This window comes from Wyeomyia smithii, chromosome 3 (genome assembly GCF_029784165.1).
Source record: "Wyeomyia smithii strain HCP4-BCI-WySm-NY-G18 chromosome 3, ASM2978416v1, whole genome shotgun sequence".
Lineage (NCBI taxonomy): Eukaryota > Metazoa > Arthropoda > Insecta > Diptera > Culicidae > Wyeomyia > Wyeomyia smithii.
Window position 1 is genome coordinate 2,155,618 of NC_073696.1, and position 534,847 is coordinate 2,690,464.

The window sequence follows — 534,847 nt, forward strand, 5'->3', positions numbered from 1 at the left end:
CTCCAGAGCAAACCGGGAGCGATCGGTCGGAAAAATCTCTCTCGCTGTCACTCTCGCTCTCGAAACCACAACGGCGATGGTGAGTTCAGACCGTGGTGAGTTTGAAACTTCATCCATCCTTACGAACACCAACACACTAATCTGATTGGCACTTGCTTATCAAAGCAGAATCCAGCAGCGGGCGAAATGTTACGACGAAAAACAGACCGCGTTTGATGTTCTGATTTTCAAAGAATCCCTTTTCTCGTTTACCCGTTGAAAGGAAATTTGCGGCTTTTGTATTCGGGAACTTTTCGATTACGTGCTGGCGTAAGTTTTGCTTCCCTCCTGCAGTTAGCAAAAAACTGTTGGGTCTTGTTATTGTTTTGATTTGCTTCGGCCACATACAGAAACACAGACACACACCAAGCACCAAATTGGTAGAAGGGAAGATGGTGCTCTCCTACTTCTAGCAGCTGTCTGCCATGCTACCGCCTGTCCCCGGGTCAGACGGCTCCGGAGCTGTGCGGGTGTTGGTGTTGGTGTTTTACTTTCCGCTGGATGGTGAGCAGGTGTGAATTTGGGAAACCCTACGATTTCGATTTGTGCGTAATGTTGATGAATATTTATTGAATTAAATTTATCAACAAGACATTTGGCATCGAAATAAATGGAGGTCTTCCAGAGGATCAATTCTCAAATATATTTTAGGTATTAGTCACTAATAGTAGAATAAAGTTTCATTAAAACAAATTGACAGCTGAGCCTTGAAAAATTTCATTTCAGTTTTCCCAGAACCTGTGCTTAATTTTTTCCTCGTTTAAGTTTGGAAAAAAATGCCAACATAAACTAGACCTGATTGATATCCAGGCCAGCCCGAACGAAAATTAAATAAGTATTGATTCGAATTTGCACAAATTAGAAAGAATGCCATTCTGACTGAAGAGCGTCTGAATGAATACCAACCTTAACAAATGAGGATGTGGAACTAGAAGCCGTTGTAATGGAAAGATGTCGAATACAAATCAATGGAATCCGATTTATTATACTGTACATTGTATCGATTTTTATGGTACATTGGGTTTATAGGAATACTGGAAACAATGGATAGTATGGCAATCTTAAATATTTTTAGGAACGCGCTTAATGAAAATATTTCAAAAGATAGGTATTTTCCCGTTATCTTTTCATCTCTTTACATAACGAAAAAAAATAAACTTTTGTCTTCAGAATCACTCGGAAGATAAGATCCTAATAAACTATAAATAATAGCAAGCTTCGACATACTGTTTTGGGATAACGGAAATTAAAGGTCTCCCCGAGACATTCTGTTTAATTGCTACTAAGCTATGTTTTCTAACAATAACTGCCTGGGACTTCGCCGGCAGATAGATATTATTTTCTGCAGCAGACAATGTTCAATCGTATGATCGTCATGTTGCGGGCAAATTCTATTGATGATAATTCATTATTCGGAACCATTATAAAATGCAGGGTAGAAACTTGCGAATTTTGGAAAGCTGCAAAATAAATGTTAAAATTCTCCCCAACATTAATTTTCTGAATCACCAGAATCACGCCTAGAAACCGAAAACTGGTATGCGATGACGATTTCCACTCTCCGGAAATCCCTAAAAATCGATCATTTTCATAACGGAAATTTTATAAATCAAGATGACACCAATGTAAAACGTTATTTTGTAATCCAAGATGGTGACACCCGGTTTCCGGAGAACCAGGTAAAATCAAGGAAAATGCTCAAAAACTTCACAATACTGGTATTTTTGAAACTAACGTTTGACGCTAAGAAATTGAAAATTGATGTCGGAAACTATTTTGAAATTCAGCTGTTTATGATTAGGAAAAATTTTAAAATACCCTTAAGGATTGATACTTTTTTCGTTTGACACGCTTTAACCTTAAATGGTCATTCGCGTCTTGATGATTGATACTCTCAGATGCTAGACTATGATTAAAAATTGAAAATAGGTTTCTGATGCAGATGGCGACAACTGGCTTATGTAAAGCTGTGAAATACTGAATGAAATACTACAGTATTTCTCAGTGTTAGAATTGACAGAACCGCCTCCGAATTTTAAATTGGGCCATAGCTTTTCACCACATAGAAGCCCTTGATCATCTAAACAAGTTTGCAGAAGACCGCGATTTTCTAGGTTATCGAAAACACGAGATAACGGCCTATTTTAGGTGTTGCCAAACTTCCTGGGGAATGCTTCAATATTTAAAGATGAGAGATGCGAAGCGAAAACATAGAGGTAGTATTCTGCCCATAAAAGCATAAGAGTCCCATATGGAAATGCTCACAGTTGAGAAAATTGCAAATGAAGTTCTAATCTTGAATTTATAGCAAATAACTATGATTTAACTAAATGTATGTTTTATTCAACTGTATGTTCATGAGGTGAAGCTTTGGGTACTTTCATGAGTTCTAGGAACTTTCGCATGAATTCCAGGCCTGGAAATAAATGATGGGACTCGTTTGCTTTTATTTTTTCTCTAAATACAAAAAATAAAAGCATATCTGTCTCCACGAATTCTAAGACGGCCAAGGCATTTATAATTATTCCTTGTCATGTGAACAGCATATTTTAATCCAACATGAAATTCCTTAAGAGTCCACAAGAAATTGATACAGACCGTAGGGCCACACTCCTGAACTTTTTTTTGAAGTAGAATACTTCTCTCAGGAAGTTCATAGGGATGTGAAATGAAAATCTAAAACCAAAAAAAAGGGAAAAATATGACCAATTTCAAATGCTAATAAATCGGTTAGTATTCGATGGATTTCCTTCGTTCTTGCAGCATTAGATTGGAAAATCTTCTAAAATTCTTCCCAAAAGAAGATAATTGTAATTTTGTTATTCACACTATTGTACTTTTGAAAATAGTCAAGCTTTTTCAAAACGAAAAATTCGACCTCTGATTGGTCGTTATATGATTGCTTCTCAAGCACGGTCGACAGAATCATATTCCTTGCAATTGAAAACATGCTATCTGGCCTATATAAGAGCCTGTTTCAGCCGAAGCCGCTCATAATAGTTCTAGACAGCGACAACAGCAGTCCTCCCTTAGCAGCAGCAGTGGATACAGCAGCAGTAGCAGTGCAGCGGATAACGGCCACAGCTGTGGTATGGCAACGGATAGCAGAGTGCAGCGGATACCAATGGCAACGAAAGCGTCCACTACTGTGGCAACGGGGATAGCGCAGCGGTTGACGTTGGTCTTAGCACCTATATAAGCAGGGCCAGCTGATGCAGTGTGGCATTTTAGTGAAATGCTGTCTCTGAGCGATAGCAGGCACACTAGCAAATGCATACAATGAAAAGAACGTTCTGGAAAACTTTTCGGTGTTTATTTTCCCCAAGGAATACTTTATTCGCACTGCCAGTGATAACGCAAAGATGTGATCGGCATCTTATCAAACATTATATTAAACAACAAATTGTCCTTTTCAGGATGAAATAACCTAATAACCTCATGAGCACAACATCCGAAAAGCTTTCATTATCAGCATAAAAAATAACTTTTCGCATAATCAAAATTCAAAAATTATCAAATCCAAATCATGACAAGCAACTATATTATTAAGAATGGTCAATCCTTGTTGAAGTGCGAAATTTTACTGAACTGATAAGTCGTTAATATGATTGCTTCCCAAGCACGGTCGACAGAATCATAGACCTTGCCATTTTAAATTTGCTATTTGTTTGTATAAAAGTATGGAAGGCAATTATCGACTGAGATGGCTATCGATAGTTATCGATGATTTCCTACTACTATCGATATGTTTTTCATCCCTATATAACTAAGAGCCTGTTTCAGTCGAAGCCGCTCATTAGGGACGAACGACCGTTTGGTGTTAAAGTCCCTTCAAAAGAAATCAATAAATCAATCGAAGCCGCTCATAATAGTTCTAGACAGCGACAACAGCAGTCTTCCCTTAGCAGCAGCAGTAGCAGTGCAGTGGATACCAGGCGGATAGCGGCCACAACTGTGGCATGGCAATGGATAGTGCACTAGTTGCAGCGGATCTCAGCTTCGATAGCAGCTGGGCCAGTTGATGCAGGGACAGCGGATACCAATAGCAGCGTTTAGCGGCCAAAACATTAGCATGGCTACGGATAGCGTAGCAGTTGCAGCGGGTTTAGCATCGCTAGCAGCTGATGCAGTGAGGCACTTTAGTGAAATGCAGTGTCTGTGCGATAGCGGGCGCTAGTAAATGCATTCAATGAAAAGTTGACTCATTTTGACAACACATGAGCCGTCTAGTTTTGAGTGTTAAACCAGCTTTCACTGTTTATTTTATCACAAGGAATATTTTGTTCGCACTGTCAGCGATAACGCCAATATGTGATCGGTATCTTATCCGATATTGAATTGAATAACAAATTAAAAAATGTCTGACACGCAAGCAGCCGGGTTTTCTTGTAAAAGTATTCTACTTCATCCTTCCGGTCGTGGCTTTGCACACAACCCTCCTGTGATTTTTTCTACCGATCCCAGATGATAAGAAGAATTTCCGGAAACAGTTCCTAGAAAAAAACTTCACTTTATGTTTCGATTTTCTTCGAAAATACATAAAAGTTTTATTCAGTTTTAATGTCTCTAGCTTATTTTTAATTGAGCCTTGCAAACATGAACTGTGTTTTAATTCATTTTAGTCAATGATATTTGTATGTGAAAACTTCTCTTTTAACTGATAATAAATGTTAAATGTTGTTTATACAAGACAATTTAGTATATACATATAATGGGACTCGTATGCCTTTATTTTCAATATGGGACAGGCAAGGTTTGGTATTTTTCCAGTATCTTTCAGAACAAACTTTCAATTTTCATCAAGGCATACGAAAATATGACCAAAATAAGATACAGCATAAACTCAAATTTGCCAAAAAGTCATATGGGACTCTTTTGCTTTTATGGGCAGTATATTGTATCAAAATATTGAATACGAGGCACTTAAATTTCTTTCGTAGGTGAGCAGTGTTGACCAAAAATGGAATGTTCTACTGTAACAGCTTAATCATATCATGGCAACCATAAAATCCATTATATAATTGATCAAACCTTCGTGTGCAAATACCAATGCAATGTTTAGCTCGCGACAAATTCTCGATGAATTTCGAAAATTTAACTTGTAAACTCACTATTTATTTAAACACTTCAAGGCAGCGCACGACTCAGTCAAGAGAAATGAGTTATGGCAGGTAATGCTCAAACGTGGTTTCCAAACATAACTAATCAGACTGATTCGTGCCACCCTTGATGGTTTCACATCAAGCGTCAAGGTAGCCGAAGAGATATCGGACGCTTTTGTGACGTTAAATGGTTTGAAGCAGGGTGACGGGCAACCCTCCCAGCTAGTCTCGAGGTACGATAGCGGGCTAACAAGCCAGTCGTCGTAGGTTCGAATCTCGACTCGGGAGAGACTATTAGTTTTTTTTTTCTTTTTTTTTATTGGCTTTTTTCGGTGGAAAATTGAAAAACAGCTATCATTTGCGTAACGCTTTTCGGTCTACTTTGCTTCGACCATCATCAGACGCCTAAAACATTTATTATTTAGTCAAATTATAATTTTCATACTCCAAAATTCTACACTTAATAATTGCTGTGTGCAACCTGTCGGTTAAGTCTGAAAAACTATACCAACATATATTTTCTACCTAGCCCCCTACATCACCCACTTCGTCATCGGCAGTGTTCGGCTGCATTCGGGGTTTCGACTTTCAGCAGAGCCGAGCCAATAGTCCGTTGTAGGTGGTGTTAAAGTTTCCACACTCACGCTGCAGGTTACGTTCGACTTTCCCCTTGCATTTTGATGTGGAATACCGGGTTATCTATGTTTTCCAGTATTGCGGTGTTTTCAAAATTGAAGACATGTCCTTCTTCCATTGCGTGTACTGCTAGTCCTGATCTCGGGTTTCTATTTCTGCAATCGTTTTTATGTTCCGCTACCCTCACTTCCAGCATACGTTTCGTTTGGCCCGCGTACGATTTTCCATCGTTTGTTCCACACGGTATGGAATATATCACGTTCTTCTTCTTCCCTGGAGGCACTGGGTCCTTCATTTTACTGAATAATTTATGTTTAATCTTGTTTTGTGGTCGTGAGGCTAGAGTCATATTATTTCGTTGCAGTATTTTCCTAAGTTTTTCACTTAGGCCCGGTACGTAAAGGGCCGATATAAATTTTTGTGGTTGTGTTGTTCTGTTTTCTGTTTGTGTACTCTGTCTTTTCTTATTTTGTAGATTAACCATGACGGGTAGTTGTTTTTGGTCAAAATCTGTGTTGCTTGGTTGAGAGCTTCCTCACGTTTTCCCATACAAGACAGTTTGATCGCCCGATCAAAAAGAGCGATCGCTGTATTTTGTTTATGTTGAAATGGGCTTTTGGATGTGTAGTCCAAATATCTTCCATTCAGCTGTTTAGGAAACCAAGCGATGGTGATTTGGTTATTTGCCCGTTCTAGCATCATGTCCAGAAATTTGATTTTGCTTCCTACTTCCATTTCCACCGTGAACTGTAAACGATCGTGAAATTCATTGAATGTGTCTACGATCGTTTGAATATGTTCCACTCTCGCTATACACATGCAGTCGTCCACGTACCGTTTGTACATCTTTACCCGTATTTGTTTGGCCTCTATTGTTTTCATGCACTCCTGTTCCAGCTTCTCCAAGACTAAATTAGCAATCACTGGTTATAAAGGCGATCCCATTGGTACACCGAAAGTCTGCTGGTACATCGTTCCCTGGTATACGAAGACGGGTGACTCCAGTACTATCTTCACGGTTTCGATGAAGCTCTCTTTGTTGATATCCGTGTGTTGCTCCACTTCCTCCCATCTCTCCTCTAAGCACCTCAACGCGTAGTCCACTGGTACGTTCGTGTACAGGGAGACAACGTCCAAAGAAAAAACGTACTTCCCCTTCGTTCGTCTGGACTCCTGTAATTTCACTGGCGAAATCGAAACTGTTACGGACGTGAAAATCTGTTTTTCCTACCACCTTACCAATTATTTCGGCAAGGTATCCAGCCATGTTGTACGTTGCCGATCCAATCGTAGACACAACCGGGCGAGGGGCCGGTTGTGTTTATGGATTTTTGGTAATCCAAAAACTCTTGGTAAGATGCAACTGGTTTCTTTCAGGTTCCTTTGGGTACGAGAGTCGATATATTCGTTGTTGTGCCATTCGTCGATGAAACCGTTGATTTTCTTGATGATGCGTTTGTTGGGTTTTTTTGTTAACTTTCTGTACGTATTTTCATCGCTAAGCATTTCAGTCATTTCATTATGATACTCCTCCGTCTTCATAATAACCGTTTTGTTACCTTTGTCCGCTTTTGTAATGACCAGACTTGCGTTTTCTTTTAGAAACCTTTGGCTTTTGATGACATCTTCTACGATATATTCTCCAGGGGGGTGGTGGGGTTGAATATCAAAATGGCGACTTCCGGTTTCTGTTAATGAAACAAAATTGACCGAATACCATAGAAGAGACCCGAATGCAACTCCAGATGTCATTTTGAAATTTAAGGTATCCAGAGACCTGAAAACGACCCCGAATGCCATTTGAATTCAAAAATGGCAGGTTCCGGCTGAACCAAATGAACCAAAAACTAATCAAATACCATCCAATATGGGTGTTTAAGGATTCGGGCTATGCCCAGAGACTGGAAATCAACTGAAGATGCCATTTTTAACTTCGAGATAGTGACTTCCGGTTTCTGGAAAACAGCCAAAAATGACCAAATACCTCCTCCTTCTATATGAGTACTTCCAAAATCGGGTTGATGTCCAGAAACCTGAAAACGACCCTAGCGGCCATTTTGAAAATCAAAATGGCGACTTCCGGTTTCTGGAAAAAATAAAAAATGGTCAAACACAACCCATGTCGTTCTCAGGCCTCTGGACATAATGTAAGATGGTATTTGGTCAATTTTGGCTGTTTTCCATACCTGAAGTCACCATCTTGAATTTCCTATGGCGTCTGTAGTTGATTTACGGTCTCTGGGCATCATCCCAATTCGGGTAATATCCATATTAGATGGTATTCGGTCAATGTTGGTTCTCTTCCTGATATCAGAAGTCGCCATTCTCGAATTAAAAATGGCCTTTGAGATCGTTCAAACCAAACATCGTTCCGATTCTGAAACTACTCATATGAGGTGGTTTTTGATCAATTCTAGCTCTTTTTCCCGGAAACCGGAAAGTTACCATCTGAAATTTCAAAATGACATCTTGAGTCGATTTCCGGTCTCTAGGCATCATCCCGATTCCGATACTCTGTCGAACACATAACAGTTAATGAATGAATAAATATTGTCTCTTCAAGTATTTATTTCGCCCTCAAGATTTTTTTGCTGAATTTAATATCGGATTTGAAGCTATTCGCATCTTTATGGTATCCCCTGCATTTGGAATGAGCACTGATAACACAGTGGCATAAGAAGAGCCGGCCACACTTGGTTAAGATCGTGCTAGTGGCCATCCACTAGTTAACTGATTGATTTGAGCAGACCCTTATTTAGCCCAAATAGTGTATTCTCGGTTAAGTAGGTACATTATTCTGTCTACCATGTTGGGGAAAGCAATCATTAAGCACCCAATCAGAGGTTGTAATCGGCGTTTTAACGAGGCTTGACATTTTGCAATAGTAAAATATTTCGAAAAATCATTCAGAGTTACAGTTATTTATGATGGGTGAAAGCAGGTTGTTTTCTTTAATTGAGCGTTAGACAGCGTAGTGATGGAAACCATACCATAAATTCCGTTTGCAGTCTCGGAACTGGAGGCGGGATTGATATGAGAATTGAGACTTGTAATGCCAGATTAGGGAAATATAGAATACCGGACATCGAGGTTTAGATGGTTACTGTCCGGGATGAATGTTTTGATAATTTACATCGTTTGAAAAAAAAACTTTTGATGTGATTCACAGTGATATGAATCGTTCGATTGGAGCCGTTTATCACATGAACATAAAAAAAAACACAATTATCTCCACACAATATCAAGGCCATGAAAATTTACTGAATATATTTCGAAAATTTTTGCTTCAGTTGGATGTAACAGAAGTCGTATATCTTTGGTGATCTTCAACGTCAGGTCAGCCACCATCTCTCTGAAAGTTTGCTCTACGTAACAGCAGGAACGAGTTTTGCAGAAAGTATGCCTTTAAAGCGCATGCTATGTGCTCGTAGGCTTTAAGGCGAAAGTGTATTGAAGCCAGAAATGGCCGACTTTAAGCCACCACTTCAAATTGTCAAAAATACAAGACTCGGTAATATTTATTTATTAATTTATTTATTTCGTCAAACAAAGTAGACTACATATGTTTAAAACTAACTTACATGCTATATGCTATTTATACTGGTGGGAGCAAAAAAAAAGAGTTTATACATAATTGAATAATAATTTCTTCACTTGACGGATTATTACAATGAATGTTTTCTATCGATTTGAATTGCGCGTTGAGTTGAAATATTGTTTTAATTTAGTTCTCGACATAGAAAAGTCAATTGTTTCACAGTGTTGGTTATACACTAACATCATTTGATTAATTGGCCCGTATTTAGCATAATTGTTTCGTTGATGATTTAAAGACAACAGAGTCCGAGTTCGTAAATTTCTAGAAGGTACATAAAGATTGAGTTTTGATAATATTTCTGGTGAATTGACACGTTGAGACACGATATCGTTAACAAATGACATCATTGCGAATTCACGACGGGCTTTTAATGATTGGATGTCAATAAGTCTGCAGCGTTCGTCATATGATGGTAGGGGAAATGACGTCCATCGTAGATTACGAAGTGCATATAAAAGGAATTGTTTTTGCACTGATTCTATTCTGTTTACATGTGTTGCAGAAAACGGAGACCATACAATGCTACAGTATTCTAAAAGTGACCTGACATAGGAATTATAAAGTGTTTTTATTGTGTATGGATCTTGGAAATTATAGCAGAAACGTTTTATAAAACTGAGCATGTTACTAGCCTTATTAATAATTGTATTGTAGTGATCAGTGAATGTTAATTTTGAGTCGAGTATGACTCCTAGGTCCCTAACTCGTTCACCCTTCTCTACTACCTGATCTCCTAAGGAAATCATATTGCTTGGCATGTTTCTTTTTCTGCCAAAAGCCATCGAACTTCATTTTTTAACGTTTAGCTGAAGAAGGCTTTTTTTACACCAAATGTAAAAATATTTTATCTCGTTACGAAAAATATTTACATCATCAGCGTTTTTAATTTCAATGAAAAGTTTAATATCGTCGGCATAAATAAGAATTTTTACATGTTTTAGAATAAAGGAAATGTCGTTTACAAATAATATAAATAGTAGAGGGCCCAAGTGAGAGCCTTGAGGAACTCCTGAGGTTACCTGAATAGGTTTCGATATTCTACCTTTAAATTTGACCGTTTGTTGACGATCTGTCAAATACGATTCAATCCATTTGAGTAATTGTGGATGAATTCCAATTTTTCGTAACTTGAAGAGAAGCAGGGGTATATCAATGCGATCGAAAGCTTCACTGAAATCAGTATATAAGGTTTCAACATAATTTCCTTTATCCATTGCGTTCAGAGAGGAGTTAATAAACTCCATTAAGTTAGTTGTTGTTGAGCGACCTTTGAAAAAACCGTGTTGCGTTGGAGTAGTTCTATTTTTTATTTGGTGGAATAACTTTTTGTTTATTATTGCTTCAAAAAGCTTAGGTATACAGGAAAGAATGGCTATGCCTCGATAGTTGCTAATGTCGGTTTTTTTTACCAGATTTGAACACAGGTACTAGATATGAGTTTTTCCAGAATTTCGGGAAGCAACCGGACTCCAGCGACATATTGAAAATCAAGAACAGTGGGGAAGTTAGCTCTTTAGCTAAATGTTTCATGAATGCTGGCGGAATTCCGTCTGGTCCCGGACCTCTAGACGCATCCAGAGCTTTTAAAGTATCTTCAATTTCGCGTGCGCTGACATGTTCAATATTGAAATAGTTGGGAAACTCAGGAAAGTTGGTGAAGAATGTATAGTCACGATCAGATTCGAAGAAAGTTGTATAATTTTGTTGAAAAAAATCAGCAAATGGATCAGAGATGTATGCCGGGTTCTCTTCAACTTTGTCATGCAGTTGCATTTTTGAAGGAAAATTTTCAGATTTTAACTTTGATTTAACATATTTGAAAAAAATTTTTGGACAGGATTTGATTTCAAGCTCAGTCTTTAATGTGAACTCTTCAAACGCGTTACTAATGGCATCGTTTAATTCGCCGCAAATGTTAAGATAAGTTGTTAAAGCATCACGATTTTTATGAGTTTTGTATTTTTTATGTGCTTTTTGTTTTTTGTTTTTCAAGTTTTTAAATCGTCTATTGTACCAGACTGGGTATTTGGAATTGTCATGACGTCTTATTCTTTTCAATGGTATTTCGCTAATAAATAAATCAGATAATATGTTATAAAAATTTTCTATAGCCGAATCGACGTTTCCGTCTTCAACAATACATTTTGCCAGTTGATACTATTTAGTTTATGTTTTAATTCATCATAGTTTGCTGACTGAAAGTCAAAAACATCTTCGAATTCATGTTCGTCAGGTCTTTTATTCACATGCACAAATAAAGAAAACTCTATTGCTGTATGATAAACTTCGTTCTTCCATAATGGTTGTAATGAATTCGTCACACAAAAGTCTTCACTAATGTTGGACATTAACAGATCTAGATAACAATTTTGTCCATTTTTCACATGATTTATTTGATTAAGACCAAGACTAGAGGTATTATCAAAAAGAAGTTGCAGCGTTTCATTTTCCCCAATAATAGGAAGTAAAATGCTATGGTTATCGATGTCCGGAATAAAATCAATGTTGCGTTGGTTGAAATCACCGTATATGTGGAGTTTTACTTCAGGTAACAGCTTAGATGCAATATTTTCAACAACATGAAGAAACTTTTCAAAGATTTCATTCCGCGCATTATTTGGAGGGAAATAGACAGAGACAAATACGTGTGTCTCTCCTGCTAGTTCTGCTTTCACCCAAACATGTTCGAACTCTTTAAACTGAATGGTGTCGATAAGCGCTTAATTAAAGTCTACTGACACCGCAATCAATACACCACCACCGGATTTCATTTCAGATAATTGATAGTTACGGTCATTTCTATAGACATTATATCGGCAACCGAAGACTTCTTCGCTGCGAACACCCTCATCCCAGCTGGTTTCGGTTGCTAAAATAACAGAAAATGAACAGGATAGTACATTTTTTTGAATTTCGTTAATTTTGTGAGCGCCTCGCATGCGGTTAAAATTTTGGCAATATACAGAGATCTCGGTAGTGGTGGGGTGTTCGAGTGTAGAAGCTAAAGAATGAGAGTCATTATTAACAGAAGTGTTTACCAGAGCAGAGCAGGTCGCGTCATTTCCTACATCTCTAGGTTGAACAAAATTATCACCAGCAAAGGTCCTCTGATGAGTGAGTCAATTGCGTTGAAGACACGAGTGCCTAGATGAGCACGCAATGCATTGTGAAGTAGGAAGGTGTGCAGTCTCTCTCAAGACTCGAACCTACGACGACTGGCTTGTTAGGCTAGCATCGTTCATCGAGACCAGCTGGGGAGGCAATCTCAAACACATTAGCATCGCTAAAACAACACAGCGCATGCGAAATCGCAGTAGTCAGTATTACCACTGTCAACCGATTGAACCTGAAAGTAATTTCAATTCTAGTTCGTTCATGCTGAAATCGATATTCACAGCCTTCAATTTCAACTGATATCCTGTTGCTGACAGTGAAAATCCGCAACTCTGCTCTCAATAACTGTTTTAGTCGAGACTCGCTGCTACGATGGCTTGCTTGGTAGACCACATTGAAGCCATCTAGAAAACTATGAAACATATCACGATCATATTCAGCACTAGAAAAACGACGTATTGATCGCAGGATTCTACACTCAAGGACCGCAAACGCTCGCCGATCGGCCCCTTTCCACGTCCACAATTAATGTCCGTAGAGCACCACCGGGTGTATCAGTGTCCTATGAAGCGCAAATTTTGTACGAATCTTTTGTAGGCTAAGGGTACTGGCAATGCAATCGCTGCTACAACGCTGTCTCTTTACCTCGCGGTTCACCTCGTTATCACATGTTACGAGTGTACCAGGATAAAGAAATTCATCAACCTCTCGAAAGTATTCCGATAGCTCTCCACCGCAGCTTCAACGTCTGTAGGACTACTACACTCTCTATGAGCCATTATATACGTCGTTTTGTCAGTGTTTATGGTGAGTCCGATTCTCGCAGCTTCCTTTTTGAGAGCCGTGAAGGGCTACTTCGCAGCTCTACGATTCGATATCATCTGCAAAGCTTATAAGTATATGAGATTCATTACGTTAGTAGTTCCAAATTATTCGTGCTTCGCTTCTCTGCACACTACGTAGATCAGCATATTCGAAGGCCGTCCCAAACGACCAAAAGATCATTCAACGTCACAAACCCCTCCAAAATTTTACCCGCTGTCCTGACACTTGTTGTAAAACCGTCAAGAGTTGCACGAATCAGCTTGATCAATTTTGTTGGGAAACCATGTTCAAGTATAATCTGGCACAACTCGTCGCATTTCACTCTATCGTACGTCGCCTGGAAGCCTATAAGCAGTTGACGTTGGTTATCGAAACTTGTCGAGGATCTGTCTCTAGGTAAACATCTAGTTTGTTGCAGAAAACCGCACCGGTTTCAGTTTATGGGACGAGAAGAGGTCAAGTCTGTGTCGTTTTCTTATAGTAGGGTATATGAGTCCTTCCAAACAGACTTTAAGAAGTTAACCCGGTGCTTTGTGCATCTTCAATTTCTCTCCTGTTCTCCTAGATGACTCTTGCCTTCCCAACTGTTCGACGCAACTTAGAAGTTTTGTTTCCAATGCCTTTGTTATCGGTAATCAGGTTTTTCTCCGTTTGACGTCTGAAAAGTGCAGGACGTCGTCACCATCTGGGATTAAGTCTCTCCATGGGGGTGTATTCAGGTGTGCTTCCGCCGTACAAAGTAGCTACTACAGATGGCCAGTTCCGTGACCACCTTGAAGTTCACTAACCTCATCGTATGCTCCAGATCCGTCTCTATTTGGGCCGCATATGAGTTGGGGAACAGACACTCAGAGAAGCTGCCTTCCAAAGAGAACCCTTAACTTGGTTACTCGTATCCCAGTCGGTACCACGTGGAGGTTGGATAGTATGCTCTGGACCACACTGGGATTTTTTTTATGCCTCTTTTATGATAGTATTACCCAGTCTTTTACCAATCACCTTGCTAATATGTATAAGCTCCACTCAATACAAATCTTTTAGCAACTGAATTATAACAGAAAATAATCTATTAGAAACAACAACTAGAAGCGTTCGGACAGGTTCATTCGTTCAGGCGAATAACAAATAAGTCAATTCAAGTTTTTTTCATTTCTATAATGGAAGTTGATCTTTGATTTTAACCTGTGATCAAAATTTCACAAAGCTCGGAAAAACCTGTTTTGCTATTCTATTTTTTATTTTTTGACACTTATCTAACTCTTCATTAACTCTTTTGTTTGGACTTTCCTTTTTTCATTCTCGTAACTTCTCAGATCCCGATTTTCGCCGATATATCTTGATTTTTTTTTTTGCTTTTTTATCGTTCAGGCATTGTACTCCATAACGATTTAGAGGTCTAAAAGTAAGGTAAAGCTTAAGTTCTCACATTTCGCCGTAGAAGCTTGACCCATTGTTCATGGCAGCTGGACGATTGTTTTATGCGACTTCTGCATTCAGTTTCTTCGCCTTAAATGAAGCGTCTTTAACAGACGGAAGCAAAATGGGTTTTAACTGCGAAAATTTATAAGCGAAAACTGCAAAAATAAAACACCTACTAAAAACGTCATCTGTCCTTCTTAAAATTTTTCACCGCTCCAGGATTTGTAATAAAATATGTTCGAAGCTTATCAGACTTTTTTGCAAAATCATATCAATTCATCCACCCAAGTTCGACCCTGCCGCCATCGGATATTTCCCAATAACAACGAGACAAAAGCAACACATAACAGCCAGTGCCTCCGTACTCTGTGCGTGGTGTATTTCACCCGGTTCGGTTGTGGGTACACTTTAGTAGCATGCAACCGAAGTAAGTTTAGGGTCTGCTAGATGATAGGCTAAAAAATGGGAAAAGAGTCACGCTTTTCGCTGAAGATATACTTAGTAGTAGGTGCGCATAACTCGACACACGGCAAAAAAAAAAAGAAAGAGGATGCTGGCTGGTTATGTTTTCATCGCCTCATCAAGTGTGACTATGTGTGTGCGAAGCGGATATGCCGAGACTGGTACGTCGTGGCATCTGCCCGTAGCCGCCCGCGGTACAGTGTGAGATCACGCGAGAAGCTGCAGCAGTGCTTTTTTTCCCCATTCAACAGAGGAAATTCTGGGTTGTGTGTTGTGTGCAGTTTTAGAGACACGGTGCAGGCTGGGAAACCGAACGCCTGTCGCTGGTTATTGTCGGTCAGTGGTACGAGTCTGTGTGTGAACTGGACCAGCTGCTAGGAATGGGACAGGAAAATTCGTTGCTTCTGCTCCGGGATCTCGAGGCAGCCAGTGCCAGTGAGTGACGTCACCGCGGGCCGTAAACACGTACTGTTGCGGAGGAGTGCTTTCCTACAGGAAAAGGTTCCATTTTTCTCGTACTCGGTACAGATTGGACTCACTTGTTGTGCAATTCACGCTCGATTACCTGGAACAGTGCCAGAAATTCAATTGAGTACATTTTTAATGACCGTCCCGAGGTTGGTTCGTGCAATCGGTTAAAGTTTTTCCGAGTAAATTTGCTAAACAGGAAGATGAAAAGTGTGTGAAATTTATTGGCACTCTATTTGGCCGCTTTGCATCGCGTATTCTCTTGCTCTCGCTGGATGGTGCTCAGTTTGTTTGATTGTGAATTCATCTCTCGCACCAGGATCTATCTTTGTGTGATTGTGTATGTGTGTGCGCCGTGTCCTATCCTAGCATCCATTCACCGGAGCGCAGCATAGATGGAATAGGATAGCAAAACAGCGAAAAACTGCTGAATTGTTTGGATTGTTTAAGCGTACATTCTGTGCGATTGTGGAACATTTTTCGGTGTTTCCAGTGTTCAACCGCGTGTGTTGTCTAGTTATATAAGCAATTCCACGCGAGGTCGTAGGGCCCACTCGGTACCAAGATAGTCTTCTTTCGAACGCGAATGTCGATAGTTATTTATCTGGCAAGTACTAATCGAGATAATTGCTGTATGTTTTAGTCCTGCCAGCACAAATTAGCTCATTGAAGGGGAAAATGTTGTGCAGATGTGGAAGAAAGTTCTCGGAAAAGTGGCAACATCACCTAGCCTCATGTTGCGGTTGAACACTCGCGAGTGATTGCATTTGCGTTCGTCCGAAACGGGAAAAGCTTGTCATTCACTTGTGTTCCGTTACTTCCTTTCACGGAGGCGTTTTTCGGTCGTGAGATTGATAGCGCGTTGATCTGGTTGGTGTCTTACTGAGACTGCTGGAAGCTCTTTCACTGACGGGGTTGACCTATCACAGAGTACATTCTCGGCCGTCAGCCTCGTTGCTTTACCGACCGTGCAGCGATGTAAAAGTGCGTCATATGAATTATTCAGCGAGTGAATGAACCAAGCGAACTTCCGGAAGAAAGAAGAGGAAGAAAACGAAACAACAGGAAGGCGTCGGAGCCCACTCGCAGGCTCACGAACGTGTGCATGGATTATTAACACCGTCAACAGCTGGTCGTGCTTCCTGATATTTTCACCACTGGGACGTGCTTCCCCGCGTGCGATGGACAGGTAAGCGCATGGCTCATGGTTGTGCCGTGGAATTGCTTGCGCATATTTGCAGTAACAACAAGCTCGGGGTCGTACATTTTGGATGCAGCTCGGAGCAGGGAATTTAATAACGTGATTGATTTGTTTCGGTTTTGTGAAACCTAGAGTAACCATATTTTTACAGCAAATATTTCTATTTCAAATATAAGTCTATTTTTAATATTAGCAATGCTTATTAAAAGCAAATGATACATGGATAGCAGCTAACAAAGATTACAGTTCTCTTGGCTAAAATTTTGAACATTTTTTTATTCAGTTGTTTAAATGTTGTTCATAACTGTATTGTTTCCATTACGTGTCATCGCATCACAATATAAAATTATATAAATATGTTTTTTTTGCACTTTCTGCATTGAAAAAGATCAATTTGTTTATCAAAATAAAATAGAAAAATCTAATACATATTAACATATGTTACAAATGTTTTTTCTTTATTTGAAATTAAAAACCAAAGAAGCGAACTTCACTAAAAGCATTGAAATCAGCAAATGCTTACCCGTCAGCAAAATATTTGCACGGTCCAATTACGGGACCACTTGTAACTGTACTTAGTTTGGTTTACTCTGACACTTCTTGTGTGCTGAAATTGAACTTGAAAAGCACTTTAGCTCTGCGCTTGAAATTGTTTGTTGATTAGTATTATTGTCAGCAGCAACAATTGAAGGAACGAAGGCTAACTACCCGTAAAGGCCATCCAATCCTGGATGTACGTTGACGATTCTGGCTAGTGGCCACTTCAGTGGCACCGGCAATCAACTACTACAATAACCATTTGGTCTGGCAAAATTTATGTTACTCGGTAACATATTTGCATTGCGGTGAGATATTCAACCAGGTGTGACGCAAAGAACTGATATCCCGGACGGGGTCTGCTCTAGTGCACTGAAAACAATCTCATATGACGAATCATATGCGAATCATTCGTCGGCCGTTTATTCGGCCGTATATTATTGGAATATTGGCCGCATCACTGCAATGATTAACTGAACTCCACCATTGAGAAAACTTCAAGTGGCAATGTTTGGAAATCATTTCTGATAGAGAATGAAAATAAGGTTAAAAGGCTATATTTTTGATTTGAAAGCTCTGGTCGGACAATCTCATTTTCCCTCTTCCTCTTATGGTTTCATCCTGCCTGATATGGGCTTGAAACACGAATAAGCGATCTCTTCGATACTGTACTGTGTTCTCAAAGATCTTTTAGCTCCGATTTGTATTCATCGATTTGTGCTTTCTGCATGCGCTTTTATAAACGATTAATATTTGCCATCACCCGTTATCTGCTGCTTCAGAAAGAACTGTCCGCTTTGCCGGTCGATGAAAAATGAGAAATTCAATTCGATGGCGTGCGCTTTTATACGCTACTTATGACAGTTTTACTTCGGGTGGTAGGCTCGTTGTGCACTCGAGCGAACAAAGCAACAACAGCAACTACAAATCGTTTACAATGTCAAAGCGTTTTTTATGCTTTAGTGTCGGCTGTGCTGGGGAAGTGCTTGCATTGCAACATTGCTGAAACGCGGTTGGTTGAATTATAAGCAAGTTTTCTATGAATTTTAACCACCTTACCATTAATGTTAGTAAAAATAATCTCTAAAGCTCAAACTAACTCCAACGTTTCAATATAGGTACTTTGAGAGAGATCCTATAGATAGCTATGACAACCTATCATAAAGCTTTGTACGCTGAACGAAAAACGGTACAACTTTATGTAAGTTTTTTTTAAGAAAAAACAATGTCAGAGTTTTTGGAGAAAAAAAAATCACAAGAAGGTTGTATGCAAAGCCACAACCGCAAGGTTGAAGTAGAATACTTTTACAAGAAAGATAACCTGGCTGCTTGCTTGTCAGTCATTTTTTCTAGTAAATAATCGTTGACCGTTCATTGGCAGTATTGTAATTTCTTTTTGTCTGATATTTTGAATGAAGTTCATTGGATATTTTTAAATTTTGTGCAAATGAGAAGTTGAAGTGCTGCCGAATTGTAATATGCACATTTAATACGACATCATTAAACGGGAACGGAACAAAGGCTACGGTTATGCAGAACGCGAATGCCGGCGCGATGCGATTCGCCTTACCGTGTTGAAATGTACAGCTCTTTCTAAGGCGAAGAAGAACTATACATTTCAACAGATTTCGTCTTGCCGAATCGCATCGCGCCGTTATTTGCGTTATGCATGACCGAGGCCAAACACTAAGCGACGCAAACACGTAATAATAGTCAGAGTATGCATGTAGATGAAGATAATCAACTTTGGATTATAGCGCAAAACGAGAAAATATTAACTCTTCAATTTGTGTTCTTCAAATTTCAGTTGTTCAATTTAATATCCGATGAAATGTTTGTTTATTATCTGATGAAGCTCTTATATAGGCCAAATGATGCATTCTCAATTTACTAGGTCCATAACTCTGCCGACCGTGCTTGGGAAAGCGCGGTATAACGACCAATCAGATGTCGAATTTTGTGTTTTGCCAAGGCTTAAGAGTTTTCAATAGTACAATAGTTCGAATGATAAAATTGCAATTTCATGCATTTGGTAGGAATCTTAGAAGATTTTCTAATCGATTGCTGCAAAAACGAAGGAAATCCATCGAAAACTAACCGATTTATTAGCATTTGAAATTTTTCTCACTTTTTTCAGTTTTAGATTTTCATTTCACATCCCTATATAGCCGAACTTCCTGAGAGAAGTATTCTAATTCAAAACTTAATCTTCATTAATTCATTTGTTGTCCATATAAGGACTATTGTTCAATTTATCATAGGATGTAGTGTTTATCTTACATCTCTGTGTTACCTTGACAGTGAGGACTAAGGCGCACGGTCAAACACAATAAGAAAGGTGTTTTCACATTGAAAACTAGACACGGCTTTACTGGAGAAAGTGTTGGCAAATGCATCTACCGCTAATACCACCGCTATCATACGAAAGCGCGTCGTTTCATGTGGGGAATATCAACAACGAAAAATGACGCGCATCTAAGCATAACCCGAACTGTTTCACCGTGCTGCTCCCATTCACCTTTACATCGGCCTCAGGGAAATACCGGCTGCATCTGCATCTACCGCTGAGGCTGTCACTATACTGCTATTGGTACCAAAAGCTATTAACTCTTCAAATAAGTGTTTTATTTGTTCTCAAAAGAACAATTGTTCAATTCAAAATCGGATTTACGCAATCGCATCTCTGTAATATTACCGACAATAATATTCTTCTGAACAAAATGATTCAACTTCCCATTAGGCCTCTGCCATAATAGACGCGAAAAGCGACGCGAACCGATTCGCTCGGCTGTAGGTTAATTTACAGCCATCAGTAGAGCTGTACATTAACCTACGGCCGAGCGAAACGTTTCGCGCCGCTTTTCGCGTCTACTATGGCAGAGGCCTTAGAGAAAGTTGCTTGCTGATGTATTCACTTCATGCAAGCCTACTGCTGATGCTTCCCGCTACCACACTCAAACAGCATTTTAGTGAAGGGAGTGTCGTTGCATCAGCTTACCCTGCTACTATCGATGCTGATATACCCGCTGCAACAGTTATGCTATGCATAGCCATGTCACAGTTGTGGCCGCTATACGCTGGCCCAACTGCTTAGCAACTGCAACGCTATCCGCAGCCATGCCACAGTTGTGGCCGCTATCAGCTATCGATGGTACCCACTGCACTGCTCCCGCTGCTGCTAAGGTAGGACTGCTGTTGTCGCTGTTCAGAACTATTATGAGCGGCTTCGACTAAAACAGGCTCTTATATAGGGATGAAAATAGGAATGAATTATTTTACGTACGTGGTGGAATGATATAACTTGAAAAATATGTGTGACTTTATTCTGGTTCAGAGCGATCATTTGATAAGCTCCACCTCTTTTTTCAGTTTCTAAAGTTTTTCCTCAGTTTCGTAGCACGGATGCACAAAAATGATTTCTTGTGAACATTCTGTCGAGCCGGACCGATAGCACTCTCATTGAAGCAACAAAATAACATGTTTTGTGTCGTGTTGTGCAGCTTGGTTGAAGAAAATGTTCCCGTCCCCGTGTCGCATGTAAGCAGATTATTGCGTTCAGTAGACAGTAGATAGTGTATCCAGCGAATAAACACCGATGGTGCTCTCACACACGCAACGGTTTTAACTCGTTTCTTATTGCAGTTTGTAACATCAAGCGATTTCGTTTGCTCGCTGTTGCGTGTTGCATCATGTTGCAACTTGGCAGTTGGGAGACGACGAAATTCTGTTTATGCTGATTGATTGAATCGACTTCATATTAGCTCTGCATAGTCGAACTAACTGCTTTTGTGAATGCGTTCTAACAGGGCAGTTTATTATTCAATGTCGGTTATGCTGATCGCAGCCTTTGCGCTGCCCCTACAGTGGGGAGTTTACTAAATCAAGTGAAAATTAGACAACTACTAGAATTTGATTGCATCCAGCACAGAATGTCTGCTTGTGTTGATGCCAGAAAATTATTAACCTTCAATTATTTTTTTATTTGCCTTGAAAAAAGCATGTTGCGGTTCAAAATCGGTTGCTAATTACAACCTTTAAGCTGCCCTAACATTGGGGGAATTAAGATACACGGACACATGCACTGTGGAAGCTATTTCACATTCAGTAAATTAGACGGGTGCGACAAATTTAAATTGCTAGGATGCAACACAGAATGCTTGTTTGCGTTGACAAAAATTATTAACTTTCAATGACTTGTTTATTTGCCTTGAAAAAAGCATTTTGATTTCCGAAATTGGATTTCCTGATGGCAATCTTCATGCTGCCCCAACACGGGGGGAATAATGGCTGTCTGGCGACACACGCTGAGAAGAACCGCGCTGCTCCTGAGACGTGGTGACCAACCACAGGGCTAGTGCTGCTGCTAAGGAAGGACGACTGCTGTTGTCGCTGTCTAGAACTATTATGAGCGGCTCCGGCTGAAACAGGCTCTTATATAGGCCAAATAGCATGTTTTCAATTGCAAGGTATATGATCCTGTCGACCGTGCTTGGGAAGCAAGCATATAACGACCGAAGATTCAGAGGTCGGAATTTTTCGTTTTGACAAGGCTTGACTATTTTCAATAATACAATAGTGTGAATAATAAAATTACAATTCTCTTATTTTGGGAAGAATCTTAGAAGATTTTCCAATCTATTGCTGCAAGAACGAAGGAAATCAATCGAATACTAACCGATTTATTAGCATTTGAAATTGGACATATTTTTCCCTTTTTTCGGTTTTAGATTTTCGTTTCACATCCCTATGTAGCCGAACTTCCTGAGAGAAGTATTCTACTTCAAAAAATACTATTTTTATAAAATGTTTTTAATAAACTCGTAGATCCCCTGAGGAAAGCCAAGTTCAAAGGCTGAAACGTCGGACATAAAACCTAGTAGCGTTTTGATACACCCCTAAGACTGAAAAAGCCGTATTTCCCTTGAAATTTGATGTTACAGTCGTCTTTAAATTTGAGTAAAAATAATTTCATAAACTAGAGTATTTTTTTTTTTACTATCCAACGAGATATCAATGACTGAAATCCGTTCAGTGGTAACAACGTAGTAAGCGTTTAAAATCTTTTATTCTATCGTTTCACTCCATTTTCCATTTTCTGTAATGCCACCCTAGACGATATTCAACGTCAAAATCCACCTCTTTTACATAATTTCTAAAGCTGCGATCCTAACTGTAAAGGTGTGTTGATTTAAGCTATCATCCACATAGAGCCCTTTACGGAGAACTGGCTTGAAATACACTAAGGTCGCTTTTTACGCGGTTTTTTTCACGCGGGTTTTTTTTACGCGGATTCCGGAATTTACGCGGTTCTTTTTACGCGGCACGTATCCCCCGCGTAAAAAGCGACTTTAGTGTACGGTGCTGCTCGCAGGGCTCTACATTTTCGAAACAAAACAATGAAACTGAATATCTCGCGCTGTCATTTCGATTCGAACAGTTTCATTTTCACTTGATTACCTACGGCTACTGTCACCGAATCACTTCTTTCTCTTTTTCCCGTCTGTTGTTAATTGGATCCTTTCAAATGAAACTGAAGACTATTTCAATTGACGGAGAGAGACTCTTTCCTTTCCTTTAGCGCCTCAATTGAAATTAGCACCGCATCGCGTCGTTTGATGATAGTTTTCGAATTTTTTTTATGTGGACCCCACTGCGACCAGTAGTTGTTTGATCTATTGTGGCATTGTCCGGACGTTTTTGCTGTTTGCACATTTCTGATTTTTTTTATCATTTTGCAGTGCTACTTATTGAGAAGTAACCTGCTCCGTGTTATAGTGCTTTTTGTCTTCTCCTTCAGACTTAGTAACCTACTTCCTTCCTTATCGACCTTATCATATCCTCCTGCAGGCTAACAGCAGGCTATAATAGAAGCTTTAGACCAGGGCACAGTGAGGAATCGCTGGCCATCAGCCAAAAAAAATTTTTTTCGTTAGCTGTTTCATAATATTTTTCTTTTATTGCTATTCAAGTGTCTAAATCCAAAATTCGGACGCAATATCATAAAATCTGAATTTTTTATGACTTTTCAAAGCTTGGCGAACTGACGGTTTTTGTCTTTTTCTTGAAAAAAAGTACATTACTTTGAAACGCTCTGTAGCTTCAATGATAGCTTGGATTTTTTTGACGTCAAAGGAAAAGTTGTTGTAAATATTGTACAAAACAAACCTTTTTCATTAGATATTGTGAAATTTGGTCAAAGTAGGCCTGACACTAGAAAAAATTAAAAAAAACGTGATTTTTTGTAGAAAAGTAGCATAAAAGTTTAGTTGCCGCAGTTTGCCACGGTTGTGACTACATTCAAAATTTAGGTAAAAACGTAAGCTTTCAAATGCATGTTGTCCGTTGCTGCGCAAAACTGCGCAAATTGTCACTTTAGTGAAAAAAGCGATAGCAGATTTTTTTTGGTTTTTATTTTTGAAGTTGAAATTTCATCCAGGATTAATTTTAATCATAACCATGATACCCCATTAATGAAAATTTATGATATCGTACTCAATCATTAAGGATAAAATATAATTTTGGGCAAAAATCACAAAATTTATCAATGAAAAGTTATAAAATAAGTGTTAAACAAGAAAACAGTAAACAAATCTGAAATTTTAACTATCTCAAACTTTATCACTTTCTGCAAATTTAAAACAATACTAAAAACATTCAGCTCTTCTCAATTTATGATCATGAAATTCGTTGAACTGATTGAAGTGTCAAATATTAGCTGCAAATTCATACTATCACACTCCGGCCAACAATAGCCCGTTTGAAGATTACTTTTGCTTCGCACTCGTTTGCATACAAAAGTAAAGCACACATTTTGCTTTATGAGAAAAAAAAGAACAGTCGTCGCCCTCCGCATCTTTCCGTATTCATTTAGAACGTTGTGTCATTCCAGTGTCTTAGTTTTCAAATTCATAAATTCGTTGAATTTTATTATGGAGCCTTCAACTTCAGCGGCACCACCTAATTCAATGTCTAGTAAGTTGTCGATTCATGGTGTTATACATGTATTCAAATGTCCTCTTTCAACCATAGAAACCGGAATAGGAAGATAACATATATATGAAACAATGAAACATCGAGAATTACCAGACGAAATGAAAATTGCAGCGAAAGACATTTTTCCTGCTGATAAGTATAATGAACTTCAAATTTTCTGGAAACAATTCAACACGAGATTTAAGCGATCACAGCGAAAGATGATGATGCTGTTGATGATTTTTTCAATTCGTAATTAGTTTGTATTACTTATGTTGTTTTAGTTTATTTAAAAAAAAAAAAAAAAAAAAATATATATATATATATATATATATATATATATATATATATATATATATATATATATATATATATATATATATATATATATATATATATATATATATATATATATATATATATATATATATATATATATATATATATATATATATATATTTAGGCAAAATTTAGTTCGAGCAAAGTTTAGTTCGAGGGGTCGTCCATAAATTACGTTTTTTTTTCAAGTTTTTGTCGCATTCATCGACACTTTTTTTGCTTGGCCAGCCTTTGTATGGAGTCGCCCCACTGTGCAGTGGTTATTAAGTCTGGAGGGAAGTTATAGTACTTTTTGTCTTCTCATTCAGATTTAGTAACCGACTTTCTTCCTTATCGATTCTATCATACCCTCCTGCAAGCTATCACTCAAACAGCGTAGACGTGCTATAGTCTATGATATTATCGAAGCTTTAGAATACCGCAAGCCGTAGTTAGAACGGCAATGGCATCCAATAAATACGTCACTCAAGTTCCGATCAATATTTCTCTCCTCTTTCATATATTTGCGTGAAGTGCTGTATGGAAGCCTCCCCAGCTGGTCTTGAGGTACGATGCTGGCTTAACAAGCCAGTCGTCGTAGGTTCGAGTCTTGACTCGGGAGAGACTGTTGGTGTCGTAGCGCTAGCCCCGCAATTGTCCTGTACACTCAACGGTTGGCTGCGAAGCCTGTGTATAGTAAACAGAAGGTCGAGTTCCGAATCGGAATGTAGCACCAAGGCTTTGCTTTGCTTTGCTTTTACTGTATGGAAGCCTCCTGTCTCCGTCAGCGCTTATTGTCATTTTCAATTGAGAATCGTCATGTGAGAGTGATGGTGATAATCTCTGCATTTGTATAAATTTCAACTCCTTCAGTTGTCAAAATCAAAGCAAGAGCTTTCGACTGGCTTTCATGTGACTCACGAAGTGCTCGAAAATTATGCAGAAGCTTTTCAACTGAAAGCGACGGGCCAAAGCGTCACTATAACCTGATAATTATTAATTGAAAATAACTGTGTCAGGTTCTGGCTGCTAGTCCGTACGTGACAGTTTGCAGCTGAGTCACCAAAAATTCACGGATAATGATGGTTCTACCTCATACCTATTCATTGGTTTGAGCTAGCCAAACAAATAAAGAATGGTCAATGATTTCAGACCTAATAACCCTTTAAAAAAATAGTATAGCCTTAATATCATAATAAATCTAAGTTACATATACAATTACACTCAACATTCTCAAATGGTTGTTGTCTACAGGAGAGTCGTCATTTGAAGACATCAATCGTAATTCCAAAGTCAAAAAGTTCGTAAAAAGCATTAAATAGTGCGGCCATAGATCGGACTGGATTAACCCTATCCCCGCGAAGAGAAATCAGTTTTTACATCGAAAAATGATATTCAAACTCTTATTACTCAGCAACCGCATGCATAATTGGCACAAACTATATTTCATGTTGAAGATCAAACTGTTCTCTAAATGCTTAGAATATTTTCATCGTTAGAAATTTCAAGTATAGTTGTTAAACTGTTATCAAAGTTTATATGTCAGGTGATGCCATATGGCATCACCCGCGGGGAATGGGTTATTATACAGCCCATACGGAAAGTTTCATGTTCGGTGCATAAAGGTTCATCTACTGTAGTATTGCAGAGCAATAAATTTTTCCAGATAAGATTTGAGCAACGAAAACCGCTTGAGCTGTAGTTTATTGCTCTAGTTTCAAGTCCCAGTAGTGCACATCAGGATTTATATGAGGGCGAGTCTGACGTGTAATTCCAGGGGAGCATGCGTAATATTTTTCACGGACAGATTCGATTCTAGCGATTCAGTTAACTTGAAATGGGCACCTGACTACCGAACAAGACTCGAGGATAGAGCGCACCAGTAGTGCGATTGAAGGCAGTTAGGATCCATTAACTCAGTTGCTATCTTAAATATAAATCTCAGCTGACGATTAGCCTTCGAGATCATTTCATGAAAGTGCAGACGAAACGTGACCGCGCAATCATGGTTTACAACAAGAACATGGATGTGAGCTACGACAGTCATCCAGGTCGTAGTTAGATGGAGACTTCGTTGATGAAAAGTGAGAAAAGCAGGGAACCTCTATTGCTTCCTTGTGGGATGCCGAAGAGATTAATGAAATGTTCCGACTCTTCCGAACCAATTTTCGAGGTTTCATCCATTTTATGAGATCACCAGAAATCCCAAGTTTCTCGATCCTACTCAGTAGTATTCCGTGGTCGACTCGATCGAAAGCAGCTCTATGATCTCTTTAAACAGTGTCTACTTGTTCCCCGTCACCCAGACGGCTCAAACAAAATGAGACGAATAGAGTCAAATTCGTTGCTGCAGATCTTTCGGGATCCACGGAAATATATTGGGAGCTACAAGAAAACAACGCTTAACGGACGATGATTTTGAATGCCTTCGAACTAGCATAAAGTGACGTGATTCCGCTATAGTTTTCAATGTTTCGTTTGTCTTCTTTTGACGTGGGACTACGTCTTTTTTCTACACTGCAAAAAATGCTATTTAAACACAAAAAATCGATTTAAAAAAATCTCCGAATCGGCTGCATTTTTTTCCGGTGAAAAGATACATTTCGTCCATACATGAGCATATTTAGGGAAAAAAGTTATTCTCAAAAATAAAATAAAAATATAGGCAAAAACTATATACATGGTATATTATTTTTTTCAGTGTAAAACTCCTTGATGGAATGGAATACTTGTTATGTTTTGATTTTTTTGTTTAAAAAAATTGAAAAGGAGTAAAATTAATTGCCCAATTCCAATATACTATGTGTATGCATGTACCTAAAGTTCATTGTTTTACAGATTTGAATGCTGATTACCTGTCATGTTACCTGATGAATTTATTTATGCAAATGGTGTTAATGTTAAGGAAAACTTCGATTCATTTTTTTACTTTCATAACACATATGTTTTATTTTCAAGCATAATCTCATAGTATCTTGGAAACCATTATAAAGCATGTTGACGAATTTATTTCGTATTTCCTTGCAAAAATTAATAAGCTATAACTCATGACTTCATTTGCAAAAAACAGTCTTCATTTCTTTTTTTTTATACTCAAAAATTGCTTTATTTAAAGTTACATTTTTCTAAACATACATAGTCATGTAATTTCCTAAAGATTCCAAGTTTTTATCATTGTCAGAGACTTCTAAATTGTACATTTCATATCTAATGAACATCTTTAACACTCTACCTCTAATTCTTCTACTACAATTTATTGTACAGTAATGCAGATCGTCAAAGTTTATATTGTTTTGCTGTAATATTTGATTAATATTTGTAACTAGCTGAATGTACCCGCCCTTGCTCGTGTAAAAATTTCAGCTTTTTCTATAATTTTCTATATTTCCATATAATCGAACGTCTTCGTCAGTGGTTTTCTTCGGGGTCTTTTTGCATAAGATTGTATAAGAATCGATGCGGAGGCATCCAAGTTGGCTCGAGTGAGTTCAAAAATTCCGTTGGAAAATGGATTGCCTCATCAGCATCTTCGACGGTATCAATTAACTTACAATAAACTCAAATCACACTGAAATTACATAATCAATAGCCTAAGCTCACCTCTGATAGTTTAAATTATTGCTTGCAATGTCTTCTCGTTTTACTTTTTTTGTGTAAGCAATATCAACATCATCCTATAACATCAGTCTTCATGAACATCATGAATAAATTAACAATTTGGAGATACGGGGACAATCTTCACATTTTCCTCAAGTTTTAAATAAATTTCAATGCAGAAAAACAACCCTCACTATACCAAACGTTCGGAGACCAATTTTCGGTTTTGGGGAGTCAGCTCTGACCTATGAACGTAATATCAGGGAGTATTTGAATATTTTTCTTCTTGAATTTGAAAATAGCGTTGAACGCCCGATGTCATTGTCTTAACATAGTTCTCTGTCTAGAAATATTGACATTATTTAACCATTTTACTCAGTTTTACACAGCTTGACAGAAAGCAGAAATCGCGGAATTGATTTCAAAACAACGTTAAATATTACGTCCATGCCTTCTTCTGTATTCTAGTAACCTTTCCAGGAAATGTAATCCGCCATGCACGATTTAAAAATTTGCGCCGGACATGAATATTTGGATTCTGGACGTCATCTTGATATCCAAAATATACATAATGCAGAGCATATGTTCGTTTTTCACAAAATTCTGAAACCGGAAGTTGCCATATTGAATTTAAAAAAATGTCGTTGGACTTCTATTTCTGCTTTCTAAAGGTCATCCTAGTTCCGGAAATACCAATGTTTGGAGGTTTGTAAACGTTTTCTACAGTTGTATACAGCTTCCCAGAAACCAAAAGTCGCCCTTTTTGTTTTAGGAAAACATCGAACATCATATTCCGGTCCCTAGACATCAAGTTCTGGCCATGACCGACCGTGGGCATGAAAGTTATCGTACCTTTTCAAAAAAATCCCAAAGGGCACTAAAAGACCTGGTTTTCTTATAAATTAAGACCCCCTCCCTCTTTGATAGCTGCCCCTTTCTCTTTTCGACATCATGTTCCGGTCTCTGGAAATCAGTTTACCGGTCTCCAGATATGAACAAAGGCCCAAAAACTACCGTATTCATTCAGAAAGTTCTCATAATGCACGAAAACAATTGATTTTCTGACCAATTGAGACCCCCTCCTTGTTTGAGGGTTGCTCCTTACTCTTTCCAATTCTATATTCTATGACCACTTCCTCTGTACAAAGAACACGTATGCCAAGTTTGGTTAAACATACATACATACAAAATATTTTTTTAAATAAATAGCTGGATTTTAGGAGCTCTTATCTTATGATCGATGCTCTTAACTAAATTTCTATTCGGTAACAGTTGAGCTTCAGCAGCTTTTCCAAACATATTTTTTAACCAAAACGCTAGATTGGATTCTCCGTTATCAAATTATGCAAGAAATATGTCAAGAAATCGTTCCAAAAACGGATCAAAGCAGGTTGGATGTTTTGAAACACTTTTCCGGAAACATTGGCACGAAAGCCTGTTTTCGGCTGCAAACAGACGTCCCTACGTTTCAAAAAAGGCCAATATTTGGAAATATATGATCGATTTTCATATAACGACGTCATTCCGATTCCGAAAATACCCATATTGCGAAGTATATGATTCAATTATTAATTTTCGCAGATTTCCAGAAACCGAAAGTCGGCAACCCAAGTTTCAAAGTATCGTCAGGCACCGATAACTGGTTCTTAAAAGTCATTTTTGCTCCGAAAATACCAACATTGGGGGGTTTGTGAGTGTTTCCACAGTTTTGATTGACTTCCCAGAAACCTGAAGTCGCCATCTTGGATTGAGAATGGCATCATGTTTCGGTCTCTGGAAATCAACTTCCGGCCTCCAAATATGACCAAGAACCCGAAAATCATCAAATTTCAATGAAAGGTTTCCATTATGTATGACAATTTATTACTTTTGACCCCCTCCTTCTTTAAGGGTGACCCCTCCCCCTATTCAATATTTCTATGACCACTTCCTTTGTGCAAAGAACTCGTATGCCAAGTTTGGTTGAAATCGGTTCAGGCCTTCGAGAGTTATGGTGGAACATACATACATACATACATACAAAACTTCTCTTTTATATAAATAGATAGCTTGTTGCCAGAGATTGTTCACTCTCCTGCACTCTGCAAATTTGTGTTTGAGGGTTTCTGTTTGTCCGCAATGTAGACAATCGGGATTTTTTCTTCTCCCCTGACGGTAAAGTAACTCATTATGGTATAGTTTTCCGTGAACTAGCAGAAAATAAATAGACTCTTAATCAGACGTCAGGCACCTGTGATTGATATTTTTCCACACCTTTTCCCAATTCCTTGTGTGCCTTGTAGTTATCCCCACTGGGGAAAGCTGCTTTAAGAGGTGTTTATATATGCTATAAGCTGACGGGTCATCAGCTATATTTTGGGGTATGCTCTCCAGGGCAGGTTTTATTATTTTGAGATGAATAAGGTCCGATGGGATTTGTTGCATTTGCATATAGCGGGTTAGTGAAGGCGTCATATTTAGATATTTCAAATATCTGTTGATTAGCAAGCTCTTCGATTTTAGATCTGGAGAATGCAAACCAAAACCACCTTTTGATCGTGATCGGAAACAGTCGATCATTTTTACTCGTTGTGCAGGTACACCACTCCACAGAAAATACCCAATTTGTTTGGTGAACTGTGCCACGTATTTATTCGGCATCGGTATGATAGAAGACAAGTACCATATTTTCGAACATATGTATGTATTAAGGAGAATGACTCTTTGCTTTATATTCACCAGACGTGGACGATGCATCCACAGCAGGCCATTGACGTTCCGATAAACATTTTCCCAGTTTCGAGCAACAGTGTCCTTTATACTGTTTTTGAAAAAGACACTGAGAACTTTTATAACATCTCTCTTGATGAAACCATCCCAATTTGGAAATGGTTCACCGATTTCCATTGCCTCCGTTTTCGTTAAATTTAGTTTAGCTCCTGCTGCTTTGCCAAAACGGTCAAAACAGGCTCGAATGCGACTTACTTTCGATGAGCAGCGCACTATTATTGTTATGTCGTCAGCATATGCTGTTACACATTCCCCTGGACCGTTACATTTTTCCGTCAACGCGTCTAGAAGAGGTTGTAGATAAAACAAAGAGTAGCATGCTGAGATGATCTCCTTCCCAAGTAACACGGTTAGTCTTTAATAAGTTTAAGTAATTGATTTATGACAAATCTCGTTACTGTTACAGGAACGCATGAACCTATATACAACTTAATAACAACTCAAAAAGCGCAAGGGGCCGAGCCAATATAACACATATATTCAACTTCAAACGAACTGTTCACACGACCTATATAAAACAACTTTATAACGACCAAAACCACCACTATTACATTTCCAGTGTCAAAAAATTGTGGCCTGTTATAAATAGGTCATAAATATATCGCACAAATGAATTGCAACTCCATTCGCTGATACAAAACATATTACCCACGAAAATAGTCATGGTTCTTGGTCTAAAAATTATCATGAAAATTTATTGATAGAATAAGGTGTTGGTATAGTGATTCAATGCAATGAAACTACGTGCGATTTCAGATTTGTCGTGAATATTTGCCTTCTACTTCGTTAAAATTTACGCGCTTCGCAAACACCACAATACGGTAGTAATTAAAACCATATTTTTAAGGATCGTGATCGTCTTGTTCAGTATTTAACTGACAAGATGGACAAATTTTTTACATATGACACCAAGAACGCCAAGCCGTTCAAGGTTGTCTTGAAAGGTCTCACCAACGATCAAACCGTTGATGAGATCAAACTTACTTTAACAGAATTACTTGGCATAGCCCCTACCCAAGTAATTCTAATGAAACAAAAATCACGAGGCGAAAACAGTCAGAGAACTGGAATTTCCCTTGCTAATTATTTAATTAATTTTAACCGCAATGAGGTTAACAACCTAAAATTTTTTGAAAAAGCACATCTTTGTATAATGTGCTTGTAAAGTGGGAAATTTATAGGAAGTATGGCGGAGGTGAAAAGCATATCACCCAATGCCGTACTTGCCAACGTTATGGCCATGGTTCCAAATTCTGTAACATGGACCAAAAATGTCTTAATTGTGGAGACTCTTCTCACAAAAAGGACACATGTCCTGTGAAAGAGAGTAAAAATTTTCGCTGTGCGAATTGTAACGGCAACCATATGTCAATTTTTTATCAATGCCCAGTCCGTTTAGCAATTGTTAAGGCAAGGCAAGGTAAACAAAATTCAATTTCTCAATTAAAACCAACTTCAAAACAAAATTCTCCAAGCGTACCAGTGACGCATAGTTTACCTACTCCTTTGCATACCCGTTTAACTTATGCACAGGTTACAGGTAGTTCGAACATTATACCGCCTAGTGTTGGTAGTTCGAAAATGACCGTTAATATGGGTAAGCAAAACACGCTAGAAAATAATTGTACACCTGTTACTCCAGCTAATATTGCTGCCGAAAATATTTTTTCTAATGTCAACTGCCTGGGGCCTATTACGGCAGGTAAACTTTCTTTTTTGCAACAGGCAATGTTCGATCTTATGAACGCCATGTTGCAGGCAAAATCAATGTTTGAAGCCATTCAAATAGGCACAAATTTTACTATTAAAATTGTTTCTAATTTAAAATTTAGCAATGATTTTAAATAAAACAATTATAATATTAAATTGGAATGCTCGCTCATTGAAGGCCAATGAGAATGAGCTTTTTAATTTTTTAACAGTAAATAATGTGCATATTGCAATTATTACTGAAACATTTTTGAAACCTAACATAAAATTAAAATACGATCCCAATTACGTGGTTCATAGATATGATAGGATTCAGGGTTCCGGCGGTGGAGTTGCAATTGTTATTCATCGCCGAATCAAACATCGTGCTCTTCCCCATCTTGAGACGAAAGTTATTGAAACTTTGGGAATTGAAGTTCAAACTGAACTTGGGATTTTATTTATTGCCGCAGCATATTTACCATTTCAATGCACACGCGAGCTCAAAAATTATTTTAAAGGTGATTTACAAAAACTCACTCGGAATCGTTCGAAATTTTTCATAATCGGCGATTTTAACGCTAAACATCGTTCATGGAATAATTCTCAAAGTAATTCCAATGGCAAAATTTTATTCAATGATTGTTCTTCAGGATACTATTCTATTTTGTCTCCGAATAGTCCTACATGCTTTTCTTCTGTAAGAAACCCTTCAACAATTGATTTGGTGCTAACAGATCAAAGTCATGTATGTAGTGATTTGATCACACATGCTGACTTTGATTCTGACCATCTTCCAATAACTTTTTCTTTATCACATGAATCAGTTTTGAACCCTATGAGCTCTGTTTTTAATTATAACAAGGCTAATTGGGAAAGATACAAAACTCATATTGAGAGAAATTTCAATAATGAGCTTGATTTGCAAAACGAAGTGAATATTGATTCCGCTTTGGAAGCATTAAAATGTGCAATTGTTGATGCCAGGAATTATTCTGTTCCAAAGGCTCAAGTGAAATTTGATACACCAATAATTGACGAAAATCTGCAACTTCTAATTCGTTTGAAAAATGTCCGCAGACGTCAATATCAACGTTCTCGTGACCCTGTTTTTAAAACTATTTATAAAGATTTACAGAAAGAGATTAAACATAGATTTACTCTTCTGAGAAATCAAAATTTTGAGACTAAAGTTGAAAAATTGAAACCATATTCAAAACCATTTTGGAAGCTGTCGAAGATTCTTAAGAAACCTTCAAAGCCTATTCCAGTTTTAAAAGATGGTGAACGTTTTCTTGTATCCAATGAACAAAAGGCTCAAAGACTTGCTCAGCAGTTTGAGAGTGTTCATAACTCAAATTTGAATTTTGTGAGTCCAATTGAAAATGAAGTCACACGTCAATTTGATTTAATTTCTTCCCATAATTTTTTACCTGCAGAAATAATTGAAACTAACTTGAATGAGATTAAATCAATTATTAAAAATTTCAAAAATATGAAAGCACCTGGTGACGATGGAATCTTTAATATACTAATCAAACATCTCCCTGAGAGCACAATGGAATTTTTAGTAAAAATTTTCAATTGCTGCTTCAAAATTGCATATTTTCCCAAATTATGGAAAAATGCAAAAATTACTCCCATTTTAAAACCGGATAAGAACCCAGCTGAAGTTTCAAGTTATCGACCAATCAGTTTGCTTTCCTAAATAAGTAAACTGTTTGAGAGAATTATTCTTAACCGAATGATGTCACACATCAACGAAAATTCAATTTTTGCAAATGAACAGTTTGGATTTCACCATGGGCATTCCACAACTCATCAATTGCTCAGAGTTATTAATATGATACGAGCTAACAAATCTGAAGGTTATTCCACTGGAGCTGCTCTTTTAGACATAGAAAAAGCATTCGACAGTGTTTGGCATAAAGGTTTGATTGCGAAATTGCAAACTTTTAATTTTCCAATTTTCCTAATCAAAATTTAAAAAAATTATCTTACTGATCGAACTGTGCAGGTTGTCTATCAGAATTCAAAATCTGATAGATTTCCTGTCAGAGCAGGTGTACCTCCAGGTTCAGTCTTGGGTCCAGTCCTGTACAACATATTCACTTCAGATCTTCCTGATTTGCCTCCAGGATGCACAAAGTCATTGTTCTGCGATGACACAAGCCTTTCCGTAAAAGGAAAAAGTCTTCGTGTCATATGCAGTCGATTGCAGAAAAGTTTAGATATTTTTTCTTCCTACTTGCAAAAGTGGAAAATCTCTCCCAATGCTTCTAAAACTCAAATGATAATTTTTCCGCATAAGCCTAGGGCTTCTTTCCTCAAGCCAAACAATAATCACGTTGTCAAGATGAATGGGGTTATTTTAAGTTGGTCCGACAAGGTTAAGTACTTGGGACTAATTAATGATAAAAAACTTATTTTCAAAGAGCACATTGAGAGTAAACAAGCCAAGTGCATCAAATATACGAGATGTTTATATCCTCTCATTAACAGGAATTCTAAACTTTGTTTAAAGAACAAACTTTTGATTTACAAACAAATTTTTAGACCAGCAATGCTTTATGCTGTACCGATCTGGTCAAGTTGCTGTTCAACAAGAAAGAAAACGCTCCAAAGGATTCAGAATAAAATTCTGAAAATGATTTTGAAGCGTCCTCCTTGGTTTGGTACACTCGAATTACATAGACTTACTGGTGTTGAACCATTAGAAGCTATGTCAAATAAAATTATTAACAATTTTCGACAAAAATCGTTGCAATCCTCAATTGCTACGATAAGCTCTCTTTATAGCCAATAAGTTAGCAATTAAGTTAGTTGTAAGTTTACTTCCCCTTTTCTGACAAGTAGGTTTGAATCCCTACGAATGATAAGTCCTAATTGCGAAAGCAAACAAATCCTAACAAATCAAATTACAAATTTCTAACAGTGTTGAGAAGTCACCATTTGTGATTGGACACACATACTCATTATTTACTAATATTTATCATAAATACTTAAGCTACTAACAAATCCCCCCTTAAAAAAAAAAAAAAAAAAACATATTTTTTGCAAAATTTTCAAATAAAGGAAAACATAATAGATGAACTCTAAAGCATTGAGTCTGAGGTACATATATTTGATTGATTTTTATTATTAGACGTGCTCTTAGCACAGCAAAATGGTATAGAATATTATTTTTGCGCTTCACTTGGGCTAATGAGGCAACCATTTTGATTATTCGCATTCGTTGAATGGGTACACCAATTGCTCAAAGATTTTGTCTTATTATATAACAATCTATAAGCTTTATTCGGGACAAGTATCGCAAAATAATTTAAAAAAAAAAACAACATCACCCGCAAAAGTATAAGGTGACTACGCGGTCAGGCACTATGTACTAATTATTTACTTTCTTAAATTTCTTTAACTTTCTTACGCTTCTAACAAACGAAAGAGTAAAATCTGGCGGAATTTAGGGTAGGAATCGTAAAACCAATGTATAAGTCTATAGTCTAAATCTATTGAAATTCATCCAACAATGAAAAATCACCGTTGTAAATAGAATTGCGTGAAGTACGAAACGATATTCTAACATTCTTTACTACTGTATTAAAAAAATAATGAAATCATGCTCCAAACTAAAATATGTATAAAGGAGTATATCTATGGATTAAACTAATTTATTATAATTTTGAATATAAAACCGTACTTTCGGTCTGCACTGTACTTGATAAAGAAGAAATGGTTCACACCAATAAGGCACATTTACAACTGATTTAAGCCTGAACTACAACCAACAATGATTTGTAAACAAAATCTATCGGCAATGATGCCACATGAACAGAATGTTTTGTGTTTTACAGTTTTCTGCGCCGTTACTATAATTTCGCATCTAGTGTTTTATATAATCATGTAAACCATAAAATACAACTAAGGATGTAAGATATTTATCATCTTGTGGTTGAGTATGCTATAATTTTTGATACGAGAGAATTGTTAGTTCCTTTACAACAGAACCAGTTCAACCATTAAAAGATAAACCAGCAAATGTAATACAAAATAGAACATGGCAACTCTGGTCAAGACATTTCAACCAGGGGGGTTACATGTGTATTCTTTTCCATGCAAAATCTGCATCCATTTTTTGTGCTTCGGGAAGATACTCATTAGTGTGATAACTGCTTGAACTTTATGATAAACATGTAAGAAAGATTTCAGTGGTTATTGTTAATAAGTATATTAGTTAAACGTTTACCATTTACCAAATTACCATTTTGGGTTGAGCGAGTAGAGGAAGTAACAGAATGTTGCTCACAAAGATAATAACGTTGTCATCTCCTTGCTTCTAACCAACAAGGAAGAGTGAAAACGAACTTGCTGTCATTGAACAGTTGTGAACACTTGTGTGCCGCGGAAATGAAGTTTTGTGTCGTGCAAACGAGAAAAGCTAAAATGTCGAAACCAGTTCTATCTGTTGTGCCATCCAAATGGGTAGCAAGTAATAATGTTAATTGGCTTCCATCGAATCTACTTGCGTTGTCAGTCAAAAAAGATTCAGAACCCGAAAAATCGAAATGGCTTAAGCAAAATTGTAAACTTGTCGGTCGTGCAAATACATACAAATCTGCAGAAGAGATCGGACGGAAGTTGGAAAATGTTACTGATTCGGAAGACGCGGCTCAAACTAATCGTGGAATGCGTGCTCATCCAGCCAAAAAGAAGGCAAAGTTTGAACCAAAAACATATCAGTTGGCTGCCCAATCGGATGATTTATCAGTGGTATGTAAAACTTATTATAATTATTAATTAATGACACGTCTGAATATTTGATTGTTTGAAGGAACTAACAAAGAGCAGGAATAATGATTATACCACGAAATCCACCGTTTGTGTACAGCAACCTGGCAATGAACATCAAGTTGAATCCCTTAATGGTTTCAAAAGATGAATCTCCAAGCAAAACGGATCAGGCAGTTGCCACAGAAGGCGTAAGTTCTTATCAATGAGAACGAGTGTAAAATTTTATTAATAATTCTTCAATTCTTTTCTAATGTAGCTTGGCCTCCTTATATCAAGTCCATTACAATCTGTTGATGGTAAACAATATGCGCAGCTACAGAATGGGTGCTATATAAAAGTAATCACTGAACATTCGAACACCGATGAGATAATAAACTTAAATGAACCTAATAATAACGACGTCATTGGAGCTAAACATACTGTCACATTAGATGATATAGATCAGCGATTAAAACGCATTGAAGCATGGCTTCCGAAAGTCGTCTCATTCATGGCAGATGCTTCCAAATTTATGGAATTGAAAGCGGAGTCCACACCAGCATTAGCAGCAAAGAAGAAAAAAGAAAACTTCGATCAAATGGAAATACTATTCCCCATAGAGGACGATGAGAAATTGAAATTAATCGAAAATAGCCTCAATGAAAATTCTTTTTTCGAAAAACTATCACGATTTGTGCGGTCTCAATATGATTGAAATGGGAAAAGAGATGGAAAGGCATTTTTTTAAGTTCTGATTCGAAAAATGATTACGCCGAATGTGTTGATACCTTATCCGTGGGTAGGCAATTCTAGACAGAGAAGAACACAACACAGGCTGTTCATAAAGCGTTCAGTGATTATCTCCGGCAAAAACATACTGAAATGAAACGGTTTCTAGATGGTGGCGAACGCAGGATTCCTTCATTCCGAACCAGGTCTCGAAAAATTGTGAGACAACCGGTGGAAGCTGGAAGAGAGGAGGACATGGATAGTTCTGTATAAGACACTAGTTATGGATCAAATAATATGAACTAATAATAATATCATACAATATCATATTCCGTTAATAAAAAACTGTAACGTTAGATTTATTGTTATCTTTTTGATTTTTATCATTTGTATTGAACAGTTAACTGATTATCTACAATGTATTCAAAGTATGGATCAAAGAGAAAAATACTACCTCCGGTAATTTTGAACTATTGCAATTTAGTTTCAACATTTTACCCCGTATTTTGTTCGATTCTACGAGCTGGGTAGTCTTAAACTTTAAATTAGATGCGTATATAAATATGCAAATTTTTCTTCTGTTTGAAAAAATTACCATTTCTTCTAATTTTTCTCCACAATATTTTGTTGTTGTACTTTGCGGTCATTTTTCAATTTTGCCTCCGCTATGTTTTGCTGTCAAACACATATTCAACTCTGTTGTCTCTCTTATATTTTCAAGAAAAAATTGTTATTAACATGTCATTAATCCGTTTTAACAACATTCGTATTGTATATATAACTTCAACTTGTCACTCCGATTTAAAACATCAATACGAGTTGATTAAAACATCATGTTTTCTTAACTTATTTATGACTTATTTATAACTTTTTCCTTCATTTTTTTCGAAAAAGATGTTGCAGGTGTTACTTGGGTTGCCTAACAGATCTTTCGATTGAGAAACTTTCCGTAGTGCAACCATTGATGACTATTTGCGATTTTGACTGAGCTGTTAGATTGGTCAGTAGGTTTACAAATTGTGTATTTATTCCCCATCTACGCATCGTCGTTAGCAGGTATGGGTGACTGATTCTATCGAAAGCGTTGCTAAGGTCACAGGCGATGATAATTCCTCCTGTTCCGTCTTGTTTTGCTAATGCAATGTGATCCCTGATCATACATGTGGCTTCGAAAATTGTACGATCTCCATTGCTACATTTTTGGTGTGCAGAAAGTACGTCTGTAGCGATCTGTTCCAGTCGAAGCTTCGTCTCTCTACTTAGTATTTTATAGTCTACATTCAATAGTGTGATGGGTCTTAGCGAATTCAAACTGTTATCTCCTCCTCTTTTTCGTACCAACACAATTATTCCGTCTTGCAGGTCATGTCTAATAGCTCCGTTTTTCATCTCGTTGATCACCAATCCAAATTCCCGCTTTATTATGTCCCAGGCTTTGATGTTGAACTCTCTTGTGAGGCCGTCTTTACCGGGTGACTTGTTAGCGGCAGATCCCTCGATAACAGTAAAAATTTCGTTTAGCGAAATATCTGCCATGATCCGTTCGTTTTCCTCGTGGTCTGCATTCAGTATTCTTCTAGGATAAAAAAGTTGATCGTCTTCGATTTCCTCCTCGTCAAACAGATTTCGATAATGCTCCAAAACGCAGCGACTAATTTCTGCGTTTTCCGTGATCTGTCTTTGGTTTACCTCCAATGTTGCAATGTTGGTTTCCAGGCGCCTATTTTCGTGATCCGCAACTTGAAAAATCGATACATCTTCACCTCCCAGAAATGATATAGTTGTTTTTCGTCTCGAATCGGTAAACTGTTTTTGCTTTTGCAGCATTATCGCTTTGATTTTGTTTATTTCGGTTGTACAATCTCGTTGCCGGTGCTCCTCAAAAGCGCGTTTGTATAGCCACAGAATTTTTCCACCGGAAAAAGGATGCAATTTTTCCTTTCACGTAGGATGCCCACCAGTCAACCCATGAGCTGTAATTTCTCTTTTGACGAACCCAATAGTTCCACTTAAGCCGCAATTCATTCATGTTTTCTTCGGTCAGCAGCTGGTTATTCATCTTCCAAAAAGGTCGCTCAACGTTGCGTGCTCGCAATGGTAGGACTATCCGTGATACAACTGCCTTATGATCGCTTAAGCAATTTGCCTGAAGTCTGCAGTATCTTGCGTTCACCAGACATGTTTGGGTAACATATATTCGATCAATTCTGGACATAGATCGTCCACGAACAAAAGAGTAGTCGATCTGGTGGTTGAAGTGTTTCCAAACGTCCTTGAAATCTAAACTGTCGCACAATCTTCTGAGCATAGGGCTCATATTGGAGATGTCAGTAGAATCAACTGGGTCAGTGACTGAATTAAAGTCACCTAACATAATGGTGTACGCTAATAAGACCGGTCGTTCTCTACGGGCATGAGACGTGGACAATGCTCGAGGAGGACTTGCGAGCACTCGGAGTTTTTGAACGTCGGGTGCTAAGAACCATCTTTGGCGGTGTGCAGGAGAACGGAGTGTGGAGGCGTAGGATGAACCACGAGCTTGTGCGCCTCTACGGTGAACCCAGTATTCAGAAAGTGGCTAAAGCTGGAAGGATAGGATGGGCAGGGCATGTAGCTAGAATGCCGGATAGCTACCCTGTAAAATTGGTGTTCGCTTCAAATCCGGCGGGAACGAGAAGGCGAGGGGCGCAACGAGCGACATGGGTGGACCAGATGGAGCACGATCTGCAAAGTACCGGGTGCCCGCGGATCTGGAGGCAGGCAGCCATGGACCGAGTGAATTGGCGGAACCACGTTGTGCAGGCCATGTCTTAGGACGTACGGCCATCTAAGTAAGTAAGTAACATAATGGTGTGAGCTGCGTGATTTTGTAAATATTGCGGAACTGTTTGGTTGAAGAAAGCCTCTCGAGCGGCTCGATTGTTTGATCCCGAGGATGCATATATGTTTATATTTTTGATCAAATTTTCATCATTTCCCAGCTCGATGCATATGGCCCTCGAATCTAAGCTCCGCTGCACTTGCCTAACATCTATACCGTTGCGGACAGCTATTGCTGTACCACACTGCGTTTCATTGATATTTAAAATCATAGTGTAGCCAGGAATACTTATACAAACCCCTACTACCTCTTGAAGAGCAACAAAATCGAGATCGAGTGTGTATATGAAAGCCCTCATTGCATTTATTTTAGTTGTATTGCTGATGCCGTTTAGATTAATTGTCGCGAAAGTGTAAGTGTTATATTGTGGACTATTTACGTTTGCCATGTCGTACTCAATTACTTGCCTTTTTTATAGAGGATGGATATTCCGTGGTGGGCTCATCCGAAATCTCCATCGTGCCCTTCTTTTCTCGGGTGAGAGAATTCGATCTACTGTTCGTTGGTGTGGTACGTGGACTCGCAGTTGCCACGCTGCTAATTGATGTCCTGTGTGATCGGGTTCCGTGTTGCTGAGTTGTATTTTGTGTATCCAAGATTGTAGTTTCAACTGCTTTCTCTCGAGGCTGAGTGTCCAAATTTTGCGCCGGCCGTTTGAAGAGACTTTGTGGTTGCTGTTGTACTGTGTTGTTTTGTTGCAACGAGAAGTGTGCTTGTTGCTGTTGTTGGGCTGTTGTCTGCTAGGCATCCAGTTTGCTCCCTCACTGGACCCACTTGCGAGTACCTTGGAGTATAGCGAAGATGTTTTGTTTTGCGTGGTTTGTTTTGCACGGTTTTCTGCACAACTGGCTCCGAAATGAACCTCCTGGTTGCAGTGTCTGCAGGTTTGAATTTGATTTGTGTACGTGCAATGGCTGCTGTACCCTCGAATGTTGACGAAGGATGGGATTGGATCGGTCATGCGGATACGCGCAACACGTACGCCACTCGGTGTTTGTGCGAAAAATTGTGATTTTCACATTTCATGCCTGATGTGGATGATCTCGCCGTAGTGAGATAGATACTCCTCAATCCCCTCCTCCGGCATCTTTGGTGGTAGATGATGTAGCTTAACGTCTGTTTCTCCATCCTCGACGTACAGCCTCATGTGGTGATTTGTGCCATTGTGATTAATTGCGTACTTATTGTCGTATGCGTCCACCACTTCTTGCACCGCTTCTTGCGTCCGTAGTTCCACGAAGACTTCACCTTCGATTCGATCGATTTGTATGGCAGCAACTTCCCCTGGTGTCAGTTTTAGGTTTTTTGCGATGAAGATGAATATATTTTCATCCCTAATCTTGCGCAGTCCTCGAATATCGATGAAGAGAGTATGCTTCCTCAACGAATCCATCGCCGCGTTTGGGGGCTTGATCCGCAAGCTTTAAACCCCTGTTCGATTTTATACCGATATGAAACTTTCGAATAAATTAGCAATCGCTTTGGTTTACGTCTGCTCAGCTCAAATGCTCAGCGATGAGATCTTAAGGACAGAAAAGATTCGTTGGCAGAAGCTGCCTTCTTGTGATTTGCGACTTTTCGGAAAACTACTCATTTGTTATCCAAAATGCAGCTCAAGGTTATCATTGGAATATTTCTCGAGCGACAATTCATCCTTTTGAAATTTATTATAAGAGGGATGGAAAATAAAAAATATAAGTTTATCAGAATTTTAACGCACGATACTGTGGCTGTCCAGCTATTCATATCAAAACTAATTGATTTCATGAAACAGAGAATGTTTTTCTCCAAAATTATTTTTATGTCAGAAGGAGCAGCCAGCCTTCGGAAAAAGATCGTAAAGCGACACTATACTGAGACTTTTCTCTCTTTTTACTCTTTTTTTTTTGTCTATATTTTTGAGGCTTTCAGCCGGCGGCTGGTTCACCTCATGTGAGAAAATTATTTACATTTTGTTAAACAGTTTGCTTTCATATCGAATCGAATAATCTGCAGTCTTTTAAAAATTGGATGACCGAGTTCTCCGCTATTGGGTCGTTGCTGAGTGCTTCTCTAATGCTGCTGGTAATTTGATTTGTTCGCCGTGGTTCCTCGAACTCTGGACAGACGCAAATAATGTGTTCCACTGTTGTTGTGACATTACATATGGGGCACGTTTTTCTAAAAGAACCAGAATTGCTCATGTTGTGTGTGACCCCAGTGTGTCCCGTTCGAAGTCTAGACAAAATTTTTTGCTCTTTCCAATTTTTCCGGTCGTTCCAAGCTATGGTGGTATTTTTTACTTTACGTAGGAACAGGTTTCTGCAGCTATTCCATTTTTCCTCCCAATTTTGTCGCATTTTGTTATCCAGCCATTTTTTTACATCCGCGCATGGGATTTCATCCGTGTACATCGAACCTCTTCGACCACGTGCGGCTAGCCTGTCTGCATCCTCGTTTCCAGGAATTCCGCAGTGCCCTGGTATCCAAATGTATACGCAGTCCGGATTGGCGTATTTTTGAGTTTTCTGAATCCATGGGTGACGAGCTGTGGGAGACTCGAGAGCCTTGATCGCGCTGAGTGAATCGCTGATGATGGCGATTGGCTTGTCGGATGGAGTCGTAGCTGCTGTGAAGATTGCAACTGATTCCGCAGTGAAGACCGATGTCATGTCTGGAAGTCGGTAAAATTTGTCTTCGAGGCTTTCGTGGATACCGAAACCAACCCTTTCGTAAGTTTTGGAGCCGTATGTGAATCTCTGTGTGTGGTGGGGATATTTTTCGAGAAGAAGTTCCGCTGTCGCCATTCTTGTGCATTTCGGCTCGTTCGTGGTAAATGTTTCAGGCTGCAATAAGTACGCAATGGGGGAAGGGACCAGCCCCTGTCTCCGGTCCAATGCACCTGCGACACTGGAGGGAGCTCTTGACCAGCTCGGTTAGGGATCTGGACCCCTCGGCGAGTAGGTGGACCCCTCTATCGTTGGACGCTGACTTTTCTGCATAGTTTGTGGCTCTTTTGGTTATGGCGAGATTTACCATCATTTCAAACGGGAGCGTACCAAGTTCCGCGTGCGTGGCGTACGTTGGAGTAGACGGAAGCAGATTCGATACTATTCTTCGTGATTGATTGTATGTTGGACCGAGTACAGCTATCAGTTCTGTGGATGCACTGCAGGTTATTTCCAGTCCGTAGAGGAGCCTGGAATCCAGTAAGGCTTTGGCAACGTTGAGCCTGGTTCCTCGACTGCAACTCGTACGGCGCCCGGAAATTGCCTTGAGGAGGTTTACAGTAGTTTCCAACGTTCTTTAACCTGGGTGAAATGCGGTTTATATGTGAGTTTCCGGTCGAGCAACACTCCAAGGATGCGCATCGTCTTTTGGTGTCTTATAGGGATACTGTTTACGATAATCTTCCGGGATTCGGTGCGATGGTTACTGTTGCAACAGTGCAGGAGCGCGCTTTTATCTGGTGCTAGTTGGAAGCCATTTGCAGCTGCCCACTTTACTATAGCTCTGACCGCGGCTTGTGTCTTCCGAAAAAGGGCCGGCATTGTTTTTCCAGTGCAGACTAGGAGGATGTCGTCCGCGTATGCCAGGATATGAATGTTTTTTGGTAGCTCAAGAAACACTGTGTTCATAATAACGAGGAATAGTGTCACCGCAAGGACGGACCCTTGAGGGACCCCCGTCTCCTCCTGAATAACTCTCGATTTCTTATCGCCAATCATTACTTGGAATGTCCTTTCTATTAGAAAATTTTTTTTAAAGTGGAGGATGTTTCCTGACAAGCCCCAGGTGGCTAACTGCTGGATGGCTTTTGGGGTCCAGGCTCGGTTGTATGCTCTTGCCAGATCAATAGATACTAGATTGGCATGCTCATTCCCGTTTCTGGTCTGCTTGAGTATTTGTCCTAGTGCCGCAAAGTACGTCCCCGTCCCAAGTCCTGATCGAAAAGCGTGTTGACGAGAGTCGAGAAGGCCATTCGTTTCCAGGAAGTGCATTAGCCGCCTGTTAACTAATCTCTCCATTGTCTTCGATATGCAGCTAGTTAATGAGATCGGTCTGTAGCCAGTAGGGTCCGTGTTCCGATGGTTTTGTTTGGGGATGGGCACAACCAAGCTATGCCTCCAGCTCAGTGGAAAGGTTCTTTCGGTCCATTCGCTATTAAAGAGTTCGAGTAGGCACTTTTTTCCTGATAGAGGAAGATTTTTCAGCATGAGGTACCCTATCTCGTCGTTCCCTGTTGACTGTCCTTTGACCTTGGATAGGGCAAAATCGAGCTCAGCCATGGTGAATGGGGCATTAATGGCATCATTTGGGCCTGTATCGGGGATAGGAGTGTTTCGAACTGTCTGGGCGGAAACGTCATTTTTCCGAATAAATTCGATCGAGTAGTTATCGATCGCTGACAGATCTGCAAAGTGGTCGGCAATCTCGAGTGTACCTGTTCTCTATTTTGAGGGTTATACCTGTGGTTCGCCGCTTACCGTTCATGGAGTTGATCCGGCCCCAAACCTCAGTGGAGGTATGTTTTTCGCTAATATTGTCCAAAAATCCTTCCCATGATGCACGTTTCGCTTCCCGAACAACTTGCCGACATTTGTTTCGCAGTGTTCTATACTGCTCCATGGCTGACTCTCTATCGGGATGTTGTGCTTCCAGCCGTTTAACGGCACGGAGGGCCTTTCGGCGTGCTTTCACAGCCTTACTAACGTCCTGCGACCACCAGTGCAATGCTTTTTTTCCTGACTTTCGGCTGGTTTTCGGAATCGCAGCTCTGCCGCTCGAATGATCGCGTCGGTAAGTTCGGGGATGCTACCAGGCTGATTGTCACGGATTGCTGCTAAGATGTGGTTGCTGAATAGGGTCCAGTCTGCTTGCTCGAATTGCCACCTAGGTCGCTTCATGATGCTAGCGGAGTCGCTGTTGATATTGATGAAAATTGGTGTATGGTCGCTTCCCATCAGATCTTCACATGTATTCCACTCTAGTCGTGATACCATTTGTTCACTGGCTAATGAAATGTCGATAGCGGATTCCTTGTTTTCTCGAAAGAAAGTAGGGGAGCCATCGTTCAAAATGGTAAGGTTGGCATCCTCTAACACATCCGCAACAATGGATCCACGTTTATTCTCCTCTTTGCTACCCCATTTTGGATGATGACTGTTAAAGTCTCCAAGCAGAAGACGAGGTTCAGGAATTTGCTGGATTGCTTCTTTTAATTTTCTCTCAAGGTCCGGGATTTTTTGGCATGGCAGGTAAATACTAGCTATCGTTAGAGGTATCGGTGCGAGGATTTTAGTGGCAATGATCGGCAATTCGGTGTCGAGTTGAATCGGTGTGAGGGGGATTCCAACGTGGATTCCAAGGGCAACCGAGTGATAAATGCTGTTGGTTTGCCTATGGATCCAGGGGTACTTCCCTCCTAGTGTTCTGTCCATGCTGCCTGGGGAGACTCGATGAATTTCTTGTAGCGCAAGAACCGTTGCTGGATTGTCCCTGACCAGCACTTCGAGGTCGGTCAGATTGTGAAAAAAAAACTGTTTATGTTCCACTGAATCGCTATAGGTAGCCGATTTGAGAGTGGTTTTGCTTGTGAGACGATGGATGGGTTTTGAGGATGCGATAATCGTGTGGAATTCCCTGGGTAGAATACGGTTGCGAAGGGGTTCATGTTTTTCCTGGGGTGTGGGTGACTAGTAAGACACTAGTACTGTAGTTCTTCGACATTGCGGGGCGCTGTGCTGATCTACACAGATCCGCGGGCTGTTCGCCAGGGACTGTGCGGGAGTACTGACCCTCCAGGTTTCAAGCCAGGGATTCCTGGAGTGTGTCTTGACCTCTTCCGCTGATTGTGCGGTATTTGTTATGGTGTTCGCCATCGTCATCTCTTTGTTGATACAGATCCGCTGTTCTTCCGCCAGGGACTGTGCGGGAGTACTAGCCCACCTAGAGACAGATGAAGTTTTCCGAGTGGGGGTTTCCTCGACCTCTTCCGCTATTATTACGGCATTCATGTCGTGTTGGGTAGTGCGGGTTTCCTTTGTTTGATTTGCGATTCCGTAACTTCTAGCTACTCCATTTCCTGCTTCCAGGGGATAAGCCATCCGACTCTTTTCCGTCCTGGTTAAGCGTCCAATTTTCTTGTCTATCCTGCCTTCCGTCCTGCTTTCTATTTTTTCTTCCTTACTTTCTCCTCCATTTATCCACGGGGAACGAATGTTGCCATCCTTGTGCGTCCCGTTAGATGAGGGCTCTGGGTGCCATGGCTGGTCCGCCGATTCCGCTCTTCTTATAACGTCCGGTACGACGGGGCTGTGGCTCCCAGGCCTAGTTTCCTGTTCTCCCAGGGGATAGGCAATATTGCCCTTTTCCGCCCTGGTCCTTCTCTTTCTGCTGTTTTCTTCGATTTGGTTTCCAAACGGGGAACAGGTTGTTAAACCCTTGTGCGTCCCGTCCCCGGGCGATTGCGGCTTATTCACCGATTCCGTTCTTCTTGTAGCTTCCGGTTCGGAGGGGCCGTAACTCTCCCGGGCAAGGTTGGCTTTCCTGGGCCTTAATTGCATTCTGCTAGGGAGGTTGTGGTGCGTTGTAGAGCTCTCATGCTGTGCTAATGATGGTGGTTTGGTGTGAGTTTTAGGAATGGATGGGGTATTTGAGGCCTCTTTTATCTCCAATTGCGGGTGGGATTTAATGGGTGGGAACATTGTAAGATTTTGGGATAGGTTTAGAGCAATAAGTAACTAGGGAAGGGTTGGAGGCCATCGAGTTGTTTGCGTAGGCTGTCATTTGATCTCTATGGAGTCAGTGTCCATCGAAGTATCTCTAAGCTGGTCATCTGGTTCGCGGGAGTTTTGTTTTTTCACTATATTTTTGCGGTTTGTCGGTTTTGTGTCTGCCATGGGTCTTTTCGGGGTGCATTGTTCCAAACTGTTAAGGACGTTGCTGGCTGGCGTTTTCGGGTCCATAGGGCTTATGCTCCTGGGTCGCAGGAATCCATCATGACAAGTGGGAGGGCTGTTATCGATAGAATGGTAGGCTGCTGAGGGGGAGGACTGAGGTTGTATGGGAGAGGGGTAGTATTTCCGAATAAGAGAACTGAGTTTAGTAATCTCTTGTTCTTTTGCTTCTATGTATCTTTCCATTTTGTTCATTCTTTCGATCATGTCTTCTATTGTACCGTATTTTTGTACCGTTTCCAATCGGTTGTTGACGGACAGTTTTTCTTCTAGCTGATGTATGCGTTGATCCTTTTCTATCAGTTTATGTGTTATTTCTTCTACTCTTTTAGTCAGCATATCTACTTGTTCTTCTTTCCCTGTGCTCATTATACTGGCATAGGAGCAGGGATTATGGCTGGCTTCGTATATGCGTTTGGCATTTGGGTAGGAGAGCGACCCTAATGTGCTGTATTTAGTTCTCCTTGATATAGCATGAACACTTATTGTCTGAAATCGTGTGGCTTGATACGTTGCATCTGCTACAAAATTTTTCATTTATGCAACTTTCGTTCTCCAGTATGTCATGTGTCTGGGCGCATCTTCCACATACTGGCTTTTCCCGTTGACAGCGCATTCTTGGATGTCCAAATTCCCAACAGTGGAAGCATTGCATTGGAGCCGGGTAGTAGGGGCGGGTACGGGCGCGTAGGAACCCGAATTCTATAAACTCCGGTACCATCGTGCCTTCTATGGTCAGGATCATTGATGCCGTATTTATTCTGCTTTTGTTAGTTTTTCTTGTAATTTTCCTCACGTCTACAACTTTTTGATCTTTCAGCCATTCCTTAATTTGGTCCTCTGGAATGTGTTGAACATCTGAGCATGACACAACGCATTTGGTGACATTTAAGCTCGGGTGAGAGGTAACTTCGACCAACGTTCCGTCAATTAATGTGTTGAGCGCCAACAGTTTTTCAACTTGCATGTCGTTCATAACTTTGAGTGAGTAATAAAGACCTCGCATTTCGGGGAAGGCACCTTCTATTTTTCCTCCCACACATTTCTCTACTGTAGTGCGGACAACGAAAGGGTTGTTAAAATGTTGACCATCCTTGGTTTTCATACGGAGAATCTTCAATTCTCCTTTCTTAATGTGTAGATTTCGCCATTCGGGCAATGTTCGCCTCCTATCTGTTCCATCTATCTTCCCGGTGGACCCTCCAGGTCCGTTCCCACTAAAGTATGGGTCTGGGGTGGACATCTTGTCCAGCGGCCGGTCAGCCGCGGGTTATCTGTTTGAATCAAGTTCTGGGTGTAATTTAGTACTCACCCAGTTTAAACGAACCTAGATCCTCAACTCCTTACACAAATTCCATAGTAGTTACTATATTCCTACTTTGCTATGTGGAGTCTGTCGTCCCGTTAGTAAAGCTATCAATTTTTCACTAGTCTCGCAAGAATTAATCAGTTAAGCTTCCTGATGAGTTCACACACTTTAAGAGTATTGTTTCTTCAAGTTGACACGAGTTTCGTTTCGACCACTTCACCAGTAGGACACCAAATGAGATCCGGAAAAAAATCACGGACAACGAACGTAAAGCACTTGCGACTTTCTGCCCGGAGCAGGCCTGAGGGACAGTTGTAAAAAGACCTTCGTCCGAGGAAATATGGCACTCTTTCCACTGTCGCTGAATTGGTGTCACTTCAACCGATTATCCGGGCCACCAACGCCCGTGTAACCTTTTCCTCCCACTAGTTCACTGCACTATTAACCAAGGAATCAAAAATCAAATAATCACGTCGGAATATCGACCGAATCCCGACACAGAGAATTCCTCACTTATCGAGAACAATAGCCTATTGTTATATTACCGGCGCTTACGGAGCGTGTTGAAAAACCGGCTATACGTTTCAACGATTAAGTTTTGTGTTGCACATGATAGCTCATTTTCCCGCACGTATTTTCTTTGTTTTCGAATCGATTTTTTGAATAGTTTTTATGAAAATTCAGGCAATTTTCTGAAAGTTACTCGTCACATGCTAAATTTGGTTCCCTTTACTCAGTTAGTTCTCGAGATGTGCAGAAATTTGTGTTTCATTTGTATGGAACCCCTCCTTTCCAGGAAAGGGAGGGGCGTTCAACTATTATGGACATATTTGTTACCTCTTAAAACATCCTCATGCAGAACTGCATTTGTTTGAATGAGAAAGGCTGGGTCTGACTGCTAGGTGGATTAATTTAGGTTTTTGTAGAATCAACCGTTTTTTAATTATATTGGGTTACGAAAAAAAACGGCAGAAAAAAGTTTCGCCCTTTTCAAAAGACAGCCTAGACTTATTTTGGAAAAAATAAGTATGCAAAGGTGAAATAGCTTGAACTTTGGGATATATAGTACCTTGAAGTTGTGCGTTAACCGTTTTCCTTTTCAATCGTAACTTTTTCGCTATCTCATCCAAAATGGCCGTAATACTCACAAAACAGTTGTCGACAGTCTGAATAAGTTTTTCCTGTAATGACAGTTTCCTGAATTGTCGAAATGACATACCAAGCCGGGTGGTAATTCCATTCTCATTCGCTAGTTCCTCTGTGATGGCGTTTGTAGAAAACTTAGTCGTCGCGAAGGGTTTCTTGTTTCTCGGTGATATGCCGGACGGACCACGTATCGTTGGAGCACTGTGTGAACTGGAAAAAGATCGTATCGCAGCGTGGTTTACAAAAATTGACTCCAACACACGTATTTGTCTATGAAGACAGCTGTTCGATTGTCGGATCATGCCCTTTCCATTGTCGTGCAGTGTCTCGTCATGTAATCTCGTGTAGAGTGAATGCTCCAATATCGTACCCCACGATTCTGTAGGTACTCCTAACTGCTCGAGAACTTAAGATGACGTTTTATGAGTAAGTATTTTTCGGTGCAGCGAGACATTAACGCCTTGATTCAATTACCTGTAATGATTTTATCTGTGGAGCTGGTCGCAAGTTAAGTATTTTTTTAATACCTGTGGTGTGTATCAGCGTGTAAATGCGTGTCATGAAATCCTAGTCACCATTAAACTCAGAGCAGAGCAATAGTGGGTAATTTCAAATCAGCAAGACCGAAGTTAGGGCGAGAGAGGTTGGTAGGGAGAGCAGTACTGGAGAATAGGAGGCAGAAGGCAGCTTTTATTTCTAAAACTTCGGTTCAAAGTCAGAGCGAAAGATAAGATTTCTCACCATACCCTCGCTTGTCATTTCAAACTTTTTCAGCTCACTTTGGGTATCCTTTAGTGTTGCATTATGATATCTAGATTTTCCAACCGCAATTGCGCCTAGAGTGTAACCCGCATGGCCTCGTATTCATTCAAAATTTGCTGAACACGGTTGAGTGAAGAGAGTAGTGTTGTCCGCCAGGCGTTCTCTGACGCTCTCTGAAAACCACGTCCATCTATCAATCCAGTTATCTAGACATTCTCAACTTTATAGTTTTGACTTCCAGGTTCATACTATTAGTGGTAGTTAAATTGTAATATTCGAGGAACTCGGAACACATGATGAGATTTAAATGGTACCAAAGTCTTGAAAGTAAAGTATTCAATCAATACATTAATTAAATGGTAATAAGTGAATATAATCAAAGCCGTGGAGCTACATTCCGATTCGCAACTCGACCTTTAGGTCATTAAAAACACTTTTTGCATTCTTCAGTGATTGTCATGAATTTTTCAGTCCAGCCTCATATTCAAAAAAAAAAAACAAAAAATGTCAAGCATCGCTGAGTGAAGATAGTAGAGTTGTCCACCGGAAGGTCAGTTGACGCTTTCCGGAGCCATCGAGGATGTCAACGCCGTTGTTATTGTGCCTTCCCAGATTAGCAGCAAGTGCAGAAAATTCAGGAACCAGTGATAAACAGGCCTTGTATTAGAATGACTGAAACAAATTTTTAGATTCCCTCCCATATTTCACGATGGCATCAAAAGTGCAATTGAATGCTTTATTCCCTGGCTGGTGTCGCAAAGATAATTCGTGATATTGTTCTGTAAAAGTAACAATGTCGTCCACAATGAGTGTGTTTTTGACATAGAGGATTTGCCGATCCTGGTCACGGCTTCAATAATGTGGTGTGAGGCACGTTCCTGGTGGACTCGCTGTTCCAGTTGCTTTATATGCTGCGGCCTTTTGACGCACTTCCGAGATGATTGGGAGCACAAAGAAATGAATATAAAACTATAACCTTAAGTTTTTTGTCTATTCGAGCTCTAGGACAAAACCAAACCTGTTATTTCATCACTTGACATATAAATTTAAGACCATCCAATTCCCATTTCTAATGATGACTTATATAATATCGAGATTCTATATGCCTTCCAGACTTTCTAGACTCTCTTCTAAACTTTGTGAACTTTTCATAATTTTTTTTTTTTTTTTTTCGTTATCTAATCTGTCAAGGTGTTTTAAGATCTACTAGAGTATCCAGGTGTTGGATTTGTACACTATCTAGACTTTCTAAACATCTAGATTTGAGACTTTCAAACGTCTAGATTAGAATCTTTTACTTTGATGTTAAAATTTGAAATATATTTTTTTTGCCGTGGCAGATAAGTTACATCATTCAAATAACTCAGAAAACTTGATGAAATTTGAATTTTAGCAGCATCCCGAAGATGAACTATTTAATCAATGACGGTAATAAGTGAACATAAAATATAAAAATTAGATTATATTGTGCAGCCTAAATATTTGACATTGATTTGAAGAATTAAAAGATGACGATTGTTTTTATTCCTGCACATTTTATAGCAACTTCGATACATCGAATCAAAATTTTTCTATGTTCAGCCTTCTATTCTATTCAAAATCCACTCGAACAACAGGGGTATAGAACATAATCTTTTTTTTTCTGCTACTCTCATAAATTTAACCGGAAGCAAACAAGCCATTCGAAAAAAAAACCAGTGGAACAAAGCCGGTGCCATCTCCTTCTCCCCACTCTATCTAGCCCCGTGCAAAAAAAAAACATTTCGTATTCCGAGCAACGATTTTATTGCGCATCGTCCCACTGGGTGGAACGCATCCGGGTGAGGCGAGCGTAGAGAGCAAAAAAAAATTTGCGGTCCGGGCTTCACTTGTTCTCAACCGAGCGGATGGAATTTAATCGATACAAGACGGGTCACACTGCTTTAATGCTAGACTTGATTCTGTGGCTCAGCACTTTTTTTTTGTGCGTGACACTGCAACGGATCGAATTAAGTTACAAGCATTAAAGTAAACAATTTTCAAAAAAAAAAGCTCAACAAAGAATCTAGAGTTTCAGATCAAACGCTTGAGGAACACACAACGAAAGGCAGCTAGCGAATATTCTTGGGAAGCCACTTGGAGAAAGCACTTAAAAAATTAATTTGCCATTCCTCCCTCTAATTACTTAACGTTCCTAAGCATGCAGTTCGCTCTGGCCCAAGCAGAGTGGCTGTATAACTTTCCGAAGTAGTTGAAAGTTTCTCCACAGTGACAGGATATACACCGTTGCAGAGGGTCTTGCTGTGCGGCGTAGATTAAACAATTAAAAATAACTGAGGCTTTAAGATTAAGAATGTGAAGCACTAGTAGAGTTGAGGAAAAATGGTTTCAATGGAAATCTCAAATTGTTTGTAAATGATAGTGCGTCTCCATTTATTTGTCTCCGATGGAGGCGCATCGTTTTTTTCTCATAATTTATTGTAATGATCTGTACACTGAAAATAAATCACACGCTAATCTTTACATATAAATGTCAATAAACGAACCTAATTATTCTATTATGTCGATCCATATCGATTTTTATTGGAATCCACGGTATTTTAACGTGTTTCGGCACTTGACGTGGATAAGCGTTAAAATCTGAGTGTAAAATTATTGATTTTGGTATGCATGACATGGCAAACCAAAGTGTAAGACACTTGATTTTGTGCTGTGAACTGAAACGCATGTCTATTCCACGTAGATATGGAATGTTTCATCTATTAGCACAGAAGTAAGTGGAATCCACTTGGCTGTAGCGTGTCGATTTTTTACAGTGTATAATCAAAGTGTCACCCTTCAGAAGAATAAACATACTTTCTAATATCAGAAAATGATTCACCGCGAACCCCTCCATGTGAAAGTCATCAAAATTCAGTACTAAAAAAATGGTGTGACGGGGAAATCTCAGGCGGAAGGCGAAAATACGAAGCGAAGATTTGGAGGTAACTTTGCTGAATTACCGCTGCGGAAATTTCCCAGATAACATCCGAGCGTAACAACAGCTAAGCTGCCCCAGGATTGGCGGGTACTAAGCGAAGACGCTATGAAAAATCACATACGCTGTCACAGTTGTCGTCGTCGTCGTCCCCCTACCAGCTCTACTGCGTGCGAACACTGCACGGACCAGCAAACTTTTAAGCTTACTCGTGATAGCTTCTGTCATGCTTTTTTTTATTCGTTTCACCTTCCAGTTTGCTGTGGCACACTTTGGATTGAGATGTTTTTATTTGTTTTTTTTTTCTTCTTTCATCAACAGTGACCCGGTAAGTGTCAGGAAATTTTTTTACAACCATCGGTTGTCCTCTCTGCCATGATAAGCTTCGTAGCGAAAATCGACTTGATGGGCAGTCAAATAAAATTCGAAATTGTAAGACCGTTATTTTCTTCCGAATAAGTTGAGGGATAATAGCTTGGTAATATCGCATGTTGGATAGTTCTTATCACATATGCTTGAATACGATAATTCATGCTTGAACATCATCAACGCTATCAAGACTCGCTGATTTCCCTTTCTTCTCACGGAGCAGAAAATGTGTTGTAAATTTCCTTACATCTACGGGCGTCTCATTTAATCAGATTCGCTAATTGAAAGAAAAAATAATCCTCACCGTGCTGAGGAAGGGTGCTGAGGAAGGGGAGTCAAGCTGGAATCCCACTGCGCTGCGGTGGCCCAATTTCCGCCTCGCAGTTCTCCACGGTGAGCGCGCGGGGATAAAATCAGCAACGAATGAGCTGTCCAGGACACAAATGAGAAATGTCACGTCGTCGGCAGTAGCAAAACATAACTAGCTTTTTCGGTCGCATTTGTGCCACAAACTGGTTGACTTCGAATGTATATATGTGTACGATATGCTTGTGTATATTATTGGTGCCTCCGTCTCGTGCACTCGGCCTGTTTTATGGGCAGCTGCCAACGTATAGTGAGTGACAAAAATCACGTTCGAATGGCGTGCGACCGGTCAGGTCTTGGTTTTTATTATTTTCATTACCTTTTATGCGATGTCACGGGGGAGAACTATATTTGCCAGCCTAAGATTGGCTCGCCGAAAATAGCACGGCGTGATACTAAATTTGAAAGCAGGACGTGTCAATCTGGTTGATGAAAACGTTTCTCTGCCGTGTTTTTGTTGTTGTGGAAAGCATCTGTGAAATGCTATAGAAACTATCACCTATGGTGTATTCGCATGAGGTCGAATACGTTAAAAAATGAGAATCATTACCGTTAAATTTTGTTGCCAATTCGTCTTTCTTTGAATGAGAGGAAAAGACAATAATCTTTTATTTAGATACGAATTAATAAGGATGAAGTTGGTTTTTTACCACAATTGATTTTTGTTTCTTCTCCTTTAGTCATACTTCCAACAACAAAATAAAATGTATAAGAATACAGTGTTGAGAATCGAACATTTTGACCATACCCATATTGAGTGGTATTTGGTCATATTATTAGTATTTGATCATTTTAGACTGATTTTCGGAAACTGGAAGTTTCCGTTATTGCCAGATCAGCTGTAATTACACAGAGAACCAACAGATGATGCTTGGGACTAACATGCATCCTCAATGTGTAAAAACTGGTGACCCTTATCTTTATATCAGGCAATTCCAGCGCCGGCCGCATCCGAATGCAGGTCAATGAAGGAGTGCGTATGGGAATATGTTGATGTGATACTCGCTTTGTTGAAGGCCGAGAACACCTCTGCACCTCCACGAGAAATCACTGGGATGCTGGAGAAAAGGCAAAGTATGCAGCAGGGTTCGTTTTGGTAAACGAGGCACTGATTTCATATTACCCCCTCTAGTGCCCAGTGCCGCCCTTAGACGGTCTTCAGTTGAACCTCTAAAGAGCTTTAATAAAAACTTAAAAAAATGTTTATAAGGCTTCATAGAGATCTTTTAGAAGTCCGTCTAAAAATTAATTTGAGCACTAGAGGGTTAACAAATGTCGCGCCCGCGAGTTCATTATATCCACTGCGAAAGACGTTACGCGATCCTACCTCATTTAGTTTGATGATGTATCACCGCAACAATAGAACGCACGCGAGAATACTGGCCCTATGGCCGAATTGAGACAAATTCGAATTGTCGAACATCTCCTCGTGAGGTGGCCTTTTTTGTATCTAGAAACATTGCACGTTCTTCATCCATCTGTATATAATATGACCTAATGGAAGATATCGACGCGGAATTAAAAACAAATTAAAAATTTGGCAACAGTCATGCATACAAAGCCCGAAAATGAGATGTAAAGCGTATAAGCATAGGTAACAATACATTCTAATGCATTTAAAATGCCGAAGTAATCATTATTTTATCCTTTTGAATCTGTGTCATTTTTGGAAATTTTGCATAATTACCAAAAATTTGCATAAGGCAAAAATGAATATCAAAAGCTAGAGAAGTCATAAATTTTACAGAGTGAAAATGCATAGTAAAAAAGTTATCGAATAAATTTTAATTTAGAATTACAAAATGTTTCAAGGACAGTACTGTCAATAAACCTGTGCGCGATTATTCCCTAAATAACGTTTGATCAATTTCTAAATAAATAAGATACAAGAAGAAAAGAAGAAGAAACGACAAAGTGCTAACTAACATATAAATCGATCGGCTCTAATTTCATAACGATTGTATCCAATCGTCATGGTACAATCTTTTTAATAAGAATGCAGTATGATTAGCGTATATGTGTTTCTTGGGAGGAACACCTAGGGATGGACAAACGGCTCACGAGCCGCTCATATGAACCGGTTCAATAAAAGAAAAGGCGAGCGGGTTAACGGCTCACGGAAATGAAACACAGTTCTTGAAGACCACCAAAATTTATCGTAACTTAAATCGAAGTTAATCGAAATATCACGATCAGGCAACATCACAAGTAAATTAGTTTTCGTAGTTGTAAATGACCGGTTCAGAGCCGCTCTTAGAAATTTACCCATCCCCATTGGTAAATGGTCTCGAGGTACGCTGCTGGCCTAACAAGCCAGTCGTCGTAGGTTCGAGTCTGGGCTCGAGAGACAGTTAGTGTCAGTAGGATCGTAGCGCTAGCCCCGCAATTGTCCTATACACTAAACAGTCGGCTGCGAAGTAGGTGCATAAATAAACAGAAGGTCAAGTTCCGAATCGAAATGTAGCAGCCCAAGGCTAGGCAAGGCTCGATTAATCGAATTTTGCTTCCTTTTCCGATTACTTCGGGAGCAGATCAGCTTAAAAGTTCGGCCGAACATAAAGCTTGTTCAATTCCTCGTAATTTCGGATTGCCAACGTTGACGTTGAATGATTCTGATTTTATTACTATCTTTAATAGCGTTACCCGCCAGTTCCAATATTTCTATAGCAAAATACTCCATCACAGCTGCCAGAGCGACAGGTGCTCCAGCACCAACGTGCATAATTCTTATTACACAACAGACGTTGAATTCGCCCTGACGCGAATCAAAGCCTAGTACGAGATGCACGGGACTCTATCTATCAAACTCCTACGAAGAGGACTAACGCAACAAGGAGGCGCACAGTGGCAGGTCTCTGATAAGTCGGAAAAAAACAAACATAGAAACAACAAAATATTATTCACATAAAATGCCGTTAGACCTTTCTGATTACCAGATTTACCTTTTTGTCCAGTTCACGCTCAACATTGATTTTTTGTTTGGTTCTTTGGGTGCTTCTTGTTAAGTTGGGATTGTTCAAAAATAGACAACCTTTCTTCAAAAATTCATAGCTTCTTAGTCGTCAGACCGACTTTAAAACTTTCAATGGCACATTGAAAGTAATTAATAGACTTGTCAAGGAAAAATGAGAAATCGTACGTCAAAGTACGTTGGATATCCCATAGTATGTAGATTATCCGATCGTTCCGAAATACATATCTATTTGCCTTCCAGCAATTTGTTTTGAGCTTAATTCTAAAACTGATTGTATTTTGTGCAGTCGCTTAAAAATGACAGAATATTTCCTATATATAACTTGTTGCTCCAAAATCAGGTCAAATTTGAGAAAGTTTATTGAATTTGAGTTTTGAATGGTGATTTTCGAACATAAAAACCACCTAAATTGCCTGACACAGCAACATTCGAAGTGCTACCAGCAAACGGTATATTCACCGACTCTCATGAAACTTTAGAAAAAGATTGTTGAGAGTGTAAGAAACCTCGAGAAAATATAAAACATTCGAAGTCTTTTCCACCCACTGTAAGAGGGACGCGGCGAAGGTGGGAGAATGACGAAATTTAAAAAAGAGAACGGCCTGCGCTGCATATTGTTAATAGACATACTGACGAGCGTATAGCAAAGGTGACGAGATGAAGAAGCTTCGTCGTAAAAATATTTATACCTGTGAAGTTTTGACTCCCGCACATTTGCTGTTGCCTGCAGAGCTGGCCAAACTCGAAGGAACTAAAGCGGTTACGAGATTCACTACCTCCGAGTAGAATATTTCATTCCTCATGTCAAATTTAAACTACAATCGGACCTTCTCAAATCCACAAACACGTTCTTAGATCTTTGATAAACTTGAAATGCGCGGTTCTGCATTTATTCCAAGTGATAATAAAGTGGTGCTCTAAATCTTTAAAAAGGATTCTTTTTCACTAAATGCGATTATATTTAGATTAAAATGGTTTAAATTAAAATGGTTCAAAAAATTGCTTTCCTTTTGCTGGAGGCACCAAAATTCACAGGATTGGCTATAGCCATAATCTTTCTAGTTCTAGTTCTAGTTTGAGCTTTAGGGCCACACCAGTGTTGACCAGTGTTCCTGTGAATTTTGGTGCCCATAAAACGGATAACTTTCATGGAGATTTAAATGAGTTTTCTCGTAAATAGAACGTTAAGGCGACAAACCCGGCGAGCAATTACTATGCTAAACTCTTACGCATTTCTACACAATTCTGCATACACTAGGGGCTACAAAATTCACGGGAATGTTTAAGAAGCGCAACTCTCTAGCGCAACTATTTTGAGCAGAAGGGCCGCATATTTATTCTCTTATGTCAATATAGTTTTCGACAGTTTTTCAATTATTTTCTATTAAATCTGGTGCCCCTACCAAAGAGTAAAATTTTTTAACCATTTTCTGTGAAATTTGGAGCGTCAAAAGCTCGAGTAATTGTTCACCGGGCTCGTCGCTGCTATGTTTGCTTACTGAAAAACTTCATTAGAGTCTCTGCCGTGTTTAAGCACTTCGGAGTTGGCTGAGGGCACCACTATTCACAGAAACAATTGAAAAGCTATGATCTTTTATTATTTTGCAGTTTGAGATTTAGGACATACCTGTGTTAACAACTTTGCTGTTTTATGTTAAGCGGTGTTTGACCAATAAATAGTTAATGGGTTCCATGAACAATTACTCGATTGTCAAAAACCGTCTTGCCGCGCACCGCTCTCTCATGAAACGCTACGAACAGTATAGAGATTCTAGCACTGAGAGGGAGGGAAGGGAAGATGAGTTTAAAAAGACGGCGTTGATGAAGCATGCGATAGAAGAGCATCACAGTTTCAATATAGCCATCACTAGAATTTTGACTTCGGATGACAGGATTCAAGCATTACAGGTGTTAGAAATGTGTTACATCGCATGTGACAGATCCGCAATAAATTATAGAACGGACACGAACAACTTAAGCATCGCTTACTCCGGCACGCTGCGATCTCTCACATGTTGATGCAGACTACTACAGTCTCTAGCACTCTCTATCTCTGTCTTGCAACATTATTTCTCTCCGTTTTGACGCAACATTTCGCGACGGATTTAATCGTGTTTGATGTGTGTTGGAAGATACTGTGTAAGTGTAGCTTATCCGTTTGCGTTTTTAAATTTTGAAAAGTCACAAATAAATTAATATTTTGCATATTTTATATCCATAGTGTAGTGTAGTTAACCAAAAGCAATTTTACACCAATGCACCATATTTCGACCAGAACTTGTCTGTTTTGTTTGTAAGTTGTGTATGCAATAACTTAATTCGTGGGACTAATTTATGTAAATTGTAAACTATTAATCGTAGTTGCTCTGAGGACGAGGAATTATATCCTTGAAACGTCGGCTTTGACATAATAAAACGTGTTTTAAAGAAACCCGTGACCGAAATTGCCATCATTGAACCCATTGTGTCAACAACTGACCCGAAAAACGAAACAAAATTGTCCTGGAACACAAACTGGAACAACTGAACGAGTATAGTTTTTTTACTAGGGTAATTGCTCCTTTATTCATATCACCATCCCTTTTTTGATCAATTTATTGTCATATTTTATCATATTTTCAACGTAAAACTTTCAAACACTTGACAAAATCGAGAAGCAATTAGATTTACTTTCAAAATTTGTGGAAATTCGACGGTAAGTTGAACAAATGAGAGGTGCACCTTGAGATGAATAATGAAACGATTACCGTATTTCTGTGAAATTTGGTGCTCCTAGCCACGATGAGTCTTTGAATTTTCGAATTAAGTTTTTCCGTAGCTTTTTGACGCACTTCTATTTTAACTAAGGGCACCAAAATTCACAAGAACGCTTGGAAAGCTATAATCTTTCATTTCTTCCAGTTCGAGCTCGAGGACATTTTTTTTTTTTGAATTGTGTATATTTAAATTTGTCCATTGTTGTGATTGAACAATTTTTTAATGTGTAACGGAGAGTTTACACCACCAGATAAAAACACCAACGGCGCTTCTTAGCACACCGAAATCATTCATTCGAAGTAGTTAATGTTATCACTTATCAAAACATTGCAGATTGAAAAGGACGTTTATCTTGAATAGGTAATAAAAGAGTGCCAACGTTCTGGCAACAAATTTTCGAGCAGCAGTTTAATCACTGTTATGTGCGCTTGTCATTTTAGGTTATCAGTAATAGTAAAAAATTCTATTTTTTCTCTGAAATATAGTTTTGATTACACTGGTCAGCACAGGTGTGACCCTGAAGCTCGAACTAGAATATAATGAAAGATTATAGGCTTTTAGCCATTTCTGTGAATTTTTGGTGTCCCTAGCCATTCTCAAAACACGTCGACTTACATGAGAACGTCGTATAAAAATTGCTCGCCGGGTTCGTCGTTTTAACGTTATGTTTACGAAAAAACTCATTTGAGTCTGTGAAAAAAATGGCTAGGGACCCCAGAATTCACAAGAAGAAGAAGGTTAAATAGCCATAATCTTTCATATTTTTTTGAGTTTTTGGAGTGCACCTGTGTTGACCAGTGTTATTGGAATAGACTTTTTAATTAGTACATAGGATCTAGTTACACAACACGTTTGAAAATTCGAAATAAGTAACTTTTTATTCATCAATCTCTAAATATTGGCTTGCTTAGAAGTACAACTTTTTTTTATTTGAAGAGCGGATAATGTAGTTTTTAAACAAATTATTACTTATTTCAAGAATACTTCCTGTTAAATATTTTACAATATCCATCAGTGTTGACTCGATCTCATTATTTCACAGCCTGCTACAAAGTATTTGGCAGAATATAAGTTTTTCGGTTGAAATCAAATGAAATACCTACATAAAATTTGAGATTTGTTTCAATTGTTTTATTGAAAAATATACCCTCGGCATTCGAATGACTCGTGTGTCTGAAATAGATAACCCTAAAAATCAGAAAACAATAAAAAATAAGCCAACATAAGCAGCTGAATTCTGCGAGAGGGATTCGATTTGGATAGAAATTATCTGCCTCAGTTCAGCCCGTCGTATATTCAGCCTTAATACTTTTTTGGCTCTGCGGGCTTCTGTCATTGGTCATTCAGGCTTTTGAGTTTCTCCAAGCAGTACCAGGTAATTTCCTGGCAAAAGGAAGTTGTCGAAAAGATTCGTGGTAGGCAAAATACACTGGAACAATTACGGTGAACTGCAGACACTCTGGTGGATAAAAAACAGCAACTTCGCACCGACAACTACGAGTTAAGAAAGCAGTTGGAGTGAGCGGGGGCCTAGTGTGGTTGGTAACGTCTCCGCCAACCACGCTCGACGCCTGGGTTCGAATCCCACCGCCGACATAGGTGTCGATGGTTGTGAGGTGGCGTGATCCACTCACAACCAACCCAACTGGTCTAGATTCAATTCGAGCCGACACCGGGAGATTTTATGAGGCGAAAAATCTCTGGGATCACGCCGGTCCGTTAATAAACGGGTCGTGAGTTAGGGTCCTGAGTGTGGAGTCGCCTCCCTGGGCGTCGGTGATTGGCCACAACAGTGGCGGAACTAGACCGTCGGAAAATAAGCGAGAACAAAAAAAAAAGTTGGAGTGGAACGAAACCAAGATCGACAATCTCAAGCAAGAAAAGCTGAGAAAAACCTTTAAAATCTTAAATGTTTCCGAGACAAAAGAAAATCTTCTCGAGATTGCAATTCAGGTTTGTCAAGAAGTAGGCGTTGTTCTGGAATACAAGGACGTGAAATTGGTAAAGCTCCAAGCTATCAATCATCGGACTCGCAATTTCCTCCACCTATTCAGATGAAACTTGACAGTAAGGCGAAAAGAGATGAAACACTGGCAAAAACATTCTTAAACATGAATTTAAACAACAGCAATGTTAACATTTATCTTAACCCAATCCCGATGGGTGATGCCGTATGGCATCATCTGACATCTAAAGTTCGATTTTAGCTTAACGATTATATTTGCAGGTTTGACGACGAAACTTTTTATTACGGTTAGTTTTTTTTTAGTTTTTAAATAGTTTATTTGACACGGCACGATACAATTTATGATTAACTGAGCCGAGTACATTTTTTTTTAAATTCTAAATTAGCAAGGAAAAGAGGGAGGCCTTTTTTTATTCTCGCGGCCGACTACGAGCTAGTGGGGATTTAAGGTGAGAGGAGGGGTGTTACAATTTTGTTTTTAACTATTTTATATTACAGAATGTATTCATTTGTACGTGGCTAACCAGTGATGTTCTATTTGAGCAGTTTTGGTCTGGGCTGTCTGCGTAAACATAGAGATTCCGAGTCTTCGTTTTAGTGTCTCCAGCCGGGTGTATCATTCTCTTTCAGTTTGTGACAGAAATTGTATTCTAGCAAATCAATAAAAGAAATCAAATTTTAATGCCAGCATTTTTTATAAACCCGTATAGCTGTGTCATGTACTGGAGATCACCGCTCTCCAGAATGTCTCTAACGGGTACGTTCGGTTGTTTTCCTCGGGCCCGAAGGGAATCTATAAGCTCAGACCTAACACCACAGTATTCGGTACACGACCAAACAACATGCTCGATGTCATGGTAGCCATCGCCACAAACGCAGTGATTACTGTCTACAAGCCCTATACGAAAGTGATGCGTGTTTAACGTATAGTGAAAAGCTGCCACTGTCAGTATAAGTATCGCACAAGTCTATTTGCACTAGCAAAACTTAAGCCTGTATTACACTCTTTGACCAAGCGTCAAATATTTGGCACTTTTTGACAGATAAAAATTTGGTCGAAGATAATTATTTGTCACTCTCCAATTTTGACATGAGGCAAACACGGGCAAACAACAACCATGATGTCAAATAAATTTGACCATTATGCCAGAAGGTCAAAAGTTTGACCATTAGACAAAGAGTGTAATACAGGCTTTAGATGGAGAAATAGATAGAGAGAATGTTGTGAGCCAAACGAACTGTCAAAATCTGAGCCTAACGCAGCATAGGGCCAAATTCGAAATTTGTTTTACTTAAGCCACACATTTAAAGCCAAAAAGGAGTGCTCAATAATAACGTGTTCTCAAATACCTTCAAAAATAGGCATAGCTCTACGTTACATTATTAAGGCACAAAACTTATATTGTTTCTCTGACAATTGATTAAAATATTGTTTGTTTACATTTATACTCAGCTTCATTTGTTTTCATTTCAATTAATTCTACTTTCTGCGTTAAAATGCATCCACAAACCCCTCAAACGAAATTCAACGTTATCAGAAATGATGTTTGGCTTCGATTTAGTTGGGCTATAACCCAACGAGCGAGAGCCCAACTAAAACGTAGCCCAACTAAACATAGCCCAACGAGCGAAATTTGACTGTATTTTAACGTATAGTGAAAAGCTGCCACTGTCAGTATAAGTATCGCACAAGTCTATTTGCACTAGCAAAACTTAAGCCTGTATTACACTCTTTGACCAAGTTTTCTGGTTACACTGTTCAGATCGAATATTTGCAAGCGGAAACTAACTCATGCTTTCCGTCGACACAAGTTAGAGTACAAGTGAAAAAAAAAATTGCAATATTTATTAGTTAGAAAAATTCAGCGGTAGACTTCACTATCTTATTTTCGCTGACATATCTAACTTTTTTATGTCATCAACTTCCTCATCAATTAATATGGAAGTGTGTCAATAATTTATACAAATAAGACAGGAGCTTCACAGCCCATTGGGCCAGTGAATACAAATCTTGAAGATATAAGTTGTTTAATTCATTTGTTTGCCAAGGCTCAGAATTTCTGCATTACCTGTATGTATTTGTTTGTGAAGTCATTTGATTCATTCAACAAAAAGTCGGCACATCAAATTTTCATTGCTGGAAACCACCAAAATTTTGCTGATTTTTGGTGTGCTGTGCTTCCAGCAATCTGTTCAGCAAAATGAAATTTGCTTATTATTCAGTAATGCTCAATTGCATAAAAGTGACAGGTCGTTTGCTGCATGTTCGGTAAAACAAAATACAACTTGCTGGTTGTCAGCTATGACAATTTGCTGTTCATTCAGCAGAGCATAAATCAATTTGCTGGTTAACCAGTTAATTCAAGGGAACTATGTCTCCGTCAGGCACCAGATTCCATCCGCCCATCGGATCATAGGCAAATTACTGTTGAACTAGAGATGTATGATTATCATTTCAACTTTTAAGTTCATCTAGCCCAACAAGGACTTAGCTATGGTCCCATATTCGCTATCAGGAGATAAGCGATGATCCCGTACCAGCTGCACAGCGATTTGGCGCGTTTTACTAATGACAGCTTGACGTAATTTTTTGACATATCAATTCTTTTGCTGGATTGGTTGCTGGAATCATTTACTGTTTTCTGTTCAGCAAATAGTTTTGCTGTATTTTCGCGAATCACTGAATCGAATACTGGTTTTCAGTAAATTCAGGGTGGCCACTCAATATCAATTTTCAATTTCCCGGTTTTTTCCCGATGATATTTAGTGAAATTTCCCGGTGTTTTATTTTTAAAACATATGAGAAAAAAATCAATTTTCACATGCTTATTTGTGCCTTGCAAAAATAGTGTTACAAAACTATGAAAAACATTCCTCCTTCATCGTGTTTAGCTGTTTGTCGACTTTAGCAAGTACCTTCATGGTGATCTGCTGCACAATTTTCGCCCTCTTTATCTCCAAATCGTTGACAACCTTTGCCTTCTCGCGCTTTTTTGCTTCCTTCTGCATCTTTCTCTGTCAACCTTCTCTCGAGCTTGCAGTGCTTCTGTATCAGGATGCCAATGAAATGCGTGGGATAAATTCAAGAGAGGGGCATAGAGTTTTTGTCTTCTAGAAAAATGTCCTCAGGCAAAACTTCAAGCGGACTTTGGGAAGAAGAGCCTCAGAGTGATCAATGAAAAAATGCACATGAAACTGTCTAGATGCATTATGCAAAATGCATGAAACGTTGAGATCTGTTATTTCAAAACAATTTTTTTTTTCGAAAAACTTCGATCCTGGGACTTTAAAACTTTCGAGCTGGGGTCAATGTAATGTATAAGAAATTTTCTCATGGTCCGTAAAATAAATTCAACTGACACTCTGAATAAACAATTTGAAAAAAAAAATAATTTAGCTACTGTTTGTTTTTGATATAGAAAAAATCTGAGAAATCTTTAACAAATAGCTCTTCAAGGTGGCGTCTTTCCCCAACAAAATCAAGTAGTCAAAAGGTCCAACACAGAATGAAAAAATTTTTTTTGCTGCTTGTGGTTAAAATCATACCAAAAATCGGGAAGTACAAACCGGGTAGCTCCGTTCCGGTCCAGTTCGAAATAAAATCGAGACTCGAAGTTTCCGGTCCTATTTGACTTTTGACCGGATTCTCCCCGATGCGATGTCGAACACTATTCACAAGAAGTTTCAATACGCCTCCCGCGACGCTGATAACTTTTTGACTTCTTTAAAATCTGACAATATATGTTACGGAACAGTAAATTTATCCACCTGATCAAGCCTGATTTTATTTGACGCAGATCTTGCTGCGAAGCCGCTGTCGACTTTAACTAAAACCAACAACCAGCCTTCCCCTATCCGGCAGAATCATGCCAGTTAGGTAAACATAAAAAAACAGGGTCTCATGTTGACATTTCCTCAGAAACTGTTGAACAAATAAAGCGGCAGACATGAAGGAGGATGATTTTCCCGGTGATTTAAAATTCCCGGCTTTTTCCCGCTTTTCCCGTTTTTCCGGTAAAGTGGCCACCCTGAGAAAATGTATTTATCAAAAATTCAAAAAATGATCTCAGCTATAGTATCGATACTTCTGGTATCGATACTTTTTGACCGATATTTTGAGTATCTCGATACTTTTGGTTCTTCGGGTATCGATACTCTCCGTCGTATCGCCCAATGCTACCTTGAACCATGCTTTCGTCGATACCTTAGGAAAAATGGAATGTAGCCACCGTTCCAGTTCATCTGAGTTCCATGATGATTGCCAACTGTTGAGTGTTCTCTGACGCAAAATGCTATAAAATTCATCATAAGCAATTGGTCTTACATAAATATCGCCATCAATCGCACCCACCTTAGCTAAAGCGTCTGCCTTTTCATTGCCCGGAATGGAACAATGAGAAGGGACCCACGCTAAGGTAACCCGGTAATTTTTATCTGTTAAAGCACTTAAAAACCACCGTATTTTCCCCAGGAAATACGGGGTGTGCTTCACAGTCTTCATCGATCGCAGAGCCTTAATGGCACTGAGACTGTCTGTGAAGATGAAGTAGTGGTCTATGGGCAGGGTTTCGATGATTCCAAGAGAGTACTGAATGGCAGCAAGTTCTGCGACGTACACGGAAGCAGGAGCATCGAGTTTGTAGGAGGCGGTAAAATTTTCGTGGAAAACACCGAAGCCAGTGGACTCATCTAGATTAGATCCGTCAGTGTAAAACCTTTTATCATAACTAACATGTTTAAACTTATTGGAAAAATTTTTAGGGATCTTTTGGGGTCGCAATAGATCCGGGATACCAGAAATGTCTTGTTTTATGGTGGTGTCGAAGAATATAGCATTATTAAAAGTATCTAAAAGTGCGACATTGGAGGAATCGTATGAAGAAGGATTAATATCTTGAGCCATATAGTCAAAATATAAAGTCATAAATCTGGATTGAGATTGAAGGTCGACCAACCTCTCGAAATTTTCAATTACTAATGGGTTCATAATAACTGTGCATCGAATTAGCAACCGGTAAGAGGGATTCCAAAAACGATGTTTCAACGGAATAATACCCGCTAACACTTCAAGAGTCATCGTATGGGTCGACTGCATGCAACCTAAGGCAATACGCAAACAACGATATTGTATTCGTTCCAGTTTGATCAAATGTGTGTTTGCTGCGGAGCGGAAGCAGAAACACCCGTACTCAATTACAGACAATATTGTTGTTTGGTAAAGTCTTAGAAGGTCTCCTGGGTGGGCTCCCCACCATTGTTTTTATTACGGTTAGAGAACAGGTCGATCTGCAATGAGCAATACAGTCTGTGTCAATTGTGCATGCAGTTGTTGAGTAATACGAGTTTGTAAGTCATTTTTCGTGGTAGAATCTGATTTCTCTCCGCCGGGAATGACTGAATGAATTGCTGACTAAACGAAATCGTTATCTGTATAAGGTAGCGAAGGCGCAACAACAAAATAAAATTTGCTTGATTCAATGGTCATCGCTGGCGATTCCAACTTCGATCTTCTGTCGGCGAGTACCACTGTTCAACGATATTCCAATCTGGTCCTATCCAACAGATTTTATTTCTGCGATAACACAGGGACGCGCCAATGAGTTTGCCTTGCTTGTAAGTTATTACGAACAACATCGACCTACTGATCAACTTTGAGTAAAGCCTATTCGATCATTTTTTTTAGAAAAACTATACCGAGCGTCTTAGCAGAGTGATTGAGAAATCAAAGGAATAGTTATCGGTTTCCGTTATACTCTACTAGAAAGTTTTCTAGTAGAGTATAACGGAAACCGATAACTATTTCTTTGATTTTTATTCGATCATGACACAATGTTCATCGAAGTTGAGTGCGCAATTGATCTAACGCCAGCAGAGAATCTTCCTGACACAAATACACGAAGCTTAGTTGATACATTATGTTCTCATTTCTCATCCCCAAGCTGCGCTAAGAGCCTCAACAAAGATTAAGAAAGCGAGAGTTAGTCCTATAAAACAGTCGAAGATGAGAAACTGCATCCGTACAAAAAATTACTGGTATGCAAAACATCGCCTGAGTTCCAGAGATGAATACACTCATAACATTTACCGCCACTAGGTGAATGGAGTGACTACATTAAAACGAATGAAAAATGCGCTTCTAAACGGCTAAAACCTTCTGAGGGTCGGCGTGAAACAAGCATCCAAAAGCAACGCAAATCGGGGCGCGGTAAAACCCCCACTTTGGGCTCATGTCGATTAAGTCGCGGAAATGCAACTTTTCTCAGAACCGCACAACCTGTAGCTGTACGCTAACTGCTTCGAACGTCAACGAAATAATGTAGCTGGCACCTGGGAGGTTTTAAGAGAGATTTTGAGCATAACTAAAGGTAGAGCTACAAATACCTTGTCGGACCGGTTTACCAAAAATGAAGATAGGAAACGCGCCGTCAGTGATGCAAATGCGTACTTTGCAACAGTGGGCAAAAATCTGGCAAACAACATTGTGTATAAGTCTCTACCACCCAGACGGATGCAAACAGGTCATCAGTTCACACTGCAGGCTGTGCCTTAATCAACGATCAAACTTGCGATTAACAATATGTCTACATCTAGGGCAGCGATAATAGACCTATAAACATTCTCAGTACATGTGATGAAATACTGCAAAAACAGTAAACACACAGCTAACTGAGTACCTTGAAACATCCGAGTTGCTTTCTTTACAACAATATGGTTTTCGGCCACGATCCAACACACCATCACTTTACCAGAAGAAGAAGGAGACATCTAAGGTCTAACAGAGTCAACACCCGAATCTTCGAACGAAATTCTGCATTAAAAAAACCGACTACATTCTACAACTCTTAAGGAGAAGCCATAAAAGCGGTAATGCTAGAAAACTTCAAAAGACAACCTAAAGTTATTTTATGTAACACCCAATTTTAATATGCTGTTTGTTCTACTTGTTTTCATTGTTCCGTATTGCAATTTTTGTTTTATATTTTATATTATTCAAATTAAAAATCGGATATGATGTTGATAACATCTCTGTGCTACCCCGAGAGTGAAGATTAAGGACAATGAAAAGCTGTTTTCACACTGCAAATTAGACACCCACCTAGTTAATTTTTTTTTTCTTTGAGCCGAAAGAAGACTCGACATGTCGATGCTACCGCTATCGCTGATGGTACCCGCTGCTGCTGCCACTATTGTTACCGCTACTGCTACCACTGTTGCAACAAGCTGCTACTAAAATCCCTAGTGACAAAGCTGATTTTATCAAGGTTGTATAGCGCTGTTTTGGCTGTGTTAAGCATTATAAAATTTTGATAAAATCAATATTGTTACTGGGATGGGACCGTCCTTCCAACCATCCAATAGTAAAATGATTACTTTGATTGATTGATTTCTTTTTAAGGGACCCCAAAGCCGTCATTCGTCCCTGGGTTAGTTGGAGCAGCATCAGGCTCTTATATAGCCCAAAGATTGCATTCCCGGCTAACTAGGCAAAATATTCTGTCGACGTGTTAGAAAAAGCAAGCATTAGGCGATCAATCAGAGGTCGAAATCTGCGTTCCAACATGGCTTGACAATTTTACAACAGTTCACATAATCAAATTACAGTTGTCTACATTTGGGCAGATGCGCAGATAATTTCCAAATCGATTGCTGCAAAAGAAAAGGATATTTATTGAAAACTAACCAACTAATAAGCAGTTGAAATTGGATACATTTTTCCCCTGTTCCGTTCTTACATTTTCATTTCATACCCCTATGTAGTGGAACTTCCTGAAAGAAAGTTCTACGTCAAAATCCGTTCTATGATAACAATTTTATAAACATTTGATATCTTTCATTCTGTCGTTTCACTCCATTCTCGATGTTTAAGTTTTATATTCAATATTGAAATTTGACAATATTTCAAAACTTTTGATACAAAGTTCTGAATGGGGGGAAGTAAGACAAATTTTTCCTTGAAAATTAGGGCTTAATTTTCTTCAAATTTCAATATTTTTTGAAGTAGCCAAACCAATTACTTTAAACCATGAAGCTCCAAGCGACTAACTCTCTAAATGCATCTGTAAGTTCTAGAAATTGTAATTTTTCTTTGGAAATACGCTTTTTTGAGAATTATTTGTCTAGCAACAAACATTATTGGTGAATAATTCAGAATTTTTAGTTATGTTTACATTCACAGAGATAAATTCCCATGGGATGAATAATAATAAGGACGAAAATAATTTAAAAAATGCTTTGAAAATTGACCATCAAAAGAATTTTTTTTTATTTCTACGACAATTATCATGAAAATCAGTAAAATTTGGTAAGTATTGTTTTGATTTAATATATAATATTATGTAATGATATTTCGGCATTTTCAAACACCAATCGAAGGTTTTGACATTGTTTTTTGTTCTACCAGAAGACAACTTTTTCAAAATTTGCTGCTTTGATTCCTAAACTCCTTTGACCTTTGACTTTTGACCGGACTAAGGAACTGAGGCAGCTCACACTGGACCGGAGGTTTGATAATGGTGAATAAACGTCGTACTGATTTATTGTTGATTTTTCCAATGTTCTTAATAAAGACATAACCTTTCACGGGAAACAGTGTTAAAAACCTGAAGGTTTCTACGTTTATCGTAAAGCTGAAAAGGGTCTTGAATACATTATTAAGCAAAAAATAACGAAATGTTTTGCTCCGTTAAAATCAACTTGCAAACATGAACAGCACGCTAATTGTCATCATAAAACCCTTATAAATTAAATTAAATACCGAACAGCTGTAAGATTGTTACCGAGAAACGCCATTCGCCAGATCATGAGGGGCCAAAAATACGCAGCGTGCCGCAGTTTAGTGAATTTCTTATCCCAGATCAGCGCGCCGATGCTATTAGACGGCTTTAAGTGGAAACCCGATGCATCACTTTGATGAAAAAGGTTCAATAGTCGATACGCGCGAAGTACCCTTTTCCGTTTGCTTTATACGTGTATCCTTTTATTTTTGCATTCCTACTGGCGGACCGTCGCCGGGATAACCCTCATTATTGCCCGTCTCGGATAACATTACAGCTCCCGGCGGCTGTGCTCGTCTCTCTCTGCGCAGCGTCTTCTTACGCGATGAAATTTTCGAAAAATCTGATATCCAGTACCGATAGAGCGGGTATGCGAGGAGTTGCAAAAATGTATAGGGGAACTGTGGATGAAATGCCCAGGCGGGGCAAAACGCCCCACTGCAATAATGAGAAAAATATGCAATTTTAAACAGTAATTCAGGTGCCAATCGCTTCTATCTCTCATTTTCAACACATGTGGATCATATAAACATTCTATGTTATGTAAATCCTACGGAAATTGGAAATTTTATTCTGAGGCTTTTTTCTTGCAATTTTTACAATTCTTTCCGTAAGACATTACGCTCCCAGCTAACATTATTACGTACCTGTAAATTGCTCTGCCTATGAAAAAAAGTCTTGGCAATCAGTAGACAAGGCAAAATTACTTGATCTAATTAATATTTGAATTATTTAAACGATTTTTATCAAACTAATCGAGGCGGGTCAAAATGCACCATTTTACTAAGCAAAACGTTTATACTGATAGAAACAATTGCCGATCTAGTAGCCTTGGGTGCAACACTATATTCGTGCATAGGTAACACGCGCATCACAATTGTCAAAACGTTCGCAGTTTAATACGCAGAGTTAGTTTAGTTGTGCTTTGCTCCAGAAAAACCAGCTAAAATGCCACGTAAGTACGTGAGGAAAATCGACCGGCGGATTTGGACGGAGGCTGCACTTGCGGCAGCAACGAAGACGGTGCAACGGGGCTGTCGAAGAGGCAAGTTTCAAACGCCTACGAAATTCCAAGGAGAACCCTTACGCGGTATCTTGGCAACGACTGCTCTGAAAATGGGCATTTTCCAACTTTCTTACCGCTCGGAAGTATTTCTTCTGTGTTAATTACTGTTCAGGAAGACGCATTAGTAGAACACATTATGAAAATGAATCATTACGGCCTGGGAGTGACACGAGAGGAACTGCGAAGCTTAGCATTTAAACTAGCGGAAAAAAAATAAAATAATTCATCCCTTTTGCCGAAAGAAAAAACTCGCGGGGCGTGATTGGCTGGTGGGGTTTCTGAAGAGACATCCGGAAATTTTCCTTAGATCCGCAGAGCCAACATCTCTTGCTCGCTTGAAGCAATTCAATCGATCCAGTGTTGATCACTTTTTTCATCTCCTCCAGAAGATTTATTAAGGTGATAAGTTCCCCCGAATCGAAGATGGAACGCGGATGAGACTGGTTTCAGTACCGTAAGTAATTATTTAAAATTTGCGTGGCAGGTAGTGTTAAAACTTATTTCGTTTTCATAGATTCCAATTGCAAATTTTTGACGAAGAAAGGTGCACGGCAAGTACCAAGAGCAGTTTCTGCAGAGTGAGGAATAAATACTACAGCCATGATGGCCATGTCCGCTACCGGAGAGTATGAGTGCGCCACTAGCCCATCTTCAATTACTTTTTTTTTCCTTCGCAAATCATTTATTTGACACGGCACAAATACAATTCAATGTTTAACGGCGCCAATTATATCGGATGAATCTTCAATTACTTGCGACATGTGTTTTCAAAGTTAAACCAATTATTTCAAAATCATTACTAAATATTTTAAGAATATGTTGTTTATTTTTAAATCCTCGAATAAATATATACTTTTGGTTCATTTGTTCGGTTTGTCCCATTGTTTATATGCCTACAAGAAACTCCTCAAAATAGTTAAGTTGAAAGAACTTTAAATTCGACCTGATTATCGGATAATATTTATAGAAAACTTTCATAAATTTGAGAATCATCCAAGAGTTACGTAAGGGCTCATTGAGCATGTGAGTTCTGATATCTTTATTTTAAACACCGACCTGCGACCGGAATAATCGATTTAGAGACTATCTCTGCTATTTCGGGTCATGCTGGTTGTAAGTTGCTATGAAACAGAGGGGCATTTTGCCCGTTTGTTGTGGCGCATTTTTACCCCCTGTTGTGGTGCGTTTTATACACACATATGAGCATTTTACCCCGAACGAATCAGAGAATAGAATTTCGATAACCTTTTTGAATTTCACGATTTCAACGTGTTTTATTGATTTTTATGCTGCAGGACGAACCTGTTTGGTAAAAAACTGTTCAAACCTTAACCTAGTATGTTTTTCAAATCACATTTTGCATTTACAAGTGCATAATGGGAGATTCTTCTTAACATGGGCATTTTGCCCCCAGTTCCCCTATCAGTCGCGCTCCGCTTTCGGCTATTATGATGCCTTATTGAATTTGTTCCTGGCAGGATCCTCGCCTCCGGCTGTGCAGCACTGCTGGAACGAAGAGCTGGCCTCAAGTGGATAATTTTCCCCAGAAGGATGTCCAAAGCACACACACATACACTCTCTGATATACACTCACATAGTTAGACAGCTTCATCGATGAATGAATATAGACTAGGTGAGGAATTAAAGAGTTGAGTTGATGATGTTGTCTGAAAGCTAACTCAGTCCGGAACAACTTTATTCGACACGTCTTGTCAGTCAGTCGTGTTCACTTACTTTGGCGTTGTGTTTGCGTGTTGTTTATCGGATTTTTTTTTTGAGTGTCAGAAGTAAAAATATCTTCTTTCAACCGTGTGAAATAACTAAATTTAAAAGCCTGCACACCGAGTAATGTACCAACAGATACTTACTATCGGTTGAACATTCTCATCTCGGTGAGTGTACTTTATGTGCCTGTTGAGGTCATGCAGTTCGGGTGCATAGTAGTAAGAGACTTACCCGCACTCTTGGCCCCGAAGGTGAGATTATGCTCGTAGTTATCTTTGCACCAGATGTTGCCGCCACACGATCGAAGGCTCGTTCGCTGGTTAAAAGTATTAATAATGTAACACCTGATTCCTGGTTTCATAACCTTCCCCACTGCAAGTCGGCAGCGCTGTACCATGTGAGATGAGGGGCAAAGAGCGGATGTTTGAACTGGAAAACGAGCTCTCCTGTTGGAGTGGTTTGTGTTTAGTTTTCCTTCTGCTATAAATAGGCGGTGTTAGGCGTTAGGCCGAAGCACCAGCAGTGCACAGCAGCAGGCATAACTGGCTTCCCGGCTTTGAGGTCATGCTAGGCCAAGCGGAATGATGTTTGTGTTTACCGTAAAATTGTAGGCTTAAAATTTATCCAACATAACGCCAGCTTGTCTGGTTGCTCGAGTTCATCCTCTTTGAGCGAGTGTTTGCGACAAATGGGGGAAGCTGGAATCAAGAAATCATTTTTTCAAACTGTCACTTCAGAGCGTAAGTTAAAAATACAGACATTGTGTCTTAAAGGCTTATAGGGTTGAGAAAACATATCACATCTGACTTGTACAATGTATTTTTGATAATCACCATGCAACTCCGTCGTAACTTAATTCAATGGAGACGCGCTGTAGTGCAACGTTGAACAAAATGCATTATAACCGTATTAAACTCTTATTTTTATCTCATAAATTACAATTCCGTTTATAGCGTTATCATATTCGTGCTAGTGCACGACTTTACCGTAATTATGGCTATCGATATCTATGTCTGGCGACGTTCCAAACAAATCCTATCTCTAACAAACAACAATTGCTAATCTGGAAGGGGGTGTGCGGAGATTTATTCGCATCGTTTGCGATGCTAAGAAAACAATTACTCACAGCTGAGCTGGCATTTTATTGAGTTTATGCCAAATTTATGTCGTAAATCTTTCATTGTTCGGATATATTCGGTCGAATTTAATAGTGCACTAAATGGAAGCTAGTGTAATAAAGAACGAAGATGTTTATGCAAAGCAATTTCTTTACGTGGAGAACTCTTTTTAATTGACACTAAAGATACGTAATTCAAAATTTAATAGTTGTTTATTCAGCTGTAGAAATTTCAATAAAATAAATTACCTTTTTCTTTATGCTTTCCTTTCCACTAAACTAAAATCGTTTCGGTTTTCAGACATTCTTTTTTTATTGCTCTTCTTGAGAATTAAGAAAATTCATAGTACCTTAATAAATTGTGATAAATGCTAATAGAACGCTGTCTCACCTAATAAAATGATATTGGCTTGCACATATAATTTGATTGGCTCTGTTGTTTTTACATCCTCCGTGCGCGGCGCAGATTTGTGGGTTAAGCATGTGAAAAATGGAAACATTTTACAGCATACCTACACCAACCGCCCGAGACATTACTCGACTTCTGTTTTCCGAATATAAAATTTATAACTAGACTATAATCCATCACAAGCGGAAACAGGCACCGGGAGTAAACGCCATCATCTGGGAAAAATACTTCCAACATTATCCGACTAGCCAGCCATCATCCGTTTGCTGTCCGTCGATCGCTAGCGAAACCGAGCGCGGGCACTTGATTTATAGAATTGCACCAAACCCAGAAACAGCCCAGCTGCTTCCTCGCCCCGGATAGTCCGATTTGCGCCGAGGGATTGGTTCGAAGCGTAAAATGAATGTTTGATGATTTATTTGCCTGCTTTTCGCTGGAAAATGGATTACTCTGAAAGAGAGAGGGAAGAGAAAAAGTGCTGCCGTCGTTGATTCCCTATTGGGAGGGCAGAGACACTGTTTTGAATATTCAACTTCCATCGGATAAAACAGCAAACAGCTGCAAGTAATCCGTGGTAAGCTCAATAACTACGGTACGGTACTGAGCTAATTCCTTTGCTATCTGTCCAGTCCTCAAAGGGACCAACATCAAAGGTCTATTATGCAGAGCGGCGCAACCGATCAATTTCCACCTACCACAACAGGACGCATTTCGAGTGCCCCAGCGACTTTTGATCCGCATTCGACACACGCTTTACCCGGTAATCCATTAAATGCAATTTCCAATTCATCATGAGCGGCTTTGGGAGGTATAGTGTCGAAACTAAACCCTTCACTCCTGTTACGTTTTAGAGCGAGCACGCGAGCGCCCAACCTCATGAGTGGGATAGAATTTAATTGGTTTCGTTTATTGGTATGGTAGGAGAAAACACTAAACGGGATCAAACGAAATGTAACTTTAGCCGTATTTAAATTCTATTAATACATTTAGTTTGAATTACGACTAAAACCACGTCCTGTTGTGTACTTGGGAATCGCTCTGCGTACTAAAGTAGCGCACTGTCACGTAATTGATCCAATGCAAATCTAATTAACTCGATCAATTAGATTGCATCGTGAGTGCACTATCAGTGATTAATCGCGCGATGTGTATTTGATGTGGTTACCTGGGGCGGGCAGTCGCTGATTGAATAATGTCGGTGGTTTATTTAGCACGTAACAAATTTTGTTACTGTAAAAAGTGTACACCACCAGTGTGATTCGAGGTTTCCCCAGCTGCGATTCGGGTTTAGGAAGTTCATTAGATAAGTGGTTATTTGAACGTATCTTTACTAATGTTGTGGCAATTACTAAAGAGGAGATTATACTTTGCAAACCTTTTTTTTGCCATCCTGTAGAGCCAAACACAACTGCATCTATTGATTAAGATCGATGTTGCATGATTCTTATTTTCTCTGGTGCTAGTCAAATATCCTGTCTCACTTACGGTCTAAATTAAAGTTCACGCTACCAGATTCATTTTGTCACCCGTTTCCGCATAAAGACTACTTTTGATTGAGCAGTGCTCTACAATTTCACAGTAAATATTCAACAGTTTTAGTTTTCAACTGGCAAAATCGGCATTCTACAACAACAATATCGCACGCTTAGCCTTGGGGCTAATAGCGGTCTCGATCAACTAGATTATAGTTGAGAGAATTCGTTATCGATATTGTTTTTGGCACATTTTGCATGTGTAGGATAAGTACAACGATACACCGTGCCCCAGTGCTGGGTCGAGAAAATTTCCAGCTCGAAAAGTTCCTTGACTCGATCGGGAATCGAACCCGATATCACAACCGTGTGGGAGAGCTAGCCGACCGACATCCCTAACCACAGAGCCCCGGGGACCAAAATCGGCATTCTGTTATTTGAATTTTTCCTATTTTATTATATAATACCTATTTATGTAGTGATCTGTCAATAGACCTGTAATCACCCGTAGATAAGATAAGCAAGGTCCGAGTACAATTAAAGCAGTCGGTCATATTATTTTACTGGCTTGTCTGGATATATCCATGGCATTTCAAAACAAAATTTTAAACAGATTTAATTTCTAACATATCAATAGACACAATATGGTCCTACCGATGAATCCTATGTAATTCTAAAAAGTAATTTCAATGTAGTTACGTTAAAGGTTAAACTCGAAAGCCTGAGAAAGATAGCCTGTTAAAGGTTCGTTACAAACCGATGATAACGCCTTTGGCTCTGTAGTTAGTACAACTAAAAGGTAATCTATAAAAGACACTGTTGCGAGAAGCTTTAGAGCTCACATTAATGTTTAATTCCCTGAGAGGTGCAGGACAGTCGATGTTATTCTTAAGAATATCTGCATTTAGCATGGCAAAAAGGTCCCACCGCGTTTGTAACGAATCAAGTCCAACGAGAAGCCTACGACTCTCATAACTTAGCAACCGGTGGGGGTTGTTCCATGGCAATAGTCGAAGTGCGAATCGAACAAATCTACCTTGAACTGTCTCAATTCGATCAACACCGTTGAGATAATGAGGGTTCCATACTTCCGAACAGTATTCATAAATTGAACGAACAGAGAGAGATTTCAGACAGTACATGTCACTAAATGTTTTCGGCTATTCTCATCAGGACTCCTAATCAGCGAGATCCTTTGGCAACTATGTACGTTATAAGCTATTTGAACGTGAATTGATCATCGAGATGAACATCCAGATTTTTGATGCATGTAACTTCGTTGATAGCGCTTCCTGCAAGATGAGAGAGAGTAAAAACCGAACATTTACCGAGGTTCAGTGTCATTCGGTCACTCGGAAAAAAGATGTTAATTGTCTTTCAAGGAAATAAGCATCCTCAATAGTCTGGATTTCAAAAAACATTTTGAGGTCATCGGCAAAAGACAACCGTGTCCCTTTGAGGGAAAAGTTTACGTCGTTGAAATACAGTAAGAAAATCAAAAATCCAAGATGGCTTTCTTGGGTTACTTCGGAAGTTGCAGAGAGCTCCTTGGAAAAAATCGGATATATTGACTGCTAGGCGGCGATTGCAAAGGTATGATTAAAACCAGCTCCAATGTCCAGTCTATCCAACTTAGCTATAACGATGGCATGATTATTTTATCGAATGCGGCAGAGAGATCCGTATATTCAGCATCAGTCTGATGTCCCATGGATATGGTATCAGTTACATAAGTTGTGAAGGACAGAAGATTTGTAGTAGTATTGCGCTTTAGCATGAATCAGTACAGCTTGCTGTGGGTGAAAGTTGGTTCCAATACGATCAGTTCAAATAGTTTGACACATAAAGACGTAATACCACGATAGTTATCGACTTGTGTTTTGTCTCCTTTTTCACACTGTGAACATATATTAGGTCTTTCAGAGAGAAGAAAATACACTGGTTGTGAGTGACATTCTATATATGAGACAGAGCGGTATTGCAGCATTTTTTCAGGAATGTTGCCGGAATTCCATCTGGTCCTGGTGAGGTTGTTGATTTCGACGTTATTATTATAAATATTCTCGTTCACATTAAGAGAATTCAAGAGTTGACACAAAATTTTTTGTGTGCATGATGCCGCATTTTCTCCATCCCGGTAACCCTGTTTCATTCCTCTGCTCTTTGAAGTAATTCCTGAAGAATTTGGGATCAGAATTTAGCCTACGTTGCACGGTTCGAAACCGCTGCGCATGACAGTGCTTGACCGTTATCTTGTAAATCTGTAACCACCATTTTTCGAATATCTTCTTAGCGCAGATCTTATAGCTGTTTTCAAGCATCTCAACTCATAAGTTTGCCATGATAGTAACTTGGTTTTCTTCTAGTTTCCATTAAACTCTACTAGAAATTTGAGAAGTAAATGCCCAAGAAATTTCCAACTTGTTTAGTTAAGAGCACCGGAAATATCGTTGAAAAATTAAGATCCGCGGGCAGTTTCGATAACTGATGAGATAATGGATTCATTTGACCATTTGACGTAACAGCTCTATTCCCTAGCGTTCCAGTGAATGGAATTTTAAATCTTTTAGAGGATTTGCTTCTTTCCCAATATTCTGATAATACTTGGTAAAAGCAGTTTATTGAAGCTTTCACGCCTTTGCATGAAAGAACAATTTCACATTTCGTGGTAAATTTTACAAACAGACTAAAGGGGCATCAATGGGCAATCCGCTATTTCCTTTTATATGTGAGCTCATCATTGCAAATACAGAAAGTACATTGGAGAAGAGGAACCTCTTACCGTTTTGATGGTGGAGGTATTTTTTGTATTTCTAAAGGAGCAGATCTTGAAACTTTTTTCATATCCCTTAATAATACACATAAAAATATAAACTTCACAATTAAAAAAGAACTTAATACCAGACTACCTTTCTTGAACATCGTTGTAGTCAGAAAGCTTACGGACTTGGAATCTGAAATTTATCGAAAACCCACGAATACAAAACGGGTAATACCTAACACTTTGTGGGGACTACAATCGTTCCGGTGGATGAACCGGAACGGGAATGTAGATTTACGAAATAAACGCGCGGAATACGTTTTCTGAAGCTTACCTCTATTGCGTCTACTTTTATTCTGACCGAACAGGAAGAACTAACGATGCTGCGTATATTTACCTACAGTTTCTGGGGCAGTGTTGTCACAGCTTAAAACTATTCCTTCCAGCATCTTTTCACCGTATGATCCACCGCATGGAAACTTTACCTTTAAGTAAAGTAGCCAATCAAAAGGAACTGGAAGATATTTTCGGAATTTATGTTCAACAGGATGGTAATAATGCCTTTTCTAAAAATTATAGCTGGTAGTGTCTTCTTCGCGGCTATCAATTGAAGGGTGTTTGACATCGAGCGCAAGAAGTAAAGTAGAATGGTGTCGACCGGTCTTCACCAGAGGAGAAGGTAAAGCAGACATTTTTGGTGCGTACTTACAGTAGCTTAAAAAGTTTTTGTTCGTGATACGATTTATCTGGCGCTGTTAATTTAGGCTGTAACAGTCCAATAAGCTGTTGGTGCCAACGAGAAACGTCGGCAATTCTGGATTAGCATACAAAAAACCGTGCGCAGCGGGGCGTTATTTTAGGCCGGAAAAGTTTAATCGCCCATAACTACAATTTCATCGATGGGAGAGGCTCGGGATGAAATGTTTTTTAACGATTCAGTGAGTTCGTCAATGAAGGCCAAGCCACGTGTTACATCTGGCGCTAGGTGAACCACGCAAAAGTAGAGTTAATAATTCTCCAGACTAATTCGTGTTTGTCCGACGCGATCCACTGAATTTTTTTCGTTCAAATGCGCATTCAAACGACTTGAAAACTTTTGAGGCGATACTGATCGCATTGAGCTACTTGAACGCGTGAACTAACGCATGCGTTAAAAAATGGACTTTTTTCGGATGGTGATGCAAAAATAACTAGGACAGATAATTGAGTTTTATAAATTTCCAATGGAAGGTAATCATGTTAGCTTCCTCTCAAAAAAAATTTACGTCCTTGGATGCGGCCTTCAGGCAGTTATCCGGACCATTCGCCAAAAGCGGACGAAAACATGCGTGTAGGCATGTTTTTAAATTCTTCGTCGTTTTATTTATCAATTCTTCCTCAGTTTTCGCGACAAAATTGTTGGAGTAGATCTTACGCTTCGGACTTGGCCAGAAATCTTCGATAGGACGCAACTTGGGGACGTTGAACGGGTTCGCCAACTTGGGTACCACATCGATTTTCAGCCGCTCCATCTCTCCAACAATCGCTTCGTGTAGAGGGCTGACCCCAGATCCGGCCAAAACACCGCGTCTTCGGCCTTTTGGTATTTCTTGATGAACGACGCAGCTTCCGGCAGGCACTTCGTACAATAAGTTTCCCCGTTCACGGCCAGTCCAGAGCGAAAGAAGAGCAACTTTGACATCCCTTTCTCGCTGACTGTCAGCCACATTAAAGCCTTCTTGGGGAACTTGGTGTGTGAAATAAACTCCACCTCGGTGCTCACTTCCTTCGTGAGGGAGGTAATATACGAAGTGCCCTGCCAGTCGTTGCCATCCAGGGTGAGACAGGTCTCGTCGTCTATCACCACCGCACAGTGGGACGAAATCAAAAATAGTAGGACATTGATGAACGTGACGAAACGCATGGTTTTATCGTTTCGATGTCTTTTAAAAAGTTTCTCAGTTTTATGAGTACTTTAATTGAGTGGTAAATTTTTTTCTTTATGGGTGGTGTACACCAAAATAAAAAATTAGCTTTTTTATTTCTTAATGAACTTGAATGTAGAACTAGCTATTTCAAGCAAGTTTGTAGAAGATTGGAAAATTCTATCTCTCAACCTGACAAAGTTATAAGGTATAAAAGTAGAGCACCCCCTTAAAATGTGTTTTTGGGTGATAACGCTCTTATCTTAATTTTACCATTGTTCAAGTGTTCTAAAACTCCAAACTAAGATCAATAGTTACTTTTTTAGAAGAAAGTGTAGCGCTATTTCTTAATATGGAGGAGTTATGTCTGTTTTTGCAATTTTTTTAAGGGCGTTTTGGGCAAGGTTCATTCAAAGCATTGTAGCTCAGAAACCTTTGGTTGTATAGAAAAACTGTCTCAAAATGAGGTGTACGGAATTAATAGTGCCTCATACAAAAATATACAGCGTAAATTATTTTTTTTGACTGAAAAAAATTAAAACAAACTCAAAAAATTTTAATTTAAAAGATTCAGATATTCATGTACAATCTAAAAGCTCTTGGTAGTTAACACTCTAAATGCATCGGTTTTCGAGCTGTTTTGAATTTAAGTTTAAAAAATTTCAATGTCTCATTACGCACAGAAGAATCAGCCATCGCTGATTACTCTTATATATGTACATCAAGACCGAAGCCAGTCGTGACTGCAAGCGCGACACAACAACGGAATGTGCACCGTAAAGTAAATTTTTTTCGAACTCATTTCTATTTTTCTATTTTTACAGCGACATTTACCCGTCTAAATTCAAGCTCATTAAATGCAGACAGTGTGTGAAGCTGGGAAAGTGAAAAATAAGCGAACTGCGAACTGAGATTGTGGGTTCAAGTCCCGTTTGGATGCGATATTTTTTTCCAAGTCTATATCATGTTTTCAGTTCGTTTAGTTTTCGCTTTCCCAGCCACATACAGTGTCTGCCTCTAATGAACTTGTTGACGGGTGAAAAGTCGTTGTAAAAAAAGGAATTAGTTCGAAAAAATACTCACAAAACTCTTTCGAAGACCATGCAGTTCACGTTTGATTTTTTAAATTTATACAAAAATATACTATCGCATCGGCATGTTGCCTGCTCGTCTGACGGCTTCTGTAGCTAAGTCTGTCAAATTAACTTTTGATGGATACTAGGGTGGGCAAAAATGATCGATTTTCCAGAACCAAGTTTTTTTGGTTCCTTTTGGGGTCCCATACAACCTAAAACTTACTTGGAGTCGATTGGTTTTGTCTCAATTCATATGGGAAAACCTACTTTTTTGCATTTACCTTTCTAGAGAGCTCAATAATGCTCTAATAATGCACTACATTATGTTAAAGTATAGTAATTTAGATGCCTAACAACTTTGCAAAAAACACTGAAGAGCTAGAATGTCCCTAAGAAAAGCCATAGCTGTTCAAAGTTGAGTATGTCGATTTAAATGCAAAAATTCTTGTTTTCTACCAACATTACTAATGCACCAGCGTCAGTTGAATTCCCATCAGAAGTTAGCTGTCGTAACAAGTTTATACACTCACCAGGACCAAGCAAACAAATTTAGGTCAATATTCTAGGCGTAAATAGAATCTACAACGTGTTTCAGAGGTAACTTCTGATGGAAATCTGACTGACACCAGTACACTGACAGTGTTGGCAGAAAAAATGATTTGCAATATAAATTTCGACATACTCAACTTTGAACAGCTCTAGTATTTTTTTGGCACACCCTAGCTCTTTAGTGTCTTCGGCCAAGTTGTTAGGCATCAAAAAACCTACCATATGAAGTCATGAAACCTATGGTTTGAGCCATTTTGAGCTCTTTAGAATGGAAAATGTAAAAAAGTTGGTTTTTCCATACAAATCTCCATATGAATTTAAAATGCAATGCGCCAAGCGGAGACACAACCAATCGACTTCCAATAAATTCAGGATTGTTTGGGGCCCCAAATAGAGCAAAAAAAACTTAGTTCTGGCTTTCTGCTATAAAATTTCGTTTTTTCCATATAACGATTCCCCACCCTGTTATCTGATGGCAATATTTTTGTAACTTTTAATTAATTTTCCATACTTTTTATATTGACTGGAGATTCCTTGCCTCAAGGTTACAGAGTTCGTTTTGGCAAGCGAATGGTCATGAACCTCAATCTTATCAGAATCAGACTTTACGGTGTCAGAGACAACTCCGATACACACAGGTGTAAATGAATAAACCTTCTCAGACAATTATAATGGCCGATATTTGGTAACTAACGAGACTCGGTAAAGTAGAGCAATAGAGTTTATAAACGTAGAGAGAAGGAATAAAAATCTGTCGTTTACCACGATGAAAAGGGGGCACCTCTTTTTTGTAACAGTCGTTGGAAATGCAGAGGTAAACTCGGTCTCTGGCAGCAACGATTGTAACACTCCCTTCATTCCTTTCCAAACCTTAAGAACGTAGCCGGCACCGTTATCGATCTTTACAAAGCAAAAGCCACTGCGACTTCACGCTCGGTCGCTCAAACTCAAGCTCTTTTAGATTGACTGCAATTATATTGTTCATTGGGCCTGCTTGACACAATTGTTTTTCTTCGATTTTTTGACGTGGGACTACGTCTTTCTTCACTATACTAAGGAACATTCTGGGAAAACTGGATTGAACATGCAACGTTTTTGGTTGGCGGAATGGAAGATTTTAGATGCTAATAGCGCTCAAACAACTGTTCCGATTTTAATAGTTAATATACCGTTGGAAAGCTAAAACATACAAGATTTGTATAACATGATAATTTCAGTTACCATTTTCTTATTACTCCGTGAAAATTGCGGGAAAGTTTGAAGGTCGAATATCCACATACGTTTTTCATACGATTGGTATATTTCCCTAACGCAGACTTCAAAAACATAGACGAAATGATTTCACGCATTCAGTCATTGGCTAGCAATGCCAGCCAATTGGCATCGCATTCATCACCCAACGTAAACGACGAAGATAGAAAGCAGAGATGCTTCCACGTGATTGGTTCTTCCCCCAATCACCCAAGTTCCCCACACTGAGTGACGCTATAAAATAACATTCCGTGTTGAGAGGAGCTCATTCCCTGGTCGCCCGTCAAAGCAAACAGTTCGGCTTCCCTTTGATCTGAGTTGGACCCCACCAGTGGTAACCTAATTCAGATATCGTTGTTGGAATACAGCCCGAAACTGGACGTGATCGGTACTGGGAATCATTGGAAGCCGTTGGAAGGGACCATTGGAAGACTTGGAAGCCGTTTGGATGCTGCCGATAGTAAATTGTGTAGGTATAGTGTGTCGTATACCAAGTGTGTAGCGTTAGCGTGTGTCTGAGTAGCGTTAGCGTGTGTTTGTGTGTGTGTATGTGTGTGTAAGTGTGTGTAAGTGTGTGTATGTGTGAGTATGTGTGTGTATGTGTGAGTATGTGTGTGTATGTGTGTGTGTGAATGTGTGTGTGTGTGTGTGTGTGTGTGTGTGAATGTGTGAATGTGTGTGTGTGAATGTGTGTGTTTTTTTTTTTAAATGTGGCGGGGAAATCAGCAAACAGACACCTGAGAAGAGAACTCAGGGTGTGGGGATGAGACTAGGGGAGAGATGCTGGGGTAGTTACACTCCCTCAGGCACCTACTTATCCCTGTCCCGACCCACTAAAACCCCTCCAGTCTCCAGCCCTGGTCTTCCCGGAACGACGGTTAAGTATTACGTCGGGGAGTGGCTTTTGTGCGTGATGCACCCTCTTTACTCTTATAACCTCCTAGCTAACTACCTGGAGACTGGTAATTAGCTACTACTGGCGTGTTGGTGGTTGACCCGCCACACACGTTGCAGCTCCAGAACAATCTGAGAGGCGGCCGCACAGACCGCGTTCCAGATGTCCGGGTCGTCGCACATTCTCCGGACTAGATTGTCCGGAGTAGTGCCAGGCCCGCTCACAGCCATCATGTTGCTCCTCGCTCTTACGAAACGGGGGCATGCGAAGAAGACGTGCTCAGCAGTCTCCTCCTCCTCCACGCACTCGGGACACATGGGGGACACCGCGTGTCCGAACCTGTGCAGATATTGCCTGAAACAACCATGGCCTGACAGGATTTGTGTCAGGTGGAAGTTCACTTCACCATGTCGTCTCCTGACCCAGCCGGATATCTCCGGTATGAGTCGGTGCGTCCATCTTCCCTTTGTGGAGTTGGACCATTCCCGCTGCCAGCGGAGCATCGAGAATGACCTTCTGGTACCTCGTATGCCCCTTGTGTCACGTTGGTCGAAGCACTCTCTGTCCTCCTTGATGGCGATGCTGATAGGCATCATGCCGGACAAGACACAGATTGCATCGTATGACACCGTACGATACGCACTCGCAACTCTCAGGCACATGAGCCTGTAGGTACTTTCCAGTTTGCCATGGTAACTGTTAGTACCTAGCGCTCTGGACCACACTGGCCCACCATACCTAAGTATGGACGAAACCACGCTGGCAAGAAGTCTTCGCTTGCTGCCATAAACCGCTGAGCTATTGGACATCATACGAGATAGTGCTGCAATAGCCGATGAGGCCCTCTTACAGGCATAGTCGACGTGACTCCCGAACGTGAGCTTGTCGTCCACCATAACCCCCAAGAGCTTCAGGGATCGCTTCGAGGTGATGGTGCAGTCTCCGACTCTGACCACCGCCTGTTGCTCCGATTTACGGTTGTTCACAACCGTGACCTCCGTCTTATGATGCGCGAGCTCCAGTTTCCTGGAGCGCATCCAGTCCTCGACCTTGCGTATACAGTGCGCGGCGGTCAACTCGACCTCCTCGATAGACTCGCCGTAAACCTCCAGCGTTATGTCGTCTGCAAAGCCGACGATCACAACCCCTACAGGGAACTTGAGTTTCAACACTCCGTCATACATGACATTCCACAACACCGGGCCCAGGATAGAACCTTGCGGAACTCCTGCGGTAATTGGGACGCACTTCTGACCCTCCTCTGTGTCGTAAACAAGTACTCGATTCTGGAAATAATTTTCCAGAATCTTGTACAGCGACACCGGTACATGGATGCTCCTGAGCGCGAGCGCTATGGAGTCCCAACTGGCACTATTGAACGCATTCTTCACGTCGAGCGTGACGATTGCGCAGTAGCGTATTCCCCTTCTCTTGCGCTGGATTGCTACCTCCGCCGTCTTGATGACGGAAAAGATTGCGTCCAGCGTGGACCTGCCCTTCCGGAAGCCGAACTGGTTACTTGCCAGACCGTGTACCTCACCAGTCTGTTGAGGATGATCCTCTCAAGCACCTTGCCCGCGGTGTCCAGCAGACAGATAGGCCTATATGCCGATGGGTCCCCTGGCGGTTTCCCAGCCTTCGGCAATAAGACCAGTCTCTGCCGCTTCCACCTGTCCGGAAAGAGACAGTCATCCAGGCACCTCTGCATGACTGCCCTGAACAGCCCGGGGGCCGTTTTTATCGCCAGCCTGATCGCCAGGTTAGGGATACCATCCGGTGCCGGTGCCCTGCTCACCGCTAGGGATTTGGCGATCACGATGAGTTCCTCATTCGTAACCCTTGCCTCCTCCCCTGCCTCGACACGGCTGTCGTCGCTCACGGATTGGATGCTCGGCAGGTTGGCCGACCATCTCTGGTCTATGTCTGAGATACTGGAACGTCGGACGTGAGACTCGACCGCCGGAGGCCAAGGACTTGGCTTGTGGCGTGGAAAGAGTCCCTCGATGATACGCTCCAGCATCGCTGGTGAACGCTCTGCAGGCGCCAGCGCGCCTTTAGTCTTGGCCATTACGATCCTGTAGGCGTCACCCCACGGATTTGTATTGGCACTCGCACATAGCCTATCGAAGCAGGCCCTCTTGCTGGCCTTTATCGCACTCTTTAGCATCGATCTTGCCGAACTGAATGCTGCGCGGCGCTCTGTCCTCTCTTCTTCATTTCGCGCACGCTGCATCCTCCGTCTTGCAGGGAGGCACGCACTGCGAAGGTCGGCTATCGCGTCCGTCCCCCAGTAAACCGGTGGCTTTCCATTCCTAGGTTGGCGAGTCCTAGGCATGGTGGCGTCGCACGCCCGCGATAGCATAGCAACTAGTTGGTCAGCAGTCGGGCGGAGCCAACTGCCCCCCACGCGCTCCCTTCTCATTGCCTCTTCGAATACCTCGGCCACAAAGTGCGATGTCTTCCACCCGCGAACGGTCGGAGTGTTGGCTCTACCCGTCGCTTGCCGCCTCTCGTTGTTGTCTACACTAAAACAGACCGCCTGGTGGTCGCTATTGGTAGCCATCGTCTACCCTCCAGTTCTTGATCAGTCCTGGATGGAGAACGTCACTTCGATGATCGACGTCGCACCATTTCTGCTAAATGTTCTTTTGTTCCCAACGTTGGCCAGATCTAGGTTGAGCTTTGCAAAAGCCCCCAACAGGATCTGGCCCCTCTGGTTCGTGAAGCGATTTCCCCACTCAACAGCCCAAGCGTTGAAGTCGCCCGCCACCACCAACGACGTTAGGCCCGTTAGCTCCATGGATAGGAGGTCGACCATCTGGGTGAACCTTTCGGTAGACCAACGTGGCGGAGCATAGCAACTGCAGTAGAACACTCCGTTCACCTTAGCAACTACGTACCCTTCTTCTGAGGTTGAGACAACCTCCTGAACCGGGAACTTGCTCGTCGTACATATGGCCGCCAAACTGGACTTATCCGCAACCCAGTTACCGTTCCCGGGAGGGATGCGGTAGGAATCCGATATGACGGCGATGTCCGACAACGACTCAGTGGCTGCTTGGTGTAGCAGCTGCTGAGCCGCGAAGCAATGGTTCAGGTTCAGTTGCGTCACCCTTACGCCCGTGGTTTCGCAGCCGGCTTACCGGCTGGGCACCTGGGGCCTCCAATAAAGTGTTTGGCGTCCCGTTTCCCGGAACATACCATGCACTTGGGAGACTCCCCACAGTCCTTTGCTTTATGGCCTGCACCTCCACATCGCCTGCACAGCTGGCTCCTATCGGGCCCCTTGCAGGTCCAGGACTTATGTCCGCCCTCGAAGCACCGGAAGCAAATGTCTGGTTGCTGTAGTATGCCCAGAGGACATACAGACCAGCCGACCTTCAACTTGCCCTCTTCCAGGGCCAGGTTAGCGTCCGCCGACGGTAGTCGGAATGTGTGAATGTGTGTGTGTGTGAATGTGTGTGTGTGAATGTGTGTGTGTGAATATGTGTGTGTGAGTGGCGTGTGTGCGTGTATGTGTGTAAGTGGCGTTTTCCTATTAGTTTGTATGCTATGGTTTATGACAGGTGTATTTGTTTTTTTGTGAAGTGTTCATGGATTGTTGTGTTTGGTATTTGTACGTTTGGTGTGTGTTATATACTATGACCATGGCAGAATAAAATCTTTACACCCACAATAGTCCCACGTCAAGCCTACGTTTGTGCACTCAAGCACATACCCTTTAACTTTTTTTTTTGACGTAGAACTGCGTCTCTAACTCTATGAGGGATGTAAAATGAAAATCAAACATTGGAACTATGTTCAATTTTTTTCTGTTTCTAGAAAACACCCTGAAAAGGTAAACCATTCCATATGAGCGTTCCCGGAACCAGTATGATGACTAAAAATCGGAAACCGCAGTGAAGTTGTACAACAAACAGTCTTGAGTAGCTTAATGTCAATCTCGCGCTTGTTTCTTGCACACAACCTTTCTGTGACTCTTTTATATCATTTTTTGCCGTTTTAAACCTATGTACGCTTTTATTTGCGCTATTTCGGGCCGTTTTGCAATCCTTTTTATACATTGTTTGCTTCATTGTCTATCTCATTAGTATTTTATTTGACCTTGGGAAGCCTCTTTTCCCACTTTTGACCTTTTTTCATGAAGTCAGCCTGTACACTGAGTATCATTTTGATAGGAAATTTCATTAATTTACCTGTCAATTTTGTACCATTGTTGAATGTTTCATGGTTCTTCATCACAAAAACAATTTTGATCAGAAATTCAACTGAATAATCATTGAATTTCTGATAAGAATTTATTCACGTATGCATCACTTACTTAATTTTGAGTCGCTAATTGAAAACAAAAATCGTATTTTTATATTTGTATATTATTTGTTTTGTTATTGATTTACACCTGTGTAGGATGAAAACAATCAGTTTACAGTTATAAATGGATTCAAAAAATCGTCAAACGAACTGGGGTAGGTGAGCCAGTTATGGCAAGTGTACCAGCTATGGTACCAGTTATGGCATTACTCCTTCTAAATTCTAATTTGGTACAGTTTTTATGGTATTGCCATAGCTAGTACGCTTATCCTATATCAAACATTTTTCAAAATAAGACATACGAAAAACAAACAACCCTCGTCCCCCTTGTGTTGACATTTTTGCCCTCCAAAACACAGTATCAACAACAAAAAATTAGCCCAGAATTTTGCGACGAGAGCTTAAACGAAAAAGACAATCCACTCAAAGATAAAAGAAAACGGGAAGGAAAACAGCACTAAATCTCTCCTCTAAACGGGCAACTCATCCCTTTACGTAATCGTGATGAAAATTTCGATGAGAGCTTCTCCCATCCTCGTCTCGGGGAGGATGCCATCATCAACAGCACAGTAAGGATGATAATCTCCAGATTATTTTTTCTGAACGATTATTATTGCCGAATCTGCGCGCCTGTTTTGGCTTGTTATGTTGTGCCACTCGGATGTTGACAGTTTTTTCCCTATCATTCTAGTACTTATGATGAATGAGCCCTACGTAAGCCAGCTTTTCAAAACGTTACTTGCTATGCTACACTCGCACACAAGAACCATGAAAAGAGCAACGAAAAATGACGCGGAGAATTGAGAATGAAACCAATCAAGCTTGAAGCGAGTGTAGTTCAGATCTGTTTTGTTTCAAAATAAATTTGCATACTGCAAAACTAGAACACTCCTGAAAAGCGCTTGTAATCTCAGTGAAGCGTTCAAAATCGTATGAACAGACACACACAACAACAACAACAAAAAAAACAGCAGTGCAAATCAATTCGGCTCGTGCCGGTCAAAATGCGCTTTTCCAGTAGCAGTCCAGGCATCAACTACAATTTGTGTCCAATCGGCTTGGCAGCATGAAAGCCACCCAGTAAAACGAGTTTTCCAGCGAAAAGCTCGGTAGCTAAATAGCAAAAGTCCACTCCCTTGGGAAAACAAAAAAACAATTGGCCTCTCGAGCTCCAGCTGGCTGCCCAGCGATGAATTGTGCTGAATTAGGAATACAGAAAAAAAAAATGGATCCGATCTCTCGAAGGGGTAGATTTTGGGTTGACTGGCGTAAAAAAATCCAATCGATAGGTTCTTTGTGACCGCTCGACTGAACGCTGCGATGAATACTAATCAGGAGCCCAACTGGCCTCTGTAAACGAGGTCAACCGTCGGATTAGAAGCTGAAACAAATGGGTACTTGTTTGCCGGTGGATGAATTTTTGAATCTGTGGTTAAGCTACGAGTCATGCTCGTATCGGAACGAAAGTTCTCGTTTAACGTAATATGATTATAGTAATTGTTCGAGATAATCAAAGCGTGTATAATTACAGACGATGTCGTCTGTTGCTTCACGCACTGCACCTCAATGACGCTGATTTAGAAGTTTACTTAGTTGCTCAAATTATCTCCGACCCATTTCAGCCCAAGTCTCTGTTTCGAGTAGCTTTCCGTCACGCGGTGACATCGTCGTTGACGGCTTCATCACCGTTCCGTGTCGGTGTAAGCGAAGCATTAGCTGCCGCGCGTATCACGGGGTACGATTTCCGGTAGTAAAATATTCCAGAAAATCCTCGGAAATCTGAGGAAGTGGTGGTGAAACAATTTCTGGCTGCTATTCTTGTTCTTGCTGCTTTTGCTGCTGCCTAAACAGACAGAAGGAAGCCCTATTGTAAGTTTGCCAAGCAAAAGCCACACTGCTTACGGAGCTATTACAGCATGCAAACAAGGTAATACGACCCGTGAGCGTTTTATGCTTGAAAGCAGCGAATCACCGGGAAAGTTTCCCGGGTGGTTTCAACGTGAATCTAAATAATCTTCTTCCCGCTGTTTAACCTTGCTCATCCGTCAAAGTCGAACCGTTCAAACAAGCTGCGATGTTTTTTGAGCAGATTTTTTTTCTTCTACCAAATCCTGCTTATGAAATTAATATTAGTTTCACTTTCACCCGACTGGAGTTAGAATAAATCTGGTTTGGGCAATGCTGATAGTTCACATGAACACTGCCGAAAAGGAAGATGATGAATGAACATTTACTTATCTATGGAAGCTGGACTGTCCTAGCAAACCGACCGCAAAGTAAGCAAACCTGGTATAATTTATCCTTGATGTGGATGTGAAGATCGTCTACTGCGGTAGATTTTGCTTGAGTAATGGTCTAGGATGTTAGCTGGAAAATTTATAGTTCAACCTTCGGTTAGCTCTGGTCCTGCAATGGGCAGCCCTTACTGGTCAGAGGAAACACAAAGTATGTTTTATAGTTATTTGAAGATTGCATTTGAGAAATATGTTCTGCACTCGTGCGTGAATGGCAATTTATTGAGTCAAATGACTTTCCATTAGATAAATCTGTACTTTGGGGAGTCTTTGTAGGAAACGAAATATAGAACAAACTGTTTGGAAATTACGTGTGGTATACTCTAAACAAGTTGAGATTCAACTCAACGTTTCGTTTATTTATTATAGGAAAGATTAGATTGTTTTTCAACCACTTACGTAATCGCTTGGTTCCACTTGTTAATGATGAATGGTTAATATTTTTAATCATTAGGTAAAATGGTATATCATGGAATTAAAAGCTAGCTGCTGAAAAATTATGGATTACTTCTCTCCACTAGAAACTTCATGCAAATTGAACGTAAACAATTATCCCATTTTTAAGTGCTTTCTAAGCGAGCGGACGATTATGTTGATGGACATACGCAGACGTAACTCTCACAGACAGCAAAAGTAGCGTCTCATAACAGCAAGATGATGATGATGATGATGACGATGGAAAAGATAATGATGACGGTGAAGAAAACTTTGAATTTATCATACAGTTTACGATGAATAGCAGGGAGGTGCTGTTAGAGTGCAATGAAAAAACCATGTACTGCCACTGTCAGTGGAAATTATTGCTGTTTCATTCAAGTTGTTTAGCTGAACGTCGTTGCCCTTGCTCGGAGCAATATACGGAGTAAAAGCAGAGCAGAGTAACTTAGTTCGTTAACGGGGTTTATTTTTTCGCCGTCGTCTGCTGCCCATCGTTTACCCTCCATGGCTTCCACCCAGACGTCGTTGATCTCTGGCGCCGCCAAGGTAAAGGATGTGGCAATTCAACTGTTTCACTTCTCTGGTGATAGAACTGCGATGACGACAACGACACCGACGACGACAGTATAACCGTAAATGGAGTAAAAATACTTCGGCATAGAAGCCGGGAGTGTTCCGCAAGAAAGGATTCGATGGTCGGCAACAGCAGCAGGAGGACAAAATTGCCGGGGCGCACATAGCAATTGAATTGCGAAGCAGTTTATTTTAAAGTGGAAAATAAATCGTCTGCGAGAAGAAGTAAATAGCTTTGAGGGGAGGTTTCCCGGTGACAAACGGTAGTAACATGCATTAACATAGCGAAGCGTCAAAACATTTTAGATTTTTTTTTGTGTTTTGCTGTTTTCAAATGTGTCTTCATAAATGGTGCTCTAGTGTCATAAAATGACATCTCTATAAAAACCAAACAACCGTGCAAACTTGCTGAAAAATCGCAAATGATTTGCGAAGAAGCGTGGAATGAATTTTTCATAAGCTTTAGCTTCAATATTGTGACACATGTATGGCAGTAAAAAACTTATTAGCTTTCTGAGGCAGACTAAACGACGTGATTGAAAAACAAAACAAAAGCGAAACAGTCTTAGCGTCGCCAATTTTATCAAAAACAAAATGCTGAGAATATAATATTTCTCATACCTTGAGCGTCTGAAACCTAGGTTTTTAATATTCGATAACATCCGACGGGAGCAAGGCACAGTTGTTTTGACATTTTGTTTCACTTTCACTTTTTCATGAAGACTACTGGAGGAACGAATTTAATAAACAGATTGAAACAAATTTTGTGAAAAAAATTGTTTCGCAGTGAAATTATTAGAATTTATACCACTTAAACTTTTGAGCTTTTGTCGGTTTTATCTCGCAAACTTAATAAAATAAAGTCACGAAAGCGAATGCTGACTATACGAATTAGTCCCCAAAACCACTGGGAAGCATCCCACGTTGGATTAAATTTAATGGCACAACATGTCTCCATCGTTATTAATTTAGTTTGAGTAGTTATGCTGTGACCAAGCAACAGCCGGAACAACACAGCGAAAGCAAAACAACAACACCTCCCCTGGAAGCACACTCGCTCGCTTGACAAACAACATCGGATCACCAGCCGATGCGCGTCTTTAGCAGCACGGTGGCGGCTGGGGTAAGCCACATCCGGTAGCAATTAGGAAGTTTGGGTAAGCTGCAACCACTCGCCGCTGCCCAGGCCCCGCAGAACCAACTGCATGCATACCTTTCGCGCTTTCGCCATTCTGGACGACCGGGCCAAACTCGCCTCAATCTAATCACGTCTCCATAATGTCAATTTGCTCATTTCCGGACCGAACGCTGTGCTGGCGCTTTTGGTCGCCGGCAGACTGGGCGGAAATTTAACAACCGTTTGCTCAAATTGGTGACATGGTTGAGGTTGTAATTTGGTTTCATTTTATTTTCTGTATCTCGCAAATATTCATCCTAACTTATTGAGGGTCTCACAGTGGATAAGTTTTTCTCATGTTAGTTATTATTGACAACTTTGAAGTTAACTAATGCTTTTTAACTTAGATAAATTAATTTTCAACAACAAAAAATAAACTTCTAGAACTTTATAAATCCATAATTATTTTTTTTTTGCTAAATAATAGAGCTTGGAGCTTCGTTTTCGACTTCATTAGCAGCACTTTAAACGCGGGGAGTTTTTTAGAAGCAGCGTAGTTAAATATTTACTAAATGGAGCTAAATGGAGATTTTGGTTCCTAAAAAAACACATTTCATGTTCAAGACCGAGAGTTGGTCGATAAATACTGTCTGGAAAATTAAATTTCATGATTAAAATGACTATACCAAAAATTCTGAGAAATAATCTGATAATCAATCCATCATCTTTTTGATTCATAGACTAAACACTAAATTAGGGTAAAGCAAAGTGGCTGGCAGTTTCAGTTTGTTCGATGTAATTGCTCAAAAACTCGACACAGAACTCTTGGAATGTTGCACCAAACATATGAGGAAGTAGTTGTCTTCTAACGATTTTTTGCCGGTCGTTTTCTGATCCAATCACTCCTTAGTACTATGAAATAGAAAATTCGATATCTCTACACTTAATCTATGCAGGTGTTGTTTATTAATGCGACTTGAGCAATACCTCTACATTTTAAAACATGCGGCAGTTTTTTGTTTTTATTTTCACAAGAAAATTAGGTGTCAAATATTTCGCAAAGAATGGCTGTTAAAATGCCAAGTGCGTTACAGGCACTGATGAAGCATAAACACCACTACAATTTCAGAATTTTGCAACGACTATGCAATCTGTGAGAAAAACATACTTTTTCCCCTATGGGAACAAAATGTATAGCTGTTTTTCCTAATTCTGGAAAGAAGGCCCGTACACCTCCTCCCACTCACGAGTTGTAAGCCATTTAGAATAGACACCGGTGAGCTGCTGCCTTGAGCGCGTTCTCATTTATTATAAGGACAGTAGGTACAAAATTGTTGGAAAATGTAATATCAGCTTTTATGATTGAACATCCTCTCTTGATTTCTTTCTATGAGTGTCATATTCATAAACTAATATTATTTTGCGGGAAGGCAAGAGAATCTATTTACCAACATGCAATTTAGTTTGTGTCAATTTTTCATGTAGTTGCTGAGTAATAAGAATTTGAGGGTCATTTTCAAGGTAAAATCTGATTTTAACAATAGAGTTTGGTACAAATGCTGATCTTATTTACTTACTTTTACTTTTGTGGCGACTAATCCTACGATCATAGCTATGCTATACTCAGTCACTCCCTAAAACTGCAGCTCGGATATCCTCATTTACAGCACACATCCAACACGTGCTGCCTCGAAGTAGTCGAACTCTCTTCAGGCCTCTGCTGGATGTATTTTTAAGCTGACTATGCAATTCGTAATACGTTCTGTTCAATGTTGCAATCCGTCTCTTCACTTCTCAGCCTAACTTGTCACGAGTGTATGTACTAAGATAAAAAAAATTCAACCATCTCTTCCATCATCGCAACACTAACGCTTGAGAAATTACCACGCTCTCTGTCAACCCTTAGTAGGTATTTCTTCTTAGCTGTGTTTATGGTGAATTCAACTCTCGCAGTTTATCCCCTAAGCCTCCTACACAGTTCTGCAAGGAATGCCGATGATATCGATGTCATCCACGAAGCCTAAAAGCATGTGATGCCGCTCCTCTGCACATCTGCTCTTCATAAAGCACCTTCCAGGCTGTGTTAAACAGCAAGTTCGAGGGCTTCATAACCGTTAGGTGCTCGATGGGGTATCCGGGTACCTTTATAGGATTCATGAGATGAAATTTCATAGTTCACTGCAATCAAAAATGATAAAATTCAGAGATATCTCAAAGCAAATTGAGAGGCAACTTTTAAAAACATTAGTTTTCATATAGCAACAAAGGAGTTCAATGGGGAGGAGGTGAATTTTTTTTTTACTCCTTACATGCTCGACGGGGTACCCGGGTACCCGAAAATTGAAATTCCGGAGTGATTTGCTATAAGGGCGAAACTGGCAAAAGATAAACATTGGGGAATATCAGTTTGAAAATTTGCAAGTACATTTTCAAATCGTAATTTCAAAGGTAGTGACTAACATTAACATCAATACCAAAAATCGACGTAAAATAAACCAGGATTATAGTTTCCTAACAATACTACATTGAATTTGTGCGTTTATGGCTTAAACCACGCTTTTCTTCTAACCTTTTCCTAATGAGCCTTAAAGCATTCTGACAACGAGATACGCCCATCTTTCTTTCGCCTTGTTTTTATTTTTTCTTCAGTTGCGCCCCTTTAAATGCGCCTTTATTTTGAAAACAAAAGTTGATCCGCCCTTTACTGTCGCCTGTTTACGAAATATTTCGCAAATAAGCCCGTTGCTTCAAAACAATGTAAAGGGCCTAGTTCCAAAGTATATTTTGTTTTGGGTAAACTGTTTTATCGCCCTTTACTAAAAATTTGATTTAAATAATTTTATCGAATTATACAAAAGAAAGGATTCTTGCCATGAATTGTGTGAGTCTTTTCGAAACCAATGGTGTAATAAAACGATTTGTTTACATTTTGTTAGTTGCGCCCTAAACGCGAATCACTCCGGAATTCTTGTAACTTACACAATTTTCATCCGATTTCAATAGTTTTAGCACCAAAAGATTCAGTAACTTCTGTACTATAGTGCTCTGAAAGAATGTTCTCATTGGCCGAAATCCAATTTTTCGGGAATATGTTCCGAAACTGAGGAATTCAATGAATATTTGAACAGAATCTTACAATTATTAGTTCAAAATTTTTGAAATTATTTCCACAGGCCATTTTTATGGTTTTGTGTGTAATGGTGATATGCTATCAAAATGGTCCTTCCGGAACAAATTTCGCCGGGGCTTCAAGTGGCCATAGAAACAATTAAATAATACAAGATCGCATACCATCCAATATGGGTATTTTTAGGACCGGGCTATAATAGCTAAAATTGACCAAAAACCACCTCTTGTGAATTTTTTTCGGAATTGGGACAATATCCAGAGAATCTGAAAACGACCACAGAGAACATTTTCAATTCCAAAATGGCGACTTTCGAAAAAAAAAAACAAAGTTGGCCGATCACCAATGAATATGGGTATTTTTGGAATCGGGATGATGCGGGATGTGTGAAATTGATTTCCGGTCTCTAGGAATCAGCATGATTCCGGAAACACTCATCTTCTATTTATTAATTTATTTTATTTAAATTCCATCTGCCATCGTGGTCTTAATGATATGGTTTTAAAACTAGTCTAAAGTTAAAAATACAGTTCGCAAGCGTTGTCTAAAACTGACACAAGAAACATTAAAGTCGAAAACGTGATAGTGACGTGATGAACGAATTTATCCAGTAGTTTCTGGAGTTCTCTGCAATCAGCTTCGTTTCGTATGATCAGGTAGATCTTCAAATCGTCAGCGTAGATTAGTACTCCACCATTCGCAAGAAGTATCGTCACGTCATTAAAAAATATCACAAACAGCAGTGGACCCAGATTGCTTCTCTGAGGCACGCCAGAGAAGGGGGTCAAGCTTTCAGATACAGTTGATCCAATTTTCACGAAGAGCTGTCTGTTGCTCAAGTAGAAGTGAAGCCAGCTGCAAATGTTGTCGGAGATTCTAAGACGATGCAGCTTAGCAAGCAGGATATCTTGATTATCGGTGTCAAATGCGGCTTTGATGTCGGTGTATACTGCATCAACCTGAGCTCCACCATCCAGTGCGCCGATACAAAATGATGTGAACTCGCACAGGTTATTGTCTACGAAACGTTTGGGATAGAATCCATGTTGAGCGATGCTGATATAACTCCTACAAGAGCTGAATAGCATATCTTTCATGATGATCTCGAAGCATTTTGATCCAGCTGATAAAGAGGTTATGCCACGATAATTAGCGATGTCGGACTTATCGCCATTCTTGTGCACCGGCAGCATATGGGAAATCTTCCATTCCGAAGGGAATACTTGATGTTGAAGTGATCTATTAAAAATCGCCTGGAGGGGAGCAGTCAAGGAAGCGCTGCACTTTTTAAAGATGCAAGAAGGAATACCATCGGGGCCTGGCTTATAGAACTGCTTCAGTTTCTGTAATCTTGGGTACTATTCGGCCATTTATTAATCTTCTACTGGAACCGGTAGTGCCTTCTCGATATTCAAAATGGCTTCTAGGATCGTTTTTATCTCTCTGGATATCATCCTGATTCCAAAAGTACTGATATGATGTGATATTTGATTATTTTGAATTATATACCTAGTAAACTGGGAATACACCTTTTGGACTATACAAAAACCTGTTTCTGCTCAAAACCGATCAGGTTACTAGTGGATGGCCTCTAAAATGGCCCTAACTAAACAGCAGCGGGTAGTAGCAGTAGCGGCAGTGGATAGTAGTTGCATCGGGTACCAGCAGCAATAGTGATACTCCTCTAGTTGAAAACTTCCTTTGTGCGGTAGCGGCAGTATTAGCGATAGGTGTATTGGCCAGCACTTCCTTCAGCGAAAAGCTCTGCCGTATGTTGGAAACACACACACGGTGATGTTGGCAATCGAAACTTGTTGGCAGTTAAATTTCTAGTGTGAAAACAGTTTTCTTTTGTGTTTTTTTTTTCTTCACAAATCATTTATTTGACACGGTACAAATGCAATTCAATGTTTAACGGCGCCAATTATATCTGATGACTTAAAATCTATAAGCAAATTTTTTATTCTCGCTGCCGACTACGAGCTGGAATTAAGTCTATCCTAAAACTAGCATGTATTATTCAATCAGTGTTTTGTAGTCGAATGGTCGTCTGATGATCGTCGAATGAATATGCAGCATGTATGGATTTGTTCTGCTAAGCCACGATATCATGAGCTGGGACAGGAGCTTGTAATCCTCGGGTTCTGAGGGTATTGTGCGGGGTCTAGTTGCTGGTTTGGCCATATGGTGTGTGCCGCTGAGCCAAGATATCAAGAAAGGCCTCGGGTTTTCCTGGCGAGTTTGTGTGGGGTTCAGTTGCTGGTTCCAAAATCGAAGTCTACGACGTGTTCTTGCCGTTTTGTTGAATGTGGGTGGAATGGAATGGGACTAGACTTGGGCATGGATGGATTTCAGGATTTTCTATTGTGTTATCAGAAGAGTGCCTGATTCTCATTGCCGGGGGTAGGACAGAGATGCGACTTTCATACGACCAATCAAGTCTTGGAAATTGTCAAGCCTTATACGAACACTGTTTTATTGAAAATGTTCAAGCCTTATTGAAACGCAGAGTACGATTAGTCTGATTGGTCTTTTAATGCTCGCTTTCCCTAATACGGTCTTCAAAATTATATAATAAGTAAACCGGGAATGCACTCTTCGGGCGGAAATATAAGAGCCTTCTTCAAACTAATCAGTTCCCTAGTTTTTTTTTGTTCAAATCCTCTTTGTCTTTATTAAAATTGATTATACATAGTCATATAGAATTCTAAATTTTGTACATTTAGGCAATCTATAGGAGTTCACTAACAAAAATTATGTATCTAACAAACAATCGCAGTATTCTATTAAGTATACGTCTGTTAACTCCTTGTAGCTCCGGAATTTGCAGCCTTTTGAAGAGTTGGTCTCCCCGCATCCCAAGAGAGACAATTGTAACTGCTATACGATTCCACAATGGTTCTATGGTTGGACATGTCGAATATTTGTGCTGTATTGTTTCTTCTTTATTACATAAGTCACATGCTGATGTTGCTGCTCGGTTTTCTCTGAATCTAAGAGAGTTATGATCCAACTTTTCGTTGCATAGTAGATAGTACGTGCTCTTCTCTTCCTGTGAAAGAGTTTTGTTATTTACGTTTTTCCATACTCTATTCCAGTCCCTCTGTATCAAGCGTTCAATTCTATTTTCCGGCAGAACGTCTAGGTTGTGGTGGTAGATTTTGAAAGATGTTGATTCCTCTGTTATATGCCTTGGAAGCTTGAGCACTTCACCAAAGATCATCTTTAAATGCGGTAATTCCTCTGGGACCATTCTCAGGTCTTGTCGGCTTCTTATTGTTCTGGCATAGTCCTGTTGATACGGTATCGTCTCTCTAGTTCGTTGAAATCTGTTGACCAGCAGAGACTTAGATTTCCTGATCGGGCAGTGCAATCCAAGATCCCCCTTGCGTTTACTTTTGATTATTTGTTCATAGCGAATTCTATGCGGTCTTCCATGCCAAATAAACATGGTAATTTGTTGTTTGATGAGCCTTCCCATACTGGGTGGTAATGGCAGTATGGAAGAAACATACCACAGTTTGGAGCAAATGTACGTAATTATTAACCAAATCCGCTGTTTTAAGTTCAGAAGCCTGGCCCGATTCAACCACAATGCTGAAGTTAAACTGCGTCTCAACTTTGTCCAGTTAGCTGCTACTGTATCATCGATTGTAGTTTTGTATATCACTCCAAGGATTTTAACCTCTTCTCTAATGATAAGTTCCTCTGGTGACGGAAACCCAAAGCTTCAAGCCAACTGTTTTTTGAAGGTTCAGTCGCGAAGTTTCGCCAAAGTGACGAAAACAGCAAATATATTAAATACCAATATAGTTCACTTACGTGAATTTATGAAGACAAATTGAAAATGACAGAAGCGTTAGTCACCTTTTCGACCGCTAGGTGCGCCACTTCTGATTTTGTTCTACACGACATGCGAAACAGAGTAACTTTTGACAATAATATTACCCTAATGGGTACACTGAAAAAAATTCACATTTTATTGTGAAGTGAGCTCGGCCGAATATTTTATAATAATAATGTTCACCTATGCATAAGGCAATCCATGGGTGGTGTTCCACGGTTTGTACGTTTGTCGACCTCCGACAATATTTTGAGTTGTAAAATGGCGACTTCCGGTGACTGGGAAACTGCCGAAAATGACCAAATACCACCTAATATGGGTGTTTTTTTAACCAGAATGACGCTCAGAGGCCAGAAATTGTCTCGAAATGCCAGTTTGAAATCCAAGATGGCGACTTCCGGTTTTTGAAAAATCAGACAAAATTTTGAATTGTAAGATGGCGACTTCCAGTGATTGGAAAAAAGAGGAAAATGACCAAATACCACCAATATGGATGTTTCTTTAACTAGAATGACGCTCAGAGGCCAGAAATTGTCTCTGAATACCATTTTGAAATCCAAGATGGCGACTTCCGGTTTCAGAGAAACAGCGAGATATGACCAAATACCATCCAATATGGGTATTTCCGAAATCGTGATGATGCACTGAAACCACAAATCGACCTCAGACAACATTTTGAGTAGTAAAATGGCGACTTTTGGTGACTGGAAAACTGCCGAAAATGACCCAAATACAACCAAATATGGGTGTTTCTTTAACCAGAATGATGCTCAGAGGCCAGAATTTGTCTCCAAATGCCATTTTGAAATCCAATATGGCGACTTCCGGTTCCTAAACAACAGTGGCAAAAGACCAAATAACACACATTATGGGTATCTCCGGGATTGTTATGATGCACTGAAGCTACAAATCGACCTCAGATAACATTATGAATTGTAAAATGACGACTTCCGGTGAATGGGAAACTGCTGAAAATAACCAAATAACACCCAATATGGGTATTTCTTCAACCGGCCGATTTCCATCCAATATAAGATGTTTCGATACCAGAATGATACACAGGAGCTAGAATCGACCACAGACAACATTTTGAATTCTAAGATGGTGACTTCCGGTTTCTGTAGAACAGCCGAAAATAACTAAATAACACCTATTATTGGTGTTTCTTTAACCAAAATGACGCTCAGGGGCCAGAAATTGTCTCCAAAAAAAAATAGCCTAAAGGGACCGAATACCACCCAATATGAGTGTTTCTTTAACCAGAATGATGCATGGAGCTAGAAATTGACCTCAGACACTATTTTGAATTGTAAGATGGCAACTTCTGGGAAACAGCCGAATACTACTGCATATGAATATTTCCGTAATCGAAATAATGTAAAGAAGCCAAGCATTGACCCTGGACACCATATTGGATTCGAAGATGACCACTTTCAGTTTCTGGAAAACAACGAAAATAACTGAATACCACCCAATATGAGTGTTTTCGGAATAGAGGTGATGTACTAAAGGCAAAAGTCAAGGATGTTGTCATTCCGATAAAACCAATAATTTCAAACGATATAAACAAATCGCAAGAAATCAATGAATTTGGAATGTTGAAAATTATTGAATTAAACACAAAAATAGGTGGGACGAAGTTTGCCGGGTCAGCTAGTAAATACATAAATATGCTGGTTAAAGCAAAGCTGCAAGTGATGAATACGAAGATTAGAACTCGAGAGCAAAAAATTCGGAGGGATAAAAAAACAAAAAATACTTTCAAAACGAAGAAAACTAAACATTAAATAATAGTTTTTGCATAACAGTTGTTATCACTAATTATGTTTTTTTTTTTGTTGAATATCTTTTATATATAATATAATAAAGCTTTTAAACCAATTACAACATGATATGTATCCATACTTAAATTGTTAAATTGATAGAACATTCAAGTGTTATCTAAGCTAAAAGTTGCACAACAACCATATACGACTATTGACAACCATTGTGCGGTTTCTCCTTTTATCTTTTTCACGAGGTAATTGAAATATTCATTTATTTGTACACTTCGTGGCCTGATTATTCAGCTTGAGCTTGACGGCCGCACATTTCGTAGTTGCTTCCCGTGATGGATCTGAGCTAGTGAAGTTACACAGGGAACCACGTATATAGCAACTTGGGATTAGTTTACCATTTACACGTCGTGGCCTGATTATTTGAATATTTCTTCTTCGTGCCTCGATAAGCTACATCTATTATATTATCAATATTTAACTCCCGGAATGGCGTTAGTTTTACATACAAACAATATACGCACGAAATCTGCAACATATTTTTTTCTGTGAAAGTATGAAATTGAGTCAACTAAATCTAAAATTGAGTAAATTCAGTTTCGTGTGTGAGAATGTCACACGCTCACAGAAATTCAACAACAACGCACAGTGGTACAGTAAGGCAATGTAGGCGGACACGGGTTTTTCGATGCGATTTTGTGGTTTTAGAGTAAAATTTTTTTCTAAGAACTTGTTTCTTATATTTAGTCTATTTTTTATGTGCAAATGAAAATTAGGGTGGTCCTGAAATCGACTAAATGAAAAAACTAACTTTTTATTTGCATAAATAAATGTATACATTCATCGGCACAGTTGTAGATCAACTAATTTTAAGCAACTTTCGGTATTTCTTCACAATATTTATACAATATTTGTTCTATCAAATGATACCAAAAAATATTATTTATGTTTGCCCTAAACGGAGACATCAATTTATCAAAAGGGCCTATTTTTAAAATAGAAATAGTGAAAACTCTTCATCTGTAAAATATATCGACAATGTTTTTTCGTCAAAATTGGCGTATTTTTGATTAAAGTTACCGAAGAAAACTTTGTTTTTAAATTTGAATTGAAAAAATAGAGCGAAAAGACTGTTTTTGGAAACCAAATTTCATGTCTACAAAAAAGTTTTTTTACAAAGTTACTTAGAATTAGTTGGTTTACAAGTTTGCCAAAGAATGTTTTATTTCGTTGATTTTAGGACCACCCTAATTTTCATTCGCACATGAATCGAGGACTATGTATAAGAAACAACTTTTTACAAAAACTATGGCTTTAAACCGCAAACCAAAATCGCAACGAAAAGCCTATGTCCGCCTAAATTGCCTTACTGTACCACTGTGCAATGAGTTTAGTTACCTTTTTCACCACAAGAGGGGGTGTTCCCTGTCTGTCTTCACGGGAATATATGGGAAATTCGAGAGTGAACTATATTGTTATTTTAAGATATTTGAAAACAGTCTATCACCAGTCGTGTTTTGTCAGGATGTTTTATGATGATTGTTATATCATCTGCAAAGGCTGTGATGGACTCACCTATATCGTTGCATATTTGCGACAGTCGGTCTATGAGGGGTTGCAGATACACTACGAATAAAATCAGGCTCAGGGGGTCTCCTTGACGAACTGAGCAATTCATGTTGAAGGATTCTGCCAGCTTTCCATTGACTACTAATTGAGCTTTGGAGAGCCTCATGAAGGTTGACATGAGGTTAACAAAATCGCTGTTTATGTTCATTTTTCGCATTGTACTTGCCAGAAAATCGTAGTTTACTCTATCAAATGCGTTGCTGAGATCGCATGCCATGATGAGATCGTTTTGTCCAGTACTATGAGATTGGCCAATCTCGTCTCGAACCAAGCAGGTAGCCTCGAAGATATTCTTCTTACCGTTGCTGCACTTTTGTGCTTCGGAGAGAACCAATGGAACCAGTTTATTTAACCGCTCCTTCAACACACGACTTAGGATCTTGTAATCTACGTTAAGCAGCGAAATTGGGCGGTAGGCATTAATTGAATCGCTACCATTCTTTTTATGCACTAGCACGATGATCCCTTCTAATTGCTCTGGTCGAACTATCCCATTCTTCATTTCATTGATGATTTCCACTAACTCTGCTTTGATGATGTTCCACAGCTTCAGGTAAAATTCCCTTGTTAGTCCATCCTTTCCTGGTGATTTGTGAGGCGCAGAATTTTTGATGGCATCGTAAATTTCATCCTCCAAAATGCGGTCCATGATAGTATCGTTGGCTTCGGTGTTTTGAGGCACGACTCTCGTGGGATGGAAGGTGTCTGGCCTATTCGCTTGCTCGCCAGCAAAAAGCGCACAATAGTGTCCAAAAACTGCTGTTTCAATGTCGCAGGGATCATTCAGCAGTCTTCCGTTGATCTCTAACTTGTCGATGCTTGTCCCTGCTCGACGCTTACGGTGATCGTCAATTTGAAACACGGAAACCTCTTCATTTGGTAGGTGACGAGCTGATTCTCTCCTGAAAAAACCGTTGAAATCTTTTTGCTTGCGTGGCATCACTGCTTTGATCCTGTTGATTTCCATCGTATTGTCGTTCTCCAAATGCGTCATTGTTACTAGCGATGAGCAAATTGTTGTTAAGTTTCCACGGGGGTCGATGAGGCCGTTGAGAAACGAATGGAAGCATTACACGCATCACCACAGCTTTATGGTCGCTGAAACAGTTCACCTATACTACTACAGATACTACAGGTTGGTTAACGTAAATCGTGTCTTTTCTTGACATCGATTTCCCTCGAACAAATGTATAGTCGTTTGAGTTGTTGAACATTCTCCATGCATCGGTTAAGTTTCGAGCTTGAACTAATCTTTTCAAATTTAGGCTAATGTTGGTCCCTCCAGCAGAATCACGTATGTCAGTAATTGAATTAAAATCTCCGGTTATTATAAGGTGGGTAGCGGTATTCAAAATATATGGCGAAACAACACGATTGAAAAAATCTTCCCTCACATATCTGTTATTCGTTCCAGACGGACGTAAATGTTGACAATCGTAACTGTATTTTCAAGGGGGGTCCAAAATTTTTTTGTATTTGGGAAACTCTTATCCCGTTTTTGACTAATATCGCTGTGCCTCTCCGTCGTTCGTCAACATTGATGATTGATTCGTAACCTGAGACACTAAAATTATTACACGCTACCTCCTGCAGACAGACTACGTCTAGCTCAAGCATTCGAATGAATGCTGATAGTGCAGCAAGTTTTGTTTGGCTTTGAACTGCATTTATATTAATTGTTGCTATTATATACGAACGATCGAGAGAGGGATCTATTATTTTTTTTATTTTTACTTGTCGCAATTTTTGTTGCTAATCGGCTATTCCTTGTTCGTGGCTGAACCCATGGTTAATCGATGAGCATCTCCTTACCATCAGTCGATGCCGATGAGTTCTCGTGAGTTACCTCTTGATCTGCGCTGCTGCTTGTTGTATCCTCTTGACCTGATTCATCTGATGAATTTGCATCCTCGATGACGGTTTTCGCTGTTTTTTCTTTTCTCGTGATTCCAAGGTCGATAGCCCCTGCCGGTCGCTTAGTGTTGTGTTGCTGCTGATGTACTCCCTGCTGCTCGGGATCTCTTGCGGGGTCTACAGGAGGCCCCCGCTCAATGATTGAAGGTTGTGTTTGTGATTTGTTTGTAGCGATGGTTGTGCTGATTGTGCTGGTGGCAGATGTGTGCGTAAGATACGGTCAACCTTTCTTCTACGGCTAGACGTGCCCTATTTTCAGCACATCCACGACCTTTGTGCATCATGTTACCACAATGGCGGCATGTTTGTACCTGGTTGTCATATGTACAGTAGGTGCTGTATCCGCGGATACTTATATACGACGGAATCGCCCGACTTAGCTGCATCCTGACAATCTTCACTCCGCTTGGTGTATTCGGAAATCGCGCTGTCTTGCACATATCATCCTTGATGGTGAGCACGTTTCCGAATCTTTGCATGTGTTGTGAGATCCACTCCTGTGGCATTCGTCGCGGAAGATGATGCAGCTTTACATCTATGCCGCCATCTTCAACAAAGAGCCGCACTTTATGTGGCTTGTTTTCGCAGACTAGCTCTTGCTTACCGTCGAATTTCTCGATGATCTGCTGGACCATGTACTGAGAAGAAAGCTCAATATACACCTTCCCTTCAGTCAAATCGATTTGGATAGCTAGCACTTCACTTGGCGTCAGATGAAGTTGATCCGCGATGAAGTCGTAGATGATTGGATATTTTATGTTGCGGATTCCGCGAATATCCATGAATATGGTATGCGCCCTTAAAGAATCCAGGGTTACTTAGGGGAGCCTATACCATGTACTAAGCTTTTAAACCCCGAACAATGATTTTCGATTCAAAAACAGCTGTCTATCACACAAGCTAAATGACTCCGACCTGTACTGGTAGACGTCGACTTGACAACTAGTTGATGTCAAATAGGACGGTCCTAACTAAGCAGCAGCCAGTAACGGATAGCAACCTTATATAGTTCTACATCTACCTTGCGGTCGTGGCTTCGCATACAACCCTTCTGTTATTTGCAGTCAATTGACCAAAAAAGGACCCCGTGGTCCCCGTGGTTCTGTGGTTCGCGATGTAGGTCGGCTTCCACACGGTTGTGATATCGGGTTCGATTCCCGATCGAGTCGAGGATCTTTTCGAGCTGGAAATTTTCTCGACTCAGCACTGGGGCACGGTGTATCGTTGTACTTATCCTACACATGCAAAATGTGCCAAACACAATATCGATAACGAATTCTCTCAACTAAACTAGATGATCGAGACCGCTATTAGCCACAAGGCTAAGCGTGCGATATTGTTTGACCAAAAAAGGACAGCCCAAACCACAGTTGAAACGCAGATTTCGACCACTGACCCCTAGTACGGTCGACAGAATACCATACCTAGTTATCCGGAAAGGCACTCTTCAGGTTATGTAGGAACTGCTTCGGCTCAAATAAACATCATATCATACCCAAGTAACACACAAAACATGTTAGCAAATAGATAGAAGCGAAAGTAGTCATATAAGTGTACTACAAGCGCAATTAAATACTTGTGTTATTATATTGTGTTTGAAGTTGTTTCTCATCAGTAATACAACCGCATTTCGAAAACAAGCTCATTTCTTCTGGTTTTGGAGATGTTTTTTTAATAACATGAGTTCAAGAATAACAATCACTATCACTTGGTTTTTTCGTAAGACATTACACCATCTAATAACAACATTACGTACCAGTAAAATGCTTTTTCTTAGTACAACAGTCGTAGCATTCAACACTCAACTTAAAAATACTTGATCAAATTAATAATTAAATTATACGAACGATTTCTATATTTATTCGAAGCGGGTCAAAACGTGCCATCAAAAGATATACAAAACGCTTGCAGTGTAACCAATATCAATTCAGTTTATTGTTATTGTATATCTAACAACGTTATCTAGTTTTGTTAGATTTTATATTCAGATAACGTTGAAACTATGCGAAAACAATTTTAATATTCAAGCAAAAGAAACAACTCTTTTTGAAAGGTTGAAAATTATTTTTTGTCATCAATTTATAATCAATTAAAACTGCCACTGATAAAAGCTACTGCCGATCTAGTTGCACTGCACCGACACAACACATTTGCGCATGCGCTGGTTAACAGTTGTCATAGCAACAGATTTGCGCGTTGCCGTTTTAGTACTCAAGATGTATTTTTCCACTTAATTCTATCAAGTTGGCTCGCTTTCATGCTGTTATCGGTACTTGTTCTATTAGCCTTCATGTTTTGCGCTTTTCTGGTGATAGAGATGTCATGGAATAGGTAACGTCAACTATTCTATACCAACGTGTGTTACTTGGGTATGCTGTGTACGACAGCGGTCGAGGATGCCCCTGGCTATCTGCTCCCATTCAACATGAACAGAAATTTGTCCCCTAGTCGCACAGGTGTAATATGCAACACGCAACAGCGTAATAAACTGTTGCATGGTTGAGAATACTACACCTTCCAATCAAACTAAAATAAGGAATCACTTATTGTTCCAAACCGCAACATGATATGGGTTATATTGCTGCCAACACGAAATGATATGCGAGGTTGAAAATTTTAGAAGGCGGAGCTTCTTACAACTTCCGATTTAATTTTTGTAATGATAACAGTAATAAACTACGTTGAAATATGACACAAACTATACAACATAACTGCGGTCACGGTAATGTTCACTGAAATGTTTTTAAGTTGCATAGAGTGGATTAAAATCTTACATTCCTCTTCTCCATTTGATAGTTTACGAGTGAACGGAAGGTTATTTTTCTGTTTTATTTTGACTAAAATGAAACGGATTCTATTTAATTCAGTTTTAAATATTCCTATTTGAAGAATAATGCTGATTCGCTGGGCCATGTCATCGAAACATGCCGTAACCTTGGGAACAAACCCCTCGAAAATATGATTGAACTTTGGTACAGATAGAACCTTTAAATGTTTCAGTTATGCTCTTCTGATCGGGTCGTCTCAGGTGACAAATGTTGACGAAAAGATATACTTGAAATATAATTCGCTGCCGTTTGCGTTGATAATTTGGTTTGGAGAAGGGTGCTAAACGACGATTGCAAAATATTCAATGTCAGTATTAACGGTTGCAGCATTGTTAGAAAGTTTCTCTCCTGTAATTTTCAGAAACCTGATAATCTGTCCCTTGATGAAATTAACAATGTATCCACGGCTTTCTTTGAACTGTTCATTGTTGTATAACTTTACGTACAGTTTTGCTGCCTGAACCATCAGTAAATCCTGACTAGCAGGGATATTGCATACACGTTTCTGAAGAAACCAAATGTGAGGCGCTTCATCAAGCAAACGATATTTTGCCCTTTTGAAGGATTGAAGGATTCCCGTGTTCAAACTTTTGTGCAGACTTCCTGAAATCTCGCTCGTACAAAAAAGAGACAATGCGCTTTGAGCTACAAGTCTCGTTTCTCATTCAGTCGTTTTGTGTTGTGCGCCACATGCGAGCGAGAGAACTTGCAATACGTACGAGCCATGTCTCGTCGCATGGAATTTCTTTTGCGACGTACACGAAGATATCTCGTCTCTCAACGTAACGAGCGCGGTGCATGGGCGTTGCGCACACGAGACAGCTTGCGCGCAAATTCTCGTGAGCTCGTCTCGCGAGCTAGTTTCACATATTGCTTTGAGCTGATGGCGCAAGTAAGAAATTGATTTTGCCCAGAGGGATGAACACAGGAGATTTCATGTGATTTATTATTTACGGTGTTATAGGAGCTTGCGTCAGAGCACTGTTTGAATAATGAATGGTGTGTAAACTAATTCATTTGTTTATCAAATCATATGTTGATTAAACCGACTTTTGTTAACAATAATGAAGAACGTTTTGTTACCATATTTATATATTATTATTTTCTTTGCGAACGGTATAAAAATGCATGATTTTTTTAACTGAAACAAATATATTAGATGCAGAGTGTTATGTTGGTTAACGTGGAGATGCTGTGAGTTTCTGTCGTCGTTTAAGATGTCATTGACTATTATTTAATAGAAACCATTCCAAAGAAAATCATATTCAGTTTTGTACTTATAAGATTAGATGTGACTTTTAATTCGAATACATGCCTTTCGGGAGTTAAAAATAACAGAACCATGTTGGGGGTAAAGATGTTGGATAGAATTCTCAAATAAGGTATAGATATTGCAAATCAGATATATGATTCTAAAGTCACATTAACTCTAGTGCGACTATATATACTCGTATTAATAGTAATCTGATCTTTTTTTTTGCTGCTAGGGGGATATTACCTTGTGCAACGATGTGAACTTTTGTAATAATCTTAGTAATATTGTTTTATGAAATTTTCCAACTAATGCACCTCCAGCAGGGTCTGAGGGCTCATACTGTATCGAAGACACAAATCTTTGAGTAACTCTGGGAGACGCGTTGCTCGAATCATGTCGATACATGATGCTTTTGATACCGGAGACGAAAATGCAATTCAATGCTACGGTGTTATATTATCTAGTAAATATATGTTTTATAATGTGCAACATGGAATTTATGAATGAATTTCAACCATTTCAACGTTCGATTCGTCAAATGCGGAGTGTTAATCCTAGAAAGATAGTCTGCGTCAATTTGAGTCCTGAGTCTTATCATGCCAAATGTCCTATCAACATCGAATATCTACCATTTTTGATTTGGCTGAATCTCAGCACACGTACCTGACTTAACAAACTGAATATTTTTCGCGGGCGGGCAATTTTTTCAGACTCACGAGAATTTTTTTAAAAGAACATAAGTATTTTGGTATATGTTTGATTCAAAGCATTGTAGCTCAGAATCCTTCAGTTGTACAAAATAAACTGTCTGAGAATGAATTGCAGGGAACTAATAATGCTTATAAAAAATACACCCCAATAAAACCTTTTTTGGTCAAAATAAATTAAAAACAAACACCTTATCTTAATTGACAAACAAAAATTAAGAGTTATTTTTTTTTCTCATTTTCTTTTCGAAGAAATCCGAAGTTATAACAAAATTTCTGGTTTAAATTTCAGGATGGTGGAATGAAATGTAAATATTTTTATTGAAGGTAAACTTTTATAAAAATAAATCAAATTAAACATTTTGCAAAACATTCATGCTCTCATGATTTTGGGTGGAGGCGGGCATCGCACTTTTTGGACTAAAATGTCTATCTAAATAACTTATTTTGAGAAAAAAAGAACTGAGAAATCCGATTTTGTAACCCTTTCCCGTTCACATGATTTAAAAATACTTTCGGGATGATTCAAGCAAAATACTTTGTAGCCCAACTAAAGTGAGTGTAAAATATTGCATTTTGAAGAAAAAAGTTAAATTTGAAATGGTGCTTCAGAGCATCTTTAAGCACAGCAGGGACTTTTTTATTCATGACTCAAAATATTATCCCTAATATTTAACTATTTGAAGTATTTATTAAAAATTATTTAAAAGCGGAAGAAAACCAGATGTAATTTTCCAAGAAAAAAATAAAGTTTATGATTTTAAGAGGTTTTAGTAAACATTTTCAATCAAAAAGTTGGACTAGCTTTTGTTTTCAAAGCATAAAGCATATAAGGTTTACTGCCCATAAACGCATAAGAGTCACACTGCCAAAAACGTACAACTGAGTAAAACGCAGTAGACGCAGGTAAACCATAGCATTTTTTCCTTCCTATGGGTTCAATCAAAGAAACAAAAATTTAAAATAAGCATTCATCCGAGGTAAATATATTTGTGCAGAATATTTTTATATGCAATAAGGTCTTTGTTGTTCCGATCAGTACACTTTATTTAGTCTTTTAATGAAAGTTACAATGATTTTCTGCTAATTGGTTTTAGCTCTGAGCCGGTTATGCGTTTATTCGTAACGTGGGCCTGACCAGAATTAATATTTTTTTCATTATTTTAGCAACAAACCTAACTTTTGTTGTAAATTTTCGAGAGCACACGTAATGTAAAGAAGTTTCTAAGGTTTATCTCAAAAGTGATGAAAACTCACATGGGACTGTTATGCATTTACGGGCATTTTAGCAGAATGAACAAAATCTTAGAACATCTTAGAATCGTCGAAACATTACAGAAAAAGTTATGGACAAAAAAACTAATTTTGAGGGGTGTTCTCCTTTCATTCAGTACTCGGTTGGATACAACTAGAAACAGTTGAACTCTTATGAGTAATACATTTCTTTTGACAAACTTTCAAATGCATACAGTCTGGTTTGCTACTATCTGCAACCTTCGCAGAAATATGGACTCAGAATATGGTTATTTTCAGCAAAAAAACTAGAAATATCTTTACAACAAATAAAAATAGCAAACAAATATATTTTACAAAAATGCAAGGTTTAGCAGAATGAACAAAATCTTAGAACATTTTGAATTGTTTCGACGATTACAGAAAAAGTTATGGCCGAAAAATTAATTTTGAGGAGTGTTCCTCGTAAAACTCTGCTTCGTCATATCAGACGTACAGTTAGAAGATTACAGTGTTCAGCAATTCTTTTTCTTATATATTTTCCTACAACTTTGCTGAAGAAAGCAATCTGGTATTTTGAAGATTAGAAAAAATAGTTTTTATATCTAACTACTAGGAGGATTGATAAAAAACCGAAAATTCCAAAAGAAAGGCCTTGTTATATGGAATAAACTTGCTGAAGACACTGGGTAAATACAATCAATATTTCACAGTCGAATCTAAAACGATCACGGTTTTTTGAGTTTAGACCACTGTGGGTTGCTTTGAAAAAAATTTACTATTTTACTTTATTTTTTGCTAACCAAGATCAAGTGTTCATTAACAATTCACTCTGGCTCAAAAAGTTTAAAAAAATACATAGTTTGCCAAGTCAAACACGAGTGCAAAGTTCCATTTAAATCGAATAAAATTGACTTTCCCTAACAGAACCGCACAAAATAAGTATTACTTTGAGCCTGGTACACGAGAAAGTCTCACGAGCTCTGGCGCACGAGCTGTATCATGTATGTACAGTACAGGCGTCTCGCTCAATTCGTAGTGCGACGAAACATCGCTTGCGCATCGCAATCCGAACCGAAAGAGAAGCGAAAGAGCAACCTGCAAATCGCATGTGACGTTGTCTCGTCTCGTCGCACGTACATGAAAATTCTACGAGCGAGAGAAAGATTTCTCTCGTCGCTTGAGAAAAAAGTACGTGCACAGGAAGTCTGCATGTAACTTACCCATTCGGAAATGACGCTGTGTAATCTGTTCAACGATTTTCACCAGGTCGCATGCAGTTGATTCAGCGTGTTATACTTACGCCTTATGTCGATTATAGGTAACCCTCTGTTGAAATGCTCCACACCTGCTTCAACATTTAATTTTTTTTAATTTTTAAAGTCCTTCCGAACATTGTTTGCGTTTAGCTGCAAATCATAAAAGGTTCCCACTTTTCTAAACTACTGTTTATTGAATAAACTCCCATGAATGTACTGCCAGTCAATCATTCGAAAACTATTTTCGTAACCCATACTTTTGAAACAACCATAAAAGTTGTCTGTTACAGTTTCGCTAACAACCTGCCAGAATCGCTATTTTCCGACCCGCCCGAGTATCGTCCGACCCTAGAACCTAGCGCGCAGCTCACCATCCGGTGTGGTTCTAACTTCAGGTGATTGCTAAGTGTTTACTTTGAATTAGAGCTACGCCTCAGTGAATGCAAGCTGGATGGGATGGGATGGGGATAGGATGGGCGAAGCGTGTTCAAATAGCATACGAAATAGACTGGTTTAGATTTCTGGAGAAAGTTATGCTAGTGGTTCATCCGGTGTGGTCGGTAACAGTCTGGTGCAGGTGACAGAGAAGCGGTGCCGATGCTCTCGGAACTGGTGGAAAATTTCCAACCAGATGCGGTTACAAATAAGTGTGGTGTGCGGTGCTGCTTTGCATAATTTACTTGGGCACTGTTGGGTAAACTGTTTTCGAAGAGGTTTATACCCGTTGCAATGAGGAGGAGCAGAGCGCATTGACTGCAAAGACGTGTTTTTATGGGAAGCTTTGCATTACGATGTTGTGGAAACTCATGCAGAACACAAACAATCAACTGCAGCAGCATTCGCCTTGGATGGAATAGTTTTTCATTTAGAGCAGCTTAACAAACTTTTTTCACCCCAAAATTAGCGAATCTTGGTTTGAAAGTTTGAGAGTTTATTAGCAGCGGTGTTTCAACTATTACACCACGTAAAAGAGAACGGACATTTAAGGGCAAAATTTTGTTTTACCAGTGTTCTAACCTTCAATGTATCACCAAACTTTGTAAGAGTAATAAGCATGATAGCTGTCAGTCAGACGAGGCTCACTGAATTATTCATGTTTGTATGTAGTTTGCAAGCTTTTATTCCATTGAAGCGAGATAATTACATTTTAATGCTTAAATCAGACAGGGAAAATCCATTTGAAATAAATACATGTACACTCAATGGCTTAGTACCGCCATGACTGCTGTACATATTGAATTTTCAGAAACGCGAATTAAAATTAATCGTCATTTGTATGAGGTGTATTATTGGTGTTCAACAGAAACACGTGAAATCATCACCAGAATTGGTTTTCATTTCAATCAAAATGTTGTTATTCAGTAACTGATAATATTGGGAACTACCTCAATAGTTCTTTACACAATTTATTTTGATGATACTTATGCAGCAATAATCAATGCATCAAAATCCCTTCCTCCGGTCGCATAAATGGGATAGTAAGTGGAAAAAAAGCTTTCCCTGTCACTCGGCGAATTATCCGCGGCCCCGCGGTGGGTTCAGCCATAAAACATAGAATTTTATAACGCTCTTCTATTTTACCGAAAGCACTGAACAACCTCCGCTTACTGTTGCCACCTCGTATTTCCTCTTCATAAATGTTATAAATGTTGACCTGCTTGCTTATAGCATAGCACCGCTGCGCTGTGGGCTGTTGAACAATCCACCCGAAAATGTGAATTTTTTTTTTAATAGGGGGGGAATGTTTGTAATGATTTATTTATGTACTAATATCTATTCAGAATTAGTTTTGTGTGTTCTATTTTTCTATTTCAGATGGGAGCTGCATATAACATTGCTGGCCTAAAAATTTGTTTGTAAATTTACAGTTTATTCTTGAGACAAAGTCTAGAATTCCTGTTGATAAGAGGATATAAACATTTGATATACTTATTGCACTTTGACTGGATATTTTCAATGTGCTCCTTAAAAGTAAGATTCTTATCATAAATTAGCCCTAAGTATTTAACTTGATCAGACCAATTAAAGACCACACCGTTCATCTTAATAACGTGGTTATGGGTGGGTTTGAGAAATGAAACTCTTGGCTTATGAGGAAAAATAATTAACTGTGTTTTAAAAGCATTAGGGGAAATCTTCCATTTCTGCAAGTATGAAGAAAATATATCTAAACTTTTTTGTAGCCGACTGCATATAACACGAAGGCTTTTTCCTTTTGCGAAAATGCTTGTATCGTCACAAAACAGAGATTTCTCACAACCTGGTGGTAAATCAGGAAGATCAGAAGTAAAAATGTTATATAAGATTGGGCCCAAGATACTCCCCTGAGGCACACCAGCTCTAACAGGCAATCTATTAGATTTACCATTTAGATAGTTAACCTGAAGAGTGTGGTCAGTTGAATAACTTTGTATCATTTTTGTAAGGTAAATCAGAAAACCGAAATTCGACATTTTAGCTATTAAACCTTTATGCCAAACACTGTCGAATGCCTTTTCTATATCTAATAGAGCTGCTCTAGTCGAATAGCCTACAGATTTATTAGTTCGAATCATATTTGTTACTCTAAGTAACTGATGAGTAGTGGAATGCCCATGGCGAAAACCAAACTTCTCATTTGCAAAAATTGAGTTCTCATTAATATGTGTTATCATTCTATTGAGAATTATTCTTTCAAAAAGTTTGCTAATAGAGGAAAGTAAACTAATTGGTCGGTAACTTGATGCCTCAGCTGGATTCTTTTCGGGTTTTAAAATTGGAGTGATTTTGGCATTTATCCATTTCGTAGGAAAATGTGCTAGTGCTAAGCATCTGTTAAAAACTTTTACCAAGAAATTTAAAGAGTTCTCGGGAAGTCTTTTACTAAGGATATAGAAGATCCCATCATCTCCTGGTGCTTTCATGTTTTTGAATTTTTTGAGAATAGTTCGCACCTCATTCAAGTTTGTTTCCAATACCTCTTCAGAAAGAAATTCTTGGGTGGGGATCTGATCATACTTTTGGTTTACTTCATTTTCAATAGGACTTACTACGTTCAAATTGGAGTTATGAATACTCTCAAACTGCTGAGCAAGTTTTTGAGATTTTTGTTCATTCGTTAGAAAAATGCAATCACCAGCTTTAAAGACTGGAATGGGCTTTGAAGGTTTCTTAAGAACTTTCGAAAGTTTCCAGAAAGGTTTAGAATAAGGTTTTAGTTGTTCAACTTCTCTCATGAAATTCTCATTTCGCAAGAGAGTGAATCTATGTTTAATTTCCTTTTGTAATTCTTGAAAAATAATTTTCAAAGCAGGATCACGAGATCTTTGGTATTGACGTCTCCGTATGTTCTTCAATCGTATAAGAAGTTGAAGTTCACTGTCAATAATTGGTGCATTAAATTTCACTCGAGCCTTAGGAACTGATAAATTCCGGGCATTGAATATTAAGCTGCTAAAATTATCTAATGCTCTGTCAATGTCAGCACTATTTTGTAAAATAATATCATCATTCAAATTTTCTTCGATCGTAGAACGATATCTATCCCAATTAGTCTTGTGATAATTTAACACGGATCTAGTGGGATTTAAAATAGTTTCATGGGAAATAGAAAATGTTATGGGAAGATGATCAGAATCAAAATCAGCATGAGTTAATAAATCACTGCATGAATGGCTTTGATTTGTTAGTACCAAATCAATTGTAGATGGATTCCTAATAGAAGAATAACATGTAGGACCATTTGAAAATAAAACTGAATAAAATCCAGCCGAGCAATCATTAAATAATATTTTTCCATTGGAATTGCTTTGAGCAATATTCCAAGATCGATGTTTCGCATTAAAATCACCGATGGTTAAAAATTTAGATTTATTTCTTGTGAGTTTTTGCAAATCTCCCTTGAAATAATTTTTTCGCTCACCAGTGCATTGAAAAGGCAAATACACTGCGGCTATAAATAAAATGCCAATACTTGTTTCAATTTCAATTCCCAAACTCTCGATAACTTTGGTTTCAAGATGGGGTAAAACACGATGTTTTATTCGACGGTGGATAACTTTTGCAACTCCACCACCGGCAACATCAATTCTATCAAACCTATGAACTATAAAATTTGGGTTCTTTTTTAGTTTAATATTTGGCTTTAAAAACGTTTCAGTCACAACTGCAATATGCACATCGTGGACTGTTAAAAAATTGAAAAATTCATCCTCTTTCGCTTTTAAAGAGCGAGCATTCCAATTTAGAAAATTTACAGCATTATTTAAAATCATTGCTGAATTTCAATTTCATAACAATATTAGTTGTAAATTTTATACCTTCTTGAACAGCCTCGTACATCGAGTTACAGTTCAACAAAACGGACATTAGCTGCAGCATGGATTGTTGTAGGTATTCAATCTTTTCGGGAGTTGGACTACCTAAATCAATACTGGCTGACTTTTCAGCACCAAACACGAATGGTTTGTTACTGTTTGAATTTGAAATATTACCTGAAAGGACACTGGCATATGAACAGCCTGGTGTTGTCTGAACAGGATTTTTTGTCTGAAATTTGGTAGCTGAATTTAAATTATTACCTACAGACACACCTGCTAATGATAGTGCTGGTGATGCCTGAGCAGTATTGAAAGTCTTTTGTATACCCACATTGACAACAGGTTGCTTAGAATTCCTACGTTGTCTGGAAGCAATAATTTTTGACCTTACAGGACAATTAAAGAAATTAGATTTGTGATTTCCCCCACAATTTACACATTTGAAACTATTAGTGGTCTCTTTCACGGGGCAGATATCTTTCGTGTGACTAGAGTCACCACAAATCATACATTTTGCTGCCATATGGCAGTTTCGAGTTCCATGACCATAGGCTTGACAATTCCGACATTGAGTAAGATTATGGATTTCTCCATGTCTCTTGAAATTTTCCCACTTTATTCGCACGTTGAATAAAACACGTGCTTTTTCTAAACATTTTAAATTATGTACGTTAGTTCGATCAAAATGTACTAAGTAATTTTCCTGGTGTATTCCAGTTTGAAAAATTTTGGCATTTGCCTTTCGTTTCATCAAAATTACTTGGTTGGGGGCAGAACCAAGTGATTCTGACAAACAATCTTTGATTTCATCAATACTTTGATCATTTGAGAGACCTTTCAACACAGCCTTAAACAGTCTCTCGTTTTTGGCATCAAAAGAATAAAATTTATACATCTTTTCAGTCAAATACTGTAAAAGATGTTTATGACCATCAAGAGATTCGGCCAAAATACGAATTTCGCCTTGGCGGCCAATTTGAAAATTAACTTTCACATCCGACAGAAACGATGAAAGCTCTGATCGAAATGCTTTAAAATTTGCTACAAATACCACAATAGGTGGAACTTTAACCTTATTCATAACGGCTTTATGCTCAGTATGAGAAGTTTGAATTCTTTGATTTCCAACGGAAGAAAGAATATCATACCTGTTAGTTAGTGGAGATGCCTCACGTTTCCTTGAAGCCGCATCAAAGCGAGCTTTTCCAGGCATAACTGGAAAACTTCACTACACTTTCACTTCACTATAGAATTTAATTAGAAATATCTCAAACCATATTTACTCACTAAACACTCGTTAACGTTAAAAACAAATTTATTACTTTGCGTTTCAACAGGTAGTCTTTCAAGAAGATTGCCTGTTGAAAGCGAAAAACAAAATTTCAATATCTCTCGGTAGTCTAAGACTTAGCCTCGAGCTGTTGGTAAAATGCGACCGTACTGTAGGACAGTTCAAGTCGATCTGTAAAAGTGTGCAATGAAAGTCACAAAAATATGACTGCAAAATCACACCCACGCACGGTGATAAACACTTTCCACTCTTGGGGTTGACTTACAAATTTATGGTGCGCTTTGATATGCTCCAGCAGACCGCAAAAATTACGGTCTATAATAAAGTGCCGAAAAAAACATCCTTGCTGGTGTTGTCACTTTAGCTTTTATTTTTGTAGCGTGCCTTTTTTGGAATAAATCTTTCGAAAGGAGCCAACAAAGCAAGCTACTAGCTTCGAACCGGAAAACAAAATCAAAACCAGCAGATGGACTCCAATAAATCGAGCTTCATTGGTCACTTAATATCGGAGATATTCGAAAATACCTTCACCCGTAAGCCCTCTAACCTACCCTGGTATATTCCAAAGTACTTCCACGAAGCCTCCCAGCAGCAGCAGCAGCAGCAAATCACCAGTCCCGCTGCACACTTCGTCGAACCGATCCACTTTCCGACTCCTTCCAACGACTATCCAAAGCCAGCACCGGAACAACCACTCCGGGATACCCTGCTGAGTTGTGTCATCGCTGTGGGCAGCTGTCTCGACGTGGAAATTGTACTGATTGCTTCACGCAATGGAGGCACTGTACAGCGTTTACGGGAGCTCACAAATCGCTTTCACTTGATTGCCATTCAATGGCCAACAGTGAAGTCACTTTCGAGGCTGCAGCAGCGTTGTAGAGAACTGGGCAATGTGAATGTGGTGGCCGCTTCGGAGTGCTGCGATGAGCTTGACGGGACCGAGAAACGGCCAACGTTCGAAGCGACACTCGAATGGCTTGCTAATAGTGGCTTACAGTGGCTTCGCGAACGCCAGCTTTTTCATGCCGGCGATCAGATTTTGTTCTGCTATCGGTCCTTTCCGGAGGCGACCTGCGTGAATGCGTTCGAAATTCTCCGTTCGGAAAATTTAACCAACTGGTTGTCAATACCAGGTAAATTCTTTCGTTTGGACGGATTGTTTGAGTTTTCTCGATTTTGTTTTCACTCTTTTCAGGGCAGTGAAAATAATCGAGTTTCGATTCAAGTCTCGAGCCCAACTGACAATGACAGTGGTTATCACCAATCAACTGCGCAGCAGAAACAGAATATTATGAAATAAATTCTACCGCTCTCATATAATTTATCGCCATCTTCGGATGAATGATTTTCCTCATAGGCGCTTTTCATTGAACCTCTCGTTTTGTGACAGACTCCCCGGTAACATATTTCGGAAGTGTTCCGTCGTCGCTAATCCCAACCTCGCGTACACCGGGGCGAAACGTGTTCCAGATTTGCCCGTTTGTCGTGACATGGGTGCCGTCGTACGGAGCACGTGAGCGAAAACGAGTTCGACAATCGAACGGTTTTACTCTGCAGCCTTTTCATCACAACATCGCTAATCCGGTATAAAACTGTCGATGATTGCTTTCGAATTCCATCGGCTCGTTTTTTTTTTTATTGACGACATGTTGTTCGTCATAGTGTGCTTTTTTGTTGTATGTTTTCGATGGAATTTAGTTGTAGCATTTTTCTATTGACATCATGAAGCAGAATGCTCCGTTCGTTAAATTCCTAGAAACTCTGTCATTGCAAAAATATATTTGAAATGTCAGTCTGTGATGAGGATTTTTTTTAGGTTTTTTTCTTCTTTTCACAGATGTGATAAAGAGAGCCGAGATGAAATGTTTTTATACTGATATCATGGACATGATCTGAAACAGACAGACAGACGGACAGACAGACAGACAGACAGACAGACAGACAGACAGACAGACAGACAGACAGACAGACAGACAGACAAAAAAAAATTGTTTATATCAGTGTTATAAATCAATGTTTTTGCCTTTTTCCTAGAAAGGTATAAAAGTGCTCCAAAGGGCCGAATGGCATTTATCGCTCGACTGAGTTCGACGAGTTGATGTATATGCGCGTGTGTGCGCGTATTTGCAACTTTTCAATCTCTCTCGATTTTCTGAGAGATGGCTGGACCGGTTTTCATGAAATTATTCGCAAATGTAAGGTCAAGCTGCCTCAGAACACCCTATTGAATTTTACTGTAATCGGACTGTAACTTCGTCTGCAATATATCAAAATGTGAAAATCACGAATCATTATCTCAGAAACTACACAACCGATTTGAACAATATTGATATCAGATGAACGGACTAGTTAAGGGTTAACTGATGAATTATAATGATTAAACAAGTGGTTCAAAAGTTGAGAAAAGAAAGTCATATTTGAAATAGAAAAAAAAATCCTACTATAAATAATCGAATCTAAAATGATTTTTATTCGAATGATATATGATCGAGTCCAACCTAAATATGAGTACAGTGACGTTTCGATTATACCACGATCAAAAAAAAAAATAATAAAATCGCGACATATATTTGAAACATATTTAGTTCATGATGTTTGCATGTGTTAATGTATGGTAATGTATGTTCATATGTGTTTGAATGTTATGTTTCAGGTGTTCGGTATAGTTTCACTGCTGCCTACCAAAATTTTCTTATTAAGAGTGAAAAATTAGTCCTGTGAATATTATCAAGGTGTATTTCTTCTGAAAATAAAAGTGTTCATGTAAATATATTTTTAAAAATAATAAGTTCGATTGTGAAATACTGGGTCTGACCGCTGGGTGGATACATTTTTTCTATTCTACTTCTCTTATGTACCACTTTCATTTTACTCGTTTTTAGTTTTTTCGTTTCTTAAGCAGGTATTGGACGAAGCAAATTTTTGCTATTTTTGGTACGGATTTTATTTTGTGCAAATAAAATTCGTACCAAAAATAGCAAATGTTTGCTTCGTCTTATACCTGCTTTACTGTCTTTTTTTCTATTTTTCTACTTGGTTTTCTTCTTACATCTTTTTCCAATTTTATTTTTATGTGCTATTTGTTAGTTGTTATGTTTCTGTTATACTTCGCTTCCGTTTGTTATTATTTCTCCACTCTACAACGTTTTTCTTTCATCTCTTTTAATTTTTTGTTTCGTTTTCTGTTTTTCTTTTCTTTTTCTCATTATATCTAATATAACAATTTCCTCCATTTTCAACTTTGCTACCTCTGCACTATTCTGTTTTATACTTTTTTTCTTCGCTACATGTCTACTTCTCTATTTTTGTTATACTTCACTTCAATATTCTTCCTTTTTGCAACTTTTTACGAATCTACTGTTTTAGTTTTACGTGTCTTCTTTTCTTTTTTTTTTGTTTCTCTACTTCTCAGCTTCTACTGCATTTATACTCTTGGACTCTTGTATTTTATCACTCCTAATCTTATCCATTTTGTATAGTTTTCTTCAAAATTTTCACTTTGCTACTTGCTTGATTCTTCCCACATTTTTTTTTTCTATCACACTTTTCTATTTTTTTTACTTTTCTTCGTTTCCACTGCTCCTGTTTTTGCCGTAGAACTACGTCTTCCGGTCACATAGATACGAATTAAAATTTAAAAACCGAAATCATCAAGAGCGTCACGAAAATTGTCCACTTTCAATTGCTTAAAGTTCTACCTATTTCCTTCATTCTCACAATATCCGATTGGAAAATATGTAACCGCCCAAATGCAGATATTTTTTTTGAAACTACAGCTGATTCTGGGAAAGAGGTTGCTGCACGATGGAGCTGGAATTTTTATGGGTACTTTTTCTAGGAGACACAACTTTTGATATCTACCGTTAAACAAAATTCGAAAAGTCGATTTCCATTGGCACCCCACTGTTTATGCCATGCGATAAACAACGATTTTAATGTTGTTCTCGAATCGATTATGAACTGAACTCCGCTACGGTTTATTCAAACAGCACGTGCGTTGCGTTTCTGGATACGCCACTGAAACTGTATAACCAGATCCAACTAAAATTAAGTTTGAAATCTAGTAAGAGTCAAGCAAACAGTCATCAAAAAAACTAAGTCAAATTTTTTACAGTCAGCTTTGAAACTGACTGATATTTACTATGATTGTATTACCAATTTATCAAATATTATCGAGGAATAACTTAAGGGTCATCATTCATGAGATCGAATATTGCCAGATGCAGATTAAAAGTTCACTTGCCGTAATTGGTCTTAGGCAGTTATTAGGAACAAAAAAATAGTAAATATTTGCTATTTTTGGTACGATTTTTATTTGCACGAAATAAAATCTGTATTGAAAAATAGCAAATATTTGCTTCGTCTAATACCTGCTTAAGAGAAAAATGGAGAAGAGAGTAGAACAATGAAAATAGTGAAAAGAAAAGAAAAAAGCAAAGAGAGAAGAAGGAGAGTAAAATAGGGAAGAAATGTGAATACATGAACAGAAAGAGAGAGAAAGATGCGAAAAGAGAGGAAATAAGGAGAGTCAAAGAAAAATAAGTTAAATGAGAGACAATGAAGAACAAGTTGAAATAAGGATAAAAAATGAAAGAAAGAGAAAAAAAAATAAGAGAAAGAGAAAGAGAAAAAAAGAGAAAGAGAAAAAAAAAGAGAAAGAGAAAAAAGAGAAAGAGAAAGAGAGAGAGAAAGAGAAAGAGAAAAAGAAAGAGAGAGAGAAAGAGAAAGAGTGTGAAAATAAAAAAAAAGTAAAAGAGAAAATGAAAAAGAAGTAGAAAGAAAAAAGTAATAGAATAAAGAGAGATAAAGAAAGAGAAATGCAACTTGGTAGAAAAAAAGAATAAGAGAAAGAAATAAAAAAAAGAAAGAAAGAGAATCAAAAGGAGACGATATCTATATGACAACAATAGAAAGAGAGAGAAAGAGAAAAAGAGAGTAGTAGAGAATGGAAGAGATAGAACAAACAAAATGGAAGCGAGAGAGCAAAACAATAAAAGAGAGAGAGAGAGAGAGAGAGAAAGGATGTAAGAAGAGAGAGCGAAAGATAATGGAACAGAGAGAGGAAAAGAGAACGGAAGTGAAACAAAAGAGAGAGAGCAAAAGAGAACGAAAAAGAGAGAAAAGGAGAGAAAAGAGATAGAGATAAAGATAGAGATAGAGATAGAGATAGAGATAGAGATAGAGATAGAGATAGAGATAGGGATAGAGATAGAGATAGAGATAGAGATAGAGATAGAGATAGAGATAGAGATAGAGATAGAGATAGAGATAGAGATAGAGATAGAGATAGAGATAGAGATAGAGATAGAGATAGAGATAGAGATAGAGATAGAGATAGAGATAAAGATAGAGATAGAGATAGAGATAGAGATAGAGATAGAGATAGAGATAGAGATAGAGATAGAGATAGAGATAGAGATAGAGATAGAGATAGAGATAGAGATAGAGATAGAGAAAGAGATAGAGATAGAGATAGAGATAGAGATAGAGATAGAGATAGAGATAGAGATAGAGATAGAGATAGAGATAGAGATAGAGATAGAGATAGAGATAGAGATAGAGATAGAGATAGAGATAGAGATAGAGATAGAGATAGAGATAGAGATAGAGATAGAGATAGAGATAGAGATAGAGATAGAGATAGAGATAGAGATAGAGATAGAGATAGAGATAGAGATAGAGATAGAGATAGAGATAGAGATAGAGATAGAGATAGAGATAGAGATAGAGATAGAGATAGAGATAGAGATAGAGATAGAGATAGAGATAGAGATAGAGATAGAGATAGAGATAGAGATAGAGATAGAGATAGAGATAGAGATAGAGATAGAGATAGAGATAGAGATAGAGATAGAGATAGAGATAGAGATAGAGATAGAGATAGAGATAGAGATAGAGATAGAGATAGAGATAGAGATAGAGATAGAGATAGAGATAGAGATAGAGATAGAGATAGAGATAGAGATAGAGATAGAGATAGAGATAGAGATAGAGATAGAGATAGAGATAGAGATAGAGATAGAGATAGGGATAGAGATAGAGATAGAGATAGAGATAGAGATAGAGATAGAGATAGAGATAGAGATAGAGATAGAGATAGAGATAGAGATAGAGATAGAGATAGAGATAGAGATAGAGATAGAGATAAAGATAGAGATAGAGATAGAGATAGAGATAGAGATAGAGATAGAGATGCAGGTAGAGATAGAGATAGAGATAGAGATAGAGATAGAGATAGAGATAGAGATAGAGATAGAGATAGAGATAGAGATAGAGATAGAGATAGAGATAGAGATAGAGATAGAGATAGAGATAGAGATAGAGATAGAGATAGAGATAGAGATAGAGATAGAGATAGAGATAGAGATAGAGATAGAGATAGAGATATACTTAAAATAAAACTAGACCTGGTTTTTAAGGACAGAAAAATATGTCGCATGGATATATGGATATGGATATAGATTTCGAACTTATTAACATCCATTGATTGGGACTAGAACACAACTATTCTTCTTCAAGCAATCGATTTGTGCAATTGTCTTCTATTCGCGTGTGAATGGACTCCAAGCGTAAATAAAGTGTAACTGCATTGACAGTGCTATTTTAGAAAACATTTCCGTTCGAGACAGTGTTCGTGGAAACTGTAGATAGCGATAGACTCTGCAACACCTACCCCCTTTGGGAGGAATAAAGCAGCAGCGCAAATTATTCCAAAATACATTGAAAAAAAAAAAAGCGATGCAGAATCGAACAGGAAAAATGTGGTATGGACTTGGAAAATTGTACCGCAATTTCCTTGTCTTCGGTATTTGTGGGAACCGTTAAGTAAATGAATTTTAATAAAAAAGATGTGGTAGGATAGATTCTGCAACATCTTTCCCCTTCTGGAGAAATGATGTAGCAACGCAAAATAATACAAAATACATTGAACGAAAATTTCCAACGTGTTTCGACGGGCCTCTTGATTTGAGTATATGTTTTCAATGTTTGTGCTAATGCTTGTTTATACAATAAACTCAACATATGGTTTTATACTGTTACAATAAACTTTTGTTGGCTAGTTTTGATATCTATTATTGATTAATGTTTTTTATCATCACTCGCTCGAATAGAAACTGTTCAAAACTATCGCTCAAAAATGAACGATTGTGCTTTAACCTCAATCTAGCCTGGATTTGAAAAAGTCCGAAAGTTATTTCAAATCCCAGAAATCTTCAAAATAACGCTAAATACACAAGTAAATCTCAACAGCATTTCGTAGTATCCGAAATCGTTAAAAAATATTTATATAATCCTAAATTAGGCTTAGAAATGCTCAAAAAACTCTGGTAGACTAATTTATGGTAGGGCTCAGGACATCGCTCCGTATATAGGTGACAGCTTACCCGAAACTGTTCGGTAAAATGGTAATTTGCCGAATAAATAAACATAAACGATAAGTGCAGTGGCTTGTTTCGTAAATATTCGTTGTTTCTTACGTTACCCACACAAAATTAGAAGAAAAATCTATTGGGTTGAAGTTGGATGTAATTTTTATGAAATAACATACAGAAGACGAAAACATAATTTGTATGTTACGACGATAATACTTTACAAAGTATTACAACAAGCTTTTCGTATGCCTATATTAAGCGGTTTGCTGTTTAGAACTTCAATACTGTCGTTTTGTATTGAAGACTGGTGAAGACCAAACAATTCTTATCATAAAAACACTCATTCTGGTAGGTTCTCAGGCTTCATGGTACTTTTCCACTTCGAGAGTAGGTATTTTGTGTTTCCTTGGGTGAAAATCAATACTCAGTAACTGGAGATTTTTGAATATACCTTACCTTCTGACATTCGTTTTATACATTGGTTAGTATTTTATTAAACGACAATTGATTTACACGAACATAAACATTTAAATAAATTTTGCTGTATTGGGATCAACATATCAAAAGTGCGTGAATATTATTGCAACCAATCCTCCTTCTTCTTTCACTGAAAACTGCTACTCTCAGAGGGCCAATATTTACATCTGGCATTCGCTGTAAAACACAGCCACACGAACGAGAAAAATATGTTTTCATTTTCCCCCTCCACGGGCTCGAAATAGGTTTCCGTTGCACAATTCCCAGATTGCGGCACTGCTGGTGGCATAAGAAACTGCAACTGCTTATCGTGCGGAAAATCGAACAAATTATCGAGCTGGTCTGCAATTTTGTCGAACTTTTGCTCTTGGCAGAACTTTTTTTTTTGTTCACACCACTTTTAATTGCACAAATTATCGAGAGAAGTACCGGGCTTAATACACATTTAATGAGAACAGTAAGTTCCTGCGATCTTCCGCGTTGCGAATAATAATCCTCCGCTAAATTTTCAGTTAATTATTTGGCAGAATCTATCATTCACAAACTGCAACTACTGTGAAATTAAGTCGTTTCGTTCTGATTATTTCCTTTCGCTCTTTTCCGATTATCTGACAGCCGACAGAACGCATTCTCTCACAATAGACGCTGAAAAAGCGACTCGATCCTGCTGGATTTGTATCCGTAATGATTACGTCCTCGTTGCAAAGAGCTTCTACAAATAACGGATAATTCCACTCTAAGTCCACTCAATTGGAAAACAAATTTCCCGATCATGCCTGATCCAAGCTGCACCCTGAGCTTCTGAAAGCGGAAAGGATGAAAATAAAAGTCGCTTGTCCGGTTGAATTGCTGTTTCCATTTTGCATTGCAGTGTGAGACATACCGAAGCGAGTGGAGGAGGAAAAAATGACTCAATTTTAACTATCAGAGCGAGCTCAGCGATGGGTGGGACAATGGAAAACTTCTAGCAAGTCTGCGGAAAAGGGGATTTGTTGAAGTCGAGTTGTCACTTGAGATAGAAGCTTAGGCTGGTCATTTATCTTTGAGTTAGAAATCAAGTTACCTTCGGAAGGGTTGATAGTCATTTTTTACAAACAAAAGGTACGCCCTTAAAAACTGACTGGTGTTTCGCTCGTTACCTAAATGCCATATTCACAACCGGTTTTTCGGGATGGAAAAAAAACGTTATCATCATGAAGCTGATTTTCGCATATCCTAACCACGTCGTAAAACGACACTACCGACACACGAGTTCACGCTCTGTCACATCTCTATGCAGCCAGCCAGGCAAGGACGCGTGCAGATCCCGACTTTGCTCGGGTAAACGGGTATTCACATACGACGAGGGTATTATTATTCGCGGATTTTCCGATCCATGTATTTTCCCTCTTTTTATCATTGCGAGTAGAAATGTAAAACAAAAACGAACAATAAAAGCAAACATTACAACTCCACATTTGCTTTCTCTTCTCTACCATTCCAGGTTTGCACCACGCTTCCTCGCTCGGCAATATCGAGGCGTCTTCGTCACAGGTGAGTTGTCATATTTCCAATTCGCTCACAGAGTTCCATTTTGCTCTGCGACTCGGTGGCAGATGGAAAAATCCGCATGCCGTCGCGCGTGCGATAAAGGATTTTTTTGTTCCCTACAGGAGCGGGATGAGGTCGGTGTAGAACAAAACCAATTTTTCTGCTCACTGACTATGTTACTAGTATTACTTTTGAATGAATTAGGATAATACCAGACTTAAAACAAAATTTTATAATAGTCATAAAAAATACAGCTAAATTTGTTCTATATTTTATTACCTGTGATTTACATATTTTCTTTTTTGGATTTTTTTCTGATGATTATTTATGCTTTTTAAAATGAATTTATTCTCGAATGCAATTACTTTAAATATTTTCTCCCTATTCCACGCCCTTCCACCTCTGACCAGTCGACCACAAATCTAGCGGCGCGAAGTTACGATTCTGAAGATGAAACCATGGGTAGGAAAAAAGGACGTCCTTTCGACACAAGACCAGGTTCAAGGCCACCCGTTTACTCGAAGGGAGACATCCGTGAACAGGTAGGTGAAACGGCATCCGAGGAGGAATAACAGCTTCACAAATCATGCGATGTCTTATTTTGTCCCATTCATTTCACCGGCTCTATTAACATTGATCTATGAGGCTGTTGTCCGCGGACCAAAACAAGCTCATTTTCGTAGTTCGAAAAGCTTCGCATCGCTTAAGTAGAAAACAGCAACCACCACCGCGGGAAAGAGTGGAATGATTAATTACGAAGTTTTCAGTCACTCGATTATTTCAACGTGGTTCCTGTCCCCGGTAATGCGATTTCTACCAGCTTGTCAAACTTTCACGATATTACTCTTTATTACGAATACAAATACAATCGTTTGATTAATGATTCTATTTATGTTTTCAATTGTTTTGCGCAAGAAAACCAACGAAGGCAACATTCGCAGAACAATAAAAAGCTATTAATTTTTCCGAGGAATCTTTGCCGTTCGGCCAACTTGAGATTGATTAAAGCGTTTTGAGCCCGGTAATTCAACAGAACACCATCGTTTCTAGATGCCGTTGATGTTTGAATAATGAGCATTATTATAAAATTTTGCTTGGTAATTTAAAGATCGCTACCATTTCTCACCTTATTTGATCCAGAGGTGAATATAATTAAGGCTCCGAGGGGTTTGTTCACACCCCGTGTTGTGTCCTGTTATGCTAATTTTATTCATCAGTACGTTGCTGTTAATGGTGTTCCCAAATTCTACCGCTACTAGATCCTCGCACTAGTTTTCTTTCCTTTCACAAAATCAAATTGACCACCTTCTAGCCAGACGCGAAGTGGCGCGGCGTAAGAAAATCTTCGTTTCTCAGTTACGCTCAATGAATATTAATGAAAAAGAGTCCACTTTGAGGAACTGTCCTGCTACCGCCAACAGCAGAAGCAGAAACCGACTTTCCGTTAGCACTTGAAATTATGTCGTTAAAAATTCATTGCCGTCACTCCGTTTGATGTCACTTTCCGCACTTTGCTAGCCAATACGCTGCAGTTCGAAGTGCTTCTGGATTTAGGAGGTGTGAAGAAATATGTTTTAAGTGCTCACTTGTCAGTTTCTTTGGTGATAAAGAATTATGGCCTGTATACTGCAAAAATAAAAGTTACGATGCCAAAATGAATAAGGAACTTAAACATTATGCTATGCACTAACGAGGATAACTCATATATACTTTCAAATTCGAGTCAGTTTTGATTTGGGATCAGTTTAAATTGAATTCTTTGAATCCGTTCAATCGTACCCCATACCTTGCCCGAAATCAAGCTGCCATCTTACCATTTACGATACCATCACAATACAGTAACTGAAGCAAAAATCCGCACGGGCCAACTGAATTCAATCAGAGATCGGAATAACTTGATAACCCGCTGCGCAGGGACAATTGAACAAAGGGAGCAACAGCTGAGCTGAAAACGAATCGGTTTTCTTTTTCTTTTCTCTCGTGACGAATCAATAGCTGCTATTTCCAGTTTGCCAGGGAAAAGTAAATTGACGAAATTTGAATGCTCACAGCTTGACTGGAGTCATCTCTCAAGTCAGCTGGAAGGCAATAATCTACCCAACAGTATTTTTCTTCGACATTTTGCAGCGATCGAAACAAGCTTTTCCGTGACAGAGGGGGGAAAAGCAAACGAAATCGTTTTCCCTTCTAACCAACTCGATTACGGTTGACACGAACACTGAAAGCCCCTGTGCCCCAGTTTTGGTTACAAAGGCTGTTGAGCCGTCACCGGGATGTGCAAGCTTCTGTCGCTTGTCAACGAGCTCCGTTTGATCCTACATGTACCAACTTTCAGCTTGCCTTTATCCCTCTGGCTGATGGTTGCTACTGCATATTTCGATCAATCTCCGGTTGTCTGGTAGGAATTTTGAAAGTAAACTGAACTGCAATCTCTATCACAAGGCTTGGAATTATTGTATTTCCATTACTTTTTTTGCTCATTGATTTCGGTCTTGATGTGTTAGTATGCCACAAGGACACATCAATCACTCCTCCAGTGGCCAACTTTTATCCCAACTTTTTTTTCCTCCCCCTAAAGTGAAGCATTTTACTCGCACCAATCTACTCGACTCTATTTGCTTTATTTTCTTTTTTCACTGTATCTTCCATTACAGTACTGCCTGACAGACAGACAGCTCAGCTCGATAGAACAGCCACGGCGGGAGCGTTTTTTCGGTTGCTGGTCCGGTCGTAATGCACCGCAGTCCTTCCTGGGGGTATGCGTCGGGCGGAGAGCACCGTCGGATGAGAATCTTGCCGATTACGCACCGATCCAGCGGTATCCCAGGTGAGTGTGGAACATGTTTGTTTTTTTTTTTTGCTGTGGCACGGTAGAAATTAAGTTTGAATTGACAGGCGGAATGCGAGAAATTTGTTAATTAGTGCAGTATAGTAGACAGCGACAGGTTGGGCAACCAATGTTGGTAAAACTCACGAAAGGTTGCATCAAATACGTTTATAAATGTTAGTTGTTTGTAATTTCAGATTATTTTTCACCAGCGATGGTTTAGTTCATTTGCGGGTTACAGCTTCGAAAACTGAAACTCGAAAAAGTAGCGTTGGTATATTTTCCTGAAACATTTGCACTTAACATTGCCATGGAGAAATTGTCATTCGTTTAAAATCCACCATTTTTGTAATAAAAGCATATCAACTAAAACCTCAATTTGAAATTTGAAAAATTTCGCTTCTGAACTTCATGAATTTCCTTAATCGATATTGTTTTTTGAAATTATTTTGAGAATCGTAAATGTTGAGAATCGTTCTAATGAGAAAAACTTATTACCATACAGGGCAATGCAATATGAGTAAAGCTTGTACTCAAAAAATAGTATTTCGTTAAAGAATCAGAAGTTTGTTGCAAAATTTTCCATAAAACTACGACTGAAACTTTAAAAACGGTACAAGAAAAAAAACAAGTCTTGACTCGGAGAACTTTTCGAAGCAAACATTGTCTACTGAATATTTTTGTTCAAGTGTAGATTTACTCAATTTCAACTTATCTACAGTTATTCTAAATATCCATTCAGCTTGACTGCATTTCAATTACACTTATTTTATTTTCATTTTTTTTTATAAACCCATCGGAAAATCACAGAAAAAAGTTTATGAGAACCACAATTGTCAAATAATTGGAGATGAGTTCGGAATGCAATGGAAACACAGAAAAGGCCAGCATAGAATAACAGCATTATACCAAATGAAGGTTGGAACAAAAAAAAACGTTAACATTGGACAGCATGAAGCAGAAAAAAATCGATCTTAAATTTAGATACATATCAAGTAGTAATATGTTTCTATTTCTTCAACATTCCTTTTCATCTCAACACGCCAAATTCATACTCGATTTTCTCGCGCTTTCTATTTCGATTTTATCGCGCTTCTTAAAAGATTTCTAAATTGAAAATATTGTAACACAGGTTTTGCCGTAGAGCTCAATATGAGAGATTATAACTTTTCAATTGTTCCTGTGAATTTCGGTGCCACAAATTTAGTTTGAAGTGCGTCAAAAGGTCACTGAATAATTGCTCACCGGGTTCATCGGTCTTCCTTTTGCTCACAAGAAAACTAAATTTAAGTCTCTGAAGACTTTATACCCTTCCGATATGGTTAGGAACACCTAAATTCACCAAAGTCGGTTTGCGGGTGTGCTTAATTTTTTCACCTAATGGCTCCAAACTGTATTGCGTATGGAAAAGAGAGTTTGTTTCTATAATGCTCATACATTTTATGTTCAGAGCTGGTGACAGATCTTCATTTTCCTTTTAGAATTTAAACGTGCAATATTGTAACATACAGGTTAGTATAAAAAATCGCCATACTCTTTGAATGATAGCTGTTTATAGCAGTAAAAGTAGGCTTAATCAGATAACAATCTAAAAAGTTTGAATTTTCAAAGAAATGAAACTTACTCCTGCAAAACAATAACTACGCAACTCCATTTTTTTCCCGTGTAGAAGACTGAACCACTGCGACCATTGTTTGATCTATTGTGGTAACGCAACTCCATTAGTATAGGCCTAATGGAGACGCATCATGCATTATTCAAATACTTAACCTCCTGATACCAAGTGCTGCCTCTAGACGGCCTTCATCAGAAACTCCATGTCTCTTCATCAAAACGTCTGTTCACACTTATTTCTCATAAAATGAACTGAGATCACTTTTTCTTATGTTTATCTTCGGCTTCATGATTATCTGAAGCGCACGATAGCAACCATCAAACATTTAACGTGAACCACGGCGTGTATCGTAGAACAACTTTATTTTAAAAAAATGGGCATCGCCAAAATCTTCACCATTTGAAAATATAGCTTTTTACCTTTCATCTGAGACCCTCCGTAAAATTATCCATCGCGGGCTTGTTCGAAAGCTTCTTTTTTTTCATTAAAAAGTATTCTGACAGCAAAGCGTCTAACTACCGAGAGGATAGTACGGTGCTACAAATGGAAATAATAATGCAAGAAGGTTGTAAGTTAGTCGAGTGCAAAAATTTGAAGTTCTGGTCAAAATGCCGGTATTTTGACCTCAGCGCATGAAAATTATTTTTAATTCATTTGTTTTTAAACCAAATGTTTTAGCCGTTTTGGAAAGGGGCAAAAATAGAGTTTTCAAAATATTTACAGGTTTGTACTAACTTCATTAAAATATGTTGAGTTATTCGAGCGTAAATCTATTTTTTTAAACTTCTCCAAGCAAACTTTCAACTTCAATTGAAATTTGTCAGTTATTTTTGTAAGAAAAGTACTACAAGTACACTAACATATTGAAACTATATTCAATTACGATATTTATTTTTTATTTTTTTTTAAACTACTCATTACACGTACACCTAGGTGGAATATATAAATCTATCTATACATTTTGAAAGCCCTATTTTTCGCCTTTGGGAATATTTATAATTGACGTAGCATTCGAGGGGGAGTTGGGTTTGCAGATTTGTGACGAAATGTGACGGGAGGAAGAGGGGGGATCAACCCAGTCTACATTTTCATACGTATAATAAACGTTTCGATTTCAATATCCGCACTCATATATATCATACAAAATCGTATTTGATGCACAAAAACAGCATATGCGTACTATTTTAGAGGCGATATACGTGCAGAGGATTATTGGTATGCAATTTATTGAAAAACGTATTTATATACGATAATTTCCGATTAAAGGTGATTAGTTTCATACTATCTTACAATTCTAAGCCTTCAATCGTAGATGGGTTAGACTTCATCATGATATACAATTCAAACTGAATTTCTGTGCATGATAATAAGCGTAATATACGATTTCGACTTCGTTAGGAGGGTTTAAGGGTATTTGAAAAACTTCAAGTTCGGGCGTAAGTAACACACGACTAGAGCTACAACCTACACTTGCTCACATCAGAAGTACTTGCCTTTTTTTTTCATTTATAGCACCGTAAAATAAACAGTCCAAATATTATTGTTCGATGAGAGTGAAAAACTCTGATTTTTTTAAGAAACATATAACTCAACGTAATATCTACCGATTTACATAGAACAGCTTCTATTTTCTTCATAATTAAATATAATTTATTAATTTTTTTTGTGCTTGTAGTACTGTTCTTACAAAAATAACTGACAAATTTCAAGTGAAGTTGAAAATTTGCTTGGGGAAGTTTAAAAAATTAGATTTACGCGCGAATAACTCAACATATTTTAATGAAGTTAGTACAAACCTGTATATATTTAGAAAACTCTTTTTTTTTTTAATATATGTAAATAATGAGTATGTGTGTCCAATCACAAATGGTGACTTCTCAACACTGTTAGAAATTTGTAATTTTAATTGTTGGGATTTGTTTGCTTTCGCAATTAGGACTTATCATTCGTAGGGATTTAAACCTAATTGTCAGAAAAGGGGAAGTAAACTTACAACTAACTTAATTGCTAACTTATTGGCTATAAAGAGAGCCTATCGTAGCAATTGAGGATTGCAACGATTTTTGTCGAAAATTGTTAATAATTTTATTTGACATAGCTTCTAATGGTTCAACACCAGTAAGTCTATGTAATTCGAGTGTACCAAACCAAGGAGGACGCTTCAAAATCATTTTCAGAATTTTATTCGATATTCGATGCGATACGCAAACAACGATATTGTATTCGCTCCAGCTTGATCAAATGTGTGTTTGCTGCGGAGCGGAAGCAGAAACACCCGTATTCAATAACAGACAATATCGTTGTTTGGTAAAGCCTTATAAGGTCTCCTGGGTGGGCTCCCCACCATGATCCGGTTATTGTACGAAGAAAATTTACGCTTTGCTGACTTTTCTTCATCAGATACCTAACATGGCAACCCAAGGTGCCCTTAGAGTCGAACCAGACACCAAGTTACTTATGCACCAAAACTTGAGAGATCGTTTTACCCATTAATTGTGCTTGGAGCTGAGCAGGTTCATGCTTCCTAGAAAAAACTACTATCTCAGTCTTCTCCGGAGAGAATTCGATACCTAGCTGTAGAGCCCAAGCAGACAAATTGTCCAAGGTATCTTGCAATGGTCCTTGCAATTCGGCAGCTTTGGCTCCTGTAACAGAGACCACGCTGTCGTCGGCAAGTTGTCTTATCGTGCCTGAATTTGCCAGACATTCGTCGATGTCATTTACATAAAAATTGTAAAGAAGGGGGCTTAAACATGAGCCCTGGGGAAGACCCATGTAGCTAATGCGAAAAGTTGCCAAATCGCCGTGCGTAAAATGCATGTGCTTTTCGGACAACAAATTGTGCAAAAAATTGTTTAAAATTGGAGAAAATCCTTGTCGGTGAAGTTTACCCGAAAGAATGTCAATAGAAACGGAATCAAAAGCCCCCTTAATGTCCAAGAACGCAGACGCCATTTGTTCTTTGCGAGCATACGCCAGCTGAATATCTGTAGAAAGCAACGCAAGACAGTCATTCGTTCCTTTGGCACGGCGGAAGCCAAATTGAGTATCCGATGGTAGGCCATTTGATTCGACCCAGTGGTCTAAACGACGGAGTATCATTTTTCCATCAATTTCCGGATACAGGATAGCATTGCAATCGGCTTATAAGAGTTGTGATCAGAAGCTGGTTTCCCTGGTATTTGGATGGCGATCACCTTCACATGCCTCCAATCCTGCGGTACAATGTTTTGCTCCAGGAACTTATTGAACAAGTTCAACAAGCGCCTCTTGGCATTGCCGGGTAGATTCTTCAACAAGGTGAATTTGATTCTATCTAACCCAGGCGCGTTATTGTTACAGGAAAGGAGGGCAACTGACAATTCTGCCATCGTAAAAGGTGATTCTATCGCATCGTGGCAATGTTTTGCTCAGGAACAGAGTCCGGACATACTTTCCTGGCAAAATCAAATATCCACCGACTTGAAGACTCCTCGCTTTCGTTGACCGTTACGCGATTCCGCATTCTTCGGGCTGTGTTCCAAAGAGTGCTCATCGATGTCTCCCTCGACGTCTCGTTCACGAACCGACGCCAATATCCGCGTTTACTTGCTTTAGCCAAGCTTTTAAGCTTGGTATCAAGCTCCGAATACCGTATATAGTCGCCAGGTATACCTTTCTTCTGATAGGCCAAAAACGCGTCGGATCTTTGCGTGTAGACATCGGAGCACTCTTGGTCCCACCACGGAGTGGGAGGCCGTTCTTTAATCGTTACGCCGGGATATTTCTTCGTTTGGGCTTGCAACGCGGCGTCGAGAATCAAGCCCGCGAGGAGGTTGTATTCTTCAAGTGGTGGATGATGTTGTATCGACTCGACCGCTTTTGAAATCATTTCCTCGTATAACTTCCAATCGACATTCCGTGTGAGATCATACGGAATGTCAACTGGTCGCATGCGAGTTGACTCGTTATTAATTGAAATACGAATAGGCAAATGGTCGCTACCGTGAGGATCGAGGATTACCTTCCATGTGCAATCCAACCGTAGCGACGTCGAACATAAGGATGGATCCAAAGCGCTTGGGCGCGCTGGAGGTTTCGGGATACGTGTCATTTCACCGTTGTTCAAAATAGTCATGTCGAAGTCATCGCAAAGGTAATAGATTAAAGAGGAGCGGTTATCATTGTATGGGGAACCCCAAGCCACGCCATGAGAGTTGAAGTCTCCCAAAATCAAACGTGGCGAGGGAAGAAGTTCTATTAAATCAAAAAGCAGCCGTTGCCCAACCTGTGCTCTGGGAGGAATATATATTGAGGCAATACAAAGCTCTTTACCTTGTATTGTCATTTGACATGCGACAACTTCGATGCCTGGAGGTTAATACGATAGAAAGAATAGCACTTTTTTTTTTATTCTCGCTTATTTTCCGTCGGTCTAGTTCCGCCACTGTTGTGGCCAATCACCGACGCCCAGGGAGGCGACTCCACTCCCAGGACCCTAACTCACGACCCGTTTATTAACGGACCGGCGCCAACGGCTTTACTTCCTCATGCGATGGAAGGAGTGATCCCAGAGATTTTTCGCCTCAGAAAATCTCCCGGTGTCGGCTAGGATATTCAATCCTAGCCTAGATTCACTAGACCAGTTGGGTTGGTTGTGAGTGGATCACGCCACCTCACAACCATCGACACCTATGTCGGCGGTGGGATACGAACCCAGGCGTCGAGCGTGCTTGGCGGAGACGTTACCAACCACACTAGGCCCCCGCTAGAAGAAGAATAGCACTTTTTAATCCCTAAAAGTACTCCTCCATATGGGGTGTCTCGATCAAGGCGAATAATATTAAAATCATGGAAGTTGAGATCAATATTCGAAGTAAGCCAAGTTTCACAAAGGGAAAATGCATCGCATTTGTTTTTATTTATCAAAACTTTAAACGAATCAATTTTTGGTAAAATACTTCTACAATTCCACTGTAAGACAGAGATAGAATCCGTCGTATACGCAGATGAATTAGGCATCGAAGGATACAATTGCTGCAAGGAGGGGCCATTGAGCAGTCAACTGCTTCAAAAATGATCTAACTGTTGGGAGAAATGCTGTAAGAAAAATTTTAATTGGATCGGGTACATTGAAATTTTCAAAAATCCAGTCCACAATGTCAGAAAATTTCACTAATCCAGAGTTTGTTTCATCAACTGAGAGTGCAAAAGGAACAACTGGGGCTTTAGATGTTCCTGGCAGTGCTGGGAACTCCTTCTGGGACTTTGAATTTGCAAGCAGGAGGAGTTTGCTTCGGTTTTTCCGCAGCACTGTTTGGTTTGTTCGTACTCTTCATTACACTTTGGGAAATCTTAGGACTTTCACGGGAAAGTTTAGGAGAAGAAACATTTTTCCTCTTCCTAGACTCCCCAGGATTGGCATAAGTAGTTCCCGCTGGTGAATCGTCAGAATCGGTTTCATCAGAGGACAACAGATCAAAGGGGTTCGATGTTATGGTAGAAGTGGTCACGGTCTTCTTCAGCATCTCAGCGTAGGATCGCTTTGAACGCTCCTTAAGTGACCGCTTGATTTTATCTCTGCGCTGCATGTACACCGGGCATGTGGAGAGCTCATGCTGATTTTCCCCGCAGTGAATACATTTTTCAGCATTTACACTGCAAGAATCGTCCGCATGAGTTTCTCCACACTTGCTACATCGTGCCTTATTGCAGCAGTGGCCTGTGGCTGTGTGGCCTAGCTGCTTGCAATTGGTGCAATTCATAACACGGAGTACATACAATCGCACAGGCAGACGAACCCGATCGATCGAGACGTGGCTAGGGAGAGCAGATCCGGCAAACGTAGCACGAAACGAGTCTGACGGAGTGTACACTTTTGTGCTGTTGACAAGAGACACAGACCGCAATTGCTTGCAATCTATGATCTTTACTTTTTCGTCGTGATACAAAGTATTTTTGAAGCAGCCAAAACCGCTTGCCAAGATACACTCGACCGACAGACTCGAATCGGTTATGACACCGTCGATCTCCACGTCTCGTGCGGGTATATAAACGCGATACTCGCGTGTGAAAAGCTCGGAGCGAGCAATAGCGTTGGCCTGTTCCAGGTCGCTGACCACGACACGGAGCTTGTTGGGTCTGACCTTGGAGATTTCGGTCACGGCCTTGTACCCCTCCGTCAGGTCTTTCGAAATCTGCAGGATGTTTAACGGTTTCGATTTCGGTCCTGCTTTTGGCCGAAAGAAAACAGTAAAGCTGCCCTGAGATCCGTCCGGGTAAAGCCTGGGGCGAGGGGGGACTGGAGAATTAACAGAGGACGGGTTGGCAGGAGGGACAGGGTCGGAGGGGTTCGGGGATGGTGGCACGGGAGGCGAGGGATCTACATCCATCGCGCTAAATCTAGCGCACTAGCGCCGACAGAACACGTACCTCTTTACTTCTCCTTTCAGCAGGGTTGGTTGTCCGAACGGTCGAAGCTGCAGCCGTTACAGCCAGCAGCACCAATACAGCAGCTCCAAACAGCCACCAGTGTGATCACTCAGCACAGCGACACAACTCGCTGTCAACTGTTGGCTTATTCTTTTTCCTCCTTTGTGTTGAGATTCTCGTCCACTGCTGTAGCACAAACCACTTAGCAGCCAAATCGGCTTACGCACCAGCAAACAGCCACGATGCGAAACAGTTGCACAAAGGCGGGCGACCTTGAACCTTCACTCGACCAGGCAAACAATGCCAACACTTGCTCGCGCGTCTTTTGTTTTATATTCTATCGGAGCGATCACCAAACACGTCCTATACTGATGCGTGTTCGGCACAGAATGATAATTGTGGGTTGTTTCACGGAAACTGGAAGTCATAGAGTAGGCAATTTAGGTATGTGATTTTTTCGAGGATGGTAATAATGGACACGGATGTGATATAGACTTAGAAAAAAATTTCCTCGTCCAGACGGGACACGAACCCGCGTGTTTTGGCCCGTCGACTAAAATGTAATTATTTCATGAAGTAACTGGAAGTCGTCATCGTCATTTTAATAAAAGATCTAATGTTCACTGGCCTTTTATCCTAGCATCGAAACTATTCATATTGGGTGGCTTTCTTGGCTTTTGTCGCTCTTTTTTAGACACCGAAAGGTGCCATATCTGATTGCAGCGTACCTAAAGTCAATTTCCGGCCTTTGGGTATCTTGCATACTTGTCCGGCAAAGGCTGTTTTTGATTTTTGGTTTTTGAGTTTCATTCCGATGCTGCGGAAACCCACTTTAGTTGATATTGGGTCATCTGAGGTCGTTCACCAGAAACCGGAAGTTTATTTTTTTCGTGCTGGGTATTTTGTCAATTTAACCATTTTTTGATATTTTGTGACATAATTTAATCATGCTAAGTAAGGATAACTTATCGGCATTGGTAGCTGACCGATAGTATAAGTCTAGTGCGGTATTACACTTGGTATGAAGCGTACAGTTGTACTGGAATTTGTTCTCCAGATTTCAGGCGGTTCTTGTGATCCGTGAAGCATTTTTTTCTGCTTATAACTGTATGCATTGATGTAGTGAAAGCTTGAAGAGTAGAGCTTCCGATGCCTTGGTAGGTGTACTTCTCATTGCATCCGTTATTGAGAGAGTGGCTAGCCGTTGGAGCTTCGCCAATTTCTCTTGAGCACCTTTCTTCTTTGTTTTTGACCACCAGACCAGACCACTTATATCAACAAGCTGATAAAATATGACAGGCTGCAGTGGGGTGGCCACGTGGTACGAATGTCGGAGGAGCAACCATCGAAGACAATACTCAGCAGAGAACTCGACAGAGTTAGGCAACTCTATGGTAGACACTGTACTCGTTGAATGTATAGCGTGAAGGAGGACGCTCGATCAGCAGGTGTCAGAGGCGATTGGAGGAGACTAGTTCAAGATCGAGTGATGTGGAGACGTATTCTGGATTCGGCAGTGGGTTGTTCTCCACCTAGTAAAGTAAGAATGTCAGAAAGATAACAATCTTTTTCGCATTTCAAACTGCCTCCAATGCATTTTTCTATTTAATTTCGTTTTTCAACACTAGATGTTTTCAATGTTGTTTTTATTCTTTTTTTCTATGAATTCCAAAATCTACACCCGTGCATACGGCTATGGTTTGTACCAGTCGAATCAATTTCTAAGCGAGGGTTTGATCGTTCATAACTTATCGCTATTCCCACTAAAGTTAGAGAATACCTAACAAGCTTGTGAAATGGTTTAACTAAACTTAATTTTATTTCTACAAAGGCTTCCACAGGCTCATTAGTGAATACCATGCACAAGCTATTCATTTCGTGATTATTTGTTGAACCAAATGCAGCTGAACTAAATTTCACACGTGTGTAGTGCTCTTTTATCAGCCAACAGTTGACCTCATTAGCACCAAGTGGGGTGGAGAAAACTTGACATGCTCACTAGCAAACGCACAAAAACTTGTCTTTTTTGTTATTTTTTGAGAAGAGAAAGTGGGTCACATTTTCTCCGCTATCATCATCGTCATCATCATTATCATCTACACCAAGATAATGCTTCCTTCGGGGGGAGAAGAAAAGGAAAACTTAATCAGAGCTCAGCTCCGCTCGAAAGCGGTTGAGCCAATTGGCATCACTCGTAGGTTAAGAGGCGTCACGGCAGTTAGGCATTGAATAATTCTGGGCGGATAATATGCGCTGTAAATAGCCGTTGAAACTTTCATGTGCATGCTGAACTTCTCAGCAACGACCAGCTCGAGCACGTGGGAAACATCTGCGACAGATGGCGCCAGGTAACACCTACTTCGAACGAAAAATCCGTCGCCGTAGAAGGTTGTGCTGAATTAAAAAGTTTTTACCTCTTCGCAGGAAATTCTACGATCTGTTCGCGTGGGTACGTGCACGTATACGTACGGTTGGCAAAACGCAAATTTTTTAAATCATATTTCTGCCACCACCCTCGAGTGCTGGAGCATCAGGTTAATTTGAATTTCATGCCTGTGTGCTTGTCTCTCACACTTGCATTCGAAATGGTTTTGCTGGATCGTGGCTGTCGTGCACCCGTGTTAAGCAGATACGGATATTCGAGAAAACTAATTGAAAAATGAAATATTCAGTAGGATTAACTGAACAGAAGAGACGTCGTTTGGCTATACTGTGAAGGGTTTTTGAACAAAGTGGTTTATATTGTTTGCGAGCCTTTTTCTTCATGTTAAGATGGAATAAATCATCATAAACAAAACAGTAATTGCGCTTTACGATTTGTTGTTTTATTCAATTTATCCTAGGTTCTCTATTTTAAATTCCAAGTATCGTATGTGAATGTTGATATAATGATTACAAAAAACTTCAAACGATTATCAAATAATATTACCGATATCTGTAACTGCAATACAATCGATTGCTGTAGAGCGAAACATAATGGCGAAAATTCGATAGTGCAAAATTGCAATCGAAAACGAAATCATCGCCTAACGGGGCTTAACGCGCGCCATTCAACGAATCCTTAACCGCACAATTACTGAATGTGACCTGGCAATCGGAACGCTGTGCTGTGGAAAATTGAATTACAGACATACTCACACACGTGCTTTTCCGCCAAAACTTCGCTCACCACAAAAGCACCATTGACGAAGTGTACCCTGCGGTGCGCGATACGCGATGCAACCCGACGCTTGGTAAAATCACATAAATTTAACAACATATTGACAAACATTATCGCAAATAAGCGCCTGTACGCCGTGGGTGGTGGCAATTTCACTGCCAGTCGAAAATTTAGAGCGACGAGATGCGATGCGATGCGATGCTCCATCGATAGTGCATCTCGGTGTCACTTTACCAGCGAGTGCATTTTCCAGCGACCGACAACGGCGAATAACGTGTGCTGTTTGCTACAGTGGCGATAAAACCGATTTCACTTCTCGGCAGGCGTCCTTCGTTCATTCTTCCACCCCTCCCCCCTGAATTTAGGTCATTCCGACAATTTCCCAATGATCAACTTGTCCATTCTTATCGTGCTTTCAGCAACCGCACGGAGTACCATTCCACGTGCACCCACAGACACACATCCACACTTTCTTGCTATGTGGGATGCACATTTTATCCACCCATCGAATCCACTTGAGCTTTGACTGTGTTTTCCCCCGCCCACCCCAGTTTACCGGTCGGTTGGCTCACTGCACCAGCAAGGCAAGTGAGCAACGGTAATACGGCTCATACGCACTGGTCTGCCTCTGTGTTTTGTGCAGGTGACTGAACAAGTTCACACTGATATTTACTGCAAGTGCGAGAAATGTGTTCCTAATCGAATAAGGATGCTTAGGCCGGTGAAATTTAATTTGCTCTGATCAACTTTCTGTAAGAGGTAGAGGATTAGTCCTATATCAGACTGGGTGGGACAGACTGCAGTGCTAAAGGTAAGTCCGATGGTTTTAATCTCGAGTTTATGGGACGCTATACCGAATATCATTAGTCTGTCTGCCATTGTGTGAAGGTACCGGTCATAGATTAGAATCGTCTGTCATGATGACAAGACTCGTATTTTGTCGGCTGTACGTGTCTTTTGAGAGTTCAAACAATTCACAGAATTATTGAATCTCATCCTACTTTGCACTAGAGTTAAACAGTTGGTACTATCAACTGGAAAACAATACCTAATCAAACTGTCGTACAACTGTAACAGACGAAAGCACATTCAAAAGGGCATTTTTCATCCTTACGAGTCTGAGACCTACAACACTTCACACCAATAAAATTGAAGTAATACCTGGGCTGCACTGCATTGACAGTGTTTTTTTTTTCTTCTTCGGAGTCCCTAACGGTATTATGGAGCTAACACGATTTGTCATGCAGAGCTGCTTTCCCACTGGCAATTTTTTTTTCGCTGTGAGAAGAAAAAAACGTACTAATGGAAGACACAGCTGTGACCTATCTGTGTGCAGCTGAACCCCCTGAGGGCACTGTGCTACTTGTACAGTGACTGCACTGGCCGGACCCGGCCAGTAGATATTTGTGTACGTACTTACAGGTACACACAGCGCAGTTTGATAAATGGGAGTTTTTATTTCTCGAATTCATGCTTGTGACGTTGTGCCATTGGTGTAGTACGGAAAATAACTTTCGTTTCGATTTGTCCTGCAATGGCACGTACGGGCTAGAAGTAGGACACCGTTACGTTGTCCGGTCACTTCTGAGCTAATTCATGAGATAATGGAAAAAAATTGCACCGACCACGCGCCGACCGGAACCAACCTAATGTTTTTTTTTTTTTAATTTTTTTTTTTTTTTTAAGGGGTGATTTGTTAGAAGCTTAAGTATTTATGATAAATATTAGTAAATAATGAGTATGTGTGTCCAATCACAAATAGTGACTTCTCAACACTGTTAGAAATTTGTAATTTTAATTGCTAGGATTTGTTTGCTTTCGCAATAAGGACTTATCATTCGTAGGGATTTAAACCTACTTGTCGGAAGAGGGGAAGTAAACTTACAACTAACTTAAATGCTAACTTATTGGCTATAAAGAGAGCTTATCGTAGCAATTGAGGATTGCAACGATTTTTGTCGAAAATTGTTAATAATTTTATTTGACATAGCTTCTAATTGTTCAACACCAGTAAGTCTATGTAATTCGAGTGTACCAAACCAAGGAGGACGCTTCAAAATCATTTTCAGAATTTTATTCTGAATCCTTTGGAGCGTTTTCTTCCTTGTTGAACAGCAACTTGACCAGATCGGTACAGCATAAAGCATTGCTGGTCTAAAAATTTGTTTGTAAATCAAAAGTTTGTTCTTTAAACAAAGTTTAGAATTCCTGTTAATGAGAGGATATAAACATCTCGTATATTTGATGCACTTGGCTTGTATACTCTCAATGTGCTCTTTGAAAATAAGTTTTTTATCATAAATTAGTCCCAAGTACTTAACCTTGTCGGACCAACTTAAAATAACCCCATTCATCTTGACAACGTGATTATTGTTTGGCATGAGGAAAGAAGCCCTAGGCTTATGCGGAAAAATTATCATTTGAGTTTTAGAAGCATTGGGAGAGATTTTCCACTTTTGCAAGTAGCAAGAAAAAATATCTAAACTTTTCTGCAATCGACTGCATATGACACGAAGACTTTTTCCTTTTACGGAAATGCTTGTGTCATCGCAGAACAATGACTTTGTGCATCCTGGAGGCAAATCAGGAAGATCTGAAGTGAATATGTTGTACAGGACTGGACCCAAGACTGAACCTTGAGGTACACCTGCTCTGACAGGAAATCTATCAGATTTTGAATACTGATAGACAACCTGCAGAGTTCGATCAGTAAGATAATTTTTTAAAATTTTGATTAGGAAAATTGGAAAATTAAAAGTTTGCAATTTCGCACTCAAACCTTCATGCCAAACACTGTCGAATGCTTTTTCTATGTCTAAAAGAGCAGCTCCAGTGGAATAACCTTCAGATTTGTTAGCTCGTATCATATTAGTAACTCTGAGCAATTGATGAGTTGTGGAATGCCCATGGCGAAATCCAAACTGTTCATTTGCAAAAATTGAATTTTCGTTGATGTGTGACATCATTCTGTTAAGAATAATTCTCTCAAACAGTTTACTTATTGAGGTCGATAACTTGAAACTTCAGCTGGGTTCTTATCCGGTTTTAAAATGGGAGTAATTTTTGCATTTTTCCATAATTTGGGAAAATATGCAATTTTGAAGCAGCAATTGAAAATTTTCACTAAAAATTCCATTGTGCTCTCAGGGAGATGTTTGATTAGTATATTAAAGATTCCATCGTCACCAGGTGCTTTCATATTTTTAAATTTTTTAATAATTGATTTAATCTCATTCAAGTTAGTTTCAATTATTTCTGCATGTAAAAAATTTTGGGAAGAAATTAAATCAAATTGACGTGTGACTCACAAAATTCAAATTTGAGTTATGAACACTCTCAAACTGCTGAGCAAGTCTTTGAGCCTTTTGTTCATTGGATACAAGAAAACGTTCACCATCTTTTAAAACTGGAATAGGCTTTGAAGGTTTCTTAAGAATCTTCGACAGCTTCCAAAATGGTTTCAATTTTTCAACTTTAGTCTCAAAATTTTGATTTCTCAGAAGAGTAAATCTATGTTTAATTTCTTTCTGTAAATCTTTATAAATAGTTTTAAAAACAGGGTCACGAGAACGTTGATATTGACGTCTGCGGACATTTTTCAAACGAATTAGAAGTTGAAGATTTTCGTCAATTATTGATGAATCAAATTTCACTTGAGCCTTTGGAACAGAATAATTCCTGGCATCAACAATTGCACATTTTAATGCTTCCAAAGCGGAATCAATATTCACTTCGTTTTGCAAATCAACCTCATTATTGAAATTTCTCTCAATATGAGTTTTGTATTGTATTTTGTATTTCCCAATTAGCCTTGTTATAATTAAAAACAGAGCTCATAGGGTTTAAAACTGATTCATGTGATAAAGAAAAAGTTTTTGGAAGATGGTCAGAATCAAAGCCAGCATGTGTGATCAAATCACTACATACATGACTTTGATCTGTCAGCACCAAATCAATTGTTGAAGGGTTTCTTACAAAAGAAAAGCATGTAGGACTATTCGGAGACAAAATAGAATAGTATCCTGAAGAACAATCATTGAATAAAATTTTGCCATTGGAATTACTTTGAGAATTATTCCATGAACGATGTTAGCGTTAAAATCGCCGATTATGAAAAATTTCGAACGATTTCTGGTGAGTTTTTGTAAATCACCTTTAAAATAATTTTTGAGCTCGCGTGTGCATTGAAATGGTAAGTATGCTGCGGCAATAAATAAAATTCCAAGTTCAGTTTGGACTTCAATTCCCAAAGTTTCAATAACTTTCGTCTCAAGATGGGGAAGAGCACGATGTTTGATTCGGCGATGAATAACAATTGCAACTCCACCGCCGGAACCCTGAATCCTATCATATCTATGAACCACGTAATTGGGATCATATTTTAATTTAATGTTAGGTTTCAAAAATGTTTCAGTAATAATTGCAATATGCACATTATTTACTGTTAAAAAATTGAAAAGCTCATTCTCATTGGCCTTCAATGAGCGAGCATTCCAATTTAATATTTTAATTGTCTTATTTAAAATCATTGCTAAATTTTAATAGTAAAATTTGTGCCTATTTGAATGGCTTCAAACATTGATTTTGCCTGCAACATGGCGTTCATAAGATCGAACATTGCCTGTTGCAAAAAAGAAAGTTTACCTGTTTATAGGCCCCAGGCAGTTGACATTAGAAAAAATATTTTCGGCAGCAATATTAGCTGGAGTAATAGGTGTACAATTATTTTCTAGCGTGTTTTGCTTACCCATATTAACGGTCATTTTCGAACTACCAGCACTAGGTGGTATAATGTTCGAACTACCTGTAACCTGTGCATAAGTTAAACGGGTATGCAAAGGAGTAGGTAAACTATGCGTCACTGGAACGCTTGGAGAATTTTGTTTTGAAGTTGGTTTTAATTGAGAAATTGAATTTTGTTTACCTTGCCTTGCCCTAACAATTGCTAAACGGACTGGGCATTGATAAAAATTTGACATATGGTTGCCGTTACAATTCGCACAGCGAAAATTTTTACTCTCTTTCACAGGACATGTGTCCTTTTTGTGAGAAGAGTCTCCACAATTAAGACATTTTTGGTCCATGTTACAGAATTTGGAACCATGGCCATAACGTTGGCAAGTACGGCATTGGGTGATATGCTTTTCACCTCCGCCATACTTCCTATAAATTTCCCACTTTACACGCACATTATACAAAGCATGTGCTTTTTCAAAAAAATTTAAGTTGTTAACCTCATTGCGGTTAAAATGAATTAAATAATTAACAAGGGAAATTCCAGTTCTCTGACTGTTTTCGCCTCGTGATTTTTGTTTCATTAGAATTACTTGGGTAGGGGCTATGCCAAGTAATTCGGTTGAAGTAAGTTTGATCTCATCAACGGTTTGATCGTTGGTGAGACCTTGCAATACGACCTTGAACGGCTTGGCGTTCTTGGTGTCATATGTAAAAAATTTGTACATCTTGTCAGTTAAATACTAAACAAGACGATCACGACCCTTTACTGAGTCGGCTAATAAGCGGCATTCACCTCTACGGCCAATTTGATAGGTAACTTTAACGTCAGAAACAAACGTTGAAAGTTCCTTTTTGAATATATTAAATTCAGAAGAAATAGTTACCACAATAGGTGGAACTTTCTCCTTTTTTAAGATTTTATATTTTGTATAGTTTCATTATTGGTAACTTCTATTTCACCAGCTTCTTGCTCAGGCAAAATATCAAAAGGATTGTCACTACAGACACTCGAAGTGTCAGAAAGAGATGCCTCTCTTTTCCTCCCCGCAGCGATGCGAGGTTTCTTTCTCCGTCCAGCCATTTCAGGTGATACGAAAAAAGTTAAAACAAATGTTAAATTCAAAAGTAGGTAGTCTTGAGAAAGACTGATGGGAAATAACTTTCAGGTAGTCTTTAAAAGACACACTGACAAAACACAAACTTTGAAGCTATAGGCAGTCAAAGACCAGTCCACAAGCAACCAAAAAAACGTCTGATCTGTAGGACAGTTCAAGACGCACTGAACCTAATGTTGATCAATGGTCAAGTATTGAGGTGAAGGAGATATCAGTTCTAATGTAAGTCATTTTGTTGGAAAGTCAGGTTGGCTATTTATATATAATTTTTTTTCCGAAAGAAGTTGAAAATCCGGTGCAATGATGTATGATGTTTAGCTCTTCCTCATATTCAAGTTTGTTTTGATGCAGATTAACTTCGAAGAACATAAAAACGTCACATAGGGCCAGTTCAGGTGAATAAGACTGATGGTCTAAAACTGGGAAGTTGCATAAATGATGCTTATGCCCAGACTGATTTCTTTACAATCGTGAGAGATGATGCAAGTTTGGGTGAACTCTTAATCTTTCGAGGTTACAAAGTTCGTTTTGACGTGCGGTTGGTCATGAGTTCGAATCTTAGTAGAATCAGACCAATCTGTGTCACCGAAACTGATTGACTCCCTCCCATCCCTCTACTTGACTCCTCTCTAACGAAAAAATCCAAAAAAGTCACACGCAGTCAAATGAGTACCTTTTCAGGCAGTTATATTCTCCGATAGTTGACAGGGTCACTAACGAGGTTCGGTAAAGAAGAGCCTTCCCCAACCGACCGTGAGGACGTTGCCGGCGCCGTTATCGGTTTTATACATAGCTACTCAATTGTTCTACATTGAATATGGTAAACTAATCCCCAATTAGCCATCTTACAGTGATTCTTTGTGCAACTTCACTAGCTCAAATCCATTACGGAGGAATAACTACGAAATGTGTGCTCAAGCTTAAGCTGAAGTTCAATCATGTGAGATGTTGCATTGAAAGAGAAAGCTACGCTACACAGGTGTCGGTGGTTCGGATTTAGCGCAGGCGTACTTCTTTTTCAGCAGCATCAATTACGTTATCTGAATGCCACATCTCTTATTCAAAATAAATAATCCCAAAAGCTTAGTGTCATGAAAAAAATAAAGAAATTTCTGTAAAACTGTTGTCATAGAACTAAAAAAATGGTTGAAAGGTTCAGTGATTGGACCTTTCATGCCTTTCATGATTATAACCTTTGCACTTCCGCTTTTCCTAGGGTACCTGTTCGAAATTGCCAAAAAAAAGTGTCGATGTATCACTGACTTTTTAAATCTATTCCTCACAAATTTAAATTTAATTCTATTATGGTACAGAATGATGACAAGGAGTCTTTGATATTTTTACCCTTATTTTTATCAACAGGAGAATGATCCTGACCTTGTTTTGAAATCTATATTGCCTAATACCATCTAATATGGGGATTTTTAAAACGGGAATGATATTCAGAAGCCGAGAACAAACTTCAGACGCCTTTTTTTAAATTCCAAAACGGCGATCTCCGGTTTGTAGAAAATAGCTTTATAAGATTACTAGCTGATCCGGCAAACTTCGTCCCGTAAATTTTGTTTTAATTTGAATAATTTTAAACATTTTTAAATGATTCCACATACATCCACATCAGATTTTGGATTCGTTCAAACTCAAAAAACAAATCGTTTGATATGATTGTTTTTATCGGAACTGCTATTTGGCTGTACATCTCTTCGACTCTGATAATACTCATACTGGGTGAAAGCCAGCCTTTTTCAGCTATTTACCGGAGACAGTAACTTGTCATCTTTGATTTTTAAAATGGCATGTAGGGTCAACTTCTGGGGTTGGGATGCTAGCCTAACAAGCCAGTCGTCGTAGGTTCGAGTCTCGGCTCGGGAGAAACTGTTAGTGTCAGTAGGATCGTAGCGCTAGCCCCGCAATTGTCCTGTACACTAAACAGTCGACTGCGAAGTCTTTGTATAAATAAACAGAAGGTCAAGTTCCGAATCGGAATGTAGCACCAAGGCTTTGTTTTGCTTTTGCATCATCACGATTAAGGAAATACTCATATTAGGTGGTATTTGGTCCCTTTCGGCTGTGTTTCAGAAACCGGAAGTCGTCATCTACTTCCAGATACATATTATATCGGATGATGTTTGGTCATTTTCGGTTGTTTTCCAGACACCGGAAGTTACCATCATGGAATTAAAAATGACGTCTTGGGTCGACTTTTGATTTCTGTGAATCTTAACGATTCCTGAAATAGGAGAGTAACTGGCAAACAAGGCCGATTGTTTGTCCACGTAATTTATTCTTTTAAAGTGTGTTTAGCGAGAAAATAAATAGTGAAATCTACTAAAATTACTAGTACTAGTGTTGGTGTTCCAAACAACAAAACTGTCGGAATATGCAGTCTTTGGAGGATTTTGTGCGAGATAAGTGATATTGTTTTTCTAGATTTTTTTTTCTGTTTGAGTTGTTTGTGTTGATATACTATGTACTCAATCAATTATTTTTTGACATGTAGGTGGCGCTGCTTTTTTTTGCTTTGATCATCGACGTGTAGAGGTAGATTCATACAAATCTGTTTTGTATGTATTTTCGGTTGAGAGTAGAGGAAAAATAAACTAAATTTTTCACTAGAATGTTTGTAAACATACAGAGGATTTCTTGTTCATACGAATGTGTCACTTAACAAATTTTTTCAGAGGCTCGGGTTTATGTTTCGGAGAACATTGTACTTTAGTCGCGTGGGTCTTGTTTGACATTATTCGACTATCAGTTTAGATGTAATGGAAATATATCATGTGGTTAAACCCTTGGCTTTCTGAAGATTAATTTGCTACTAATGACAGTTATGTCAAATCGGTGGAAAATAATAAGCGTATAACTAAACTATCTATGTATATATTCACCCCTAACCTCAAAACATAAAATAGTAAAATTGCTGTATAAATAATCTAAAAATCAACTGATAAAATATAATTTAAGCTAAAAAGTCGATAAATCTCAACAGTCTCAGCTCTTATTAGCTCTGAAAACTCATACCTATAACATTATCAATTATCGACCCGTAACATCTAACAGATTTATCCCAGGGTCTCCTTTTCCTACTCAAATTTCCCATCTCATGTAACATTTATGAGAGCACGTAGAGTCCTCTACGGTTCTCTTAAGTAAATGTTGGACAGGGAGATTGCGGGTTCAAGTCCCGTCGGGATGCGGTATATTTTTCCAAATCTGTATCATATTTTCAGTTCGCTTAATTTTCGTTCTCTCTACTTCATATACTGTCTGCTTAATCAACTTGCGTGTTAACGGGACAAAGCCGTTGTTAAAAATAAAAATTCAGTTCGAGAAATGTTGGACTAACATTCCTTTTCCGTTCCCCAACAGTTGCAAGGACAAGGCCAGGGCGGTATCAGTTCTCTGGAGACATCTGACCTTTGTTTAGTAACATTTAATTAGATCCCAAATTTCATGTTACTGCTCAGGAACGAAAGTAATTTGTTCTCGTAGACAAAGTATTGTTGCTAGCACCAACTATGAAGTTGTGCAGCTGTTTATGCTATGCTATGCTATCTTAACGATTCCTGAAATATTAATATTTGGTGGTAAATGGTCACTTTTGACTGCTTTCCAGAAACCGGAAGTCACCATCTTAAAAATGCCATGTGGAGCTAATTTGTGGCCTCTGGACATTTTTCCCGATATGAGCAATCCCCGCTGAGACCTCAAATGGTATTGAAAATGATTCAAGTAATATTTTTTTGGAAGCCCATGTTGAACAAGTAAAGAAACATTTGGTTGATCAAATTGATGGACAATTTTTGGTTTTTTTTTTTTTTCAAAACAAGGCTCACCAAATCTAACCTAACACTTGAATTTCTCTATTAAATTACCTTAACCAACATATCATTGGAAAGGGAAAAGATAGGGCCTTCTTTTGCAAATATCAAAGTGGGTAGTCGCCATATTAGATTTAGCCACCATATTGTTTTCTTTTAGAAAAATTGATTTTTAAATGGATGCCCACCCACCTACCTCAAATTTAAGGATTCCATTTGAAAGATCATGCTTTTTTACATTAAATATGTGAAAATTAGAGATGTTCTCTCAAACAAAAATAATTTTAAAATAACAAAAATATGTTCGACTCGACCGTTTGGTTTTTCGTTAAATTTTACCTCACCTAAAATGCTGTAACACATGATATTCTTCATTGAATATTTCCAACTAACCCATCATTAGAAAGGAGTTAAAAAGGACTTTCTTTTGCATATAATTATGTTTGTGTGTAAAGTTTTGTTGGCAATTTTATTTGAATTCTCTTCAATATTCTAATAGATATTCGGTCTTTTCATTGAAACTTAGAGAATATTCTCTTACTTCTAATGTAATGTTGTTGCTACTGCTAAGATACCAATAACCAAAAAGTAATGAAGTTACGCGCTTGCATGCATTTTTGCCGGGGGAACATATAAGCAAGAGCCGCGTTGCATGTGTAAGCGAGACATCATCTACTGTGTTTGTATTGATGCAGCGATCATTTCATTTATTTAAGTCACGACAGTGTGTGTGTTGAAAATCGACTGGAAATGAGGATAAATTTTCATTTACCTTTTCAAGTAAAAGTTTGTGTGAGTAAAAGTGAGTAAAAGTTTTGCAAGTAGTTGTAACGGTTATTATTAGATACTCGTGATCTTGCAATATATGCAAATTATATGACAGTAAGGGTTGTTACTCTTAGCCTTCCAGCTGATCTCGCGGTGCGATGCTGGCCTAACGAGCCAGTCTTCGTATGTTCGAGGCCCGCCTCGGGAGAGACTGTTAGTGTCAGTAGGATCGTAGCGCTAGCCCAGCAATTGTCCTGTACACTTAATAGTCGGCTGCGGAGTCTGTTTATAGTAAAGCAGAAGGTCGAATTCCGATACGGAATGTAGCACCAAGGCTTTGCTTTGCTTTTTAAGGGTTGCTACTCAACAATAGAAGAATTTAATTACTTGTAAAGTAATAGATTTGTTACACGAAGGAAAATATTTTTTAATTACTCTCCAAGAAATAAGTTAAACTTTTGCGTGTAGTTATAACAGCTATTTGTCTGGGAAATAACATAGGTTATGATAGCATGGCAGGTATAATCGATTAAATAGTTAATTATATCACAAAAACAGCGAGTTGGATTTGTATCATGCTTTTAGCGATAATTTATAACAATAACAGAAAAAAAAAATTCTGAGTGAAAATGACAAAATATTCAAACGTCCATAAGTATTTTGTTTTTCATTTTACCATTACCATATTTCGACAGACAGTCATAAATATTGTCGTCTTCAATGTGTAAAAAATTGACTTCTAAAAGAGGTACTTTTTGAGATATTTTAGATTTTGTGACAATTTGGAATTTTTGGCCCAGAAAAAAAATTTTCACAGTGTATATATTTTTCAAGAATCGCAATTTTATTACCTACAATTTAGCTGAAGACACCATTTCAATCAATCAAGTCGTTCTTCTGATACAAAATATTTCATTCATCAGTCACATTTCTGGATAGCCCTTTTCAAAACAGCAGTCGTGAGTCTACATGAAGAACTGATAGTATAGAATGACCTCTTTATCAACTGGAAACAACTGTGCAAAGTTTCAGCGAAATCGGAAATGGTCGATCAGAATCGATTTGCGAAGTAGCGTGGACTTGCTCTCCTAAAAACCTCCACATTCCAAATTTGGTTCCATTTACTTGATTATTTCTCGAATTATGCAAAAATTTGTGTTTTATTTGTATTGGAACCCTCCTTCCAGAGGAGGGAGGGGTTTCGAGCTACCATAAAAATATTTCTAGCTTACAAAAACCTCCACATGGCAAATTTGGTTCTATATGCTAGATTAATCCTTAAGTTTTTCATGCATTTGTATGGACCCCTCCTCTTTTCAAGAGTAGTGAGGGGTCCCAGTCAAAATTTTCATACGTATAATAATGTTTTAATTTCAATAACCGCACTCATATGTATCATACAAACTTGCATTTGATGCACAAAACAGCATATGCGTACAATTTTTGAGGCGATATACGTAATGAGGAATACTAGTATGCAATTCATTGGTATATGCATTTATCTAAACATATAAATATGCAGCTCTGTCTGCCTGTCTGTCTGATTCATATAGGCTGGGAAACTACCGAACCGATCGACGTGAAATTTTGTATATAGGGGTTTAAGGGGCCGGGAAAGGTGACTAAGATAGTTCGAGACCCCTCCCTCTTCTGCAAGGGAGGGGTCCCATACAAATGAAACACAAATTTCTGCACATCTCGAAAACTAACCAAGCGAATTGAACCAAATTTGGCAGGTGAATGTTTTTAGGTGTAACAAACATCTCCATAATGTTTCAACACCCTTCCTTCTTCTGGCATGTCTCCAAATACCATTTCGAAATCCAAGATGGCGACTTCCCGTTTCTGCAAAATAGCGGCAAATGACCTAATACCACCCAACATGGGTATTTCCGAAATTGTTATGATGCACTGAAGCCACAAATCGACCTCAGACAACATTTTGAATTGTAAGATGGCGACTTCCGGTTTTTGAAAAACAGCGGCAAATGACCAAATACCACCCAATATTGGTATTTCCGGGATTGTTATGATGCACTGGAGCCACAAATTGACCTCAGACAACATTTCGAATTGTAAGAAGGCGACTTCCGGTGTCTGGAAAACAGCCGAAAATTATCAAATACCACTTAATATGAGCGTTTCTTCAATCAGATTGACGCACGAAGGCCAGAAATTGTTCCCAAATGCCATTTTGAAATCCAAGATGGCGACTTCCGGTTTCCGAAATACAGCGGCAAATGACCAAATACCCCTCAATATGCGTATTTCCGGAATTGTTATGATGCACTGAAGCCACAAATCGACCTCAGACAACATTTTGAATTGTAAGATGGCAACTTCCGGTTTCTAGAAAACAGCCAAAAATGGCCGATATCCATATGAGTATCTTCGGAACCAGAATGATACACAGGAGCTAGAATCGACCACAGACACCATTTTGAATTCGAAGATGGTGACATCCGGTTTCTGGAAAACAGCCGAAAATGACCAAATAACACCCAATATGGGTGTTTATTTAACCAGAATGACGCTCAGGGGCCGGAAATCGTCTCCAAATGCCATGTTTTGATGGCGACCTACGGTTCCTGAAAAATAGCCCAAAGTGACCAAATACCATCCAATATGAATGTCACGGGATCCAGAATGATGCAAGGAGCTATAAATTGACCTTAGACAACAGTTTGAATTGGACAATGGCAACTTCTTGGAAACAGCCGAAAATAACCGAATACTACTACATATGGATATGTCCGTAATCGAAATGATGTAAAGAAGCCAAGCATTGACCCTGGACTCCATTTTGAATTAGAAGATGACCACTTTTAGTTTCTGGAAAACAACGAAAATAACTGAAATGCACCCAATATATATCCGGAATAGAGGTCATGTACAAAAGCCAAAAGTTGATGATGTTGCCATTCCAATAAAACCAATCCTTTTTTAACGATATAATCCAATCGCAAGGAATCAATAAATTTGAAATGTTTAAAATTATTAAATTAAACACTAAAATAGGCGGGACGAAGTTTGCCGGGTCAGCTAGAAAACGATAATTTCCGATTGAAAGTGATTTGTTTCACATTATCTTACAATTCTAAGGATACAATCGTAAATCGGTTAGAGTTAGATGATATACAATTAAAACTGAATTTCTGCGCATGATATTAAGCGTGGTGTACGATTTCTACCTTGTTAAGATGATTTGCGATAATTGTCATACATTGATATACGATTTGTGGTTAATCGGGGTGGTCCCCAAAAACCCCAACGTGCTAAAAATGGTTACATTTGCTTGAGTAGTTCCTGAGTTATGCAGAAATTTGTGTTTTATTTATATGGTAGCTCTTGCTTCTAGAGAAGGGAGGGGTGTCGATATACCACAAAAATATTTGTTGCTCCCACTAACTACCACCATACGCCAAATTTGGTTCTATATGCTTGATTAGTTCTCGAATTATACATATATTTGAGTTTTGTTTGTATGGGAGCCCTCCTTAGTGCAGGCAGAGGTATCAAATTACCATAGAAATATTTCTTGTTTCACGAAACATCCGCATGCCAGGTTTGATTCCATTTGCTTGATAAGTTCTTCAGTTATGCAGATGTTTGTGTTTCGTTTGTATGAGAACCCTCCTTTAAGAGCAGAAGAAGGTGTCAATTTATTAAAGAAATATTTTTTGTTTTTTTTTTAAACCTTCACATGCCAAATTTGGTTCCATTTGCATGATTGATAATCGAGTTATGTAGAAAAATTGTGTTTCATTTGTTTGAGCCCCCCTCTTTCAAAAGAGGGAGGGGGTTCGAGCTACCATAGAAATATTTCTTGCTTTCTCAAACCTCCACATGCCAAATTTGGACTTATATGCTTGATTAATCCTCGAGTTTTTCAGACATTTGTATGGACCCCCCCCTCTCTCTTCAGGAGTAGTGAGGAGAAATATTTCTTGCCCTAAAAAACCTCAACATGCTAAATTTTGGCCTGATTAGTTCTCGAGTTATGCAGAAATTTGTGTTTCATTTGTATGGGATCTCTTTCTTCCAGAGAAAGGAAGGCCTCAAACTATCATAGGAACCTTTACCGGTCCCAAAAACTCCTACATACGAATTTTCACGTCGATCGGCTTAGTAGTTTCTACGCCTATATGGATCAGACAGACAGAGAGACAGGACTGAATTTTAGATTTACTTTTCAAAATTCAAGTTCAAGGTTTCGGACCTATGAATTAGGTTTCGGTTTGGCCTATTCTAAATTTTGAAGCTTTTTTTTTGCGTTACTAAACCTTATAGAAGATCGTTTTGCTTGACCTTCATAAGCATTTCACACTTCTGAGCTCAATTTGGGATTTCTGGCCTATAGAAGCGTTTTTTGCTCTCCTGGGTCTAATTGTGGATTATATTCTTTTGTGGTATTTTCTGGCCTTTGACAGCGGGGTTTTGCGATACTGAGCTTTTTTGCATTTTCGGCTGAATCTGGGCGTTTTCTGTAATTTGAAAGCGTATTGTTGAGCTCAATTTTAAAAAAATATAATAAATGTGTTTCCGCAATTACGTGCTCATTGTGGGATAATTTTCTTGTTTGAGCTTCTCTGGCGTATGGAATTCCTGGATCGATTTTGGTTCCTTTTTTTTCTGATATATTTCTGGTCATTAGAGACATATTTTATCAGTCGGTAATAATTTTTGTTTGTGGCGTTTTCTAGCTTTCATAAGCGTTTCACGATTTTAAGCTATTATATGAGATCATTTGCGTGCTTGGCCTTTAAACGACTTCCCTCACCTAATTTGAATAATTTTTTGTCGGTTTTAGTAGTTGCACGATTCTGGGTTCTATTTGGAATCACTCTCTGCACTGTTTCTTTCTATTTCAGGCCTTCAAAAGCGGTATAAATAAGTTTTTTTTCGATTTTTTCGTTGTCCGAATATCAACAGTCTGGATTTTCAATACCAAACTCTATTCTGTAAAATTTTACTCACTTCATTGAACATTTATCCCTGAAATTGAATTAACATTTTTGATTCGTGTTCCTCTTTTAGCATATCATGGCGTAGACTTTGGATTTTTCCGTAGCAGGGCTTCTCGAGTTTTCAACATTTATCACCAATTACTACTGTTATCATACCTTCATTATTATGTTTTTTTGTTTCACACTGTAATTTCGGAATCTCGGATGTCTTTTTTTTCGGAGTTTGGTGCAATATTTTCGATTCCATATCTCCAGTAGCTGATTTCTGACTCTACAATCTTTCTGTTGTATAATTGCAGATATGATTTTGTACTTTAAGTTTCTTATCTTTGTTTTTTGAAAATAAATTTTAAATGTTGGTATGCATATTTTGCATTTCATATGGGACAGACTTGAGTAACTTTGATCAACGATTTCTAGGAATGGGTTTCAATTCACTGCACTTCTGATTCCTAACTATTTATTTTGATTTTGTGTTTATAGGTTATTGCCATAAACATATTGAAACTTGAGTTTTGTTTCCCGAAAATAAAAAAAAAAACATCCTAATTTTATTATTGAGTTTTGAAAATATATAATAACTGATGATTATTTTTTATCAGATATTAAAACTTTTAATATATTTCTGATATATAATTTAAAAAAAATGTCTAATTGCATGAAATTTATTTAGTTACAAATGTTTATAATTGAAAATCAATAATTAAAACTTCGAAAAACTAAATTTAACAGAAATCTAAAGTAGGTACAAACACAGCTTCAAAAGCAAGCATTTGTCCTTAATAAGACTATCGAATTTGTCTAAGAGTTTAAAAAAGCGAAGTTTGTTCCGAATATTTTCTGACATCCAATAAAAAAAACCAGCACACGACTAAGAAACTAGGATTTATAAATGATTAACGAGTTTGGATGTTTGCTCTAGGGCTTCCATTAAATCTAACTAAGCTCCGGCTTCTACTTAGGTAGGCAAATGAATAACAACGTGAGTTCGACTGCCACCCACTAAAGTATGCGCTAGCGGCAGCTAGTTTTATTCTAATAAGATTAGCATTGTCAGCGTCAGCCACACTATAAGCCTTATTGAACCAATTGCACCAATCGGCCTTCATCAGTATTCAAAGCATATTTTGTTAAATTTTCCAGATACATTCAACCGGGACCGATTACGAAATCCATTCTGCAGCAGTACGACGATGAGTTGGACAATCCGTACTTCCGGCGGAAACCGACATCCTTTCTTGCCGGCAGTGGAGGCACTGGCATGGTCACGGGAAGTAGTGTCACCTTGCCGGCCGGGGACGTGAGACGCTGTACCTGGATGCCTCTGGACGATGATGCCGTGCGGATAGAGGGCCCAAGGTTAGTTGCACTGTTTCTAGATTGTGTTTCTTTATTAGTGGAATGAATAATAGTTACTGTTTAGAGTAATTTTGGGACAGTTACTAGTAACATTAGCAGTACACTATCTAACGTTGTGTAACATCGTTAAATTTCAGTAGTCGTAGCTACTAATATATATACTGTACAGTAAGCAATAGTAATAACTTTTCATTTTTTTTTCTCGAATAACGTTGTTTGAAATGCACCCAAACTCCTGTTGAAATCTATCACGAACAAAACTTTCTTTGTGCACAAACAAACAATCCCTCACTCTATCAGAACTCTCATTCGACCTAACAAACTACCGTTGCTTCCTCTTCCATCAATCTGTGTCTCACCCTGTCTTTCGTCGGCACGACAAGCTAGACTTCAACGACAGCAGGACCTGCAGCAGCAGCAACAACAGCAGCAGCTACACCAGCAATCGCAAGTGGACTTTTCACCCAGTCCAAGTTCGCTCTCGGCCAGTTCGCCGTTCATTATCACCGACAGTCCGCAATTGACATTTCCGTTGAACTATTTGAGCCACAGCAGTGAACAGCTATCAGGGTAATTACAGGCAGAATCGATTCTGGTCCCGTTTGTGCGTGTGTGTCACTAACGGCTTATTAAATGTTTTGTCTAATTTTTGGTCCGTTTTTGCTGTGCTCCCTTTCCCCAGCGGGTGTTTTCATGTTGGGCTTTCCCTCGTGTGCCTTTAGTCCTTTTTTTTTGTGATTAGCTGTGGTGTGGGAAATGTTTCACCAGCGATGTGTGATTGTCACATAGTTAGAAAGCAACCGCAAGGTCATTGCTTGTTATCACATCCTGATACTGTCGGAGTGGTTTTTAGTGACAAAAAAAAATCGACCGAATTCATAGATACAATTAAGAATAGGTAGTCTTACTAGTGTGGGCTTGTATTGTGCTAAATTTATGACACTTTCACCATAATTGATATTTTCGACATTTTTGATGGAGTTTGAATTCGAACTTTCGATTGATTGGTTTTAAGCGAATAAATTATTAACAACTACCGAACCACTTTTTCGACTGGTACAAAATTTGAAATACAATTTTATTTGAACATCAAAGTGACTGTTCATTCCACAAAAATCCGACCACTAAGAGTAGTTTTGCAACAATAGATTATCCGTTCATCATTCAATCATATGAACGACGCGAAAATTTTATGAAATGCATAATGAATCGCATCAATTATATTGCGAATGCCAATCAGTAGCAAAGTGGTGTGGATGGCAGGTTATAGATCTCACCACCAAACGCGTACTGGACTGGACCGCAAGCATGGGGCGGGCATCGCTTTCACTCGTTAAACATCCGAACCATTCAAAATTCACACAAAGAACCGAACCAAAACGTTTGATTAAATTTTCAACAAAGTGCTTAACGTGTTGGGATTTTTTCCTTCTTGCTTTTCCCCCTCAAACCAAATGCTGGGTGGCAACATGGATACATATGTCGATGTTTCGTTTCGGCTGAAGCATGAGAAGAACGTACGGCTGAAAAAAAACCCCAATCGGATTGTAATTTTATGTATGTATCGTCAAATTGAAAGTCCACCTGCAAGGACCGCAGCGGAAGTTTACCATTTGGAGTAAAATTGGGGGCAACATAAAGCAGCCACCGGAGGGCAATCGAAAGTGATAGAAAGTCATTGCGAGATATCATCTGACTGGATTGTCGATCCGAACCCTCATCAAGGGGATATCATTTCAATTATCCGGCACGTTTTGCCCTTTTTCAAGGTGTTATCCTCTGCGGAAAACATAAATCCACCATCAAATGGGCGGGTAACCCATTCCATCAGGTGTAAAGTCGAGATTGAAATGGACTTCAACTGAAGACTTTACTAGTAATGAAAAAGATACTACACAGAAAAAAAAACATCGCAGTCCAACTGTCATTATCGGATCGAACAAATTGCCCGAGGCATCTGTAACAGCTCGGCTTTTGAACTTTATTAGCCATCAACACTTCCAAAAGCCGTTTCGTAAAGCCACCACAAACCAGGCGAACTTCACAAAATAACCACAAAAAAAAATAGAAACTGTTCCCGGAAAACCGATATGGTAATGGGTAGTGGGTAAGAATTGACATTTAATTATGTAGATAAAAGAGAACACAATACGAACGAATCCCGGACCCAAGTCTGCGCGCCATTCCGAAACGAGTGAGTGGCATCCCACGGCACAATGATTGAATCTGTTTTTGGTGTCGAGCATCGTTTTCAATGATTCGATTTTAATGGAACGGCAATTTAGCGGGGTCCTCGCGAGGAGAGTGGAAAGCCACTACCGGGACCGGATTAGAACACCGTCCATGTGGTCACTATGCTACGTTGTCATCATAGGCGAACGTACCTCTAGATGCTTGTTGTGGTTTTGTGTTGTACCTTTCATGAGTTGTAGCTAGAGTTGCGAGCATAGAAAAGCACCCATCATCAAGCCGACGACTTCCCCGGTAGTCACCGTGTTTGACATGCGGTGTCGCTCGGTACTTTGCTGTACGTGTACCAACAAAGCGCATTTGTCGCTCTATTTCATTTCCTTGAAGCTGGAAGCCTCTTTTCGGATTTGATTCGGGACTATCGTTATTTGGAAAAAAAAACTACCACTGAGAGAAAACATATGACATCACTTTATATTATCCGTTCAAATCTTGTTTCCCCTTAACCCCTAACATAACATAACTTGAAAAGTCCGCTTCGCTTGCTGTGACATCGGATCAAGTGTTAGCGTCCATATAAACCATCGTAAAATTTTACGAATCATTTTCTCGAAAAGGTTTCCCAATGGTTATTTTCATTAGGTTGAGTGACCGAGTCTTTCAGTCTTTCCATTCATGGTGATCTCTCTGCGTTGAGGTTGAGGGTTGTTTGTGCCCGCTCACGTACAAAGCGGTCTGCCCCCATTATTGGTTGGGGATGGTTTGGTTTTATTTTTCTCTGCACACACTGGAAAGCTGGAATCACGATACCACGATAAGGATACCGGGTAACGATAGCCAACATTTGGTAGTATAAACAACGCGATAGTAATTGCCAAGTGGAAACATAAAAGATAGCGATAACGAACAGTTTACACAGACACACTCTCTAGCAGAAACTATGCACTATTTGATGGGTAAGGCAATTCGAGATGTTTCAATAGAAGGGGTGTGCACGCTCACAAAGTGTTTTCGCCATAAGAGTAATTGGGATGTTTGGATTCGATTCGAGACTCGTACAGCTACTTACAATTGTTTGTAAAGAAAAAATTTATTATTTGTTTGCTTTCAATTCCAAACTATTTCCGGAAATTGTGCTTTCACAAAAGGAAACAATTAATGCTGTCTACCTTCGGTTAAGTAAAATTTATGTTCTAAAATGCATAGAACTTTTGTGTATGCCAAAGATGGTGTTTCAACTCAGTTGAATGTTTTATCAGTGTTAGCAACTTAAAATGATGAGTGTTTGAAAAAGACTCAAAGTCAACTTCAGAGCACGATTCATAATTAGGAAGCTCATGTGGATCGGGCAATGTCAAGTAGTGCTGGGTAATAATGGAGTTGTAAGAGACATTACGAGAGCTCAGAATTAAAAAAAAGTAGCAAATCATTACCAATTTTTTTTTAACATTTCACAAATATACTAATGCTCTGATTTTCATTAGAATCGTATTTCATCAATGTACTAGTTCTCAATAAGAATGAAATAGTTCTCAATAATAAGAAATTGAAAAACTGCTTCCGACCTCAATTGATTTGAGACTCGTTGTTATTTGAAATGCAACGATTGATTTGTATCTCTTAAAATATGTTCCAAACTGCATGATACGGTGACCAAATTACGGCAGAAGACTCCAAGTATGACCGTACTCACGCAAAATATAGCGATAAAAGGGATTGCGGGTTGTCGAACTCCTGGATGATTTATAATAAGAATCCCAGCTGTCGATTCGCTTTACCTATTACAAACTGCTAATGTTATCGGAAAGAAAGTTCAGAGTTGAGCTAAACACCAAGACCTTTTACGACTTCTACACGCTCCAACGTGTGGCTAGCGATCGTGTCATCAAAGCGGAAGGCTTTCCGGCTCGATTTATGATGAAACGAGATTGTTATACACTTTTCGATAATAAGGGTCATTCGATTGATATAGTTAGCGCTCAACTTTCGAAGGAAGCAGACGTGCCTTTTCTCTGAAAGTCATACGCAAGCTATTTAACAAGTCTTTTCGAATACCGTTTTGAGTGATCTATCGCCGCGTTTATCTGCGCGATGAGTGTTCGACGCGAAAACACGTTTCGCATCGATTACGCGAACGTGCCGAAGAAGCCGTCCTTTGAGGAGCTTCACGAGTTTGTCGGTACCGTGTTGGGTCTACAGTACGAACAGGTGCTACGTCTCCAGCCAAGTAAGACACTTGGATGCGCTTTTGTAAAGGTCGTTGACTTGGAGCTGGCGCAGAAGATCGTAGCAGAACACGACAAAAAGCACGAAACCGAAGTAGATGGAAAAATCTATACGCTTCGGATTACGCTGGAGGATGGAGCGGTAGAGGTTAAGCTATCGGACTTGTCCGAAGATATCACGAACGAGCAAATTGCGGAATTTCTAAGCGACTACGGTGAGGTTCTATCGGTCACCGATCACGTATGGGACAGCAAATTTCGCTTCGGCGGTCTTTCGACGGGAGGAAAAATAGTGCGCATGATGGTGAAGCGCAATATTGAAAGCTACATCACGATTGATGGCCAGACGACGAGTGTGACATACTTTGGGCAGCTGCAAACATGTCGCCACTGCAGTGAATTTATTTATAATGGCATCTCGTGTGTGCAAAATAAAAAGTTGCTAGTGCAGAAGACATACGCGAATGTTGCAAAACAGACCGGACAAAAACCGACCACCACGAAACCCTCTGCTACTACGCAGAAGACAACATCTGCCAGACCGTTCGGCCCTAAGCCCGAAGAGGGAGGAAAAAACGAGAAACAACAACCAAAACCGAATCTACTTTTTCAAAAACCGGGTACAAGTAAACCTGCACCGGTAGCTCCGAAGCTACCCTTCGGTAACACGAAGCTGTCAGTACCGAACCCTATCGATCTAAAGTTCGCAAAAACCAACATTTCTGATCAACTCGTGACGCTCATGGCACCCCCGGCAATGACAGGTGCCATCAGCAGAATGAGTACCCGACAAACTACCTCCACCGATGGAAACGACACAGACTGCTCATCAGCTTCAGGAAGCAGCAAGCGCCGAATTGGTCGGCCGCCAGGCAAGAAATCGCGACAAAACAACGCAGATGACGATGAGGTTGAGGAAATTGATATCAATAATAAATAAACTCTTGAGGCTATATAATATATAATGGATCTCGTTAGCTACAATATCGCATCAATAAACATAAACACCATCACGAACTCAACAAAGCCAAACGCGCTTCGAACGTTTCTCCAAACACACAACGTAGACATAACTCTTGCAGGAAGTAGAAAACGACCAAATCAGCTTGCCTGGGTATAACATCGAATGCAATATTGATCACTCACGTAGAGGAACAGCAATAGCACTGAAGGACCACTTGCATTTCTCGAACGTCGAGAGGAGCCTCGACGGACGACTGATCGCGCTTCGGCGCAAAACAAAACCATTTGTAATGTATACGCTCCATCTGGCACGGCCCTGCGAGCGGAGAGAGATCGCTTCCTGAATAGTACTCTCGCTTACTATATCCGTCATCCAACGGAACACACAGTGATAGGAGGTGATTTCAAATGTGTTGTGCGGCGATGCGATTCGACTGGAAATAATCACAACCCCGCGCTCTCTGCATCTGTGCAGCAGCTCAACCTGCTCGATGTTTGGGTACAGCTCCGTCCAACCATCCCTAGCTACACCTATATTACACACAACTCATCATCTCGACTAGACCGCATTTATGTCAGCCAAAGTCTACAAGGTATGCTGAGGTCAACTGATTCTCACGTGTGTTGCTTTACGGACCATAAGGCGTTAACAGCACGTTTGTGTCTACCACAATTCAGGAGATGAGCCTGGACGCGGCTTTTGGTCTCTACGTCCTCATTTACTAACAGCAGAAAACATACATGAGTTCCAATTGAAATGGCAGTATTGGACTCGTCAAAAACGCAACTTTCCCTCATGGATTCAGTTGTGGCTATTGTACGCTAAACCTAAAATGAAAACTTTCCGCTGGAAATCAAAAGCTGCATTCAATGATTTCCATCAGCAACATCAACGCTTATACAGAGAACTGCGGCAAGCGTACGATGGCTACTTTCAGAACCCAGAAATGTTATCCACAATTAACCGTGTCAAGGCAAAAATGTTGACCCTACAGCGCAATTTCACACAGGCGATAATGCGCACCAATGAGTCATTCATAGCGGGGGAACCAATTTCGATGTTCCAGCTTGGCAACAGACGCAGGAAAAAAAAAACAAATATTACACAGTTACGCGACGAAGAAAACCAACTCATCGACGACTCTACCAAAATTGAACGGCACATGCTACGCTTCTACCAATCACTTTATGCAGCGGGTGAGACGGAAGAAGATACGGAGAACATATTCAAATGCGAGAGAGTGATTCCAGAGAACGATCCGGTAAGTGAGTCTTGCATCCACGAAATAACAGCGGCAGAAATCTTCACTGCCATCAAGTCCAGCAGTCCGAATAAATCTCCTGGTGGAGACTCCCTACCCCGAGAGTTTTATCTCAAAACATACGACGTTATATGGAGAGAGCTAACCCTTGTTATAAACGAGGCACTGTCAGGAAACTTTCCGCCAGAATTTGTTGATGGTGTGATCGTGCTTGTCAAAAAGAAAAGTAACAATCAAACAGCGAGCTCCTACAGGCCGATCTCACTATTAAATTTTGATTATAAATTTTATCTCGCATTCTGAAGCAGCGTCTAGAGAGTGTTATGAGCACCCACCATGTGCTAACCGATAGCCAGAAATGCGCGAATACTGGCCGAAATATTTTTCAGGCCACCCTTGCTATGAAGGATCGTATCGCATGATTGACCAAATGTAAACAACGTGGTTTGCTCGCATCCTTTGATCTTCGTCACGCTTTCGACGTTGTTGATCGAACCTTCCTTTTTCGCAACATGTGCTCGCTCGGCTTGGAACCGAATCTCGTGCGCCTTCTCAAAAAGATCGGAGACCTATCGTCCTCTCGCCTGTTGGTTAACGGGCATCTATCGGCAGCCTTTCCAATCCAGAGATCGGTCCGCCAAGGAGATCCTCTCTCCATGCATCTGTTTGTGCTCTATTTACATCCACTGCTCAAGCAGCTCGAAGAGATTTGTGAGTCTGATCTTGTTATCGCATATGCCGATGATGTAACGGTGATCTGCACATGCCTTACTAGAATGGAGCGGATAAGAGAAATAATACAACGTTTTGAACGCGTCTCGGGGGCAAGATTGAGCCTGGAGAAATCCACGTCGTTATCAGTGGGATACACCGATGTCATGCCACTCACTGTGCCGTGGCTACGAAACGGAAATACTGTGCGGATACTGGGAGTGACGTTCGCGAACTCTGTTCGGCTGATGAACAAATTGAATTGGGATGCCATCGTCTTGAGTTTCTCTAGGCAAATCTATTTGCACTCACTTCGTACACTCAACCTGAACCAAAAAGTGATACTTCTCAATACATTCATCACATCGAAGATTTGGTATCTTGCTTCGGTTCTTACTCCGACTGCTGCGCATACGGCAAAACTTACTGCGACGATGAGAACCTTCCTATGGCGTGGTGTTGCGGCAAATGTACCAATGCAACAGCTGGCGCAAAGCAAGGAGACAGGCGGTTTGAAGCTACACCTACCGGCCCTCAAGTGCAAAGCGTTGCTACTTAATCGACATATGAGAGACATAAATTCCCTTCCTTTTTATATGTCCTTACTTTCTCAAGCAAATCCCGCCCTTTCCATAGACTGTCCCTGCCTGAAATTGATTCTCAAAATTCGAACACTCCCTCCACATATTCAACAGAATATATCCAGTGAAATAATCCACAATTACTACATAGAACAAACGGAAACACCTAAGGTGTCTAGTGAGTACCCTACGGCGAATTGGCGCCTGATTTGAAAAAATATCTCCATGCATAGCACGAATTCCAGCGAACGGAGTTTCCTGTTTCTGATTATCAACAGAAAACTTGAACACCGAAAATTGATGTTTCGGATTAACAGAGCCGACGGTGAAAATTGTCCATACTGTAATGTCACTGTTGAGACATTAGAACACAAACTCAGTGAATGCACGCGGGTGGAACCAGCCTGGAGAACACTGCAACGGAAATTGAACGTTCTGTTGAATGGATGGCGCAGACTTCAGATAGGAGACCTTTCAAGACCACAATTGAGATGTATACCCAAGAATACTAAAACAAAAATCCAAAAATTGTTTATTAAATACTCATTATTTATTATGCAAAGGAATAATGTTATTGATTTAGCTTCATTAAATTTCGAATTCGATAGCGAAGTGTAAATATTATCTTACGATAAGTTTTTACTAGTCACAAATAAACAATTTCTTATTAAAAAAAATTTGATATTACACCACGCAGTAAAATGGTCCAAGTGAGACGGTAGAGTGTCGCAATCACCCAAACTAGTCACTTCGGTAAAGAGTTTAAAGTCGTCCGCGTAAACAAGGTTGCAATTTCCGGTAAAAAGGTGCATCGCATCATTGAAAAATAAAATAAACAGAGTTGGGCTGAGATTGCTGCCTTGAGGTACACCGGAGTAGTTGGTAAACCCCTGAGATAGAGATGAGCCAATTTTTACTTGTAAAGTTGTCTGTCTTAGGTACGACGTCAACCAGCCACAGAGGCGAGCAGAAAATCCCAGTTGTTTGAACTTCTTGAAAGCTATATCGTGGTCAATTAGATCAAAAGCAGCTTTCAAATCGGTGTAAATTACATCTACTAGATTACCTCTTGTCCTTGCGTCTTTAAATAGCTCGACATCGATATGCGATGTCTTTCCCCCACGGACGCCTCAAGTTGTAGTCTACACTATATAAATCGTCTACCCTCCACTTCGTGACCAGTACTGGGCTACAGAACGTCACATAGATGATCGACCGCGTACCACTCCTGATATATATATACTTTTGGTCCCTACGTTGGCCAGATCTAGGTTGACCTTCGCCAAAGCTTCTTACAAGATCTGAAATCTCTGGTTCGTAGAGTAACCTCGCCCAAGCGTTGAAACCGCCACCACTACCAACGGCGTTAGGCCCTCCAACTCCAAAGATGACAGGTAGACCATCTGGGTGATCCTTTCGGTAGACCACCGTGGCGGAACATACTAATTGCAGTACAACACTGTTTGACTTATCCGCAACTCAATTACCGTTTTCGGGAGGGATGCGGTCCGATACGATGCCAATGTCCGACAACGACTCAGAAGCTGCTTGGTACATGAGCTTTTGAGCTGCGTAGCAGTGGTTCAGCTTTAGTTGCGTCACCCTGCTGGGCACCTGGAACCTCCCATGAAGTGTTTGGCGTCCCATTTTCCGGAACATCTCAAGCACTTGGGAGACTCCCCGGAATCCTTCGTTTTGAGGCCTGCACCTCCATAACGTCTGCATAATTGGCTCCTATCAAGTCCCTTGCAATTCCAGAACTTATGCCCTCTCTCAAAGCATCTGAAGCAAACGTCCGGTTGTTGAAATATACCCAGGGGCACACTGACCAACCAATCTTAAGCTTGTCTTCTTTCAATGCCAGAATCGCCCCTGGCTACGCAAGTCTTAAGGGCGCTACCTGGGTCTCCGCTGGACTCTTTGGGAGGCGGATTGACTTAGTGTCCACCTCCACCCCGTACTTCTCTTTAAGGGCTAGTATAGCGTCGCACCCTTCGGTGATTTCGTCTAGATTTTTAAGCTGAAAAGTCATCTCCGAGGTGAATGTCCGAGCCTGCTCTCATTCTTTACCTCTTTTCGGAGCTCAAGAATTATCTCGCCAGTGCACCTCGTCTTGGCACATCCTGCCTTTCTAGTGCCCTTCTCCTACTGCATACTCCCGTTAAACATCGTCGATGGTGTTTCGAAGCTCTGCAGATGCTTCCGAGTATTTGTGGCTTTTGCGAGGAATCGCCGGTAAGCTGTCTGACCCTTACCACTCCTAGGCAATTTCCCGCTGCTTGTCCGAAACTGTTGGGTACTGTCAGTGGTTGCACACATATTGCATGCCTTCGACGTTCACCACAAATCGACCCGTGACGTGATGACACGCAGCTCTCTCAAAGGTGGATAATAGTCTAACGCTGAGATATTGTACTTGGCTAGAAAGGTCTTGGAACGATGCTGGTCTAACAAGCCAGTCGTCATATGGTCGAATCCGGGCTTGGGAGGGATTGCTAGTCGATAAAATCGTAGCGCTAGCCCCGTAATTGTCCTGTTCACTAAACGTTGGCTGCAGAGTCTGTGTCCAATAAACAGGAATGTCAAGTTTTCTACAGTGAAATAATTTCTTCCCAATTTAACACTAAAGCCATGAGTCGATCGCACACATTAACTGAGCCACTAATGGCTGATTCAAAAAGTAAAGTAAAGATACTCAAGTAGTATAAGCGTTTTTTTTTTTCAAAATTTTTCCTGAGTTTTTTTTTTTTGAAAAGAATATTTTGGAGGTAAAACGGACACGTGTGGGTAAAATTAACATTAGAAAGTGATAATATTACTACCTTGGGCGTAAAAACTAATTATGGATTTACTGGTAGTAAAATAGGACAGTAGTAGCATTCACTAACTGTTTAATTTTCACCGTTTGTCGTAGAATCCACAGCCCACAAGAAACTGGAAATGATGGAAGCTTATTTTAGGGTCATTTCGCATTAATCGGTACGTTTAGCCGCGGCCATCTGTTCATCGGTCTAAATTTACCTTTGCTTTTTTTTCAGAGCATTTAATATTTTAAATGGAAAGTTGAAAAATTTGTTTATCACCACCATGGGTTGGTAATTTTGCCCACACAATAAGTATTATTGTAAATACCTAAATATATGGAGAAAATCCTTCAAACAATTTTGAACTTAAGATGACTTCTGCTGGTTAGTAGTCTGAGTACAGTGACATGCTCAAAAACCCTTGCAAAAAACTTTTTCACACTAAATCACGTTATTCCTTGTAGGCCAAAAATAACATCACCACCACGAATGTAGTTTACTATTTTCGATATTCAACAGTTTCGTTGTCTCAGATAGCTACTAATGTTTCTAAGATAGGGTGCCAATGAAGTTTGGACTATTTTACTTTTTTTAATCACAATTCCCATACTATCTTTGCTGGTGACGGATCATAGAGATGCTATGTCGAATTCAAAATACGCCCCCATAAAATTCAGTCGGGGGCTGCTTCGTTCCTTTTTCGTCAACAACATACATCCAACACGGCAAAGCAAGGCCTTGACGCTACATTCCGATTCGGATTGTTTATTACAGGGGAACTGTTTCATTATTCATCTCACCCCATATATTCATGTTATACAACATTAAAAAACACAATTAAAAACAGGAAAAAACGCATATTTTTTAATTAAACCAATTTTCTAATCCATGGAATGGATTCTTCTTACTTCATTTTAGATTTTTCATAAGGTAGAATCCTCAAAAACTTACTTGAAAGCTCTAAATTTCGTACAATAGTCGGACATCTGCACTCGAAAACTTATTTATTTCAATCACTTACATCAGAATACAAAATCCGCGCATTGGTCTATGCCGCTACAACGGGACTCGTTCAGCAGCCAACCAATTTTTTTTTTCATCACTAGCGGACCACTTTTTATTTTAATCCCTAAACAAAATCACTCACCACACAAAGAATAATTTAATCTTTAAAATGTTCACCTCAAATTTCCAAATAAAAGCTTCAATTAGCAGAAATATATGAGATGAATTTTTACAAATCCTAGATTTTAACAGTATGTATTTTCATCTGTTTTCACTGCGTTGAAAAAAGTAGGAGGGTGGTATTCAAGACACGACCGCATGACGTTGACTACCGTATTCTTATATTCCATTGAAGAGGGAATTTTAGAGGAATTGCAACGCTTCTTTTACAAAACTTCTGTAACAAAATTTCGAGGCAACAAAAGGTACCAGTTGCCGATTATTCTCGTTTACTGGTTAGTCCGTCCAGAATTCCAGCCATTTTAGTATTTTGCAGTAGCTATTTATTACTAACAGCCACCAGCATAACGGGTGAAACCGGCACGAGATGACCGGTACTATTTTGTTTTTCCTCCTTTTTGCTGCTAACACCGAGCGTCCGTATGTATCCGGTACGGTTTAATAATGAAACTGATGGGGTGAAATGTTCGAACGATACGTTTTATACCAAGGCTTCGTCAGATAATTAGAAAGAAGGAGGGGCTACATAGATAATGGAATGGTAGAGACAAATGTTTCTTGAAAGCTGCGCCGGCCGCTGTCGTAATATTAACACCAACACAAACATGCATTTTTGCAAGGTTTTTTCCGCTAGCAGCAGCATTTGGTAAAACAGAAAATTCAATTAGCCGCTTCTGTACCAAAATTTCGAGGCACCAAAAGGTGCCAGTTGCCGATTATATTGTTGTTTTTGGGCAAGTCCGTCCAGAATTCCAGCCATTTAAGTGTTTTGCAGTAGCCATTTACTACTAAAAGCCACCAGCATAACGGGTGAAACCGGCACGAGATGACCGGTACTATTTTGTATGTCCTCCTTTCAGCTGCTAACACCTAGCGCTGTCGTGAAATTAACATCAACACAAACATGCATTTTTGCAAGGTTTTTTTCCGCTAGCAGCAGCAATTGTAAAACATAAAATTCAACTAACCGCTTCTATTATAAAACTGCGAGGCACCAAAAGGTGCCAGTTGCCGATTTCTTGTTTACTGGTTTCCGTCCAGAATTACAGCCATTTTAGTATTTTGCAGTAGCCACCAGCATTACGGGTGAAACCGGCACGAGATGACCGGTACTATTTTGTCTTTCCTTCTTTCAGCTGCTAACACCGAGCATCCGTATGTATCCGGTACGGTTTAATAATGAAATTGATGGGGTGAAATGTTCGAACGATACGTTTTATACCAAGGCTTCATCAGATAATTAGAAAGAAAGAAGGGGCTACATAGATGATGGAATGGCAGAGACAAATGTTTCTTGAAAGTTGCGCCGGCCGCTGTCGTAATATCAACACCAACACAAACATGCATTTTTGCAAGGTTTTTTCCGCTAGCAGCAGCATTTGGTAAAACAGAAAATTCAATTAGCCGCTTCTGTACCAAAATTTCGAGGCACCAAAAGGTGCCAGTTGCCGATTATATTGTTGTTTTTTGGTTAGTCCGTCCAGAATTCCAGCCATTTTAGTATTTTGCAGTAGCTATTTATTACCAACAGCCACCAGCATAACGGGTGAAACCAGCACGAGATGACCGGTACTATTTTGTCTTTCCTTCTTTCAGCTGCTAACACCTAGCGCTGTCGTGAAATTAACATCAACACAAACATGCATTTTTGCAAGGTTTGTTTCCGCTAGCAGCAGCAATTGTAAAACATAAAATTCAACTAACCGCTTCTATTATAAAACTGCGAGGCACCAAAAGGTGCCAGTTGCCGATTTCTTGTTTACTGGTTTCCGTCCAGAATTCCAGCCATTTTAGTATTTTGCAGTAGCCACCAGCATTACGGGTGAACCGGCATGAGATGACCGGTACTATTTTGTTTTTTCTCCTTTTAGCTGCTAACACCGAGCGTCCGTATTTATCCGGTACGGTTAGTAATGAAACTGATGGGGTGAAATGTTCGAACGATACGTTTTATACCAAGGCTTCGTCAGATAATTAGAAAGAAGGAGGGGCTACATAGATGATGGAATGGTAGAGACAAATGTTTCTTGAAAGCTGCGCCGGCCGCTGTCGTAATATTAACACCAACACAAACATGCATTTTTGCAAGGTTTTTTCCGCTAGCAGCAGCATTTGGTAAAACAGAAAATTCAATTAGCCGCTTCTGTACCAAAATTTCGAGGCACCAAAAGGTGCCAGTTGCCGATTATAGTTTCCTGGTTAGTCCGTCCAGAATTCCAGCCATTTAAGTGTTTTGCAGTAGCCATTTACTACTAAAGCCACCAGCATTACGGGTGAAACCGGCACAAGATGAGCGGTACTCTTTTGTATGTCCTCCTTTCAGCTGCTATCACCTAGCGTCCGCATGTCACTGGTGCGGTTTTGGAATCAGATTGATGGGGCGCCGGCCGCTGTCGTAAAATTAACACCAGCAAAAAGATGCATATTTGCAAGGTTTTTGCCGCTAGCAGCAACATGAACATCGGAAACAGAAAGTGACAACAACAATAACAACAAAGTCAGATCGATTGTATCCGTTAGTGTTGACTGTGCTTGGGAAGAGAGGTAGTGATTGGCTGCGCAGTATGATTTAGACAATCGATATTAATTACCAATTTTTCAATAGTGTATTTCAAACAATAGTTTGTTTTTGTTACATAAATTTAACCGTAAAAGAATTTCTGATCGATTGATGCCAAAACCTCGGAAACCTGATTATAGATGACTGCAAATTAAGCGCTCAAAACCTGACCACTTTTCTCTGGTTTTCCCTGGTTGAATTACTAGATTTTCAAATTCAGGGGCCTAACTTCGATATAGACGTTAGTTAACGTCAAAAAAAAAACAAAAGTCGCCAAATCAGTTTCTGTTACTACGAACAAATCGTACTGAAAATGTAAAATTATTCCGACATAATTGCCATAAATCGACAGCACTATATTGGTTACCTAGTTTACCAATTTTGCACGTAAACAACTACAGCGGATACCTAGGTAACCTAATACGACGGTTTGCGGCTACGTTCATTCATGATAATGTGTTTCATTTATGATTAACAGTGTGATGTATATGGGGGCGTCTTGAGATGAATAATTGAGCAGTGATTTAACTTTTGAGATGGATATGGAAGCGTTGTAAAAAATTGTTTGTTTTTTCACTAAATATACAATGCTGAGCGATTCCATAAGAGCACGTAAGCGTATTTTGTTTATTTGCTCAATGATTTCGTGAAAATTTGGTGTTCATTCCATGCATTTTTCGTGAATGACCTGCTTAATGAGATGAATAATGGAACGATTAACCTACACAGACTCCGCAGCCAACTGTTAAGAGTTAAGTGACGATTGCGCGGCTAGCGCTACGATCCTACTGACACTAACAGTCTCTCCTGCGCCAAGACTCGAACCTACGACAACTGGCTTGTTAGGCCTGCATCGTACCTCGAGACCAGCTGGGAGATCACCTCCAGCACGGTGGAGTGCACAAAATTGGCCTGTGGGTTGAAACCTGCGTATTTCATCTTGATAATACAGCGCGTTTCGTACGGAATTTAAAGTCCTTCTGTTCACCACGCAGCTCTCCTCACACGTTCTTTTATCCATAGTATTTGGTATTTCTGTGTTTTCTATTATTATTCCTGTATTCCTTGTTGACTTTTAATTGCTGGAAAGTACTTTAAATGTCTCATAGAACCCATTACAGTTCCATTGTAAACCTTTAAAACCCATTAAAAGGACTGCTTCCTTGTGCTTGTAGATAGCCCTCTTTGAGTGGAGTGACGCGAAAGTATCGTTGGTTCTGGTTGCTGAGTTACGAGGTATATTCCCGCATCCACCGCTTCCAATGATGCTGAATCAGCTGCTGCAATTACTGATTGTGCCGAGTATTCAGGGAAGTGCCCGTCAAAAAATGACTGGGAGTGAGCACGTCTAATTCATCTGGATTTTCCCACAGTAGAGTGAGCGAGTGCCGGGTTCATCTCCGCTTCGATCTGGTTTAAAATCGTCATCATGTTCTCGAAGGAGAGCTGTCGTTGACCCAGAGCTAGGAGTAATTGAATACCTCACACCAAAGCGTATTTAGCCTCTTTCAAATTCTTGACGTTTACCATCGGAGTGCTGGGGGTGATCTACGAGTATCGATCCAATAGATACTCTGTCCTTTTTAAGTGATTCCACTGGTGTCCCTTCATAATCTCATGGGTCTGTGAAATCCAGTTGTCAACAAAAGTAGGCCAGAAGCATGGCGGCAGCAACATGGACATCGCACAGCACTAACCTCGTGAGTGTGGCCTACGATATTTCGCTGCTAATAACTCGACCGGTGAATGCGATGATCGGTGAATGCGTGTCAGTCGACCTCTATGTTCGTGAGTGACGTGAGTTCTTCACCGATACCGGAACCGTTGACATAAAAACGTGCACCTCTCTCGAAACTGTTGGAATTATGGACGCGTAGATTGTGGCCACCGAACTTTGAACAGACTGCCGAGTCGTGGAGGGAACAGACCCAGCTCCTTGATCAGAGACCTGAACACCAACCGCAGAACCAGAACCAGATGCTGATGACTCAAGAGTGTGCTTCTTGCTACACGTACGGCAACGGTACTTGGACTGGAGTGGTCACGCCGGAGACAGTTGCTACACAGTTGTTTTCGAATTGACGATCTGAAACCGCTTACCTAAATGCATCTTTACGAACTCTGGGCAATCACTCAAGTAATGAGGACTGCTGCAAGAAGAACATTTTGGCGAATGACCCCTTGGAGACGCTCGTAAATAGTGAAAACGTTGTATCGCTCTCAGATCCGTATTGCTATGAATCAGTGACTTAAACGTGTCACAAAATTGCAACCATTCATCGAGTTCCTCATTGAATTCTGTCAGATTTATTTTGGGCAAATGGATATTGGCACCTGCCACTATGCGTGAGGATCCAGAGGAGAAGGGAAGAGAAATGGGTGGATGGTAATTTCGCTTTGAACTCTGCCCTCACCTTGAAGTACAACTCCTCGAACTGGGCCCGAGTCTGCACATGTTTCTCCATCTCCTCTATTTGTGTTTGGGCGTCGTTGAATTCGTTTCATTTTTCAACGGGTTTGTCGATACCAAATTGGACCTGGAAAGTGAGATTGGGCGGGCCATATTGCCTCACGAACCGTTCCGTTCGCGACATCGATGGGATGAACAATCCGTTCGCCATAACCTTTTCAATATTTACTCTCGACATTCATTTTCGTGGTATTCCTATATCTCATCTCATTTCCTTATCTGTGAGCTTCGATTTTCAACAGGGGGCATTTTCTCATACTTTTGATCGATTTTCGGAAGTTTCATTCGGGATCTTCACACATAATTTTTTTTAGTATGGAATATTTTTTTTGAAAAACACCTTCACTATAAAAAAAACACTAGTGACCTTGAATAGAAGAAGACGAGTTTTCCAAGAAGCATGTTACTCTCACAAAAAACATCTCCGAATACCACTGACTCCCAAACTGTAGTCGCATGTTGATTGGCTTTCGGAAATGTTCTGGAACATCAACTGCTCATTCATGAGCTTAATAAAAAAAACCTTTGGCAGTTTTTTTATCGACTCGCAAAAGTATAAGTTAATAAACGGCAAAATTCTACTGAGAAAATTTGTAGTATTTACATTTGATTGGAAATTAGAAAAATCCCGTATTATTTGTAATGTTCGCTTATGATATTGGAAACTCAAACCTTTAAGTACATAGTTTTCATTCATCTCATAAAAAAATCTGCCACATGTTGACCCATTTATTGGAAATTGCTGTATTATTATGTGCCATTCTTGAGATACACATTTGATGCATGCATCTTCGTTTTGCATGTAGTCTTATTAAAAGAGTAAGCAGCTTCGTGTCTCAGTAAAACTTTACTTTATTTACTTATACAAGTTAAGGTCGTAAAAAAATCCTTTTTAAGGTTTCCCCGGTTGTCAGACAATCATTCTTCGCAAAAGCGAAGTCCCTGGTAGCATGCTCTAAGAATTCAAAGAAACTTTGTGAGTGTGTAGATCTCACTACCCTCAACAGGGGGATGAGGCCTACGCACCCACAAAGTTTCATGGAATTCTGCGAGGGTGCTGCCTGTCTCTCAGTCGGGTTGGTGTTAAAACCTGATATGGTATTTTGACGTGGGACAACGTCTTTGTTTTCTATACTGGGATGCATTCTGTAAAATAGGAAACGAAACTGGCAAATGTTACGTCAGATTTCAAACGATAATAACAGCACAACCACATGATGGATAACAATAACCAATATATTGTTCGAAAGATAAAATGTGTAACAGTTTTATAATACGCTAGTCATCATTATTATTTCACTGCTCAACGGTGAAAAATGATAAAAAGTTACAAGAAAATTTACGCGAACGATGAACCAATCACACGCGGGCATTCCTAGCACAGACGATGTGAATGGACACCAACTATTCCCAGTGATATTCTCAGTATCAATATCAAAAAAAAAAAATGGACAGAGTTTCCCCGTCCCAATAGGTCAACTTAAGTTTGCTTCCATTAACTTAGATTAATTTGAAGTCTCGAAGGTAAAGATCTTTCGAAAAGTTTTGAAACAAGCCTTTTACTTGAACAATTTCCAAACCTGCTGCCAAAGCATAATAAAAACTGATGTCTTGAAAGAAAACATACTGGTAAAAGCAACAATACCGTACAGTATAACATACATATTATGTGGAGCAGAGCGCCTCTGGTCTCTCGTCGTCTAGCATTGCAGTGGTACACGACTTCTATTTCCGTGAAACCAAGGAAAAACTGCAATGCTGCTGCATTGATAGTAATTGAAAGTTTATTTCATGAATACGGTAACCTTTAAAAAACATTAACTACTCAACAAGAATTGAGCATTTTCGCAACGGTCATAAGATTTTTTTTTGTATTTTATCTTCGATATTCAACAGGTGATCGTGATCGAAAGAGTAGATTTCCGAAAATACAAATTTATAGAAGCTTAAGAGCCAGCCAGTGCTTCTGAATATTTTGTCGATTCACAAATTGAACAGATCAGAATCTTCTTTCACATTTCAACATTGTTAGATGATATATTTTTGTTTTCAACTTTACTTATAATACTCTTACGTATGTTAGCTGTCTTCGTAATACAGTGAATGTAATTGTTGGCAAATGAAAAAAACTTGTCAAACAAAAAACAGAAAATAATCATTTCGACTTTTAACTTTCTTGTAATTGTTGATTGTTATGATTTTTCGCTGGAATTTGTCGATAATTTTATTCAACATATCTTCTTATGTTTTCCTATGAGTGAACCTATGTAACGGCTTCGAAATTATTTCCGTAATAAGATTAATAAAATAAATTTAATTTGATCAGAGTTAAATAAGACAAAATCATGTATTATGACAACGTAGGTATTGTTCCATTTGGTTTATGAGGAAATAGAGTTAATTCTAAATTCTTTGTGCTTCTACAATCACAACGACACGCTTGTGCCTTGTTAAATAAATGTTGTTCGCACAAAAAAACACTACACAATATCGTTAAGTGTAATCGAAGTTCTTTCGAGTGTTGTTCAATATATTTCTAAAAAGAAAGTTTATGGAGAGGCTGCGTATAAAAAAAAATTAAATCACAGAACAAACGAATTGTTACTGTCTGCAGATTCTGTAACTTTTGTGACTAAAAATCCTTCTAATTACAGTGTGTAGTCCCACGTCACTTTTTCAAACAACCCTAGGGCTGTATACATTGTAGTATTTTTTTCTAAAACGAGACACGAAAATGCGTTATTGACAAGCAAAGCTTTCATGAGCCTCAGTCTTGTGCTGACAAAGTTTCAAAGAGCTTTTGAAAATGTCCGAATTATCACAAGTGACCAAAGTATCAAAAAAATCAAATATGTCTCAAGTGTCAAATATGCCAAAATTGTTATGAACTCACTGCTCAAGTTGTTCTCTTGGTTCGAAAAATATTGGAATAAAGTAACTCCCAAACCATCGAACTGAATCATTATGCGTCTCCATTGAAAATAGTGCTGTATTCTATCCGCTTGCCGATATATAATCCCAACTTACTTAATACCCTGTATTTAATGCTCGACATAAAAGAATTGATGTTACGAAGTTTCTATTCCAATAAATTGTTTGTAACTACAAATAGCTTTCAATGCTTTCCATTATCGCAATCCAATTCAATGAACGTTTCCCCCATTAATTGTCCCCTGTCCCCTTGTAGACGCCAAGTAGTTGTCGTTTATTCGTTTCTGCTGCATGATGTAACAAATTAATAGCCGTAACACCCACTCCTTGCATTTTGCCCCACCCGTTTCACGTTCCTCGCCGGCTCTGGATGATAACCAGTGTAGTGTTGCGAAATTGTTCCGATAAACTGCAATCAAATTCCGTCGCAAATACCAAAACGGATCTTTTTCTTTTCTTTTTTCCCACTGCTTACTGCCGAACAAAAAAAAATCGTGCTTCTGCTTTTTGCACGCTGATGCTGTTGGACCAAACAAAAAAACAAAAAACAAAATCGAAATAACTACAATATCGTACATACTTGCGTGCATCTCTGCTATTGATGGCTGGATGGCTGGCTGACACTGGCGGTTTTTTTTCTTCCTCGTCTGTTTGGGTAGACTGTATCGTTGTCTAGCACACACGGAGCTGCCGCCGGCTCCGACGCCACCACCACCACCCAACATTGGCCTTATCGACGGCATGGCAGGCGGACCACCAAGGTTTGTTCCTATTAAATGTTTCTGTTGTTGTTGATGTTGTTTTCACCGCCAACCTGATGGGCAGTAGTGTTAAGATGTTGTGCTTTTGTAGTTTCATTTTCCTCTACCAACTTCTTTTATCGGAAATTCAGTGTCAGACTGCTCGGCCCTGGGTTGGCATATCTGTGCTAGTGACACGCCACCGTGTCCCAGGGGTGTGACGATAGGAAAAATGGAAAAACAAGCTCCAGATTCAATGAAGAAAAAAAGCTTAACTATGTGAGGAGAAACTGAGAAGAAGCATTATTGGCATGCTGAACATTTTCATGCCGTTCTTTTGTACTTGCGTCTTCAGGATCATGGAAAGGTGGGAGTTAGCAAAGTTTTTATGTACTTTTTTCTTTGCAACTAGTTGGCATACATTTCAAAACTCGAACCCGAAGTCGATTTGAATATTCAAACCGCTCGATTTAGGTTGCACAGCATTTGCTAGCCTGAGGTCAGTTTCTTCTAGTCGATATGCGGAAATGTTCAGACAAACTGCAAAAATGAATAAATCATTATCACAGCGATGTTAGCTCTGTTGTGGCCAGACCCGCAAAAAGTTCCTAGCAAAAGGCAATATTTCCTGCCATGATACGCAAACTAATTCCTCTAAGCCATTGTTATTCATGTGCTGTCGTTCACTCCGTCTGGGGACTTTCTCACGAACGTGGCCTCTATTGCATAAGCATTTGTTTAGAAAGTATCTTCCGGCATCGTGAAGGCTTAGAAACGGGAACGTAATACCGAACCGCAATCTTGTCAATAAATTCAATTGTAAGGCACCGCACCACTAGAAGCCGCCTAATTGATTTTCGGCTAATTTGCTTCAAGTTTCTATTAGCTAGGGAAGAAAATCCCCTGAGCCTCAGCGGAAATTTGATATTAAATCCTGCACGTGAAGCTTCAGGGAACAATTTCCCGTGAAATCGAGCAGTAAACCGAAACTGCTTCTGTCTCCGTTCATGCTGTGGTCAAAATGGTTTTCCATCACTACACTCGTGATTGGGTGCTTGGTTCTATCATGCTGAAAAGTAATCCCCAGGCTTAGAAGACCAAAGGGAAAAAAAACACACACACACACACGCACAGTTGCCATTATCATGATCATCAACATCATAGTCGTCAAGTGTTTCGAAGCTCGGTGGGCAGGCAGACACAGAGATCCATAGACTGTGTGCCATGTTGGGAGGCATGCAGCTAACTTAAGACTTGCTATCAACCCCTCAGCCACTGACTGACAATGGTTTTCTTCGTTTGTTTGGTTTGCTGCTCCAGTATCGTAACAGAAATATGATATTAGAACGGAACTCGAGTGGATATTTTCTTGGATCTATTATTAGGTGCTGTGAGGAATATTCACAGTGACATTAGAAATTTATGCAGTTTTGTATAGATCAGTGGGCAAAAAGACAATCGAATTGTTAACTGAAACAAATCGAATCATCATCATTCGGGTGGTAGAAGTGCAGAAACAAGCATGGACTGTTGAAAAACAGCCACAAATAATTGTCATTTGAATCCTCTCAGGTATCGGTGATTAGAAAGCACCTTTATAAAAGTAACTTGCATCGAAGATTGCAGGCAATTCTTGTATTGAAATGTCAACGACGTTTTTGAAATGCAGGAATAATGATAAAATGACACAGAACACTTGGTCACAGTGAGCCATAAGCTGTTTGTGCAATAGAACGAGAGATATAGATGCAGATAGAGATGCAATTGAGATATGAGACTGCGAAATACCGTATTTCTGCTGAAGATTTCACCGTCCGTTAGAGACCGGATATTTCCATTGCTGTATCAAATTTGGGTCATCGTGTTTGTTAAATAACATGTGCTGAATTGACAGAAGTGAAATCTTCGCTACCTAATCGAAACAAACCGCCTACAATTAGAACTGGACGTAAACGTTGAAAAACTTTATGGGCAGGCGGGTGTTGAGATATAGCATGTAGCAGACAAAAACTCTATTTCTGAATTTTTGTTTTCCTTTGAGAGGAGGAGTCGCTTCATAGTGTGTTTTTTTTTCCTGTATGGGCTTCCTCACTGCGACCAGAATCGTAGATCTATTGTGAGATATGCCCGGGTGTTTACTGTATCCCGCACTTCTATTAATAGCAATACCTCTATTGAGAAGTGGCATGCTTGCCATTATTGTTCATCAGTGCTTGTGTGTAATGTGCTACTCTTCCTTACACGCTTACTGTTCTACTATACCGATACTCGTTCCTCTTGACAAATATCACCAATTATAATTCCCTGGAGAAGTTTCGTCGTGCGTCCTTCTGGCCAGTTTTATTGATAAGAGGGACTTTTTTTTTGTTAGGAGGAAGTCACGCAAAGGTATTTGTAGATTTCAGCGTAAAAGAAGGGTAACTGGTGGGGAGCCTGAGAATAAACCCATGCTTAAGTCCTTTTTTTGACATCAGATGGCCACGACCATCCGCTTGACAAAGCGGACTCTGTAACCTTGCGGCTACGCAGCTCCCCTGTGTTCGTAAGCAATCGTGAAAATTGTCAAGAGTTGCTATGGTTGATAGAACTTATGTCCGATCTCGGCAAAAAAATACGTCTGCAGTGCATTAAGGCAGTTCTTTTATGTTTCACTGTCCAAGTTAACTTTTAACAAAAACGTTTTCAAAAACAAGGGAGCAATACCACGACTCTTCAGCAGAGATTGGAAAACCGCAACAATTGAGCAGTTAGCTCTATTGTTGAGTTTCTTAATAATATGTAGCTGGAAGAAATTTGTAAATCACATGACGGTTTCCTGTCAAATAATTTCATAGCCAAATGCTGTGAACCAAAAAAGGACCTCTATATGATTAAATACCATTTGTGTGACTGTCTGGCGCACATTCAATGTATTGGTTGGATTCATGCGAATTTAGCTTTTGTCAATGGAATTTAGATTTTGTCAATAGACTATTGAACTAATCTTAGCTGTGTGTGAAACTTCCGACGCTGCCGTTGCTGCTTATCTTTCGCGCAAATCACTGAAGATGAAACTACTGCACTTATCAAAGAATGTGTGCCAAAGGCTCACCAAGTATTTAGTACGCAAGCTTATAAAAAAGCCGACATTTGATCGTTTGCGTTTGTCTCATTTAAAGTGAGCTGTATACCTATTAGGGTGGGGAATCGTTATATGGAAAAAACGAAACTTGATAGCGGAAAGCCAGAACCAAGTTTTTTTTGTTATATTTGGGACCCCAAACAATCCTAAATTTATCGGAAGTCGATTGGTTGTGTCTCCGCTTGGCGCATTGCATTTCAAATTGATATGGAGATTTGTATGGAAAAACAAACTTTTTTGCATTTTCCATTCTAAAGAGCAAAAAATGGCCCAAACCATAGGTTTCATTTTCAGATGGTAGGTTTTTTGATGTCCAACAACTTGGCCGAAGACTCTAAAGAGCTAGGGTGTGCCAAAAAAAATACTAGAGCTGTTCAAAGTTGAGTATGTCGAAACTTATGTTGCAAATCATTTTTTCTGCCAACACTGTCAGTGTACCGGCGTCAGTCAGATTTCCATCAGAAGTTACCTCTGAAACACGTTGTAGATTCTATTTACGCCTAGAATATTGACCTAAATTTGTTTGCTTGGTCCAGGTGAGTGTATAAACTTGTTACGACAGCTAACTTCTGATGGGAATTCAACTGACGCTGGTGCATTAGTAATGTTGGTAGAAAACAAGAATTTTTGCATTTAAATCGACATACTCAACTTTGAACAGCTATGGCTCTTCTTAGGGACATTCTAGCTCTTCAGTGTTTTTTGCAAAGTTGATAGGCATCTAAATTACTATACTTTAACATAATGTAGTGCATTATTAAAGCATTATTGAGCTCTCTAGAAAGGTAAATGCAAAAAAGTAGGTGTTTCCATATGAATTGAGACAAAACCAATCGACTCCAAGTAAGTTTTAGGTTGTATGGGACCCCAAAAGGAACCAAAAAAACTTGGTTCTGGAAAATCGATCATTTTTCCCCACCCTAGTATCCATCAAAAGTTAATTTGACAGACTTAGCTACAGAAGCCGTCAGTCGAGCAGGCAACATGCCGATGCGATAGTATATTTTTGTATAAATTTAAAAAATCAAACGTGAACTGCATGGTCTTCGAAAGAGTTTTGTGAGTATTTTTTCGAACTAATTCCTTTTTTTACAACGACTTTTCACCCGTCAACAAGTTCATTAGAGGCAGACACTGTATGTGGCTGGGAAAGCGAAAACTAAACGAACTGAAAACATGATATAGACTTGGAAAAAAATATCGCATCCAAACGGGACTTGAACCCACAATCTCAGTTCGCAGTTCGCTTATTTTTCACTTTCCCAGCTTCACACACTGTCTGCATTTAATGAGCTTGAATTTAGACGGGTAAATGTCGCTGTAAAAATAGAAAAATAGAAATGAGTTCGAAAAAAATTTACTTTACGGTGCACATTCCGTTGTTGTGTCGCGCTTGCAGTCACGACTGGCTTCGGTCTTGATGTACATATATAAGATATATATATATATATATATATATATATAGTTCGAATGATACAATTGCAAATTCATGCATTTGGTAGGAATCTTAGAAGATTTTCTAATCGATTGCTGCAAAAACGAAGGAAATCCATCGAATACTAACCGATTTATTAGCATTTGAAATTTTTCTTACTTTTTTCAGTTTTAGATTTTCATTTTACATCCCTATGTAGCCGAACTTCCTGAGAGAAGTATTCTAATTCAAAATTAAATCTTCATTAATTCATTTGTTGTCCTTATAAGGACAATTGTTCAATTTATCATTGATAGTGAGGATTAAGGCGCACGGTCAACACAATGAGAAAGGTGTTTTCACATTGAAAACTAGACACGGCTTTACTGGAGTAAGTGTTGGCAAATGCATCTACCGCTAATACCACCGCTATTATACGAAAGCGCGTCGTTTCATGTGGGGAATATCAACAACAAAAAATGACGCGCGTCTAAGCATAACCCGAACTGTTTCGCCGTGCTGCTCCCATTTACCTTCACATCGGCCTCAGGAAAGTACCGGCTGTATCTGCATCTACCGCTGAGGCTGTCACTATACTGCTATTGGTACCAAAAGCTATTAACTCTTCAAATAAGTGTGTTATTTGTTCTCAAAAGAACAATTGTTCAATTCAAAATCGGATTTACGCAATCGCATCTCTGTAATATTACCGACAATAATATTCTTCTGAACAAACTGATACAACTTTCCCATTAGGCCTCTGCCATTATAGACGCGAAAAGCGACGCGAACCGATTCGCTCAGCTGTAGGTTAATGTACAGCCATCAGTAGAGCTGTACATCAACCTACGGCCGAGCGAATCGGTTCGCGCCGCTTTTCGCGTCTACTATGGCAGAGGCCTTAGAGGAAGTTGCTGGGGTATTCACTGCATGCAAGCCTGCTGCTGATGCTTCCCGCTACCACACTGAAACAGCATTTTAGTGAAGGGAGTGTCGTTGCATCAGCTGACCCTGCTACTATCGATGCTGATCTACCCGCTGCAACAGCTACGCTATGCATAGCCATGCCACAGTTGTGGCCGCTATACGCTGGCCCAGCTGCTGAGCACCTGCAACGCTATCCGTAGCCATGCCAAAGTTGTGGCCGCCATTGGTATCCATTGTACCTGCATCTGCTGGCCCTGCTGCTATCGATGGTGAGATCCGCTGAAACTGCTACGCTTATTCGCAGCCATGCCACAGTTGTGGCCGCTATCCGCTATCGATGGTACCCACTGCTCGCTCCCGCTGCTGCTAAGGGAGGACTGCTGTCGTCGCTGTTCAGAACTATTATGAGCGGCTTCGACTAAAACAGGCTCTTATATAGGGATGAAAATAGGAATGAATTATTTTACGTACGTGGTGGAATGATATAACTTGAAAAATATGTGTGACTTCATTCTGGTTCAAAGCGATCATTTGATAAGCTCCACTTTTTTTTTCAGTTTCTAAAGTTTCGTAGCACGGATGCACAAAAATGATTTCTTGTCGAGCCGGACCGATAGCACTCTCATTGAAGCAACAAAATAACATGTTTTGTGCAGCTTGGTTGAAGAAAATGTTCCCGTCCCCATGTCGCATGTAAGCAGATTATTGCGTTCAGTAGATAGTGTATCCAGCGAATAAACACCAATGGTGCTCTCACACACGCAACGGTTTTAACCCGTATCTTATTGCGGTTTGTAACATCAAGCGATTTCGTTTGCTCGCTGTTGCGTGTTGCATCATGTTGCAACTTGGCAGCTGGGAGACGACGAAATTCTGTTTATGCTGATTGATTGAATCGACTTCATATTAGCTCTGCATCGAAGTCGAACTAACTGCTTTTGTGAATGCGTTCTAACAGGGCATTTTATTATTCAATGTCGGTTATGCTGATCGCAGCCTTTGCGCTGCCCTTACAGTGGGGAGTCTACTAAATAAAGTAAAAATTAGACAACTACAACAGAATTTGATTGCATCCCGCACAGAATGTCTGCTTGTGTTGATGCCAGAAAATTATTAACCTTCAATTATTTTTTTATTTGCCTTGAAAAAAGCATGTTGCGGTTCAAAATCGGTTGCTAATTACAACCTTTGAGCTGCCCTAACATTGGTGGAATTAAGATACACGGACAACATGCACTGTGGAAGCTATTTCACATTCAGTAAATTAGACGGGTGCGACAAATTTGAATTGCTAGGATGCAACACAGAATGCTTGCTTGCGTTGACAAAAATTATTAACTTTCAATGACTTGTTTATTTGCCTTGAAAAAGGCATTTTGATTTCCAAAATTGGATTTCCTGATGGCAATCTTCATGTTGTTCCAACACGGGGGAAAAATGGCTGTCTGGCGACACACGCTGAGAAAAACCGCGCTGCTCCTGAGACGTGGTGACCAACCACAGGGCTAGTGCTGCTGCTAAGGAAGGACGACTGCTGTTGTCGCTGTCTAGAACTATTATGAGCGGCTCCGGCTGAAACAGGCTCTTATATAGGCCAGATAGCATGTTTTCAATTGCAAGGTATATGATCCTGTCGACCGTGCTTGGGAAGCAAGCATATAACGACCAATCAGAGGTCGAATTTTTCGTTTTGACAAGGCTTGACTATTTTCAATAGTACAATAGTGTGAATAATAAAATTACAATTATCTTCTTTTGGGAAGAATCTTAGAAGATTTCCCAATCTATTGCTGCAAGAACGAAGGAAATCCATCGAATACTAACCGATTTATTAGCATATGAAATTGGACATATTTTTCACTTTTTTCGGTTTTAGATTTTCATTTCACATCCCTATGTAGCCGAACTTCCTGAGAGAAGTATTCTACTTCAAAAATCTCCTGACTGTGTAACACCAAAATGTACGAGGCTTTCGACAAAGACGACTTTTCATTTCACTGAAACTTAGTTCCTTCTCGAAGTGCACGATTTAGAATTGTCTTCTAATATGTAGTGCTATGGTGACCTACCCTAGCTATTACCTCACTGCTTCGACATAGACCACCATGGAGCCGCATGGGCGACTGTTCCACTATAAAGAAAGATAACGGCTGAGAAATGAAATTTTAGGAAGGCGGCAAGGCATTAACGATAGAGATCAATGGGTTAGTTAAATAACCCATTCGCCAGAAGCGGCATCGCACGGTCTCCACCGAGACTATTAGACTCAGGAAAGGTCGCACACACTGTTTCTAAAGCTGCAAAAACGTGATAGAAATTATTTTGACCCAAACAAATGATTTCAATGTACTAAACAATAAGAATCGAAGTTTACTTTCTTCATTCTTGATTGCTTCTTGTGAACGACAGTTTTCGGCGGAAACTATCGATCACAAGAAAAAATAAAATAGATGCGGCGATTACTCTTCATTCTTGCATATAAAAATTTTCTTTGTTCGGCAAAATTGTAGCACATTTTAATAGAAACAACTTTTTCAAAGAAACCATCTGGCGATTCAAATGGACTTTTTTAATAGGTGGAGATGTTTTGTGATTAAATAATTATTTACTAATATTTATTCAGAATTTATATTGTGTGTTCTGCCCCAAACGGTGACATATCAACACTATTGCATGTATTTCAATTTTAATTTCATTAAAAAAACGTAATTGCTTCCGCAGTTAGGTGAATATAATTGTAGAAAAATTGTAGAACTAGTTATCAAGAAAAAAAAAAGAGTTTAAAATTAAACCTTAACGGGTGTTAACAATAAAAAATGAGAATTTTTTCAATCGCATATAAAAAAAAAATTTATTTCATCGATTTCAGTATTTTTTATTAATAACATAATGTATTTTCTTCAAAAAAATATCAGTGAATGTTTGAGTAAGGGCCATGGTCTGCTGTTCGACGCAACTTTGTTGCGATGCTCTCACAAGAACGTTGTACGGCACTTATTTTTTGGTCATCCACCGACACTGTGTTTTAAGTAGTAGTTTTCTACACTTTTTCAATGTTCTAAAATGATGTTTGCAACGACGAATTAAACAATTCCATCATAGATAGTTTATTTTTATCTCTCATATTTCTTTGGTTATTTACGATTTTTGTTAAAACAATGCATTAACATTTCTATATTAAAGTATAAGTAAAACATCATTCAATCCAGATCATTTAAATTGGCAGATAGAAGCAAAGTTGTTTCTTACGGAATGTGCTTTACTCAGCAAAACTTTACTCAGCAAAGTGCAAAAGAGAAAAACTAAATCCGTTTTCATTTTTAGGCAGATCAATCTCAAAAATTTTAGCTTTCCTAAAATAAAGAATTATTATCAAAGCAACTTTGCGAAGACACTGCGACTCAAAAAGTTATTTGTTTCGTTATAGAAAACAATATCGTAGAAAATTTAAAAATTGTAGAAAATCACCATAAAAAGTAAAATTGAAAACAATTGATTTTTAGGGGTGATCTATTGAAAACTCCACAAAAGTCCATTGAAAAAGGTAGATAAAAGTATGATGTCTTTAACAAAGTTGTTTTTTTAGAATGTGCTACAATTTTGCCGAACAAACTAGATTTCCAAAATTAGGAATGTAAAATTTGTTTGTTACTGTTTCAACTTCTTTAACATGGAGAATAATTATTAGAACAACTTTCTGTTAGGCTCAAAAGTTTTTTTTTTTATTGGGTCAAAATAATTTCGATCACGTTTTTGCTGCTCTGGGAACAGTGTAGGCTGGTGCGAAGGAGGAAACGCTAGGGTGCCAGCCAAAATGGTCATCTCGAATTTAAAAAAAAAACCTATACAAAGTGTTCACCTGCTCGAAAAAACACCCTGTGCAAAATTTCAGCTCAATCGGACTTAAAATGGGGTGGCGCAAAGCGATTGAAGTTTTATTTTTTTGAAAACCGAAAAATCACCCAAGGGGGGTGGGTACAGTCCCCCCACGATTATGGATCACTTAAGAAGATGTATGAATTCAAAATATCATTTCTGACCAATTTTATAGTTTATAAGTAATCTATAAATGTTTTCAGTCACAAAAATATGTAATCCTTCACTTCATTGAGTATTTTTTTGAATGTTTTGTGAATATTTCTCAGAAAATACATTTATTTCATAACTCACCAAATACACAATTATGGATCACTTTTGAGAGCGGTTTTAATTATGAGACAATTCGCATCATATTATGGATCAGCATATTAAAAACAGCTTTTGGCAACGAATTCATTCAATAAACCTTATTCAAATTATGTAATTTGAAGAAATAACATATTTCAAATCGCATTAAAGATCCCGCAAGGCCTGGCCACATTTTATGTGGCTTTTGAGGTTGCAGTTAGATGGAGAGTTCAGGTCTGTCGCTCCCGAAGGTAGAAATGAACCATTGTATACGGTACATCATAACAGTTTCGCGCTTCTCGTAGCTTTTCTGTCCCTCTTGCTTTGGGAAAAATATTTTTCAAAGGCTGATCACTGTTTAGCTTCCGTCTGGAGCTCAAAAGAAGTTGAGAGGGTGTTTTAAGTGGTGAAAATCACATTTGAATCGGAGTGTTCCATATTTATAGAGAACTATCTTGTCTCGGTCCCTATTATGGAACAATTAGAAAATAGCTAGTTGTTACAGAAAAATCGTTATCAACCATCAACATTTTGATGAATCGTGAAGAACTTACCTTGATCTTTGTGTATGAGTTATTTTTTGCACGAGAATTAGCGATTATATCACATATGAACCTTATGAATAATGAGCGTGCTTCTTACGCTGATTGAGAAAAACGACAAACATTTTGATAGATTCTGGAAGACAATATTTTAAGCGTATAAAAAACACATCAATCTAGGAGTAAGAACGATGTTTTCCGTGTTCAAAGCTAGCAAATATGGTATATTTTACTGCAAAAATGTTACATGCCTTTGAACCGTTAGTTTAACTGAGTTAAATAACTACAAACACAAAAGTGATCCGTAATTGTGGGAGTTCCATAACTGTGGGGGGAGTGTACGTGAAATTTTGGTTTTCGAATTTTTTTTTTGATGCCAAATAACTTAAAAACGCACGAAACGTCGAGAATAGGTGTCAACTGAAAATTTTTTTTTGCAAAAATTTACTCTCTGGGACTTAGTCGTATTTTCAATTTTGGAAGGCGGAGTTCAAAATGTTTAGAATTTATCTTTCGAAATTGATCACTAGTCTCTCGAAATAGCTTGTATAATGATATACACTATAACTAGCATCTAATACATTATGTTTCAATAGGGTGGTTCATAAATTCGGCATAGGGTGGTTCATAATATTGTGAAAGATGAATATAAAATAAAAAAGCACTTCAGTTCGTTTGATTGGTGTGACGTCTTCGACAAAGTTGTAGATAATAAAAATTACACTCAAAAAACTACTCATTCAAAAGTTAGAAGAAAGATTAAATTTAATTATTCAAAAGGGCTAATTTTTTAAAAACTTGATTTTTTTTTAATAAAACCTACGAAAGATTACCAAAACAATGAAACCAGTTCGATCATATAGAAATCAAGAAAAATAAGTTATCATTTTTTGAAAAAAAAAATATTTTTTGAAAAAAAAAATATTTATTTTCAATTTATTTCTTTTAAGGGAATTTTTTTGGAAGGACAAAATATTATCTACAACTTTGCCGAAGACACTATGCCGTTTCGACTGTGGACTTATTTTTAACTTCTAATAGGGCACTCTATGAGGAATCAAGAATATTTCTACAGTCGAAACGGTTTATTTGATTGGTATAGTGTATCTGGCAAAGTTGTAAATAATAACTTCGTTCCTCCAAAAAAAATGTACCCTGTGAAAAAAAATAAATTTCAAAAATATAACTTTTTTTCTGATTTCTCCATGGCCGGTTTCGTTGTTCAGGAAAACTTTCGTAGTTTATATAGAAAAAAACAGTTTTTTTTTAAATGGGCTGTTTTCGATAATTAATTTATAACTTTCCTTTGTTTTTTTTTTAAATTAGTAACTTGTTTTTAGAGTGCATATTTTTTTTGAAAAATAACTTTTCCGAAGATGTCATACCGCACAAACGAACCGTGTTGGCTCTAAAAAATTTTGTAATCATCAATACCTATCCGAAATAACATTTTCCAATAGCTTTTCAAAAATGAGTTATGTTTCAATAAATTAAACCAATAGCTCAAAATGGCATCTTTTGCCTATAAAAACGTCTATGCAAAGTTTCAGCAAATGGGCACGACGTAAACCCAGAAACAACGAGTCAATTGTGTTGCGTATCACTATACTCTCATTATCACTGAATAACATCGATACAGTCATTTGTCCGATTATGTAAGCCAGAGTACTGTGTGTTCAATCAAGTGTTGGCATAGGACATTATTGTGGTAATTAAAACGAATAAATTGTCTGGTACAACATTCGAAAGACGAGTGCAAGTGTCTTAGAGAGTAGATTTTTCAAACAAAGTAATATAACATATTCCATCAGTTTCCACCGTTTCATTTGAAAGTTTAAGACACTTGCAATCGAAAACATTTTTCAAATATTAAAATTCCATGTACCTCCCGTGTGTGATTTTGCAAATAACATGAAAGCATTCAACATTTTCCACAAGACACAATCTTAATTTTGGTTGAGATAATTTTTTTTGCACAGAGTAGTTTGATACATTTTCTAAATATGTTTTGTAATATTTTGCCATTTTACTTATAATTTTTCCAATTCAACATTACCACCCTAACGACAATGATATAACAAATATTATATTTTCAGGAATTTTTCCATTGGTATTTAGTGAAAAGTGATTTGTTTTCATTTTATACTCATTTTTACACAATATTATGAACCACCCTATGTCGAATAAATGAACCACCCTTATGAAACATAATGTATTCGATGCTAGTTATAGTGTATATCATTATACAAGCTATTTCGAGAGACTAGTGATCAATTACAAAAGAAAAATTCTAAACATTTTGAACTCCGCCTTCCACAATTGAAAAAACGAGTCCCAGAGAGTAAATTTTTGCAAAAAAAAATTTTTTTCAGATGACACCAATTCTCAACGTTTCATGCGTTTTTAAGTCATTTGGCATCAAAAAAAAATTCGAAAACCGAAATTTCACGTACCCCCCCCCCCCCTTGGGTGATTTTTCGGTTTTCAAAAAAGCCAAACTTCAATCGCTTTGCGCCACCCCATTTTAAGTCCGATTGAGCTGAAATTTTGCACAGGGTGTTTTTTCGAGCAGGTGAACATTTTGTGTAGGGTTTTTTTTTTGAAATTTTCTGGTCACTTTTTCTCCATACGTTGATTGGCGCCCTAGGGTACGCCTAACGCGACATGAACAGAAAAGGGCAAAGTTGACAATATGATGAGTACACCTAGGACGACAACAATGACGGCGGTAAAGAACAGTAGCAAGGCGGAAAAGCCTAGGACCGCTACCAGCGGAAAAAAGAGCGTTTCTCGGGTGTGTAAGTGTTGGTCCCTCCGCTTAGAAGGTTATGAGATTTTTTTTTGTATCTAATTAGTTCGTTTTATCTTGTTTGTTTTAAATGGGAAGTTTTTGTTCATGTAAATGTTACCCTCCCGACGCCCATGCCACCCATAGATTGACGTATGAACGCAGCCACCCACCCATAAGGTTGGTGTATCCTGCCACCAGGAGACGGGCAAAATGGAGCCACAATAGAGAGAAGATTAAACAGGATCTGGCGAAAGAGAGATCGTTATTTACTTGGCGTGGGCAATGACCGTTGGCGTAGGGCAATAACCTGTTGATCCGATCGAGAATCCAGTCTTGATCACTCTTAAAAAGTCGATAGATCGAAGCAGACCGTGAAAAAAGAAAGCAAGTTAAAAGTGAACACGAGTGAAATTTGTGGACAACAGGTAAGCCGGCTTGGCTTGCCCTACGCCGTTTAACCAAAGAGAGCCCTCGCCAGACAGCTGATGGAATGCATTTTGCTCTTCCCCAGAACCCCGAAGTTTGCATTTGAAAACCCGTAGTTTCGAGAAAAACGTCCGTTGGGAAAAACGTCCAGGATTGGGCCGGATTCAACCACACCGCAAGTTCAACGCTGCATTGTTCACCAGCGTGGACAGCAATGGTCGCGGTTGTGGGCGGCAAAGGTGGTGGAAATCGTGTTGCAGTATGGAGGCGAAAGGTGGTGGAAGCAGTTGCAAAAAGGGGCCCCGAAAGCGAAAAGTGAAGGTTAGATAGAATATAAGGAAATGGAAGGCAAGATAGCAGGATTGTGATTATAAAAGTTGTAATAAGCCAAATACGTCTTTACAAAGACAAAGCATTCTAGCGAAAATAAGGATAAGCGTGCTGACCCTGAGGCTTTGTTCAAGGAGTCTCACCAACGCTCACGGTTGAGACTACTGGCAACTCACGGGTATCTTGCGGGTAGAAACAGTAAATAGTCAGATGAATACACTCCCAAGTGTTGAAGCTCTGCCTGTCCAACTTGAAGAGATACTCATACTCAAGTTCACGGACGAACATAGCAACATATCGAAAGACTTAATACAGAGTCTTCTGTTGCTACGTATCTGCATCAACGATGCAAGTGTGCAGTTCTTTGGAACCTTGGGGAGGGCCGAGGATGCGGCAAAGTGTGTGCAAGTAGCAGAGGGAGTGTATAACAGCGCTACCGATTTCAAATGCGTGTAAACGGATGTGCTAACATTCGCAGACGTTTGCTCCGCAAAGAGGACGAGGCAGCCTTCAAGGGACATGGCTCCCGCAAGCACTAAGATACGGTTGATGGAACTAAGCCCAACTCGATCCACGAAAGATAAGGGTGGAGTTACGGGTAATGCGACAATCATGGGACAAGTGTAAAAGATGCCCCAGTATGCCGCGTAATTACAAGGCGAAGAGTAGGGGAGACTCGCTTTTTCTGAAGACTGATACGCTGAAGCCTTGAAGGCCATGAGAGGCGATGTCAGAAACTTTCATGCGGATGTTAGGAAAATACGTCGGTGATATGATCCTGGAGCTCCGCAAATAGGTAAAGGGAAGAGGTTCTCCTATAAAACGGTAGCCCAAAAGTAGCTTGACGAGGGTGTGCAAGTTCGGGCGCGCTGACTCTCCAACTTAGAAACGAAGGGAGCGACATTGTGCAAGCCTTCGACAAGCAGTGTGGAGTAGTTGTCACCACTGAGGCCATTCACCTTCGTAAGGACCCAGCAGGAATTCAGGTAGCCACCAAAAAGCATCCGCTAGAGGGAAAAGCAAAGCTTTGGCGAACTTGGATTCTGCAGCACGGGACTGATCACGAACTAGAGGGAAGATAACTGTCACACTAATAGCATCCACAAGTCGGTGCGCTATAGCGTAAACCACAACGCAAGGTGGCTAGCGACAGGCAGAACCAAGACTCCAACCATCAGCGACTGGAAGACATCGCACTTTGATGTCAATATGTATTTGGGTAAGCAATTTGATGAGAACATGAAGGTGGCCCCACTCGAGGGCTAATCAACTAATTGTAATACTACGCCTAGGATTAGGCAACCTAGAAACGGAAGGCGGTCGGTATACTGGTGGACTGATGCGAAAGAAGACCATCACAGAGTGTGCCTTTATGCGAGGCGGAGATTGCAGCGTACCTATATGCAAAGAAAAGAGCATCGTACCTACCTCATTCGCATTTTCGCGCCGAGCCTGCTTTGATAGACTATGACCTAGTGCCATAGTGCGATGTCTATGGGATCGTAGTGGGTGATTGACACCGGCCGAAAAATCACTAGCGATCAGAACGCGGTTCATTGAGGGACTATTTCCACGTCACGAATCAAGTCCCTGGCCGCCGGTTGTCGAACCACCACATTATGCCGTGCAGAGATTGAGGAGGCGGTAAGGGCTGCGAATGAGAACCCCTTTGATATCGCAAACTCTGTGAAGGTGACCAAGACACCGGGACTAGACGGAATAGCGAGCCTGGCCATTAAAACGGCGATAAAGGCAACCCCAGGGTTGTTCTGGGTGATCATGCAGAAATGCCTCTTCCCGGATAACTAAAAATGACGGAGTCTGGTCTTGCTGCCGAAGGCCTAGAAATTACCAGGTGACTCATCAGCATATAGACCAATCTATCTGCTAGACATAGCGGGTAAGGCACCTGATAGGATTATTCTCATTAGACTTGTGAGAATCACGGAAGGTAGCGCCAGTTGAAACTCTATAGCTTTTGCGCTCTTGAGTCTTAGTGAACCAGCGTCGCTGTATTAGGTCCTGGAGAGCTACTTCCGAAATCGTATACTCGTTTACAACACAGACAAGGGTCACAAATGCATCCCATTCACCTCAGAAGTACCGCAAGGTTCCATTCTGGGCCCGTTGCTGCCGAATGCTATGCATGACGATGTGTTGGAACTAAAACCGAAGAGGTGATTGTTAGCTTTGCGGACGACAGACTCAAGTTGAAAACTTTCAATGAAAATCATAGAAAACCCATGAAATTGCAGCTATCGCACCACAAGACGGTGGTCATTGTGGTCAACAACCGCAAATCGCAGCGGGAGGCGAAAATTAGTACGGGTGAATGCACTATAGCCTCAAGGCGGGCTTTGAAATATATAGGTGTGATGCCAGCATGACTACATCTATACTCATGTATGGCGCATCAGTTTGGTCTAAACCTGTTACAGGTAAACTGGTAAATTAGACAGGTGATTTTTTTTATATACCTACCTCTATGAGAGCGGATTTTCAACTCTTCTGGAAATTAGGACGAAGACATATAACAAATTATACCAGCAGGACGATGTATGACTGACGAACACAGCCTCACAAAACTTGTATTTGATTTTTTTTTGGAGGGCCACGGAGCTCTTTGTACTTAGCAAAGGGGGCGCGAAGACAAAAAGGTTGGGAATCACTGCTTTAGTTGAAAAGATAGAAGATACACAAAATTCAAACAAATTCGTTTCACTATTTCCGACCATAGGATGTAACTAAATTTAACTATTTCCGACCATAGGATGGAACTAATACAGTCGATTAGAGATTCTCATTTTCTAGAGAAGAGGTTCATGTGAAAAATAAGGATTGTTTCATAATTCACAATTTTCATAATTCGAAAAATCGTAAATTTTGAGAAAGAAAGATAATTTTTTGGGCCACCTCATTTTAGAAAGTGTCAAGCCAAGCAAAACAATATGGGTCTAGAAGTTATCAAACGGATGATCGAAGTTAAAAACAAATTTGGATAGAACTTTTTCTTGCATTAAATTGTATATTTTCGATGAAATAATAAAAATAATTTCTTTCTGTCGTAAAAGTTACCTACCAAATTGGCTACATGTTGGCCGAGGCAATGAAGCATCAGTAGTTGAATGAAAAAAAAAAAATTAAAAGGTATGTGATTGAGTGCACAAACGTAGGCTTGCCGTGGGACTATGGTGGATGTAAAGATTTAATTCTGCCATAGCCATAATATATAACACACACCAAACGTACAAATACCATACAAAATAATCCATGATCATCTCACAAAAAACCACATACACCTGTCATGAACCACAGCATACAAATACCAATACCCACATGAACTGCCCATAAATGCATAACAGTCCCATGTAATTTCTCATCACTTTTTGCTTAAACCTCAGAAACTTCTTCACATACCCGGTGCTCTCAAAAAATTGCAATGAATAGCTTTTTGTTGCTAAATTGTTTAGAAAAATATGAATTTTGGTCAGTCCCATGTTACAAACAAACGCAAAACAAGCTCATTGCTGAAAATAACGCATAAAATTATGGTCACCACACACACAGATACACACACGTTACTTACAAATACACACACACACGTTACTTACACATACACACACGTTACTTACACATACACACACACATTAGTTACACATACACACACGTTACTTACACATACACACACGCTATTCACGCACCGACACGCTACTCAGACACACAAGCTTGATATACGACACACTATACCTACACTATCGGCAGCACCCAAGGGTCCTCACCCCAGTGCCGTTCACGTCCAATTTCGTGCTGTATTCCAACAACGATATCTGAATTAGATTACCACTGGTGGGGTCCAACTCAGATCGAAGGGAAGCCGAACTGTTCGCTTTGACGGGCGACCAGGGAATGAGCTCCTCTCAACACGGAATGTCCTTTTATAGCGTCACTCAGTGTAGGGAACTTGGGTGATTGGGGGAAGAACCAGTTTGAGTGCTATTAGCATCTAAAATCTTCCATTCCGCCAACCAAAAACGTTACATGTTCAATCCAGTTTTCACAGAATGTACCTTAGTATAGTGAAGAAAGACGTAGTCCCACGTCAAAAAATATGCATGCATAATTTACCTATGACATATACAATTCTAGAGCTCAAATTTCCGTTCCACTACATTATTCTTCCAGAGGGGGATGGTGTAGTATGAATAAGTTCGATCAGTCATTAGCACAACGTTAAATCCGACAAACAACAACAAACGGAATTCCCTACGGACCACACCTTCTGTATGGTCCTATAATTTACCTACCTACCAACTCAGCACATAGCGCGACCCATGCGCATAGCAATAATGTTTTTTTTATGATCGAAAAAAACCCATCGGCAATAAACAATGCAAAAGAATATGTGTTCTCCCTCGTCACCTCAGTTATAAAAATGTTTACCTAGGTTTATCTATAAAAGAAAATCTTAATTTCAATTAAGCAATGAATCATTTGGAACCCGACAAGAAGGTCGGCTACTCTAGTAAGTAAAGTGTTATCACTTGCAGCCCACACGGTTACTGCATGGTGAAAGAAATTCCCGGTCCAAATCTACCGTCAAGACTACCCCCACACATCTTCAATTCTCGGTAATGTTTTTCTTGTTTGGCAAATCATAAACACTGCGTACCTATTTTTCTTTTTATTTGTTGCCGCAGCATATTCTACTCTAATGCACACGCTAGCACAAAAAATATGAGGTAATTTGTAAAAAAAATATCAGCGATCTTCACCAGAATGCTTTTATAGTCGGTGGAAATGTTGCACAGTTATCAACTATAATATGAACTATCACGTCGCTTAGGTCGGTCTCGAAGACGCAAACCCTAATTAAGTACGGTACAACACGAACACCGTACCCTCGGATATTCATTAGCAGCTTAACCTAATTGAGGAATCTCTATGCAGAATTGTGCTGCAGAGAAAAACGTGACAAACATTCCAATATTCTTCTGCTTCTAGCTGCATGCATTACAGCAACGTGTTGCTATTCCAGACATTCAATAACAAGCAGAGTATGCCACCCTGGGACAGGTCTTTATTAAATTCCCCGTTGTCCCAATTTGAGAATGTTTCCACTTTCAAACGCTATGCTTCCTGCCTCTCCAATCCTCTCCCTATGGAAACCTCCTCTCAGTGATTTTCAGAGCACATTTTATATGTGAAGACCCGAAACGATTCGTCGGAACGTGTAACTCAAGACGGGGGTGTGTATGTGCTAAACAATTCACAAGCGAAAGTGAAAATTAAATTTCGTGTCTGGCAGCGTGACGGGTGCGAATCAAGTGGCCGCTTCGCTTCTACCATGTTCTACCATTTGTTGACGCACCGCGGGTGCTAAGCTGTGCGATTACTTAAGCTTGCTGCCCACAGTACTTTTTGTCAGAGTAAAAAATTACTTTTACTTTCCAAAATTCGAATTTGTTTTATTTCACTTGGAACACTCGGTAAGGTACTTGATGACTACTTAAAAAGTTACACAATAGTTGTACGCGTCTCAAAGTAACGTCAAGTACTTTCGCCAGCTTTCAACTTCCGGCGCAACGAAGTTTCAGATCCGTAGAAACGAAATGCTTGAATAGAAAAAAAATCTCGTTCCAACCAACGTCTGACTGCAACGTCAACGCCTGAAGGAAGAACTGCAGCACTACTAGACTGCTCTGTAAGCGGATTGCACGAGCATTTTTTTCCTTCCATGAAAATATGTACGATATTAAATTCGCTGTTGAAGCGGCACTATAGGAACTCTTATTTGGCTTCAAAACAATGTGGTAACCCAGTACCTGCACCGAGAGCCGCGGCCAACACCTGTTCCTCATTATGGAGCACAATCTACCCGTTTCCGGAGAATATTAAGATAGCATGAGAGCTGCATTTACGGGTGGCACGGCACCAGACGGATGAAAATATTTACTGCACCGAGGATAGCTGGATTATGAAAGCTTAAATAAAACTGAACTAACCGCCGCGGTTGGTGGTAACGGGTTTTGCGGAAACCTCATTTCAAAGCAATCTCATCCACCAAAGTGAGGAAATCTTATTTCAACAGATGTAAAAGATGTCAATGGCCGTGATGATGGCGCTCATGAATTGCTGGATATAAAAAAAATATAAAAAACTTTTATTGAATTTTTATTGTTGAAGGTGAAAGTAAAGCATTATGCGTCTCCACTTAGTTCGAACCAATGGAGTTGCCTGGTTATTGTACACAATGATTTTTTTTTTTTATTTCTATTACCATGAGATTACTCGAAATTACTTTTTAGATTTTTTCAGATTTGTAATAATGTAATAAAATGTTAATATTTGTTTCCTTAGATAGAATAAACGTCTATACTTCACATTTGTTATTCTACATACATGATGAGTAGATTATTTGATTAAACTCTGGCTTCGGTCTGCTGCCAGCTCGGAACGTTGAAACGTAAACCGTTTACCGCATGATCCGTCAGGTGGAACAAAGCATGTCTGCTCTTCTATTCCATTCTCCGTTAAACCGTAACAATTCCCGTTGAGTTGTTCAACTATAAGTGTGTGGTCTGTCCGAATGAAAACAATTTGTTGTTCGAGTACTACTTCTGCGGAAAGGAGGTATATACAAGTGAACCCAGATCATTTGCACACCTGTTCATTAGACGAACAGAACAAAAGAAGTTCTTTCTAAGCCCTACCAAAAATTTCAGAACCGTGTTAGTAGATCAACAAAAGGAATACTGTTTTTCAGTTTCATAGAATTGACAACAATCTCAAATCAATCAAACGTAATCGAATTTCACCCCTGGTTTTTTTCCAGTACACCTCAGCTGAGAGGGATAACAAATATCTTCAAATTGTTGGATTTTCATCACCTAATGACATTCGCAAGATATCGTCGCCGTTTCGCACCTCATTTCCCTCCGCCGTCGTCAGTCTCCCCGGTGTCTTCCCGGAATGGATAATCCCGATGATGGCTGTAATATTTCAACGGTACCGCTCGCTTCCCGTTGTCGAATCGGTCCATCAGTGCCAGCTCCGCCGCCGTCAGCCGGAAGTCGAAAATGTCAATATTCTCGAGCGTTTCGGCACGATTCGATGGCTTCGGGATGGGGATCGTGCCAATGTCAATCTATACAGTGGGAATATTTACAACAAAGCGTACGGTAAATAATTGATGACTGTCTGGTGCTAATTTGGAGCGGCTTCTAGATTAGAATCCGTGCCCGGGAGGGCAAATATTTACCAGATAGCGTAACACGATTTGTGCGTTGCTTTTGCCATACTTGGTCCCAAGGGCGGTCACGTTCGGATCGGTGAGAATAGAGGCTGTCACTTGGCTGGAAGAATCGCTTCGATTGGCACGACCCATGGGACTGAAAGCGGTTACCGTAATGTTATGCTTCTGGCAAAATTCGATCAGGGCTTTTTGTGTGAAACCGGGGTTGCATTCGACCTGATTGGTTGCGGGTTGAATGGATGAAACCGACAGAAGTCGTTCCAGTTGACTGCAATTGAAATTTGAAACTCCTATGCTGCGTACTTTCCCCGTCCTCACCAGCTGCTCCATCGCCTTCCAGGTATCGCAAAAGTCCACTTCCGAGCACAAAACCTTTCCGGCACTGTCATAGGATATTAGGTTCTCTTGTTGGAAACCCCGAAACTGAAGCCCCATCGGCATATGCATCAGGTACAAATCAACGTAATCGAGGCTCAGATTCACCAGGGACCGATGGAAAGCCTGCTCGACGTGTTCCGGGCTGTGAAAGGAGTTCCAGAGCTGCAAATAAACACAACAATTGTACATGATTTCCCTTTTTCCCCACTTGATTCCGTTCGGCACACTTTTGTGGTTATGAACAGATCCTCCCGCCGGACGAATCCTTCCGCCAGTTTATCCCGTACGGCCCGGCCAATCTCCGCCTCATTGCCATACCGGTAGGCCGTATCGATGTGCCGATAGCCAATGTCGATTGCCTCTTTGATGGACTTGACACCTTCTTCGCCCTTTGTCTGCCGATTATGCAACCGAGAATAGAGAGAGTGAAATAGAGAGAGTTGGGGTTAGTGCAAACGTTAGGCAATAGAAATTCGAAACCCACAATGGTAATAACTTCAGACTCTCGCTCTCGCACTCGAACTGGTCAACCACACAAACCAGTCAACCGATACACTATTTCTTATTTTACTGGATTGGTTATTATTGACCAGTGCGGAGTGGTAAACTAATATATTATTTCCAGCTGTCTAGTGCAGAACGATTAACCAAACAAATTTGCGTTTGCGTATGCTATGGGTGTGCCAGAATAAGTAGGTTTATTACTTCATTGCGCTTTCGATGCAGAGTCGTGCGTAGGATTTTCATATTGGAGAGGTTTGAGTACAATTTTAGACCAAAAATAAATATGATGAGAATTTTAAACATAGAATTTAGCTCCATAGGATAAGCTCCGATTCAAGGTTCACTCAAAATCATGCTCCCAATTAATTGATTTCTGGTGATTGCTACTTTGCGAATCTTAAACTGCAGTAGACGTGTCTCAATGAACAAAATCAATTGATCTAGCACCAGCGCTACAAACTTTCACTGCCATGAAAGGATTTTCAGTTGAAATTGAAATCAATTTTCAACGAACGAGCTGAGAATGAAAGAGACTGAAGCTGAAAGCTCTAATCAGTTGACAGTGATTGGTGGCTAGCAGCATTTCTGTGATTTCGCATACGCTGTGTTGCTTCAGCGATGATTATGCGATTGAGAATGTGGATGTTTCTATAGTTCATCGACTTCATCCAATTAATTGGCTTGAATCAAATAATTTCAACATTAAATCAGACATCTCATTTCTTTCAATGATCGGACTTTCATTGAAAATTGACACCGCTGGCACCCGAAAGTCGTTTCAACTTGAGACAGTAAAATGGCGGTTTTCGTTATTTTCCTTTCCAGTGTCGTAAATTTGCAGCTTTGTCTAGCACTGAGCTGCGTCGCTCGAACACTGGTAACTATTACCAAAGAAGCCCACGGAACTCGAATAGCATCCAAAAGTGTATTTATCACATTATGCACCATTACACTTTGATGCGAACTCATTACTCGAAAACCTTGCTGAGGAATACCTTCAAAAATACACCATTAGTTGTTCTAATTTTTAATGATTCCATCTGCCATCACCTCTACAGCTGGGCAAAATACGGCCACTCACGAAAATCTTGCAACGCACCACCAGTTTGTTATGACTGCTCCAAAACCATGGAATCAGAGACGACAACTCTGAACTCTGTACACTTCCAAAGCTTAGCTGCAATAGTGAGGGAGAATACAGCCCACTGATAAAATGAGCCCCGTATATCAGAACCGAGCAGCTGATGAAAACTTATCTAAATTGGAAAAAGAAAGGATGGATAATGGCGTTCACACCTGTACCCCCGATATGGACACATTTATAGGCCGGAAAGGGAACACCGACTGCAAGATTCGTTGAGTTTTAATCATCCTTATTTGCGTTTTTCTCCAAAGGGAGCAAGCGGCGATTTGAGTAAGGAAACGTCGCCACTATCCTCTTGACTACATCGCTCTTTCGCTGATGCATACTCAACTGAAGATGTAGGGTAAAAGTGCCTTGGATTGACCACTTCTTTCACACCCTTCTGAAAAAAACTGTTTTGTTGCTAGTTTTATTCGATTTCTCTTAATACAAATCGGAAATTATTAACGTTTATCGTTATTCCAATGCAGATTGACTAAATAAGATTGCGAGTTTTCGCATAAATTGAGTTACTTTGACGAGCGGTCGTCTATGGGAAAATGGTTTACTTTAGACTCTAAAAATTTCCAGGAAACTTCTACTGGGAAACATTTTATTCAGTTAATTTGCATTAGAATCACAAGAAGCGTTTGCATTTTTTTTATTTTCGCTTATTTTCCGTCGGTCTAGTTTCGCCACTGTTTGTTGTGCCAATTACCGACGCCCGAGGAGGCGACTCCACCCAGGACCAGACATCCCAATTGTTTAGTCTTTTTTTACTGTCTATCTGTGTCAGCAGTCCGATAATCTCATTGAGAACGAATTGGCGAGAGAGCATCACAAAAGGAAACGAAAAATGTACTCCGTGTAACGATTCGGCATTGTTTAGAGGATGTCTTCGGAATAGCGAAAGTTGAAAGGAGAAGAGTCTGTTTTTTACACAGACGTTCGTGTCCGCACAATACAAACAGCGCGTCCCGGTGACAGCCCGAAACTACCAGAGACATTTTCCCTCTCTTTTTTTATTTGCTTATGATGGCTGCCGTGTGACGGCTGTTAAAAAAGCTGAAGTAGTTAAAAAAGATGAAAGAAAAAACGTGAGAACTACTCGGTACCTTACCAACAGCCGTCGTACAAAGAAAAGCAAACTCGGCAATAGAGCGGCTGTGCACTGAAGGATGTGAGTATCGCATAACGAATGTTATATACAACCATACATCCTATCGCAGCAAAGAAAGAAAAAAACATTCGTGTATGGGGAACTAAACGGCAACGTTATAGTCGCAATATATTTTACCTGTCGACTGTCTCTCTTTTGCCAATACCAACACTGTCATAGACAGACGCTTTTGGATGTCATCAAAAAACTGTCATCGCTCAGTACATTTTTTCCCCTGACCAGGACCCTTTTGTTGTTTCGTTCCACTTAATTCTTGCCCTTTTTTTCCTTGTTGGGGACATTGTACCACTGCGACCAGTGTTTAGATCTTTTGTGGTGTGTCCTCTTTTACTATAGGCCTTTACCTGTATAGTCAACTACTATGTGTCTGAGTAGTCGCCATTGTCATTGAAGGCATTATCCCAATGAGGTATTATACTGCGCATAAAATTCAGAACATTGTTCGGAGAACTAGGCCATATTTCCCAAGGTTCTAGAAGTCCCTTATTAAGAAATTTGCGCCGTTTGTTGAATATTGCTGGGCATTCGCACAACAAATGATGAGCACTTTCACTCTCATGTAACAGAAGCGACAATTGTCATTTTCAAGCCTTCCTATTAGCTTTAGATGATAGTTACTCGGACAGTGACCAGTGATCAGCCCAGTATAAGTACTCAGATCCTTCTTTGAAAGGTTTAACAGTTTCAGTGCAGTCGAAACGTTAGGCTTGATGTATCGTTTCGCATGACGAGCTATTTTAGTGCTTTCCCAGTTCAGCAGCACCTGACCTTTTTCCCACTCTGATAGCTCCATTCTCAGGGCACTAAAGGAAACCCCACAGAATGGTTCAGGACCAATAAGTGTCATTGCTGATCCAGCTCTTGCTAGCTCATCTGCTTTTTCATTACCTTCGATACCACAGTGTCCAGGAACCCAGTAGAGGTTTACCTTGTTGCGCGTATCTAGTTGTTGAAGTATTTTAACACATTCCCAAACTAGTTTGGAAGTGCAAGTAACAGATTTCAAAGCGCTCAAGGCTGCTTGACTATCGGAAAAAATGCATATGTTAGCATTTCGATATTTTCTTTTCAAGCAGATCCAGGTACATTCCAAAATGGCATAGATTTCAGCTTGGAACACCGTGGGCCATGTTCCCATCGCCACTGAAAGACCTACTCCAGGGCCTGATATGCCAGCCCCTACCCGATTTCCCATTTTTGAGCCATCAGTGTAGAATATTATTGAGCCATCTCGGGTGCTGGGCCCTCCACATTCCCATTCACTACGACTTGGATCTAGAACTATAAATAGATGGTTGAAATCATACTTTTTTTCCATCAGATCTTCATTTTTTAGTATTAGAGGATTTATATAAAACTCCTTCAAAATTCGTAGGTGACCATTTAAGTCTCCTTCAAAGAGAGCATATGTACGACATAACCTAATTGCACTTTTGAGTGCATCTAGTCGAATAGTCTGAGATAAGGGCAGAAGGTTGAGAAGAGCATCAAGGACTTTAGACGGAGTGGTACCCATTGCCCCTGTAATAGCTGTAGTGGCAAGCCTTTGCAGTTTTTCAAACTTGAGTTGAGTCGTTTTTTCTTTGGTTTTTGGCCACCATATCAAAGCTGCATATGTTATTCTGGGTTTTACTATAGCCGAGTAGATCCACTGTATCATTCTAGGCTTAAGCCCCCATTTTTTCCCAAAAGTCTTTTTGCAAGCCCACAAAGCACAGGTAGCTTTGTTTAAGACTTGTTTAACGTGTGCGTTCCAGAGAAGCTTACAATCCAGGATTACTCCAAGATATTTAACTTCCATGGAGAATGTCAGCAGAACACTGTTTAAGTAAAGAATGTTGAGATTAGTTTTCCTTCTTTTTGTAAACGGTACTAGTGTAGTCTTAGATGGATTTATATTTAATCCTTCTTTTCTACACCACGAGGAAGTAAAGTTTAAAGCTGATTGCATTCATTCTGAGATAATGTCATCGTATTTACCACGGACTATAACAACCACGTCATCCGCAAAACCGATCACTTCAAACCCCAGTGACTCTAAGTTTTTTAAGAGATCATTTACTACTAAAGACCATAGTAGTGGAGAAAGAACTCCTCCTTGCGGACAGCCTTTAACAGCTATTATTCTAAGCGACGAATCTCCAAGATGCGCAAGTATTTCTCGTTTTGTAAGCATTTCAACAATCCACTCAATTAGACAGTTCTCAAACCTGTGAGCTTTCATTGCTTTTTTCATGGACTTATAGCTTGCATTGTCGAAAGCTTCTTCTATGTCGAGAAATGCTGCCAACATCATATCTTTAGCGTTGTAGGTTTTCTCAATTTTTGTTACAACTGAGCGAAGAGCATCCACTGTTGATTTTCCACTTTGATACGCAAATTGCATTTTACTCAACGGGTTTCGGCAAAGTATTGCATCCTTGATGTATTCGTCAATAAGTTTTTCCATTATTTTGAGAAAAATAGAGGCCAAACTTATTGGTCTGAAGGATTTTGGTGACGACTTGTCTTTTTTGTTTGTCTTAGGAATAAAAACAACTCTGGTTTGCCGCCAAGCTGTAGGAATATAACCTAGCGAAAGACTTGCTTTATATATTTTTGTTAAAGCAGGTACTAATCTACCTTTGCATTTCTGAAGAAGTATTGGATAGATTCCGTCAACTCCTGGAGACTTGAATGGAGCAAAAGAGTCAATAGCCCATTCTACTCTAGGGGCTGTGAAGATCTTGTTGCCTAGACTTTCAGCCTCATTTTTGGATAATTTTGGTCCACTAAGTGTGCCATTTTGTCTAGTTTCAACATTTTCGATACTTGAAGTGAGACCCAGCATTGAAGTGTTTGTTGTTGTATTAGAAATAGGAATAGAACCAGGAAAGTGAACTTCCATCATCATATTCAACGTTTCCTCTGTCCCTGAAGTAAAAGATCCATCACTTTTCTTGAGGGATCCGAGGCCATTAGAGTGAGTTTTGGAGAGAACTTTCTGAAGTCTACTGATGACTGGTACGCTCTCAATTTGTTCGCAATTGAACCTCCAGTCTTTTCGTTTGGATCTTCTTATCTCTTTATTATACTCAGTTAGGGCCTTTTTATATTCAACCCAATTTGATGTTGCTTTAGCCCGATTGAACAGTTTCCTAGTTTTCTTTCGAAGGTGTTCCAATCGTTTGTTCCACCAAGAAACGTCTCTATTTATGGAACGCTTTTTTTCCGGACAATTAGAATGGTAGGCCTGTTTGATTTTACCTATTATGTTTTCAGATGCAATTTCAAGCTCATGATGACAATTTATAGAGATCGGAATTATATCACTCTCACCCTCAAGGGCCGAGCTATAAGACTCCCAATTCGCTTTACGAGGATTCCTGTAGGTTTCATTAAGTAAACCATTTGCTGCGTACTCAAATAAAATATGGTTGTGATCAGATAGAGAAATTTCTTCTGAAACATGCCAATTTTTAATATTTTCAGAAATTGCAGAACTGTGTGAACAATGTGAGATCGAGAACCTCTTCCCTTATTGAGTTCATGAAAGTTGGAGAATCTCCCCGGTTGCAAATATCAATATCGTGTTGTGTAATAAATTCTAAAAGTGACTCACTTCTTTTGTTCACATCAGAACTACTCCAAATTGTATGATGGGCGTTTGCATCGCACCCAATAAGAAAATTTCTGTTATGGCTTTCACAGTACGAGATGAAGGCTGCAACCTTCAACGGAGGGATATCATCTACATCCCCTGGAAAATACGCTGAAGCCAGATATAGTGTCGTTTTCCCCTTCGTGGTAGGTACTTCTAGCATTATTGCAACAATGTCTCTATCAATGAATTCTGTAATGGGAACAAAATTCATATTGATGTTTACCAGAATTGCAGCTCTTGGAGAGAGCTGACTGCTGTCGTAGACTAACTTACAATGTTTCGTAGGCAATCCAAAGATCCTATTATTATATGCCCATGGCTCCTGGAGAAGGGCAACATCCAGTTTGCTTTTTGCAAATACTTTACTAAGAATATATGAAGAGGCCTTTGCATGGTGAAGGTTATTTTGTATTATTTTTATAGTATTATTAGCCATTTAGGAGAGACTTAGTTTATTTTGTTTTATTTTATTTTATTTTATTTTATTTAGGGATATTGAATCACCCCCCGGTAGAACTTTTATTTGTTTAAACACTGGCTGGGAACAAACTGTCAATTTTGAGCATTCAGGGACGCAGTCGGTGAGTTCTGAATCTTTTCCGCTATCTGTTGTAACACGTGTTGCTGATGAGCTCGGACCATCATCGCTATCGCCGAGTGCAACACCGTCACAAACTTCGCAGACTTGTTCCAGGCCAGGAAAGGCCTTTGTAATGCAATCGTTTGTGTCGTGTCGCTCTACTCGAGAAAGGTTAGTCACACCCTCACTAGCAACCGACTTGATACCGCTTTTACCAACAGCGGATTTACAGTAACTCGACCCGGCTGCTTCTCTGCTCAGGACCCTAACTCACGACCCGTTGATTACCGGACCGGCGCCAACGGCTCTACTTCCTCATGCGATGGAAAGCGTGATCCCAGAGATTTTTCGCCTCAGAAAATCTCCCGGTGTCGGCTAGGATTGAATCTAGACCAGTTGGGTTGGTTGTGAGTCGATCACGCCACCCCACAACCATCGAAACCTATGTCGGTGGTGGGATTCGAACCCGGGTCACCAGTGTCGTTGACCGAGACGTTACCAACTACGCTAAACTACCGCGATTTTTAAATTTATATTTATACCAAGAAAATAAGCAGTTTTTCGTCACGGTGGTTCACTAAAGGAAGAGGTCCATACGAGGTAGATAGACCCCTTTAATTTCACAGAGATAGAATGGAATGACCTGAAAGCTAACTTGGAAGATTTTAACAACTGTTTGCATCGACCATGCCATATGAGTCACAAATATTTACGTAGTAACATCCTAACATCCTCTTAATGCTGCCAAAGCCAAAAATGAAGAGCCGAGATAATTTTAAAAAAGCTCACAACCACTGATGCAACTAAGAGCACACACTTTCTGTGAGCTAAGAAATGAATGGAAATAGTGATGCTTAAACGTCTTACTCTTTCTGGTAAAACAGTGTTCCAAATATTCCAAAATGTACCATGAAAGCAATTTTCCGTAAAAAGTATTATGGGACAAATCATCAACCTAGCATCCACAACAATCAACAGATCGATATTGCGGTACTCAATCTAACCAAACCCTACAACCGAGTATGGTGACATACTTTTTTTATACTCAGAAATTTATTTACAGTATTACACACACATTTTCGTCAGGAATCAAACAAAACATTTTCGAAACTTTAGGTTTGTTGCTTAAGAACAAATAATTTCAAGGAATTGCTGACATATCAAACGTATTTCTCTAATTATTTCTTGCCAGATATTGTTTACGGAACTACACGATAAAAACTTGTGTTCTATTGTTTTCACATCGGCCACATGTTAGACAATTTGGATCAAGAGTAGTCCATTGTGATATTACTTTCCATGCACAATAGGCTGTCCCAAAATTGCATGATGTCTGGAAACCTGGGGGCTCACCCTTGAAATGAAAGTTTGGGGTGTCAGAAAAAATCTTTATAAGGGCGAAAACTTTAGGAAATGATGTTTAAGGGGTGCACAAGCGGGATATTTGAAAAAAGTCAGGTTTTTGAACATGTTTTTTTAAAAACAATCTAACACTTCAAATTTTAATGAATCGTTATGTCTTATTATTACTGAAGGATTCTGTAGGGGTCAAACTATAAGCCAGATTTTTGTTCAGAGCTGTTCAGGGTCCCAAGCATGCATTATGTATTTTTAAACTATCGAAAAAGTAGATTTTTAAAAAAATTCCAGCATTCAATCGTTTGAAGTGGGTACCGTACATTGAGCCAGATAAAGTTCAATACCGTTAAAATATGGGAAATTTAGTGGGGAATAACTTTGCCGAAGACACAATAAGGCTATCTTTAACCCCAACAAAGTTATTCGTGATTTACTACTGATATATTTACTGCCGAACTTCGTGAATAATTATTTAAAATATAGTATTCGACAACACATTAACCAAAATTGCTACGACCCACCACTAAACCGCACAAATGATTACGCCTATTCATAGCAAAGTACTTGTACATTTTTTATACACCGCATAGGGAACAATAGGTTGCAAGTCTGCTTTATTGCAATCGTTATTAAACTAACTCCTTGGTAGATACAATGAAACAATATCAATATTTTTCGTACCACGATCCAGGGATCGTTGAACAAAGGCTATTTACGTATGCGTGCTCTCATTACTCAGCTCTCTACAGAGAAATGAGAAAGTTAAGGAGGTAGTGAACAAATACACTCCATCTCCGACACTCCCCCCACAATTATGGAACTCCCACAATTATGGATCAGTTTTGTGCTTCATGTTAATTTCCTTAGTAAAACCAACTGTTCGAAGGCATGTAACATTTTTGCAACAAAACATGTCATGTTAACTTGCCTTGAACACAACAAACATCTTTTTTATCTCGAGATTGATTCGTTTTTCAAGAGCGCACAATGTGTTCATCATGAATCTGTCAAAATGTCGGTCGTTATTCACGATTCTCATTCATAAGCTTCCTCTGTGATATAATCACTAATTTCTGTGCAAAAAATGGCTCGTATACATAGATTAAGGTGAGTTTTTTACGATTCAGCTAAATTTTGGTGGTTTACAACGTTTTCTGTGTAAAAATAATCAATTTTCTAAGTGTTCCATAATAGGGACCGAAACAAGGTAGTTTTACACAATTATGGATCACTTCGATTGGTATAAGATTTTTACAAATTCAAACACCTTATCAACAATAAAACACGTTTTCAAAGCAGAAACGTGGATCGGAGATCCAAACGGAAGCTTTACAGTGCTCAGTCTTTGGAAAATGCTGTTTCCGAAGCCCACAGGACAGGAAAGCTCCGTATGGTGGCAAAACCAGAGGGGATTCACTGCTGTCAAATTTCATATATGTGTGTGTTATCGCAGATCAACTCTGGTCCATGACGTTTGTTGGTCCATGACGTTTGTTGGTCCATGATGTTTGTAACTATGAACAATAATGGGGGAAAAATGTGAATAGCTAAACAACATTCATGAAAGTTTTCCGCGGTTTCTCGAGTTTTGATGAAAAACATTCCAATTCTATAATATTTCACATCGATCAATTTCATGACCAAAAGGAACAAAAACCAAAACAAACACCATGTTGCCGAATATGTTGGTTACACGATTTTTGACAGATAGATCCCCCCTGGGCAAAACGCTATATGGTCCCATTGACAACGCTGCATCGTCATGTTAAGTATCCTCCAAGGAATGACAGACCTGGACCCCTAACCCTATTGCGACCAGAAGAAGAAGCTTGTTTCGAACAGTGGGCATTTTACATGGCCAGAGCTGGATTTCCGATAAGCGAAATCGATTTGATATACGCCGTGAAAGACTACGCCGAGAAAATCCGTGAAACGCGGAATTTACCTCCTATTTTCCCAAGTCAGTATTACAACTCGATTTTTTTTTCGAAAAAAGCTTCACTGATTTTTAAATTGGTTAGGTAAGAACTGGCCACGTCGTTTCTTACAAAAAAAGGTTTGCTTTTCACAGAACCACTTCAGCAGTCAAACAGTGTCACTATGGATTTTATTGTGAATACCAACGGCGATTGCTCATATCTATCGACAACAGCCCATGCAGAAAACGCTGGTAAATATCAAATTGTATAGTGATATAAATATTCTTTATATTATTGCCAATTTTGTATAGATGCTGCGAGAAGTGTAAGTAGTGATTGTCGTGCTCCACTCACTGAACCTTCTAGTGTTCAATCAGGTAATCAATAAAAAACAGCATTTAACTTTAACTTATAAAGTCGTTTTTTAAACTCTAGATTTTCTAAACCCTGCCTCAACAAACGAATTGACGAATATTACGTTAGAGGCTACAGGTGCTACTTACACAAATTCTAGGGATCCATTTGAAGAGGTTCTAGTTTGGCCGAGAGTTCAAACTAATGGTCCAAATCAACGCAAACGTCGTGGACAAGAACATGTACCATCTGTTTTTACCAGTTACAGGTGGCTGGAGTGGTATAAGAAGAAGGATCTGGAGAAGAAAGAGACCGAGGATGCCAAAAAAGCAAGGATCGAAGAGCGAAAAATCAAGAAAAAACAGAGGGATGAGGAAAAACGTCTGAAAGATGCTCTTAAGACGGACAAACAGAAAAAAAGTCGAGAGAAAGCTAAGAAAAAGTGACCAGTTCCGAAGAGGTCGATAATGCGATTTGAAACATGATTTGAATTAAGTTTATTGAATAAATTCATTGCTAATTAGTGTTTTTTCAGTTTATCCATAATACGATGTAAATTGTTTCGTAATTGGTACCGCTCTTAAAAGTGTTCCATAAATGTGTATTCGGTTGATTATGGAATAAACATATTTTCTGAAAAATTCTTGCAAAATCTGAAAATAAACACTGAATTAGCTGAAAGATTAGATTATTCTGTAGCTAAACTCAGTTATAGATTACTTTTGAAGAGTTGGATGTGTTAGAAATTATTTTTCAAAGGCATGCATATTCCTAAGTGTTCCATAATTGTGAGGGGACTGTAATCTCTAGAAGTCACGGGAAATAGAACAATAACTTATCATGTCGCCGGAAACGAAGCTCAAATACGATCTGATGTCCGGCATAGAAAGAAAGAACCTGCCCAAAAATCATTTTCCGTCGCAGCTTGAGATCATCAGTAACTTCCGGTACCACCTGGAAAATCAGAAATCATCGAAGGGACAAAGTGTTCAGAATGTGTCTACCGAGGCAATGGCAATTTGGGATCGGGCTGGTTTCCCGCATCAGCTCAAGCGGAACGTTGTTAGACGAGTTACCGAGCTTATAGCATCATGGCAAAGACTAAAGAAGGTCTATAAGAAGCGGGACTCAAGATCATTAGAAAGGTAGAAATCGAGTAAGATACAGATGAGTTAATTTTCCAACATCAGCGTAGAAAATATCGAAAGCGAATTACAACACGATGCGATCCGCGTGGAGTTTTGGAACTATCAGAAACATAATAAAATTTCGTGTGTGTTCCCGAAAGCTGTGTTTTCGGACAAAGCGAGAATAAAGGAAGCGAACAGGTTGATAGACCCACCGGCCTAGGAAGGGAAGGCCAACTATATAATCTGGGCGCTCCTGGTCTCGATCTGAGAAAAGGAATCCACAATAGCGTACTATCCACCATCAACAACCTTTGATGGTGCAAATGGTTGCTCAGAAAAATAAAAAATCAGCATTCAACGGTGGCACGATCGCCCTGTCGACGAGAGCATCAGTTACTCTCCAAGCTACGAACAGGACAGACATTTTGTTAGTTAGGGGAACTGCTCCATTATTCATCTCATTAAACCGATATTCACGAAGAATGCACGGATTAAACACCCAATTTTCACGAAATCATTGAACAAATAAACTAAATATGCTCACGTGCTCTTATGGAATCGTTCAGCATTGTATATTTAGTAAAAGTAGCTAGATTTATGATGAGTTTTGTAAAACAAACCATTTTTTACAACGCTTCCATATCCATCTCAAAACTTGAATCACTGCTCAATGATTCATCTCACGACGCCCCAATATCCATCACACTGTTTATTATAAATGAATCACATTGTCATGAATGAATGTAGCCGCAGCCCTTCGTAGTAGGTTACCTAGATATCTGCTGTAGTTGTTAACGTGCAAATTTGGTCACCTGTGCAGTGCTGTCGAGTTATGTCAATTATGTCGGAATAATTCAACATTTTTAGTATTATTTTTTCGTATTAACAGAAACTGATTTGGCAACTTTTGATTTTCTTCAACGCAGTGAAAACAGATGAAAATACACACACTCGAAATTTAAGAATTGTAGAAATTCATCTCATATATTTCTGTTAATTCAGGCTTGTTTTTGGAAATTTGAGGTGAACATTGCAAAGATTGAAATATTCTCAGTGTAGTGAGTGATTTTGTTTAGTGATAAAAATAAATAGTGGTCCCTTCGTGATGAAAAAACTTTGGTTGGCTGCTGAACGAGTCCCGTTGTAGCCGTATACAATACCCAAGTAACCAAAAGTTCGGATAAAAGGAGATTTCGTAGTCTAATCAGCCAAGCTATCGATCATGAATAGAATTATATTCAGCTCGATTTTTAAGTAACTAACCGTACTTTCAAGTTCTCATTTGATGAATAAACTTCGAGTAGCATGCAAAGCAGCTTCTAAACCGAACTAGAAAGTTCACATTAAGTTCCGTTAGGTCGCTGCACAGAACGCTATTCAGCTTGAAAAGAAAACTTCAAAACACTCAAAATAAAAAAAAGCAACTAGCATTTTTTCTAGTTATCCGTTTCCCTTTTTGATTATTTGTGTTAGTTCAATTCCATGATAAGCATCGCGCGCTGGATAAATTCTTGATCAGAAGAATAATGCCTGGTTTTATTTATTATTAAATTTCATGATTTTTTTGCAACTTACTACCACACTAAGCTTCGAACTCGAGTCCTTCCTCTTCGAAGCCTAAAATCATACCCCTGCTCCGTTCCCGCTATATGATGTCAGCATCGATTTTAGTTGATGTGCTGATTTCTCTTCGTTACCTACATGTTCATAGATAGGAACATACCGGGCCTCTCTTTCAGCTTGGAAGTTCAGATAAAGTACACGCGGAACTTCATGCGAACTCAGAAGTTCAGAAAAGGCTGACGTGGAACTTTATCCGATCTTTCAAGTTTAAAAAACGTACACGCGGAACGCAATATGAACGCACATCTGACACTTCTCTAGTTTGTTTTGATTTTGCTGCAGTTTTTTGGTAATGTAATTGAAAAAGGCTGTGTACGCAATATTTTCGTTCCAACCGTTTATTAAAAATTATTCTGGTAAGCATTAAAAACAAAATATGATGATTGTTCAAAATCGATTCTAACTTTTCGGTCAATAGATATGCCGTTTGCCGTAGTCGAAACGCCAGCGCCTTGGGACATAGAGAACTCTCGTTGGTGTGTAAAAAATGGATTCGAAGCTCCAATACCCCCCAAACCAAACCTCCAAACATAATGCTGTGGCCGTCCGTAAAGAGAACCCAAGATTTGGACAAAATGCACAGGGATGAGAACATCACGCCCAAACAAGTGTATATCTTCTTCTATCGGGAATTCACAGCTTACATCCGGTTTAATTTTTCTTTCGACGTGCACATCCCAGGGCAGCTGAATTTATAATTAATTTTCTACAAGGCAACAAATGAAAATGTTCAGATATCGAAAGCTTTTATGTACCTAAATATTACCTATTGGAGTTATAGCCTCGTTTTCTTTTTCCGATTTAGATAAAAAAATATCCGATCTTAATAATATAAACCCCTTTTCGTTATTATTTTTATAAACTCATTTTTATTACTAATCCTGAAGCAGAACTTAACATGAACTTTGAAGTAGAAATGAAGTACGTCATAGACTTCTTCGGAACTTTCATGCTGAAAAAAGTATGGATAAAATGTTAACCGAACTTTAATTTCCCTGGTTTTGAAGTTCACGTGTGAACTTTATGTGAACTTCAAGGTTCCAATGAAGAGAAGCAAGCAGCTTCTTTTGAACTTTCCTGCTGATTAGAAGTACGGATAAAATATAAACCGAACTTTAATTCTGGTGGTTTTAAAGTTCACGTGTGAACTTTACGTGAACTTCAAGGTTTCAACAGAGAGGAGCAAGCAGCTCTTTTGAACTTTCGTGCTGTTTAACAGTACGGATAAGATGCTAACCGAACTTTAATTTCAGGGGGTTTGAAGTTCACGTGTGAACTTTATGTGAACTTTAAGGTTCCGATGAAGAGGAGCAAGCAGCTTCTTATGAACTTTCAAGTTGCTTTCAAGTATCGACGGTACTTTATTTAGAATGAAGTTTGGTTTGTAAGTAATGTGTCCTGTTGTTCAGCAAGAAAGTTCCGCGGAACTAAATCTGAACTGTATGTGAACTTCTAAGTTCGTTTGTTAGGTGAAATTCGAACTTTTGGTTGCTTGGGTAATGCGCGGATTTTGCTTTCTGAGGTAGGTGATTGAATTAAATGAGTTTTCGAGTTTAGATGCCCGACTATAATATCAAATTTAAGCTTTTAAGTAAGTTTTTGAGGATACTTTATGAGGAACCTGAAGTGAACTAAGTAGAATAAGGATTAGCAGATTGGTTCAAGAAGAAAATATGCGTTTTATCTTGTTTTAAAGTGTGTTTTCATGTTGTATGGATGCATATATGGGCTGAGATGAATAATGGAGTAGTTCCTTTTTTTGTTTTAGGACACCCCGAAATTCATCCGGGTTTTTCGGATTTTCAACTGTCCAAAATATTAGTTGGAATTGAACTGATGTTACTTATAAATGAACGTTTAACTAATTTGCAATGCATAATTGTTTGATTCCTTCACACATGTAAGGAAATTTTTGCCAATTAATTCTTCAAATTTCGAATTTCGAATAACTCCCAATCGAATTTCGAATAATTCCCAATAAATTTATTATTATTAATTTTTAGAACTTTTAACCCTTTTTTGTAACTGTTTCGCATTGATGAATTTTTAAAACTAAACCCTTTGAAAGTCATATAGTTTCTGTTTGTTACTGTTGTTATATTGATTCTCGTTCGAAGCATCCTGATAAACAGTATATACTACCGACTGAATATAATAAATTCAGTTATCATCAAGTAGCAGCTTAAGCAATATGATGATTTTTTTTTTGAATTCCTCGATTACGAGTGTTTTTTTTGCTAGCTGAGGTTTCATTAATTCCCTTCTCTTAATATAGTGATTAACACTTTAACTGCTCAGTTATATCTCAATTCTTTAAGGTATAAACATTTTTTAAAATCTGACAGAGTTCTGAAATCCCATATCACCACCATGGAATCCGTTTTGTCTGAAAGCGCAAACACCACCCTGAATATGATAGAAACAGTAATTGTAATTTCTTAAGTTTAAAATAAATATATTTTAAATTTCAAATATCCGATGAAATTCGTGTATGGAACCACTCACAAGATACGTCCCCAGTCCTATCAGCGGGATCTCGTATCCATTGAAGAATTTCACACGCGGCACCGAAGCCCACATTTCGCCTTCCACTCAGCCACACTTCGCGCACTTTATATGTACACTGACAATGAATTTAATTTCGAACAGGTCTCTCAGCGCAGAACAAGCCAAACAAGGCTGGCTCGTGTCTATCGACGAATTGCAATCAGCTCCGCAGCGGACAATAGAAGACATATGCGCCCACGAGTGTTATCGATTCTTATCTCCTAGTCCGAGTAGATTGGGGTAAAATGTAAGCGAATTGAATGTTGGGCTTGAAAACCTGTCGGAAGTTTTCTCGCTGTGTCTGAAAACGCTATCAATAACTAGATTATTGTTTTCGAATAATCACTTGATATGAGGAAGAAGCGTTAGTGAAAGCATTCGAGTGACACTTAATCGCGTCTACCTTTGTTAATTTGAAACCCAAACTTGCCCTTGAAAATGCAGGAATCAAAATTATACTCGGCGATATATCATCCCAAAACCAGCCCAAAAACATTCGTGGACTATTTCTGTCCTGACAAACGACTGTTCCGGTGGCTTTGGTCCCCGGTCATAAAAAAGCGAATTGTACTAATTACCAGCGCTCGGCGATACGCACCGTCGAACCTGGCACGGTCCTGATTTGAATACATAATTAATTGGCATAGTACTTCACAGGTAAAATGGCGCTGGTTTCTAAGTCAACGCACCGGCATCCGTGTTCCGTGTGACCTGCTGCTACTGGCATTTTCTTCCGACCAGAACTTGAAACCGACACTGATTGCCTTTTTTCTGCTGGAAATTTTCTTAGCAACCCCCCGATCAATTTGTGCGTTTCGTTGATTAATTTTGAAATTCCTGGAAGCAATTGACTGGAAAGAGCCTGGCGATTTATTGATTTCCTGCGTTAATTGCGTTACAGTGCGGGGGTGTAAATTTTACGCTCTAAAATGTTTTTTTCTTAAACTACAACCCACCTAAATTCCACCCACAGTTTGAGGGGAAAATTAAACTTCCATTGGAATGTTTTCGTCCAACGGTGCTTCCAAGTGCCAAAGTGTATTTGTCTGAAAATCTCCAACGCTGTACGATTCGTTCTGTCAATAGCAAAATAGAAACCCGAGAACTTTTCTGCCGAACAGAGCGAACGATTGAACAAATGATTCATTCATCGAAAGCAGCCAACACAACGCTTTCGTTTACCGCTGTGACTCGGTCCGATTTCGATTCCAGCTGCGGTTGCTGCTGTTGTTTACGTTGTTGAGAAAAAGGCACTACCATGATGCGGTGCGATATGAGGAACCAACACCGAACTCGTACGTATGTGTGTTTGTTTGTGTGTGAGCAACTTCAGTGTTCTGAAGCCTGGGGCCAGAGCGAAAACTTGCGCGCGAAATCAACAAATGGAAATTGAATTTTCTGTTATTCGATTTTAATCACATCAGACATAATTGAATTTATTTGATGGTTGAAATGAGTGTAAGTGGGAATGTAGGGCTGAATATGGTCAACCGGGGTGGTTGAAGGTAGAACGAGTTGCTAACTGGAATGAGTTTTATAATGTTTTTATCAAATTGAAAAAAAAATTTTTGTTTTAGTATCATGGAAACATTTTAACGTTGCTTTGAAAATGTGCTGAAAACCGATAGTAATGAAGTAATAAATTTGAACAATTTCCAAAAGCATATATATGTAATGAGCAAGTTAGAACAATGTACCAATCTGCTCACACCCCCGTGTAGCATGTAATTTCTTAACCCGAAATCGTCTCAGCTAATATTATATTAATTTTATAATGAGAAGTTCACCTTGATCCTAACCCACCCACGGTTTTGGTTAAACCCTGTGTTTAAACACTGTGTCGGTTAGATGTCGGTTTGTTGGCGTGAGAAAACATTATGTTATGCAAAATTGAAACCTAATCCAATTACGGGTTTTAATAGTCTTTTCATATACTTGTATCATCCACAGAACCAAACACGTCAGTTTCGCCCGCTCCTACACCCTGACGTCATTCGATGAAGCCATGGGCGGCCGACCTCGGTTGGCAGCAGCTAGAAGCCAGGAAAGACTGATAGGCGGTAAGAAGCCAACAATTACACTGTCCCAGCAGCAAGCGACCACACAATTCGGCACCCCGATGCACTCCATCCTCCAGCAGCCAAATCACCAGCCACTGTTAGTCCAGCAATTACAGCAACAGCACCAGCAGCATCAGCAAATGGTCGGCCAGCCACAGGTACCCTCAATTCATCAGCACATACACACTCACCAACATCTGCAGCACCTTCAGCCTGTTCATCCCGGTCAGCTCATTAGTCAGCATCAGCACCAGCATCAGCATCACCACCCGGTGATCGCCGCACAGTCTCAGCAGCAACAGCAACAGCACCATCAACCACCGGGAAGTGGTTCACTGTTGGTTCCTCCGACGCCTCCAATTGGTGCCCAACCGGAAGTTGTAGTGGTTGAAAAAATAAAACGAAGTGCCATGAAAACGCAAGCCACCCAGACAGAGGTTTACGTTGGCAAGAAGGCAGCTCCACCCCACCATCTTTCGCTAAGTCCTCGGACCGTTCACAGGGTGAGTGCTACAATTTATTTACTTTTTTTTTCCCGATCCTTCAAATTGGCCAATCAATCTTTTTTTGGCAGAAAATTGCATGGAAAATGGGCTTTTCGGGGAACCGGTTGAATAAATAACCAATCATGCCGCTTCGATTCCATTTGCTTACCTTTATTAAACTTAGGTTGCAATCATTTCACAATAACGGGCTATTAACGATAACGAGCGGGAAAAGCTGGTTCGCTTTTTGGCATCTATTGGATCTTTGTCAATTTCCTGGCATCCAATCGAACTGCAAATTACGATGCATTCCGGGAATTGAAGTTTGGAGAGAACAGCTGTTTTACGCTGTGGTTAGCTGAACGCAATTAGAAGTTAATCTTAAGCTTAACTGCTCTCACTGCAATGAAGAGCGATTTAATTTAGCTCATCAAATCTACGGACCACAAAAAAAAAATAAAAAACAAAAATGCGGATTCATGAACATACCGCAAAGTCGATAAAGCCTAATGGGGCGCAATTATAACTTTCACTTTCGATGCTTTGTGATTTCCTTTCTGTATTCTGGTCGGCAGAACGATATTAAACGCTGCTTTGAGTTGAAACTTTTTCAGTTATCACGCTGACTCCGGTCCATTGAGTAATAGAAAAGGTCATTGAAAATTTGGTTCGATAAAAATGTTCTTAGATGGGATTTGAGCGAGATGAGGTCAAAGTCATTCAAATTTTGGCAGCAATTTGCGGAATAATAATTAAAATTTAATGTAATTTGAAGTGATTTTTCACCTTATTTCAACTTATGTAATGTTATTTAATACCTATATTTTGATCATCCATCTTAAAATTACGTTCGTTTTTTTAGATTATTTTCCAAATTATTCTATGATAATAATCTAAAGTAAAACGTACAATTTTAGAAAACCTTCATGTGGGCCAGAATAGAAAGTAGAACATGTTGAACCAAATCGAAAATGCTCCCTAACAAAACACAAACAGAAAATAACCTCAAATCCAGCTCAGAAATCTTAAAAACGCTGTTGAAGTGATGTCTTACTAATAATAGAAATGATTCTCAATTGAGATTAGAATTAATAAAAAACGCTTCCATAGGCCAACAAGCAAACCGAAAAATACCAAGTTGAGCGTGCTGGACTCCACATTTATATTTCAAATTCTTCTAAATTGTTCAAGTTCAAAGACGACTGTTACATGAAATTCCAAGGGAAATGCGGCGTTTTCCATCTTAAGGGTGTATCAAAACGCTACTATGTTTTATGTCCGACGTTTCGGCCATTGGACTTGGATTTCCTCAGGGGATCTACAAAATTTATTAAAACAAAAAAAACTCTAATATTGTTTTTTTTTATTAAAAGCTTACAGAAAGCTGTACCGTTTCTCGTTCTAGAGCTTGAACTAACTCTAACGTTTCAATATAGGTACCGTAAACTGGGGTGACTTTGATCAGCAGGATGACTTTGGTCACTCTACCCCTTTTTTAAATTTGTAATAAAAAAGCGCGCGCATAGCTTAGGATTAGTCGTAATCTTCACTGATTGTGTTCAGATATGTGTATATTAATAATATCCATGCATTGCCTGCTATTTAAAAAGTGTGTTTCGTGTCAAAATCTGAATTCAAATTTAACTAGATTTTGAACGATTTTTATTGCCTACAAATAATTTGTTTGAGCAGAGACAAAACAACAAGCTGCGGTAAGTAAAGTTTTTTAGTTTTGTTTCCAGATTAGTTCTCAAGCCAAAAAATATTATCACAGCAATTTTCAGTATTGTTTTGGCAAATTTTCCCTCAAAAGCAATGTTGCGTCTTAATAAAAATACCCCGTTTAATAAAATTAAACTATTAAACTATTAAATTCGTGGACAATCATTCATATAAATTCTTAAAATTTTGTATGGATCTTGGACATTCATCAACAAAAACAGTTCACGTTGAAGGCTAACGGGCCCCAAATTGCTTCACATATTAATTCACCCATTCAAGTCGTTTTAAACTGTTCAGATTTATTGAACAGCAAAGTTTCACTCCAAATTCATCAAAACAATAAAGTGATTTAAGTCACCTCGGAATGATGGTTGATGAAAAAATTTTAGAGCATACCTAAAAACAGCAGAATTATCGTTAAACTATTGAAACTGGATCTTGCTCAATGCTTGCCAGTATTCATTTTGAAAATATCAAACAATTTTGTATTCAGTATACTTTTAAAATATTTAAGATATATTCAAAAAAGTGATCAAAGTAACCCCAGTTACGGTACTTTGAAGGAGAATCTGTTGATAGCTATAACAATCTAAAGTAAAACTTCGTACGCTGAACGAAAAACGGTACAACTTTATGCAAGTATTTTGAGAAAAAAAAACAATGTTAGAGCTTTATGGGAAAAATGTACTATTTCTATAAAATGTTTTAGCAAATTTATAGACCTCCTGAGGAAGGCCAAGTCCGAAGGCCGATACGTCGTACATAAAACATAGTAGCGTTTTGATACACCCTCAAGACTAAAAAAGCCGTATATCCCTTGGAACTTTAAAATTGTTTCAAAAATCTAGCAAAGCACAGAAATGAATCAGAACCATTAAAAATTGCTGATGATTAAGTCAACGTTGTAAATCGGATATTGTTCGATAACACGGTTGGAAGTGGGTGGACTGTATAAAAATTCCTTCCAACGTTTGCGCACTGGGTTAAGGATTTCTGACCCTTTCTCAGGATATCTTCCTTGGGCAATTAAAGCCCACTAGTTTAGTCTTTTAAAGGACGTATTCACGCGGACCATAGCCAGTTGGCAGATAAAACGTTCTGATTTCCACAGTACACTAAAGCTCAGCTGTTCTTATCACTAAATACATAAATTTACAAATTATTTATTATTAACACGACAACGCTACACATTTTAATACCGAGCAGCACGAGGGCTGGGAATCTTGGACGATAATTATTTTTGAATTCAATAAAAGATCGATAAAAGTCACAGGTGATTTTGGAGATTTTGTTTCAAATTTACAACAATTGCTTTGCTGATAACTTACTCGCCTAAGCCAGTAGCTGACAGGCGTAAGTCCCCTCATTCACTTGCAGGGATAAATCGGTTCTATGAGTTCCTGTGGAGAATGGTCTTCGCACCAGGAAGCAAGTTATCCGCATTAAAAAACAAGCAAACACATTAAAAAGGTTTGAAAGAGCGCGAAAAAGTAACCAGAAGTTAAGCTCAGAACAGTCTAAACACGCCTCTGAAGACCAGCGAAGAGACTATCAGGAAAACACGAAATAATATATTACCCGGTAGTCAGATATGAAAAGTACAAACTATGAATTGATGTCTAAAACGAAAAAAAAACCTAATATCAGCGAAAGTCCTCTTGTGAAAGCTTATGGAAGATTATAAAAGATAAAACTATTATAGCATAAGATCACAAAACTGTTTCTAAGAGTTCGGAATGGTTAAAAATATGCAATAATTTAGAAAGAAATTGGATCCAGGATAGCTTCTGAATCTCATGAGAACCTTAGGGGCCATCCACATACCACGTGAACAGCTTTGGGGGAGAGGGTGTGATGAGTAATGGACACGGTCTATAAGAAATTTTTATGAGCAGTTGTCCCGGGGGGGGAGGGGAGGGGGTTGACAATCTGTCCACGTAGTATGTGGATGGCCCCTTACTCAACATGAAATTCAACATGAAATCCCCGAAAAATGCTTCCACCGGCTTGAAAGGACATAAACAAGTAATAATCTTAAATTATGCCAATAATTAAAACGAGAAACGGATCTGAAAATCAGGGAAAGCAAAACATTAAAATAATATCAAAACGAGCTTAAAATACTTTCCATAGGCCAACGAAAAATACTGGGTAACCACTGTAAAGGTTAAAAAGCAACTATTATACAAATTTAGGCGTGCTGAAAAAAAATGCCATAAAATAATAAAACAAGACGAAAATGTTGTCAAAATAAGATCCAGAATTGCAAAACAAAACGTATTGGATGTCAACGTGTTGCATACATATTGATAATTGATATGATATTTGTTTGAGCTCGAGGCAAATTTTTTTTGAAGTTTTGAGTGTGCATCCCCGATTCATTAGGTTTAAATAAGGCATGACAATTTTCAATAGTACAATAGTTTGCAAAATCAAATAACAATTTTCTACATTTGAGCGGATGTGCAGCTAATTTTTAGATCGACTAACCGAGTGACAACATTTGAAAAAGTACAAATTTCGTCCCCTGTTCCGTTTTTAAATTTTCATTTGAGGTGTACCCCTGTAGCGGGGCTTCCTTAGAGACGTTGTTCTACGTCAAAGCGCTTCTGAAACCTAAAAAAAAACTAGGTTTGATCTTAACTTCAGCTCGGAATCTTCAAAAATCACAAGAAGGTTGTATGCAAAGCCACGACCGCAAGGTTGAAGTAGAATACTTTTACAAGAAAGATAACCCGGCTGCTTGCGTGTCAGTCATTTTTTCTAGTAAATAAACGTTGACCGTTCATTGGCAGTATTGTTATTTCTTTTTGTCTGATATTTTGAATAAAGTTCATTGAATATTTTTAAATTTTGTGCAAATGAGAAGTTGAAGTGCTGCCGAATTGTAATATGCACATTTAATACGACATCATTACGGGAACGGAACAAAGGCTACGGTTATGCAGAACGCGAATGCCGGCGCGATGCGATTCGCCTTACCGTGGTGAAATGTACAGCTCTTTTTAAGGCGAAGTAGAGCTATACATTTCAACAGATTTCGTCTTGCCGAATCGCATCGCGCCGTTATTTGCGTTCTGCATGACCGTAGCCAAACACTAAGCGACGCAAACACGCAATAATAGTCAGAGTATGCATGTAGATGAAGATAATTAACTTTGGATTATAGCGCAAAACGAGAAAATATTAACTCTTCAAATAATCATTTGTGTTCTTCAAATTTCAGTTGTTCAATTTAATATCCGATGAAATGTTTGTTTATTATCTGATGAAGCTCTTATATAGGCCAAATGATGCATTCCCAGTTTACTAGGTCCATAACTCTGCCGACCGTGCTAGGGAAAGCGCGGTATAACGACCAATCAGAGGTCGAATTTTGTGTTTTGACAAGGCTTAAGAGTTTTCAATAGTACAATAGTTCGAATGATAAAATTGCAATTTCATGCATTTGATAGGAATATTAGAAGATTTTCTAATCGATTGCTGCAAAAACTAAGGAAATCCATCGAAAACTAACCGATTTATTAGCATTTGAAATTTTTTTCACTTTTTTCAGTTTTAGATTTTCATTTTACATTCCTATGTAGCCGAACTTCCTGAGAGAAGTATTCTAATTCAAAATTAAATCTTCATTAATTGATTTGTTGTTCTTATAAGGACAATTGTTCAATTTATCATTGAAAGTGAGGACTAAGGCGCACGGTCAACACAATGAGAAAGGTGTTTTCACATTGAAAACTAGACACGGCCTTACTGGAGGAAGTGTTGGCAAATGCATCTACCGCTAATACCACCGCTATCATACGAAAGCGCGTCCTTTCATGTGGGGAATATCAACAACGAAAAATGACGCGCGTCTAAGCATAACCCAAACTGTATCGCCGTGCTGCTCCCATTTACCTTTACATCGGCCTCAGGGAAGTACCGGCTGCATCTGCATCTACCGCTGAGGCTGTCACTATACTGCTATTGGTACCAAAAGCTATAAGTGCAAATAAGTGTGTTATTTGTTCTCAAAAGAACAATTGTTCAATTCAAAATCAGATTTACGCAATCGCATCTCTGTAATATTACCGACAATAATATTCTTCTGAACAAACTGATACAACTTTCCCATTAGGCCTCTGCCATAATAGACGCGAAAAGCGACGCGAAGCGATTCGCTCAGCTGTAGGTTAATGTACAGCCATCAGTAGAGCTGTACATCAACCTACGGCCGAGCGAATCGGTTCGCGCCGCTTTTCGCGTCTACTATGGAAGAGGCCTTAGAGAAAGTTGCTGGCTGATGTATTCACTTCATGCAAGCCTGCTGCTGATGCTTCCCGCTACCACACTGAAACAGCATTTTAGTGAAAGGAGTGTCGTTGCATCAGCTGACCCTGCTACTATCGATGCTGATATACCCGCTGCCATGCCACAGTTGTGGCCGCTATACTCTGGCCCAACTGTTGAGCAACTGCAACGCTATCCGTAGCCATGCCACAGTTGTGGCCGCCATTGGTATCCGCTGTACCTGCATCTGCTGGCCATGCTGCTATCGATGGTGAGATCCGCTGAAACTGCTAAGCTTATCCGCAGCCATGCCACAGTTGTGGCCGCTATCCGCTATCGATGGTACCCACTGCTCGCTCCCGCTGCTGCTAAGGGAGGACTGCTGTCGTCGCTGTTCAGAACTTTTATGAGCGGCTCCGGCTGAAACAGGCTCTTATATAGGGATGAAAATAGGAATCAATTATTTTTCGTAGGTGGTGGAATGACATAACTTGAAAAATATGTGTGACTTCATTCCGGCTCAGAGCGATCATTTGATAAGCTCCACCTCTTTTTTCAGTTTCTAAAGTCTTTCCTCAGTTTCGTAGCACGGATGCACAAAAATGATTTCTTGTCGAGCCGGACCGATAGCACTCTCATTGAAGCAACAAAATAACATGTTTTGTGTCGTGTTGTGCAGCTTGGTTGAAGAAAATGTTCCCGTCCCCGTGTCGCATGTAAGCAGATTATTGCGTTCAGTAGACAGTAGATAGTGTATCCAGGGAATAAACACCGATGGGCTTCGGATTTTCATACCCAAACCCGACCTGAACCCGAAATTTTCAAACCCGAACCCGACCCGAACCCGACTCGTACCCGACACTTTCAAAAATTTTCAAACCCGAACCGGGTACGGGTCGGGTTCGGGTTTGATAACCCGAAACCCGACCATCTCTCCCACAGGCGCAACCCGCTGCTATGCTCTGTTACTGCTGAGTGCCGATATCTGCTGTTACTGCTGTCAACGTTGTGGACGGTCCATCCAGTTCACCTTCCGACTAATGAATGTAGCTAGTTTTCCCAGAAACACTCTTTTATAGCCGAAGGGTGCTACGTAATAGGCCACGCCTTTCAGTTCAGGTTTACCATTTCCTTATATCCTTTAGACGAATTATTCCACAATTCGCATTTGATTTTTGTATCCAGCGAATAAACACCGATGGTGCTCTCACACACGCAACGGTTTTAACCCGTATCTTATTGCGGTTTGTAACATCAAGCGATTTCGTTTGCTCGCTGTTGCGTGTTGCATCATGTGACAACTTGGCAGCTGAGAGACGACGAAATTCTGTTTATACTGATTGATTGAATCGACTTCATATTAGCTCTGCATAGTCGAACTAACTGTCTTTGTGAATGCGTACTAACAGGGCAGTTTATTATTCAATATCGGTTATGCTGATCGCAGCGTTTGCGCTGCCCCTACAGTGGGGAGTTTACTAAATAAAGTAAAAATTAGACAACTACAACAGAATTTGATTGCTTCCCGCACAGAATGTCTGCTTGTGTTGATGCCAGAAAATTATTAACCTTCAATTATTTTTTTATTTGCCTTCAAAAAAGCATTTTGTGGTTCAAAATCGGTTGCTAATTACAACCTTTGAGCTGCCCTAACATTGGGGGAATTAAGATACACGGACAACATGCACTGTGGAAGCTATTTGACATTCAGTAAATTAGACGGGTGCGACAAATTTAAATTGCTAGGATGCAACACAGAATACTTGCTTGCGTTGACAAAAATTATTAACTTTCAATGACTTGTTTATTTGCTTGAAAAAGGCATTAAGATTTCCAACATTGGATTTCCTGATGGCAATCTTCATGCTGCCCCAACACGGGGGGAATAATGGCTGTCTGGCGACACACGTTGAGAAAAACCGCGCTGCTCCTGAGACGTGGTGACCAACCACAGGGCTAGTGCTGCTGCTAAGGAAGGACGACTGCTGTTGTCGCTGTCTAGAACTATTATGAGCGGCTCCGGCTGAAACAGGCTCTTATATAGGCCAATAGCATGTTTTAAATTGCAAGGTATATGATTCTGTCGACCGTGCTTGGGAAGCAATCATATAACGACCAATCAGAGGTCGAATTTTTCGTTTTGACAAGGCTTGACTATTTTCAATAGTACAATAGTGTGAATAATAAAATTACAATTATCTTCTTTCGGGAAGAATCTTAAAAGATTTTCCAATTTATTGCTGCAAGAACGAAGGAAATCCATCGACCACTAACCGATTTATTACCATTTGAAATTGGACATATTTTTCACTTTTTGCGGTTTTAGATTTTCATTTCACCGAAGCCGAACGTAGCCGAACTTCCTGAGAGAAGTATTCTACTTCAAAAACGATTTCAAAAACCAGGAAAAGGCGAAAGGGAAAGTTTTTCGAAAGTCATAACGAAAAGTTGAGGAAGCAAATAATACTAAGCGTCCCTAAAAATCATAAAACATGACTAAAATATTGCTTGAATAAGGTTTAGAACGTTAAAAAAAACTATTCGCCTGCATTTTGAAAGGCCAAGCCTCATTCCTAATTAAACTAGTTGAAAGGAAATCGAATTAATCTGAAATCATACTCAGAATAACCAAATAGTGCTTCTCAAAAGCAGAAAAAATGATTAACAGTATTAGTCCCAAAAGTTTTTTGAACCGATTGAAAGTCTAGCAAGACTAAAAACATTATAAGTAAGTATAGAATCACAAAAAAAGGCTTCCAATGTTTAGAAATTCAGGAAAAGCTCATTAGGCTCTACTCCACATACTGTCTGCTTAATGAACCTGAGCTCATTCGAAATTCAATTAAGACGAGAGTGATTCAAAGAAGAAAATGAATCCAGCTTATAATAACCGAAAACAAATTCTGATGGCCAGCAAAAAGTTAAAGATGTTATTCTTAAGACACGACCGTAAAGTTAACGTAGAATTACAACAGCCTGTCTTATGTCAATGTATTATTTACAATAGGTTTGGAAATACACTTGATTTGGGTAATCAATTCAATGGTGCGAAGCAGTAAATTTCAGTAACTATTCTCTTTCAATTCTTTTTTTTACTAATTGATTGGTAACCTTGAAGAGAAACGTTGATTTTGGATTGCCATTTACCGATTACACAGCTGATTCTAGTTTTCTTGCTATTCTCCGCTTCGCAAACATTGCAAGCAAGCAAACGAGTCATAACGAACATGATACATGCGGCGGCACATTCACAGCAATTAGCGGTGGACAAATGAGTGAAAGTAAACGCGATGCGACAAATCCGAACAAAATTACTAACATGTCCGGACATGTTCAGCAATACTATGCAGTGCTGCGGTCCGCCGGACGGTCCGTCTGCTGTGGAACGCTTCGAACGAATAAGTCGCCTGCTGCTCTGCCGGTTGTGGGGTCGAGCTGCCTTGTTGGATTGAAGCAGCAGGGTGACGCCGATTAGGAGCATCCGGCGATACATACAAGTCGAGTCACTCGGATATTGTCAGGTTGTAGACGTTCAAAGTTTGACAAGACCGACCACCAAGAAAAATGGTTGTCATGTGAAACAAAGTTTATCTTAGACAGCGAGACAGATAAGATCGACTTATCAGCAAAGTTGTTAACCTAAACTTAATTATATTATCTAATTTAGGATTGTTTCTCTTTTTAATCTCATTGTCACTTTTTAAAATAAATCTTTGTAGCTTTAAGCTAATATGACGTGAAAGATACTCGGTTACTTCAAGGAGTTCGAAAGCTCTAAACGTCCAACACTTCTTGAATAAGGTTTAAAATTGCTCCGAAAAATTCAGTAAAAAATACTAAAGTTAATTTCAAATTTAGCTCAGATTATTCGAAGGAAAGAATTCCAAATTTGAGCCCTTGAAAATCTAAGTCTAGGATTCTTACTATCAGAACGTTAGAGAATGCTTTAGGAGAACATATTCTGAAATTTAATTTCAAATCCCCGGTTTTGAATGCTTTCAAAACTTAAGAAAAATAATGGTGTATTAACTCAAAATAACCGGATGAAGCTTCAATTGACTAGAAAAACTTACAAGCAAAAACCGATTCTAAGTTATAAAGTAGGCAATGTAGAGTAAGTAAAGTAGAACTACAAGAGGTTATTTGTAATACTGCGGTTATTTTTGTAGTTGAGAGTGATCAATCACAATAACTTCAATCTAAAACTAATGGAATTAAGCTCTGTATTGCCGAACCGGGATATCAGAAAGCCGTGAATCGACCACAGTTGCCATTCTAAATCTTTTCAGGGCCGTATTTCTGGAGATTATCACTGATAAATAGTGTTGCATAGAACTTATTAAGGTAAAACGGTGTTGAAACCAGAAATGGCCGACTTCGAGCCACAACTTAGAATTATCAAAAGCATAAGTCTCGGAAATTGTTGATGCGTTCCTTGTGAACACGCTATTTCATGTCTGCTTCAACGCGGTAAACAAAAAATAGCGTTTTTACAGGTGATACATTAACTAAGCCCGAGTTTAGTGCTCTGAAAAATTCGAAGTGTGGCCTAACGGCGCCCATTGGTGGCTTCGCCACCGTTTCACCTTAACATTGAGATCTTATTCTATCGTAATCTTAGCTTAGGGGAAAGTAGGTAAAGACGGACACCCTAAGGTTTAATCTAAATAATTACTTAGAGCAAGCCCACCAGTGGCTAAATTGAAGTTTCTAAAGCTAGTTTGGCAACTCTCACCATAATGCGGCTATCTTGGTTTGGGAAATAACAATCCTCACCTCGGGTAGCAGCGAGTTAGTAAATTTGGCAACGCGATAGCAACGAGCCGAACCGTTGCTATTTGATGAAATGTCAAGTTGTATTTTTTTTTTGTGCTCGACAGTAGATGTTCGTAATAATATTACGAAAATAAGAGTGTTTCGAATGCGGACATAGTTGGTCGGCCCGGAAGATGAACCGCTTTGCCTCGCTTGGTTAAACACGTCGTAGGACACAAGTGTCGACGTGAACCAGTGAGCAACTCCATTTTAGTTCTGATTGAACTGAAATTTTGCACAGGATGTTTTTTCGGGCATTTATTCGCAAAGACATGAATATGACATTTTGTATGGTTTTTTTTTTTTGAAATTCGAGATGACACGAATAAAGCTCAAGTCCTTACAAGATTGGCCAACCCTGGGCAATATTTAAATAAACTTGGAAGATTTGAGCGAAACTGCTCGAAAAAATTACCGACTATTGCTGCTGACATTTTTGAAGACATGTTAGTCCCAATTTTCCCGTTGCGTCCATTTTTCTCCTCTACCACTGTTTCAATTTTCAAGAACGCAATCGAAAGCGGCTGCGCAAATGAAAATAATAAACATTGCTAAAACGCTGGATGTCACCCTCCTCGGCATGGCGGTCAATATTTTTGCAGGCTCAGAGCAGCCACAAATCTTTTCATATTCACGTATAAAAATATTTGTTTCGCGAAATCATTTTCTTCGTCACTAGAATCAACCATTACTCAAAAACAATTTTTGCGTTCTGCATTTTTTTTTTGGCTGAAAATTTGCAAATATCAATAGCAAACTATAGGTACCGAGACAGCATAAAATACAACTAATATCAGTTCGCCAGCTTTGAGTAGAATAGTCATTGGAGGCAACGTTGCTGGACGTGCCATGGTCTTACGATATTACTTTAATTAAACCTATAAGGATGAAAAATCGATGCAGCACAAACGAAAAAAACTGCAACAGAGTTGTGTTATCGACAATTTGAGAAAACGGAAACAAACTCTGAACAAAATCGTGTTGAAGGAAGGAACATTTTGAAAAAGCAAAAGCAACACAAATCATTCCGGAAACGATTGACGGACATTTAAGTTGGTTATTGCTAGATCCGCAGAATTTCGGGGAAATACGACACAAACATTTTGCCAACGCCAGCTAGTGACGGTCTTCGAAAATTGGCAACTGCCGGTGTGAAAAAGAAATAGTGGAATTGGTAATCCGCAACAGCAACGACCGGTGCGAAAATCGGTTGCTATCCAAAATAGCAACGGCCAGCGTTATGGTAATAGCAACTCAAATGGCAACCCACCGGTGCGCTTGCTCTTAGATATTGCTATTTAGATCGCAGTAGTCATACAAATTGAAACTTAAGGTCATTTGTTTTCATAATCATTTTTGGTATTAGTGAACTTTCTCCAAGTTTTATGTGTTTTGGGTCTTCAAAAATAAGACTACAAATTGCTGTTTTTTGACATGGTTAGGAAAAACGGACACTTGGGGTGGGTAAGATGGACACTACGAAGGTAAAGATGGACACTCACAAAAAAAGATGTAGTAGGGTAGAGCGGGGCTAGCTGGTTACGAGGCAAGTTGGTCAATGAGAATATATTCGAATCTACGTATCTAAACAATCGTATTATATGGGTGATTCGTAGTAGATAACCAGAGAAACTAAATGACAAAATGAAGTACAGTTTAAATTAGAACGTATAATAAATACAGGTTGCTGCTAAATTGGCCATCAATTCTACTCGGTTTTCATGTTGAATTTTTTTGTCTAAACAAAGCTAGCCAAATTGAAATGAACATGGCTCAACGTATTATGAAAGTCATTTTCGTTAGTTTTAAGTTGTGTAAAGCAAACTTCCGCCAAAATTTTTTTTCTCATATATTTCGAGTAATTTACATATTTAATACATGAGGGGCTAGTTGGTCACATACTAGCGGGGCTGGTTGGTCATATGCACATCATAAATGAATGCAAGTAACCAAGTGAATGCAACTTAATCCAAGCGAAAACATCGTTTGCTTTGTTTAGCAAACCAATTATTTGAAGCGATAAACTATTTGGCAAAAGTTATCTCCATTTCATCGTCATTTTGATGAATATTTTTTTGTGCAATATTAATGCTTAGTCATTGATCTAAAATAACTATAATGTACACTAATGCATCGACAAATGCTTTCTACCTGATGAAAATTTCGGCGTAAGCAAGCTTTCAACGAAAAAAAAAACTAATGTAGCTATAGTTTTGTGCTTGTGATTGCAGATGCGAATCTAGAATTTGGCTCCTGTTCTCAATTTAATCCTTATTGTTTTTGATTTAGTTCCCAACCAAACTATTAGGGAGATTTCAACGTATACTTCTCGTCAGGTATGAAAGAGTAATACGATTTTTTTCATGCAATTTTGAGTTACTTCTCTCATGGTTTGGAATTTCGGAAAGCGAACGTATAAACAAAAAAACCGGATGCGGTTTGACCTCCGCTGAGATGCTACAGGCTGCCGCTAATGCAGTGAGGAATAAAAACTCAATTGTCCTTCCGAAATATGAACGGTCATTTTACCCCACACCCTGACCAACTTACCCCAGCTGAGGGGCTAGTTGGCCAATTTGACATCCACTCAAAAAACATAGAATATCCGCAAAATCATAAACTATTCTGTACAGTTTATATTTTTTCTAGATGCTATAGACTTAACACAACATTTCCATGTAATGAGTTTTTGCCATAATGTTTCCTACAAAAATTTACAGAACACTTTGACCAAAAATGACCAACTAGCCCCGCTCTACCCTACGTTAAGTATTCTTTTGATTTATGTGTTAAGTGATGGCCATACATTACTCTACGTTATTAGAGTCCATCTATACATCACGTGAACAGTTTGAGAGGATGGGTTTCGATGAAGGCAAAAATTCTCCGCCTATATGGCCTGTTCTAACTGCTAAGTGATTCATATCTGCTGGTTTCTCTCGCGGGTGTACATTGTGAACATCTGTAGTACACAACAGATGCTACATGTGAAAATTCTTGGAAAATCCGTGTGTCCATCTTTCCCTACCTTAGTGTGTCCGTCTTGCCCGACCTGGTTGTAAATTTTTCGAACGTTCGTAGCTCTTCATCGGAACATCGAAAATCTGCTGGATATTCACTAGAAACGCGAGGAAAGACTAATTAATCACTTCAATATTGTGAACAAATGAAAACACGTAAGTTTCACGAATTTTTCACTATTTTCCGCGGAATAAAAATTACATCAAATTGCGCGTTCACGAAAATATTCTTTGTTTTACTTACAAATTTGACAGTTTGCTTGCTGAAAACCGATAATGCAACTCAAAAGCATTAACACACTATAAAGAAGGTATTCGCATCACTCAACTATCATAATACATTCTAGTTTGTGAAATATTAAAAGTGTCCATCTTACCCGCAGTGTCCGTCTTTACCTACTTCCCCCTATATCATTCCAAAGAAATCAAAATCACTCCCGAATGCAATGATGCAAGTATTGCAACGAACAGCTCTTTGTGGTTCTCAGCCAAGCGGTCGTGACACAACCTTTCTGTTATTCAAAATGAAAAGTAGACGGCAGGCAGAGTCTCACCGGAGGGACTGTCTATCCTTCTACTGGAGGAAGTGCTGCCCAATTCACCTACCGCACAAAGGCAACACTTACTAGAAGAAGAAGTTGTGCCACCCCAGCAAACAAATTGGTTCATATAACTCGCTATCAACTCTGTTAACCCTTATTTGGTAAAAAAATGTCCATATAAGATGCATGAGATGCGCCTATGTGTACAAATCTGGAGGCCATATACGTACATTGTGGGGAAAAATTGGTTATGATTTTGTATAACTTCGCAGGCTATCTTAAATGGCCTTATTTGAAACTTTAAATTGCATTTTATACGACTTAGAGAAATGACGCTTTCTACAATTTTATGTGACACGTTAAATTGCTTCATATAAAACCTAATATTGCATTCTATGCGATTAGGGTTTGCAATCCCGGGAACGATTTCCCGGGAAATAGCTTTTTCCGGGATTCCCGGATCCCGGGAACAGAAATATTGATTCCCGGGATCCCGGGATTCCCGAGTTCCGCGAAAAATTTTGTAAGATTCACTATAGTTGGTGCGAGTGAGAAAAACGACAATGAAACCATATTGGCTCTGGTTGAAGGCCATAACGACATTGCCACTGATTCTTGGAGGGTGTTAAAGCGCAAGCCCATCAAGAATCATGTGCAGCTTATCCTGTCAGTAGACGAAGCGTCAGCGACAAAAATCGCTGATTGGAACTACAAACTGAATTATAGATTCGGAATTATATACCCGCGGAAAATCAGGGCTGGTCGAAATTTCAAAAGCGCCATGCCTGAATCCACAAATAATGCTGTAATCGCCGAAAAAGTTCTGCCTTCACTACCGAGTGATAGCAAAAACCGGTGTAAACAGCCTGTTCAAGGGAGCACACCTGAGGGAGAGCAAAACAAGCGCTCAATGGTACCCTTGAATAATCACCACACGCAGGGGGAGCGAAAGAAGCCCCCGGGAGCAAAGCTGTACCGAGATGGACGACAAGAACATTAAGTTCATCCAGGTGAACCTGCATCATGCAAAAGGGCAAGCGGAATCCTTTGTCGCAGGTTCACCAAAGAGAACATCAACGTGGCTATTGTCCAAGAGCCATGGGTGAACAAAAATAAAGTCTTAGGACTTTCAACAATTAAGGGTAAGCTCCTTTATGATGATTCTGCGCATGCACCAAGAGCAGCGCTTTTGGTAAGTAGTAATACCAACTATACGCCAATTACAGAATTCATCGGACGGGATATAGTTGCTGTGCAAGTGGAACTGCCAACGACACGGGGAAAAGCAGAAATAATGGTGGCCTCCGCCTACTTCCCAGGGGAACTAGAAGAAGCCCCTCCCAGGGAGGTACAGGAGTTTATAGCACACTGCAAGAGGCAAAATAAGCAGTTCATCGTTGGGTGTGATGCAAACGCCCATCACACAATATGGGGAAGCACAGATATAAACAAAAGAGGTGAGTGCCTTTTTGAATATATACTAACAAATAATATTGATATATGCAATCGAGGTAATAATCCAACTTTTGTAAATGCAATTCGACAAGAAGTGCTCGACCTAACCTTATCGAGCGCTAAACTATCGGAAAAAATCGTCAACTGGCATGTATCTGATGAGATTTCTCTATTGGATCACAAGCAAATGTTGTTTGACTATAACGCAGGGGACTTAGTAACGGAAGTTTATAGAAACCCTAGAAAAACCAACTGGGAGCTTTTACATTCAAAAATAGTTCGTGATGAATCTACCTTTGAAGGGCAAATCCAGACAATAAAAGAACAGGAGGATTCATCACAAAAATTTACGAATAAAATCATAGCCCTTTATAACCAAAGCTGTCCAACCAAGACGCGAGTATCCAACAAAGACGCGCCTTGGTGGAACAAAAATCTAGAAAAACTGAGGAAGTTAACTAGAAAGTTGTTCAACAGAGCTAAGTTAACCTCAAATTGGGATGCTTGTAGAGAGTCCCTTACGCAATACAATAAAGAAATTAGGAAATCACGCAGGAGGGGATGGAGATTAATGTGTGAACAAATTGAAAGCACCCCTGCAGCTGCAAGAGTACACAAAGCCCTTTCCAAAGATCACACGAATGGCTTGGGAAGAATAAAGAAGGACGATGGTACTTTTACTACCGATTCTCTTGAAACACTCAATGTTATGATGGAGAAACATTTCCCAGGATCACGATCCATTCTAGAAGAAGAAACGCAGGGCTCAAATGCGCCATGTGCTCGTTCGACTATCGCTAGGACAAATGCGCATTACATAGCCTGCGATATCTTCACAGAATCGAAAGTGGAATGGGCAATCAACTCATTCGAGCCCTATAAGTCCCCGGGATTGGATGGATTATTACCAATAATGCTTCAACGGTGTGGAAGGGTAATAATTCCATTCATAACCGAGATATTTAGGGCAAGCCTGACACTTAATTACATACCCACCAACTGGAGAAAAACGAGAGTGATCTTCATACCAAAGGCTGGGAAGCGCGACAAAACACTTCCAAAAGCCTTCAGACCAATTAGTCTAACCTCCATTATGTTAAAAATTATGGAAAAACTAATTGACTATCACGTTAAATCAACGTACCTAAAAACCTCTCCGCTGAGTAGGTATCAGTTTGCATATCGAAGCAACATGTCAACAGTGGATGCAATACATATGCTAACGACAAAAATAGCGAAATCTATAGATACAAAAGAAATCGCACTCGCTGCGTTCTTAGACATAGAGGGAGCTTTTGATAATGTATTACTAAATGTTGAACGCAATGGGACACCATGGGTTTGATACATACACCTCAAAATGGATTGAAACCATGCTGAATAGTCGTGAGATAACTGCAGTATTGGGTAATACTACCCTTACAAGGAACACAACTAAGGGATGCCCGCAAGGTGGAGTTCTATCGCCTTTGCTGTGGTCATTGGTTGTAGACCAGCTACTTAGAAACCTAACTGAGCTAGGTTTCGAAGTTGTCGGATTCGCCGATGATGTTGTGATTCTTCTGAGGTGAAAATTCGACAGTACAGTATCGGAGAGAATGCAGTTAGCTCTAAACTATACTTTAGAATGGTGCAGACAAGAGGGGCTGACCATTAACCCCTCTAAAACAACCATTATTCCCTTCACCCGGAAAAGAAGGTACAACTTGGAGAGCCTGAAGCTGGGCGAGACTACACTGCAGCTTTCCGCTGTGACTAAACATCTTGGAGTAGTTTTAGATCAGAAACTCAGCTGGAATGCACATATTGAATATGTCATCGGTAAAGCTCCGAGTGCCCTCTGGGCATGTAGCAAAGCTATTGGCAGAACATGGGGTCTAAGGCCAAGTATGATCTATTGGTTGTACCAGGCAATAATAAGACCAAGAATAACGTATGCCTCGCTAGTGTGGTGGCCTAAAACAAAAGAAAGGTCAACGCAGAACAAGCTTGGCAAGTTGCAAAGGCTAATTTGTAATGCAATTACAGGAGTAATGAAAAGTGCTCCGTCGAAAGCCTTAGATGCAATTCTGCATCTATTACCACTCCACCAGGTGGTACAACTAGAGGCGGAAAAAAGTGCATTGAGACTAACCAACTTAAAAAAGTACCTGATGGAGATCAGACAGGCCAGCTGGCAATCCTCAAACATTTTCAGCTGAGCAAACATATACCAGGTATCGAAGATTGGATGAATACAGAAGCAAACTTCGAAATACCTTTCAAAATCATAGAGACCGAACGGGAAGTTTGGGAACAAGGTGGCCCAAACATCCGACAAGGCTCTGTCGTCTTTTACACAGATGGCTCAAAAATGAATGATTCAACCGAAGCAGGTATAAATGGTCCTGGGATAAGTATCTCGATACCAATGGGCCGTTGGCCTACAGTGTTCCAGGCCGAAATATTTGCAATTTATGAATGTGCACAAGTCTGTTTGGCTAGGAAATACAGGCATGCTAACATATGCATTTTTTCTGATAGCCAAGCAGCACTTAAAGCACTGAAAGCCTTCACATGTACCTCTAAGCTAGTATGGGAGTGCATCCTTTCACTGAAACAACTGGCAGAAAGGAACCAAGTATGGTTATACTGGGTTCCTGGTCACTGCGGAGTGGAAGGCAATGAAAAAGCCGATACGTTAGCTAGACAGGGGTCATGTACCGATTTCATTGGCCCAGAACCGTTCTGTGGGGTGTCATCAAGCGCCTTGAAAGCAGAATTGAAAACCTGGGAACATAGGACAATACAAGAGAACAGGAGATGCTCAGTAGGGCTACGCCAGTCTAAACGCTTTATAAAACCAAGCGTCAATAAAAGCCAGCAATTGCTTAGTTTAAATAAAAAGGGACTAAGGACAATTACCGGACTGTTTACACGACACTGTCCAAGTAAGCATCACCTGAAACAAATTGGTCAGTCAGATGACGAAATTTGTCGTCTCTGCGGGTTCGAATGTGAAACCGCAGAACATTTGCTCTGCCACTGTAGTGCACTAATACAGCGCGGAATAAGAGCCTTTGGAAAAGGAACTTTGGAGCCTATTGAGGTCTGGTCTGCGAATCCTAATGAGGTAATACATTTCATACGAAATACAATGCCTAATTGGGAGAAAGGGTGCGATAGGACAACGACGATCACTTCCATCAATAGTGATATGTCTGCCACGAGTACCTAGACTAAAGAAGAGGTATACCACAAAAGATCAAAATAATGGTCGCAGTGGTCCAAATCTTACAAAAAAAAAAAATAGTTGGTGCGACCTGAAATAAATCATTTATTTAAACTCAAACTCAGTATAGTATTTCCACGTAAAAATCATCTTTGCATGTTAATTATTAGGCATTCATATGCTCTAAAACTGACTTATTTTAAGTCGTATTGAACTGATTATTCAGTACTCTATCGTTTCCTTCCGGTTTGTGGATCGGATAACGAAATAAGGTAGTAAGTTAAACAAAATCTTCCTCGAAATCTTACGCTCTAATCAACGATGATATAAACTCCAAAAGGGTTTGAAACGTTGTTCTGTCAATTTGAAACTAGATTTGAGACGCAGTTTATTTAAAAAAAATCGTAATGACAGCAAACATATTTAATAAAAAAATAGCGATTAGGTTTGCTACCGCTCAAGTAAATCGTAAATGTTTGCTGTAGTTTACTAAATATTTTGCCCGAAAATTCCGTACCAAATATAGCAAATTTTTTCCTAGTCTAATGCCTGCCCAACACTCAGTTTTCTCTTCAACAAACTGAAAGAATGTAGTAATGAAGATAGAAAATTAAACTAACTGAAAATATACAACTTCCAATCTCCGGGCAGATGTGTTTCCGTTACACCACCGCAGAACGTTAAAGACGTAGTTCCAGAATCGAGTTTTGTATTGTTTATCCAATTCTCGCACTTCGTACATTTACTCAGTAGGGACTATTATTTATAGCTGGCTATTGTTTCAACATCCTCAGTAGGAGATTGGAAGTTGTGGGTTCGAGTCCCACCTGCTTAACTATATTTTTAGTAGTTTTTATAATTATATTTTCAGTTAGTTTAATTTTCTATCTTCATTACTACTATTACTCCTTAAACAAAAATTAAAAATAGCATGACTTTGCTTAGAGTCGAAAAAAGAAAAGTAAAAATGTTTGTGACGCAAGTCGATGTTGCTGCTGGTAGAGATGGCAACTCACTGGCACGTTTCTATCTCTCATACTGAGAAATCATTCCAACTTCCACTGAGGGTGTTGAAACAATAGCCAGCTATAAATAATAGTCTCTACTGAGTAAATGTACGAAGTGCGAGAACTGGATAAACAACACAAAACTCGATTCTAGAACTACGTCTTCAACGTTCTGCGGTGGTGTAACGGAAACACATCTGACCGGAGATTGGAAGTTGTGGATTCCAGTCCCACCTGCTGAACTATATTTTTCGTATTTTCTACAATCATATTTTCAGTTAGTTTCATTTTATATCTTCTTTACTACATTTACTCTTAAAACAAAAATTGAAAATAGCATGACTTTGCTTAGAGTCGAAAAAATAAAAGTCAAACTGAAAGAATCGGACACCAGTTTTCAATTAAATGTAACAAGAGCTGTAATCGGTGATTTGAAAGTATTCTATATTCACAAAGCAAAGTTTTACAGAAGACATATAAATAACATTTTTGAGCTTAAAGGAAAATTGTCAGCGGATCTCAAGCGATTGTTTGACGACATAAAGACACTTAATCCTCCTCTCCTGCAAATATATGCTACAAAAATCGATCACGAATTTCTGATGTTATTCAATTCATATTCAAGTGTTTTGTATCTCATTTGTTTTTTGTTCTTCATGCGAATTTAGAATGAAATTGTACACAATTTCTTGTTGCCTTTTACTGATAAACTTATTTCAAAATCTCATTTTTGCTAAAATAATTTACCCTTCCCGGTTCCCGGGAATTCCCGGGAAATGAGATTTTTCATTCCCGTTTCCCGGGAAAGCGATTCCCGGGAATATTGCAAACCCTATATGCGATCTAAATTTTATACGATATAAACAAATTTAATCTTGCACCTTTTGTAATTTCAAACTTGTCACGCACATTTGAGCGACTTAGAATTAACATCCTTAAACGACTTCTGGTTTGCTGGGACTGTATCCGACTATAGCTGACACTTCTACCACTACTGCTGCTGATACGTGTTGCAGCTACTGCTGCTGGTACCCGATGCTATCCGCTGCTGCTTAGTTAGGGCCGTCCTTGTGGCCATCCAATAGTGAACTGATTATTTTGAGCAGAAGCAGGCCAAAAAGTTTATTCCCGGTTTACTAGGTGTATAATAAGGGTCGACAGCGCTAAGGAAAGTTAACATCAAGCGACGAATCAGAGGTCGAAATCTGTGTTTCAACAAGGCTTGACATTTTCAGTAGTACAATAGTTCAAATAATCAAATTTCAATTTTTGGATTTGGATGGATGCATAGATGATTTTCCAATCTATTCTTGCAAGAATAAAGGAAATCAATTATAAAACAACCCACAAATTAACATCAGAATTTAGACATATTTTCCCCTTTCTAGAATTTAATTTTATATCCCTATGTAACCGAACTTCCTGAGAGACGTAGCTCTACGTCGAAAAGTAAAATTAATTCTGCTCATAATACACGAAAATGGGTTCAGAAGGCCGGGATAAGAAGATCCCAGTTTTAGCAGAAAAAAGGTAGACGGTCCGGTCACCGAAGAATGCAAAAATCCATATACTCTCCTGATCCAATTTCAGATTTAACTTAAGAAATGTTTTTATTGAATCTTTATATAAAATTTTGATAGAATAGCTTCAGATCTGCCTGAAAATTCAATAAGCCGTAAAAGGAACTAATCTCTAATTTAGCTCAAAATTATTGAAAATGCTTTTCGAAAGTCAATAGAAAGTACCTATGTACCAAAATCATACTCTGAAAACGTTGCCAAAGGCCAACAGAAAAGACCGAAAATGGCTTGAAACAAATACATTATACAGTCATACTTCAATATAAGCACAGAACGGAAGGTCATCTGTGATACGAAAACTGCTAAGTGCTCAGTGAATTTTGCAGCGCTCCCTAGGGGTGGAAAGAACGCTTTTTACACGGAAAATAAACAAAATTTATACTACTTTTATCGAAATCAATCAAACACACTGGTATAAATCTGTCGGCGAAAACACTACAGGTTAACCCTGCTAAGCATCTGTAAGAAGGAAAACACATTATATCTAGGGGCTTGACAACTTTATTTCATGAAAAATATTTCGGTAATGGTTGATATAGATATTAAAATCTATCATTTATTTATCACATTAACTTCCCAACCATAGCGTATAGGACATGGTGAAACGGTTTGATCAACAAGTAGGCACGAGCGGGGAAGCGTTTTTTTATTTTGTACGGTTGAAGACGAGGCATCACCAAGCGGCAAATAACTTTTTCTACTTGTTAATAGATTCTTACTAACTAAGCAAATGAAAATCGCAAATTCATGTGTTTCAAGTTGTGAACTGCTTCTAAAATGAATGAATATCAGTAGCAAGGTATGTAGCTTTAGCGGATTTATAATTTGAATGCATCGAAATAGTGGATTATAAGATGCGATGAATTTTGGTCATCGGTTGTTTTAATAAACAACTTTAGTCTTTGGCATTTTTTTTTTGCAATATAGCCGGTTGTACTTTTGACATACCGTTTTACTATGTTTCTATACACCAACATCACAACAACGATAATATGACTTCAAAGAGTTTTGATGTAACTAGAGGAGTGTCTGAAAATGCAACGATAAACACTTAGTAACAATGAATACAATCGAATTTTGCTCGTTGCACTAAATTCGTAGTCCAACTAGTGAAGGACTTTCACGCGTTGAGTTGAGCTATCCAGGTTGCAAGATGACACCGGTTGTTTCTTTTTGTTAGGATTATTAAGAGATTTGCCCAAAACTGAACGCGGTCTAATCCAAACACCGCGCTTGAATCAAAGGCCGCGCTGAGTTGCCAGATGTATGCTGTTTTAATTTGCATCAACCTTCATTGTTAAAGTATCGGGAAAATCTTTGAAGAAATCACTGCTGGAGACAGTGGAGACTAAAAAGGATTACTAATCACCAGAGGAAAATCTATCGCATCATATACTCACTTTGTGGTTTCTGTTTCAAGCATTATGATATCAATTTATGTTAGATTAATCTGTAAACCTGGCACCCCTGCTGCCGCCTTCAGTGTGCTGTCAGAATCGAAGTTTGTTTTGATTTTGGAAAGGGTTGCCAAAGCAGGTAGATTTAATTTTGGCTGTTGTTTAGTGTCCCAAAGAAAATAAAATCGACTCTGCAACCAAGAAGGCCATTTGGTTTCAGAGTTGCGGTTTCTAGCGCGGCGAACAAGTTTCAGTGAAACTCACAATACTAATCACCTATTGGGTTACGCAGTGTCTTGCCCCTAGCATTCTTCAAAACAGCTGACTCAGATATTGGCATAGATGATTGTAGAACTGTTCCTTTATTGTTTTTCAGTAATCTACTCCTTTTAACTGTGAAAATAATCAGATTATTAACACGAGTTACATAAAGTGAGAGTCGCATCTTTTGTTTCAAGTCTCTGATTACCATCTCGTTTAGAGTCTTCTTAAAGAATATTCGTATATTACGTAACGTGAAATTTGGCAATTTTCAAAACCCCCATCAACTAAGTAACGCAAATTTGCATGGTGGTCTTATGCAGTGTAACACTTCGCTGGATACCTTTCCTCCACCTCTCCCCTGAGCGCGTTATGTATTATACGAATGTTTCCATATATGAACGAACGCTAGAGGTAAGGCACTATTGATATACAATGGTGATTCGCTTACCGGTTGCTCCTTAGTCGGGGGTTTGTTAGTTGGGCCCTCATCCATCTAAAAAGCGCTCTTATGTCAAAATGGAACGACATTCAAATGCATGCAAGAAACCCGAAAAGTGAATAAATGATAAAATAAATTTTTACTACTCGTACTTGAGTTTATTTGTCATTGATTGTTGATGGTTACCTTTGATTACTCGAAAAAAATGACATTGATTACTTCGGAGTATTCTCAGGTTACGACGCATTTCGATCCTTTTTTAGTGTTCTGTAAGGTTGTCACTTTCGGTTGTCAGCAAAGATACCAGATTTGTCAACAAAACGATGATTTGTTTTGAATAGCAGGTATGTGCGGTATTTTTCAACCTCCATCCCGCATAATCAATAACCATAAACGGATGATAATCCATATGGTTTAACGATACCCCATACAGTCGAAACTATATCCCGAACTAGTTGTTAGGCACGTTTTATGGTTATTGATTATGCGGGAAGGTTAACTTAATTCTTTTCCCTATGACTTTCTCAAAATGTGTGCAGATTTTTACTGATTTCTGCCTGCTCGAGCGCATTTTTTCGAATCACGATTAGATTTTTATCAGATTTAAAAAAAAAAAGACTGCACAATGAAACCGGTACCTCTTACAATCGCATTATTCGTTGCTCTAGAAGCTAACCTGATTTTAATTAACCTTATTAGCATTGGGCGATACGACGGAGAGTATCGATACTTCAGTATCGATACCGAAAGAACCAAAAGTATCGAGATACTCAAAATATCGGTCAAAAGGTATCGATACCAGAAGTATCGAACCTATAGCTGAGATCATTTTTTGAATTTTTGATAAATACATTTACTCAGGGTGGCCACTTTACCGGAAAAACGAGAAAAGCGGGAAAAAGCCGGGAATTTTAAATCACCGGGAAAAAAATACGGAAAAACCGGGAAATTAGGCTTCACGCAGGGAAAATCATCCTCCTTCATGTCTGCCGCTTTATTTGTTCAACAGTTTCTGAGGAAATGTCAACATGAGACCCTGTTTTTTTTTTATGTTTACCTAACTGGCATGATTCTGCCGGATAGGGGAAAGCTGGTTTTTGGTTTCAGTTAAAGTCGACAGCGGCTTCGCAGCAAGATCTGCGTCAAATAAAATCAGGCTTGATCAGGTGGATAAATTTACTGTTCCGTAACATATATTGTCAGATTTTAAAGAAGTCAAAAAGTTATCAGCGTCGCGGGAGGCGTATTGAAACTTCTTGTGAATAGTGTTCGACATCGCATCGGGGAGAATCCGGTCAAAAGTCAAATAGGACCGGAAACTTCGAGTCTCGATTTTATTTCGAACTGGACCGGAACGGAGCTACCCGGTTTGTACTTCCCGATTTTTGGTATGATTTTAACCACAAGCAGCAAAAAAAAATTTTTCATTCTGTGTTGGACCTTTTGACTACTTGATTTTGTTGGGGAAAGACGCCACCTTGAAGAGCTATTTGTTAAAGATTTCTCAGATTTTTTCTATATCAAAAACAAACAGTAGCTAAATTATTATTTTTTCAAATTGTTTATTCAGAGTGTCAGTTGAATTTATTTTACGGACCATGAGAAAATTTCTTATACATTACATTGACCCAAGCTCGAAAGTTTTAAAGTCCCAGGATCGAAGTTTTTCGAAAAAAAAAATGTTTTGAAATAACAGATCTCAACGTTTCATGCATTTTGCATAATGCATCTAGACAGTTTCATGTGCATTTTTTTCATTGGTCACTCTGAGGCTCTTCTTCCCAAAGTCCGCTTGAAGTTTTGCCTGAGGACATTTTTCTAGAAGACAAAAACTCTATGCCCCAACTCTTGAATTTATCCCACGCATTTCATTGGCATCCTGATACAGAAGCACTGCAAGCTCAAGAGAAGGTTGACAGAGAAAGATGCAGAAGGAAGCAAAAAAGCGCGGAAGGGAAAGATTGTCAACGATTTGGAGATAAAGAGGGCGAAAATTGTGCAGCAGATCACCATGAATGTACTTGCTAAAGTCGACAAACAGCTAAACACGATGAAGGAGGAATGTTTTTCATAGTTTTGTAACACTATTTTTGCAAGGCACAAATAAGCATGTGAAAATTGATTTTTTTCTCATATGTTTTAAAAATAAAACACCGGGAAATTTCACTAAATATCATCGGGAAAACCGGGAAAAAACCGGGAAATTGAAAATTGATATTGAGTGGCCACCCTGAATTTACTGGAAACCAGTATTCGATTCAGTGATTCGCGAAAATACAGCAAAACTATTTGCTGAACAGAAAACAGTAAATGATTCCAGCAACCAATCCAGCAAAAGAATTGAAAAAATTACGTCAAGCTGTCATTAGTAAAACGCGCCAAATCGCTGTGCAGCTGGTACGGGATCATCGCTAAGCTCCTGATAGCGAATATGGGACCATAGCTAAGTCCTTGTTGGGCTAGATGAACTTAAAAGTTGAAATGATAATCATACATCTCTAGTTCAACAGTAATTTGCCTATGATCCGATGGGCGGATGGAATCTGGTGCCTGACGGAGACATGGTTCCCTTGAATTAACTGGTTAACCAGCAAATTGATTTATGCTTTGCTGAATGAACAGCAAATTGTCATAGCTGACAACCAGCAAATTGTATTTTGTTTTACCGAACATGCAGCAAACGACCTGTCACTTTTATGCAATTGAGCATTACTGAATAATTAGCAAATTTCATTTTGCTGAACAGATTGCTGGAAGCACAGCACACCAAAAATCAGCAAAATTTTGGTGGTTTCCAGCAATGAAAATTTGATGTGCCGACTTTTTGTTGAATGAATCAAATGACTTCACAAACAAATACATACAGGTAATGCTGAAATTCTGAGCTTTGGCAAACAAATGAATTAAACAACTTATATCTTCAATATTTGTATTCACTGGACCAGTGGGCTGTGAAGCTCCCGTCTTATTTGTATAAATTATTGACACACTTCCATATTAATTGATGAGGAAGTTGATGACATAAAAAAGTTAGATATGTCAGCGAAAATAAGATAGTGAAGTCTACCGCTGAATTTTTCTAGCTAATAAATATTGCAATTTTTTTTTTCACTTGTACTCTAACTTGTGTCGACGGAAAGCATGAGTTAGTTTCCGCTTGCAAATATTCGATCTGAACAGTGTAACCAGAAAACTTATATTTGTTTTTAAAATACAGTCAAATTTCGCTCGTTGGGCTATGTTTAGTTGGGCTACGTTTTAGTTGGGCTCTCGCTCGTTGGGTTATAGCCCAACTAAATCGAAGCCAAACATCATTTCTGATAACGTTGAATTTCGTTTGAGGGGTTTGTGGATGCATTTTAACGCAGAAAGTAAAATTAATTGAAATGAAAACAAATGAAGCTGAGTATAAATGTAAACAAACAATATTTTAATCAATTGTCAGAGAAACAATATAAGTTTTGTGCCTTAATAATGTAACGTAGAGCTATGCCTATTTTTGAAAGTATTTGAGAACACGTTATTATTGAGCACTCCTTTTTGGCTTTAAATGTGTGGCTTAAGTAAAACAAATTTCGAATTTGGCCCTATGCTGCGTTTGGCTCAGATTTTGACAGTTCGTTTGGCTCACAACATTCTCTCTATCTATTTCTCCATCTAAAGCCTGTAGTACACTCTTTGTCTAATGGTCAAATTTTTGACCTTCTGGCATAATGGTCAAATTTATTTGACATCATGGTTGTTGTTTGCCCGTGTTTGCCTCATGTTAAAATTGGAGAGTGACAAATAATTATCTTCGACCAAATTTTTATTTGTCAAAAAGTGCCAAATATTTGACGCTTGGTCAAAGAGTGTAATACAGGCTTAAGTTTTGCTAGTGCAAATAGACTCGTGCGATACTTATACTGACAGTGGCAACCTTCCAGTGGTTCCAGCTCGTATCAACTAGCTGGCATCTCCATCCGATTTGCTTTGCTTTATCGCAGCCAACATCACAGCGGTTCTACGATGTGTGGGATCCACGGACGCTGACAGACAGCATAACATAGCGTATCAAAAGTGGCGGTGATCTCGTGTACACATTGAGATGTTAGCCCTTGTAACATGTCAGCTAGCTGGTTCGTATGCATACAAGAATATCGATACAAATATCGCGGTTTTCAGTATCGATACGGTCGAGTATCGGACGCTTGGGTATCGATCCAAAAAATCGAAATATCGTCTCAAAAGTATCGATATTTCCGATACCGATACAATATCGCCCATTGCTAAACCTTATTCAGCTTATTTTTATTTAAATGGCATGTCGCATGTCACATCAATGAGCATAAAATCTATATTCTCCAGAATGGACTAGAGTCAATCGGCAAAACATTTAATATAATCTTATAAGTGGATGAAAATAGTTTATAAATTTCATTTTCGAATAAAAATGTGATTTATTTATTATAAATATTCGGAAAATTTGCGTTAAAAAATCCATCTGTGCCATGATTTTTAAAAACTCAAAGTACTTTCTTTAGTTGAAAAAAAAACTCACGAACTGCATTTTAAATTTTAACAATTTTCAAAAATAGCCGTCTATGACACATGGTACAATTGTAAATGGAAGAATTGTAACATTAACGTTTTAAAACGCACGATTTTTCAATAACATTGATTGTTATTCGTGTTTCAAATCAACATTTGTCGATTACGATACCTTCGTTACACTATTGTAATATGACAAACTCCACAAATGTGAATAATTGCGAATTTTACCCAAAACGTTTTTGCATCGAACGTAATAGATTGTATTAAACGGGTTAAACTGTTGAAATAACCGTCAATTCAAAACATCGAATAAATTCTGCCACATTATACCACTGGCAAAGCGGCATAAACGTACATGACAAATAAATATTGCCCGAGAGCACAGAAAATTCAATTGTCATTTTTCAGTCCTTTTTGTGTGCACTTTCTGTTCGATCATATACCTGAAGTTGACCTTCCGTTCTGTGATATAAGGCAACTTTATTTTTATTTTCGTAACGTTATATCTAGTTACGTTATATCGAAGCAAAAAAATTTTTTTTTTTTATTTATGCAAGAATGCTAATGGTTACTAAAATATGCGCGAAACCCTATTTTCCATAACCTATCAGTAGTTTGAAACCTTTCTTATGCCCATTTAGAGAAAATTTCAACATGCAAAAAAAAAATTTTTTTTTCTATCGAAGCAAGACAGTGCATTGTGGTCGCATTCGTGAAATTTCACGACAAAAATCTGTAATTCGGAAACCATAGATGCTAGAAATTTCTTGTCTTCTAGAAAGTTTCTCTACTAAGAGAAATCTAACTCTTGGTATGACTGGTTACTAGGGTGGTCCTATTGTAAACAAAATAAAAATTGTAACTTTTTTATCTTACGACATAGAGCAATATTGTCTTCCACAAAATCATAGGTAATTTAAATTTATGAAACTCTGTTGAAAAAATTATTTTTCTATCTTGTTTTTTGACTGTTTTATGGCAATTTTTCTAAATTCATTCGGGTTGGTTCGAAAAAAAAAAACCACTATTATTGCTCTAGTTTTTTCAGCTTTTTTCGGATTTCAAAGTGGTGATCGAGGGATTTTTAGGGCGTAAAAAACTGCATATTTTGACACTAATAGATAATTGCTAACTATTCAGAGAAAAAAGTCACAGGTGTTTTTCTCTTCTAAGATGACACTTTCACCCCCTTATTTGTACATGTATGCAACAACAACACCTTTAGGATGAAAGTACATAGTTTCACCTTCAAAATCCATGTTGTAAAGTTTGTCAACTTTTGTGCCCTTTAGGCTTGAAATGCATTTAAAAACTTGGAGTTTTCACACCAAAATTTGCTAATCCACCTTTCAAAACCATCTAGTTATTCCAACTTGATTTTTATTCGGAAAATTCGTTCGAGGGGCTTTTGGGGCATAAAAAAGCACTTATTTTGATGTCAATAAAGAGTTTCCAGTGCTTGTTGAAAATAAATTTTCGTTGTTTTAAAATTGAAAAATGGCATTTTAATAGGGTTCTCTATATACTCGAATGTTTACAAACTTAAATTGTTGGTTTCCGAATTACAGATTTTTGTCGTGAAATTTCACGATTCCGACCATAGTGCAGTGAATTATTACTGAAGGATGCGTGAAAACCTATTTCCTATCACCTATTAATATTTTGAACCTTCCTCATGCCCATTTTGGACAATTTTCGCATTGGTTTCATTTGTTTCAAAACTTACTTACTTAGCCCAAAAACAGTTGATGTATCATATATTTTCAATTTCAATACATTTTGAAAAGTTACGTTATATCGAGGTAAAAGTTTCGTTTTATCGAGTTACGTTATATCGAGGATGCCTTTTATCGAGGTTGCCTTATATCGTGGTATGCCTGTACCACGTTGAGAGTCCTGAATAATTCTTTAAAAGTCTTCGTATTGACACTAACACAGAATTCAATTACGGTTTTTAAGACCAAAACGAAACTTATCTCTGGTTTAATTTAGATTCCACAAAAATCGCTTTCAAAACACTTGGCGAATCGGGCTGAAAGCCACCCTTAAAAGAAAAAAAAGCTTCCAGAAACTGGTATTAAAAAAATATAAAATGATTTGCAATTCTATTGATGAAATTAGGTCGACCTTGAAGACAAAAAAAATTGAATTCAACCTTTCAAGCAAACAACCTTTAAAAGCTAGAAAGAGATTAAAAGGCAGCTTCCGAAAGTCAAAGAATAAAAAAGGTTATAGTAAAATTAGGTTCAGGATACAAAATAGTTTCATATTAAGTTCAGAGTCCTCTAGAAACGATTCCAATAAAAACAAAAAAAAAACTCCAGAATCAGCTCAGAATAATAAAAAGTCACCCGTAAACGCCGAAGAAAATTAAATTTGAACTCAACAATTTTACCTCAAAAATGCTTTTCAAAATTGAGAATGATAGAAGGAAAAAAAGCTCCTAAATTTGAGCTTAAATTCTCCGGAAATAGCTTCTGACGTTCAACATCTGATAGAAAAATGATGATCGCTAAATAAACTAATTTAGATTTGAGTTCAAATAGACTTTTGAATGTAATGAAGAACGCAAACTATTACTTTTTAAATTAATTTAGTTTCTCAACATTATGGACTTTTTTTATTCGAAAAGCTTCCCATTTTCCATTTTGCACACTCTTCTACAGCTCGGCGCTAGATTAGCCTAGCAAATTTCACGCTGCGAAAAGCAGCTTACTGCAGGCATGAAATATACATAAATTTCAACATCTCGCTCTGCTGATTTACAGTAAATGTTTTCCTTATCTTTTATGCAAATATACACACCATGCTTGCGCTAGAAGCTAGAGGCGTCGAAGCAAAATCGAATCGGGTGTGGGTGTGGAATTGGCCGCCTTGCCACAGGCTTCCGCTCGTGAGTGTCTGTTGGGAGCATGATTACAATATTTCCCGCCAACAAAAAAAAAACATATTCGTTAGAGCTGACTCTATTCGATTGTCATCCGGAAAGCTAATTTTTTGCTCTCGTTCTTCCACAGGTAAAAATGGTTTCCCAGGGAGCACAAACCAACGGGGGCCTGAACGGGAGGAAACTGACAAAAAGCCTCTCCGAGGCGGCGGACCGGGTACAGGAGAACGGCATCGATGGAACGCAGGACGACGGTCCCAAAACGTAAGTGTTTCCGGTGATTTGTATCTGAATTCGATTTTGTTGGATTTCGCTTGTTACGATTTGACGTTATATTTTATTCGCTTTTTTCGCCACGCGTGTAGTCCAACCGAGCACGAGTTTCTTCATCGAACACAGTCTGAAGAACCACCCAAGTCACCATTTACCATAACCTCACCGTCATCCAAATCACCGCTCATGCAACAACATTTCGAACTGCCGTCGCGAACCTCGTCTCGAATGAGCCACTCGGAAACGTCCCGCAGCGACATTTATCCCCCCGATACGATACTAACCCATTCGCGGAATCACTCCCAGGACAGTGCGACTTCCTGCCGCTCGACAGATGGATCGCGATCATCCTACGAAGCAAGTTCCTATCCGTACGAAATGTACGACAGCGTCGTCATTCCGAGGAGGGGAAGCCACACTCTTTCCACTGAACCATTCCAAGTACTGCGCAGAGACATCGAACAGATTCACTATCACGGTCACGAGAATGGTTACGCATTCGAAACACACAGTCTTCCGAGACGAGTCTGCATTCACCACAAACCGGAAGAATTCCATACTCACACATTGCCACGTCGCGATCATCATCCGCATCACCATCATGAGATCATCTTCAAGGATCAACTCAAACTTCCTCCCCAGGAGATTCTGATCTCCAACGGTAGCGTTAACCAAGATATTCGTTCTTTCGACAGCAACAGTCTCAATAGGCGAATGTCCGCCCATGCGACGGCACACCAAGACAAGCAAAGTCAACCGCAACAACGAAGAGCTTCCGCGTACGCGTACGTAGCTCCCGAAACACACACTCTGACCCGAAGAAACTCCATAACCCACCAACAGGTTCAAAAAGTACAACCAATGGTCCAAGCACAACAATTACAGCAACCTCAAAAGCAACTCCCAGTGCAACCTCAACTCCAGCAACAGCAGCAGCAGCCACAGTTTCAACCTCTAATCAAACCTCAACCACCAATTTTCTCCCAACCTTCACACCCACCGCCGCCCTGTCCAATAACCCCACCCAACATCCAACCGATGGACATGCAGGACGATACAAAATCCTCTTCCTCGTCCGAAAGCTGCTCTACGTGTGACTCCGAAAGCGAGAAAGACGACAGAGAAGAAAAGGAAATCTTCATAGACTTTAAACCTCGAGTCTCACCCGTTCCGTCACCGAATGCGGTGAAAAAGAAAAAAATACAAAAAACCCTTTCCGAGGGAGAAATCTTGCTGGATCGTAAAAAAGTTCGTCTACCAGCGGACATCAGTACTGTTTCAGCCAGCGAAGAAGATCTCAAATCACCCGGCTATCAAACGCCCCTACAACACCCGGACACTAATCTGCAGTTCAGCGGAACACCGATCAAAGATGAGGGTATCTTCATCGGCAGTCCACCGGCTGACGTGGAACGCAAGAAGGCAGCGCTCCGAAAGCGATCGGTTAGTTTGGATGTTCCAGTCAGCGTCGGAGATCGCGATGATGATGACGACGGGCCCGAGGAGAAAGGTCTGCTCGAGGAGCTCGAAGCGGACGCCAAGGAGGACCGAATGGGAACTGCTCCGCCTTCACCTTCGAGGGTAGACGATAAACTCTCGATCAAATCGCTCTCGTCGCCGTTCCACTCGTCCGAATCGCTTGCAACGAGGGATAACTCGGATGGGATCTGGAATGAGTCACAAGCTACCATTATGACGCCGAGGTGAGTTTTTTGGTTTTTATTCTATAAGATTATAGACGATGTTTGTTTTTCTTTGGTCTAGCATTACTGACAATGGTAAGCTGACTCCATCGTCTAAAAGGAAGCAGATGCTGTTACAGCATCAGCAGCGCAGCTCACTGGACACGGATGCCCTGGATATGGAGGATATCGCTGATCAGGTTGGTGGTTTGGAATTTTCTCTATAATATTGAATATTGAAGAATCAAATCATTATTTGAAACAGAATATATTTTTTATATGAAAAACTCCAGAGATTCCTTAATTGAATCCTAGAGTGACAGCAGAAGAATCTTGTTTGAAGTCTGTTTGAACGTGTTTTGATTCATCAAAAACAAATCGAATTCAAATCCGTTTTCAATCCTAATTTATTTTAATCCAAGTTCAATCAAAATCAGAATCCTCGAAAAACGTCTCCAAAAACAAGGAAGACGAAAACAAAATGATTTGGAATTCCAAGAAAAACCTAAAATTGGCATTGAAAATCAATCCTATTTAAATTGAGCCTCTGGGACTTATACCGTTGAAACATTTCGAGAAATTCATTGCATTTATTAGCTTAGCTTAGCTTAGTTCTGACTGTACCTATCAATGGTTGCTACTCCGTGATGGGTCCGAGCCATTCAAGATGCACAATGAATCAACCGAAGAAACAACTGGGAGTGGTCATTCCTCCTCACTGTGCATCATTCAATGACCCGATTTTTTATAGACCAATAACGGCGCCGGCCACGTCCTTACAGTCAGTAGAGGATATTGTCAGTTTCGCGCAACAACGGCACACCTCAAAATTTTCATTTTGAGATTTTGATTTCAAACGATGCCAAACGCAATTCAGTTTTATCTCACAAAAATTCGTTTCAAAATTGACAAAATACCTAGAGTTATAAGTAGATTTGTTTTTGCGATTAAAAAGATGCTTAAGAAGATGGTAAAAAAGAGATTTAAACTCATACAACTTGCTCATAATATGTACATAACAGACTCAAATAGGTTGGATGAGTATGGAAAGTTTAAAAATTGAATGTTTTCGTAAAAGCGAAGAAATGATTTTAAACGCAAATTTTGGAACCCGTTTCTCGTGAAACTATAATTTCGGGCTGTGTCAGTGTCGCACGAAACTTACAATACGGAAGGAATGTTAGAATGCAGTCTTTGCTTTGTTAGAGACCGAGTATACCTCTGCATCCCTGCAAAGACCACGGATGGGAGTTTTGTTAGTAGGGTGGGTTTCCGATCAGGATTCATTTTGATTAGTGATATGACCATTTCAATCCATTTGATCAATTGTAACAATATAATAACGATCATTTACCTATAATATGGGATGAATAAAAATGTGTTTAAATACAATATGAAGAATCAGAATAGGTAAATAACATTTCGGTTGACTTCCAATTCAAATCTGAAACTTTCAAATTTTTACGAACAACATGCAAAAAAGTAATAGGAAAATATCCGAAAAATATCTGGAGGGTGCATTATGGTTTGCTGAAATTAATTAGATGAGCTTATATGAAACTAATTCATGTCAATAGTGGTTGCTCTGCTGTTCTCTGCGGCTGAAACATGAATTGAAATCAGTTATTACAGTAGATGAAATAGAACAGCGTTTCTCAACCTTTTATTGTTCGCGTACCCCCTAGCGATATTTTCCAAATCAATTGTACTTGGAATATTCTCGCAGAGTAGGAGAGAGTAGAGGTAGATCATGTTGTGTTGTCGTAGTCTAACTGAGGTTTCAAATTGAACTATGGTTTGTTTGATTGCTACAGTCATGTTTTAAAGAGCAAGTTTGAACAACAAATAAAATATTATTAAAAAAAAGTCCGCCACTACTGATACCCCTAGGGGTACGCGTACCCCAGGTTGAAAACCGCTGGAATAGATGAACTAATAAAAAAAAATTGATTCACTCAATAGTGATTGCTCTGCTACTTTCTGCGGCTATGTTTTTACATATATTGAAATAAAAATATTACAATGACATTGCAGTGCTAGCTCAGATGTGTCACTTCCCCAACCATTCACAGCATAGTCATCTGAACAGATAAAACACACGTTATATTACAAATTTTCACATTAATTCTAACGTAATTTTAATTCCCTAACAAAAATCCTCACGTTCCAATGAAATTTGTTGAAAACGGCCCAAAGAGATATAGGGAAGAGCTTTATTAGCATTCTTCCACAGCTGAAATTATAATGTGCAAGGGTATGATAAAATATGTTACGAAAAAAAATAGTAAGTGAACTATTATAAGAAAATCACAAAATGTCACCGGTGGTTGTTGTGCTGCTTTCTGTGGCTGACGAAATTAATTTAAATAAATAGTCAGTATTTGGAGGAAAATATAACATTATATAGTTCGTACGTAAACAGGCGACAACGATAGCAAACACAGGCATAAGAATTTTTTCTTCAGTTTCAGCCAGGCTCACTGGGAATAGATATCTAAATGGTTCTTGTTATACGACGCAAGAGTTGCCTAATTAATAGAAAAACTGGCAACGCTCCAAGTAATCAAATATGTTGTCAGAGCGCTCAAAAATAGGACATATCATATAACACATTTGTTCAAAAGCTAGAAATATCGAAAAAATAGAGCAAAAGATCCCGGTTAACCGGAATATAAACGTAAGAGAACACATGCTCCTCGCCATTAGTACCTATAGCGAAAAGGCACGAAAAGAAACGGTTATCAAATTCGCTCTCCAACTTCATACGCACACAGCCGCACCAGCGCCTATACACCGACCACCGAGCAAAAAAGGAAAACTTCGCATCGACTTCATCACATCTGCACAGACACACAAATATAGTTCGGAAATAGTGAGCCTGTACGTCAGAGAACCGACAAGGCACCCACCGCTAAGGAAACTGTCACACCAAAATGATCAACGGCAATGCAAAATTATACAGTTCGCCCGTTCTGATGTTGACAGCCGCCCCAACGGCGAGCGCCCCGCCGACTCTCCAACATACAGGTCCTCTATTCGGGAACAACACAAGCTAACAAATCTTTTTCTTTATACTCAACCAAATAATAATAACAATATATTGTTGGTAATTTTAGTAGGGGAGAACCGTACAAGACGCACCAGTTGGGTAAGATGGCCCATGCTATTAATTCCTCAAAATACTTACACATGTGGCTCTTTATGACAAAATTCTTCGCTTTTCTCATAAAAACCCAGTTTCTCTACAGTTATCATATAAAAAAGTGTGCCAAAATGACTGGAATACTCAAAAAACTGTGCAATTGGCTGTGGCTCTGTCCAACATGTAATTATTCATGAATTTTATTTAAGCTTTTATGATTAACTGACTAGTAAATTATACAAAAAACTATGGTTCCCCTAACATTTACACTTTTGGAGTTTATAATACTATGAGTATTTCAAATTATTTCACTAACTCCCGTTAACTTTTACCTAAAAACAATCAAAATTAAAATTGGGGCAGAATGCACTATGAAGAGCTTGCAGGAGATTGCTTGACAACTTAGAGCATGTTCCATTATTTTTGATTTTACTTTCGAGACTTCAAGCGCTTCTCACTTCGCTTGCTGATTTCTGCTAGTGGCATATTAGCCACCTGCTTTGGAGCATACTGACCTTTGTTGTGGTGCGTCTTGGTCACGGGTTTGTTTGGCGGCAATGGTAACTTTTACCAAAAAAGACATTGAAATCGAGTATTTTATAATAAACTTTGTCATAAACATACAATAAATAGATACTACAATCATCCTACACGTTCAATGTCGCTTTGAAATGATTTGAAGCGCTGTAAATCGCGAAAATGCTTAACTGGTGCGTTTTGTACAATCCTCCCCTACTTTTTGGAGTCCTAAATCAAAAACTCTTTCCAGTACCACAGTTATTCTTGGTACATGCAAAACATCACCAACACAAATACTTATCCTTTGATCTCCATCTCTCCTACGAGGCATGGTAATATTGCGAGCGGCGTTGCGCTTTCGAGCAGCAGCAAGAGGTTTTGCCACCGCTATAGGTGATTCGTATTACCGTACATAACACACACTAACACCACTACACTATGAAGACGCACATGAATCGTAAAATTTCAACTTTTATTAATGATTATGCGGACTTCGATTTTCACTAATAGCCACACTTTCACTTCCACCGACATGGTGCACTAATCTGATTTAATCGCACTTCACTCCGGTGGCCTTACTTCCCGAAAACTATGTAATTTTTCATTTTATTCACGAGACGGTTAATTTTCAACTTGTACGGGCTTAACAGTGTTGCCGATCTCCTTCGAGAAATTCATTGCATTTATTCACGCAAAAGTTGGATTGTGCGAAACCAGTACAAAATTGTGCGTTTTTAGTGCAATTGTTGATGTAATTCGGAACCAGTACAATGGTTGCGTGTTGGGCATAACGCAATTAATGCTCTAGCGTTTCTCCAATGTATTTGGCAGCTCCAAACTACTACACCTAAATAGTTTCAACTGGTATCAAGCAGCATTGCAAAGCGAGCGAGAAGCAAAACCATTCTTCTCCTTTCTGCTTGAGGACGAGACATATGCTACGCTTTTCAAATCTTTTGCACACACGCTTTCGAGATACTTTTTCTTCTTCATGCATTCCTCTGAATAGCAGCAAGCACGCACCGACAGTATGAGTGAGACTAACAACACTATGGTATCAAGTATGTACAGCACGAACAACACTATGGTATCAAGTATGTACAGCACGGGTGTCTCGCTCATTTCGTGAAGCAACGAAATATCGCCTTGCGCGTCGCAATCCGAACCGAAAGAGAAGCGAAAGAGCAACATGCAAATTGTATGTGATGTGTCTAGTCTAGTCACCAATACACTCGACGTGAGAAATAAAGTGTCGGTATATGATACATATTCTGATTTCATTCTATGTCAATGGATTCGCAGTACAACTGTTGCGTTATGCGTTTCACACATTTATTGTGCGATTTCTGTGCAACATTTGTGCGAATCGGGAAGACACAATGATTGTACAAGACTCCAACTTTTGCGTGTTTGAAGGAAACTTAAGCAATTCGTTTAAGAAACACTTAACTAGTGTTTGGAAATAAACTATTCCCAAGGATCATAATCATCACCATTCAAAACTGTAAACTAAACAACTTCCCGTCAACAGTAAACTCCCCTTCCCGCAGCGAAAATTAAAAGTTTCCCGCAATTACAATTCTCTCCCGGAGCTGAAAAACTGTCCCAATTAGGAGCCTAGCCTAGACGGAACCTTTTGTCGCTACAATTGTCACAAACAGACGCAGCGCCATCACCGTCGCGCGAAAACTCACCCCGTGACGCGATAGCTTTCCATTCTGCGGAAGTTGAAAATTCATTAGTGCCCAAGCCGGGCTGCACTTCATTTCTGCTAAGCCGGGTCCATTTTGGAGAAGGCGAATCAACGTGCGGAAAATTACGAGCAAGGAAATCCGGACCCTTTTTATCCGACCCGTAGCGAAGGGATAAATGGAAGTCCGCTTGGATGGAGTGGGTTCATCGTTTCATGAAACTTATTCGTTCCGCAGTACGTATGTGACATCATGCGCCGTTCAATGGGTGAAGGAAATTGATTACCAACAACGGTTATAGGAATTAATAACATCTACTTTCAATTAAACATCGTCTGGCTGGGTCTTAGGGGTTATTTTACCGCACCGTAATAAATATCATTCCTTCAAAGAGAGAAGTCATTAAGCTTTTCCAATAATCTGAGTACCAATTTCACTTTTCCGCAGCCCCTCCCGCCTTTGCCAGTAACTGTGGTGTCATCATCGTTGCACAGTATTTCCACAACGTCACCAACGGGTATCCCGGCTGCGGTTGCTCCTCCACCCCAGGTAATGCCATCCGCAACGGCACCCATCTCCACTAGCCTTGTCAGTGCAGGGACGACGGTAACAACCGGCATCGTGAAACCGACGCCGTCCATAGCCATCATTCCGTCGCTAAGCATGGAACGAGAGGAACGAGAACTACAGCAGCAACAGCAGCAGAAGCAGATGCAGCAAAATACTGCCACCTTGAGGCGTCCCTCGAGGCCTCTGTCGCCTTCGAAACGACGGGGAAGCGACCAGAAGAAGCTTCCCAAGATCGAACCACTTATCCATCGGTAAGACCTTGTGCATGAGTGAAAGAAAAAAAACAATATTAAATAGAAAATATCGTTCAATAAGTTTGGTTTCATAATAGCGCTCGCGCATTTTTCTGCAACGATTGCGATATTTTTTTGTTATGTGCATGAGTTATAAATTAACAAATTTAAACACAAAAATTTATATATGGAAAAATAATAATGTTTTCAACAGATCCCCCGACAGCAACGAACGCATCGTGCCTATCCTGAAGGACCAATCGCCGATCGGCGAATCTACGACAGCATCCGGACCGCAGTCGCCTCCAGATTTGATAAAACCTGCTGCGCCCACCCCAACGCATCCACTACCAGCAGGAGGCATGCCCTCGGGTCGACCCCACGCAGGTTCCACTCGCTTCGAGCAGGTCAAACTGAAGGGCCTGGATGACCGTGACCTGTTCGGTGATGGTGGGGCCGGATCGGAGGGTAGCACCACCGAGGACTACGCTACCTGTACCGACAACTCCAAGCGGACCGGTTCCGGCCACACGACGGCAACCGGTGGCCCAGCCAAAGGTATATTTAAAAGCACCCACGTCATTAGACCAACCACCATCAAACCAGTAACAACAGGTTCGAAGCCCATTATTCAAGGAAATCATTTGTTTTCCGTTGATTGCTGTTTTTCGGTTTCGTTCTTACTCGTGCTGTTCCGGTTCAATCCCTTTTTCCCGAATTCCCCAGACAGCCCAACGCTTTGCGATGGCTTGTAAATGGCCCTATCATTTCCTTTTAGGCATAGCCGGCTTTTGGTGTGAAATTAGGGTGGCCTAGCACATTTTATATAATCCACTTCTCTGTCAACCTTCGGAATAAAAATTCGATATTCACAATACCGTCTTGGGAAATGATTTCGGTCCGGTTTCACCAGTATGCTTTCATCATGAAATTTAGACAGTTAAGAACGATTGTTCCGGAAAAGGTGGAGAAGAAAGGACAGTGAGAGTGATGTCGAAATATTCGGATATTTGTAGACATTTTTTGGCATTTCAAGATTGGTTTGATATCCATTTCACGTAACTATCTATTCTTCGTCAGTACAGTTTCATTTCACGAGGGTAAATTATTTTACAGACGTGGTTGAAGATTGTATAAGTGAAGTTAAGGTTTCACGCGGATTGGAAAATTTGAGCGCAAAAATGCCTTGCTATAAAATTATCCCATCAATAAAAATACTTTTAATTAATCCTCAACATCGGAATGAAAAGATAGGGCCCGGTTTTGGTCCGTTACCTACCGTAAAGGGTCTGGGGCTATGCTAAGTAATTCTGTCAAAGTAATTTTGATTTGAATTTTGGAGAGTTTTCGATCGTTGGTGAGTCCTTTTAGTTCAGCTTTGAACGGCTTGGCGTTCATGGTGTCGTATGTGAAACCATTAAACATCTTCTTAGTTAAATACTGAATGACCGATTCCGATTTCTCGATGATCGGTCAGTTAGTAGCATTTGTCTCTCAGGCCAATTTGATAGGTAACTGTAACGTCAGAAACGTTAAAGTTCTATATCAAGTTAACAGGTTTCTTGCTTAAGTGGGGTAACAAATAAATTTTCACCGCAAACGCTAGAGTCAGGAAGAGATTTTCCTTTTTTTCCTCGCAGCGATGCGTTGTTCACTCTGTCTTCTTAAGTGATACAAAAATGTTGAAAATTGATGTAAGCTAACATTCAGAAAGTGTTTAAAATACACACTGTCACAAACCACAAAGACCAATCCACAAGTAGCCGAAACATGACCGAACTGTCAGACAGCTTAACCCACACTGATGATTTCGGTATAAGTCCTCTTTCGACTCCACTTTACACACTAATGTCGCTTTTTACGTGGTTATTGTGATGAAGGTGTGGAAGGATGAAGGAGGTGGATTTCCCAAAAAAGTTGTTTCTACCATAATATATTTTTAACAGTTTTTCGTTCTCAAATCGTTCATTCAAAGTGTCAAATGAGTTTTTTTGTTGCAATTATAGACTATGCACTGATTTGCCTGGTATTTTGTTTCTTTTTCATAATTTTCATCTTGATTCGAAGGTGTAAATAATACTGCTCTTGAATCTTCAACGAAAGTACTTAGCACACATGATTAACCGTAGGTCTACATGTTGAGGTCATTTTCAATCCATTTTTCTGGGAATCAATATTTCCGAAACCCTATTATAATATTTGACTGAAAATCCTGCACTTTACCGCTTTAACGTTGAGGCGTCGAAGAAATGTGCGATTTTCATGGATATAAGATTCCATAGCTCATAGAAATTTTGCAGTTTACACTCGTTGAGTTTTTTTCTAACGTTATATCGAACGTGGGAAATATTTTATTCCGTTGAAATGTTGAGTCGATAGTAAAATATATTGAATGTAGAAATTAGTTGCCAGGGCCGGCGGTTCATGTGGGTAGTGTGGGTAGTAGTACCCATTCGGAAAATGTGTCTGTGGGTACTTACCCACACGGAATTAACTCCCTCCATTGCTTACTACCCACTCGGGAAAATAATGTGACGCCGGCCCTGTTAGTTGCTTCCCGCAGAAGTCGAGTGTTGAAGATGTTTATTGGTATTTTTTTTAACGTAAGTCTACAATTAGAAATTTTCACAAATAAAGTTTTCGCAGACTTCGGAATTTACACGTTTCTTCACACGACACGTTTCTCTCTCATAAAAAGCGACTGTAGGTTACATCTAAATTTTTTAATGCGGTTATCTTTTCAACAACATTTTCATTCAATTTTCTAATTTTTTTTCAAGGTTGTTAAACACGTTTGTAGTACTTTTCAAAAAAAAAAAAAATTTTAGCTCTTAAGTGACTTCTCGTTCATTTCCATAGGGTTTTTCAGATTCCACAAAAAAAATCAGATGCGTATGTAAAATTATATCAATTCAACCTTCGCGGAAAATTGTTTTGCCAAAATAGAAAACGATTTCTGATTAAGCTTCGAATCGCCAAAAAAAACGGTTTTGAAGGTCAGAAAAAGTAAAAAAAAAAATTATCCCAAATTGAGCTCAAGAAACTCTGAAAACTCTTCTGAAGGCTAGAAAAATCCAGGATTAAAGGTTATTCCAAATTGAGTTCAGAACCTTCAGAAATGCTTCTAAAAGCTAGAAAGAGTCAAAATTTAGAATGATACAAAAATAACCGTTTGAAATGCCAGAATAGGCCAAGATAGAAAATTATTCCAAATTGCGCTCAGAATCAACGGAAAACTCTTCTGAAGGCCCTCGCCTTTTTTTTTTTTTTGATTAATTGTCAGAAACCTTTACGCACAAGCGTAAAAAAACGTTCTTTCGAGACATATAAAAAAGTTGCTCTAGAAACTCTGAAAACCTTCCTCAAGGTCAGGAATTCTCAAAATAATTACAAATTCAGATCAGAATTGCTGAAAAATTCTTCTAAATGTCATAAGAAGCATAAGTTGGTCCCATATTGGGCTTAGAACCGCCAAAAAACGCTCCTGAAGGTCATAATATAAAGAAATCCCAAATTGCGCTCAGAATCTCTGAAAAACTCCATCGAAGCCCAGAACCGGTCATGGTAGAAAGTGATCTCAAATTGAACTCAGAGTCGCATATAAAAAAAAAGCCAAAAAATGGAAATGATCCAAAATTAGGATCAGTTTTGCCAAGAAAACGCATCTCAAGGCCAGAAAAAGCAAAGAATACAAAATGATCCCAATTTTTATTAAGATAAATTTGGCATGTGGATGTTTTTAGGAGAAACAAATATGTCCATATTGGTTCGACACCCCACCCTCTTCTGGAAGGGAGGGGTTCCATACAAATGAAACACAAACTCCTCCGCATTTCGAGAACTAACCAAGCAAACAGAACCAAATTTGGTAGGTGGATGTTTTTAGGGGTAACAAATATATCCATAATGGATTGACACCCCTCCCTCTTCTACAAAAGAGGGGTCCCATACAAATGAAATACGAATTTCGCACAGCTCGAGAATCAATCAACCAAATTTGGTATGTAAATGTTTTTAGAGGTAACAAATATGTCCATAATGGTTTGACTCCCCTCCCTCTTCTATGAGGGTGGGGTCCCATACAAATGAAACTCAAATTTTGCACAGGTCGAGAACCAATCAACCAAATACAACCAAATTTGGCAAGTGAATATTTTTAGGTGTAACAAATATGTCCATAATGTTTCGACACCCTTCCTTCTTCTGGCATATCTCCAAATACCATTCCGAAATCTAAGATGGCGACTTCCGGTGTCTTGAAAACAGCCGAAAATGAGTGAGAGTGAAAAATTCTGATTTTCTTAATGTTTCTAACTCAGCGAAATATCAGCCGATTCACATAGAACAGCTTCTATTTTATTCGTAACTGAATATAGTTTCAAAGTGTTTGTGTACTTGTAGTACTTTTCTTACAAAAATAACTGACAAATTTCTTGTGAAGTTGAAAATTTGCGTGGAAAAGTTTAAAACATTAGATTTACGCTCGTATAACTCACATATTTTAATAAAGTTGGTACAAACTTCTATATATTTTGAAAGCTCGATTTTTCTTCTTCCCAAAACGCCTAAAACATTCAAAATCGGTTGGAAAACAAATGAGTTAAAAATAATTTTTATGCGCTGAGGTGAAAAAACCAGCATTTTGATCATAATTTCAAATTTTAGGAGTGTTTGAAAAAAATCTAGTATGAGCAAAAGTTGCACTCGACTTTTTTGCATTTTTATTTTCATTTGTAGCACCGTACCAACCTCTCGGCATTTAAACGCTTTGCTGTCAGAATACGTTTTGAAGAAAAAAAAAGTTGTTCGAAAGCCCGCGATGGATGATTTTCCGGAGGGTCCCAAATGAAAGGTAAAAAGCTATATTTTCAAATGGTGAAGATTTTGGCGATATCCATTTTTTTTAAATAAAGTTGTTCTTTTTACACGCCGTGAGGAATTTTGGTGTTTGGACACTGTGAGTTGGTTATAATTTTAAGGTTAGCTTAAAGTCCTTTAAAAAAATGAAAACGTATCCGTGTCAATTCAACAAAACTCTTGACTCTTGACTCTTGACTTTCGACTCTTGACTTTACATGGTGACTCTGGGCTCTGGACTTTGGACTCCGGATTTTTGACTACAGATTTTGGCCCTGGGCTCCAGACTCTTGACTCTGGAGTATGGGCTCTGGACTGTAGATGCTAGACTTTGGACTTTGGGTCCTGGGCTCTGGGCTCTGGGCTCTGGGCTCTGGGGTCTGAACTCTGAACGCTGAACTCTGTGTTCTTGACTCGCTAGATTTTTTGATTTTGACTCGTTAGACTTTTCCCCCTGGACTCTAGACTCTGGACACTGGACTCTTGACACTGGACTCTTGACTCTTAACTCTTATCTCTTGACTCTAGATTCTTGATTCTTGATTCTTGACTCTTGGCTCTTGACTCTTGACTCTTGACTCTTGACTCTTAACTCTTGACTCTTGACTCCTGACTCTTGACTCTTGACGCTTGACTCTTGACTCTTGACTCTTTACTCTTTACTCTTTACTCTTTACTCTTTCCTCTTGACTCTTGACTCTTGACTCTTGACTCTTGACTCTTGACTCTTGACTCTTGACTCTTGACTCTTGCTTCTTGACTTTTGACTCTTGACTCTTGACTCTTGACTCTTGACTCTTGACTCTTGACTCTTGACTCTTGTCTCTTGACTATTGACTCTTAACTCTCGATTCGTGACTCTTGACTCTTGACTCTAGACTCTGGATTCTGGACTCTAGGCTCCAGACTCTGGGCTTTGACTCTAGTCTCTAGACTTCGGACTCTTGACTCTGAACTCTGGGTTTTGGGCTCTGGAATCTCGACTCTAGAATCTTGACTCGCCAGTCTCTGTACTCTTAACATGGTACACTCTTGCCTGCGGATTGTGGTCTTTCGAGTCTGGACTCTTCACCCGCTAAACTTTTGCCTCTGGACTCTGGATTTTGAACTCTGGGTTCTGGAGTCTGGGCTATGAAGTCTGGACTTATGACGCGCTAGGTTTTTGCCCTCATGACTCGTTAGCCTTTTGCTTCTGGACTCGCTAGCCTCTGAACTCTTGACTCTGGGCCCTGGGCTCTTGGCTCTGGACTCTGGAGTATAGACTCTGGGTTCTGGACTCTTAATTCGCCAGTCTCTAAAGTCTTACCTCGTTGGACTCTTGCCTTTGGGCTCTGGAGTCTGGGTTTTGGACTGTAGACTCTAAACTACGAGCTCTGGGCCCTGGGTTCTGGATTCTGGACTCTAAACTCTGAACTCTGAGCTCTTAACTCGCTAGACATTTTTCTCTTGACTATTGACGCTTGATTCTTGACTCTTGACTCTTGACTTTGGACTCTAGACTCTGGACTCCGGGTTCTGGACACTGGGCACCAGACTCTTGAGTCTGGATCCGGATCCTGGATTCTGGACTCTAAACTCTGAACTCTGAGCTCTTGACTCGCTAGCCTTTTTCCTCTTGATTCTTGACTCTTGTCTCTTGACTCTTGACTCTTGACTGTTGACTCTTGACTCTTGACTCTTGACTCTTGACATTTGACTTTTGACTCTTGACTCTCGACTCTTGACTTTGGACTCTGGACTCTGGACTTTAGACTCTAGACCCTGGGCTCTAGACTCTGGACTCCGGATTATGGATTCTGGGCTCTGGATTCTCGACTCTGGAATCTTGACTCGCCAGCCTATGAGCTATTGACTCGCTAGACTCTCGCCTCTGCAATCTGGAGTCTGGGCTCTTGACTCGCTAGACTTTAATCTCTGGTCTCTGGAATCCGGACTCTGGACTCTTGGCTCGCTAGACTCTTGCCTCTGGACTATGGACTCTGAACCCTGGGTTCTGAACTTTGGATTCTGAGCCCTGGGCTCTGGAGTCTGGACTCTTGACCCGTTAGACTTTTGCTTCGGGACTGTAGACTTTAGATTTTGGACTCTAGGCTCTTGACGCTGGAGTCTGCACTCTGGACTTTGGGCTCTTGACTCGTTAGACTTTTGAATCATGGTTCGTTGGACTTTTTTCTCTGGACACTAATCTTCGGATTCTAGACTCTGGACTCTGGAGTGTGGATTTGGGACTTTGGGCTCTTGTTCGTAAAAATGTAAAAATGGAATCATTTATCACTGCAGGTGTTTTGAGGAAGAATGCTGAATTTGCAGTTTCAAAAAATAAAAGAATTTGATTTATATCTTAAATAACGTTCTATTAAGTGAACTTTGGAGTCTACGCCTTTTTTATGCGGTTTCTCAAAACAGTTGCTTTCGAACGCAATATGTTTTTAATAATTTCGACGTAGAATTAAGTCTTACTGCAGCACATATAAAGGTATAAATTAAAACACCGAAAATATCGAGAGCGTCACGAGTATTGTCCACTTTTAAATGCTCAATCAGTTCCGAATGGATTTACTTCATTCTTACAACAATCGATTAGAAAATTAGCCATGCATCCACCAAATGTTGATGATTTTGTGATGTTTACTATTGAACTACTGAAAAATGTAGTGCCTTGTTGAACGCATATTTCGAACATTCTTCCACAGCTGAGCCGACGCGTGATGCAATCGATTTATCGAAATTTAAACCGATTTGTTGTTTTACTCGCTCTAATCCACAAAGACTCACCTACCGGAGGTTAAACTCTCACTAGTCACGTATAAAATCTAGCATGCAGAAATTTAGTCTTCATTGTATTGTATACCCGATTACTGAAGCAAGACGACGGTTGTCTCTTACTGGAAAGTGTCTCGACCCGCAGCTGGCAGAGCAGAAGCTGGTTTTAGCGCAGCAAGGCTGACCAGGCAATCATTCGAGCAGACGGACAAGTCGATGAACCGCAGCACTGCACGGCATTGCTGAACATGTCTAGACATGTCAGTAATTTTGTACAGATCTATCGCATCGTGTTTGATTTTAGCCATTTGGTTACTTGCTAAACGTCATTTTTTCAGTGAATCGCGAAGTCTATTGTGTTGTTTTTATGTGGTTTCAAACTGAATTTGCAATTATCATTGTAATTCTTTTCCTGACATGTTTAATAATGAATTACAAAATGAACCACAGAATCCAACGTTTTGCAATTTTTCTTTGTAAGAATATGTCCAGAAAGACAGAAAGAAGGTGACCCTAACCAATTTTTCAAGTTTGTTACGTATTAAAAACGCGTATGTAGGACTTTTCCAATAATTTTAGTAAGTTTTTTAGTCTCTGTTTTCATTTTAATCAAATTTTTCCAAATTAAAAATAATCGAATGATACCCAATTTCCCTTGAAAGAAAATTGTCAAAAACCTCTTCGTTCAAGAGCACAGAACGTTTTCACGAGATGAGTTTGTTGTTAAGACAATGTGAGCTCAGTTATGTTACCCGTCGTTTGACTCGTTCGAACGTTCTTTTATATGTTTATTCTACAGTTATAATCTGTAAATAGAAAACGGGTGACAACTGATTATTGTTATTTTTTTGCGTTCTCTTGCTCAACAACAAACACGCAAACAAAAATATACAGTTCTAACTAAACTGCTCGAACATCTTCCTGTTTCGAATATGTACAACATCTTGTAAACCTCAACAATAATTCACATGGAAAGTAGTGGAAGCGCGGCCAAGAAATGAGAAAAAAAATGTTGTTCCTCTTACCTGAATCATGGTTTATGCCCAGTGGTTTGGCAATCAATCATTATGTGTATTAGAAATTAATTTGAGTTGATTGAGCGTTTCAAGAAAATTTTATATATTTTTTTCTCCTAAAATACAAAAGTACCTCGGTGTCCTATTCAACGAGGGGTCTACCAATCGACACCTAACTTCAGATTTATAAGTTCCGAACAAAAATACATCGACTCACAAATTTTGGTAGCAATCGGAGATGATCGATGCATATCTTCGGGAACTTGAGATGGAATGACCCTCATACAACTGAAAAAAATCAGAAAATATTCTCCACATTTTCGCACAATGGCAGAAAATATTTCGGCTCGTTTTATGAGCATTTCACCCCTGGTCGTTTCACTTAATCTATCTCAGGGCTGCTCTCAATAGATAGATAGATATTGCTTTTATTAAAGAGTATTTTTAACCCTGTGGTCATTGGACACTCTGTGATAGTAGAATTAATATGTACATTTCATGAGGATACTTCTTACTAATCTAACAAATTAATATGCGATCCTAGATTTCGGCATCTCGTAGAAAACTTAATGTTTGTTGTGTGTTGGGTGGTATAAGCATGTTACTCGCAGTGTCCGAGCTATTCGAGATCATCCGGATGTCGAAAAATCGCTCCTCTTAAATTATACTAGTACAAGCATCAACGCATTAGAGGAGAAACCACGAAGGGATGTAATATATACCGATCTAAGATAACATCGCCCATAAAATTCTACTATGCAAGCTTTCGTGACTTAGAGCGTTGAAAATAACAAAAGTTTACATCAATTGACAACGTAATTCTAATTCCCTAACAAAAAGAAGACCGTCCGAGCAGCTAATAGCATGATTGAACGCGTTCTTTTCCCTACTTAACTGTAGCAACAGGCCACCCCGATTTTTACCAAGCCAAATTATTGTTTCGACTCATCAAAGTTCGTCCTCCATTTATCATCTGTACACTTTGCACCAACATAGTGTTAACGTTAATCGCGTGTAAATTGGTACCAATCAGCCCGTAATAGAGAAAATATTATTTCGTTGACCCTCGCCTCTCACGGTTTAACGGCTTGAAGAGTGCGCCACTGACCAACTGCTGATGATGACACTGATTACAATCGATCCACAACATTTACCCAATCAATTATGATTTTTCCCGCTTGTTATACCTCATTGTCGTTAAACTCGTTGTGGATCCTGACCCTGTTTGTTATTATTGTACCACGGTCTGGGTTAATTACTAAAATGTACAGATTATCATCCGCTTTTGGGCCTTTTTTTTTTTTTTTTTGCTATAAAGCGCGTGAATTCGATACACTCTCACAATGAACTGTTCAACATATTAGCTGTTGAATATCAATGGATTGGCGTTTTGTAATTGAATTAAGCTGTTGTTTATTAGTGAGCATCATTATCTGCGTCACTTGGAAGCGGACAATTGTGCTTAATTACCATTCGAATAGAAACATTGTTCAAAATTGTAGCTAATATATAAAATAGCTGTGTTACTTTAAGCCGCTTAGATCAAATAAGCCCAGTGTTTGCTGTTACTCGGAATAATTGCACAGAATTAAATTCGCTCAATTTACCCCCAGCCCACGTAACTCAGGAAGGTTCGTCGTTCGAGAGTGCTTCCTCGCTGTACAGTCTCGCCCGGGTGGATGCGATCTGCGAAGACACCCCACCGCTCGAGGAGAAACCGACGGTGCCACCGCAAATTCCTCCGCTACCAAGACCCTCTCCAGCGCACTCGGTTAGTAGCAGTTCCAGCGGGAGCTTCCAGATGGCAAGCAAGAAAAGTTCCCCGTCACGTTCCACGATACCAAAAGCACTGCCAGCGAAGCCAAAAGTCAAACCGGAATCAATTTCCGATGACGAACGGAGCGAGAAACGGTACTCCTCTTCGCACGACGAAAAAGACCTCAAAGGAACTCTGGGGCGGCCAACGCGGAGGGGACGCGACTGGAACGAAGAAGAACGCAGAAGGAAAAAAAGTACCTTCAAGCTGGAGTTCGATAAAGATTCACTCAAAACGTACACGACTCCAATATTAAGACAACCAAGTCCCGGTTTTAAGAAACTGTCACCGGAAGACAAAAGCGCCCTAAGCATTCTCGATGGCACCAGTCCCAGCAGCAAGCAGAAACGATTTCGGCCTAAAACGAGAAAATCACCCCGAACGCGATCCGCTACTGGAGAGGAACCGATCAGCACCCCCCTGCGCCGTAGCAAAACTCCTCTCAGCAGAAGTCCCGAGAAGCCTCAAGCTTCGATGCTACCAACGCAAATTGTGGCACCCAAACTCAGCCCCTCGCAGTTCTACTCGCAGCTGAAAAGTCCTCCGTCCGCCAGTTCACCTCGCAAGCAGCAGAAAATATCCCCGGAAAAACGACTGAAAGCGATCTCCACGGAATCGCTCCGTTCGGTTTCCCCCGGCTCGGATTCAGTGTTCTACAGCGAAGCTGACGCTTTATCCCAGTCCGAACAGCAAGTAAGTTCACGAGTCCGCATCGTTTGTCCTTTTCTTTCCCAAGAACTAATGTTGACTACTTTGCAAAGATTCACTGTCATCACTGCGGTAAGGAGGTCGAGGTGGTAAGCATCCCAGGCGAATCGGAAGAATCCATGACGGCTCTTACGCTCGACTCTACCGATGGCGACAGGCCGGACATCGTTCAGCCTCCGGAAGGGTTTGCTGACTCGCCGGATTGTACTAAAACGCCGCATCACACTCGGCTGTACAAGAAAATGGATAAGCGATTTCGATCCGAAGATCGACACGCAGATCGGCGTCACTACAAACCAAGGCAGGAGTACCGAGCGAAGGTAAGTTTTTTTTTCGCGAAACAATAAAAACATTTTAAAATAGAAGCACACAATGTTCCGCAGAGTGAAGAACGCGGCAAAGATGACACAGAGCCGAACAATTTGCGACCCGCAGGATCGTCACCTTGTGTCGCGCCTGTAGCTCCTCACGGTGATCATCAGGCCGAACCAGAGCAAGGTATCTATCATGGTAATTATCGGGCGGGAGTATGGATCTGCATTGCCGATCGGGACGTCTGGCGGAGACACGATTTGGCCGGCGAGGGCAGTTTCGATAAGCCACCGCGGGATTTGGCCGAGCGACGTGGGTCCACTGAATCTGAGAAGGATTTCCGCAAGAAGTATCAAGCCATCACGCACCGTCTGGTGCACCGGAAGTCCTGTGTGGAGATGTACCGACGCCAGAATACGAATAGTTTTGGTGAGAGTGTTTTAATTTTTTGTTAAATTTCCGAAGTTTGTAAATGAGGCTTTCCTAATCAACAGAAATAGACAAAACGGTTGTGGTTTGCCGAGAGTCCGGGGAGTTTGGTTTTAGAATACATGGATCGAAACCGGTGGTGGTATCTGCAATCGAGCCGGACACTCCGGCGGAGACCTCCGGCCTGGAGGTGGGTGATATTGTTCTCTCCGTTAACGGGATATCGGTGATCGATAAGAGCCACTCGGAGGTGGTGAAAATTGCTCACGCTGGAAGTGACACCTTGGAACTGGAGGTAGAGAATTGTTCACGTTGAATATTATTTCCTAGTTTGGTTCTCAAAATTCTTCTAGGTTGCTCGTACGATTGGGGTTCTTTCGCCACTGGAGGACACCACGGCGAATCCCGCCATTTACTCCGGCTTCCTGTGGCGCTTCTCCAACACAACACCGAACAAATGGGTTCGACGGTGGTTCTCGCTACGGCCAGACCACTGTTTGTATTACTATAAGTCTGAGTTGGTAAGTTTCCGACCCAGAAACAGTGAATAGAATCAAAATTTTTTTTTCCCATCATTAGGATAACCAACCAATTGGTGCTATTATTTTGACAAACCATAAGGTGGAACGACTTTCCATGGACGCTACCGGGCGTCCGTTTGGGTTTACTGTGAACACCGAAGAAGGAAACAAGGTTCAACTGGCGGGAGACACCGACGAAGCTGCTAACAGATGGATTGCCATAATTAGTCACGCTGCCCAGCAGGGCGACCCCTGGCTGGAGATTAGGTAATTCCGAATTGACTAGAGGTTTAGAGTTAGGGAAATTGATTCGATCGCTATCTGATTTCATTCACAGTGCGCGCAATTTACGACTGCCAGTAAGTGCGATTCATAAGCCGGATTGCGTTGGACTCCTCACCAAGCTCGGGAGTAAGTGGCGATCCTGGACAAAGCGGTACTGCGTGTTGAAGGATGCTGTGTTATACTTCTATCACGATGCTAGTAGCAAGAACGCATTCGGTGAGAGATTTTCGAGGCAATTTTTGCCTAGAACACTGAATTGTAATCTTTCTTTTTTGTTCTGATTTTTTTTTCTCGTTCGATATTTTTAATTCAACAGGAATGGCTTGCTTGCAAGGTTACAGAGTTCAGCCTTCGTCTGCCGGGGGCAAAAAGTATGCCTTCGAAATCGTTCCACCCGAACTAACTCTGAGGCATTACTATTTCCATGCGGACACTGAAATGGACAAGAAACGGTAAGTGCTCTGGCACATTTAATATTTTGTCATATTTCTTGCTTTCCTCTGTCGTTTCGACCAGAAAATTGATCATTTGCTAGCCAGCTATTCGTAGAAAATTTGCTAGCCAGTTATTCGTAGAAAATTACGATGGTGCAAAAAAGGACCATTTGAAATTGTTTTGGTGAAATTGACTTTTGAATAAATCAATTTGTCTTATACTCACATTTCTGAGATATTTTCGGAATCGGATAATGTCCAGAGGGATAATGGTGCTTATTACGGGAGTCACTTCACGATGAAATATATTTCACTCTCACGCTCACTTCACATTTTTAGACCTATTCCCGATTCCACCTCAAGTGAGGTGACAAAAATCACCTCCGTGGAGTGAGATTGACAGTGAAGTGAAAAGAATAGGACAAGTGAAATGAGATTGTTTCCCAGCTCAAAAATGTCTAAGTTCCAGAAAGTCGTTCTTTCCCGTTTTTTTAGATAACACCAGATCTTGACGTGTTCTGCATTTCTAAGACATTCGGTATCAAAAAAAATGTTTTTTTCGGTATCGAAAATTTCCAGAACTAGTTTGCATTTTTTTTTATCGGGCAAAAATATGAAAAATTGACCGCTTTAAGGCACGGATCAAACTCTGATTTGCTTCGTAACTGAAGAATAAATCCAATATTTACCATTAGATCACCAATCAATCAACTTTAAGACTTATGGCAGCTTCGTGGAATCATTTCACCGTTCAAAATGGTCGTGAAATAATTCCACGCGAATCGTCGCTTTTTCCGTTCTCACTTCACTGATATGACACTCATAATAACCCAAATTCCACTGCAGAAGTCACTTCGCGACGTTTTTCTCACTAACGTGAGTCCCGTAATAGGATTTTGTTCCCTTCACTCTGATTTCACCGTGAAGTGACTCCCGTAATAAGCACCAATGTCCAGAAGGCCAAGCACCACTAACGTGGGTATTTCCGAAACCGAAGTGATGTCCGGAGACTAGAATCTGACTCCAGATGTGTTCAAGTAGTATTATACAAATGTTAATTAACTTTGTAGAATTATGAAGTATTTAAATTGGCAAAATGAATAATAATAAAACTAGAGTTTATATTACGATTGGCTAGCTTGAAATGCCGCGAGTACAGAGTCCCTACGCATCATCTCTTCGTCGACTTCAAAGCCGCTTATGACACGATTAATCGTGAAAGGCTATGGAGAATTCTCGACGAAAACGACTTCCTCGGGAAGCTTACCAGACTGATAAAGGCTACGATGGAGAATGTGCAGTGTTTATGAGGATTCCGGTGGTCTATCCGACCCATTTGGATCCCGCAGGGGACTTCGACAAGGTGATAGTCTTTCCTGCCTGCTGTTCAATACTGCGCTAGAAGGTGTTGTGAGACGAGCGGGAATAGACCTACGGGGCACGATTTTCTTTAAATCCGGTCAATTAATCTGCTTTGGAGATGACGTGGACATTGTCGGCAGAATATTTGAGGCGTTGGCAGATCAGTACACCAGACTAAAATGTGAAGCAGAGAAGATTGGACTGAAGATAAATACGCCAAAAACGAAGTACATGCCAGCGGGACAGGGCACGCCTAGGTAGTGTACCTTGGCTCAATGGTAACTGAGAACAACGATACCAGCCGTGAGATTAGGAGGCGAATCATCAGCGGGAGTCGTGCCTACTATGGGCTCCACAAAGAAATTACGGTCGAAACTTCTAAGTTCCCGCGCAAAGTGACCTTGTACAAAACGCTTATTAGACCGGTTGTTATCTAAGGGTATGAGACGTGGACGATGCTTGAAGAGGACCTGCGAACGCTCGGAGTTTTCGAACGACGGATGCTAAGAACCATCTTTGGCGGTGCTCAAGAGAACGGAGTGTGGAGACGGAGAATGAACCATGAGCTCGCGCAACTCTACTGTGAACCCAGCATCCAGAAATTGACCAGATCTAGACGGATACGTTGGGCCAGGCACGTGACGAGAACAACGGACAATTACCCTGCAAAATTGGTTCTCACCCCGAGTCCGGTTTGTACGAGCACGAAGAGGAGCATAAAGAGCAAGATGGTTAGACCAGGTGGAGCATGATCTGGCAAGTGCGGAGTGCTCGCGGGATTGGAGGCGGGCAGCCATGGACCGATCAAGTTGGCGGAATTATGTTGTGGATGTACGGCCATTTAACACACACAACACAACACACAGCTTGAGAATAACTCACTTTTCACAAATAATTGTAGTATTTCTTAAAAAACCGTTTAAATCTACCGAAACACCTTCCAGTAGACTCACTTTGCCAACAAGCTCATCCTGAGCAGAAACGTTCTGCTGCTCCTGATTAACTTTCTCGTGAACTGTTTCACTCCGCGTCAGGCTTTTATAACTCATCAGAATTTTGCTTGTCATTTTCTGTGTCATCTGGGGATTACTTACATTACCATAACCCGCTCAACTTTTGAGACGTGCAGACGTGTTTTAGATTGCGCCTATCACAAGTGAAGCATTTACCGTTGAAAATTCTTATTCTCGAAATATCCCGTGCCGCGTCGCGTGCTACAGTGTCCCGCGATGAGGCGAGAAAATACTTTTAAAATTGACTATTCGCAATTCGCCATAAAGCCGTCGGTTGAAAAACTTTACGGTTTTTGTTGTTCGGTTCTCGGTTTGAAGCGAGAAGAAATCAAACGGCTACAGTGCCACAGAGGTGGATCATGTGCGTTCATAAAGGTCAGTGACCTGTCGATCGCTCAGAGAGTCGTCGATGAACACGACGGGAAGCATGAGGTGGAGTGTGAAGGGAAGAAACACAAGTTACGAATTACGCTAGAAGATGGTAGTGTTGAAGTGCGTGTGTACGACCTCCCCGAAGATGTGTTGGAAGAAAAGGTCGTCAACTTCTTGAACGATTTTGGAGAAGTAATCTCAATTCGCGATGTGTCGTGGGGTGAGAGCAACGAATCCGAAGGCATACCGCTCGGCATATGGTCTGTCCGTATGATGGTGAAGCGGAACATCGACTCGTGGGTAACCATAGACGGAGAGCAAGCACTAATTGCCTACAAGGGACAACTACAATCCTGTCGCCACTGCAAAGAGCAAGCGCACACTGGGCTATCGTGTGTCCAGAACAAAAAACTTCTGTACCAGAAAAGCTACGCGGATGTAGCGAAGCAACCTGGACAGAAAAACAAACCAACTGCCGTTCAGGAGCCTAAGCACTCAGCAAGTATGAGACCAACAAACATAGAAACAGTGGGTCCCAAGTCCACCGCTCCATCACTGAATTCGTTTACCGCCTTTCCCGAACTGCCGAAGAGTGCCACTAGCCAGAACGAGACAGTAGGTCCGAAAACGATCGAAAGCAACCAGCCCACAGTCGGATTGGTTGCAACCAGCGTTGTTAAACTCGCTCGCAAAAAGCATGCGATACTCCAAGTGGCGTTCTCACCGCTACTAAAATCTCACACTAGAGATACTCCTGTAGTACTGTTTCTCGTTCTCTTTTACTTTTTTCATTTCACACTACCGAGCGTTGGTGCTTGCGAGTTTTCTCACACACACTCTCGCTCGTGTACTTTCCCACTCGCGAGTTCCTCCCTTTCTCGCGAGCACAACCAGCGGAGGTGATTATTAAGACCGTCAAGACGCATTAAGGGCTATTCCCACTGCTTCCGTTCAGGGACCGGGCCGGGACCGGGCTCGTCCGGGACTTTTCGTACATTCACACTGCGCCGTGCTTGAACCGTGCCCGCGCTGCGCTCTGGCTGAGAAATGTTGATGTGTGTATGTGAAAGAACGTCTTTCTCTTTTTTTCATACCGCAGCTCACTCCGCGCGAAATATGTCACTACAACATACACGCATCCACCCGAGTGCCTTCCGTGCACTCTCTGGCCAACACAAAGTATCGTCGGCAACGATAGTTTTTCTCTCGCACTGCGGCAGCACGACGGCAACTCAACGCTGCCCCGGTCTGGGCACGGCGCGTCGGTGTGAATGCGTTCATAAGAACGCATGCAATCAATCTCAAACGAGCCCGGACGACACGCGGAACAGCCACGGCCCGGTCCCTGCCCGGTCCTGGCCCGGTCCCGGAACGGAAGCAGTGGGAAGAGCCCTTTATCATGCTCTTCTCTTATCTCCTCCGAGTACAGTGACGAGAAATAATTGACCATGTGCGTCTTGATCTCCCTTGGCTCTGTTATTGTTTCGTCCTGCTCTGTTTGCAGCTGTGTTATGATGGTTTTATTGCGTCGCCTTTCTCCCAGCTGAAACGTTGACATGGGTTCTCCTGCCACGTGTGTTTCATTGATACGCATAAACATGTGTGAGAATCTTCTCTGGAGAGCTAACATCTCAGCTTTTAGCCGGTTGATGGTAGTGATCAACTCTGGATGCTGATAGTAGTTATCATATGCTTGACGCAGCTCACTGAAGAGATGCTGCTGTTGGCCGTGGAATTCTTCGAATACAGCTCGCGATTTCCATTCGAAAAAGCTTTTTATTTTTGGCTTGGCAAAAGAAAGCCACCACTCAATCCAAGAAGCATAGTTTCTGCGCTGTCGGGTCCAATACTGCCACTTATATTGGAACTCCGCTACGTTCTCATCAGTTAACAAATAGGGGCGAAGGGACCAGAAACCAAGACCATACTCTTGCCCTAAATTTGGAAGGCATATCCGAAGTGTCAGCGCTTTGTGGTCGGTGAACGAGCAGACATGGGCATGTGTTGAGCGCAGCTGATCACGTAAGCCGTTGCTGACATAAATGCGATCAAGGCGCGACCTCGCGTTGTGACAAACATAGGTGTATCCCGCGTCACGCGGACATAGTTTATTCGTATTCAATCGTATTTCGTAGTTTAATCGTATGTGTTGTACGGTGACGAAGATAATAGGGAAGCGTTTCTCTGAACAAATCCTCCCGCGCAGCACGTTGTGCAGAACCAGAGGGAGCATAAAGGGCTATTCCCACTGCTTCCGATCCGGGACCGGGCCGTGGCTGATCCGTGTGTCATCCGGGCTCGTTTGAGATTGATTGCATGCGTTCTTACGAACGCATTCACACCGACGCGACGTGCCCAGACCGGAGCAGCGCTGAGTTGTCGTCGTGCTGCCGCCGTGCGAGAAAAGAACTATCGTTGCCGACGATACTTTGTGTTGCCGGGAGAGTGCACGGAAAGCATTCGGGTAGATGCGTGTATGTAGTAGTAACATATTTTCGGTTTTGCTTTGCATTTGCATTCATGCATATTGCCGTCACAGTCAAACGTTGAATTATAGTTCGAGAAAAGTGTTGTGTAAAAAAAGTGTTGTGTTTTCTCAGCCAGAGCGCAGCGCAGGCACGGTTCGTACACGGCGCAGTGTGAATGCATTAAAGTCCCGGACGGGACACGGATACGGCCCGGATCCGGCCCGGTCCCGGATCGGAAGCAGTGGGAATAGCCCTTAGCAGTTTCAACTGCACGAGTGTAATTCCACCCAACGACCCGCTGAACGAAGCTTGCACGATCGGCATTACGACGGCAGAAATTTGGACAGCAATACAGACGAGCGCACCCCGAAAATCCCCCGGGTGCGATGGTATCCCGAGAGAGTTTTACCATCGTATGTTCGATATCATCCACCGAGAGATGAATCTAATAATGAACGAGGCAATGAGCGGCAATCTCCCCCCGGCGTTGTTGGAAGGTATCATCGTTTTGGTGAAAAAGCGAGGCGGCGATGGCACAGCCAGATCATACCGCCCTATATCATTGCTAAATAGCGACTATAAGCTCTTCTCTCGCATCCTCAAAACCAGGCTGGAGAGAGTGATTAGAGAACACCACGTCTTGAATGACGGACAGAAGTGCTCAAATTCAGAGCGCAACATCTTTCAAGCCACTCTCGCTCTGAAAGATCGGATCGCCAATCTTCGTCATCATCGGCGTGCAGGAAAGTTAATCAGCTTTGATCTCGATCATGCCTTCGATCGGGTTAGGCACTCATTCCTCTTCGAAACCATGCGGTCGCTCGGCTTCAACCAAGATTTCATAGTTCTACTCTCACGCATCGCCAGCCGAGCTACATCCCGGCTGTTAATCAATGGTCATCTCTCTCGTCCCTTCGAAATCCAACGTTCGGTACGGCAGGGGGATCCGCTGTCCATGCACCTCTTCGTGTTATATCTCCATCCACTAGTATGCAGGCTTGAACGTGTATGCGACGACGATCTGCTTGTGGCATATGCAGACGACATCAGTGTGATCGTTTCAACAACGAGGCAAATCGACGCGATGAACAGCTTGTTCAACCGCTTCGAGATAGCCGCCGGCGCAAAACTTAATTTGCACAAAACTGTTGCTATTGATGTTGGATGTACAGAAGGCAACACAATTAACACCCAGTGGCTACAGACAACAAATGTTGTTAAAATATTAGGTGTTCACTTCACAAACTCAATACGCACGATGACTTCATTGAACTGGGACGCGCTTGTGGGGAAGTTCTCGCAAAAAATGTGGCTGCACTCGTTGCGCACACTGACACTGCACCAGCGAGTCACTATGCTAAACACATTCGGAACGTCGAAAATATGGTACCTCGCGTCCATATAACCGCCGTTTTGCGTACATACTGCAAAAATTACATCGGCAATGGGCGAGTTTCTTTGGCGAGGCTTGGTGGCCCGCGTCCCAATGATACAGCTAGCTCGTAGCATAGAAAACGGTGGCCTAAAACTACAGTTACCGGCATTGAAATGCAAAGCACTCGCTATCAACCGACACCTGCAGGAGATCGATTCACTCCCCTTTCTACAGATCTCTTCTCTTCAACGCAAATCCGCGCCTAACGATACCAACGGATCTTCCGGATCTTAGGCAAATACAGTCGAACCTGAGACTGATTCCGGACCAAATTCAACAAAGTCTCTCCACCGGCCACATTCATCAGCACTTTGTCAGTGAAACAGACGTTCCTAGGGTGGAACAAAAATATCCAGACAATAGATGGCCCCGCGTCTGGCGGAATATAGCAACGAGAAAGCTAACGTCAGCACAGAGAACACAACTTTACCTGATAGTCAACGAGAAAGTCGAGCATCGCAAACTGCTATTCGTGATTCAGCGAGTGGACAATGAAAACTGTACACATTGTGGAAGCAGAAATGTAGAAACCTTGATGCACAAATTCAGTGAATATGATCGCGTCCGGCCGGCATGGACTAACTTACGGCAAAGAATAGCAGCAATCTTGGGGGGCTGGAGACACCTTAGCTTCATTGATTTAGTCAAACCTGCTCTAACAGGAATAAGTGAAAGGCAGAGAGTGAAAACATTAAAAATTTTTGCAGAACACATATGCTTTATAAACCAGTGTAATGGTAGAGTTGACACCTCAGGATTAGATCTTTATCTTGATTTAGTGAACTAAAGATTAAAAAAATGTTTTTATGTACATAAACGACCTGACAAATAAAATAATTTTACAATAAAAAAAAAATTACTAGTTAGATCCCGGCCGAAGTGTCCCTTGCTGTTCGAAGAAGTCGTCTCCATTCAATTCGGTTCATGGCTGCAGCTCACCAGCCATGTCGTCTGCGAAGACCCTGTAGGTCATATTCCACTTAATCGAGCCACCTTGCTCGCTGCGCGCCCCATCGCCTCGTTCCAGTCGGGTCGTTATCGAAAACCATTTTCACCGGGTTGTCGTCCGACATCCTAACGACATGCCCAGTCCACCGTAGTCTCTCGATTTTCGCCGTTTGAACGATGAGTGGTTCTCCCAGCAGCTGATTCAACTTGTGGTTCATCCGCCTCCGCCACGATCCATCTTCCATCTGCACTCCACCACAGATGATACGCAACACCTTTCGTTCGAAAACCCCAAGAGCACGTTGGTCCTCCACGAGCATAGTCCAGGTTTCGTGGCCGTAGAGGACTACCGGTCTGATTAGTGTTTTGTAGATGGTTAACTTCATGCGGCGGCCGGATTTTATTCGAGCAAAGCGTCCTCCTGGAACCTCTTCCTCTCATGTACTTAGTTTTCGATGCGTTTATGGCCATTCAAATTCGTCCGGCTTCAGCCTTCACTCTGATGTACGTCTCCGTCATCTTCTCAAGGGTTCGTACTACAATATCAATGTCATCGGCGAAGCCAAAAAGCTGAACAGACTGTCTAAATACCGTGCTGCTCGTGCCCTACGTATCACACCTATCCAAAGCGTAAATAGATCTGGAGATAACCAATCGTAAATCTCCTCACTTTATGCATTGGATTCGCTACCACCAGTAGACCAATAGACTGCTAAATTCTATAATCGTTTCTCCGGAATTCGGCTTTTGTGCATCCGTCTAGCATGCTACATTGCTTTGCTTTGTTTATTAAAATTTTTCCGGTCTTCGTATTCACCAATTGGTATGTCATACTCTCAGAACAGTACCCAACAAACGTAATATTTACTGCCTTGTTCGTTCTAATGAGATATCCACACATAACTGTGCCACTTGTTTTAATAATTGCAAAGATGAGGCGGATGGGTTTCCCAGAATGAATCATGGAGTGGTTATTCTCATACCTAACAATTCGTTCTGCGTACGTATTGGTTAACCCCACCCATTCCTACATTTTCCACATTGCATCCGGTGTACCTCAAGGCAGCATGCTCGGGCCCCTATTATTCAACATATTCGTTAATGATCTGTATGCACTGATCTCGTCAAGAAAACTATCTTTCGCTGATGATTTGAAACTCTTCCGTGTCATCTCGTCCTTGGCAGAATGTGGAGCGTTGCAATAAGATCTGAATATTCTGATGATTTGGTGCGGCATGCGGCATGCGTGTTAATTGCAAAAAATGCAAAATTATATCCTTCACTCGCTGCAACGATCCAGTTGAAAATTGATATTTACTGGGTTCTGAGTGTCTCGACCGAGTACAATCCATTTGTGACCTGGGAGTCACAATTGACTCAAAACTTAAATTTAACGAACACATTGGAATCAACACCGCAAAATCATTTTCTGTGTTGGGATTTATTCGCCGCCATACCTCCAATTTAACTGATATTTATGCTCTCAAAATTCTATATTGCTCGTTAGTGCGCAGTATTCTGGAGTACGCCTCTCCTGTTTGGTGCCCGTTCCAAATGACAAAGATTTTTAAAATAGAGCGGATACAAAAAAAGTTCTTACGATTTGCTTTACGCGGTCTCCCGTGGAACGATCCAAATAATCTCCCGCCCTACACCGATCGATACCAACTTGTTCAATTAGAGCCCTTGTCAAATAGGCGCCTCAATCAGCAGAGAATGTTCATCTTCAACCTGCCCTACTTGAACAAGTTCATTTCAATGCACCCTCCCGACGACTCCGTAGCACATCACTGCTAGTTATTCCTCACCACCGGACCTGCTATGGTTATCATAACTCACTAGACGCGTGCCTCCGTGCATTTTACGAATTTTTTTTTTCCGTGTTGGGTATTTTCGTCACCGCGACCAATTTTTTTATATTTTGTGACATATTCCCCCTTTTTAATTTTGCTTAGTCAGGATAACGTATCACTATTGGAAGTGGTCGTTATAGTCTGACCAATAGCATTAATCCAGTCCGGTATTATACTTCGTATGAAGCGCACAACCGTACTGGGATTTGTTCTCCAGATTTCAGAGGGTTCCAGAAGACCTCTCTCGAAGAACTTATATCTTTTGATAAAAATTGCCGGACATCGGCATAACAGATGTTCCGAGTCTTCTTTTTCCATGCCACATACTCGACATGTATCATCTTGAAGTTTTTCCATAACCTTCAAATGATAACGGCTCGGACAATGCCCTGTTATTAAACCAGTATACGTGCTTGGATCTTTTTTTGAAAGATCCAGTATTTTACGAGTCATAGAAACGTTCGGAGTGATGAACCGTTTCGACTGCCTACCGATGAAGGTGTTTGTCCAGTTGGATTCCACTTTCAGAGTTTCCCATGCTTTTAGCTCCATTCTAAGGGAACAAGCGGATAGAACACAGATGGGTTCTGGTCCTATGAACTGATGAGACGATCCAAGTCTTGCCAATTCATCGGCTCTTTCGTTCCCATCTATTCCACAGTGACCAGGAACCCAGTATAAGTCTACTTGATTATTACAACCCAGTGTTTGGAGTAATTGAACACACTCCCAAACTAGTTTTGATGTGCATGTCGCAGACTTCAAAGCCTTCAACGCTGCTTGACTGTCGGACATCATGCAAATGTTTGAGTGTCTGTATTTCCTGCGTAGGCATATTTCAGAACATTCTAGTATTGCTTGGACTTCAGCTTGGAAGACAGTTGGCCATTGGCCCATTGGAACTGACAGGTCTATTCCTGGGACAGTTACTCCTGTTCCCACTCGATTGTTCATTTTTGAACCATCTGTGTAGAAAATGATTGATCCTGGGCGGAGATCAGGACCATCGCGTTCCCAAACATCACGCTCAGGTTCAAACATTCGAAATCGTCTTTCAAAATTGTATCTTTTCTCCATCCGGTCTTCATTGTTTATTACTAGGGGATTGATACGAATAGTTTTTAGAAAACCTAGATGACCCGTTAAATCACCCTCAAAGAGCCTTAATGATCTTTTGATCCGTAAGGCACTCTTTTCGGCTTCTAATTGTATGAATTGATGCAGTGGAAGCATAAACAGTAGAGCTTCCAATGCCTTGGTGGGTGTGCTTCTCATTGCACCCGTTTTTGAGAGAGTGGCTAGCCGTTGAAGTTTTTCCAACTTATCTTGAGCACCTTTCTCCCTTGTTTTTGTCCACCAGACTAGTGAAGCATAGGTAATTCTGGGTCTCACTATAGCCGAATATATCCAATGGATCATTTTCGGTTTGAGTCCCCATTGTTTACCAAAAGTTTCATTACATATCCATAGAGTATTTGTAGCTTTTTTTATTGCCTGCTCTAGATGTGTATTCCAGTTAAGTTTTTTGTCAAGAGTTACTCCAAGGTATTTGACGTTATCTGAGAGTTTAAAAAGCTCACCTTTTAGCATAATATCATTAAGCCTAGTCTTTTTTCTACGTGTAAATGGGACGATAGTGGTTTTTGAAGGATTTACATTTAAGCCTTCCCTATCGCACCACGAGGAAATAATGTTTAAGGCAGTTTGCATTCGGTCTGTGATGATATCATCATACTTGCCACGAACAATAATGACAATATCATCAGCAAATCCAACTACTTCAAAGCCTTCTTCCATCCATTTTTTTAGAAGATCATCAACTATTAATGACCACAGCAGAGGAGATATCACCCCTCCTTGTGGGCACCCTTTTATAGCTGTTACACTTATAGTAGAGCTACCAAGGATTGCTGCTATTTCTCTTTTTGATAACATCTCGCTTATCCAATGAATAATGCAATTGTCAAAACCACGTTTCTCCATTGCAGCAGCCATTGAGTCATGGGACGAGTTATCAAATGCCCCTTCAATATCAAGGAACGCCGTAAGGGAAATTTCTTTTGCAGCAAAAGATTTTTCTAGTTTTGTAACTATAGTATGGAGTGCAGTTACCGACGATTTTCCCTCCTGGTAAGCAAATTGATATTTACTAAGAGGAGTTTTAGAAAGATATGATGATTTGAAGTGCTCACCGATTATTTTTTCCATTGTTTTGAGAACGACTGACGATAAGCTAATTGGCCTAAAGGATTTTGGCAGAGATTTGTTCCTTTTGTTGGCCTTAGGGATAAAAATAACCCGTACTTGTCGCCACGCTTCCGGAATATAGCCTAGAATTAAGCTGGATTGATTGAAAGAGTTGTGTTAGAATGGGCATCAGAACTGTTTTACCTTTCTGTAGTAGTACCGGATAGATTCCGTCTCTACCAGGTGACTTGAAGGGTTCAAAGGAGTCTATTGCCCATTCAACTCTACTTTCGGTAAAAATTTGGTTGGCCAAAGTAATTGCATCATCCCTAGTTCTTACTAGCCCAGTCATCGTATTCACTGTTTCGTGAATTTCTGTCCTGGTTATAAGATTTCCAGTACATGATACAGATGTACTTTGGTCTTCACTTGAGTTAATGATCCACCCAGGAAAGTGTGTTCTCATCATTAACTCCAATATTTCTCTAGCAGAGCTAGTACAAGAACCATCTTCTTTTCTTAGAGTACCCAACTCATTTGAGTGATCTTTCGCAAGGATTTTTTGCAGCCTGGCGGCTGTTGGAGTATTTTCAATGTTTTCACATGTATGCCTCCAGTGAATCCTTTTAGATCTTCTTATTTCTTTATTATAGGCGGTGAGGGATTGCTTGTATTCGTCCCACTGTTGGGTTCGTTTAGCCCGGTTGAAGAGTTTCCGAGTTTTATTTTCCGAAGTTTTTGTAGAGATTGATTCCACCAAGGTACTTCTCTATTTGTAGAGCGTATCTTTGCAGGGCAGCAATCAAGGTAATACTGTTGGATCAAATTTGAGAGATATTTGGAATTTTCTTCCAACTCTCTGTATGATTTGGAACATCCTCCGAAGCTGTTCAAAGCTGCCATTAGCTTTGAATTATAAAGCTCCCAGTTTGTTTTTCTGGGGTCCCTTATGAACTCAGTGCGTTCTTGATTTGCTTCATAATCAAATAAGATTTGCTTGTGGTCAGATAAAGATTCTTCATCTGATACGTACCAATTTTTTATTCTGCCGGATATCACCGGACTACATAGTGTAAGGTCAAGAACTTCTTGTCTTAATACATTTACAAAAGTTGGTTTATCCCCCTTATTACATATATCTATCCCTTGTGATGATATAAAGTCTTAAAGGTACTCACCCCTGTTGTTGATGTCTGTGCTGGCCCAAATCGTGTGATGGGCGTTTGCATCACATCCAATTATAAAAGCTTTGTTTTGTTCCTTACAGTAAGAAACCAATCTAGCGACCTCTGGTGGAGGAACTTCTCCCACGTCACCTGGAAAGTATGCTGACGCGATACAAATTTCAGTTTTGCCGTGGGTCGTTGGTGCCTCCAACGTGATTGCTGTCAAGTCTCTTGAAATGAATTCTGTAATTGGAAAGAAATTAGCTCTCCTGTTTACTACGATTTTTTTTACGACATTAGTGATATGTTCGATTTTATGTTGTCAAGAACCGTTTTTTTTTTTCAAATAGAATTAAGAATAGTTAAAATTTATGTATGGGTTATTCAATCTGTATGACTTGTTCAAAGACGGTGTAGAATAAAATAAGCTTTGCTGCCACATATCTTCATGCGGCGCAAATTTGGCTTCAGGTCTCATAAGGTGTAGCACCAATCCTGCTGTTTTTATTTTCTTACTCTGATACTAAATTCCTCTGTGGAGCGCAGGCTTGTGAGTGGTCACGGTAGTACAATTATTCACTGCGATAATCGTCTTTTTTTTCTCCTGACGTTGGCGAGGCTCGCTGTCTACAAACATTCTTGAATAAACTTTTTTTTAACTTCTGGGTTGGGTTTCGGCTACGCAGTCTTTCACGGATTCAAAACGGATGTTTTCTACTGCCCGACGTTTCGGCCTTTTTTTTTCAAGGGAAAATATTAAAAACATTTATTATAAAACTATTTTTTGAAGAACAGTAATGAGGACTCACTAGATTACCGTTTTTCCATCAAAGTGTCTGTTTTCTGTGGAATAGCATTATTGAGATTAATCGCCTATCTGCATCTAAATTGATTGAATTTTTAAACTGTTTTACAAACTCAACTAATTCGAAAAACTTACAATAATTAAATTGTTATTTAATTGTTTATTTTTTTTTGTTTCGAACTAATGTGCTCTAATCACTGCCGTACCGCACTGCACTATCTATACTGTATACCTATCTGCAATTTGTTTTGAGTACTAGCTTTGAAAATTATGGGATTTGTTCTCTTCTCACTCTGTTTCATTACGAAATGGTGTTTTTGATGGTGTGGAGTAACCCAGCGTAAGTGGTACTCAGCTGGTCTACGTCCGTACGATGATTGACGGTGTTTGTCGTGTTTGTAATGTGGCCTCTGGCCGAAACGTCGGGCAGTAGAAAACACCCGTTTTGAATCCGTGAAAGACTGCGTAGCCGAAACCCAACCCAGAAGTTAAAAATTTCCAGTCGTACTACTTTTTTTTTAACAAAACGTTTATTTGACACGGCACAATACATGTAATGATTAACAGAGCTTTAACAGACTCACATATTCGCATCCGCATCACATCCGTAACACCCCTAGTCCTGATGCGGACACGGATGCGAATGTGGATATCCGTAACATCCCTGTTGTTTTATTTCGCTCATTTCGCATGATATGTCGCACTCCATTGCAAAAACTATTGAAGCGAGCAGCAAATACACCAGAAACATTTTCGCCACAACATTTTATGAAGCGATATTCTTTTCCAATAACCGCATGCTATCTAGTGATGCATGATGCGGATGCGGATACGGATGCAGATGTCAATTTTCATGCGGATGTTCCGCAATAACGGATGCGGATGTCCGTAACATTCTTAATCAGGACTCACATATCCGCAAGCGGATGCGGATATTTAAAAATCACATCCGTAATATCCCTAGTAGGTATGCGTCCAGCCCGTAATTGTTGGATCTAATGCGAGACATACTTTCCAGGTAAAATCAAATACCCACCGACTTGAGAAGACACTTCACGTCCAACCGTAGCGATGTTGAACATAGAGACAAATCTCTAGAAGTACTTCTTTGTATATTGACCAAGACGACTGATATTGAAATCATGGAAGTTAAGGTCTATATTTGGAGTACTACATTGTATTTTTATTCATTATTCGAGACTTTGAGTGAATCAGTTTTGGGGATGATACTTCTACAATTTCAATGTAAAACACAGATAAAATTATTCGTCTCAATCGATGAATTTGCCATCGAAGGATACGTTCGCTGCAAGGAGAAGCTATTTTGCGGTCAACCGCTTCAAAATCGTTTGCCAGCAGAAGACATTTCAAGATTTAAGGTATGTTAAAATTTTCAAAAATCAAGTCTACAATATCTGAAAACCTAAACAGTCCAGATTCTGATTAAATCTTGGACGAAAGAGAAGAAACAGTTGAATTTTTAAATGTTCATGGAAGTGCTGTAAACTTCTTGCGAGAATTCAGTTCAACCCATCCCGGAGGAGTTCACTTCGGGTTTTCAACAGCACTTCTTTGCTTTAGTGTATCTGACATTTTAGATGAGAATCTCCTTTGTTCTTTCCGGGGACGTTCAGAAAATGAGAGGTTTAATCTCTTCCTAGAATTCCCAGGTTCAGTAAAAGAAGGTTCCTCTACTGAATTGTCAGAATCAGACGCATCAGACGACAGCACCTCGTAAGGAGAGCGCTTTGAGTGCTCTTTCTGCGACCGCTTGATTTTGTCTCGACGTTGTTCGTACGCCGGTCCAACGAAATCTACCCACAATAGACATACTTTTCAGCAACTTTATAGCAAGTGTCTACCGCACGTTGCTCTCCGCATATACCACTCGGCCCAAACAAGCGCACGGGGAAACGCACTTATTCCACGAGTACATAGCTCGGTAGAGTAGATCCGAGGAAAGTCACCCGAAGCGAGTTTGATTGGGTGTACCTCTGTTGAGCGATACTGAATGCAATTGCTTGCAATCCAGTATCTTTATCAGTTGAAGACTGGAATCCTTGAAATGGACTGTTCCAGCCTCCAACAGGTCCTTGACAATTAAGCTCGAATCACTGACCACACCGTCAATCTCGACTGCGCGAGCACGTAGAATGCACACGTTGTATTCCAGCGTGACAAGCTCACAAACTGCAATCTCGTTTGCTTGCTTAAGGCTTGCCAACGAAACACGCAGATCCCTCGAAATTTGCATTCTGGATCAGCTCTTGAGGGGCACCTCAAGCGACTCTCAGTACCTTGTGTCCAAAAGGATCAATCTGGGAAACGAGCGGTTCTTCGGGCGATTCTTCAATGACATCTGCGTCTGCGACGGTTGTCGAGTGGTCGCGCTTCTGCTGGCCACTATCAGAAGACTTCTTGCTTCTTCTTACCATAGCCGTGATTATTCGTAGACGACGACTGGACTTGGAAAGAATGAGCTGCTTCAGCGATTCTTGCAGAGCATCAAGGCTCAGCAGGAAAAGACCTACCCATCTACTATCTACCTATCGACCACGGGAATCAACCAAGCGTTCACATAGGCCAAGAATAGAATCTCCTCAAAGCTTCAGTCTCGAGTTGGCGAGTACTCCACCATCATCGAATTCCTTGTTGTCGATAGCACTAATTCCGTAGATATTATCAAAGGAGCCAAAATATTCTTCGATCTGTTAAAGGCTCCAGTGCTGGTCAACTCTGTCTTTGGTTGGATCGTGTCTAGAAAGTCCACCATCAGTCCATCGACCGCTCTCGTTGTCGCTAACGTCACTATCATCTCCGATATTCACTCATGGAGTAATTTTAGACAATCGAGGAAGATAGCTCATCGACAGCGTACTCCGTTGAGAATGCAGCTTGTGAGGAGCATATTCAGTGGACCACTACTCGCAACTCTGAGCGAGCCAAAGCCGGTCAAAGAGGACGTGCAACGTCAGCTCACGCTATTTGCCAGTTTCACTGGCTTCAAAAAAGTTCACTTTGCAACTCTCAGCTTTACCAGCAGTACAAGACCTTCATCGAAGAGTATCACGATATCGGACATATAAAACTGATACTGTGATCCATGAGCACCACCACCAAACTACAAATCGTCTTCAATACTTCGCGTAAAACACCCAACGGACCTTCTGGGACCTACCATGCAGCAGGACATTCGATCGATCACGATGCGATCTCGAGTGCATTCACTCATAATAATTGCCGATACAAAGATGATAAACCACCAAGTTGTGTCGATTCCAGCTCATTGTCTGGAAACCATCACCGGAACATCCAATGGAAACGAACGAAGTTAGAACTCTGACGTACGGCACGTCCAGAGCCCTCTTTCTAGCCACTCGGGTACTAAGTCAGCTTGCAGACGACTAAGGACATCAATTTCCGCTAGCAGCGAGGGCGCTCAAGAAGGATGTGTACGTCGACGACCTCTTTTTCGGTGGCGAGACCATAGAAGAAGTTATCGAACTCCGCGAGCAATTAGACGCACTACTAGCAAAGGGCGGATTTCAGCTTCGCAATTCTTGAAGGTACTCCACCGGAAAATCGTACTCTTCAGACTCCTTTTGACTTAGACCAAGACCAAGTCATCAAAATGCTTGGAGTGTACTGGGAATCAGCAACAGATTGTCTTCGTTACAAGACCGACCTTCCACCAGACACATCCTATCACCAAACGGATTGCTCTTTCTCTGATCGCTCGTCTTTACGATCTGTTTGGACTGTCAGAACCCGTCGTAACTTCCATTTTTAAGCAAAACTGACATTCTTTTCGTCACTCAAATTTCTATGTAAAACTTGCAGACTCTGAAAACCGACGACGGATCAGCTTGGAGTTGACACAAGTAATGACTCGAACTAGGGCCATTTTTCTGCGATTTCGAGCCTAACTTGGGATAAGTTTTATTACTGATCATTTTCATCAAATGTTAGTTTAAAATCCTGAGATTCAAATCGTTTTTTCTCGATTCTAAACTGAATTTTAGATTGTAACTCTGAGTTTAACTAGAGAACAATTTCTGTTTTTGGCCTTCTAAGGTGTTTAAAAGCTTTGTTTGCATTGGATGAACCGTTTCGATGTTTGGAACGTTGTTTTCGCATCTGTTTGCAGGATGGCCTTTGAAAGCGTTTTTGTTTTTTGTAATTCTAATATTTTTTTTGACGTTGGACTAACGTCTATATCGAAGTTAGGCACCTGAATTTGAAAATCTAGTAATTCAACCGGGGAAAACCAGGGAAAAGTGGTCAGGTTTTGAGCGCTTATATATCAGTCATTTCTTTTCAGAATTTCGAGGTTTTGGCATCAACCGATCAGAAATTCTTTTACGGTTGAATTTATGCAACAAAAATAACCTATTGTTCGAGATACACTATTGAAAAATTGATAAATCACATCGATTGTCTAAATCATACCGAGCAACCAATCTCCACCTCTCTTCACAAGCACAGTCGACACTAACGGATACAACCGATCTGACTTTGTAAACAGTCTCACAGCTTTCAACCAATAACGAGCTCGCTATCGGTAGCTGCAACAGGTGTTTCAACACCGTTTTAAAATGCTTCTTTTATCATTACCACTGAACAGATTCTAAACACCAATGGCTTGATTGATAGGGGAAATATTGCGCAAGATTGTCATATAATAATTTAAATATGTTTTCGATGCTAAACTAGTTAAAAGTTGTGTTAAAAGTCGTGCACATTCAACCAATCACAAGCTCGCTTCTTGTTTGCTCGCGGATGGATTTTTGCTTTGGGCTATATAAAAGCCTGTGTCGTCTCATAGCAGTCATTAGTTAACAAGTGAAAGGCCACCAGGCCGGTCTTGTATAATCAGCAGCGGTGGCTGATTCCAGCGGCCAAACTGAGCTGCAGCAGAACCAGAGCGGTGGTATCAGGCAGCAGCGGCGGAGGTAGTGGGGAGCTGCATTTCTTCATTCAGTTCGGTTCTCCTTCGATCTGAGTTGGACCCCACCAGCGGTAATCCAATTCAGATATCGTTGGGTGAAAACGTTGGGTGTGTGTGCAGTGTGCACATATAGCGTATGTGCATCTGTATTGCTATGACATTTGCGATGATAGGGATGGCGCTGTTGCGTGTGTATGGCTAGCTATAGCGTGTGTAAGACACTAGCATGTGTAGCATATTATGGCTATTGCGTGCATATCTTCAGCGTGTGTACGGATAGTTATAGCTTGTGTGTGGATAGCTGCTGCGTGTGTAATGATTAGTTATAGCGTATGTATGGATAGTAATAGCACATGGTTGGATAGCTTATGCGTGTGTATAGATAGTTGTATCGGATGTATGGAAAGGAATAGCGTGTGTATGGATAGCTATAGCTACAGCGTGTGTATGAATAGTTTTAACGCGTGTTTAGATAGTTTTAGCATGTGTGTGAATAACTATAGCGGGTGTTTATCGAAGATTATTATTGTCATTGAAAATATTAAAACGTCTTAACGAACACAGTTGTGAATTTGATTTTACAGCAGCGATTTTAACTTCTTCAGCCAGTCTTTATTCATCGAGGAAAAATTACTACCTATGAATGATCAACACTTATTTACTAGAAATTTGATTTAGATCAAAACGGGTTCTTTTGAGTATCATAAGTTATTGGTAAAAAGAGTTGCAAGTTTTCTCAATGAGCATTCAATAAATTTTCGTTTTTGTTTCTCGGTGCGCGGTTTTGATTTTGTTTCTCGCACACAGAGAAAGAAACAAACTTGTCGCTATCGTGAAAAATAACAAAACAATTAGAAATGCTCTAAATCACAACTGAAGAAGCTAAGATATTTTCCTGTCACTCGCCCAAACTTTGATAACAACTACCGAAAAACGTGTGATTTAGCTCTTGCTATATTGAGTTATTGAACCAAACGTTTTTTTTTTTCAAATACATGAAGTTATATGCTGGGCTGGAACTAACCTAGCATGAGTTTTATCGATTAAATGTCAAACAATGTTCAAATTTAAAATTTTCGGTAGAATCGTTCTGGGCTCCAATTTCAGATAGTTTCGTAAAGTTTGCTTTTTGCTTAGATATGAAAATTTTACCAATTCGCTCAATTAAATGATTGTCTTGGTAGTGCAGCTACGAACAAAGGTTTGATTCGAATATGTATGAAATGACAGCGATTAAATAAAAAATATCCATTCTTTTAGTATATATTATTATTTATAACGTTTTAACGTCTCAGCATCCAGAAATGCACTGTTAGATAAAATTGCAGCAAATACTAGAGTTGCAATTCTCTCTATTATTTGTTTCAATGAAATATAAGAATACCGTAGTCCAACGTCATGCGGTCGTGTCTTGAATACCACCCTCCTACTTTTTTTCTTGGTCTTCGATAACATTTTCTCGCAAAATTGAAATCATTTTGAAGTAAGAATCATTTCTTTTCATGTTCGTTGGTGGCATTCAAACGCGTCTTTTATATTCGGGTCATTCCAAGTCAAGAATCCGAGGAAATGCGTCGACACATCTCTGATTTCGACCAAAATTTGTGAGTCAATGTATTTTGGGCCGGAACTTATAAGTACAACGTGTTGTACCGATTGGTGGACCCCCGGCCAATGGGACGGCCTCCACTTTTTGCGAACACCTTTTATAATTTGTAAATATCTCGGGACCCTGAAGAGCTACAGGTGATATTGACATATCATTTGGAAGGGTTTTAGATCTAGAATCGAACTACGTGGTCAATTTTTTTCTGCAGTGTTGTCAACATTGCATTTTTTCGATTCAAAACTTAAATTGCAATTTCCTCGAAATTCGATTACAGAAACGCCTGCTAGGATATTATTAAGATAGCAGCAATTTATGCAGAAGCGCTTTTGTGCGTAGACAAAATCCAAAATCTTGCAATTTTGAAAATGCTGTATGTTGTTTTTTGCTGATAAGTGATTCCAATGTGAAATTCGCTGCTAAACACACTGTCGTGGTCAAAATCAAAAACGAAGGGGGGCACAGTGGTTTAAAACGCGAAAAACGTGATCGTCAGCCTTTTGAGTATAAAAATACCATTTAAATGCTACAGTGTATTCGACAAAGTTTTTTGTAGATCTTAAGGGATATCTTTTGATGTAAATAAATTTTTGATTAATTTACCTAAGAGTGAGATAAAAATTTTATTTCCTTATTTACTTATCAAATCAAAACGAAGTCTTCAGCAAAGTTCTAGACAATCTTATGTAGAAAAACTTTGCTGAAGACACTTTGGTTCTATCTCTTGAAAATCGACCACATACAGGTAGTTTTATACACAGACATTCTTAGAGTTTCTAAAAATCGAAAAATACATCTTTCTGCCGTACATACCTTGGGAAAATTTTCAACTTTTTCATAGGGTTTAGGCCATTTTAGATAAAAAAAATGCACTTTTTCAAAATAAAATTTCTCGAAAAGTTGCAAAAAGCTGCAAAAACAACAGTTTTCACTCGGAAGACGGGGATTAGTACTACTTTCCCCAGGTGGTTTCACTAGTTTCTTGCAGTCTCTTAAAGACTTGGGCGTGGGTGAAAAAATTAGTTTTTTGTGTTTTTCGGCGTTTTTTCATGTTTTTTCTTAAAAGATGTACAAAATCAATTTTAGCCTTCGTGTGGTTTCAGATGTGTTTATTCGCAATTACGAGCTAAATTTAGGATTTTTGTGTCTCCTCTGACTCCTTTGTCTCCTCTGATTTGCGATTCCAAACTAAATTTGAAGCGTTTATATATATACTCGACGTGAATTTGGGATTATTTTTTTAATTAAAGACGTTTTAACTTCTAGACTGGTTATTCGCGTAGTATTGGATTATGTCTGTTTTTTTTACATTCACGGAGTCTAGTTTGGGATTATAGGCGTTATCTGGCCTCAAAAATTGATTTCGCGTAGTTCAGAGTTTTATTTAGGATCACTTGCAGAATTGAGAATAAGGTTCAGAGGGATTCTAATCGTAATTTAAGATCATTTGCATTTTTTTTGCCCTTAGACACATTATTTTGCAATTCTCACTTAAAATTGCAATAATTTAATTTGCTGATCGTTTTCGGTTTTAGAAAGCATTTTTGGAATCCTGAGCTAAACTTGGGATTTATTTGACCTATTGAAGCGTTTTTATTTTATTTAGTCTTCCTTGGTCTATGAAAGCGTTTTGTTTTTGAGATTCTGAGCTAATACTTTTACGAAAATTTCTCGTAAAATGCTCTCCATTGCTGTAAGTGAGAGTAATCAGCAAAGATTTACCGAGCTTCCGTTATTCAAAGTAGATGATTTGTTGAAGTGTTACTGACAGAAAAAAATCAGATCAATGTCGGTTGTTACAGCTATTGTACTCGATACAATTTTGTTCCAATTTAATAGTATAAATTTAATTCTTTCTCAGTACTCTGACAGTAGTAACTGTTGCTAAAGATTTGTTCATGTTTCTCTTTTGGTATGCTATTGAGTAAAGTCTTAATTGTGACGGAAATTTGTAACGCAATAAGCGGCTTGCGAATCAATTATTAATGGACAGCTTGCTAATTTTATCGAAGACCCCGCAATTTATGACATCTCTGAAAATGCGAAAATTCTACCGAAGGCTTGTCATTAAAGTTTATTACTCACTGCTCACATTGCTCACTGAAAACATCGTAAAAAGTTTTCTGAGTTTGCTAAAATAAACTAAACATGAAGAAAATGTTGAATTGGTTGTTTATTAGACACGACCGCAGAGTTAACGTAGAATACGACAGCCTGTCTTAAGGCTATGTATTTCTTGCAATGGGTTTGGGGATAAACTCAATGGGGTTAATCAATTTAATGGTCTCTCTGCTCCAGATGACGTTCACCTCTACAGACGGCACTGGTAACGACGATAAACAACAGCAGAAGGTATGTGCAGCTATGCAGTTTCACTCGCTGTCGTATCCAAAACAAGAATGAAATTAAATTGTTTTGAGTCTGTCTTTTGTATAAAGTTGCACTGAGATAGTTTAACTTAGGCAGTGGCTACGGAGAGGTTATAGACGAGGGCCAGTAGTGCCAGTTAACTAGGTTTTTTACGAAAATTCTCTGCAGTTAGCAGTGGCGTAGATAATTTTACAACTGATTGCTGCAAATAATAGGACTTGAGCGAAAAATTATGTGATTTAGGCTCACTGACTCAAACATTCTTCAAATAAATGTTAAAATACACTAAGTGTATTGTGTATGTGTGTATGTGTATGTAAACATTCAGGCTTAGCTGAAGTCAAAAGAGGTTAATAATGTTTGTCAATGCCATTTGTTGACAATAAAATATTGTTTTTTCTACATGGCAAATTTGCTGTGATATTTAAAATCAACATGAGGTGATTTATTTGCTGCTATATATGATAATTTTAATCGCTAAACTGCTAGCCACATACGCTATAGAGCTAGCCAAACACGCTAGAGACATGTTATAGCTAGCCACAAACGTTATAGACATGCACACACGCTATATAGCTAGCCACACACGCTATAGACATTCACAGACACGCTATAGACATGCACACGCAAGCCACACACGCTATAGTCATGCATAGACACGCTATAGATATTCACACATTCAGATATTCACATATTCACATACACGCTGGCTGATGGTGGCTTCTCAAACCACCTGGCGGTGCGAGTCTCATTCAGTTTCTGACTGTATTCACCCGATATCTGAATTGGATTACCGCTGGTGGGGTCCAACTCAGATCGAAGGGGAGCCGAACTGAAAAAGGTAGGAACTGCAGTTAACAACTACCTGCTGCTGCTCCGCTCCACGCCGCCTTCGTGCTTTGCCATCGCTGCTAGTAAACTAAAGCTGGCTTGAGGAGAAGCAAACTTTTATATAGCACAACGAGTGCATTCCCGGATAACTAGGTACTCCATTCTGTCGTCCTTTTTAGGAAAAGGCAGCAAGCGTCCAATCATAGGTCGACATTTACGTTTAGACAAGGTTCAACAATTTTAAATAGTACAATAGTTCAAAAAATTAGTTTACAATTTTCTGCATTTAAACGGGTGCTTAGATAATTTTCCATTCGATTGCTGCAAAAATGACGGAAATCGGTTGGAAACTGACTGAGTTTAAAATGTTTGAAATTGGACAAATTTCGTGACGCTCTCGGTGTTTTCGGTTTTCGAAATTGGATCCCTGTATTGAAGTTGGACCCCTGTATATGTTGCCGTAAGACGTATTCTACGTCAAAAAATTTAGCTTATCCTTCGTCTGCCGTGCGAGATACCTTTCTACGCAATAAAGATTTTTTGATAATATGTATTTAAAAAATTTTTAATATATATTTTGTAAATCTGCTGCAGCAGCCGATAAATGATCCGGATCACTTATGGCGTTACTATATTTTTCCAGAAAATATATGTTTCTATATCTCTCTTTTCCACGCCTTCACTCTGGACCGCTGACTCCATCATCATCCACACAGCTGGGTTGCCGCTTTGGAGTACTCGATAGACCGCTGGATGAAGGCTGGCTGAAACACACTGAAACGATACGAGCAACTCGTATAGTATATATTTGGGCGCTTTCTCGCTCTTTTTCTTCCTCTGCATTCGGTTACTCAACCGGCGATATTGTCGATTCCTTCTCGAGTGGTTTTCCATCTTCCCCTGACCGTTACGTGTCGGTCTCTATAAATCTTCTCTTGAAAACAAAAAACAAAAAACCGGAAAATTACCACCGTAGATGGGAGTCTTTTTTTATTACTTCCGACAGCGCAAACTGGATGGATCCTGAACTTCAGCCAGCAACGCGAGAGCACAGAGACAAAGTACTACGACAAGGAGTCAAAAATGTACAGTTAGGATATTTGGAATTTTCGTTTTATTTTCCAGATTCGAGAACACGAGTAAATGTTACAATTAGATAGTAAGTTGGGAGCATTTTTGGATACGTATAATTGTTAGCATCAAAATTCAAATGCTCAAAATCTGGTACATATGTGCGACTGGGTGCAATTTTTTTAACGCTTATTATTATGTGTGCAATCTGGTTGGAGAACTATACAAAACTTAGTCAGTGGAACTTTGAACCAACGAACTGAAGCAAGCAAAACTGTAGCTAAACGGATAAAGTCAAACTACGATACAATATAGGAACAAAGAATAAAAGAAATCATGATACAAGAAATTACGCACACATTACCGGAAAAAAACCTTGTCAGGCTAGTTGTACCGAAGCGCGTACTAGTAAACGTAATTATCTACATAAATATATCAGTGTATTGTATTCCAAAACAGACGACATGCTGCATGCCAAAACATAAGAAAGCATTTGATAGTTCATTGTTTAGAATAGGCCGCAAGCAAAAAAAAAACGTATTCCTGTGAGGAACAAAAAGAAAGTATTTAAGCCGAGGAAAATGTCTTACGTAAGTGATTACAACAATTTTTTGAATGAGTATTTCCAGCCTAGGTGTTAAAAATTGCTCTCCAATGTGTGAACCAAGCCAAATAATCGATGTTTTAGAGCTTTATAGCATCATTGGATTTTTGTTAGACCGCGAATGTTAAATAGTTTATCGAAAAGTTGAAAATCCATAAGAGAAAATTTTGGACCAGATGAACCGTTTGTTTGGAATAGCTGCCTATGAGAGGTTACAAAATGGAAAGCTGAAAAGAGTTGTTTTATTTTGGAAAAAAAACGTTGTTTGAGCTGCAGTGCCAATTATTCAGATGGTAGAGTATAATTTATTCAGAGCTTCGATTTTTTTTTCTGCAGCAATGCCATATATTAACCGAAATGCCAATAAATATGGTAAGTAATAAACAAGACCACCGAATGGACGGACGATTGTGGATGGTTTCTGGTCGAATCTTTATTAGAAACCATTAACAATTAAATTTGTTCCTCCGTTCGGTGCAATTAAAAATAAACAAAAAATGAAACAACAAGTGCTTTGGTCTTCGTCGCGGCAGTGACACTTTTTGTTCGTTTGCAACCGCCTTCATCTATCTTTATTCAAACCAAAAAACTTCGTATTCTCACATGCAATAGCAAATATCCTCAGTCTTGACTCTCACAGAACCGTAGATCCGAATGGCGACAATAACTGACATTTTCAAGCCAAATGTTCCATACTCTTCACATTCGATACATTATTCTAGAATTAAATGCTTTACCCTGAAAAAGGTTTCGCCCTCTCGAGAGTGGCAATTTCGAAAGCTTCTCCTACAGTTTTTGTTTCGTCAACAGCGCAAAGAAGGCAAACTGTTGCGCGCAAAACACCACACTGAAAGCCAAAAGATAAAACGAATGACCTTAAACCAATGAACAAAATAGTTGAGTCGATAAAAAAACGATTAGATAACAAACAAAAAATCTAAACAAAATCCATTTTTAAACTTGAATTAAATCGCAACGATGATCTAATAAAACAAAAATCACTGTGGAATAAATATAGACTAGTTGAAGTTTTATAAGAAATATATATTATAGAAAGCAGAATAGGTGCAGTCGAAATATCAAACTAGAAGCGAACATTCAATATAGAATATTTACTAGCAACTGAAATAATCGAAAAAGGGTATAATAATAGTGCAATGTTCAAAGTTTTATTTGAATGATAGTCTAAACGCATCCAGCGAATTCGCAATTTTCCATTCACTACACAGAAACAAACACACAAACACACATTGCAACCTAAGTCATGGCACTCATCAGTATTTGACACACAAATTGATTATATCGAATATCGACTAGTTATATAAAATGTATTTAAAAAAATTCATCCAACAAAAATGGGTAAACCGCTTAAAACCGAGATGCTAGAGGTACGAAAAAACTTACAGCAGCGAGATTTGTCCGGGTTCACAACACTGCCATCATCGAAATCTGCACGTACAGAATGTAGAAGAAGACAATCTCGTGTGCACTGGGAAAAAAGCAAAAGTAAAATTACAGTCTGCCAGAAGCGGTGCAGTAAAACAGAAAGAGAGAATAGCATAGGAGGAGAGGAAAAAAATTACGAAAAAAAAACAAGAAAGCAAATTCAAACAAACCAAAACGATGCGACTTAGACCAATTCCTAAATAGTGAACCAAAATGTGAGATTACAAAAAATAGACGATTATTAAAATGGTAACCGAGTTTGGTGTTGTTACTAGGAGATATCACAAACCTGGACTTTTTTCGCACACTGGCAGGACTTTTCTCATTGTTTGTATCCACCCGAATCTAGTTGAAACTTTGAAAGTTCTCTGTTTATTTGATGTCCTATTTAGGAAGGTATCTTCGAAAAGAAAATGATTAATCGTGGATATGAAATTTGGAAAAAATTGTCAGCTCCCTAAATTTTCCACTCCAATCCAAAATTGAGCACCTTTAAATTACCTAAAAGTTAATTGTGGCCGAGGCTATTTCTGAAAAAAAAAAATAGTAGGAGGGTGGTATCCAAGACACGACCGCATAGTTGACGTAGGACTACAATAATTTTATATTTTTATTTTGAAGCTATGTTTGATTTGAGCTCGTTTTACTTTTGTAGTTTGCTTGATTTATTTTATCCAATTTAAACTCAACATCTTCCAAAAGGAAGGTATTTTGGTTCGGGTGGTAATATCAAGTATCTAGGTCGTCAGCCCGAATTCATCAAGCGACACCTTAAACGACTTGGAACTAAAACTAGTTCATTGGTGGCCATTTCTACTGTTAAGGTCGTCTTTGACCACTTAAAAAGTCAAAAAAGTCATGAAAAAAGAACCGTTCATTTTTGGCATTGTTCGATTTTGGCAACAGAAAATATTCTGACGTGTTGCCAAAATCGAACGGGGTCTGTATTTTGATTATTTCTTTGTACCACTCTACCTTAGAAGAAAAAATATTCTCTTCAACATTCACAATGGTCCAGGAACCAAATTTAGGGGAAAATTTGGGTCTAGACCTATATAGCAATGTTTTAGAGAAAATCTTTTTTTTTACAAAGTTACTTAAAATTATTGGAGCTATAAAATTGTAGAACAAGGTTTTCTATCTACAAAAATAAAAAAGTTAGATACTTGATAGCATTGAAAATTTTGGTCACCTCAATTTTTGATACTTTTTCAATAAGCGCTTTATCATATGTAACAACTTTGTTGAAGAAAGTTTTTCTCTAAAATATTGCTATAGAGCTCTAGACCCAAATTTCCCCCTAAATTTGGTTTCCAGACTATTGATGAATACCTTTCATTCTAATACAGCGAATTTTCTTTAATACGCGAAAAGGCAACCTTCTATAAAATATTTAATTGAGTACGATTTAGTAGAAATTAAACTTCTTCCTTCTATATCTATTTGTCTTGTTAAAGTTGGCTCACTCACCGATCACAAAGCGGCAAAGATGTCCCATCAATTTTTTTCCTGCAGTTACAAGCTCGTGTAAAAAAATATAGATAATGAATGACAGTTTTAGTAGAAAATGTATATTCACAGAAAATTTTAAATTGACATAGAATTTTATGAACATGTTAACATTCAATTCAGGTCAATTTAAACATTTTATCAGTATACAGAATCAATCAGAAAAAATTTGATTAGTTTCAAGATACCAAAGAACAACGAAGATATCATATTTGAAGGTTATATGTCTGTTATTTTCGAAAATAAACTGGGCAAGAGTGATGCACAACATTAGCCACGGCAATCAATGTTTGCATAGCGTTGTTCAATTACAAGTAAGGTTATGGAAAGTAATATTTTCTTGTAAATGCAAATTCAAAAAAAAAAATTAATTGAAAAACACAAATACTAATGTCGGAACTCTAATATCAAGATGAAATGAATTTGGTTTTCCTCTATACCGCCACCGCAGGATGCAACTAATATTGTCATATTGGACTAAATTCATTTAGCTAGTAAAATATAATCATCAGTACAGCTCGTTTAACTAACTATTCAAAGATATGTACGGAGCATTTTTGTTTTCTATTGTCTTTCAAATACCATATTCAGTTATTTAAATAAATCTGAAAAAAAGCAGAATGTAGAGTTCAAAAATAAACAACGCATTTTGTTGTCCCCGGCGGCGCAGCGTATTCTGCGGTACCCGAAAAATCAAATTGAATTCTGATATTTGCTGCTATACGAAACAAGAAGAAGAAGAAGACAATTCAAACGGCAATTCGATTGTGTTCCACGCCCCACCGTGCGTCAACAGCGGCTATGTAGTTTTCACTTGGCTTGGCTGCACTCAAATGAATATCGAGTTTTTCTGCACTGATAAACGACGAATGACCAGCGCTCTATTCATACAATGCTCGGTGCAGTACTCTTGCCTGTGCCAGCATGTTTTCCTTCAAGACATCAGTTTTATTAACATTAACATATTTATTAACAGCAGAACGTCATACTGTCTAATAGTGGAGGTGGTTACGAACTTTCCGAGAAAGTTCCACCTTCAAGACATCAAAATAGTCTAGGCTCATGGAAACTAACATTAGTTGACCTATTGGGACGGGGAGATTCTGTCAAAATTTTTTTTGCCACTGCTATACAGGATATCACAGCATGCAGTTGGTGTCTATTCATGAAGTCTGTGCTAGGCGTGCTCGCATATGATTGGTACATTGTTGGTGAATATTTGACCTTGAAACTTTTATTCAATTTTCACTGTTTAACAATGAAGTGATAATGAAAATTGAAGAATCACAAAATTGTCCATCGTTTTATCAATCCAACGACATATTGATTATTGTGATCCATCATGTGGTTACATCAGTATAACCGTTTGAAATCTTTCATTCCGGCGTTACATCTTGGTTTTAGTTTTCGCGGAATGTATCTCGATATAGTGCGGTTAGACGTAGTCCTACGTCAAAATCAAGTTCATGCTATGCATGCCGTTCAATGTGCTCCAGCGTATACGTGCGTCAATATCCTCCTGTAGAGCACAATAGTCAAGTCTGGATTCAATCACGTGAAATATTTTTAAGTCATCCGCAAACATGAATTTTAGGAAACGTTGACGGGTACGCAGGTCGTTTACGAACAGCACAAATTTAAAGGTCCCAAATTTGTATTTGTATTTGTATGTTTTGTATGCTTTACTAAAATCTATAGAACTTGCATCAACTTGTCATCGTTCTTCAATACCATTTATCTGCGAGTCATTAGATATTATCAAATTAGTGACTGTAGACGCTTTTTCACGAAACTATGTTGATTTTCTGATATAATTGGATGAGTAGAACAAAACGTAGCGTTGTAAAATAGAAAAAAATCATAAGTATTGTCAAAATCGAACAGGGTCTGTATATGGAACACCTCAATTCTTCCGATATTTAAAATAATAAAACAGACAAATACTTAAAGCAAATCATATTTAATTCAATATTTCCTGGTGAATATTTCCTCTAATCTCTCGAAGCAAAAACTGCGTTTCTTATGGTAGTTTTGGTTTTTTTTTTCGTTGTTACATCTCCGGGGTTATCAATAAAACATAATTTATTATTACGTATATATGGCTAACAAACGCCGACAAACAGTTTAAAGAAAATTTTTAATTTTTTTCGTCGGCACATGTATTGTGTACAAAATATTATATTAGAAAAATCACTGTCCTAAATGAGAGATATTAAAAACTTTAAAAAATGGTTCGATTATTCGGAGCGAAATGCTTTTTAAAACTCCGGATAATCGAGTACGACCTGTACTACACACCTCGAAATAGCAAAAACTTGCCCCCCTCTTTCTCTCTAAGTCTCTCTCTGTATCTCTTTCTTTCTCTCTCTCAATCTCTCAATCTCTCTCTATCTTTCTCTTTCTCTTTTTTTTTCTCTCTCTCTCTCTCTCTTTCTCTCTCTCTCTCTTCCTCTTTCTCTCTCTCTCAATTTCTGTCTCTCTTTCTCAGTCTCTCTCTGTATCTCTTTCTCTCTCTCTCTCAATCTCTCAAACTCTCTTTATCTTTCTCTTTCTTATTTTTTCTCTCTCTCTTTCTCTCTCTCTCTCTCTCTTTCTCTTTCTCTCTCTCTCAATTTCTGTCTCTCTTTCTCTCTCTCTCTCAGTCTCTCTATCCCTCAATTTCTCTCTCTCTCCCTCAAATTCTCTCGCTCTCCCTCAATCTCTCTCTCTTCGTCCTCTATCACTCTCTTTGTATCACTCTCTCTGTATCACTCTCTCTCTCTCTCTCTCTCTATAACTCTCTATATCACTCCCTCTCTATCTCTCTCTCTATCTCTCTCTCTCTCTATCACTCTTTCTATCTCTCTCTCTCACTCTCTTTCACTCCATCTCCCTCTTTCTCTCCATCTCTCTTTCTTTCTTTTCATCTCTCTCTCTCTTTCTCTTCATCTCTCTCTCCATCTCTCTATCTCTCTCTCTTTCTCTCCATCTCTCTCTCCATCTTTCTCTCTCTTTCCATCTATTCCGTTCGCTCTTTTCATCTCTCTCCCCTACTTTCTCATCTCTCTCTCTCCCTTCAAATTCTTCAAATCCAAAACCAGAAAGGCTTGAAATCGTTTACAAATGCCACAAAACGAAGTCAATAATTTCAAAATTCAAAATTTAATGCCAAAAAACCCTTTTATTTTCACACTTATTTGAAAAAGAAATTTGAAATTGTCGGAAGATTACAGCAAACTCAATTCAAGGCGCAGGCATAACTATTAAAAAATGAAAATAGGGGTAATCGTTGAATACGAAATAGGTCTTTTAACCTTCAAAAACGGGAATCGATTTTGAAAATTCCACTATACGAAATTTATGTAGTCTAAAAACAAGAGCATCTCATGGTAAAATATACTTCAAAGACTCCTAAACAAGGGAGTAAAAATTTGAAAGAATTATGAACCAAACTTCGTAAACGAGAAAAGACTTTTTAAATTTAAAATTAAAAATAAATACAATTGTAAAAAAGATTTTTGGAGAGAAGTGATAAACTGAAAGTTTATGATAAACTCCTTGAAACTTATTGAAGAAACCTAAATAAATTACCAAGTTTGACCAAAGAAATGTCAATAATTCAATCATTTTTTAAGAATGGATAATTTTGATTTATTTTAAATCTACCGGAACACTCATTCAAAGTCTTTATATTGTATTTATTTTAAAAAAATGTTTTAATTATCACACTCAAAACAGTTAAATATCTCATTTAAAAGTATAAAAATAAATAAATAATTTTTACAAGACAGAATATCCCGGAAAACATACCACAACAGATCAAACAATGGTCGTAGTGGTTCAGTCTTCTACAAGGGAAAAAAATCCCGGAAAACAATCAAAATATATGATTATGTTCAAGCTGTTTAGGCAATAAAGCTCCAGATTTCAAAACTCGGGAAAATCGAAGAAAACGTTTTCACAGATTTGTTGGAAACCCATGGAAATAATTATTTCGCATGACAGACTCGCTTCATAAGTTAGTAAAATAAACAGTAAAACAACAGAATCTTTTTTTGACAAGTAGGTTTAAATCCCTATGAATGACAAGTCTTAATTGTGAATGCAAACAAATCTTATCAATTAAAATTTTATTTTATATTTATTTCTACTTATATTCATCATAAATACCTAAATTACTAACAAACCCCCTTTAAAAAAAAAACAGAATCGTTGAATACCCGAAATCAGATTCAAAAATTGGCTTAAAACTTGTCGAAAAACTCAATAATAAAAAATCATTCTAACTTTCAAGCGAGAATTGATTTTATACTGAGTTTTAATTTGAAGAAATCAAAACGCGACTGCATAAAGCAATGTCAAAATATGATAGTAAATGTCTTGGGCGATTGGAAAAGAAACCGTCTGACTGTTAAATCGAAGAAGCGCTGGAAATGAAACATTCACATGACTCCGCTCGTTAAATGTTCACGGTGACTCAAATCAACTGGGCAGTAGAGATGGTCGGGCTCAGGTTAGATGGAAAAAAATGTTGGGTTCGAGTTTGAAATTGTCGAGTTTGGGTTTGAAAATCCGAAACCCGACCATATCGAATAAGCATATCTATAACAATATGATGTCTAATATCATGCAACTGCAAAAATCATTACCATTTCAATACCATTCGAGGCTCCAAGCTGCAGGGCTTGATTTAAAAACCGATCTATAAAAAATCGGGTTCGGGTTTTACAAAATTAAAATCTTCGGGTTCGGGTTTAATTGAAAAAAAAAAATAAAGTTTCGGGTTCAAGTTTCAACCGAAAAAAAAAAATCGGTTACGAGTCGGGTACGGGTTTGAAAAAAGCAAAACCCGACCACTGACTTTCTTGAGCTAAAATTAAAATTGACTTCTGAAACAGAAAACTACGGATGACTACATTCAGTTTCGAAAGTATTTATCCTTGCTTATCACCAATATGCATATCAGCACTCTATTGAATTCTTACTGCATTACTTAATGACGAACATCGAGAAATCACAAATACATAAAAAACAGTGGTCAGCGTTTTTCTAGATATTTACGAAGCTATCGATAATACGTTCTTTGCATCTTTTTACACGGCTCTACAAAATAAAAAAGTAGAGACAATATCACAATAAGCTGGATCCCAGCAATGTTTTCGAGCAGAAAAATCTCAGCTGAGGCAAACAAAGGGTGTCTTCAAGGAAGAGTTCTCTCTACTGTCAAACGTGCACCTCTCAGTGTCGTAACTAGCGCGCCCTAAGTGTGAGAAGAACGGCAGTATATCTCCCGGTGGTGATATACTGTGGTGAGAGCGACGAATTAGACAGTGGACGTCAGATACGTCAGCGGAGGGATTTGGCGATAAAGTTAGATGGAATAAAGTTGAAAACGTGGTATACTTAGCTAAACTTTGGAATTAAAACTAGTTCAACCTAAATAAATTTATATTGAGTGGTGGTAAAAATTGGTAACAGTGGCAAGCGCAGATAGCGAATTATTAGAAGAGGATTGAGTTTAGAACTCAACAAAATTAAAGCGCATTAAACTTCGCAACGAATAAAGTGCTGAGATTTTAGAAACTACACAATCGATCATTGTTACCGCGTGACGCTTGTAACACTCCGCTTTGCTTCGGCCACTGATATAGACGTTCTCCACAACAAACTGTCGCGAACCGGGTAATGTATGTAGTTTTACGAGAATACGCAAAATGAACGAGAACAGGAGGTATGACTTAGAATAAGAAAAAAATTCTTCCTCATCCAGACGGGACTCAAACCCACAAGCACCGTTGTCTTCGGTGTGGTGTTTTGGTGAATTAAACTATTGAGAAGGTAATTTCCCCTAAGACCAATATGGAATCACAACAGTAATTGTAACCCGTTCCTAGCACGCCTCAATCACCACACACACTGTCTTTTGTGGGAGTTATTTTTGTAACTGAGAGAGTGTTTTTTTTTCACATTCCGAGCAACTGGATAGTCGAGTTATGAAGTTTAATACCATGATCTTTACGATTCGAAATGATCATTTAAATTGTTTAAAATCATTACAAATATCATGTCAAATGTCGAAATAAATATTTTTCGAAAGCTTATTCTTATTCCTTACAAAGAAATTTGTTTGTCATTTTTTCATCCTGTACTTTTTATCAGAAATTGCGTTACAACTTCAGCAGTGGGGATCAAATATAGCGAGTAACAGGAGTTGGAGTTCGATACTTGCGCAAATTGTTTTTAGTACATAGTATATGCCTAGTAGAGATGGTCGGGTTTGGCTTTTTTCAAACTCGTACCCGACCCGTACCCGAATTTTTTTATTCGGTTGAGACCCGAGCCCGACACGAACCCGAAACTTTTTTTTCTATCAAACCCGAATCCGCCCTGAATCCGAAAATTTTAATCTTGTAAAACCCGAACCGGACCCGAACCCAAAACTGTAAAATCCGAGCCCGACCCGTACCCGAGATGTTTTTGGAGGTCGATTTTTTAAACCAATTCGACGCTGCCCTAAAGCTTTCAACCTCGGTGGTATTAAAATGTTAGTGATTTTAACAATTGAGCAAAATCATTTCAAATCGCCTGGAAATACGCGAAAATTTAATCGACCATTTTTGATTTGAATGAAACTTTGCACACGTATTTGGCTTGGCAAACTGAGCATTTTTCACAGGTGGAGAGATTTTCTACACCCATGAGTTACATTCTAAAAGGGCGTATGCCTTTTGGCATAGGTTTTATTCGAAGCTTTGTAGCCCAGAAACCGTTGGTTGTATAGAAAAACTGTCTGAGAATGAGTTGTAGCGAATTAAAAATGCATCATAGAAAATATACACTGTACAAAAAAAAATTTTGTTTGACCAAAAAAAAAATTCAAAATAAACATTAAATTTCAATTTAAAAAAAAAAAGAGTTGAATTTTCTTTATTTATTTTAAGAAACTTGACATTACAACGCAACTTTTAAAAAAAGTCCAGGATGGAGAAATGAAAAATGTTTTTTTTTTATGGTAGATTAGTTTTTTTATGAAAATTCTAATTCGAACATTTTTCAAAATATTTGTATTCTGATGATTTTAAAAGATGTAGAAAGTCATTTTTAATCAAAAAGCTTTTGGTAGTAAACATTCTAAAGACATTGGTTCTAGAGTTATTTCTAATTTAAGCTCAAAAAATTATAATTATTTAGGAAAATACACGTTTTTCTTAATTTGTCCATGGTTCTCCAGCAAAAACCATACGTTTATTGGAATGCTTGATCAAAAATATACAATTCATTTTTGTCAACAAAACGATTGGGTGAACGGTTCTCAAGAAAAGAGTTAAATGTTCTAAGTGATATAAATATATATAAGAATCAAATATTTATTTTCGAGTTTTATTATCTTAGGAACATATTTTTTTATGACATAGATACTTTACAGAACTAGTTTCACTTTATATTTTATATACATCATAAGTAAATGATTCGTCATCTTTTGAAAACAGCTTCGTTTGTATCTTATTTTCTGAAATCGTAACAAAAGAGTAAAACTTTTGTGTGGCAGCTATTATTATAGATTTTTTGAAAATATTGCTCCATTTTGTTACTCCTTGTTCATATTCTTCATATGATACCCAACTAAATGACATTTTTGATGTATTTTTATTACTTTTCTGATTTGACCAATCATACAATTCTTTTGCGCTTGTAATGGGATGTTCAAGTTCTTTAGCTAAACTTACATTTCCTGCCATTCGTTTTAATATGCCACCAATTGCATCGTATGGGCCTTTAACATGAGAAGTCGCAAAAAAATGCCACTCTGCATCGACGTTATATTTTGTTTTGAACTTGCAAAGCCTTGCAAAATTTTTTCTATTTTTATATTGTGAGGCAGCTCCTTCAGACATTAATATTGTTTTTTTCAACTCTATTGTTGTTTTCAAAAAAACTCATTTATTTGGCAATGAACACCTGAACCGCAACAGTATCATGGTGGAGTACTCCCGATATTAGAATGAAGCTGATATTCTTAAGTGTTCCAGATTCTGAATACTAAACAACGAAGGGATGAATGGTGGCTTGACTATCATTCCAATAACTACACGAATCACAAATTGATGAAGACGTATTAAAATGAACTTGACTGCTCAATATATTTATTTTGCAATAACGTTTTCGTTTAATTTGCGTAAGCTTGATGAGCACCGATGATCAGGAAAGGGTTTACAGCATTTGGGCTTGGTGTATTCCATTTTCACTTTATTCATCTTCACAAAATGCAAACTGTTACTAACACATCTGGAGTAGTGCAATCGTAATTATAAACGAAAACAAATATTATGGGTAACCCAGTAGTTATTGGTTGCGTACTTTACAAACAGTTATTATTAGTAAACAAGTAGGTAGTGTTGCACGACAAACATATTTTTTATAAAACATTCGGCAAGGGGGAACGTGTAGGTAGGCTAAGGTTTAGCGCTTGAGTTATTTATCCAATCGTTTTGTTGTCAAAAAATGAATTGTATATTTTTGATCAAGCATTCCAATGAACGTATGTTTTTTGCTGGAGAACCATGGACAAATTGAGAACAACGTGTATTTTCCGAAATATCAATAATTTTTTGAGCTTAAATAAAAATAACTCAAACACTGATGCCTTTAGAATGTTTACTACCAAAAGCTTTTTGATTCAAAATGACTCTCTGCATCTTTTAAAATCATCAGAATACAAATATTTTGAAAAATGTTTTAATTAGAATTTTTATAAAAAAATTAATCTACCATAAGAAAATTATTTTTTATTTCTCCATCCTGGACTTTTTTCAAAAAGTTGCGTATTAACGTCAAGTTTCATTCCGCGTCGAACACTCGACAGAAACGGACGTGCAAAGTGGTCGTTCTATTACAATCCGGTCCGTGTGTACGAATAGCCAAACAAAAGAGTGTATTATTCGCGCTAAAGGCCAACTAGATTGTGAGTTGTGTCGATACGTTCTGTACCCGGCTCACAACTTTGGCTGTATTGGTGCAAAATACCAGCTGCAGTTTTGATCTGTGCACCGTGAATAGATCTTTTCAATCCAAGCCCATCAGTTGACAGTCGAGTCCGTGTCGCTGTGCTGAATGATCTCACACCCGGCTCACTGCTGGTGGCTGCATTGGTGCTGCTGTACTGGTGCTGCTGGCTGCTTTGGGTGCAGCTTCGAACGATCGGACAACCACTGCTGGAAGGAAGAAGTAAAGAGGTACGTGTTCTTGTCGGCGCTAGTTCGCTAGTGCGCTACATTTAGCGCGATGGATATAGATCCCTCGCCTCCCGTGCCACCATCCCCGAACCCCCCTGACCCTGACCCTTCTGTTACCCCCTCCCCTGTTCATTCTCCAGTCCCCCTTCGCCCCAGGCTTTACCCGGACGGATCTCAACAGGGCAGCTATACTGTTTATTTTCGTCCAAAGGCAGGAGTGAATTCAAAGCGATTAAACATACTGCAAATGTCTAAAGACCTGACGAAGGGGTACAAGGCCGTGACCGAAATTTCCAAGGTCCGACCTAACAAGCTCCGTGTCGTGGTCAGTGATCTGGCACAGGCCAATGCTATCGCTTGCTCTGAGCTCTTCACACGCGAGTATCGCGTTTACAAACCCGCACGAGACGTGGAGATCGACGGTGTCATAACCGATTCGAGTCTGTCTGTCGAGTGTATCCTAAAAAGCGCAACCGGTTACTTCAAAAATACCGAAACACAGGCGAAGATTTTGGATTGTAAGCAATTGCGGTCCATGTCTCTCGTCGGCGGTAAAAAAGTTTACACTCCGTCAGACTCGTTTCGCGTTACGTTTGCCGGATCTGCACTCCCTAGCCACGTCTTGATCGACCGGGTTCGTCTGCCTGTGCGATTGTATGTACCCCGTGTTATGAATTGCACCAATTGCAAGCAGTTAAGCCACACAGCCGCCTACTGCTGCAATAAGGCACGATGTAGCAAGTGTGGGGAGACTCATGCGGAAGATTCTTGCAGTGTTAATGCTGAAAAATGTATTCACTGTGGGGAAAACCAGCATGAGCTCTCCACATGCCCGGTGTACATGCAGCGCAGAGATAAAATCAAGCGGTCACTTAAGGAGCGTTCAAAGCGTTCTTATGCTGAGATGCTGAAGAAGACCGTGACCACTTCTACCATAACATCGAACCCCTTTGATCTGTTGTCCTCTGATGAAACCGATTCTGACGATTCATCAGCGGGAACATCTTATGCCAATCCTGGGGAGTCTAGGAAGAGGAAAAATGTTTCTTCTCCTAAACTTCCCCGTAAAGGTCCTAAGATTTCCCAAAGTGTAATGAAAAGTACGAACAAACCAAACAGTGCTGCGGAAAAACCGAAGCAAACTCCTCCTGGGCTTGCAAATTTAAAGTCCCAGAAGGAGTTCCCAGCACTGCCAGGAACATCTAAAACCCCAGTTGTTCCTTTTGCACATCCAGTTGATGAAACAAACTCTGGATTAGTGAAATTTTCTGACATTGTGGACTGGATTTTTGAAAATTTCAATGTACCCGATCCAATTAAATTTTTCTTACAGCATTCCTCCCAACAGTCAGATCATTTTTGAAGCAGTTGACTGCCCAATGGCCCCTCCTTGCAGCGATTGTATCCTTCGATGCCTAATTCAACTGCGTATATGACGGATTCTATCTCTGTCTTACAGTGGAATTGTAGAAGTATTTTACCAAAAATTGATTCGTTTAAAGTTTTGATAAATAACAACAAATGCGATGCATTTTCCCTTTGTGAAACTTGGCTTACTTCAAATATTGATCTCAACTTCCATGATTTTAATATTATTCGCCTTGATCGAGACACCCCATATGGAGGAGTACTTTTAGGGATTAAAAAGTGCTATTCTTTCTATCGTATTAACCTCCCCTCGATTCCAGGCATCGAAGTTGTCGCATGTCAAATGACAATACAAGGTAAAGAGCTTTGTATTGCCTCAATATATATTCCTCCCAGAGCACAGGTTGGGCAACGGCTGCTCTTTGATTTAATAGAACTTCTTCCCTCGCCACGTTTGATTTTGGGAGACTTCAACTCTCATGGCGTGGCTTGGGGTTCCCCATACAATGATAACCGCTCCTCTTTAATCTATAACCTTTGCGATGACTTCGACATGACTATTTTAAACAACGGTGAAATGACACGTATCCCGAAACCTCCAGCGCGCCCAAGCGCTTTGGATCTATCCTTATGTTCGACGTCGCTACGGTTGGATTGCACATGGAAGGTAATCCTTGATCCTCACGGTAGCGACCATTTGCCTATTCTTATTTCAATTAATAACGGGTCGACTCGCATGCGACCAATTGACATTCCGTATGACCTCACACGGAATGTCGATTGGAAGTTATACAAGGAAATGATTTCAAAAGCGGTCGAGTCGATTCAACATCATCCACCACTTGAAGAATACAACCTCCTCGCGGGCTTGATTCTCGACGCCGCGTTGCAAGCCCAAACGAAGAAATATCCCGGCGTAACGATCAAAGAACGGCCTCCCACTCCGTGGTGGGACCAAGAGTGCTCCGATGTCTACACGCAAAGATCCGACGCGTATCTGACCTTCCGGGATACAGACGATGCCGACGACTTTAAACGTTATTCGGAGCTTGATACCAAGTTTAAAAGCTTGACTAAGGCAAAGAAACGCGGATATTGGCGTCGGTTCGTAAACGAGACGTCGAGGAAGACATCAATGAGCACTCTTTGGAACACAGCCCGAAGAATGCGGAATCGCGTAACGGTCAACGAAAGCGAGGAGTCTTCAAGTAGGTGGATATTTGATTTTGCCAGGAAAGTATGTCCGGACTCTGTTCCTGAGCAAAACATTGTTCGCGATGCGTCTCCGGGCCACGACGCGATTGAATCACCTTTTACGATGGCAGAATTTTCAGTTGCCCTCCTGTCCTGTAACAATAACGCGCCTGGGTTAGATAGAATCAAACTCAACTTGTTGAAGAATCTACCCGGCAATGCCAAGAGGCGCTTGTTGAACTTGTTCAATAAGTTCCTGGAGCAAAATATTGTACCGCAGGATTGGAGGCAAGTGAAGGTGATCGCCATCCAAAAACCAGGGAAACCAGCTTCTGATCACAACTCTTATAGGCCGATTGCAATGCTATCCTGTATCCGGAAATTGATGGAAAAAATGATACTCCGTCGTTGAGACCACTGGGTCGAATCAAATGGTCTGCTATCAGATACTCAGTTTGGCTTTCGCCGTGCCAAAGGGACGAATGATTGTCTTGCGTTGCTTTCAACAGATATTCAGCTGGCGTATGCTCGCAAAGAACAAATGGCGTCTGCGTTCTTGGACATTAAGGGGGCTTTTGATTCCGTTTCTATTGACATTCTTTCGGGTAAACTTCACCGACAAGGATTTTCTCCAATTTTAAACAATTTTTTGCACAATTTGTTGTCCGAAAAGCACATGCATTTTACGCACGGCGATTTGGCAACTTTTCGCATTAGCTACATGGCTCTTCCCCAGGGCTCATGTTTAAGCCCCCTTCCTTACAACTTTTATGTAAATGACATCGACGAATGTCTGGCAAATTCATGCACGATAAGACAACTTGCAGACGACAGTGTAATCTCTGTTACAGGAGCCAAAGCTGCCGATTTGCAAGGACCATTGCAAGATATTTTGGACAATTTGTCTGCTTGGGCTTTACAGCTAGGTATCGAATTCTCTCCGGAGAAAACTGAGATAGTAGTTTTTTCTAGGAAGCATGAACCTGCTCAGCTTCAAACACAATTAATGGGTAAAACGATTTCTCAGGTTTTGGTACACAAATATCTTGGTGTCTGGTTCGACTCTAAAGGCACCTGGGGTTGTCACGTGAGGTATCTGATGAAAAAATGTCAACAAAGAGTTAATTTTCTTCGTACAATAACCGGATCTTGGTGGGGAGCACATCCGGGAGACCTTATAAGGCTTAATCAAACAACGATATTGTCTGTTATTGAGTACGGGTGTTTCTGCTTACGCTCCGCAGCAAACACACATTTGATCAAACTGGAGCGAATACAATATCGTTGTTTGCGTATCGCCTTGGGTTGCATGCAATCGACCCATACGATGAGTTTTAAGATCTTAGCTGGAGTACTACCATTGAAAAACCGCTTCTGGAGCCTATCTTCTCGTATTCTAATCAAATGTGAGGTCTTGAACCGTCCCGTGATTGAAAATTTTGAAAGGTTAATCGAACTTAATTCTCAAACCCGTTTTATGACATTGTATTTCAATCACATGTCCCAAAATATTAAGCCTTCTTCGAATATTCCAAATCGTGTCGACTTATCAAATACTTCTGATTCTACTGTGTTTTTCGATACATCCATGATAGAAGAAACTCGTGGAATCCCGGATCATTTACGCGTGCAGCAGATCCCCAAAATTTTTTCCAATAAATATCGAAACATCAACTGCAACAATATGTTCTACACTGACGGATCACTTCTTGATGGGTCCACTGGCTTCGGTATCTTCAATAACAATTTAACCGTCTCCCATAAGCTCGATAATCCTGCTTCTGTTTACGTCGCAGAATTAGCTGCAATTCAGTACACCCTAGGGATCATCGAAAAAATGCCCACGGACCATTATTTGATCTTTACGGACAGTCTCAGTTCCATTGAGGCTCTCCGATCGATGAAAGATGTTAAGCACTCTCCGTATTTCCTGGGGAAAATACGGGAACATCTGAGTGCTTTATCCGAAAAATCTACTCAGATTACCTTAGCGTGGGTCCCTTCTCACTGCTCGATACCGGGTAATGAGAAAGCGGATTCTTTGTCTAAGGTGGGCGCAACAAACGGTGATATTTATGTAAGACCAATTGCCTTTAATGAATTTTTCGCATTTGTACGTCAGAATACGATCATCAGTTGGCAAAATTCTTGGACCAAGGGGGAACTGGGAAGGTGGTTACATTCCATAATCCCCAAGGTATCGACGAACCCGTGGTTCAAGGGGTTGGATGTAGGTCGGGATTTCATTTGCGTGATGTCCCGGCTTATGTCCAATCACTATAGATTTGACGCGCATCTCCGTCGTGTTGGGCTCGGGGAGAGTGGTATCTGTGCCTGTGGTGAAGGTTATCACGACATAGAGCACGTTGTTTGGTCATGCCCTGTACACCGTGACGCCAGGTCTAGATTAGTAGCTTCCCTGCAGGCCGAAGGTAGGCAGCCGGCTGTTCCTGTTCGTGATGTCTTGGCGAGCCGTGACCTATCCTACATGTCCCTTATATACGTTTTCCTGAAATCCATCCACGCCCCAGTTTAGTCCTATCCCCTTCCGCCTACATCCAACCAAACGACAAGAACACGTTAAGACCCCGGATCCGGAAACAGTAACTAGACCCGCACGATACTCTCAGGTCCCGAGGGAGACAACCCAATATGCCAGTCCGTAATATCTTGGCCCAGCAGCGGAACATATTCAATATGCTGCTTACCTATGGCGATGGAAAACCATCAAACAACAAATCAGTGCTTTTCATGCAAAACATTCTAGCTTAAGTTAGATTTAGTTTCAGCTCGTAGTCGGCAGCGGGGATAAAAAATTTGCTTTTAGTTAATAAGATACTTTAGAAAGTAAGCTACCAGATATAATTGGCGCCGTTAAACATTGAATTGTATTTGTGCCGTGTCAAATAAACTATAGATGAGGAAAAAAAACGTCAAGTTTCTTTAAAAAAATAAAGAAAAAATCTTTTTTGTTTTAATTGAAATTTAATGTTTATTTTTAATTTTTTTGGTCAAAAAAATTTTTTTTTGTACAGTGTATATTTTTTTATGATGCATTTTTAATTCGCTACAATTCATTCTCAGACAGTTTTTCTACAATGCTTCGAATAAAACCTATGCCAGAAGGCATACGCCCTTTTAGAATGTAACTCATGGGTGTAAAAAATCTCTCCATCTGTGAAAAATGCTCAGTTTGCTAAGCAAAATACGTGTGCAAAGTTTCATTCAAATCAAAAATGGTCGATATTCGATCATAGGACATTTGGCGCGATCTTGCTAAATTGCATGAAATTAGACATCATTATCTTATAAATACGCTTATTTGATATAGTCGTGTTTCGGATTTTTGAACCAAAATCCGATCTTTTTAAACCCGAACCCGACCCGTAGCCGACACATTCAAAAATTGTTAAACCCGAACCCGACATTTTCAAAGATTTTTAAGCCCGAACTCGACCATCTCTTATGCCTAGCCAAGCTAAGACCATTCAACGGATAATACACTAAAATTATCTAACTTTAAAAGGTAACTATAGACCGTTCCGATAATTATAAATACACTTACGATCAACCGTCATTTCAAATAACGTGCAGTATTCAACCAAACGTTGGCTGCGTCCTGTTGTTTACATCCAAAAGAAACAGATGCTGTCATTTTTTCTAACATTTAGTGCGAAATTTTTAAAATGCGTGGCCTTTCTCCCGAGCAAAGAAAGCGAATTGTGCACAAATGGGGCACCGTGAGTGGTCTTTCTATAAGAAAATTAGCCAGAGAAGAAGGCATAAGTGTCGGAGCAGTTCAAACCGCATTGCGGAAGTATTGTGAAGAGTGCACATTTACTGATGCCCCAAGACGTGGTAGAAAACCCGGGCCTGTTGATCCCACAATGGACAAAAAGGTTAAGGAATACTACAAGCGGCATCCTTCAGTATCAGTACGAGATGTGGCGAGAAAGCTTGGAACCTCGGCAAGTAACGTTATGCGTGCCAAGGGAAGAATGGGTCTGCCGACCCGTCGGAAGCAGAAGCAGGCAAAACGAAATCCAAAACAAGCTGAATCTGTGAAACCGAGAGCTCGGAAGCTTTATGAGAAAACTTCTGACCTAAAAATAGCGTGTGTTATCATGGATGACGAAACCTACATAAAACTGGTCTATAAGACTCTGCCAGGACCGCAATTTTCTACATCACCGAAGGGAAAGGATGTCCCTGGACCAGTGAAACTCATTTACACCGAAAAATTCGGCAAGAAGGTAATCGTTTGGCAGGCCATTTGTGAATGTGGGAAAATATCTCGTCCATTCATTACGAATGACACAATGAATGGTAAAATTTACGTGAAAGAGTGTTTGCAGAAAAGGTTGTTACCAATGGTTAAGCAGCATAACAATCCTCCAATCTTTTGGCCCGATATTGCTTCCTGCCATTACTCTAAGGATGCACTAGGGTGGTTTAAAACAAATAATGTCACATGTGTCCCAAAGGAGATGAATCCTCCAAACTGCCCTGAAATTCGCCCTATTGAAACTTTTTGGGCTTTGAGCAAGGCAAAGCTGAGGAAATATGTCAAACCAGCGGACAATGTTGAAAAATTTAAAAGAGATTGGCTTAAAGTGGTAAAAATGGTCGGAGAACACATTGTGCAAAAGCTTATGAGTAGTGTTAAGAGAAAAGTTAGAGAACTCGCGTATCCTACGAAAAATAATCCCAACTTGAATTGAAACTGGAAAGAAAACACTTATTATCTATATTTCAGAATAAAATGACCCGAAAAATCCTGTATTTTTTGTTTTATTCAAGAAAGAAGATGTATTTATAATTTTCGGAACAGTCTATACTGTATCGAAGAAGCAAGATGGCGCTTGCTGTAACTTCCACGACTTAGAAGACACTAAGACTAGACTAACTGGCTACGCGGTCGAAAGACGTCCATGTTCAATTTAAGGTCATACGGGAGTTTGTTGAGTCTTTCAGCGAGGAAAGGACCGCTAGTGAGGTGGCTGTACATTTGGAGAAGATTGAAAAGATATAGGAGAAATTTTGCGACACGTTAGTGAAAATTATAGCCCACAATGGCTACGTTTGATACGCTGATCAAAGGCAATATCTTTTCTTATGGACAGAGCTGAAGAAACACAGGTTTCATCCGTTATGGAACTATTCGAATCAATGATTTACTGTCACATAGCACATAGGAGACACAGATGATTGGTTAGGTTTCTGCGACCAATTCTCCTCCCTCAATCATAGGAAGCCAGTTTCACCAGGGGTAGAAAAATGCCACTAACTGAAAGGATACCTGCGAGGTGAACTTTAAAGCCTTATTGAACCACTAAAAATCCTTAGTGCCAACTTCATGGTTGCATGGGAGATGCTGTGGAAGCCTCAATTTGTTTTAGTCAAAAAAACAATTTTTTCTCAGTGTAGATATTATATACAGGGCATTAGTAATTCTCTTCAACTCATTTTCAGATAGTTTTTCTATACAACAAACGGTTTCTGAGCGTGCTTCAACTCATTCTTAATATCGGCCATTCGATTCAATAGCCCTGCAGTTTGAGTCATTGTTCCCATAATTATATATAATTCTATATCTCAAACTTGCTTTTTCTCTTGTTGGATGCTTCTCAGAAACGTTTCCAATGTTGATTGAATTCTTTTTCATCTCTTTCAGGATTCTTATTCATCTGTATCTCACCTGTTGTAGGAATATATTCGAAATGGTCAAAATATGGTTATGTACCTTATCTCTTGACATTCAATGTGTAGCTGCTTGAGTATACATTTAGGCGCATACAACACAGAATTGTCTTCACAGATTCAGCAGACTGAACATGTATGCTTAAATTAACTCAACCAGTTTTAAAATCTTTTCCAAATATCAAAATTACTTAATCATTTTTGAACTCATTATGTGAGCTGTCCAGTATGAAGATAAGAGTTAAAAACAAATCTATCTAGAATTCCTCAACCAAACCGAAGGGTTGAAGTGAATGCTACTACATAGTAGCGAGAAAGCCAACTGTTAAACGTTGCTAACCAAAGCACCACGGAAACCATAAACTAAGCACTTTTAAATTTTCTCCACACATCAAAACTTTAAGGCATGAAGAAAGGAGAAAAGCGAAAAAAAAACATCTAAAAGTCCATTTTCAGTAATGGATGACTAGCGGATGTTGTGTGCATGAGCTATGATGTGGCTCACTCAGAATCCTTGCAGAAACTCCGCCGGTCTTTCCTTCCCCCGGCACAGCTAGAAACTGCACAGCAGCAGCGCAGCAGATGATGACGAGCAACGGGGGCTCACTTATCCTTCACCTTAGACGCCCACACGCTGTGCGGGGTCAAAAGCATCATTTCTTTCCTTCATCTGACTCCGGGTGCTTGCTGCTAGCCGCTGCGCCACCACACGGACGAAATCGACGACGATGACGACGACGACGGCGGAGCCTCATTGCCTGAGAACCTGTGAGTGAAGAATCGAAGAATGGAAAAAAATAAAGGCAGCCAGGCTGCTGTATAGGGAAAAACCCTAGCACTGCCAGTGATCCACATGCCTTCACCTTCACCAGGACTGGCGATTGAGACGTAAATAATCCTCTTAAGAAATCAACCGACAGATTGAACCAAGCAGGATTTTCTTTTAATATAAATTCATGCGTAGACATTCCACAGACAGGTTAGTTTTGAGGTTTGGGCCCATGATTTGTATTGTTGCATTGGTGAAGTAATTAGGCTGACAAAGTAGAAAAAAAAACACTTTCACCCAAAACGGGTCAACGCTTTGGGAACAAACAAGTTTCGTTACTGTTAAGATGGCTACTGATTGTTTTTTGCTGCAGCCACCGTTTTTTATCGGCTCAGTTGGATGCTGATCGATTAAAATTAATAAAATGGCTGCTGCTGCTGCTGCTGGAGTGCCTCTCGAAACTGGAATCAGTAGCAGAAGAACTGGCGCTGCTAGCTTTGCCATCCGGTAGGTTGACATTTATGCAGATAACAAAACCGGTAGTTGGGCTTGATGTCATTGCTGATTCATGTGAGTGGCGATATTTTAAGAGTCATTAGGTGGAATCGTTTCAGTAAGCGATAGAGAGAGAGGTGCAGCTGCAAAAAAAAAAAAGATTAAATCGAACGGGTTATGGGATCAATCGATTTATAATTCGCAGCATCCATTGGATTAACATATATATCGGTTTTCGTAATGTAGATTTATCGTTGAGGTTAAGTTGCGATAGAATCATAATATTTAAAATTATTATTTTATTTTCTAGGCTCAGAACGGTTATTCGATTTGATTGGAATTGGGAAACCAAGACGAGAGAAAAATCGAAAAAAATACTTTTCTTTTCAAGGTTTGTTTTTTCGGGGCCTAAAAAAATTTGTCACTCAAAGGTATTACGTAGCTCAAAATATTCTACTTTAGAGAGTTTTTTTTAATTATTTTAGACTGGAATCATTTCTGTTGTCTTGAAATTGCGATCTAAAATATGAATGAAGATCCATTAGTTTAAAAAATTTATTAAACGATTGTTACGTGATAACTGCATAAAAAAAGGTAAGTATTATATCGTTTTACGTGTAACTTTATATTTAAATGAATCCCAGTAAACAAAACAACAAATTTCTGTTAGCTGACAATAGATCAAGATTTGACGACAATTCAACCACAACTAAACTTAACCCCGAAGTAGATGAAAACCAAGTCGTAAAACTTTGTCAGACAACAACTTAAATACATCATTCAAATCGCCAGAAAGCAATCCTGGAGAGAAAAGGCAATGCAAGTAACAGATGAACACAACAAAAAAAATATTTCCAGAGCACCCTGCCCTACGATCGGCCCCTGAGACAAAACAGCCTACGCCTGCTCCAAAACCTTCGGACCAAATCTCTTCCTATATGTTGATCCCCAATAAAGCTCCCCAATGATAGCACACTGCTATGCTGCTGGTAGTGGTGATGTTAGTTCCATTCCATGGCCATCGGTTGGAGTCTTCTCTTCGATGCTAGTTTCATGCTGGTTTTTTTTTTTTTTGCTTTGGCTCTCTGCTACCTCAGCAAGCTTTACCGCACGATCGCAGGTTGCGCGATCGGACGTCGTTGGTTTGGTGCGCGAGGATCGACGGCGAAGCAGCCAGAAGCAAGAGCAGCGGGCGGTCGGTCTGCTGAGCTAACCGGAGTACCGCTGCCGTGGCCGTGAAGAGGAGAGCGGAGAGGGAATTCAAAGAGCGACCAATAGTATGAGCAAGGGCTTTGTGCGGTGTGTTTCTTCGCGGTCGCGGACTTGGCAGCATCCACGGCAGCCATCCAGCAGCCGGCAGTAAGCAACGACAGCGGCAACAACAACTACCAAAAGCAGCCGGGAGTAATCCACGGTACAGGGCGATTGATTCTTACAATCAACGCGGTGTTATTATTTTCTATCGAAACCCAACAACTTTACGTGAGACTTATTTGAAATTCAAAACTAGCAAGAAAAACTATTCGCACTCTTTTCTTTCAATCCGCAAAGCAGAGAAAGATAACCGTCAGCGAAAGAATGAAGCCGAGATGGTTATGTGTTTATAAAATTTATTTTTCAGTTTCACCCGTACGTAGGAAAACAACGAACAGCAAAGCGAAGAAGAAATCGACTTAAACTAACTCTGAACAGAGCGAGAGAGAGAGAGAAAAGCTAAGAAGAAACAAAGTCAGTTGAGCACGACACGGAACGAAGCAAGTGAAAAAGGAAACACGAAAAAAAAACTGCTGCCCTCAAGGAACAGGCAACGGAAGGAACGACGACGACCAGTGGAGAGACGAGATAAAAAAAATGTTCAGACGGTTTTTAATCTTTCCTCTTGATGGTAGCCTTAGTTGTCTTATTATCGATTGTTGCGGCTGTTCGTGATCTCGGACGTCTTGGCCGAGGGGAGGAACTTCGTCATCGTCTCCGAAGGTGGTGAGCGGTGCTTGGGACCAGGTCCGAGGTGGTCGTCGATCCGTTCGTTGCCCGGTTGGGTTCTTTCGGATGCTGTGTGCGCGTTTTGCTTGCCGATGGTGGTTCAAGTTCTGACTGTTTCTTACTTCGCTTCTTAGTGTTCTTTAAACATGAAGCTTTTCGATTTTATCGTGAAGAAAAGGCTGCCTAACTATTTGTCCGTTATGTTACAAGAACGAAACGATCACACCACTGGGTGGATTAAAACTGGTTTCCACATTCAAGTTCGCCATGCTCTGAGGTAACGTTAGCCTTTTTGCTCCGGTCAGCGTGCCTCGCACGATGCTGCATTTTTTGTTTGTTTGCCCCGGCCTTTCTCTTCAACAGCGGCTTTGCGCGCATGCCGCTCCCGAGTGGGTCCAGAAGGATGAGATAGGTCACCCTTGGGGGATTAAATGTTAGATAGCCAACGTGATCCAGTTCCAGATATTTTCTGATGAACTTAAGAAAAAAAATGAATTTCTTCATTGCACTGGGGTTCGTCGCCTTGCCTGGCTGATGTCTCCTAATAATATATTCTCGCTTTGTTCGCCGTAAAATTCAAGCGCCGAATTGAACAATCACCCAAAACGAAACAAGGACAATAATTCAGAAGCTCATTTAATTAGTTTTCTAGCTTCTGCTGTGAAGATCGACAACAAGTCGCTTCCCTATTTTTGTCGCCTTTTCCCGTCCCAATCCCAACAAACAAAGCCAAGCGGCTGCCCGTGCTGTAAATTCCAAGACAGAAATTTGTTCATCTTATTGTACGATTCCTACGTGTTTGGTTCGGGATGCAATGGAACTTCTCAAAAAGGATGCGACGGGAACGTGATTGAAGTGAAACAAATAATGATGAAACGTTTTGTTCTGTGATGCTGAGTTATTGTGCGAGCAGGGATAGGGAGGAGAAAAGACGTGAAAGCCACTTTCCTTTTCGCTTCGGCTGTCAAAGATGTTACTGAAGCTAGAACATAGCCCAAAAAAGGTGTCAGATTGAGAAAAACGGGTTCTTTCCAGAAGAAAACAAAAAAAAGTACCCATCCCAATGACTTTCGGCTCAGCTACCTGTTAATGGACGCAATTTCAATCCTGTACAAATAAATAAGACGCAGAGAGAAAACAGAGGCTTTTAACATTTATCGTTTTTTGAAAATCTTTCTATGTCTCAGTGTGTGCGCTTATGGGTGGCTGTGAAAACCTAATGGTGAAGAAAGTCTGCGATAAAAATTTTTGTTAAGAATTCTATCTTCAGAACTCGTGATTGTTGACATTATGATTTTTATTTCATTTTTTCACGTCTGCCAAGAAAGATTCGAGTGACTTATAAAAGCTATAAAAAATAAAAAAGCAACAAAAATCAATTGAAAATGAGAGTTTTTGGATCTACTATTTATAAATGTAATGAAATTTGACAAAAAAACGAAATGGTCCTTTTTTTTTCAAAAAATAGGTTTTACTCAGCCACTCAAAATAATATCAAATTAAAAACATTTTGAAATAACACAATGAAAATGGAGTTTATTCACTTTTTGGTAAAATTGTAAGAATCTGAATCATCTTCTTGTGTTTCACATGTTTTGAATGTTTAAAAAATTAATCAAAAAAATATTACTTCGAATGATTTGTTTCAGTTATTTCACAATCACCGTCAAGCAGCGTCTCTACTCTTTGCTTTCTTCTACTGACCAGATACTGTATTCTCTTTTGATACGTTTAATTACAGATTTTTCACTCTCTAGTTTGCAATTTTTAAATAAGCGCATAATAAATTTCATTTCTTCAAAAACATCCTCATCTAAGTTATAAGTACCGGACACTGGGGTGACTTTGATCACCGGGGTGACTTTGATCACTGTACCTCTTTTTCGAAAATAAGGTAAAAAATCACAAGAGAGTTATGTGCAAAGCCATGACCACAGGTTGAAGTAGAATACTTTTACGAGAAAGATAACCCGGCTGCTTACATGTCAGTCATTTTTAATAACCAATCATTATGCTCGTCCAAATACATTTAGTAGCTTCGAAAAAGGCTGATTGCTGCAATTGCAATTTTCATTCAATTATTGCATAAATGCTTCATGGTCAGATAGCGTGCAGTATCCGCTCTGACATAATAAATTTTTCGAACGTTGTGGAATGATATAACTCGAAAAATAGGTGTGACTTAATTATTTCCAGTTATACCATTCTACAACGTTCGAAAAATTTTATTTCGTATGTCGTAATACTAATGTACGAAAAATACATCTCATTCATTCTAGCTCAGAGCGATCGTTTGATAAGCCCCGCCTTAATTTTCAGTTTCTACAGTTTTTCCTCAGTTTCGTAACACAGATGTACAAAAATGATTTCTTATGGACATTCTGTCGAGCCGGACTGATAGAGCTCTCATTAAGGCAACAAAATAACATGTATTGTGTCGTGTTGTGCGGCTTGGAAGAAGAAAATGTTCCCGTCCCCGTGTCGCATGAAAACAGATTGTTGCGTGTTTGATATTGTCGATGGTAGACATGAGTATGAAGGTCGAAATTCTGCTGTGATGTCAAACTTTAACTGTCTTCTTAAAGACGTTACATCGTTGTTAGTAAAGTGCTGTGAATTTTCTAAAACAGACTCAGCATCGTGAGCTGAACGTGCCGAACTTTTCTGTTTGAAATCGGATTTGTTTCGTATATACCGCTTGTTATGCACAGTATCAACAAGTCATAAAAAACATCACACTGCTGTGCATTTGCAGCAGCATCAAACCTCAGTTGCAGTTTATTAATAACCATTCATTATGCTCTTCCAAAACATTTAGTAGCCTTGAAAATGGCCGATTGCTGCAATTGAAATTTTCATTCAATTATTGCATAAATGCTTCATGGTCAGATATACCCGCTGCAACTGCTACGCTATGCGTGGCCATGCCACAGTTGTGGCCGCTATACGCTGCCATTGGTATCCGCTGTCCCTGCATCCGCCGGCCTAGCTGCTATCGATGCTGAAATCCGCTGCAACTAGTGCGCTCACACACACAACATTTTTTTGACACGGCATACTAGTGCTAGTGATATCGCTGGTATCCACTGCACTGCTACTGCTGCTGCTAAGGAGGGACTGCTGTTGTCGCTGTCTAGAACTATTATCGTCGGCTTCGTGCAACACTGGCACAACTCAAAATTTTGCATTTTTGAGTTTTTGATGGCAAACGATGCGAAATCTAGTTAAGTTTCATCCCACGAAACCTTGTTTCAAAATTCCCTAAAAATGAGTACAAGTGCCTTTGCTGCACAGATTGAAATTTCTCCATAAAGTTAGTAAAACTAAGGTTTTAACTTGGACAACGTGCTCATAATATGCGCATAATAGACCTTAAAGTGTTAAATTGTTAAATGAGGATTGATAATCTTAAACTTTAAAGTTTTCTTGAAAATCGAAAAATAAATTTTTGACGCAAATTTCTAAACGCGTTTTTCTCCAAACTATGATTTTTGAGTTGTGCCAGTGTTGCACAAAGCTAACGTTATGAGCGGCTTCGGCTGAAACAGGCTCTTATATAGGCCTAATAGCATATTTTCAATTGCAAGGTATATGATTCAGTCGACCGTGCTTGGGAAGCAATCATATAACGACCAATCAGAGGTCGAATTTTTCGTTTTGACAAGGCTTGACTATTTTCAATAGAACAATAGTTTGAATGATAAAATTACAATTATCTTCATTTGAGAAGAATCTTAGAAGATTTTCCAACCTATAGCTGCAAGAACGAAGGAAATCTATCGAATATTAACCGATTTATTAGCATTTGAAATTGGACATATTTTTCACTTTTTTTCGGTTTTAGATTTTCATTTCACATCCCTATGTAGCCGAACTTCCTGAGAGAAGTATTCTACTTCAAAAGCACTCGTAGTGCTTGGGATTTGTCGTAATCTGAGCCGACCTGATTTTAGGCGGTTACAATTAATTTCCATTCTCTTCCAAAGAAGGATTAAGAAAAATCCTAAATGGAAAAATATCTTTGGAAAAACTTGTCATTAATATGCATGGACAAGATGATGAAATCATTTCTCTTGTCAATTTGTTTCAACATCGCAAGTGTTGAAACTTGAAATTCCATCCACCACTCATGTTTTGAAAATATGAAAAGTGGATCATAATCAAAGAAGGTATTGTTTTGATTATGGAGGCAAAAACAATACCTCAGTTATTAAATCGTACGCAAGTTCGAATGTTTTAAGTTTATATTTACAGCAAAAAACTCCAATTCGCGGATGTTTAATCAAAACATGCGACCGAGCGGATTTGCGAAAAAGTCAACAACGATTGCATCAGCCGTGCACGGGCACGTTCGCGAGGAAAGAGACGGAAGAGCGGCCCGCTCTCGTGAGAAGACGACGCCGCGGGAAAATTCGGAGTGACCGGAGTAGCGGCGAATACTTAAGCTGGGACTTCAAGGAAGTCCGCCGTCGTGATAGTGATACCCCTCGTGAGGCAGGTGCCTACGTCGTTATAGATAGTCCGCGGTTCGTTTAGGTGTTAACTCTTAAGTTTTATTCCGCGAGGCAGAAGTGATGCCCGTTGTTTAAGTTTCGGTTTAGTGTTTAAGTGATTTAATATTTTTCAACTTAACTGATAGATTAAAAGTAATTAAAATCGAGCAGATGTAGTGCAGTTAATCAAAGGACATATCACATTCAGCAGTAATAGTGTCTAACCACTCGGTACGTATTTCGCTTCATTGGTGACAGCGCAAAAGAGCCTGAAAAGATAGGCTCAGGTGCGCCGTTTTCTGGCTGGGCCAGTAGTGAAAAAGTAGAAAAAACTTACGTGCTTAAGTGACTTTGACGTATCGGAAAAACAGACCCAAATCAACGAAAGTGAATGCCACGAAACGTGCAAGTCCAATATTTCTAAGGGCTCCTCCTCGAAGATGGTCGAAACCTAAAAGAACAAATAAAAAGGATTAGAAGAAGAAACAGTGAAAGTGTTAGAGGAACAATAATAACAATCCGAGATCGACTGTTGACCAGTGTTACGCGAATTCAAGTTTTCGAAATCCAATCGCAATAGATCCCACGGACAGGGAGCAGCTCACAGGGCACTGGAACCAGCAACAGGATTCAACCTACAAAAAAAATGAAAATAAGGTAAGATCAACCCAAGTGGTAACCAGCACAAATAAATTAACCTCCCGCTTTAAGGCCCTAGTTGGAAGACCCTAATTCTATTCTTGGTTCATAATCATAGAAAAATACAATTACTTACCCATCCAACCTCACCGCCATAGCGGACTGTTCACCACACTATTCTGGCACAGAATATTCCACTTTCTGGCACAGAATATTCCACTACTACGACACTACATTCTAATCCGTGGCTAGTCACACGCCACTAAGATAACCTCAGAATTTTTTTTTAATTTAATGAACAAATCAAACTAAAAAAACCAGGGGTACCGACCCGTACTGCCCATACCGAAACAAATTAAGAATGACGACAATCAATAATGCATAATTGCATTTTTATTAGTCGATTGACACGGTTTCACACATACCAGTGAATCAAGTCCATCGAAAATTTTCCAATTGGAATGGAAACCTAAAAATATATCAACTCACAGTGGGTCAAACACGTGAGTTGATCACATAAAATAACATCAATAAAATACCTTTTCATTCGAGTTCCTCACAACTGGACTCAAAGTAAACAGCGAAACCAAAGATCAGAGGATCTAAGGTTCGAAACAGGAACGTTTTTTTTTTTTTCTCTCTCTCTTTTAGTTTACTAATACATGATCAAATTTTTGTTATTTCACATCATTACATGAATTTAACTTTTACAGCTAAATATCACAAAAGATGACAAGTGACAAGATGACAAGATAGATGATGACACAAATATTAATCCACTGATGACAGGCATCGCCAATTGTATAGGATTAATCACGTCTCCGATACAGCAATAATCGCGGAACGCATATGAGTATGCGATTATTGCGAACAAAAGTGGGAAGAAGAAAACTAAAGCTTCATCATGACCTACGTCAATAATTGCAAAGCTTAGTAGCTACGCGAGACCTTGACCGTCAAACAAATGGCACATTGAGCCAGTAATGAAAAAAATAAAAGTCCAAAATTAATTTTCACGGTTGAAACACAAACGGCAATAAAGAGTGGTCAAGGCATAATTAGGAACTACGCTTAGAGGGAAAGAAAAAAAAAAAAAAAAAAAAAAAAAAAAATATAATATAATTATCTTTATATATTAAAGGGAAATGTTTCTTCACAAATGCATAATTTGAGAACAGATAGAAGAAATTGCAAGACTATTGGTGTTGTTTAGTTCGTCTAGAGCCCCGACGGGTTTATAAATAATAATAACAGGGGAATTCCACTAGAAAAGATAATAAAATATTAGCAATAAAATTACAAATTTGACACATACTCATCGGAGCAAAGTCCCATCATGCAACACTCACTATGCAAGTGGTACTCCAGGAGTAGCGACCAAAACGACTTAAGAATTGCATACTAAGCAATTCACGCAGAGCCGCAAGGGGAACACAATTCGAACGAAGCGAAGCACGTCGCACACAATTTAAACAAAGCCGTGGTATGAAAAGACTACACATAGAACAAAAAGGTTCTATACCCAATACCAAGACATATAAAGACATGCACGATTGAAGGCAGTTAGCACGTTCAGCCGATACTGGACTAAATTTAGTACCACAAATACATTAAAATTACTTAATCCCATAAGTATGAAAAGGGGAGAATAGAGCAAAAAGACCCAAACAATCTAAAATTGGAAAAAACTCTCGGTATCCCTACAAATATCTCCTTTCTCTTTTTAAGGTCAAATAATATGCTGCTGGAAGCAGGATTAAATGACCAGATTAGAGGAGATCAAGGAATACGTTGAACGGGAATATAAAAATCTACTCAAAAGCAAAAATAGGGCAAGATCACTTCAAGGAATTCTAACGAAAAAAGAACTCCTGAGGGATCACCTAGAAGAATTCGAATCTTTAGTCCTTAAATATGATAAAAGACTAAAGGACAAAGATTGGAACAAGCTCACAGATGACTTTGAGTTTGTAAAAACCAAAGTAGAGCAATCCATTAGAATATTAGAGGGAACTTCGATAATCCCAGAAAAAGAAAATAAGAGGCAAAGACGAAACTCAGACTATTATATCGAAGTGGTAATTCCTACACAAGGATTAAACCACTCGATATCCCTCGAGGATTCGCAAATTTGGGAAGCGTTACCCTTTACTTCATCATTTAATATATCGGGTGAAGTAAAGAGCTTTCTACAAGACAAGAATCAGATAGATAGAGAGGGAGAAAAGGCATCAGGAGAGGACTATCCGATATCGTCTTCATTTATATTACAAGAAGACGCTTCAAGCCGCTTCAAATTTCCAGATCATATTAGTCTGGAAAGCGAAACAAATCCGGAAAATAAAAACCATACAGAGGATTTTGATTTCGATAACACAAGTTTCATTGAAACTTTAGAGAGGCTTAAAAATAAATATTACAAAGATAGTTTTTTCTTCAATAGATTACTAAAGAAGAAAAAAACCAAAATGCCAGCAGAAACAACAAAAATGATGATCGATGCAGCTGCGATCATTCCAATATTCAGTGGAAAGGCGGAAGAACTAGATCCCTTCCTACTACAAGTTGATTATTTTGCAACAGACATCCCGGCAGCAGCTAGTCACACCCCATTATTGAATGTGGTGTACACAAAGCTCAGAGGGGATGCACTCAAACGGCTCAATGATATAAGGGCCGAGAAATGGCCCGAAGTTAGATTAAAAATGGAAAAACTTTTCCAGCCTGAAAAGAACATCGGGGCAATCTTCAAAGAAATCGAAACCCTACACCAGGGTTATTCAGAATCATTTGAGGAGTATAAAACACGAGCCACAAAAATTTACGAAAGTGTGAGAGATATCCCAGGACAGGAGGGAAATGATTCATATGTGTCAACACACCTAAGGAAACACTTCCTAGGGGGCCTGAGAAATCACACTTTGATTTCGGCAGGAAAGTCTCAACGAGATAAATCCTTTATGGACTTGCTCGAATGGCTACAAAAAGAATGTGAGGAGGAAGAAGAACTCCAGGATATCCACAGAAGGACGAAACCGGAGAACTCACCAAATTCTCCTCACAGAAAAAATTATAACAACATGAACAATAACACTCAAGGAGTTGCTTATTTAAATAACAACTTCAGAAGAAACAATAATAACAATTACCAGAACAGAGGACACAATCCTCAGGCAAATAATCAAAATCAAAGTTACCAGAACAACTACCAAAACAATGGTAGTAGCAATAATTACAGAAATAATGGTAATAATACAAACTACCAAAATAATGGTAGTAATTACCACGGAAACAGGAATAATAATAATTATCAAAGAAATGATAATAACCATTCCAATTACAGGAACAGTAATAGTTTCCGGGGGAACAATACCGATTTTAGACCACAGAATAACGATTACCGAGGAAATGGCCAAAATAATGGCTTTAACAGAAATGATAACCGCGGTAATTATCAAAACGGTCATAATTCAAATTATAGGAATAATGACCGAAACAATGATACCAATAATAACAACAGAAACAATGGTAGAAATTCTTACGAAGGAAGACCCTTTCAGGGAAACCAACCTAGGAACCACCAAGGCCAATATGGTAATAACAGGGATTACAGAAGAGATGGGTCAAAAAACTAAAAAGGAGGGATTCAATAAACCAAAGGTTGACGGAATCCCAATTTAAAAGCTGCCTTTTTACATCATCAAAACCAAGAACACAAAAACTAAAAAACAAAGAGACTATAAATAAAACAACAGAAATTAAGTTTCCAATAAAAGAGACCCACGATCAGAGGTTTAGTCTAATACTAAATACACTCGAAAGATCGAATGAGTATACTGATTATCTACTAGATACAGGTGCTCAACCAAATATAATATCATTAAGAAGAGCTAGAAAAGTCGGTGCTGTATATATAGATAAATCCGACAGATCAGAAATCAAGGGAGTGACCAATAGTGAAGCATTGAATTCCATTGGCTCTACTTGGATAAACCTAAAGATATTAGAACATGTAATCCCGACAAAATTCTACGTGATTGACGAATTATCAATTCCAGCAATACTTGGAGCAAAATTCATGAAAAGCCATATTGATTCGATTGGAGGTAACTTTAAATATGTTATCTTCAAATTGAACATTCCAAAGAAATCAATTGAAGATAAAGACAAGGTTGATATTAAAGTATCGAAGATTACCAATAATAATTCTAGAAAACCCGAACAAATATTCATAGCAAATTATCAGGATGAAGCTATATTATCTAACAGTGAATCTGAAGATGAATACTTCGAAGATGATTACACCAGTGAATATTTAGAAAGTTCAGATGATCATGGAGAAAATAATTCAAGCTACTTTAATAGTTTAAAACCTGAAATAGGCTCTGCCGACAATGGAGATGAAGATTACTTCGAAATATCTTCCGCGAACGAAGAGGAACCAATTACAGAACCCGATAACGAATTTAAAATGGAAGATTTGGATTCCAATCAAGATTATAGCTTATTGGAGAACAAAGGAATTACACAAGCAAGAGGAGGAGAAAGAGTGAAAAAGGTTTTGGATAGCCTGAAACTCCAACATCTCGAAAAAAATACATTTTTTGAAATGGAAAATATAATGGCAGAATATAGTGATATATTCTTCCTAAAAGGGGATAAGTTGACTATCACAGATGCAGCAATGCACGAGATAGAGACAACAACCAATGTCCCTATAAATAAGAGGCAGTATAGATTCCCAGAATCTACAAAAAAACAAATTAATGAAGAAATAGACGAAATGCATCGCCAAGGCATAATAAGGCCTAGCAAAAGTCCATGGAATGCACCAGTTTTGTGCATACCTAAGAAGGATTTAGATGCGGAAGGGAACAAAAAGTACAGAATTGTAGTAGACTTTAGAGCTCTCAATTTGGTTACTAAACCATTTGTTTACCCCATTCCCCTAATAGATGAGATGTTAGATACTATAGGGGATAGTAAATATTTTTCTACATTGGATTTGAAATCAGGATTTTATCAAGTTCCGATTGATCCAAGAGATGCGGCGAAAACAGCATTCTCAACCCCGAATGGACATTATGAATATACGAGAATGCCCATGGGACTAAGAAATAGCCCATCAACTTTTCAAAAATTAATGAACTCAGTGCTATATGAATTGCCAGACATAAGGGCTCGGGTCTATCTTGACGACATTTTAATATACGGAAGAAGCATAAAAGAACACAACGAAAATCTGATCAGAGTGTTGAGAGCTCTGAGAAGACATAACTTGAAAGTGGAACCCTCAAAATGTCAAATATTAAAAACAAAGATAAATTATTTAGGACACACTATTGACGAACACGGTATACGTCCTATGAAAGATAATATTGAAGCTGTAAGGGATATGCCAGTTCCAAAGACAGTAAAAGGAGTGCGCTCATTCTTGGGAACAGTGAATTTTTATGGAAAATTCATCCCAAAAATAGCGGAAACTCGAAAACCTTTGAATGATTTATTAAAGAAAAATGTTCGTTTCAAATGGTCAGACGAATGCCAAAGTGCATTTGAGAAATTGAGAAATTTTCTAACATCGGATACTCTTTTGGTAAGACCAAAATATAACGATACCTTTGTGTTAACTACGGATGCGAGTGACTACGCAATTGGAGCAGTCCTCTCAAATGAAAAAACACCAAATCGACCCATAGCCTACGCTAGTAGAGGCTTAGTAGGGGCCGAAATAAGGTATCACGTAATCGAGAAGGAATTACTTGCCATTGTTTGGGCAGTAAATCGATTCAAGCACTATATATATAATCAAAAATTCATCGTTTATACAGATCACAGACCTTTAGTTTCTCTGTGGAATCTGAAAGAAACATCTCACACCTTAACTAGGTTGAGATTGAAATTGCAAGGTCTGGAAATGGACATACGATATAAACAAGGACGAGAAAATATAGTAGCCGACTTTTTGTCAAGACTTCAACATGAAAATGTTGAAAAGGCCAACGACACTAACGAAAATACGGTCGCTGTGTTGACTCGTCAACAAAAACGACAACAGGATTTACTCATAAATGATGATGAGAATTCCGATGATGTCCCTGAAGATGAAATCTCCAAGATATTAAACTCTGACATTTCGGACAACGAAAAAGTTACCTTAAACGACACAAATGACGCCTTAAAAGACGCAACATATCTATCAGCGGAGGACTTCAAAATCGCTCTGAAACAGGAATTGATTGATGAATCAAAAGTGGTTATTACAAAAACTATTAAAGATGAAAAATCATGCGACGCAAGATTTGTCATCCTAAATAGCAAAACTGCTTTCAATGAGTTAACATCTTTATATGATTACCCTCACGGTATCAAAGATTGGGTCAAAGATAACCTTTTGACACATCCTTCAAATAAGGTAGCAGGAATATTACTCGAAGGGAAGAACAACTCCCTAATGAATTTTGACAATGTTATTGATTTAATGTTAACATATTTCAATAACTGCCCGGATTTCATTCTAAACGCAAAGACAATTCACATGATCTCGTTTAGAAAGATAAAGCAATATCAGATTTTACAAATAGTAAAATATATTGCGTGGAAATTGGATATCAACATCATTTTATACAACGCAGACAGTGAACGAACTATAGTAAACAAGGACGAAATTCAAACAGTTTTGCATGAATTCCACGATGCGCCTCTTGGTGGACACGTAGGAGCAAAACGAATGCATCAACGAATAGGCACACTTTTTGTATGGCCTAACATGAGAAGAGACATTGAGAATTATGTAAAACAATGTGACTCATGTCAGAAGAACAAGATTTGGAGCCATAACAAAATCCCAATGAAGATAACAACTACGTCATCAGAACCATTTGAGAAGGTTTTTATAGACATAGTTGTCTTACCAGAATCCGATTTTGGTAATAAATATGGACTTGTCATGCAAGACGACCTAACCAGATTCTTGGTAGTAGCACCAATGGAGAATCAAGAATCAGAAACAGTCGCCAGGACATTTATAGAACATTACATTTGTAAATTTGGAACACCTGCTGAATTAGTATCAGATCAAGGTTCAAATTTTATGAGTGAGGTGTTCAAACATATTTGTAAAATTTTGAAAATAAAGAAAATCAACACAAGCGCGTATCATCCTCAAGCCAATTTAGTTGAGAGATCAAATCGTGAATTAAAAACATACCTGCGTCAGTACGTAGTAGGCAACCCACATGTATGGGACCAACATCTGCCATACTTTACGTTCGAGTACAACACGACGATTAACTCTTCGACAAAGTACTCTCCGTTCGAACTTGTATATGGACGATTAGCTAGATTACCAGCATCCATATATAACCAAAGGGAAAATGGTCTAAATTACGAAAGCTACTCAAAAGAGATGAGGTCTGTTTTCAAAAACATTCACTCAAAAGCTAAAGAAAACCTAATTCTGTCAAAAGAAAAGCGCAAAGAGCTCTATGACAGAAAAGCAAACGATTGGCAACCTATGTGGGGAGATCTGGTCTTAGTACATGCCAACCCCATGGGAGTAGGGCAGAAACTCCAGAGCTATTGGAGAGGCCCTTATGAAATCGTAGATTTGCCCAGTGAGCAAACCACGGTAATCAAAAACGGCAACAAACTAGAGAAGATCCACAATAATCGCCTAAGAAAATACCATAATTAAAAGAATGAAAAAAAAAAAAAAAAAAAAAAAAAAAAAAAAAAAAAAAAAAAACATTGAATGAAGCATAAAAACACTCAAAGTTCACTACCTCTTCGTTTTATTTTTGGGGTGTCCGGATTTAAAACACATCAACATTTTGGTTGTAAATCCGGACAGTGCAAACAGGAAAAGGACGCCGTTTGACAGTGCGTTTATGTTTCGATTTATCTAAATTTTATCTCACGGCTTACTATGGTATTTATGATGTTTGAACGATCTTTCACATATAAAAAAAAGCTCCTGTATAACATTGCATCTCATAAATTGCATAAATTACCATCTAATTGAGAAGTATTGATGAAGGTGTCCGGATATTGGTACCGTCCGGATTGTGATTCATCACGGTACAGCTCGGCGACTGATCGTCAGCCCTACTGATTTTTGCGAACGAAGTGGAAATAACAAACACAGAAAAAAAAAAAAAAAAAAAAAAAGGGGTAAAACCCACAACGAAAGACGAATTATTAATCAATAAAGGATGTGATATTACATTTGTTAACATAAAGATTAACAAAGAAAGTTTTACAAAAATATTAGTATATTATCAAAAAAAAAAAAAATTATTATTACGTACATAATATTTAAGTCTATTACATAAAAATGTCTCTCAATGAATAAATGTCTACGTCTAATGGCCTATGATCCCTGACCAGAATTGGTCAGGCTTTTTGCAAAAAAAAAAAAAAAAAAAAAAAAAAAAAAAAAAAAAAAAAAAAAAAAATCAGCCAATATCAAAATATTTTCTTTTCTCCTCGATTACAGGAGCATTTTTCTTCTCGTTAACCTATTCTGGTTAACGAATGGTGGATTCATTTTAGAGGAACAACACGAGCCGTTGATAAGAATGGGCACATACGTGTTGAAGGTAAGATTCCCGGTATTAGGATTAGAAGAAGGAGGGAAGGCCTTATTAAAATCTAAGGCAGATTATAATTATACTTGTGTATTATTACAAAAAATAATAAAAAATACACATTGTAATGTCATGCTGAGTGATTTAGAAATGGCATTCAACAAAAGCATGGATATGAATAAGTTCATAAAAGAATTTTTTCCATCCCGAAGAACTCGTGGTTTTATAACAGCCATTGGAGGTATGGATTCTGATGATAGAATTCGGGTGGATATAAATCTGGACAAATTAAGAAGGAACGAGGAATCCTTGGTCTTATCACTAGATCATCAAACTGCGACAATTGATGCTATGTACAAATTTGTAGACAGCTCAATGTTGCATATAGATGATAAGATGAAAAACGTGATGAATACGTTCAACACATTAGGGAAACTGGTCCAAGACGACTTAAGTTTCGCTAGTACATATAAAAAGGCACTACAACTTGAGTCGGAATTAATTGAAATTGGATTTAGAATTCAATCTTTAATAAATGACTTAAATAAACAACAGAATATTATACTACAAGTCTTGCTTAATAAAGACAATAGTATAACATGGTTTATTCAATTACTAGAGCCAGCAATTTTGTTGCAAATATTAAAAGAGGCTGAAAGTAAGATCAAAGGGGGCCTCGAATTTCCAAGAAGACAAAATAGCGGAATATTGTCAGAGATTTTGAGAATAACGGATGTATCCTTTAAAACGGAGAACAACCAAATGTTGTCAATTGACCTGAAGATACCGTTAGTTTCAAAGAGGAAATTCAAAGCATTTAAGGGAAGTTTTATTCCACAAATAAATAGAACTATTATCATGACCATTAATTTGGATCGGAATATAATAATTGAGGAAATTGATAACTATTGGGGATTCCTATTAACGGAAACTCAATACGAAAACTGCAAAATATACATGAATTTTAGAATTTGTGAATTAAAACTGAAGGAGGAAAATTTAACTTCAGAAAACGAGTGCCTATTGAATCTCAGATTCAGAAATTCAACAGAAAATTGTAAGATTAAACTTCTGAGAGTCAATCACGACGCTTGGTTTGAAACCGAGGAGTCAAATGTTTGGGAGTATGTAACCCCACAAGAAGTTGAAGTAAATATTTTCCATGGAGAAAATAAAACAAAATTGATTGTTAGGGGTACAGGTCGAATGAGGCTAACCCCAAACATGAGGATTCAAACAAATAACACAAAAATTTGGTATTCAGATACTACAGTATCGGATAACAAAGCATTAGTAAACACAATGAACTACAAAATAATGAATTTTACGTGGGAAGAAAGTACAATGCATTTGATCCCAACATTGAGTGGAAATTTCTCTAAAGTTTCATTCTATGATCGAAAGAAGCTTTTTGATTTAGGAATCGATGTTGAAGTTCTCAAAAAGCAAAGACCCTTCCTAGAAAATTTAATTTATTCTCCACTTTCATCAGGCTGGACTATAGCTAGTATAGGGACTGGAGCAATAATTATGTTGGCAACGTTGATAGTACTTTTTATTTGTTGCTTTAAAGGGCAGATTTCTTGCCCACAAAACAAAAAGTACGTCTCTTCATATTCCAAGGAAAGGAAGTCGAAACCTTTTAAACAAAGGAATCCAAAGGTTTCAATTCTGAAAAAACCTCGTTCATCACCTCCAAAGATACCGTTGAGAGGACAAAAGATTACCCATTTAGGGCCATTGATCGACCCACGGGAACCGAATTCAGACGCTGAGATGCTTAAAAGGAGGAAAGATATTTTCGCCAATCCAAATTTAGAACATAATGGAGAAATCATGCTCATGCGTGAATTAAATCCACAAGCGAATTTACCAGCAATTCAAAAATTAGAAGAAGAATATATGGAACCAGATATATTTCAAACCTCAACAGGAATAACAAATGAAAGCGATATCCAGGGGATATCAGAAAATAAGACAATTATAAAAACACAAACTAGAAGACCACCAGTCAGAATTCGGTGGTAGAAAAAGTTGATACAGAGCGACGACCTACAGCTAATTATAACATAATGCGTTCGCCAATAGCAACAAAAAAGCATTTGAATGAACCGAAGAGCTGGAAATCCAGGATAAGTAAATGTCTTGTCAAAGATTGTCAAAAATGTCTGCACGTAATAATGTCAAATAGATGAGCACTATAAAAGAATTAAAAGGGGAAGAGGAAACATACCTCCCATAAATAACGCGAAAGAGTAAAACTTTGATTAATTAAATCGGAAGAGACCCCACATTATTTGAAAGAAGGGCCTTTCAAATGAAAATAGAAGAAATGAAATATTGACCTAGAGCGGATAAAAGTTTCCCTCGTTACAATCAGTATCCCATGGGAAATGTTAAATGAGATCGTACTTACCGTTCGACAATAGTAAAATTGAACATTGTCGATAAACTGAATTTTTTTTTTACGATTTTTTATGTTTGAATGGATAGTGAATTATTGGACAAGGGAACACTACCTAGAATGACTGTGATTTGAATGAAATAACAAGGGAGTAGTGACCCAGAATGGTAGTTATTGAGTATACGAATTGTTAATTATATTATATACAGCAATGTATTAAGAATTTATTTTACTCATTTCTTTTTGCAGACAGAGCAAATGAGATACGAACAGGCCTATAGCCTAGGAAATTGAGGTAAATATATATAGAAAAAAAAAAAATAAGAATTTAAATCCTGTTTGTAGTAGTCAACAAATACTTTTGACACTACGTAAAATGTATGCCAAGAAACATTTAAACAAACGAAGAGGACTAAAACATAGGGTAACGCCTCAAATTACAAATATGGAAAGACCGAAAAGACACGAAAATTATGAGATACCACAAAGATTAAAAATTTTGTTGGAAAGACCAACAGTATCTCTGGAAGAACAGATAAGACATTCCTGGAATAAGGAAGACTGTTCTGAAAACATATTTGTAGAAACTAATGGTCTCACAGCCCATCGAACTTATGCAAGAAACAATACTGATTGCATAAGAGGTAAAGTTGGGTTCACAAAAGGTCTCCATGTATGGGAAATAACATGGCCTAGTGAACAGAGGGGGACACATGCATACGTTGGAATAGCAACGTCTGATGCAACCTTACAATGCATGGGTTATCAAAGTCTATTAGGACTAGATAGCAATTCTTGGGGCTTTGACATAAACAGGGGCATGACGCTTCATGATTCAATCATTGACACGTACCCGAAAAAACAAAATGGTAGAGAACGAAAATCTTTTGAAAAATTCAAAATAAAGTTCGAGACTATTAAAGTGATACTGGATATGGATAAAGGCACACTGAGCTTTTTAGCCAATGGCCAATACTTTGGAGAAGCCTTCGAGGGTCTCCAAAATAAGACACTATACCCAATAATTTCAACAGTTTGGGGCAGAAGTGAGGTAAAAATGGAATATTTAGGTGGTTTAGAGTCTAAACCAATTACCTTACAGGAATTGTGCAAATACACAATCTGTAAAGGAATGTGTTCAATACATTTCAAAGAAAATGTCAAACTTTTCCAATTACCAAAGTCAATAGAGAACTATTTGTGCCTTCAAGGAAAGGACTTTTGGAAAAGGAGTCTGAACACAGACAGAAAACATGAATGCACAAATTATTGTGTCACAAATAACACGATTGGGCTCCGAGTAAAAGACGTGTGAAAAAAAAAAAAAATTATGGATTTACACACATCTGTCAGCATATTTTTTTTTAGATATATAACTATGTAGTATGATAGAGTTTAATTTTAATAGTACATAATTATTTTTGGGATTATTCTACATTTTATTATACAATTATTTAATAGAAAACAAAATGAGTATATTTACAGATTAATCCTGCCTAAAACCTCAAATCAGGGGGGGTTTTAGGTCAACAGCAATTTACCAGGCGATCCACAGAAGACGAGAAGGAAGATAAACCAGAATGGTGAATAGAAGGAAGGTAAAACAGAATGATGGTATGGTGAGTGTAGATTGCTGCTATACGGTAATGCAAGTGTAATTTTGGGTTATCCTTTTCGGTATTAAATACTTGCATTGCTGTAGACCTTTTTTTTTTTTTCATATTTCCAATATTTTTACTTTTAATTTGGTATAAGATTTTTTGGCTTAATTATTGACAAGAGGGGTGAATTATCATGAATTCTCAAAATTATATATTTGTGAGAAAAATATTTTTCTTGACTCTATATTTTGAGTAAGAAAATGGAAATATTAAAATTAAAATTGTTTTCATTATTAATAAATATTAAAGACATATATGCTTAAATGGGAAAACATGAAAAAGGTATCAAATTGGGAAGAAGTTGACAATAGGAGAGAGTAGAGAATAGAAAAAAAAAAAAAAAAAAAAATTTTATTTAAAGTTTATTACATTAATTAATCATTTGAAAAAAAAAAAAAAAAAAAAAAAAAAAAAATTATTATAATATAAATAAAATACACTAAAATTAAAAGTAAAGTAACATACAATTTAAAATATTCAGAGCGTAAAGATAGGGATATAAAGTTAGGAACTAAGACTAGGGTCAGACAGTAGGAGAACGATAAAAGGATCAGTACTCACCGAACGGACGGCGGAGATAAAAGACGGATGGAGAGAGATGAATCTAGAACGGATTCAGTAAATATATATTTGACTGAATCAGAAATTAATATAGCAGTTGAATAAAACGGAAGAGAAAAGCAGTCTTTCATCATCAATCAAGAAAGATGTTTAAGGAGATAAGACTATTCTATCAGCTAGGAGAAGCCGGATAAGTCATTATATACACACACTTTACACCACTTGCAATGGGATAGACCTGAAGAGCAGGATCGATGAAAACGGGTTTATGTCTTCAGGGAACAGGAAGAATCCCAAATTTATCGGCAGGATTATAAGTGTAGAGAAACACCAGATCAAGTCTTAGGACTACGTGCAACAAATGATCGGTGTTATATCCGAGCATAAAGATTAAAAGCTGTAACATCTAGGATATATCTCAACAGAATTCAGGACTTAGGTCAACCAAGAAAGATCCTGAAACAACAAATATTCTTCGTGTTAATGGGACGGATAATACCAAGGAAGGAGGATAGACAGGAGTGGATAGAGGAGCGAACGAAAGGGGGCGGACGGCTCTCAGGAAAGGAGAAGGAGAAGGAGTACGGAATAGTATGGATAGAACAGTAGTAGCTAGGGAATAGAGTAGTAGGGTACAGAGGCAAAAGATCTTTCATTTCCAAATTATCCAAAAATCAGGTTCCTTCAAATTTTTTTTTTTGTAACCCATGCCAAATACTTTCATCATGTTTTTAATGAATTGCATTAATTAAAAACTCGATCAGTGGGGGTTTTATGAGCCGACCTGATTTTAGGCGGTTACAATTAATTTCCATTCTCTTCCAAAGAAGGATTAAGAAAAATCCTAAATGGAAAAATATCTTTGGAAAAACTTGTCATTAATATGCATGGACAAGATGATGAAATCATTTCTCTTGTCAATTTGTTTCAACATCGCAAGTGTTGAAACTTGAAATTCCATCCACCACTCATGTTTTGAAAATATGAAAAGTGGATCATAATCAAAGAAGGTATTGTTTTGATTATGGAGGCAAAAACAATACCTCAGTTATTAAATCGTACGCAAGTTCGAATGTTTTAAGTTTATATTTACAGCAAAAAACTCCAATTCGCGGATGTTTAATCAAAACATGCGACCGAGCGGATTTGCGAAAAAGTCAACAACGATTGCATCAGCCGTGCACGGGCACGTTCGCGAGGAAAGAGACGGAAGAGCGGCCCGCTCTCGTGAGAAGACGACGCCGCGGGAAAATTCGGAGTGACCGGAGTAGCGGCGAATACTTAAGCTGGGACTTCAAGGAAGTCCGCCGTCGTGATAGTGATACCCCTCGTGAGGCAGGTGCCTACGTCGTTATAGATAGTCCGCGGTTCGTTTAGGTGTTAACTCTTAAGTTTTATTCCGCGAGGCAGAAGTGATGCCCGTTGTTTAAGTTTCGGTTTAGTGTTTAAGTGATTTAATATTTTTCAACTTAACTGATAGATTAAAAGTAATTAAAATCGAGCAGATGTAGTGCAGTTAATCAAAGGACATATCACATTCAGCAGTAATAGTGTCTAACCACTCGGTACGTATTTCGCTTCAAATCTTCACTGATTGTGTGGATATATGTCTGCATTGCTACTATTCATGCATTTACTGCTATTTGAAGAGTGTTTTTCATGCTAGAATATTGATTGAAAATAAAGTGGATTTTTGGCGATTTTTGTTGCATACAAACAATCGGTTCAAGTATATTCAAAACAACAAGATGCAATACGTAAAGTATTTTTATTTGGTTCCCAGATTAGTTCTTAAGATGAACAATTATTATAACAATGCATTTCATTGTTATTTTTGCAAGTTTTTCCTCGAAGGCAATGTTGAGTCCCAATAATTTCCTCAGCGTATTACATATTTCTTTTTAACAAAAATCCAAGACGTGAAGTAACATACGAATGTGGACAATTGCATAAGTCATATTCCACGTGGACTAGTTTTTGATGATTTTAGACCACCTTCCCTCTCAGTGGATAATCATTCATATATATTCTAAAAAATTTGTATGAATCTTGGACATTCGCCAACATAAACTGTTCATGTAGAATGTGAATGGCCCCCAAATTGCTTTTCATATTTATTATCTCGTTTAAGTCGTTTTAGGCTGTTTAATTTAGTGAAAGTAGCAAAGTGTTACTCCAAATTCATCAAAATAATGAAGTGATCAAAGTCACCCCGGAATGGTGATTGGTGTAAAATTTCTAGAGCATATTTAAAAACAGCAAAATTGCTGCTAAACTTTTGAAGTAATGACTGAATCTTTTTCAATGCATGCCAGTACTTATTTTAAAAATATTAAACAATATTTTTTTCAGTATATTCTAAACATATTTAAGATACAATAAAAAAATCACAGGAGGGTTGTGTGCAAAGCCACGACCGCAAGGTTGAAGTAGAATACTTTTACAAGAAAGATAACCCGGCTGCTTGCGTGTCAGTCATTTTGAAATCGAATTTGTTTCGTATATACCGCTTGTTAAGCACAGTATCAACAAATCGTAATAAACATCACACTGCTGTGCATTTGCAGCAGCATCAAACCTCAGTTGCAGTTTATTATTAACCATTTTTTTTTTTTTTTTTTTTTTTATAAAAGTATAAGTTTATTTGTCGCTATATTGTTTAATTAAAAATTATCTATATAATTGTATCAAACACCGACTTCTAAATTGAAGTTCAATTCTTCTACATTTATCCTACCATTACAATTATCAATGAAGGTAATGTATCTAAACAAGAGTTTCAAAATTTCCCTTCTTGGTGTCGCTGATATACCTTCAAGCGAGGGCCGCAAGAGTTCATCAATCGTCAGTGTTCGTTGATAGCCAGTCCAAGCAAGCAGCTTTTGTTGGAGTAGTTGGTGCGCTGCGCGCACTCTGGTGCAGCCAAAATATTTGTGCTGGATGGTCTCCTCACCAGCTCTACAGTGTATACACACTGGCTCATCAGTTCGTCTCATTTTGAACAGCAGTTGACGATGTGGCAACTTATTGTTGAGGTACATGTATAGAGTACTTTTTTCCGCAGACAGCAGACTTCGACCACAAATATTTTTCCAAACACGGACCCAATTGGTATTTGGATTTTTGATCTCCACTTTTGGTTTGTCTGTTTGTTCGATGAAATAACGATGGATCGAACAGGCGGAGGGGTGTAGACGGATTTGAAGGGGAAGATGTGTAATATTGCTTAGGATGATTTTAAAACAAGGAAGATCGCGGATGGAATTTGAGTTGGGAGGAATTGCTTGTTGTAGTAAGGAATTATAAAAAGGAAGGGAGTCTAATTCGTGTATATGTCGGTTAATCAATAAAGCCTTACATTTAAGCGCCGGTAAATGCAGTTTGAGGCCACCATCCTCTCTGTTGCGTGACATTTGCTGCATAGGTATAGTAGCATAACACCCACGGAAGAGATAGCTACGCATGGTGGCCGTTAGTTTCGCTATGTGTGCTGGAGTCAGTGCTAAGTTGGCTGCCATGTACCAGATTTTCGATGTCAAGAAAACGTTTAACAGCGTAACTTTCTGATGTAGCGTCAAACTGCGCAACGAATGATGCCAAATTTGTCGTCTGAAATTGGTTACCAGAGTGTTCCAGTTGAACGAAACCATCTCCTGTACTGAGTTTGTAAAAACTACGCCAAGTATTTTGATAGTTTCCTCCGTCCGCAGCCATGGTACTGTCATAGGGTGATTAGTTTCACCGACGTCGATTGCCGTTGTTTTTGCTTCATTCAAGCGGGCTCCGGAAGCATTTCCAAACCACCTGATCAGATCTCGCATTGTATTGAGCTGCTCCACACTGGTGACGATGGCACTAATGTCATCTGCATAAGCAACTACCAAATCAGTCCCACACACGCGTTCTAATTGTCGTAGGAGAGGGTGCAGATATATCACGAACAAATGCATTGAAAGTGGGTCCCCCTGACGAACCGATCTCTGAATTGGAAAGGGTGCGGAGAGGTGTCCGTTGATGAGCAGTCTGGAGGAGGAAGCAGTCGATATACGAGAGAGTAGATTCACTAATGCCGTGTTAAAACCCAGGGATCGCATTGTATTGAATAAAAATTGTTGATCGACGCGATCAAACGCATGATCCAGATCAAAGGAAATAAGCTTTCCATGTCTGCCGTTTGCTTTTAATTGTGCGATCCTATCTTTCATGCTAAGTGTGGCTTGAAATATATTTCGCCCAGTATTCGAACACTTTTGTGATCCGGTCAGTACGGAATGAGTTTGTAACACATTCTCCAAGCGGTGCTTTAAAATACGGGATAAGATTTTATAATCGTAATTGATGAGACTGATGGGCCTGTATGAACGAGCGGTGTTCCCCGCACCGCGTTTTTTTACCAGAACGATCACTCCGTTCATGAACTCGTTTGGAATGTTTGATCCGATGGCTTCATTCAAAATTAAGTTTAGTTCTCGGTGAATCACATTGAAAGTTTTTAAGTAAAACTCTTTTGGAAGGCCGTCGGGGCCAGGAGATTTTTTTGATGAGCTGGATCGAATAGCAGATAGTATTTCGTCTGTCGTGATTTCATTCATACAGCCTTCGTTCGCCGCATCCTCTTCTGGGATGACTCTCTCGCATTGGAATATTTCATCCACTTCCTCCACATTCTCTCGTGCATACAGACCAGAAAAATATTGAACCATATGATCACGTATATTATCAGCGTTGTCTATTATTTCGTCCGTTTCGGTCTGCAGTAGTTCGATAGTGGTTCTCTTTCGTGCTCGTTCTCCTAGTTGGTAGGTAGACAGTGGTTCTCCGGCGACGAACATTTCGTTTATTTGCACGAACATTTCGGAGAAGCGGCGTTGATGTAGCAGCATTTCGGCTTTTATCCGGTTGATGGTGGTGAGCATGGCACGGTTGTTGTAGTAGTCGTCATATGCTTGCCGGAGTAGTACGTAGAGACGTTGTTGTTCCCGATAAAAGCAATCGTACATTATTTTGGACTTCCATCGAAAGAACGATTTAATTTTCGGCTTCGCCACTGCTAGCCACCATTCCATCCATGACTGGAAATTGCGGCGTTGACGAGTCCAGTACTGCCACTGTGTTTGGAACTCTTCGATGTGTTCGGTAGTGAGGAGGTGGGGGCGGAGACACCAAAAACCGTTCCCATGTGCTTGGTTAGGAAGAGGGAGACATACCCTAGCGGTGACGGCTTTGTGGTCAGAGAAACAACATACATGGGTAGTGACGGATCTTAGCTGCTCTCGGAGACCAGCACTCACGTAGAATCGATCGAGCCTGGACGAGGAGTTATGAGTGATATACGTATATGCAGTATCTCGTGGACGTAGTTGTTGCCAGACATCAAGCAGACGCAGTTGCTGTACGGTGGCTAACAGAGCAGGACTCGAGTTGTTTCCCGTCGCATCGCATTGCCGTAGCACACAATTGAAATCGCCCCCTAGGACGGTGTGGTCAGTGCGATGGCGAAGATAATATGCGATCGTGTTGTTGAAAAAACGCTCTCGTTCGGCACGCAGAGCGGTTCCTGACGGAGCATACACGTTACAAAGTGTCGTGTTATTTATACGCAGAGCAAGCAATCTCCCGTCCAGACTTTTTTCGATATGAGAGAATTTAAGATGCTCTTTCAGGGCGATAGCTGTTCCTCTCCTAGAGTGATCGACGTTGCAGATGACATTATAGCCGGGCAAAGTAAGCTGATCGTTCTCAACCTCCTGCAGGAAAACGATATCTAGCTCCTGGGTGCGGATAAATGTGCGTAGAGCGTTTAGTTTTGTTTGGTTGGTGATTGTGTTGATGTTGATAGTTCCGATGTTACAGCTGACGTGGTCCATTACTGCTGCATCTCCTCATCGGAAATTAGTTCGTGTTCGTGCTCGGCGGTGGGGGTATCGTTGTCTCCTTCAGTGGGTTTTATCTTTTTGACCACCGGTTTCTTGTGTCTTCGGCTACCGTTCGAGGTTAGCGAGTATTGGGAGCTGTCGGTTTCGTAGTCATCCTTGTTGAGGTGGTTGGTAGGGACTGTACCGAGTGAGATCGGTAGCGGAGAGAGTTTGGCGATCGTTTGCCTGGATAGTCTTGCTGAAATCGGGGCCGCAGGAGGCGGCATCGAGATTTTGACTTGCTTGTTAGCAGAGTGTACTCCTAGGAGATTCAGGGCTCCACCCGAAGTGCTTGGTCTACCGATTTTCCCCGAACTACTGGCCATAGCCCGTGTTAGTATTCGTGTACCTACCGGGTTTGAGGAAGTTTTAGTCGTTGTAGGTTCGGACGGTTTTCCCATCGCTACTTTCGCATACGATTGGTCTGCAGTGGCTTTTTGCACCAGTAATTTTCTGTTTTGCACACAAGGAATACCAATATGAGCAAATTCGTGGCAGTGCAAACAGGTTTGCCTTTGGCCCTTGTAGGCTACCGTGGTTTCTTCGTCCTCAATTTTAACGAGAGAAGGTATGTTTTTCGTTACCGCTACCCGAGCAACACGAACACCAGTTGTGATGCCACCTAGCTCACCATATGCGTCATCCCAGATCAAGTCACGAACGTAGAAGACTTCGCCGTATTCGGCGAGGAAAGTGGCGATTTGATTGTTGGAGATACCTTCGGAAAGGTCGAAGAGCCTCACTTCTACCGCCCCGTCCTCCATCTTAATGCGTAGCTTGTACGACTTTCCGTCAAACATGAACTCGTGCTTACCATCGTGTTGCTCCACGATCTTCTCGGCGAGCTCGAGGTTGTTCACCTTCACAAAGGCACATCCCAGCCGTCTACTGGGTTGAAGTTGGAGCACATTTTCGCGTGTAAGACCGAGTTTTTTTACGACAAACTTATGAATCTCATCATGAGAAAGCTGCTTCGGAAACTGGGAATAGTCCAGACGGAACGTATTTTCGCGACGCGGCATCACGAGAAATCACGTCTGACGCCGCGGCAGAGGCGAACGCAATGATTGCTCTGGCAATAGGAAACGTATATAAGAAAAAGCCCGTGATCGACTTCCGATAACTGATCGCACAAAAATATCGACTGATCGGCTCAGAAGTTGAACGCTAACTAACCATTCATTATGCTCTTCCAAAAACATTTAGTAGCCTTGAAAAAGGCCGACTGCTGCAATCCGGTATCCGCTGCCCTTGCATCCGCTGGCCGAACTGCTATCGATGCTGAGATCCGCTGCAACTTGTGTGCTAACTTGCAAGATATATGAATCCGTCGACCGTGTTTGGAAAGCAATCATATAACGACCAATCGGAGGTCGAATTTTCCGTCTTGACAAGGCTTGACTATTTTCAATAGTACAATAGTTTGAATGATAAAATTACAATTATCTTCATTTGGGAAGAATCTTAGAAGATTTTCCAATCTATTGCAGCATGAACAAAGGAAATCCATCGAATACTAACCGATTTATAAGCATTTGAAATTGGACATATTTTTCACTTTTATCGGTTTTAGATTTTCATTTCACATCCGTATGTAGCCGAACTTCCTGAGAGAAGTATTCTACTTCAAATGACTGACACGCAAGCAGCCGGGTCATCTTTCTTGTAACAGTATTCTACTTCAACCTTGCGGTCGTGGCTTTGCACACAACCCTCCTGTTATTTTTGTGCAAATTATTGTACTCAGACAACCCGACCTGTTTTGAATTGGATGAATTTTTAGTGAATAAACGTTAACCGTTTGTTATTCAAAGTTGGTCATGCTGATCGCAGCCTTTGCGCTGCCCCTACAGTGGGGGGTTTACGAAATCAAGTGAAAGTAAAAATTAGACAACTACAACAGAATTTGATTGCATCCCGCACAGAATGTCTGCTTGTGTTGATGCCAGAAAATTATTAACCTTCAATTTTTTTTTATTTGCCTTGAAAAAAGCATTTTGCGTTTCAAAATCGGTTGCTGATTACAACTTTTGAGCTGCCATATCATTGGGGGAATTAAGATACACGGACAACATGCACTGTGGAAGCTATTTCACATTCAGTAAATTCGACGGGTGCGACAGATTTAAATTGCTAGGATGCAACACCGAATGCTTGCTTGCGTTGACAAAAATTATTAACTTTCAATGACTGGTTTATTTGCCTTGAAAAAGGCATTTTGATGTTCGAAATTGGATTTCCTGATGGCAATCTTCATGCTGCCCCAACACGGGGGGAATAATGGCAGTCTGGCGACACACGCTGAGAAGAACTGCGCTGCTCCTGAGACGTGATGACCAACCACAGGGCAAGTGATTTGTTTAATTTGAAGGCAACCACAGGCTAGAGATGGTCGAGTTTGATGTTTTTCAACCCCGTACTAGACCCGAACCCGAGTTTTTTTTTCGTTCGAAACCCGAACCCGACCCGAAACCGAAATTTTTTTATTCGTTCAAACCCGAACCCGAAAAAATTATTTCTATGACACCCGAACCCGTCCTGAACCCGAAATTGTGGATCCCGAACCCGAAATTGGGGAACCCGAACCCGACCCGAACCCGAGATTTCATAGATTTTATAGTCGGGCTTCGGATTTTCATACCCAAACCCGACCTAAACCAGAAATTTTCAAACCCGAACCCGACCCGAACCCGAAATTTTATTTTTCACCAAACCCGAACCCGACTCGTACCCGACACTTTCAAAAATTTTCAAAGCCAAACCGGCGCAACCCGCTGCTATGCTCTGTTACTGCTGAGTGCCGATATCTGCTGTTACTGCTGTCAACGTTGTGGACGGTCCATCCAGTTCACCTTCCGACTAATGAATGTTGCTAGTTTTCCCAGAAACACTCTTTTATAGCCGAAGGGTGCTACGTAATAGGGCACGCCTTTCAGTTCAGGTTTACCATTTCCTTATGTTCTTTAGACGAACTATTCCACAATTCGCATTTGATTTTTGTATCCAGCGAATAAACACCGATGGTGCTCTCACACACGCAACGGTTTTAACCCGTATCTTATTGCGGTTTGTAACATCAAGCGATTTCGTTTGCTCGCTGTTGCGTGTTGCATCATGTTGCAACTTGGCAACTGGGAGACGACGAAATTCTGTTACTGCTGATTGATTGAATCGACTTCATATTAGCTCTGCATAGTCGAACTAACTGTCATTGTGAATGCGGTCTAACAGGGTAGTTTGTTAGTCAAAGTTGGTTATGCTGATCGTAGCCTTTGCGCTGCCCCTACAGTGGGGGGTTTACTAAATAAAGTAAAAGTAAAAATTAGACAACTACAACAGAATTTGATTGCATCCCGCACAGAATGTCTGCTTGTGTTGATGCCAGAAAATTATTAACCTTCAATTATTTGTTCATTTGCCTTGAAAAAAGCATTTTGCGGTACAAAATCGGTTACTGATTACAACTTTTGAGCTGCCCTAACATTGGGGGAATTAAGATACACGGACAACATGCACGGTGGAAGCTATTTTACATTCAGTAAATTCGACGGGTGCGACAGATTTAAATTGCTAGGATGCAACACAGAATGCTTGCTTGCGTTGACAAAAATTATTAACTTTCAATGACTTGTTTATTTGCCTTGAAAAAGGCATTTTGATTTCCAAAATTGGATTTCCTGATGGCAATCTTCATGCTGCCCCAACACGGGGGGAATAATGGCTGTCTGGCGACACACGCTGAGAAAAACCGCGCTGCTCCGACGTGGTGACCAACCACAGGGCTAGTGCTGCTGCTAAGGAAGGACGACTGCTGTTGTCGCTGTCTAGAACTATTATGAGCGGCTCCGGCTAAAACAGGCTCTTAAATAGGCCAAATAGCATGTTTTCAATTGCAAGGTATATGATCCTGTCGACCGTGCTTGGGAAGCAAGCATATAACGACCAATCAGAGGTCGAATTTTTCGTTTTGACAAGGCTTGACTATTTTCAATAGTACAATAGTGTGAATAATAAAATTACAATTATCTTATTTTGGGAAGAATCTTAGAAGATTTTCCAATCTATTGCTGCAAGAACGAAGGAAATCCATCGAATACTAACCGATTTATTAGCATTTGAAATTGGACATATTTTTCACTTTTTTTCGGTTTTAGATTTTCATTTCACATCCCTATGTAGCCGAACTTCCTGAGAGAAGTATTCTACTTCAAAAGTGATCAAAGACACCCCAGTTTATGGTATTCGAAAGTTTGATAAGCGCTATGTAATATCCCAGTTGACTTCTGTTGCCTAAGGAAAATTTCTAGGGGGGGCTAGTTTTCATATATGTCATTTTAAAAAAGAGAAAAAAGAGTATGAATATGCTTTTTTAATGACGCTTAAAATAGTATCGTAAGGGCAGAAAAAATCACTTCGGGATAGAATCTCCGAAGATGTACTGAATATCTTGAACACATCGTCAACGCCAAGCTCTTTCAGCAACAATGATTCGATATTGAGGAGAGCTAGATTTGGTAAACGGCTGGGCAGTGCTTTCTAACAGTTCACCCGTACTATTTAGAATAAAATAGACCCCAGTGAGGTTCAAGGCATAATGCTCTATTCCTACCTCCACATGGTACCGACTGGGATACGAGCAACCAAGGAAAAACCGGAAGGGTAGTTGTTCTCCTTAGAGAGGCTAGGGGCGGCTCCCCACAGGCTAGGGGCGGCTCAAACAGCGACTGATCCGGACCGGACGGTTGAACTATGAAATGCGTCTCGCCAGCTACATCCATGGTGGCAGCTCCGCCGCGAGACATCGACGCATATCGCAGCCCTAGTAAGGCAGCATACTAAAATAAACATACTACGGAGAATCAAGAATTCAAAACGAACCGGAACAATCGGCAATGACCCAGCCGACGAAATAAGGACGACGATTAGAAGCTCAGTACATGTAACAGTAGATCGCTTAACGACCCGTCGACCGGATTCTGCTGGATCAGCTAGAACCCCGCCACTTCGATGTCGTTGCGCTCCAGGAGCTTTGCCTGAAAGGAGAGGAGGTACGGCGGATTTGTGGCCGCAAGGCACAGTACCACCAAAGCGGCAGGCAATCAGCGACAGGTTGGGTTTGTTGAAAATCAAAGGCCGGTTCCACAACTACACTATTCCCAATGTGCACTGCCCTCACGAAGGAACCTGATGCAGGGAAAGAAGCGTTCTACGCACAGCTGGAGAAACTCTACGATAGCTGCTCGCGTAGAGATATCAAGATCATCGTTGGGGACATGAACGGAAGGATAGACTTATATAAGCCGGTTATCGTCCCGCACAGCCTGCTATGCACCAACTTCGCAGCTGCCCGCGGATTAGCAGTCCAAAGTCCCTTCTTACCTCGACCAACGTACATCAAAACAAATTGACCAAAAAACTACAAAACCCTGATAACCGGTAGCCCTCTACGGAAGTCCTTTTGATATTTTCGAACAGAAGGTGCCTATCGGCGAACAGAAGGTGACTATCTACGGTGGAGCACAAGCGGACGACGGATAATGGCTACAGCGCATGAGCCATGAGCTACAAGCGCTGCTTGGAGAGAACCCCATTGCACACCTGGCGAAAGACAATAGGTTGCGGTGGGCCGGTCACATCGTAAGAATGCCTACCGGCACAAGAAATTAAGGGGCGCAGCGTGCATGATTGCTCGACCAGATTGAAAGAGACTTGCGAGTGATGAGACGTCTGGGGAACAGGTGAAACACAACCCAAAACCGAGTGAACTGGCGACTTCTTGACACAGCACGAGTTACTAAAGCTCTCGTCTGACTGGTAAAGTGAGTAAGAGAGCAAGGGTTGAGAATCGATCCTGGGTGCAGAACTAGTTCTTAGCCAATGAATGACGACATCTCAATTTGTGTTGATTTTGATGCTGTGATAATTAGTATGGAATGTATATATATTGAATACAATCATTCTCTGGGAAATTCTAGGGGGGGCTAAACACGTTCTAGGGGGGCTTCAGCCCCCCCCCTAGCCACCCCGTAGTTGCGCCCACGATTTTTGCTCATTGAACTATTCAACTGTAACCTTGTTCTGCCTTGTCACAAACAATGTGAATACAGCTTATCCACTGCTGCATTGAAGAACTCAGTTTTCGCAAACATTATTATCAATTTTTTGTGAAAGTTTCTTCTATTATTAACCCTGCAAAAACGATTTGATGTGCGTAAAAGGATAATCATGCGTTGAATTGACTCCCGACTTTCAAATGATAGAAAATGCAACTTTTTCTTTATTAATTATCGACGGTGTTCACACATCGACTAATAACAAAAACCCGAATTTAGGATTTAAAATTTCTCCATTGATTATAAAAACGAGCAAAAACTGACGCGTTGTTAGAAGACAAAAACTGACGCGTTGTCCAGGGTTAACTAGCTTCTGACTACTGACACTTTCGGTTCGTCAACTCTTCTAGTTGAAATTTCTGATATTTTATTTAACAGATTTCAGCGCTAGCTCGACTGTAGAGCTGGCAGCTCCCTCTTGGAATTTAATGAAACTTTGGGGATGTGTTAGTAGGTCTCAATAAACTAAGCAACTTTGCAAACTTTTTTTGAAAATTAATCTGATTAACCTGTGAAATGAGGAACATTTTCCTATATATCGACATATCCAAGTAATGACAAAAAATAGAACTCGGATTTATATATATATATATATATATATATATATATATATATATATATATATATATATATATATATATATATATATATATATATATATATATATATATATATATATATATATATATATATATATATATATATATATATATATATATATATATATATATATATATATATATATATATATATATATATATATAAATATTTTTTTTTTTTTTTTTGTTTCAGGTGGAGGGGAAATTTGCATCCAAACCCCTGAGGTGACCAACCTCAGGGAGTGTGGGGTTGGTTTGAATCAGTGACCGGACCCACTAAAACCCCTCCAGTCTCCAGCCCATAATACTCCCCGGGACCACCGCTAGGTATTGCTTCGGGGAGCGGCTTTTGTGCTCTGTGCACCCTCTTGGTTCTATAGATCTCTTTGCTAACTTAGCTAACTAACCTGGAGACTGGCCGTTAGCTAACACTGGCGTGTCGGTGGTCAACCTGTCGCCTGTTTTGCAATTCTAAAACTATTTGAGAGGCGGCTGTACAAACCGCCCTCCAAATGTTTGGGTCTTTACACATCCTCCGAATTAGGTTGTCCGGAGTGGTGTCTGGCCCGCTCACTACCATCATGTCGCTCCGCGCATGCACAAAACGAGGGCACACGAAGAAGACATGCTCAGCAGTCTCTTCCGCATCCGCGCACTCGGGACACATGGGGGACCCCGCATGCCCGAATCTGTGTAGATACTGCCTGAAGCAACCATGACCTGACAGAATCTGTGTCAAGTGGAAGTTAACTTCTCCATGGCGCCTCCCGACCCATCCGGATACGTCCGGAATAAGTCGATGCGTCCATCTACCCTTTGCGGAATTGAACCATTCCTGCTGCCATCTGATCATCGAGAATGACCTTCTGGTGCCTCGTATACCCCTTGTGTCACGTTGATCGAAGCATTCTACGTCCTCCTTAATGGTTATGCTGATAGGCATCATGCCGGACAGGACGCAGATTGCGTCGTATGACACTGTACGGTACGCGCTCACAACCCTCAGGCACATGAGCCTGTAGGTACTTTCCAGTTTTCGACGATGACTGTTGGTACCTAACGCTTTGGACCACGCTGGCCCACCATACCTAAGTATGGACGAAACCACGCTGGAAAGAAGTTTACGCTTGCTGCCATATACCGCTGAGCTATTGGACATCATTCGAGATAGTCCTGCAGCGGCCGTTGAAGCCCTCTTACAGGCATAGTCGACGTGACTCTTAAATGTGAGCTTATCGTCAACCATAACCCCCAAGAGCTTCAAGGAACGCCTTGAGGTAATGGTGCAGTCACCGACTCTGACCACCGCCTGTTGCTCTAATTTGTGGTTGTTCACAACCGTAACCTCCGTTTTATGGTGCGCTAACTCCAGTTTCCTAGAGTGCATCCAGTCTTCGACCTTGCGTATGCAGTGCGCGGCCGTCAACTCGACCTCTTCGATCGACTCGCCGTAGACCTCTAGCGTGATGTCGTCTGCGAAACCGACGATCACAACCCCTACAGGGAACTTTAGTTTCAACACCCCGTCATACATGACATTCCACAACACCGGGCCCAGGATGGAACCTTGCGGTACCCCTGCGGTGATTGGGACGCACTTCTGACCCTCCTCCGTGTTGTAAACTAGTACCCGATTCTGGAAATAATTTTCCAAAATCTTGTACAACGACACCGGTACGTGGATGCTCCTAAGCGCGAGCGCTATGGAGTCCCAACTGGCGCTATTGAATGCATTCTTCACGTCAAGCGTGACGATTGCGCAATAGCGAATGCCCCAACTCTTACGCTGGAGTGCTACCTCTGCCGTCTTGGTGACAGAGAGAATAGCATCCAGCGTGGATCTACCTTTCCGGAAGCCGAACTGGTTACTTGCCAGACCGTTTACACCCTCTGTGTACTTCACCAGTCTGTTGAAGATAATCCTCTCAAGCACCTTGCCCGTAGTGTCCAGCAGACAGATAGGTCTGTATGCCGATGGGTCCCCTGGCGGTTTCCCAGCCTTCGGCAACAGCACCAATCTCTGTCGCTTCCACCTGTCCGGAAAGAGGCAGTCATCCAGGCACTTCTGCATGACTGCTCGAAATAGATCGGGGGCCACTTTCATGGCCGTCCTGATGGCCAAGTTCGGGATTCCATCCGGTCCCGGTGCCTTGCTCACCTTTAGGGAGTTGGCGATCACGATGAGTTCCTCATTCGTAACCCTTACCTCCTCCACAACCTCTGCACGGCTGCCGTCTCTCACGGATTGGATGCCCGGCAGGTTGGCCGACCATCCCTGGTCTGTGTCTGAGATACTGGAACGTCGGACGTGAGACTCAGCAACCGGAGGCCAAGGATTTGGCTCGTGTCGTGGAAAGAGTCCCTCGATGATGCGCTCCAGCATCGCTGGTGATCGCTCTGCAGGCGCCAACACGCCTTTGGTCTTCGCCATTACGACTCTGTAGGCGTTGCCCCACGGATTCGTATTGGCACTCGCGCATAGCCTATCGAAGCAGGCCCTTTTGCTCGCCTTTATCGCACTTTTAAGCGCCGATCTTGCAGATCCGAATACTACACGGCGCTCTACCCTCTGTGCATCGGTACGTGCACGTTGCAACATCCGTCTTGCACGGAGGCACGCGCTACGGAGGTCCGCTATCGCGTCGGTCCACCAGTATACCGGTGACTTACCATTCCTAGGTTGGCGGGTCCTAGGCATGGTGGCGTCGCACGCCCGTGATAATGTGGCAACTAATTGGTCAGCACTCGGGCGGAGCCAACTGCCCCCCTCGCGCTCTCTTCTCATTGCTTCTGCAAATACCTCGGCATCGAAATGCGATGTCTTCCACCCGCGGACGGTCGGAGTATTGGCTCTACCCGTCGCCTACTACGCTATAGCAGACCGACTGGTGGTCACTATAGGTGTAGCCATCGTCTATCCTCCAGTGCACGATCAGTCCTGGGGTGGAGAACGTCACGTCGATGATCGACTCCGCACCATTTCTGCTGAATGTACACTTGGTTCCAACGTTGGCCAGATCTAGGTTGAGCTTTGCCAAAGCTTCCAACAAGATCTGACCCCTCCGGTTCGTGCGGCGGCTTCCCCACTCAACAGCCCAAGCGTTGAAGTCGCCCGCCACTACTAAGGGTGTTAGTCCCGTCAGCTCCATAGATAACAAATCGACCATCTGGGTGAACCTTTCGATAGACCAACGCGGCGGAGCATAACAACTGCAGTAGAACACTCCGTCCACCTTGGCAACCGCGTATCCTTCATTTGAGGTTGACACAACCTCCTGAACCGGGAACTTGCTGGTCGTGCATATGGCCGCCGTACTGGACTTATCTGCAACCCAATTACCGTTTCCGGGAGGAATGCAGTAGGGGTCCGATACGATTGCGATGTCCGACCGCGACTCAGACGCTGCTTGGTATAGCATAGCAATAGCAATGGTTCAGGTTCAATTGTGTCACCCTCACGCCCGTGGTTTCGTGGCCGCCTTACCGGCTGGGCACCGTGGGCCTCCCATAAAGTGCTTGGCGTCCCGTTTTCCAGTACATACCAAGCACTTGGGAGGCTCCCCGCAGTCTTTAGCTTTATGGCCAGCACCACCACAAAGCCTACATAACTGGCTCCTATCGGGCCCCTTGCAGGTCCAGGACTAGTGTCCTCCCTCGAAACACCTGAAGCAAACGTCCGGCTGCTGGAGTATGCTCAGGGGACATACTGACCAGCCAACCTTAAGTTTGGCTGTCTTCAGGGCCAGAGTTGCATCGGCCGATGCAAGCCGGAAAGTGGCCACCTGGGTCCCCGCTGGACCCTTTCGGAGGCGAATTACCTCAGTGGCTACTTCCACTCCGCACTTCTCCTTGAGGGCCTGTGCAATATCGCACCTCTCGGTGATTTCATCCAGGTTTTTGAGCTGGAGAGTCACCTCTGAGGTGAGTGCCCGAATTTGCACATCTTTCCCGAGGACCTGCTCGGCTACCGTCTTGTAGGCAGCGCCCTTGTTTTTAGCATCCTTATATATATATATATATATATATATATATATATATATATATATATATATATATATATATATATATATATATATATATATATATATATATATATATATATATATAGGTCGATGTATGTTGGGCTGTAACTTATGAATGCAAAGTTTTGTACCGATTGGTGGACCCCTCGGCCAATTGGACTGCCCTACTTGCTCGAATTTGTAAAAAAAAAACAATTTTCCAATTTGCAGATACCTCGGGATCTTGTAGAGCTACGAATGATCAAAGTCATTTGAATCGGGATAGATTTACTCTTTTGAGTGGAGCAACGCGTGTTTGAGATGCTAGGAATTGAACGTTTACGAAACGAAATTCGCAACCTTCGACAGTTGAGCAATAAAATCATAACATTAAGCTGCAATATCCATTGGAACTTCACCATCCCATGCACACGGAAAAAACCATAATCGTTGCATTAACATTTTTTCTTTGATGGTTATTATTGGAATCAACCCCAAAGGATCGAACAACTAAGAGATCTCTGAGAATATAGAACGCTTTATAGTTGGACCATTCCGTCGTCGAATTTCAAAATCAAAGCAAAACTGATAGGATTCGGGTTCCCACGAGATACCAAGAGTCATCACCGTTTCGTTGGTATCAAATTTTTTCTCGATGATTAGGTGCCTAATTCTTCCGATGACACCTTTGAGAACTGGCAATTGATTGGAGGGCCACTTTCGTAACAGTTCACTCAATTCTGCTCTCAATGGAATAGCTTCCGCGAATAATTTGGCACCGCCAATGAAATCGTCCACGTACATAGAACAGTGATTTCCAACCTTTTTGGCTTCGTGGCCCCCAAGAGATTTTCAGATACGGGTTTGTAGTTTGTAGTCAAAATTGTTTCCCGTCTTGATTCTAATACGCAGAAAAGTTTGAGATGACCCGTCAAATTTACCAAGAGCTTCGCGGCCACTTTAAATAAGCCTCGTGACCCCCTGCCGGCCGTGGACCCCCGGTTGTGAACCACTGATGAAGAAGCTCTTCTGAAGAGCAGGCTCTCAAGCGGGTGTGCATTGCCTTCATCGGCAGCTAATGGCTTCAGCGTGCGCGTAGCAAGAAACGGGGACTGAGCTAACGTTTCGCATACGTTTCGACTGGTTCTATCGAATTGAATCGCCACAAAGCTCTTTGGTATGATATGTCATCCAAATGGAACTGAAATTATTCGAAATCGAAGCATTATTGACAGGAGGTCATCCTGCACCACAGGACTTACTAACAGTGCTTCATTAAGAGACGAGCTTGTGGAGGTCATGGCCGATGCGTACTTTGGTCGTTGTGCTGGTTTCTTCAACGTCCGGATGATGTGGAAGGTAACATATTTTAGGCGGTTGCACGCCGTCCTGTCGAAAAAGTCGCATGTGCCTGATAGAGATGGTACTCCTCACATAGCTTGGGATCACATTTTGATCAACTTGATAATAAAACCAATTCATTGAATTTAGAGCGACGGGGCTGACGTGCTTTATAGATTTATTGAGGCATAATCGCATATCATTGACCAGACTTAGGCGATCAGCTGCATTCATTCGTTCGAATTTGGCAAACTTTATCTCACAAGTATAATATTTGTTAGATTAATTCTCGACCGCGGTTTTGTTCACTGGTTTTGGTTGAAAAATTTTGCGACTTGGCAAAACATGAAAGAAGCGATTTACGGAACAGCTTGTTTGTGGTTTACAGAAATAGATTCGAGAACACGAATACGAGAGTCTAGGAATGCAATGAGCGCTGAATATGATGGATTCTCAATCGTTGAGCCATGAACCTCCCTTTTCTCGAGAGCTTCAACTGGAAGGTGAGCACAAAGTAGTGTACAAGAATAATACTCCATGCATCCACTGGCTCTCCAAGATGCCGTAGTCTGTGGCGTTCAAATTTGTCGACAATCATATGCAACGTTAAAGCAGTTTCCTTTCGCACCCGTTGAATCTCTATCAATGCACACTGATGACGCTTTTTAATTAATAATCTTTAGCATACCTGAAAACTGCGGATTGAAGGTAGTGAAACTTCTGGATTGCCGGTACGTCCTGGTTAACATGTATTAACACGAGAAATGTAACGATTTTGACACCCCCTCCAAAATATTAGGCCTTGTTTGACAAAAAAATTTGCAGCAGCAGTTAAAAGTGTTCACATGTGCTTTGCAAACGAAGCGATGCCGGAAAATCTATTCACACTCCTGTGCGCAATAGCGTTCCATTGGCAAGCGTAATAACCCAGCGTTGGCTTGCAAATCACAATCCTGGTCACGGCAGCTATTTGTTGGGACCAGCTGCGAATGGATGCAAAATTGGGGGGAAACGCTACTAATTTCATCACAAAATTTATTTTACGTCTAGTCTTGTGATTGATGGTACAATTTTAACTGGGCAATAAATACACGAGTGCTCTTTATAGAGACGACCGAACGATAACCTTCTTAGCGTGAAACCTCATTGAATCCAATAATGGCCGACTTCGGGTCACCACTTCGAATTTTCAAAAGCACACGACTCGGAAATACTCATTGTGTTCCCTATGAAAATTCTATTTTATGTTTGCTTCACCACAGCAAGAGGTTGGCCATTTTTGGATTCAATGAGGTTTCACCTTAATCGATCTAGTTTTACACCGCAGTATTATAAAATATCCATAATATTGAGCTACAACGTGTCTTTTTTAGAAATATTTTTCGGGTTCGATTGTCGGGCTGATTCACTGTTTTTTTTTAATATTTTTCAAATGTGCATTTCGAAGAGGAACGTTTGCAATCAAAACTTGACATGCTTTCCAGTTGGTGTCGACGAAATAAACTGACTAGAAGTATGAACAAATGTGTAGTAATTACGAACAAGGACGTTGTGAAATCTATAAGTAATTTGAACAGTTCTGGGCCTGATTGCAATTCGGTTGTCTTTTGGAAAACTGCCATGAGGCTCTAAGATCTCCAGTGACATGCCTGCTCGAAAGTTTTGGAAGCTGTAGTATACGACAATGTAATGTTCTGCATGAAAAGCTCACCGTGGTTCACACGCCGGCAAATCTGAGACGACTAACCTTCTGGAGTTCACATCATTTTGGATCAAAATTTTCAAGTCAATGTGGTTTATATGAACTTAAAAGATGCATTCGATCGTGTTGATCACAGTATAGTGTGTGCGATAAATTAGGTGCTTTCTAAGATTTGGATGGTAGCATGGATTAGTTAGTATCTACATGATCGCAAAACTGGCATGCCAAATCTTTTGGAATTCATAACTTTTACTTTGACTGTAATGGACAACGGCAACCACGTAGAAGCTCTTTATACGGACTTTAGCAAGGCATTTGACAGAATCGACATACCTTTATTGCTCTTCAAGCTCGAAAAATACGGAATGGAAACAAAATTTTTGGTATGGGTTCAGTCATACTTAACAAAACGAACACAAATATTCCGCTTTCAAAATTGCTTTTCAAAACCCAATAGAAATGAATTCCGGGGTTCATCAATGTTCCCACCTAGGCCCCTTCTTTTAAGTTTATACGTGAATGACATTTCCTTTCTTCTTAAATCAATACATGTGCTTGTATATGCTGATGACATGAAGCTCTTTATAGAAATAATCAATGCAGAAGACTTCGGAATATTCCAAAATGAAATTAATATATTCTAAACCTGGTGCAACAAAAGTCTATTGCAACTCAACATTAAAAAATTTAATTCAATAACCTTCAGCAGAAAAACAGTAACACCATAAACAGACATTTTCTTTGGAAACCAACCAGTAGAAAAATGCAAAATCATGAGGGACCTAGGCGTAGTCTTAGACTCCAAACTTACATTCATAGAACATTATAACACAATAATCAACAAAGCAAATAGTATGGTGGGCTTTATAAAACGCTTCGGCCATAATTTTCAAGACCCATAAACAATCAAACTATTATATAATACATACGTCCGACCAGTTCTGGAATATTATGGTATTGTATGGAATCCCTATATTGTAACACATGAAGAACGCATGGAATCTGTTCTAAAACAATTTCTTGTGTACGCGCTTCGTAAGCTAAATAGGACAGCATTTTCCTTGCCATCATATGAAACACACTGCATGCTTATGGATATACAAGCACTTGAAAACGCCGCGAACTTTCAATGCTTTACTTTATCAATGACATTATTTCTCAACGCGTGCAATCTTCTAAATTATTATCACAACTAAATTTTTATGCACCCAGTCGTCAATTAAGAAATCGTAAAATATTTTCGGAAAGCTCTCACAGAACTAACTACTCAAAAAATGGCCCAATAAAACGCATGATGCGTCACTATAATCAGCACTGCGAAAATATCGACATCACTATGGGCAGAAATCAAATCAAAAAACGACTAACTACTGGAAATAATGTATAGAATATAAGAAAACATTGTATTATTATAACTGTAGTCTATATTTGCTTAAAGGAAATAAATAAATTACTAGTGTTTGTACGTAAAATTGGGTGCATCCCAGTTCAGCTGGTTTCGTGATAACTCCGGAGTACTTCAAGGCAGTATTTTAGGACCGCTATTATTTCGATTTTATTTATGATTTTATCGGACTGTTGCTGTCTGACACGAGACTGTTGCTGTACGAAGACGATATCAAAATCTCCAAGCTAATTCAAGATAATGACGACTGCACCGGACTCCAAGAGCCGCCTTAATCATATGCCGATTATTATCCCTAAGTACTTCGTAACAAGTTTTAATCGAAAAAAAAATCCTCTGATATATGATTATTACATCGCTGCGCTAGCAGTAATTTGACACGCTGCTACGTTGTCACTGAACTTTGTGTTATATTGGCCGTTAAACCTAATTTTGGGCACCATTTTTTATCGATTTTCAATAAATCCTACCGACAACTCGGTCTGATTATAACAACTGAATCTGCCTGTGCCGTGTGACATATTACAAAAATTGGACCTAACCTGCTACGGAGACACCCCGATACGCTGCTACCCTAAGGCGACCACCGTTCGCTGGGTTGCAGCGTATGTTCAATCCACTTCGATTCCGCGTTGAAAATCCAATTCTCAAGCCACCAAACGCAGATCATGTTTTCCAGTCAACCATTAACAAACCATTGCAGCTCACGCGTCGTCTCCGTAGATGTGCACGGAGTTGACGTTTGTGAGTTGCAGATTCTACTTTTCGTAGATTTGACTTGACCACCAGATGTTCTGGAGACCCACAAAGACACCTTAAGCTTTCTTGATTCGGGTTTCTATATCACTCTTGGTACCACAGTTTGGCGTTATCTGGGTACTAAGATATTGGGAAAATTGTACCTACTCAACCTTTATTTTTCTCTATTGGCTTAGTCTTTGTGACGTTGACTCTGAGACCTGCTTCCTTGGAGCTTTCAATGAAGACATCAAGCTTGCTTTGCATGTCTGTTCGTCGTTGGGCTAGTGAGACAACATCGTTGGTCAGGTCAAGATCGCTGAGGTGCTTCATCGTTAAGCCTCGTAATCTTTTTTTTTTTTTTATTGTTCATAAGTCTTCGAAAAAAAGTAGGAGGGTGTTATTCAAGACACGACCGCATGACGTTGAGTACCGTATTCTTAAAAAAAAAAAAAATATTCCATTGAAGCAAATAGTAGAGGGAATTGCAACGCTTCTTTTACAAAACTTCTGTAACAAAATTTCGAGGCTCCAAAAGGTACCAGTTTCCGATTATTCTCGTCCAGAATTCCAGCCATTTTAGTATTTTGCAGTAGCCATTCATTACTAACAGCCACCAGCATAACGGGTGAAACCGGCACGAGATGACCGGTACTATTTTGTCTTTCCTCCTTTCAGCTGCTAACACCTAGCGCTGCCGTGAAATTAACATCAACATAAACATGCATTTTTGCAAGGTTTTTTCCGCTAGCAACAGCAATTGTAAAACATAAAATTCAACTAACCGCTTCTATTATAAAACTGGGAGGCACCAAAAGGTGCCAGTTGCCGATTTCTTGTTTACTGGTTTCAGTCCAGAATTACAGCCATTTTAGTATTTTGCAGTAACCACCAGCATCACGGGTCAAACCGGCACGAGATGACCGGTACTATTTTGTTTTTCCTCCTTCTAGCTGCTAACACCGAGCGTCCGTATGTATCCGGTACGGTTTAATAATGAAACTGATGGGGTGAAATGTTCGAACGATACGTTTTATACCAAGGCTTCGTCAGATAATTAGAAAAAGGGAGGGGCTACATAGATGATGGAATGGTAGAGACAAATGTTTCTTGAAAGCTGCGCCGGCCGCTGTCATAATATTAACACCAACACAAACATGCATTTTTGCAAGATTTTTTCCGCTAGCAGCAGCATTTGGTAAAACAGAAAATTCAATTAGCCGCTTCTGTACCAAAATTTCGAGGCACCAAAAGGTGCCAGTTGCCGATTATAGTTTCCTGGTTAGTCCGTCCAGAATTCCAGCCATTTAAGTGTTTTGCAGTAGCCATTTACTACTAAAGCCACCAGCATTACGGGTTAAACCGGCACGAGATGACCGGTACTATTTTGTATTTCCTCCTTTCAGCTGCTATCACCTAGCGTCCGCATGTCACTGGTGCGGTTTTGGAATCAGAATGATGGGGCGCCGGCCGCTGTCGTAAAATTAACACCAACAAAAAGATGCATATTTGCAAGGTTTTTTCCGCTAGCAGCAGCATAAACATCGGAAACAGAAAGTGACAACAACAATAACAACAAAGTCAGATCGATTGTATCCGTTAGTGTCGACTGTGCTTGGGAAGAGAGGTAGTGATTGGCTGCACGGTATGATTTAGACAATCGATATTAATTACCAATTTTTCAATAGTGTATCTCAAACAATAGTTTGTTTTTGTTACATAAATTTAGCCGTAAAAGAATTTCTGATCGATTGATGCCAAAACCTCGAAAACCTGATTATAGATGACTGCAAAATAAGCGCTCAAAACCTGACCACTTTTCTCTGGTTTTCCCTGGTTGAATTACTAGATTTTCAAATTCAGGGGCCTAACTTCGATATAGACGTTAGTCAACGTCAAAAAAAATCACAGGTGGGTTGTGTGCAAAGCCACGACCGCAAGGTTGAAGTAGAATACTTTTACAAGAAAGATAACCCGGCTGCTTGCGTGTCAGTCATTTTGAAATCGGATTTGTTCCGTATATACCGCTTGTTAAGCACAGTATCAACAAATCGTAATAAACATCACACTGCTGTGCATTTGCAGCAGCATCAAACCTCATTTGCAGTTAATTAAAAACCATCCATTATGCTCTTCCAAAAACATTTAGTAGCCTTGAAAAAGGCCAATTGCTGCAATTACAATTTTCATTCAATTATTGCATAAATGCCTCATGGTCAGATATACCCGCTGCAACTGCTACGTCCGTAGCCATGTCATAGTTGTGGTAACGCTGCCCCTGCCTCAGCTGGCCCAGCTGCTTCCGATGCTGAGATCCGCTGCAACTAGTGTGCTATCCGCTATCGCTGGTATCCACTGCACTGCTACTGCTGCTGCTAAGGGATGACTGCTGTTGTCGCTGTGTAGAACTATTATGAGTGGCTTCGGTTGAAACAGGCTCTTATATAGGCCAAATAGCATATTCTTAATAGCAAGGTATATGATTCTGTCGACCGTGCTTGGGAAGCAATCATATAACGACCAGAGGTCGAATTTTTCGTTTCGACAAGGCTTGACTATTTTCAATAGTACAATAGTGTGAATAATAAAATTACAATTATCTTCATTTGGGAAGAATCTTAGAAGACACAATCTATTGCTGCAAGAACGAAGGAAATCCATCGAATACTAACCGATTTATTAGCATTTGAAATTGGACATATTTTTCACTTTTTTCGGTTTTAGATTTTCATTTCACATCCCTATGTAGCCGAACTTCCTGAGAGAAGTATTCTACTTCAAAATTTTACACTACAAACAAAAACAAAAAGACTAACGCCTTTCCCCTTTCCTGGGAAAATACAACAAACCCAATCAATCATATCTCTGTCATCATATATATTATTTCGTAATGTCGCTAACGGTCGGTATTATACTGCATCTGGGGCATTTTGCCCCAAGAGATTAAAAAGCCTATGAATAGGAAAACTTGTAGCGTTCTTGTGTAACAGTCATTACAAATCAAACAATTTTATTGTTTTATCCTATCGCCATAGTAAGAGCGTTATGGTGCGGAACGCCGTTTTTCTAATGTGAGGAATAATGAAAATATATGAAAACGCAACGCTTCTCCCTTGCTATGTCATCGACCTTAGTAGGGTAAACACTCCTATAATAGAGATAATATCAATTGTGGTTGTACTGTAATGAAGTTAACGATATTAAGGCAAATTAACCGATTACAGTATGTTCATTTGGTGTTTACTATTAATATGAGCTCAAAATGACGTCTTTATTTGGTAAATCACTCAGAAAAATACTTTTAAACCAATTAATTCGTTATGGCTAACCACTTTCAACATATATATTTTGAAAGTTCTCATCATCATGGAATATTCTCTTCATCATGAAGTGTTTCCATCATGATCATCATAATCACGCACACGTACACCACACGCACACCATGCGTACATTGGGCTTGCACGCATGCATCATACATACATACATCATGCACATATACGCCTTGCACACACACACGTCATGCACACATACACCATGGACAACTCGAAATTTTGCATTTTGGAAGGCAAACGATGCCGAATATTGTAAATTTTCCTCCCACGACACCCCGTTTTTTAGGGGTTTCAAACGATCCAGAGTTATAAGTAATAGTGCTACAACACAAATCGAAATTTCTCAAATAGTTAGTAGATAATGAAAATTACGTTTTAACTTGTATACCGTGCTCATAATATTCGCATAATAGACCCAAACATGTTAAATGATGATTGGGAAATCTTAGTTTAGTTTTCTTGAAAATTAAATTCTCGACGCTAATTTTCAAACGCATTTTTCTCGAAACTATGCGTTTCTAGTTGTGCCACGAAACGATAATATATTTGATACAATATAACAGACTTTAATTCAACACATCGACTAAGAAGAGCATCAATTAAGAAAAAATGCAATCAGAACTTTTCGTGCTCTTTTATGCAGATATGACATTTAGATGAGGACTTATGGTATATCATGTGCGGGACCTTTTAGACACAGTTCAGACCTTTTGTTTCGGTAAACTGTTGTACCTTTTATAAATCTTTGTTTATGCAACGAAAATGATGAGAATTAAAAGTTAGAATTATTTTGCCTTTTATTACATCCCTTAGGAGAGTTCAAAAGTTATGCTTATATTACATGCACGACAATATATAAATTTCATCATTTTCGCAGTATTAAATCCAAGGCAAATTAGACATGAGAGCATACGGAATAAATAAATGGTTCGATTTCTCCTACCTCTAGTAGAAGGCCCTTCTCCAGCGTCCCAACCAGAGGTTGGACACGTGTTACCTCTGGCTGCTTTTACATTGACCTCCGTACTGGTACTTGGTTTCTTCGATGCACTTCCCCCATGCTGGTCCTTCGCGCGTTTCCGAGCATCACGCTTGTATTTGGCGTTCATATATTTAGACATAGCACTGAATACACTTCCGATGGATTTTTCAATAAATGCAATAAATGCACTCGTAGTATCTTACCCGAGAATAATAAAACACTTCCAAGAAATGTTGCACTAGTGAAAAACAATTCCCACGTGTTGTAACGTGCTGGAGCACGAAATCTATGTCTGTGATAGGGAACCTTCACGTTCACGAGGCATGACTGGAGAAACGCGTCTAATAATGCGGTAAAATTTTTAATGTCTTTTTGTGCAAATTATTGTACTCAGACAAAAACCTGTTTTGAATTGGATGAATTTTTAGTGAATAAACGTTAACCGTTTGTTATTCAAAGTTGGTCATGCTGATCGCAGCCTTTGCGCTGCCCCTACAGTGGGGGGATTACTAAATAAAGTAAAAATTGGACAACTACAACAGAATTTGATTGCATCCCGCACAGAATGTCTGCTTGTGTTGATGCCAGAAAATTATTAACCTTCAATTATTTTTTTATTTGCCTACAAAAAAGCATTTTGCTGTTCAAAATCGGTTGCTAATTACAACCTTTGAGCTGCCCCAACATTGGGGGAATTAAGATACACGGACAACATGCACTGTGGAAGCTTTTTCACATTCAGTGAATTAGACGGGTGCGACAAATTTAAATTGCTAGGATGCAACCCAGAATACTTGCTTGCGTTGACAAAAATTATTAACTTTCAATGACTTGTTTATTTTCCTTCAAAAAGGCATTTTGATTTCCAAAATTGGATTTCCTGATGGCAATCTTCATGCTGACCCAACACGGGGGGAATAATGGCTGTCTGGCGACACACGCTGAGAAAAACCGCGCTGCTCCTGAGACGTGGTAACCAACCACAGGGCTAGTGCTACTGCTAAGGAAGGACGACTGCTGTTGTCGCTGTCTAGAACTATTATGAGCGGCTCCGGCTGAAACAGGCTCTTATATAGGCCAAATAGCATGTTTTCAATTGCAAGGTATATGATCCTGTCGACCGTGCTTGGGAAGCAAGCATATAACGACCAATCAGAGGTCGAATTTTTCGTTTTGACAAGGCTTGACTATTTTCAATAGTACAATAGTGTGAATAATAAAATTACAATTATCTTATTTTGGGAAGAATCTTAGAAGATTTTCCAATCTATTGCTGCAAGAACGAAGGAAATCCATCGAATACTAACCGATTTATTAGCATTTGAAATTGGACATATTTTTCACTTTTTTCGGTTTTAGATTTCCATTTCACATCCCTATGTAGCCGAACTTCCTGAGAGAAGTATTCTACTTCAAAATCGTACAGACATTTCTAATAACTACTTATTCTAAGTCTAAACATTGATTTGGTCATATTAAAATCGTACAGAAACAATATTAAACTTACGACAACACACTTCGAATGGATTGTTTTGAGCAAAGTTAGTGCGGTATCTGGAAATCCGGAAAAAATCGCTTCGTCGAGTAAGCCTTTGTGGTGCGTTGAACTGAAATTTACTGAGCAGTTCTGGGCTGTTTAAGTTGTTTTCTAACAGGTCGAAAACGAAGAGACGTTGAAGCATGGTCCTCCTACTTGTTAGAGTTTGTAGTTGTATAAGAGAGCAACGATGTTCATAGCGTGGCAGTCGTACTGGATCACGGCAGCATACGTAAAGCGAATCGAAGAAACTGACGCTGAATACGTTCAATTCGGTTGATATGTACAGCATGATAAGGTGCCCACACAATCGCCCCATACTCCAGAATGCTGCGCACAAGAGCACTGAACAGTGATTTCAGACAGTATATATCATTGAATTGTTGCGTGTTTCTCTTGATGAACCCAAGTACAGCATAGGCCTTTGCGGTTGTAGCTGAAATATGCTGAGCAAAACTTAACTTGGCATCAAGAAGAATGCCTAAATCCTTCACAGTATTGACTCGGTTGATACTGGCTTGTGACATCCTGTAGTCGTACATCATGACATGCTTTTTTTTGCAGAACGAAACCACATTACACTTTAGCACGTTTACTTCCATTCCATTAAGAGTGCACCAGCTTAACAAGGTGTCGATATCAGCTTGAATAGCACAGCAGTCAAGAGCAGATGTTACTACTCGAAAAAATTTGAGATCATCGGCAAACATGTATTTGGGAGATTGTATGGTTGAACATAAGTCGTTCACAAAAAGAATGAACAACAGAGGTCCAAGGTGGCTTCCTTGAGGCACACCCGAGTGTAACGTAAACGGCAAAGAACACGTTCCACCGATACGTACGTATGCGCTGCGCTCGTTGAGGTACGACGATATCCACTTCGTGAGCCAGTCCGGCAGACCCATTTTTCGTAGCTTTGTTACCAGTAGAAGGTGGGGCACTTTATCGAACGCTTTGGCAAAGTCAACGTAAATAGCATCGACTTGTTGGCGCTTATCCAATGCGCTAATAAGCAACGAAACATATGCCATCAGGTTAGTAGTCGTCGATCGTTTTTTGACAAAGCCTTGCTGCCATTCGGAAATAATGTGGTGAACTTTTGAGTAGAGCGAATCGTGAACCAGGCTTTCGAACACTTTCGGTAAGCAGCTCAGTATGGAAATAGCCCGATAATTTTTAACGTCGTGAATACTACCTGCTTTATGAACGGGAACAATTGCCGCTGATTTCCATGCGCTGGGAAAGCTTCCCTCTGATATTGATCTGTTGAAAATGATCCTTGCAGGCAATGCAAGCGACTCCGCACAGTTTTTGAAGAAGATAGGTGGTAGACAGTCAGGACCAGCGCCTTTGGAACCATCGATAGATTGAAGTTGCATCATCACATCACGAAGCGAAAAGTTGAAAGGTGCCAAACCTAAGTCGACCTGCGGCAAACTATTCAGATACGCTTCAGACGAAGGTGATCGGTTATAACTTTACACACTCCAAAAAAAAGGATGAGAATAGGTTTGCTCTTCGGAGTAACGTTATGCCACGCCAATTACCCTATTCTGTTAGGTCTCCTTTCAAGATGATCTGTATCCAGTCAGCCAGAATAGTTGCAATTTCCCAGATATGGCTGAAGAACCGAAATAACATTTGTACTGATAAGGCTGGCTCAGCTTTAGTACCTTGACAGGAATGCAGTCGGTTTCTGGCTCTTGTTGGATTTCATTTTTTGATTACGCTTCAATTTCAGCAAGCGATGGCGCCTTCGAGTTGACGCGGTATACAGACAAGAGTCCTAGCACCACTAGAAATAGCATACAACGAACGGCTCATTTGGCGGTGACTCTTTCTCACTCCTTGGCTAGAGAATTGGTGCAGGCTCTCTTGTCCTTTGTTATAGCTCGGAGTATTGTTACACCAACTCTCGTTCCTGAGTCGCGGTTTCGCCTCGTATGCCGGAATTCACCAGGACTTACTCGGATGGCAATTCGTGTTCTCTAGTGATCGGCCAACGGGCTTCACTCAGTAAGTTGGCCTAAAGTCTCCTATCTCCGCAATGGGTTTGCCATCTTAGGTGTAGCTTGCGGGAAAGAAGTGTTACTTATTCAGCTGCTGAATACCAGTCAGACGCTGTTTGTACCACTCCTTTTGTATTGCAGACGCTCAGCAGTGGACAAAATGCTTAGGTCTAGCATAATCTGAGCATAATCTGAATGGACCAAATCCTAATTTTTAATTTTTGACTAATTAAAATTGTAGGTACTTTTTATTCGTTTATGCCACTTTGAAAATTGCTACGTGCATTTTCAAGGTAGCTCTTCCCAATCACCAATTCATTTAGACCCTGTGTCAGATGAATATGAAAAATAAATAAGAAATCATCGGAATACAAATAATATTCATATGAAAACTTAAAATGAAACTATTTTCGAATTTATTCAACCCGAAAATATTTGAAAAAAATAATCAGAAATTTTTTTCTAAATTTACGTTTTGGCTTCAAATTTCAAAATAAAAATTAATAGGAAAAATTAACTGTATTCAATCACCATGTTGATTCACCTCTGGAAATACAAGTTATTCACAACTTAGATATTTTTCATAAATTGTTGAATAGGCCAAAATGAAATAGGCCCTTTAAAAAATGAAGTGAGGCTGCCTTACTGGAAGAGTCGTTTTGTCGCGGACTGGAGATGTTGGGATCCACGTTTAACATACAAATATTTTTGCCTTTGTCATCACACACATTTTGACAATTGCATATTAGAGTTCGCCTAGGTGCGAACAGCCTTTAAAATCTCTTTCTACTTCGTAGTCGCGAATAGTAGCAAATATCAGAATTCAATATGAACATTCTGGTGCCGCAAAATACGCTGTGCCGACGAGGACAACAAAATTCTGTACGTGTCGGTAGAGGCAGATAGCAGGGTATATAAATTTGGTGCATTGTACAGATAAAATGCCATGTTTATTTTTGAATTCTACACTCTGTTTTCTCAGATTTATTCAAATAATCAAATATAGAGTAGTATAGAGTTCAAAAGACAATAGAAAACCAAAAACGTCCGTACAAATCTTTGTAAAGGTAGTTAAACGAGCGGTACTGATGATTATAATATTTTGCTAGCTAAATGAATTTAGTTCAAAAAGACAATCCTAATTGCATCCTGCGGTGGCGGTATAGAGGAAAACCAACTCCATTTCATCTTGATATTAGAGTTCCTACATCTGTATTTGTATTTTTCAATTCAATTTTTTTTACTTTAGCATATTCAAAAAAATATTACTTTTCACAACCTTTCAACTCTATGCAAACATTAATTGATGAGGCTAATGTTGTTCGTCATTCTTTCCTATTTTATTTTTGAAGATAACATGATATATGACTTTCAAATTTGGCATCTTCGTTGTTTTTTGGTATCTTGAAAGCGACGAATTTTTTTTCTGATTCTGTTTACGGATAAAATTTTTAAATTGACCTGAATTGAATGTTATCAGTGATTGATCGGTGAGTGAATCATCTTTCACAAGACAAATAAATATAAAAGGAAGTTTCATTTTTTACTGAATCGTACTCAATTTAGACCTGTATAGAAGGTTGCCTTTTCGCGAGAATATTTTTTTTTTCTAAAATAGAGTTCTCTTTTCATTACTTAAAGTGGTCCCCGTGGTTCTGTGGTTAGCGGTAACATTCCCAATCTGGTTTCGTTTTTCTAGACCTTCTTATAATAAAAGAGCAGCAGTGTAATAATCAAATACTTTGAGTTTTCAAATAAATATATCAGTAATAAAGAGAGTTTCATCATTTTAAACAGTTCAATACGTCTTATTTGTGCAGAAACTTGAGAAATGTGTATCATTTCGCTCTCGGTAAATTTTTTCCTACAGGTTTTTTCTCAAATGCTTCCAGCGATTTGATTCAATTTGTTTATTTTATGTTTGTTTTATTCACGGTCTTTGCAGAAGAAATTACTTTCGTCATTTGCATTTCTCTCATTCGAATGCTAACGTTCATGTTCATAGAAAGGGATTGAATTACTTTGGAGATGAACATCCAATTCTTCTAATTTTGGTTTCGTGAATGGTATTTTTTTTTTTTTTTTTTTTTTTTTTTTAAGGGGGGATTTGTTAGTAGCTTAAGTATTTATGATAAATATTAGTAAATAATGAGTATGTGTGTCCAATCACAAATGGTGACTTCTCAACACTGTTAGAAATTTGTAATTTTAATTGTTAGGATTTGTTTGCTTTCGCAATTAGGACTTATCATTCGTAGGGATTTAAACCTACTTGTCAGAAAAGGGGAAGTAAACTTACAACTAACTTAATTGCTAACTTATTGGCTATAAAGAGAGCTTATCGTAGCAATTGAGGATTGCAACGATTTTTGTCGAAAATTGTTAATAATTTGATTTGACATAGTTTCTAATGGTTCAACACCAGTAAGTCTATGTAATTCGAGTGAACCAAACCAAGGAGGACGCTTCAAAATCATTTTCAGAATTTTATTCTGAATCCTTTGGAGCGTTTTCTTCCTTGTTGAACAGCAACTTGACCAGATCGGTACAGCATAAAGCATTGCTGGTCTAAAAATTTGTTTGTAAATCAAAAGTTTGTTCTTTAAACAAAGTTTAGAATTCCTGTTAATGAGAGGATATAAACATCTCGTATATTTGATGCACTTGGCTTGTATACTCTCAATGTGCTCTTTGAAAATAAGTTTTTTATCATAAATTAGTCCCAAGTACTTAACCTTGTCGGACCAACTTAAAATAACCCCATTCATCTTGACAACGTGATTATTGTTTGGCTTGAGGAAAGAAGCCCTAGGCTTATGCGGAAAAATTATCATTTGAGTTTTAGAAGCATTGGGAGAGATTTTCCACTTTTGCAAGTAGGAAGAAAAAATATCTAAACTTTTCTGCAATCGACTGCATATGACACGAAGGCTTTTTCCTTTTACGGAAATGCTTGTGTCATCGCAGAACAATGACTTTGTGCATCCTGGAGGCAAATCAGGAAGATCTGAAGTGAATATGTTGTACAGGACTGGACCCAAGACTGAACCTTGAGGCACACCTGCTCTGACAGGAAATCTATCAGATTTTGAATTCTGATAGACAACCTGCAGAGTTTGATCAGTAAGATAATTTTTTAAAATTTTGATTAGGAAAATTGGAAAATTAAAAGTTTGCAATTTCGCAATCAAACCTTTATGCCAAACACTGTCGAATGCTTTTTCTATGTCTAAAAGAGCAGCTCCAGTGGAATAACCTTCAGATTTGTTAGCTCGTATCATATTTGTAACTCTGAGCAATTGATGAGTTGTGGAATGCCCATGGCGAAATCCAAACTGTTCATTTGCAAAAACTGAATTTTCGTTGATGTGTGACATCATTCTGTTAAGAATAATTCTCTCAAACAGTTTACTTATTGAAGAAAGCAAACTGATTGGTCGATAACTTGAAACTTCAGCTGGGTTCTTATCCGGTTTTAAAATGGGAGTAATTTTTGCATTTTTCCATAATTTGGGAAAATATGCAATTTTGAAGCAGCAGTTGAAAATTTTCACTAAAAATTCCATTGTGCTCTCAGGGAGATGTTTGATAAGTATATTAAAGATTCCATCGTCACCAGGTGCTTTCATATTTTTGAAATTTTTAATAATTGATTTAATCTCATTCAAGTTAGTTTCAATTATTTCTGCAGGTAAAAAATTCTGGGAAGAAATTAAATCAAATTGACGTGTGACTTCATTTTCAATTGGACTCACAAAATTCAAATTTGAGTTATGAACACTCTCAAACTGCTGAGCAAGTCTTTGAGCCTTTTGTTCATTGGATACAAGAAAACGTTCACCATCTTTTAAAACTGGAATAGGCTTTGAAGGTTTCTTAAGAATCTTCGACAGCTTCCAAAATGGTTTCGAATATGGTTTCAATTTTTCAACTTTAGTCTCAAAATTTTGATTTCTCAGAAGAGTAAATCTATGTTTAATCTCTTTCTGTAAATCTTTATAAATAGTTTTAAAAACAGGGTCACGAGAACGTTGATATTGACGTCTGCGGACATTTTTCAAACGAATTAGAAGTTGAAGATTTTCGTCAATTATTGATGAATCAAATTTCACTTGAGCCTTTGGAACAGAATAATTCCTGGCATCAACAATTGCACATTTTAATGCTTCCAAAGCGGAATCAATATTCACTTCGTTTTGCAAATCAAGCTCATTATTGAAATTTCTCTCAATATAATTTTTGTATCTTTCCCAATTAGCTTTGTTATAATTAAAAACAGAGCTCATAGGGTTTAAAACTGATTCATGTGATAAAGAAAAAGTTATTGGAAGATGGTCAGAATCAAAGTCAGCATGTGTGATCAAATCACTACATACATGACTTTGATCTGTCAGCACCAAATCAATTGTTGAAGGGTTTCTTACAGAAGAAAAGCATGTAGGACTATTCGGAGACAAAATAGAATAGTATCCTGAAGAACAATCATTGAATAAAATTTTGCCATTGGAATTACTTTGAGAATTATTCCATGAACGATGTTTAGCGTTAAAATCGCCGATTATGAAAAATTTCGAACGATTTCTGGTGAGTTTTTGTAAATCACCTTTAAAATAATTTTTGAGCTCGCGTGTGCATTGAAATGGTAAATATGCTGCGGCAATAAATAAAATCCCAAGTTCAGTTTGAACTTCAATTCCCAAAGTTTCAATAACTTTCGTCTCAAGATGGGGAAGAGCACGATGTTTGATTCGGCGATGAATAATAATTGCAACTCCACCGCCGGAACCCTGAATCCTATCATATCTATGAACCACGTAATTGGGATCATATTTTAATTTTATGTTAGGTTTCAAAAATGTTTCAGTAATAATTGCAATATGCACATTATTTACTGTTAAAAAATTAAAAAGCTCATTCTCATTGGCCTTCAATGAGCGAGCATTCCAATTTAATATTTTAATTGTTTTATTTAAAATCATTGCTAAATTTTAAATTGGAAACAATTTTAATAGTAAAATTTGTACCTATTTGAATGGCTTCAAACATTGATTTTGCCTGCAACATGGCGTTCATAAGATCGAACATTGCCTGTTGCAAAAAAGAAAGTTTACCTGCCGTAATAGGCCCCAGGCAGTTGACATTAGAAAACATATTATTGGTAGCAATATTAGCTGGAGTGATAGGTGTACAATTATTTTCTAGCGTGTTTTACCCATATTAACGGTCATTTTCGAACTACCAACACTAGGCGGTATAATGTTCGAACTACCTGTAACCTGTGCATAAGTTAAACGGGTATGCAAAGGAGTAGGTAAACTATGCGTCACTGGTACGATTGGAGAATTTTGTTTTGAAGTTGGTTTTAATTGAGAAATTGAATTTTGTTTACCTTGCCTTGCCTTAACAATTGCTAAACGGACTGGGCATTGATAAAAAATTGACATATGGTTGCCGTTACAATTCGCACAGCGAAAATTTTTACTCTCTTTCACAGGACATGTGTCCTTTGTGTGAGAAGAGTCTCCACAAATGAGGCATTTTTGGTCCATGTTACAAAACTTTGAACCATGGCCATAACGTTGGCAAACCCGGCATTAGGTGATATGCTTTTCACCTCCGCCAAACTTTCGATATAATTCCCATTTTACACGCACGTTATATAAAGCATGTGCTTTCTCAAAAAATTTTAAGTTGTTAACCTCATTGCGGTTAAAATGAATTAAATAATTAACAAGGGAAATTCCAGTTCTCTGACTGTTTTCGCCTCGTGATTTTTGTTTCATTAGAATTACTTGGGTAGGGGCTATGCCAAGTAATTCTGTTAAAGTAAGTTTGATCTCATCAACGGTTTGATCGTTGGTGAGACCTTTCAAGACAACCTTGAACGGCTTGGCGTTCTTGGTGTCATATGTAAAAAATTTGTACATCTTGTCAGTTAAATACTGAACAAGACGATCACGACCCTTTACTGAGTCGGCTAATAAGCGGCATTCACCTCTACGGCCAATTTGATAGGTAACTTTAACGTCAGAAACAAACGTTGAAAGTTCCTTTTTGAATATATTAAATTCAGAAGAAATAGTTACCACAATAGGTGGAACTTTCTCCTTTTATAAAGATTTTATATTTTGTATAGTTTCATTATTGGTAACTTCCATTTCACCAGCTTCTTGCTCAGGCAAAATATCAAAAGGATTGTCACTACACACACTCGAAGTGTCAGAAAGAGATGCCTCTCTTTTCCTCCCCGCAGCGATGCGAGGTTTCTTTTTCCGTCCAGCCATTTCGGGTGATACGAAAAAAGTTAAAACAAATGTTAAATTCAAAAGTAGGTAGTCTTGAGAAAGACTGATGGGAAATAACTTTCAGGTAGTCTTTAAAAGACACACTGACACAACACAAACTTTGAAGCTATAGGCAGTCAAAGACCAGTCCACAAGCAACCGAAAAAACGTCTGATCTGTAGGACAGCTCAAGACGCACTGTTCGTGAATGGTATTACTTTCATGAATTGCGTTTCGTTTCACAGCTTTAAGCCGCCATACAAGTTTACCTATGAAGCTGAATAAACGATGAGAAGAAAATCAGACTGTGAATTTGATAATTCCAATTTTCTTGTTTTTTTTCAGATACTAAACACATTGTTGAGAGAACTCATTTTCTGGAATAGTTTTACAAAGATATGTGCAATTTTCATAAAAAAATGATAACAATGACAAAGTGATCCTTCGTAGTATTAATAAAACCCCATCTAAGTTTAGTTTATCTCAAAAATAAACTAATTATATGATCCAGCAGATATATGAATCAAGCTTGACTAGAAGTTTGGTCCACCTTCCAAACGTTTATCATACAGTTTGAATTACCAAAGTTTTATTGCTTAACTCAAGGCACTCAGCAAAGCAACACTGGCTTCGATAGCAGTTTTTAACCAACGTGTGTGCGATAAACTACCCAAAAGAAATAGGAAAATCTATTTCTGCCACTCAAAGTGATGAGTATCTGTCACAGAATCTACAATCACGGCACACAATGTGTCTGTCGTCGTCCAGCGTCAACAACGCCGTCACTGCCGTGCTCTATTATAGGCAGCAGCAAAGCCCCCAAAGCGGTCCAGAAAGGTAAGTTGAAAAAAAACAAGCACATTTTTTCTTACCTATCTTCCAAGACGCTGCTACTCACGTCCGTTGAAGGAAAAACAGAGACGGAAGCGCAAATCCCAGCATCGCGCACGCGGACTCGAAGCAGCATAAAACCGGCCTAACTCGTTCTGGGTCCGATGTTTTTTTTTCGTGTGTTGCGTTCACCCTCTCTTATGCTCTCTCCGTCGTTTTAGCTTTTTTTTGTAGTGGCAGCTTTTCCATTGTTGATCATTTGCCTTTGTATCGTTTTTCGTTGATCTTATCTTATTTATCTTCCAACATAGTTGTGCTTCGACTCGATCTACTCTCGCGCGCTCTCTGCTAGGGCTTAAATCGTGCGAGCGTTTTTATGCTTCTCCTTCGTTTACTGGCTAAAGTTTACTGGCGCAACGTAACCTGATCTACGGAGACGGAGCTTTTTTCTTCGAGCTTACTTGTGGTTGTATGAATGATGGCTGATGAATGGTATTTCACCAACACCATCGGTGCAGGACACTGTGCGGGAGCAAACAAGTGTTTTTGTTTGGTTCCCGCTCTCTTAAGTTACTCTCTATCTCTCGCTTTTGGACAGAGTCGCGGCGGATCCGTTAAGCTCAGCTCTGTGAACTTGTTGTGCAACGCAAACCCTGCTCAGTCTGAGAGAATCAACCGCATTCGAACGACGCACCTGTGTCCGTGTCCGAGCCGATGGTTTTTGCGCAAGTCCGGGAGAGGACAGGAAAATTCTGTCCACAGGAAGCCCCGCTAGTTTTGTGATCCTTGGTGAAATTTTTTGTTGTTGTGTTTATTGACCGATTTTTACTGTTTCGAACGTGCAAAACAGATCGTATTGAATCGTTTGAGTTTGAAGTGAAGTGCGCCAAGGAGATGAAGCAAGTGGCTGACGAGAAGAACCGATCCGCGAATGGTGGGAAAGCTTGCGAAGCTAAGATGGAGGCTGCCGCCAGCGCTGCTGGCTGCTGAAGTTTTATCAGAGATTAAGCTAAAGAGTTGTGCTGTGCAATTGAATTGAGGTTAAGGAAGCTGTTGTGCAGCAGAGTTGCGGAGAAGTGTGAATAAGGAATGCCTTTCGAGTGCTGTTGGCCCGAACCGAAAAGGTGAAAAATATTTGCTCGAAAAAAAAAAGCTGTGCGTCGAATTTGGTGACCATCGATTTCGCTGAAAGTGAGTGACGAGTGGCGACCGCGTGTATGTAAGCCGTACTGAAAAGGATTAAAAGGGGGCTTGTGAAATCACTGCCTGTGAAGTACAATTGTGAGGCGATAAATGTAAAATAAATATTCATAAAACAGAGCGAACCTGCGGAGTGGCCGGGAAACCAAACAGGGAAAAAGGAAGAAAAAAATCCCGCGAAGCGCAAAGTGCCGTAAAGTAAAGGATCAGCCGGTTGAAATTGAAATTAAATCATCGCTCCAATTTGGATTACAAGCATTGGATTACGCGCACCCGGGGTGTCCAGGCGACGACAGACTGAACACAAGGGGGGATGCCAGCCCAGTTTGAGTGACACCAGAGTGTACAAGACAGTTCCCCGATGCAGCCAAGTGAGGCTGATCTGCACATATTTTCGGCATAGTAAATAGCAGATTAACACGCTCGACCGAGAAAAGAGAAAGGTAATGAACTGAGTTTCGAATTAATGTTATTCATTGCAGGAATTTTTTATTTATATCGACCTCTGATGTTTTCCCATAAAAAAATGCCTCAACACTATGTCTTACTTTATAAGCGCCATCCCAAACTTTTGCTTGCTACGTTTAATAGGTTCGAGCAACGGTTTCAATTGCCATAAATGAACGGTTCTTAAGCTCGAACTGAATGATTGAAAAATTGTTGTCACAAAATAAATGTACATTATAGAAGTGTTTTTGAAGCACAAACAATGAACTCCATTTGATTGGTTTTCATAGAATTTCAATTAAATTACAGGATATGTTTTGAGTCCGTCTATTTTGTCAAAAACAATAAAACTCAGTTCCTTGAAATATACTGAGCCAAAATGTAAGTCAGCCAACAAAAAACCAATTATCATAAAATTAGTAATTTTCAAATGATCAAATGAACCTCCAATAAACCTATAAAAAAAACCACAACCATATTTTAGAAATTTTTTTTTTTTTCCTGTGAGTTTTGGTGTCCCTAGCAAAGATAATTTTTCCAAAGAGTTTTTCCCTATGCAAACGTAAAAGCGACGAATCCGATAAGCAATTCCTCGGCGGCCTTCGAATGCATTTCTGCATTCTCTAAAAGCAGCAAAATTCACAGGAATGGTTAAAAAGCTGTAAAACTTTTGGAGGGCAACCATCTTGAGCTTTAGGGCAACTTTTTTTTCGCTTTTGTCGACCCGTTGTATTTGTTTTTTTTTTTTTACCACCGTTTAGTCAGACTAGACTAAGTGACATCTTTATCAATCCGAGGAAAACAAAATTTAAGTTAACTATTCTGTAAACTTTGAAGTTTTCAATATGTTTGCACATTTTTTAATACAACTTAAAATTACTTTTTAACTGAGCAGTTCCACAAAAATGTCCCAGTTTCTATATTTTTTGTCATTTTAAATTTGGCTTAAACTTTGCATAAACGTTTCTATAGGCTGAGAAGCTATTTAAAATGCTATTTTGGGAGGATTATTGTGATTATAAATATTTTCAGAGCCAAAAGTTTTTTGATCAGTGTGACGTCTCTGGAAAAGTTTTAGATAGTAATTTTATCTTTCCGATAAAAAAAAATCAAAAAATTCATTTCTTTTATGTAAAAGAAACATTAATATTAATATAAGAAAGCTTATTTTCAATAATCTAATTTTTTTTGTATAAAAATTACCGAAACGATGAATATATCAAAAAGAAAGTTATATTTTTTCAAAAAAAAAATTTTACAACATGTTTATTTTTGGAAGGACAATATTTTTTTCTATAACTTTGCCAAAGGCACTATGCCAATCAAACCAACTGTTTCGATTATAAAAATATTTTAACTACCCACAGAGTGCTCAATTGGAGATTGAATTATTTTTTCAGCTAAATCGGTTTGTTTGACTGGCATAACTAGTGTCTCTGGTAAGGTTGTAGAAAATAATTTTGTCCTGAAAAAATATGCCCTGTGAGTTTCTGCGACACAAAAAAAAATAAAAAGCATTTGGGACCATTCCTAAACTACGTGGTCATATTTTGATCCCTTTTATACCCTCCTACTCCCCCGTGGTCTTTCGTGGTCTTTTGTATTGTGATCTTATTCTGCAAATATATGTACAATGAAGTATGAAAAATTTATAGAAAAAATGAAGGTTGAGAAAACTGATTATTAGTTATTGCGCAAATTGTAAATAGAATTTTTAGTAATATCATTTTCTCAAAACCAAAATAACAAATAGATAATGGTTGTTTAATTTTTAATAATATTTCATTGTCTTTAACAAATAAAACAATTTCCTTACCTGAAAGTAATTTAAAATACGCTATTCTGTTGAGTATATTCAAAATGATTTTTAATTTGTTGTTGAGTATCAAAATCAATAAAATTTGCTTAAGTAATTTGATCATCTACGATAAATTTTTCGCTTATAGTTATGGTTAATTTTATACTCATCTAGAAATCATCTAGAAAAATATTTAGTTGATAATAAGTGAAACCTTACTTTTAGTGATTTTCAGGTATCGGATTTGTGACTTAGTTTTTTTTTTAATAAATTACAAAGTTTTTGAATGTCGTACAAAATATAAACATCTTTCTTTCTTCCTTCAGTTCATGAACATCCAGGTCTTATATATTGTTTTTAAGACCAAAACGTTGTTTTTTTTTACCGGTCGTTGAGTATTGAAATATACTTCCAGGAAAAATGTCATAAATCCCGACGCATTGCAAAATAGAACTATTATTTTAAAGCAGTAAATGCCGTATAAGGCAAAGCCAGTTTAAAACAAAAATAATTTTTTTCTTCGTTCGGATAAATTTGAAATATGTTTCAAAAATTTGATTACAGTTAATTGCTGACAACTCTCAAACTTTCCGTGACACTTATTAATCAAAAAAATTTATTATTTAAAAAATTGCGAAAGCTTCGTCTGGACTGAGTGGCAATAATAAATTATAAGTCAGAAAAAAGACTACGTGGTCTATTCGTTAACCCCCAAATCCCCCGCGTGATTTTTCGTGGTCTTTTGATAAGCCCTCCCCCCCCCCGTCTCCCTATATATGACTACGTGCTTTGGGAACGGCCCCTTTGAAACAAACCAAAAACTATTTTTCTTTCAACCAATCAACAGTTAGAATGGAATGTTGTAACAAACAAATAGTTTTCTTTTTGCTCAATTAAGTTATTCGTAATCATCCTCGTTCTCTTATTTCTCGTACTTTTTAACCTTTCTTTTCTTCTACCTTGAATATTCGTCAAGTGCAAAGTCAGAATCGCTTTTATGCTATAATCTGAACTTGTTTTTGACATTGTAAAATTTTGTGTCCTCTAAATCAAGAGAAACATTTCTCAGTTATGTGTTCAATGAGAGCGAACCATGTGCTTTTTATTCATTTATTGATAAAGTATACTTTTTTGGTAACACGTTTAAAATATTTTTGATAAGGTACCTGGCAATTTTGAAACCTATGCTGATTTTGAAAGCAGAGTGTTTTGAAACAATACTAAAAATTCAGGCAATTACAACTTTTTCTGCTTGACACATCGATCACTCTGTCTGCACACTATAAGGCATGATATCTGGTCAGCCTAGTGATAGCAATGAACTATCTGAAAAACACATTTAAATACACTACGGTGTGCGAAGAGGAGTCCTCTAACACAGAGAAATCCGAATAAACGCTTCAAAATTTTTACAAGTCGAGTAGCATAGAACATTTGGCCTGTAAGATAGAGCTTCAGAGTTTTAGTTTTGACAGAAATTGCTATGCCCTCCTTAACGAAAGACAAAAAGTGACCTTTTTAACCTTGTGCGCTGCAAATATAACCACATTTTGATGTACGTAAAAGATGCGTAAAATTTATTCCTACAAACAAATTACTAGATACCTTGTAGCGCATTTGGACGGCTTCATATTCCTCGAATATGACTTCAGTGATGAAATGAATTTTATGCTCTACGTGAATAAAAAATATCTCCCGCATGATGTTACGGTTTTGTCTTTAAAAACAGAAATTACCGGCTGAGAGTTTATTCTTCTATGTCTGACTTAGTATACCAGATATCTGTTGAGATATATTCAATTTAATTTATAGTCGCAATGAGCACAAACCAAAATAATGTAATAATCTACATCGGAAATTTGGTCCGAAACTTCGCGAAATTTCGTAATCGTCGAAATTGGAAGATTAATTTCGCGAAATTTTAGGTGGAATTTAGCGAAATTCAACGAAATTTTTCGGCAATTTCGCGAAACCGAAATTTCGCGAAATTTCGGGAAATTTCGAGTTTTGCGAAATTATACGAAATCATTCGAAATCTCGCACAGCCTTACCCTGGAAGATGATGGCTTCTCAAACCACCTGGCGGTGCGAGTCTCATTTAATTTCTGGCTGTATTCATCCAACGATATCTGAATTGAATTACCACTGGTGGGGTCCAACTCAGATCAAAGGGGAGCCGAACTGAAAAAGTTTGGTTCTGCGAGTAACCACTACCGCCGCCGCTGCTGCTCCACGCCGCGTTTGCCCACTGCCATCGCTGCTACTGTCCGCCGCTGCTGCCTGCTGCTAGTAAACTGAGATTGCTTGAGGAGAAGCAGTCTCTTATATAGCCCAACGAGTGCATTCCTGGCTAACTAGGTACTCCATTCTGTCGTCCTTTTTAGGGAAAGGCAGCAAGCAACCAATCAAAGGTCGACATTCAAGTTTCGACAAGGTTCAACAATTTTCAATAGTACAATAGTTCGAACAGTCAAATCACAATTTTCTGCATTTGGACGGTCGCTTAAATGATTTTCCAATCGATTGCTGCAAAAATGACGGAAATCGGTTGAAAACTGACTGAGTTTAGAACGTTTGAAATTGGACAATTTTCGTGACGCTCTCCATGCTTTCGGTTTTCGAAAATGGATCCCTGTATTGAAGTTGAACCCCTATATATGTTGCCGTAAGACGTATTCTACGTCAAAAAAATCAATTTTGTCAATGATCAAGGAACAACTTTATTTGAAATAAAAAAGTCTCTCTCTCTCTCCAGCTCGGGGAAAACTAATAGTGTCTGAAGGATCGTAGCTCTAGCCGCGCAATTGTCCTGTACACTCAACAGTTGGCTGCGAAGTCTGTGTATAATAAACAGAAGTTCAAATTTCAAGACGGAATGTAGCACCAAGGCATTGCTTTACATTATCAATACACAAAATTTAAAATTGTTAAAAAAGTTGTTTAAGTAAATATTTCCGAAATCTCATTTTTTGTTATGAAAACACTATAAACGGTTTGCTGAATATTTGTTGTCTGATCATGGCAAACTGAGAGAGAAAAAGTTACGATGGCAGTTCGTAACGTTAATGACTTTTGACCGATAGCTACAATTTTCCACCGCTGTGCTTCGGAAATTGCCATTCTCCGCCACAAACATTTGCCGAACTTTTTCGGATACATTATTTTTTCTTAGCCCTTTGTCCATCTTGACGCCTTATACCGACAAAAGCTTCTAACCAACTAGCAATTTGCACTTGCGCTTGCACCTACCAGCTACCACCAAAAAAAACCCCGTTGAGTTGAGTGAGAGTAGGAAAACACGAACTCTCTTTCTTGAAAAAAAAAAATCCCCATCATTGAGTAAATATTTACGATCCAATTTCTCTTATTCATTACTTGTTCATAACGCGACTAACTTTATATTCTCAGCTGTGCACATAGAGAATAACATATGTTGCGTGCTCCCACGATGAAAAGTACATCGTAAGAAGGAAGGCGGAGAGAGTGCACTAGTAACGATTTTTTTTTATATGGTGCTCTTTTGTGATCTTCGTTATTCACCTACCATGGAGGTCTGTTTGCAAATGTGCGAAGAATAAGAATAACTCGCACACTGACGACGATGTCAACGCATCATAGGCTTGGTTTATACGTATTCATTAGTCGCTAGAAGCGATTTTTTTCCATCGAGTAGTGTTAAGAGAAAAGTTAGAGAACTCGCGTATCCTACGAAAAATAATCCCAACTTGAATTGAAACTGGAAAGAAAACACTTATTATCTATATTTCAGAATAAAATGACCCGAAAAATCCTGTATTTTTTGTTCTATTCAAGGAAGAAGATGTATTTATAATTTTCGGAACAGTCTATAAGTTTCTCTCCAAAACTCATTAATGGCTTCGAACCCCTCAGGAAAAGTCCTTCAGATCAATGAGTTTGGGCTCTATTCTAAAAATAGTGGGAAAACATATTGCCAAGCACATCAATGACGCTATACTTTGCAAAAACCCGTTGAGTAAAATGCAATTTGCGTATCAGAGTGGAAAATCAACAATGAATTCTCTTCGCTTAGTTGTAACAATAGTTGAAAAATCTTTCGAAGCTAAAGAAATGTTATTGGCAGTATTTTTGAACATAGAAGGAGGTTATCTGCGCCACCCAAGTGTAGCACGTGGTCTGTTGTACCTTTCAAGTAACGAAGCACTTGCTTCGCCTCGTTCCAGTCCGCCGATGTTGGTTTGGTGACACGCCGCCCGAGAATGGAAGTTGAGATGGCTATATCTGGACGCGTATTGACAGCAATGTACAACAAAGCACCGATCAGACTTTGGTACTGTTGTCCATCTGCCAACGAGTCGCTATCCTCCTCCTTTTGTTGTACAAAACCTGTGATCATCGGGATACGAGAAGGCTTACAGTTCTCCATGTTGAATCGCGACAGGATTTTTAGCACATACGACTTCTGATCCAACACGAACCGGTCAGCTTTCTGGCAAACGTGGATTCCCAGGAAAAACTTCAAATCGCCCAGTTCCGTGATCTAGAAACTCTCGCTCAATGCACCGACCAATCGCCGATACTCCTGCATCGTGCTGCTTGCAATAACAATGTCGTCCACGTAGATCAGTATGTACGTGTATACACCGTCCGTAATCCGCAAGTAGAGGCATATCAATCCGCTGGTTCCAAACTCGCGCTGCTTGCTTCAGTCCGTACAGGCTTCGCTTCAAGGAGCACACGGTACTCGGATCGCCGTTCGAATATCCCGGAGGCTGCCTCATAAAAATCTCCTCCTGCAGGATGCCATGCAAATATGCGGTCTTAATATCGATGTGTTTCACGATCAATTTCCGTTTGATTGCTATCGTCAGCACGGCACGGAACGTGATCCGCTTTACAACTGACGCGAACACTTGATCGTAGTCAGTGCCGAACTTTTGGGAAAAACCTTGCGCGACCAACCAACTTTCCGTTGTCACGTAGGGATGCAATTTCTTCATCCATGGCCGCTTTCCACTTTGCACTGGCCGGGCTTGTGATCGCTTCGTTGTACTTTCTTGGCTCTACGCACGTGTTAACTGCCAGACCAATCGTACCAGTATATCGCTCCGGTGGGACACCGCAGTTCGCTCTCTCTGATCGTCGCAAGCCACCTTGTGCACCAAGAGTTTCCGCAGGTTGCTCCTCCTGCAGCGGCACAACGGCGGGAGCTTTTGAAGGCTGCTTTTCCTGCAATTCCTCCTCGTCGAAACCATGCTCGTCTTCATCATCAAATTCGAAAAATTAGTCTTTTTCATCCTCGTCAGGTCTACGATTAAACAATGGTACCGCAATATGTTTGTTTTCGTTGGTGGATTCACTTGGTAAATCATGGGTTGTCCCATCGTTAATGTTCTTGTCCTTCTCGTCGAGTTCCAAAAAACGTACGTCACGGCTGATAACGATTTGCCCAGTTGACTTATTCAGCAACCGATAGGCCTTACTGTCCGACGCGTATCCGACAAAGGCCATCTTAATGGACTTGCCTTCAAATTTCTGTCTCTTTTGCGGTGGAACCCAAACGTATGCATCACAACCGAAGATCTTCAAGTGTTGTAAATCTGGTTTCTGGCCGAACCAAATCTCGTACGGCGTCGAACCAATCGCTGATGACGGCAATCGGTTCTGAAGATACGTTGCGGTGTTTACGGCTTCCGCCCAAAAACGTCGAGGTAAGCCAGCGTCCAACAGCATGCACAGTCCCATCTCATTCAAGGTCCTGTTTCTTCTTTCAGCTACGCCATTTTGCTGAGGTGCGTACCCAGTGGTAAATTCGGCCTTAATTCCTTCATTGATGTAGAATTTCCGCAGAACGTTGCTGGTGTACTCGCCACCTCGGTCTGAACGGATGACTTTTGGTTTTCGACCGAACTGAGTCTCAGTGAACCTCACATACTCACGAATCTTGTCAGCTACCTCGGATTTCTGCTTTAAGAAATAAGCGACCGTGTAGCGGCTATGGTCGTCAATCATTGTCATGTAATACCGGCACCCGCCCGGCGATGTTTTCATAGGGCCAGCAACATCACTGTGCATTCTCTACTGCTTTGGGAAACGGTGGCACTGATTTGCATTGAATTCCACCCGGACACCTTTTTCAGCGAGTTTCGGCACGGAAATCAAATTGCCTTCTAGTCCCGGGGCAAAAATCACACCGGTCAACGTTATCGACACTTTTTCGTTACGTCCATTTACACAGTTGATTTTACAGTCTCCGACGCCTGCTGTTTGCAGCATTTTACCATCAGCAGTCGAAATTTCCGGACGAACACTCTCATCGATACGCACAAACGAACTGCGGTTTCTCGCCAAATGTGACGTGGCACCCGAATCGATCACCCACGCACTATCGTCCTCACGCTGACCGGACCGTACCATAAACGTGAACGACTTTGAGCTGCTTTCGCGCACTGTTTTAGCCTTGGCCTTTTTTTTCTTCTTATCGTTTTTAGCACTGTTTTCAGCCAGGATCGCCTTGCAATTCCGCATACGATGTCTCAGTTTGCCGCAGTGGTAGCACTTTGCACCTTTTTGCGACGCACGTGTTCCACCCATGCGCAACGCTTGCCCACAACGCTACTTTCACTAAGGCCAGAGTGAGCTCGTCCTCGTTCCGCGCTTCCAAAGCCGTCGTTAGCGGATTGAACGACTCCGGAAGCCCTCGCAGAATCAGCGCCACTTCAGGCACTCCTTCATTTCGAATCCGGAGTTTTCGAGACGGGCATACATTTTCTCGATTTCCGGCAAGTAGGTCTCCATGTTATCACCTACCTTAAAGTTCTGATTCGTGATCTGCCGGAGAAGCGTCACCCGCTGCCCAAGCTTGGTCTTTTCGTGGTGGTCCTTCAGCGCCTTCCACGTATCCTTCGCCGTCGTCTTGTCACGAATCAGTGCATGTTGGCTCCCATCCAACATCAATTGGATCGCGACCAACGTTTATTCGTCGCCCTCTTTCCATGCGGTCGTTAATGGGTCCGGAGGAGTTCCTGGTTCTACGTAGGTCCAGAGCTGCTCCAGCCGCAGCAACGCCTTCATAGAGAACGACCAAGATTGGTAGTTCAAATTACTCAGCTTGACGATCTTTGCCCAATCCATCTCTTCAAGAAAAAATTAAACAGCAAACTCTTCACGCTTCAATTTTCTGATCAGGGGCTTCCGGCTGGGCTCCACAACCTGTTACAGTTAGGCAGGGAATCTTCGGGAACAAAAGGGAAAGACGTCTACTCTTGCTTGAGGTTGAACTAGTGATGAGAAAATTTTATTTTTCATTTTTTTGCTATACAAACTACATAACAACCAATTGCTAAGAGCTTTATGATGTTGTACTCCATCAAGGCGATGGTTGCCTAGATCCGTCAACAGAATTTCGGTTTAAAAAACTTAAACTAATCATGAAAAGGCACCTTCTTCTTATTTTTGATCCTCCCATAATTCACACAGAATCATGAAAATATGTGATCTTTATTTGTATGTGATATTATTTGATTCATTCTTCAACAATTTAGAAGTATATTAGCGTACAATTTAAGCTTAGCCACCTTTAAATGTATAAAAGTAGGAGGGTGGTATTCAAGACACGACCGCATGACGTTGACTACCGTATTCTTAAAAAAAAAATAAATATTCCATTGAAGCAAATAGTAGAGGGAATTGCAACGCTTCTTTTACAAAACTTCTGTAACAAAATTTCGAGGCTCCTAAAGGTACCAGTTTCCGATTATTCTCGTCCAGAATTCCAGCCATTTTAGTACTTTGCAGTAGCCATTTATTACTAACAGCCACCAGCATAACGGGTGAAACCGGCACGAGATGACCGGTACTATTTTGTATTTCCTCCTTTCAGCTGTTAACACCTAGCGCTGTCGTGAAATTAACATCAACATAAACATGCATTTTTGCAAGGTTTTTTTTCCGCTAGCAACAGCAATTGTAAAACATAAAATTCAACTAACCGCTTCTATTATAAAACTGCGAGGCACCAAAAGGTGCCAGTTGCCGTTTTCTTGTTTACTGGTTTCCGTCCAGAATTCCAGCCATTTTAGTACTTTGCAGTAGCCACCAGCATCACGGGTCAAACCGGCACGAGATGACCGGTACTATTTTGTCTTTCCTCCTTTCAGCTGCTAACACCGAGCGTCCGTATGTACCCGGTACGGTTTAATAATGAAACTGATGGGGTGAAATGTTCGAACGATACGTTTGATACCAAGGCTTCGTCAGATAATTAGAAAGAGGGAGGGGCTACATAGATGATGGAATGGTAAAGGCAAATGTTTCTTGAAAGCTGCGCCGGCCGCTGTCATAATATTAACACCAACACAAACATGCATTTTTGCAAGGTTTTTTCCGCTAGAAGCAGCATTTGGTAAAACAGAAAATTCAATTTGCCGCTTCTGTAACAAAATTTCGAGGCACCAAAAGGTGCCAGTTACCGATTATAGTTTCCTGGTTAGTCCGTCCGGAATTCCAGCCATTTTAGTGTTTTGCAGTAGCCATTTACTACTAAAGCCACCAGCATTACGGGTGAAACCGGCACGAGATGAGCGGTACTATTTTGTATTTCCTCCTTTCAGCTGCTATCACCTAGCGTCCGCATGTCACTGGTGCGGTTTTGGAATCAGAATGATGGGGCGCCGGCCGCTGTCGTAAAGTTAACACCAACAAAAAGATGCATATTTGCAAGGTTTTTTCCGCTAGCAGCAGCATAAACATCGGAAACAGAAAGTGACAACAACAATAACAACAAAGTCAGATCGATTGTATCCGTTAGTGTCGACTGTGCTTGGGAAGAGAGGTAGTGATTGGCTGCGCGGTATGATTTAGACAATCGATATTAATTACCAATTTTTCAATAGTGTATCTCAAACAATAGTTTGTTTTTGTTACATAAATTTAACCGTAAAAGAATTTCTGATCGATTGATGCCAAAACCTCGAAAACCTGATTATAGATGACTGCAAAATAAGCGCTCAAAACCTGACCACTTTTCTCTGGTTTTCCCTGGTTGAATTACTAGATTTTCAAATTCAGGGGCCTAACTTCGATAAAGACGTTAGTCAACGTCAAAAAATGTTATTTGACAGCGAGTTGCACGAGATTAATTATGATTTGTAAAAACAACCTACGAAATCTCGGTGTTACTGTCTGTCTAAAATGAAAATTACTACGAAACTTATGATAGAACCTGAGGGTAACACTTCCTGTTATAGGGTGGCCACAAAATCCGATGTTTTTTAAATCAACAATTTTCAAAAACTTGTAACTTTTGAACCGTTTAACCGAGTTTCAATTTTTTGGCATCAAAATGAAGGTAACTAGTGCGCCTTACAAGGAAAGATACCAAGCTGTAGTTTGAATCACAATAGCTATGCGAATAGCTATGAAAACCCGACAGTTGATCGACAAATGCGAAAAAAAGCTTCCCTGAGAGCTCAAACTGGAGAATATTGAAATATTATAACTTTTTAATTGCCCCGAATTGCATTTAAAAGGTGCCGAGTATTTGCTCACCGGGTTCGTTGTTTCTCTGTTTGCTTACGGGTAAACTTCATCAAAGTTTTCTAATTATTTGACGCACTTCCGAAGCGGCTCAGGGCCATCAAAACTCACAGGAACGGTAAAAAACTTCGGCGGAAGTTGAGCACCAAAATTTACAGAAGAGGTTAGAAACCTATAATTTGATTTTTTTCTAGATTGAGCTCAAAGGCAAAGCCTGCAGGAAATACTCGGGTAGTTAAACCAAGTACGTGGACGAAATTTCATTTCAATAAAAAATGACCGCTCTAGTACATTTTGTTGCATTATTTTACTAGCATAAATTTATTATGAGAGCCTCTCTAATCGATACATGTTAAACTATATGATTCAATAAATAATCTTAATCAGATCGCCAGGATGCCTCCATTCACAGCACCTGCTTGAAAAGGTGTCCAATGGATCTAGTATTAGTTAGGAGCGTCGAAGTGTGGTGACGATGCTTGGAATCTAGCAGAGATTGTAACGCAGATGGTGTTTAATCAAACATTCACCATTCGATTGATCCTATTCTGGTGTGAACCGCCGCTGGTTTGCTGTTTAATTGACACAGCGCTATCGTAAACACTAAAATAGAATAGAAACCGGTAATTGCACTCAGTCACCACCGACTGCAGAGCAATCCAACTCTGTTGATGTAGCAATCAACGTTCGGGCGATCTTGTTTACATGCTTTTAATTTAAATGCACTCCTGTTGCGGTAGTCGGCGAAATTAATCCTCCATCAGTGAACATTGTTTAATTAACACAAAAATGTAGCCAAAATCCAGCGAAACCGGGCGCGGCACCACAGCAAACCAGCTGGAATGACGGCACCGAAAGCTACTGGAAACATTGTTACTCGCCGATTTGTTCACACCTGTTAATGAGAACGCTAGCGGACACTGTCGCATTGACCCCAGCCTGCCAGATAAAAATGTAATTCGAGCAGCTAATTTATCATATCTAACTAGAAATTAACTTCTTTCATTAATTGCGATCACCATTCACGGGCAGTCAGGTTTTCCCCACTCACCCTGCAAGTCTGGCCGTGACGGATTGGGTATGAATTAAACATACACTGCTGGCAACAACTCCCGGACTTTCCGACGACGATGGCTTTGTGTTAAGTTTTTCGGTTCATGTTTTCACGTTGGCTATCCGCTCTGGAGCGGTCGTAAATTTCGCCAGCAAGCTTTCGTCTCAAAAGCAATGAAAATCGTTCATCATCTCGGGGCCGGTTCTTCGTCATCGTCTAGTTCGGCCGCCGGGTCTCGGAAGCAGTTCCGTTCCGTTCGAGTGGCCACCTCCGAGATGGCACCGCACACCGTTCGCCGGTGCCGGAATTTATTTCGAATCAAATTCAATTCGTATAATTTTATGGTAAATTTTATTGCTCTATTAAATAAATTGTTATTTTTTGGAATTTCGTCTTGTTGTCGGATTAAGCACTGCCTGGTGTTGCGGAGCAACAACAACAACAGAAAAAAAAACGAACAGACGAAGAGAGGCGGTACCCGAGAGGTCGTAAAATTTACAGCTTATTAGCGACTAGAGGTGAAGTCCGAAACAGTGGTGTGAAATGAGCCCGAAAGTCTAATAAACTTTTCGCTCATGTATGTGAACTCGAGGCAGCATTTCTCGCGGGAATCTGCTGCCTGCCTGGTGGCAGACGTTCATAATTTTAAAAACTTGCCAACACGGGCCGAAACAGTTCCCTAGGTGAAAATACTGATTCTAGCTCGGTTGATTGCTTTCGGGAATATGCTGACATGTTTTACTGGTCACTCGGTGTCGTAAAGTCGGGGCCTGTTTATGTTGTGGAAGTTTTGTACTTCGGTATGAATTTAAACTATGAAATTTACATGATTAAGGCTTTATTCGCATGAGCTCTTGGAGTTTGCGTAGATAAGCGCAATAATTATTATTACTATTAATACGCATCTGGGGAAAATGACTTAAATTTTATTACGCATAAAAGCAGCACGTTAAACACAAACTGAGCAAATGATAAAAATTTACAAAGCGGACAGTAAAACAGTCAAAATAATACTAACCGGGAATAAATCTACATATATTGAAAAATCAGGAAACAACGGTAAATAAGTGGAGTAGAAACAAATGATATGAAAAAATATTTCTGAAATTTAAAATTTTATTTCACTTTTGTTGACCAGTGTTATTGTTCGGTTTCACAGCATTTCAAAATCAAAACAATATTTCTTTGCCTCTAGCCGTAGGATGTGACACGCAACAGAGTAGTATAATGTTGCGTGGCTGAGAGTGCTGGACTCTTGTATCAAATTTCTTGATTCCACCAGCTCACTTCGCACTGTGAAATTTGTCAGCTTCAAACCGCCACCGCACGCGCTTAGTTCGTAAGCTATTATCTGGCATCTCCTTCTTACTTGCGTCGTAAATCGCGATGTCGTTTCTTTATTCCTCGGCAGATTTGTTCTGACGAAGTGGAATAAAAAATTCACTATTGGTAACTGCTTCCATAAAGAAACAATAAAGTCTCTTTGCTTCTTGCGAAACTGGGAACATCAAATAACTTAAAAAAGGGGTAGCAACATTGGACTAAACCAAAAATCGCGAATCGAGATAAAATCGTGGTTAATATCCCTCGAAAACAAAAACCAAAAGCCGTAAGCCATGTTATCATTAAGCCTGTCACCAATCAAAGTCAGCACGAATAGAACTTTGTTGTCCCCCTGCCGCACAGCTGCAATATGCAACACGCAACAGCGTAATTAATATTAATAATTTTGTTGCGTGGTTGAGAGCTCCATCGTTGCATTTCTACTGTATATCAACACGAAATGAAATGCATGTTTCGTACATTCGTGTAGCATACGGGATCAGATTTCGTTTCGCATTTTGCGAAACTGGCGAAATGACTGAACTTGAAAAAAGGCGTAGCCACTAGCAACATTGGTCTGAAATTAATTTTGTTAACAGAAAACCAGCATGTGACTGGCTAGTCGTTGCTCTTTCAATCAATTATTGGCAATGTTTGTACTGGTTTGCGATTGAAAAGAAATTTTAATTATTATATCAAAAGTTTAAAAAAAAACTTCGCTTATTTATTAAAAGATTTGTGTTCCAGATCTGTTGAGTAAAATGTAACAAAGCGAAAATCTAAGATTTACCCTCCTCCTAGAGTGATCAGCAAGCCGGGAAAAAAAAACCTGGAATTTAAAAATGAAACGAGAAAACAAAGAAAAAACAGGAAAAATGGGAATTACAATACTGAACCGGGAAATTTGTAATGTTAAATTAAGTTTGTGGTATGTGTAGGCTGACCAGACGTACCGTTTTAAATGGGACAGTACCGTTTTTTCAACTATTTTTAACCGTCCCATCTTTTTGCTATTTTGTACCATTTTTGGATACTCCTCGAAAAATTCTTAAATAACGCTTTGCGTTGAAATTGTTCTTAATGAAATATAAGTTTCCAATCAGCCAGGAATATTACTGAGTACATTTTGTGCCTTCCTGACAGTACCGCACCACTGGAAAATACATCCCCTATCGTGAACCAACTAAAAAGTAGCGATTGAAGATGAGACCATGATGCAAGTGACAAATTTTAGGAACCTTTGCAAAAAATCACACTCTTCTACGCAAAATTAATCAAACGCTAAGTATCGTACAGGATCCGGTAGGTTCATCAGGGCCTTCCACAAAAGATAATTTATAATGATGGTCACAGTGGCTCTTTAAGTCCCAATGTCCTTCAGGCATACAAAAAAAGGTTCATCAACGAATAATTGTTTGCATGCTTTTATTAGTGAAAGTTTCCAAAAATCAATCTTATCATGTGTCCCGTTTTTTGACCCCATTTGTCTCGTTTTTATCCCGAGAAAATCTGGTCAGCCTAGGTATGTGTAATTGTAATAGTTCAAAGCGCTATACTTCTACTGCCATCTCACAAATCCTGGGAGGTTCTAGGAATCACTAAAATAACTAGCCAAAATAAGGTCAAGAGCTAGACGTTATTTTGAAGGCCAACACAATACAGGTCGGATTCGATTATTCAGTGGCACGATTAATCGGAGTTTCGATTATTCGGGGCTTGATTATACGTAAAAAATGGTTCGATTGTCCGATGTCAATTTTTTTACTCAATTTCGGGTTTTGTGTACATTTGGGAAGTTTTGCTTTTTGACGATTTTATCTGGATGTGCCAAATTTTGCACAATGTGGTAAGCTCAAAGCATAGGAAGGGTGACATATCATTATGATTAAATTTTCTATGTTTGCAAACATCGAAATCAGTCACTAATTTTTATATTTTATGTCGGCAGATTTCCTGAGTACTATTTACTATTTATTTTTATCAACTATTTATTTTTATCAACAAATTGACCATTCTTGACGAAAAATAAAAATTGGCTTGATTATCCGGATAATTCGGTTATCCTAAGTGAAATATTTTTCAAAACTTTAGAAAATCGAGTACAAGCTGTATAACATGATCCACTGCGTGGCGCCAATATAATTCTATTGTCTGTTGGTTCAAATCGGTCTCTAATCAGGAAATTAAACAGTTTTGTGCACTATTGCAATTTACTGCATATAATTGTGCGTGGCCTCAACAGCATTCTTACTGCCTACTTCTCTAAACCGGCATCAAAAATAAATAAGCTTATTCTGTTTCTCTGATCAACCGACTGAATAGAAAATGAACAGGATATAGCTAAATAGAGACAGGTAGGAATTGTATTTATGATCGCATCACTTGTTAAGTTCTTCTGGTTCGGCCAGCGCATAGTGGTCCAATATGGCAAAAAGTGGAACTTAATTCCATAGCGCCTTTCACCTTTATCCACCTTTAAAAGTGTCTTCGGAACAATTGTTTGTATGATTGTCCCGCATAATCACAAATTGTCAAAAAGTATGAAAAGTTTACTATACTAAAAATAAAAAATAAATAACTCTTTTGTGTTAAGAGAAAGAAGAATAAATTATTCAGCAAAGTTGTAGAAAATTAAAAAATATGAAACTTTGTTGAACAAATGGAAACACTATCTCTTTTTGGTACAAAGTTATAAAGTATATAACATGGAACTTACTCAAAAGTTAGTTTTTTGTACCTAACTTTTGTTAGTTACATTTTATACGAGAGTATTGTTAGGGCACACAAATCACATATTTTTGCCAAAGGTCATATATCTCCAGGATTTTTCTTCACAAAGTTATATCATATTTAAGCTTTATTTTTGATAACTTCAAGAACGTATAGGTTAAAAAGGGGCAAGTGGAATCATGATGTCAATACTTTTCCTTGAAGTTAAGCTGAAGTACTATAAACTCCTTCAGGATTCATTTGTCGCAATCCACCCATATTAGAGTACGGCGAGCATATGTTACAGTAGGTTTTCATATCTCAAATACACTAAAGTCGCTTTTTACGCGAGGGATACGTTCCGCGTAAAAAAACCGCGTAAAAAAACCGCGTAAAAAAACGCGTAAAAACAACCGCGTAAATTCCGGAATCCGCGTAAAAAAAAACCGCGTTAATTCCGGAATCCGCGTAAAAAAAACTCGTCAATTCCGGAATCCGCGTAAAAAAAACATCGGTAATTTTGCATTCCGAGTGAAGGGGAACCGAAATCCGAGCAAAAAAAAATACCGCGTAAATTCCGAAATCCGCGTAAAAAAAAAACCATCGTTAATTTTGCATTCCGAGTGAAGGGGAACCGAAATCCGAGCAAAAAAAAATACCGCGTAAATTCCGGAATCCGCGTAAAAAAAACCGCGTAAATTCCGGAATCCGCGTAAAAAAAACGAGTGAATTTCAGAATCCGCGTAAAAAAGCCGCGTAAAAAAATACCCGCTTAAAAAAACCGCGTAAAAAGCGACCTTAGTGTATACTAACTTTTTTATGTTAAGAGATAGAGAAATAATTTATTTGACAACGTTTTAGAACGTGCAAAAATATGAAACTTTGCTGAACAAATAAAATTCCTATCTTCATTGGGTACAGAGTTACAGCGTATATTCTATGAAAGTTACTTAAAAGTTAGCGAAAAATAAGTTAAACGTGCTATAACTTTGTAAGGAAATGTCCTGGAGATGTGTAGCACTCAGCAAAAACGAGTGTTTTGTATGCCCAAAGGCTTCTTTAGAACAACATTTTCTTGTAAAAATGTAGCTAACAAAAGTCAAGTGCAAAAAAATAACTTTTAAACTTTTACAGAAAATACTCTGTAACTCAGTACCCAATAAAGATAGGAATTTTGTTTGTTCAGCAAAGATTCATATTTTAGCACATTCTTAAACTTTGCGGAGTTAACCATTCCTCTATTTCTTAACACAAAAAAGTTAGTATTTTGGATATATGAAAACCTGCTGTAACATATGCTCGCCGTCCTCTAATATGGGTGGATTGGGACAAATGGATCCTGAAGGAGTTAACTTCAAAAAAAAGTATTGACATCGTGATTCCACTTGCCCTTTTTAACCTATACGTTTTTGAAATTATCGACAAAGTAAGCTTAAATATGATATAACTTTGTAAGGAAAAGTCCTAAAGATATGACCTTTGGCAAAAATGTGTGTTTTTTGTGCCCTAACAATTCCTCAGAACAATGCTTTCGTGTAAAATGCAACTAACAATAGTTAAGTACGAAAAACTAACTTTTAAGTAAGTTCCATGTTATATACTTTATAACTTTGTACCAAAAAAAGATAGGGTTTTCATTTGTTCAACAAAGTGTCATATTTTTGTTGAATAATTTATTCTTCTTTCTCTTTACACAAAAAAGTTATTTCTTTTATGTTTAGTATAGTAAACTATTCACATTTTTGAAAATTTGCGATTATCGGGTCAGTCATACAAACAATTTCTCCAAAGACACTCTTAAGCTAGGACGAAGGTAAAAGACGCTATGGAATTGAGTTCCACTGTTTGCCTTATTGGACCACTGTGCAGCGCCTGCATTGATCCTTCAAGTATTCAGTCACTGAAACTTGTACAATAAGAATTGTCAGTCACTCTCAGCCCCATTCAGTTTGCACTACACAGGTCTTTTCTATATACATAGTTAGAAAAGGGTTAGATGGATCATGATTTTTTTCAGAGGTAAAGCTTATTTTAGAAGTTTCCTAAGACTAAATTTCTGCATGCTAACTTTTATACGTGATTACTGTGGGAGGACTTGTCTTTGTGGAGAACTTTCGGGAGGCTTGTCTTTGTGGACTAGAGCGTGTAAACCAGCAAAAGCCCACTACTTCAAGGATAAAAGAAATCCGTTGAACAATAACTTAGTGTAAGCCTTTGAAAGTGGACTATTTAAGTGACGCTCTCGATGTTTTTCGGTTTTTGAATTTGTATCCTGTAGACGTAGTTCTACGTCAAAATGCATACTAGTTACTCTTTTTTATCCTAAGGTAGATCTTATTTGGCATTCATCTTTGAGTTTTGTGCATCTTGACAGTTTTGAAGGTTTTATTGTTTACCAGAATCCTTCTTGTCATTGTACAGGAAATTCTAACTTAAATTTTGAATCTACGGTGTACTGTTTTTGACCTAAATAATTTAAGTCAAAAACCGTACACCGTAGATTCAAAATTCAAGTTAGAATTTCCTGTACAATGACAAGAAGGATTCTGGTAAACAATAAAACTTTTAAAACTGTCAAGATGCACAAAACTCAAAGATTTGTGCACAAGACCTAAATGATTTGACAAGACCTAAATAATTTAAAACAAAAACCGTACACCGTAGATTCAAAATTTAAGTTAGAATTTCCTGTACAATGACAAAAAGGATTCTGGTAAACAATAAAACCTTCAAAACTGTCAAGATGCACAAAACTCAAAGATGGATGCCAAATAAGATCTACCTTATGATAAAAAAAGAGTAACTAGTATGCATTTTGACGTAGAACTACGTCTACAGGATACAAATTCAAAAACCGAAAAACATCGAGAGCGTCACTTAAATAGTCCACTTTCAAAGGCTTAAACTTAGTTATTTTTCAATGGATTTCTTTTATCCTTAAAGTAGTGGGCTTTTGCTGGTTTACACGCTCTAGTTCACAAAGACAAGCTTCCCGAAAGTTTAACCCTCAGTAATCACGTACAAAAGTTAGCATGCAGAAATTTAGTCTTCATTGTATAATCGATTACTGCATCAAGAGGATTGTTGGCTCCTATTAGAAGCTGGTTTGACCTGCTGATCAGGCGACTGGATCGAACTAACTATTATTATCATTAATTGAATATTCATCATTTGCGGAACTGTTACTCTACTCATTTTATTTGAAGAAAACGGCGGTTGAAACGCATCGAGAGTTAAATTTTTTTCTATGGAAATACTGCTCTAAGTGATACAACGTGTCGTGGTTTAATTCATCGCTTTGAAGGTAATTTCGATGTTGACGACTGTTAACGTGAAGAAATGCCACAAACCTTCGAAGACACTGAATTGGAGGAATTGCTCAATGATGGTCCATGCCAAACGCAGCAACAGCTTGCTTCAGTATTAGAAGTTACCCACTAAGCCATTTGTGAGCTGTTGCATGCTTTTTTTGTAATAAAGTGGTATAAAAGAAACATTATAAGCTCCAAAATTCTGTTAACAAATCAAGGCGATAAGGGGAAAATTCGCCAAGTGTCAAGTTTCAAAATCTGACCTAGGATTTTCAAGTTACAAAGCTATGGGTTAATCAACATTACCAAACCACATGCCTTCAACTCTGTGTTCTAAGTTATTAGACTCATAATTTTGAAGTTAAATGTTTGAATTTTAACCCAAAATTACCAATATCACAAGCATGACTTACGTCTCCAGATTTAGGTTGCGAACCCCAAAACTGAAGCCTCAAGTCTGCAATTCAATGCATAATGTGGTACTTTTGAGAATTATGATTTACGTGGAAAAAAACTTTTGTCTCTAGTCAGTGGTTGAGAGTCACAAATCTCAAGCCTTGACCTCTAAGTTTCATGTCAGTTTCAAATAATGTCCCTATAGCTGGAAGAACAAAGTCAGCAGAATAAATAGTGATTAGCATGAAGATTTAGTGCTCATTGATGAAGTTCAACAATGTCATTTAAACCTAAGGACTCAATTCCCAATATCCAAATCCGTGTTACACCAATACTATGCATAGAAATCATACCTTCAATAAGTTAAATCACATAACTCAATCATGACGTAAGATGAAGGACATAAGACATGGATTTTGCCCCAAAATGTCATACCCACAATTTGATATCCCATAAGTCTATTTTTAAGGGTCTGGTTCACATTTTGGATGACATTCTGGAGCTCTTCCGATGTCGGATGCATTTCAAAAAAGGCTCTCAAAACATTTACACCCCTGCGCCAAAAATGGCTTTTTAATAAGGCCAAAATCTATTCTGGCTGTAAGTTTCAGTTTCCCTTGTGGTTACGCTCATATTATTTTTTTGTCCCAAAATACAAATTCGGTGAAACAACTCTTGCCAGGGGCAAGTGTCAACCTTCGGAGCTCCAGTCGTCGCCATCGCCATGTGGGCGTACCTCGCTGTAAGCTGCGACGCTTGTCAAACGGTCGCTTGTTTGCCACTTCTGGAAGCTTTGTCCGAGTGGATTAGAGCGTTATTTTTCATTTTTTTTTGGTATGTGTGTTGGACCGTTTCGATCCGCGTAGGATTTCGTTTCGTTCGGGGCCGAATTTATGAAAGTGAGACAATGTTCGAAGCGTGATCGAATTTGAATTATTGACTTTTAATGATAATTTTATTGCGCTAGTGGCGATTGAGAGGTGTGGATGAGCCTTCGGATGCTATCTACGCAAGTGGAACCATTTTGACTGCCGATGGCTACCCGTGTTTTGTTCGTTCCACTGAAGGAGTCTTTCGAAAATGGTGCTACAAAACGGTGTTTTGCTTTTTTTATCATTTTATTGTCTAACATTTTTTGACTCGAGCAGAAACAAAACCGATCGAAACATTATTTCGAAAACTTTTCACCATCAATCTTCATTATTGTAGTGGCTCGTAAAAAAATATGATGAGAAACTAGGATATAATCGTGAAACATTCCTCACATAACTGTGGGGCGGTAAACTTGGGATCGTAAAGTTCCGCAACTGTAACTGATTGCATCTCGGTGCAGTGTCTTGAGACGCATCCTTCCCCGAGACAGGTTGCTCTAGGAAAGTGTCTCACACTGTCACAGAACCGGTTCAGCTCAGACGCAGGTCACGAATCCGTCGCACCGTAGCCAGTTTAAGCTGCCAAAGCAATAAATAATTTATTTCGAACCTCAGATTTTACTGCCGGCTTTAAATTTGGTTATGGCCTCTATAATTCGATTTTATGATATGTTTGAATCGGATTGCGATGTGAACGGCAACAGCACCGGGGTTACGGTTGATAACCTTTGATTCGATCGCTGGTAATACCAGTCGTGGGGGCAAGTGATTTTTTTCTCGATCGCTAGAGATTATGCGACAAAGAGTAGGGCATAAATTTTTCTCTTTATTTGAAATCGAACTGATTGCATCAGCTTTAAATTCAAACTGAAATAAAATTAATCCGTTCTCAGAAAAACAAACATGTTGTAATCTGGCCTTCAGTAATTTCTCCAGAACATGATCGCCTCACAGAGACACGGAAGCAAAACTCAGTAGCGTCGTCATTCCGCGTGCCGGCAGCCATAAACGAACGGACGATAAATTAATGGCACCAGGCTGGGCTGAGGTTGCGCAAATTATGATATCATCCAACCAGAAAAACGGTTCGCCTGTGATCATGATGATGATGATGATACACACTGCAACAACAAACGTGGTGATTGTTTTGCACCCGCAATGTCGTTGCTGTTCAAATGGGTTTTCAAGTGGAAAAAAAAAATCTTCACTCGAGCGGAGGACTCCACTCTATACTAGTAGAACCGCACGCATCTCAAAGCGCAAAATTGTCGCAGCAAATATCTCGTGACGGGCGCTGTCGCTGCCGCGTGGCCAATTGGGACTCGCAGACCGTGCTTTGGCGGCATCCTTTCATCTGCCCCTAGCCTTACTCCTACGCTCTCTAATGCATCATTATCTTCGCCGTGTAATTGAACATTCTGGAAACGTGCGCGCAATTGTTGTAATTTTTTTTTTCTTGCTTCAAAGTGAATTGTTCCAGGCACACCGTCGTGTTCTATGATTGTTGGACTTTCAATACCCGGTGCTGCTATCAGTCAGAAGTGGCTTATCGAAGGCACACTTTCCGCCACAGACTCCACCACAGAGTCGCAGTCGTCGACGTCACTGTCGTGACCTGAAACGCCCCTTACCCACCACCGCAGCTGCGCCTGTCAGAGGGAATACTGAAATCCCAGCACATATCTCATGGCTTTTAACTGCTGCTGCTGTTGCTACTCTTACTCGGTTGAGATTGCTAGAGGTATTCGTTTAAACACCGGTATCTTGCGCAGTCACAAGGCTTGACCTCGGCTCACCTCTCACCGGTGCAGATCACGCAGCCAAGCTGGCAGGCAGGAGTCGCTGGTACCTTACCGAGCGAGAGTTATGTGGAAACTATTTGAATCTACTAATATGCAGAGAAAAAAAAACTTATGAATGAATTTTTTTCCAGGGGTGCAGCCACTTATACAAGCCATGGGAACCTTGGACCGCGTTGCTGGGGCTGTTGTACAATCTATCTATGATCGGATATCATGTTTCAATAATCAAATTAGGCGTAATTTGTGTTGTCGCAAAGAATCCCGTGGCGGCGTTGGTGCGCTTTTAACGGTGCTGAACTTGTTGCCTCCGGGGTGTGGGCTCAATTTTTGTCGCCCTCGTAACTGTTTGACGAACATTTCTACTGCTTTTTAGTGGGTTTTGAGGATTTTGCTTTTTTTTTTATTCTGATTGATTATGTTCATACAGATTTGGATCTTTAGCCAATTTCATTCCACTACAGCTACGGTGTCGGTATAATAGAGCTGTGCAATGGGAATCGAAGAACTAGATGCACAGCTTTGTGTAATTTTTTTTTGTCCTTTTAACCTTTTTCTTTCTAAATAAAAGCTTTCGCATTCGATTTCAATGATATTGTAAGTTGAAGCGGTAATTAAAAATAAATGGATTTATTCCTTTCTCATGAAATGTTTTCCATGCCAAATCATATTTTAAACAATAAGTTCTGTTAGTTTCATCCAGCTAGAGCTTTTTCCTAATTTTTCGCCACTCACTGCAGTTTGCATTATTTTTCGAATCGACTGTGCAAATTTAAAAAGGGTTTTCCCGACACTTAGTGCACAGTATTTCCAAAGCAGCAAAAACTCAATCGCAATTATTTCGACCAAAAATATATGATTTTAAAGCTGTAGTGTTTTCAGCAAAGTTGTTCCATTATATATTCCCCATTTCATAGAAGTTGCAATTTTGTAATTGATCTACCTAAAAGTAAAAAACGAATTGTTCATTTCACATATTTGCATATCCACTTTGTTCGGCAAAGTTGTGGCACGTTTAGTGAGAAAGAACTTTACTGAAGGTATCATACTTCATTGTACCTATTTCAGTGTAGTTTGTGGAGTACTGAATTCCTCTCAAGTTTCATTCTCTTATTTAAAGTGAATCGAACTTGTTTTTATTTCTCATATTCCTTTAGTTATTGAAGATTTTTTTAAAATAATGCAGCTAATTAACGAGCAAATTTTCGCAAATGAATTTATTTCTAAATTAAGGTTTTGAAATTTTGTGTCTTCTTTTGGTAAATAACATTGTAGAGCATTGAAAAACTGTTGAGAACTTTAAAAAAATAATGTAGGGTCGATCTTGGTGCCATTAGGGGTGTGATAAGAAACGAATTAAATCCACCAACGCATGGTGCTGCTGATGTGGTACTTTGACAAAGAACCTATTGATAGCTATGACGACAACCTATCGTAAAGCTTTGCACGCTGAACGAAAAACCGGCACAAATTTATATCCCTGAGGGAGGCCACGTCCAAAGGCCGAAACGTCGGACCTGAAATATAGCAGCGTGTTGATTCACCGTTAAGACTGAGAAAAACTGTATTTTTGAGGTCTTGGCATTATTTTGGACAGCCAGCTTACATTCCAGACACACTACGAGGAAGTCATCTCATGAAACCAACAGGCAGCTGGGATTTATTCAAAGAACTGCCAAGGGTTTCCGAGATCCAGTGTGATTCTCCGGATAATCGAGCCGATTTTTTGTTTTTGATTTTTCATTTTTTCTCATCAAGAACAGTCAGTTTGTTAATAAAAATTATATTGTACTCGGGAAATACGCCGACATAAAATATAAAAATTATCTAGTGACTGTACGTCGATTTGCTTTATGCTTGGAGTTCATTACGCAGCATATAGCGCCAAATTTAGCGTTTCTAAATAAAAAAAAAAAGAGACAAGAAAGCAAACTTCTCAAATGTATACAAAACCCGAAATTGAGGAAAATAAGGAGACTTCGCTTAATCGAAGAACTATCTCCGTATAATCGAGCTCTGAATAAACGAACCTCAAAATAATCGTACCTCGGGATAATTGAGTCCGATCTGGGTTATACGACGTGGTTTCAATTTAGCGCAAAATAGGAAGGGTGTTGGGGCCACGCACAAATGTGTGTGATTTATGTAATATATATAAATATTTATTCAACTCTCAATACTAAACAAGTTCAAACCAACAAAATGATGCTGTTGAAGGCAGGAAAACGTGTGCATGGTATGTATAATAAAATATACAAATGTCTATACATTTATGAAGGTAGCTTACATTTAAGCAAGCCAAGCTTCAAGCGCGTTACGGTAATCTTAGCACGTAATCAAAAAATTATCTTTTTTCGATATTTTTTTAAGGTTTGTCAAGTGCGACTTCAGACTATAATATATGCTTGAGCGGATTATATTTTTTTTATTGACTTGGAATTAAGGTTATAGATATAGATAGTTAAGATTGAACAATTTAAGCTTGAGATAAAAAATTTGAGAATAAGAATTTACGATAGAACTTGTGACACTATACACAGCTTCCGATTTCAAATATAACACTTGGATCTTCAAAATCTACACATAGAATTGAAATATCAAGATTTGTGAGTTGAGATCATAGAGAACCTGGACCTCAGTATGGGGTTGAAACATTTTGTCACCACTTCATATTTTGTCATCTGACTTACCTTACCAGTCAGCTCCAAACCGAAGTGTCCCTTGCTGTTCGAAGAAGTCGTTTCGGTCCTTGACAGCAGCTCGCTAGCCATGTCGTCTGCGGAGGCCTCGCAGGTCGTCTTCCACTTGATCGAGCCACCTTGCTCGCTGCGCGTCCCGTCGCCTCGTTCCATTCGGGTCGTTATCAAGAACCATTTCCCCGGGTTGTCGTCCGACATCCTCACGACATGCCCAGCCCACCACAGTCTCCTGGTTTTCACAGATTAAACGCCTCCGTCATGATACATCTTCCATCTGCACTCCACTACAGATAGTACGTAGCACCTTCCGTTCGAAATCCCCTAGAATGCGTTAGTCATCATAAAATCATATTTAAATGTTGTGGCTTAGAATACAAATTTATGTTAGGATTTTTATCTTGAGAGTCGCAACGTATTCAAAAAATGGGACAAATGTCACATTTCTTGTCACCAACATGGCTTTTACCCCGAGAGGCTGACGCGGTTTTCTTCGTTGTGTACTCGCCTAATGGACGCGGGATTGCAAGTGTATGCTATGTACACAGATTTCAAGACAGCATTCGATCGTGAAATATCATGACATTCTGAGCTGGATAAACTGGGGCTCTCTGCAGTGCTGGTGAGATTTGTGGGGTTTCGATTATACTTTACTGACAGAGTTGTATGAATTAGTATCGAGTCGTAAAAATCTGAGCCATTCACTACTTCTTCTAGAGTACCGCAAGGAAGCAATCTGGGCCCATTTTTGTTCTCACTCGTCATCAACAACGTTACTGCTATATCACCGCAAGGAAAATAGCTCCTATTTGCAGTCGATGTGGAAATTTTCATGACTGTAACCTGAATGCTGACTGCCCGGAACTACAAAAGCTAATTGATGTCTTCGGTGATTGGAGCAAATCTCCTTTCCCTGAGAGTAGATAAATGCAACGTCATCACCTTCAGAAGAAAGCTAGAATCAAACAGTGCTCAATACAGCTTGTCTGGCAAAGAATTCATGACGTTGGAAAGGAAAAGATAAAACGCACAAGTTATTGTTGTTGCGAAGGTTCTGATCAACGAACTTGATTCACCTGCTATTCTTACCGAATAGAGCGTGTACACTTCGGAAAGAAGTTTACGAAGACGTCTGCTTCTGAGCATAAAGAAAGGTACGGCCAGTATTATGCGATCAGGTTCATGTTGATGAGGTGCAACGAGCTTCCAGATCTGACTTCAATGAACCGGTTGACGACTAGAAAATTAACAGCAAGGGGATAAATCTTGCTTTCTCAGTCTTTTTAGAAGACATTTTATGACAATCTGTTTGAATTGCCCGACGTTTCGGCCATTTATGGCGGCCTTTTTCAGGTGAAACTGTGATTAACAGTGAAAATGCTTAGGAGCATAGTACACTACAATGTCATGCAAAAGTCACGCTCTTTAGTTATGTCTAAGCTGACCAACCGTACGGATTTTTTCCGGACGGTCCGGATTTTCAGAGGTGGTGTCCGGATTTTTTGAACTGTTTGGGCGGCATCCATAAATTACGTAACGGAGGGAGGGGGAGTATGCTTGGGCGTTACGATTTGTTACACAGGGGAGGGGGGAGGTGAGTTCAGCGTTACGTAACGAAAAATCTCTGGAGAGGCTCTCAAAAACGAGCATTTTTATCAAGGAAATCCTTCTGCAGCGTTACGTAATTTTTATGGGGGAAAAGGTGTTGGCGTTACGTTTCGTTACACATGGGGGGGTGGGGGTCCAAAAATTGGGTTTTTTGCGTTACGTAATTTATGGATGTCGCCTTGGATTTTTCCCAGATTTTTAACATTAAACATACTAGAATTAACTATCAACGCTGTTTTGATCAAGTTTAAATGCACCTCAGTTTTTTTATGGGGATTTGACAGCAGAGATTCGATCTTTCGGTAAAATTTTGCAGTTTCCATGGGTTCCTTTCAAGTTTTATGTTGACATTCGTTCAGTTTACGAACACCAAAAAAGAGATGAAAGAATTTTGAAAAATATTTGCTTTTTTTTGCGCCCGAAAAGCAAGAGTCAGCAGCTTTAGTTCTGAGTCACCACTTGCGTTTTCAGAAGAAGAGAAAAAAACGTTTCTGTTCCTGAGGCGTTTAGAAAATTGCAATTTTTATGTAAAATGGGCAGAGCCCGAAGAAAATGTTCATTTAACGACCACCTGAAGACAGAATTTCCTTTCCTGAAAAAAGGTAGCACAGATTGTGATATTGAGTGTACAATTTGTAGTGCGCGAATCAACATAGCCACGGATAGGTTGGATGGATAAAATGTTGAACAATTTTTTTAATGCGATATAATAATGATAACTATTATTTCATTGCTATGCGGTAAAAATTGATAAAAAGTGGAGGGATAAATTTACGCGAACAACGAACCAATCACATGCGAGCATTCCTATCACAGACGACGTGAACAGATACCAACCTTTTCCTGTGATATTCTCTGTATCAATATCATAAAAAAAAATTGACGGAGTTCCCCCGTCCCAATGTCATGGCAACTGCTTCCTGAAGCCGCCGCTGACGATGATGGCGCTAGTGTTGAAAAAATAGTCATAAGATCCGATCATTGTGCCGCATCAGTAACACATGGTTTTTTTGAGTGCTCCTAATTATATTGAATGTAGGGTGCTCCGGAACGTGTTAGAACATGTTTGAACGTAACCATTTATGTCCTGCACAAAATCCATAAAACTTTCGAAACGAAACAAACGTTCTTGGCGCTTCGCATTTTTACATACCACTTGCAGCAACAGTTGATCTCGCATGAACGGAACTTGTCTGACTGTTTCGCGAGCACTGACAGCCTTTTGACGTATAATCGAGCCAGAGAGCCAGAGAAAAACGGCTTCAAGCAGAATGTATGGGAATGACGTTCGTGACAGGGATGTGATCCCAATAGTACAATTTATGTTTGCTTCCGTGAACTTAGACTAGTTTGATGTCTCGAAGGTAAAGGTTTTTCGAAAAGTTTGAAACAACCCTTTATGTTGAACAATATCTAACCCTATTCTCAGAGCCTAATAAAAACTGATGTCTTGAAAGAAAACATGCTAGTAAAAGCATCAATACCGTACAGTATATCGACGGTTTCGTGCAACACTGGCACAATTCAAAAATCATAGGTTTGTTAAAAACGCGTTTGAAAATTTGCGATTTTTCAATTTTCAAGAAAACTTTGAAGTTTAAGATTACCAATCCTCATTTAACACTTTTAGAACTATAATGCGTAAATTATGAGCAAGTTGTCCAAGTTAAAACCTTATTTTTACTAACTTTATGGAGAAATTTTGATTTGTGCAGCAAAAGTGTTTCTACTCATAACTCTGAATTTTTTGGGAATTTTGAAACGAGGTTCCGTGGGATGAAAGAGTGTTGGTAAATGTATTTCTAAAACAAACAAGAGAAGGCTGAGAATAAAAATACGTAAGTCACTGATCAAACGAAATAATTCTGTATGAGGATTCTGTAATCTTTGTAAAAAAATTACTTCAATGACAATGTTTAGTCCCACGTCACCATTTCATACAACTCTAGGGCTGTCAACCTTGTAATATTTCTTTTTCAACTTCTCAATTTCTGTAATTTTGCATCGAATCGATCCAATAACGCAGCACATTAAAACCCAGTAATTGTATCGCCCTTTTCCAGGTAATCGATGTAGATCACTCCGTGTGAATCCCAGAATACGGCGGCCATAACTTTTTCGATCTATTGGGCAATTTTGGTTCTTTCGGAGCAAGTTTGTCGGGTAAAGTTTACTGTTTCGACTATTCTTGGGTTAAAAAAGTAGTGGAAACACTGTTTTGTGGTGGTCTCCTGGTTGCGCTTGTTGTTCGGTGTGAACAAACGCCTATCGCGCCGACAGCTTTTTCACTCAAACTGAGATGCACACTATCTCAGCTATATCGTCCACCTTTGAGCAGCGACCTGCCAATACGAGATCTTGGAATTTTGTCTTGTTATCTACTGTGGTAGCTGTTTTTAACGTTCGCCGTCGAAGGAGAAGAGTCACCATACTCAGTATCTCAGCGTTCTTTGATTCCATTTTCCAATTTCCCTTCCAAAAACAAGTATCAAATCACTGATCGATATTGTTCGAATGTAATACGTTATGGTAGATCCCTTTTGCGATAGTGGTGCTTTTGAGCATAGAAATTATGAATTAATGAATAGATAGGGTAACGGGGGTATTTTGGCCCACATGCATATTTTGGCCCACCTGGTAACATTTTACGCATTTTATCTGATAAATTCATTGAATACTAGAAAACTATGCATGCAACATTGAGTAACACACCTAAGAATCATACTACACTATAATTTTCGGCGAAAAACTGGCTCTATGTAGTGTTATTTTGGAATTAGTTCATACATATTCAAAGTCATGGCTGAGTCAACGCAAAGTCATTAGGAAGTTGCAATATACAAGTAAACGTCCGGAAGCTATTGTAACAAATTTGTATGCTTTTGAAACAATTCGTTGTTGTAGTAACATCAATAAAATGTTATAGAAACAGTTTGTATACTCTAACATGTTGGAAAAAGTTGAAAAAGTGGTTAAACGCATGGCCAAAATATGTTTGCCTCTTTCTGAAGCAAACATATTTTGGCCATGCCAAGTTTTGACATCTCTTTGATTACCGTTCGGCCGTTGCACGTGATCAGCTTGTGACAATTTACAGGTAATTACTTCTTAATTTATCACATTTAACGATATGAAATTAGATAAGAATGCCTGCCAAACCGCTATAAGCCAAATCATTTCATTTTTAGATGCCTAAAATTTACAAAAATTCACTGCAGAAGGATGTTCTCCTCAAACCCACTATTTTTGCTCTAAAAATACCGATGATGATCTTAAATATAATTAGTCCGAACTATTTCCATACACGTCTGTAGATATAAAGGTGGGCCAAAATAAAAATTTGGTGGACCAAAATATGTTTTAGTACTTCGTAGAAATTTTGATATTTCTAGGATATTTTTCAATGCATTGTTGAACAGTGTGTATTAAAATAGACACTTAGCTTTTAATAATAGTATAATAGAGTAGGTATTTATGTTGAAAAATTGTGTTTGTTTTTAATGAACTGTGCGAACACTTCCCAAAGCTGGCCAAAATACCCCCGTTACCCTACTCTGTGAGATGAGGAAAGCCAACAAAAAAATTAGGCAGGTAAATTCTAAAAAATAAATAAAATTTATTTGACGAAGTTAATTTTAAATCAACGCTGATTTAAAGTCAATGCTGATCAAATTTAGAAAAAAACAAATGAAATTTCTTATTAGAAAACTGTGGCATAATTGACATACAATAGTTGTTTATCGTGTTTAAATTTTCCATCAGTTCTTCAATGTTTAAATTTCCAGATTTTATTCTTTTTATTTTTCAATGAGGTTAAAATTTATCAATTTGGATTTAGTAATTTTGTTTCGTGTAAAAGTAACAATTTTCGTAGCGAATAAGTTAAAATTTAAGTTCAGCTAATAAAAAAATAATTATTATTTTAGACTATTATTTTTCTTCCATAAATTACAGTGCTTTTACCAACAGTCGTTTTTATCACTACTCACCAAATTCACGCTCGATTTTCTTACGCTTTTTTTCGTTTTTATCACGCCTTTCCAAAAAAAAACTGAATCAAGAAAATTGCCCTTCCAATTGTACAAATAGTATTCAAAACATAATTTTCACTTGCGGTTTGTGTTCGTAGTGCATGTGTATAGTTTTATGAACTCAATTCAATTGCTAATTTCCTTTGATAGGACAAAAATTGTCATATGTAATTTAACATCGTTTATATTAATTTAAACATTCCATTTTTCCAAAGTTCATCTTAATAGAGTATTCTTCGCATCGTTTCTATGTTGTTTTGCTCGCTAAAAACACAAACGAATATATGAAGCATTCGACAGCAAATGAAAAATGATCTTATTTTTCGTTGCATTTGAAGATATAGTATCTTACCAGAAGATAAAATAAGCTCAATTTTTCTAACCAGGACATCAGCCTTGTCAAGCAGCTGATCTGTGTTTATACTGGTATTTGAAAATTATTAAGGTGAAACCTCATTGAATCCAAAAATGGCCGACTTCGAGTCACCACTTCGAATTTTCGAAAGTACAAGACTAGGAAACAGTTAATGCGTTTCCTGTGAAAATGCTATTTTATGTTTGCTGTGGTGAAGCAACATAAAACCGAATTTTCATAGGGAACACAATGAGTATTTCCGAGTCTTGTGCTTTTGGGAATTCGAAGTGGTGACTCGAAGTCGGTCATTTTTGGATTCAATGAGGTTTCACCTTAAACCGTTTTCGTTTCCATGGTGGTGGTTTGTGTTTTAGTTTTGTGAACAATGAATCGTAAAAAGCGTATTTTAATGACCTAGGAGCAAAAGTTACGCATTATTCGGGCAACTGAGAAAGGAGATCAATCAAAAGCTCAAATTGTTCTACAGTTTGGTATTTATAGAACAACTGTTTCAAAAATAATAAAACTAAAAGATACTATCCAGAAAATGCGTCTAAAAACTATTGAACTATTGAAGAGCGTTATTCTACTCAAAATATTATGAAATTTAGTGCTATTCAACAAAAATAATCTAGATTTTTTTTTATTTCGCCAAAATTTTTTTGACCGTGATAAAATCGAAAATGCATTGTATTACAATAATGAAAAAATATGCTCCGATGTCCCCATGCAAGACGCCAATGCTGTGAATGCAACTTACAAACGCATTTGTCGCGCTCCTCCACGGTGAAACATATCGAAAACGCATTAAGCATCCAGACTGAGGATGACCGCTCAAGGGGAATAATATATTCCACCGTCGACACCTTCATCCCCTGCTTCACCTCTAACATTTGGATGTGTAGATTTATAGCGAATTATATAAATTCTCTGGGAGGCAGTTGAAAAAAACTCGTGGAGCCTTTAATATGGCACGACTTTTACGACGATTTTGTCGATCGTTATTGATTCCACGGTTCAGTTCGTGAAGCTGAATGAATCGTCGTTTGCCGGGAGGACACAGAATATATCGCATATATGCTTTCGGTGCAAACTGTTTGTCGTTTTTGTGCTTTTTTTTTCCTTCCTACCTCTGCTCGATCATCGAATGAGAGTGGGCGGAACGCCACGTAGGAGTGCCGCGGAGTCTCGAACGCGAAACGGCAGCTTCAAGTGGCTTATTGGATTGGATTAATTTCGCCGCGTTTCCGCAATCACCTGTTGAGAACCTCTGGCTGGGGTCTTGTAATTGTGGGTAGGTTGAGGACAAGTATTGATTTAATTATCGAACAAATTGCATCAATTACCGTACTATGATTGTATTAACTTGCAATTATAACCGTTTAATTTTTATCATCGATAGTTTAACGGTTATAGTTATAGTTCATTAATCTTTAATTTCTTTCAGGCGAAAGCCTCATTGTTTTGCTCAGCGAACCGCGCTCATCCGATACTATATATCTAAAGTGGCAATTCGAATCAATTTTTAGGTACCCCCAATCTGCCCCCGAACAGCCACTAACTGACGCTCGTAAAATCAACCCAACCATCCACCCACCTTGGCGTCAACAACAAACAACAATCAAGCGTGTTTTTCCCCTCACTGTGGGGGGAAGCTGTCTGCTGGTACTACTACTGTAATTAGAGCCTATAGATTGTTTCCTCCTTCGTGGAACCGAACGGATTTTCGTCACGAAGGAAACCTATATTTTATGACCCCTCTCAGCTAACCCTCCCCATAGTATCAAGCACTCACTACTTGACTAAGACGTTTCGATGGCTTAGCCATCCAACCGTTGGCGTTTTGGTGTTTTACGCGCAGCTCGCCTTCCTACTTTAATTTTTATGACAACATAAAATTATAAAAAATTATACCGTTCACTCCTGGAACATTTCGATCGTTTGTGTCCGCACTGTTGCTGCTGCTGCTGTTGAGTAGAGTAGAGTAGAGTACTATTGACGTGCTCGAGTTTTTTTCGCAGCTTTCGGAACGGGTCAATAATTTACGCTATGACCATTCGTTAAGACGCGCACGAGGTTGGAAAGACAAAAGGTGCGGAAACCGGGTGCTGAATTATTACCGAAACCATCAAATTAGTGCCGTCTATGTGGTTGCCAACCAAACAACTGTTAGAATAACATCAAGTTCGCTTCAAGGGGGTTAATTTTAATTTTAACAACGAATCCGTCTAAAATGTTTACATTCATGTGGCACACCTTCACTCACCGTCGAATCTGAAGTCTAGCTATTACTTTGACGGTTGAATTCTTCCATCTTTCTCGAGTCAAGATCGAATCTTAGACGACGGACGGTTAGCTGATGGATCTGCTAAAACGGGGACGGAAAGCTCACAGCTGCCCGTTGGCTCGAAGGGCGGACTGGAGGCGAGAGGCACTCGGCATACCAATCAAGCAGTTATAAATTGAAAAATGTTAAGATAACAATCAGTTTTATTTTCTCCATATCAACTCCGGGGCTGTGTCTAGCGGGAATCGGATGGGTGAGGGAAGAACGCACGAAACCGGTTTCCCCTATACGGGGCCACAGATTCAAACATAACAAAGTGGCTTTAGCTTAACACCACCTCCACCTTGGGCTGCTGCTGACTCAAAGAGGACACCACCAGAGAACCAAGAATCGGAATGGAAAAAAAACGTGGAGAATCACAACGGTTTCTTTGAAAATAGCTCGTCCAGCCTGGACCAGTCAGCCAGTGGGCTTCGCTTTATCACAGCATCTTGATCTCGTGTTGTTTTCTACCTTGGCCTGGCTCTAGCGAGCACAAACTTTAGAGGAACTGAGAAAAAAAGCTGTTCGCTGCGATGAATTCTTTTAATTATAATTTATTGTTACTTGAGTTTAAATTAATTTTTCGAGTTTGCTCTTCTCCGGCAGCTTGGACCTGGTCCACGTGGAGATCGAAAGCGATAGATATCCGGGCAGGCCGTTGGGACAAATTGTTTCGTGCGAAAGTTGTCACTGTTTTGATTGAACATTAGCTTTAGTTGCTATTTGAGGTGATATTGAGTAATGACGTAGCTGGTAAATACATAATATCTTGCGGTGTTCCGCAAGCTCCGTAGCTCGTGTGATGAAATCATATCTGTTTACAAACCAAGAGCATCTTATCGCACGAAGGTAAAAGATAAACTTTGTACTATGACTAGGCCCAACCTCGTCCGACGTTGTCTACAGTTTGAACAGCAGTGGAGATTTCCGCTTACTCTATCTACTGTTAGCGTTGGTTCCAGCGTTCATTCACCAACTCATCCGCGAAATTCCCCTAATCCCCGGAACCACTTCCTGTTTTGGGCAGAAAGGAAAACAACAGACAAACAAAAAAATCTGCAAACCCTCCGGCAGCTCTCGTGTGAAACCGGGCACCGCAAAGGTCAATAAATCAAAGCCGAACGCTTCTTTGATGAGGCACCAGGCGGCCAACTGCGGCAAACCATTCAAACTTGTGCTGATTCGATCAGATATTCGCGCTGCAGCTGCGCTGAATAAACAATAGACCCCAGCGTGCTCTCGGTAGGTGGTCCGAAAAGCTAGACTCGCATAGCCTCCAACTTAGTTTGTTTCCGCTGCGGTTTCCACTAATGAACGCGGTCTAACCATTATCGGTAAGTATCCTAATTACTCGTTTCGGGTTTATTATTCCGGCTTTTATTGCCGAATTTTTTTTCAACAACGTTGATGGTTAGATGGCGAAAAACACGTGGCAAGCTACGTTCCACTCGGCGAGGTAGTTCCCGTGATTGGAACCGACAATCGAGACGTTATCCTTGAGATACAGGCAGGCAGCCTGCTGCCACGTTGGAAAATGTACGAACCTATCGATCGGTGATTTATGGCTGCGATTGGTTGACGTAATGCGAAACTGATTGGGGCGGTTCCCAGCCTCTCTCCCCCTCCCCCTACCTGTCCGAGAGCTGACTGAATGGTGGAGGTGATTTTGATTGATTGAAACCCTTGGTGATGAGGCTGCTGCTGCCGCACGGATGTACGTGTTTTGCTCCTGGAAAATGCGGCGAGTGTACGACAATACGCAGTTGAACGGACCTTTTTCCGTAAATGCGATAGAGATTTCTTGGAAAAAATGCTGGAAGACGCAAGTACTCTTTACGATGGAACAAAAGTGAGCAAAGTAGTGACAGTCTTATGGTATACTCTTACTCGAATTTATCGCTAGTGATATTCGATAGCCCTCGTTTGATGTCTTAAAGAATTCAATCAACTTCAAATACGGAATGTTTTGGAGGCTTCAAAACACTGGAACAATTTTCTCAGTACTTAAGCTTTAACAATCCTTTTCATCATTTAAATAAAATTCAACCTAACTTGTACGGTCGAGTTTTACCAACAGATCAAGACTTAGATGAGTCAATTAGTTTTGACTTTTTTTTAATTGAAATCTTTAGTCAACGTAACGAACCAGAAACAAGCTTTGATGTTACTGTCAGAAAAAATGAGGCTTCTCCTCCAAACTAAATAGAATCTCTATTAATATGTTCCGTGGTGGTCAAGAATTTGAAGTTTCTCCTTCTGAGTAAGATGCCGTTCCACCTTTTCAAATTCCACCTTTTGTATCAATCGTAGCAAAGGTTAAGCTTTCGGTTCAGAACTTTCATCATCTCTCAGACGTGAAAATTAATTTCATATTGGCCGTCGCAACTTTATTCGTTTGCTCTGCAAATACTGGTTTTATTGAAATAATTGAGATGTAGTACATAAAAAGTCTTCAGCGAAGCTGTTGATAATGTCAAAAAAAAAACTTTTTTGAAGACCTTTCTACCCTGCAAGAGAAGGGTTCTGGAGATACACCGTTTCGTATCAGACAAGTCCTTAAAACTTTATTTTTTAGAATATCTAAAAACTGCAGCGTTTAGAAGGAAATAATCTTCAGCATATATTTGCATATCATCGAAACAGACAATTTTGTAGGAGACACAAAAATAATATCTTCTACACAGACTGAGTTATTGCCAAAAAACGTTGAAAAAATATCATTTTTTGTACAGTCCCAGTTCGCACGTAAGCAAAAACTAGCAGACGTAACCTGTATTGGATTAATTACTATCATAATCAATCTACGAAATTGAATGAAATGTTTTTACCTTCCAGTATCTTTATTGCCTAATATGCAATTCAAAAAGACATATATTTTTATATTTTTTTGAAATAGCTTCGTCTGTGTAGAAACTATCTTTTTTGCGTCTTCTACAAAGTTGTTTAGGTGATATACTAATCGATACTGAACATGATGGACTTCCAACTGCAGAACAGCTGTTCAGTTTAAAAAAAATCGAATTTTATATCTTCAAACGAGATAATATTATTTACAACTTTGCCGAAGACATCATTTCTGTAATGTACAAGACTGAAAAGTTAGATTCTACAGCGCCACGAGCGAAGAAGATACGGACTAATTTTTTTTGTTAATCTTTGAGGACTTTAATGTACTGAATAAACAGCTTTCGAAGAGCAAATAAAACTTCTTCCACTAAGTTATGGGTTTCATGATATATAAATATATATTAAACATTGTCTCTTTTTAAATGCTACATATCAGTTATTCGAAAAAAACAATTTATGCAAGGTTTTATTCCGCTAGCAGCAGCAATTGTAAAACATAAAATTCAACTAACCGCTTCTATTCTAAAACCGCGAGGCACCAAAAGGTGCCAGTTGCCGATTTCTTGTTTACTGGTTTCCGTCCAGAATTCCAGCCATTTTAGTATTTTGCAGTATCCACCAGCATTACGGGTGAAACCGGCACGAGATGACCGGTACTATTGTGTTTTTCCTCCTTTTAGCTGCTAACACCGAGCGTCCGTATATATCCGGTACGGCTTAATAATGAGACTGATGGGGTGAAATGTTCGAACGATACGTTTTATACCAAGGCTTCGTCAAATAATTAGAAAGAAGGAGGGGCTACATAGATGATGGAATGGTAGAGAAAAATGTTTCTTGAAAGCTGCGCCGGCCGCTGTCGTAATATTAACACCAACACAAACATGCATTCTTGCAAGGTTTTTTCCGCTAGCAGCAGCATTTGGTAAAACAGCAAATTCCACTAGCCGCTCCTGTACCAAAATTTCGTTGCCGATTATAGTTTCCTGGTTAGTCCGTCCAGAATTCCAGCCATTTAAGTGTTTTGCAGTAGCCATTTACTACTAAAGCCACCAGCATTACGGGTGAAACCGGCACGAGATGAGCGGTACTCTTTTGTATTTCCTCCTTTCAGCTGCTATCACCTAGCGTCCGCATGTCACTGGTGCGGTTTTGGAATTAAAATGATGGGGCGCCGGCCGCTGTCGTAAAATTAACACCAACAAAAAGATGCATATTTGCAAGGTTTTTTCCGTTAGCAGCAGCATAAACATCGGAAACAGAAAGTGACAACAACAATAACAACAAAGTCAGATCGATGTATCCGTTAGTGTCGACTGTGCTTGGGAAGAGAGGTAGTGATTGGCTGCGCGGTATGATTAAGACAATCGATATTAATTACCAATTTTCCAATAGTGTATCTCAAACAATAGTTTGTTTTTGTTACATAAATTTAACCGTAAAAGAATTTCTGATCGATTGATGCCAAAACCTCGAAAACCTGATTATAGATGACTGCAAAATAAACGCTCAAAACCTGACCACTTTTCTCTGGTTTTCCCTGGTTGAATTACTAGATTTTCAAATTCAGGGGCCTAACTTCGATATAGACGTTAGTCAACGTCAAAAGACTACTCTCATAGGAAACGGTGTATCTCCAAAACCAGAGAAGTTAGAAGAAATTTTTTTTTTGTTAGAAGTAAAAATTGAAGATAAATAATCTTGTCCAAGCATCACCTGACTGTAAACATGTTAGTGTCTTTCAGGTATTATTCAAAATTCACAACAACGCGCCTTTCGTGTTTGAGGCAGAAAAGTCAGCCAGTTGTGATTTGGGTAGTCCCACTGCTGAGAAGATGCGCTACCTGCAACAATCCATGCTGTAGCTAATGTCACTCATAGCAAAGTCACTCCAAGCCTAAAACCTGAGAATAATTTTTAATGAAATGACAGCACATTTTGATAAGAACTCAATTTTAGCTCATCAGTTACTAAGAGTAGCCATTGTGCTTCGAACTATTGAATCTTAAAGTTGTTGAAAAGGCATTCGACAGTGTTTGGCATGAAGATTTAATAGTTTTTTTTTACCTTAAAGAGCTGTAGCAACGATCTCGACTCAATTCGTCTCATTTTGTTCAAGCCGTCTCACACGGTTTCCAAAGCTGTAAATTGTGATCTAAATTACTTTGACCCCAAAAAATTAATTCACTGGTCGACAAAATGAAAAAAAAATGCATTCCAAGCTTAAACCGGAAAAAATGAAAGATTATAGCTATTCAACCATTTTTATGAATTTAGGTGCTCCTAGCCATTGCCAAAATGCGTCAACTTACGTAAGAGTGTCGTATAGAAATTGCTTGCCGGGTTCGACACCACAATTCACAGGAATGGTTGAATAGCTATAATATTTCATTTTTTTCCGGTTTGAGATTTTGGAGTGACCTTGTGTTGATCAATGTTATGCTGCCGTAATTCCTTCAACAAAGTTGATCCAATAAAACTTCTCTATTTTATAGAGGTTGTAATTTAGTGATTAATCCGCCTAAAATTGATAAGCGAATTTTACTTTTTTTTAATTTTCGCATGTAAAAATCGTTTATTTTTCGGCAAAACTATAGCACATTCTACAACTTTGCCGAAGACATCATTTTTCTATCTGCTTATTTACATGGGTTTTCTAAAGATTGCCCCCAAAAATCACTTTTTTCAATATAACATTCAACAGTTATTTTCCAGAATTTGTTTTGTTTGCTCAACTTTTAACAAAGTAGATAAAAATGTTCAAAATGAGATAAATAAAATTCGCACCTCATTTTTAGGTGGATTACTCACAAAGTTCCAACTTGCTTGAAATGGAGAACAGTTAATGAAACGACTTTGCTGAAGACACTACGGCCCTAAAATCAATTTTTTTTGAGTGAGAAGTAGTTAATGTAGATTATTGTATTGTTTTAATGAAAATCGTCAATAACCAAAGAAATATAAGAGATAGAAATAAAATTTCTTCGAAGAAATCGTTTGCTTTATTATTGTAAACAATATTGTAGAGCATTGATACATTTTAGAAAATCATTATAAAAAAATCAAATCGAGAATAATTGATTTTTGGGGTAATCTATAGAAAATCTTTTTTTTTAACCAACCGAAGAGATCACAATAGAAAATTTGTTTTCTGAAGAGGGTCGAAACAAAGGGCAAGTAGACCGAAACGTCAACAAATTTGTTTTATATAGCAATGAAAACCCACCGAAAATTAATTAAAACTTGACAAAATAAGCCACACAGTGATCAGAACCCAAAAAAATATATATAAAAAAATATCTGTATAAAATGTTACAAAAGTCCATTTGAATACGTTCATAGAAGTAAAATGTCTTCAACAAAGTTGTTTCTTTTGAAATCTGCTACAACTTTGCCAAACAAAGTGGACTTTTCTATTCCAAAATGAGAAAAGTTAAGTTCGTTTCCTACTATTAAGTTGCAATTACAAAATTACAAAATTGCAACTTCCATAACATGGAAAATAATTAGTAGAACAACTTTACTGAAGACACTATTACTCCAAAATTTTTATTTTTTGTTTTAAGAGTAATTAGTGTATATGAGCGTATTTTTTTTCTCTGTGTGGACATTTTATGTATTATACTTTTCTGTAATTTTTTGAGTAAAGTTTTAGCACATTTCGTAAGAAACAACTTTGTCGAAGACACTATACTTGTATCTGGTCATTTAAATGAACTATTGTGAAGTTTTCTCTAGAATGCCCCTTAAAATATTTTTTTAATGTAACTTTTTATAGTGATTTTCTGAAATTTTTTAATGCTCTACAATGTTGTTAACTACAATAAAACACACCAGTTCTCCAAAGAGATTTTATTTTTATCTCTCAAGTTTATTTAGTTATTAAAGATTATTATTTAAATAATGCACTCATTTATTTACAAATATCTGCACAGGAGACAGCGGGAGACAAATGCCTAATCTAAACTAAATGACGTTTTACTTATACTTGTATATAGAAAGGGTTCAGTCTGCAGATATTTGCAGATTTTAAAGATATCCGTTAGTAAATAAGTGCATTGTTTCAATAAAAATCGTCAATAACCGATGAAATATTAGAGATAAAAGTAAACTTTCTTGGATGAAATTGTGTGTTTTGTGGTAGTAAACAACAATGTAGAATATTGGAAAATTGTAGAAAATCACCACTAAATGTTATATTGACAGAAATGATTGTTAGTGGCCATCTGTAGAAACCTCCACAAAAGTCCATTTAAGAAGGCAGATAAAACTATGGTACCTTCGAAAAAGTTTTTTCTTATAAAATGTACAACAACTTTGCCGAACAAAGTGAATTTTCATATGCAAAAATGAAAAAAAGTGAAATTCGCTTTTCACTGTTAAGTGAATTAATCACAAAATTGCAACTTCTATAAAATGGAGAATAATTAATGGATCAACTTTCCTGAAGGCACTATGGCTCTAAAATCTAGTTTTTTGGGTCAAAATAATTTCGATCACGATTTTGCAGTTTTGGAAACAGTGTGCGGCGTTCCACATGGGAGCAATTTGGGATCCCTACTCTTCACACTTTTCATCAACGCAGCCTCCACTTCACTCCTATTTGATTACACCGTGCTCAATCATACATTGCAATTGGTATCTCACATTTCGTTCACACTTTAATGAAATAATGTCGAAGGCTAACCGTCATCTGGGATTTATTTTTAGGATAGCTACTGAGCTCCTGGAATTTTTATAAGTATATGATTTTTTATTATAAGAAGCTCGTTGAAAGCTACTGGGATTTAAAATGCCGTGTTCGTTGCTAAATTCTCATCCGGACAAATTGATTGCCCTACAATACTAGAGCAAATAAACCTATACGTGCCTGAGAGACCACTCCGCACAAGGGACTTCCTGTACTAAGAGTCAAAACGGCTTCTTTTTTGGCAGGTAACAAAAGGGTGGCTGCAGCTACGTGGCTGGTGAGTGGGAGACCTGGAAAGGCGTTCCACGCTGGGTTTCCTCAGGTGCTTCCTTCGTTGGAAGATCGGTTGGCGACGGACGATACCGATTTCTATCGAAGCGAAAAGGAAATCCTCTCCTTGATGTTTAGAGGGTCGTTATTTGAGAGTTGCGCTGCTTGGCGGTTAAAGTCCCAGTTGACTAGAACACCAATCGTTGGTTTTTTTGTGCCTAGACGTAAGTAACTAAATGTTACCTAGGCCGAAGCGACTGCGTAGTTCTGATGCTATTTCCGAACGCAAATTCGGACGGGAATTTTTCCCAAAACTAGCTAGGTTCAATAATATGTTGCGGAGACGAACGAGTCCTTCAAATTAACCCGTGGTTACCTAAATATCTTCTAACGAGCTTTGTTCCACCGATTTTGTGCACAATAATTTTCACTTAGAGCTTCTAAATAATTACACTTCTATTGCACTCGCTCGCCTGGTACTCGATAGCCAATGCTCTATTATTGAATTTGTCGACTCTTACTTGCCCCGTATACGTCAACCCATTCATTTTGAACTGAGTGTTTAAAATGTGGAGGTTCGGTACTTTATTTGAAAAACAGTTGAGCGATTACTACATAAATTTTATAATATGCTGGCTTCCATCCCGATTTAGGAAATACTGCACTTGTTACGTTCTCAATCCGGATCGTTAGGAAAGTTCGTTTTCCGTTCTTGTTTCATGCATGTTTTAAACGGTTTTCGACTTTCGACTTGAGGTCCACTATCAATTGTTGTTCTAACCATTGGAAGACGCCTGGGATGGTTGCATAATGTATACATATATTTGTTCTTACGTGTCACGATGCGACAATACAGCATTTTTCATGTGAGTGAACAAAACTCTTTCGCGAATATAATACAAATTTCTTCTGCCTCAACCAGAATTTCACTGACAACTGCGAAATTTAGCAAATGTATAAAGAACACTCCCAGCTGGTCTCGAGGTACTATGCTGGCCTAACAAGCCAGTTGTCGTAGGTTCGAGTCTCGGCTCGGGAGAGACTGTTAGTGTTAGTAGGATCGTAGCGCTGGCCCCGCAATTGTCCTGTACATTTAACAGTTGGCTGCGTAGTCTGTGTATAATAAACAGAAGGTCGAAAGTAATCAAGTAATTTTCCTGATGTATTCCAGTTTCATTAGTTTTCGCATTTGCCTTTGGTTTTAATTAAATGACCTGGTAGGAAGCAGAACCAAATAATTCTGTTAAACGTTCTTCGATTTCATCAACGATTTGATCGTTTGATAAACCGTTCAAAACAGTCCCGTCTTTCATTTTCGGCATTATAGGAATATAATTTGTACATCTTTTCAGTCAAATACTTCAAAGATGTTTATGTCTATTAAAAGATTCGTCTAAAATACAAATTTTGAATCGGCAACCAATTTAGGAATTAACTTTCACATCCGAGAAATATAATAAAAGTTTTGAACGAAAGGCTATGACATTTACATCGGCTTGAGCCTTCTTTATATAGGCATTATGAATGAGAAGTTTCAGAGAGAATGCCATAGCTGTTACTGGAGATTTTTTTACCACTTGGAGGAGAAGCCTCTCGTTTTTTTGTAAAAGACAAGGTTTCACAAAGTCACAAAGCCAACAAGCTTCCACCCCTTTCCAAGAGGCTGGTGTAAAAAATTACTGGTCAAGTTCGTTTGAAATCCGTCTGTTACCAGCCATAAAAAGGCAGTAAAATAGAATATTTCCAAGAACGGGCTGGGTGGCGCAATTGTCGTCATTGGAAATTGTTCTTCCCTCAAATTAGCTAATCCAATTACCGACGAAGAGTAAATAGAAGCGGGCACACATCTGGCCCTGGATCCGTTTGGATCAACTCCAACTGGTTATGCAATTCAGTGCCGCAGGCACACAGTGCAGTGTCAGCTAGTCTGAATTTCAGAAAAGACGTAGTCTGGTAGCGCTTCCGATTAAACTTTTTACGACTCGCGCTGGCTGCTTCTGCTGCTGCTGCTGCTGGAATCGATTCGTCATTAAAGCAACAAGTTTTTTTTTCCTCCATCATCCACTTTCGAACAGTTGCACATTGCCAGCAGCAATTTTATGGCACCTCGCCCTGCCGTGGATGGCAACCACCGCCTGAACTCGAACTCGAACACAACGTCGTCGCATTGTACGCGTATTCCAGAAGTGTGCAAACAAGATAAGACGACCGAAGGCGGCAGCAGCAGCAGCAGCAGCAGCAGCAGTGGGCAACTAGGCGATGACGACGACTACCACTATGAAAAAGGGTAAACTAAAAAATGAAAAAAAAAATAAAAGGAGTAGTATTCCATTACATACAATGCAATCCACTTTGCTTCGGATTCGAGCGTGTGTATCTGGAAATGAGAAACATGTTTTCATGCCCGCACCCGCGTCCAAAGCTCTCTCCCCCACTTCTTTCACCAGCTAGTTGTCAGTAAGCTTGGCAGGGCAGCACCAGCTCTCGGATGTCAGGCGAACCAGTAGTTCAAACCTTTCTACAGTAACTTTTTTATGTTCTACTTTATCTTGAATAAATTTTAATAAATAAATAAAACGGATCGCTGCTGTGGCTGCTTCTGCCTGCTGCCTGACTGCATCGGGTAGAGAGGCGGCAGAGGTACGAAAATTGCATTTTAAATGAAATTTCGAAAATAATATAAGCTCTTCAAAGTGGAACACGCAAGCTGCCTCGCGACGTACAGAAGTGGTTGGTTGGTGGCTGCTTCTCTCCTCTCGAGTGTGTGTGGATGGAGCAACTTTCCCAATGTTTGGTGATGGAATTTTTATTGTCTTGCGCATCTTATCTCGTTGCTTCATCATTCTCCTCGCTTCGTTATTCCACAATCAAGTAAAGCAGATTTCTGCTAGAACTGTTTTTGAGCAGCTACTAATGCGTGGCTCGTGACTCCTTCGTCTCTAGACTTGGGGGATGATTTATTGGTTGATTCGGACCAATGACTTCTTGCGGCTAATTGCTAATGTATACGGCAACAATGAGGTGGAAAAATTAAATTTTCATCCACTTTTTGTTTGAAACGTGACGCGGCACTAACGCGCATTCGGGCTCCCGGAATAGCGCGAAAAAGATGTATGAAAATATGCGAAAAACAACACGGTAGCAGTTGTTTTCAGTTGTTTTTGTTTAGCTTTTAATGAGCAGCTTCGTAATTGAGGCTTGATTTATTTGCTGGAGCAAGAAATCCACTAGCCGGCCAGCTGGAGGGTGCTGACTGTGATAATTGGATGGGTTTATGCAACGATAATAGGAAACGGTTGACGGTTGTCAACTGTAGTTTTAATGCAGTGAGAATATTTCCAAACAAAAAAAGCCCTTTGCACCGTTCGAAGCCGTTTCGATAATGCCAAACCAAACACGACTTAGCCTGAGCTGTTTATTTCCCTCTAATGTTATTGACAGTGTATAGCCTTTGCCTGCCGCACGACCACACACCCCGTTGCTGTTCCCCGTTCCTCCGCCAGTCTCTGACTGTCAGACACCGGAGGCCAAAGAAAACAGCGAAGCACCATATTAAACACAAACGAAAAAGCAGTAATTCAATATTTACTCCGCCGAACGAAACGTAAACAGTGTTGAAGGCAGCCCGGGTCTGTCGACGGGGTGAGTAAGGGGGCAAAATATAAGCAAAACTTTTTGTGGGCTGTAAATCATATTCCATCGACCATCCTCACGTATCCTGTTTTGTTGTTTTTGTTGTTGCCGTTGTGTCTCTCTCTACTCTTTCATCGCGCAACACCGGTGTGGAGAGATTTTACGCCAGTTCAATTAAAAAAAAATCTAGACATCACATTTGAAAGAGCTAACATTTACAAGTTTTTTTTTCGATTTTTTTATAAAATATAGCCAAACTGTGATGAGATTTACGTCTGTTAATAGAATTTTCAACTAATTTTCTCCTAATTTTATTTAAGCCAGCGACGATTTTGCCTTTTTGATAGCCTTTTGAGTTTTGACGAATTTTGGTGACCTTTTGATGATATTGATGACTGTTTTGCAAACTTATTGATGAGTTATGAAGCATTTCATGAACAAATTTATTGTTTTTCGCTGGCGACTACATTCTACGTTGTTTGGACAGTAGATAGTGTATTCAATTTTACGAGGATACGCAATATGAACGAGGACTGATGTTTGTAAAGAAAACACTGACTGAAAGTCTCGATAACGCAGGCTATAAATAAAACAGTACATCGTTGATATCTGCATGTGAGGAGACACTATCTCTAAAAAAGTAAAAAGTAAAAAGTAAAAAGTAAAAAGTAAAAAGTAAAAAGTAAAAAGTTAAAAGTTAAAAGTAAAAAGTAAAAAGTAAAAAGTAAGAAGTAAAATGTAAAAAGTAAAAAGTAAAAAGTAAAAAGTAAAAAGTAAAAAGTAAAAAGTAAAAAGTAAAAAGTAAAAAGTAAAAAGTGAAAAGTAAAAAGTAAAAAGTAAAAAGTAAAAAGTAAAAAGTAAAAAGTAAAAAGTAAAAAGTAAAAAGTAAAAAGTAAAAAGTAAAAAGTAAAAAGTAAAAAGTAAAAAGTAAAAAGTAAAAAGTAAAAAGTAAAAAGTAAAGAGTAAAAAGTAAAAAGTAAAAAGTAAAAAGTAAAAAGTAAAAAGTAAAAAGTAAAAAGTTAAAAGTAAAAAGTAAAAAGTAAAAAGTAAAAAGTAAAAAGTAAAAAGTAAAAAGTAAAAAGTTAAAAGTTAAAAGTAAAAAGTAAAAAGTAAAAAGTAAAAAGTTAAAAGTTAAAAGTTAAAAGTTAAAAGTTAAAAGTTGAAAGTTAAAAGTTAAAAGGTAAAAGTTAAAAGTTAAAAGTTAAAAGTTAAAAGTTAAAAGTTAAAAGTTAAAAGTTAAATGTTAAAAGTTTAAAGTCTAAAGTTTAAAGTTTAAAGTTTAAAGTTTAAAGTTTAAAGTTTAAAGTTAAAAGTTAAAAGTTAAAAGTTAAAAGTTAAAAGTTAAAAGTTAAAAGTTAAAAGTTAAAAGTTAAAAGTTAAAAGTTAAAAGTTAAAAGTTAAAAGTTAAAAGTTAAAAGTTAAAAGTTAAAAGTTAAAAGTTAAAAGTTAAAAGTTAAAAGTTAATAGTTAAAAGTTAAAAGTTAAAAGTTAAAAATTAAAAGTTAAAAGTTAAAAGTTAAAAGTTAAAAGTTAAAAGTTAAAAGTTAAAAGTTAAAAGTTAAAAGTAAAAAGTAAAAAGTTAAAAGTTAAAAGTTAAAAGTTAAAAGTTAAAAGTTAAAAGTTAAAAGTTAAAAGTTAAAAGTTAAAAGTTAAAAGTTAAAAGTTAAAAGTTAAAAGTTAAAAGTTAAAAGTTAAAAGTTAAAAGTTAAAAGTTAAAAGTTAAAAGTTAAAAGTTAAAAGTTAAAAGTTAAAAGTTAAAAGTTAAAAGTTAAAAGTTAAAAGTTAAAAGTTAAAAGTTAAAAGTTAAAAGTTAAAAGTTAAAAGTTAAAAGTTAAAAGTTGAAAGTTAAAAGTTAAAAGTTAAAAGTTAAAAGTTAAAAGTTAAAAGTTAAAAGTTAAAAGTTAAAAGTTAAAAGTTAAAAGTTAAAAGTTAAAAGTTAAAAGTTAAAAGTTAAAAGTTAAAAGTTAAAAGTTAAAAGTTAAAAGTTAAAAGTTAAAAGTTAAAAGTTAAAAGTTAAAAGTTAAAAGTTAAAAGTTAAAAGTTAAAAGTTAAAAGTTAAAAGTTAAAAGTTAAAAGTTAAAAGTTAAAAGTTAAAAGTTAAAAGTTAAAAGTTAAAAGTTAAAAGTTAAAAGTTAAAAGTTAAAAGTTAAAAGTTAAAAGTTAAAAGTTAAAAGTTAAAAGTTAAAAGTTAAAAGTTAAAAGTTAAAAGTTAAAAGTTAAAAGTTAAAAGTTAAAAGTTAAAAGTTAAAAGTTAAAAGTTAAAAGTTGAAAGTTAAAAGTTAAAAGTTAAAAGTTAAAAGTTAAAAGTTAAAAGTTAAAAGTTAAAAGTTAAAAGTTAAAAGTTAAAAGTTAAAAGTTAAAAGTTAAAAGTTAATAGGGGAGCTGGCATCGCTGGCGACGTGTGTAGACGCTTTATTTATTGTGTTCGTGGTAATCGCGTTTTATTGTGGTATATAGCACGATAAATTGTGAATTTCGTGTGGTAATTGTGGGTAAAAGTGTTTCGAGTGTTATAACAGTGTTTTAAAAGTGATTTGGAAGTAAAACGATCTGGAAATTTAAAGTTTTATTGCCGTTTTTTTCACAATTTGTCGCCTAGCAAATGGCTGCTTTTAAAGCGCAGTGTTGTGTTGGTGACTTTCCTTTGATACGGTAGTGTGCAAGCTTATTCTCCGCCGACGGCACGATCTGCTGAGAGGCAGAAACTGAGAGAGCGGCAGTTGTAACCATAGAAACAAGTTGCCTATACTTGTTTGCGTGCGAGCGGAGGCATGTTTGGTTTGCTGAAAGCTGATTCAATGGCTAAGATAAGTGCATACATTTACAGACATGTTTGTTTATTTATAAATGACTCGAAGGTAGTAGTTTTCACCGACAAGAATCAAATTGTTTTTTTTTATATATATATTTCGTGTTGTAGTGTGTGCAGTACAGTATGATTTTTTAGCGATGAATTTGTGCGTCATTTAATGGCGAATTCATCTTTCATGTGTAGCTACCACAGCGTAGCATTTTCGTACTGTTCTGTCATTCATTTATGCACCGCATGAAAAGGTGTACCAGACGATTGCTGTTTATCTATTTTGCGATATTGCATAATGTTAAAATTGTCTTGAATTTCCGAACTGAAATATATCTGATGACTATGTTTTAATATCCATTGTCATTTCTTTTCTATTTATGACTTCACTAGCTTTTGAATAATTATTTTTACGCCATAGCTAAGTTTTGTTAAATATGCTAAATTTTTATAGGCGCAGATCCAAAACGGTGAAATGAATAATAATTGTTCTAGCATTTTGTAAAGGGTTCAGGAATACTGTAATGGTGTGTCAAGCTTGTTTCCGCAGCTGTGCTACACCGTTCTGAACTACACTTTACAGCACGAAAACGAACACGCAAGCGACGCTACACTCAGTTGTCATATTTTTCGTACGGCATTTGAGAGCATTTGTTTTTGTTATTAGTGTTTTGAGACTGCACCCTGTTTCTTTCGGGTGTAGTCCAGGATAAAGTGTGAAGTCGGATACAGAAAAAGTACAGTCCGGAAAGTGAAAAAGAAAGTACAGGACAAAACTGTAGTCCGGGTGTGAACGTGCCGCGGAGACGAGTTCGACATTACTTATGCTTTTACGCATGTCGTTTGACAAAAAGGTCCCTATTGCTCAGCTTAATAATGAGCCAACATAACGCGTAACATTACTTGAACTCGTCACCCAGAGAGTACTGGTGTGGTTTGTGGGATTCAGAGTATGGTGCATTGTTGCTAGTCGAAGTCGAAATCTTATAATTCAATTTTTTCGATTTGTCTAGTTTTTGAGCAGAGGTTTTTGTATACTTTGTCCCAATAATGACTAGTTCGGCATTTTGTCAACAAACTTTAGATATATATTTTGGTCAATCTGCGTATCTGCATTTTTCAAATTATTGGGGCTTTGGATGCATGAAACTTTGCCAATTTTTCTATTTGATAGGCAACACTCGCATCGACAGCTAATAGAGAATCGGCGTGAAATATCGTGCTCCCGAGCGTCTCCGTCGGTAGTCGGGGATTGAGCGGTCGTGCATAATGCTTTGGTAAAACGCGTCTCCGGCCCGGGAGAGTTTTATGATGTCTTAGTTCGAATCGTCCACTTAGTGTGGTATACCATTTTGCGTTTCACTAGGATGTACCACACTTACCTGTGCGTGACCCTACAACACTCTTTAGTTTATTACTGCTTTAAATCGGTCTCAAATCAAAAAATCGCTTTTATAAACAGACGAACAGTATAAAAGAAACGTCGTTAGTCGACCTGTTAGGCTCAAAGTCAGATGCCCGGGTGACCGAATATCTAGAGACTTCGCGTCGATACCTTTCATGAGGTCGTATTTTCTACAGATTGGTTATAACCGTGTTATAATTTTCGATATAAATAGGGTCAATTCACGAAGAAGTGATAGGAGTCGCGAGGCGTTAACGTGGACTCAACTCTTGTAGCTTTCGTAACATTGTGTAGTCAGCTGAGATCAATCAATGGGAGATACGTTTCGGTAGTTTCATAATAACTACATTAACAGATGCTCAAATATTTGAGTCGGTCTTGATTGAGTCATAGGTCCGGTATCCTCGCGTGCGCTTTTTTATTTTTGCGGTGTTACTTCATCTAACATATTGATCGCGTTATGACTTCCGTAGAAGGTATAATGAACTCGTACGTGCGATATTTATTATTATGAACCCGGTACTCGAACTCAGCGCATCGTTTACCAAAACGAAACCTGCTGCAAACCTTAACCTTTTCACCAACATCCCAGTGATTTCTCGTGGAAGTGCAGAGGTGTTCTCGGCTTCCAATAAAGCGAGTATCACGTCAACATATTCCTATACACACTCCTTCTTTGACCTGCATTCGGATGCGGCCGGCGCTGGTATTGCCTAATATAAAGATTAAGGTCACCAGTTTTTACACATTGAAGATGAATGTTAGTCCCAAGCATCATCTGTTGGTTCTCTGTGTAATTACAGCTGATCTGGCAATAACGGAGTAGCAACCGCGGGCGGTCAATCATGCTCATGCTCATGCTCATGCAAAAGTTAAAAGTTAAAAGTTAAAAGTTAAAAGTTAAAAGTTAAAAGTTAAAAGTTAAAAGTTAAAAGTTAAAAGTTAAAAGTTGAAAGTTAAAAGTTAAAAGTTAAAAGTTAAAAGTTAAAAGTTAAAAGTTAAAAGTTAAAAGTTAAAAGTTAAAAGTTAAAAGTTAAAAGTTAAAAGTTAAAAGTTAAAAGTTAAAAGTTAAAAGTTAAAAGTTAAAAGTTAAAAGTTAAAAGTTAAAAGTTAAAAGTTAAAAGTTAAAAGTTAAAAGGTAAAAGTTAAAAGTTAAAAGTTAAGAGTTAAGAGTTAAGAGTTAAGAGTTAAGAGTTAAGAGTTAAAAGTTAAAAGTTAAATGTAAAAAGTAAAAAGTAAAAAGTAAAAAGTAAACAGTAAACAGTAAACAGTAAACAGTAAAAAGTAAACAGTAAAAAGTAAAAAGTAAAAAGTAAAAAGTAAAAAATAAGAAGTTTAAAGTAAACAGTAAAAAGTAAACAGTAAAAAGTAAAAAGTAAAAAATAAAAAGTAAAAAGTAAAAAGTAAAAAGTAAAAAGTAAAAAGTAAAAAGTAAAAAGTAAAAAGTAAAAAGTAAAAAGTAAAAAGTAAAAAGTAAAAAGTAAAAAGTAAAAAGTAAAAAGTAAAAAGTAAAAAGTAAAAAGTAAAAAGTAAAAAGTAAAAAGTAAAAAGTAAAAAGTAAAAAGTAAAAATTAAAAGTTAAAAATTAAAATTAAAAAGTAAAGCTTAGCTTAGCTTAGCTTGACTGACTGCACATATCAATGGTTGCACTCCGTGATTGATCCGAATCAGCAAAATTGCACAGTGAATCAACTAAATGGGGTTGGGAGTGACCGACCATTCTCATTGTACAAGTTTTAGTGACTCAATACTTTAAAGGATCAATAACGACGCCGGCCACGTCCTTGCAATCAGGTGGGGAGAGAGAAGGGATGTTATTGTGACCCTTGCTATTTGGAGACCGTGTTTACCTCTGCATCTCCACAAAGGTCATAGGAAGGAGGTTTTTGTTAGTAGGGGAGGGCTCGTTGGATCAGGATTCACTTTGATAAGTGATGCGATCATATATGTTACTCCTACCCGTCTCTATTTAGCTATTATCAGTTTATTCTAAATTCAGCCGACTGACTAGAAGAGCACAATTAGCTTATTTATATTTTGTACCGGTTAAGACCAAGAGACAATGCTGCGCGCGAAGTTAGCTTATTACGAAGGCAAACGAAGTAGCTTTAAAGCCAAACATCGGGAATATTCAGGAGCGGAGCGCGCGTAAACCATCCATCGTGTTTAAACATTTGTTTATGTCCAATCCCGTATACTCTTGAGAAAGCGAACGTACTTCGGAAGACACGATTCTTTGATGAGTATACATTGCGTAGTTGTTAGATCAATCACGATAATTATCAATCAAACTCGATTTGCGACACGCTTATATAAAAGCAACGAGCAGGCAATCTTCGGTTGACCAAACATACCAAGACTGAGCTTATCCCGCATCTCTATTCTGCGATGGAGAGAATGGTTTGTGTAATTATGTCTCCGTGGCAAGTAATGGAATCGAATGATGATTCGCGCGAGGCTCGCGTATTACGAATACCAACGGTGTGTATCTCCCTTATCAACCCCGCGATCCTATGCGAATGAGGCGCGCGAAAATAATTAACTATACGAAGTATCAACGGATTAAATTAAAGGTTTATTACCAATCTCAAATACCGGCAAGAAAGCAAGCGCACTTCAGTAGAGGTAAACATCGCGTATATATTATTGCGAATAATTTAATTTTTTTTTTTTTACGAACGATGCTATAGTTACTGAACGAACGAAACTTACTCTTAGTCGCAACGTGCTGGAATAGAACCAACTGGCGGGAAGTCACAAATACACCGAAAATCTCGGGCCGAAGACATGTTTACATCGGAGCATTATAAACGACATCTCTATTCCCTTTTACCGACGCGCAGGGACACGGAGTTTCGCGGTGATTATTACTTACTTCTCGAATGATTAAGCTAAAATACCTACTGAGTATAAAACCTGGCAAAGTTTCATGCATTCATAGCTCAAAAATTCAAAAAAAATGCAAATATGCATATCGAACAAGACAGAGTTCTAAGTTGATTTATAAAATGCCAAAACAATCGCAATCAAGGGTTAGTTGTCTTGCCGACCGACAAGGTATCAACGTGATTAAATAAAATTGTTTCAACATTCATTCAAAAGCTCGAAAAATCATAAAACTAAGCAAATTGTTCGTAACCGTCTGGTCATAACGCGAATGATAAATTTTCAAATTGTAACGCTTCCAATTCCATCAAAGTCAGCGTGTTTAAAAATTGGAAAACATCCCACGTATTAAGGCAATCGGGGCAAAACTCGCTTGGAAGCAACAAAATTTATTCAAAAACTAAAGAAATCATAAAAAAGTTAAAAGCATAATATTATCGCGCATAGTGAGTCCGACCCATTCGCACCCCCACCAAAACTAAAATATTAGGCAGAAATGGTAGCTAAAGATGTATAGTTTCATAACAATTAATGAATACAACAACTTTGTTCTGAAAAACTTCGGGAAAGCATCCAAACATATAGTCCCGTATCGTAATGAGCAATGATATGAAATTAAACATTGAATTAAATTTTTCTCGGCTTGCTCAAAATACTAACGGAACCGACTCGCCATGCGCTCAAAACATATATAACAAACACTCAAACAGCAATCTAAAGTAAATGGCGTTTTTTGATATTATATAACAATATAAAATATTCAATTTGCGTACTACACTTAAGCGATGTAAGTTAAATTCTGACGAAGTTCAAAACCGCAAACGAACAATTCCAGTGGAAGAGTATTACACCAAAGTAGCGAATTTAACAAAAAATGTCACACAAACCTACCGCTATAAGAATCGCGAGGCATAACCGGTATTATACCTCAAACGATAAATTTGCGAGCGGCGAAAAGAAAACAGTCTCACCTAAGACCGAGAACGGATACAATCGAATCGCCTGTCATCTTCCCCTATACAACAGCAGGCGACACAATCACGTCAAGAACACAGTAATATACAGCCATCTCCACTTTCACACGTTCATCAAGTGTGTGAGAGAGGTGAAAAAAAATTTAGTCTAAGAGTACATATAGCAGTGTGACAGTTAACCGTTTCCAATTGGAAAACGGTAGTTCTTGTTATTCATACTACACTCGTCTATCAATAAGCGATGAAAAATGAGTTCTCAAGACACGTCAATAAAATCTTTTAGCTATAGAATACAAAATTACTACACATGCAACCTGTTACAATATTACTTCTACTTATCTTCTGGTGTTATGCTTTGACGATGAGATGAGCAATAATATGCCATCAAGTTGACACACACAAGTTTCTCCCATCTCCTTCACCACGAATACGAAACTCATACACGCAACAAAACGGTTTCCCTTGTTTCAGCCATTTTTTCACGAATCACGAATCACGAATCTTCTGAGTGAATTTTCACCCTATTTCTAACTTTTATTGAATATATTTCACTACTGGCACACACGATAGTCCAAAAAGGAATAATTTGGCTAACTTTCATCGACACATCTTACTAAATGACACAACAAAAGAGTAAAATGATCGGAGCGGATGAAAACGCGGACTTGATTCATTGGCTGTGTTGCCAGATCTCCTCTAAAAATTATAATTAAAAAGTAAAAAGTAAAACGTAAAAAGTAGAAAGTAAAGACTAAAAATAAGAAAATAATAAGTAAAAAGTATAAAGTACTAAGTTAAAAACACTTTTTACTCACCCCTATTCTGAAGTTCAACTTGGTGACTTCCGGTTTTTACTAAACTATGAAACAGCTTATGACCAAATATCACATAACATGAATAATCCAAAATCGTGACTATGCACAGAGGAAAAAATTTGACCCTAGATGCCATTTTAAAAACCAAAATGGTGGCTTCCAATTTCTGAAAAAATAACCCGTTAAACAGATTGACCGGATATGCAGTACAGTTTGTGCTAATTGTGCATGAAATTTTATGAGTAATAAGAGTTCGTAGCTTGTTTTGTGAGGTAAAAATAATAAATGAAGGTTAAAAGACTCTCATAACCACTAGGAATAGGAATTGGAATAGGAAAAGGAATAGAAATAGGAATAGGAATAGGAATAGGAATAGGAATAGGAATAGGAATAGGAATAGGAATAGGAATAGGAATAGGAATAGGAATAGGAATAGGAATAGGAATAGGAATAGGAATAGGAATAGGAATAGGAATAGGAATAGGAATAGGAAAAGGAATAGGAATAGGAATAGGAATAGGAATAGGAATAGGAATAGGAATAGGAATAGGAATAGGAATAGGAATAGGAATAGGAATAGGAATAGGAATAGGAATAGGAATAGGAATAGGAATAGGAATAGGAATAGGAATAGGGATAGGAATAGGAATAGGAATAGGAATAGGAATAGGAATAGGAATAGGAATAGGAATAGGAATAGGAATAGGAATAGGAATAGGAATAGGAATAGGAATAGGAATAGGAATAGGAATAGGAATAGGAATAGGAATAGGAATAGGAATAGGAATGGGAAAAGTAATAGGAATAGGAATAGGAATAGGAATAGGAATAGGAATAGGAATAGGAATAGGAATAGGAATAGGATTAGGAATAGGAATAGGAATAGGAATAGGAATTGGAATAGGAATAGGAATAGAAATAGAAATAGAAATAGAAATAGAAATAGGAATAGGAATAGGAATATGAGTATGAATAGGAATACAGGAATAGGAATAGGAATACAGGAACAGAAGTGAAGGTAAAAGGACACTCATAACCGTCAGGAATAGGAATATGTATAGGTATATAGTATATGGAAAATAGGAATAGGAATATGATCATTAAAAGGAATAGGAATAGGAATAGTAATAAGGATATAGGATATAGGATTAGAAACAGAGATTCTCTAATAATCACCAGGAAAAGTAATAGGAATAGGAATAAGACTATGAATCGGAATATACATTGGAATCGGAATAGGAATGAGACTTCTTGACAACATTATTGTCGTGTTTCGATTGTTCTTTTTATTGGTCTTTGTTTCCAAAAATTTGTCTCATTAAATGATTATAATCATGTAGGGTATCGAACGTCTTCGTCAGTGGTTTTCTTCGGCAGCTTTTCTGCCGCAATCTTATGCAAAAACCTGCCGAAGAAAACCACTAACGAAGACGTTCGACACCCTAACTGTTTTACAATTTATCGATTATTCTTTGACCCTTTTTTCGGATTTCTAAAGCTTTTGTTGATTTGACAGTAATATTCCGTGTTTTTTTAATTTACATTTTTGTTTCATTTTGAGCGTGATTTATTTTTCAAACCATATTAATATATCCATTTTTGTCTAATGATATCTTAAAGAAAAATCTGATTGAAAAGTTTATTGGGTTAATTTTTTTTTTGGTACCCAAAACAGTAAATTTCACAAAACTCAGGTCACGGAATGAAACGTGCAGTTTTCACAAAAAATGTTGAAAATTGTTCTGAATTAAGTTGCTCCGAGATCTGAAAAAATGTAATTCCAATTCCAGCGACGAGTTTGAATGAAATCCCTCCCCTGATAGCAGGCGAAGCTCTCAACGGAACAAAAAAGGAACTGGAGAAAAAAAAACGTCTATCTCAGCTCATTCATGTTTTCATTTGTTCTGTATTCTTACCGTGTGTTATTTTCTCTCTTTCTATGTTACAGAAATGCCTGCCGCAGGCGGCACAAGCGACGATCATGGCATCACGACAATGTCACGTTCGTCACGGATCGACCAGTTCCTAGCCGGTGCTAACTCGCCATCCTCACCAACGATACGAGGCTCGTCCGGTGGTGCCAGCTCTGGATCGGCCAGCCGGAGCGGAGGTCGCACACCTTCCTCGTCCGGAGCGGGCGGTTACGACGGTCAGCTAGGTTCGTTTCCATCGCCACACATGATGAATCCTGCCGGGCAGCATCCCGGCCGGGAAAGTTCCGCCTTCGTTCCAGTACTACCATCCCGATCACTGCGGCCAGGGCTATACCCTGGCATGCTGGACGGCCCGGAAGGGCTGGCAAAAGAAGGCGTTCCGAAGCGTGGTTCCAGCTATGATCTGATGGCTTTAATGGCTGAAAAACGAAAAGGATTAGTTCTGCGGGAAGCTGCTGCCGCTATGTTACTACCGAGACCAGGCGGGCCACCGGTTCAATCCCCTGGAGGGATGTATCCGCCGCCAGGTGCTTTCCTCGGAGGTCCCGTCCCGTCACCGACCTCCGCTGGAACGTTCACTTTTCCCCCGGCTGGAGTCGGTCTGTATCCGCCAGGAGTTCCCGGCATGCATGCCGGACTAGATCGAAGACTGATGAGAGCCCCTGGACGGGCCTCGCGTCCCAAGAAGCAATTCATCTGCAAATTCTGCTCCCGCCAGTTCACCAAGTCCTACAACCTGCTGATCCACGAGCGGACGCACACCGACGAACGGCCGTACTCTTGCGATATTTGTGGGAAAGCCTTCCGGCGGCAAGACCATCTCCGAGACCACAGGTAATTAGTCAATAATATACTTTTGCGGTTTTGTTAGCCGGCCAGTTTCATTTCGACGTACAAAAATGTGGCTCAGCCATCACGCAATGCACAAAGAAGTAGAGGAAAAAATTCCAAGAAACTGTGCGCGTGTGTGTGAATATCCTATTGCTATTTGGTCTCTAATTTATGATTTATGTTTCATTTTCAATTTTCTACACCGCCACTCGCCGCTGCTGACTGGGCCTGTGCTTTTAACATTCTTTCTCCCTTTTCAACTGCCGTTTTATTTTTTGCCCGAGTCATCGCGACGTCGCTCGTCTATTGGCCCATGCTGGGTGTGTATGCCGGATTGCATTGGTTCATTCGTCGATCAATCTGGACGGGATTTTGATATGGTTTCCATTCCACCACCTCTCTTCCCTTCCTTTTTCGTCATTCATTTGACGACGGTTCGAGATGTGGCTCCATAATAATGGATGTGGTTTCACGTTTCGCGTCCGACACCGCGACCAGCAGCAGCGTGGCTAGGGTTCAAAGTGTGGAACTGGCTTTTTGTTAGAGTTCAAATGCTTTTACCACGAACGCGACCTAGAATCGATCAATTTAATGATTCAATTTCCCTTCCTATCACATTCTACCGTGAATTCTATCCATCATCATCATCATCATCCAACCGAACCGAACTGATCGAATCCGGGATCGGTGAAACCTCCTCTCGTTGCTAGTTTAATTACAAGGTGTCGGGCTACTACTCCCCCCTGTCAGAGTTAGAGCTGATACTGAAATTGGGTCTGTCCAAAGAGAAGAGATAGAAATAATTACTAGTTTTATGCCTGTCTGGTGGATGACCTCGGGGAGAAAAGTATGAGCTGCCTTTTTTTTCGCACGCACTAGGTGAATTGTGATCCCCCTTTTCGCATTTCTCTCTCTCTCTGTCTTTGGAAGGGGAGATGTGTGATGCTTTGTTTGTTTCCCACGATAAGACATACAAACATGGTTCTGGGTTCTGTGCACTACGAACGGTCGAATTTATCTCCACGAGTGTGCAGAAAGCGTGTGGCTCTTGCTCATGTTGGTGTCACTCCAATTAAGTTGCGTGAGGCGTTCCGGATTGATGCGCTGCTGCCGCTGCTAGACTGCCAAGTGCAGTCTGGTGGGATGTTGGCTTCTAGCAGGGGGTAACTATTCAGCGGAACGTTACAATGGTGTTACAAATAAGCTGAAGGTTAATTTCATGCTAATACAGAGGAATGACGAATATTCGACAAATTGTTTATGATGCCGCCAGATGTGGGGAGAACAGAATTCGGTCAGGTGCAGTTATTTGGAATTCACCTTGTTATTTTGATTTCAAATGCCTGACTTTCTAAGTTAATATTGAAGGTCTATTACGACTGTGACGATTTAAAATTAATGGTGTTTCGGGTTGCAGTCTTTTCGTTAAAATCGAAACAGAAGTTTGTCTACTGTCGGACAGTAGACAAATTTCTGTTTGATTTTTACGAAAAGACTGCAAGGCGCAACACCATAAATTCAAAAATTTCTAAGTAAAAATAGTAATCAAATTTAGACAATTGAATCAAGCTTCGACGGGAAAATGGTACAAATATAGAACTGATGTAACTAAAAATAAGACAAAAGAATCGGTGAAAGAATAATACATATTTTGAATAAAAATTACCTTAAAAACACAAAACTTCAACGAAAATTGCTTGAAATAATACAGAAATAATTCAAAATCAATACAGAAACGGAACAAAAATATTTTAAATGTGGTATAAAACTGTCAAATGTAAAAATAATTACAAACTCACACTAAATCAGAAATTTATCATATTCTGGTGAAACTAGAAGATTTTTAGGTGATTTTCTTACCAGCTTGATTAGGGAATATGTTTCATTGGAATTTCCTTTAATCATCTCTGTTGTACATGATTTTGGTTTCATTTTTCACATCGGTGTTGTATGATTTACTAGGGTATTTTAGGTGTTTTCGTTTGTACTTTTTCTACATAACATTGAAGTTATTTTTGTCACTCTGATTGACATAAAACAAGTTTTCATTGTTGTTTTGCGTCGTTTTTGCTAGAGTTTTTGAACAATTTTGGTTTTACTTTTGAGATGTTTTATGTTATTTTGTATGCCATTTTTCGATCTGAACCACTCTTAAACTGTTATTAAAATGACCTGCTTTTGGTGGAAATTCGCATTCTCATCGCTGATTTTTACTAAAACTATGTTTGTGTTGTTATTTGAATTATTTATTCAGATTGTCGGCAAGATCTTTACAGCGTCAAAAGTACACTGGGTTCGCTTTTTACGCGGTTGGTTGTACCGCATTCAAAAGATTAGATTTGATATGTTAATACTAAACTTATTTGATACCGCGTACAAACCATCTTCCGAATCGAGTAAAAATAACCCGCGTTATTGTAAAAATATCCCGTTCAAAAAAACGCATAAAAACAACCCGCGTAAAAAGCGACCCCAGTGTATTGCACTCTGGCTTCCTGAGCGCCACTTTCCGGTGATTTCCTCGAGCGAAATTTTTGCCTTGTTTTTATTTAGGTTTTTGTTTCTGTTTCTGTTTCTGTTTCTGTTTCTGTTTCTGTTTCTGTTTCTGTTTATGTTTCTGTTTCTGTTTCTGTTTCTGTTTCTGTTTCTGTTTCTGTTTCTGTTTCTGTTTTTGTTTCTGTTTCTGTTTCTGTTTCTGTTTCTGTTTCTGTTTCTGTTTCTGTTTCTGTTTCTGTTTCTGTTTCTGTTTCTGTTTCTGTTTCTGTTTCTGTTTCTGTTTCTGTTTCTGTTTCTGTTTCTGTTTCTGTTTCTGTTTCTGTTTCTGTTTCTGTTTCTGTTTCTGTTTCTGTTTCTGTTTCTGTTTCTGTTTCTGTTTCTGTTTCTGTTTCTGTTTCTGTTTCTGTTTCTGTTTCTGTTTCTGTTTCTGTTTCTGTTTCTGTATCAGTTTCTATTTTGTTCTGTTTTTGTTTCTTTTGCTTTCTTCGTGAATTCGTAAGTAAGTCCCGAACAAATAAACGTTTGTTTCTCGAAAGCTAAATACTTTTCACTTACATGACGTATTTAACATTTTTGACACTTTGAACATATATGTTACTGTTGACATTCTTGATATTTCTGACATTCTTGACATTTTGAAATTTTTGACATTTTCGGCATTTTTGACTTTTTTGACATTTTAGACATTTTATAAATTTTAGACATTTTAGACATTTAGGATACTTTAGATATTTCAGACATTTCAGACATATTAGACAATTTAGGCATTTTAGACATTTTAGAGATGCTAGACATTTCAGACATTTTAGACATTTTAGACATATCAGACATTTTAGACATTTTAGACATTTCATAAATTTTAGACATTTTAGACCTTTTAGACATTTTAGACTTTTTAGACATTTTTGATATTTTAGACATTTAAGACAATTTAGGCATTTTAGACATTTCGGACATTTAAGACATTTTAGACATTTTAGACATTTTACACATTTTAAACATTTTAGACGTTTTAGACATTTTAGACATTTCAGACATTTTAGGCATTTCAGACATTTTAGAAATTTTAGACATTTTAGCCATTTTGGACATTTTAGACATTTAAGACATTTTTGACATTTAAGACATTTTTGACATTTAAGACATTTTTGACATTTAAGACATTTCAGATATTTTAGAAATTTTAGATATTTTAGACATTTTAGACATTTTAGACATTTCAGACATTTTAGACATATTAGACATTTTAGACATTTCAGAAATTTTAGACATTTTAGACATTTTTGATATTTTAGACATTTTATACAATTTAGGCATTCTAGACATTTTAGACATTTTAGACATTTCAGACATTTTACACATTTTACACATTTTAAACATTTTAGACGTTTTAGACATTTTAGGCATTTTAGACATTTCAGACATTTTAGACATTTCAGACATTTTAGAAATTTTAGAAATTTTAGACATTTTAGACATTTCGGACATTTTAGAAATTTTAGACATTTTAGACATTTTAGACATTTTAGACATTTAAGACATTTTCGACATTTAAGACATTCAAGACATTTAAGACATTTTAGACAACTTAGACAATTTAGACAATTTAGACATTTTAGACACTTATGACAATTATGACATTTATGACGTTTATGACATTTATGACATATATGACATTTATGACATTTATGACATATATGACATTTATGACATTTATGTCATTTTCGTCATTCACGTCATTTATGTTATTTATGACATTTATGACAGTTATAACATTTGATTTATAACATTCATGACATTTTTGTCATTTTTGAAATTTTCGACATACATATTTGTCATTTTTGAGGGAGAAGAGAAAGAGAATTAGAGAGAGAGAGAAATGAGAGAGAGAAATGAGAGAGAGAAAGTAGAGAGAGAAAGTAGAGAGAGAAAGGAGATAGATAAAGGAGAAAGAGAAAGGAGAGAAAGAAAGGAGAGAGAGAAAGGAGACTAAGAGAGATTGAGAGAGAGAAAAAAGGAAGAGGGAGATAGAGAGAGAGGGAAGAGGATGATAGAGAGAGAGGGGGAAGAGGGAGAGTGAGAGAGAGAGAAAGAGAGAGAGAGAGAGAGAGAAGGAGAAAGAGAATGAGAGAGAAAGGAGAGAGAGAATGCGACCTACTCACTTCCCAGTTGGCTTTCTAGCCAAAGTTCCAAAATTCACAGAAGCGATGAAAAAGTTATGCAAAGGGAACGTCTTTTTCAGTGGTTTTCCTCGGCCCCCTTTTGCATAAGATTGCTGCAGAAAAACTGCCGAAGAAAACCACCGACGAAGTCGTTCGATACCCTACCTATTCTTAATTTTTTTCCAGTTCGAGCTCTTTGTCGTTTTTATCGACTAATGTCCAATCTATCGTATTTTCGTTAAACAATATTTTTTATGAATAGCTATTCATCCTCTCTGTGATTTACTGAATGCCAATGCCAAAGAAAAGGAATCAACTCGGTTGCTAGTGATCTTACTTTCTCATATGAGCGAAGATAGCTTGGTATTGTAATTACCCTGAGCATTTTAATGTGCGATAATAAAATTTCCCTCGAAAGCACCAAGATTGAAATAAAACCAAGGTTTTCTTTTATGGCAATCCTAAAAACGCCATAAACTGCTTATAATGCGTTTGGCGCCAATAAAATTTATTTCGCCCTTATTGAGGCAAAAAAGTCAAAATCTTTAATCGCTTCATCCAACAGAAAAAATATCTTCTAACTGAAGTACAGTCACGTTGAACTGGAGCCAGCCAGCCACATCCGACCTCGACCGAAACTGGTTCCTGGCGAGGTTTGACTCGCTTCCCGATCCGACACACAGCACGGGTCTGAACTTAAATCAAACTCTCACGAGCGAGCAGCTCGGGTGCTCCTTCGGTACATGTACGCAGCAAGGGTATTATCAATGTTATTACAAAAGCTGGGGCTGCGCACTGTAATTATAACAAGAATGCGATGTAATTATTTTATAACATCGTTCCTTCACCTTGAAAGCGGTCCTCTTGGAAAGCGACGATGGTGGAACTGTATTCTCACCCACCGGGAAGAGATTTGACTTCTGCGAGGTAATAAAAGTTTTTGTATGGCGCACTTTGGGTGAGTGTTTCTTTTTCTTGTTAGCCCAACTTGGGATTTTCGCGGTCGACATCGTAATAAACTACTCTTTCTAGCTGGAGTAAATGGACGAAAATGTGGTTGCTCACCGTAAATGTTTCAGAATCTCTTCCTCTCGTGTTTGGCTGACGAAGGAAGAAGGAAGTTTTTACTGGAGTCATTTTACTTGTGGAAAATTACCGAGTGCGCTATGTCATACAGTCAGCTGTTCCGTAACCTAAATTCCATTGTCTAAGGAAATCAAAACACTCTCGGTTTGGGAGAGATACTCGGTACTTTGTAGATAGTTGTTATGTCGAAGCTTACACAAGCTGTGGGACCAGAAACCGTACGCGTAATTTGGGTAGATTTTTTGTTGGATAATGAAGAAAGCTTCTTATGAAGCACATCACTTTAGTTTAGAAATCATCGCATTATGCGATGCAAATGGAAACATTCCATCATTGTGCAGGCTAAAAAAACTCCTTGCTTTAGTTTCGGTTTTCCCCCCTTTTCGATACGGCAGCTTGCATATTCATCAGCGATAAATGTTTTCGTTGCATGAGTTAAAATCAACCTGCTGCTGCAAAAAAAATCTACATAAAAGCGCAAAATAGGCTTCTGTAATTAAACTACCAACTACGTACGGCTCTACAAGCCCAGAGTCCAGTCCAGAGAGGGGGGAGAAAACACAATCAGCAATGAAATCGTATGAATGTTCAAACACTTCAAGAACCTAAGGGCTATTAAAGCGAAGCGGTAGCCAGTGCCGGCGAGGGAAGCCTCTTTTGTTCTACCAAGCGTAACACGGGTCTGGAAATAGAAGACTGAACCTCGCAGCCAGTGTGCAAAAAATTAGCGTAACAGGTGGTTTCAAGAGATCGCCAACTCTTGCTTCTTCTACCCCTCTTTTAAGTCCGGCCGGACTCACGACGCGTTGTTGTAGGTTGTAATTTCTGCGCATCCTGCTGATTGGCCAGGCTGGAAAATTAGTTTAAATTATCCTTTAAGGCTGTTCGGAATGGTGAAGAGCTACACTGAGCCAAGAAAATGCATCAAGTGATGGTAATCATTTTGGGCCGCTTTGCAGTGGCGAAACAAGGCTAAACTTTTGGCGAACGCAAGCGTTTTATTAAGTCCAGGCATCCTAATTATCGGCTCCAGCTGGAAGCATTAATTTCCCCAAACCGAAACCGGCACGGGGGGAACTGCAGGGTACAATCATGTAAATATTATTCTTTAACTTTCTTTCAACCGTTCGGTCGGATCCGATCGTTTAGGCAAGTAGATACAGGGTGAAAAAAAAACAACAACAACCACGAAAACAAACGTCGCATTCGCTAGTACTTTTCACCTCTTTTTTGTTGCTGGCAACCAACCGTACAAAACCGTTGCCAATCGGGCGTCGGCACCCATTTTGGATTCCATTAAAATTGCCAATTAACTTCGGATCGGGCGAACGAGAGCGCTGTAACCTTTCCGTGCAAACTTTAATTGAGTTTCCTTCCTTTGTTTTCAAAAGTGCGGCAGCCACAACCAGCATGACAAGCCACCAGCACCAGCAGCAGCAGCCTGCCAAGGAAGCTGGACTCGAACTCGTCCCGCACGTTTGCTCATTAATATGCAAATGCAGTCAACGCACACACACACACACACTCTTGTTCCTATGCATCCAATCGTGATGGTCGGGTTGAGTAGCGAGGCAGCTGGCAGTGAAACGCTTTTTTTTCGCGCTCGCGATATCGCTTATCTTGCCAATTTATCAATATTTACTGACTGCACCGGCGAACGGCGAACGAACTCTTTCCGTTTCGTCGCTTTTACGGTGTACCCTTTGGTAGTACAACGACGACACTCTGGCAGCATCAGCAGCACCGATCTTCGTCATTGTCAGGCTTTTAAAGTTCGTTTTTTGTTCAGGCAGGGCTGCTGCAGAGATTCTCTCGTCAATGCGAGCGCTGAATTGTGGCAACTAATTATTTTGCCCGATGGTGATCGGAAGTTTTCACCCTGTCAGCCTGTCTGATAGTACAGAAGCGATTTATGATAGTAGCTGAAAGGTTTCACTGTTTCTTTTGGTTTTAGAATAATGTTCAACCGCTAAGGAAGTTGTAGTATTCAGCAGCTCAGCGGATATTCTGAGAAGAAATTGTGCAATTTCACCTATTTTTTTCTTCTTTACAATGGTTTCATTGTTTTATTTTGATTTGAATTGAGCGATCACTAATCGAATCTTCGATTCTTTACAATACCCCCATTCGCTTCGATTACTGCCTTGCAGACCCAGGGCATACGCCGAATAAGTTTTTCGAACGTTTCTTCTGCGATTGTATCCCCAAATCTGGTGCAAGCACTTCCACAAAAAGTTAATGTTTTGAGGTCGCATCTTCTGCACTTGATGGTCCAGGTCATCCCAAAGCAACTCGATTGATTTCAAGTCTGGGGATTTAGTATTAATTTTCTCGAGATCATCCAAGTACACACGACAATACTTTGAGGAGTGCTTGGGATTGTTGTCCTGTTGCAGAACGAAGCGTTCACCAACGAGATCTGAGTCGTTCGGGACAGTACCTTCAGGTATCCTTTCCTATTGAGAATTCCTTCAATCCGGACCAGATTTCCAACTCTTCTGCCAGCAAATTAAGCCCAAAAAAGGCCCACCACCATGTTTAACGGTGTGTACGACACAATTGCGGTTTATTTGCTCACAAGGGACTCGATGAACGTAGACTCGTTTCTATGGGGAAAAAAGTTCAGTTTTTGATTCATCAGTAAAAAGTACCTAAAGACCATGTGAAAAAAGTGAATTGGTAAGAATTGAAAATTACCTTGAATCATTGATAAATTGTCCAGTTTACGTGTTCTAGAGCCCTTTCCAAACGTTTTTTCTCTATTCGCTTCTCGCAGTAATGGTTTCTTGGCTGCTACGCCACCTTCCAGTCCAGCATCCGAAAGCTGCTACCGTACAATAATCACCGAGATGATGGATTTTCCTTTAAATTGTTGACTTTTTCTCGGATATCTGGGCTAATCATCATAGTCTTCCTCCTCTCGCTGGTGCTGGTAATATATTTTTTCTCTCTGGAAGTGGTGATCTTGGGACGTCCTCGTTTACAGTTGTCTTGCTAAACCGTTTCACACATTATTCGTCCTCTGCGTTACCTGCATTCTTGCGCAATGTAGCGAGTTAAAAAACGCGTCTCGTTGCTGTTCCAGGAAGGTGTGTGGTTTCAACATTTGGTGAGGTGCTGAGCTAGGACAGCTAGATTTTATGGTGACTTTCACTCTTTTTTATCTCTTCGACCCTCAGCACGCTTCTTGGTATCACACTTGATTCCACGGTTCATTGTGGGGATTGCCAGGACGATACTTTTTGGTGGTTGCAACTATTCAACAAGAGATTTCTAGATTCAATTACTTAAGAATATCGACAAACGGATGTTATCTTTTCCTGTCGTAAGTGCAGGGTGCTTATTTGCAGTCGTTTTCTTCCAAACTTGGGTCACTTTCGGGGTAACCATCTGGAAGTTGATGGCGGTGAATGCTTCGAACCACAACTGATTGACTAACGGAAACGGAACAAGCAATATTACGCCTGAAGAATCTTTCGTTTTGCAAAGCAAAAATGGTAGAGTATTGTTGAAAAAAAATCTCACGTTCACGGTCACCATATAATATTCTTAATTTGGTCTCGGAAGCCTATCATTCTACATTCTATTTAGAGACTAGCGCCCAAAACTCAGTGAAGTAAACTTAACCATCTAAGGAAACTAACCATTTTACAGAAAACCACTTTTATTTACTCGAGACCGACCACGAAACGGCGTCGGTTTGAACGCAAGCCGAGTGTTTTTGACTTCGGTACATGGCGCGTTCGAACCAACAACACCCGCAATATGGTTGCCGAAGTTGTCGAAACGGTGTTTTAATTCGGACACTAGGCGTTGTGTCACTAGCGCCACATAGTGGTGGCATTTAGCACCATACAGCACCTTCTAAACCTTTGACCTTCTAAACAAGTTTGCTGAAGACCTGAGCTTTCTAGGTCGTCAAAAACACGGGATATCTGCTCATCTTTTCAGCGGTTGCCGCAATATTCGAACTGGGTGTTGCAATACAGAGCGAAGCGATTCCAAATTTATGGCGGGTAGTGTATAGAAAGAATTCCGCAACTGTTCACCTAATTGATATCCATCCAAACAATCAAACTCACCTTATTTTGTTGTTTGGATGGGGCTACCAGTTTAGTTTAGAATAAAGGTGCCCAAAAAACTAAGTCTATATAGTCCGTTGACAAACGGAGAAACGACGAACCCGGCGAACAATTATTCTGTGGCCTTTTGACGCTCTTCCGAGGCGGCTAGTGGTACAAAAATTCACAAGAAGAATGGAAAAGCTTTAACCTCCCCTTTTTTCCAGTTTGTGCTCTAGGGCAACATTTTTTTTCGCCTATGACGACAATTTGTGAATAAAATGTCAAGAATTTCTAAGGGAAAAAGGAAGGATGATGTCGGAAATATAACAAATATATGTCAAAAAATGCAAAAAAAACATCAAGAGGATGTCAACAGACATTTATAGAGATATCAAAAAAATGTCGGAACGATTTCGAAGAGTTCTGGGAAAGAAGTAAAATAGAACGTTTGAAGAAAATGTCAGAAATTTACCGTGAAGATGCCAAAAAGACGTTTTGGTTTAGTAAAAAAAAGTCGATACCAAAAATATGTCTAAAATTATTGCAAAAAATGCGATAAACAGAAACATTTCAAACAAAAAAATTCAAAAAAGGTCAATTTGACGGAAAAAAAGGTTAAATTTATCAAAAGTTATCTAAAAGCAAACCAAAACAGAGAGATTACAAAAAGGTGTAAACCAGGTGACATATCTCTTATATTACAAAATTATAGAAGAGTTAAAATATTTGACAGAGATACTAAAAAAGTCAAACAGATGTCTGAGTGATATAGCAAAGATATGACAAAAAGGATCAAAGAGGTTTCAAACGGAATTCAAAGTGATATCAAATAGATATAAGAAGATTTCATAATGATATTGATGCAATAACGATGTAATAAAAACATTGGTAATAAGATAACAGAGAGATGTCAAAACAATTGAAATAAAATCTCTATGAAAGAGATACGAATAATATGTCCAAAACATTCGAAGAGAGACGAACAGATGTCACCAAATATTGAAAAAGGTTAAAGATATGTCCAAACGATGTGAAAAAAAGGAAATAAATTAAATGTCAAAAAGAGCTCAAAAAGATATCAAAAATATGTCAGAAAAAACATCAAACCATGTCAACAAAATTTTTAAAAATATTTGAAAAGTGTCAAAAACATTTCATAACATGTAAAAAGATGTCAGAAAGATGCTAAAAAATGTCAAAAAGATGTCAATAGGATGCCAATAATATATGAAAAAAGTCAAAGAGATGTCAAAAGTTGGCAAAGAAATGACAAAAAGATATCAAAGAAATGTCAAAAACACAACAAGAAGATGTTAAAGGGATTTCTACGAGATGTAAAAGAGATGTTAAAGAGATATCAAAAACAATCTCAAAGGGATGTCAAAAGGATATTAAAAAAATATTGAAGAGATGTTGAAGAGATGTCGACGAGATGTCAAAAAATGTCAAAGAGATGTCAAAAAGATTTTAAAAAGATGTTAAAGAGATACCAAAGAGATGCCAAAGAGATGTCAAAGAGATGTCAATGAGATGCCAAAGAGATGTCAATGAGATGCCAAAGAGATGTCAAAGAGATGGTAAAGAGCTGTCAAAGAGATGTCAAAAAGATGTCAAAAGGATGTCAAAGAGATGTCAAAGAGATGTCAAAGAGATGTTAAAGAGATGTCAAAAAGATGTCAAAAGGATCACTAATTAAATCTTCGATTCCTCACAATACTCTGCTTCGATTACTGCTCTGCAGACCCAGGGCTTACTCCGAATAAGTTTTTCGAGCGTTTCTTCTGCGATATTTCCCCAAGTCTGCTGCAATCACTCCCACAAAAAGTTAACGTTTTGGGTTCGCATCTTCATCACATCACGGTCCAGATCATCCAAAACAACTCGATTGGAATCAAGCCTGGGGGTTGATTGCATGTTTAACAGTTTTCCTTTTTCCTCGAGATCATACAAAACTTTAAGGAGTGCTTGGGACCGTTGTCCTGTTTCAAATAAAGCCTTCACCAATGAGATCCAAGCCTTTCGGGATAGCGTTCTGCTTCAAAATCTTTAAGTATCCTTTCTTATTATTTGGGGATGGTATTATATTTGTCCTCTCTAGACGTGGTGATCTTGGGGCGACCCTCACGCTCCTTGGTATCACACTTGATTCGACGCTCCGTCGTAGGGATTTCTTTTTGCCGGGCCGATGTTCCTTGGCGGTTGCAACTCTGCAACAAGAGATCTCTAGATTCTGAGAATATCGACACATGGATGTCACCCTTACCTGCCGTAATACTAATTGCAAACTGAACCCTTGGAACGAGTAATAAGATGATGAATTGTGCACGGTGTTAATTCCAATTGAGACCTGGTTTTTTGAACTTCTGAACGCTTATCTGCAGTCGTTCTCTTCCACACACGTTTTTGCAAGGCCGCTTTTTTCAAGTATGGACGACTTCTTGGGTACTTGAACCTTCTGCCTTCCCGACCGCGGTTTTTCGTACTCATCTGGAAGTTGATGGCGGTGAATGACTCGAACCACGGCTGATTTACTAACGAAAACAAAACAAGTAATATTACACGTGGACAATCTTTCGTTTTGCAAAGCCAAAATAGTAGAACATTGTTGAAAGGAAATCTCAGATCTTAGACCCATAACGTTCCTCATGGTCGCCATATAATATTCTTAATTTTGTCCGGCTCCCGAGTTCAGCCTAGGAGGTTATCATTTCTACATTCTATTTCAGGACTAGCGCTTAAAACTCAGTGAACTAAACTTGAGAGGTTATATACCTTTTTGGTTGAAAAAAATGAATGAAGGTTGAATTTATTTTTAAGCACCATTTTTATTACATTAAAGAGGAATTTTTCTAAAAGAACAGTTTATCAACAACAACAAAATACGTTTGATTTTGAGATATATCAATTATTACTAGAGTAATTTTTTTGGCAGAGGCTTGCGGTGATCCTGTTAGAGACTCAGCGGGTCAACTAAAATAAAAAAACACATATTATTTCATTAGTTTGGAAGTGTGCCGGTTCCTTGAACGATCGCTTTTATGAGTATTTTGTTGCAAACGGAAACGCTAAAAATTGCATTAAAATTTTTTTTGCGGCAAAGTGTAAATGTATGTTTCAAAAAGCGATCGTTCAAAGACCGGCGAAATTAATAACGAAAATTTTAAAAAAGGTGAAAGAAATCGGTTCAGTAGTTTTCCCGCAATCAGGATCACGGCAAAGTCATTTTACGGAAAACACTATTCCGAGATAATCGCGTGTAAAGTTTCAAGTTTAGCTTATGCGGCCGTGCAAATGCGAGGCGCGCTGCAAATCGCTCTAACTTTCTCCTTATTGCTCAGATCTTTATAAAAATTTGTAAAAATGTTCTCAAGATGTAGTTGAAGATAATGTAGATGTAGTTCAAGATAATGTAATAAAAAAATTTTCGATTTTTTGGAAACTAAAAAGGTATATAACCCCTTAAAATACCCAAAGGACATATTAACAAAAAAAAGCTCAAAACAAGTATCGCAAGGCTTTGTTGGTATTCATTCTACTTCTGTTAGCTCCAAAACCAACCTTTCATTTCATCGTGTAACTTCGGGAATAAGTCGATTTTACGGTTTGAGCAGTTTCTGAATATAATTTTGAAGAGTCTGTTTATTCCACTAACCTCTTTTCCAAAAACCACAATTTCTGCAAACTTTTGCATTAGTGCATTAATGCATAAAGAACAATGACACAAAACGGAGTTTCGCTTCTCGCACAATGGGTTCGAAATAATGGTCAATAACATGTTATAGAAAAATTGGATTTTCTCAGGCATCTTTATAACGGCGCATTTTTTGACTATATTTAATGAAAGCTCTTGAGTTGCACTACAAAACGTACTATTTGGATTTTAATCCTAGATCTGTTGGCAAAAGAAAAACTGCTATGAAAATTACTTCTTTTTTTTAAAAAAAAATGCGAATATCTCATCATGTATTCTTGATAGCAACTTCCAATAACTCTCATTTTGTTTCCTTTATAGAGTAGAATAAACATTCCAACTTTAATGACAATCGATTCAGTTTTCACAAAGTTATGACAATTTTACGTTTTTATCAGTTTTTGGACATACACTTTTGAGGTGCTTTTTCACCCCACTTCCCCGTTTTCAAAAAACATGACATTATGCAAAACATTGTTCTATTATATAGATAAACAAACTCTGGAAGTTTCAGTCCGATCGGAGAACCTAGAAACAAGACCTAGTTGCGGTCTTCGCGAACTGGCTCTTAAATTTGAAAAAAAATGTCAAAAAAAAATTCACGAAATGTAAAAAGATGTCAGAAAGATGCTAAAAAATGTCAATAATATTTAAAAAGATGTCAATAATGTATGAAAAAAGTCGAAGAGATGTCAAATAGATGTCAAAATTTGACAAAGAGATAACAAAAAGATGTCATGTCCAAAACACAACAAAGAGATGTCAAAGAGATATCAAAGGGATGTCAAAGAGATGTCAAAGAGATGTCAAAACGATGTTAAAAAAGATGTCGAAGAGATGTCAAAGAGACGTCAGAATGTTGTCAAAGAGATGTTAAAGACATGTTAAAAGATGTCAAAGAGATGCCGGAGAGTAAATAAAGAGATGTAGAAGAGATATAGAAAAAAATCAAGAAAGTACCCTACTCTATAGCCAAAATACCCGAACACACCACTTTACTCTAAACATCAAAAAAAAAAATACGAAAACTCATTATTTGTCGACCTTCCAGAGAAGGGTCCTCCATGAAAAAGAGATGTCAAAAATATATCAAAAAAAAGTCAAAAGGATGTCAAAGAGATGTTAACAAGATGTCTCAAAGTTGTCGATAAGATTTCAAAAAGATGTCAAATGCATGGCAAAGAGATGTCAAAGAGATGTTAAAGAAATGTCACAGAGATGTCAAAGAGATGTCAAAAAGACAATTAATAAATGTCAAAAAGGTGTCAAAAATATGTTAAATGAAATCTCTCTGAAAAAGGTACGAGTTTTCGTTCGAAACTTTCAAAACAATATCGACGAAATGCCTGAAAGATGCAAATTGATTAGATGCCAAAAAGATGCCGATAAATGTCAAAAACCTAACAAAGAGGTTTAATGCGTAAAGGAGGTTTCAAAACAAAGCCGATAATAATGTTAAGAGAAATGTATCAAGTAGATTTTGAAAAGTTGTCGAAAACAGACATTGCAAAAATGTATTGAAAAGATGACAAAAGATGTTGAAAATACTGAAACAATGTCAAAATGATTTCAGAACGGTCTGAATATAATAGTTATGCAGCCATAAAAGGTTGATAGGATGTAGATGTATGTAGAAAGATGTCAAAAATATGCGAAAATACTACAAGGTTTACAGCCCTAGAGTTGTATGAAATGGTGACGTGGGGCTAACCACTGTAACTACTGTAATTAAAGTTAGAATTAATTTGTTTGTTCAGCGGTTTGCGTATTTTAATTCTCAGCTTGCCCTTCATTGTGTCAGAAATATATTTAATAACGCTCGAAAAAACATTTACACTCGGTGATATCACATACATAAGACATACGTCACATTCAGGAAGAAAAAAGTTGGTACATAATGAACTACTCGAATGTAGAGTGCCTGTACCAAGCAGCACGCATTGTTGCAATGAAGCAAATGCAACTCTCAATGCAGCATGCAGCATAAGTACCGTGCAAAAAAATGTTTTTACTTCGTAATTATTCACGCGCCTTTTATAAAGTGTTGTAGAAGAAATTTTATGATTAAAACTCGCCAAATTATAAACATTGTTTTGGGAAACGATAGTTCAGAAAACCTTGCTCAGTGGATTTGCAGTGTTAATCATGCGGAATATGGAATAACAAAACCATATTTCCAACAATAATCATTTATCATTCGTTTATATTAGGAATGGCTGTTTACTGTGTGGTAATTTTAGCAAATATATGGTTCAACAAGATGTTGCTATATGACATTATCGTTATTTAAAAGCATCATGAAATATGCAGTTGGAAATAGATTGCAGAAAACTATTGAGCAATTTCTAGTTTTCAGTTACGAGAATGATACACGTAAATAACAAAAAGTTGCTAAATTCTTTTATATTTCTTCAGAGTAACCGAAAAAGTTTCTTGCACAGTTAAAAAAGTTTTAAAACAACAAATATTGAGTAGTCTCATTCGAAAACATGTTGCAAGTGCTGCTTGGGGTAAATATATAGAGTGGCGACACTGTCAAAATTGGAATAAAAATTATCTGTCAGTGTCATTCCAATTGAGCAAACAACCTATTAAACCCGTGTGAGGAAAAGGAAAGGATGTTCAGTGCTACCAGCGTTACTTTGGATGACACGGCGCCACTCTAGTTATATATAGGCACTCTACTCGAATGGTACCATACTTTGAATAAAATCACTGTTTGAGTAGTTTTTGAAGGCGGTGTACCTGCGCAGCCCTGCATTTGTCTGGTTCTCACTCGAAAAATGCTGCATTGATTTTGTGAAGAATTTTTTGACAGTTCCTTATTGGATTTTCTTTGGGGCTCGATGAAGCCGAGAATAAGAAGATTCATTTTGTTCATTATTTGTCGAGTAGTTGGACAGGATGAGGTACGGAACACTATGGGGCAACGTGTACCAGAAAAAGACGCCAGTGTTACGTATGTCTTATGTATGTGGTGATATTCTATTGTGGTGCAAACAACATTTAACAATTACAAAGAAGTTATAGTTTTGCTTCACAAGTTTGATTCATTTGCCAACAATTATATTTGCTGTATTACAAAAAAAGCTAATATGAGTATATTATATTATTTGTAAAGTTAAAAATAAAAAAATATCTAATAATGTTGAAATGTGAAAAAAAGGTTCAGAATAGATCTTAGTGAATGGACAAAAAATTCACAATCACTCGCCGGCTCTTACTCTTCTATAAATTAGTATTTTTAGGAACTTATTCGATATTATGTCGATCACGATTATTTAGTGAATATAAAATATCTTATAACACTGCTCTACGGTACTGTTGCTTTTATCAGCATTTTTTCTTTCAAGACATCAGTTTTTATGACGCTCTAACAGCAGGTTTAGAAATTGTTCAAGAAGAAGGGTTGTTTCAAACTTTTAGTTAACCCTTTGCCTTCAAGACATCGAATTAGTCAAGGTTCATGGAAGCAAACATAAATTGGCCTATTGGGACGGGGAGACTCTGTCAATTTTTTTTTGGATATTGATACAAAAAAAAACTCACTGGGAATGATTGGTGTCTATTCATGTCGTCTGTGCTAGGATTGCTCGCATGTGATTGGTTCATTGTTCGCGTAAGTTCGTCCTTGACACTTTTTATAGATTTTTACCGCTTTGCAATGAAAAAATAATGATAACTAGCATGTTACAGAATTGTTCAACATTTTATCTATCCAATAACATATTGGTTATTGTTATCCATCGTGTGGTTATGCTGTAATTATCGTTCGAAATCTGACGCAACAGCCAGCCAGTTTCATATCTAATTTTACGGAATGCATACCAGTATAGAAAACAAAGACGTAGTCCCACGTCAAAATATCAAAAAATTGCGAAAAATATGTCAAAATATACCAAAAAGGAGTTAATAACATATTAAAAAACAAAAAAAAATAATAAAACGAAATTGTGTCTCCATGCATTAAGATTTCAAGATGATAACTCAAACATCTTGAAAAGATATCAGAAGGGCATCAAAGAGAAATTAAAGAGGTGACAAAAAGTGGTCAAAGGATACCTAAAAGATAATCAAAAGATATTAAAAAATAGTCGAAAAGGGTTGTGTATGAGACACGACCGCAAGGTTAATGTAGAATCACGACAGCCTGTCCTATGTACGTCTTAGATATCTTTTACAATAGGTTGGGGAATACACTCAATTGGAATAACCGATTTGATAATTTGAAGCTATAAATTTCAGTAACAATTCTTTCAACTTTCTCTTACACTGTAATCACGATAGATCACCTTGTTTTTATGTTTCTGTCATTAACTTTGATCCAAAAATCAAACAACTCTCTGAAAATAATGTGGCGGCCCTGAAGAATTTAAAAATGGTAACTGGGGACGACTAACGATCTATGGATATAATCCCGGTTCTGAGAATACTCATATTAGGTGGCATATTGGGTTTGTTTATGCTATTCCCCAGGAAATGGAAGTTATAACCTTGGACTTCAAAATTGCGACTAGGACCGATTACAGGTCTCATGGTGACTCCGGAAGTGCTCATATTGAGTAGTATTTGGTCATTTTTGGCCGCTATCCAGAAACCGGAAATCACCATCTAGAACTTCAAAATGGCGTCGATTTCCGGCGTTTAGATATCTTCCAGGTTCCGAAAATATGAAAATAATAATGGATGATATTTGGGCTCTGATTGGCCGAAATCTACCTTCAAAACGAATCCTTACATTTTTCAACGTTTAGCTAATCTTCCAATCGAATACTGCAAGTCTGAAGGAAATCCATTCAAAACTGACTGATTTACGCTCTACGTGTTTCATAATCATTTCAATAATATTGAAAAAAAATTTAAAATGATGTAAAAGATGTCAAAGGTATAAAATTTTCAAGAAAATGGACACAGAAATGGAAAAGGACATACCAAATGAGGAAACATACTGTTGTTGGTGGATTTTTTTCTCTTCTTTTTAAAACTAGCCCCTTTGGCAAAATTAAAACTTATCACCAGTAAATTCTTTCTTCATCACGAAACCTGTTCCTTTGACGGCATCGTTCAGCTCCATCCCATTCCGTTCCGTTCGTCGATGGTAAAGTGCCATTCCCGAGGCCGCCATTAACTCTGCTCGCTTACCGGGTTCCTTCTTCGTATCCACAGTCGAGCAGCAGACGCGGATGCAAAGTGCATTTGCGCTAAGAAGCTCCACATATTGATTCCTGTGCCAAGATAAAGATGGAGAATTTCCTACTCTGGCTGGAGTCGTAGCGATATAAAGGTACCAAGCTAAAGACAAGCTGCACTTTCCTTATCTTCCAGATATTCCACTTAAAGTAAAGTAGAAGAAGTGGGGAAAAGGGGTTTTTCCAAGAGCTGTACCGAGCAATTTTGGTGCTTCTGACATTTACTTCCGCAGTTGGTTGCTTGCGGTTTCTTCTGTTGCTGTACTGAAAAGGAAAACAAAGTGATGCAATTTCGCAAATTCGGTTTCTAGATTTAAAATCAACATAAATTTCAACCATACTAAAAGCGCATTTCGTCAAAATATTAATTCACGTCTTCTCTTTATTTTTTTTTCTCGACAGGTAATGCTTCATTCCAACCTCGCACACACGGTACCCTACCATCAGTTCAGTTCCCCGGGGTAAGACGGTTTAAATATATGTACAATAGTTTGGCAGCTCCTTTGCATACCTTCGGACAAGTGGGTAGCTCCTATTTAATTAACCACTTGTGGATGCAAATTTATTCGAAATCTTCTGGACCAAATCCAGCGGCTTGGAGAGCTAAGTTTCGAATGCAAAGAGTCAGTGTCCGCCGCTAACAAACTATTATCGTATTCCGGTATTTTTTTCTTCTTTCTTTGAAAACAACTTTTGCTTCAGTGATGGCCAAGAATATGAGTGTACGTCAGTTCAGTTTGCCATTAAAATGCGACGCAGATCATTAAAAGGCAATCACGGTAGAAAAGTTCGTTTGCCTCATGTATAGGCGAACGGAAATTCGGATTTTCGCACATGTGATAAGAATTTTGGGATGGTAATGGAAAAAAACCTCTTCACATCTATCTATCCATCTATCGTTACGATCGCTGCCACCAATATTGACTAGGTTAAAATTAGCATACCTTAAGTAACTCTCGGAGCCTTTCAAGCACTGGGAGAAAAAATATCACCGCTCAAGTGTTGCACACACTCTCTGTCGAATGCTTTCCTGGAAATCGGCTGAGGAAGCAAAGCGATGTTTTAATTTGAATAATTTATTCCAAAATAAAGATGCTTCTCAACCCCATCTGCCCGCGCTGCTGGTGGAAGGCGAGAAACAATTGTTGTTTTTTTAGGTTCAAACATCAACAGTCAAGCGATCCAAGAAGCATCATCCGTCAGCTGAAAGCTGGTCAGAATGCCTGTGTCGGCTACGAGTACACCAAAACGGCATTAATTAGTATTATATTGCTACATTTAACACATTCTTCCAGAATGCCAGAAGTTTCCCGAGCTGCCTGCCAGGAATGCTTGGTCCGTTGCGGGTTCGGTTGCAGCATCCGCTTCCAATTTATGGTTATTGCGGCGTCGAATAGTAGTGTTAACGACACCGGAGAATTGTCTTGTTTTATTAGTTGTGGATTCCGTTTTTCGGTCTGGCTTATGGCTATTGAAACAAACTGCAGCGCGTTTATCCGGGGCGCGATTGCAGTTGGCTGCTGCAGTGGGGAATTTGGTGAGCGATTCAAGTGCCCGTCATTGGCAGGCTTTTTTTCAATCTGATTATTGTTTGCTCGAATGATAGAGTTCAGTGTTACTGTTTTGAACGCTTTGGGGGATTTTTTTTCTCGTTATTTTCATTTCCTACTCAAATAGTGATTTTATTCATTACCATTCTCATTCTCATTTTCATTTACATTCTCATTTTTATTCTCATTCTCATTCTCATTCTCATTCTCATTCTCATTCTCATTCATATCAATTTCTGCGTATGATTAATTAAACCAAATTTTGTATAACATTTGAACTTTCTTTTATGACTATTAATTTTTCCACGCATCTAAAATTTATCACTTTTGTTTAAATTGAAAATTGCAAATATGTTTTAAACAAGCATTGAACCATTCGAAAAATCTGGGATAGACATTAGCAGCACAGCTGCTAGAGCTATGATTACCTCGCACATATGCATGATTATTAATTTATCACCAGATGAATGAATTTTCGACTCACTCAACCGAAACGCACATAAATTACATTGCATCCGTGCAAACCCATCAACGCAGATTGAACAGCGGCTCTTCCACCGGACCAATCTAATTGAAATCAACCCGAAGAATGAATCGCTGATGGACAGAATAATCAGTATCATTCATGCGGTAGTCGCTCAGTTTCTGCCGTTCCAACCGAGGGGCCTCTTACCTTGTACTCTAATCAATTCGGGAGAAGGGGGGCTCAATTCAAGCAGCAACTGGGTGCGCAATCGAGTTGTGTACTTCACTCGTCATCATCCTTGGCGATGGCGACAGCCCCAGCGACAGACGTCAGTATTCATTGGCAGGTCGATTGATTGCAATGCGTTTGCGACGGCTCATTACTGCGGAACGGTTCAAGTACAGAATATGAATTGCTAATACTGTTTCTCGAGCTGAGACGAGAAGAAAAAAATTATTCATTCAAGGCGATTCACGGTGAGATGCATCTGTGAACCGGTTGCAGTTCAATCGATTACGGCAAATACCACAGACTCCGGCCTCAAGAAAAAGATAAATCATCTAGCGGTCTTCCCCCTCGGGGCTCTCTCCCTGCTAAAGGGTGTTGCGACAAAGCAACTCGCTGTAAACTAGCACCCAGTAGTTGCAGTTTTTGTCGGTGCGAGGCTCTTTTAATCTGAAATCTGACACAAGATTAATGCGGTGACAGGGACGAAAAATAAAACAGCTGAAACACAATACGTTTCGGTTCGTTCCCTTTGGTCGCACTACAATGTTGCAAATGATGCCACAAAATATTTATGTTGGATGGATGGAAGCCTTTTGATGCAGTGCAGTAGCAAGGATATGGTAGCGTTCATTTTAGTTCATTTGAGACAAACCTTGATTTAGACGGAGACCTTTCAACTTATGAAGTACGTGCTGTGCCAACTGACGATCGCTGAGACGCCGGTTGTCGCGGGATATGCAATCTTCGATAATAAAAAAAACTCAGCACTGATGCATGGCAAATCGCACGAAAAGGCGAACAAAAGATGAACGGATAATTATTATTGCAGTTAGCCGCAAGTGATGCACCATAAATCAAAATGCAGGTGGTTTTCGTTCTCGTGGTCTGGGCTTGGGAATTTGCTTCAAGTCTTTCAGAATTTATGTAGCGTATCGATCAATTTTGTCACGATCCATCTGATACTGATAGATACAAAATATTTTCCGGTGTTGGTTTGAGTACCCCATCTTCATTATATCACAACATAAGTGCGGTGCTTATCCACGAAAAAAAAAAACACTTCACCTGTTTTGTTTCTTAGCGAGGCTGCTTCAAATAAATCTCCGTAAAACCGTTCAATTACAATTCAAATTATTTCACCAGCCAGTAGATCCCACCAGCAGCAGCCCATCAAGCCAAGCTGAACCCCAGCCAGGCAAACAAGTGCTCATCTCGAAGTCAGCCACTTGAGCTCCGTAGCCTCCGGCTACCCCTTCATCGATAAATAAATGCCATTATGACTGGGTCCCGTCCCATGACACTCGCACACACACACTAAGCTATCAGCAAATGTTTGATCGTGGCGGCACTTGGGCCTTTCATGTAGGTACAAAAATAAGCTTCGATCTGCAGCCTCTCCGGTTCGAATCCATCGGCCGCGCGGTTGACATCTCGACCGCAGCGCGCAGACAGGTGCCTAACGGATCTTCGCCTCGCGCGGTCAAACAAAAAGCGGCTGGAGTACATATTTATTCTAGCATTAAGAGAAAAACCGCTTTGCGTCGAACAAATACAGGCAGGCTTTCGGTCCTAAGCCCAACTATATTGCGACCAAAATCCCATTCGCGCGTAACCGTCACGCGGTATTTGTTCGGGTGCCATCACACTCGTCTATCTTATCCCGATCTGGGTCATGGGAAACTGTTACACTTACGGATTTTTTGAAAGATTGTTATTGCAACACGTTTCGACTATGCATATTTTGATTAAAATGATTTATAACATTATCGTCTTCTCATGTGCTGCCAAAAAAGTGGAGATTTTCAATCCTTTTATACGAGATCGTAAAAATTTGTGCTGCTACTGCTGCTGTTAAAGTAACGTGCAAGAGAGAAAAAAAAACGGAAACCGGTTCTTCATTGAGAAAATACTTCCTGTCGGAGCCACGAGGAAGGAAACAAACGCTTTGGCTGACGGGTTGTAAAAGAGCTGTCGTTTTGAATTTTGATTATCGCTGCGGGTGCTGCTTGACATTAACAGCGTTTTATATGCAATTGAACTGCAAACGTTCGAAAGATTGTTTATGCTTATCGTAAATGATTGCCATTTATTTAAAAGTGTACTACAATCAGATTAGCCGGTTGAAAGACAAAGCTGAACAAGTGAAACAAAAATTGAAAATATGGCTAGAAACCTAGAGACAGAACAAATTTGTTTTGCTTCACAAAGATGGGTTAAACTGTCTTTTCGCACTTTCGCCGAGTTCATATCCGCTAACGGTAGCACTTTCTCTGGTGAAGCTTTGCTTTGTCAAATTCTCTGCCGGTCGGTCGTTCAATTGTTAGTGTAAAAATAGTTTTTGTATTGAACAACAAACTGTTCTTTTCAGGACAAAACAATAAATGATTTAAGATTAGTTATTGTCTCACGGGAAGCATTTGCACCGCGTTAAAAAAGTGTTGTGTGTGTGCAAGAGCTCAATCGCCTGTTTTCCGCTAGCTACCAACATGAACTGAGTTTGCGTTTTGTGTCTAGTGAAACTGGAAGAAGACAAAACTTAACAAAAAAGAAAAGCCAGTTTTATAACGGGAATACCCTTTTACAACTTCTCCTTGGGATATACGAGAGCCGGCTTCTGCTCGAACAAACTGTTTTACTATCGGATGGTGCGATTCAGCAGTAACGGGTAGCAACAGCGGTAGCTGCAGTACTCTGGATCTTTTTTGGTTTTGGATACTGGTAATCAAAATCTTTTCCGACAGTCTTATTTTCAGAATGAAAATAGCCTTCCACTGTGTTGTCAGAGTGCCTCATTTTCACTGTCGGGGTATCACTGGGAAAATATTAGCTTCATGTCATATTTTAAATTGAACAACAAACTGCTCTTTTTAAGACAAAACAAATAAATGATTGAATATTTAGTATACCCTCAAGAGGCTTTGCGCTAGAATTAAATATGAAATATTATTCTGAGCTGCATGAACTCGGACTGTTAAAACTTATTCGCGTTTGTTCCATTTCATTTTAGTAAAGTGCAAAATAAAATCCAATAGCACTTCAACATTTGGACAAAATGACAAAAATATTCATCACACTTCATTCGAGATGTTGGAATACCTTCACGGTTGTCAATTCGACTTTTCAGTTGCAATTCGAACTCTATGCTCATATCTATTTTTACGAACAACTTGTTGTTATCCTCCAGCCGCACAGCTGCAATATGCAACACGCAACAGCACAAAAAAAACTGCTGCGTAATTAAGAGTTAACTGTTATCTACTCCAATCCAACAAGAACAGAAATAACAGAAGAGCCACTACCGCAAGTTGATGTAGAACATGAGGCTGTTTGTCACATCTCTTGCATTTTTATTCATTAGCAATAAGTTTTCTCCAATAAAATAACTATGGAAATAATGTGGTATCACCGAAAAGATTGAAAATGACGCCTGGAGTTAATCCATGGTCAATAAGTTAAGAAAGATTACCCCTCTCCCCCTTCTCATGCGTTATACAATTTGTGTATGACGTCTTACAAATTTTGTTCAAAAATAAATTTAAAATAAACTATTGAATTGAACGCACTATCTCTGCTTTTTTTTCAAAAAATTAAAAAAAAAACAATTAAAATAATATTTTGAAAGGCTCTAATCAATTACGAACCACCACGCGAGATTGGTAAATACGCGATTTTTTTACCAAAACAGTTTTTTCATGCTCAAAGCTCTACTAAAGAAGGTAGATATATCATGAATCACAATTCCGACGGCCTGACACGTTGCTGTCTTTAACAAACTTGTTCTGATGGTCAAGGGCTTCTGGATGATGGTCACGTTAATACGGAATTTCGCCGCTGCACTAGTGCACCAGTGAGGCACTGGTGAGCACCAACTTATAACTATTCTCATGAATCTGACTTTCTAGAGAGTTACGGTCTTCGGCAAATTTGTTCAAAAAACCAAGGTTTTGGTTCGATTAGAAAATTACTGCAGGATTCTGTCGCTATGTAGCACTAGCGTGCTCACAACTTATTGTATTTTGATCTTAACTTATCTCATGATTCCGACCTTCTCGAAAGTTGTAGTCTTCAGTGAGCTTATTCATGAGTTTAAATGCTTCTGAATAGTGGACCATTTAGCAAACAACTTCACGACTTCTCCATATTTCTACTTTAACTTATATCACGATTTCCTAGAAAATCGCACTTTTCAAAGCATTTTCGTGGATACTTAAACGATCGTGAGGCACTTCCAAACATGCCAACTCAGCCCCCAAACTTGAATCTAATCGAATTGCGTTGAGGTGAGCAGGATAATCAGATGAAGGTGATACGACCCCAAAACCTTAACCATTTATTGGAGTGCTTGCAATTGATTTAGAGAAACATCAACAGGACAGAAAAATACGCTTGAAAACTTGTTCAACGTATGTCTAGGGTCCGCAGAGCCCTACCTGAAGCAAATAGAGGGTAGTTTGTGGAATTGGTGATTTAATTACACAGTGTAACTATATTTTACTTTTTTTGCCTTAGCTTCTACATATGATTTTTTGTTGAATTTCGATGCAAAAGCAAATTTCCCCGAGTTTGGACCTATTCCACCTAAAGGGCAACGATGGTGCCACTTTGATATTTTTAGAAATCTTCGCGCCATTCCCAAGTAACAATTCTATAGCTACTTGGTTTTCTAACGGTTTTATCACAGCAATGAATATTACCAACGATTTTATGGCGGTTAAACCCGTTGCCAAAAATAGCAAGTCGTAATGAACACTGATAGCTGTCAATAAAACTCTAATAAAACTTCCAATAAAACCGGCAAGAGTCAATGCGATTTTGCTTTATTAAAGGTTTTATTATTACTATCTATTGCCCCATAAAACCACTTCAGCTTGCTGTCATATAACATAGAAACCAGTTTTATTGCGGTCATTCAAATGCCCAGTTTTAACCCGTCAAACATGTAAACAAATATATGCAGGCAATGATATACATACAGGTGAGACAAAAGCGGCTGAGTTGGTTTGGTGTGATGCAGAATTCTGTCGCAGTCTCCGTAAGATGTGTGTAAAATGCTTTAGAGCATCTTGCAGCGCATTTGTGAACATTGATGACGTAGAACTCCAAAAATCTAATAAAGTAACACAGCAAACTTAGTACTTTTCGGTTTTTTTTTTTAAATTTCATCGCCAGTTTGTGTTGTTTTGGTTGAAAATAATTCCCTATGTCGTTGAATTATGCGTCCTTAAAAATGAGGTAGGGGCAAGACACTATTGATATATTCGAATTATATTCAATATTCAATTAAACTAAGTATGTATCGTTGCATTTTTCGTGCACCTCTCTATTTATATCAAAGTTTGTTGATTCCTCATTATCGTCGGTGTGATGTCAGATTTTTCATAAAAATAAGGTTGTCTAGGCCCCAGGGATTTACCATATTTTTCTCTAATAATACAGGCATCCAACCTTTGCCGCACCTTACAACATATATATCATTGAACTAGGCTTATTGCGGCTACGATTAATGCCAACTAATTACCAACCGCGCCATATTGATATTTTTGAAACTTTTATAATCTTGAAACGAAAATCGAATCGTCGTCTGACTAACAAATAAATGGAATATCCTAAGTTGATTTTGATCTATCTCTGTATTGAAGAACACGGATAGTTTTTTTTTTCTGAAAAACTAAGCTGAAACAATCCAATTCATTTTTGTTAACAATGAGATCATTTTTGTAAGCCCGTACTATTTTGATGGCGCATAAATTTTAAGCGCCTATGATACCAAAAACCCCTCCTTATTCCTTATCTTTCTACAACATCACCATCAAATAAAATCGATTGCACGATGATAACAAACACAGGTGAAACATTTCTCCCGCGACGAGAGATTTCCTTATTAAAAAAAAGTGGCGTGATGTTCTGGTGTGTGTGCAGGAACGGCACAACAAATCAAATTATTACGGTTGCTGTTAAGCAAGTAGCAGAGCGCAATAATGCAACCAAACTTATTGCGCTCTTAAAGAGGTAATGCCAGCTGCTTATAGTATGCGGTACTCTTTCCATGTGGTTTCAAAGTAGTTTTATTGCCATTCTTATAATTGATTCAATAAGCTTGACAAGGGTGGGCCACCTGGCTGTAAAGCAAACTTATAACGGTTATCAGGAGGTTCTGATAGTATTTTTAGTTTTAACAGCAATTTTGCGAAATTGGTCATGAAAACCGCTAAAAGAATGCAATACGACTTAAATTGTTACTTGGGATTGTTACCCCTTAACAAGAATTGGTCCAAACTCGTGGAAATTTGTTTTTTTTGCATCAAAATTCAAACAAAATCATATATTAAAGCCAAGGCAAAGGAATGTGGCACTGTGTTATTGATTATACATTGTACATTACATTTTCTCAAGGTGTATTTTTTTTCTTGAAAGACAGAAATCCAATCTGCAATTTTGCTGAAAACAACGCATAATTTTCGTGGCTCAGTGATACACACTATATGGCTACTCGAACACCCACGAACAAAAACATAGAACCACTGATCAGAAACAACATGTTAGATTTAATTAGATTTAATTTTAGCTCGTAGTCGGCAGCGAGGATAAAAAATTTGCTCTTAGTTTATAAGATACTTTATGAAGTAAGGCACTAGAAATTATTGGCTCCGTAAAACATAAATATGTATTGTGCCGTGTCAAATAAATGCTAGTTGATTAAAAAAAACGCATAATTCAAAAAAACCACTGAGACTCTGATGAAAAATTTAATTCAGTTCAGTTCGCATATAGCTCAGCTTGGGTTATGTTTCAGTTTAGTTACAGTTCAGTTTCAGTTAAACGTTTGTCCCGTTTCGGTACAAATTCGATTCAACTTAGTTTAGTTCCAGTTCAGTTTTAGTTCAGCTTCAGTTAAGTTTAAGTTTAGCTTCAGTTCAGTTTCGATTGAGTTCTAGTTCTAATTCAATTTGGTTCAATTGCGTTCCAGCTCAGTTTAAGTTCAAAAAGGTAGATTAGCTTCGAAGAATTAGTTTTAGTCAACCTTTAGTTCGGTTTTTGTTCAGTTTTAGTTCAGTCCCAGCTCAGTTTAAATTCAGTTTCTTTTCAGTTTCAGTTCAATTTTGTTCCAGTTTCCGCAATGTTTCAGCTTAGTTTCTCAAGTTTTAGTTCGATTTCAGTTAAGTGCTACGTTAAGTTTCAGTTCAGTTTCAGTACAGTTTGAGTTCAGTTTTAGTTCAACTTCAGTTCAATTCAGTTCCAGCTGAATTTCAGTTCAGTCTCAGTAAAGTCTCTAAAACTTTCAGTGGCAGTTAAATTTCTGTTCGTTTTCAGTTTAGTTTAAGTTTGATCACAGTTTAGTTTGCTTTCAGTTTCAATTAACTCAGATTTAGTTCAGTTTTAGGTCAGTTTCAAGAAGGTTTTAGATCAGGTTCAGAAAAGTTTTAGATCAGTTTCAGTCGCGCTTTAGTTCGATTTCATTTAAGTTTTAGTTTAGTTACGGTTGAATTTCCGTTCAGTTTTGTTTCAATTTCAGGAAGGTTTCAACTCAGTTTCAGTTAAGTTTAAGCACGCTGTCCGTTGAAATTTTTGTAAAGTTTCACTTCAGTTTCAGTTTCAATTACAGCTCAGTTTTCGGTCCAATTTCAGTTAAGCTTCAGATTAGTTTCAGTTCAGTTTTGGTAAGGTTTGAGCTCAGTTTAGATTTCGTTTCAATGAAGTTTTAAGTTCAATTTCAGTTATATTAAAGTACAGTTTCTGTTTTTCTTTAGTTTAAGCTTCGTTTTAGTTCTATTCCAGTTTCAGTTCGGCTTCATATCATTTTCAATTCAGTCTCAGCTCGGTTTTAGTTTAGTTTCAGTAAGGTTTTAGTTCAGTTTTAGTAAAGTTTTAAGTTCAGTTTTAGTACAGTTTCAATTGAGTTTAGGTTGAGTTTCAATCGAGTTTCAGTTCGGCCCAATCTCAGTTAAGTTTTAGTTCGATTTCAGTTGGGTTTTAGTTAAACTTCAGTTATGTTTTAATTCAGTTTCGGATCAATTATAGCACAGTTTCAGTACGGTAGTTTCAGTTGAGTGCGAGTTAGATATCAATTAATTTTCAGTTCAGTTCTTTTGCAGTTTCAGTGAGCTTCCAGCTTAGTTTCAGTGAGGTTTGTGTTCGATTTCTGTTAAGTTTTTGTTGAGTTACAGTTCAGTTTTAGTAAAATTTGAGTTCAGTTTGGGTTTAGTTTCAATTCAGTTTCATTAACGTTTTAGATCAGCTGCAGTTAAATTTCAGTCCGTTTTCAATTAAGTTTTAGTTGTATAACACGGATACTACCGTTCAGTTTCAGTTTAGGTTCAATTAACTCAGTTTTAATTCAGTTCTAGGTCAGTTACAAGAATGTATTAGATCAGGTTCAGATAGGTTTCAGAGCGGTTTCCGTTAAGCTTAAGTTCGATTTCAATTTGGTTAAATTCACTATCATTTCAGTGTTAGTTCTTCTTCAGTAAGGTATTAGATAAGATTCAATGAACTTTCGGTTCGATTTCAGTTAAGCTTGAGCCCAGTTACGGTTTAATTTCAGTTCAGTTTTGTTTTAGTTTCAGTTGAGTTGAGGATCGATTTCAGTTAAGTTTTCGTTAAGTTTCAGTTCAGTTTCAGTACAATTTGATATCAGTTTTAGTTCAGTTTCAACTCCAGCTCAGTTTTAGTTTAATTTTAGTAAGGTTTTGGATCAATTCCAGTTAGGTTTCAATTCAGCTCCGGGGAGATCTGATTCCAGTGTTAGTTTAATTTCAGTTATATTTAAGTAGAGTTTCTTTTTTTCTTTAGTTTTAGCTTCGTTTCAGTTCTCTTTAAGTTTAGTTTGAATTAAGTTTTGGTTCGTTTTAAATAAGGTTTCAGATCACTTTTAGTGAAGTTTCGGTTTGATTGGAGTTTAGTTTCAGTTCAGTTTTGTTTCAGTTTCAGCAAGGTTTCAGTTCAGTTTCAGTTAGGTTTTGATGCGATTTCAATTAAGTTTTTGTTGAGTTTTAGTTCCGTTTCAGTAAGATTTTGGATCAATTTCAGTTGAGTTTTAGTTTGGTTTGAGTTCAGTTTCATTATGGATTTAAATCAATTTTAGTTTAGTTACAGTTCAGTTTCAGTAAAAATTTAGATCGGCTTAAGTTTAGTTTTAATTCAGTTTCAGTTCAGTTTCAGTTAAGTTAGCTCGGTTTCAATTAAGTTTTAGTTAAGTTTCAGTTCAGTTTCAGTTAAACTTAGTTTCAGTTTCAGTTCAGCTTCATATCAGTTTTATTTCAGGTTCAGTTCAGTTTTTGTTTAGTTTCAAAAAGATTTTAGCTCAATTTCAATAAAGTCTAGTATACTATAGCTTTAATTCAGTTTCATTTAAGTTTCAGTCAGTTTTTTTTCTGTTTCTGTACGGTTTCAGCTGAATCTCAGTATAGTTTTAGTAAAATTTCAGTTATGTTTTAGTTAAGCTTCAGTTCAGGTTTAATTCACTGTCAGATCAACTATAGATTAGTTCCAGTACGGTCTTAGCTCGGTTTCAGTTAAGTGTTAGTTAGATATTAGTTAAGTTTCAGTTTCGGTTTAGTTTCATTCCAGTTTTAGTTCAATTTTGTTCCAGACTCAGCAAGGTTTACGATCAGTTTTAGAAAGTAATTTCAGGGACGTTTTAGATCGGTTTAAGTTTAGTTCACTTTGGATTCAATTTAGTTTCAGGTCAGTTTGAGTTATGTTTTAGTTCGATTTCAATTAACCTTTGGTTAAGTTTCAGTTCACATAAAGGTTCAGTTTCATTCAAGTTTCAGTTCAGTTCTTGTTCTTTTTCAGTAAGGCAACATCCATAAATTACGTAACGCTCATAGGAGGAGGGGGATATCCTAGAGTGTGAGAATTTGTTACATATCGGAGGGGGGGGGGTGGTTATGAGCGTTACGTAACAAAAAATCTCTGGAGAGGCTCTCCAAAAACGAACAAATTCTTCTACAGCGTTACGTAATTTCTTGCGAGGGTTGGTGTTACGTTTCGTTACATATGGAGGGGGGTCCACAAATTGAGTTTTTTTGCATTACGTAATTTGTGGATGTCGCCTAAGGTTTCAGGTCAGTTTCAGTTTAGTTTCAGTTTAGTTTAAATTCTATTTCAGTTAAGTTCAGTCAGTTTTTATTCAGTTAAAAACCAGTTATAATTCAGTTTCACTAAGGTCTTAGATCAGTTGCAGTTAAGTGTTAGTTAGATGTCAGTTAAGTTTCACTTCGGTTCAGTTTCAGTTCAGTTCTTGTTCAGTTTAGTTAGGTTTAAGCTTGACTTCAGTTGACTTTTAGTTAAATTTTTAGTTTAGTTGAATTTCAGTTGCAGTTCAATTTCCGATCAGTTGCAGCTCAGTTTCAGTTTCAATTCAGTTCATTTAAGTTTAGTGATAATTTCAGTTCAGTTTCATTTGAGTTTCAGTTCAGGTCAAGTCTAGTTTTAGCTCAGTTTTATTTTAGTTTAAGCTGAAATTCATTTTCGTTCTAATTCCTTTTCAGCTGAGTTTCTGTTATGTTCTTGTTCATCTCAGTTTTAGTTTCTTTTCAGTTTAGTGTAAATTCGATTTCAATTAAGTTCCTATTCGGTTCCATTACAGCTTACGTATAGTTTCATTTTCGTTATAATTCAGTTACTGTTTGGTGTTATTTCAGTTTCCTTCCAGTTTCAGTTTAGTTTCAGTCCAATTTCCGTTAATTTTCATGTCAATTTTAGTTCGGATTAAGTTCAGTTTTTGTTCAAATTCAGACCGAAAATACAGTTCTTTAGTGTTAGTGGAGAAAACTCTTTCAAGTGAGGCAAGTATGGTTCGCTATCCTGTTAAGTGATCTGTCGAATGCAACCTCCATCAACATATATGCATCGAACCCACCAAAGCGTTGTTGTTAAAAAAATTTTATCATCCTCCAATTCCAAAGATGATTTCTCCACGGCATGCAAAAATGTCCATGCCCAGCAATGAAGAGGCACCCAAACGGCCGTTAAAGTATAGGTTGCGAGCTCGTATAATTATATAGATTGGTTTTCATCTTCCATCAAATTCCTGTGGTCAGATGAGAATGATGACGCGCTCACACGGGAGGAAAGAAAAGTCTAATAATTCTACGGCCGGGCGCGCAGTGCCATTCAGAGTGCCGATCGATCTTTATCGCCGTTCGCAAACACTGTTCGCAATTATCCCGAACCGAGCGAGCGAGCGAAGAAGCAGCCCGCGAGGATCCACAAATAATGACGCTCCATTTTCAGCGTCCCGCGCCGATTGGCCGCATTGTCGTCATAATGAATAATTTCATGCACCTATAACGTAACCATTAATCTGTGTGGCTCCAAGAGTCATATTACGGACTTACGAGCTGAGGAACGCAAGATTCTTTCCAGTAAAAAAAACACACATTCTCGTTTCACGCATATTTTATCCGCTTGATTGGTCGACGACCGAACGAACCGTTGCCTGCCTGTATCGCGAAGCTTTCATCGTCGGACGGATTTGGTATGCTCTGCTTACCACCCACCCACCAACAACCAGCGATCCTCCCCCTCCGCCCATCGTCCTGCAACAGCAGATGAACGGATCGCACGCGAGAAACCATGCGCGATATTCCTCCTCGGCCTGGTCAGTGATTAATTTTAATTTTAGATAAAAATCTCCCCATCTCCCAGGGCAAGCAGTGGAAGAAGACATAAAAGAAGCACGAATAAACGCAACTCACCGAGGCGAAGAGCCAAAGCTCTGTAATTACTCCTCCCCAGTGCGCTTAAACTAGTTTTTGACGCCTTCTGCCAAACCTTCGCCGCCGCTTTCTTGACCGAAGAATTTCCTGAGGGAAAGCAAAGTTCAAACCTCGCGCATGTCTAGCCTCATTAGGATTCAATTATCGATTCTCAACAGTTCACACTCCAACGTTCGGTCGTAATGAAGTACTCGCGGTGATTCGGCTTTCGGCTGAGAAAAGTCATGTTTTTGATTAGTTACCTATGGGGTCGATTTGTGACTGTGACAAATCGAAGACCAATTGTAGGAATGTTATTCAAACTGGTGGAGAATTTGAAACTTGATGCTCACTTTTGCTACCGCAAAAAAGCACCCGATCAAACGCCAACCAGACGCTACACCGTTCGAGCTAATATGGCACTGCAGATCCGGAGGCGGTTATTACTTACTTCACGGTAGCTGAGCATTAGCAGAGTGAGCAAAAAGACAACAACAGCAACAGAAAATATTAAAAAAAAAAAAAATCCCATCCGCTTCTGGTGTTCAACTGGATGCAGTTTCACCAGTCAGTCTGGTAGCAGCGGCAGCAACAGCACAGAAAAAAAAATGAACTCATCCAGCAGAAAACGTTCAGTTTACGATAAATTATACTTTTATCTGCGGAGCCTGTCACTGGTTGTTGGATTGCGTCCCGCCTTCGGTTGCGACTTTCAGTATGGTGCGCGCGCGACAACAGCAGCACCAGCAGCCGCCACAGCGACCCACGCAAGCCGCGAGTAACCGCGACCGCGAGCACCTTCGCCCCTTCGCCGCTTCGGGGTGGCGGCGGGCAGCAGCGAGAGCGGTAGCGACAGCTTACTGGGGGCAACCGACCGGTAATAACTCGTGATAAAACCACCGTCGGCGTTGCCTGCCCGACAGTGCCCGAGTCCCCCCCAAGGAAATCGTAGAAGCAATATTTATGGCTTCGAGGCCAACAGCCGAGGAGCCCCGCCGCGCGGTGACGAATTATTGAAAGCACTCTCGACGTCGTCGTCGTCGTCGTCGGTCCACATGCCTTAATACCGTGCTGTTCCAGTGTGAAACGGATCGTAAATCTTGATGTGACAGCTATGTTAAAATTCATCACGCCGCTCGCTCGCTCGGAGGTGATCGGAGGTTTCGTGCCACTCGAGGGAGTTGCTCGAGCCAGCGTCGTCCTGGTTTTGGGCTTTTCTCCATCGGACAGCAAGCTACGAATAAACAATAGCTTAATTCGATTTCGGGAAACTCAAATTGGGATCCCGAAATTAGAGAAGCTTGACTTGCTGGATTTGAAGATGCTTTTGGAAAGCTACAGTTTTGAACTTTCTTTTGTGCGTCAAGTATGAAAACATTAACGAGTGTTATGGCATAGAAACCACCACAAAGCGCTGACACCTCGAAAAAAGTCAATGTAAAATCTACTAAAACACTAAAAAGTAGTTTGGGACATGTCAACACAATGTAATATCTCCACTTTGAGTAAACGCATCAGTAGTAGAAAACCTAGAGACCGGATGACGAACAACATCCCTCTGCAATTTACCCCTTCAACAATTTCACGACCGTTCAGATTCAATATGAAGCTCATTTGCCCTTCAGTGCATCTGCTGCTGTTGCTGCAATCCACGCAGACACGAGCAATCCTTCGATCTTCGATCGTTCTCCACTGCTGCTACCGGTGCTGATAAGCTGGATTGGGGGGGAAAGGGGGAATCATGAAATAATCCGCTTGACGTGGATTGAACAGTAGCGTGATGATTCGTTCGTTCGTGATGTTCGCTTTTACGCGACGAAATGCTAAACTTGCGGATCAGCGCGTCCGTGATGCTGCCCGACGCGACAGAGAGGACCAAAAACGAAAAAGAAAAACAAAGGAAGATAGGTCAAGCTGCAGCAGCTTGACACCCGTATCCGTCTTCGCCGGGAAACGTGCCGGGGAGCGGAAACTCGTTTTCATTTGCGCTCTGGTTTCTGTTTTCCGTTCCGTGCGCGATGAAATGGTAAATAATTTGCATAATATATTAAAATGATAAAACCTACAGGACGACACGTCAAGTGATAAGCGGGTTTGGTTGGCGGAAAAGAGAGAAAAAAAAATAACACCGCTGACAAGAAATTGTCTTATTTTCGTGACACTGGCGCATTGCAGCAACAGCAATACGGTGCAGTAATAAAAGCGAAAAGGGGCATCAATGTGTTGCTGCTACTTATTTTGCATCCGTTAAGAGCCACGGCGGATTGGATTTGACGGCGGAGCATTTCAATTTCGTATAAAATTCGGTGCGCTCGGTTTTTATTGGTTTTGTTCCGCGGAATCCAATTATGGAAAGTTTAGAATCAATCCTTCAGAGAACGAAACTCTGGGAAACTTTTCAGCATAACTTGAACCGTTCGATCGTGAGTGGCATCCGCGCGCCGCACATTCAAAGCTGGCAATTAGTATAATCACAGATAACAGACATCCAAGCTAGAACAAAAAACTCCAGAAATTGTGTGTAAGATTTCAAACTTTTACTCGTTTGGAATGCTATCGACATCTTTCTGCAACTTGCGACTCTAACCAGTTTAGTGATGGCAGCGCTGGATTACAACCAAAGCTGCCAGACGCATGAACATTATCACAGGTTATAGAGTCGCTGTTTTTGCAATGATATAACACTGATTTTGTAAGGTGGGTGTTTTTTTTTTCAAATCAACATTAAAACATACATATTTATCGTAAATATAAGCTGGGAAGGAATAAAATTGTCGATTGTGTACAAATTACGACTGCTCGAAATTTCTACATTAAAAACCGCACCCCTCCTTATTGCGAGAATATCGATAAAAGCTGTAAAACTATCGATTTTATTAAATCGTTGACTACTAAGTGTTCTTAGCGCCACCATACTGCGTATTGCGACATGCTAAAAAACCGTTGAATCTTTTTACACATAAAGCGAAACTAGCTTGGATGTCTGTTATCTGTGGTATAATGAAGCAACTTGACGGAGCAATATATTAAAAGTTCTTTGATATTATAACCATTTTATCGCAATCTTTCTCGTTCAGTTCGTCGTTTCGATGCTTGCCGGTTTATTTCGTCAGCGCGCAGACGACGGCAGGGAACAAATTCGCCATTTGATGCGGAGTTATTTTGTAATTAGCATACATTAAGCAAATTTACTGCTAGTGTGTACGAAAGTTGACGTCACTGATGTTAAACAGCTTAATCCTGTTGTGAGAACTTCCCCGAACTGGACGGTTGCAAAAGTAACAGTTTTCTCACACAGAGAGGTGGAACCTAAGCACAAAAACTCGCCAAATCTTGTGAAATTCTTGGAATCGGTATCCATCGTGCTGAAGTACAAAAATCACAGAAAGGTTGTATGCAAAGCCACGACCGCAAGGTTGAAGTAGAATACTTTTACAAGGAAAAATAACCCGGCTACTTGCGTGTCAGTCATTTTTTCTAGTAAATGAACGTTGACCGTTCATTGGCAGTATTGTAATTTCTTTTTGTTTGATGTTTTGAATGAAGTTCATTGAATATTTTTAAATTTTGTGCAAATGAGAAGTTGAAGTGCTGCCGAATTGTAATATGCACATTTAGGGGTAAACAGGGTAAGACCGCCCTGCGGGGTAAGACCGCCCACCGTAGTTTCACTGCCAAGTTATATAATAATTGAAAAATTTCCTCAATAGACATGTTACAATATAATAACATAACATTTTACACCGCTTTCCGCTTTGATAGTGCGTGAACGGTCACAGAAATAATCAAAAACAACATTTCAGCTGGCAACCGGTCAATGCGCTAGTGTTTTGCGGCAACGGGACTTAAGGCTTTACTGTCTAAAAATCTATTGTTTCGTTTGTGAATATACGTTTAATCGGTTGCCTAAATAAGTCTTCTTTCGGAAATATCGAAAGCCGTGAGTAATCTTGTAATTTTGACTGCTTTTTCGGTGAAATATGAAAATGTTCCACTGGGGGTAAGGCCGCCCACTATACATGGGGTAGAACCGCCACGTATACAACTGTTTGTTGTTTTACTTCAAGACCCAAATGCCGCGACACTACAAAGGGAACATTGACAGGATCAGTAAAGCGATTTCAAGCCACATAAGACAACGATGGTAATCGACTTTTCTAATAATATTTTTTTAACAAGACTAATTTTTGAAAGTGTAAAAATTGTCTTAATGAGCAAAAATAAAATTGTCTTAATGAGCAAAAATAATTGTATAGCCAGGACGATTTATTTGATCGGTATGACGTCTTTGGCAAAGTAGAAAATAGTATTTTTGCCCTTCCGAAAAAAGTGTGCACTGTAAAAAAAAGGAAAGATGAAAAAATATAATAAAAAATAAAATTTTGAAAAATATAATTCAAATTGATTATATGAATATATTTTTGCCTGAAAATCTACAAAAGGTTAGCTAAACTTTGATGGTTAATGGATCGTGGAGAAAAAAAATTAATAGCTTAAATTTTGTGAAGATTTTATTCGGCCGGTTTGTTTGATTAGTATAGAGTCGCTGGTAAAGTTTCAGATAGTAATTTTGTTCTACAAAAAAACATTAAAAAACTTTAAAATGTAAGCAAAAAAATTCATTATTGTTTTTATTACTCTATATATAATAATTCTTCGAAAAACTCCCAAAGACAGGTTTACTGAGTATTTATTTTAAGCTTAAAGGCAGATATATTATAAATTATATATCTTGAAAAACCACATTTCTGAAAAATCTATTTATTGTGAAAACCAGAAAAAGGTTCCCAAACATTGATTTGAGCTTGGATAGTTAAAATCTAGAAAAAAAAAGTGAAAACCCAGAAAAAATTTTTTTTCAGATTTTTCACAGTGTATATTTTTTTTGAAAGAAAAAAAATACCTTCTACAACTTTGTCAAAGACACTATACCGATAGAATCAACCGTTTTGGCTCTAAAAATATTTGTTGTCCTCAATAGATGATGGGCGATCTTGACCCGCTGGTGGGCGGGCTTACCCCGCATGAAAACGATCTGCAAATTTTCAATGCATTTTTGAAATTGCAAAAAAAGCTGGAAAATAAACGAAAATATTTCAGTTCTAATTTTTTAGATGCGGGTATTGAATAGAAAAGCCTCTTAGCACAAAAAAAAATAAAATTTCAGCCGCAAATTTTTTTTCTATAAACAGAATTGCTTAAGGGGGCGGCCTTACCCCGCTTACCCCTAATACGACATCATTAAACGGGAACGGAACAAAGGCTACGGTTATGCAGAGCGCGAATACCGGCGCGATGCGATTCGCCTTACCGTGGTGAAATGTACAGCTCTTTTTAAGGCGAAGTAGAGCTATACATTTCAACACATTTCGTCTTGCCGAATCGCATCGCGCCGTTATTTGCGTTCTGCATGACCGTAGCCAAACACTAAGCGACGCAAACACGTTATAATAGTCAGAGTATGCATGTAGATGAAGATAATTAACTTTGGATTATAGCGCAAAACGAGAAAATATTAACTCTTCAAATAATCATTTGTGTTCTTCAAATTTCAGTTGTTCAATTTAATATCCGATGAAATGTTTGTTTATTATATGATGAAGCTCTTATATAGGCCAAATGATGCATTCCCAATTTACTAGGTCCATAACTCTGCCGACCGTGCTTGGGAAATCGCGGTATAACGACCAATCAGAGGTCGAAATTTGTGTTTTGACAAGGCTTAAGAGTTTTCAATAGTACAATAGTTCGAATAATTAAATTGCAATTTCATGCATTTGGTAGGAATCTTAGAAGATTTTCTAATCGATTGCTGCAAAAACGAAGTAAATCCATCGAAAACTAACCGATTTATTAGCATTTGAAATTGGACATATTTTTCACTTTTTTTCGGTTTTAGATTTTCATTTCACATCCCTATGTAGCCGAACTTCCTGAGAGAAGTATTCTACTTCAAAAAACACTCAATCTTCAAACGTTGCACAACAAAAACCTTGGAACACATAGCCATAGTAAGATTTATGTTCCCAAGAATTTTTTTTCACTTCTTCAGCTCGTTTCAAATTCCACCGAAAGCTTATTTTGCTGAACGATGAAAAAATGCAGCCCTAGTGTGTGTGTGCAGACACGAGGCTCACAACACTGCAGAGTAGAGAGACAGAGAAATAAACACGCAACCAGGGACAAGCATTTTGGCGTTTATCAGACCATCTAACGAACGAACTCGGATTTAAACCAGCATGGGGATTACAGGTTGTGGTGAAACTTTTTTTTCCTTTTATCACAGCCAAACGGCTAGAGAGCAATAAGTCAAAAACACTTGAAAGTTTTATTAACAACAAGCGGCAACAAATCATCGGACGCGGTAGCTAATGAATGCAAATTCCATTAATAGTTTGTTTCCTGTCATTTTTCTCACTGTTTTTGTGCGCGCTTCAAGCTTCACTGCCAGCAAACGCGCGTGATTTTTTGTTTTTTGTTTTTGTTTCTACTGCGCGCGGGTTGAGCCAATCGTCATCGTCGCGTCGCCCTGGTTTAACTGTGCGGCACACATAAAATTCAGTTCCATTTGCATATCCGCCCCGTGACGGCCTTTGCAGAGCTTTGCGGTGTCAGCCTGGAAGCTGCTGTTTGGATGTTGAATTAAAAATGTTAATTAGGAAAAATTTATCTGTTACTTTCGTTGGAGGGTTGAATCTAAGATATAGAAAGGATGCAATGTTTGAATTTGCCTACTATTTTGTGATTGAATTATAAAATAGAGCAAACTAGACAAATGCTTGCGAGTATTTCCAATAATTGAAGCATTTCTATATCGAAACGAGAGAAATAATATCATAATTGTTACGACCTTCTGCGATTCTCTATAACATATTGGCTACCACGCAAGGTGCTTTTCTTAAGATTCCTTAAGACTGATTCATCATTAACCTTCATTGCATCCTGAAAAAAACTTACGTTGTTTACCCTGGTGTGTGGTTTTCCACACTTAACATTTTAATTTGTTTTGGACAAGAAACAACTTAATTTTGCCCCAAACTTATTTTTTTCATCGAGTGCATACATACCTGAAGCTATAGGTACCAAATAATCCTGTTTCGAAAATCGAATGAGGTATGTATGTGTGCGGAAGTATGTGTATGTGCGTATATTTTCATTCTTACGACCATTATATCTCGATTTTCTCAGCTTCGGATGAACCGATTCGATTGTTTTTAGTCGCGATTGAAAGAGCTAAAAGTCTAGTTATTGACGAAAAATATCGTTTTGATCCGAGGGTTCATTCAGGAATGACGTTACGAAATGTGGTCAGCTTATATAGGAACTGATAAACTAACCGATTTTTTCTTCCAGTGGTTTGACTGATTTGAGTCCTTTTGGTGCTAGATGCGTTTGTTAGGATTTGGAGGGTAGATTTATATTCAAAAATATACTTAAAATTAAATGATATCTTCCAAAGATACGTTGAAAAAAAAAAAAAAAAAAAAAAACAAAACTTGTGGAAATGCCTAGTACATTGCAGTATCTTGGAGGTAACTAATTGAATGATATTATGCGTAGTGTACAAAAACAATCTTGAAAAATACATTTGGATTATCTTAGCAATGGATGTATTGATTTGATTTTTTTGGCTGCAATTGGAAGGGCTTGAAGGCCATTAGGTCATCATCAGACATTTGTTTGATCCAATGGTTCATGCAAATATTACAAAACAAAACGTGTTTACATGATATGAGACCGATTAACCATGCTATGATAGCAATTGAACAAAAAAAAAATTTCTAACATCGGTTTGACCAAATGAAGCAAATGTTCGTAAGAATATTCTGAAATCTATGCTAAGCAAAGTAAGCAAAGCCTTGGTGCCACATTCCGATTCGTTTATTATACACAGACTTCGCAGTCAAATGTTTAGTGTAAAGGACAATTACAGGGTTAGCGCTACGATCCTACTAACACTAACAGTTTCTCCCGAACCGAGACTCGAACCCACGGCGACTGGCTTGTTAGTCATCTCGGGAGATCCATTCTAAATTTATTTCAATATACCTAAAAGTGCGAGTATACTTGTCTCGCAGTAGACATAAAACTGTGTAAATGTTGAACACTGCTCAACCAGGCTGTGCAAACACTAAATAGGTACTTTTAGCATTAGCGTATTCGTAACTCATATGTGTGAAAATTCTCACACTGGGATGAAACAAATAAACACTTACAAAGGATACCGACTATATCAAGTGCCAAGGCTTTTGCGACACGGTGGCTCATTTTAAATGTGCTGCGCTGAATAATCAGCACTTTGCGAAACTGAAGGCTTCCAACGAAAACATCTTGTGGTTTTGTGACGGATGCCTGAAGCTGATAAAATTTGCTACTTTCCGCCCTACTATTGCCGCTCTTGGCAATACAATCGCTGACTTAATCAAGCAGCAGACAGATGCAATTAATGAACTGAAAGCTGAGATACGCAAGGAAGGAGTGAAAGCTACCAGTCTTGCAGATAAAACTGAATATACTCCCCGAGGTTCACGCAATATTTGGCAAGCGGTTTACCGTCCGACACTCAAAACGTCGCCGTGAAGAACAGCCTATTTCTAACCGAGACATCGTAGCTGGAACGAACACCAGTCTTTCGACAACAATTGTGACAGTTCCTGTAGCAGAAAAAAAGTTCTGGATTTATTTATCTAGGATTCATCCGGACGTTACCGTCGATAAACAATGCGTACGTTACTAACACGCAAAATAATCTGCAGCGAAACCCGAAGAGTTTTTGGCAGTTTGTTATAACAAAGCGAAGGAATAATAATGGAATACCAGCGAAAGTTTTTCTAGATGATAAATCCACTATGGACCCATTGATTAAATGTGAATTGTTTGCTGATCATTTTTCTGCTGTTTTCAATACAACTACTGCTACTACTGATGAAGCTGCACTCGCTGCTTCCGATATCCCAATAAACATGATTTCGGCTGACGTTCCTGAGATTACCGAGGAAGCTCTTCTAAAGGCGGCGAAAAGGTTGAAAACCTCGAATGCTCCAGGACCTGATGGTATCCCTGCTGTCGTATTCAAAAAATGCATCAGTGAGCTTGCTAATCCACTAGTAAAAATATTTAATTGGTCTTTACGACATGGCAAATTCCCAGCTCTTTGGAAAAACTCGCATATTGCTCCGATTCACAAAAAAGGAAACAGACAAGATATTCGTAATTATCGAGGTATAACATCACTAAGCGCCTGCTCGAAATTATTTGAAATGATTCTAAGTGATCATCTGCTGTTTCACACAAAAAGCATCATCTCTAGTGATCAACACGGTTTTTATCCTGGTCGTTCTGTGACAACTAATTTGCTTTGTTTCACTTCGGACTGTATCGCTCATATTGAAAACGGGAAGCAGGTCGATGCTGTATACACAGACTTGAAAGCTGCGTTTGATAAAATTGATCATCGAATATTACTCGAAAAACTCGCTAGAATGGGTGTCTCCGACGACCTGGTTAAATGGTTGCAATCGTACCTAAGTGATAGAAGCCTGAGTGTCAAACTTGGATCCTGCGCATCCCGACGATTTACAAATACCTCCGGCGTTCCTCAAGGGAGTAATCTTGGACCGCTCCTTTTTGTTTTGTATATAAACGATGTTGCATCCCGTCTTGGAAGAGGATGTAAACTGTTTTATGCTGACGATCTAAAGATATATATGGTCATTGACAAATTTTCCGACTGCCAGAGGCTGCAAGATCTGTTGGATATTTTTGAAGATTGGTGTCAAAAAAACCTAATGACTATAAGTGTCCAGAAATGTGCTGTAATTTCATTCCATCGATGTAGTAATCCCATGAAAGCCACTTATACAATCGGACGTACACCTCTTGCTCGTGTCAATGAAATTAACGACCTTGGGGTACTACTTGATGATAAATTGACTTTTGGGCCGCATCGAGCCAATATTATTGACCGTGCAAGTCATCAGCTAGGATTTCTTATGAAGGTGTCTAAAGATTTCACTGATATCCATTGCCTGATATCGCTATATTCGGCGTTGGTAAGATCGATTGTGGAGTCGTCAGCTGTAGTGTGGGCACCATACCAGACAACTTGGATTGATAGGATTGAGAGACTGCAGAAGCGTTTTGTCCGTTTCGCACTTCGTAGACTGCCTTGGACAGACAGGCTGAACCTTCCTCCCTATGAACACCGTTGTAATCTGTTAGGGATTGCTTCTCTGGAACGTAGAAGAAAAATTCAGCAGGCAATGGTTGCTGCTAAAGTTATTCTAGGTGAAATCGACTGCCCGACTCTTCTAAGCAAGTTTTCTCTGAATGCTCCTGGTCGAATTCAACGCAGATCACTGGATGAAATGTTTATAACGCCGTTCCATCGCTCTGTCTTTGGATACTTTGAACCAATCTCCAGAATAATCCGTATCTTCAACAAAACTAGTCAACTGTTTGATTTTGGATGTACCTCGAATGTTTATAAACAGAAATTGCTATCAGCTAGACTTTTTTAATATCTGTTTAATTTAAGTAATTTATTTTTTTTTTATTCATTAAGACTATAACTTGTCAGATGAATTATAATAAATAATAATAATAATAATAATATTATAATAATTTATTTGGGGCCCCAAACTATCCTGAATTTATCGGAAGTCGATTGGGTGTGTCTGCGCTTGGCGCATTGCATTTCAAATTTGTATGGAGATTTGTATGGAAAAACAAACTTTTTTGCATTTTCCATTCTAAAGAGCAAAAAATGGCCCAAACCATAGGTTTCATGTTCAGATGGTAGGTTTTTTGATGCCCAACAACTTGGCCGAAGACACTAAAGAGCTAGGGTGTGCCAAAAAAATACTAGAGCTGTTCAAAGTTGAGTATGTCGAAATTTATGTTGCAAATCATTTTTTCTGCCAACACTGCCAGTGTACCGGCGTCAGTCAGATTTCCATCTAAAGTAACCTCTGAAACACGTTGTAGACTCTACCTACGCCTAGAATATTGACCTAAATTTGTTTGCTTGATCCAGTTGAGTGTATAAACTCGTTACGACAGGTTACTTCTGATGGGAATCCTTCTGACACCGGTGCATTGGTAGTGTTGGCAGAAAACAAGATTTCTGCATTTAAATCGACATACTCAACTTTGAACAGCTATAGCTCTTTTTAGGGACATCCTAGCTCTTCAGTGTCTTTTGCAAAGTTGTTCGGCATCTAAAATACTATACTTTAACATAATGTAGTGCATTATTAGAGCATTATTGAGCATTCTAGAAAGGTAAATGCTAAAAAGTGGGTTTTCCCATATAAATTTTCATACAAATTTGAAATGCAATGCGCCAAGCGGAGACAAAACCAATCGACTCCCGGTAGGTTTAGGGTTGTGTGGAGCCCCAAAAGGAACCAAAAACTTGGTTCTGGAAAATCGATCATTTTTCCCCACCCTAGTATGTATCCCCTTAAAAAAAATCTTGAATAAATTTTTGTAAATAAAAAAAATTATTTCAGTGCGATAATAATCTTTTTTTTTTGTAGAACACTTCTCTTTAAAATCAGTTTTTTGTCTATAACTTTTTCTATTATTGTCAAAACAATAAACTTTATAAACTCTTGAGAGAATCTCAGTTGAATTAATGAAATCTTAAAACATTTTGCATTGTTTTGACCTTTACAGACAAAATCATAGACAAAAACTAATTTTGAGGGGAGGTGTTCCACAAAAAACTCTATTTTGTCGTGTCCAACGTACAGATAGGATATCACAGTACTCAGCAATTGTTTTTCTTTTGAAATTTTCCACCACTTTGCTGAAGGAAGCTATCTGGTATATTGAAAATTAGAAAAAAATATTTTATTTATCTAACTGTTAGGTGGATTGATCGAAAAACTAAAAACGCCAAAAGTAAGACCTTGTTCTATGAAACAATTTTGCTGAAGACATTGAGTACATAAAATCAATTTTTCACAGTCAAATCTAGATGATCACGGTTTTTCGAGTTTAAACCACTGCGCACTGTGGGATTTTCAAATAAATCTTTTCACCAATTATTAATGTCTTAAAATATAACCCTTTGAATGTGTAGAAACTATTTTGGAAGTTGTTTCATAAAATGGTGGTTGAATACGTGCTTAATAATAAGTATTTCGTCGTTTTTATATCACTTTTTGTACTTTACGACCTTCCAAAGGGCATTACTCAAAAATGTATCGTACGATGATTTTGAAATTTTGACCAGAGATTGTGGACGTCATAACGAATCGAATGGTGTACTCAGATTCTTTGGGGCATTTTATTTTATAATAACGGTCTGTGGGAGCACCGTGGGTATATTTCGGTATAAGTCATTGAAACAATGGCCATAAAACTAACATTCCATTACTGTTCAACACTCGGGCATCATTCCAAGCTCAACCATTGTCAGCAACAGATATGCGATAGATCGACTGCGATACTGTATCTTAACATTGTTTAATCCGTTCCCAAGGACATCTCACCTTGTGATTAAACAATACGCTGCATAGTGTGGCGAGTGGCTTTCACACCCCTCCGCACCATTAGAGAGTGCTGGTCGTTATGGTTGGTGGCGCCGCGTGGATTGAACCAGCTGTTCAAATATGTTTAGTAGTTACAATTTTTGTTGTTGCTTTTTATTATTATTGAGCTAATCGTCCTCTAATGAACCCCCGAAAAAAAAATACTGAAAAAAAACCCGGCCTCGCAGCGAGGCACAAGGGTCATGATTCGTCCGGGCTCTGGGTTGTATTTTTCCGACCCAAACCGATACCTTTAAGTGTCATGCAGACTTCCAAGGATCGATCAAGCAGTATAACGCTGTAACTGAGATGTTCAAAGTTTGCCCAAACAAATTGCGGATGACAGTGTCAGATCTCCAACAAGCAAACGCGATTGTTAGCAGCGAGCTTTTTACGCGAAAGTATCGCGAATAAATCCCTGGTCGCATCGACGGTGTCGTTTAAGAACTCCTACATTCAACCTGTAAAGATTCTTGATTGCAAGCAATTGCACTCGATGTCACTCGATTGGGAGAGCAAAATATTTACCCCATCAGCAATAAGCAATAAGGTGCGTAGAGAATCATGCATATGATGCCTACGAGAAAGGTGCTGATTGCTATTGCCATCCTGCCCCGCATACAAACTGCACAAGAGAAACTCAAACGGTTTTTGAAAAAGTGCTCTAAAAGATCGCCATTGCAGACTCAGTTTTCTTGAATCATCTTGTCTACTGATGAGTTAGATTTTGACGATACATCTGAACGATTTTTCTGGCCGATCTGGGCTTATCTAGAGAAAGAAAAAAGCTTTCCTCTCCGAAACTTCCGCGGAAAAGAACGAAGATATCACAAGGTGAAATGACAAATACATTAAAATCAAAATGTACTGTAAATGACATAATGTTACTTAATAATAATAAATTAAGCAATCAACAAATAGTTTTTTTTTTTATTTTTTTTTTAAGGGGGGATTTGTTAGTAGCTTAAGTATTTATGAAAAATATTAGTAAATAATGAGTATGTGTGTCCAATCACAAATGGTGACTTCTCAACACTGTTAGAAATTTGTAATTTTAATTGTTAGGATTTGTTTGCTTTCGCAATTAGGACTTATCATTCGTAGGGATTTAAACCTACTTGTCAGAAAAGGGGAAGTAAACTTACAACTAACTTAATTGCTAACTTATTGGCTATAAAGAGAGCTTATCGTAGCAATTGAGGATTGCAACGATTTTTGTCGAAAATTGTTAATAATTTTATTTGACATAGCTTCTAATGGTTCAACACCAGTAAGTCTATGTAATTCAAGTGTACCAAACCAAGGAGGACGCTTCAAAATCATTTTCAGAATTTTATTCTGAATCCTTTGGAGCGTTTTCTTCCTTGTTGAACAGCAACTTGACCAGATCGGTACAGCATAAAGCATTGCTGGTCTAAAAATTTGTTTCTAAATCAAAAGTTTGTTCTTTAAACAAAGTTTAGAATTCCTGTTAATGAGAGGATATAAACATCTCGTATATTTGATGCACTTGGCTTGTATACTCTCAATGTGCTCTTTGAAAATAAGTTTTTTATCATAAATTAGTCCCAAGTACTTAACCTTGTCGGACCAACTTAAAATAACCCCATTCATCTTGACAACGTGATTATTGTTTGGCTTGAGGAAAGAAGCCCTAGGCTTATGCGGAAAAATTATCATTTGAGTTTTAGAAGCATTGGGAGAGATTTTCCACTTTTGCAAGTAGGAAGAAAAAATATCTAAACTTTTCTGCAATCGACTGCATATGACACGAAGACTTTTTCCTTTTACGGAAATGCTTGTGTCATCGCAGAACAATGACTTTGTGCATCCTGGAGGCAAATCAGGAAGATCTGAAGTGAATATGTTGTACAGGACTGGACCCAAGACTGAACCTTGAGGCACACCTGCTCTGACAGGAAATCTATCAGATTTTGAATTCTGATAGACAACCTGCAGAATTCGATCAGTAAGATAATTTTTTAAAATTTTGATTAGGAAAATTGGAAAATTAAAAGTTTGCAATTTCGCAATCAAACCTTTATGCCAAACACTGTCGAATGCTTTTTCTATGTCTAAAAGAGCAGCTCCAGTGGAATAACCTTCAGATTTGTTAGCTCGTATCATATTAGTAACTCTGAGCAATTGATGAGTTGTGGAATGCCCATGGCGAAATCCAAACTGTTCATTTGCAAAAATTGAATTTTCGTTGATGTGTGACATCATTCTGTTAAGAATAACTCTCTCAAACAGTTTACTTATTGAAGAAAGCAAACTGATTGGTCGATAACTTGAAACTTCAGCTGGGTTCTTATCCGGTTTTAAAATGGGAGTAATTTTTGCATTTTTCCATAATTTGGGAAAATATGCAATTTTGAAGCAGCAATTGAAAATTTTCACTAAAAAATCCATTGTGCTCTCAGGGAGATGTTTGATTAGTATATTAAAGATTCCATCGTCACCAGGTGCTTTCATATTTTTGAAATTTTTAATAATTGATTTAATCTCATTCAAGTTAGTTTCAATTATTTCTGCAGGTAAAAAATTCTGGGAAGAAATTAAATCAAATTGACGTGTGACTTCATTTTCAATTGGACTCACAAAATTCAAATTTGAGTTATGAACACTCTCAAACTGCTGAGCAAGTCTTTGAGCCTTTTGTTCATTGGATACAAGAAAACATTCACCATCTTTTAAAACTGGAATAGGCTTTGAAGGTTTCTTAAGAATCTTCGACAGCTTCCAAAATGGTTTTGAATATGGTTTCAATTTTTCAACTTTAGTCTCAAAATTTTGATTTCTCAGAAGAGTAAATCTATGTTTAATCTCTTTCTGTAAATCTTTATAAATAGTTTTAAAAACAGGGTCACGAGAACGTTGATATTGACGTCTGCGGACATTTTTCAAACGAATTAGAAGTTGAAGATTTTTGTCAATTATTGGTGAATCAAATTTCACTTGAGCCTTTGGGACAGAATAATTCCTGGCATCAACAATTGCACATTTTAATGCTTCCAAAGCGGAATCAATATTCACTTCGTTTTGCAAATCAAGCTCATTATTGATATTTCTCTCAATATAATTTTTGTATCTTTCCCAATTAGCCTTGTTATAATTAAAAACAGAGCTCATAGGGTTTAAAACTGATTCATGTGATAAAGAAGAAGTTATTGAAAGATGGTCAGAATCAAAGTCAGCATGTGTGATCAAATCACTACATACGTGACTTTGATCTGTTAGCACCAAATCAATTGTTGAAGGGTTTCTTACAGAAGAAAAGCATGTAGGACTATTCGGAGACAAAATAGAATAGTATCCTGAAGAACAATCATTGAATAAAATTTTGCCATTGGAATTACTTTGAGAATTATTCCATGAACGATGTTTAGCGTTAAAATCGCCAATTATGAAAAATTTCGAACGATTTCTGGTGAGTTTTTGTAAATCACCTTTAAAATAATTTTTGAGCTCGCGTGTGCATTGAAATGGTAAATATGCTGCGGCAATAAATAAAATCCCAAGTTCAGTTTGAACTTCAATTCCCAAAGTTTCAATAACTTTCGTCTCAAGATGGGGAAGAGCACGATGTTTGATTCGGCGATGAATAACAATTGCAACTCCACCGCCGGAACCCTGAATCCTATCATATCTATGAACCACGTAATTGGGAACATATTTTAATTTTATGTTAGGTTTCAAAAATGTTTCAGAAATAATTGCAATATGCACATTATTTACTGTTAAAAAATTAAAAAGCTCATTCTCATTGGCCTTCAATGAGCGAGCATTCCAATTTAATATTTTAATTGTTTTATTTAAAATCATTGCTAAATTTTAAATTAGAAACAATTTTAATAGTAAAATTTGTGCCTATTTGAATGGCTTCAAACATTGATTTTGCCTGCAACATGGCGTTCATAAGATCGAACATTGCCTGTTGCAAAAAAGAAAGTTTACCTGCCGTAATAGGCCCCAGGCAGTTGACATTAGAAAAAATATTTTCGGCAGCAAAATTAGCTGGAGTAATAGGTGTACAATTATTTTCTAGCGTGTTTCGCTTACCCATATTAACGGTCATTTTCGAATTACCAACACTAGGGGGTATAATGTTCGAACTACCTGTAACCTGTGCATAAGTTAAACGGGTATGCAAAGGAGTAGGTAAACTATGCGTCACTGGTACGCTTGGAGAATTTTGTTTTGAAGTTGGTTTTAATTGAGAAATTGAATTTTGTTTACCTTGCCTTGCCTTAACAATTGCTAAACGGACTGGGCATTGATAAAAATTTGACATATGGTTGCCGTTACAATTCGCACAGCGAAAATTTTTACTCTCTTTCACAGGACATGTGTCCTTTTTGTGAGAAGAGTCTCCACAATTAAGACATTTTTGGTCCATGTTACAGAATTTGGAACCATGGCCATAACGTTGGCAAGTACGGCATTGGGTGATATGCTTTTCACCTCCGCCATACTTCCTATAAATTTCCCACTTTACACGCACATTATACAAAGCATGTGCTTTTTCAAAAAATTTTAAGTTGTTAACCTCATTGCGGTTAAAATGAATTAAATAATTAACAATAAAGTTCTCTGACTGTTTTCGCCTCGTGATTTTTGTTTCATTAGAATTACTTGGGTAGGGGCTATGCCAAGTAATTCTGTTAAAGTAAGTTTGATCTCATCAACGGTTTGATCGTTGGTGAGACCTTTCAAGACAACCTTGAACGGCTTGGCGTTCTTGGTGTCATATGTAAAAAATTTGTACATCTTGTCAGTTAAATACTGAACAAGACGATCACGACCCTTTACTGAGTCGGCTAATAAGCGGCATTCACCTCTACGGCCAATTTGATAGGTAACTTTAACGTCAGAAACAAACGTTGAAAGTTCCTTTTTGAATATATTAAATTCAGAAGAAATAGTTACCACAATAGGTGGAACTTTCTCCTTTTTTAAAGATTTTATATTTTGTATAGTTTCATTATTGGTAACTTCCATTTCACCAGCTTCTTGCTCAGGCAAAATATCAAAAGGATTGTCACTACAGACACTCGATGTGTCAGAAAGAGATGCCTCTCTTTTCCTCCCCGCAGCGATGCGAGGTTTCTTTTTCCGTCCAGCCATTTCAGGTGATACGAAAAAAGTTAAAACAAATGTTAAATTCAAAAGTAGGTAGTCTTGAGAAAGACTGATGGGAAATAACTTTCAGGTAGTCTTTAAAAGACACACTGACAAAACACAAACTTTGAAGCTATAGGCAGTCAAAGACCAGTCCACAAGCAACCGAAAAAACGTCTGATCTGTAGGACAGTTCAAGACGCACTGGATCAACAAATAGTTTCTTCCACCGTTAAAACAACGTTTTAAAACAACAAATATTGACTAGCATCATTCCAAAATATGTTGCAGGTGCTGCTGGGCTACTGCCCATAAAAACAGTGGTAATTAATACGAAATTCCAATCCAATTTTTATTCTAGATTCCAATTTTAATCTAGATTGACGTATCCTGCTGAAAGAGCACAATTAGTTGGAGGATTTTTTTTTAACTTCATTGAATATTTGATCGTTTTGATAAAAACAATTGATTCAACTCCACACCATTGAGAACTCTTCATACTGCTGCAGCCGCAAATGTGACCAGGAACAGGAAGTAGTGATGTTGTGTACCTGTACGATTCCACGTACCACACAGTTTGTTTGATCAGTGTGACGTCTTCGTCAAAGTTGTGGATAATATTTTTTCTAGATAAAACGCATTACAGAAAACAATTTTTTCCAAAGAAATTATATCAAAAAATAAATTAAAACATTAACTATCCCATAAAGCTCATGTTTGAAAAATCTTTTTTTGAGTGAAAACTAGGAAAGATGAGACAAACATTGATGGCTGTTATTGTATTTCAAAGTGGCGTTTGGAATCGATTTTTGGCTTCTGAGCATCATCCCGATTACGGAAATATTCATATTTAATGGTATCTATATATTTCTAGAAGCTGGAAGTCACTTCCTTGGATTTAAAAACGGTATCTGAAGTCAATTTTCAGCCTCTGGGTATCATTTCGGTTCAAAAAATAATCATAATGGGAGCTCTTTGGTCATTTTTGGAAACCGCAAAATGGATTTCAAAATAGCGTAATATAGCGTAAAATATATGGTACGGTATTTGACCATTTTATGGTGTTTTCCAGAAACTGGTAGACACCGTCTTGGCATCTAGGGTCGATCTCCTGCCTCTAGATGTAATCTCGATTCCAAAAATACCCAATATTGGATGCTATTTGACCATGTTTTCAGTTCAAAAATTTGCTTTATAATCATGTGTGGGGCAAGACGGACATGTTAGGAAAACAGTAAATTTTTATGTGTAGAACATCATATTTTTTGGGACCTTAACCCTTTGCACTTCAGTTTGACACAAGCACTTTGAGGCGTAGTATTTGGTTTTACGATTCAAAATCGCTTTTTACGTTTTTTGAAACAATAAAAAAATGATTGCAGAACTCGCTTTATTTTGAGTGTGCGGGTGAAACGGACAGGTGGTGTGGGTAAGACGGACATGTTAATAAAATTAACAATAAACGACAAGTTCAGCTTTTTTAACGTTATGAATAAGCGAAACGTGAAACGCAAACACACAATGAGGATATTTTAAGGTTTCAGAAAGCCGAGTAACCAATAGCGTTCTGCAATTCTTGGCTTTGTTGAAGGGATGTGGAAGGAAGTTTCTTTCGACTAACTCGCAGCCAAACTTTTGGACATCCTTTTGTGTAAGGCCATAGAAGCGACTCTCTAAGTCCAGGAGATGCTGCACCAATTCGTTTTTCTGTTCTGCAGTGAAAACTGTGTCCTTAGGCCCCATATTCATTGTGGAATTCGCCTCTTCAAAGTGGTCCTTAAAATGACGTATTTCACCGCGGTAGCAAGAACCGAAACGGGTAGTTGTCTTTCTGTAGGATCGAGGCAAAACGTAATTTGAAGAAACAATCCTATAAACACTGTCCATCTCACCCACCCTGGCGGTGGACCATCTTACCCCACCAGTACACACAATTTTCAAACTTACATAGTTTTCAATAATAATATACTGTACCTGTATCTCTTCGCGAATAGATCAGCCAAGATCTAAATAAGCGAAAAATGGACCAACATCCACAAAAAGCAACACTAACTGGAAAAAAATCTTATTTTCTTACAAACAAAAATTACATCCCTACTCGAACTTCAAGCTTTGTTTTAAAGTTTGTTTATTTTTTGCAAATTTGACAGATGTAACCATGGTGAGGGCGGTTCGAAAACCATAAACTAACTTGATGACAGGGTGGCAGAGGCAATTTTGCAAAAAGAAAGTTGCTAAGCTTTAGAATAAGTAACATGCCCGTCTTACCGATCCCCCTACACATATTTCAATACAGTACAAAAGTTCACGTCATGACATTGCAATTTTTCCGCATATTGATGGATGCGCAACTAGTTTTACAATCGAGTGTTGCACAAATAAAAAAATCCGTTTAAAACCAATAATAATAGCACGTTTCTTGCTCAAAAACCATTGAATAAAAATTTACACGACGAGCGGAATTAGAGAACCCACGATGATCACTAGCACGATGGTCAAGTCAGGTATTTGGGAATTGAAGGAATGAAGAATCTGCCTCTCACTGCTTGACACCGTAATGAAATATACAAAGTTCACAATCGTTGAAATAATTGATCTACTATAATTTCTACTTATCGAATTTAATAATGATCAGTGGTTTTGAAATCATTAAAGGTTGACATTGCTAAAAGCGCCCCACCCCCACCCTTTTCGCTTCTTGAAACATTACTGAGCTACAGAAAAGCCTAAAATGACATGTAACATCGCAAAAATGCGCCTTATACTAAAATACCTTTGTATATACATTTGAATACAAATGAAACACAAATTTTTGCATAGCTCAAGAACTATTCAAGCAAATGAAGCCAAACTTAGCACGTTGATGTACTAAGAACCAAGAAATTTTTTTGTGGTAGTTGGACACCCCTCCCTGCTCTGGATGGGAGGTATCTTATACAAACGAAGCACTAATATCTGTAGAACTGGAGATTTAATCGAGCGAATAGACCAAATTTAGCATCTGGAGGTTCACAAAAGCAAGAAATTTTTATGTGGTAATTTCTTTTCCTAGAAAAGGGGGCTCCCATACGAATAAAACACAAATTTCTGCATAACTCATAAGCTAATCAAGTAAATGGAACCAAATTTTGCACGTGGAAGTTTCTGGGGGTAAGAAATGTTTATATGATAAATTTACGACCTTTCCTTCTCTGGAATAAATTGTATACAAATGAAACACAAGTTCTTGCATGACTCTAAAATTAGACAAGCAAATGAAACCAAATTTGGCATGTGTCTCTCTTCTGGAAGAGAGGGGTTTCATACAAATAAAACACAAATTTCTGCACAACTCAAGAACTCATCAAGCAAATGGAATCAAATTTGGCATGAGAAGACTTTTGGGGACAAAAAATACTTTCATGGTGGTTCGACACCCCGTCCTTTTTAGAAAGAGAGGGATTCCATGAGCAATTTTGACTTTTTGTAATTAATTGATTGTTTTTTTAACAGTGGTTTTCAATAAATCTTCTGTTAATTTTCACTAATATAACTTGAGTTACTCACGAAAAAATGTTACATAATCAACTACCGAAGAATCACGTCATTATGTGCTTGTTCTGAAGTTTTCGAGATAGTAGTCGTGACAAACCCCAAGAGATCTAGCGTAACCAATCTGTCGCAGTTCTCTCATAATAGATGCGGAATTGCAAGTGGATGCTGTCTGCACAGACTTCAGGCTGCGTTCACCGAAAGCTAGATAAACTGGGGTTCTCTACCATGATTTTGAGACGATTTCGATCATACCTGACTGACAGAGTTGCATGTATTGGTATTGGTTCGCCATATTCTGAGTCATTCAATAATTCATCTGGAGTGCCACAAGGAAGCAATCTGGGTCAACTCTTGTTCTCACTCTTCACTAAAAACGCTACTGTTATGTTACCGCGATATTGGTGTAATTCTGGATAACCAGCTACAATAATAATAATTCAATAATGTTTCACCAACTTTCGATAACGTTCAAGTTACTTTCCAAAGAAATGTGTTGATGATTTTTATATGTAGCCGAAAATTCAGAATTATCTCCAATGGATATAAATTGCATATGCATACGTAAAAAAAGAAGCAATATTTCGTTTAACCACTTACAATTTTAAATTCTTTTTTATATGAGTCACCTCTCAAGAACAATGTTCTTCCTAAAACTCTACCACACGCTAACAAAAACAAATATTCTCGGGTTTCAATTGACTTTTTTCGGAGCAGCTTTTCGATATAAAATCTCACTTACTTCTGATTTCGTTCACTTTGAACGGTGGCCCAGTTACAGTTTTGCAACAGCAGCGACTAATAGCAGCACTAGCCCAACCGAGCTGACTACATATCAGCTGTGGTCAACTTGCAAAGAAAGCCCGAGAAGAACCACAGAGAAGAAAAAGTTCCAACAATATATATTCAAACCACTTTTAACCGAACTCATCCGTCATCAAGCGCAGACCGTTTGTTACATTGTAGCTCAAAAAAAAATCATCTCTACACTATTGTCGATTGTGATTGGTCCACATACACACACACCCGTACAGTTGAGTGAAAAGCAGCTTCCCGTCTGGTTTAAACGAGCGTAATAATAAAAGCACATGGCCCCAAAAGTGAGTGTGACTCCAGGGTCCAGAGTGGCTTGTAACACAAAAAGCGTGCAGCAAAAAGTGCAATGCACTCCTCGGAAAAATGTTGTGGATCTCGGCCGTATGGTGCTTTCGCACTTACCCATTGGCCGTCGTGTCTGTCTGCCTGTCGATAGACCAACAACACGCGAAGAACTCCGGCCGAAGGTTTGGGGCATCTCACCTCGGTCGAAGAAGCACTTTTCCACCACAAATCTTGATTACGAGCCACCGTCGTCGTTGTCTCGCGGTGGTCGTGGTCGTTCCCGTTCCCCCCTCGCGCTCCTTGCAGCAATAAGTGGGCTCCACCGGAGCCTCGGCAGCTTTATCTAAATAGTGGACGTTCAACGGAGAAGCTTCCTAAGCAGTAAAACCGATGCTTTTCACGTGGAAGAAAGAGAGAGGAAGGGAGCCATGCAACACAAAACAAACATACATGAGGTTTTTTTGCTTTAAAAATGGAGTCAACTGTAGAGAGAAAACACAGTGGGGGGAAGAGATGAACGTCGTTCTCCACCGTTGCACTCCTCTGTGTTTCGTGGCTGTGTGCAAGTTGCTGCTCTAAGGTCCAAGAAGTTCGAGAGAATGCTTGATAATTGGAACAAAATATTTTGCATGTTAAAAGTTGCTGCTTGTAAATGTCTGCTCTCTTGAAGCTGGACCGGGAGGGGGAGATGAGATGGGTAGGAACTGAACTGATTTCATTACGAAGGACAGTTGCTTGCTTCCAGGCCTGTAAATTGGGTGGAAGGCAGTAATTCGATATTTCTTACAACGAGTTTATTTTTCTCTTTTCTTTTCTCTTCCGCAGATACATCCACTCGAAGGAAAAGCCGTTCAAATGCACCGAGTGTGGCAAGGGTTTCTGTCAGTCGCGGACACTGGCGGTGCACAAGATCCTGCACATGGAACAATCGCCGCACAAGTGTCTGGTGTGCAATCGCAGTTTCAATCAGCGTTCGAACTTGAAAACACATCTGCTTACTCATACCGACCACAAACCGTACGAATGCAATTCCTGTGGAAAGGTGTTCCGAAGAAACTGCGACCTGAGGCGTCACGCACTAACCCACACGGTAGGAGATGTACCGTCGGAATCGTTGGACGTCGCCGATGATGATCCCAATCTGAGCGGCGATGAGGATGAAGGTGTGCTCGAGGTGGACTCCCCCGTCCATTCGCCAGCTGGTTGTCGAAATAGATCACCATCTCCCCCGCTAGACATGCCTGTTTCCGCCGAACTTGACGATGACTATCCCGATGAACACGAGGAGGAGAATGAGGAAGATGAAACAATTAGTATTGCGGGACATGAACCCGATCCGACACCAGTAGTCCAGTGCCATCACGAGAGGCCCACCGGGTCCAAAAGTCCGTATACAATGCGTCCACAATACGATCACGGAAGAGGAACGCTGATGTTCTCGCCATTATCACATCCCTCAATGGGACAATGTCCCGGTGGAGGTGGTGAAGATCTAACAACAACCGGAGGTCCTGGTCCAATTCCACCATCCCAACAGCAGCAGCAACAGCATCCACATGATATGTTCATACCGATGCTTCATGTCCGCCGTGATTTGCACCACAAAATTGGCTTGCTAGGGCGTGCCTCATCGACCATCACCAGCGGCCTGATGGAACCTGGCGGTCCATTTTACGGCTCTATTCCAATGCGAAAACGAGCCATGGGCCCGGACGGTGAACCGCATCCCATCATGAATCGGTCACTGATGGCCTCTCATCTTTCACCTGCGATGATGAATCAGCGGCCACTCATGAAACCACCGGATGATCCTCATAAACCCACTTCCCACCCTCCGGAATCACCGCGTGAGCCAGTTCCAATGATATCTCCGAACGCTGCCTCACTGGTGTCTCCACATCTCACCTCACCTTCATTGCCACTTCAACTGCCACCGCCACTACCGCCACCACCATCAGCAGCAGCAGCAGCAGCGGGAGCAGCACCAACAATAGCAGCAACGTCAGCATCAGCAGCAGCAAACCAGCTTCCCATCAATCTTGTCAACATGCCCAGTATTCCTCCATCCATGGCCCAATCGTCGCCAAACCCAGGCCACGCGGTGCCACCATCGCAACCGTCAACCTCTGGGCAGCCGACCATTGCCGTCACCTCGTCACCATCGGCAATAACCAGTCCACCAAAATCATCGCCAGCATCCGTCCTGCAGCAGCAACAGCAACAACAACCACCACCACCCCGAAAGACTGGCTTCAGCATAGAGGACATCATGCGCCGCTAGTCCTCAGCTGAACAGACCGACCGATCAACCGAGCAAATCAATCAATCAACCTGTGGCCGGGACGGTTAATTAATGCTAATGAATGCAACAGATGTACAAAATGAAGAAGAGAAAAAAATCAAAATCACGGCAGCAGCAGACGAGAGAATAAGAACAACAGCGTACAAAGACCTATCCTAGAAAGAGAGAGAGAGAGGACGATAATGATTATTATGATGGTTGTCTGTGTCTACGTTACGTTCGGTTGGGGCTTGGGGCCTTCCATACCACCCTCTCTCAAGCGAAATGACAGTGCGGTGTGGTGACACAAGCGAATCCTCGGCACCGCATTGATTCAGCATGCCCTTGGGTGTGTGTTGTTTTACTGTTGTCCTTTCAGCCTGTTGTCGGTAATGGGAAAATGGGATCAATCGGAGGGAGGTTTACTTTGCGCCGGGCGTTTGCCAATGTTGCAGAAAAATCTTCTCGATTGATAAGGCTCGTTAAAGGTGATCCTGGGTGCGTTTCGATGGTGGTAGGTTGTTTTGGGGGGAAAAGATTTTAAGATTCGGGGCCATTGATTGGATGAATTGGCTAACTGGGGCAGATGGGTTTATTTGTTTTGACTAATGGTATCCGTGTGGAAACCTTCTTTATCAAAATTTATTCCTATAACTTTTTCCTTCAAAATCGATCATTTGTATCAAAATCAAACATTTATCTGTTCCTTGTGGCGGGACAATCAGTGCTATAAGCAGAGGTTCCATTTTGATTGTAAATTTACGAAATTCAACAGAATTTTTCTCTTTGTAAAGTACAACGTCAATTTCTACTCTCCTGAATCGACGAACTTGGCAAATGTTTTGGCGTTCAATTTGACATTTGGTAAACATTTTTAAAACATTCTAATTTTTTAGGCAATCCGTGTAATACCCTCAAAGTTATCTATATAGCGTAGAGTATTTTTACACGATTCTAACGTGTAACAATTTTATTTTTTTAACAATTTTATCTTTCTGAAAATAATATACACCATGGAAAATGTTTTTTACAACAAAAAATATAAGAAAATAAAATCGAAATTTACTCCATCAAGAAGCTTATTTTATAATTTTTTTTTCGTAAAAATTACAAAAGGTTAACTAAACATTGATGTTTCTCTCATATTTGAGAATTAGAAGCAAAAAAATTAAAATGAAAAAATTCAAATGCCAGAACGGTTTGTTTTGATTGGTATACTCAAAATGATAGTTTACTAAACTTGAAGGATTTTTTCCCAAACATTTTTTGCAGTGTATATATTTATTTTGGAGAACTAAAATCGAATCTACATTATTGCCGAAGGCACTATACCGCTCGAACGAACCGTTTTGGCTCTTCAAATATATTTATAATTAATATGCACTTGCCTCAGTCAATTTACGATTGAAAGTACTTTCTGCTAACAGGGAAACTAGCTTTAGGAGTTTTTTCTGAGCCGACTGCCTATTAATTATCAAAATATTCATTATGTAAACAGTCTCTAAGACACTAACTCGAAATATTTTTTTTTTTTTCATTTCTCCATGATCAGACGTTTAGCTAACCTTTTGACCGCGTTATTAACGTTGAATAACGCACATTTGGCATTAAAAATGCATGGTTGAGTACATAAATAAGTATTACAAATGCAGAACTACTTCTGTTTGTATTTTAATAAATTGCCCTGATGGTCAAAACTTTTCCGGGACATCAGTTGGAAGAATTACGCTGGGGGCGGAAAAGGTTGTGTGAGGTTGTGTGTTCACACTTGAGTCATTTTTATGCATTTTTGCGGTTTCTGTAAGCTATGATAGTTCTTTTGCTTGGGTATTAAGTTGATTTTCAAAATTCAAATGCCCGAATATTCACGATTTTTTCCTGATTTTCATCGTGATTCTACTCTCTAGCCTTTTTCAAAATTATTCAGTTCACTTTATGTTTTACATGTTAAAGTTTTTAAGCGATTTTCAAATTTTATTTCGTTTTTCACGCGGATTTCAGTTTAGTTCAATTTGATAAGCGACTAATATTTGCCACCACCCGCTTCTTGCTGCTTAGAAAGAATCTTCTGCTTTGCGGGTCGATGAACGATAATTCAATTCAATGGCGTGCGCCAGTCGATGCGTGTGGTGCAGCAAAAACCATACAAACATGAAATCATCGCCTGCTGCGCTGTGGCACTGGCAAGTCTGCTTGCTACTGGTTGATTCGGTTTCCAGTAAATCATCCTCCTTTTATTACAATGATAGGATGAACAATGAAGACTAGATTGTTGGATGTTTACTTTTATATGTTATAATGACAGTTATACTACCGGTGGGCGTGTCAGTTCGTTGTACACTCGAGCGAAAAAAGCAACAACAGCAACTACAAATCGTTTACAGGTTCAAATCTTTTGTATGCCTTAGTGTCGGCTGTGCTGGGGAAGTGCTTGGAAAGAAGGCATACAAAGAAGCAACGAATCCGTCGAGCAATTGCTTTGCTGTCTTTTAACGGACTTTCGAGCCCGCTAAAGGCACCAAAAATTACAAAAACAGTTCATATTTTTTCAGTTTGCGATCCAGGGTAAATTTTGTTTTCACATTTGCCGAGTGTAATTGGCCAAATGTTTAGATAGGCAAACCTGAAAATGATATTATGAATTAACTACACTGTTGTAACTTAGTGAAAATTAGTAAAAATATTACAAGGTATACAGCCCTAGGGGTTGTATGAAATGGTGACGTAGGACTAAATATATATAGTCAGTTGAATTCAATACTGGCACAACTCAAAATTTTGCAGTTTTAATTTATTGATGGCAAACGATGCCAAATACTATAAAGTTTTATCTCACAAAGACCCGTTTCAAAACTTACAATATTTCTTGAAATATAAGTAGATGTCCCTTTATTGCGCAAAGCTAAAATATCCCTAAAAAGACAGAAAAATGAGGTTCCAACTCTTATCACTTGCTTATTACATGCACATGATAGACCCGAACAAGTTCAGCTAAAATGGGAAATCATAAAATTGGAATTTTTCACGAAAATGAAAAAAGAAATTTTCGGCGCAAATTTTCAAACGCGTTTTCTCGAAACTATGAATTTTGAGTTGTGCCAGTATTGAATTCAACTGACGATAATATATGCTGCGCTAAACTGTTCATAGGGAACACTACCGTTTATTTTTGATGGTCGTTATTGTAAAACTAACGATGCATGAATACATGAAAATTTTACACTAGAAGTAGTTGCGAATATTCTCATAACATCTCCTCAAACATCTATAGTTCTGAAAAGAACCGATTCCATAATCTTCAGTTAGAAATTCGTGCTACAGAACGCTGATAATCGCACCATCGGTAGCATTGAATATTTTGCTTGACCGCGCAGAATAAAGTTTGCTCTCCACTGTGCTCCCCAGTAGCTGTGCCAGCAAAATATTCTGCAGCGTACGATGTTAACTGTTGCTGCCGTATGCAAAATGAAGGTAACATGCTCCGCAGTGCCTGGAAGTTGACTCGTATGCAGCTCTCGTTTGACGCGTACCTTTAACAGCTGCACTGCACTCGCTATTGTGTAACAAACTAGACTGAAGCTGAATTTTCTACACGCAGTCTTTTGTATCGAGTTCAGAGTAGATTTTTGCCATTAGGGCGTGGCCACACAGGTTAGAGAAAAAAAAACAAACCAAAACACTTTGTTGAGTCAAAATATGTAGGCAGTGGAATTTATTTCGTCCATGTTATTGTTATCAGTGCTCGGGAAGCGAGCCAATAACGAGGAAAATGTATGGGAAAGCTTGACCTTGGAACTTTTCACCTTTTTGCACCATTGAGCAGTAAAGCAACAATGTTGAACATTATATCAACCAATTGTTACATATTTTATCTATCCACCGACATATAATTTTATTTTTTATTGCTCTATTAGGGTGGCTTTCAGCCACAGGCTGGTTCGCCACCGTACATATAAATGACTAAGATGCATTAAGTCGTTCGCTTGATATAATCGTTTGAAATCTGACGCAACATTTGCATGTTTCCTTTTCAATTTCACAAAGTGTAATCTAGTATAGAAAACAAAGACGTAGTCCTACGTCAAAAAGAGGCAGAATATTTATGGAGAATTAATACATACAATACAACAAATTTCTTTCAAGTTTTTTAAAAAAAGATTTAAAAAACTCATAGGAATTTCGTCAATATTTCATTACAAAAGTACATATTCATTCAACTGGGGTTAACATACTGCTTGCTCTGGATTCATCTGTAAGAATCTTAGCGAATTATTGTTGAACGGATTTTTAATTTTTTTTTTTTGTTTAATTTTTTCCGTTTTTTGAATTTTACGTGAGATTTTCTCGAATCCCGTTTTCCTCTATCGTCAGCATTCGTAAAAAAATATCTAAAACACTCTTCCCTCCTCCTTTTCTGCCTTCAACACCCTAACATAATTTGTGCACGACCTTCAACAACAATAATATTTTTTGCCTTCACAGGATAGTGAAATACACTAAAGTTGCTTTATACGCGATTTAATTTCACGTGAATGTTTTTTACGCTTATTTCGTAATTTAAACGGTTAATTTTTACGCAGATTTTGAAATTTACGGATTTCGGTGTTTACGAGATTGCTTTTGCGCGGATATAACTGAAAAGTCGTTTTGTTTTACGTCATCGAATTACTGAATATTTACTAATATGATCTGATTTTTTTTTTTTTTGATTTTTATCTCGTTTTACAGGTGGATATAACACCGCTCTTAAATCTTTTTCGAGAGTATTTAGCAGAAATGATGAAAAACCTTTAGCAAAGTTTTTTATGTGGATTCCACAATTTACCCGGTTATTGTTATTTATGCGGTTTATGTTTACGTTGTTTCTCTAACGCTCCGGTTTCCACACGTAAAACAGAAATTTTAGTTTATTTTGAAGTTTAAGTTTATTTTGTACTGCTTCCACAGGCTTTCTAATTAAATAAAAACCAAATCAAACGTAGAGTAAAAACATAATTACAGATTACAGATTTCAATATTATCGTGGATATTCTATTGAATTTTTCAATTTTTGCTAACATTTTTTAGCTCACAACATTATCAGTTAGTTTTGATGCAGTCCGAATTTCTGTTAAGAAAAATAGGTGATAGGTGAATAGAGCCGGTGCCCTATGTAAATATAAAAAAGAACAAAACGTCGAAAACGGCCAAAAATTTCACAAACGATCAAAAATGTTACAAATGGTCTAAAATGTCATAAACGGTCTAAAATGTCAACAACGATAGAAATGGCAATAAATTCCAAAAATAGTAAAAAAGGTCGAGAAACGGTCAAAAATGACAAAAGTGGTAAAAAATGTCAAAATTTGTAAGAAATGTTAATAGTCAAAAACGCCAAATATGTCTAAAACGGTCAAAAATTTCAAGAACTTTCGAAATATCAATAACGGTCAGAAATTTCAAAAATGTGGAAAAATGTCATAAACGGTCAAAAATATGAAAAATTGACAAAAACGGTAAAATATGGCAAAAACAGCAAAACCGAGCACAAACGATCAACAGGGGTTAAAATATTTAAAAAAAAAACGGTTAGAAAGGGCAAAATCGGTCAGAAATATCAAAAACGATGATATTTTGTTTAAATATCGAGGGGAAAAAATGTCAAAAAACGATAAAAAGGTCAAAAATGTAAAAAAAAAGTCGGAAACGACTAAAATCGTCATAAATGTCAAAAACGTTAATAACGGTCAAAAGTGTGTGAAACGATTAAAAAACGGTAAAAAATGTCAAAAATGTACAAAAACGTCGAAAATGACTAAAATCGTTATAAATGTCAAAAATGTTAAAAACGGTCAAAAGTGTCAAAAACGATGAAATAATTAAAATGTCAGAAGTACCAAAAGTGTCAACAACGGCCAAAAATTATGAAAACGGTCAAGAACTTTTGAGATAGCAATAACGGTCAGAAATGTCAAAAATGTGGAAAAATGTCAAAAATGGCAATTACGGTCAAAAATGACAAAAACGAGCAAAAACGGCAGGAACGAGCAAAAAACGGCAAAAACGATCAACAGTAGTTAAAAACATAAAAAAAAACGGACAAAAAGGGCAAAATCGGTCAGAAATATCAACAACGTCATATCAATATCAAAGATGTCAAAAAACGGTAAAAAGTGTCAAAATTTACTAAAAACGTCAAAAATGACTAAAATCGTCATGAATGTCCAAAACGGTCAAAACTGTCTTGAACGATAAAAAAATCTAAAATTTCAGAAGCGCCAAAAATGTTAACAATGGCCAAAAATGGTGAAAACGGCCAAAAATGGTGAAAACGGCCAAAAATGGCGAAAACGGTCAAAAATATCAAAAATGGTCAAAAACGGCTAAACGGTTCCCTAAAGCGTTGTACACAAACGCACGAAATCCAGGTTTTAGACCCCTTCCGTCCCTATAAAACAATAAGTTACGTTTAATATGATTTTCCTCCGCTAAAATTATGTAAGTTATGGGAGAATATTCTAAATAGAATCGAATGAAGAGAACAAAACTGCAATTGGAATCGGTTCAAAACAAGAACAGGAAAAGACAGTTAAAGACTTGAAACAAAACTATCAAAACTGGAATTGAATTCGATAGATTGCTTTTCGGAAATTCAGCTCAACTCTCGTTAATCAATTTCTTTCAAAATTCCATCATTATTTTATATAGTAAATATCTAGAACAGCTTACTAGGAAAAAAAAGTAAAATATATAAACAAAATAAAATCAAATTTTATAATTTTACGACACGCGAAACAACAATCGCAATTCACGTGCTTCTCTATTATTTGACAGAAAAAAGTTAGGTTTAACTTGGGCTTCCTGCCAGAACCTTTCATAGCGCATTTATGATTCTCATTTCATGTCATGTAATGATATCAATTGAAGCCGAAATTTGGATATACATAATAGCAACTTAATTGGAGCCAACTTTTGATTAAATAGAGTCGATATTGAAAGAAAAATCACTTCTTCATGTAGACTCCATTTAACCTCAAAATTTTGCCGCAATATGGTTGTAACTATGTTCAAGTTTTACACCTACTTCGTGTATACAATTGGATTCGAATCGATGTTAATTTTGTTCCTAAATTTTGACCTTGTAATAGCTGAAGTTTTTCAATTTTTACTCACATATTAACCAATTGACAATGATACTATTACTAGTACAAAATTCGAACAGAGTAGAAATCATCTAAGGTAGGAAGTATTGAAATCCTATTTTTCATGTGATTTGTCTCGAAAATTAATTTATTCTTATGGTACAATCTTATAATTCTAAAAGTAAAATATAATTACTATTGTGGACTTAAAGTCCAACTTGAAATTCGATTCCACCATCCAATTCCAAAGGACAGAAACCAATGAAACCAAACTCTACACCACACACAAACCTTACGCCAACACAGAAGCTGTTCGAAGCTGCCGTCAGCCCAGTTTGGTTCAGTTCGGTGTCACTCACTTCCTTTTTTCTTCCTACTCTGTGCGCCCCTTTTCGCTCCGTCCGCCTTGTCGAAGTCAAGTGCTTCCGCGCAAGAAGAAGCTGTATTCGAAGTTGCTTTCGCGCCGTCATCCATATGTGTGCGGGGACGGGAGGGGTGATGGTACCGGGAAATACAACACCCATGGTCGGGTGTCAAGTTTACGGCATGGAAGAACGGAACACCCATTCTCAGACCAGACAACCATTGGCGTTTAAGACAATGAATGGAATAGAACAAGTTTTCGCTTAGAGTTAACAACGGAAAAAAAAAAATAACACAGGAAAATATATAAATGCTACAATAATGTACAGGATCGAAATTCAACACAAAGTGTTGGCGGTTGGATGTTTTCTATTTCAGCAAAGTTTTTTTTTTTCGATTATAAGCATAGACATAGCCGATAAGCGTTAGCCCCCTCCTGTTGTATAGAAGGATTCCCGAACAACAACAACAACAAAATAAAACGCGTCAGTGGGACAGCCACAAAGTTATACTACCGCAGGAAGTTTATAGCGTCAGTAGAAAATCGTGAATGAGTCGTACTGAACGAAATTCGATAGGTTTAAGCACATTCTACATTCTAGCCAAATCGGCAAGCTGAAATACAAAAATAACATTCGTTTATGTATGCGATAGAAATGAACAAAAAAAATGTAAATTGAGTGCGGAATCAAAACAACGAAAGACAGTTTTAGTGATCTATACGAGTTAGTAAGAAGAAAGATTATTTTTTGTCCGCGAGAGAATTTTACGACACAGGTTGGATCTGGTAGTATTCGTAGGTAGATTTCATGTTCTTAGCCTGATAAGTTCCCGTTCAAAATGGCGTCATTTCATGTAAATTTGCCATCGTTAATTTAATGCAAAACAGCTAGGATTAGGAAACTCAGCAGCTTGGAGGTTAGGTAGGATGAATCATGCATATTCTCAGATTAACGTTAGTACGCAGAAAGAGAGAGAGAGTTAAACATAAGTTATTTGTGATTTGTTTAAGTGATTATAATTCGGACCACGTTCAGCGTGTATGTGTGTGAACAGTGGAATCCAACGAAAAGCGGCCAATTGTACTTCTCCAGATGGAAACGATAATGTTTAATAAAAATAAAGAGTTAAAATTTTATTTTGAATATGAAACGAAACTGGTTTGCCTCTTAATCGCCAACACGAGAAAGAATTCCATTTTTCATTCCGCCGTCGCCGGCAAAGGAGAAAAAAAAACTGCCGAAAGATAACAATCGCGGATGGAGACACCGTCGTCCCGTCCGTACCGTGTGTTGTGGCTGTGGCACGGGATAAAAAATTGAAACTCCAAAATAGACGGCGAAGAAGTGACCCAACAATGGCCGCGCGCACCGATTGGAGACAACGTGAATATTTTAAAGTTTTCCCCGACCCCCCTTCCCTTGTTTCGCATTGCCTGACGCGTCACCTCCACTGCGCTTCGTTAAACTTTATTACTCTAATCGGATTATCTGCTCGAGCTTATGTCTTCTACGATTTCGTCTCCTCAGAAATGCGAAACTTTTCCCGAACGCTGCTCACTTCCGCCCGGTGGTTGCCCGTTAGTTTCAATCCCATCGGTTCTGTGGAAAAATAGTTTTGCTAAGCAGCAATTGTGAACATTTGAATTCGATTGAAATTTAATTTCAGACGAATTTTGTCCCCTCCTCCCCGGGACATGATTATCACGTAAAGTTGTTTGTTTGACCATTGTCTGCTTCTCGGAAGATTCACTGCGCCGCAGATTGAACTGGATACTGGTTTTGGTGGCGAATGGAGGTAGGTATTTGCATAGGACTGTTGCGTCCTCAGTCGGAAGCGTTATAAAAACCGACCGGATACCGAGAATCGGCTATCATTTTCGCTGGAAGTGAGTGGCAACAGATACACGTTTTCCTCTTCTGACGATGTCATTTCCAATCATATGTCAACAGCAAAGTGGATACCAGGATAAAAGACAGACTTGGACGTATCAGAAGTGGTCCAATGATGTTCGCTTGCTTTGAAAACTTTATCATTTCGAGATTCCCTTTGTTGCTGTCAGGATGTTATGAACTGAAATCAAATAATAGTGTTTATTCATACGAATCTGTTTTTCTCATCGATCGTTCTATCATTCTTTATTATGTGAAGATTTTGAAGTAGAATACTTCTCTCAGGAAGTTCGGCTACATAGGGATGTGAAATGAAAATCTAAAACCAAAAAGAGTGAAAAAAATGTCCAAATTCAAATGCTAATAAATCGGTTAGTATTCGATGGATTTCCTTCGTTCTTGCAGCAAAAGATTGGAAAATCTTCTAAGATTCTTCCCAAATGAAGATAATTGTAATTTTATACTTCAAACTATTGTACTATTGAAAATAGTCAAGCCTTGTCAAAACGAAAAATTCGACCTCTGATTGGTCGTTATATGATTGCTTCCCAAGCACGGTCGACAGAATCATATACCTTGCAATTGAAAATATGCTATTTGGCCTATATAAGAGCCTGTTTCAGCTGAATCCGCTCTCATCATTCTTCGTCTCACGCTTGGTGTGTACAGACGTGTTTGTTACAACAACTGAAAGTTTTAGTTTACCTATCGCATTCGTTAATTTTACCTATCGCATTCGTTATACAACAGTACGTTGTCGTGTCCCAACGAAATGGGAAAAACGGGTTCCAGTAAGGTGCAAGGCAATAAGCGTCCTCGTGACCCTGCTGAAAAGGATGATGGAATCGCCAAGAAGATACTAGCTGCTAACAAGTTTGCATCGCTGGCTGACCAAACTACCGAGAAAACGGAAAAGAAGGAGAAAATGCCGCCTTTCTACGTAAAAGGTTTCCCGCCTGGACTAAGGCAACACTTCAATGAACTTATCAGCAAAGGGCTGATAGCTACCCTGAGGCTATGCACAGACGGCTACAAAATCGTCGTTCCATCCACCCCACATTACAAGGCAGTAGAGGCTTACCTGAAGCAAACAAAAGCGGAGTATTTTACTCACGATATTGCAGCTACAAAACCATTCAAAGTTGTACTGCGTGGTTTACCGGAATTGGAACTGGACGAGTTAAAAACGGAGCTTGTCGCTTGCACCCTAGAAGTGGAAGCAGTATACAAAATGATAAGTAACAACAACAAAGCCGTATCGTGATCAGTTATACCTGATCCACCTGACCAGGGGTTCAACTACACTGAGCACAGTGAAAACAATCACCGCCCTATTCAACATCATCGTGCAATGGGAGCGATACAAACCGATTCATCGCGATATCACGCAGTGTTCCAATTGCTTGAACTATGGACATGGCACAAAGAATTGCCACATCAAGAGTCGCTGCATGAAATGTGCAGGTACGCATCGAACAGTGGATTGTCTTGATGAGGAAGCCGAACAAATCAAGTGTCTCAACTCTGACAAAGAGCATGCTACGAACAGCCGTTCCTGTCCAAAACGAGCAGAATTTATCAAAATTCGAAGTGAAATTGCCAATCGCCAGCGACCGTCGAATAGAAAAAGTGTACAACCTAGCGTTACACCAACCCCGCCAGCGACTTCAAATACGTTGCCGTTTCCACCTCCTCCAACTGGTGGTGTTCCTAGCCGGGACCCCCCCCGGATTTTTGAGTTATGCACAGGCTGCCAGCATGCCCCCAGCAGGTAGAAATTTGTACTCGATGGAACAGCTAGCTACGCTGTTTCTTAAACTCGATCAGCAAACAAAGGCTTGTCGCTCCAACCAGGAACAGATTGCGGTCATGATGACTTTTTACTACCGTCATGGATCCATTCTTTCGAATCCTTAACTGGAATGCCCGCTCTGTGGCCGACAAGAAGTTAGAACTTCTACATTATCTGAACACACACCACTTCGATGTCGCTGCAATAACCGAAACACATTTGAAGCCGAACATAAACTTCTGCCTGCCGGAACACTCGGTAGTCAGACTGGACCGCACAACCTCAGCTGGGGGCGGGGTTGCAATCGCCATAAGGAGAGGACTACCATACAAATCACTACCGAGTTTCAACACAACCTTTGTCGAAGCTGTAGGAATCGAAATTACCACCACTGATGGACCACTCACATTTATTGCGGTCTATTGTCCGAAGCAGTCTCGACGGGCAAATGGAACCACGGTGAAATTGAAGAACGACATCCAAAAGCTGTCTAGAAGAGGAGGCAATTTCGTCATCACAGGTGATCTCAATGCTCGCCATTCCGCTTGGGGTGACTCCAGGTGCAACTCAAATGGTAACATCATCGTAGAAGATTCCGAAGCTGGATATTACTATCCCGCTCATCCGAAATTGCCAACTTACATCTCTCCTGGTGGTGTAGGCTCTAAGCTTGACATTTTTCTGACCAACATCACCGATCGATTTTCGATTCCGAAAACTATAACAGAGCTCTCCTCGGATCATCTTCCGGTCATCGCCGAGATTGGTGCTAACGTAGAGCGGCGTCAAGTTCAACAAAGAAGAAATTACCATCGTGCAAATTGGGTTCAGCTGCAGCGGTATGTTGAAAACCATCTTGATGCGGACATCACTTTGAACAGCACTGGATACATCGATCGTACTCTACAGTCCATGATAGACGTCATCCAGGAAGCAGAGTGCCGCTACATCCCATCTGTTCCAGTGACACGTAAGTTTGCGCAAATCGACGATAACACCAAGCGCATAATTTCCTTGCGAAACTCGCTGAGAAGGCAATATTAACGTAACCGCAACCCTGGGCACCGATTCTACGCTAGACAGCTGACAAAAATCGTTCAAGAACGTCTGGAGAAGTGAAAAACAGACAGTTTGCAGCCGAATTACGTAATTTGCCCAACTGCTCACGGTCATTTTGGCGTGGCTAAAGTATTGAAGAACCAACCAAAACCCATTCCGCCATTAATAGTGAATAGTGAAACTTTGCTAACTTCCCGCGAAAAGGCTTGTGCTATCTCTCAGCATTTTGCCGCTTCCCACAATGTTGGTCTGATATTGTGAGTGGAATCGAACCAGCTGTCAGTGAATCGATAGTAATTCTGGCCCGCACACCGAAAATCTTACCACCTGATCAGCGGATAACAGTGGACGAGGTACAGAACAACATTAAATTCTCTCGGAACATGAAGGCTCCCGGATTTGACGGAGTGTTCAACCTTGTGCTCAAAAACCTTGGACCAACAGCCTTGTCTGTGGTGGAAAAAGTGTTCAACCGATGCCTTGAATTGGCGTACTTTCCAACAAAGTGGAAACTGGCGAAAGTGATTCCCATTTTGAAACCAGGAAAGGATCCCACATGCCCCAAAAGCTACCGTCCCATCAGTCTGCTTTCTGCCCTCAGCAAGGTATTCGAACGATGCATCTACAGCCGTATTCTGTGCCACGCAGAAGTGAACAACATATTCCTGGACGAACAGTTCGGTTTTCGCAGAGGCCATTCAACAACATATCAACTGCAGAGAGTAACAAAACTCATCAATCGGAACAAGGAGCTATCTAAAACAACTGCCATGGCCTGCCTGGACATAGAAAAAGCATTCGACAACGTGTGGCACGACGGGCTTATCTACAAGCTACAGCGCTACAACTATCCCGTTTATCTAGGGAAGATTGTGCAAAACTATCTTACGCTGCGCAAATCTCAGGTCTGTGTGCTGGGTGGCCTGTCTGGCCCATACGACGTAGGAGCTGGTGTTCCACAGGGCAGCATCCTTGGTCCAGTTCTGTACAACTTATTCACATCAGATATTCCTGAACTACCCAATGGAGGCATCCTGTCGCTGTTTGCTGAAGATACCGCCATTATGTACGAGGGCAGACAGATCAACCAAATAAAAAGCTGCAAACTGGGCTTTACGTCTTTGTGAATTACCTCACCTCATGGAAAATTTGTGTGAATGCAGCAAAAACTCAGACCATAGTCTTCCCACATCGGAATAGTCAACGTTTGGTGCCGACAACAAAGATTCGGTTGAACAATGTGGATATTCCCTGGTCGTCAAATGTTCGCTACCTTGGTTTGACCTATGATCATAAGCTACTTTATCGCCCCCACATTGAACAAACAGTAACGAAAAGCTTAGTGCTAATGAAGAAGTTGTACCCGCTAATCAACCGAAAATCGAAATTATCCGTCGTGAATAAATTGACGGTATACAAACAGGTCATCCTGCCGATGCTTCTATACGCCTCGTCGATCTGGAGAACCTGCGCGAGAACCCACCTGCAAAAAATTCAACGGATCCAGAACAAGTTCCTGAAAATGATCTTGAACGTACCCTTCGGAACCCGAGCATCAGAAGTGCATCAAATAGCTGGTATCGATATGACCGAAAACATAAACTCTGCACACGCTGAAAACACTAAAAACAATGCACTTAACTCTAGTGCGGTGCTCATTCGTGAGCTTTATTTATAAGTAGCTAGGTATATTTATTTATTTATTTAATAATTAAAACTCTAATGCCGAGCATTAAAATGTAAATCATGTACGTAGAAAAGGAAAAAGTAGTAACACTTATAGTACTTTAAAAACATCAGAGTTGAAAAGTTGATAAAATTGAATCTCTCACAATGTTCAAAAAACAAATGTATAATGAAAATACCGTAAGAAAAATAAAGAATATTGAATCCAAAAAAAAAACCGAATCCGTTATAATAGTTCTAGACAGCGACAACAGCAGTCATCCCTTAGCGGATAGCGGCCACAACTGTGGCGTAGCAATGAATAGCGCACTAGTTGCAGCGAATCTCAGCATCGATAGCAGCTGGGCCAGCTGATGCAGGGACAGCGGATACCAATGGCAGCGTATAGCGGCCACAACTGTGGCTTGGCTACGAATAGCGTAGCAGTTGCAGCGGGTATATCTGACCATGAAGCATTTATGCAAAAATTGAATGAAAATTGTAATTGCAGCAATCGGCCTTTTTCAAGGCTACTAAATGTATTTGGAAGAGCATAATGAATGGTTATTAATAAACTGCAACTGAGGTTTGATGCTGTTGCAATTGCACAGCAGTGTGATGTTTATAACGAGTGGTTGCTACTGTGCATAACAAGCGGCACGAAACAAATCCGATTGCAAAATGACTGACATGCAAGCAGCCGGGTTGTCTTGTAAAAGTATTCTACTTCAACTTTGCGGTCGTGGCTTTGCACACAACCCTCCTGTGATTTTTTTTATATGGTAGGTATGCAAAATAAAAAAAGAAAAACTTATTTTCTCATCCATAGTTCTGTTAAATAAAAAAATTAATGGGAAGTCTAAAATTGGGCAAGAATATAATGAAATAAAATAATCAATTTCGAGTTGCTGCTGGAATGTCTAATGCAAAGCACAGAAATTGCATTAGTAAATTAGTTTATGTCCTTCTCAATCTTTACACCCTCTCCAGACTGTACTCCGCGGTGCTTTCGATTTCACAGATCAACCTAATAATAATAGTGTTTATTCATACGAATCTGTTTTTCTCATCGATCGTTCTATCATTCTTTATTATGTGCAGATTTTTTTTATGATAGGTATGCAGAATTAATAAAAAGAAAAAAAAAACATATTTTCTGATCGATAATTCTGTCAAATAAAAAAATAATATGTTTACAGAGGGTAATGTGAGAATCAACAACGTTCAGAAGAAATTTTCTTCAATTCGTGGTGTTAGAACACTGCCCGATTCTGGCAGTGGTTGTCTCGAAATACTCGAAATGGATGACACCCCGTTAAGCATACAGACGCGAGGCATACGGACGCGAGGCATAGTACCCTAGGCATAATGGACGCCAGGCATACGGACACGAGGCATATGGACGCGAGGCCGAACGGATGCGAGGCCGAATGGACGCGAGGCCGAATGGACGCGAGGCCGAATGGACGCGAGGCCGAATGGACCCGAGGCCGAATGGACGCGAGGCCGAATGGACACGAGGCCGAATGGACGCGAGGCCGAATGGATGCGAGGCCGAATGGATACAAGGTCGAATGGACACAAGGCTAAGGGGAAGACATGCGAAATATTTTATTATCGTCATCATCATCACAGACCTCTTTCAATAACATGTATTTCGTTTTAAAGTGACATTTGGAAAGCAATACACTCGCGGCCTTCGGCCGACTCGCTGTTCGAGCGAATGCTGTCCTTACTCGCTACCGCTCGTTCGGACTTAACTAAGGGAAGAAAACTCTGTTTGAGTAGACCTAGCAAACCAGTTGATCAGTCGTTTGGGTGCGAGAGGCCGCCGCTTCCGACGGCGGGTCGGCGGCCGGCTCGGACTGCGGAAACCACGGCGGCTTAGTGCCGCCTTGTTTCCTTGCCCTCGATTATGCGTCTTCGCCGCATGATTTCAAGAAAAGTATTATACCCAACTTAAACTCTTTAGGAATATATTTACACCTGAACTACATAATTGGATCTCATGCGATCGTACAACATCGCATTCGGCCTCGCGTTCATTCGGCCTTTCGTCCATTCGGCCTCGCGTCCATTCGGCCTCGCGTCCATTCGGCCTCGCGTCCATTCGGCCTCGCGTTCATTCGGCCTTGTGTCCATTCGGCCTCGCGTCCGTTATGCCTTGTGGCAATATGCCTCGTATCCAATATGCCTCACATCCATTATGCCTCGCGTCTGTATGCCTAGCATACTATGCCTAACATCCATATGCCTAGCGTCCATATGCCTCGTGTCCCGTCCCCCTCGAAATGTGTTGGGTGAAATTCAAACAGTGGTATATTAATATGTTCTTTATCGTTTTGTCTGTCAGAATTTGTTTTCGGATTGTAATATTAAGTTAGCAAACTTTAACAATAATCAATTAAAGTTACCAATCGAGGTACACTATTCCAATCACCCCGAACCTATTTTAAGCAGTGTCCATCTGTTTTGCAGCCGTTTTTCTTCAGCACCCGAAGTGGCTCGATTTGTTTCGAATGTTGTCACAGATTTCTTTGTGATTAACGGTATTTCAGACAATCAAAGTTTTCGTTTCCAACAGGGGCCATTCACATACCACGTGGACAGCTAGGGGGGGGGAGGGGTTGTGTAATGTCCACGGTCCTTACAAAAAAAAATTATATGGGCATTTGTTTAAGGGGGGGGGGGGGGTTAAAAATCGTTAAAAATCTGTCCACGTATGACTTATGTGTATGTGGATGGCCCCTCATTGAAATTGTCGATATTGATCAAAATGCAGGACTGATTAAAATAGGCGCTACTGCTTAAGCCGTTCCTTACCCTACTTTATATTTTTTCGATCCATTTTTTTGACTTGGATGATTCTTGCAGTAACTTTAGCAGTAACTTTAGCAGTAACCAGCAGATATATGGGTGAAAATAGCGCATAGCTAATTTTCCAATCGATTGCTGTAAGAACGACCGACGGAATTCCGTTGGAAACTGACTAAGTTTTAAACACTTCAAAATGTATAAGTTTCGTGACACTCTCGATTTTTTGATTTCATTCCTCTCTTAGAACGTTGCCGTAACATATAATTCTACGTTAACTAAAAACCATGTAAAAAACCGCGTTATTTCGAAAAACGATGTACAAAAATCGCGTTATTAAAACAAAATCGTCGTAAAAAATCACGTAGAAAACGTGTTAAAATGTAACTGTCTAAAAAACACCTTACTGTAAGTAGTCTGTTACCTTTACTGTTACTTACTGTAACTGTTTTACGCAAGGACGAAATATCGTACAAAAAAACACGCAAAAATAAAACTGCGTCATTTGCAAAATTGCCGTAAAAACCATGTAAGAAAAGGCCTAACTGTATTGTGACGATGGTGTTTCTTTTAGCTCTGAAAGATTCGTGAAGTTTTCTTTGATTATTCCTCCACTTCCAAGTATCGCTGTTTAGGGCCATCCTAACGGGTGTTAAATAAAAAATGAGAATTTTTTCAATACCTTTCAGTAACTCAAATACAGAGCGTAAAATTTTCTTTCTCCAAGAAAATTGCTTTTTGGGCTCCCTAGAAACAGTAGGCGTGTTTGGTTTTGCTGAATTTAGTCAAAGCAAAGATGGCGTCGAAACAGCACGTGCTCCGCGAACGCATTGTACGGTTCTACGAATCGCATTTCCAGCAAGGAAATAAGTTCACGGTGACACATTTTAAGGAAGAAAATGTACCTGTCAATACGGTATATCGTATCCTGGGTTCCCTGAACGTAGAGCGGAAGGTCGAAAGTGGTCGTCCGGTGACGATAATGGCCTTTTCTATTTTGGCCTTTTCTGGCCTTTAGAAGGCGATTTTGGCCATTCTGAGCTTAATTTGGGATCATTTTCTTTTCTGGGCTTTAGAAGGCGATTTCGGCCATTCTGAGCTTAATTTGGGATCATTTTCTATTTTGGCCTTTTCTGGGCTTTAGAAGGCGATTTTGGCCATTCTGAGCTTAATTTGGGATCATTTTCTATTTTGGCCTTTTCTGGGCTTTGGAAGGCGATTTCGGCCATTCTGAGCTTAATTTGGGATCATTTTCTTTTTTGGTCTTTTCTGGTTTATAGAAGGCGATTTTGGCCATTCTGAGCTTAATTTGGGATCATTTTCTTTTTTGGCCTTTTCTGGGCTTTAGAAGGCGATTTCGGCCATTCTGAGCTTAATTTGGGATCATTTTCTTTTTTCGCCTTTTCTGGCCTTTAGAAGGCGATTTTTGCCATTCTGAGCTTAATTTGGGATCATTTTCTTTTTTGGCCTTTTCTGGGCTTTAGAAGGCGATTTCGGCCATTCTGAGCTTAATTTGGGATCATTTTCTTTTCTGGGCTTTAGAAGGCGATTTTGGCCATTCTGAGCTTAATTTGGGATCATTTTCTTTTCTGGGCTTTAGAAGGCGATTTTGGCCATTCTGAGCTTAATTTGGGATCATTTTCTATTTTGGCCTTTTCTGGCTTTAGAAGGCGATTTTGGCCATTCTGAGCTTAATTTGGGATCATTTTCTTTTTTGGCCTTTTCTGGCCTTTAGAAGGCGATTTAGGCCATTCTGAGCTTAATTTGGGATCATTTTCTTTTTTGGCCTTTTCTGGCCTTTAGAAGGCGATTTCGGCCATTCTGAGCTTAATTTGGGATCATTTTCTATTTTGGCCTTTTCTGGCTTTAGAAGGCGATTTTGGCCATTCTGAGCTTAATTTGGGATCATTTTCTTTTTTGGCCTTTTCTGGCCTTTAGAAGGCGATTTAGGCCATTCTGAGCTTAATTTGGGATCATTTTCTTTTCTGGGCTTTAGAAGGCGATTTTGGCCATTCTGAGCTTAATTTGGGATCATTTTCTTTTTTGGCCTTTTCTGGCCTTTAGAAGGCGATTTCGGCCATTCTGAGCTTAATTTGGGATCATTTTCTATTTTGGCCTTTTCTGGCTTTAGAAGGCGATTTTGGCCATTCTGAGCTTAATTTGGGATCATTTTCTTTTTTGGCCTTTTCTGGCCTTTAGAAGGCGATTTCGGCCATTCTGAGCTTAATTTGGGATCATTTTCTTTTCTGGGCTTTAGAAGGCGATTTTGGCCATTCTGAGCTTAATTTGGGATCATTTTCTTTTCTGGGCTTTAGAAGGCGATTTCGGCCATTCTGAGCTTAATTTGGGATCATTTTCTATTTTGGCCTTTTCTGGCCTTTAGAAGGCGATTTCGGCCATTCTGAGCTTAATTTGGGATCATTTTCTTTTTTGGCCTTTTCTGGCCTTTAGAAGGCGGTTTCGGCCATTCTGAGCTTAATTTGGGATCATTTTCTTTTCTGGGCTTTAGAAGGCGATTTTGGCCATTCTGAGCTTAATTTGGGATCATTTTCTTTTCTGGGCTTTAGAAGGCGATTTCGGCCATTCTGAGCTTAATTTGGGATCATTTTCTATTTTGGCCTTTTCTGGCCTTTAGAAGGCGATTTCGGCCATTCTGAGCTTAATTTGGGATCATTTTCTTTTTTGGTCTTTTCTGGTTTTTAGAAGGCGATTTTTGCCATTCTGAGCTTAATTTGGAATCATTTTCTATTTTGGCCTTTTCTGGCCTTTAGAAGGCGATTTTGGCCATTCTGAGCTTAATTTGGGATCATTTTCTTTTTTGGTCTTTTCTGGTTTTTAGAAGGCGATTTTTGCCATTCTGAGCTTAATTTGGGATCATTTTCTATTTTGGCCTTTTCTGGCCTTTAGAAGGCAATTTTGGCCATTATGAGCTTAATTTGGGATCATTTTCTTTTTTGGCCTTTTCTGGCCTTTAGAAGGCGATTTTGGCCATTCTGAGCTTAATTTGGGATCATTTTCTTTTTTGGCCTTTTCTGGCCTTTAGAAGGCGATTTCGGCCATTCTGAGCTTAATTTGGGATCATTTTCTTTTTTGGTCTTTTCTGGTTTTTAGAAGGCGATTTTTGCCATTCTGAGCTTAATTTGGGATCATTTTCTATTTTGGCCTTTTCTGGCTTTAGAAGGCGATTTTTGCCATTCTGAGCTTAATTTGGGATCATTTTCTTTTTTGGCCTTTTCTGGCCTTTAGAAGGCGATTTAGGCCATTCTGAGCTTAATTTGGGATCATTTTCTTTTTTGGCCTTTTCTGGCCTTTAGAAGGCGATTTCGGCCATTCTGAGCTTAATTTGGGATCATTTTCTTTTCTGGCCTTTAGAAGGCGATTTTGGCCATTCTGAGCTTAATTTGGGATCATTTTCTTTTTAGGCCTTTTCTGGCCTTTAGAAGGCGATTTTTGCCATTCTGAGCTTAATTTGGGATCATTTTCTTTTTTGGTCTTTTCTGGTTTTTAGAAGGCGATTTTTGCCATTCTGAGCTTAATTTGGAATCATTTTCTATTTTGGCCTTTTCTGGCCTTTAGAAGGCGATTTTGGCCATTCTGAGCTTAATTTGGGATCATTTTCTTTTTTGGTCTTTTCTGGTTTTTAGAAGGCGATTTTTGCCATTCTGAGCTTAATTTGGGATCATTTTCTATTTTGGCCTTTTCTGGCCTTTAGAAGGCGATTTTGGCCATTATGAGCTTAATTTGGGATCATTTTCTTTTTTGGCCTTTTCTGGCCTTTAGAAGGCGATTTTGGCCATTCTGAGCTTAATTTGGGATCATTTTCTTTTTTGGCCTTTTCTGGCCTTTAGAAGGCGATTTCGGCCATTCTGAGCTTAATTTGGGATCATTTTCTTTTTTGGTCTTTTCTGGTTTTTAGAAGGCGATTTTTGCCATTCTGAGCTTAATTTGGGATCATTTTCTATTTTGGCCTTTTCTGGCTTTAGAAGGCGATTTTTGCCATTCTGAGCTTAATTTGGGATCATTTTCTTTTTTGGCCTTTTCTGGCCTTTAGAAGGCGATTTAGGCCATTCTGAGCTTAATTTGGGATCATTTTCTTTTTTGGCCTTTTCTGGGCTTTAGAAGGCGATTTCGGCCATTCTGAGCTTAATTTGGGATCATTTTCTTTTCTGGGCTTTAGAAGGCGATTTTGGCCATTCTGAGCTTAATTTGGGATCATTTTCTTTTCTGGGCTTTAGAAGGCGATTTCGGCCATTCTGAGCTTAATTTGGGATCATTTTCTATTTTGGCCTTTTCTGGCCTTTAGAAGGCGATTTTTGCCATTCTGAGCTTAATTTGGGATCATTTTCTATTTTGGCCTTTTCTGGGCTTTAGAAGGCGATTTCGGCCATTCTGAGCTTAATTTGGGATCATTTTCTTTTTTGGCCTTTTCTGGCCTTTAGAAGGCGATTTCGGCCATTCTGAGCTTAATTTGGGATCATTTTCTTTTCTGGGCTTTAGAAGGCGATTTTGGCCATTCTGAGCTTAATTTGGGATCATTTTCTTTTCTGGGCTTTAGAAGGCGATTTCGGCCATTCTGAGCTTAATTTGGGATCATTTTCTATTTTGGCCTTTTCTGGCCTTTAGAAGGCGATTTCGGCCATTCTGAGCTTAATTTGGGATCATTTTCTTTTTTGGCCTTTTCTGGCCTTTAGAAGGCGATTTTGGCCATTCTGAGCTTAATTTGGGATCATTTTCTTTTTTGGCCTTTTCTGGCCTTTAGAAGGCGATTTTGGCCATTCTGAGCTTAATTTGGGATCATTTTCTTTTTTGGCCTTTTCTGGGCTTTAGAAGGCGATTTCGGCCATTCTGAGCTTAATTTGGGATCATTTTCTTTTTTGGTCTTTTCTGGTTTTTAGAAGGCGATTTTTGCCATTCTGAGCTTAATTTGGGATTATTTTCTATTTTGGCCTTTTCTGGCCTTTAGAAGGCGATTTTGGCCATTCTGAGCTTAATTTGGGATCATTTTCTTGTTTGGCCTTTTCTGGCCTTTAGAAAGCGATTTCGGCCATTCTGAGCTTAATTTGCGATCATTTTCTTTTTTGGTCTTTTCTGGTTTTTAGAAGGCGATTTTTGCCATTCTGAGCTTAATTTGGGATCATTTTCTATTTTGGCCTTTTCTGGCCTTTAGAAGGCGATTTTGGCCATTCTGAGCTTAATTTGGGATCATTTTCTTCTTTGGTCTTTTCTGGCCTTTAGAGGGCGCTTTCGGCCATTCTGAGCTTAGTTTGGGATCATTTTCTTTTTTGGCCTTTTCTGGCCTTTAGAAGGCGATTTTTGCCATTCTGAGCTTAATTTGGGATCATTTTCTATTTTGGCCTTTTCTGGCCTTTAGAAGGCGATTTTGGCCATTCTGAGCTTAATTTGGGATCATTTTCTTTTTTGGCCTTTTCTGGCCTTTAGAAGGCGATTTTGGCCATTCTGAGCTTAATTTGGGATCATTTTCTTTTTTGGCCTTTTCTGGCCTTTAGAAGGCGATTTCGGCCATTCTGAGCTTAATTTGGGATCATTTTCTTTTCTGGGCTTTAGAAGGCGATTTCGGCCATTCTGAGCTTAATTTGGGATCATTTTCTATTTTGGCCTTTTCTGGCTTTAGAAGGCGATTTTTGCCATTCTGAGCTTAATTTGGGATCATTTTCTTTTTTGGCCTTTTCTGGCCTTTAGAAGGCGATTTAGGCCATTCTGAGCTTAATTTGGGATCATTTTTTTTTTTTGGCCTTTTCTGGCCTTTAGAAGGCGATTTCGGCCATTCTGAGCTTAATTTGGGATCATTTCCTTTTCTGGCCTTTAGAAGGCGATTTTGGCCATTCTGAGCTTAATTTGGGATCATTTTCTTTTTTGGCCTTTTCTGGCCTTTAGAAGGCGATTTTTGCCATTCTGAGCTTAATTTGGGATCATTTTCTATTTTGGCCTTTTCTGGCTTTAGAAGGCGATTTTGGCCATTCTGAGCTTAATTTGGGATCATTTTCTTTTTTGGCCTTTTCTGGGCTTTAGCAGGCGATTTCGGCCAGTCTGAGCATAATTTGGGATCATTTTCTTTTTTGGCCTTTTCTGGCCTTTAGAAGGCGATTTTGGCCATTCTGAGCTTAATTTGGGATCATTTTCTTTTTTGGCCTTTTCTGGGCTTTAGCAGGCGATTTCGGCCATTCTGAGCATAATTTGGGATCATTTTCTTTTTTGGCCTTTTCTGGCCTTTAGAAGGCGATTTTGGCCATTCTGAGCTTAATTTGGGATCATTTTCTTTTTTGGCCTTTTCTGGGCTTTAGAAGGCGATTTCGGCCATTCTGAGCTTAATTTGGGATCATTTTCTTTTTTGGCCTTTTCTGGCCTTTAGAAGGCGATTTCGGCCATTCTGAGCTTAATTTGGGATCATTTTCTTTTCTGGGCTTTAGAAGGCGATTTTGGCCATTCTGAGCTTAATTTGGGATCATTTTCTTTTTTGGCCTTTTCTGGCCTTTAGAAGGCGATTTAGGCCATTCTGAGCTTAATTTGGGATCATTTTCTTTTTTGGCCTTTTCTGGCCTTTAGAAGGCGATTTCGGCCATTCTGAGCTTAATTTGGGATCATTTTCTTTTCTGGGCTTTAGAAGGCGATTTTGGCCATTCTGAGCTTAATTTGGGATCATTTTCTATTTTGGCCTTTTCTGGCTTTAGAAGGCGATTTTGGCCATTCTGAGCTTAATTTGGGATCATTTTCTTTTTTGGCCTTTTCTGGCCTTTAGAAGGCGATTTAGGCCATTCTGAGCTTAATTTGGGATCATTTTCTTTTTTGGCCTTTTCTGGCCTTTAGAAGGCGATTTCGGCCATTCTGAGCTTAATTTGGGATCATTTTCTTTTTTGGCCTTTTCTGGCCTTTAGAAGGCGATTTCGGCCATTCTGAGCTTAATTTGGGATCATTTTCTTTTCTGGGCTTTAGAAGGCGATTTTGGCCATTCTGAGCTTAATTTGGGATCATTTTCTATTTTGGCCTTTTCTGGCTTTAGAAGGCGATTTTGGCCATTCTGAGCTTAATTTGGGATCATTTTCTTTTTTGGCCTTTTCTGGCCTTTAGAAGGCGATTTAGGCCATTCTGAGCTTAATTTGGGATCATTTTCTTTTTTGGCCTTTTCTGGCCTTTAGAAGGCGATTTCGGCCATTCTGAGCTTAATTTGGGATCATTTTCTATTTTGGCCTTTTCTGGCTTTAGAAGGCGATTTTGGCCATTCTGAGCTTAATTTGGGATCATTTTCTTTTTTGGCCTTTTCTGGCCTTTAGAAGGCGATTTAGGCCATTCTGAGCTTAATTTGGGATCATTTTCTTTTTTGGCCTTTTCTGGCCTTTAGAAGGCGATTTCGGCCATTCTGAGCTTAATTTGGGATCATTTTCTTTTCTGGGCTTTAGAAGGCGATTTTGGCCATTCTGAGCTTAATTTGGGATCATTTTCTTTTCTGGGCTTTAGAAGGCGATTTCGGCCATTCTGAGCTTAATTTGGGATCATTTTCTATTTTGGCCTTTTCTGGCCTTTAGAAGGCGATTTCGGCCATTCTGAGCTTAATTTGGGATCATTTTCTTTTTTGGCCTTTTCTGGCCTTTAGAAGGCGGTTTCGGCCATTCTGAGCTTAATTTGGGATCATTTTCTTTTCTGGGCTTTAGAAGGCGATTTTGGCCATTCTGAGCTTAATTTGGGATCATTTTCTTTTCTGGGCTTTAGAAGGCGATTTCGGCCATTCTGAGCTTAATTTGGGATCATTTTCTATTTTGGCCTTTTCTGGCCTTTAGAAGGCGATTTCGGCCATTCTGAGCTTAATTTGGGATCATTTTCTTTTTTGGTCTTTTCTGGTTTTTAGAAGGCGATTTTTGCCATTCTGAGCTTAATTTGGAATCATTTTCTATTTTGGCCTTTTCTGGCCTTTAGAAGGCGATTTTGGCCATTCTGAGCTTAATTTGGGATCATTTTCTTTTTTGGTCTTTTCTGGTTTTTAGAAGGCGATTTTTGCCATTCTGAGCTTAATTTGGGATCATTTTCTATTTTGGCCTTTTCTGGCCTTTAGAAGGCGATTTTGGCCATTATGAGCTTAATTTGGGATCATTTTCTTTTTTGGCCTTTTCTGGCCTTTAGAAGGCGATTTTGGCCATTCTGAGCTTAATTTGGGATCATTTTCTTTTTTGGCCTTTTCTGGCCTTTAGAAGGCGATTTCGGCCATTCTGAGCTTAATTTGGGATCATTTTCTTTTTTGGTCTTTTCTGGTTTTTAGAAGGCGATTTTTGCCATTCTGAGCTTAATTTGGGATCATTTTCTATTTTGGCCTTTTCTGGCTTTAGAAGGCGATTTTTGCCATTCTGAGCTTAATTTGGGATCATTTTCTTTTTTGGCCTTTTCTGGCCTTTAGAAGGCGATTTAGGCCATTCTGAGCTTAATTTGGGATCATTTTCTTTTTTGGCCTTTTCTGGCCTTTAGAAGGCGATTTCGGCCATTCTGAGCTTAATTTGGGATCATTTTCTTTTCTGGCCTTTAGAAGGCGATTTTGGCCATTCTGAGCTTAATTTGGGATCATTTTCTTTTTAGGCCTTTTCTGGCCTTTAGAAGGCGATTTTTGCCATTCTGAGCTTAATTTGGGATCATTTTCTTTTTTGGTCTTTTCTGGTTTTTAGAAGGCGATTTTTGCCATTCTGAGCTTAATTTGGAATCATTTTCTATTTTGGCCTTTTCTGGCCTTTAGAAGGCGATTTTGGCCATTCTGAGCTTAATTTGGGATCATTTTCTTTTTTGGTCTTTTCTGGTTTTTAGAAGGCGATTTTTGCCATTCTGAGCTTAATTTGGGATCATTTTCTATTTTGGCCTTTTCTGGCCTTTAGAAGGCGATTTTGGCCATTATGAGCTTAATTTGGGATCATTTTCTTTTTTGGCCTTTTCTGGCCTTTAGAAGGCGATTTTGGCCATTCTGAGCTTAATTTGGGATCATTTTCTTTTTTGGCCTTTTCTGGCCTTTAGAAGGCGATTTCGGCAATTCTGAGCTTAATTTGGGATCATTTTCTTTTTTGGTCTTTTCTGGTTTTTAGAAGGCGATTTCGGCCATTCTGAGCTTAATTTGGGATCATTTTCTATTTTGGCCTTTTCTGGCTTTAGAAGGCGATTTTTGCCATTCTGAGCTTAATTTGGGATCATTTTCTTTTTTGGCCTTTTCTGGCCTTTAGAAGGCGATTTAGGCCATTCTGAGCTTAATTTGGGATCATTTTCTTTTTTGGCCTTTTCTGGGCTTTAGAAGGCGATTTCGGCCATTCTGAGCTTAATTTGGGATCATTTTCTTTTCTGGGCTTTAGAAGGCGATTTTGGCCATTCTGAGCTTAATTTGGGATCATTTTCTTTTCTGGGCTTTAGAAGGCGATTTCGGCCATTCTGAGCTTAATTTGGGATCATTTTCTATTTTGGCCTTTTCTGGCCTTTAGAAGGCGATTTTTGCCATTCTGAGCTTAATTTGGGATCATTTTCTATTTTGGCCTTTTCTGGGCTTTAGAAGGCGATTTCGGCCATTCTGAGCTTAATTTGGGATCATTTTCTTTTTTGGCCTTTTCTGGCCTTTAGAAGGCGATTTCGGCCATTCTGAGCTTAATTTGGGATCATTTTCTTTTCTGGGCTTTAGAAGGCGATTTTGGCCATTCTGAGCTTAATTTGGGATCATTTTCTTTTCTGGGCTTTAGAAGGCGATTTCGGCCATTCTGAGCTTAATTTGGGATCATTTTCTATTTTGGCCTTTTCTGGCCTTTAGAAGGCGATTTCGGCCATTCTGAGCTTAATTTGGGATCATTTTCTTTTTTGGCCTTTTCTGGCCTTTAGAAGGCGATTTTGGCCATTCTGAGCTTAATTTGGGATCATTTTCTTTTTTGGCCTTTTCTGGCCTTTAGAAGGCGATTTTGGCCATTCTGAGCTTAATTTGGGATCATTTTCTTTTTTGGCCTTTTCTGGGCTTTAGAAGGCGATTTCGGCCATTCTGAGCTTAATTTGGGATCATTTTCTTTTTTGGTCTTTTCTGGTTTTTAGAAGGCGATTTTTGCCATTCTGAGCTTAATTTGGGATTATTTTCTATTTTGGCCTTTTCTGGCCTTTAGAAGGCGATTTTGGCCATTCTGAGCTTAATTTGGGATCATTTTCTTGTTTGGCCTTTTCTGGCCTTTAGAAAGCGATTTCGGCCATTCTGAGCTTAATTTGCGATCATTTTCTTTTTTGGTCTTTTCTGGTTTTTAGAAGGCGATTTTTGCCATTCTGAGCTTAATTTGGGATCATTTTCTATTTTGGCCTTTTCTGGCCTTTAGAAGGCGATTTTGGCCATTCTGAGCTTAATTTGGGATCATTTTCTTCTTTGGTCTTTTCTGGCCTTTAGAGGGCGCTTTCGGCCATTCTGAGCTTAGTTTGGGATCATTTTCTTTTTTGGCCTTTTCTGGCCTTTAGAAGGCGATTTTTGCCATTCTGAGCTTAATTTGGGATCATTTTCTATTTTGGCCTTTTCTGGCCTTTAGAAGGCGATTTTGGCCATTCTGAGCTTAATTTGGGATCATTTTCTTTTTTGGCCTTTTCTGGCCTTTAGAAGGCGATTTTGGCCATTCTGAGCTTAATTTGGGATCATTTTCTTTTTTGGCCTTTTCTGGCCTTTAGAAGGCGATTTCGGCCATTCTGAGCTTAATTTGGGATCATTTTCTTTTCTGGGCTTTAGAAGGCGATTTCGGCCATTCTGAGCTTAATTTGGGATCATTTTCTATTTTGGCCTTTTCTGGCTTTAGAAGGCGATTTTTGCCATTCTGAGCTTAATTTGGGATCATTTTCTTTTTTGGCCTTTTCTGGCCTTTAGAAGGCGATTTAGGCCATTCTGAGCTTAATTTGGGATCATTTTTTTTTTTTGGCCTTTTCTGGCCTTTAGAAGGCGATTTCGGCCATTCTGAGCTTAATTTGGGATCATTTCCTTTTCTGGCCTTTAGAAGGCGATTTTGGCCATTCTGAGCTTAATTTGGGATCATTTTCTTTTTTGGCCTTTTCTGGCCTTTAGAAGGCGATTTTTGCCATTCTGAGCTTAATTTGGGATCATTTTCTATTTTGGCCTTTTCTGGTTTTTAGAAGGCGATTTTTGCCATTCTGAGCTTAATTTGGGATCATTTTCTTTTTTGGCCTTTTCTGGCCTTTAGAAGGCGATTTTGGCCATTCTGAGCTTAATTTGGGATCATTTTCTTTTTTGGCCTTTTCTGGGCTTTAGCAGGCGATTTCGGCCATTCTGAGCATAATTTGGGATCATTTTCTTTTTTGGCCTTTTCTGGCCTTTAGAAGGCGATTTTGGCCATTCTGAGCTTAATTTGGGATCATTTTCTTTTTTGGCCTTTTCTGGGCTTTAGAAGGCGATTTCGGCCATTCTGAGCTTAATTTGGGATCATTTTCTTTTTTGGCCTTTTCTGGCCTTTAGAAGGCGATTTCGGCCATTCTGAGCTTAATTTGGGATCATTTTCTTTTCTGGGCTTTAGAAGGCGATTTTGGCCATTCTGAGCTTAATTTGGGATCATTTTCTTTTTTGGGCTTTAGAAGGCGATTTCGGCCATTCTGAGCTTAATTTGGGATCATTTTCTTTTTTGGTCTTTTCTGGTTTTTAGAAGGCGATTTCGGCCATTCTGAGCTTAATTTGGGATCATTTTCTTTTCTGGGCTTTAGAAGGCGGTTTCGGCCATTCTGAGCTTAATTTGGGATCATTTTCTTTTTTGGTCTTTTCTGGTTTTTAGAAGGCGATTTTTGCCATTCTGAGCTTAATTTGGGATCATTTTCTATTTTGGCCTTTTCTGGCCTTTAGAAGGCGATTTTGGCCATTCTGAGCTTAATTTGGGATCATTTTCTTTTTTGGCCTTTTCTGGGCTTTAGAAGGCGATTTCGGCCATTCTGAGCTTAATTTGGGATCATTTTCTTTTCTGGGCTTTAGAAGGCGATTTCGGCCATTCTGAGCTTAATTTGGGATCATTTTCTTTTTTGGCCTTTTCTGGCCTTTAGAAGGCGATTTTGGCCATTCTGAGCTTAATTTGGGATCATTTTCTTTTTTGGCCTTTTCTGGGCTTTAGAAGGCGATTTCGGCCATTCTGAGCTTAATTTGGGATCATTTTCTTTTTTGGCCTCTCCTGGGCTTTAGAAGGCGATTTCGGCCATTCTGAGCTTAATTTGGGATCATTTTCTTTTCTGGGCTTTAGAAGGCGATTTCGGCCATTCTGAGCTTAATTTGGGATCATTTTCTTTTTTGGTCTTTTCTGGGCTTTAGAAGGCGATTTTTGCCATTCTGAGCTTAATTTGGGATCATTTTCTATTTTGGCCTTTTCTGGCCTTTAGAAGGCGATTTTGGCCATTCTGAGCTTAATTTGGGATCATTTTCTTTTTTGGCCTTTTCTGGGCTTTAGAAGGCGATTTCGGCCATTCTGAGCTTAATTTGGGATCATTTTCTATTTTGGCCTTTTCTGGCCTTTAGAAGGCGATTTTGACCATTCTGAGCTTAATTTGGGATCATTTTCTTTTTTGGCCTTTTCTGGGCTTTAGAAGGCGATTTCGGCCATTCTGAGCTTAATTTGGGATCATTTTCTTTTTTGGTCTTTTCTGGTTTTTAGAAGGCGATTTTTGCCATTCTGAGCTTAATTTGGGATCATTTTCTATTTTGACCTTTTCTGGCCTTTAGAAGGCGATTTTGGCCATTCTGAGCTTAATTTGGGATCATTTTCTTTTTTGGTCTTTTCTGGTTTTTAGAAGGCGATTTTTGCCATTCTGAGCTTAATTTGGGATCATTTTCTTTTTTGGCCTTTTCTGGGCTTTAGAAGGCGATTTCGGCCATTCTGAGCTTAATTTGGGATCATTTTCTTTTTTGGCCTTTAGAAGGCGATTTTGGCCATTCTGAGCTTAATTTGGGATCATTTTCTATTTTGGCCTTTTCTGGCCTTTAGAAGGCGATTTTGGCCATTCTGAGCTTAATTTGGGATCATTTTCTTTTTTGGCCTTTTCTGGCCTTTAGAAGGCGATTTTGGCCATTCTGAGCTTAATTTGGGATCATTTTCTTTTTTGGCCTTTTCTGGCCTTTAGAAGGCGATTTTGGCCATTCTGAGCTTAATTTGGGATCATTTTCTTTTTTGGCCTTTTCTGGCCTTTAGAAGGCGATTTCGGCCATTCTGAGCTTAATTTGGGATCATTTTCTTTTTTGGTCTTTTCTGGTTTTTAGAAGGCGATTTTTGCCATTCTGAGCTTAATTTGGGATCATTTTCTTTTTTGGCCTTTTCTGGGCTTTAGAAGGCGATTTCGGCCATTCTGAGCTTAATTTGGGATCATTTTCTTTTCTGGGCTTTAGAAGGCGATTTTGGCCATTCTGAGCTTAATTTGGGATCATTTTCTTTTCTGGGCTTTAGAAGGCGATTTTGGCCATTCTGAGCTTAATTTGGGATCATTTTCTATTTTGGCCTTTTCTGGCCTTTAGAAGGCGATTTTGGCCATTCTGAGCTTAATTTGGGATCATTTTCTTTTTTGGCCTTTTCTGGGCTTTTGAAGGCGATTTCGGCCATTCTGAGCTTAATTTGGGATCATTTTCTTTTTTGGTCTTTTCTGGTTTTTAGAAGGCGATTTCGGCCATTCTGAGCTTAATTTGGGATCATTTTCTTTTCTGGGCTTTAGAAGGCGATTTCGGCCATTCTGAGCTTAATTTGGGATCATTTTCTATTTTGGCCTTTTCTGGCCTTTAGAAGGCGATTTCGGCCATTCTGAGCTTAATTTGGGATCATTTTCTTTTTTGGCCTTTTCTGGCCTTTAGAAGGCGATTTTGGCCATTCTGAGCTTAATTTGGGATCATTTTCTTTTTTGGCCTTTTCTGGCCTTTAGAAGGCGATTTTTGCCATTCTGAGCTTAATTTGGGATCATTTTCTATTTTGGCCTTTTCTGGCCTTTAGAAGGCGATTTTGGCCATTCTGAGCTTAATTTGGGATCATTTTCTTTTCTGGGCTTTAGAAGGCGATTTTGGCCATTCTGAGCTTAATTTGGGATCATTTTCTTTTCTGGGCTTTAGAAGGCGATTTCGGCCATTCTGAGCTTAATTTGGGATCATTTTCTATTTTGGCCTTTTCTGGCCTTTAGAAGGCGATTTCGGCCATTCTGAGCTTAATTTGGGATCATTTTCTTTTTTGGCCTTTTCTGGCCTTTAGAAGGCGATTTTGGCCATTCTGAGCTTAATTTGGGATCATTTTCTTTTTTGGCCTTTTCTGGCCTTCAGAAGGCGATTTTGGCCATTCTGAGCTTAATTTGGGATCATTTTCTTTTTTGGCCTTTTCTGGGCTTTAGAAGGCGATTTCGGCCATTCTGAGCTTAATTTGGGATCATTTTTTTTTTTGGTCTTTTCTGGTTTTTAGAAGGCGATTTTTGCCATTCTGAGCTTAATTTGGGATTATTTTCTATTTTGGCCTTTTCTGGCCTTTAGAAGGCGATTTTGGCCATTCTGAGCTTAATTTGGGATCATTTTCTTGTTTGGCCTTTTCTGGCCTTTAGAAGGCGATTTTTGCCATTCTGAGCTTAATTTGGGATCATTTTCTATTTTGGCCTTTTCTGGCCTTTAGAAGGCGATTTTGGCCATTCTGAGCTTAATTTGGGATCATTTTCTTTTTTGGCCTTTTCTGGCCTTTAGAAGGCGATTTTGGCCATTCTGAGCTTAATTTGGGATCATTTTCTTTTTTGGCCTTTTCTGGCCTTTAGAAGGCGGTTTCGGCCATTCTGAGCTTAATTTGGGATCATTTTCTTTTCTGGGCTTTAGAAGGCGATTTCGGCCATTCTGAGCTTAATTTGGGATCATTTTCTTTTTTGGCCTTTTCTGGCCTTTAGAAGGCGATTTCGGCCATTCTGAGCTTAATTTGGGATCATTTTCTTTTTTGGCCTTTTCTGGCCTTTAGAAGGCGATTTTGGCCATTCTGAGCTTAATTTGGGATCATTTTCTTTTTTGGCCTTTTCTGGCCTTTAGAAGGCGATTTTTGCCATTCTGAGCTTAATTTGGGATCATTTTCTTCTTTGGTCTTTTCTGGCCTTTAGAGGGCGCTTTCGGCCATTCTGAGCTTAATTTGGGATCATTTTCTTTTTTGGCCTTTTCTGGCCTTTAGAAGGCGATTTTTGCCATTCTGAGCTTAATTTGGGATCATTTTCTATTTTGGCCTTTTCTGGCCTTTAGAAGGCGATTTTGGCCATTCTGAGCTTAATTTGGGATCATTTTCTTTTTTGGCCTTTTCTGGCCTTTAGAAGGCGATTTCGGCCATTCTGAGCTTAATTTGGGATCATTTTCTTTTTTGGCCTTTTCTGGCCTTTAGAAGGCGGTTTCGGCCATTCTGAGCTTAATTTGGGATCATTTTCTTTTCTGGGCTTTAGAAGGCGATTTCGGCCATTCTGAGCTTAATTTGGGATCATTTTCTTTTTTGGCCTTTTCTGGCCTTTAGAAGGCGATTTCGGCCATTCTGAGCTTAATTTGGGATCATTTTCTTTTCTGGGCTTTAGAAGGCGATTTTGGCCATTCTGAGCTTAATTTGGGATCATTTTCTTTTTTGGCCTTTTCTGGCCTTTAGAAGGCGATTTCGGCCATTCTGAGCTTAATTTGGGATCATTTTCTTTTCTGGCCTTTAGAAGGCGATTTTTGCCATTCTGAGCTTAATTTGGGATCATTTTCTATTTTGGCCTTTTCTGGCCTTTAGAAGGCGATTTTGGCCATTCTGAGCTTAATTTGGGATCATTTTCTTTTTTGGCCTTTTCTGGCCTTTAGAAGGCGATTTTGGCCATTCTGAGCTTAATTTGGGATCATTTTCTTTTTTGGCCTTTTCTGGCCTTTAGAAGGCGATTTCGGCCATTCTGAGCTTAATTTGGGATCATTTTCTTTTCTGGGCTTTAGAAGGCGATTTCGGTCATTCTGAGCTTAATTTGGGATCATTTTCTTTTTTGGCCTTTTCTGGCCTTTAGAAGGCGATTTTGGCCATTCTGAGCTTAATTTGGGATCATTTTCTTTTTTGGCCTTTTCTGGGCTTTAGAAGGCGATTTCGGCCATTCTGAGCTTAATTTGGGATCATTTTCTATTTTGGCCTTTTCTGGCTTTAGAAGGCGATTTTGGCCATTCTGAGCTTAATTTGGGATCATTTTCTTTTTTGGCCTTTTCTGGCCTTTAGAAGGCGATTTCGGCCATTCTGAGCTTAATTTGGGATCATTTTCTTTTTTGGCCTTTTCTGGCCTTTAGAAGGCGATTTTGGCCATTCTGAGCTTAATTTGGGATCATTTTCTTTTTTGGTCTTTTCTGGTTTTTAGAAGGCGATTTTTGCCATTCTGAGCTTAATTTGGGATCATTTTCTATTTTGGCCTTTTCTGGCCTTTAGAAGGCGATTTTGGCCATTCTGAGCTTAATTTGGGATCATTTTCTTTTTTGGTCTTTTCTGGTTTTTAGAAGGCGATTTTTGCCATTCTGAGCTTAATTTGGGATCATTTTCTTTTTTGGCCTTTTCTGGCCTTTAGAAGGCGATTTTGGCCATTCTGAGCTTAATTTGGGATCATTTTCTTTTTTGGCCTTTTCTGGGCTTTAGCAGGCGATTTCGGCCATTCTGAGCATAATTTGGGATCATTTTCTTTTTTGGCCTTTCCTGGCCTTTAGAAGGCGATTTTGGCCATTCTGAGCTTAATTTGGGATCATTTTCTTTTTTGGCCTTTTCTGGGCTTTAGAAGGCGATTTCGGCCATTCTGAGCTTAATTTGGGATCATTTTCTTTTTTGGCCTTTTCTGGCCTTTAGAAGGCGATTTCGGCCATTCTGAGCTTAATTTGGGATCATTTTCTTTTTTGGTCTTTTCTGGTTTTTAGAAGGCGATTTTTGCCATTCTGAGCTTAATTTGGGATCATTTTCTATTTTGGCCTTTTCTGGCCTTTAGAAGGCGATTTTGGCCATTCTGAGCTTAATTTGGGATCATTTTCTTTTTTGGCCTTTTCTGGGCTTTAGAAGGCGATTTCGGCCATTCTGAGCTTAATTTGGGATCATTTTCTTTTCTGGGCTTTAGAAGGCGATTTCGGCCATTCTGAGCTTAATTTGGGATCATTTTCTTTTTTGGCCTTTTCTGGCCTTTAGAAGGCGATTTTGGCCATTCTGAGCTTAATTTGGGATCATTTTCTTTTTTGGCCTTTTCTGGGCTTTAGAAGGCGATTTCGGCCATTCTGAGCTTAATTTGGGATCATTTTCTTTTTTGGCCTCTTCTGGGCTTTAGAAGGCGATTTCGGCCATTCTGAGCTTAATTTGGGATCATTTTCTTTTCTGGCCTTTAGAAGGCGATTTTGGCCATTCTGAGCTTAATTTGGGATCATTTTCTTTTTTGGCCTTTTCTGGCCTTTAGAAGGCGATTTTTGCCATTCTGAGCTTAATTTGGGATCATTTTCTTTTTTGGTCTTTTCTGGTTTTTAGAAGGCGATTTTTGCCATTCTGAGCTTAATTTGGGATCATTTTCTATTTTGACCTTTTCTGGCCTTTAGAAGGCGATTTTGGCCATTCTGAGCTTAATTTGGGATCATTTTCTTTTTTGGCCTTTTCTGGGCTTTAGCAGGCGATTTCGGCCATTCTGAGCATAATTTGGGATCATTTTCTTTTTTGGCCTTTTCTGGCCTTTAGAAGGCGATTTTGGCCATTCTGAGCTTAATTTGGGATCATTTTCTTTTTTGGTCTTTTCTGGTTTTTAGAAGGCGATTTTTGCCATTCTGAGCTTAATTTGGGATCATTTTCTATTTTGGCCTTTTCTGGCCTTTAGAAGGCGATTTTGGCCATTCTGAGCTTAATTTGGGATCATTTTCTTTTTTGGCCTTTTCTGGGCTTTAGAAGGCGATTTCGGCCATTCTGAGCTTAATTTGGGATCATTTTCTTTTCTGGGCTTTAGAAGGCGATTTCGGCCATTCTGAGCTTAATTTGGGATCATTTTCTTTTTTGGCCTTTTCTGGCCTTTAGAAGGCGATTTTGGCCATTCTGAGCTTAATTTGGGATCATTTTCTTTTTTGGCCTTTTCTGGCCTTTAGAAGGCGATTTCGGCCATTCTGAGCTTAATTTGGGATCATTTTCTTTTCTGGGCTTTAGAAGGCGATTTTGGCCATTCTGAGCTTAATTTGGGATCATTTTCTTTTTTGGGCTTTAGAAGGCGATTTCGGCCATTCTGAGCTTAATTTGGGATCATTTTCTTTTTTGGCCTTTTCTGGCCTTTAGAAGGCGATTTTGGCCATTCTGAGCTTAATTTGGGATCATTTTCTATTTTGGCCATTTCTGGCCTTTAGAAGGCGATTTTGGCCATTCTGAGCTTAATTTGGGATCATTTTCTTTTTTGGCCTTTTCTGGGCTTTAGAAGGCGGTTTCGGCCATTCTGAGCTTAATTTGGGATCATTTTCTTTTTTGGTCTTTTCTGGTTTTTAGAAGGCGATTTTTGCCATTCTGAGCTTAATTTGGGATCATTTTCTATTTTGGCCTTTTCTGGCCTTTAGAAGGCGATTTTGGCCATTCTGAGCTTAATTTGGGATCATTTTCTTTTTTGGCCTTTTCTGGGCTTTAGAAGGCGATTTCGGCCATTCTGAGCTTAATTTGGGATCATTTTCTTTTCTGGGCTTTAGAAGGCGATTTCGGCCATTCTGAGCTTAATTTGGGATCATTTTCTTTTTTGGCCTTTTCTGGCCTTTAGAAGGCGATTTTGGCCATTCTGAGCTTAATTTGGGATCATTTTCTTTTTTGGCCTTTTCTGGGCTTTAGAAGGCGATTTCGGCCATTCTGAGCTTAATTTGGGATCATTTTCTTTTTTGGCCTCTTCTGGGCTTTAGAAGGCGATTTCGGCCATTCTGAGCTTAATTTGGGATCATTTTCTTTTCTGGGCTTTAGAAGGCGATTTCGGCCATTCTGAGCTTAATTTGGGATCATTTTCTTTTTTGGTCTTTTCTGGGCTTTAGAAGGCGATTTTTGCCATTCTGAGCTTAATTTGGGATCATTTTCTATTTTGGCCTTTTCTGGCCTTTAGAAGGCGATTTTGGCCATTCTGAGCTTAATTTGGGATCATTTTCTTTTTTGGCCTTTTCTGGGCTTTAGAAGGCGATTTCGGCCATTCTGAGCTTAATTTGGGATCATTTTCTATTTTGGCCTTTTCTGGCCTTTAGAAGGCGATTTTGGCCATTCTGAGCTTAATTTGGGATCATTTTCTATTTTGGCCTTTTCTGGCCTTTAGAAGGCGATTTTGGCCATTCTGAGCTTAATTTGGGATCATTTTCTTTTTTGGCCTTTTCTGGGCTTTAGAAGGCGATTTCGGCCATTCTGAGCTTAATTTGGGATCATTTTCTTTTTTGGTCTTTTCTGGTTTTTAGAAGGCGATTTTTGCCATTCTGAGCTTAATTTGGGATCATTTTCTATTTTGACCTTTTCTGGCCTTTAGAAGGCGATTTTGGCCATTCTGAGCTTAATTTGGGATCATTTTCTTTTTTGGTCTTTTCTGGTTTTTAGAAGGCGATTTTTGCCATTCTGAGCTTAATTTGGGATCATTTTCTTTTTTGGCCTTTTCTGGGCTTTAGAAGGCGATTTCGGCCATTCTGAGCTTAATTTGGGATCATTTTCTTTTCTGGGCTTTAGAAGGCGATTTCGGCCATTCTGAGCTTAATTTGGGATCATTTTCTTTTTTGGCCTTTTCTGGCCTTTAGAAGGCGATTTTGGCCATTCTGAGCTTAATTTGGGATCATTTTCTTTTTTGGCCTTTTCTGGGCTTTAGAAGGCGATTTCGGCCATTCTGAGCTTAATTTGGGATCATTTTCTTTTTTGGCCTTTTCTGGGCTTTAGAAGGCGATTTCGGCCATTCTGAGCTTAATTTGGGATCATTTTCTTTTCTGGGCTTTAGAAGGCGATTTCTGCCATTCTGAGCTTAATTTGGGATCATTTTCTTTTTTGGTCTTTTCTGGGCTTTAGAAGGCGATTTTTGCCATTCTGAGCTTAATTTGGGATCATTTTCTATTTTGGCCTTTTCTGGCCTTTAGAAGGCGATTTCGGCCATTCTGAGCTTAATTTGGGATCTTTTTTTTTTTTGGCCTTTTCTGGCCTTTAGAAGGCGATTTTGGCCATTCTGAGCTTAATTTGGGATCATTTTCTTTTCTGGGCTTTAGAAGGCGATTTCGGCCATTCTGAGCTTAATTTGGGATCATTTTCTATTTTGGCCTTTTCTGGCCTTTAGAAGGCGATTTCGGCCATTCTGAGCTTAATTTGGGATCATTTTCTTTTTTGGCCTTTTCTGGCCTTTAGAAGGCGATTTTGGCCATTCTGAGCTTAATTTGGGATCATTTTCTTTTTTGGTCTTTTCTGGTTTTTAGAAGGCGATTTTTGCCATTCTGAGCTTAATTTGGGATCATTTTCTATTTTGGCCTTTTCTGGCCTTTAGAAGGCGATTTTGGCCATTCTGAGCTCAATTTGGGATCATTTTCTTTTTTGGTCTTTTCTGGTTTTTAGAAGGCGATTTTTGCCATTCTGAGCTTAATTTGAGATCATTTTCTATTTTGGCCTTTTCTGGCTTTAGAAGGCGATTTTGGCCATTCTGAGCTTAATTTGGGATCATTTTCTTTTTTGGCCTTTTCTGGCCTTTAGAAGGCGATTTTGGCCATTCTGAGCTTAATTTGGGATCATTTTCTTTTTTGGCCTTTTCTGGGCTTTAGAAGGCGATTTCGGCCATTCTGAGCATAATTTGGGATCATTTTCTTTTTTGGCCTTTTCTGGCCTTTAGAAGGCGATTTTGGCCATTCTGAGCTTAATTTGGGATCATTTTCTTTTTTGGCCTTTTCTGGGCTTTAGAAGGCGATTTCGGCCATTCTGAGCTTAATTTGGGATCATTTTCTTTTTTGGTCTTTTCTGGGCTTTAGAAGGCGATTTCGGCCATTCTGAGCTTAATTTGGGATCATTTTCTTTTTTGGCCTTTTCTGGGCTTTAGAAGGCGATTTCGGCCATTCTGAGCTTAATTTGGGATCATTTTCTTTTCTGGGCTTTAGAAGGCGATTTCGGCCATTCTGAGCTTAATTTGGGATCATTTTCTTTTTTGGCCTTTTCTGGCCTTTAGAAGGCGATTTTGGCCATTCTGAGCTTAATTTGGGATCATTTTCTTTTTTGGCCTTTTCTGGGCTTTAGAAGGCGATTTCGGCCATTCTGAGCTTAATTTGGGATCATTTTCTTTTTTGGCCTTTTCTGGCCTTTAGAAGGCGATTTTGGCCATTCTGAGCTTAATTTGGGATCATTTTCTTTTTTGGCCTTTTCTGGGCTTTAGAAGGCGATTTCGGCCATTCTGAGCTTAATTTGGGATCATTTTCTTTTTTGGCCTTTTCTGGGCTTTAGAAGGCGATTTCGGCCATTCTGAGCTTAATTTGGGATCATTTTCTTTTCTGGGCTTTAGAAGGCGATTTCGGCCATTCTGAGCTTAATTTGGGATCATTTTCTTTTTTGGTCTTTTCTGGGCTTTAGAAGGCGATTTTTGCCATTCTGAGCTTAATTTGGGATCATTTTCTATTTTGGCCTTTTCTGGCCTTTAGAAGGCGATTTTGGCCATTCTGAGCTTAATTTGGGATCATTTTCTTTTTTGGCCTTTTCTGGGCTTTAGAAGGCGATTTCGGCCATTCTGAGCTTAATTTGGGATCATTTTCTATTTTGGCCTTTTCTGGCCTTTAGAAGGCGATTTTGGCCATTCTGAGCTTAATTTGGGATCATTTTCTTTTTCGGCCTTTTCTGGCCTTTAGAAGGCGATTTCGGCCATTCTGAGCTTAATTTGGGATCATTTTCTTTTTTGGCCTTTTCTGGCCTTTAGAAGGCGATTTTGGCCATTCTGAGCTTAATTTGGGATCATTTTCTTTTTTGGCCTTCTCTGGGCTTTAGAAGGCGATTTCGGCCATTCTGAGCTTAATTTGGGATCATTTTCTTTTTTGGCCTTCTCTGGGCTTTAGAAGGCGATTTCGGCCATTCTGAGCTTAATTTGGGATCATTTTCTTTTTTGGCCTTTTCTGGGCTTTAGAAGGCGATTTCGCCATTCTGAGCTTAATTTGGGATCATTTTCTTTTTTGGCCTTTAGAAGGCGATTTCGGCCATTCTGAGCTTGATTTGGGATCATTTTCTTTTTTGGCCTTTTCTGGGCTTTAGAAGGCGATTTCGGCCATTCTGAGCTTAATTTGGGATCATTTTCTTTTTTGGTCTTTTCTGGTTTTTAGAAGGCGATTTTTGCCATTCTGAGCTTAATTTGGGATCATTTTCTATTTTGACCTTTTCTGGCCTTTAGAAGGGCGATTTTGGCCATTCTGAGCTTAATTTGGGATCATTTTCTTTTTTGGTCTTTTCTGGTTTTTAGAAGGCGATTTTTGCCATTCTGAGCTTAATTTGGGATCATTTTCTTTTTTGGCCTTTTCTGGGCTTTAGAAGGCGATTTCGGCCATTCTGAGCTTAATTTGGGATCATTTTCTTTTCTGGCTTTAGAAGGCGATTTCGGCCATTCTGAGCTTAATTGGGATCATTTTCTTTTTTGGCCTTTTCTGGCCTTAAGAAGGCGATTTTGGCCATTCTGAGCTTAATTTGGGATCATTTTCTTTTTTGGCCTTTTCTGGGCTTTAGAAGGCGATTTCGGCCATTCTGAGCTTAATTTGGGATCATTTTCTTTTTTGGCCTTTTCTGGGCTTTAGAAGGCGATTTCGGCCATTCTGAGCTTAATTTGGGATCATTTTCTTTTCTGGGCTTTAGAAGGCGATTTCTGCCATTCTGAGCTTAATTTGGGATCATTTTCTTTTTTGGTCTTTTCTGGGCTTTAGAAGGCGATTTTTGCCATTCTGAGCTTAATTTGGGATCATTTTCTATTTTGGCCTTTTCTGGCCTTTAGAAGGCGATTTCGGCCATTCTGAGCTTAATTTGGGATCTTTTTTTTTTTTGGCCTTTTCTGGCCTTTAGAAGGCGATTTTGGCCATTCTGAGCTTAATTTGGGATCATTTTCTTTTCTGGGCTTTAGAAGGCGATTTCGGCCATTCTGAGCTTAATTTGGGATCATTTTCTATTTTGGCCTTTTCTGGCCTTTAGAAGGCGATTTCGGCCATTCTGAGCTTAATTTGGGATCATTTTCTTTTTTGGCCTTTTCTGGCCTTTAGAAGGCGATTTTGGCCATTCTGAGCTTAATTTGGGATCATTTTCTTTTTTGGTCTTTTCTGGTTTTTAGAAGGCGATTTTTGCCATTCTGAGCTTAATTTGGGATCATTTTCTATTTTGGCCTTTTCTGGCCTTTAGAAGGCGATTTTGGCCATTCTGAGCTCAATTTGGATCATTTTCTTTTTTGGTCTTTTCTGGTTTTTAGAAGGCGATTTTTGCCATTCTGAGCTTAATTTGAGATCATTTTCTATTTTGGCCTTTTCTGGCTTTAGAAGGCGATTTTGGCCATTCTGAGCTTAATTTGGGATCATTTTCTTTTTTGGCCTTTTCTGGCCTTTAGAAGGCGATTTGGCCATTCTGAGCTTAATTTGGGATCATTTTCTTTTTGGCCTTTTCTGGGCTTTAGAAGGCGATTTCGGCCATTCTGAGCATAATTTGGGATCATTTTCTTTTTTGGCCTTTTCTGGCCTTTAGAAGGCGATTTTGGCCATTCTGAGCTTAATTTGGGATCATTTTCTTTTTTGCCTTTTCTGGGCTTTAGAAGGCGATTTCGGCCATTCTGAGCTTAATTTGGGATCATTTTCTTTTTGGTCTTTTCTGGGCTTTAGAAGGCGATTTCGGCCATTCTGAGCTTAATTTGGGATCATTTTCTTTTTTGGCCTTTTCTGGGCTTTAGAAGGCGATTTCGGCCATTCTGAGCTTAATTTGGGATCATTTTCTTTTCTGGGCTTTAGAAGGCGATTTCGGCCATTCTGAGCTTAATTTGGGATCATTTTCTTTTTTGGCCTTTTCTGGCCTTTAGAAGGCGATTTTGGCCATTCTGAGCTTAATTTGGGATCATTTTCTTTTTTTGGCCTTTTCTGGCTTTAGAAGGCGATTGATTTCGGCCATTCTGAGCTTAATTTGGGATCATTTTCTTTTTTGGCCTTTTCTGGCCTTTAGAAGGCGATTTTGGCCATTCTGAGCTTAATTTGGGATCATTTTCTTTTTTGGCCTTTTCTGGGCTTTAGAAGGCGATTTCGGCCATTCTGAGCTTAATTTGGGATCATTTTCTTTTTTGGCCTTTTCTGGGCTTTAGAAGGCGATTTCGGCCATTCTGAGCTTAATTTGGGATCATTTTCTTTTCTGGGCTTTAGAAGGCGATTTCGGCCATTCTGAGCTTAATTTGGGATCATTTTCTTTTTTGGTCTTTTCTGGGCTTTAGAAGGCGATTTTTGCCATTCTGAGCTTAATTTGGGATCATTTTCTATTTTGGCCTTTTCTGGCCTTTAGAAGGCGATTTTGGCCATTCTGAGCTTAATTTGGGATCATTTTCTTTTTTGGCCTTTTCTGGGCTTTAGAAGGCGATTTCGGCCATTCTGAGCTTAATTTGGGATCATTTTCTATTTTGGCCTTTTCTGGCCTTTAGAAGGCGATTTTGGCCATTCTGAGCTTAATTTGGGATCATTTTCTTTTTCGGCCTTTTCTGGCCTTTAGAAGGCGATTTCGGCCATTCTGAGCTTAATTTGGGATCATTTTCTTTTTTGGCCTTTTCTGGCCTTTAGAAGGCGATTTTGGCCATTCTGAGCTTAATTTGGGATCATTTTCTTTTTTGGCCTTCTCTGGGCTTTAGAAGGCGATTTCGGCCATTCTGAGCTTAATTTGGGATCATTTTCTTTTTTGGCCTTCTCTGGGCTTTAGAAGGCGATTTCGGCCATTCTGAGCTTAATTTGGGATCATTTTCTTTTTGGCCTTTTCTGGGCTTTAGAAGGCGATTTCGGCCATTCTGAGCTTAATTTGGGATCATTTTCTTTTTTTGGCCTTTAGAAGGCGATTTCGGCCATTCTGAGCTTGATTTGGGATCATTTTCTTTTTTGGCCTTTTCTGGGCTTTAGAAGGCGATTTCGGCCATTCTGAGCTTAATTTGGGATCATTTTCTTTTTTGGCCTTTTCTGGCCTTTAGAAGGCGATTTCGGCTATTCTGAGCTTAGTTTGGGATCATTTTCTTTTTTGGCCTTTTCTGGCCTTTAGAAGGCGATTTTGGCCATTCTGAGCTTAATTTGGGATCATTTTCTTTTTTGGCCTTTTCTGGGCTTTAGAAGGCGATTTCGGCCATTCTGAGCTTAATTTGGGATCATTTTCTTTTTGGCCTTTTTTGGGCTTTAGAAGGCGATTTCGGCCATTCTGAGCTTAATTTGGGATCATTTTCTTTTTTGGCCTTTTCTGGGCTTTAGAAGGCGATTTCGGCCATTCTGAGCTTAATTTGGGATCATTTTCTTTTTTGGTCTTTTCTGGGCTTTAGAAGGCGATTTTTGCCATTCTGAGCTTAATTTGGGATCATTTTCTATTTTGGCCTTTTCTGGCCTTTAGAAGGCGATTTTGGCCATTCTGAGCTTAATTTGGGATCATTTTCTTTTTTGGCCTTCTCTGGGCTTTAGAAGGCGATTTCGGCCATTCTGAGCTTAATTTGGGATCATTTTCTTTTTTGGCCTTCTCTGGGCTTTAGAAGGCGATTTCGGCCATTCTGAGCTTAATTTGGGATCATTTTCTTTTTTGGCCTTTTCTGGGCTTTAGAAGGCGATTTCGGCCATTCTGAGCTTAATTTGGGATCATTTTCTTTTTTGGCCTTTTCTGGCCTTTAGAAGGCGATTTTGGCCATTCTGAGCTTGATTTGGGATCATTTTCTTTTTGGCCTTTTCTGGGCTTTAGAAGGCGATTTCGGCCATTCTGAGCTTAATTTGGGATCATTTTCTTTTTTGGCCTTTTCTGGCCTTTAGAAGGCGATTTCGGCTATTCTGAGCTTAGTTTGGGATCA

General features: G+C 39.1%; 4 protein-coding genes and 2 long non-coding RNA genes across 14 annotated transcripts; 4 read left to right on the top strand and 2 right to left on the bottom strand.

Moving 5' to 3' along the window:
* The first annotated feature begins 15,449 nt into the window (after positions 1-15,449).
* Positions 15,450-299,328, top strand: LOC129732609 (uncharacterized). Of its 8 annotated transcripts, none has more exons than XM_055693613.1 (23): positions 15,450-16,852; positions 128,892-128,941; positions 129,349-129,480; positions 131,593-131,765; positions 159,503-159,718; positions 160,106-160,288; positions 180,260-180,361; positions 219,601-219,868; positions 219,914-220,213; positions 251,470-251,603; positions 251,705-253,315; positions 253,377-253,494; positions 259,094-259,467; positions 259,664-260,064; positions 269,699-270,594; positions 270,663-270,929; positions 270,993-271,350; positions 271,416-271,645; positions 271,704-271,871; positions 271,930-272,138; positions 272,209-272,372; positions 272,473-272,608; positions 296,671-299,328. In XM_055693613.1, the coding sequence occupies exons 3-23, from the start codon at positions 129,397-129,399 to the stop codon at positions 296,720-296,722; spliced, it is 6,444 nt and encodes a 2,147-aa protein (XP_055549588.1). In that variant the 5' UTR covers positions 15,450-16,852; positions 128,892-128,941; positions 129,349-129,396; the 3' UTR covers positions 296,723-299,328. The 8 variants fall into 8 exon arrangements, with proteins under 8 accessions (XP_055549588.1, XP_055549585.1, XP_055549587.1 ...); XM_055693611.1 differs by having other exon boundaries at positions 15,488-15,696; positions 16,307-16,852; positions 219,601-220,213; XM_055693610.1 differs by having other exon boundaries at positions 219,601-220,213.
* On the top strand, positions 119,853-120,868 carry LOC129732611 (uncharacterized). The gene is made up of 2 exons (XM_055693620.1): positions 119,853-120,691; positions 120,754-120,868. Exons 1-2 carry the CDS (start codon positions 120,025-120,027, stop codon positions 120,759-120,761), a joined length of 675 nt encoding a protein of 224 aa, XP_055549595.1. The 5' UTR covers positions 119,853-120,024; the 3' UTR covers positions 120,762-120,868.
* LOC129732610 (1,5-anhydro-D-fructose reductase-like) lies at positions 200,613-217,803 on the bottom strand. Its single transcript, XM_055693619.1, has 4 exons — positions 217,609-217,803; positions 201,916-202,083; positions 201,317-201,850; positions 200,613-201,202 (listed from the first exon to the last, which is right to left on the bottom strand). Exons 1-4 carry the CDS (start codon positions 217,681-217,683, stop codon positions 200,984-200,986), a joined length of 996 nt encoding a protein of 331 aa, XP_055549594.1. The 5' UTR covers positions 217,684-217,803; the 3' UTR covers positions 200,613-200,983.
* A 26,807-nt stretch (positions 299,329-326,135) lies between the features above and the next one.
* LOC129727025 (uncharacterized) lies at positions 326,136-327,658 on the bottom strand. 2 transcript variants are annotated; one of them, XR_008728467.1, is made up of 3 exons: positions 326,977-327,533; positions 326,574-326,906; positions 326,136-326,433 (listed from the first exon to the last, which is right to left on the bottom strand). It is a non-coding gene; the product is annotated as an uncharacterized LOC129727025 (long non-coding RNA). The 2 variants fall into 2 exon arrangements; XR_008728466.1 differs by having other exon boundaries at positions 326,574-327,658.
* A 7,204-nt stretch (positions 327,659-334,862) lies between these two features.
* Positions 334,863-339,422, top strand: LOC129727026 (uncharacterized). The gene is made up of 3 exons (XR_008728468.1): positions 334,863-335,037; positions 337,679-337,724; positions 338,891-339,422. It is a non-coding gene; the product is annotated as an uncharacterized LOC129727026 (long non-coding RNA).
* Positions 339,423-377,112: 37,690 nt separating this feature from the next.
* On the top strand, positions 377,113-500,805 carry LOC129727030 (protein bowel). Its single transcript, XM_055684397.1, has 3 exons — positions 377,113-378,083; positions 434,153-434,972; positions 490,721-500,805. Exons 2-3 carry the CDS (start codon positions 434,155-434,157, stop codon positions 492,174-492,176), a joined length of 2,274 nt encoding a protein of 757 aa, XP_055540372.1. The 5' UTR covers positions 377,113-378,083; positions 434,153-434,154; the 3' UTR covers positions 492,177-500,805.
* Positions 500,806-534,847: the final 34,042 nt, after the last annotated feature.

Coding starts and splice junctions, on each gene's coding strand:
- LOC129732611 (XM_055693620.1), top strand. CDS start 120,025: ATGGACTCCAATAAATCGAGCTTCATTGGTCACTTAATATCGGAGATA.
- LOC129732610 (XM_055693619.1), bottom strand. CDS start 217,683: ATGTGGGCTTCGGTGCCGCGTGTGAAATTCTTCAATGGATACGAGATC. Junction 202,084..217,608: donor TAGGACTGGGGACGTATCTT/GTGAGTGGTTCC, acceptor CATAATCGGCAG/ACAAAGGGCGAAGAAGGTGT. Junction 201,203..201,316: donor AAATCGTGTTACGCTATCTG/GTAAATATTTGC, acceptor CCCACTGTATAG/ATTGACATTGGCACGATCCC.
- LOC129727030 (XM_055684397.1), top strand. CDS start 434,155: ATGCCTGCCGCAGGCGGCACAAGCGACGATCATGGCATCACGACAATG. Junction 434,973..490,720: donor GACCATCTCCGAGACCACAG/GTAATTAGTCAA, acceptor TCTCTTCCGCAG/ATACATCCACTCGAAGGAAA.
- LOC129732609 (XM_055693610.1), top strand. CDS start 129,397: ATGGGTAGGAAAAAAGGACGTCCTTTCGACACAAGACCAGGTTCAAGG. Junction 220,214..251,469: donor GTCCTCGGACCGTTCACAGG/GTGAGTGCTACA, acceptor GTTCTTCCACAG/GTAAAAATGGTTTCCCAGGG. Junction 270,595..270,662: donor TATCCCAGTCCGAACAGCAA/GTAAGTTCACGA, acceptor TACTTTGCAAAG/ATTCACTGTCATCACTGCGG.